The 576716-nt window shown below is 43.0% G+C and overlaps 3 protein-coding genes, 1 long non-coding RNA gene and 1 pseudogene across 9 annotated transcripts; 3 read left to right on the top strand and 2 right to left on the bottom strand.

The window, feature by feature from the left end:
* Positions 1–56461: 56461 nt before the first annotated feature.
* On the bottom strand, positions 56462–68321 carry LOC132712618 (uncharacterized). Of its 2 annotated transcripts, none has more exons than XR_009620043.2 (3): positions 68283–68321; positions 62442–63091; positions 56462–56816 (listed from the first exon to the last, which is right to left on the bottom strand). It is a non-coding gene; the product is annotated as an uncharacterized LOC132712618 (long non-coding RNA). The 2 variants fall into 2 exon arrangements; XR_009623318.2 differs by lacking the exon at positions 56462–56816 and adding an exon at positions 60173–60459.
* A 95320-nt stretch (positions 68322–163641) lies between these two features.
* Positions 163642–469380, top strand: PDE3A (phosphodiesterase 3A). Of its 2 annotated transcripts, XM_060689565.2 has the most exons (16): positions 163642–166819; positions 371764–371814; positions 416994–417254; positions 420864–421018; positions 425277–425392; positions 430007–430226; positions 438887–438972; positions 439750–439919; positions 447173–447310; positions 452516–452627; positions 453447–453560; positions 456384–456583; positions 458916–459119; positions 461829–461984; positions 463452–463689; positions 468991–469380. In XM_060689565.2, the coding sequence occupies exons 1-16, from the start codon at positions 165794–165796 to the stop codon at positions 469227–469229; spliced, it is 3486 nt and encodes a 1161-aa protein (XP_060545548.2). In that variant the 5' UTR covers positions 163642–165793; the 3' UTR covers positions 469230–469380. The 2 variants fall into 2 exon arrangements, with proteins under 2 accessions (XP_060545548.2, XP_060545556.2); XM_060689573.2 differs by lacking the exon at positions 371764–371814.
* Positions 282257–282352, top strand: LOC148112768 (U6 spliceosomal RNA; annotated as a pseudogene).
* An 18279-nt stretch (positions 469381–487659) lies between the features above and the next one.
* LOC117680107 (solute carrier organic anion transporter family member 1B3-like) lies at positions 487660–530839 on the top strand. Its single transcript, XM_087873013.1, has 16 exons — positions 487660–488155; positions 493176–493300; positions 498745–498880; positions 502894–503035; positions 505617–505749; positions 508391–508497; positions 511257–511406; positions 514712–514810; positions 516167–516409; positions 517609–517773; positions 518868–519063; positions 520157–520319; positions 521591–521775; positions 525560–525624; positions 527059–527176; positions 530053–530839. Exons 3-16 carry the CDS (start codon positions 498752–498754, stop codon positions 530267–530269), a joined length of 2112 nt encoding a protein of 703 aa, XP_087729139.1. The 5' UTR covers positions 487660–488155; positions 493176–493300; positions 498745–498751; the 3' UTR covers positions 530270–530839.
* A 3663-nt stretch (positions 530840–534502) lies between these two features.
* On the bottom strand, positions 534503–575942 carry LOC117680114 (solute carrier organic anion transporter family member 1C1-like). Of its 4 annotated transcripts, none has more exons than XM_087873009.1 (16): positions 575863–575942; positions 573203–573530; positions 568984–569103; positions 566962–567103; positions 566495–566627; positions 563703–563824; positions 560643–560789; positions 558639–558737; positions 554886–555128; positions 551940–552104; positions 549744–549939; positions 548243–548408; positions 545324–545499; positions 543116–543180; positions 539812–539929; positions 534503–538648 (listed from the first exon to the last, which is right to left on the bottom strand). In XM_087873009.1, the coding sequence occupies exons 3-16, from the start codon at positions 569092–569094 to the stop codon at positions 538429–538431; spliced, it is 2103 nt and encodes a 700-aa protein (XP_087729135.1). In that variant the 5' UTR covers positions 569095–569103; positions 573203–573530; positions 575863–575942; the 3' UTR covers positions 534503–538428. The 4 variants fall into 4 exon arrangements, with proteins under 4 accessions (XP_087729135.1, XP_087729136.1, XP_087729138.1 ...); XM_087873010.1 differs by having other exon boundaries at positions 568984–569108; positions 575863–575930; XM_087873012.1 differs by lacking the exon at positions 575863–575942 and having other exon boundaries at positions 569014–569108.
* Positions 575943–576716: the final 774 nt, after the last annotated feature.

Genomic DNA, 576716 nt, shown 5'->3' with positions numbered 1-576716 from the left:
ATAAGCTTCTTTCCCAACAGCCGGATTTGAACATCAATAACCAAGCTGTTCAAATAGGAAGGTTTCAAGGGGGGGTGGGGAGGAGAAGGGAAGGGGGGGAAGAGTGTTCACCTGAAAAACAGAGAGGGAGCGAGATTAAGCAAACATGTAGTGTACCATTTTGGACCTCTTCAGAACTAGTGCATAGAAGAACTGGGTTTTTTCCCACTCTCCATCTCCCGAAGTATCTGGTGGAATAAAAAGGAAGCTGTTTAAGAAGGTCATTGAAAGGACACTCTTGTAAAGTGGCTGCAATCCAGGCAGCCCATTCAACCTGAAGGAAATTTTCTTCCAGGCTTGATTCAAAACATCTTTTAAAAAAAAAAGAAAAAGAAAAGAAAGATGTCCCAGTTTCTCTGGGTTAGGTGCAGCAAAATTACGATGTGAAGGTTTTCTGGAGCTGGGAGGCTACAATATTAAGGGAAGTTAAATTGACCCCAAACGTATTGCCAGAAAAAAGATAAAATCTATGGCCAAAATTCCAGGACCTAATGTAGACAGAGAGAGGGGAGGCAGGCAGGCAGGTAGACAGACAGGTAAGTCGACACAGGTAGGCAGCCAGGCAGACAGGTTGGCAGTCAGGCCCTCAGGTAGGTTGGCAGCAGTGGTGAAATACAATTTTGTGGGCGTGGCCTGGTGGGCGTGGCAGGGGAAGGATACTGCAAATCCCCATTCCCTCCCCACTCCAGGGGAAGGATATTCCCACCCCACTCTGGGGCCAGCCAAAGGTGGTTTTTGCCGGTTCTCCGAACTGCTCAAAATTTCCACTACCGGTTCTCCAGAACCTGTCAGAACCTGCTGGATTTCACCCCTGGTTGGCAGATAGAAAGGTAAGCAGGCAGGCAGACAGACAGGTAGGTAGGTAGATAGGCAGCATACATACAGGCAGGCAGGCAGGCAGGCAGACAGATTCTAGAAAGAGTGCAGAGAAGAGCAACAAAGAAGATGAGGGGGCTGGAGGCTAAAACATATGAAGAATGGTTGCAGGAACTGGGTATGTCTAGTCTCATGAAAAGAAGGACTAGGGGAGTCATGATAGCAATTTTCCAATATCTCAGGAGTTGCCACAAAGAAGAGGGATCAAGCTATTCTCCAAAGCACCTGAGGGTAGAACAAGAAGCAATGGCTGGAAACTAATCAAGGAGAGAAGCAACTTAGAACTAAGGAGAAATTTACTGAGAGTTAGAACAATTCATCAGTGGAACAACTTGCCTCCAGAAGTTGTGAATGCGCCAACACTGGAACTTTTAAAGAAGATGTTGGATAACCATTTGTCTGAAGTGGTGTAGGGTTTCCTGCCTAAGCAGGGGGTTGGACTAGAAGACCTCCAAGGTCCCTTCCAACTCTGTTATTCTAAGACTAGGTATATTTAAAAGTATTATTAAAGATAGATTTGTAGATAGGCAGGCAGACGTAGTTTGGTAGGTAGATAGGCAAGCAAGCAAGCAGGCACATAGACAGTTGACAGGTGGCCATATACTAGTAGGTAGGCAGGTGGTAGACCAACAGACAAGCAGTTGGGCAGATAGACAGGTAAGCAAGCTTGCAGACAGACCGACAATTATCAAGTCATTTTTTTACTCTTAGCAACCACCTAAAGATAGATAGATTTTTCTCCACAATCTATATATATATAGAGAGAGTTCCATTCAATTTGCACAGATTGATTTTGATCCGTGGATTTAAATGCAGAAAAACTCTAGAAATGAAATGGAGTTTATGATGGTGCTGGAAAAAACCCACATTTTTTATTTATTTTATTTTGAATTTGTATACCGCCCTTCTCCCTGAGGACTCAGGGCGGTGAACAGCCAAGTAAAAACATCAAGTACAAATATTAAAATACAGTTAACATATGTGATTGCCAAGCGCCCAAATCCTGATCACATGACCATGGCAACGCGGGGACCCTTCTGAGTCTCAGGATCGTAAATCCCTTTCTCAGTATCGCTGTAACTTTGAATGGTCACTAAATGAATGGTTGCAAATCGAGGACTACCTTGTAATGGCTTGTAACTCACAGGATCTAGACCAGGGGTCTCCAACCTTGGCAACTTTAAGCCTGGTGGACTTCAATTCCCAGAATTCCCCAGCAAAGCTGGCTGAGGACTTCTGGGAGTTGAAGTCCGCCAGGCTTAAAGTTGCCAAAGTTAGAGGCCCCTGGTCTAGACTGCAGGACTTATGAATTGATTACAAAAAGGTAATTTGAGGAACTTTGGGGCCAATATATCTCAGAAGGTTGTTTTGAAAATGATAGAAAGTAGAGTCAGATATACTACATTAAGCTGTTTGGAGGAAAACTAATTAAATAACCAAGTAAGATCAAATCAAGAGCCTTGGTAGTACAGTGGTCTAAGGCATCCTGTTATTAAGCTGGTTATTAAGACCAGCTGCCTGCAATTACTGCAGGTTCGAATCTCGCCAAGGCTCAAGGTTGACTCAGCCTTCCATCCTTTCTAAGGTAGGTAAATTGAGGACCCAGTTGTGGGGGCAATAAGCTGACTTTGTATAAAATATACAAAAGAATGAAGGCTATTGCTTAGCGCATTGTAAGCCGCCCTGAGTCTCCGGAGAAGGGCGGCATATAAATCAAATTAAAAAAAAAAATCATGTAGGTTTGACAATGTCTCTTTTAACAACAGGCTGGTTTGAGAAAATAGATCTGGATGAGTTTGTAGTTCAGCCACTAATGAGAAACTTAGCAAGGTCAAAACTATTAAGCAGTTATTAGACTATCATGTTAATCCATAACATAGTCAATTCCTTTGGCCCTAGCAGCTCATATCACTGCAACAACTGTATTTTGTTAACTTAGGTTTGTGGTTTCAGCAAATTGCACTTACTCAGTTGTTGTGTAGGAGTTGGGAAGCTAATTTATCATGTTAGCCTGAAGATGTCCTCAATAAGATTGTAATGTCCAAATTAAGCCGGTCCAAATGAAGCATTTAAAAATCCCACTGATTTCAGTGGGAAAATTTCAATCCATCTTTAACTTCCTACTGAAACCACTGGGATTTAAAATAACTCCCTTATTTGTGCCTTAAGTGTTTTAGTTTCCAAACCTGCTAGACCAAAATATTTTCTCCATTAAAAAAAAAAAAAGAAGTATTTATACAGCTTGTGGAAATTATCCAACATGAAATTAAAGCCATTACTTTCTTGACTCTCTTCCTGCCAGGTCTGTTCACCATTTCGCCGGACTTCCCTGCCAAATAAAGCAAAACATTTATCTTCTTAAAATCTTATAGGGGCGCAGTAGGAAAAGAACTTTTCATGGTGTCAGTTGGCTTGCCTGTGAAGATTTCATGGATCTTCCTCATGTGTGTACCGGGATACATTTTCTTGGATCACAAAATGTGCGACTTGGAAAAGACCTTGCAGGTTTCTTAGGGCAGAAATCCATGAATCCATAAAACTCTAGAATTAACAAAATAACAGAATAACAGAGTGGGAAGGGACCTTGGAGGTCTTCTAGTCTAACCCCTGCTCAAACAGGAGATCCTACACTATTTCAGACACCTGATGATCCAATCCCTTCTTAAAAACTTCCATTGTTGGAGCATTCACAACTTCTGGAGGCAAGTCGTTCCACTGATGAATTGTTCTGTCAGGAAATTTCTCCTTAGTTCCAGGTTGCTTCTCTCCTTGATTACGGTAGTTTCCATCCATTGCTTCTTGTCCTGCTTTCAGATGCTTTGGGAAATAGACTGACCCCTTCTTCTTTGTGGCAACCCCTCAAATGTTGAAACACTGTTTTCATGCCATCCCTGGTTCCTGTAACTGTTTTTCATGTGCTTTAGCCACCAGAACCCTAATCATCTTTGATGCTCTTCTCGGCACTCTTTCCAGAGTCTCAATATCTTTTTTTTTATATTGCAGCAACCAAAACTGGACGCAATATTCCAAGTGTGCTCTTACCAAGACATTATAAAATGGTATTAACACACTTTATCTCCGGAGTGTCAAACTCAAAGCCCGGAGGCCAGATCCGGCCCGCCATGTGGTTAGATCTGGCCTGCGAGGCTGTCCTGGAAACTGTGAAACAGTGAAGGACTGGCCCATGGTGCCTCAGCCTCAGCCCCGGCCCAGGTCCAGGCTGAGCACTGATCTAAAACTTGGTGGCGGCCATCTGGACCAGAACGATGTCAGCCTTAGATCTGCAGGGATACCCTGGAGTCAGTGAGAGGCTGCCGTTGTCCCATGGAGACAATGGATCCCCCCCAAGCTACCACAGGCACCCCTCCCCCAATGTGAGCAACATTGAGCTGGCCACAACTACCACAGCCATGCCCCCCTGGCCCCCCAAGGTCAACCCCAACCCTGATGCGGCCCTCAACGAAATCGAGTTTGACACCCCTGCTTTACATGATCTTAATACTATCCCTCAGTGGTGGGTTTCAAAATTTTTTACTACCGGTTCTGTGGGTGTCGCTTGGTGGGCCTGGCATGGCTTGGTGGGCATGGCTTGGTGGGCACGGCAGGGGAAGGATACTGTAAAATTCCCATTCCCTCCCCACTCCAGGGGTAGGTTACTGCAAAATCCCCATTTCCTCCCAATCAGCTGGGACTCAGGAGGTAGAGAATAGATGGAGGTGGGGCCAGTCAGAGGTGGTATTTACCGGTTCTCCGAACTACTCAAAATTTCCGCTACCGGTTCTCCAGAACTGGTCAGAACCTGCTGAAACCCTCCTCTGCTATCCCTCCATTAATGCAGCCTGGGACTGCGTTGGCTTTTTTAGCAGCTGCAGCACACTGCTGGCTCATATTTAAGTGATTGTCCACTAGGACTCCAAGATTCCTCTTGCAGTCATGTAGTCCAATGCCTGCTCATGGTTTAGGTCCTCTACAATAATCCTCTGCCATCCAGACCTGTGCCACATTTTATGGTGAGCCATTGGAGGTATTTTTTCCACCAGATTTTCCATTCTGGGAAAGGAAATGTGAAGACAATTCCTTTTCCGATACTGGAGAATAGGTGTAGCTCAGGATTGTATGGTTCAGTTTTTGTGTGTGTGTGTGCGTTTGTGCTTGTGTAGGTGTGCTCGGTGCTACAATCATAGCCTGAACATAAATCATCAGTGTATAGGGAAGCAGAGTCTGCTGGCTCTTTATATGACAAGCGATTACATATTAACAGCAAACTTCATTCCTCCATCCGCTGAGGATGTTAGCTAGCCTGGCAATGAAACATCTATAGCAGGGGCGTCCAAAAGCAGGGGCATCCAACGCGTGCAATAATACACGAGCACACAATAGATACAAACTTAAGGTAAACCGCTTGATCGCAGAAAATACGATTTCGGCAACAGAGTTGTCAACGCCTGGAATGCACTACCTAACTCTGTGGTTTCTTCCCGAAACCCCCAAAACTTTAACCTTAGACTGTCTACTGTTGACCTCACCCCATTCTTAAGAGGTCCGTAAAGGGGGCGTGCATAAGCGCACCAACGTGCCTATCGTCCCTGTCCTAATGTCCCCATTTATTCGTATCCTTATCCTGTATTCATAATCATGTTTATACTTATATCTGTTATATGCTTGACAAATAAAATAAAATAAAATAAAATAATAAATAAATAAATAAACAAAAAAAAAAAACTTTAAGGCTTGTGGACTTCAACTCCCAGAATTCCCCAGGCAGCATGAAGAGTTGAAGTCCACAGGTCTTCAAAGTTGCCAAGGTTAGACACCCCTTTATCTACACGAAAAGAAGCAAACTCAGAGAATACCAGCAATCCAATCATCTGCGCTTCACTGCCCTTAAATTGTCATACAGGAAGGACTATTTTCAAGCCTCATTACTCCGCCAGGTTAGAGTTTGGTCATGCGAACTATGCTGGTATATTTTGTTGCTAACTCGGGGACAGGAAGAATACACATTGGTGCAGCCACGAGGAACAGGCTGTAACGGATCATATTCTTGGAAACCTTTTTAGCGAAATATTGCGGTTGTTAAGTGAATCATGTGATGGTTAAATGGATTCATTCCCCCATTGGCTTTGCTTGTGGGAAGTCAGTGGGGAAAGTCGCAAATGGTGGTCAGGACACTGCAACTATAAATGCGTGCCAGTTGCCAAGCGTCTGAATTTTGAATGAGAAGAAGTTCTTCCCAGAGCACCAGTAGGAAATTAGATATGGACAAAAAGTTGCTCCAACTGACATCAATGTTGGACCTGAATCTTGTGGTTGGCATTCATCTCTTGTTTAAAACCAGGGTGAGGGTTTTTTTTTTTTTCCAGAAGTGAAATACATCGTCCATAGTTGGAGACCACACATTAAATGCTTACGCATTCTCCATCGCATATATACGCACATTGTTTTTAACTCTACCTGAATCTCCTTTGGACAAGGCCTTGAGAAATTACAGTTTTAATAGTATCACCATTACATTTAAAATATTAATCCCTTTGGGCAAAGCCAGAATTCAGAACCCATCTGGCTCATTTGGAGGGATGCAAACTTTATCCAGAATGAAATAATCTCTCTCTGTCTCTCTCTGTTTCTCTCTCTCACTCTGTCTCTCTCTCTCTCTGTCTGTCTCTGTCTCTGTCTCTCTCACTCTGATTCTCTGTCTCTTACTCTCTCTCTCTGTCTCTGTCTCTGTCTCTCTTTCTGTGTATCTGTCCGTCTGTCTCTCACTCTGTCTCTCTCTCTCTCTGTCTGTCTCTGTCTCTGTCTCTCTCACTCTGACTCTCTGTCTCTTTCTTTCTCTCTCTGTCTCTGTCTCTGTCTCTCTTTCTGTGTATCTGTCCGTCCGTCTGTCTCTCACTCTGACTCTCTCTCTCTGTCTCTGTCTCTCTCTCTCTCTGTATCTCTGTCTCTCTCTGTGCCTGTCACAAGCCATGCCACGCCCACCAAGCCACACCCACAGAACCGGTAGTAAAAATTTTTGAAACCCACCACTGAGTCACATGATCAAAATTCAGATGCTTGGCAACTGGCTCCTGTTTATGACGGTTGCAATGTCCGAGGTCACGTGATCGTCTTTTGCTGAGAAGCAAAGTCAATGGAGACGCCAGATTCACTTAACAACTGTGTTACGAACTTAACGACTGCAGGGATTCACTTAACAACTGTAGCAAGAAAGGTCATTAACTAGGCCTAAACTCACTTAACATGAGTTTATGAGCTCTGGTGGCACAGTGGTTAGAGTGCAGTACTGCAGGCTACTTCTGCTGACTGCCGGCTGCTTGCAACTTGGCAGTTCTAACCTCACCAGGCTCAAGGTTGGACTCAGCCTTCCATCCTTCCGAGGTGGGTAAAATGAGGGCCCAGAGTGTTGGGGACAATATGCTGACTCTGAAAACTGCTTAGAGAGGGCTGTGAAGCACTGTGAAGTGGTATATAAGTCTAAGTGCTATTGCTGTAACAACTGTCTGGCTTGGCCACAAAAATTTTGGTCTTGTGGTCAGAAGTCGAGGACTACCTGTCCTCAAAGTGAGTGATGGTGTTCAAAAGCTCCTTCTCTCCTTCTCCACCCCTGTAAAGGTAAAGGTTCCCCTTGCACATATGTGCTAGTCATTTCCGAATCTAGGGGGCGGTGCTCATCTCCGTTTCAATGCCAAAGAGCCAGAGCTGTCTGAAGACGTCTCCATGGTCATGTGGCCGGCATGACTAAACGCCAAAGGCATACGGAACGCTGTTCCCTTCCCACCAAAAGTGGTCTCTATTTTTCTACTTGCATTTTTTACGTGCTTTCGAACTGCTAGGTTGGCAGAAGCTGGGACAAGTAATGGGAGCTCACCCCGTTACGAGGCACTAGGGATTCGAACCACTGAACTGAAGAGCCTTGGTGGTGCAGCAGACTAAGTGCTGTTATGTAGCACTTAGCTGCCAGCTGCCTCCAATTAGTGCGAGTTCAAATCTCACCAGGCTCAAGGTTGACTCAGCCTTCCATCCTTCCGAGGTAGGTAGATTGGATTGTGGGGGCAATAAACTGACTTTGTAGAAACACCGCTTATGGGGGGGGGGGCAAAAGCCCTAATAAGCAGGTATATACAAAAGAATGAAGGCTATTGCTATAAGTGCATTTTAAGCCACCCTGAATCTTCGGAGGAGGGCGGCATATAAATTGAACTAATAAATAAATAAATAAACTGCTGATTTTTCGATCGACAAGCTCAGCAGCCATTGAGCCATCGCGTCTATAGAGGGCTCTGGATTTTCAGGAATGTACGACGGTCCAGGAAAAACTGAGATCGTGGTTTCCGACTGACACGTCCAGTTTTAAGCCTCTCACTTTCAGACCAACTTTGACATTACAAGGGCGGTGGGAACGTTGATGTCCAAACAACTGGCACAGCCATCAGTTGTTATTTGCTCCGAGGATAAGCTCCCTGTTGAGAGTTTCACTTGGGAAAGATTTAACACCAGGAAGTTTCCACAGAGGCTGGAAAGCTACAAGTGATATGTGGGCCCTGTTGGCTATTTTTGGATTTTCCTCGTTCGCAAAGGAACATCCTGAAGCTTTTATTTACACAAGGTAAGGAGAAGTTTAGTGATCACGATCGAACTCGAAGTCTCTTGAATTAGACTTGGCCAGCTAGCCACGAGCAAGTTTCTCCCCTCTCGACAAGCACGGATAACCTTGGCAAGGGTTGCAGGCTTGTTTTACAAGAATTCTCTCCCAGCTTGTAATAGTGGCGTCTACGCCCGTCTATGCATGCATGCTGTGAATATATATCTAATCTGATTTTCCCCTGGGAATTGTGGTCCCTTGAGCCAGAGTACAAGCCGGAGAACAACTCCCAGACACATTCCCAAAACAAACACACGTAGGGACGAGGGGCTTTGGAGAGGGAAGGAAGGGGAAAGTCATAGGCTGGAGGCAAAAAACAGTTGCAATGAGAAGAAGCTTATTTAGTTTAAAGATGCTGCTTAGGCCATCGACTTCTGTAATGCAAGGCCATTACAGGTAATCCTCAATTTACAACCTTTCATTTAGTAACCAAAGTTACAAGGGCATTGAAAACAGTGACTTATGACCAGAGGTGGTATTTAGCTGGTTTAGATCGGTTCGCCCGAACTGGTAGCACCTGCCCCGGCTCTATGCCATCCTATTTAGGCACATTTTTGAAGCAACCTGAACGATCCTTTTCAGAGAAACAAGGCAATTATTTCCAAAACAAACAAATCAATCAACAAACAAACAAACAGTCCCATCCCAAATCTCTCCTTTGTCTGCTTTGGCTTCAAAGTCTTCTCACACAATGTCATTAATAGCATTAGACTTCAGGACAAGATCATCTTGACTTCCATCAGATGGAAAGGAACATTTCCAACTGCCTATTCCCTTGAAATCTCTCTCAGATCTAATCCCAGAAGACTTTCGGTCTGGATGCCAAAAAATCACGAAATATTTATATATCAGATTTTATTTACAAATGCTGGTTTCCTGTGAGAAATACCAACTGATGCCAGATGCTGCTCAGGAGATGCTGTGAGCTTTAAATGATGAGCTGAAATGGCAACGTTTTATAATGTGCGTTTCAGCAGAGCTTGGATAGTCTGATAGGCAGGAAAAGGGCTAAAATGACCTTGGTGGTTCATAGATAGATTATATCTATTGTTATGCGGATCGTTGCTTTAGTCTGGCAAGATTCTGTCTGTAGGCAAACAATTACTTAGAAGTAACTCCGTGTATTGTTGTTGGTCCTTGGGGACTGTCAGTACCTGTTGTGGCCTGCCAGCGACCTGCGTGGATCGTGGCTGATCCTGACGACGAGGAGGCTGGTGTGGGGTTGCACCAGCAGCCTGCACAGCCGGCGCTCACCTTGGACAGCGAGGAGGCTGAAGAGGATGTGGTGTCAGAGGCAGAGACTCAGCCAGGGCCTTCAGAACCTCCAGAGGCTCCTTCAAATGGAGAGAGCAAAGTGGAGGAGCCTCTCCTCAATGCTCGAGCACGCAGGGCTGCCAAAAGGCAGGAGTGGCTACTCAGGAGGAGGAAGTCTACTCGAGAGTAGGGCTTGAGGATAATTGGCCACTCCCTTAGCCTATTTAAGTCGCACGCAGCTAGTGCGTTCTTGCTGGAAACAACTCGTATTATTATCAAAGTATTTTGGTTTATCATATCTTGTTTTCTGGGCTGGTTGCCAACCTTTGCCAGTCTTGTTTATTCTTGCTACTTAATAAATTTGATAAGGACCGTTGGTGTGTGTCAATATCCTCGGAAATCCAGAGCTGGGGCAGAACAGTAGTTACTCTACCCAGATTAGTAGTTTATCCTCTGCCACTTTCTGGAAAAACCATGTAACCATATAATTCATGATCATTCTAGAAACTGGTGAAGAGAAACAAGGCAAATATCTGGGTCTTTCCATAAGTTCACCAATTTTTTTTAAAAAACCTAAAATTTAACACTTTTAAAGGAAGTTCCCTTCTAGCCCCTTTCAGTCTGATGAATATTGTTTCAGATTTATGTTTTTGTCCCTAAGCCTTAATATATAAATGGAAGAAAGAGAGGTTAACATTTCAAAAGAGAAAGGGAAGATTTTTTAACGTTTTGGACAGGGGTCTGAAACAAGACAAATGTTAAAAAGGAGTAATGCAAGTCTCGGCATCTTGTAAAGGTAAAGGTTCCCCTTGCACATATGTGCTAGTTGTTCCTGACTCTAGGGGCGGTGCTCATCGCCGTTTCAAAGCTGAAGAGCCAGCGCTGTCCGAAGGCTTCTCTGTGGTCATGTGGCCGACATGACTAAATTACAATCGCCGGTTTCAAACTATAGAGAAGTAGATTCTTGTTAGATTCTAGGAGGAATCTCCTAACAATACTTGCTGTCAACCATGAGAACAGGTTCTTTCATGACTTCGCAAGGTTTTCAAAGAAAAGCTCAAATAAATCTCTCTAAAATGATTTAGCAGATCCTGCAGTGAGCAGAGGTGGACTAGTTGACCTCTTAGGAACTTTCCAACTTTAAGGTTCTTTAAAAAAAGAAAAGAAAAAGGGAGAAGCACTTATTATCCCAAAATAGTCTAATAGAGATTTCATTTGCTCGATGGCTCCAAAATTATTTGGCGCGGGAATGGAAAATGTTCAGGGGAACATATAACAAGGAATAATTAGAATCCTGAACAGTACGTTACAAGTCCTACTTTTAGTTCTCCATGTTGCCTATTTAAGTTAAAAATGAGATTGGGGGGATCATTCTGTAGCGAGGCCTTATGACACAGTACAAGAAGTTCTCGAAAACTTGTTGAACATGAACAAAAAAAAAATCTTTTTCTTGCATTCTTATAGCAACCCAGTGTTTACTTTGCCAATTAATGAATCACCAATGGCACCACAATATATTTATGGAAATCAGCAGACTGGGGGTGTGGGGGGGAAAGTGGTCTTTATTTTCTGGCAGTATTTTTTTTAAAAAACATATTTCAATAGAACATTTGGTCTTGTGGTTAGAGATGGATGAAGCCGTGTTTCAGATAACAGCTAAGGTCAGGCTGTCGAGGCAAAAGAGGCTGAGGTTAGCAAGAATGGGAAGTTAAACCAGGCTCAGTGGTGAAATCCAAATTTTTTTACTACCGGTTCTGTGGGCGTGAGTTGGTGGGCGTGGTGTGGCTTGGTGGGCGTGGCTTGGTGGGCGTGGCAGGGGAAAGATACTGCAAAATCTCCATTCTCACCCCACTCCAGGGGAAGGATACTGCAAAATCTCCATTCCCTCCCCACTCTGGGACCAGCCAGAGATGGTATTTGCTGGTTCTCCAAACTACTCAAAATTTCTGCTACCGGTTCTCCGAACTGCTCAAAATTTCTCCAGAACCTGTCAGAACCTGCTGGATTTCACCCCTGACCAGGCTGTCCGAGTTAAGAGTGCTAAACAAGAACTAAAGCTCACGTAGCAGGTACATCGAAAAAGCTAGCCAAGGTCAAAAGACAAAGCAGCTAAAAGATTTGGTTCCCTACACAGAAGCAGGAGGTAATCAGAAGAAAGAATGGAGAAAAGGGAGTAAAATCCAGACTAGACTTCAACAATGTGCTATGTTAAAAATCATAGACTCAAAATGTGGGAAGCAATCACTGAGGCTATCAAGTCCAACCCCGCTCAGTGCAGAAGTTCAAATGCTTGGCTGTTGCCTTCCACACATTCATTGAAAGGGACCCAACATTTGTCATAGTAATGAGGTTTGCTGTGGAACTCTTCTTCCTGTTCAACTGCTTATCCTATCTGAGAAGGAGAGTAGATCTGGGGAGACTTGAACTAGTCCTCCAGATTAGAGTCGAGATGGGAACCCAGGCTGGATAAAAATACCACCTCATATTATGGACTAGAATGATTTCAGGGCTAACATTTTGGGGGAAGGAAGCTCCTTCCTGAGCAGAAATGCCATTCCATGAATCATGAGTTTTACCTATGCACATAAACATAGAATCTTAGGGATGGAAGGGATCTTGGCAGGGGTGGACTGCTGGGGGTTCGCAGGGGTTTGGGAGAACCTCTAGCTAAGATTCTGTGCAGTTCAGAAAACTCCCAAATCCCACTCCTTGCTGGCCATGCTCACCCCTCCCCTCCCAGGAGTCCCCACATGGCCCATTTTGGATGCAGGTAAGTGCAGGGTGCGTGCGGAGGCTTGGAGAGGGCAAAAAACGGGCCTACCGGAAGTTTGGGAAGGCCAGAAACAGGCCTGTTTCTGGTCTCCAGAGGGCCTCTGGAGCCTGGGGAGGTCATTTTTGCCCTCTTGGAGGCTCAAGGAAAGCCTCCAGAGCCCAGGGAGGGCAAAAACTCCCTCTCCCCACAGTGGTGCAGGAGGACGACTAGACCATGCCCACCATGGCCACGCCAACCCAGCAACCAGGCAGAGAACCCTTTGCTAAAATTTTTGAAGCCCACCCCTGGACCTTGGAGGTCTTCTAGTACAAGACCCTACACAGGACAGGAGTCCTTATACCATCCCAGACAAATGGTTGTCCAATCTTTTCTTTGAAAACCTTCAAAAACTCTGGGAAACAAATGGATTCATTGTTCTAAATGTCAGGAAATTCTTCCTTATTTCCAGTCTGGATTTTCTTCTGACAAATTTCCACCCATTGCTTCTTGTCCTGCCTTTAGAAGCTTTGGAGAATAAATTGATGCCATCTTTCGTGACAGCCCTTCAAGTATTGGAAGACAGCTATCAGGTTTCCCCTGACTCTTCTCTTCTTTAAATTAAACATACCAAGCTCCTTTGACTCGTCTTCATAGGATTTAGCCTCTGGACCCCTTATCATCTTTGTTACTCTTCTCAGTATTCTTTCTAGACCAGGGATCTCCAACCTTGACAACTTTACGACTTGTGGACTTAGCCAGCATGCGCTGGCTGAGGAATTCTGGGAGTTGAAATCCACAAGTCATAAAGTTGCCAAGGTTGGAGACCCCTGCTTTAGACCCTCAGCTTCCCTTTTGTATTGTGGTCTAATATATTTTTTTTGTATTGTAGTCTAATGGTCTGTTGTATCAAGCTGTAACGGTAAATGACAAATGTAAATGTAAATGGTAAATTTTATTTATTTATTTATTTTATTTTATCGGACTTATATGCCGCCCTTTCTCCACAAGAAGGGCGGCTCACAACAATAAGCAGCAACAAGTCCAGATTAAAATTCAAACAATAAAAAGAAACTAAAATTCCCATTAAAACCCCATTCAGTCCAGGCCAGCCTGGTGAAACAACCATGTTTCGCCAGTCTGTTTTACATGTTTTAACCATGTAACATGTTTTAACCATGTTATGGTGCATAAGTGCACCAGCGTGCCTACCGTCCCTGTCCTAATATTCCTTTTTTACTTACTCTTTTCATGTATTCAAATTATGTTTATACTTTTACCTGTTATCTTATATATGCTTGACAAATAAACTTATGATTATGATTATAAATGGAGAAAGCCTTGCTGTGTTTTGGAAGTTTGTGTGAAGCCCGTCTCTCATCGATTATGAGAGCAGGGCTTTGCAGCTTCAGGTTTGCCTGTATTTTTGTCTTTGAGAAAAGAAAATCATAGCTGAAGCCATCATAAAAGCTTGTCTTGCATCGGAGGCCCCAAGTTTGCACCTTCTCCTGCTTGTGCTGGAGAAAGATCAAAGTGAAGGTAGAAATTGAGACTTTTCCAATGTTGCTCAGTTCCTGCTCTCAGTAAGACTGACCACGTCACCAATGGAAAGAAATACTTGAGGTTACAATTCAGCAAAATTTGGATGATCACATATTAGGAAATATCATATACTTTGTACATAATAATTAAAGCTCATGGTAAAAGTCTACTGTATATATATAAAAGAGAAATGCACTCACTCATCACAAAATCTCCAGAATGGTAAAGCCTACAAACTTGAAATTTGGCACGTACATTCCTCTTGGCTTCTAGGTACTCACTAAGAAAGGATTTTTCGAAATGACAATCAGATCATTAGTATTTCATATACAGTATATTCATATACAGTATATTAACACGCTCTGATGCTAAGGAGTTAGACGTTCTACTCCCCCTCCGCATCTGAAAAGTTCCAACTGCCAGTTGCCTCACATTCCGTTACCTCAGTTCAAACTGGCAGACGTTCCACTCCTTCACTCAGGAGTGGTCTGGGGCTCCTTTGAGTATTAATCATCCCTAACTCACCAAAATGTCTTCGCCTTCCACCTATGGAACTGCTTCCAAACTCAAGGCGGCGGGAGAGATATTCCTTTATGAGTTTCAATCACCGACCACCACTGAGTCAACGGATTGTGAACCGAATTTCTCCTGCATAGTGTCCCAGCCCCAACTCGCTTCTTACACTGACCTCCTCAGTTCAGATGAATCTGTTCCTTCTACTGTAACGCCAGTTAAAGGGAAAAGAGGGAAAAAACGCAGGAAAAGATTTACAGATACAGCTAAATATGCCAACATTCAAAGTGCAGGGGCAGGTCTACCACAGGATAGGGAGTATCATGGCGGGGCCTCAGCAGCAGCCTTCATTTTCTCCAGATATACTTTGTTGGTGATGATGACAATAAGAGGGACATCCATTGTGGAATCTACCTGGGTGTTACTCCAGAACTGGTTAATTCAATTTATCATGCTCAATCACATAGTTTCATAGCGAAGCACGGGTATCCAGCTAGTAACATATAAATCATTTGAATACCTATTAAAGAAAAAGAAGAACATATCCCCCAGAACGAACACCAGATAGCAACAGAACATTGACAAAACTTCTCAAGAAAGAGAACCCCAGAATAATAACCCAGAATCATCTGATAGTAAAATGCGCAGATTAAAAACATCTGGACAGACACTAGATGGGGGGCAAAGAGTCCATTTTCTTTATATCTTTGCCGCCATCTAGTGGTTCGCTGGAGTTTTGCAGCTTTGATCTGGTAGCCTTTGTTCAATCACAGACAGACTGAGGACTCAAGAAGCATTAGAAACTGTTTCTATGACATCTTTCGGTAACGGTGGTGCAACTGAAGCGCAGTGGATTTATTGCCTGTAAAATACAACTTCATCTGGTGAAGCCTCTTATTTGCATAAAAAGCATTTGGCATAGGAACAATTGCAGCCAGTGTCTGCCAATTGCCTCCATAATTCCATGTCTTCCGAGGGTCTTTTATTTAATCCTCTCTTTTAAAGGTATTGCATAATGATGACAAGAAAGAAAGCCCGTTTTCATTTCAGCACATAGAGATTGGCAAATTGTAAGTGGATTAAAAAGAGAAGCAATCAGGGACTGAATTTGGACAACTGAGTCTCATTCATTACAAAGCATCCTGCCACCAAGACATTTTTATTCAAATTGCCCCTCCGAAAGCAATAATAAGGAATGCAATAAGTGAGGAAAACAAATATGGGGCAGATTAAATTATATCATTATTAGTTCTCTGCCGTTGCCTATTAAAATTCAGAGGCAGAGTTCCTCTTCATTAGAGCAAACTTGGTAGGAACAAAAACAGAAAAGTAGTTATGTTAATCTGAGGGAATCTGCCCTCAAGGGAAATTTTGGTTGAATTACACCATCAGATATTTGCTCAAGGGTGCCTGTGAGGAGAAAAGAGTTAAGCGTAATTTATTATAAAGATGGAATGAATATGACTACTGTATAAAATTTCCTTCTCATCCATGTCTTCTACCAGAGGTTTGAGAGTTTTACACCCTATCTTAGCTGTTCCTAGGTATTGGTCGGTCAACCAGACATTGTGGTAGTATTAACACGAAATGTAGTATTGACATTTCGATCCTGCCTTATTTATGTCTCCTGGTAAGATACATAGGAAAATCCCATTGCGGGGCAAATCCACTTAGAGTTAGGGTTAGGTCTCCGTGAATTTGGAGAACAAAATGGAGAACATCACCAACAGAATTGGGATACATGGGTATGTTTAGAAAGGAGCTGAATTTTCAAGACTCCCTTATCTATGTTTCCTACTAAAATACATGGGAAAATCCCATTGGGGGGAAATCCCCCTAGGGTTAGAGTTAGGTCTCCATGAATGTGGAGAGCAAAAAGATCAGAAGACAGCAGTGGTGATAGATGGGTTTCACATTTTGTTACTACTGGCTCGCCTTGTGCGGGCGCGCTCGATTAGCGCACGTGCCTGCCTTCTACACATGCGCCCGGCCTTCTGCACACGCGGCTGCTTTCTGCACATTCATCAAAAATGTGCCTAAATAGGATGGCATAGAGCCGGGGCGGGTGGTCGGATGGTCAGGCCCACCCGCGATTTCCACTACCGATTTGCCTGAACTGGTCCAAACTGGCTGAATACCACCTCTGGATATAGTGATGCCATATGATATCAGATTCTGGAAGAAGGAGTATAAGAAGCTGAGAAAGTACCAGAGTCTGAAGGAGAACCTAGAAACGATGTAGAATGTAAAGACCAAAAAGGCTCCAATGGTGATAGGAGTATTTGGGGCTATGTCTCCTAAGCTGGGAGAGTGGTTCCAACAGATCCCAGGAACAGCATCAGAGCCCTCTATCAAGAAGAGTGCAGTGTTAGGAACAGATAAAATCCTGCACAGAATACTCAAACTCTCAGGTCTCTTGCTGGGGACCCCAGAGACATGATGTACGAGATGACAAGGCTGAGTTTGCGCAAACAGGTCAAACGTGCCTTAAGTCACGAATCCCTTCATGCCCACAGGAGATCTAAGTCCATCCCACTTTGAATGCCTCTCTTATCTTTTCTGCATTTCCCTTAGCAGTCAGTTGGCCATGCCGAAGATACTTTTTCAAGAGGCAACTGGACTTTCTGGTTTTTCTTTGAAGACGTTTCGCTTCTCATCCAAGAAGCGAAATGTCTTCAAAGAAAAACCAGAAAGTCCAGTTGCCTCTTGAAAAAAGCACCTTTGGGATAACCATGACTTGGGTGACTGAGAATCTCCATAGACAGTCAATTGGCCAGATTCTCGTAGAGAGCTTAAGCTTGCAATAAATCTTTATACTCATTTGAACTGCCTGAATCTCCTGTTTTCTTCAGTGCTTGACACATAGGAGCAAGAAGGGAGATATACATATGTATATTCATACTGTATGTATGTATACATGCATACATGCCTACTGTTTCTGTTGTTATTTATGTCTACATCCACCTCCACAATATATCCATGTATACACATCGCCACATGCTCATGCACGTCCACATCTACAACTACAATGACATCACCATCACAATCTATATCCATATCGGCACCACCCATGCCTAGCTAGAACCACACGTAGATCTATGTGTTACAATGGCACCGAAAAAGGGACTTACCACTGGTCCTTGTGCTTACAACCATTGCAGCCATCCAGAGGTGGGATTCACTTACCTTCCCTACTGGTTCGCAAATGTGAGCACGCACGTCAAGGCGAGTGAGTGGAGCTTCCCGCAGCCACCACTACCAGTTTGCCCAAACCAGACAGAACCAGCTAAATCCTACCGCTGCAGCCATGCCCGTGGACACATGATGGCCCCACAATCCCAAAGTTCAGATGCTTGGCAACCAGGATGTATTTATGATGGTTGCAGCATCCTAGGGTCACGTAATCAACTTGTGACTTTCCCAACCAGCTTCTAACAAGCAAAGTCAATGGGAGAAGCCGGATTTGCTTAATAATGGCATCGTTCACTTAAAAACTGCCCGTGATTTGCTTAATAACCATGCCAAAAAATTGATTGTAAAATCAGTTGGGATGCATTTAATAACCGCCTTCCTTAGCAACAGAAATTCTGGTCAAAAATTGTGGTTATAAGTCAAGGACCACTTGTAATAACACTCTGGCATGATGATCTCCTGATGCTTCTGCCAAGGAAACAAAGACGGAGAATTTAGGGTTTCAACCATGCATGCCATATTGTCTATCTAGTAGCAAAACACGGGGCAAGAGCTTCTTTCTTTTGATCCATTATTTAAAGAAAAAAAACTTTTAGTAATAAAACAGTCACAAAAGTCCTGAAAGAGACTGTTGCTCGATGATTAAACAGTGCAAATATTCACATTCAGGTTGATTCAAGCATCACTTTGATTCCACAAATGGAAGTGACGTTTGCAATCCCTTTTTGATTTTACTGTCTGGTCCATTCGGAATCATCGGCCACCTCACTGCTCGGCCATAGATTGAGATCATTTATGAACAATGTTTCATGTCACAAATTGTAAATTACATAGCGCTGCTTTCAGTGAAGGTTAAAGGGAGAAAGCTCTTTACAAAAAAGTAACAGAAAGCTATGCAGCAGTCAAGGGAAATGCATAGAATAGACTAGAATAGAACAGAATGGAATGGAATGGAGTGGCGTGGCGTGGCGTGGCGTGGCGTGGCATGGAGTGGAAATAGCATGGCATGGCGTGGCATGAAGTGGAGTGGAGTGGAGTGGAGTGGAGTGGAATAGCATAGCATAGCATAGCATAGCATAGCATAGCAGAATAGAATAGAACAGAACAGAACAGAACAGAACAGAACAGAATAGAATAGAATAGAATAGAATAGAGCCTTGGTGGCGCAGCAGACTAAAGTGCTATTAAGTAGCACCAGCTGCCTGCAATTACTGCAAGTTCAAATCTCACCAGGCTCAAGGTTGACTCAGCCTTCCATCCTTTCGAGGTAGGTAAAATGAGGACCCGGTTTGTGGGGGCAATAAGCTGACTTTGTATAAAAAAGAACACCGCTGGGGGTGAGGGGCGAAAGCCCTACTAAGCAGGTATATACAAAAGTATGAAGGCTATTGCTTAACACATTGTAAGCCGCCCTGAGTCTCCGGAGAAGGGCGGCATATAAATCAAACCAACCAACCAACCAACAAATAAATAAATAAATAAATAAATAGAATAGCTTTATTGGTCAAGTATGATTGGACACTCAAGGAATTTGTCTCAGATGCATAAGCTCACAATGTACTGTACATATAAACAGCAATTAATAAGTCATAGGCCATAACTCATAGTTACAATCATTGATCATATATTTTTGGATAACATTTACCATTGTTGTTTTCCATTCTACATCTTTCCATCACTCTGAAGCCTTTGTGATTGCTCTCTTTTTCCCATTCACTGGAGCTAAATTACCTTCAATTCAAGGACTTTGTTTTGACTCGGTTTTCAATTTAGACTGTCCTTTCTGGAAGATCAGATAGCTACAGTATATAATAGTGTAGATAAATGGAAAGCAAAGCAGTCTTTAGAAATCATTGTCGTAATTTGGAGCAAACCTATGCCAGACGTAATATGGGGAAGAATGATTGGGCCTAAAATATCTTTCCAATTTCTCAAAAGTGTGTGGGGGGGGAAAGTGGCTTCTTGTCTACCCCTTTCTCAGAGGCAGTGGTCGGTTTCACTTATCTTTGCTATTGGTTTGCTCGCATGCGCAGAGCGTATTTGATGACGTCCGGGCAGGTGGGCGGAGTCTCCCGCCATTGCTGCTAGCGGTTTGCCCAAACTGGGGTGAACCGGTAGCAATCCACCATTGTTCAGAGGGCACACGGCCTATTTAGAATACCTTTAAAGGTGATTTGTGAATGAAGATTCTCAGTCATTCAGGTAGAGTTGTCTGGAAGTTGAGTTATAGCAACTGGACTTATTTTCTTGTTGGTCTGAGACACTTTGCTGCCCATCCGAACAGCTTCTGCAGTCTGAACAAACCAACAAGAACGTAAGTTCCGTTGCCATGACTCCTCAACCTACAGACAATTTTACCTGAATGATTGGGGATCTTCATCAACATATTGCCACGCACTTTGGGGAAAAAAACCCTGCAGGATGATGTGGAAATACCCTTAAGAATTTTAGGAGTTGGCACATTCCAACTAGGGGTGCTATTCAGCAGGTTCTGACAGGTTCTGGAGAACCGGTAGCGGAAATTTTGAGTAGTTTGGAGAACCAACATGGTTCTCCCATATAACACCTCTCCTGCGCGAGCTGCACTGGCTCCCGGTGGTCTTCCAGGTGCGCTTCAAGGTGTTGGTTCTCACCTTTAAAGCGCTCCATGGCTTAGGGCCAGGGTATTTACGAGACCGCCTTCTGCTACCGATAACCTCCCACCGGCCAATATGCTCTCACAGAGAGGGCCTTCTCAGGGTGCCGTCAGTCAAGCAATGTCGGCTGGCGGCCCCCAGGGGGAGACCCTTCTTTGTGGGGGCACCCGCCCTCTGGAATGAGCTTCCTCCCGGAATATGACTGATCCCGGATCTCTGCACTTTCCGTAAGGCCCTGAAGACGTTTTTATTTCAGCAAGCCGGCCTAGCCTAATTAGGTTTTTTATGGGTTAGTTTTTAATTGTATAGCTTTGGGGTTTTAAATTGGGGGCCAATTGATTTAATTTATTTTAGCTATCTTAACTTTTATATTGTATGTATTTTAATTTCGGCTGTTCACCGCCCTGAGTCCCTAGGGGGAGAAGGGCGGTATATAAATTCAAAAACAACAACAACAAAAAAAACAACCCGGCAAATACCACCTCTGGCTAGCCCCAGAGTGGGGTGGGAATGGAGATTTTGCAATATCCTTCCCCCAGGAGTGGGGTGGGAATGGGGATTTTCCTTTGGAACCTCTTGAGCTACTGGAAAAATCCATTAGGAAAGATGCTTCATGATGTACTTCCTAAAATGCAAAAGACAGAGGATTGCCTATCTCTGGAAAGATGATTTCATAGTTGCCAGAAAAACATTCACATATATTCCTTGGTCACCGTAATTGGATTCACACATATTTTAAACCTGGATGTGAAGAAAACACAATCAATGCATTTGCTTGTCCTTGTGAGGCCCCAATAAATTCTACTATGTGTCAACTCGCAAAGCATCCCTGGCTTGCTCTCGAGTTGCCATAGGCAAGGGGGCTGGGAAAATGGAAAAGCAGCACAGCAGCCAAAAACAAAAGCACATTCCAGACATATCTCTCTCAAGGCTGTCTCTCAGGGTTACCCACAGTGGCCAGAGGGGAGTGATCTCTACAACCCGTGAAATTGCTGCGTTGGTGAATGTGACTAATGATACACCCTGGGGGGAGGGGGGAAACAGGGTCAAGTCTGGGCCATAAATTATGTGGGGTCAGAGTTGGCTTCACTTAGAACATGCCAACATGATGCTCCTAATAAATAACTGGATTTCTTTTGAAACTTGGCTCAAGGTTCATGATTTAATTAAGGCATCTGTTGGAACCCTGACACTATACCTCAGTATGATCATGGCTTGGTTCAGAAAAGATGCTATGAATGAGTTCCACAACACACTGAGTTACACGTTATTCTACAGAATTAGAATAAATCATCTAGTGTGTGGTGCCTGTTGTGTAGAAATCTCGCCCACAGAGGTAAACAACAACAGCAACAACCCTACTTTCTAGCTGTGAGAATGTCACCACAATTTTCTTCTGTAAAATAGTTTCAAGGCAAATTTTTCTCTCCTCAGAGGGGGTGACAATGAGTGGAAGCAGTTTGTAGTCTATAAAATTTAGTTTTATAGAGTGGAGACAATTAAGACAGGGCTGTCCTACTGAGACATATCCTAAAATGCCTTCCCCCCAAAACCAGGACTTTTTAGATGGTCCATTAATAACTTACCACTAAATCATTCCTAATTTTGTTTCATGGCTTGTTTATGCTTTTGTTCATAACTTTTTGTTCTATAGAGATTTATGCTGAAAAAAAAAAGAAAAAGCTAAGCGATAATTTAATCCCTGAATCCTTGCAACTGAACTTCTAAAAACACCCCTCTTTATTCAGCTTCATCCTTGATTACAGCTTCCCAGAAATTAGTAATTTATTGCTATTGCACCATCATAAATTAATCAGCAACAGATGATTCCAAGATGTAAAAATGATTTTTAATGTCAACATCCACGTGTACATGCGCAAGTGTGTTTCCATTTCAAAGCAAATCTCTTTTACGTCATTGGTGTCTCACACTGAAAAAAAATTAACGGTGAAAAAATCAAATTTATTGTAGGCTGATCCAGCTCTCCAGAAACATGTTCATGTGTATGATCTAATTAATGCCTTCAAACTTTAAATTAAAATCACCTAAGAAAGTATCTTGCAGCCTACTCATAATCAACTTAGTCATTTCATCTGGCTTGATTTAGTTAACTAAGTAAATCTAATATCTCTGCCAGATATTATTCAGGATGGATAATAGATAAAATCACTATTGTTTGATTTTCAATAGCAGTAGCACTTAGACTTATATACCAGGGGTGGGTTCTACTTACCTTTACTACCGATTCGCATAGTGCCTTTGGTACAATGCAGGGAGGAAAAAAAAACAGTACCATAGAACCTCTGGTTACGACCATAATTCGCTCCATAACTTTGGTTGCAAACCGATTTGGTCATGCCCTGAACCTAATTTTGGAAATTTGGCGCTTACAAAAAAAATGGCGCCAAAGGGGAAATCGGCCACACACAAACACACAAAAGTGAATTTTTTGGTCGGAACCCGATTTGGTCGTGGCCAGAAGTGTTTGTGACCAGAGGTTCTACTGTAGCTGGGGCCATAACCAAAAAGAGGGTCTGGAGAGGCAGTCTGTCTTTGACAGAAACATCTCCCTCTCTTTTTTTTTGACACCCTTGTTTTCTCTATTTCTCATTTCCCATGTTGTCTTTTCTCTCTTCTTTAGACAGGAGCAGGAGAGGGAAAGACAGACCTTATCAAGGGTCTGAATTTCTCTTTCAGCAGTGGTGATGAAATGAGATTAGCACCCACATATATCTCTTTGGGCTCAGGCTGTTGAGTCTAGAAACAACCAAGCAGCTTCAGGGACAAGAAGGAGTCATGTGAATCTATATTCATTTTCCTGATCTAGATAGCTTTCGGATGTATAGGATTTCAGTTTCCATCAGTTCCAAGAGGCATTGCCTAACTATTTGTCTGTCATCTATCTATCTATGTCTGTCTGTCTGTCTCTATCTCTATTTATGATCTATATCTATATATCTATATCATCCATCCATCCATCCATCCATCCATCCATCCATCTATCTATCTATCTATCTATCTATCTATCTATCTATCTATCTATCTATCTCAATCCTCCATCCTCCATCCTCCATCCTCCATCGTCCATCTTCCATCCTCCATCCTCCATCTTCTATCTAATTTAGCTACACCAATTTCACTCTTAGTTGCTGGTCATGGGCGGTATAGAATTGTAGTTGAACTCATCTTCAGCATGGAAATTAAGGATAACTCTTGCTCCCAGACCCCCATTGGAAGGACTAAGTTCCATATACAGAAATATCCATTGGTTATAGTCAAAACAGTCAAATGACAGCCAGGATAGTGCAATCAAAGATTGTCCAGTTTTTTTTATGTGCAAAGCTTTTATTTATTTAAAAGCTTTATATGGCCACCCATCTTAAGCAACTCTGGATGACTCATAACAAATTTTTTATTTGGCTGTGGCTGCCATCTTTGATTGACCAGTCACGAGCACCATTTTTTCATCATATTCTGCAAAACACCTCTCCAGGTCATAAAGATGTTTTTAAGAAGTATTTTGAAAAGAAGCATTTATGCCAACATCAGTCAAATGCACCTAGACATGTGACACTATATTCCAGACCGTATTTTGCCCATAAATAAGCATAACTCCAGTTGAACTCTGAACTGAGAATAGACAAGCAGAAAATTACATTGGATGATGTAAGATAGCAATTTTTACCATGCTTAAATATTAAGAACATGAACCATTGCTCATGATAATGACTTCTCTATTCCCAACAGTCTGTTTCTCAGCTGAGGAAAGATGGTAAAAATGAAATTTTCAAGCAACAGTAGATAAAATGCATTAGCCATGCTGAGTGAAATTCTGGGAAATCTTGTCAAGAGCTTTTGACGTCAGAGACGATGTTCCCATTATGTCCAAAACACTGGAATTTTTGGTTACTGTTGTCTTCAGAGAGAATGACAAAAAAAAAGGAGTTTTTTTGTAAAAACAAAGACCTGGGAGAAAAGATCATTATAAAACTATTTATCAAGTTTTGCTTTCATTAAATTTACTGGAAAGTTCAAGAAAAAGCATTCCTAACATTGAAAGTAGTCCCTTTGATGAGGACTGGTTGCTCATAAGCTAAGAAGTTCTTGGATATCTGAATTATTCAAAACTGTTGTTTACAAATTATATTCCAGAATATCCTCAGAATTTTATCAAGGATGTTTCCATGGGATGTTAGGTATAGTAGACAAGCTTCCTCCAATGACAGCTTCTTATTCTCAAGAACTTCTGGTACTGCTTCATGAACTTCTGATCAGTGGTGGGATTCAAAGTTTTGAACTGGGTTGGTGGGTGTGCATTTCGCGCTGAAAATGGAGCATTTAGAAGCTCAGCTGCTTACCTTTCAAGTCAGCAACGGTAAGTAGAACAGCGAAGGGGGTGGTGGTGGGTGGGAATCAGCTATGCCGTGCAATTGAGATGAGCTAGAAAGCAGGAAATAAAGGACAGGATAGGGCAGGGGTGGGTGGGCGGAGCCAGCTGATTGTCGGAGCTACTGGTTCACCTGAATTGGTCCGAACCGGCTAAATACCACCTCTGCTTCTGATGCTTCATGTGATGAACTTCTAAACTAGAAGTGGCGTACATTTTATTTCCTCAGTTTTTACTGATTCTTCCAGAGGAGGAGAAATATAATAAGATTCTTTTGGGGACAGTTTGAACTACCTTGAGCAGTAGAGGGCATTCTCTGTGTGTTTGTGCCTTGACTTTTTCTCCTGGGGGGCCCTTTTCAAGATATTCTGTGTGGTCCTGAAAGTTGGCTTGATCTCCCAAAATTGGCTTGATCTGTACTTCATCAACTTCTGTGGCCAACCAAGCTGAGCTCAGACAAGCACTCAGCGTTCAAAACTCAAACCATGATCTTGCCCAAGGGAAGGCCTTCTTGGGTGACATAGATCCCCTCACCAGAAATCAGAGGCACCGGGAATCCTTCCATTTGTCCTGCTGACATTTTTGTAGCCAAGCAGATTGTGGTTATTTTCCTGACATCTTCAGGAGAAGAACAAACCAAACTGATGTTTTCCACTTCTGCTCTAATAGGGCTATGTCGGAAAAGCAAAACCATCTTCCTAGGATGGCAAATCATATCTGAGGCCAGAAATCTATCCGAGTCCTCTTTTTGCAAAAAAGGTTTGTTGCCCCTGCTATAAAAGAATTGCTTTCTGTGTGAATCATTGAAACAATAGGATGCACGGGCTGGTTTCCAGACCTTTGTGTACGTGGAAGTGATGTCATTGGAAATGCCAAAGATATGAACCCAGACGTCTTGGGTTATGCAGCTATGGTCCCATCCCTTGAAAATTAAGCCAAAGCCTTACTGGAAACACGGAGTGCCATTCTTATTATGTAGGTCTGTTATTCTCCCCCCTGTGGGGTCCTTGGTGCTCTCTGAGCTTGGTTGTTTTCTTGCAGATGTTTCATTACCAAATAAGGTAACATCATCAGTGCCCAGGACACTGTTTGGTAATGAAACGTCTACAAAAAAAACAACCAAGCTCAGAGATCCTAAGGACCCCACAGTTGAAACCTGATCTACAAATATTCTCTTCTATCAATTATTCTTCCTTTCCAGCATTAACTGATTGGCTTTGTTCTGCGCTAAGCATATTCAAATTTTTTACTTTGTTTTTTGAAACTGCGGTTCTTCCTTCCAAACTTGCGAATTCCATCTGGGGATTCCATGATGGAATTGAGCGCTTAAGAAGAGCAGAGTCACTTCATCCTTGATCATAATTCCAGCTAACAGATAAGTGAAGTACTTCTCAAATAAAGAAAACCCAAACATTTGTTCCCTGGCATAATTAAATTAGGTGGAAGTTTGGATTTCTTAGAGCATGGGCATGTTCAGAAGAACAAGAATATATCGGACATTAATACAATTGAGCGTGTCCAGAAATATTTCACAAGAAGAGTCCTCCACTCCTCTGCTCGTAACAAAATGCCTTATGCCACCAGACTTGAAATTTTGGGTTTAGAAAACTTAGAACTACGCTGCCTTCGGTATGACCTAAGCATGGGTCATAAAATTATCTGCTACAATGTCCTACCTGTCAATGACTACTTCAGCTTCAACCACAACAATACACAAGCACACAATAGATACAAACTTAAAGTAAACCGATCCAAACTCGATTGCAGAAAATATGACTTCAGCAACAGAGTGGTCAATGCCTGGAATGCTCTACCTGACTCTGTGGTTTCATCCCAAACCTCCCCAAAATTTTAACCCAAGACTGTCCACTGTTGACCTCACCCCATTCCTAAGAGGTCTGTAAGAGGCGTGCATAAGAGCACCAGCATGCCTACCGTCCCTGTCCTAATGTTCCCTCTATTTGTATCTATTTTATGTATCCAATCTTTGTTTATACTTATTTATTTTATTTATTTGATTTGATTTGATTTGTATACCGCCCTTCTCCAGCAGACTCAGGGTGGTGAACAGCCGAGATAAAACAGAGCATACAAAATTTAAAAAACAATTTAAAAGGTAATTAAATAATTTCGGCCCACAATTTAAAACAACCCAATTAAAACCAAATATAACCTAAGACGTTCTTGACAAATTAAAAAAAAAAAAGTGAGCATCCATAACGGAGTCTCTGCTGTGGGTTGGAAGAGTCATTGATCACAGCTACGTCTTTAATATATATTGCACATGCAACATACTGTATGTAACAAGGAATGGGGGTTTGGTTGCATGGGTGATCGCCAACTTGATTTTTTGGGATTCCCCTCCCTCTACAGATGCTTCTAATGCAAGGTGGGCAACTATGGCAATGTTATAACCTATGGACTTCAACTCCCAGAATTCCTGAGCCAGCCCAATCTAGACACCTTTGAGAATTTTGCAAGGGAGATGGAGTTAACCACAGTGGTAATGGATGCACCATTGGAAGATTTGTAGGACCACTCTGGGGCCAGAGCAGTGGTGAAATGTAAAATGTGCTACTACCAGTTCTGTGGGCGTGGCTTGGTGGGAGGGGGATAATATGACTGAGTGGGCGTGGCCAACTTTTTTTTTTTTTTTACTTTTAAAACCATTTTTTCTACAACCTCTTCGGCTGAAGAGGTTGTAGAAAAAATGCTTTTAAAAGCTTCTGATGATCCCAGCTGACTTGCCTGATTGGCAGAGGCTTTTTTTTCCTTTTAAAAACATTTTTTTCTATAACTTTTTTGGCCGAAGAGGTTGTAGAAAAAATGCTTTTAAAAGCCTCTGATGATCCCAGCTGAGCTGCACGATCATCAGAGGCTTTTGTTTTTTAAGTTTTAAAAGCATTTTTTCGGCCAAAGAGGTTGTAGAAAAAATGCTTTTAAAAATAATAATAAAAAAAGCCTCTGATGATTGCGTGGCTCAGCTGGGAAATGGGGGGGGGAGGGATTTTTGCTACCAGTTCTCCAAACCACCCGCCTCTATCGCTACCAGATCGGGTGATCTGGTCCGAAACGGGAGCATTTCATCCCTGGGCCAGTGTGTCCTGGGGAAAAAAATGTGACTGTGGCTGATAAAAGTTGAGCCTGACTTCATATCACACAATCGATCAAACAATCAATCAGTCTGAGTGTTTTAGTCCTTCTAAATGCTGTGTGTAAATTGATATCACCCTGTCCTTTTAGATTAAGTGGTAGAGCAGACTCTGATCGTCCACTTCATTTCGTACTTCTGCAATGCTCTGATACCGCTTTGGGCAGCGTAAAAGAAACACACATTTGAAAGCTTGTAATGTGTATTTAAATGCTATTAATGTGTATGTGTGTGTGTGGTGTGGGGGGCAATTGTGGGAAATACTGATCCAAACCTGGAGAGAGATTTACTCGAAGTGCAAAAATCAATCACGAATGAAGGCAAATATACCTGTCCCAGGATAATGTTGCAGGATCCAATCTGGATCAGTCACTGGGACCAGATGTTTATTCTTCTGAGCTTTCGGACTTCTGCTGGAGCCCATCTTCAGAGAGAAGTTCCCTGAAGATGGGCTCCAGCAGGAGTCAGAAAACTCAGAAGTGTAAACCTCTGGTCCTGGTGACCGACCCAGATTGGAACTTGAAAAAATTAATCATTTTGTCTCAGTGCTTCTAACTGAAAACATCCCAGCAGATTATTTTGTTCTTCTGAACTTTTTTCTTGGACTGAATGTCTTCTGTGTAGGCATGTATGGTATTTGTACAGAAGACCATCTTAAACCAGTGAAGTCATGCAGTGTGATGTAGCATGGCAGTTCCAACGGAGCTCCAAAGATTCAGAAGGTCCCTTTGTGTCATGGAAGTGCATGGCGAGAGTATTTGGCTGAACCACTTATTATTAACAAGGTGACAGCCCACTTTGCTACAGATTTACATTTTACAGATTTACGGATGAAGGATGAGAGTGCAAAAGTTGGCTTAAAACTCAACATTAAGAAAACGAAGATCATGGCATCCGGCCCCCTCAATTCCTGGCAAAGAGATGGGGAAGAAATGGAGGTAATGACAGATTTTATTTTCCTGGGCTCCAAGATCACCGCAGATGGGGACTGCAGCCAAAGAATTAAAAGATGCTTGCTTCTGGGAAGGAAAGCTATGGCAAATCTAGGCAGCTTACTAAAAAGCAGAGACATCACCCTGCCAACAAAAGTGCATATAGTCAAGGCTATGGTTTTCCCAGTTGCAATGTATGGCTGTGAAAGTTGGATCATAAGGAAGGCTGAGTGCCAAAGAATTGAGATCTTTGAACTCTGGTGCTGGAGAAGACTCCTGCAAGTCCCTTGGACTGCAAAGCGATTCAACCGGTCAGTCCTAGAGGAGATCAAGCCTGACTGCTCTTTAGAAGGCCAGATCCTGAAGATGAAACTTTGGCCACCTAATGAGGAGGAAGGACTCACTGGAGAAGAGCCTAATTCTGGGAAAGATTGAGGGTAAAAGAAGAAGGGGACGACAGAGAACGAGGTGGCTGGATGGAGTCACTGAAGCAGTCGGCATGAGCTTAAATGGACTCCAGAGGATGGTAGAGGACAGGAAGGCCTGGAGAACGTTGTCCATGGGGTCGGGATGGGACGGACACGACTTCGCAACTAACAACAACAACAGATTTAGAAGATTATATTGAGAGGGTTCTTTAAAAAAAATACAGAAGGTTGCAGAATGCAGAAAAAAGAATGGATGAACCTCTGCGGAAGTTTGAAGATATCTCATGCAAGAATAGTTAATTAACTTTCTTAACCAGAAATTGAAATGAAATATGTCTATGAAGATTCTGAGTCAACTAGGTCATCCCGGTGCTTTTCTCCAAACGGTGATTGGACCTTCTGGGTTTTTCTTGAAGATGTTTAAATCCTTTTCATTCTCCACCAGTTAGTTAGAACCGAAGAAGCTTCTTGGATGAGAAGTGAAACCTTTTCAGGAAAAATCAAGAAAAATCCAGTTGCTGTTCTGGAGAAAAGCACATTTGGGAAACCAGAGATGCTAGTTGCTGGATACAGAAAATGAGGGTGTTATATTATGAACCAACATTTGTCGGTTCCCTGCTCCTTCCTGCCAGCACAGCTTAAACGCAGCTCTGCTGACACTGCCATAAAAGAACTTTTTGGAGATATATGAATGTGCACACTCACCTTACCACGTCAATAATAGATGTGCAAAGGGATTTAGCTGTGATGCTCAGAGCCTAATTCATTCATATAGCGCTGAAGTACTTTAGGGAGTTAGTGTGGGAGGATGTTTTCTGCCTGACTAATATATTATACCTGGTTAACTCAATCCTTGCCAGCAAAGTGAGCCATTCTGGTTAGGTAAATGATAAAGCCATGATCAAGCATGTAACTAAAAGGAGCCGCATTTGTAGTGTGGGAAGAAATATCCATCTGTGTTGTGGCAGCCTGCGGAGCTGGCAGCGGAGTCGGACAGTGAGGAGGCTGGGGAGGAACATGGGCCAGTCCTGAAGTCTGGGGAAGGCCTGGACGAGGGCTCTGCGTCGGAGGCAGAGATGGGGCCAGGGCCATCTGGGAGTGGTGCACGGACTCCGGAGCCCCCAGAGACGGACAGTAGATAGGCAGAGAAACAGGAGGAGCCTGTTCCTAGTGCACGCATGCGCAGAGCCACCAGAAAGCAAGAGCAGCTAAAGCAAAAGGGACGACTCGGGAGTAAGGCCAGGAGATGATTGGCTCCTCCCCTAAAGCTTAAAAGAGAAACAAAGGCACTTGGGCCTTTTGCAAGAAAGCAACGTTGCTAATTCTGTTTCCAGTCGGCATCTCTTGTTTGTTTCTGAACTTTGTGGGGCTTTGCCAAGTAAGGCCTTTGGCAGGGTGTCAAAGAAGATAAAGGTTGGTGATTATCCCGAAGGACTTCTTCCGAAGGATTTGTTTTGCAACTAATTGGGACTTAGCTGGAAATGAACGTAATTCTCAGCTGTTACAATAAAATAGGTTTGTTTGGGACTAATTGTTTATTGTAATGACTCAGTAAACCTAGGTCACAACAATCTGGTTCAGTTCCAATCCAGGAGAAAGACAATGGAAACATGAAGGCTGATTGGAAAGAAGGTTTAATGATGAACGGGTTCTGGGCAGCTGACCACATAGAGTTGAGAGTGAGGGGTTTTTAATATCTTCTTTATTTTTTTATTTATTTTTATTTTATTTATTTATTTTGATTTATATGCCGCCCTTCTCCAGAGACTCAGGGCGGCTTACAAGGCGTTAAGCAATAGCCTTCATACTTTTGTATATTTTATACAAAGTCAGCTTATTGCCCCCACAAACCGGGTCCTCATTTTACCTACCTTAGAAAGGATGGAAGGCTGAGTCAACCTTGAGCCTGGTGAGAATTGAACTCGCAGTAATTGCAGGCAGCTGGAAGCTAAATACTACCTTTAACAGTAGCATTAGTCCACTGCGCCACTCAGGCTCCTTTGTACTTAAACTTTGTACTTGTTCCTGTGCAAGAACATATATTATATTAGTTGTCGTCAGACTCCCATTAAACCATGTAGAGATTATGTAGGGGTCATAACTGGCTCTATAGGCAAAGGACAAATCCTTGGTGTTTGTCTGAGCTAAGTTTGGTTGATGTTTGGACTGCTGATGCAATGAAGAGGCTTGTGTTCTGAAAGGGTGTTGAGCAATTCTATTGTGGCTGATGGGATTATCCTGGAGCTGAAGGTCTTTTGTTTTGTAGATAGGCTGGCCCAGTCTTTCTTAATGGGCACAAGATGTCTGCTGGGGCTATTAAAAGTGAATCTGCTTCTAAAAAAAACCACATTTCTCCATTTCTCTTTTAGGGAAACATAATATTCTGCCTTTTTTAATATTCCTCAAAATATTTCATTCTTCTAGGAGCGGGGTGGCTTCCCACAGTAGGAAGGATAATGTTGCAATGGAAGACAAGAAATTGGGTCTGACCTCAGCAACAGCCAATACAGATAGTCCTTAACTTACGACCGCTTTTGAGCCCAACATTTGTATTGCTAAGTGAGAAATTTGTTACATGAGTTTTGCTCCATTTTACGAATTTTCTTGCCACATTTGTTAAGTGAATCACTGCAGTTGTTCAATTAATAACATAATTGTTAAGTGAATCTGGTTTCCCCCTTGACTTTGCTCATCCGAAGGTCGCAAAAGGGGATCAAATGATTCTGGGACACTGCAGTCGTCATAAATGTGAGTCAGTTGTCAAGCATCCGAATGTAAATCAGATGACTGTGGGGATGCTGCAATGGTCATAAGTGTGAGAAATGATCACAAGTCACTTTTTTTCAGTGCTGTTGTAACTTCGAACGGTGGTCACGAAATGACCATTGTAAGTCGAGGACTATCTGCATATGGTATGAGCAAAGAGCAGAGGAAGAAGGAAGCAGTATTGTCCTCCAATGTAAGTAGTCCTCGACTATTGACCAATTTCGTTGCTCAGCAATATGGTTGCTAAATGAGCAGTGCTCAATTTGGCAGCCTTTTTTTACTGTAGTCATTAAGCAAATCATCTCGTCATTATATAAACCCTGCTTCCCCATTGACTCTGCTGGTCGGAAACCCCCTGGCAAGATACCTGGTTAATCAAGTGACCTTGGGATGCTGGGATTGTGGTAAATATATGTTGGCTGCCAAGCCTCCAAATTTTGACCATGTGACTATGAAGGTGTTGTGATGGTCGTAAGTATGAGAATTGGTTGTAAATCCCTTTTTTCGGCACCATCATAACTTTGAATGGGGCAGAGTATTTACTGGCCCGATGCCTTTCCTGTCGCCAATGCAGAGTTCTCAGCAGATAATTACTCATTGTGCCCAGAGAGAGAAATATCTGCCGCTACCTAAGATCAAACTCACAGCCTCCTGACTGTGAGGTGAGAGCTCCCCCTCTAGGCCACTGCACTATTCAGTTGCCCCAACTCCACCCCGATGTAATGGGATTATGGGGTCATTAAAAGACAAAAAAAAAAAAAATCATAACGTTGAATAGTTGTTAAATCAATTGTAAATTGGGAACTTCCTACACATCTGGTATTCATTAACTAATTCCATTCCTATCCCTCTTTTTGATCACTCAGGGTGACTGGCCAGGTCATTCATTTTTACCCCTCAAGGAGAACCCCTCTTAGATTGGAAGACAGTGACTGGCCAAAGTAATTCAATAAATGGTGCTGAATTTGGGTTTCCATCATCCAGGACCAACGCCATTAACAACTACTGTGTATTGGCGCTAGCTCAGGATTCCTTCCTTTTAATTTAGCCCAGCTGTAAAATAGCTCCAAGTCAAACTGGACTCTTGGTTTGAATTACAATCTTCTCATCCTTCAGTTCAAATATCTACTCTGTGTTTTCCTTTCTCCCCATCCCATTTTCAGTCTTTGGACGGGATCCTTGGCTTCTGATTTGGCTGTTCTTGGCTTCCAGCTCTTCCTAGTATCGATCATGGGGCTGAGAGCAAAAAGAGGCAATCCTTAGGCCAACATCTACATCCAGCCCTCAGACCACTCTAGACAGGGATGGGCTTCAAAAATTGTAGCAAGGGCTTCTCTGCCCGGTTGCTGGGAGGGTGTGGCCATGGTGGGCGTGGCCTAGTCAGCCTCCTACACCATGGCGGGGGGAGGTGTGTTTTTGCCCTCCCCGGGCTTCGGCGGCTTTCCTTGAGCCTCCAGGAGGGTGAAAATGGCCTCCCCAGGCTCCGGAGGCCTTCCCAAACTTCTGGTAGGCCCATTTTTTTGCCTCCCCAAGCCTCCACGTTCGCCCTGCACTTACCAGCATCCAAAACGGGCGGTGTGGAGACTCCTGGGAGGGGCGGGGTGGGCGGGGCCAGCCAGGAGTGGGATTTGTGGGGTCTCTGAACTGCACAGAATCTTAGCTAGAGGTCCTTCTGAACCCCTGTGAGCCCCCAGCATCCCACCCCTGCCTCTAGGACCATCCCCCCCCCCATGTTAGAGGATGGGAAAAATGGAGATCTTACCCCTTGCTCTTTTTCTCCTATGATTTCACCCTCAGCTATAGTTCCAAGAAGCCTAATAGTCACAGCAGAGAAGGGACGATAGCATCAACAGAAAGAAATCGTTTTTACACAGAACACTGTTGAACTGAGGAATTGGCCACTACTAGTTGTGGCAATAGCAGCCAATTAGGATGATTTTCAAAGGGGGGGGGGGAGAGAGGGAAACGGGCAGCTTCCTGGAGATGCTAGGTTTATGAACTTCCCAGTGCATCGGGTTGCTCACTGTGACACAGAAAGCTGCCTTAGATGGACCTCCAGGGCCTGACATTCTTACAAAATATTTTCTGACTCAACAGGACTCAGCTCAGTGATTCAGAGATACTAGCGGTGTCTTTAAAGCATTGATGTGTATTTTTTTGAGTGGGGTGGGGTGCCTTGATCTCACAACTCTGTGATTCACTTTTTAGGATCCATGAATGTGACATAAGACATCGGTGGTTCCAATATTTCCACGAAGAAGAGGAAGGGGGCGGGGCGGTCAACCCATTTTCCCAAGCACCAGAAGGTCAGGACAAGAAGCGATGGATGGAAACTTGTCAAGGAGAGAAGCAACCTAGAACTAAGGAGGAATTTTCTAACGGTGAGAGCAATCAATCAATGGGATAGCTTGCCTTTAGAAGTTGTAGGTGCTCCAACACTGGAAGTTTTTAAAAAGAAATCGGACAACGCTTTGTCTGAAATGGTATAAGGCAGGGATGGCTAACCTTTTTGCCGTTGTGTGCCAAAAGCAGGCGGAGCACGGGCGGGTGGTGCGCGCGTATGCCCACTCCCATAATTTAATGCCCCTTGTGCCCCATCCCCCCGCGCATGTGCACATGATCCCCACGCATGCAAGCACAACCCCCACGCATATGCGCGCATGCCCCCCCTGCATATTTTTTTATTTTTTTATTTTTATATGCCGCCCTTCTCCGAAGACTCAGGATGGCTTACAATGCGTTAAGCAATAGCCTTCATACTTGTATATTTTATTTATATTTGTATATTTTATACAAAGTCAGCTTATTGCCCCCACAAACCAGGTCCTCATTTGACCCACCTTAGAAAGGATGGAAGGCTGAGTCGACCTTGAGCCTGGTGAGAATTGAACTCGTAGTAATTGCAGGCAGCTGGATGTTAAATGCTGCCTTAGTAGGAGGCATTAGCCTCCTATGCCACTCAGGCTCCACAGAGCCCCCCTGCGCCCCATTTTGGGCCTAGCAGGCCTCCCTGAAGCCTCCGGAGGCTGGAAATGGCTCATTTCCAGACTTTCGGTAGACCTGTTTCCAGACTTCCTCCACACACACCCCCGGAGGCCCTCTGGAGTCCAAAAACGCCCTCCCAGAGCCTCCGCGCGAGCCCTGTACTTACCTGGCATCCAAAACGGGCCGTGTGGAGCAGGGGTGGGTTCTAAATTTTTTTACTACCGGTTCTGTGGGCATGGCTTATTTTGTGGGTGTGGCTTGGAGGTCATGTGACTAAGTGGGCGTGGCTAGCTGGTCAGAGTCATTTCTGGAAGGTCCTCGCACTTGCGACCAGTCCTCGCACTTACGACCCGACTCATTTGTTTACTTTTAACACTGATCAGCTGTAGGACGGCCCTTTGAAGCCCCGCGGCAAGAGTTTAAACAGTTTTTTTCCCTCTAGTCATCAGCTGGGACTCAGGAGGCAGCAATAGATTGGGGGTGGGACCAAATAAAAGGTAAGAATAACGTGGGGGGGTGTGGGGGGGAGAACCGGTTTGGTGACATCATATCGTCACCACTATCAGCTCGGCTGAACCAGACCGAACCGGGAGGAACCCACCACTGGTGTGGAGATTCCTGAGAGGTGAGAGGCTGCATGGGCGGGGCCAGCTGAAAATCAGCTGGCCGGTGTGCACATGAATGCTGGAGCTGAGCTAGGGAAACAGCTCGTGTGCCCGCAGATATGGCTCCGTGTGCCATAAGTTCGCCATCAGGGGTATAAGGTTTCCTGGGGGTTGAACTAGAAGACCTCCATGGTCCCTTCCAACTCTGTTATTCCATTATTCCATTAACATTTCATAGGCCCCAAACCAATGGTGGGCTTCAAAATTTTTTACTACTGGTTCTGTGGGTGTGGCTTGGTGAGCGTGGTTTGGTGGGCGTTGCAGGGGAAGGATACTGTAAAATCTCCATTCCGTCCCCAATCCAGGGGAAGGTTACTGAAAAATCCTCATTTCTTCCCGATCAACTGGGACTCGGGAGGCAGAGAATAGATGGGGGTGGGGCCAGTCAGAGGTGGTATTTACCGGTTCTCCGAACTACTCAAAATTTCCGCTATTGGTTCTCCAGAACTGGTCAGAACCTGCTGGAACTCACCTCTGGCCCAAACCCAGGACCCTCTGTTTAATTGACAAGGAATAGGGTATCAATTAAATATGGACACTCGTAAACTTACAATCACAGTTGAGCCCTAAATTTCTGTTATTAAGTAAGGTAGTTATTAAGTGAGTTTAGCCCCATTTTACAACCTTGTTTGCCATGGTTGTTACGCAGATCACTGCAGTTGTTAAGTGAACCATGCAGTCATTAAGCAAACCTGATTTTCCCCCATAGCTTTTGCTTGCCAAAAACCAGCTGAGATGGTTACATATGGTAATCACATGATGCCAGGACATCACAACTGTCATAAGTACATGCCAGTTGTCAAACGTCCAAACTTGGATCACGTGGCCATGGGGTTGCTGCAATAGCCCTTCAGTAAGTGTGAAGACCAGTCATAAACCACTTTTGTCAGTGCCACGGTAACTTCGAACGGTCACTAAACGAATGGTTGTAAGTCAAGGACTACCTGTGTTAGGAAGAATCCAAGAGTTCAAGCTGTTTCACAAAAAAAACCCAGTAAGGACAATTAATCAGTGGAACCACTTGCCTCCGGAAGTTGTGAATGCTCCAACACTGGAAGTTTTTAAGAAGATGTTGGATAACCATTTGTCGGAAGTGGTGTAGGGTTTCCTGCCTAAGCAGGGGGTTGGACTAGAAGACCTCCGAGGTCCCTTCCAACTCTTCTCTTCTCTTCTCTTCTCTTCTCTTCTCTTCTCTTCTCTTCTCTTCTCTTCTCTTCTCTTCTCTTCTCTCCTCTCCTCTCCTCTCCTCTCCTCTCCTCTCCTCTCCTCTCCTCTCCTCTCCTCTAAATTAATCTAAATTAGAATTCTACTAGTAGAGACTGGGTAACCACCTTATCAAGGTAGCTGTAGCAAAGGATGAGACTTAAATAACCTGAAGATTCTTTTATGTACTCTGCCTGTATGAGTCCATCTGTAACCCAACTGAAGGAACCAAGAACATATCTCCAAGAAACTACTTGGGTCTACAGTATATCACAGAAGTGAGTAAACCCCCTCACATTTTGTAAATATTTATCTTTTCATGTGACAACACTGAAGAAATGACACTTGGCTACAATGTAAAGTAGTGAGCGTACAGCTTGTATAACAGTGTAGATGTGCTGTCCCCTCAAAATAATGCAACACACATCCATTAATGTCTAAACTGGTGGCAACAAAAGTTATACAAGCTGTACACTCACTACTTTACATTGTTGCCAAGTGTCATTTCTTCAGTGTTGTCACATGAAAAGATATACTTACCGTGTTTCCCAGAAAATAAGACCCTGTCTTATATTTTTTTGAACCCCGAAATAAGTGCTTGGCCTTATTTTTGGGAAGGTCTTATTATTTTGGGGGCCGTGGAGAAAGACGGGGCTCCTCTTGCCGTCTTATCTGATTTCCAGCTCTGTGTCCCTAACCCTTACCAGAGGAAATGGCGGGAACTGGCTGCGCATGTATTTTAATATTTTCGGAGAGGGCTTATTTTCAGGGGGGCCTTATTTTAGTGCATGCGCTCAAAAGCCTGATTGGGCTTAATATCTGGGGAGGTCTTATTTTCTGGGAAACAGGGTAAATTTTTACAAAATGTGAAGAGGTGTAGTCACTTTTGTGATATACTATATTTGTTTTGTTTAAATTGCAAATTGGTAGTGGGCTCCTGAACTGAGTGTCCCAAAATTCAGAGGAGCCTGGATAGCTCAACAGACAGAGCTCTGTAATTTAACACCAGCTGTCTGCAATTAAAGTAAGATTGAATCCCGCCAGGCTCAAGGTTGACTCAGCCTTCCATCCTTTCTAAGGTAGGTAAATTGAGGACCCAGTTTGTGGGGGCAATAAGCTGACTTTGTAAAAATATACAAAAGTATGAAGGCTATTGCTTAACGCACTGTAAGCCGCCCTGAGTCTCCGGAGAAGGGCGGCATATAAATCAAATTTAAAAAAAAAAATGAGTTCACTCATGCAATTTTTTAAAAAAACGCTCCTAGAGGACAGCTTGAGAAAAATGTAGCCAAACAAAGCCACAGTCAGCCTATAAACTGTAAAATTTCACTCTGAGGGAAGCAATAAATAACCCTAATATCAGATTGCAAGAACCTCGGCCGGTTGGAGAGGGCTTTACACTTGAGCTTTCAATTGCTTTTTGGTGCGGCAATTACAAAACACTAACGCAAGCTGGAGTTTATAGATGGCCTTGAGAGGATAAATACACAGGGAGAAATTCTGAGAAAGTGGAATAAATTAAGGCCAGATTGAGACGCCTGCTCGTTCTCTTCCTATTTTCTTTGCCAGGTTGTGCATTTGGTAGAATCAAATTTTCTGGCGCTTTCAGGCAAGAAGATAAGAACTTTGAATAAGAATTATATGCGTGTCTATTAGAAAAAAAAAACCATGTAATTACAAAAGTGGAAGGGACAACAAGGTTCTGTACTTTTGCCAGTTGGTGTACACTGACACAGAGCTTCTGGTAAACACCAGAGGTGAAATCCAGCAGGTTCTGACAGGTTCTGGAGAACCGGTAGCGGAAATTTTGAGTAGTTTGGAGAACCGGCAAATGCCACCTCTGGCTGGCTCCAGAGTGGGGTGGGAATGGAGATTTTGCAATATCCTTCCCCTGCCACGCTCACCAAGCCACGCCCACAAGCCACACCATGCCCCTCAAGCCATGCCCATAGAACCGGTAGTAAAACAAATTGGATTTCACCACTGGTAAACACCTTTCCCCCATTTGGTTTGAGATTTTCTCAGTAACTTCCAGGATTTCCAGAACTGCAAGCTTAAAATCTGGCAATACAGGTAGATCTCAACTTACAACCGTTCATTTGAAGTTACAACGGCACTGAAAAAAGTGACTTATGAACCAGTTTTCATACTTAGAACCATTTTAGCATCCCCGCATGTGATCAAAATTCCAGACGCTTGGCCAATTGACTCACATTTATGACAGTTTTATTTATTTATTTATTTATTTTATTAGTCATATTTCTATGCCGTCCACTCTCTGAGGACTCTGGGCGACTTACACCAAAGACAGTATACTAAATAGCATATTGCCCCCAACAATCTGGGTCCTTATTTTACCCACCTCGGAAGGATGGAAGGCTGAGTCAACCTTGAGCCGGTGACATTTGATCTGCTGATCTACTGAACTAGCAGTCAGCTAAAGTAGCTGCACTACTGCACTCTAACCACTGCGCCACCTCGGCTCATATCTGTTGTGGCTCCGATCCCCGAGCCCATCTTATCGGAGGAAGAAGGCTCCGAACATGAAGGAGAGGAGCTAGCCAGGCCTCCCTCTCCAGGCCCCTCCTCTCTGGCAATGCCTCAGGTGTCTGCCGAGGGAGAGGAGATTGACCAGGAGCCAGGTGTCTCCGATGACAGCGATGAGGGGGATAAGTCGTTCCTGGATCCACGCCAACGAAGGCGAGATAAACGTTTGCAGCAGATGAGGAGGCGTGCCAGGGATTAAGCTGAGTCACTGGACCACACCCCACAGGCTATATAAGAGAGTGTGGTGGCCATTTAGACTCTGTGACAGACAAAGCTAACTCCTGGCTAGTCACTTTATACAATGCCTGAATCTGCTGAAGGTTTCATGTTTGAGCTGGACTGTTTTGAAAACTGTGTGTATTAGTTGGTGTTATCTGGTGGAGGAACACTCCCTCTTCTTGTAGTAAAGCACTTGGCAGACGGTTATCGTATTGCTGCCAAGTTCCTGATAACGAACCTTGTGTGTACCGAGTACTTCTTTAACCCCCGGCTGGCTGTTTGTGTGTGTGTGGGGACGGGGACAGAACAATATTGCCACCTCGGCTCATATCTGTGTCCTGGGGTCAAGATATCCCCTTTTGTGACTTTCTGACAAGCAAAGCCAATGGAGAAGCCAGATTCATTTCACGGCAGTTTGACTTAATTTAACAACGACACCGGTTCACGTAACAACTGTAGCAAGAAAGGTCACGAAATGGGGCAAACTCACTTAACAAATGTTTCACTTAGCAACAGAAATTTTGGTACTCAGTTGTGGTTGTAAATCAGGGAGTATCTTGTACTAGTACATGGTCGCCAAGTGTCTGCTTGAGGTTGGGCGTCCAAAAAAAATCAAGATAATGTCCATAACCCACAACCAAAGCCCCTCGTCTCTTTTTGTATGTTATGCAATGATGATGTTGTGGCCCATCAGCGGCCTGTGCAGCTAGTAGCTGATTCTGACAGTGAAGAGGCTGGCACTCGAGTCAGACAGTGAGGAGGCCAGAGAAGATGTGGTGCCAGAGGTGGGGATTCAGCCAGGGCCTTCAGAACCTCCAGAAACTCCCATAAGTGAAGAAGAAGAAGAGCAGGAGCCTCTTCTCGATGCACGGGCGCGCAGAGCTGCCAAAAGACAGGAGTGGCTCCTCAGGAGGAGGTCTCCTCGAGAGTAAGGCTTGGGGCTAATTGGCCACTCCCCTAGCCTATTTAAGGAAGAACGACGACTGAAGCAATTTGCAGGGAACAACTTCGTTCACTCTTCTTCGCATCTTGATCTTAGTTCTCTTATCAGTTTCCTGCAAATTGCTTCCGGGCTTTCTGCCAAGCATAGTAAGATTATGATTATTTATTCTTTGAATTCTTGTAGGCTGTTAAGAAAGTTAATTAACAGCCTTGGTTTGAAAAAGACTGATTTAATTTAGTAAACTAAGGTTTGTACAGACTTTGTGTGTGTTGCCTTCCTTGGAGATCCGTAGCTGGGGCAGAACAGATGATGATGTTACCTATTCAGTCATGGCTGACTCTTGGCAATCCTATGGGCCAGGTCTCTCCACTTCTGATCTTGCACTACTTTTGTGAGTTACTCTATGCCAGGCTGGTGTCAGCTTTGATGGTATTCGGCCACTGTGTTCTTTGGCAGCCTGATTTCCTTTTCCCACTAACTCTTCCAAACACAATTGCTTTCTCCAGGGAATTCTCCTGCAAGACATGGCCAAAATAAGTGAAACCCAGTTTTGTGATTTTTGCCTTCCAGGGACCTGTGTGGTGTTATGCGTTCCACTCAGTGGTGGGATTCAAATAATTTAACAACTGGTTCTCTGCCCTAATGACCGGCTGGGTAGGCGTGGCCATGGTGGGCATGGCCAGGGGGTGTGACAGATGGCACTCAGCCTCCTGCACCCTCCTGGGAGCAAAAACGGGTCACAGGGGCGATGTACCACCACCCCCCCGTGCCCCGTTTTGGGCCTAGTAGGCCTCCCTGCACTTACCTGGGCCACCATCTTCCTCTCCTGGACACCCTTGGATGTTGTCTTATAAATTAGGTTCTTGATAACTTCTTTACCTAGAGAAAATCTAGCCCAGTCATTCAACACCATCATTCTAATTTCTGGATTAAATCATATTCTGATTGTCATAGTTTAGGATGATATTGGACGACTATATTTACTTTCCAACAGGGAAAAAAGGAAGGCCTGTTTCAGATAAACATTACAGGAACAGACTGGAATGTTTCCATAATATTTGGTTCTGGCTATATTTGTTATTTTCTTTTACTGTAAAAATGCACTTGTTAACATCTGGCTCTTCTTAGCATAAAGAGATAAGACATTACAGGAGAGCAAGTCTTTATAATACAGTAGTGGCCAAAATTGTGGAAACCTTTTGGGAGAAGTGTATTTTCTAAAACTAGCTAATAACACCACTTTTTTTTTTTTGGAGTAGTACCAGTGGTGGGATTCAGCCAGTTCGCACCACTTCGGGAGAACCGGTTGTTAACTTTCTGAGCAGTTTGGCAAACTGGTTGTTGGAAGAAATCATTAGGGCAGAGAACCGGTTGTTAAATTACTTGAATCCCACCACTGAGTAGTACCATAAAATTATATATCAATGGACAGATAATTTAATCAAGAATGTAATGCAATAATTTTTATGAAGGATTTGCTATTAGAATAGCAGTTACAGGATAAAGAAGAAATGTGAAACACGTAGAAAAAACAAAATATACAAAAATCATCACCATGTCAGTTAATACTTAGCTGGGGAACCTTTAGCATGAATTACGGCCTTACAACATCTTCCCATGGAGTGAACCAAGTCTTTTACAGAACCCAGTTCTGTAGCTGTTCTAATGTGAAACCAAAATTGAATGCTTGCTTCTATTAACTGGGTTTTATTGCTGGGTCGCTTCTGACTAACAAGTTTCTTTAGTCGGCTCCATAGATTTTCAATTGGAGGGCTATTCCTAGGCCATCCCAGCAGTGGAATATGATTATCTTGAAATTCCAGGAAAAAAAAAAGTGGTGTTATTAGCCATCAAACCTCAAAAATACACTTTCCCCAAAAGGTTTCCACAATTTTGGCCACTACGTACAGAGTCTAGCACAGGCAGCAGTCTCTATTTTTCCATGTTTGCGGACAATTCCTCTGAATTTTTATAGGAGAGAAGCATTTAATGGTGACCATTACGGCAGGAGTCCTCAAACCCTGGGCTGCGGCCTATTTAGAACCAGGCTGCAGAAGCAGTGGGCAAGCAATCCTTTCTCAACTAATCCCATTGTTATGGAATGATGAGACTGAACAACATTCCTGGTCAGCCAGAGACAGTTTATTGCGCAGTTTCAGAATCAGATTTGTATCTGCAATTCTGAACCCAGAAGAGCTCTGATACAACTGCTTTTATACATATCCAAGACAAAGGATTTTGTGAGTACAGCAGTTTTCCATATATGGTTAACATGCATTTGTTACATTATAATTGACACTTTCTAATTACTAAATTCCTTCATTATTTTCTAGTTCATAAGATTATCTTAGCTAAACAACCTTCCTCAGTTCCGTGATTGCTGAGGCGTAGATTCATGGCTGCTTTGGATAATAAGTAACTTTTTGTTTCATATGGGTGTCCTTGCATCCTTGACAGCTAGGCCCCTCAGAAGATATATATTACCAAGAATGGAATTTAGCTGACTTAGTGTAATCTCTAATCAAGCACATTTCTTTCTTATAATAATGTGAATAAAGAGGGTCCTTCAGTGTTCATATAGCTGACCCTGTACTATTCCTACATCATTCACATTACCATAACTCAGATCTCTTCTGCCATTCTTATCAAATTAAAAACTTTACAAAATGTTATTTTCACTGCTGATATTCTAAGTAAAAATCATTGTGTGCTTGTGTGTATGTGTGTGTTTGTATGTGTACTGACTATTGAGCCATCTGAGTGGACTAGTTGGAATTTATTTATTTATTTAGCGTATGGCTTGTCACACACAGTATTAAAACACTTCATTTTTACAGGTTAAAAACAATTAAAACAATTAAAAAAAAACAGTAAGAAAACCTAAAAGGAAAACAGAAATAACATTTCAAAGTTTAATGTCGAGTTGGAGATCCAGTCAGTAGCTGCCATTGTTATGCAGAGGAAGTCCCTAGAATTCCAAACTAGTTGGAAAAAATTCCAAACTAGTTGGAAAAAAAAAATAAAATCAAACATCCAGATCTACAATAAATGCATTTTTAAAAAGATTCCCTACTTCTTCCTTCTTCTTCTGATCTGTTATAAAAAGCAATAATCAGGACCAGCTGAACCATTTCAAAGAAATCCTTGGAAATGTGGAAAATATTATTGTACCTTTGTCAGCACTCAGCAGGGCTGAAGAGGAAACAGAAATAAAACAAATGGAGTTAGAAGACATTCATTGTCTTAACCATTCTCTTCCTGTATGGCCGAATACATCACACATATGGCAATCAGATGTAGTGTTCATGTCTACCTACAAATCCATCATACGTTGCAGTAAACTCTCATCCAGGAAATGTACAATCATTCCGTTGCATTCTTTCCTGCTGCAAAGTACATCCGGCTTTCTGGTCCAAAGCATTTCATAGCTAGTAATCTTCCCCTGGATCAGTGAGGTCCTGCAATATAGTCTCATGATGAATTTAAGAGAGCAACCATCTAGGTCAGGGTTAGGGTTAGGGTTAGGGTTAGGGTTAGGGTTAGGGTTAGGGTTAGGGTTAGGGTCAGGGTCAGGGTCAGGGTCAGGGTCAGGGTCAGGGTCAGGGTCAGGGTCAGGGTCAGGGTTACGGTTAGGGTTAGGGTTAGGGTTAGGGTTAGGGTTAGGCAGTGGTGGGATTCAAATAATTTAACAACCGGATCTCTGCCCCAATGATTTCTTCCAACAACCAGTTCACCAAACTGCTCAGAAAGTTAACAACCGGTTCTCCCGAAGTGGTGCAAACTGGCTGAATCCCACCACTGGGGTTAGGGTTAGGGTTAGGGTTAGGGTGAGGGTGAGGGTGAGGGTGAGGGGTGAGGGTGAGGGTTAGGGTTAGGGTTAGAGTTAGGGTTAGGGTTATGGCAGGGATGAAATGCTCCCGGAGCAGACCTGATCCCCAGATCCAGTAGCAATTTTTCCCTGTGGTTTGGCGATCTGCTAGCGATCACCGCCCGGGAATCATTACTTCCTGGTTTTAACCAGGAAGTAATGTTTTTTTACCTTCTGCGCATGTGCAGATGGTTTTGCGCACACGTGACACGCGCGCGCGCTTCCGAACCAGTAAGGAAAGTTAGTAGATTTCATCTCTGGGTTATGGTTAGAAGGCTGGGGAATTCTGGGAATTGAAGTCTGCCAGGCTTAAAGTTGCCAAGGTTGGAGACCCCTGATCTAGGTGGCCTTGAATGTATGTCATATTTGTTTGGATTGGATGCAGTTCTCCAGATGATTGGCTTCAACTGCCAACATCTCTTGCCCCGTCTGACCATGTTGGCTGAGTTGATGAAAAGGACTAGGGGTGACACATTCCAATAGTTGAAGAGGGGCTGCCACGAAGAAGAGAGGGGGTCAACCTATTTTCCGAAGCGCCTTCAGGCAGGACAAGAAGCAATGGGTGGAAAGTAATCAAGGAGAGAATCAACCTAGAACTAAGGAGAAATTTCCTGACAGTGAGAACAATTAACCAGTGGAACAACTTACCTCCAGAAGTTGCAGTGCTCCAACCCTGGAAGTTTTTAAGAAGAGATTGGACAAGCCTTTGCTTGAAATGGTAGAGGGTTTCCTGCTTGAGCAAGGAGTTGGACTAAAATACCTCCAAGGTTCCTTCCAATTCTGTTATTCTGTCATTCTGTTATTACATTAACATTTCATAGGGCCCAAACCCAGGACCCTGTGGCAGAGAAAATTTTTCTTTTGGATCCCGATAGTCAGAGTTCTTTAACCAATAGAATCCATAGTAAGATTTGGACTAGGAGTAAACAAAGCCAAGTTTTATTCTGCAATCAGCCACCGAAGTTCCTTGGAGACTTTGCCCAATCATTGAGTCTCCACCCAACCTCCCTTTCATACAATTGTCATTATGGGGAAGATAGAAGGAACCTAACTACTTAGATTGATTTCCTTCCATTCAGGTCCTACTTTGCCTTATTGCCACTTAATGAAAAAGTAGTGGAGAAGAATTTCTTTTATTATTTAACTGCACTCTTCTCTCCATTATTGTCAGTCTTGAAATATACAGAAGAATATAAATTAAATATAGTAGGTTAAAACCAAGGCTTTCCAGTCTAGCCCGTTCTAAATTTCCAGGGACTGCAAGTTTGATCATTCCCAGCTGGCATTGCTACAGCATTATGGGATCTGGCTGATAGCATGGTGGGTTTACAACCCCTTTCCAAAATGAGCACATGTAAGCCAAAGCATAGTCTACCTTCTTTTCCCCAGTGTCAAGTTTTCAGTATGTAGAATGGAAACATCTGCGGCAGATGTGATTTCCATGCCCAGCCAAACATGCAACATTTGCAATCTGGAACACAGTACTGAATGATGACATGGTAATATTTTACCTATTTCTTCTACTATATCTCTAAAGAGATATAGTATATCTATATCCATCCATCCTCTATATCCATGACCATTAATTCTCTCTCTCTCTCTCTCTCTCTCTCTCTCTCTCTCTCTCTCTCTCTCTCTCTCTCTCTCTCTCTCTCTCTCTCTCTCTCCCTCCCTCCCTCCCACTCCCCCCCTCTCTCTTTCTTTCTTCTCCCTCTCCCTCTCCTTCTCAGCTCTCCCTCCCTGTGTGTGTGTCTGTGTGTGCACCTTTGAGTCAGAGTTGACTCCTTGTGACTGCCTGGACAAGTCCTTGAAGTATTTATTCTTGCAAGTTTTTCAGAAGTCATTTGCCATTGCCTCCTTCTTTGGGCTGAGAGAAACTGGCCCGAAGTCACCCAGCTGGTTTTGTGCCTAAAGCAGGATCAAAACATATAGACTCCCAATTTCTAACCACTACATCCAAATGTGTTATATATCACACAGTGGAAACAGTATTGGTTTGCTGGTTCATTAACAGACATGGATTTTGTTAATTTGCCAAGCCACTATGTCACTATTGCATAAAGCAAAGGACTCATTACTAAATCCAGGACAGGAAATCTGCAGCTCTGCAGATGTCCCTGAATTGTATTCCCAGCAACCTTTCCTAGTGTTGGGTTGTGCTTCTGAGTCCAACAGTATCCAAGGCCATATGTTTCCCATAGGGACAAGTTTCCCCTTTCACACACCATCCCAAAAACAACAACACAAAGTGCCTCACGGCTCACTCATGCAATATGATGTAACAAGAATGCCTGATCGGCCATCGCTGGGATTCTCAAGGACCCAATGTGGCAGCTGTTCAGAGTCTATCTAGAAAAAAGGTTGATGGATCTTACTTTTGAGTAAAGACCCACTGGCTGGGAAGCAGAACCACAGGGCAGAGGTTGTCTCGGCTCTTCTAATCCACGTTTAGGCGGAATTATGCTGAATCACCAAACTACAACGGTTCTAAGGGAGTCAACATACTTTAATCTGCAACATCCGGGCATCAGGAAAAGCTGAGTACGAACTACACAAAGTCAGCGCTTAGCGCTACCGCTCCTCAGCGCCTTTTGAACAAGCCGCGCCGGCCGTGTCCACACCCCACCCCTATCAGTGCTTCTCAGCTGATTTAATTTAATTTAATTTAATTTATCTCATTTCTATGCCACCCAACTCCCAAGGTACTCTGGGTGGCTTACAGCAAAAAGAACAGCTGATCCTGGTTTCGGCAGGCTGCAGCGGTTCTCGGATCATGCCGCTCCCTCTATTTCCGCGTTCTCCATCATAGCTTCGTAGATGTGGCTCCCCTGACATATCATCCCATTCCGCAGAATAACCGCAGCCCAAAGCGACCACCACCACCACCGCTGAAACGATATCCCGCCACCACCTCTAACCCCATCAGTGCATAGCCGTCCCTCTCTAACATGGACTTGAAGGACGTCTCTCTATGCCTCTCCCTCTGGAAAGTATGTCGAGCTGTAACTGGGCTCGGCAGGTTGACTCTGATGCAACTGCAAATTTGGCAGTTCGAATCTCACCAGGCTCAAGGTTGACTTAGCCTTCCATCCTTCCAAGGTGGGTAAAATGAGGACCCAGATTGTTGGGGGAAATAGGCTGACTCTGTAAACTGCTTAGAGAGGGCTGTAAAGCACTGTGAAGCAGTATATAAGTCTAAGTGCTATTGCTATTCGAAGAAAGTTTAGCTGCGAGAAACAAAGGAACCAGCAATCCATGTTCTTAAAAAGGCTTCAGATCATTGCTTGTGGTCTAACCATATAAACAAGGGCTTCCTGCACTGGAAATAGTCTTCAGATGATCCATTGAATTGTTCCTAATTAGCCGGAAATGAGTCTTTTGGGTTTGAATCAAATGAGACTCAGAGGCAGGAAGTTGTTCACATGGCATAATTCACTAGTTGCTTATCAATAAGTGTCTTCCTGCTAATTTAATGACGTTTTCTTTAGAGCTTCCTTGTGCGCTTGAGTTTTCAAGGCCTCGTGTTCCAATTTCAGTCCAGAAAGCTGGAATGCTTCCAGTAGGAGGGATTGCAGATAATAGACAACCTTATTTTTCCTCCTTTAATGTAAAGTTGTAACAGCTAGTCAGAGGTGGGTTGCAGCAGGTTCTGACCAGTTCTGGAGAACTGTAGCAGAAATTTTGAGTAGTTCAGAGAACCAGTAGTAAAAATTCTGACTGGCCCCGCCTCCATCTATTCTCTGCCTCCCAAGTCCCAGCTGATTGGGAGGAAATGGGGATTTTGCAGTATCCTTCCCCAGCCACGCCCACCAAGCCACGCCATGCCCAGCAAGCCACACCTACAGAACCAGTAGTAAAAAAATTTGAAACCCACCACTGCAGCTAGTCCTGGAAAAAGAAACAGAGAGGGAGAAGGTATCCTATCTCTTTCAGTTCTGGTCCCATTCTTTGGTTGCTTCTTCTGAACAAAAAAAAGATGAGGGAGTCCTGGGGAGAAAATTCATTGAATCCAACAAGTGAATGTATGAGTATCTTCTTGTTCGTTCCATCTCTATCTGTGAGGTGGATCATTCCAGAGGTGGTATTCAGCCGGTTCGGACTGGTTCACTCGAACCGGTAGCAGAAATCGCGGGTGGGCCTGCCTACCTGCCCTGGCTCTATGCCATCCTATTTAGGCACATTTTTGAGGCCAGGCGCATGTGCGGAAGGCCGGGCGCATGTGTGGAAGGCAGGCGCACGCACAAACTGGGCGCGCACATGCATGAAGTGAGTGTGTGCATGGCGAACCAGTAGTAACTGAATGTGAAACCCACCTCTGGATCATTCCATTGGTCTACCAACTCCTGGGCTTCCCATAATGCAATAAACTACAGCAAAACACTGTGACTTGTACCGTTTGCTAGAGGAAAGCTTCCCTTTTTAAGAATCCCATTCTCTCTGTGGGTGGGCTACAAAGAGATGGGAAAAAGCAAGCAAGGAATGTAACCAGAGCCAAAAGAGGAAGGAACATCCCATTCTCTTTTTTTGTTTTTCCAGCAACACTCTGGAGAGATGGGGCAGATATTGCAGATGTCTCAATTTCTTGGAGAAGGCTTTTCAAATTCGTTCTGAATTTGAGAACGAATTTGAGAACGAACGCAAAGCGGCTCTCAAAGAGGAGGCAGCTGGCCACAGGCCGCCGAAAACTACCACAGGTCATGGAAAAAGCTGCTGCCGTGCCGTTGCCGCCATGTTCTTCCCGCATGCGCATCCCATTGGACTTACAAGGCAATGGGATGCGTGTGTGCGAAGAACATGGCGGAAATATACATGGCGGGTGGGGTAAGTGAGTGGCAACCAGGGGACCGGTTTGGGGGCATGGCCAGCCGGGCATCGCTACCGTTTGGCGAACTTGGCCAAATTTCTGCCAATGGTTTGCACGAACCGGTGTGAACCGGTTGAGTACCACCTCTGTTGCCAAAGTCTGTTTTCATATCTCATTCAACATTTTTATGCCTTTCTGCTTGTAACTATGTTTTGGAGGAATGTATGGGCCAATCAAAAAGAAGGGGGGGAAAAGGTTGGGCCATGGGGAATTACTATTTCTTTTCTAGATATTTATTAGGCAAAAGCTTCAATCAAATATCCTTCAATCTTCTCATTGCTGAAAAGGAATTGACTTGGACTTTTGAGCATCTGTGGTATTCTTCATTTCAAAAACTTGTGCAATTCTCTTGTAAATCAAAATTGCATGAGGGGATTAAAAACATATTTTATACCTCGCTGTCATGTAATCCTGGACTTTAAAGAAGCAGGATAGGAAATGTACTGACGCTTTTGAATTTTGCTGTTGGCGAAGATTACTGAGAAAGTCATGGATAGATAAACAAACAGATAATTGGTCAAATAAACCCAGAGCTCTCAGTCAAGGCACGAATGACCAGGTTCAAATTATCCTATTTGTGATTTTTTTACTTTATGCAAAAACCCCAGCTCTCTGGGAAAGACTGTAACAGAAGAAAGTCCTCAACTTACAACAGTTTAGTGACTTTTCAAAGTTACAATGGCACTGAAAAAAAATGATTTATGATCGTTTTTCACACGAACATTGCAAGATCCCCATGGTCATGTGATCAAAATTCAGATGCTTGGCAACCGACTCACATTTATGACGGTTGCAGTGTTCCAGGGTCAAGTGGTCACCTTTTGCGACCTTCCGACAAGCAAAGTCAATGGGAAAGTCAGTTTCACTTAACAACCACTTTACTAACTTAACAACTGAAGTGATTTCACTTAACAACTGCAGCAAGGAAGGTCGTAAAATGGGGCAAAATTCACTTAACAACTGTCTCACTTAGCAACAGAAATGTTGGGCTCAATTGTGGTCATAAATTGAGGATTACCTGTAATTATAATTATAATTATAATTAGAGATAGTCCTCGACAGGTAATAGATATATATTTTTTGTATCTCTATTTTTATTATATTGTAAGCAGCCCAGAATTGCCTCAGAGAGTGAGATGTATAAATTTAATGAATAAAATAAATAAATACTCAACTTTATGTCAAAACTTTACTTCCTCCTTCTAATAGTAACAATCAAGACAATAAGAGTTTCTCTGTTGATTGTCTGCTGTCAGATAAAAAAAAATCTATACAACCTACATCGTTGCAGCATGAACACATCAGCAGAAGATCTATAATAGTATTTTAGATGGGTTGCTGTATATTTTATTTATGTTTCCCTATCTTTGTGTTGTAGGGACGCTAAGATGGCTAAGATGCTAAGCTTGTCGATCGAAAGGTCGGCAGTTCGGCAGTTCGAATCCCTAGCGCCGTGTAATGGGGTGAGCTCCCGTTACTTGTCTCAGCTTCTGCCAACCTAGCAATTCGAAAGCACGTAAATAAATGCAAGTAGAAAAATAGGGGCCACCTTTGGAGGGAAGGGAACAGCGTTCCATGCACCTTTGGCGTTGAGTCATGCCAACCCACATGACCACGGAGACGTCTTCGGACAGCGCTGACTCTTCGGCTTTGAAACGGAGATGAGCACCGCCCCCTAGAGTCGGGAGCGACTAGCACATATGTGCGAGGGGAACCTTTACCTTTATCTTTGTGTTATTCTACTTTGACTTCTCCATTTAAAAAAACCCCCAAAACAACCCTAAACAGCTAAATGGCTGTGATTAAATTGACTTAAATCTAAATCTTCCACTATTACATCTTGAAGATCTTAATCCTTCTGTTCTCCTCAGCTTATAATGGATTTCCTTCAAGCATGCGATGTGTAGGGAACACCATTCATGCACATATTATGAGTCCAAAGGGAAACATGCTGCAAAAGAGGAGAGCTATTTTTTTTTGGCTGTTTTTTTATTTTTATTTTAGAGGAAAAAGTCTGTCAAAACACTTGCGATGCTGTGCTAGCTTGGTGTTCGGCCCAGTATGTGAAGCTAAACCCTCTGTTTAAAGAAAGCAATCCGGTAAGATTTAAAAAAAGAAAAACCAACCCTTTGAAGATTTGAAGTTTTGAAGCAGTACCTTGGTATCTATCCATCAGGCCTGCTTCTGCCTCTTACTTAAAATAATACAAAGAAAGAGATTGATTCAGGCAATTTAAACTTGTTCCGATCAGTCTTATATACAGTTTCGGTAGTTTGCTAATTGAGAGTAGTCTTTGACTTCAGCGACGGCATAAATATTACAGTGCCCTTGTTTGACTATACTAGCAAATCCTGAAAATATGTGCAGCCTGGTAAAAAAAAAATGTTATACTTGTTTGTGTCATATTATTTTTTTCCCCTGATAGTCTATAGTGAAGTGAAGTGTGGGGTGGGGGTATACATTATTGTTTGCTGACAGGATTTATCGCTTGGCCTACATCATTTCTCTAATTCTTTATTGCCACAATACCCTGGGAAAGTTTTTATCTCGCTTGGAGTAGGTGATAACGTCAATGTGATTGATTAGAATGCCAAAACAAGATTAGGGACCAGTGATAGCTGTACGTGCAGACTCAAAAGTCAGGCTCAAAGTCAGACAAGAAGATGCAAATATATTTCTTCGGTATCGGGGGAAGTCAGAATCGAAAAGGAATGAGATTCGACATCATTGGATTAATCTGGCATTCCCGATCAATTCTTTTTGGAGCAATTCAGCTCAAATTGGAGGCAAAAGCAGCAAATATGGACTTGGCATTTTTCCATTAATTTTTTTCCCACCCTGGAGCAAAACAATCTGACCTGAATAACTGCAGAGGACAAAAGTGGATAAACCTATTGGAATCACCTTCAATAATGTCCATGTTACAGAATAACAGAGTGGAAGGGACATTGGAGGTCTTCTAGTCCAATGCAGCTCAAGTAGGAGACCATATAACATTTCTCCTGGGGTGGAGATGTACATCTCCACCCCCATCCCAACGATGCCCTTGAAGTGATGTCCCGGTGCCTGGAGGCCGTGCAGATCTGGATGGGGAATAACAGGCTTCGACTCAACCCTTCCAAGACCGAGTGGCTGTGGCTTCCGGCGTCCCGATATAGCCAGCTGGTGCCACGCTGGCTATTGGGGGTGAATCATTGGCCCCCACGGAGAGGGCTCATAACTTGGGCATCCTCCTGGATACACGGCTGTCTTTGGAAGAGCATATGACGGCCGTGGCCAGGGGGGCTTTTCATCAGGTCCGCCTGATTCGCCAAAGCGAATTGTGGGCCAAAGCTGTATAATTCTTTTAATTGATTTTAAATTTTGTATTGGTATGTTTTTTATCCTTGGCTGTGCACCGCCCTGAGTCCAATAGGAGAAGGGCGGTATATAAATTGAATAAATAAATAATAATAATAATTTCAGTTAAATACTTGTCCAATCTCTTCTTAAAAACCTCCAGTGATGGAGCTACCAAAACTTCTGGAGGCAAGCCATCCCACTGATGAATTGTCCTCACTGTCAGGAAAATTCTCCTTAATTCTTGGTTGGTTTTCTCTTTGATTACTTTCCATCCATTGCTTCTTGTTTTGCCTTCTGGTGCTTTGGAGAATAGGTTGACTCCTTCTTCTCTGTGGCAGCCTCTTAGATCTTGGAGCATTGCTATCATGTTTCCTTTAGTCCTTCTTTTCATAACAATAGACATAATTCCTGCAACTAAATTTTCTTTAGCAAGGTTTCCATGTTCCTTCAGCATCTTACTGCAATAGATTGGAAACATTTCTGGTTAATATTGAAATGTGAAAAATGACTATCAATGATACGTCATTGCAGTCATACAGTAAGTCGAGTTGGACCCAATTTCACAAGAAGTTTTATGATGGTTGTTAAGCAAATAGCCACAGTCATTAAGCAAGTCGCACAGTCATTAAGCAAATCCAGCTTCCCCAATGGGAATTTTATGATGTTGTTTATTTTTGCTGGAAATCAGCAAAAAAGTTGCAAATTGTGATCACCTTAATGTGAATGATGTAGGAATAGTACAGGGTCAGCTATATGAACACTGAAGGACCCTCTTTATTCACATTATTATAAGAAAGGAATGTGCTTGTTTAGAGATTACACTAAGTCAGCTAAATTCCATTCTTGGTAATATATATCTTCTGAGGGGCCTAGTTGTCAAAGATGCAAGGACATCCATATGAAACAAAAGTTACTTATTATCCAAAGCAGCCATGAATCTATGTATCAGCAATCACAAAACTGAGGAAGGTTGTTTAGCTAAGATAATCTTATGAACTAGAAAATAATGTAGGAATTTAGTAATTTAGAAAGTATCAATTATCATGTAACAAATGTACGTTAACCATATATGGAAAACTGCTGTGCTCACAAAATCCTTTGTCTTGGATCTGTATAAAAGCAGTTGTATCAGAGCTCTTCTTTGTTCAGAATTGCAGATACAAATCCGATTCTGAAATTGCGCAATAAACTGTCTCTGGCTGACCAGGAATGTTGTTTGGTCTCATCATTCCATAACAACCTGACCACAGGACACTACAACCAGTTGTAAGAGTGAACTGGTCCCCAAACCCTCTAAATTGCAATCATGTGACCACAGGAATACTACAACGGTCATAAGTGCAAGTGCAGGTTGTAAGTCATCTTCTCAAAGGTCACTGTAACTTTGAACTGTCATTAAATGAAAGGTTGTAACTTGGTGAATTTTTGCAGCATAGTTTCTCAAACTCTTTCAAAGGGTTTGTTGTGGCCTGTCAGCCGCCAGCCCCTGCAGCAGCTGAATCAGATGAGGAGGGGGCGTGGGAGCCAGGGTCAGCATCAAGGCAACCTGAGAGCTCTGAGGGGAAAGAGGGAATGGAGCTGGCCGAGAGCGAGAGCGAGAGACAGAGGCGGAGCCTGGGCCATCTGTCAGCCCTCAGATGGAGAGTCAACAGCCCCCAGGTCTGGAAGTTGCTGATGAAGAGGAACAGCTGGGTCCACTGCCTGACATGCTGATGTACAGAAGACAGAGGAGAGGAGAGGAGAGCAGTGGAAATATGTGGGCTAAACCTTGGGACGGAAGAGCCTCCGCTGCTAGCGAAGCCCCACCCTAGCTCTGGGGTTAAAAGGCAGGGGGCGGAGATGAATAGATGTGGCAGACAACTATTCATTTCCCCCAGTGGTGGGTTCCTCCCGGTTCGGTCCGGTTCGGCTGAGCCGGTAGCAGTGACGATATGTCGTCACTGAACCGGTTCCCCCCCTCGCCCTCCCACCCCCCACCCCCCTACCCATGTTATTCTTACCTTTTATTTGGTCCCACCCTCAATCTATTGCTGCCTCTTGAGTCCCAGCTAATCACTAGAGGGAAAAAAAACTGTTTAAACTCTTGCCCCGGGCCTTCAAAGGGCCGTTCTACAGCTGATCAGTGTTAAAAGCAAACAAATGAGTTGGGTCGTAAGTGCGAGGACTGGTCGTAAGTGCGAGGACCTTCCAGAAATGACTCTGACCAGCTAGCCACGCCCACCTAGTCACATGACCTCCAAGCCACACCCACAAAATAAGCCACGCCCACAGAACCGGTAGTAAAAAAATTTAGAACCCACCCCTGATTTCCCCTACCAGACAGACTTGTTAACCTGTGGTGAAAAAGAAACTTTTTGCCGGGGCTGCTGGTGCTCCAAATAAAGGAATCATTGCTTCAACTACAAAGGATTTGTCATGTTTGGGGAGCTGAGTTAGAACAGGGTTGCAAAACTTTCTCAAACCTTAGCAGAATTGCACTAGATTTGAATAATGCCCAGTCTGGCTCCTTGGGCTTCCAGACCGATTAACAAATTCCAGTTTATGGAAAACTTACAGTACATCTATTTTCCTGTCCATCTCAACCATGCTAATAAAATATGCTGAAATGTTTTTAAGCCACAACTAGCACCTCTGCCTTTTCAGAGGTCATTCAGCTTAAGGAACTCAGGTTCAGTGTATACCCAACAGCGGACAGAACGAAGGTCAGAGACGCAATTCATGAAACTGCTAAGGTCAGGCTGACGTTTCTGAACAGGTCTATCTTTTTGAAAATGCCATTGTAGGGAATTTTACGGAGAACTTCCTGGTATTCTTTGCAAACCTTCAGGAAGCTGAAGAAATCTATCACGGGCTCTAAACCGTACACAAACAAACAGAATGCTGTAGAAATCAGAAAGGAATTTAAGTTCGGTCCCTGGGAAAAAAACGAAGCTTCTAAAATAAATTCCTTTGGATCCCTGTGGGACTGATGTCTTTCTGAGAACCTTGGCAAATGTAGATGTTTCAGACTTGCGTCTCCTTTGAGTCAACCTGATGATGTCCGTGTCAGTTTCCTGGCAAGATACAAAGGCGATTTTTCATGGCCTGTTTTAGGGATGTGTTTTTGACTTCTGATCTAATTTACAGCCTTGGGATTTCCACATGGTCTCCTATCTGTAGACTAACCAAACCAGGGGTGGGCTTCAAAAATTTTAGCAAGGGGTTCTCTGCCCGGTTGCTGGGTGTGCTTTACAGCCCTCTCTAAGCGGTTTACAGAGTCAGCCTATTGCCCCCAACAATCTGGGTCCTCATTTTACCCACCTTGGAAGGATGGAAGGCTGAGTCAACCTTGAGCCTGGTGAGATTTGAACTGCCAAATTGTAGGCAGTCGGCAGGCAGCAGAAGTAGCCTGCAGTACTGCACTCTAACCACTGCGCCACCGAGGCTCAAAAGCCAATTAGGATCTGGTTTTGAAGTTATGGCCACTGCAGCACCTGTGGTCATTCCCCTTACAACTCACCCCGGGGATGCAAAAGACCCTCCTGCTATTTCCTGTCACATCCCTCTCTACCCAACATCCATTCCAGATCTCCCGAGCTCATGTTAAGGAATGAGAGTAGGCTGCTTCACCCCTGGGCCATGTGACATGATCCCGGAACTGGCTGCCATTTTTGGAGCAGCCACAATTTATTGGCACTCAATCGTAGGCTTCACTACAGTTGTGAGTCAAAGATTACCTATATCACCTTTAGTTTCTTAATAGTTCTGAGCCCAACTTTGCAAAATCTAATATTAATAAAGTAGAAGCGAACAATCCAGCAATCACAGATAGTGTGATGTTCATGGCAATTCTACAGGACATCCATTGACTTTCCAATTTTCAAAGATTATTTTTTTGCTTACGAATATTTCCACTCTCATGAGATAGATAGAGACAGATTTGGCAAGATTTTGATTCTCATACAAGATCTTTGTAGATGTTCGCCACTTTGGCTTTTTATTCTTCTTCTTCTTATTCAAATCTTTATTTATTCGAAGCTTTGCTTTGGCAACCCTGATGCTGTGGCAGCCTGATGGACTTCAGCCACCAAATTCTGCCGATAAGAGAAAAGAGCAAACTTGAGCTGTCTTTTACAATATCCTCAAAGGTTTCTCACTTCACCCCACTTTAGACCTTAAGGCTTCGTTGGAGGGTCAAAACCATTTTAATCCTTGTTTGAATTTCTCAGTGGAGGAGATGAAATCCTGATTTGGGAATCTGCCCCAGGCAGAGGAATGGCCACTGATTAAACTGCCAACTCCTTTGTTTTAAGTCAATAAGAGCTCAGCGATAGCAATCAGATATTTTTCACCAACCCCTCAAGTGAAACAATTGCTTGTATCTGATCATTGTGAAAAAGCCTTTGCAAAAGTCAAGAGATTTATGAGCTACTAAGAATTGTTCTATCATGCACAGCAGCTTGCAAAAGTAAACTTCCTTCATGCTAGGTTACTAAGCGAGTAGATTTAAAGGGATGCTGTTGAAACTGCCTTTCCACCTCCCCCCAAAAAAACCCCAATGAAGGCAATATTAAGCCATGCTTTCTTCTTGCTTCCTTTAAATTTTTATAGGAAATTGCATCATACTGCATCCAGTTTTGGTCGCTACCATATAAAAAAGATATTGGGATTCTAGAAAGAGTACAGAGAAGAGCAACAAAGATGATTAGGGGCAGGGGTGGGTTCTATTCCTCTTTACTACCGGTTTGCAAAGGGGCCGCACATGTGCGCTCTTCTGCACATGCGCAGAAGCGTTCTGATGATGTCGGGGTCAGTGGGTGGAGCCTCCCTCTGGTTTTACTACCGGTTCTATAGAACCGGTCCAAACATGGGGCAACCCACCACTGATTAGGGGACTGAAAACTAAAATATACAAAGAACGGTTGCTGGAATTGGGTATGTCTAGTTTAATGAAAAGGGGATGCGGTGGCTCAGTGGATAAGATGCTGAGCTTCTCGATCAAAAGGTCAGCAGTTCAGCGGTTCGAATCCCTAGTGCCACATAACAGGGTGAGCTCCCGTTACTTGTCCCAGCTTCTGCCAACCTAGAAGTTCGAAAGCACGTAAAAAACCCCATGCAAGTAGAAAAATAGGGACCGTCTTTGGTGGGAAGGTAACAGCCTTCCGTGCACCTTTGGCATTTAGTCATGCCAGCCACATGACCATGGAGACGTCTTCAGACAGCGCTGGCTCTTCGGCTTTGAAACAGAAATGGGCAACGACCCCTAGAGTTGGGAATGACTAGCACATATGTGCGAGGGGAACCTTTACCTTTAGTTTTTGAAAAGAAGATCTAGGAATGACAAGATAGTAGCATTTCACTATCTCAGGGTCTGCCACAAAGAAGAGGGGGTCAAACTATTCTCCAAAGTACCAAAGACAAGGCAAGAAACAATGGGTAGAAACTAATCAAGGAGAGATCCAACCTAGAACCTAGGAGGACTTTCCTGACAGAGCAATTAATGGGAATGGCTTTCCTCCAGAAGTTATCGATGCTCCAACACTGGAGGTTTTTAAGAGACTGGACAACCATTTGTCTGAAATTGTGGAGAGTTTCCTGCCTGAGGAGAGGGTTGGACTAGAAGACCTCTAAGACCCCTTCCAATTCTGTTAGGACCAACTCTTTGCCCATTTAGGTCAACATTTCCACTTGATTCCCAACAGCTCTGCAGAATTCCAGTCAGAGATTTTTCATATGATTCATGAAGAATTTTATCAATCTCAGATCTTAAAAAAAAATCTGTGGTTCTTCATTCATAATTCGTTTTTGGTTTTTTTTTGAAAAGTTTTTTGTTTTTATTTCTCATAAACATGTCATAAGTGTACAGTCTCTAATCTATTGTTGATCGTACATATGCTCTTTTGACTTTCATATTAATTCGTTCTTCATCCTAAACAATTTAAGTATGCTCAGGGTTGCTCTTCTACCATTCCATCTCCCTTATTTTACAACAATCCTTCTTCTCCTTCTCCTCTCTTTCCCTTTCCTCCCTTCTTCTATCCTCTTCTACTTTCTTCTTTCCTCCTCTCCTTCCCCTCCTCTCCTTCCCCTTCCTTTCATTCATAATTCTGAAGCGACACCGCTTCAACTGAACCACTTCAGCCAATCTCTCTTTGAATGTGTTCTCTGTGTTCGCTGATGATGTTAAACTATTCAACACCACCAACAAGGCAACTACCCTTCAAAAAGACCTTGACTATATGTCAGATTGGTCTAACAAGTGGCAACTTCAAATCTCAATCAACAAATACTCTGTTTTGCACATTGGCAAAAAAAAAATCAAAACATAAAATACAAATTAGATGGACATGACCTTGTAGATGACCCTCACTCTGTCAATGTCAAGTATTTGCAAGCCATTGGCACATGTGTCATATAGACACTATTGGAGGCAGAGAGTGTCTCCACCCCTATGTGGAAAGGAGGGGCTTACCCTGAGTATAAAACCCCCTCCAACCTTTTCCACCTTGCTCTCTCTCCATCTCTCTCTCTTCATGTTTGTTCCTCATGAGACTTGATCTCTGTTGTACATAGTTAATATGCTTTGTCATATGAATAAATACGTTTAAGACATTTTTTTATGCATCTGCCTCTGAACTCTTCTATGTTCCTGGGTGTTTCTGCGATCCCAACTCCACAGTCAAGGACCTTGGAGTACCCATTTCTAAAGATCTAAGTGCCCGAGCCCACTGTAACAACATTGCCAAAAAGGCTTTAACAGTTGTTAACTTAATCTTGTGTAGCTTCTTCTCTGGTAATGTTGTACTACTAACTAGAGCATACAAAACATTTGCTAGACCAATTCTCAAATACAGTTCATCTGCCTGGAACTCCACACTGCATATGGGACATAAATACAAATTGAGACAGCCCAGAGATATTTTACAAGAAGAGTCCTCCATTCCAATAACCAAAATATAAATATCTTATACCACCAGATTCCAAATTTTGGGCTTGGACAACTTAGAACTATGCCAACTTCAGTCTGACCTAAGCATAGTACATAAAATTATCTGCCACAATGTCTTTCCTGTCAATGACTACTTCAGTTTCAATCTCAACAATACACGAGCAAATAATAGATACGAACTCAAGGTAAACCGTTCCAAACTCGGTTGCAGAAAATATGACTTCAGTAACAGAGTGGTCAATGCCTGGAATGCACTACCTGACTCTGTGGTTTCATCCCCAAACCCCCAAAACTTTAACCTTAAACTGTCTACTGTTGACCTCACCCCATTCCTAAAAGGTCTGTAAGGGGCGTGCATAAGTGCACCAGAGTGCCTACCATCCCTGTCCTAATATTCCTTTTTACTCTTACTCTTTTCATGTATTCAAATTATGTTTATTCTTTTTACCTGTAATCTTATATATGCTTGACAAATAAATAAACTTAAACTTAAACTTACATTGGGTCTTAGGACAAATATTATTCATTGAAATGGGGTTGGAGAGGAGCCCCACAACATGGGTGAGAATCTGAGTAGCTCATCATTCATTTCGCTCGAGGGTATGTGGCATGATTGATGTGGGAAGCCCCCACAGATTTATACGGAGGCCTTTTGAAAGAGTAGTGAGATCATACTCCCTTTAAGATAAAGGCAAGGCCTCGTCTTTCTATTTTGGCATTTGCACTCCCAAGAAGATAACACTTGCTTGATAAGATAGACCAACAAACCAATCTGGATCCCGTACAGTCTGAAAGGGGAAATCTCGACGTCAAACATGTGATCTTGCCCTTTATCAGCCTGACTGTGTTTCAGTCTTTCAACAATGGTGGAAAGGAAAAAACGCCAGAGCTGCATTTCTCGCCTTTTCAGTCCGCTTTTTTGTTCACAATTAAACTCCATCGCACATCTGTCTCCGCTGTGGAATCAATGCTGCTCAGATGTTGCAACAGCAAGATGGAAAGTGGTGGTACCTTAATGAGCTGCTTAACCAGCACAGTTCTCGCAAAGCTGTTGCTTGATTTGATCTCCCACCAGCCCCAGTATCATGTAGACTGGGGGATGATGGGAACTGTGGTAACATCAACCCACCCAGTGGTGCGTTTCAAAAATTTTTACTACCAGTTCTCTGGGTGTGGCTTGGTGGGTGTGGCTTGGTGGGCGTGGCAGGGGAAGGATACTGTAAAATCTCCATTTCCTCCCCATTCCAGGGGAAGGATACTGCAAAATTGGGGGGCTATCTGCAGCCAGCAACGGCTGCCCATCGCCCCGTGCGTTCCCACAGAGAGGGCCTCCTCAGGGTGCCGTTGGCCAGACAGTGTCAGCTGGCGACCCCCAGGGGGAGAGCTTTCTCTGTGGGCGCACCTACCCTTTGGAATCAACTGCCCCTGGAGCTCTGGGTGGCCCCCGACCTCCGCTCTTTCCATCATGACCTGAAAACGTGGCTGTTTCGTTTGGCTGGCCTGGACTGATGGGGTTTTAATTTTTAACTTGTTAGTCTTAATTGCACTTTTAACTGTTAAATTATGAGATTTGGATTTAATTTCTTTTTAACTTTTTCATTAGATGTTTTTTTACTGTTGTGAGCCGCCCTGATTCCGGCTGGAGATAGGGCGGCATATAAATCTCATAAATAAATAAATAAATAAATAAATAAATAAATAAATAAATAAATAAATAAATAAATAAATAAATAAATAAAATCCCCATTTCCTCCCCACTCCAGGGGTAGCAGTGGTGGGTTGTTACCGGTTCTCCCCAGTTCTTGCGAACCGGTAGTGGAAATTTTGAGTAGTTCGGAGAACCGGCAAATACCACCTCTGCCTGGCCCTGCCCCCAATCTATTTGCTGCCTCCCGAGTCCCAGCTGATCGGCTAGAAGGAAAAAAACTTGTTTTAACTCTTGCCATGGCACTTCAAAGGGCTGTCCTACAGTTGATCAGTGGTAAAAGGCAGTGTGGTGTTAGATCAGTGTGCTCCAAAAACAAATAGGTAGACCAGAACACTCCAAAAACAAATGGGTAGACCGGTACAGCTCTGCAAGCAGTTAAAAGTAGACCAATACCTCTGCTAAATCCTAAGGAATTGTCACATGACCATCAAACCATGCCCACAAAATAAGCCACACCCACATAACTGGTAGTAAAAAAATTTAGAACCCACCCCTGAGGGGAAGGATACTGCAAAATCCCCATTTCCTCCCTATCAGCTGGGACTTGGGAGGCAGAGAATAGATGGGGGCGGGGCCAGTCAGAGGTGGTATTTACCGGTTCTCCGAACTACTCAAAATTTCCACTACCGGTTCTCCAGAACTGATCAGAACCTGCTGAAACCCACCTCTGAACCCACCTAGTAGAAACAAGAATAGCCGAGGGAAGAGAAGATTTGTGACTCAGGGTTGAACTGTGGGGTCCTTGGTGCTCTCTGACCTTGGTTGTTTTCTTGCAGACGTTTCATTACCCAACTAGGTAGCCTCATCAGTGTTAAAAGGGAATGGACTTTGCTTTTCGTTTATAGACATGTGGTTTGCCGTGTCAGTGTTGGTGGGCATGAACTTGGTGGTTCCTTAATTAGGCTGTTGTTTACTGTTAGCCAGGAGTGAAATCTACTTATCTTCCTTACCGGTTCATCATCGTCATCATCACCATCACCATCATCATCATCCACTGTTTTTGCAGTATAGCAAAAACATGTGGCACATGACTCAGGAAATATGCTTGTAAGACATCCATACCTACTTCTCCTTCTTATTCACCATTCTGCTTGTCTTTCCTGCCACCCCTCAAGCTTCTCCTGTCTCTGTGATCTTGTCTGCTCCCTTCGCTGTCCTCCACCTTCGACTGAACTTTAAAGTCAGCTTGGCCTGTGCCTTGAAGTCTTATCAAATCTTCACTGAAGTCCTGCTCATAAATAAGGACTGTATTCATGGAGGAATTCTCCTGGGTAAACAAGCATGACGTACTGATTCTTGGATTTGTGAAGTTTTGTCCAGTGCAATTCTTAAGAACGGAGTGTTTTCTTGAGTAGCTGGAGCGTTTGCCATATATTTTTGTGGAAATGGAATGTTTGGAGGAGACCATGAATGACCTCGTGATGGTGAGAAGCTTTAGTTCACATGGAGAATGACACCTATTAGTGGTGAACTGGCAGGGCACTCTCTGTTCTCCAAATGGTTGCCTGCCTTGGAGCCAAAAATACTCTTGGCTTGAGCAGATCCATCTTGGCCTTTCCCTAATCTTCACTTGGAAGAGGCTCAATTGAAACTCATCTTGTGATCTTGCTCAACTAAAGTGTGATCCTTCACTGTGTCAATGCAATGATACTCTGCGTTTTACATTTCCAGTGTCGACCTCCAAAACATGTTGTGACACCACATCAGTGGATCTGGAAATACAAAACACCCCCTCTTAGAGCCATCACTTAGGGGGTTTCCAAATAACAAACTGATTTAATTCATTAGTTGTAGTAGAACACAACATTTCCCCTGAAATTCCACAAGATTAAATAATTGGTAAATTACCCATTGCACAAAACCATAATGTTGTCTGTTTGTTTTTTTGCTTAGTTTGGAATGTCAGGCTTATTTAACCCCATCCATGGTTAAAACAAAGCATGGCTTAGCTTAACTGAACCTGAACAGTCTATTTATCTGTACATTAGCGAATCTTAATTTTACTATTTACCCAAAAATGGTTGTCTACAGGAGCGCGATCAAAAAAGTAAGGTATCAGCCACATCAGTGTGATCAAAATTCATCTTTTTAAAAACAAGAATCATACTTGCATTACGTGTTTAAAAAAAATAGTGGGGCTTTAAGAGTGCCTTCATCGTTTTTTTTTTTTTTGCATGCTCTACAGATGTCTTATAGGATGCGGTGGCTCAGTGGCTAAGATGATGAGCTTGATCAAAAGGTTGGCAGTTCAGTGGTTCGAATCCCTAGTGCTGTGTAACGGGGTGAGCTCCCGTTACTTGTCCCAGCTTCTGCCAACCTAGCAGTTCAAAAGCACGTAAAAAAGGCAAGTAGAAAAATAGGGACCACCTTTGGTGGGAAGGTAACAGTGTTCCGTGCGCCTTTGGTGTTTAGTCATGCCGGCCACATGACCACGGAGACATCTTCGGACAGCGCTGGCTCTTCGGCTTTGAAACAGAAATGAGCACCTACCCCTAGAGTCAGGAACGACTAGCACATATGTGCGAGGGGAACCTTTACCTTTACCTTTTTACAGATGACTTTCCTACAAGTTTAATCAAAAGATACGGTGGCATCCCCATGGTCGGGTGCAGTGGTGGGTTCCTCCCGGTTCAGCCCGGTTCTCCCGAGCTGGTAGCGGTGACAATATGATGTCACCAAACCGGTTCTCCCCCCCCGTGCCCCCCCTGCACCCCCACCCACCCCCCGCATTATTCTTACCTTTTATTTGGTCCCACCCCCAATCTATTGCTGCCTCCTGAGTCCCAGCTGATGGCTAGAGGGAAAAAAACTGTTTAAACTCTTGCCACCGGGCTTCAAAGGGCCGCCCTACAGCTGATCAGTGTTAAAAGAAAACAAATGAGTAGACCAGTGCCTGCAAAAATACATGAGTAGATCAGTGCCTGCAAAAATAAATGGGTAGACCAGTGCCTGCAAAAAATAAATGGGTAGATTGGTACAGCTCTGCAAGCAGTTAAAAGCCTGGTAGACCAGTACCTCTGCTAAATCCTAAATAATTGTCACATGATCCTCAAGCCACACCCACAAAATAAGCCACGCCCACGGAACCGGTAGTAAAAATTTTTAGAACCCACCCCTGGTCGGTTCAAAATTCAAATGCTTGGCAGCTGACTCCTATTTACAACGGTTGCAGTGTCCCAGGGTCATGTGATCTCCTTTTGTGACCGTCCGACAAGCAAATTTTGTGTATTTATGTATTTTATTGTTGGCTGTTCACCGCCCTGAGTCCTTCGGGAGTAGGGCGGTATACAAATCAAATAAACTAAAGTCAATGGGGAAGCCAGATTCACTTAATAATTGCGTTACTAACGTAACAACTGCAGTGATTCACTTAAGAACTGTGGCATAAAAAATCCAACATTGGGGCGAAATTCACTTAACTGTCTCACTTAGCAACAGAAATTTTGAGCTCAATTGTGGTTCACAGGCCGAGGACTACCTGTACATGATTTGATTTCTCTGTTATTGTTCTGTCGTTTAAAATGTAAGCAGCCCAGCGTTGTTTGCAATTGGGCAGCCTTTAAACTTTCATAATTATTTCAAAAAAATAGCACAAAGGACACTGCAAGGAGGGCTTTCTTAGATGATCTCGTGAAACACTGAGGGAATAATGTCCCGAGGGTGCTTTTCACAGCTTCCGTGTTTCTCATTGTGTGAATCCACTCTGAGTTCGAAAACATTCCCAGAGTCTTGAGGAATATAGAAAACACGCGTTCATTTCCTGTCTTAATGGTTAGTTATGCCGTTATTATCCTTTTTTTTTCACACAGCAGAGTCATTGTGCCTCACAGGAAGATAAGATTGGTTAAACTTTCCACTTAGCCAAACATCAGCAATTCAGACAGTGTGGCTGTTTCTCCATCAAGATTCCTAGGAATTTGCCAAGGTAATTAAAGACTTCCACCATACAACAGAGTTCAAGAGAAGAAGGGGGGGAGACTAAAGGAGTGCAGGAGATTAACTAGGCCAGGGTCCAGGTAGACAGTGAGGAATGAAGCAAGAATTTGAGCAGCTGAACCCAGGTTTTAAAAAATATACCAGTTTTAGATTGGCTCCAAGTGGCCAGCTATATATTCCAAGTTAAAAACTCCACTCTAAATGAGCTACATTGTCTAGACTCCATGGGTGGGTTCTAATTTTTTTTACTACCGGTTCTGCGGGCGTGGCTTATTTTGTGGGCGTGGCTTGATGGTCATGTGACAATTATTTAGGATTTAGCAGAGGTACTGGTCTACCAGGGTTTTAACTGCTTGCAGAGCTGTACCGATCTACCCATTTATTTTTTGCAGGCACTGGTCTACCCATTTATTTTTGCAGGCACTGATCAACTCATGTATTTTTGCAGGCACTGGTCTGCTCATTTGTTTTCTTTTAACACTGATCAGCTGTAGGGCGGCCCTTTGAAGCCCCGCGGCAAGAGTTTAAACAGTTTTTTTCCCCCTATAGCCATCAGCTGGGACTCAGGAGGCAGCAATAGATTGGGGGTGGGGCCAAATGAAAGGTAAGAATAATGCAGGGGTTGGGTGGGGGTGAGTACGGGGAGGGCACGGGGCGTGGGGGGGGGGCAGATCCGGTTCAGTGATGTCATATCATCACCGCTACCGGCTCGGGAGAACCAGGCCAAACCGGAAGGAACCCACCACTGCTAGGCTCAGTTAGTGTCAGTCTTCTCCAGGGGTGTCAAACTCGATTTCATTAAGGGCCGCATCAGGGTTGTGTTTGACTTTGGAGGGGGGGCAGGGGTGTGTGGCCAGGGGACGTAGCCAGATCAACTTTACTTGTGTTGAGGGTGCCTGTGATGGCCCGAGCGCTCTGCCAGCTCCTGAGCTTCATTTTCGGCTGCGACGGTCTCCTGCAACCCTCTGCCAGTGAAAACAGAGCTCGGGAGGGCCGTACGCAGCCCTCCTGAGCGCCATTTTCAATGGCAGAGCCACCACAGCCTGGTCCTTTGCTGTTTCCAGGGTGGCCCTACGGCAGTGGTAGGTTGCTACCGGTTCGCCCCAGATCAGGCGAACCAGTAGCGGCGATGGCGGGAGGCTCCGCCCACCCACCTGGATGTCTGCACATGCGCAGAAGCTTCTGCACATGCTCAGAAGCATTGCGTGCATGTGCACACCCATGAGCAAACCAGTAGTGACTAGGATTTGAAACCTACTACTGCCCTACGGGCCAGATCTAAGCACCCCGTGGGCCGCATCCAGCCTGCGGACATTGAGTTTGACACCCCTTGTCTACTCTATAGCAAAACGGACTCTCGAATAAACTATTTAAATGTAACTACCTGATGTCTTTCTCCATAGACCAGCCCTCTAGCTCTTGAGAATTTGGAAAGTACCCAAGTTGTCCCAATCAGGATCTGGGATTAGTAGCCCAATGGCAGTGCCAGGATATCAGCAGTGGTTATGCTGTGCTGTAGGAAAAAAATGGATATATATATATATATGCTGTGGTGCAGGAAAAATGTGTATGTGTGTATGTATATATATATATACATGTGTTTTTCTTTTAGCCAGGTTTTTCCTATGTAACCAAGATTTTTCTGCAGCCCTAGCTCAGTGGAGTCACATCCACTCAATTCTGGGCTTTTTTCTTCTGGCAGCCAGCAGGCCCTATGCTGCCTGGTGAGAGACTTATATAGAACTATTTCTGGCTCGTTAGCCATCATCAGTAAGCCACACCCACATCTCATGTATCCTCCCTGTAAAGGTACAATATCTATTTTCTTACTCTTCGTAGGTTTTATGTGTGTTTTTCTTTTAGCCAGGTTTTTCCTACGTAACCAAGATTTTTCTGCAGCCCTAGCTCAGAGGAATCACATCCATTCGATTCTGGGCTTTTTTCTTCTGGCAGCCAGCAGGCCCTATGCTGCCTGGTGAGAGACTTATATAGATCTATTTCTGGCTCGTTAGCCATCATCAGTAAACCACACCCACATTTCATGTATCACCAGGCAGCATAGGGCCTGCTGGCTGCCAAAAGAAAAAAGCCCAGAATCGAGTGGATGTGACTCCACTGAGCTAGGGCTGCAGAAAAATCTTGGTTACGTAGGAAAAACCTGGCTAAAAGAAAAACACACATAAAACCTACGAAGAGTAAGAAAATATATATACATGTGTATATACATGTGTATGTGTGTATGTATATGTTTTTAAACCACTATGGTTATGTCAAAATGTATGATCCATAGATCTTACTGCTATAGAGTTATAAAGATAGTCCTTGACTCAGTGGTGAAATCTAAAATTTGTTACTACCGGTTCTGTGGGCGTGGCTTGGTGAAGGGGGGGGGGGGTTAATTTGAGTGGCCAATTTTTTTTATTTTTACTTTTAAAACTATTTTTTCTACAACCTCTTTGGCGAAGAGGTTGTAAAAACAATGCTTTCAAAAGGCTCTGACGATCCCAGCTGAGTTGCCTGATCAGCAGAGGCTTTTTTTCTTTTAAATGCCTCTGACGATCAGGCAACTCAGCTTGGATCGTCAGAGGCTTTTAAAAGAAAAAAAAGCCTCTGTCGATCAGGCAACTCAGCTGGGATTGTCAGAGGCATTTAAAAGAAAAAAAAGCCTCTGATGATCACGCGGCTCAGCTAGGCATGGGGGAGAGGGAAGGGAATTTTGCTACTGGTTCTCCGAACCACCCGCCTCCATCACTACTGGATTAGGCGATCCAATCTGAACTGGGAGCATTTCACCCCTGCCTTGACTTATGACCATTTATTTAGTGATCATTCAAAGTTACAAGGGCACTGAAAAACGTGACTTACAACTGGTCCTTGCAGCCTCCTCAGGTTTATCTATCAAAATTTGGGCAATTGGCCACCAGCACGTATTTATGGAGGTTGCAACATCTGTAGTCATATGCTCACCATTGGCAACTTCCCAGCTGGCTTCCCCCAAGCAAAGTCAAAGTGGGAAACTGGATTCACTTAAACCAGAGGTTGGCCCCTTTATGACATGCTGGCTCAGGAATTCTGGGCGTTGAAGTCCACAAGTCATAAAGGGGCCATAGTTCCTCAACCCTGATTTAAACAACCAAATCACAATTCACTTAAACAACCAACTTGTTTAGCCATGGAATTTCTGGTCCCAATTGTGGCCGTAAATTGAGGACTACCTCTAGTGTATGTAGTGTAGTTTATTGTAGGGTGGTGTATGGACAGATCTGATGAGCTTATACCAGAGGTGGGTTTCAGCAGATTCTGACCAGTTCTGGAGAACTGGTAGCGGAAATTTTGAGTAATTCGGAGAACCGGTAGTAAAAATTCTGACTGGCCCCGCCCCCATCTATTCTCTGCCTCCCAAGTCCCAGCTGATCGGGCGGGAATGGGGATTTTGCAATATCCTTCCCTTGGAGTGGGGTGGGAATGGAGATTTTACAGTATCCTTCCCCTGCCATGCCCACCAAGTCACGCCCACCAAGCCACACCCACAGAACCGGTAGTGAAAAAATCCCACCACTAGCTTATATGTGATTATTCACTATGGGCTGGTCACTATTTCTCAGCGGCCTTAATGACATCAATCAGAGTAAACTGACGGATCTCAGGGGACTATTGTGTTGCTAAACAGACTTTTCTGCCACTTTTCAAACATTGCTCAGAAATCATGCCGAGAAAAATTCCAGGTGGCTAAAAAAAAAAAAAAGAGTATATATTGGCAAAAGGATTTTGAAACGCTCTCCAGAAGTCGGTAGTGGTACCGGCAGGCATCTAAACTATTTCCTAGCTCTAAAAGCGATGAATGTTATCTTTTCTGGCAAGCGAGTTAATGGAGTCAATACAGTAACTCTGACAATGAATCATATCTGAATCCCAACCTTTCTTCAAAGTGTTGGGCTCAAAAACAGGGGTGCTGCCAAAGTTAAGGGGACTTGGGCACGGTGCCCAGGAGCGGGGAGAACACACTTGAGCATTTCACCCCCAATTTCTTTCCCCCTCTTTCGAGTTTTCCCTCCTGTTGTGGCTGCATAGTTGTCTGGTATAAACCACATGTTATGTCATTTGCATCAGAAGCGTCTCTGAGAAAGAAATACAGAGTCAATAATTTGTACAAGGGCATCCTGATGCAGATGGCACCAATTCCCTTCCCTACTCTGGGCATCTATGTGTGGCTGGCTTTGTGCAACGTACTTAACTCGGTTAATTAGTTCATTAATTAAATAAATTATTGACTTGGAAACCTAATGAATTCAAACTTGCTGCAGCCCGCCTTCAGTCGGCTGCTTTGAAAGCTAGGGATCATGGATCGGTTGTCCTTTGAAAGCAAAATATCTTTGAAAGCCTTTTGGTAAAGCCATTTGCATAAAACAACAAAATGACTGAAGATCAACTTTGAATTGTTGTGGAGATGAGAAAGAAAGGACTAAGTGGGTTGTGATTGAATTTACCCAATAAATCCATCTGTCGTCCAGGCCAGAGGTGGTATTCAGCCGGTTCTGACCGGTTCTGGAGAACCGGTAGCGGAAATTGTGAGTAGTTCGGAGAACCGGTAAATACCATCTCTGGCTGGCCCCGCCCTCATCTATTCGCTGCTTCCTGAGTCCCAGCTGATCGAGTCCCAACTGATTGGCTGGATCTTCTTTTGTTGCCCTGCACTGGAGAATGGAGCTGGAAAGCAGTGGGGTGGAGAGGGAATGAAGATTTTACCGTATCCTTCCCCCTGGAGTGGGGTGGAAATGGAGATTTTACAGTATCCTTCCCCTGCCATGCCCACCAAGCCACGCCCACCAAGCCACACCCACAGAACCGGCAGTAAAAAAATTTGAATCCTACCACTGGTCCAGGCAGATGCTTTCTTTTTAGATTTATTAAATTCTTGTAGATCTTTTCCATCCCAGGAGAAAATAGGAGTAGCCTTAGAATACAAGGGGTCTTAATTTCCTAGAAATTCTGAGATGGAGCATTAACTATCGTTTCTTTTCTTTTCTTTTCTTTCTTTCTTTCTTTTTTTTTTTTTTTTGGCTTATTTAGATCAATCTTTTTGCTTTCTCAACAACCATCCCTTTGAGCCAGTTCCGACATGAATGGATTGCAGATACCAAATGTCTTGGCTGTTTCTTTCCCATGCATGGATATCTAGATTTCCATTTGCAGTAACAGCAACCAGAGGAAAATCAAGCAGAGTTTTGGTCTGTCTCCTTCGGTAAGGACCTACTCAAAGAGTGCGGAAGATTTCTTTCCAGGATAAACCGTGAAGGAAAATGCACTGCTGCTAATTTCTGGCCAACGATAGATTGAATAGTGTTTCAAACCTTGGATTCTCCAAAAGAGTTGGATTAGTTCAGGGGTCAGCAAACCACAGCTCTGGAGCTGCATGTGGCTCTTTCATCCCTCTGCTGTGGCTCCCTGTTGCTGGTTGGCTCCACAATTGATAGGGCTTTTGGTTAGGACAGGTAGCGGAAAAAGGACGCCCTGCTAGGAGGAGACTCTATAGTGCGGGGAACCAGACTTCCGGTCAGAAGAGGAAAAAGGACGCCGTGCTAGGAGGAGACTCTATAGTGCGGGGAACCAGACTTCCGGTCAGCAGAGGAAAAAGGACACCGCGCTAGGAGGAGACTATGATGGGGGAACCGGACTTCCGGTTGGCTCCAGAATTGAATAGGGCCTTCTGATTAGAACCTTTGTAGCTCTTTGGTGTTTAAGGTTGCCGACCCCTGGACTAGTGCATCAGAATTGTCAGCTACCATGTTTGTGTGTGTATGGGTGTGTGCACCTCTGAGTCCGGTTTTGACTCCTGGCAAATGCCCCAACTAATCCCTGTTTCTTGGCAAGATCCGATGTCTTCATTCCAAGACTGAGAGAGTGTGACTGGCCCAAGGTCACCTAGCTGCTTTGTGTTTAAGGTAGGACTAAAACTCATTTTCTCCTGGTGATTGGCCCAAGGTCACTCAGCTAGCATTGTGCCTAAGGCGGGACTAGAGCTCACAGTCTTCTAATGATTGGCCCAAGGTCATCCAGCTGGCTCTTTGTGCTTAAGGTGGGACTAAAACTCAATTTCTCCTGGTGATTGGCCCAAGGTCACCCAGCTAGGTTTGTGCCTAAGGCAGGACTAGAGCTCACAGTCTTCTAATGATTGGCCCAAGGTCATCCAGCTGGCTCTTTGTGCTTAAGGCGGGACTAAAACTCATTGTCTCCTGGTGATTGGCCCAAGGTCACCCAGCTAGGGTTGTGCCTAAGGCGGGACTAGAACTCACAGTCTCCTGGTGATTGGCTCAAGGTCACATAGCTGGCCTTGTACCTAAGGTGGGACTAGACCTCACAGTCACCCAGTTTGTAATCTGGTGCCTTAACCACTACACTAAGGTGGCTCTCTCAAACATGGCCTTTTACTGGGTGCTAATACAAGGCTACTATTTTATCGAATGGCTTCTGTTTCTGATAACATGCAACACTGGTAGTACATAAAACATTAACAACATAATGGTGAGGTTATTTACAATAACCAGCAAATCTGGCTTTGTCTGTATCAGCGTGCTTCCTTGGGGAGTTTTAGACATTATTAATTAATTAATGTTTGTTTTTTTGCTTCGTCAGTGACTGCTGACCTTGTCTGTGCTAGGAAATAAAGCAGGGTTGGCTGGTTAGTTCTTCCAGCACATACCAGATTAGATTGGGAAGCTGAGAAAACATCCAGGAACGAGGCAATAATACCACTTCGATATTATTGTTATGATTCCTGAAAATTCCGCAGGAGTCAAGATCAACTTGAAGGGCAACTTACCTTTTTATTGTGTGTGAACATTATGAGGTCTCCTCTGCCGGACATTGGACAAAAAGCTGTTCTCTCTTTCACGATCTTTTATAAGGAAAACAGCCAATGTGGCAACCATCATCTTGTCAACTGCCCTGCAGATGCTCCTGGCAGACACACTGATAGTTTTTGACCTATTTGTCTTATAAGGAGAACTTCTGGTGTGGCTCACTGTTACTAATGTTATGCTAGAACAGAAGTTATAGAAGAGGAAATAAAATGGATGCAGTGGAACTACCATGTTTTTCCCGAAAATAAGCCCTCCCTGGATACTAAGCCCTCCCCCCAAAATAGGCCTTCCCCGTGTGACACCTCTCCTGCGCGAGCTGCACTGGCTCCCGGTGGTCTTCCGGGTGCGTTCAAGGTTTTGGTTACCATCTTTAGAGCGCTCCATGGCTTAGGACCTGGATACTTACGGGACCACCTACTACCACAAACAGCCTCCCACCGGCCGGTACGCTCTCATAGAAAGGGGCTCCTCCAGGTGCCGTCAGCCAAACAATGTCGACTGGCAGCCCCCAGGGGGAGGGTCTTCTCTGTGGGGGCACCTACTATCTGGAACGAGCTCCCCCCAGAAATACGGAGCATCCCGGATCTACGCACTTTCCGCCGTGCTTTGAAGACACTCCTATTCCAGCAGGCCGGCCTGGCCTGATTTTTTCCCCTTCTTTTAAATTTTTAAACTCAAATTTTAATTTGTTTTAAATTATTGGGAGTTTTAAATTGTCTCGGGCAAAAATTATTTAATTGGGTTTTAATCATATCTTAACTTTTGTATTTATGTGTTTTATTTCGTGCCTGTTCACCGCCCTGAGTCCTTCGGGAGTAGGGTGGTATACAAATTTAATAAAATGAAAATGAAATGAAATGAAAATAAACCCTCCCTCACAAATAAACCCTTCCCTGAAAATAAGCCCTCCCCGAAAATATTTAAACGCATGCGCAGCTGGTCCCCGCCATTTCCTCTGGTTAGGGTTAGGGAGACAGAGCTGGAAATCAGGTAAGACGGCAAGAGGAGTCCTCCCGTCTTGCTCCATGCGCCCCAAAATAATAAGACTTCCCCAAAAATAAGGCCAAGCGCTTATTTCGGGGTTCAAAAAAATATAAGACAGGGTCTTACTTTCGGGGAAACATGGTACCAAGACAGAAATTAGAGCTACATAGAGGAGATGGTGGCCTTTTCTCCACTGGATGTGTGTTAGAGGGGTTTGGACAGCCATCTTCATGGATTCCTAAAATGGACAGGAAGTCTGTCTTGATGTTCTAAGTAGACACTTCCAACACTTGGTCTTCCAATGCTTGGTAGCATTGATGACGTTACCTAGTTGGGTAATGAAATGTCTGCAAGAAAACAACCAAGCTCAGATGGCACCAAGGACCCTACAGTTCAACCCTGGGCTGCAAATATTTTCTTCTATCAGTGCTTGGTCTTAAATTTTCTAAGTATGAAGTTCTGCAGTGGTTTTCAGATCATTTTCCCACATATTCCTTTTTTATCTTCTTTACAGGCAACATCGAAATGGCAATAGGACTTAATTTATTAATTGTTTCCCCTGCACTACCTCCAGGGATGGTATTCAAAAATTTTAGCAGCTGGTTCTCTGCCTGGTTGCTGGGTGGGTGTAGCCATGCTGGGCGTGGCCTACTCGGCCTCCTGCACCACAGCGAGGGGGAGCATTTTCACCCTCCCCAGGCTCCAGAAGCTTTTCTTGAGCCTCCGGGAGGGTGAAAATGGCCTCCCCGGGCTCTGAAGGCCCTCTGGAGATTGGAAACGGGCCCGTTTCTGGACTTCTGGAACTTCCAGGAGGCCCGTTTTTCGCCCTCCTAGAGCCTCCACCCGGGCCCTGCTTTTACCTGGCATCCAAAAGGGGCCGCGTGGAGACCCCTGGGAGGGGAGGGGAGGGGTGGGAGGGGCCAGCCAGTCCTTGCAACTACCGGCTCGGTGAACCAGATGTAAAATTAGCATCCGGTTCTCCTGAACCAATCCGAACCAGCTGAATTCCACCCCTGACTACCTCCACGTTTAGTGTGGTAAACATAGTTCCCTTGTCTCTTTTATTCATCCCAATCATCCTATGAAGAATCTTTCTTTGGCAGAAGTTACAAGAACAGACTGTTGACGTTGCTCTTTTGCTGGAGGCAGGAAGCCAAGCAGAATTAATATATGGGCTTCTTTGACATTTCAATACTCCAAATCCTCCCAAAGACTAGATTATAGCTGTCATAGGGCTTCAAAAAGTAGCAATCATCTAGATCAGGAGTGTCCAACCTTGGCAACTTTTAAGATTTGTGGACTTCAACTCCCAGAATTCTAGGAGTTGAAGCCTACAAGTCCTAAAGTTACCAAGAGAAGTTCTTGGGACTTTTTGTGTTTGCTTGTTTTCTTGGGGACATTTCATTACCGAAACTAGATAACATCATCAGTGCTAATGAAGGTTGCCAAGGTTGGACACCTAGATATTTACAGTTCTAAGTCATGCAGTTATTTTCTGAGACTAAACTAGGACTAGAATTCACAATCACCTGCTTTTAATATAGTGCCTTTAACTACTACACCAAACTGACTCCCAAGCTAAGTTGCACAAAAGTAATTCTTTGGCAGAAACTTTGCAGGTGTGTGCAAGATTCAGCAGTATGGACTGTCTGTGGAGCTAGAGAGATAAATGGAAAGTGGTGACCATAGCACAAAACATCTCAAAGGCACCAGGTTGTCTATCCAAGAACTAAGACTTAAAACATCATAGGTATAGGTAAAGGTTCCCCTCGCACATATGTGCTAGTCGTTCCTGACTCTAGGGGATGGTGCTCATCTCTGTTTCAAAGCCGAAGAGCCAGCGTTGTCCAAAGACATCTCCGTGGTCATGTGGCCGGCATGACTAAACACCCAAGGTGCATGGAGCACTGTTACCTTCCCACCAAAGGTGGTTCCTATTTTTCTACTTGCATTTTTTTTACATGCTTTCGAACTGCTAGGCTGGCAGAAGCTGAAACAAGTAAAGGGAGCTCATCCTGTTACGCGGCACTAGGGATTCGAACCCCTGAACTGCTGACCTTTCGATTGACAAGCTCAGCGTCTTAGCCACTCAGCCACCGCATCCCTCTTAAAATAGCATATGTTATTCATTTATTTATTTGTTTGTTTTAATTTGTATACCGCCCTTCTCCAGCAGGACTCAGGGCGGTGAACAGCCAGAATAAAACAGAACATACAAAATTTAAAAACAGTTTAAAATAATTAAATATTTTTGGCCGCAATTTAAAACAAACCCAATTAAAATCAATTAAAATTAACCAAAACTATGGGATCAAGCCAGCCCGGCTAGGTGAAATAAATAAGTTTTCAGGGCCCGACAAAAAGTCTGGAGGTCTGATATTATACGTATCTCTGGGGGAAGGTTGTTCCAAAGGGTGGGCGCCGCCACAGAGAAGGCTCTCCCCCTGGGGGTCGCCAGCCGACACTGTTTGGCGGACGGCACCATGAGGAGGCCCTCTCTGTGCGAGCGTACTGGCCGGTGGGAGGCTATTGGTGGCAGAAGGCGGTCTCGTAAATACCCCGGCCCTAAGCCATGGAGCACTTTAAAGGTGGTCACCAACACCTTGAAGCGCACCCGGAAGACCACTGGGAGCCAGTGCAGCTCACGCAGGAGAGGTGTTACATGGGAGTGCCCCGTCGCTCCCATAATCCCCCGCGCGGCTGCATTCTGGACCAGCTGGAGCCTCCGGGTGCACCCCAGGGGGAGCCCCATGTAGAGAGCATTGCAGTAGTCCAGGCGGGAGGTGATGAGAGACTACTTAAAGGGATGATATCATCCCTTTAAGATTGGAACAATGGAAGTGCTTTCATTCTGCATCGCTCCCATAAGTCTCTAGAATCCAGCTGGATCATTGTCAATACCGATAGGAAGGTCCTGTAGAAACCAGGTCAACGGTTTTACTTTTACTGAACTCAATAGCCACATTTTTGTTGGCTGAGTCACACCTGGTTTCACATATCAAATTAAGTCACAAACTAATTTTTAAACTCCAGGAGTTGAGTTCATGCAAAATTGTTGTTGTTAGTTGTGAAGTCGTGTTTGACCCATCGCGACCCCATTTCACCCCCCTTTCCTCCAGGTCTTCCTGTCCTCTACCAAACTCTGGAGTCCATTTAAGTTCACGCCGTCTGCTTCAGTGACTCCATCCAGCCACCTCGTTCTCTGCCGTCCCCTTCTTCTTTTGCCCTCAATCTTCCCCAGCATTAGGCTCTTCTCCAGTGAGTCCTTCCTTCTCATTAGGTGGCCAAAGTATTTGAGTTTCATCTTCAGGATCTGGCCTTCTAAAGAGCAGTCAGGGTTGATCTCCTCTAAGACTGACCGGTTTGATCCCCTTGCAGTCCAAGGGACTCGCAGGAGTCTTCTCCAGCACCAGAGTTCAAAGGCCTCAATTCTTTGGCGCTCAGCCTTCCTTATGGTCCAACTTTCACAGCCATACATTGCAACTGGGAACACCATAGTCTTGACTATACACACTTTTGTTGTGTATTGTTGACATCACTGTTGACATCACTGTTGGCAGGGTGATGTCTCTGCTTTTTTGTATGCTATTTAGATTTGCCATAGCTTTCCTCCCCAGGAGGAAATGTCTTTTAATTTCTTGGCTGCAGACAAAACGTGATCCACTGGAGAAGGAAATGGCAACCCACTCCAGTATCTTTACCATGAAAACCCCATGTACAGTACCATGCAAAATTACTGTGTGGCTTATGTGTTAACATGAAAAATGAGTGGATTCACCATTGCTCCAGTCTCCAAGGTTTCCTCTTGAACTGAGCCCGTACCTCCAAGGGAAGAGGGGTTTGGGGGAAGGGGCTTTGATTATAGAACAGGATTCCATCAAAGGTGCATCTTCCATCTTACGGTGAGCAGAAGCCCTGTTCTCTTCGAAGAAGAGATTGACCTCTAAGAAATTGGGAAGCTGCCAGTTTCGAATAAGCTGACTTGTTTTTTCATTCCGGAGTCTAGAAGGAAATATCTTGAAGCCAATTCTTAGTGATTCTGATAGGAGCCTTATCTTGTTTTTTGTTTGTTTGTTTTATGGACGGCCAATGAGCTCAGAAGTGGGTAAATCTAATGAATCATGGAATAGAAGAATTCTTCCTAGAAATGCTCTCATTTATATCTTTGTGACAGAAACACGAAACAGGCCTCCACTTAATCCTTTCCCTTTTTCTTTCTCAATTTTGTTATCAAGCTCACAGAAGCTCTCCTTACCAGAGTGAAGTTGTTTCACTTTCCCTGCAAATCTGAAAGCGCAGGGGCATCTATGGAGGTTGAGGGCGAGGTGGGGTCAAAGCAGGCAAGATGGCAGCTGTGGTGTCACAATCACTTAACGGTGGCAAAAAAAAAGATTGTAAAGTGGGGCAAAACTCATTTAACAATGGTCTCGCTTAACAGTGGAAATTTTGGGCTCTATTGTAAGTAAGTCTTACAATAAGTAAGACTTACAATAAAGTCTTGGGCTTATTGTTGTAAGTCAATGACTACCTGTACTATGTACGGTGCTAATATGGCTTCCAAAGCTGACATACTGCTTATGCTGAAGGAGTGTCTAAAAGTCTGTAGAGATTCTCAGTCATCCAAGTCATGGCTGTCTCATAGGTGCTTTTTCAGGAGGCAACTGGACTTCCTTGGTTTTTCTTTGAAGAACTTTCGCTTCTCATCCAAGAAGCTTCTTCAGCTCTGACAGGATAGTGGGGAATGGAAGGATTTATAGTCCTTGCAGACAGCTGGTCATTTGCATCCATTTAGAGGGTCGTTGAAGCGCTTGGAGGTTTATCTGTGTCTTCAAGGTCACCTGAGTGGTGCTCCTGGTTCCTGTAGTCCTCTGGAAATTCATTCCTACTCCCACCCCATTCAAAGGGTGTCCATCCCAAGTTGGATAGCTAAAAGTCTGTAGAGATTCTCAGTCAGGTATGTCTGTTTCTAGTTCCTTTGATGGATCCCCCAAAGCATCCCCCTTATTTCATGCAGTTGAGATAGGTTTATTGACCAGACACAGATGGACTTGCCCCTTACATGATATACTTTTCTCAAAGGAACATACAAAGTATGTCTGAATGCTGCTCTTATCATCAACCCATACATCCAAATCACTTTATGCAGTTAGTTCCTCCTATTGTGCTCCTCACTATAGCTATTGTAGGAAAGCTGTGTAAATTTATGGTTGCCAAAAATCGCAGAGGAGTTTGGTAGCATTTTCAGGCTACCAAATAGCCTGCACTATAGTGGCACAGTGGTTAGAGTGCATTACTGCAGGCTACTTCTGTTGACTGCCTGCTGCCTGCAATTTGGCAGTTCAAATCTCACCAGGCTCAAGGTTGACTCAGCCTTCCAGCCTTCCGAGGTAGGTAAAATGAGGACCCAGATTGTTTGTGGGGGGGGGCAATATGCTGACTCTGTAAAACCACTTAGAGAGGGCTGTAAAGCACTGTGAAGGAATATATAAGTGCTATTGCTATTAAAATGCATAGGTTTTGGTGAACCTCAACTCATTTCCAGAGATGTATGGAGTGAACAAATGAGCTGGAGTTCATGAAAGCTTTTTAATAAACATATGCTTTTTAAATATGTCTTTTAATAAAATGTGGTCGTCTCCAAAGATACCACCACTCTTCTTTTATGTGAAGAATTTTTCTAGGGAGATCTGTACTGGTACTTCTCTAGGGCAGGGATCTCCAACCTTGGCAATTTTTAAGACCTGTGGACTTCAATTCCCAGAATTCCTCAGCCAGCTTTGCTAGCTGAGGAATTCTGGGAGTTGAAGTCCACAGGTCTTAAAGTTGCCAAGGTTGGAGACCCCTACTCTAGGGCATTAATTTCTTTCTGCCAAATATTAGATGCCACAAAAGCACTTATATATTTTTATTATTAATTTTATCCAGGAGCTTCCATTAGATCCATGGCTTCTGTTGTGTGGACCTAAGACCTTCTTCCAGCAGTTCAGTAGTTAACATGGTAACTAAAGGGGAGTCTTCCCAGCTGGCTTTTGAATCACAAGCCGGTTTATCTGGAGGAGGAAAATGTGCAGCTGTGGAATTCTTTATCACTGGATGTTTTGCGTCTGTTTTGTGTAATCCAAGCAGCAATTTAGACTTAAGTCACATGCTTCTAAGCTTGTGTCTGCCCAAGCCCAGTAATAATTTTGACAAGAATTCTATTAAATTAAGCATCGTGGAGCCTGGAAAGTGTTGTTGTGGTTGCTGTTGTTATTCTATATGGTTGTGTGTTTTTTTCTGACTTGGCTTCTAGAATAGCTTTCCTTAATCTGGGTGTCCTGCAAAAATGTTGCAGTAGATCTCTCCGATTTTGTTAAGTAGCCTGTCCATGTCTGGAAGACACTGGGTTCGGAAGGCTTAATGATAATCTACAGGACCGCATTCTGCCACCAATTGCCTCCCACCGACCGGTACACTCACACAGAGAGGGCCTCCTCAGGGTGTCGTCAGCCAAACAATGTAGACTGGCGACCCCTAGGGGGAGACCCTTCTCTGTGGGGGGCCCCTGCCCTCTGGAATGAATTACCCCCGGACATACGAAGGATCCCCGACCTCCGTGCCTTCCGTCGTGCAGTGAAGACCCTGTTATTCCAGCAAGCCGCTCTGATGGGATAAATGATTTTAATTTGGTTTTAATGGGGTTTTAAAATCGGTTTTAAAATGAGAGTTTTAAATTCGGCCTATGATTTAATTATTTTAATCTGCTCTTAAATTCTGTTTTTGTACATTGTTTTTATTATGGCTGTTCACCGCCCTGAGTCCTTCGGGAGAAGGGTGGTATATAAATTAAATAAAATAAATATAAATAAATAAATAATAAATAATACTGACTCAAGGTTGACTCAGCCTTCCATCCTTCCAAGGTCGGTAAAATGAGGACCCAGATTGTTGGGTGGGGGCAATATGCTGACTCTGTAAACCGCTCAGAGAGTGCTGTAAAGCATTATGAAGCGGTATATAAGTCTAAATGCTTATTGTTATTCAATATTGCAATCCACTGGATTGTGAAACTGCCTTTGAAGACCAGTGAAACTTCAATTTGGGCAAAATGCAGCAGGTTATCTGGTAGATGAGAGCTATCACTGCCATATCACATTAGTGCTAAAATTGCTTTTAGCGCTGGTGTAATGTGGCAGTGATAGCTCTTTTACACGATCCTATGTATCATTCAGCGCTGGACATTGCCTGTAGGGCTCTCTATGACATGTTGAGAGAACATCCACCCATCCAAGTAAGATCCCAGCAGGAGTAACTAAAATATAATGTATTTCCATGTTTCCATCTTTCCATGTGGTGGAACACCTTCACTCCAGCGATCCAGAGGGGCTCCTCTCTGATAATCTTCTGGAGGATTGTGAGAACCCAATTCTTCTATAGATGGATGAGAAAAAAGGGAATGGATACAAGATGCTGTGTTTTATTAAAGGTGGGTATGGCTTTTATATTTTTAATGGCTTTATGGATTTTTTCAACCTCCAGGAGTCTTTGATAGTGGGTGGTACATAAATGATTTGAGTGGCTAAAGAAAATCTCTCAACAAAATCTGATATATCCCTTTCCATATGCTGCTTTTTCTCTACTGATCCCAGAGTAGTATAGCAGATGCATTCCAGGGGTGAAATCCAGCAGGTTCTGGAGAACCGGTAGCGGAAATTTTGAGTAGTTTGGAGAACCGGCAAATACCACCTCTGGCTGGCCCCAGAATGGGGTGGGAATGGAGATTTTATTTATTTATTTTATTTATTTATTTAATTTTTATACTTTTATATTTTGCAATATCCTTCCCCCAGGAGTAGGGAGGGAATGGGGATTTTGCAGTATCCTTCCCCTGGAGTGGAGTGGGAATGGGGATTTTGCAGTATCCTTCCCCTGGAGTGGAGTGGGAATGGGGATTTTGCAGTATCCTTCCTCTGGAGTGGAGTGGGAATGGAGATTTTGCAGTATCCTTCCCCTGCCACGCCAACCAAGCCACATCACACCTACCAAGCCATGCCCACCAAACCGATAGTAAAAAAATGTGGATTTCACCACTGATGCATTCTCATTTCCTTGTTACAATGACAAGCTGGGAACTCGCAAAGCCCTCTCCTTCCTGTCCTAGCTGAAGTGGCCGTCCCCACTCTGGGATCAGCCAGAGGTGATATTTGCCGGTTCTCCAAACTACTCAAAATTTCTGCTACCGATTCTCCAGAACCTGTCAGAACCTGCTGGATTTCACCCCTGACCCAAATGGAAGAAAATGAAACATTCTCATGGAAACTAACATTACAGTTAGTCCTCAACATATGATCACAATTGAACCCAAAATGTAGGTTGCTAAGCGAGACATTTGTTAAGTGCATTTTGCCCCATTTTTTGACTTTTTTGGCACAGTTATTAAGTGAATCGCTGGAGTTCCTAAGTTAGTAACATGTTTGTTAAGTGAATCTGGCTTCTCCATTGACTTTGTTTGTTGTAAGTGGGAACAATGGTCATATGTCACTTTTTTTTCAGTGCTGTTGTAACCTCCAACGGTCACCAAACAAACTGTTGTAAGTCAAGGACTCCCTGAATAGAGATGGTGGAGTGGAATTATACAGAAGGCAGATGCACTTTCTTTGGAAAAAGATCAGCTGCTTTTAAGAGTTGCAAGCACATATTTGTTCACATGCTCCAAAGTATCTTTTTGGAGTTGAATCCAAAATGCTATGCAAACCTATTCTTTAGGCATTTGATTAAATTCTATAGCTGTGATGGCGAACCTATAGCACGCGTGCCAAACAGCTGGCATGGAGAGACCTCTCTGCGGGCTCTGCGAACTGTCGTCCAGCTCATGTCCATTGTGCATCGTGCACGCCTCCTACTGGCCACCTGATCTTCAGGATGCACAGGAGCAGGGAGCATGCGGGAAACACGTGCACATGTGCAGGGGGAGCGCACACAAATGCACGGGCATGGGGGAGAGCACAGGGGAGTGGCATGCGCATTCCAGAAGTGTGGAAACAGGCCCATTTCCAGCCTCCGGAGCCCGGAGGAGGCCATTTTCGCCCTCCCAGAGACTCAAAAAAAACCTCTGGAGCCTGGGGAGGGCAAAAAATGGGACTCCTGGAAGTTCCAGAAGTGTGGGAAAGGGCCCGTTTTCAGCCTGCGGAGGTCATTTTCGCCCTCCTAGAGGCTTAAGATAAGCCTCTGGAGCCTGGGGAGGGTGAAAATGCCCACCCCCCTCTATGGTGCAGGTTTATTTATTTATGCAGTTTATATGCCGCCCTATCTCCGAGGACTCAGGGAGGCTCACAACGGTAAAATGCATAATTCCTTATTTAAATGATATAAAATTAAAACCCAGTTTAAAACAGTTTAAAATTCATTAAAAAACCCCCATCAGTCCAGGCTACGGAACAACCAGGTCTTCAACTCGCGGCGGAACGAGCGAAGGTCAGGGGCCATCCGGAGCTCCAACAGAAGTTGGAGGTTGCTAAAATGTTTGAATCCCACCCCTCGCATGCATGCGTGGGGGAGTGGGGGTTGTGTGCACATGCACGGGGTGTGTGCTCGCATGCACAGGGCGCACATTGCATTATGGGTGCCAGCACACGCATGCGCTTTCGGCACCCAAAGAGAAAAAGGTTAGCCATCACTGTTCTATAGGATCAAAAGGTGAGCCTTTGCTTTGAACCCAGTTTTCTAAAAGCATTTTTCTCTGCAGGCCTCAATCACTCCCATATGCTGTACAGTAGCCCCTTCTCTTTTTCTGCTCTTAATATATCATAGTGTGTTTGTACCTTTTCGCCCCCATGATATGTGTTTCCCAGAGGCTAACCTAACACAACCTTGAGCCAAGCCATATAAATGACAGATTGACTTCATAAATAGGTATCATAAATAAGTACCCACATAATAATAGCTGCCCTGGTCAGGAAGAAAGCAAGTAAGAACTCCAGAGACAGAGCTATTGAAGTTATGGCCCATTAATGTTATATATTGTTCTCAGACACAATCAATTTTTTTTTTAAAGGAAGGAACATGGATATGTTGCCAACAATCCAAGAACATCAGCAATAGGGCCAAGGGGATTATAAGGTCATCTATTCTAAACCAACCATAGGACACTAAAGGATGTCTTTTTCATGTTGAGTTTGACTCTTGGTATCCATAACTATGACTGTGTAGCTTTCTTACAACAATACAAAACTATATCAATGCCTTCTTTTATTATTTTTCTTCCAACTTCCCAGTCTAGGTTAAAACTCTGAGATTTCCTAGTGGTTATTTATTTATTTATTTGTTTGTTTATTTATTTATTTTATTATTTTGATTTATATGCCGCCCTTCTCCGGAGACTAAGGGCGGCTTACAATGCGTTAAGCAATAGCCTTCATACTTTTGTATATTTTATACAAAGTCAGCTTATTGCCCCCACAAACTGGGCCCTCATTTTACCTACCTTAGAAAGGATGGAAGGCTGAGTCAACCTTGAGCCTGGGGAGAATTGAACTCGCAGTAATTGCAGGCAGCTGGAAGCTAAATACTACCTTTAACAGTAGCATTAGTCTTCTGCGCCACTCAGTATCCAGAAACTAACCAGGTCTGCTTTGTATTTTCAAATCATCTATCTGGGCTCTCTAAAACTCTACAAACACTTTAGAAAATCTATTGCCAAATTGCCAGTCCCATGTTCTCCAATGTAATCTTTGATATCTGGGTAGTTTATAGTTTATACCAAGAGCCGAGGTAGCGCAGTGGTTAGAGTGCAGTACTGCAGACTACTTCAGCTGACTGCTAGCTGCAGTTCGGCAGTTCAAATCTCATCGGCTCAAGGATGACTCAGCTTTCCATCCTTCCAAGGTGGGTAAAACGAAGACCCGGATTGTTGAGGGCAATATGCTGACTTTGTAAACCACTTAGAGAGGGCTGTAAAAACACCATGAAGCGGTATATAAGTGCTATTGCTATTGCTATTATCTACCTGGGACCAGAAACAGGTCAGAGTCAAAGAGTTCGAGCATGGTTTTACACCGTACACAGATTGACTTAACCCAACATTTTCAGACTGTGAGTTTTAGTCCCATCTTTACCATGAAAGCCAGGTGGATAACTTTGAGCCAGTCACTTTCTCTCTGTCCAACTCACCTCACAGAGTTGTCGTTGTGGGGAAAATAGGAGGAAGGTGTGTTGGATATGTTTACCACCTGGAGTTATTTGTAAAAAAAAATAAATAAAGACAGGATACAAGCAAATTAAACAATTAAATAAATATAGTCTGACCTGAAACAGAGTTATCTGGCCAATATGATGCATATAAAGATCTAACCTCCCCCTGCTGAATAATTTTCAACCCATATCTCCAGCATGTTAATCAGATAGTTAATGAAGTCTTGTCTTATTCCCCACTTTAAAATATTTCGGTTAGGTTTGTAAGAAAATCCCTTTTTATAGGAGAAGAGCAGACATAGCTGGGGAGGGGCAGAGTTAAGTGCGTCATCAGTTTAGAATCCTTGCATTGTGACAAGCGATTACTATCCAACCACTTGTGAATTTCCTTGGCCCTTATCTTAGGTAATCTAATCTTATCTACCTAATCAAAGATGATTAGCGGACGGGAGGCTAAAACATATGAAGAACGGTTGCTGGAACTGGGTATGTCTAGTCTTATGAAAAGAAGAACTAGGGGAGACATGATAGCAGTGTTCCAGTATCTCAGGGACTGCCATAAAGAAGTGGGAGTCAAACTATTCTCCAAAGCCCCTGAAGGCAGGACAAGAAGCAATGGGTGGAAACTAATCAAGGAAAGAAGCAACCTAGAACTAAGGAGGAATTTCCTGACAGTTAGAACTATTCATCAGTGGAACCACTTGCCTCCAGAAGTTGTAAATGCTCCAACACTGGAAGTTTTTAAGAAGATGTTGGACAACCATTTGTCCGAAATTATATAGGGTCTCCTGCTTGGGCAGGGGGTTGGACTAGAAGACCTCCAAGGTCCCTTCCAACTCTGTCTCTGTCTCTGTCTCTGTCTCTGTCTCTGTTCTATTCTATTCTATTCTATTCTATTCTATTCTATTCTATTCTATTCTATTCTATTCTATTCATTTCCTATTCTATTCTGTTCTTGTTCTCTTCTTGTTCTCTTCTTGTTCTCTTCTTGTTCTGTTCTGTTCTGTTCTGTTCTGTTCTGTTCGTTCTTTTCTTTTCTTCTTTTCTTCTTTTCTTTTCTTTTCTTCTTTTCTTTTCTTTTTTTCTTTTCTTCTCTTCTCTTCTCTTCTTTTCTTTTCTTTTTTCTTTTCTTTTCTTCTTTTCTTCTTTTCTTTTCTTTTCTTTTTTCTTTTCTGGCACCAATTTAATGTTGGTTGACCAGATTCTTGTGTATAGGTTTGAATAAATCTTCTATGCTGCACCTTTATGAAAGGTCCAGATTCTTTGTGCTGACATTTTCCTTCTCCTTCAGGATCCCAGTTTGGGCTTTGACGAAAGTGGCTCAAGATGGTTTTCTTCAATGAATTAGATTTTAGCTCCTTGGTGGCTCATTTTATTCTTAGTAAAGCAAAAGGTGAAGCTCCTGGTTGACCTTGCAAGCGGGCATGAAGTTGTCAAAAGAGATTTATGCACTTAAACCAAGCACTAATCAAATAGTTAATCTTCATTACGGCCATGAAGGTTTGACAGAAATCAGTTTAACCACAGCATAGTCATCCCCCGGGTCTCCTCTCCCATTTTTCTTCATTCAAGTCCATCAATTGGAATAAGATAAAGTATCTGACAAGCCAAAAGCTTCAGCTTGCATAAATATCTCTCATCTGAATGAACCATCCTTAAGCTCGTAGACTTTTTATTTGTTTGTTTTTCCCCTCGAAAAACATGGAGTAGCATTGGCAATAGCACTTAGACTTATATATCGCTTCACAGTGTTTTTACAGCCCTCTCTAAGTGGTTTACAGAGTCAGCCTATTGCCCCCAACAATCTGGCTCCTCATTCTTACCGACCTAGGAAGGATGGAAAGCTGAGTCAACCGTGACCCTGGTGAGATTTGAACTGCCAAATTGCAGTCATCTGCCAGTCAGCAGAAGTAGCCTGCAGTACTGCACTCGAACCACTGCACCACCAAGGCTCATAGATTCTCATAGGGTAGATATTGATTTGGGCATTATTCAGATTTCAGTGGGATTTTCTGGGATTTTTTTCCCCACTTTATGGGTCAAAACCCCAACCTGGGTGCTGCCATTTCTCTAGAATTGCTGTTTGAGGGATTCATAGGAAAATGGAGTTCAAACACTTAAGAAGGTATGAGTTATGCTCAACAGTTGGACCTAAATTAGATAGAATTAAATGATCTCTATGAAGCTCGTTTGGAGGGTCAGCCTACCTTTCTGAATTGTTGTGCGATAGCACAGATATCGCAACTGGGCATTGTTTTGAAACAAGTCTCCCCAAGGTGTGTTCCAGTGGTGGGTTCCTCCGGTTCGGCCCGGTTCTCCCGAGCCGGTAGCGGTGACGATACGATGTCACCGAACCGGTTCTGCCCTCCCGCGCGCTCCCGATTCTAGGAATGTCAGTTCAACAAGAGTCATAATTTATAATGTTTTGAGTGGGACATTCTGGAGATCAGGATTTATTGCCATACAAAATTTCCCCAAAACCAAGGATTAAAGCATAGTTTTCATCAGTTGCTTGGACTTGAATGGAGAGGAAGATGCAAAATCCTTCTAAGCAAATTATTCCTACAATTTAATATTTGATCTCCTCAAGTCAAATATGCAAAGCAAATGTTTGAAATCAATGAATGTTAGGACCACCTTTTTTTTTATGAATGTCCCAAAGCTTCAAGTTCTTTTAACTTTCGGAACTCAACATTTGCAAAGTTCACCTGTCTTTCTCAACATTTATTTGGATATTTCCCAAAAGAGGGAAATTTGCTATTTTCAGACATTTGCAGAGTGATGTTAGGCATGCTTATTCAGATTAATGGCTCGTTGAATTTACAGGATCAGGTAAATGTTTCCTTCTACAGTTGACCTTTGTAGAAGAAAGTAAACAGAGGGGCATAGAATTGAACCATGGGAAAATAAAACAGAGATGATCAACCAGCTCATATAAATGGCAAATGTACCTTTTGGGTATATATGCTATTACACATATTTGAAGTATTGTAGTATATTTTCTTTAAAAGTCCAGATCTCAAGTGCCTGAGATCAGGCTTAATGTGGATACAGTAGTAAATGTGGAAATATACATGGAATATATAAATCTATATAGAATAGAATAACAGAGTTGGAAGGGACCTTGGAGGTCTTCTAGTCCAACCCCCTGCTCAAGCAGGAAACTCTGTACCATTTCTTCAAAATTCCTGTGGAACTTGCATGTGTCTCTTAGGATGAGACAGAGAGAGGTCCTATGTTCTGCACAGATTATTCTGTCATGCAGTTAGGGAAACAATATTAGGACAGATCGTGAATGGATATTCTAATAAAGAGGCTAGTTGATGCAACATCTAGTTATTTTCCATTTGTCTATTTCCAATAAGAAATACGAAAAAAGATGTATATTGGTTAAACCTCCCTAAAATGTCTAGGTTCTTGTTTTGCTTTCATTGTATTGCTGGAATGATAGTAGTATTATTTGTGATTTTACATTTTGTTGTCCTTGTAGATTTTCTCTGTTTTTTCTTTGCATTTCCAAGTTCTGTCAGATCATCCTACTCAGGGGTGTCAAACTCAAGGCCTGGGGGCCAGATTCGGCCCATGAAGTGCATAGATCTGGCCTGTGGGGCCACCCTGGAAACAGCGAAGGACTGGTCCTGGTGCCTCTACCAATGAAAACGTTTTCACTGGCAGAGGGATGCAGGAGGCCATCACAGACAAAAATGGAGCTCGCAAGGGCCATGGGCTGCCCTCAAGAGTTCCGTTTTCACTGACAGAGAATTGCAGGAAGCCATCGCAGCAGAAAACGGATCTCGGGAGCCCGTTTTCACTGGCAAAGCACTCGGGCCACCACAGGCACCCCCAACACAAGTGACATCGAGCTGACCACGCCCACCCTGGCCACACCCACTCCGGCCCCCTGAGGTCAAACATAACCCTGAGGCAGGCCTCATTGAAATCAGGTTTGACACCCCTGATCTTAGTTGTTACAACCAGTTTACAGTAATAACATTTATTCCAATTCTTACTGAGATTAAATGACTCGAGTCCATTTTCATATTTTGCGCTATTTAGGATTAAATAACTCCTCGTGTACAATAAACTGGCATGAGGAATAGAGTATTCATTGTCTGGATGACTGAATTATGTACAGATTGATGACGGGAATGGGTTAATGTTGGTTTTGATGTATTACCTGATTTTTAAAAAATGTACTAGATGATGAACTGCTCCTAAGAATAGCACCATCATTCATCTATTTATATTGCTAGTGGATCATTTTGAAAGCAGTAATTGCCAAAAGGGGGATTATAAATAAAGTCATCTTGGTTTGTCATATTAAGAAGTTCACATGACTACCAATGGATCCAACTGAAAGATAGCATAGTCCTGGTTTGTGTTCCAAAGTCAGCAAATCTCTCATATGTAGGAATGTAACAACAGTTGGGTATCTGGGTATTTGTGTTCTATATATATATTACATCCATTTTCCACATACTGTTAGGAGTCATGGTGGCGCAATGGTTAGAATGAAGTACTGCAAGCTACTTCTGCCGACTGCCAGCTGCCTGCAGTTTGGCAGTTCGAATCTCACCGGCTCAAGGTTGACTTAGTCTTCCATCCTTCCGAGGTGGGTAAAATGAGGATCCAGATTGTTGGGGGGCAAGATGCTGACTCTGTAAACCATTTAAAGAGGGCTGTATAGCACTGGGAAGCGGTATATAAATCTATTGTTATTGTTAGTATTTGATATAAATGAATGCAGCGTGCAGGTATTTTCCCTTCCACTCATTTTCAAGTTAATGAAAGAGAACTGGCTTTCAACATTTCTTCCAAGAGAGAAGAAAACTTTGGTGAACTTCTCATGGGTAGAGGATGGTGGTGTTAGTTAATTATGATATGGTCAAGGAATATGTGTGGATGCCTGAGAGAGCCCAGTGTATTGGAGTTGTTAAAATGTTGGAGTAGCACTGTGGAGAAGCAGATTCAAGTCCATCCTCATGAGTGAAAGCTCAATCAATGACTTGAGTCAGTCAATCTCTTTTAGCACCACCCACCATACATAGTTGCTGTTGAGGAGCATTGCAGGTAGTCCTCAACTTACACCTACAATTGGGACTGGAATTTCAGGTGCTAAAAGTGAGGTCATTAAATGAGTCACGCCCAATTTTACAACCACAGCCATTAAGCAAATGAAAGCAATCAAATCATATCAAATCATCAGTCACTTTTTTCAGCACCGTCATTACTTTGAGCTATCCTTAAGTGAACAGTCGTAAGTTGAGGGCTACCTATACTGAAGGGGAACATGCTAAGTATATTGCCTTGAAATCCTGGGGGAGAAATCTACCAACCAATCAGCACTGTACTCTTTCCTTGTTCCCATTAAATCCGAATTCAGAAAGGAATTCACTCCTGGGAGTAAGACCCAGATAGATAGACAAGAACCATTCCAACATTAGCAACTTTGCCAATCCCAACAGTAATGCATACCGCCAGGAGACATTTAAAATCACCATTCAAGAACTCTGAGAATAGGACAACAAAGCAGAAGCCTTTTCCACAAAAGAAGAACTCTTAGGAAATTGCAAGATTTGTGCCTTCCTTCCACTGTCACTCTTCTAAGATTTGCAAGGACCTCTTGCTACATCTCTGGCCTCCCCTGAAGCCCATGGTCACTTCCTATATACGCCAAATGTGCTGAGAGCACATAACTTTGGCTGGTTATTGACATTGGCAAAGGGACATTGTCTTGTCCAAGCTTCAGTTACTTCAATCCTGGGCTAATTTAATATCATGGTTGCTTCCCTTGCCAGAATAACTCTAAAATGAATTAGACTTCAGGGGTGATAGGATGAAAAGTACTGCATGAGCAGTAAGTCTAATTATCATCCAACTTTCAGTCTATATTTATACTGGCTTTACTGCTCAAGTAAACAGGATTTTATTTTATTTTTTTTGCTGTAGACACATCGGAAGAAGTGGCAACAGCTTTGCCAAAAACTCTTCCACCATGGTATTTGAGAGAATCATCTCTTTTCTGCTTCAGGGAGTTGGAAAACGTAAAAAGCTTATTATTCTTCAACAGACCCATGTTGGGAGCGATCCCTGCCTTCATGAATTGTGATCTGGAAGCCATATCCTCGTCTCTCGAATGTTATATTTCTTTTAAACCATTTTAATGAGAGAGAGAGAGAGAGAGAGAAAGAAAGAAAACAATTTGGAAAGTTGCCATACCGAGAAGCAAAGCACCGGTGTTTTCTATTATTTTTATTTCCAAGAATGCTCGTGGACTTTAAATGTAAAATGTGGGCTAGAGAGATCGGTAGAGATATTTCACAGGCTTGAACGACTTCCTCTACTCCCTACTTTAGTCATACTTTCTATTTATAATGGGAAAATTATAAATACATTACAAACATTTTAGGAGGGCCGAGACTGACTAATTGCGAACGTCCTAACAATAGCAAAGTTTGACAGTGGAACTGATTGCCCTAAAGATATGGTGGCTTCCCATTTGTTAGATATGTTGAATCAGAGGGTGGGTAACCCATCTGGTGGTAGTATTTTATTTTATTTTATTTTATTTTATTTTATTTTATTTTATTTTATTTTATTTTATTTTATTTTATTTATTTTATTTTATTTTATTTTATTTTATTTTATTTTATTATTTTATTTTATTTATTTTATTTTATTATTTTATTTTATATTATTTTATATTATTATTTATTTTATTTTATTTTATTATTTTATTTTATTTTATTTTATTTATTTTATTTTATTATTTATTTTATTTTATTTTATTTTATTTTATTATTTTATTTTATTTTATTTTATTTTATTTTATTTCATTTTATTTCATTTCAATTTATTTTATTTTATTACTTTACTTTACTTTACTTTACTTTACTTTACTTTATTATTTTTTATATTTTATTTTATTTTACATTTATATGCCATCCTTCTCACTGTTTAGCGACTTTGGGCAGCTGACAATGTTATAGTGATATTATGCAATGAAAACATTAAAACCTTCAAACTTTGAGCATCAAAATCAGAACATTAAATTCAGGGGTGGTATTTCCTTACCTCGCTACCAGTTTGCAAATGTGAGCCTCCTCCACGCATGCACAAGGCCTTCCATGCATGTGCAGAGTGTCAAAAATGTGGATAAATGGGACGTGATTACGTCTGGGCGAGTGGGTGGAGCCACATGCAGCCGCCACTAACGGTTCGCGTGAACTGGATAGAACCGGCTGAATACCACCACTGATTAAATTAACAGCAAAGCAAATAGAATATAATACATAGAATCATAAGGTTAGAAGGGACCTTGGAGGTCTTCTAGTCCAACCCCCTGCTCAAGGCAGGAGACCTCATATCATCCCAGTCAAATGGTTATCCAGTTTATTTTTGAAAACTTTCAACCATGGAGCACTCACAACTCTGCGAAGCAAGCTATTCCGCTGATTAATCCTTCTCCCTGTCGGAAAAATTATCCTAGGTTGGATCTCTCTTTAAAAGAACCAACAATTAAACTGAATGGAGGTGGGATCTTCTGCTAATTTATTAAAGGTAAAGGTTCCCCTCGCACATATGTGCTGGTCGTTCCCAACTCTAGGGGGCGGTGCTTATCTCTGTTTCAAAGCCGAAGAGCCAGCGCTGTCCGAAGATGTCTCCGTGGTCATGTGGCCGGCATGACTAAACGCCAAAGGCACACGGAACCCTGTTACCTTCCCACCAAAGGTGGTCTCTATTTTTCTACTTGCATTTTTTACGTGCTTTCAAACTGCTAGGTTGGCAGAAGCTGGGACAAGTAACGGGAGCTCACCCCATTACACGGCACTAGGGATTCGAACCGCTGAACTGCCGACCTTTCAATCGACAAGCTCAACATCTTAGCCACTGAGCCACCGTGTCCCTAATAATCTATTAGCCATCTCCAAAAATGAGATGCCGCCATCAAGCCAGTTGGCTGAGTCAGGTTTCCAGGCCCTTTCCAAAGGCCAACACTAGGAAGACTTTAATCTGAATTCCAGTATTGAAAAGGAGGTTGGATTTGATGGCCTCTTCAAACTATATGATTCCATTTATTCAAGCTATTTATCCTTCAACTGTTTACAAGAAGGCACAACGTCAAAAATCCAAACGGCTTCATCAGAGAGAATGTGCCCCTATTTAGAATAAGGAAGTGCACTATGTTGCTGGAACTCTGACCCTTCACAGAGTGCTTAGTTGTTTTTGAGTAGACTGGGAGGATTATTATTTTTTTTTAATTTTGATTTATATGCCGCCCTTCTCCGGAGACTCAGGGCAGCTTACAATGCGTTAAGCAACAGCCTTCATACTTTTGTATATTTATACAAAGTCAGCTTATTGCCCCCACAAACTGGGTCCTCATTTAACCTACCTTAGAAAGGATGGAAGGCTGAGTCAACCTTGAGCCTGGTAAGATTCGAACCTGCAGTAATTGCAGGCAGCTGTGTTAATAACAGGGTGCTTTAAACCACTGTACAACCAAGGCTCTTATCAAATTATCAAATTATCCCATAGACCAGGGGTGTCAAACTCGATTTCATTGAGGCCCACATCAGGGCTGTGTTTGATGTCAGCGGCCAGGGTCGGTGTGGCCAGCTTGATGTTACTCATGTCAGGGGTGTCTTTGGAGGCCCGAGCGCTCTGTCAGCGAAAATGGGATCCCGAGCTATGTTTTTAGCCGTGATGGCCTCCTGCAGCCCTCTGTCAGTGAAAACGGAGCTTGGGGAACACGTACAGCCCTCCCAAGCTCCGTTTTCACTGGCAGAGAAACCACGGGCTGGTTCCTCACTGTTTCCAGGGTGGCCCCATGGGCCAGATCTAAGCGCCTCGTGGGCGGGATCCCCCCACTGGGCCTTGAGTTTGACACCCCTGCCATAGCATTCCTGGGCTTAAAGCGAGAGATCTCTAGTGCCACTAGTGACAGGTGGGTAGATTCTCACCAACATGTTGAAAAATCATCTGTGATTTACTCCTTCATCTCTATCCAGTTTTCTGAAGTGCTTTTCCCAGATCTCTGGTGGGACGTAGCTGTCAAAATCTGTCAGGCGGCTGCTAAGGAGATCCATAGTTGTATGTCAACAGAGGCTCCAGTCATTATTTCGATTTGCCAGAATAAGAGCTCACCAGATGTCTTTCATTGCACACTTTTTCTTATCTTTGGTTGTTACCATGACCTCTGCTCCTATGTGGAGGTTAGTGTCAGGTGGGCTCTCTCTTAGCCCAACCTTGCAAAAATAATAAAGGCAGGAAACAAACAAACAAACAAATTCCTTTCACTAAAAGCATATTAATTTCAGTAGATTTTTCCCCTTCTTCCTAGTGTAAAAGAAATCACAAATTGAAAGTCTTTGGCTGTAGGTGTCCTCTAGTGGTGCTATTCAGCTGGTTCTATCTGGTTCAGGCGAACCGGTAGTGGCAGCTGTGGGAGACTCTGCTCACCCACCCGGACATCATCACGTCCCGTTTTTGACGCTCTGTGCCAGAGGTGGGTTCTACTTACCTTTACTACTGGTTCGCAATGGGGCCTGCGCATGGGCTCGCTTTGCTCGCCCACGCACGCACTCTTCTGCGCATGCGCAGAAGCGTTCTGATGACGTTGGGGTCGGTGGGCGGAGCCACCCTCCGGTTTTACTACTGGTTCTATAGAACTGGTCCGAATCGGAGGCAACCCACCACTGTTCTGCGCATGCGCAGAGGTGGCGCACATAAGTGAAGCGAGCACATGCACGAGCGCACACACATTTGCGAACCGGTAGCGAAGGTACGTGAATACCACCACTGGTGTCCTCCACTGAATAATAATGGAGCACCTAATTTAATCCTCAGGAATTGGCAATAGACTGAATTTCAGAACGAAATGATCCAAAAGTCATAGCCAGCCACACGAGGTCTTTCTCGTTCTCTCTGCATAAAGCACACAAAATTTTTGAGAACTGTGATAGGATGGTTCTCATTCAGCAGCTGATATATTTTCCTTCTTGCATTTATTTAACAAAATACTTCCGGGTGGGTAGAGTGGGTGGACACACACACACTAAAAATGACAACAGAGCTTGCTAAGGGGCATAATTCATTGCAATGAGAAAGGTTCACTCCTCTGGATGCCATTCGTAGGAGGCTGAGACGGACCTTGAAAATGTTTCCTAACGAGAGTTCTATAAATAGAAGACATTTTTCCCATCTGTACCTAGCTAGATGTTAAGATTTGGAATCTGAACTTTTAAAATGTGAATGTAAGGAACGATGATAGCAATGGTAGCTTTCTTGGAACTAAGCAAATAATCTCTCCCAGATGACTATTTATTATTATTATTATTATTATTATTATTATTATTATTATTATTATTATTTAATCTTTAGTGAGATTCACAGCCTTTGAGGCTGGTTAATAGCTCAGCAGCTCGAGTCCTAACCAAGGACCTAGGAACTGTTAAGGTATCGTCGGAGGATGTAAGCTGTTCCGAGTAAGGTGGTTTTTTGTAGAGTCAAAATGTTCAAGTCTGGCAAATTTAGAATTTCTAAATAGCGGGGTAGCCCTTTGGGGATTGCTCCAAGGGCTCCAATTACAATCAGGACAACACACTATTTCTTTTTCCACAGTCGCTCAACTTCAATTTGCAAGTCCCGATACTTTGTGATTTTTTCTTGCTGCTTATCTTCAATCCGTGCATCACCAGGTATTGCAATGTCAATGAACCATACTTATTATTATTATTATTATTATCATTATTATTATTATTATTATCTTTATTCATTAAACATGAAACTTAGTCAACTGAATATTCAAAAATGCATCACAAATACCATTGACTGGTGCTAATGGGTGATACGGATTGCTTCCAACCAAGTACCTTCTTAAGATGTACGATGTTCCAAGTAGCGCAGTTTTTTGCAGTTTCGCTGGTGTTATTGCAGGAAGCTGCAATTTGTTGCTGTATTTATAAAATTCTTGGACATGGTACCAAGTGCCCCGATGACAATGGGTGTCACTTTTACATGTTTCATCCATAGCCGTGGAGTTTCGATGGCCAGGTCACGATATTTCGTGATTTTTTCCAGTTCTTTTTCTTCGACTCTGGCATCTTCTGGTATCGCAATGTCAATAAATTGTACGTTTCGGTTTTCGACAACTGTGATATCTGGCGTGTTGTGTTCCAAGTGACGATCCGTCTTTATTCGAAGATCTTCACCTACTCATTTTCTATAACTTTTTCCACTTTATGTTCCCATGACTTTTTGGATATAGGTAAGTCGTATTTTTTACATAATGACCAGTGCAGCATTATTGTTGTTGTTGTTGTTGTTGTTATTTGATTCCACCAGGCTTGAAATTTTGGGCTTGGACAACCTAGAACTACATCAACTATGATCTGACCTAAGCATAGTACACAAAATTGTCTGCTACAATGTCCTACCTGTCAATGATTACTTCAGCTTCAACAGCAATAATACATGGACAAACAATCAATACAAACTTAAGGTAAATCGCTCCAAACTCAATTGCAGAAAATACGACTTCAGCAACAGAGTGGTCAACGCCTGGAATGCTCTACCTGACTCTATAGTTACATCCTCAAACCCCAAAAACTTTAACCTTAAACTATCTACCATGGACCCCACCCCATTCCCAAGAGGTCTGTAAAGGGGGCGTGCATAAGCGCACCAGCGTGCCTACCGTCCCTGTCCTTCTGTCCTCATTTATTCGTTCTCATTTCCTGTGTTCATGTCCATGTTTATACTTATACCTGTTTTCTCTTACATGTTTGACAAACTAACTAACTAACTAACTAACTAACTAACTAACTAACTAACTAAATAATAAAATAAAATAAAATAAAATAAAATAAAATAAAATAAAATAAAATAAAATAAAATAAAATAAAATAAAATAAAATAAAAATGATGGAGATCTCAATTCAAGAATTGGGTTTTGTCTTGGGACAAAGCTGGTGAATGTCTTCTTTTATAGACAAGTTTCCCTCTGCTTCCTCCTTTATCAATGAACCAAGCAGTTCTAAACATCCTTTTTCTAAAGACGTGGGTCTGATCACTTTTGGCTGGGGGCTCTGCCATGAAATTTGAAGATACTTCAAATGTGGTCCCTCAGTGCCCATAACATCTGATGTGACTGTCGAACAGTTGGAGATGATGAATAAGTAATCATCTCCCCGTTAGCAGAGGACTTAATTACTTTTCACTCAATTGTCTGTGCTACTACAGGAGTTTCCTCTGAGACTTTGGGTTTATTCTCTGAAAACACATCCATAATACATTAACAAAGATGTCTCAATATGATATTTATCTCACACTGAGGATTCCGGAGTGGCCAAAGCTATCATACAGACTGAAAATATAAAATATTGTTATCAGGGAATTGGTGTGTATATTTGTCCTTCCTTCCTTCCTTCCTTCCTTCCTTCCTTCCTTCCTCCCTCCCTCCCTCCCTTCCTTCCTTCTCTTCCTTCCTTCCTTCCCTTCCTTCCTTCCTTTTCTTCCTCCCTTCCCTCCCTCCCTCCCTCCCTTCCTTCCTAAAAAAATTCTGATCTTTGAGATTTAGAAGGCAAATATTTGCTTAGTTTCAAAATCCTTTATCATCAGGGATTTGCAAACAATTCTCTGGGCCTAAGATATTGTAATTTGATGCCATTTTCTTCAAACTGTATATCTCCCGAAAGTGGATTTTAATTTCCACTGCAACCCTATCAGCGTGGCCGAGAGACAAACATGATACAAAAAGTAAGATCAGTCACTGCCAGGATCTACTTTTAAGAAAGATCCAAGTTTTAAAAGTGGATAAAAGTGGATCAGAATAAAATATATTTCCCACGCTGAATGGATAAAGTTTTCCTTCATTTCTTTGGATCTAGGCTTTACAAATAAAGCTCCTTTCCCCAGAAGAAAAGCAAAAGAAAAACTTCCCTACAGTCCAACTCTGAACTTGCATCCAATTGTATTTTTAATTCTATCCTCAGGAATGCAACTCAATCTGAAGTGGAGTCAGTCAAAATCCTTTTGCATCTTCTCTGCTCGTTTCTTAGCGATGCAAAAAAAAATTGCTCTCAGATTCTTTTGAATGCAAAAGTTAAACAGGAAAGAGTACAATCAAAATTGGATTAACTGGCTGTTTTAGTTTCTCTTGCTCTATGCGCAACACTAGTAAGATTTTACGTAGTACAATCTACTTCAAGACATGACCTTGTAGATGACCCTCACTCTATCAAGGACCTTGGAGTACTCATATCAAATGATCTAAGTGCCAAAGCCCACTGTAACAACATCGCCAAAAAGGCATTAAGGGTTGTAAACCTAATCTTGTGTAGCTTCTTCTCCGGTAATATTACACTACTAATCAGAGCATACAAAACATTTGCTAGACCAATTCTCGAATACAGCTCATCTGTCTGGAACCTGCACTGCATATCGGACATTAATACATTAATTGAGCGCGTCCAGAAATATTTCACAAGAAGAGTCTTCCACTTCCCTACTCACAACAGAATACCTTATACCACCAGGTTTGAAATTTTGGGCTTAGACAATTTAGAACTATGCCGCCTTCGGTCTGACCTAAGCGTAGCTCATAAAATCATCTGCTACAATGTCCTATCTGTCAATGAGTACTTCAGCTTCAACCACAATAATACACGAGCAAACTTAAAGTGAACCGCTCCAGACTTGATTGCAGAAAATACGACTTCAGCAACAGAGTGGTCAATGCCTGGAATGGACTACCAGACTCTGTGGTCTCATCCCAAAACCCCCAAAACTTTAACCTAAAACTGTCTACTGTTGACCTCACCCCATTCCTAAGTGGTCTGTAAGGGGTGTGCATAAGAGCACCAGCATGCCTACCGTCCCTGTCCTAATGTTCCTTTTAATTGTATTCATTTTATGTATTCAATTCATGCTTATATTTATATATATTATCCAATATGTACTCGACAAAATAAATAAAAATAAATAAATAAATAAAAAACTTGGACTCTTCTATGATCTCACTATTCCCTAAAAGGCCAGTCTTACTGTGAAGTTTTTTTTTCCAGATGCAGAAAAAAATCTCAGCAAGGCTAAAAGAGCTTTAGAGACAAGAGAACTAACCTGAACCTTAAATGGCTATTTTGCAGGATTCCTACCCATGCCAATGGCATTACTGTTTCCTTTACCTTCCAAATGAAAATAGTGATTTAACCTGGCTAGTTAAATACATGCAGCAATTGTAACTTGTCTTCAGGTTCCACTAAAAATTGTAATTTGTCTTCAGGTTCCACTTGGAACGTGACTTGCTTAGCAAGTTGAAATATTTCTATGCAATACCATAAAGCAAAACTGCTCCCTTGCCTTAGAAACAAGCAGTCTACTTCTAGCAATAAGAAACAAAGGCAGACAAATAAGACCTGGTGCCTTTTTTGTTGGCAAAAAAAAATAAAAGACAGGGTCTTATTTTCAGGGAAGCATGATATGTATTCTTGCAAATGAAGGTGATTTCATTGGCTGCCATCTTCACTCTGGAACCCAGATTGCTAAACTTCCCATTATGCCTCGTCTGGCCTCTGGCAGGGCCTGTCTCAAGGAAGGTGAAAACCCACATACTGCACCCAAATAACTACGTGCCTGAAAACTGTTTGCTTAACTTTGGGAGACAGATTTAAATGACTTACTACTGATTGATAAATACACAGAATCCACGAGGTTCAAAAAGCAAGCAGAGTTCAGGTGAACGAGAGCGTTAAAAACTCAGCGTCACAGAGCTTGGTGGTAAATATTTGGCTAAAATGTCCCATTTGCTCTGCCAGCTGATATGAAAACGCCTGGGTTGTTGAAAACCGTTGGCCTGTTGGCAGTTCCTGGTTAAGTTGTCTTTCGTGCCCACTAGATGGCATTGCCTATTTTTTATCTCAGAACAGTAATATGCTTGAGTCTTGGAAGGTTTGGGGGTGGGGGAAACACATGGAAAGATATTAGAATCAGTTGCCCTAACTATTTATAAATGTTTAAACTTTTGTCTGTTCAGTACATATATCTATGCTGGATAAGAGTGAAAATCACTGCATCTCACAGTGCTAAGGAATTATATCGCATCACATCTTATGTCTCACATACAAGGAAGGGCATGAGGAGGGACGGAGGGAGGGAGGGAGGGAGGGAGGAAGGAAGGGAGGGAGGGAGGAAGGAAGGAAGGAAGGAGCAAGAAAGGGTAAGGAGAAGGGGAAAGGGTAAGGGAAGTGAAACAAGAAGAGAGGGAGGGAGGGAGGGAGGGAGGGAGGGAGGGAGGAAGGAAGGAAGGAAGGAAGGAAGGAAGGAAGGAAGGAAGGAAGGAAGGAAGGGTAAGGAGAAGGGGAAAGGGAAAGAGAAGGGAAACAAGAAGGGAGCGAGGGAGGATGAAAGGAAGAAAGGAAAGAAGGAAGGAAGGAAGGAAGGAAGGAAGGAAGGAAGGAAGGAAGGAAGGAAGGAGCAAGGAAGGGTAAGGAGAAGGGGAAAGGGAAAGAGAAGGGAAACAAGAAGGGAGCGAGGGAGGATGAAAGGAAGAAAGGAAAGAAGGGAGGAAAGAAGGAAGGAGCAAGAAAGGGTAAGGAGAAGGGGAAAGGGTAAGGGAAGTGAAACAAGGGAGGGAGGGAGGAAGGGAAGGGAAGGAGAAGGAGAAGGGGAAAGGGTAAGGGAAGTGAAACAAGAAGGGAGGGAGGGAGGGAGGGAGGGAGGGAGGAAGGAAGGAAGGAGCAAGAAAGGGTAAGGAGAAGGGGAAAGGGTAAGGGAAATGAAACAAGAAGGGAGGGAGGGAGGGAGGGAGGAAGGAAGGATCAGTAATTTGAGATAGAAAAGTAGAAGAAAAGAAACATATTGCCTCATAAACTCTGACCATATCATTTATAAATAGTGACCACATTCCAAATGATTTTGTGAATGTTTTCTTGTAGCCTACTTGGCAACCAATGGAAATGATTTACCATTACTTCTTTTCCAATTTTCTCATCTAGATTACAGATCTGAGATTCTCTTGAAGAATCCGGTTAGCATCTTCTGGTTAGCATCTTAGCCCGTGCAAAATCATCCAGATGGGAAAACCTTCAAAAACTATTAGATAACCAACCCCAGAATTCCTAGGCAAGCTCCCAAGAATTCTGGGAGTTATAGTTTAACGCAGTGTTTCTCAACCTCAGTCCACCCTTGAAGATGAGTGGACTTCAACTCCCAGCACTAAGAAGGTGCTTTTTAGGATATGCAGGTCAAATTTTGCAACAACCTTACATGGCAAGTAGTCCCATATTTTGCAATATTTATATAGGACATTTGCCAGTTATGACATAATGCTAGTGCTCCCAGGAAATAATCTCATAGAAATAAAGTTCACAAACAGTTCTAAGGAATATTTGGAATATTTTAAATAAATTAAAAGTGAGAGAGAAAAACAAATGCTTCTTTTGCAGGAAAACGAAACTTACTGAAACACATTTTTAGATGACAAAAAAATATTGTAGAAAGATGGGCAGGCTGTGGCAATTCTGAACATACCTTATCGCTGACTATATTGCCTATAACTGCTAAGAGCTAAAAGTTAATAATTGATGAAATGCCATAAGTTGTCTATTCTTCATATTGATTATTTATCACTCGAGAAACATGTGTATGTGTGGAGAAAGTTTACCGGGAAGGGTTAAAGTTTTTAAAGTTTGTCACTGCAAACATGGTAATAGCCATACGCTTGTACAGTACGCTTGGAAATAGAGATCAGATATATTTACGGAAGAGAAATCACAGTACTGTTAGCCAAGATGGCAGTATGCCTGAACAAAACCAACACTGGGCACATACAGTTGGCAAAAACTTCCACAATCTCCCCTCCCAGAGGGTTGGGGGAAAAGAGGTATATTGGCCTGCTGGAAGGGTTAATGCTCAACAGAACAGAACAGAACAGAACAGAACAGAACAGAAAACAGAGTTGGGAGGGACCTTGGAGGTCTTCTATTCCCTGCTTAGGCAGGAAATCCTACACCACTTCAGACAAATGGTTAGCCAATCTCTTCTTAAAAACTTCCAGTGTTGGAGCATTTACAACTTCTGGAGGCAAGTTGTTCCACTGATTAATTGTTCTAACTGTCAGGAAATTTCTCCTTAGTTCTAAGTTGCTTCTCTCCTTGATTAGTTTCCACCCATTGCTTCCTGTCCTGCCCTCAGGTGCTTTGGAGAACAGCTTGATTCCCTCTTCTTTGTGGCAGCCCCTGAGATATTGGAACACTGCTATCGTGTCTCCCCTAGTCCTTCTCTTCATTAAACTAGACATACCCAGTTCCTGCAACCGTTCTTCATATATTCCCTTAATCATCTTTGTTGCTCTTCTCTGCACTCTTTCTAGAGTCTCCACATCTTTTTTACATCGTGGCGACCAAAACTGAATGCAGTATTCCAAGTGTGGCCTTACCAAGACATTATAAAGTGGCATTAACACTTTTTTTAAAAAATTGATTTATATGCCGCCCTTCTCCGGAGACTCGGGGCGGCTTACAGTGCATTAAGCAATAGCCTTCATACTTTTGTATATTTATACAAAGTCAGCTTATTGCCCCCACAAACTGGGTCCTCAACCCCACTTCACGTGATCTTGATTCTATCCCTCTAAGCAAGACCATGCTATTCCTTATCATAAGCAAGACCATTTAAAAGAAACATATCTATATGAGAGGGATTGAAATGTTCACCCATGCTCAGCTAGAAACTGAATTTTGTGCTTCATTCATTGAAAACTAAACAAACATAGACCACGGGCACAAAAAGGCTGTTTTCTGTAGCTAGATGGGCTATTGATAAGATCTTAGTAGAGGCCTCCTTGGGTTCTCCACATCCATATTTCATCAAAGGCATTCTGCTGCTTTGAATAGAAGCCTCATGGCCACTGTTCAGTCAATCTGAATCTACCACAAGCAGCCTCCCACCGGCCAGTATGCTCCCATAGAGAGGGGCTCCTCTGGGTGCCGTCAGCTAAACAATGTTGACTGGCGGCCCCCAGGGGGAGGGCCTTCTCTGTGGGGGCACCCACTATCTGGAATGAGCTCCCCCCAGAGATACGTAGGATCCCGGATCTGCGCACTTTCCGCCGTGCTCTTAAGACCCTCTTATTCCAGCAAGCCGGCCTGGCCTAATTTTCTCCCCTGTTTTAAAATTCTTTTAAATCGAAATTTTAATCTGTTTTAAATTATTGGGATTTTTAATTGTCTCGGGCTAAATTATTTAATCTGGTTTTAATTATGTTCTTAACTTTTGTATCTATGTATTTTATTTTGTGCCTGTTCACCGCCCTGAGTCCTTCGGGAGTAGGGCGGTATATAAATCTAATAAAACAAACATAAAACAAACAAACAACCTTTTATTTTAAGAATCACGTGGTCCATTTAGTTCTATTTTTAAAAAAACCCACAGCTTAACTAAGCAGCAACACACACTTAAGCTACTTGCATACCCAGAAGAATGCACCACCGGGGAGGTTACCATTGCTAGCAGGTACTAATAAGTATGCATTACAGTTTCAACTGACTTGAGTGGTAATTTCCTGGCATGTTTTTTTTTAAATACAAAAAGAAAAAAAAATATATTACAAAATGCTTCTGAAACAGCGGGTTAGAAATGAAAATCCAAGTGGAAATTTCTTAACTGCATGATCACAGGATAGATTTTATTCCAGTGAGGGTGAAGGTTCCTTCTCCGAGCTTATGGGCTGGTTTCCGAATGTTTTGTTAGCGGGCTAGGTAACATCTTCAGCAGAGTTTAGGGCAGTGGTGAAATTCAATTTTTTTTACTACCAGTTCTGTGGACGTGGCTTGCTGGGTTTGGTGTGGCTTGGTGGGCGTGGCAGGGGAAGGATACTGCAAAATCTCCATTCCCACTTCACTCCAGGGGAAGGATATTGCAAAATCCTCATTCCCACCCCACTCCTGGGGGAAGGATATTGCAAAATCCCCATTCCCTCCCCACTCCAGGGGAAGGATATTGTAAAATCTCTATTCCTACCCTACTCTGGGGCCAGCCAGAGGTGGAATTTGCTGGTTCTCCAAACTACTCAAAATTTCCACTACCAGTTCGCCGAACTACTCAAAATATCCACTACCAGTTCTCCAGAATCTGTTAGAACCTGCTGGATTTCACCCCTGGTTTAGGGGATGTCAGTCTTCTACTGTTTATAAGGGTTTCAGGTGTGGGTGTGTCAAGTGAGGGTCCTGTGATGGGTCAGCTATGAGTCATCAGTGAGTCTTGTGATGGGTCTTGTGATAAGAAGAGTACATATTTGGGAGGTGAACTGCTGGTGATGGTGCATGCGTGGGTTGGTTGAGGGTCGGTGCTGTCTCTGGTTGGCTGTGTGGTTGATTTGGATTCTGAAGGATTCGTAGGCTGGTTGTAGGTTAATGTGTCTGTTGATGGAATTGCTTGTGGAGTGCCATCAGGGAGCACAGAAATTTGATCTATGTTAAATTACATTGATTCAAATTGAATTACTCCCATGGAGTTGAGTGCTCACTTTCCTTTTTGATGTCAACTCTGAAGTGATCCTGGCTGGAGCCATCTTGGGCTGCCTCATAGTTGCCACGAAGCCTGAGAGGGGAAGGGAGGAGGTGGGGAAGTAGTTAGCCTGGCTACAGTCAAAACAAAAAGTTTTCCTGTGGGAACCAAGGTCATTGTAACAGGTGGCTATTGAAGGAGGAGAGGAGCCTGTCATCCATCTTCATTGGACAATGTGACCGGTGACACCTGGGAGGGGGGATTTTTACTCTTTTAATTAGGTGAAAACTGCTGGAACTGTTAGAGTTGGTTTTCACCGGCTGTGGCGATATGATGTACCCAATAAACATGATTCTTTGAGGAATCTACCTGCCTCAGAGTTCTGCTTTCAACGGGTACGTTACTCGGAATGCTGACTTTTGATACCTTAAAATATGGTGACAACTTTTAGTTGGGCTGAGGAGAAGGCTGGGGAGTCTATCAAAAATTTTTTGGGAATTGGGCCCTACCAGTATGGAAAAACATCTTAATAAATTATGAATGGGGAGGCACAAGAAAAGGAAGGAAAGAAAAATTGTGTATATCACTTTTATACAAAATGCATCGCAGTGCTTTAAAACCATTTCTAGGAAACTATTAGTAATTTAACAAAACTTCACAAAATAACAGATTCTGAAAACAAAGTCGCTCTTTGCGTAATATCATGACTGGCATTTCATTTATTCTGGGCTATTTTCATTCTGATAATATAAATATTTTGAGTGGCTCTCCTGAGCCAAATTTTAGAGTGGCCTTTTCATTAAACACTTCCAGGTTCAGGTTATTCCAACCTGTCTTGTATATTTACTTTTGTTTGCTGGACTCCAAGACTTAGCTTATATAAATGATTATATAAAATAGTCAGCTCTAAATTAGCTGTCTGAAAATATCTCAGAGGCTTCTCCACCAAGTCATTTCACTTGCAGAAACAAAGACAGTGGCCTCTGAGTTCTTGGGATACTTATACTAGACCAGAATGGGATGCTTGGACTTCAGTATTAAACTGTTGGATCTATATGTTGGTGTACTTTCTAAGACTAGAGAGAGTGAGGTCCAGTCACAAATCCAGTGAGAACATATTGACATTCCTTTCTTACTGATAGCAATAGCACTTAGACTTATATACCGCTTCAAAGTGTTTTACAGCCCTCTCTAAGCAGTTTATAAAGTCAGCATATTGCCCCCAACAATCTGGGTCCTCATTTTACCAACCTCGGAAGGATGGAAGGCTGAATCAACCTTGAGCCTGGTGAGATTCGAACTGCCAAGCTGCAGCAGAAGTAGCCTGCAGTACTGCATTCTAACCACTGAATCACCGTGGCTTTTACAGTGGTTGAAATGGTAATGGTTGAAAGTACTCCTCAATTTGAAATGTGATGGATCTTTCTGAGACCTTGCAAGGAAAAATTGAGGATCAAGTAGGAAGAGATGCAACTCAGAAATTTCCAAGCAATTGAACCATAACCCATCAATGTCTCCCATTTTTTCCCCTCTTGGTCCCCTCTCCAGCGTATTGAAGTATTTTGTCAGTGAGAACTTTGAAATATTATGTGATAGTTCCACCCGATTCATTTATTAGGACAGATAAGATTATGTGAGTCCCCCCCCCCTTGATAGGTCTAAGAGGAACAGGGAGAAAAACAAGCAGACCAAAAGACAATGTTACCACATATTTGATTATTTGGCTTATGTTAGTTGAAGAAACAACCTTTCGCCACCTGGGAGGTTTTTTGTGAGAAAAAGATAATTTCTGAGACTGTCTTTGGGCTCATTGACACAGCCAGCTCGAAAGTATAATGCTGCCAATTATATACACAAAGAAGTGACTTCTAATAGTCGCCGTGCCCTAAAAACTTTTCCATCAAGCAAGGCTGGTGTGAAAACCCCCCCCCCTTTTTTTTAGCCTTTTTTAGCTTTTTAAATTGTCAAATGGGTTTTAGTTTTCAATGTTTTAAATTTTGGGCCACAGTTATATAATTCTTTTAATAATTTTAAATTTTGTATTGGTATGTGTTTTAGTTCTGGCTGTGCACCGCCCTGAGTCCACTAGGAGAAGGGCGGGATATAAATTGAATAAAATTGAAATTAAATTGAAATTGAAATTAATATTCTTCATAGCCGTTATACCAGGAGCTCTGGTAGCGCAGCAGACTAAAGCACTGTTATTAACAACAGCTGCCTGCAATTACTGCAAGTTCAAATCTCACCAGGCTCAAGGTTGACTCAGCCTTCCATCCTTTCTAAGGTAGGTTAAATGAGGACCCGGTTTGTGGGGGCAATAAGCTGACTTTTTATAAATATATACAAAAGTATGAAGGCTATTTTTAACGCATTGTAAGCTGCCCTGAGTCTCCGGAGAAAGGCGGTATATAAATCAAACAAACAAACAAACAAATACACACAATTATATCTTAACCCCTCTCTCTACAGTTACATTATACTACTCTTCTTTCTATAATTTAATTATCAAAGCCATAAAGCACAGTGTCGAGCCCAGGTATGGCTCGACACATGATCCTTGAGGGGAACGACACGCAAGCACAGCCCTCAAGCCAATGCTTCCAGGGGGGGCTAGGAACCGAGTGGTTAGGCTTCGCTTCACGGTGATGGCGGTTCACCGGGCGATGATAGTGGTGATGCTACTTACGAGAAGCAACTAGGAACCCACTAAGAACATTCCCACCAAAAGTGACAGGGCAAGCCACTTGTATATAAACAGAGCAAAACTCATTCCCTTATAACCCATTTTTTTGTATAGATAAGGCTGACCAAAGATTCCTAATTGCTGGAAGGATGAAAGATGAAGAAATCAGTTGGATTACATTAAAAAATCCCTTAAATCAGATATGCCAGATATGCTTTGCAGTTAATAATGACAAGACAAAAATCTTCCTAAATGTTTTATTTTCCAATTCATTAGACACGGTCTTGGATAGCATCCTTCTCTGCTGAAAGTTCCCATCAATGTGTTGCTAATAAGCGAAGGGAAATCATGTTCTGTAGATGAAGGACCTGTAGTAGAGTCCTTCCATTTTTAGGACTGATGGGAAACTCATAGTAGAAGGTAATTGAATGAGGACAAATTTCTCCAGAGGCCATGAAGTACGTGGAGAAAAAAAAAAGTAGTTTTTTTTTGTAGTTGCATTTAATCCTTCTTCTTAAATCTTACTTATGTTCTGCTTAGTCACAATATCTTCTTGTCACTCTCTGAAGAACTTCCTTTTCTGGATATCAAAATGGGAAAACAACATGGCTAACATACCAAGTATAATTCACCACCAATAAAACCTGATATGTTGTCACTGCCATTCAAATTTCCACCTCGTAAAACTGGGAAATGGGTCTTTCTTGCTATAATAATAGGCAGTAAAAGGCTCCAAGTACATTTTATCACATTAAATCTTTGTGCCTAATACTGATGGGTTAACCATTCCTTCTTTGTGCATAAATTTTGCTCCCTCTGGGGGAGCAGAAGGAATGCTATTATAATAATACTCAGCGACAAATACTCTTTTTTATGGATCAAGTGGGCTTCATCCTTCAGTTAAAAAAGGAAAGTGACATAGACATTGTTCTAGATGCCTTTGAATGTGGGATTGAAAACTTTGGTGTATGGCCCTCCAGTGAATAAAGACAATGCTTTTTTAAATATTAGCTTTAATTCATTTTTTTTTTCTCCACATAGTCAGCATTCAGTCTACAAGGGACTGAACTGTGCATAGGATCCTCCCAATAAAATAGAGCAGTGGTGAAATCCAAATTTTTTTACTACTGGTTCTGTGGGTGTGGCTTGGTGGGCATGGTGTGGTGTGGCTTGGTGGGCGTGACTTGGTGGGCGTGGCAGGGGAAAGATACTGCAAAATCCCCATTCCATCCCCACTCTGGGGCCAGCCAGAGGTGGTATTTGCCGATTCCCCGAACTACTCAAAATTTCCGCTACCGGTTCTCCAGAACCTGTCAGAACCTGCTGGATTTCACTCCTGTCTCAGAGTTTAGTAGGAGTCCAAACCAGGTATTAGAGATAAAAGTTTTCTCCAAATCTAAATCAAACACTCTAACCCAGGAATGTCAAACTCGATTTCATTGAAGGCCGCATCAGGGTTGTGTTTGACCTCGGGGAGCCAGGGTGGGCATGGCCAGGGTGGGCATGGCCAGGGTGGGCATGGCCAGCTCAATGTCACTCATGTCAGGGACGCCTGTGGTAACCCAAGTGGTCTCCATTTTCACCTGTGACAGCCTCCTGCAACCCTCTTCCAGTGAAAACGGAGCTTGGGAGGGCTGCCCGTGTCCCTTGCAAGCTCTGTTTTCAGTGGCAGAGGCACCGCAAGCTGGTCTTTCACTGTTTTCAGGGCAATCCCATGGGCTGGATCTGGCCCATGAGTTTGATACCCCTGCTCTAACCATTGCACTATATTGAATCTATAACTTAGCAATACTTGGTGCCTCTAAATCCAGTAGTTAAGTAGCATTAGGGACAACTTCCATCACCAATCACCAACTGAAAAGGGGATATTAAATTACCATTAAACAAATCAAGCTCAAAATTACATTGGCCTTTATGTATTGCATTGCACTTCTGTGAGAAGCACCGAGGCACTTCTGGGTTGAAAGGATTAGCCAGTGACACCACCGTTGCCCAGGGGACACTCAGTCGGGGGCTCCTTTCATGTCCCCAGCAGGATCTAGACTTGAGTGAAGGAAGGGCGCTCAACCCCACATCAGCACTCGGGTCTCGAACGCGGGCTCGCTAATCTCTAACCCAGCATCCAAACCATATGAGCCACTGTGCTCCTTGGCCTTATGAAGAGTTGACTGCTTTATACAATCCATAAATGGCATGGGAGCTTCAGTGCATATTAGAAAGTCTACTTTCTAGTTCAGGAACCTGCTCATCGGTGGTGAACATCTTCAGATGATCTCCTCTGATTTCCACTAGTGAAGATAATGCAGTTGCTCAGGAAGGAGGATGGGTCTTTTTTGGTTAAAGTCTTTTGATTGTTGGAGTCATTCCCAGAGAGGTTAGTTGGCTAGTTATTTTCTGTCCTTTATGTGCAATCCAAACATTTTGTTTTTGTCTTGCCAGCCTTTAGATGCGTTTTCATTTTTCCGTTTTATATTGATTTTTAATATTTTTTTTTCTAAAGAGCATTTTACAAGGAAATCAGTGCTCAGAAATACAGCTTCCTATTTCATCCATCACGAAAAAGAAAAGTAATTTTCATGGGAAGGGATTTCTATAGAATGCTGAGATGATCTCCACATGTATAACCCCAAACTGAATATTTTTCTCATAGTTCATGTATTTCTTTTTAAAAAAACAGACAGCTTTAAAGCATATGTATTCACTCCATATTACAAATGGATATTACAAATGGATATTAAGGTATATTAATTAAAAATCAGGTGTGAAGCATCTGGTGCACTGCTTTAAAGTTGTGCCACAGGTTATTATCTCCTCTTAATTAAAAAGAAATAATGTTTAACACATCCCTCAGAAAGTAGCACCAATGACACAGTTGTGGTTCAAATATTAAAGCAGAAAGACACCTGACAACCTGAAACAACTGAGCTCTTTGTATAAGGTAAAGGTTCTCCTTGCACATATGTGCTAGTCGTTCCTGACTCTAGGGGGTGGTGCTCATCTCTGTTTCAAAGCCGAAGAGCCAGTGCTGTCCAAAGACGTCTCCGTGGTCATGTGGCTGGCATGAGTAAATGCCAAAGGCACATGGAACACTGTTACCTTCCCACCGAAGGTGGTCCCTATTTTTCTCTTTTTTTTCTCTTTTTTTTTCACATTTCACAAATATTTATTAGCTAATTAAAAATATTAAAATAATATACATTTACTGACAGGTATATACTTAGAATGAGTGTTGATAGCAACGTTAATTTTGTTTATTTTTTCCCCACGCTGTGAATGTCTCGTTGAAAGAGACAGACAGGAGAGAAGATGGATGCTTAAATGATTTCAACCTATTTTTCTACTTGCATTTTTTACATGCTTTCGAACTGCTAGGTTGGCAGAAGCTGGGGCAAGTAACGGGAGCTCACCCCGTTATGCGGCACTAGGGATTCAAACCGCTGAACTGCCGACCTTTCAATCGACAAGCTCAATGTCTTAGCCACTGAGCCACCATGTCCCTTTTTGTTATTTGTATAGAGTAACCCAAAAGTGGATATGTGGATGTAAACATTAAAAAAAAAATGTCAAGTTTCTGAAAGATGCCCTAATTAATTCATGAGCCATGATCCAAACTTCAAAGGAAATATATTCATTTCCTTTATTAGGAGCAACATTCTGGCAATACTTGGATGCAGTTAGGACTGATCCTACGTAGATTTACGTTCCCCTATGACCCTGTCTCTCCCCTTCTCTCTGGCCATGTCATAAATCACATTCTCCAATTAACCACTTTGGCTGGCTGTGAAACCTAACACTCTCCTTCTGATTGCAGTCAGAAAGAATGTATAGAATTCACTTCAGTTCTCCCTCTCTCCTGCTCATGGCAACTTGAAAGCTTTGCAAGTTGACAAAGAATAGTATTAGTGATCTGAAGGGAAAGAAGAGTTAGAGCATCCCTGATAAATAACTCATTTGGTACATAGAGTTGTTTGGTTTTTTTGAAGATGGAGAAAAACGCAATTATTTGGCATTAAAATGAAATAGTCTAATTTCACGTTTTTGAAGCAGTAAGTCCAACTGAAGGTCAGTTAATTTTTAAAATTTGCATTTCTCTGAATTTTAAAATATATTTTTTTGAATTTAAAAAGGGGAAATTTATAGAGAAAAGCATATTTTAATAAAATGTACAAAAATGTCATATATTAGAAAGAGAGAGAGGGAGGGAGAGGAAAAGGGAGGAATATGTATGAAATGTAAACTTTTTTTTTTAACAATCACAACTGATATGGGAAGGGAGAAAATTTGAAACTGACAGATTCACTAAGGCGAGAAATTGAAAGAAACTGAAACCGTCAATTTCACCAGTGAATAGTTTGATCTTACAGTTGTTTACTTAGACACAACCCCTACCGCAATCAAAGTCACACCAAAAGTTTTTTCTAATTGAAAAATGAATATTTCATTTCTTCATGTGTTGGCAGAATTGTGATTTAAAGATTAAAGCAATGCCATTCAAGAATTTCAAATGAGGTAGATATTTTTCATTCTTTGTATGAAACTCACTGCTTTTATTCCGACTAAGGGCCAACTGAAATTAAGTAGGGCTTAAAAATGCAGTACAGGTAGTCCTCGACTTACAACAGTTCGTTTAGTGACCGTTCGAAGTTACAATGGCACTGAAAAATGTGACTTATGACCGTTATTCACACTTAAGACTACTGCAGCATCCCCATGGTCACATGATCAAAATTTGGACACTTGGCCACTGACTTGTATTTATGACATTTGCAATGTCCTGGGCAGTGGTGAAATCTAAAATTTGTTACTACCGGTTCTGTGGGCATGGCTTGGGGGTGGTGGTAATGTGACTGGGTGGGGGTGGCCATTTTTTCTTTTACTTTTAAAACCATTTTTTCTACAACCTCTTCAGCGAAGAGGTTGTAAAAAAATGCTTTCAAAAGACTCTGACGATCCCAGCTGAGTTGCCTGATCGTCAGAGGGTTTTTTTCTTTTAAATGCCTCTGACCATCAGGCAACTCAGCTTGGATCGTCAGAAATCCAAATTTTGGGCTTAATGATAGTCGTACGTTGAGGACTCCCTGCGTATGCGTTTAAGAGCATTGGCAAAAAAAAAAAATTTTTTTAAGAAAAATCTGTTCTTTAATTTACTGCATAAAGTTGATTTCCGTATTTTCCGTAAAATTTATCTTACTTTCTGCGCCCTGTGAACTTGAAATCACTTTATTTTATAAAGGAAAACAGAAAATACATTTAAAAATAACTTGCCTAATCTTCAGACTAGACTGGAAAGAAGGCCTAGTCAAGGTCATCAGATAGATTTCTTGACTGAGAGGGGATTTAAAATGGCGCCTCCCCATTTCTGGTAATGTGATATACTAACCCTGGACAAGAAACTAGTTCTCGAGACCATTTTTTTCAATCTTACTAACATCCTGAAAACCTTTAATTATAACATTTTCCAGACCGAACATCTTTATTTGCTAAAGTTATTGCAATGCTTATTTTGTATATTCTCCCATTACCATTTTAAATCCCTCTGCCTAAGCAGACAATCTTATTTAAAGTCTTCTAATTCCATTTGCTTAACTCGCTATATTGCTTTAAGCTCCCATCAAGTCCTCTCATCTAATTTCATTTTATCTTCCTTATCATTTGCTCGACAGCTTTTTGGCACGACAAATAAGAGCACTTCGGGATAAAAAGGCTGTTTAAATTTTATTTAACAAATGAAGGTTTAGAAATTAAACGTTATTCTTTTTTATTATTATTACTTTATCCTCATGCTTTACTTATACATAAGCTGTTATTCAGGAGGGCAGCTGGGGGACAGGGCTGGAAATAAGTTACGGTATATGCATAAATAATAGTTATCAGTCAAGGAAGATGGGTAACACAAAACATGAATGTTCAGGTAGTCATCCCATCTAGTACCATTAGAGCAGAGGTGTCAAACTTGATTTCATTGAGGGCCAGATCAGGGTAGAGTAGAATAGAGTAGAGTAGAGTAGAATAGAATAGAATAGAATAGAATAGAATAGAATAGAATAGAATAGAATAGAATAGAATAGAATAGAATAGAATAGAATAGAATAGAATAGAATAGAATAGAATAGAATAGAACAGAACAGAATAGAATAGAATAGAATTTTTTATTGGCCAAGTGTGATTGGAATTTGTCTTTGGTGCATACGCTCTCAGTATACATAAAAGAAAAGATATGTTGATCAAGAACCATAAGGTACAACACTTAATGATAGTCATAGGATACAAATAAGCAATCAGGAAACAATATCAATATAAATCATAAGGTGTTCTGCCCCAGCTACCGATCCCAAGGAATGTAGCACACACAAACTATGAACAAAGCTCAATTTACTTCCAAACATAATTTTTCTACAAATGCAAGCTGCAAACGTCCTTAACAACCTGCCAGAAAGTCCACAGATAAGATAAAGTCTTACGGGAGTTGGCAGAAAGCCCAGAAGCCAGGTTTGCAAAGACAATCCACATTCAATGACCAGCGAGCGAACATGCGTTGTTTCCTGCAACGTTTACAAGCTGTGTGCAAACTTAAATAGGCTAAGGGAGTGGCCAATTAGCCCCAAGCCTTACTCTCGAGGAGACCTCCTCCTGAGTAACCACTCCTGCCTTTTGGCAGCTCTGCGCGCCCGTGCATTGAGAAGAGGCTCCTCCACTTCATCCTCTTCACTTGAAGGAGCCTCTGGAGGTTCTGAAGGCCCTGGCTGAATCCCTCCTTCTGGCACCACATCTTCTTCAGCCTCCTCGCTGTCCGATTCGAGCGCCGGCTGCACAGGCTGCTGGCGCGACACCACACCAGCCTCCTCCTCGTCAGGATCAGCAACAATCCGCGCAGGCCGCTGGCGGGCCACAACATAAGGATACAAGCAACAAAGTCACAGTCATACATTCATAAGCGGAAGGAGATGGGTGGTGGGAGAAGATTAATAATAGTGCAGACTTAATAAATAAGTCTGTAAATTTGACAGTGTTGAGGGAATTATTTGTTTGGCAGAGAGATGGCATTCGGGAAAAAACTGTTCTTGTGTCTAGTTGTTCTGGTGTGCAGTGCTCTATAGCGTTGTTTTGAGGGTAGGAGTTGAAACAGTTGTGTTTTACCTCGAGGGGGGGCCCTGCATGGGGCATGGCCACCTCGACGTCATTCGTGTTGGGGGCACCTGTGGTGACCAAGTGGTAAGGCAGGACTTCCCTCAGACCCTTCCTCACCTTATCTTCCTTCCTTCCTTCCTTCCTTCCTTCCTTCCTTCCTTCCTTCCTTCCTTCCTTCCTTCCTTCCTTCCCTCCTCTCCTCTCCTCTCCTCTCCTCTCCTCTTCTCTTCTCTTCTCTTCTTCTTTTTCCTTCCCTCTTCATTCTCCTTTCTTCTTCCTTCCCCTCTTTCCTTATTTTTTCCTTCCTCACTCTCTCCCCTTCTTCCCTTCTTTTTCTTTGCCTTTCCTCTTTCCCTTTCTCCTTTCCTGCCCCTTCTTGCATGCTCAAATGCAAAAAGGGAAACATTTCTCCTTTTGTTTTGTTTTTAGTTTGTTTTGCTAGCCCTCTGCCAGTGAAAATGGAGCTGGGGGGGCCACACATGCCCCCTCCCCGGGCCCAATTTTCAGCCGCAACAGCCTCCTGCAACCCTCTGTCAGTGAAAATGGAGCTCAGGGGGGGGGCGCATACAGCCCCCCATGCCCCATTTCACCGGCAGAGGCACTGTGGGCCAGTAGTGGGTTGCTCCCAGTTCTGTCCGGTTCTATAAAACCGGTAGTAAAACCAGCGGGAGGCTCTGCCCACCTGGCACGACATCATTGGTGATCTGTGCATGCGCAGAAGTGTCTGTGATCCCGCTGCGAACCGGTAGTAAAGGTAAATGGAACCCACCCCTGGTGTGGGCCACTCCTTTGCTGTTTCCAGGGCAACCCCGCAGGCCAGATCTAGGCACTCCTGCATTAGAGGATGCATTAGAGTTATGGAACACACACACAAGCAATGTATGGCTGAGCATGGATGGCACATCCTCCATCAGTAAACTCACAAATAAATTGTACTACTTGACCTTTTCCATTTGCCCCTGATAGGGCAGTGATTTAATTTTCCCAATTGATGAACTAACCTTCTCAGTGCTACAGGACAGCTCTGAACACCTCAATAAATGAGTCCACATCCAGTTGTTGACATTTAAGTAATTAAGAAGCCTTGAATCACTCAGGCCAAACCATGAGTTGGTTTGTAGAGAGAGAGAGAGAGAATGGGATCTCTTGGCTCCAGAAACAATAGACAAGGAGTGCCTGGATACCTCTGTTACTCACAGAGATAGAAAAACACATTCTTCACCAGGGACATTTCTCTCTATTTAAAACTTTTGGGAAGGTCTAAGGAAATCTCATGTCATGTGGATTATTGCCTAGCCAAAAGTTCAGACCAAGCAGGCTACAAAGCAGTTGGCCCTATGCATTTATCTCTGCACCAAGACAGATATGACCAGGGGTGAAATGCATCAGGTTCTGACAGGTTCTGGAGAACCGGTAGCGGAAATTTTGAGTAGTTTGGAGAACCAGCAAATGCCACCGCTGGCTGGCCCTAGAGTGGGGTGGGAATGGAGATTTTGCAATACCCTTCTCCCAGGAGTGGGAAGGGAATGGGGATTTTGAAGTATCCTTCCCCTGGAGTGGGGTGGGAATGGAGATTTTGCAGTATCCTTCCCCTGCTACGCCCACCAAGCCACGCCCACCAAGCCACATCACATCACGCCCACAGAACTGATAGTAACAAAATTTAAATTTCACCACTGAATATGACACAGAAGATTGTGAATGGATCTGTCTCCTCTTCCTCCTCTTCTTTCAGGAAATTAATATCAACTTTGATTTTGATGTTGAGTAGGAGGGACACAAAAAGAGAGATGTTTTTTGATCCCAGTCTAGTTACAGTTTGGTCCTATCCACCTGATTTTTCAATTCAGGATCATCTTTTTCCATATACATCTGGATCAACTCCAAGTTGCCCTTCCATTTTCATCTGAAATGGAAAAATATTTGGGTACTCTAGACAAAATTTTGGGGTGGGGGAGATTTTACTTTGTGATTCTGGAAAGAACTGCTAAGTTAGTGAGAGGTCACCTGGCTTCTCAACCCCAAAGCGAACCTGGCTGGGGCCAACTTTGAGGCGTCAGGGTTGCCATTAGGTGGGGGGAGGAAGGAAATCATTAGCTGGGTTTTGCAGTCAAAATAAAAAAAAGTTTTCTTGTGGGAACCAAGGCCCTCCCAACAGGTGGCTGGGAGGGAGGAGCAAAGTAACCAAGCAACTGGCCACACCTCCGTTGGACCATGTGACTGATGACTGGGGAAGGGGAAAAACTTTCTCTTTTAATTAGGTGAAAGCCACGGGAACTTTTAGAGTCATTTTTCACCAGTTGTGCCCATATGATGTATCCAATAAAATTGTTCTTTCGGGAATCCACCTGCCTCGGAATTCTGCTTTCTATGGGTGCATTACTTGGAACGTTGACACTGGCTTTATCAGTGTTCACTTTTTAGTGGATCATGAAAACATCGTTATTTCAGAAATATTAGCTTACACTATTATTTGTGCTACTTTTTCTGTACTTTTTATAAAAAAATAAATAAAAATAGAATTGTGGAGGAGGTGAATGGTGTGCCTCATCACACCCAAACGTTTGCCATAACACCACATCTTGGAGACAAGCAATGAAATGGAATGGTATGAGATTCAAGATACAAGATTAAGAGCCGTGGCGGTGCAGTGGTCAGAATGCAGTACTGCAGACTATTTCTGCTGACTGCTGGCTGCCTGCAATTTGGCAGTTCAAATCTCACCAGGCTCAAGGTTGACTCATCCTTCCATCCTTCCAAGGTTGGTAAAATGAGGACCCAGATGGTTGGGGACAGATATGCTGACTCTGTAAACCGCTTAGAGAGGGCTGTAAAGCACTATGAAGTGGTATATAAGTCCTATTTGGAGAAGGGTGGTATAGAAATTTAATTAATTAATAAATAAAACAAGAATTAAATAAAAGGTGGTCAACCGAATTAAGATTGGCAGTTCGGTTTCAAGCATTTCCCTTGATCTAGATCAGTGTTTCCCAAACTTGACCCTTTGAAGATGTATGGACTTCAACTCCCAGAATTCCTCAACCAGGCACACTGGTTGGGGAATTCTGGGAATTGAAGTCCATTTATCTTAAAATAGCCAAGTTTTGGAAACACTGATCTAGATTAACAATGATTGGGAATTCTCAGAACTGTGATCTTCACTTTCTTCAGAAATCTTCAGAGATCTTCAGAGAAAAAAAATCATCCAAAACCAGGCCTTCTAAGGTAGAAGTAGATGTCATAAAATACATATCCTGATTAAGGCACTAGGCTAGAAAGTGGGAGACCATGAGTTCTAGTCCCACCTCAACCATGAAAGCAGCTGGGTGACCTTGGGCCAGTCTCTGAAAGTTGTCTTTCAGATGACCTCTCTAAACTGGAGATGCCACAAATGGAACCTGGGATCTTCAGCATGTAAAGCAGATGGTCTATCACTAAGTTAAGTTCTAAGGTACAGATATCTGATCACTTTCTGGCCCAAATCTATTGTCAACTCTGGAGGCCATCTTTTTCTTTGGATCTTCAGGGCTGCCACATTTAGTGCTGTGGGAAACTGGGAGGGGGGGGATTGCATGGAGTTGCAGGGATATCTAGGCAAAATAACATTCCTTTCTCAGAGAGTCAAGGACATTAGGCCTGTACCTGGAGCGGCATGACTGGGAGGCATCTCCAGTTGCGACGATGCATTTATTTATTTATTTATTTATTTATTTATTTATTTATTATTTATTTATTTATTTATTTATTTATTTATTTATTTATTTATTTATTTATTTATTGAATTTGTATACCGCCCTACTCCCGAAGGACTCAGGGCGGTGAACAGCCAGATAAAATACATATAATACAAATGTTAAAAAAGCATTAAAATACAATTAAATAATTGGCCCGGAAAACGAAATTTAAAACACCCCAAATTCATAAAACAAATTTAAAATTGAAGAATTTTAAAATTTTAAAAAGTTTAAAAGAGAGGTTAGGCCAGGATTGGACCATGTGATGGACATGTGGATGCAGGGGAAGGGACTTGGACTTTCTTTTGGGTAGGGAAAATCCGGAAGCTTTCAGATTCGAGTTTTCCCAGATGTGCCTATATGACATCTCTAATAAAATGGAACTTTGAGGAACTTTTAGCCTTGGAGTCTTCTTTCGTTGGAGGTGTTACTTGGAACCCTGATATCTATATGGTCTCTGACATTTGTTTTGGGGGAAAGAGTTGTCTCAGCCCAACCCACTTCACAGGGTTGTTGTTATGGGGAAAATAAGAGGAGGAGGGGGTGTAGGATATGTTCACCACCTCGAATTATTTATAAAGATAATCAGGGAAGATACAAATAAACTTGGTGGCAAGGTTTGGGTCAGCTATGGGACCTGAATTGAAAAATGGGGGCTATAGTTGGTCCTTGTGCCTCTCATCGTTGGGGGATGGGGGGGGGGAAAGAAGAGCCATTTTTAGCTATAGAGCATGCAAAAGAGCCTTGAAATTTGGAGGCTGAAACAGGTTGCAATTAGTTCCATTTAGTGGTTGACAACAATCTGTCTCTGGCACTGAGCTGTTGAAGAAAAGTTATTATATCCAAGGATGCTTCAAGTGATACTTGTGCAACCCATTAGCAATATCTTACAAATCTACCGTAAATCCAGTCTTCTCTTTCACTGACATATATGGTAAAGCAAGTCCATCTCATATCTAAACAAGCTTTTTTCCAAGGAACTTACTTACATGTAAAAACTGCTCCAGCAATAGCACAGCAGAGAGTTCAGGAATATAAATAATTTTATGTTTTCCCTGTCTTAATCTCTCTAAAACGGGACGCTGTGGGTTTAAATGCTAAATCTTAACTCCTGCTCAGTATTATAAGGAGAGAGAAGAAATAATTGTAATAATTCTGGACTTTTGTTTGGGAGATAGATAGATAGATAGATAGATAGATAGATAGATAGATAGATAGATAGATGATAGATAGATGATAGATAGATGATAGATAGCTAAACAGATGATAGATAGATAATAGATAGATAGATAGATAGATAGATAGATAGATAGATAGATATAGAGATAGAAATAGAGATAGATGATAGAGATAGATAGATATATAGATGATAGAGATAGATAGATAGATAGATAGATAGATAGATAGATAGATAGATAGATGATAGATAGATAGATAGATAAATAAATAGATAGATAGATAGATAGATAGATAGATAGATAGACAGACAGACAGACAGATAGACAGACAGGTAGATATAGAGATAGAAATAGAGATAGATGATAGATGATAGAGATAGATAGATAGATGATATATAGATAGATAGATAGATATAGATATATAGATATACAGTAGATATATAGATATATAGATATAGATATAGATATAGATATATTACATTCTATAAGATGGAGGCAGTATGTAGAGACGAGTTAATTACCTTAGTGAAACATATGCTGTAGATAAATACAATTATACTTTGTTTACTTTAGCAAATTGAAAGGTTCCTGCCGAACCTAATTTGATAGGCCATATTTAATTAATAAAGTTTGTCCCTTGATACTGCTTTATGTTGATCTTTATAGCCAGGTAATTGTCTACTCTCACTGGTGAAACCATCCCAAGTTGTCTTTCAAATGACCTTTCTAAACTGGAGATGCCGCGAACGGAAACTGGGATCTTCAGGGTGTACAGCACATGGTCTACCACTAAGGTAAGTTCTAAGGTGCAGATATCTGATCATTTTCTGGCCCAAATCTATATGGTCTCTGACATTTATTTTTGGGGAAAGAAAGAGGTTCTCTGTTACATACTGTGACCTTAGAAAAACTTTGTACTTAGGCATAATCAATGTGAAAGTTTGCAGCATTGACTCAAAGATTGCAAATATTTGTTTCCGGATCTTGCATTCCTAAAGGGAGGAGTATGACAAAACTATGCTGCTAACTTCCTCTTCTGAACTTCCAACTGTGCCTGTGGCATCTGCACAGGTGACTGAAGCATTCATAAACATGATGCCTGGAAAAGCTCTTCTTCCATTTCAACCTTAGAGAAGAAACTAATTTTCCACCATCTCTATCAATAACAAAATGAGGATGGCTTCGAAAGAATTACAGTCCAAAAGATCTTAGGATCAGGAAATATGAATCTTAGAACATAGAATCATAGGGCTGGAAGGGATCTTGGAGGTCTTCTAGTCCAACCCCATGCTCAAGGCAGGACACCGTCCCAGGCAATTGGTTGTCCAGTCTATTTTTAACAATCTCCAGTGATGGAGCACCAACAGTTCTAGGAAGCAAGCTATTCTATTTATAAATTTCTTCCTACTTCTAGGAACTTCCACCCATTACTTCTTGTCCTGCCCTCTGCTGCTTTGGAGAATAAATCAATCCCTTCTCTGTGACAGCCCTTCACATACCGGAAGACAGTTATCAAAACATCAGCACCAGTTTTATGTGAAACCAGCTTTGATTGACTTTCTCTGAATGCAGAACTTTCTTTTTTAGAGCAACCAAATGTTGACTGAAATTCAATGCTACACCAGTGCCATCTTCCTACAATGCATAGCAACCCCTGCCCAGTTTATCTGTCCATTGTAATTTGTCTACTAGTTCTTTTGGTCCACCTCAGAGGTGGGTTTCAGCAGGTTCTGACCAGTTCTGGAGAACCGGTAGCAGAAATTTTGAGTAGTTCGGAGAACCGGTAGTAAAAATTCTGACTGGCCCCGCCCCCATCTATTCTCTGCCTCCCAAGTCCCAGATGATCGGGAGGAAATGGGGATTTTGCAGTATCTTTCCCCCAGAGTGGGATGGGAATGGAGATTTTACAGTATCCTTCCCCTGCCACACCCACCAAGCCATACCCACAGAACCGGTAGTAAAAATGTTTGAAACCCAGCACTGGTCCACCTCATTGTTTATCTGATTTTTGAGGGAAGGAACTATTGGGGAAGGGCTTCTTTTGAGAGGCCTCTAAATTTGGGGGGGGGTGTTGCCTTTTGTCTTATCACTTGGTAGAAGACCATTGTTCAGAAGAGGGCAACTACTTTACTGGTTCACTGATTTGCATTATACCTTCTTACACATTAACTCAAGAAGCAAAGTGTGAGACAATCGTAAAAAAGGGGGTCATTTGGAGTTTGAGAAATGATCCACAATGTGCAAACATAACTCTGGTTTTGGTTGCTTCTCCGGCCGTTTACAAAGCTGATGAGTCATTCATCATTTGTGGCCTCTGAAGGAAAGTCAAAGTTTTATGTGTGACTTTTTTTTCCAGCTATTAAACAGTCACTCCCCACTTCCGGTCCTCAGTCATCAAATCCACAATGGCAATTTTTTAGAAGTCATTGAGCAATATTTACCTCACCTCACCTCACTAGGTGCAAGATTTCATTATGGCCATTGAAACAGAAATCTGTGCCAGGAACTAACCTATCAATTTTTTTACAAGGTTTCTTTCCTGGTGAAAAGAAGCTTCTGTTTTAATACGTTGCTGTCAGAGTGTTTAATCTTTCTAGGTAGTGTTTTGGAGTGCTGCTATTCAAAGTGACAAAGAATGTCACTGATATTGTTGCAGTTTTCCTCTTACTTATCTTCCTATCATTCTAGGCCTTCTCTCCTTTTCTGGAAAATGGCCCACAGGGAAAAAGATTTTCCTGATATCCTTTAGAATATAGGGCCTGGTTATTTGAGGGAACATCTGGTCATTTCTGTCCATCCTGAGAGATTAAGCTTCTTCCATTAATGAAGAAGCTTCTTGGATGAGCAATGAAACATCTTCAAGGATGTTGGCTCTTGAAAAAAACACCTTTAGGACAACCATAAATTGGGTGACTGAAAATCTCCATGGAGAGGCCCTATATCCGTGATGGCGAACCGAGGTGGCGCGCAGCGCCCTCTCTGATGGCATGCGAGCCATCACCCCAGTTCATCTCTGCTGTGCATGTGCATGTGCCTCCCACTGGCCAACTGGTCTTCGGGTCTTGTTGTGGCCCCGCCCTCTGAGCCTGTCCCATCGGAGGAAGAAAGCTCCGAGCATGAGGAAGAGGAGTCAGCAAGGCCTCCCTCTCCAGGCCCCTCCCCTCTGGCACTGTCTCAGGTGCCGGCCGAGGGAGAGGAGATTAGCAGAGAGACAGGTGGCTCGGATGAGAGCGAGGGAGAGACATCATTCCTGGACGCACGCCTCCGAAGGCGTGATAAACGATTGCAGCAGCTCAGGAGGCGTGCTGGGGATTAGAACTGAGTCACTGGACCACACCCCAGAGACTATATAATAGAGGGTGGTGGCCAGTGATCCTTGTGACGAACAAAACTAACCTTGGATAGTCACTAAAGCCTCGTTCGGAACTGCTGGGAGGAATATTTATTGTTGTTGGACGTTTGGAAGCTGAGTATTTATCTTTCTGTTTTTCTGTGGAAATAAAAGCACTTGGCAGACGGCGTGTATATTGCTGCCAAGTTGGAGATAAAGAGCTGGGTGTGTTCCAAGTGCTTCCTTAACCCTCAGCTGGCTGTGTTTGTGTGTGTGTGTGGACGGGGACAGATCAGGTCTCTGCTGCGCGTGTGCGGGGGGGCAGGGCGCGTGCGAGGGGCCGTGTGCACATTGCATTTTGAGGGTTCAGGCACGCTTTGGGCACTCGGCCCGGAAAAGGTTAGCAATCACTGCCCTATGCCATCTTGTAGGACAACTGGAGATAGATGGAATTGCTAATATCTCAGTCATAAAGGACTTTACAGTTGACTACCAGGACTCCGAATCATGCTTGGAAGCCTATCGGTAATCATTGATACCCAAACTTGTCCACAAGAAGAGGGCGATGTGAAAAAACAGTCAAATTTGCATCCTGATGCAAACATGATTTACATACTTGTATCTCAAGCTTGATTTAGAGTTGTCTGCAACTTCACTTAGGTGTCACCGCATATCTATGCTGCGAAGGGGTTGCATGGGTAAGCATAGGTTGCAGATGGTTGCAGAAGGGCCGACGCGCACACCTCCCAAATCCCAACTGCGCATTGGCCAGAGGTGCGTGTCCTGTGTGCTGATTGGTTGATCTGCTGATCCAGTTCTACAGAGGAATTATTGAGTCTGTCATCTGCACCTCTATAACTGTCTGGTTTGGTTCTGCAACCCAACAAGACAGACACAGACTTCAGAGGATAATTAGAACTGCAGAAAAAACAATGGCTACCAGCCTGCCTTCCATTGAGGACCTGTATACTGCATAAGTGAAAAAGAGGGCTGTGAAAATATTTACAGACCCCTTGCATCCTGGATATAAACTGTTTCAACTCCTACCCTCAAAACGACGCTATAGGGCACTGCACACCAGAACAACTAGACACAAGAACAGTTTTTTCCCGAATGCCATCACTCTGCTAAACAAATAATTCCCTCAACATTGTCAAACTATTTACTAAGTCTGCACTAGTATTAGTCTTCTCATCTTCTCGTCATTCCCATCACCCATCTCCTCCCACTTATGACTGTATGACTGTAACCTTGTTGCTTGTGTCCTTACGATTTATATTTATATTGATATTGTTTCCTGATTGCTTATTTGTAACCTATGACTATCATTAAGGATTGTAATTTATGATTCTTGATGAATGTATCTTTTCTTTTATGTACACTGAAAGCATATGCACCAAGACAAATTCCTTGTGTGTCCAATCACACTTGGCTAATAAAAAAAATCTATTCTATTCTATCTATCTGACTTCCTGTTCTGTGCTTTGCTGTCTGAGCTCCCTCTAGCCAGAGTGGATATTTGCAGATATATAAATGTGACAGTTATGCAACCATTTCTGAGTGACAGATGTACTGTATATGTTCCTTGATGTGCCATGACACTGAAGTCTGATCCAGGCTTAAGTCGGGACAAAGGTGTGTGAAACCCTCAAGGATAAAGGATTGTGGATGAAGTTGTGGCACACCTAATTTTGAAAAAGTCCTTAACAACCCTCAAGGCTTTCCCTAAAATTTCAAATGCAGGTTGTCTTCCATCCCACTGAATTACAAGTGGTAGAACCAAATGCAGTACATAATTTGCTCATATCATTATAAGCGGTTCTCATCTTACAACCATTTGTTTAGCAACCATTCAAAGTAACAATGGCATTGAAAGAAATGACGTATGGCCATTGTTCACACTTACAGCAAACCCGTGTTCACATGATTAAAATACTGTATTTGGCAACTGACTCATACTTATGACGGTTGCAGTGTCTCAAGGTCACGTTATCACCTTTTGCGACCTTCTGACAAGCAACATCAACAGGGGAGCCAGATTCACTTAACAACCATGTTACTAACTTAATAACTGTGGTGATTTACATAACAGCTGTGGCAAGAAAGGTCACTAAATGGGGCAAAACTCACATAAACACTGTCTTGCTTAACAGCAGAAAAGTTGGGTTCAATTTGTGGCCGTAAGTTGAGGACTACCTCTTGTATCCTCTTGTTTGAGGACAAAAACAGAAGAAGAAAATCCAAAGAGATATTATCATTTTTTCTCTCAAGGGCAAAAGTAGAAAATGTTTCCACATTCTGTCTCTGGAAAGCACAAAATACTATTGGCTCACGTCTTTGTTTTTCTGTTTCTCTTTATTTGTGCATCGATCAACCGGATAGGTTCGATAAAACAAAAGAAGTGACCCAGGACTGGGAACACATGTTTAATACACTGTCAGGAGCCTGTTGGAAAATTGTTTTGGAATGGCATGAAAAAAAACACATTAGGAAAAGGATTGTTAATAACCACAAAAGTCCAGTTTTCATGTGCTCTTCCCCTCCCCACATTACAATCCCATTGTTAATTTGACTGCATTATTGTTTGGAAGAATGTCATGTCCTGCGCACAATGAACATGGCTGTCTTTATTGAATGACATATGGTACATTTTCTGCACCACCGGGTGTGAAGAATTTGGAGGCGATGCAAACCGTTTTAACTTTCTACCCATTTTTCTAGTTTAACTGAGCAAATACAGACACATTGTGTGTTGCTAATCCCCACTCATTTGCAACAGCCAACATTCTGACTTGGCTGGGCATAATGTAGTGGCCGCTATTTGCATTTGGACTTCTTTTTTCCCCCTAGTGTCCATTCATTCGTAGGGAAATATTCCCGTCCCATTGTACCTGGCCAAAACAGCTTCCCAAAACACTTGAAGATTTAGATGAAGAATGAAAACACATGGTCAGGAGAAAGAAAACGATAATCATCTGCAACACGGAATGATTAAAACCCACCAATCGATTTATGAGTTCCCTTTAGCAGAAAATGTTGAAGAATTTACTAATTCTCCCAATTTCGGTAGGTAACAACTTTAAAGGACCTCCTGGGAGTTTGATGTCTACAGCTGAGGCAGTAGCAGTCTTACAAGGAAGATAATCTGCTGTGTATCTGATGGAGCTTCCTTGTTCAAACATAATCCAGACTTGGGTATCCTCCCTCTATTTCTGTAAACTTTGGGCTCTTTCTAGGAGCATCCTCCCTCCTCCCTCTCCCCCAGATTTCAATTCCACCTCCAATAGATGTGGCAGCTTCCATTTAAATCTGTCACAATGCATTATACAGTGGCCCATTGTTTGGGGTCACTGAGGGGAATAGACTCATGGCCTTGCTTGGCACTGCTGCTCAAACACATTGATTCACAACCAACAGAAAACTGGGAGTGACATAATGTTCCCCGCAACGCTTGGAAAATAGCAGGAACTGGACATAGTATAGAGCTCCAGATCTTCTATGCATGGAAAAGGGGACTCCCAATTTTGTAGATGTCCCATAGACAACTTTGCTGTGAAGACTAGGTAAAAGTGAAGGTAAAGGTTTTCCCTGTCCAGTTGTGTTTCACTCTTGTGGCCCGCCAGTGGCCAGCGGAACTGGAAGCAGATTCAGACAGTGAGGAGGTTGGGGAGGAACAGGGGCCAGTCCTGGAGTCTGGGGGAGGCTCTGATGAGGGCTCTGCGTTGGAGGCAGAGAGGGGGCCAGGGCTGTATGCCAGTTAGTTATGATGTCTATTTGGAGTTAGACATCAGTGAGGCAGACAAACAGCTGGAGCCTGTTCCCAGGGTGCGCATGCGCAGAGTTGCCAGACGAAGGGAACAGCTAAAGAACAAGGGTCAACTTGGGAGTAAGGCCACAGGTGGATGATGAATGGCCCCTCCCAGAGGGAATAAAAGAGGAGTGAAAGGGAAGTGGAGTTTGCTGGAGACAATTAGTTCATTCCTGCATTCTTGCCAAGCATTGCGACGTCTGAAAGATATCGGCCTGGCCATTCTCCAAGCCTGATAAAGGTCGGTAATTGTGAACTATCTTGAAAGACTGTGGGAGAGGAAAGTCTTTGCTGGAGAGGAATTCACTGTAAATTAAATAAAAGGGGTTTATCGGGACGAGGACTCAGCTTCGTGATGCTGGGGAAGCTTAGGTCAGAACAAAGGTGTGCTCATCTCTGTTTCTAAGCTGACGGAGCCAGCGTTGTCCAAAGATACTTTCATGGTCATGTGGCCGGCATGACTACATGCCAAGGTGTATGGAACGCTGTTACTTTCCCACTGAAGAGGTACCTATTTATCTACTCATGTTTGCATGGTTTCGAACTGCTAAGTTGGCAGGAACTGATGGAAGCCCACTATGTCACACGATACTTAGATCTTGAAATGCCAATCTTCCAGTCAACAAGCCCAGTGACTTAAGCAAAATGCGGTAGATTGTAAGAATGACCACTTGATCTAACAATGTAATTTTAATAGCAGTTAACACTGATTGGGTAGATGCAGGGGCGACATTATAATATAATTTTAATTATATTTAAATGGTACTTTAAATTATTGTATTTTATCCCGATTTTATTTTAGATCGTATTTTATTCTAATTGTATTTTAATTGTGAGTTATTCCAATCATACTTAATTTGTTTTACCAAACCTTTGTAATGATTTGTCTTTGTAATTCTGCACTTGATATGGCCCAAAGGGCTAATCAATACATAAAAATTGAAATTGACTTAACTGCCAGGCCACTGTGCTCCTTCTGGTCTGAACTCTAGAGGTGGCCAACTCCTGGTTTGTAACTTCTCTGAGTATCTTCCACAGTTAAACCTACATTTAGTAGTTATTGGAATATTCATTCTAGAATAGATTTACATTCAGAAATTAAAATGCTTGATGGAAAAGACTAGGGTAGGCAACTTTCACCCTAATTTAAAATATGTAACTATAATTAAAGTATGCTCACATGATGAAAGATTTCATGGGATATAAATCTGGCATATGTCCTTGCTTTCCTTTCTATTTAATTTAGTGGCTATTTTTTTTTAATTTGATTTTTTTTTTAATTTGATTTATATGCCGCCCTTCTCCGGAGATTCAGGGCGGCTTACAATGCGCTAAGCAATAGCCTTCATCCTTTTGTATATTTATACAAAGTCAGCTTATTGCCCCCACAAACTGGGTCCTCACTTAACCTACCTTAGAAAGGATGGAAGGCTGAGTCAACCTTGAGCCTTGGAGATTCGAACCTGCAGTAATTGCAGGCAGCTGGTCTTAATAACAGGGTGCTTTAGACCACTGTACTACCAAGCACTTATTGTTAAGTGCTTGTAGGTTCCAAAGTTTCTGAAACCTCCCCAGATGAGGTCCATGAAAACCGCCAAAACAAAACCACTTTCTTCTTAATTACACATTGGAATGGCCAAAATTTCATAAAGTCACCAAAATTTGCAGGCTTTCGGTCTTCATACAAAAGGCTGCAAGAGCTTACAAGGTAGAGTGACTAGGATAGATTTTGATACACAAAGACATATAGTTGCAGACACACACACGTACACAAACACTTACATTTTAAGTACTCACACAATCATGGTGTCTGGCTTTCCAAAACCATGCCAGATTGTTTAAGTGTAATGTATGCAGGTGACTCAAAACTACCTAATCTTATTTTTAATTAGATTTTTACTCTGAGATTATTGGAGTTGGTCAAGTAAAGTGTGAGTTTTATTTAATTTTTCGCTAAGAAAACACCCTGACCTCATGCTATTTGCTATTGTCTAAGCTGGGTGTCAGCAACCTGAAGCTCCAGAGCCGCATGCGACTCTTTGGGCCCTCTGCTGTGGCTCCCTGTCGGTGATCCTACCACTGGCTGGCCCCGCCCCTCACTCTCCCTCCCAGTCACTCCTCACGTGGCCTGAGAAGGTAGGGGCAATGGCGGGGGATGGACAGATACAGAGAGAGGGGGAGAGAGAGAAACAGAGAGAGATACAGAGAGAGGGGGGGAGAGAGAGGGGAGGGAGGGAGGGAGGGAAAGAGATGTCAAAAGGGTTTTGCGGTTCCTGGTGTTTTTTAACAACTGGTTCTCTGCCCTAATGACCGGCTGAGTAGGCATGGCTGGGGGGGATGGTCATGTGACTGGTGGAAGTGAGTAACGTCAAATTGGCCACACCCACCCAGGTTTTGTGGCTCCCGATGTTTTCTTTTCTGTGAGAAACTGGTCCAAATGGCTCTTTGAGTGTTTAAGGTTGCAGACCTCAGGTCTAAGCAAACATTCAGGGCATAGAGGCATCCTGGAAGGCAAGCCAATGCAGTTCAAGATACCAAATCAACCTTTAGCCACTGGGACATCTTCTAAGTATAAGGACTTAGAAATCATTACAACTAGAGAATTCAGGAGCTGATCCGGAGAATGTGAAGAAGCAAGTGAATAAAGAAGGACCATGGAGACAATTAGCTAGGCATGATCTTGGTCCGATAAACTCCGACTGTATTGAGATGTCACATCCTAATTTGAACATATCCAAACTCTTTGGGTTAGAGGATATATATATATATATATATATATATATATATATATATATGTATGTATGTATGTATGTGTATATATATATATATATATATATATATGTATGTATGTATGTATGTATGTGTATATATATATATGAAATCTCTATTCATCGCTTTCAGGCCTGTCAGACATTTTATGTTGTTTCTTCTGAGACTTATGGGAGACTGGGATATATATGTATATATGTATATATATATATGTATATATATATGTATGTATGTATGTATGTATGTATAACTTTCTACACCTTTTTATGTGCATGGAATGCTGACCTGCTTACAAAAGGGGTGGGGCTTGTAGACTCCTCCCCCAATCACGGAAATGGCTGAAATAATTCTGGGAATTGAAGTCCACACATTTGGTAGATGCTATGCCTGGGAAAGGTTGCTAGATTAGCCAACCAGCAGATGCTGTTGCAGAATTAAAGAGGCAGAGAGAAAGAAAGATGTTGGCATGTAATTTTCGAAGACACATTTCCTTGCTTCTCAATGGTGTAGAAATTTCTTTCCATGTGTCTGGTCATGGATAAAATATGTTGCTGGAAACTTTGTCACTGGTCAGAAAAGGAACTCCATAAATGTACCTCATGCAAGTTATTAAGTATTTTCCGTTCCCTTTGTAGAACAGAAACTTTTACAATGTGACTTCAAGACAATTATGCAACAATTAACCTTTGTTCTGTTTAGTGTGAATTTCCATTGTTTTCCTGATCTTCAGGCCTCTGCAGCTTTCCCTTCCAGTTAAACAGGCTGAGCCCTTTTCAATACAAATACTTCTAGATCTGGGGATTAATCCAGTATTACAGTGATATTGGTTTTTAGATTAAACTGACCACTTCTTAAAGACTTTCTATAATTCATCATCTACAGTACCTCTGAATCAACTGGCTAGCCATTTAAATTGAGGTAACTTTTAGAATTATGGAATAAGTGAGTTGGAAGGGGCCATATTTAGGTTGTTATTAGGAATATTCTTTTTTTTTAAATAGTTTTTATGGAATATTTTACATTTTTAAAACCAAAAACATAATAGAAAAAGACAAAAAACAGGAAAAAAAGATGAAAAAGAAAAAAAAAAACATACACATACACCAAACAGTAAAATGCAAAACATAAATAACAACATTATAATTTACAACTTTCTGCATCGACAATTGTCTTTACTTTTAAATTCGATCATCCTTGTTATTAGGAATATTCTTTTTTTAAAAATAGTTTTTATTGAATATTTTACATTTTTAAAACCAAAAACATAATAGAAAAAGACAACAAACAGGAAAAAAAGATGAAAAAGAAAAGAAAAAAAAACATACACATGCACCAAACAGTAAAATACAAAACATAAATAACAACATTATAATTTACAACTTTCTGCATCGACAATTGTCTTTACTTTTAAATTCGATCATCCTTGTTATTAGGAATATTCTTGATTGGGGAAGTGTGGTTAGACATACAAAGAATTTGTCTCCGGTGCATAAACTCTCAGTGTACATACAAACAACAAAGTGGTAAGTCATAGATCATAAATCATAAGATACGCTCATAAATCATAAGACAACAAATGATATATCACAAGATACCAATAGGAGAAGTAGTAGGAAATATGAGAAGATGATAAAGATGAGAAGATGAGAAGGATAACAGAAATACAACCTTACTACATGGGTAAATATATTTAGGCATCAATAGTGCTGTGAAAATTAAGTGTTTAGCAGAGTGATGGTATGGGGGAAAAACAATCTTTGTGTCTAGTTGTTTTGGCAAGCAATGCCCTGTAGCTTTCAGCTTCTCCCCTCTATCTCATGTACAAAAAAAGAGAAAAGAAAAAAGGTTATCTTGTCAAACCTCTCGCTCAGTGCAGGAATCTACTGAAGGTGACCATCCAGTCTGCCTGAAAACCTTCAGTGAGAAGATCCAGGCAGATAGTCCATAGCTTAACATTGCTCGCCATCAATAAATTCCTCCTAAAAAATCACCCTACATCTTCTTTCTTTTCATTTCTGTCCTACTCTCATTTTCAACAGAGCAAAACTCCACCTCCTAGTGCCCAGAGTAAACATATTAGATATTTGTAGACTGCTATCCAGCAGTGGGTTTCACATTTTGTTACCACCGGTTCGCCCCGTGCACGCACCTTCCGTGCATGCGCCTACCTCCTGCGCATATGCTTTGCTCACATGTGTGCCTTCCATGCATGTGCCTGGCCTCAAAAATGTGCCTAAATAGGATGACATAGTGCTGGGGCAAATGGGCAGGTGGGAGGGCCCACCCCCACCCGCGATCTCCACTACTGTTTCACCCCAATCGGTCCGAACCGGCTGAATACCACCTCTGCTGCTATCATATCTCCCGTATAGTCTTCTGTTTTAGAGGTAATCTTCAATTTACAACTGACCTTCCCCCGCTCAAAAGGTACCACAATCTGGCTCTGAAGTTCGGATGGCTATCCCATACAGATTTATGTGACCACATTTTGTGTGTGCTTGGCAACCGGTCCACATTTAGAGCCTTTGCAGCAGGGGTGGGTTCTACTTACCTTTACTACCAGTTCGCAATGGGATCGCTTCTGCGCATGCGCAGATCACTTATGATGACATCCGGGGTGGTGGGTGGGGCCTCCCACCGGTTTTACTACCGGTTCTTGCGAACCGGTCTGAACCGGAGGCAACCCACCACTACTTTGCAGCGACCTGCAGTTGCATGGCTGCAATTTTTGGTGTTTTTTCCAGAATCCGTCATTTACTCCTGGTTTCAGGCAAAAACTGCCTATAGTGAACAATGGGCTCCCTTCATAGCCACTCTCCTCACTTAATGATTGCTTCATTTGTTTAATGACTGCCAGGTTTACTTTATATCAGCTGCATTCACTTAACAACCATCCTAAAAAGAGGTCGTAAAAGCAGGATTATCCCAGTTTATGATGGTTAGGATTTACGACAATGTAATTGCCAGGATCGTTAAGTGAATGTGGGGGTTGTTAAAGCAATTTTTTTTTCTCAATGGGTGGGGTTTTTTTGTCAGAAGTTGGCAATATTTCAGAAACTGGCAAAAAAATTGAAAATTGCAGGCATGGGACCTGCCGTAAAGGTGAGCCAGTTGCCATGTGCCTAAAATGCAATTATGAGACTGCAAGGGCTACAGCCATCAGGACTTCAAAATCAGATTGTAAGTACCTTTTGGAAACCTGTTGTCACTCTGGACATTGTACAAAACTAACGCCTACCCCTCTCCTAGAGGAATGAAATATTTTGGGAAATATTAAAAAACGCAGGGAATGGGGTGAGCTCTCATTACTTGTCCCAGCTTCTGCCAACCTAGCAGTTCGAAAGCAGGTAAAAAATGCAAGTAGAAAAATAGGGGCCACCTTTGGTGGGAAGGTAACAGCGTTCCGTTTGCCTTTGGCATTGAGTCATGCCGGCCACATGACCATGGAGACTTCTTCAGACAGCTCTGGCTCTTCGGCTTAGAAACAGAGATGAGCACTGCCCCCTAGAGTCGGGAACGACTAGCACGCATGTGCGAGGGGAACCTTTACCTTTTTAAAGGAGAAACATGCTCTTGGAAAGCAGCCCCCACCTTTGTTAATAGCCCCAGTAGGATTGGGCCAGCCTATCTATAAGACATAAAGACCTTCAGCTCCAGGGTGATGGGATTAAGACATGGCCCTTCAGGACATTAGGATCATTTAGCAGAAGACACAGAGCTTACTGCATTGCATAATCTCCTAAGGACATTGCATCACTCAACATACTTCAACCAAACTTGGGAGTTCAGTCAAACATGATCCCATAGGAATCTGACAACAGCCAATAGAATACATGTTCTTGCACAGGAACAGGATGTTCACGTTCAAAGTCCAAGAGGAGGTTTAAAACACCCCTACTCTCAACTCCATGTGGTCAGCTGCCCAGAACCACCCATGTGCTTCTCTTTCACCATTAAAGCATCTTTCCAATCAGCCTCCATGTTTTCAGTGTCTTTTTCCTGGCTTGGAACTGAACCAGATGGATATTTCTTCCAACAGTTGCTAATTGACCAGTCATTAAACGAGGACTACTTGTACTTTGCAGACTATAGATCCCTAGTTCAGCCCTGCCTCAAATCCTATAGGGCTTCTCACAAAATAGCATGTATGTAAGACAGAGGTGAGCAACTACTGACTCTGGGACTTCCTACAATGCTGGAAACCCCATTTTATGTTTTCTGCCTAGAGCTCTTTTTAACCATGTCTCTGGAATTGATGTCAGTCCTCCGAATGTGATTAATGATGTGCCATCCCACCACATAGATTTTCTCCATGACCCTAATTAGCTGCATATAACAACAGTCATGTAAAAATAAGCACTGAAATATACTTCATACCGTTTAAAAAAACTTGCCTCCCCACGAAAAGAAAAATGGAAAATGCTGCCTGTTCTCAAGTGCATAATATACCATAGTTTGCCACTTAATAATGACATAGCTAACTAGTTAGAAATTACTTTGCCAGATTAGTAATAGCAAAGGAAGGGACAAGATGATAGGATGGGACAGAAAAATACATAAATCCCACCTCTGGCCTACAATGGAAAAAACCACATTAAAAACAGCTCTAACGTACAGATGTGTAAAGAAGAAGAATGTGTGGAGTTGAGAAATATTTACAGGGATATTCAGAATTAGATGAATGAATAGATAGATGACAGATGACAGATGACAAATAGGTAGGTAGACAGATAGACAGATAAACAAATAGAAACAGTAAAAGATTGATAAGAGAGAGATAATAGATAGATAGATAGATAGATAGATAGATAGATAGATAGATAGATAGATAGATAGATAGATAGATAGGAAGGTAGGTAGGTAGGGAGGGAGGTAGTAGGGAGGGAGGGAGGGAGATAGATATAGATGGATGATAAATAGGGAGGGAGGTAGGGAGGTAGGGAGGTAGATATAGATAGATGATAAATAGGTAGGTAGGTAGATAGGTAGATAGATAGATAGAGATAGGTAGATAGATAAATAGGTAGGTAGATAAAGATAGATAGATAGATAGATAGATAGATAGATAGATAGATAGATAGATATAGATAAATAGGTAGGTAGGTAGATAGATATAGATAGGTAGGTAGGTAGGTAGGTAGGTAGGTAGGTAGGTAGATAGATAGATAAATAGATAGATAGACGGACAATAAAGATAATAGATAGCTACAGAGACAATAGATAAATGGATGAGAGAGAGAAAGAATAAGATGTGACAAGCTCCCATGAAAGCCATTTGAAGGAAAAGAGAGAGCAATAAACAAATATCTCCTTGATGCACCATCAAAATAAACCCCTTTTACAAAGTTCAAATATAGTTAGCCTAGCTGATAGTGTTCTCTTTTGATTTATTAAATGGCTCCGTTCTTAATAAAGAAAATGGTTGCGATGGTTATGCATGGAGATTCTTGTTAACAGCATCATAAAAATGAACTTAAAATAGCAGTGTTCTCAGTTTACAGGTGTAATTAGACGAAGCGCAAACGGTGATATACTTTTATTAGAAGAATAGCCTTCATTCCACCACATCGGAACCTTCTCGACTTTCCTCCTTGTTATTATTACACATAAAAGTTAAGTGAATTATGCTACGCACAATTAAAGTATTATCTAGTCATCCTTACTTGGTTTACACTTCCTTGAAGATTACACGTAGCCACGCATATTTATAAAATCAACATACGTTATGAATCGTACTTTCCATTATTTTGTGTAAACTTTTCATTTAAAAGAGATCTTTTGCAAATAATTGCCAAATAAACTGTGCGCCCACACATCCTATTCCACTTTCCTATTTTTTTCCTCAGATACTAAAACTATGCTTGTATTAAACCAAGTCTCTCAGGACATCTGCATGGAATAACTGTGTTTTACCGATTGGGCCTGCTTTTCCAATGAAGTCCTCATGGATACCATTATGTCTGGAGATATCTTCCTGGGTTCTTTCTGGTTTACTTCATCTTCTTTTAAATATTTAAAAAATATCTGTTAGGTGTGCATTCCCACCTTTTCTCTAGGAGTTGAAGGCTTTGTACACAACTTGCCTTCTTCTACCATGTTTCCCCGAAAATAAGGCCCTGTCTTATATTTTTTTGAACCCCGAAATAAGCGCTTGGCCTTATTTTCAGGGAGGTCTTATTATTTTGGGGCATGTGGAGCAAAAAGGGGCTCCTCTTGCCGTTTTACCTGATTTCCAGCTCTGCATTTAAATATTTTCAGGGACGGCTTATTTTCGGGGGGAGACTTATTTTAGTGCATGCAGTCAAAAGCCCGATTGGGCTTATTATCAGGGGATGTTTTATTTTGGGGGAAACAAGCTAGTTTTTCTCACAACCATCATCCTATAAGAAAAATTGGGCTGAGAGAACGTGACTGGCACCAGGTCATCTAGGAAGCTTTCAAACCTGAAGATAAACTTAAACCTGGGTCTTTCTGATCTCAGGCTAACATTGCAGTCACTAGATAAAGATGTCTGCAGGAAAAGGGGTCAAGAAAAATCAAGAGGTCAACCACAGCCATGTCAACGAAGCCCTTGCCCCTTTTTAACATGTATTATAAAAAGAGACAGGGCTTCTATTGTATGATTGTGGAGGCCATCTGGACTTTTTTGAATGGGTGGAAAGAAGCCATTTCACCAGTTTGCCTCTTGGAAAATGGCATTTTTATGACAGGTCATCCTTACCACTGGCAATCATTTCTTGAGAGTGCTCAGAACGTGCTCTCAACATTTCACACCATTCTGAAAATGGTGAACATCCCTTAGGACATACAATGATCATATGGTAAACTGAAAGTAGTAAACATTAAAACATACAGAGTATATGAATATACCCAAATTGCTGAGTTAGGGAGGGATGATGTTGCAGAAGGCAGAGGCAAGAGTGCAAAAGGCCTGCCCCCTGGGTCCTGTCCAATGGGACTCTTTCATAGATGGGACCCCTATCATCCTGGACCTGATGAAAACGGTAGATATAATTGAGGAGAAGAAGTCCCTCAGATAACCAGGTCCAATGTCATGTAGGGCTTTAAAAGTCAAAACCACCACCTTGATTTGGAAGCAAACTGGCAACTAATGCAGCTCACAAAACAGAGGGGTAGCATGTGTCCTCTTAGGCGCACACTTAACTGCTTGTGCCACTGCATTTTGCATCAGATGCTGTTCAAGGGCAGCCCCATGTAGAGCACATGACAGTAGTCCATGAAGGAATGACCAGGCTGTGAGAGACTGTGAGGAATGGGCACAACTGGTGCACAAGATATATATGTAATAAGAGTTTCATGAGCACCTGAAGGCACTAGATTGCCACTGAAACTTCATTTTACTTCACAGGGTTGATATCCTGCCAAAGGATTCTGAATTGTGCACAATAGTAGCAGTAGCAGCAGGAAGGAGGAGGAGGAGGAGGAGGAGGAGGAGGAGGAGGAGGAGGAGGAGGAGGAGGAGGAGGAAGAAGAAGAAGAAGAAGAAGAAGAAGAAGAAGAAGAAGAAGAAGAAGAAGAAGAAGAAGAAGAAGAAGAAGAAGAAGAAGAAGATGATGATGATAATTTTAGGAAGAGTTTTGGTCTGAATCCGCTGCAAGATTCTTCATAGACTCTTACACTTTTTGATAAATCTTGTACACCATTATTAGCAGTAGGTGGTGAATAAAAATTCAGCAGATATGACCTTTTTCAAGGTGACGACATGAATGCCCAGGGAAGCTGGTTTGTTTTTTTCATTTTAATACTTCTATGGGGCCAATTAAAGATTAGGAAAAGATTCACCAAAAAAAAAAGCAAAGTGATGTCATACGAATTGCTTCTGGTGCGAATGGAGCCCCCTTGGTCTCGAGTGACTGAAATTCAAATTATCGGATGGTCTCCTGTACCCTTTTTTTTCTTCTTCTTTCCATTCTTCTGATCTCGAGTAAGCCATTTATTTAAATAATAATAATAATCCTGCAGATTTGCCTTTCAAATAAACCTTTGACGTGCCTGTGTTAGGATGTGAGTAAATATGCAAAAAAATGTGAGAGAAATGACAAGAGAGGGGGCTTTGACACAACAAATGTCCTAGCTTAACATTTTGTGGTGAGAAGTGTGGATAAACAGTGGCTGAGACCCAACTCTAGAAACAGCAAGAAGAGCAGTCACCGAAACACATGGATCTGGTTTAAAAAATCTCACCCCACTTCAGTCAAGGAATCCTCATGAGACAGCTTTATCTCTGTAGGCATCCATCTCTCCCCACAAATGCTACCATAGAGCAGTTAGAAGCCCCTGCTTGTCTGTCATTCCCCAACATTAGAGGTGGGTTTCAGCCAGTTCTGACCAGTTCTGGAGAACTGGAAGCAGAAATTTTGAGTAGTTCGGAGAACCGGTAAATACCACCTCTGACTGGCCCCCACCCCCATCTATTCTCTGCCTCCCGAGTTCCAGCTGATTGGAAGGAAATGGAGATTTTACAGTATCCTTCCCCTGCCATGCCCACCAAGCCACGCCCACCATGCCCACCACGCCACGCCCACCAAGCCACACCCACAGAACTGGTAGTAAAAGATGTTGAATCCCACCACTGCCCAACATGGCTCAGAAACACATGCAACATATATTGGACATTGCTGGATCTTCCAGACACTGCTTGGTTCTTGGAAGTAGCAAGCATTAGTAGTCTCAGAATTATACCTCAACATTTCTCCAGCTCAAAAACCCTATTTGTAAACAGAATGTTAAAAGAGAAGAGTTGAACTATGGGGTACCTAAATGGGTAATGAATGAAACATCTGCAAGAAAGCAGCCAGGCTTAGAGAGCACCAAGGACAAGGGTGTGCGATTGGGGTTTGCAGGGGTTCAGGAGAACCTCTAGCTAAGATTCTGTGCAGTTCAGAGAACCCCCCAAATCCTACTCCTGGCTGGCCATGCCAACCCCACCCCTTCCCTCCCAGGAGTCCCCACGTGGCCCGTTTTGGTTGCAGGTAAATGCAGGGCGCACAAAGAGGCTCAGGGAGGGCGAAAAACGGGCCTACCGGAAGTTCAGGAAGGCTGGAAACGAGCCATTTTTGACCTTCAGAGGGCCTCTGGAGCCTGGGGAGGCCATTTTTGCCCTCCCGGACACTTGAGGAAAGCCTCCAGAGCCCGGGGAGGACAAAAACGCACATCACCACCTGCCGTGGTGCAGGAGGTTGACTAGGCCACACCCACCATGGCCATGGCCACCCAGCAACTGGGCAGAGAACCCCTTGCTAAATTTTTTGAAACCTATCCCTGACCAAGGACACCTGAGTTTGGGTTTTACCAATCAGATAATTTTGTTGTTATAGAAATGGCTAGTTTATACTATTATGGAAAAGTAAAAAGTTGAGGTTTGATGTTACTGTCTTATTCCACTGCACCAGAGGGAGTCAGATGTCAACGCCTTTTTTTTCTCCCCCCTTCTTTTCTACACTACTCTCTTCCCTTTCCTTCTGTTTCCTGCTATTCGCTTTTGCATTTCTGTCTTTTATATTATAAGCTAATAAAAAAACTGTAAACACAAAAGAGAGCACCAAGAATATCTCCTTTTGGTAATTTTTCTGCCCCCTCCTCCAGAAATAAGAGAGAAGGGTTGATACAACTTAGGACAAATTTGTAACATTCGCCATCATTGGTAGATGCTCCCTTTCCACTATAGCAGGGGTGTCAAATTCAAGGCCCGGGGGCCGGATCTGGCCCACAGGCTGCTTAGATCTGGCTCACGGGGCCACCCTGGAGACAGCAAAGGACTGACCTGCGGGGCCTCTGCCAGTGAAAACGGAGCTCGGGAGGCGGCCCTTCCCGAGTTCCGTTTTCACTGGCAGAAGATTGCAGGAGGCCATCGCAGCCAAAAACGGAGCTCAGGAGCCTGTTTTCTCAGGCAGAGCCCTCGGGCCACCACAGGCACCCCTGACACGAGTGACTTTGAGCTGGCCATGCCCACCTTGGCCACGCCAGCTCCAACCCCCCAAGGCCAAACACAACCCTGAGGCGGCCCTCAATGAAATTGAGTTTGATACCCCTGCACTATAGAGCAATTGTGTATCATCCCTTTGAGTCAGGGATGACATCATTTCATGGCCAATGGCTACGGGTGACATCATCATGAGAGTGTGCAGGACCAAAATTTTGAGTCTTCTTTTTTTACAGAATTGGGTGGTATTTAAGCAGAGTCTGAAGACATCCATTTTGGCCGTTAATATGCCCCAAACCCCTGGCCTGGTTTATTTGAGGAGAGAGGGAGTTGTTTAAGGATGAAATGTTTGCCTTAAGCTTCTACTTCAGACGTCTGCACATAGCTAAACTTCCTTGGCTTTGTAATATTGTCAGGAAGCCAAACCAGACCGATGGGAACAGGACCTGTCTTCAATCTGATAGAAATTAATGGTTTTGTTGCAAAATCAAGGCATTTTACCCAGGACGGATTGCATTAAAACATATTCACGAAGCCCACACACACTTATATACAATAATAGGAGAACTTCTCTTTGCTTTTTGTAGAGTAGATTCATCTTAAAAGAACTAATTTGTGCTTTGAATTAACTCATTTCTAACAGAGATGTATTCCAAGCTCTGCTCAGTTAGTGGGAGAATTTAGCTAACCTTGGTTGATTTGGAAAATGTAAACACAGTTGGGCCTAGTTAACAACTGGATGGGAAACATGAAGAAATGCCAAGGCTTCAGGCTAGACTGGGAAGTTGAAAACATCCTGGAAAATGGCACCAGTTCTAAAATATTACCAAGAAAACAACCAAAGTCAAGCTCTACTTGAAAAAGACATTACTCATTAGGAACTCTGGACTTTCTCACATATCCACAAATGCCTTCTTCATGGGTATGTAGTAATGCATACTTTCTAATCTCTTTATAATTCTCCTCTGCCCCCTCCTCAATTTCCCCAAGTTTAACCAACAATGGAAACAACCAACTTCTAGAATCCTTCAGAGCGTATGTGGGGAATAATGGCCCCTTTATGATTTGTGGACTTCAACTCCCAGAATTCCCAGAAGCTGGCTCAGGAATGACTGGCTCAGGAATTCTGGGAGTTGAAGTCCACAAGTCACAAAAGGGCCATCGTTCCCCACCCCTGGTTTAGAGGGTATACATCTCTGGGTGTCATGGTTTTTGTGGACCATTACATTTTTAAAGGTTCATGCAAAATATTGCTTTGAGCATCACCTCAGTTTATTGCATGGTATTGAGACGATTCTAAACAAATAGGTAAAATGAACCATTTCCTAAATTTAGTAACTTACAATAAGAAATACAATTGCTTGTAGCAACCTCTAGGTCTGTGTTTCTCAACAGCTTTAAAATGGGTGGACTTCAACACCCAGGATTCCCCCGCCAGCTTCAATGACTTCAGTTCTGGGAGTTGAAGTCCACCCATTTTAAAGCTGCCAAGGTTGAGAAATATTGATCTAGGCTTTGCCATCAAATAATTGTTGACTATTTCACAACAAGATCTAGGCCATGTCTGTTAATGCTTTTGCAAACCTTGGCTGAATAAATGAGCATGTTTTCTGTTCCTGACTGTTTTTGCGCAGAGACCTTGTCTAATCCCAGAATAGCATTAATCTGTACATATTTGAATGGTAAATGATAATCAGCATCAGCCAACATTGCAGTGTGAATGAGAATAATTCTTCTCATCTGCATCAAGCAGAGTCACATTGTTAAAATTGCCCAACTTGGGGTGGGAGTATGGCATTTCTAGGCATTTCAACCTGAAAATCTGAGAAAGATACTGCATTTTTGAAAAATGAAAAAAAACTATTTTAAAAAGCCTCTGTTATTCTTGCCAAACAAAATATGAAACAAAATATAGATAGTCATCAACTTACAACAGTTCTTTTAATGACTGCTCAAAGATACCACGGCACTGAAAAAAGCGAGTTATGACCATTTTTCACGCTTATGACCATTGCAGCAATCATTGCATGGTCATGTGATTTACATTTGGATGCTTGACAAATGGTTCATATTTATGACGGTTGCAATATCCCAAGGTCCTGTGATCACCTTTTGCAAGCAAAAACAATGGGGAACCAGATTCACTTAACAACGATGTTACTAACTTAACAACTACAGTGATTCATTTAACAAATGGGGAAAAATGTCATAAAACAGGGCAAAACTCATTTAACAAATGTCTCGCTTAACAACTATTTGCCAGGAATTGCCCCTCAATTCCTGGCAAATAGATGGGGAAGAAATGGAGGTAGTGACAGATTTTATTTTCCTGGGCTCCAAGATCACCTCAGATGGAGACTACAGCCAAGAAATTAAAAACACAGCTGCCTGCAATTTCTGCTGGTTCGAATCTCTCCAAGGCTCAAGGTTGACTCAGCCTTCCATCCTTTCTAAGGTAGGTGAAATGAGGACCCAGTTTGTGGGGGCAATAAGCTGACTTTGTATAAAATATATACAAAAGAATGAAGGTTATTGCTTAACGCATTGTAAGCCGCCCTGAGTCTCCGGAGAAGGGCAGCATATAAATCAAATTTAAAAAAAAAAATGCTTGCTCCTGGGGAGGAAAGCCATGGCAAATCTAGATAGCATACTAAAAAGCAGAGACATCACCCTGCCAACAAAAGTGTGTATAGTCAAGGTTATGGTTTTCCCAGTTGCAATGTATGGCTGTGAAAGTTGGACCATAAGGAAGGCTGAGCACCAAAGAATTGAGGCCTTTGAACTCTGGTGCTGGAGAAGACTCCTGCAAGTCCCTTGGACTGCAAGGCGACAAAACTGGTCAGTCTTAGAGGAGATCAACCCTGACTGCTCTTTAGAAGGCCAGATCCTGAAGCTGAAACTCAAATATTTTGGCCACCTAATGAGAAGGAAGGACTCAATGGAGAAGAGCTTAATGCTGGGAAAGATTGAGGACAAAAGAAGAATGGGACAACAGAGAATGAGGTGGCTGGATGGAGTCACTGAAGCAGTAGGCATGAGCTTAAATGGACTCCAGAGGATGGTAGAGGACAGGAAAACCTGGAGGAACGTTGTCCATGAGGTCGCGATGGGTCGGACATGACTTTGCAACTAACAACAACAACAACAACGCTTAAGAACAGAAATTTTGGGCTCAATTGCAGCATTTGTAAATCGAGGACTACCTGTATAGAGAGCTGTAGGACAAGGAGGAATGCAACATGTGGTAGAATAACAGGAGTGGAAGGGACCTTGGAGGTCTTCTAGTCCAACCCCCTGCTCAAGCTGGAAACCCATTAGATCGAAGGAGATATATAGGTAGAAGTAGATTGTTTAAAGATGTACATGTCGATGTCTGCCAAATGTTGGAAATGTAATCAGATACCAGGCACATATTATCACGTGTGCTGGACATGTGCAAAAGCAAAAAAAAATTTGGACAAAAATACATACATGGTTAGAAAAAATGTTAAAGCAGCATATAGATTATAAAACAGAAATATTTTTGTTAGGTATAGTACCAATAAAGTATGATAAAGGGAATATCTGTTTAATATTACATGTTTTGACAGCAGCAGAAATTGTATTTGCACAGCACTGGAAAAATGAAGAAACACCTACCGAAGAAGATGTAATTAGGAAAATACTAGACTGTGCAGAAATGGACAGATTGACATTAAAGATAAAAGAAAAAGAAGATACAGAATATTTTCAAACATGGGACTTGTTTTATCAATGGTTGAATAATAGAGGTAGAAATTAGGGCTTGGAAAAGTACTATTACGTAAGCAAATTGATCCAGACAATTCGCTGTTCACGAAGCACTTATGCATGAAAAGAGAAAATGTATAAATAAACTGTTTTTTAAAAAAAGATGTACATGTTGGAAATCAGCTGACGTTGGGTAGGCTCAAATTGTAGTCCTTCCTCAACCGTAGAAGCTCAGTGAGTGAATCTGGATCAGGAACTATCTCCTAGCCCTACCCATCTCTCAATAAGGTTGTTGTTGTGAGGAAAACTCAAGGACAAAATATACGTATACTACTGTGAGCTCCTGCAAGAAAGGTAAAACCAAAGTACTTGAATAAATAAAATGCTTGCTTTCCTACTGCTTTAACCTGTGTAACTAAAGGTTAAACAACAACCACCTATCACGGTATATTCCTGGTCTTTTAAGCATTTTTCCTGGTGAAAAGGTCATGGAAAATTAAAATCTGGGCCACAGTTTTTACTTGTTTGACATTTTTTCCACTATCCAAAAATAAGAAAGGATGCAAAGCAACTGATAATTTCAACTGTGTGAAAATATTTGTGTAGCGTGTATGTGCAAGATCACAGTTTTGTTGGTTTTTCCTTTTATCAGGTAGAAAAGTTGCTCTCTTTTTTTTTCTGCAATGCTGGCTAAATGAAGTTAAACATTTCTTGAATGAAAGGCCAGAATAAAGCCATAGTTAAATAGGCACTTATCAATACACTCTGTTGAAAGGTTGGCATAAGGAAATGCTAATATTGGTTCCTACATACCACATCCTGAACTATGGCTCACATGACCAGCATTTACCTCTGATATCTGTTCAATACATGTTGTATGGAGGAATTACTTGATTTACCAAATAATAAGTGGCTTATTGATAGATGGAGAATTATGACCTTATAACATTCTCCATCAAAAAATTGGTGCACAGTGAAATATATCCATCCATGTTAAAAGAGAAAGAAATTGAAATGATATTGAATTAAGGATTTTAAGATTAGTGTAATGGGTTTTAAGAATTGTTTCTTTTTTTAGATAGAATTTAGGGCAATGATGCTAGAGAAAATTAAGTTGTGCTATTTTGAAATTAAGATTTGTGGTGAAATAATAGAAGGTAATTGATTTGTGTTAAAAAATATAAGTTAGGAAGATTTTTTTCTTTTTTTTTTTTTGGTAATTAGCGGAGATTTGGGAAAAGCTTTTGTTAAAGAGGAATTAGTAATTGTACCTACTTATGACCGGATCAATGGCTCGTTCTGAAAAGATTTTTGATGTTTATGTGTTTTAAAAAATAAAAAACAATGCTTAAACAAAAAAAAATTGGTGCACAGTGTTTTGTTTTGTTTCTTCAAATTTATCTCAGTGCTTTACAGCCCTCTCTAAGCCAAGGCTGTCAAATTCCCAGCTCGCGGGCCAGATATGTCACGTGCTGGCCACACCCATGCCCAGTTTAGCGAAGGGGGAAAAAGTCCCAATAAGTCACGTAATGCCGCCGTGATGACACGAGTTTGACACCCCTGTTCTAAGCACTTTACAGAGTCAGCATATTGCTCCCAACAATCTGGGTCCTCATTTTACCGACGTTGGAAGTCAACTTTGAGCCTGGTGAGATTTGAACTGCCAAATTGCAGTCAGCCGGCAGTCAGCAGAAGTAGCCTGTAATGGTGGCAGTTAACTAGTTTCGAAGCATTGTTATCTGTTATGTGTAACTCCTCCAGAACTGGTATATGTTAATAGTAGATTTATAAGAGTTGGACTTTTTAAAGATATAGTACCATCATTCTGTAATCAACTACCATTTCTGTGCCAAAAGTAATGCTACCTTACTATTATTAACAGTATCAGCCAGATGTTTGATAGATAATTGTGGGATGGTAGTTAGAGCTACCGGTACCTGTGAGAGAGCTAAAGAAGCTTCTTGGATGAGAAGCAAAATGTCTTCAGAGAAAAACCAGAAAGTCCAGTTGCCTCTTGAAAAAGCACTTTTGGGATTTCCATCTGTTTGCTTCTTGTCTTGCCCTCAACTGCATTGGAAAATAGGTTGACTCTCTCTTCTTTGTGACAACCTCTCAAATATTGGAAGACTGATGTCACTTAGTCCTTCTCTTCATTAGACTAGAGACACCCAGTTCCTGCAACTGTTCTTCATGTTTTAGGCTCCAGTCCCCTATTCCCTTTATTTCCTTTCAGTTTTGTGAAGTGAGCTATCAGGTTCTCTTAAGAAGTAATACTTTCTCTCTCTTTTTTTAAACCAGAGGAAATGCTGAACACACACACACGAATAAGCTGGTAATTTCCCAAGAGAATTCGTTTTCTTATTTATTATTTGTGAAGAAAACTCTAGTTTGAAAGTTATTAATCACTTTGCAGCTGAATAATTTCAAAACGTATTTATGTCTTCAGAAAAAAATTGCTGAGAATTTATCATGACAAAAAACACCAGCTGTTAGGCTCAGGAAAGGGGCAGAAATTAAAATCAATCAGTTGTGTGATAAATAGGATGGATGCACTTACATTCTGAACAAAACGAAAGCTTTAGAACTTGTATCTCATCATTCTTTCTGGCTTAATTGAAGGACAGATACAAATGGATTGTTACATTCCTCCAAATTATCTTTTTAAGAACTACCCTTTAAAGAAACCATTCATTTATCTCTAGCTCATTGCTAAGATATTGCTTCAAATTGATCAGCCCTCTATGCTAGTTAAAATTTGAGATGGCATAAATGCTTGTAAAGATGACGTTAAAATAATGGAAACTGCTTGTTTTTAAAAGGAAAATTTAAAGAATTATGTCCGGGGCATTTTTTTCACTACAGGTAGTCTTCGAGTTATTATTTTAGGTGAGCCTGTCAATTCCGGATGCAAGTCGTGACAGTGATAAAGACTAGACTGATTTTGTGACCATTTTTGTAGCAGTCATTAAACAGATAATGCCTTGGTAAGACCACACATGGAATATTGCATACAGTTTTGGTCGCCAAGATATAAAAAAGATGTTAAGACTCTAGAAAGAGTGCAGAGAAGAACAACAGAGATGATTAGGAGACTGAAAGCTAAGACATATGAAGAATGGCTGCAGGAACTGGGTATGTTTAGTTTAATGAAAAGAAGGAGTAAGAGAACATGATAGCAGTATTCCAAAATTTGAGGGGCTGCCACAAAGAAGAGGGGATCAATCTATTTTCCAAAGCACCTGAAGGCAGGACAAGAAACAATGGATGGAAACTAATCAAGGAGATTAGAACTAAGAAGAAATTTCCTTAATTCCTAGAATTAAAGAGAACAATTAATCAGTGAAACAACTTGTCTCCAGAAGTTGTGAGTAAACCAACATTGGAAGTTTTTAAGAGGAGACTGGACAGTCATTTGTCTGAAATGGTATAAGGTTTTCTGCTTGAACAGGGGGTTGGACTAGAAGACCTCCAAGGTCTCTTCCAACTCTGTTATTCTACTATTCTGTTATTCTGGACATGGCAGTCATTAAGTGAAGCTATTGTTCACTAAGGGGCCATTTCTGCCAGAAACCAGAAGTAAATGGCATTTGCAAATGGATGGCTTCTGGCAAAACTTTTGTAACTCCTATTCCTATGACCATGGGTTACCTCAAACAATTGTAAGTGGAGGCTAGTTGCTGAATGGCCAAAATGTGATCATATAACCATTAGGGGAGAGACATCTGAATTTTGAAACTAAGTCATAAATATCTTTTGGGAGGGGGGGGCGTCATTGGAACTTTGAGCAGTCACCAAATGATCTGTTATAGAACAGAACAGAACAGAACAGAGCAGAGTTGGAAGGGAGGTCTTCTAGTCCAACCCCTTGCTTAGGCAGGAAACCCTATACCACTTCAGACAATTGGTTGTCCAATCTCTTCTTAAAAATTTCCAGTGTTGGAGCATTTATAACTTCTGAAGGGAAGCCGTTCCACTGGTTAATTGTTCTAACTGTCAGGACATTTCTCCTTAGTTCTAGGTTGCTTCTCTCTTTGATTAGCTTCCACCCAGTGGTTCCCAACGTGGGGCCCATGCCTCACAGGGGGGCAATTTGATTTTTAATGGGGGCAATTAGAACCTTGTTTAAACCAAGTTAATGGCCTTTTAGGCTTCCTCCACGTGAGTAGGAGTTCACTTTTTGAATAGTAAGAATTATATGTCGGGGAGCAGCAATGGACCAGTTCTCAGTCCTTTGCAAAAGATTTCCAAGGGTTGTGCAGGAGCATTAGCAAAATGAGGTTTAGAAAAAATCACTGGTTCCCGGTGGTCTTCCGGGTGCGATTCAAGGTGTTATCACATTTAAAGCGCTCCATGGCTTAGGACCTGGGTACCTACGAGACTGTCTTTTGCCACCAATAGCCTCCCACCGACCAGTTCGTTCTCACAGGGAGGGACTACTCAGGGTACCGTCAGTCAAATTATGTCGACTGGCGACTCCCAGGGGGAGGGCCTTCTCTGTGGGGGCTCCAACCCTTTGGAATGAACTGCCCCCGGAGATACGGAATATCCCTGATCTCCGTGCTTTCCGCCGTGCCCTCAAGACCCTGATGTTCGAACAGGCGGGGCTAAACATATGAACATGTGAATGATTTTTTAAATGTGATCTAATTCTGGGTTTTATTTAATTGAACAAACTAAGTAATAATTTTAATTAGCAATTTTATGATGTTTGTGTGTCTATATTTTTCTTGACTGTACACCGCCTTGAGTCCTACGGGAGAAAGGCGGTATAGAAATAAAATAAATAAATAAATAAATAAATAAATAAATAAATAAATAAATAAATAAATAAGATGCAGCTCCCAGGTGTTAGGTGCCCTACTGCAGCTGAATTTGAAGCAAAGAGAGGAGAGCGCAAGGTGTAGGCAGAGAAAGAAAAAATTCATTATGCAAATGAAAGTTTGCTAATGTCAATGGGCTCTGACTCAGTATTTGCAATTTTTAATATGCAATCTTGTTTTACATCACAATGAGAATTCTTGAGGATTGATGTCTGCAAATGGTTCAGTTGCTACAATTATGAAATGATCAGAGACTGTAATTTTTTGCAAGATTATTGTATGCGTGATGATGGAAGAATACCGAAATTCCCACAGTGGAGGAATGGATTGTAAATACTGTAGAATAGAATAGAATAGAATAGAATAGAATAGAATAGAATAGAATAGAATAGAAGAATAGACTAGACTAGACTAGACTAGACTAGACTAGACTAGACTAGACTAGACTAGACTAGAATTCAATTCTTTATTGGTCAAGTGTACACACAAGGGATTTGTCTTTGGTGCATATGCTCTGTGTGCATAAAAGGAAAAGAAAAAAAATGCATTCATCAAGAATCATAAGATACAACACTTAGTGATAGTCAAATCATCAGCAATCAAATCATACTAGGAAACAAACAGAACAATATAAATTGTAAAAATACAAGCAACATGATTATAGTCATAAGTGGGAGGAGATAGGTAATAGGAAGGATGAGAAGAATAATAGTAATACAGTCTTTGTAATAGTTTGTAAGTGTTGTGGGAATTAGTTATTTAGCAGAGTGATGGCATTCAGGGAAAAAACTGTCCTTGTGTCTATTTATCTTTTTTTTACTCCAACTCCCAAAACTGAAACAAACCATGTGAATATTTTTTTCCCTGTTTTCTGATAATGTTCCAGATCGCGTTGTGTTTTATTTGCAAAACAAAATACAGCTTTTATGAGCAGAAACCTAGTGGTCCTTCACCCGTGTTTCATTCTAATTCATTCAAGGAAATAGGGCATGAATAATACTGCATGACATTCTCCCACTGATGTCATGGTTATGCTCCACTCCAAAGAAGGTCATCTTCACATCAGAGAAACATAAAATTGCAAGCACAATTCGCAACTCATTTCCCCTCCTAAATATCCTGCCTGGACTTTTGTTTGAAGATGCAATTTTGGGGGAAGGGAGTTTCCATTTACAAATGCTTAGAAGCAAAATGACTGGAAAACAGGTGACTTGAAAAAGAAACAGGTAAGAGGGAGACACAGATGGGCAGTATTGCACTAAAAGACCGATAATGACAGAATATAATAGCCAAACCATTGGACAGATTTTCTAAAACATGTTTTTATCCCATCTTTATTATTTTTATAAACAACTCAAGACAGCAAGCATACTGAATAATATTCCTTCCTCCTCCTATTTACCCTACATCAATTTGCTGATGAAACTCCCTCATCCCACATTATAATTTTCAGGATCATTTTAACTCTCATTAATGCTGATGTGAACTTAGTTTCCTTTGCGTAAACAGAAATGCAATCAAAATAGGACTGCTGAAAAATCAAGAGAAAAGCGGAGATCAGCAGAATCAGGTCAAAATGTTTGACTTCATCCCACCCCACCCTCCGACTTCATCTTTCTCCAAACAACAAAATACAGATAGTCCTCGATTTACGACCACAACTGAGCCTAAATTTTCTGTTGCTAAGCAAGACAGTGGGTAAATGAGTTTTGCTCCATTTTACGACCTCTCTTAACAACATAGTTGTTAAGTGAATTGCTGCAATTGTTAAGCTAATAACCTGGTTGTTAAGTGAATCTGACTTCTCCATTGACTTAGCTTGTCAAGAGGTCGCAAAAGGGGATCACGTGACCCCGGACCACTGTGACCGTCATAAAGATGAGTCAGTTGCCAAGCATCTGAATTTTAACCACGTGACCATGGAGATGTTGCAATGGTTGCAAGTGTGAAAAATGCTCATAAGTTACTTTTTTCAGTCTTTGAGCAGTCAGTAAATGAACTGTTGTAACTTGAGGACTACCTGTATACTGTAAGGGAATTTCTTTAAAGAGGATTGGGAAGGAACAATCTAGAGCCATGATGGCGAACCTCTGGCACCTATGGAGCCATATCGGTGGGCACACTACTGTTGCCCTAGTTCAGCTCTGGTGCGCATGTGCGTGCCGGCCAGCTGATTTTCGGGCCTTCTGGGCCCACTGGAAGTTGGGAAACAGGCTGTTTCTGGCTTCCAGAGGGCCTCCAGGGGAGGGGGGGAAGGCTCATTTTTCACCCTCCCCAAGCTCCAGAGCCTTTCTAGGAGCCTGGAGAGGATGAAAACAGCCTTCCCCACCCCCCACCCCTGGAAGCCCTCCGGAAGCCAGAAACGGCCCATTTGCCGACTTCTGGTAGGACCGTTTCTGGCCTCTGAAGGGCCTCCGGGGGGATGGGGAAGACCGTTTTCGCCCTCCCCAGGCTCCTAGAAAGGCTCTGGAGCCTGGGGAGAGCAAAAACGGGCCTTCAGGTCACACCGGATGTCGGCAAACGGGCCGTTTCCGGCCTCCAGGGGGTGGAGAAGGCCATTTTCACCCTCTCCAGGCTCCCAGAAATCCTCTGGAGGCACGCATGCAACACCCCCCCCCCGGTGACTCCTGCTTTTGGCATGCAACGGCAAAAAGGTTCGCCATCACTGATCTAGAGTTTTTCAAAGCTACTGTGCCTAATAACATGAGATCAATTTCAATTCCTCCTTCTGAAGAGCTGGGAGAGAAAATCGCAGAAGGCTCTTTTGCCTCAAACTATGGAGTTAATTTGTCACTGAAGTAAGATGTGAACTCCAGATTTCCCAATTCCTACATTTAACTCCTGGATTATTCCCATCATTAGCAAATTAGTCAGAATTCGTAATGTCCTCCAGATGTTCCATATGCTGGGGTAACCATGTGGCATTTTTAAAAGGTTTACAGCTTCCAGTGAAGGCCAGCGGATCAGCAAGTTAATGACATGTTTCTCTGGTAGAAAATCTAGCTAAATTTCCAATGAGGTCACAGACAAAAATCCAATGGATTTTATTGGTGTGCATTGACGCTCACCCAGTTGTTAAATGCCGAAATCCTACGTGAAGACGGAGATGGAAGACTACTGTGGGAAAAGTACCACAGCTAAATCTTTGTGCAATCCATACTCTCCTAATCCATGGGTTTAGAAAACAGTAAAATAAGCAGAAGAGATTATCTCACCAAGATCAAACTGTCTGCACTATCTGAGTGAAGATTTCAGTAGTAAAACCACTACCTGTCAGAGAATTGTTGGTTTTATAAGCTGATTTTTTTTTTTAAAAAAAAAAGCTCTACGTGCATTCTTAAGTAACATGAGGACTGGAACAGTATAGTGCTGATCTAGATTCTTATATGTGCTACCATTGATCTCCAGTATATGCAGGGTCATTCTCCATAACTCCACACCATAACTTTTTAAAAATGTCCTTTTTAAAAAACAATAGCCAAAGGTTGCTATGTTACGAGGGGGTGGGGGCATGGAATGATTGCTTAGTGATTAAAGACACTGAGCTTGTCAGTGGGAAAGCTGATAGCCTGAGTTTGAGACCGGAGTGCTGTGTGATAGAGTGAGCTCCCGTTCCTGCCCCAGCTCCTATTTATCTAGCAGTTCGAAAGCATACAAATGTGAGTAGATTAAGAGGTACCACTTTGGTAGGAAGGTAACAGCGTTCCATGCACTTTTGGCGCATAGTCATGCTGTCCACATGATCATGGAAAATGTCTTCGAACAATACTGTCTCCATTAGCCAAGAAATGGACATGAGCACCAAGCCCTAGAGCAGTGATGGCTAACCTTTTTGCCATCGCGTGCCAAAAGCGTGGAGAGCGTGGGGGGGGTCGCTCGCATGCATGCCCACACCCATAATTCAATTCGCCCCACCCCCTGTGCATGTGCACGCGACTCCTCCGCGCTCCCCCCACTTTTGGCATGCGATGGCACAGTGGGCTCGGTAGGCCCGTTTTTCACCCTCCCCAGGCTCCAGAAGCTTTCTTGGAGCCTGGGGAGGGCAAAAACGGCTTTCCCCACCCACCTGGAGGCTGGAAACAGCCTATTTCCCAACTTCTGGTGGGCCCAGAAGGCCTGAAAATTAGCTGGTCAGCGCTCGCATGAACGCTGGAGCTGAGCTAGGGCAACACTCGTGTGCCCACTGATATGGCTCCGCGTGCCACCTGTGGCACGCGCACCATAAGTTCGCCATCACGGCCCTAGAATCAAACCTGACTAGTCAGGGAAACCTTTACTTCTGTTATGTCACAGTGCAAAATGCTCACACTGTATCCCCAACATTGGTTCTATACAGTGGTGGGTTTTTTTTTGTATTACGATGATTGCAGGGTCCCTATGGTCAGGTGGTCATTTGTGACCTTCTGACAAGCAAAGTCCATGGGAAACCATATTCATTTAATGACCCCGTTACTAACTCAACAACTGCAGCGATACACTTAACAACTGTGGCAAGAATGACTTAAAATAGGGCAAAACTCACTTAACAATTGTCTCAATTAGCAACAGAAATGTTGGGCTTAGTTGTGGTTGTAAGTCAAGAACTACCTGTACAGAACAGAGTAGCTAGGTTTTATACACAAAAATATAATCTTGAATTTGGTTTTAAAAAAAGTATAGTTACAGTGATAACATAACTGTGATGCCCAAGTTGAATATCTACTGAGAATAGTCAAAAAAGTCAAGATGGCAGCTACAATATTGAGACCGAAACTACTTAGTTTTTATGTGTATGTGACACATACTCTTTTAAGTTTTTAACCACATCCATGGACATCTCAATGCTAGATTTCCTACTGGGTGCGGAGCGATGAAGTAGCCAACCCAATTTTACCTAAGTTTAGTAAATTGTACAAACCCATCAGAGTTTTGAACCCAATGTCATTGGGAAATCTGGCATAACGCAATCCCTGATAGGTAATAATTAATATATGCAATTAGGCTAATGAGACTGTTTGCAATAAGTAGATTGTATTGCAAACAGTCTCATTAGCCAAATTCTTTGCCTTTGCTGTAAGATGCTGGTGAAGTATAAAGAAGTATACAATGTGTCCCATTAAACAATAAACAGATTCCGCACTGGATAGGTGATCGTTCACCCTGGACTAGGTGATTTCCAAGCTCTCTTCCAACTCTTATTATTATTTATTATTATTTATTGTAGGGCACATTCCCATCACATTTTGGTAAAGACAGAAGAGATAGAAGTACAAAATATGGAAATAATGTCTAAAGTCTTATAAACAAGAGATCTCTAGATTACAGATATAATTTTTTTTTTTTGCTTCATTTGTCACAGCAAGGAAATCAACAAAGTCTCCATTGTAGGCTCTGTGTTGGCACTCTATCACTTATATGTCAGATAGTTTGTTTTTCAGCACCACAATCACTCAATGATGGTATTCTGCCCCACTTATAGAGGGACTCTGCACATTGACCATGGCTAGTGCGAATTTAGTTCAGTGTTGTCCATATCGCAGGGATGGTCAACATTCTAGGCCTCTAAAACAGTGATTCTCAACCTGTAGTCCGTGGACCCCTGGATGGCTGCAATGTCATTACAGAGGGTCAGCGAAGCTTGAACAAATGTTATGATTTAAATCTTGAGTTAAGTTTTGGTGGTTCATGGCCATGATCCATGGCCACGATCCATGACCACAAAGATATTTAAAGGGGGTCCGTGATGAAGAAAAAGTTGAGAACCAATACTCTAAGAGATTCCCGAACCAATGGAATTACAAAGGAGGAATAATAATCACCTTTGATTGACTGGACTCCACCTTTAAAATAATGACAACTGCAACCATAGCAACAGAGGAAATTAAAATCTTTGGGCTGGTACATAGTGAGCAGTCCCATCATCAGCTGGTTGAACTTGGCCTCTCTTACTGGAAAACTCAAGAATAGCTCTAAAATTGTTCTGTGGCTATTACCACCGGCTGGTCCAGGAACACGTACAAATATGGAAAATAATGGGAAACGAGCACGTATTTTGGGAAATGGCGATATTCAAAAGGAATCTATTTAAATCAAGGAAGATAGGCAATTTGGGAACGTTATCAGCTGGGCTTTTGTCTAGATTCCACAAGATATATCTGGAGAAACATCCAAATATCTAGAGTTTTAGTCATTCGAACCACTTGTAAGTCTTAAGAGTTTTTACAGAACTGCTACTGAAAATAATGCCAGATTTGGTCACAAAACCAAAATGCGGATTTCATCCAGTTTAGGGTGTGATATTTTTTCTGGATGAACAGTGTTTCTTTTCTCCCATTAAGGAAAAGGAACTAGGTGGGGCTTTCTTGGATTTTTTTTTGGGTTTGTTTTGTACCCAAAGTGGCTGAATTTACAGGCAGAGATCAGTGCTAGCCTTCAAATGCTACTTAAATTTTTTAACATTTTTTTTTTAAATTTATGTTGTTGTAAATCTTACTATGTTGTTCTGATGCAGGGGAACTTGTACAATATTGATTGAAGATTATTATTATCTCTTTCAAAGATAACCTCTGGCTATCATCACTCCTGAACAGTTCACAACTTTAAGCTATTTAGTGGCTGCCAATTTCATGAGTTTGAGCTTTGGGGTGCTGCCTTAGGCTTAAAGCTTATGGGAATTTCAGTAAGCTGTAACATTTTCTGAAATTTTGCCTTTGGATTCAGATTTTAAGAGTGGCTCAAGATCCCAGCATCTAAAATCCTTTGTGAGCCTCATTGTTGAGGAACATGGCAGTGCATGGAAGCATTTCCTAGTCAAGGTGGCCTTGACTTGTGACTGCCATGGAGCCTGCTCATCAGGATTGCAAGTTGTGATGGTCATAACATGGTTTTAGATGCTAATTGAGTGGAAGCTCATCAGAGGGAGATCCAACCTGGAAAAGGATAAATTTCCTGGCAGTGAGAACAATTAAAGAATGAAACAGTTTGCCTACCAGAGTTGCGGACGTTCCATTGCTGGTAGCTTTCAAGAAAAGATTGGATAGCCATTTGTCTGAGATGATATAAGGCAAGGGTGTCAAACTCACGTTGTCATGGTGGCATCATGTGACGTATCGGGACTTTTTTTCCTCTGTGTTAAACTGGGCGTGGGCATGGCCAGCGCATGACACATCCAGCCCACAGGCCGGGAGTTTGACAGCCCTGGTATAGGACTCCTGATTTGAGCAAAGTGCTGGACTAGAAGACTGCCAACCCTATGAATCTAATCTGAAGGCTCAAAACTCTCTACAGCTTAGCCTTCTTAGACTGTGATCTCCTGTACTGTCATAATGCCTTGACTTCTGCAAACATCCAAATTGATTGGAAGAATCTAGACGATGACTGACTGAGCTTTAAATTGCAATTGGAGTGGCAGTGGTAAAGTTCCCCTTGCACTATCCCCTTGCTAGTCGTTCCTGACTCTAGGGGGCGGTGCTCATCTCCATTTTCAAAGCCGCAGAGCCAGCGCTGTCCGAAGATGTCTCTGTGGTCATGTGGCCGGCATGACTAAATGCCAAAGATGCACGGAACGCTGTTACCTTCCCACCAAAGGTGGTCCCTATTTTTCTATTTGCATTTTTTACGTGCTTTCGAACTGCTAGGTTGGCAGAAGCTGGGACAAGTAACAGGAGCTCACCCCATTACACCGCACTAGGGATTCGAACTGCTGAGCTGCCAGCCTTTCGATCGACAAGTTCAGCCTTGTCATCTAAAAGGGCCCATAAGCTCAAGATGGAAACTGTTTAATGAATGTATCTAAGCTGAGTGTTGCAGGTAAAACCACCCAGCCACTCACCTAGGATTCCAGAACCAGAAAGAAATTTCTAACTCAAAGAATAATAGGAAATAAATTATACAACAGTTTTCTGGACTCCCTTCATCAGTAGGATAATTCCCTGAAACTGAAAATGGAACAGGGTGGAACCAAAGTACAGATAGTCCTCAAATTACAACTACAACTGAGCCCAAAATTTCTGTTGCTAAGCGAGACAGTTGTTAAGTTAGGTTTGCCCCATTTTATGACCTTTCTTGCCCCAGTTGTTAAGTAAATCTCTGCAGTTAATAACACGGTTGTTAAGTGAATCTGACTTCCCCATTGACTTTGTCAGAAGATTGAAAAAGATGGTGACATGACCCAAGGACACTGCAACCATTGTAAATAAAAACCTGTCACCAAGTTTCTGAATTTTGATCACATGACCACAGGGGTGCTGCAAAGGTCAGAAGTGTGAAAAACGGTCATAAGTTTCTTTTTTTCAATGCTGTTGTAATTTTGAACCTCAGTAAATGAACTGCTGTAATTCGAAGACTGCCTGTATGAAAAAAAGATAAAAAGCTTAAAAATGGGCTAGATTTGATCAAGGGCTGTTGAGGAAAAAAAATCTCCAATGCATTCCTATGATAAAGGAAGTTGGACAAAGGCTTGGGGTTGTTCTGACACCTCCATTTTAAGCAGTGGTGAGATTCAAATAATTTAACAACCGTTTCTCTGCCCTAATGATTTCTTTCAATAACCAGTTCACCAAACTGCTCAGAAAGTTAACAAGTGGTGCGAACCGGCTGAATCCCATCACTGATTTTAAGCATCCCTTCTGGTCACATGACCCACAGCAGAGCATAGGCAACCTACTCAGTGTTTCCCAGCGCATCTATGTACACAGAGACGCATCTCTAGCAAAAATCAAAAATATATGTACCCTGTTTCCCCCCAAATAAGACATCCCCTGATAATAAGCCCAATCGGGCTTTTCAGCACATGGTAATAAGGCCAAGCACTTATTTCAGGGTTCAAAAAAATATAAGACAGAGTCTTATTTTGGGGGAAACATGGTACATAGACACATGCAGCCCAACACAATAGGTTACTTTATAGAAAAAAATATGTATTTATTTATTTATTTATTTACTTATTTACTTACTTACTTTCTTACTTACTTACTTACTTACTTACTTACTTACTTACTTACTTACTTACGAGATTTATATGCCGCCCTATCTCCAGCCGGACTCAGGGCGGCTCACAACAGTTAAGAAACATCTAATAAAAAGTTAAAAAATTAAATCCAAATCTCATAATCATATAGTTCTTATGGTTACTGCTGATAAAGCAACTTGGAAAGAATTCAAAAAGTCTTGTTCCCCTTAAAGGTAAAGGAAAGGTTCCCCTCGCACATATGTGCTAGTCGTTCCCGACTCTAGGGGGCGGTGCTCATCTCCGTTTCAAAGCTGAAGAGCCAGAGTTGTCCGAAGACATCTCCGTGGTCATATGGCCGGCATGACTAAATGCCAAAGGTGCATGGAACACTGTTACCTTCCCACAAAGGTGGTTCTTATTTTTTTACTTGCATTATTTACTTGCTTTCGAACTGCTAGGTTGGCAGAAGCTGGGACAAGTAATACCCCGTAACGTGGCACTAGGGATTTGAACTGCTGAACTGCCGACCTTTCGATCGACAAGCTCAGCATCTTAGCCACTGAGCCACCGCATCCCTTAACTTGTTGAAAATAGTGCATGTATAAATCCTCAGAGATGAAGCTTCCACATACTCCAAAAAGTAGTGGATAGAGCCAAAGTAAAATTAACCTGATCTTGTTTTATATATATATATACTTAATTAAAATGACATACCATTAATAGAACTAACTGCCAGACATATATTTAATCCTTTCTCCTTTATGTAATATTGTGTAATTGTGTAGGCCTGATGGTAGGAGGCTGCAAATTGTATCTCTCTTTAAAAGGGGGAAAAAAGACATCTGAAGGCTATTAAATCAGGATATTAAGGCCAAGTAGCCACAGCTCTTAGATCAGGGATTCTGAATACTTGCTTGCCCCTCAGTGGGCAAGGAAGGAATCTTTCTCCATTATCAAATTTCTCAATTTGTCATATTAGGATGGGAGAGTACCTCCTTGTTGCACCATCCTTTACCAGTCTTTGATAAATTACAAAACTTTTGATGGATTTATTCTGAGTTATTTTACTGGGTCATCCAGCATTCCAAGTTTGGACTTATTGTTCCATTTTTCTGGCACATTTTGAAGAGGAAGTGAGTAATGTATTTGGGCAGGATTATTTTTTTTCACAGTATCATTTATATTTTTAAGAAAATAAGCCTTTTGAAATATATAGAGTAATAAATAAATGACCATATAAATTGATGGCACTGAAAAAGTAAGGATACAGGATAGAGTTTTCTTAAGTTTGAAAATGCAAAACATGGAAATCAAATGTGAGATAAAACTGTAATTCATGTTTCACAGGACAATTAATTGGAAGGCTGAGTATGAACACTGGAGGTGCATAATTTAAATGTATAATTGGGATGAAATACCTTATATATAGATAGATTTGTGACTTGCTGTATTCTAATCACCCATTTCAGCTGTCATGATATCATGGAACATCAACAAATAATTAAACAATTGAAGGGAAAAGTGCCAGCAATAGAGCATAAATAAACAGGACGCAGTCTGTGAGAAAAATGAAGGACAGTTTGGCTAAGAAAAACACTCAAATCTGTAAAGCAAGAGAAGTTGAACTAGATGTGATACTTTATCAGTACATAATGATGGAATAACAGAAAATGATAGCCAGCTTAGTCTAGTGGTTAAGGCACCAGGCTAGAAACCAGAAGATTGTGAGTTCTAGTCCCACTTTAGGCACGAAAGCCAGCTGGGGGATTTGGGGCCAGTCACTCTCTCTCAGCCCAACCCACCTCAGAGGCTTGTTCTCAGGAAAAATAGGAGGAGAAAAAGTAGTTATGTTCGCCACTGTGAGTTATCTATAGAAATAATAAAGGTGGAATATAAATAAATACTATAAAATATAAATAAATACTATAAAATTATGAAGTGGAAAATAAGGTAAAGTTGTGTGATTCACAGTGACTTTAAAATAATCATGTATGTTTTGGATTGTAACTCTGCATTATCAGGAATAATGAACAGAACAGGGGTTTGGAGTTCAGTGGTTCAGTTCTTTGGGGACATCAGTATACTGTAAATGCCTTGCACGTCAGAACAACCAAAGTTTTTCCCTCTGTATTCATATTCCTATAGTAATCACATACAGAGAAAACAGGCATCCATTTCTAAGGTGTCCTGGCAAGTGGCTGATAGCACTTAAAAATAGCCATGCACAGCAAACAAGTTATAAAACCTAATGCACATATGCAAATATTTAAAAACAATCGTGTCTGCCTGATAACATTTATTTCAAGTGTAATCATCGCAACACATGATAAGAAGGAACTGGCAACGCATTCCGCACTGCACAACATCACATGGGGTTCTGCAATCACTGCCCAGTGTTCATGAACAAGCCACGGGAAAATGAAACCGTTTGAGACTCAGCTCTGAGATGGCTCATTTTAATAATGATTTAATAATTTATTAAAAGACTTGGGCTTTCTAGTGTTCATTTGCAGCATTATATGAAAATATTGCCCACTGCTATGAGTTGAATTTTAACAGCTAAAATAATAATTGCCTAACAATGGAAAAATTTAGATGACAGCTGAGATGTGGATTAACAAGGTTTTTATAACTGCCCTATTAGGGGAAAAAAAACCACAAAGTTAAAATAATGAGACAACTGAAGAAACAACAAATCTCAATGGAAGTAGACCATAATATGATGATACTTCACATATACGTTAAATGTGTACGTGTACACTACTTTTTACTTGCTTTTTAGTATTTTTTTTTTTGTATTTTCCATTTTTTTTCTCTATGCATTTAGATTTATGTTAATTTACATACTTGGTAACATTATTAATCATAGTTCCATTTTTTAAAAAAAGCAGAAAAAAGCTAAAATGAGTCAAATTCTGTCACAGCCATCCTATGTAGACAGACAAGTTTTACAACAGAATTATCAAAAGCCTCAGTGCTGGATCTACAGTAAATTAACCATATTATTTTTATTTAAGGGAGCATGAACAATGCTTCTGCCTCCTATTTTCTGCACAACAAAGGAGAGTTGGGATGAAAGAGAACAACTGGTTCAAAGTCACCCAGCTATGATTTGTGTCTAATGGAGGATTGGAACTCATGATCTCTAAATTTCAAATCCATCACCTTAACTTCTAGACAATCAGCTTATTTCCAGTCAGTGAACCCACTGTTGATATATTTTCCAATATAAAAGGGTCCAAGGAGGCATTATTAATTTTATTTATATTCTGCCTTTCTCTCAGCAGAGCCTTCTAAATCCAAAATTATATGTATATATGTATGTGTGTATATATATGTATATGTGTATGTATGTATGTATGTGTGTATGTATGTATACATACATTCATTATATATATAATGTACATACATTATATATATATATAATCAGCTGTGTTATTTTTGCTGTTGTCATGCTGGATGATGGAAGCTGATAAGCAAGATAGGAGGGAGGAAACAGTAGGAATTAAGCCTCCATCATCCAGCATGACGACAGCAGAAACAACACAGCTGATTACAAGTGGGAGACGGCTGGAAGGGCCTATTACACGCAAGGGCCAAATTGATTAATGGCATATAAAGGCAGAGATCTCTGTAATGGTAGTTTAATACTCTGATGATGTCAGCAGATGGCTGACGAAAGCTTAGTTAAATAAAATTTTAATTATTTTAAAATTTTAAAATGTTAAGTTCCAGAGCTCGCAGGATGGCTGCTTCATATATATATCAGAATATATTCCGAAATAATTCCAAAGTAGGCTGTCCTCTCCCATTTCTCCAACTTCAGGGGATCCTTATTTTAAAAACTAAAATATTGAACTAACAGGAGAATTAACAGATCTGTTTTATTTTTTAGATTTAGTTTTGTTTATAGCACAAGCATATTAGCTTATTTATCAATATCTGTATTCTGCAGCCTACATGTTCTCAGAAGTGAAACTGAAAATCACAATGCTGTCATTTGATGCTTTGTGGCCAAATTTTCGTAGGATGCTGTGTGTGTGTGTGTGTGTGGTGTTGTGTGTTTGTGTGTTTACAGTATGTGTATATGTGCAAAAAAAAAGAAGCTAGGATGGGTTACTTATATGTGTGTGTGTGTGGGAATGACGGCATCTCTTAAATAAATGCTGGGATTTATCCAGATTTTGAAGGGATTGGCAAGGGGACAAAATGCTTCTTCTTTCCTACATTTGAAATGTGTCAGGAAATTGTGCAACAGGTGTCCAAATGGAGTCAGAGATGCTGACACAAACTTCTAGTTTTATATAAATAAATACATTTGACATCTATATATACAGCAAACAAGATAGTCAGACAAACAGGAGCATCATGAGGTAAATCACAGAGCACACAAGTCACACAGGAGAAAAAAGGCGGGGAAATGGGGGAACTCCCCCTCCGCACCCACAGCAACCAATCACAGCTCAGATTGCCTCACGCAGGAACCAGCACTCTCCATCCAATCAACCACAACTGTGTGTTCTGGCTCACTGCACAACTCCACTGATCCGGCTACTAAATTTAAATATTTTAATAAAATGTCAGGATGGGTAGATAAGAATCTACAATTCTGATCGGCTATCAAAATGTCAAAATAATGTGAATCAGTATAATGAACCAAAATATATATTTCTGGCCAGTTCTTAAAGCCAGACCAAACAAAGCCATCCTTTGGGTGCTCCTAAGAAAAATTAAGAGCCAGTTTGGTGTAGTGTTAAATCTGCGGGCTACAAACCAGAGGATCACGAGTTCTTGTCCCACTTTAGACATAAAGTCAAATGGGTGACCTTGGGTTGCAGGTAGCCCTTGACTTAGAAGCATCCTTTTAGCCACCAAAAGTTACAATGACATTGAAAAAAGTCAATTGGGAAAGCTGAATTTTTATAACGACTATGTGGTTCATTTAACTGCAGTGATTTGCTACAGCAAGCATGGCAAAATAGTTCGTACAGATGTGTATAGCTCACTTAACAACTACCTTGCTTAGGAATGAACATTCTAGCCCAGGGGTGTCAAACTCAAGGCCTGGAGGACGGATCTGGCCCATGGAGTGCTTAGATCTGGCCCGAGGGGCTGCCCTGGAAACAGCAAAGGACTGGCCCGTGGTGCCTCTGCCAGTGAAAGTGGAGCTTCAGAAGGGCTGCACGCGGCTCTCCTGAGCTCCGTTTTCGCTGGCAGAAGGTTGCAGAAGACCATCACAGCCAAAAATGGAGCTCGGGAGCCTGTTTTCGCTGGCAGAGGGCTCGGGCCACCACAGGCGCCCTGACATGAGTGACATTGAGCTGGCCACGCCCACCCTGATCATGCCAACCCCCAAGGTCAAACACAACCCTGATGTAGCCCTCAATGAAATTGAGTTTTGACACCTCTGTTCTAGCTCCAATTGTTGTAAGTCAAGGACTACCTGTAGTCAGAGGTGGTATTCAGCTGGTTTGGATCGGTTCACCCGAACTGGTAGCGGAAATCGCAAGTGGCCCTGCCCCCCCGCCCCCTTGCGCCGGCTCTATGCCATCCTATTTAGGCATGCTTTTGAGGCCGGGCGCATGTGTGGAAGGCGCATACGTGAGCAAAGGACATGCATGGAAGCCCAGGCACATGCACGGAAGGCAGGCCCATGCATGAACCATGCGCATGCGCACATGAAGCGAGTATGCACACACATGGCAAACCAGTAGTAACATAATGTGAAACCCACCACTGCCTGTAGTCACTCTCTTTCGGCTCTCGGAAGAGAATCATCATGTGCTTATAAGAATGTCATATCAATATTGAGATTTTGCATTTTTATCAGGGGTGAAATGTTCCCGGATCGGACTGGATCGCCCGATCTGGTAGCGATTTTCCCCTGTGGTTCGGTGATCTGGTAGCGATTGCCGCCCGGGTGTCATTACTTCCTGGTTTTAACCAGGAAGTGATGTTTTTTTACCTTCTGAACATGCGCAGGTTTTGCGCATGTGCAGGTGTGCATGCACGTGATGCACGTGCACACAAGCGAAGCAAGCGCATGCGCATGGCATGTGCATTTCTGAACCGGTAAGGAAGGTAAGTAGATTTCACCCCTGATTTTTATAATGCAGCAATTCTGCCAAATCATTGTTGGCAAATTGTGGCTTATTGATCAGCATGGGCCTATCCTATGTGTAATGCTTGGATTTTATTGCATATTAATGTGTACATTTGGCCGAAGTTGGTTACCTAAAAGAGATGAATTACACTCAAATTTGATTTATGGCTTGCTGCTATAGAGTACCATGTCCAGCAAAATTTTCTACCACCTATATTAGCAGATTTAAATTCTTTGAGCAATTCTTCCGCCCTTGTCTAGCCTAATTTTCCACTTAATTCATGCCTGTTTGTTTCTATAAGGAAAAGTACAAGGCCATTTTATTTCATGCATTATTTATGCTGGCAACTAAAAAAGATGAACACCTATGCCCGCAGAAGTGCTTTGTCAAATGTATTCCACTATCTCCGATTGATGCTCAGCTGGGGGTAGGGAGAAAATAATCACATATTGGAGGGTGAGGGAGGAATTCCCAAAACTCAGATTGTATAATGATTCTGCAGTAAATTGTCCAACAGGGTGTACATGATACTAGACTGGCTCAAGCCTCATTTGGAAAAAAATATGCTTGTATCTAAAAGAGGAATTAAGGCAGTGGTGAAATCCTCCGCGGATTGCCACTGGTTTGCTGCCTGCGCATGCACTGTGCATGCCAAATGCACGCCGTGTGAGCGCATGCAGTGTACGCCAAACGCATGCAGCACATGCATGCACAGTGCACCAAATGTGCACTGTGCACCAAACACAGGATTTCCTGCTTTCTAGTGAATATAAATCTCACGGCACAGCTGATCGTCAGAAATACCAGTTCGGACAAATCGATAGCTTTTATCACTACTGGTTCGCCTGAACTGGTGCGAACCGGTAGCATTTCACCCCTGAATTAAGGACCATCTCTGGACCAAGTGGATCCTACCAGATTAATAAGGCAGTGTTTTGTTCACATTTGGAAGTTGAAAACGCTTTAAGTGTATTTGCCCTACAAGTACTTCTTCTGGCAAACTACGTTGGTTGAACTTCTACTAGGATCCAAAGATGTTTTATCATCCTTGTATCTACCAATTCAGTAAGCTCTACTTGAAACTCCTACGTTCGTAATAGTTACGTGCATCTCTCTAGTCCTTTTAAACCCAAAAGGTCAGACAGTGAACACAGAATAAAACTCAAGTCAGACACAAATAAATATTAAGAACTCGACATTCCTCAAACCACTCGCCTATTTTGTGGGATGGAAAGGCATTAGCTTTTAGTGTTCCCATGCTGGCAAACACTTTTTTCTCTCACTGTGTGCTAAATATATAACCGCACAGCACTGACGTAGACTTTGGTTGTGAGGTTTTCATGCTCAGATGACAAAGGGATGTGTGTTTAGTGATTTGCAGGAAAAGTTCAGCCTTACATACATGTCCCAGACACTTAAGACATAAAGAATATCTCCTATCCTTTACTTCATTGGAAATTTTACCACCAAAAAAGCAAAGATTTTATTAATGATGCATATTTCTGGTCTGATAGGGATAGGTTTTGTCTTGTGCCAGTCATTTTCTCTCAGCTCTAGGAAGGAAGCAATGGCAAACCACTTCTGAAAAACCTTGCCAAGAAAAATGCAGAGACTTGTCCAAGAATTGGGCATAATTGAATGGAAGTGGGGAAAACCATAATAGATTAAAAGATATTGGTGTTCTAGTTTGTCTGAATTAATCTGTTTCTTAATTGTCAGATTGCACACTATTTAAGTCACTGGCAATATGCTTGGCTTCACTAGTTACCTGTGAAACACAACTTGTTGCTTAGTGTGCAAAGCGGCTTGGGTTCCCACAAGTGTAGTTGTCCCAAAAACTAATTTGGTAGTTCTGTGTTTTGCAAATCTAGAAAATCATCTATAGTTTATGATTTACTGTGTTGCAAACCTGAGTTATCCAAAGTAGAACAGAAGAATCCCTAAATTTGTATTAGATGCTACCTAGGTAACTGCATTTTTGGGCAGCTATGTTTAAGCCACACAACATCAGCGCTAGAATTCTTGTTCCAGATTTAAAATTGAGCTGTAAACTGCAACCCAGCTCCCATGAAACCCACTCGTTTCATATGTCTTGATACGGCTTGATTTTGGCTTAAGTATGTTACGTGAACAGAGCCACGATTCCTTGGAAACAAGAATCCAGTGTTTAGTGCACTTTGTAAAGTTAGGCAATCCTGAATTATTTAACAAACTATGATTCAATCTGTTGAGCAGACAGCTAGCTTCAGAGCTTTTTTTTTTTAACAGCCTCTCAGAAGAGTCAAAATGATTTCCTGGCTAGGCTCACCCAACACATTAGGGCTAAACGAGACAAGGTTCCCTTTTGGTACACATCACAAAAACCCAGCCACTTAATAGGAGTGACCGACTGGAAGCTGAACGTGCAAAGGTCCACTGCATTCAATGGGCTGGCCACACGATCCTTCCCGTCCTATTCTTCTATTCAAAAGAAAGGCCTTGGAGTTCCTTGGGATCTGACCCGCTATCGCAGCCTTAAAAAGAGGTTCACTCTGCCCCAAAGACTCAGTGGCCGCTGCAAAACGGGTGTCCGGCGAAAGGCATCGAGATAGCAACCGCTTTCCCTTTGTTCACAACTCCACCTCATTTCATTGTGTATTGTTTTTACTGGGTTCGTAGCCTGCCTACCGCAGACAGCCCGGAGACTTCTTGCAGGAGGCGATCAAGCGAGGCTCCCTTCTCTTTTAAGGGAGCCCGAAGCACACCTGGCTGCGTGCACGCGCGCGGGCGCGCGCGCGTGCAAGGGAGCCCCCAGCCCAGCCTCCCAGCCAGGACCCGGCGGCTGGCCCGGCGCCTGCGGCGGAGGTGTTAGCCAACGGGAAATGCATTGGCTCTCCGGCATCTCTCGCTCGGCTCAGTTCCTCATCACCGGCGCGCCGAGAAGAGCGGAGGCTGGAAGCTCGCCGCCGCCGCCTCCAAAGTAGATCCCGGGCTGGCGCGCCCTTGGGATCCCACCTGCCTTTCTCCTCCCCCCCTCTCCAAGGATCCATACTCCTGGGACCCCCGTCCCCTTCGGATCCCCTTTCTCGAGTGTTTCGCGGCCGCGGGTCTTTGCAGGATTCGAAAACTTCGCAACTTGTTCGCCGGGCGCCTTCGGAGCGTCCGCTGCTTCCCCTTTTTTCCTCCCAGTGCGATTCGGCCACGAGGAGCTGCAGTCGTCTCCCGTCTCCCCAGCCAGTGGGCCCGGCGGCTGGGCGCCGAGGCCTCGGCGGGAAGGATCTCCGGAGCAGAAAAGCGGCAAAAGGAAAAAAAGCGCCCAGACAAGAGGATCGGGTGCGAGAAGCCAAAGCGCGCGGCCGGTCCGCACATCGCCCGGCAACCCCAGGACGCCTTTCGGTTTCCCCAGCCCGTTTTTTTTTGGAATCGGCAGCGACTTGCGAATCGCGCTTTTTGCAAGACTTCAAGGGTTTCTTTCCTATCCTCTTTTTTTGGGAGGAACCTGAAAATACGGGATTTATAAAACCCTTTGATCAGAACCGCAGCGACTCCGATTCCCGCGCCTGGTAAAATAATCCCTCGCTCGCTCCCAACTTCGAAAACCCCCCAAAACTCTTGCAAACGGCTGGACTTTCTCTCCCCCTCCACCCCTCTTTGGCAATTCCCTCCCGCGCAAAGAAACCCGCCGCTTTATTATTGGAAGGAGACTAAGGAAAAGGAGGGGGGGGTCGATCTTGCTTTAAATCTTGCCCCCTTTCCACCCCCCCCCTCCCCGAGAGGGAGGGAGGGAAGAAAAAAAAAAGAAAGAAGAAAAAGGATCCCTCGCCATGGCCGCGAGAGGAGACTCGGCCAGCGCGATCCCCGCTCGGGCCGGTTGGCGTCTGCGGGAAGACGAGCCCGCTTCGGCAACGGTCGCCGCCAGAGCAGCGGCGGTAGAGGGAGCTTTCGGAGCCGGTTGCAACGGCTGCTGCTCCTCCTTAGCCGGCCCGAAGGAAGTGAAGCAAACCAGCAGCAGCAACCAGCGGGAAGGAGGCTCCTCCAGCGGCGAGAGCGCGTCTCCCCGGACTTGCCAGAGAAGCAAACTTTCCTGGGTTTTGGGCGCCGGGTCGGTGGCGCTGCTCTTGGCTTTGGGGACCCGTTTGGGGCCGGACATCCGAGGTCGAGACCGAGAAGAAGAAGCGGGCGAGAGGAGCCCCCCAGGTGAGCGCAGCTGGTCCCCGCCGCCCGGCCCGGCTCTGTGCTGTTGCTGCCTCCTCCTGGCCGTCTACTTCTGGCTGGGACTGGAGCTGCTGCGCGCGGGGCTCCGTTTGCGCACCGCCGTCCTGTTCCTGGCCGTCTGCTGCTGCGGCGGGGAAGCGCTCGTCGGCTCGGCGCTGGGGGAAGACCGCTTGCTCAACGCCGCCGCCGCCGGGTTGGGGCTGTGCAGCCTAGCCGGCTGGGCATGGCTGCTTCTGCCCCGGCTCCGCCACGGCGTCCTCATGCTGGCTTTGACTAGCGCGCTGCGCCTCGCCTCGCTCGTCTTCTTGGAAGGCGTCGGGGCCCCGTGGAGACCTCACCTGCCTTATCTCCTGGGCTTGCTGGGCATCCTTTTGGCCAGCTGCGCTCGGCACGCCTCGTCGGGCCGCCCCTCCGGAAAGCGGGAGGAGGAGAGCAGAGCAGGAGCGGAAGGAGCCGCGTCCTCCGCCGCCGTTGCTTCTGCTGTTGTTGCTGCTGCCGCCCGGCCGGCTAAAGAAGACGCGGCGGGCTTGAAGAGGAGGCGGCGGTCCAGCTCCGTGATCTCCGCCGAGATGGCAGGTTGCGGCGGCGGCAAGAGCCACCGGAGGACCTCGCTGCCCTGCATCCCTCGCGAGCAGGTAAGCGGGGAGCGCTGGGGCCGCTGCGGAGAAAGGCTTGAAGGCGCCTCAGCCGCCGTCGGCGCCCGGCTGAGGGAAGAGTTTTGCAAAACCCGCGCTGAGGCAAAGAAAGTTCGCCGCCGCTTTCCTCCTCTCCCTTGGAAAGGGGAAGCGACCTAGTTGGTGGAAAAAAAACAAAAACAAAACCCCGCCAAAATTAGAAGGAGCGAACGTCGCGACCCTCGTCCCTTTGGATCCCTTGTGCCCCCAACTCCCCCCTCCTTGCTTTCCTTTCCAGTTGGAAACAATTGGGGGGTGGAAGACCCCCATCTGCAGTCCTTCAAGATGGACTGAAGTGACCAGGGAAAGTAGGGGTAATTCAGCCAGCAAATCCTTTCTTAAGACCTCGAAGTACACGGGATAACTTGCTTTCTGTAAGGAGTTGGGTCAGGTAAAGGATAAGAAGACTTTTTCAGGCTTGGTAGTAGGAGATTCCTGCAGCCTCCCATGAAGAAAATTAAAAATTTCATTGGGTTGATTAAATCGCAAAAGGCCAAGCATGCATAGGATAGTGGCTTGTTTTTGTTTAATGTTGTGGCCACTTGTGAAGTGGATCAGGACCACTTCCAGGTGGAGATGCTGAATCCACCCTTTGAAGACCCCGGTCCCCAGTCCCTGATAAAAGCATTTCGGGTTGTTTTTTTTTCATCCTTCTTTATTAAGTTGCTTGGGAGCTTGTGATAGCTCTCTTGCGTAACTTTAAAGATCATCCCTCTCTGAGAATTATTTGAGAGAAGAATTTATCAGCAAAAAAAAAAAAGTATCTGTTGTGTTTTAAAGGAAAAGGACTTGTTTTTGAACAGCTGGTGGTAATTCTGCGCAAACTGATGTGTTACAAATCCAAAGCAAGCAGAAGCTAAATTCTATTTAGGGGTACGAACGCGTTGCATCTTTTTGGTGGCAAGGCCTTCAACAACTCAGTTACTTGGGTGTTTGCTTTTTTTTTTTTTTGCACACTTAACCATGTTATAGTTAGATTTCCGTTGATGTAACAGCTTATGTAGCTGGGTTTTCTGACTGCATCTGTGGTGTCTCTATTTGAGTTTGGGATGGTTGAGATGTTTGAGAAACTTTTTTTCATAACTTGAAGAAACCAGAAATTGGATTTCTTTGTGGTGCAAAGTTCCAAACGGCCAATATAGAAATGCAATATTGCAAGTTAGTTTTCATCTACTCAATTTTAAAGCTATTTTTCAACATTTAACTACTTGCTTGTTTCATTTTGTTTTGAGGAGCCAAGATCTTAGTCCTGGAAAAATGTTGAGTTGAAATTCACAATTTAATCCTTTGTATTTTTATGGATTCAGTGGTCTTCTATATATATATAAGTATGATCAGGATTACAATATTATTTAAATTCAAGATACAGCCTTTCATTTAAGGTGATAAGTACTAATTGGACAGTTCTTTGAATGTGAATACTTCAATTCCACTGAGCGGTAAAATAATAAGCTTTGATAATAATATCAGATAATACGATGCTTTAATGGGTGCTTTAACAGTAGCAGGAATTTCCACTGGTTATTTTGGAGATGTGAATTTTCTTACTAAGTTTGAAGAAGAGAAGAACTTTAATCACACATAGTGGAAGAAGTTTTGTGTTTTCCTATTTTTTTTTAAAGAATATTTTTTTTGAATTCATAGTAAAGGATTGGGAGGAAAGGAGAAAATTCTGTAGCTATAAACAAGGTTTCTTGGAGGTCGAGTAAAATCAGTTAATCTGGTTGAATATTTGCATATGTATTAAGGTACCTGTACATGCCATTTGACTGGATATTGTTTACAAAAATGCATTTTAACTCCTTTTTTCCCTCCAAGGCAGTGACATTAAACTTTTAACAATTGGCAGATATTCCCCTCTTCAATGCTGGAATTGTTTAAATATACACTGTTTTCAGATTGCTTGTCTCATCTGCTGCAGGTTGTTTGAGGTTTAATTGGTCACAAATACACTTAATAAATTTAAGGGAAAGAAGGAATACTGACCATATTTCTCAAGAGCCAAAACCGCAAATAAAAATGGATCCTGAAACTTGGATTCAGTCCCCAATACTTTGTCATATTATTTTGTGCCACAGTGGGAGGGAAAATAATAATTAAAAAAATGAAACCATACATTCTTAATTAAAACCAAGGGGGGGAGGGTGAAAATATGGCTATTTATATGAGTGATGTCAACCATATGTATTTTTTAAAAAATACATGTCATTTGGGGAAAGAATATGGGGTCTGGCTGCTATCGCTTCCTTACACAAACTTCTCAATATATCTTAATTTATGTGGTAAGAAAAATCAGTATCCTTAATTGGGTTTCCATTCATCTATATGGAGCTAATTATGCAACAGGAATTAAATTAGGGTCATTAAACAACAGTGCTATTCAGCAGTGCCGTTTCTCAGCTTGTAGAGTATCTTAAATCTCTGAGGTTGATTCAGCCAACTTGAACAGTGTTGTTTGGAAACGAAAAAATGGATGGTTGCAAAATAAAATTATGTTACTGAAAGGGAAAAAAAAAGAAAAAGAAAACAGTTTGCATTTAACCTGGGAATATGTAACTTTACAAAGTTTTGTTTCAAAGTTTTAAACTCCCTTCTCCTTCTTTTTTGTATTTTTAAAGAACTACTGTACTTTGTGAATTATGTTAAAGTTTTTGATAGCCTGAACTGCAAAACTTTGATAGTTCTCCCTTGTCCTATGTAGAGAACAGTGTTATGAAAATACAGTAGGTGCTTTTACATATTCTTGTAAAAAAACATCATGGTTTGAAATTAAACCCCACAGTGGGAAATGAAAGATGCAGATTTTTAAAAACTGGGATTTCCTCTTAAAGTTTGTCAAATGATGTGGCTTGAACATTGAATGTACAGCATCAGGAAAATCATGAAGTAAATACACGAAAGTACTTGAAGAAATCATGAAGTACATGAAAGTTAGTGTTAGTTCTACTATATATTTTAAAAACTCACTTTTATTATGATCGATCTTACATAATCAATGCAAACGAGTAAAAAATGTAACTTTTTTACAATGCAAAAAAAGTACTTGGAAGTTAAAAAAAATGAACCTCTTGTGTAAAAGTTTAATGCTTTGTTCAGATTTTTGAATTTGAATACTTTTCGAAATTAAAAAAAACCCACTGAGAAATAAAAAAACCCAGATTATTAGGCTCATTTATCAGGCAAGAGAAAGATGTTTTGAGAAATGGTGTTTATTATTTTTGAATAACTCAAAGACGGTAGAATTTTAAGTTTTGGTATCTGATTCAGGGTGGAAAAGAATCCATAAATTCCCAGACAGTTAGTGGCTCCCTGACATTATTCACTAATGCTCAGATGTGTGCAATATACAAGTGTTTTCAAGGATAAGGAAAGTGGGTTGAGACCAAAAGCTCTGCTTCCTCATGAGTAAGAAGTTTTTGGAAAAAAGTTTTGATCAAGTAGGTAGAACAAAATAGTAATGCATTTCTGTCACCAAGCACAAATGTTGCACTTGGAATGAATCCCATTGGATTCACCTAATTTGATGCCCGAGTGGAATGCATGTTTCTGTTGTTGATAGTGTTGTTAAAGAGTCACATGGAGGAACTTGGTTATCGAAAAAGGCACCTGTCCAAAGGTATTCACATAGTTAGGTCTGCACAAACTGGCATGCATGAGTGTAGATGTAACCTGCCAACAGTGTTGTGAGATTCCAGCATTTCCCATTTTAGGAGGTTGTGATTTTGGGATTGCAACTAGGTGATTGTTGATTGCTTAACCTGGATTATGTTAATCTGGGGGAATCAAATTGCCCAGGTCTCAAAAGATGTCGGGGGGGGGGGAGATCACAGAGGGTATCACTTAAACCAAAAATAGCAAATGCATCACAAGATTCTTCGTTTCTGAATGGATCAGGATATAAGCAGCACCCTAATTTCTTGATTTTATCTGACATTTCTTCAGCTGCAAAGAGACGGCCTGGGAGATGGGTTGTGTCGATGGAAGTTGGTATTTATTTATGATCATTAATAAATGGGGTCTCTTCCAGAAGTTCGATAACGTAGGGTAGATGGGTCACAGCTTCCTAAATTCTTATTATCTAAAAGTGCTGGTCAGGAAATTAAAAAACAAACAAACATCGGGAGGAGCAGAAAAGTGCCCGTCACTGTTGCATGTCCTTAAAGTTTGGCTTCGATATTCAGAGACCACAGGAAGTTGCTTTTACCATTTTAGGCTATTTTATTCCTTTAGCTTGATACTGTCTTCCGTGCCCTTCTTCATCACATGGAACTTGAGCTTCTCTTTCTGGAAATGTCTGGAATTAACTGCTTGAAAGGAAAACACAGGCCTTAAGAGTGGCCACCTGTGTTTGTGATTTTTTTTTTTTTTTAAATTTGATTTATATGCCGCCCTTCTCCGGAGACTCAGGGCGGCTTACAATGCGTTAAGCAATAGCCTTCATACTTTTGATTGAGCTACGTATTTGTGGGTTTGATGTCTAGTCCGGGATATGTCTAAAAAAAACCAACGATGCTCAAGACCTTTCAGTAAGTAGAGATTTGAAATGTTTCCTGTTGTCCTGTCCCACATTCTTGCCCCAGAACCAGCTGTCCTACTTCTTTATAAGGTTCATACAAACACTCGTCGTGCATAACAACAAATAAAATCGTGGACTTTGGACGTATGTGCAAATGGCGGTGTTGACTTTATAACATCAATGAGGTTCACTCGTTTTTTTTTTTTTTGCCTGTTATGACCCCATTGCCCTAGATGTTAAAGAGGATACCAAAATTATATTCCATAAATGTCTTGCATGCAACGCTAGGCGATGATTCTTTTTAATTTAATTGTTGAGGGCAATATGCTATTTAGTATACTGTCGATTGTTGTAAGCCGCCCAGAGTCCTCAGAGAGTGGGCGGCATAGAAATATGATTAATAACAAAAAATAAATAAATAAATTGGAAATTGAACCTGCAGTCCTTCCATAAAGTGAGCATCACTAATAATGATGGGAGATAACTTCTCTGTTCAATTCTAACAGGGGTGTCAAACTCAAGGCCCAGGGGATGGATCCAGGCTGCAGGGTGCTTAGATCTGGCCCGCGGGGCCACCCTGGAAACAGCAAAGGACTGGCCCACAGTGCCTCTGCCAGCAAAAACGGAGCTCAGGAGGGCCATGTGTGTCTCCCCCGAGCTCTGTTTTCAGTTGCAATGGCTTCCTGCCACCCTCTGCCTGCAAAAACAGAGCTCGGGAGAGCCATACGCTCCCCCCCGAGCTCCGTTTTCGGCTGTGCCAGCCTCCTGCAACCCTCTGCCAGTGAAAACGGAGCTCGGGAGGGCGCTTGGGCCACCACAGGTGCCTGACATGAGTAACGTCAAGCTGGCCATGCTCCCTGCCCCCCCAAGATCAAACACAAGTCTGATGCTTCCCTTGATGAAATTGAGTTTGACACCCCTGAACTATAGGTATTGATTTTCTAAATGGTAACCAGGCCTTCCCAATGGTGGGTCTACCATATTAAATGTGCTAATAGTACTGGCAGCCCTCATCTTATGACCACAAATGAGCCCAAAATTTCTGTGGCTAAGTGAGACAGTGGTTACATGAATGGTTTGCCCCGTTTTATGACCTTCCTTGCCACAGCTGTTCAGTGAATCACTGCAGTCATTAAGTGAGTAACCTTGTTGTAAAGTGTATCTGGCTTCCCCGTTGATTTTGTTCCTCAGAAAGGTGCGGTGATCACCTGATCCTGGGACGCTGCAACCGTCATAAATACAAACCAGTTGCCAAGCATCCAAGTTTTTGATCACGTGACTCTGAGGATGCTGCAACGGTTGTAAGGGTGAAAAATGGTCATAAGTCACTTTTTTTCCAGTACTGTTGTAACTTTGAGCGGTCATTAAATGAATGTTGGTAAGTCGAGGACTACCTGTAATGGATCTTCAAACTTGTAGGTCCATTGAGCTCATCTGAGTCAAACAAAAATGTTCCACCCATTCACTAAAAAAACGATCCCTTAATCTGGAAGGAACAGGTTGCGTTATGATTTCCATGCAGTCCTCATGCCATGGGCTACTAAATAGATAAAATAAAAAGTTGGTTAACGTTTCAGCAAACAGTTCTCTTTTGTTTGTTCATCTCAGTTCCCCAGAATCATTCTGAATATTGCTGACTGGCTACTATGGTGTAGCAGCCAGTTCTGGAACCTACCGTAGAAGTCAGGAGGTTAGATGTTTGCCACACACCCCTTAAGATAATTCTGATTATGTTAAGAAGTTCAGGAGATGTTTCTACCACTTTCAGTCACATCCTGTGTATGTTTACTCATAGTCATACTGCTACTCAACACCGTACCTGAGTTCAGTGGAATTTTTGCCACTTCAAGATAATCCATTTCTATCACCTTACTAGCCCCTGCCAAGTTATTTGCTCTTGTAGGAATATCTGGAGGCAGTTCCTGATATTCTTGAACCCCACTTCCTTGCAGGTTGATTAATTTCTATCTGTTTCTGTCACTCCTCCTAACTGGGATTATGTTGGTAATTCTGAAATTAGAACAAATGCTCTCACATTTCATTTGGTTTCTCAGAAAGCATGTTGAGGTTATGAAGTTATGAATGCTGGTGTTGACGCCTTCTTGGTTTTCCCCCCATCTTTTTATGTATTTTGAAATCCATCTTATTTGTTTATGATGTTAGGGGTGTGCTTGGTTCTTTACACTAGTATGCGATTCCTGTTTGAATGATCTTACATTTTGAACATTGTCATGGAGGTGGCATCTAAGAAAGTAGGAAAATAAGATTTAGCCACTTCTGATGGTTACCCATGAAGCTGGAGACTACCGTAAAAGAAAATTCAAAAGGTTTGCCTCAACGTTTGCCATGAATTTTGAAATCTCTTCATTCCTTTTTGATGATCCTTCCCTCTCATACATAAAACTGGCATCCACAGTTTGCTGAATTTAAGGCCTAAAAATTGTTAGATATTATTATCATGGTGAGCTAGTTTATATTATATCTATTTGCACCAGCGGTGAAATCTCCTCCCCCCCACCCCCCAGTTCTATCCGGCTCGCCGAACCTGTAGCGCCGGGAGGTTCTGCCCACCTGCCGGGACGTCATTATGTCCCATTTTTTTACCATCTGTGTATGCACAGGTAGCAAAGGTAAGTGGATTTCACCGCTGACTTGCACCATTCTGCGTGACTGGCTGAGGAATTCTGGGAGTTGAAGTGCATAAGTCTTAAAAGTTTCCAAATTTGGAGAGACCCCTGATTTAAAGTAACGGTTCTTAATTCTTTTAAAAAGAAAACTTAGGTTTCAAATCCTTTTGCTACCTACTCAAGTTAAAGCCTCTGTGTGTGTACGTACGTGTAAGTAAGGCATATAATGTGAAAGGTGGTGGCACAGCTTATAAACTGACAAAATAGTTCATAAAACATGTAAGATGACAACATCGTTTATGAGAAAACGTAAGACAGTTTAAAGAAAACAAGGCCTGGAGTGGAAGAGGCTGAAATACAGTGGAGCCTTTCATCTGTTGTTAAATGATGTGCAAAGTGAAATACTTCTGAAAGTGCTGAACTGAAAGGAACTCACTGTGTGCAGGAGTTTATGTCAGTTGTGTAAACACCTAGGATGGGGATGCTGATGACATGCGTTGCAATTTTCTGTGCGAGGACGTGGTGGGGATTGGTATTCCTCAATCTACGGAGTACTACTGTGACCGCTTACAAAATCAAGCTTATTTTAAATTTTTCCTTTTCTACATAATCTCTTGGAAACCTTGGTGTAGGAGTATTTAGTGTCCTACCTCTCCATTCCCCCTTATTTCCTAGTACAGGTAGTCCTCGACTTATGACCACAATTGAGGTAAAAATTTATGTTGCTGAGTGAGAAATTTGTTAAGCGAGTTTTGCCCCATTTTATGACTTTTCTCGCCACATTTGTTAAGTGAATTGCTGGAGCTGTTGCAGGGGTGGGTTCTAAATTTTTTTACTACCGGTTCTGTGGGCGTGGCTTATTTTGTGGGCGTGGCTTGATGGTCATGTAACAATTATTTAGGATTTAGCAGAGGTACTGGTCTACCAGGCTTTTAACTGCTTGCAGAGCTGTACCGGTCTACCCATTTATTTTTGCAGGCACCGGTCTACTCATATATTTTTGCAGGCACTGGTCTACCCATTTATTTTTGCAGGCACCAGTCTACTCATGTATTTTTGCTTGCACTGGTCTACCCATTTATTTTTGCAGGCACCAGTCTACTCATGTATTTTTGCTTGCACTGGTCTACCCATTTATTTTTGCAGGCATCGGTCTACTCATTTGTTTTTGGAGGCACCGGTCTATTCATTTGTTTTTGGAGGCACCGGTTTTGTAACTTGTTTTTTGCAGTGGTCATTAAGCGAGCACGGGGTCGTTAAGCTCATTCCATGGTTCACTTTGGACAGGTTTGGCTGAAAACCGGAAGTAAGTGCGGTTTGCAGAAATGAAATACAGTCCAATTGTCATAACTTTGAACAATCATGGCTAAGCAACCAGTCATAAATCAAGGCTTACCTGTACTGTAATTCATTTTGACATGCCCTTAAAGAACATCTGAAAACGTCGGTCGATTCCCAGTGCAGTGTATTCTAAAGGATTGGACAGGTCTAGCATTACTGCATTGATTGGTTGTTTGCTTCCATGTGCAATTTAATAGCCCAGTTGTTTTCTAAAAAGCAGTGGTGAAATCTAAAATTGGTTACTACTGGTTCTGTGGGCATGGCTTGGTGGGGGGGTTAATGTGACTGTGTGGGCGTGGCCATTTTTTTTTTTTTTTTTTACTTTTAAAACCATTTTTTCTACAACCTCTTCGGCGAAGAGGTTGTAAAAAATGCTTTCAAAAGGCTCGGACGATCCCAGCTGAGTTGCCTGATTGGCAGAGGCTTTTTTTCTTTTAAAAGCCTTTGACGATCCCAGCTGAGCCACGCGATCATCAGAAGCTTTTTTTTTTTTTTTACTTTTAAAAGCATTTTTTCGGCCGAAGAGATTGTAGAAAAAATGCTTTTAAAAGTAAAAAAAAAAACCTCTGATGATTGTGTGGCTCAGCTGGGCATGGTGGGGGGGCATGGATTTTTGTTACCCGTTCTCCGAACCACCCGCCTCCATCGCTACTGGATCGAGCGATCTGGTCCGAACCGGGAGCATTTCACCCTTGCTACAAAGCCCTCTATGGCTTGGGATCTGGGTATCAGTCAGATCACCTGTTCCAGGTAGAATCCGATCGCATGCATAGACTGCATCTACTGAGGGCCTCATATTGGGAGATCCAACAGGAAGGCATTCAGAGGTAGGCATTCCTTGTTGGCTGGTGCTGTCCCCTCTTGAGCTGAAAACAACTCCTTACTTTGTGGCTTTTGGGAAACCTATGAAAACTGGTTTTTCCAGAAGATTTGGAACCTCTGCTGTTTCAAAGTGCGGTGCTGTGAAGAAATATTGACAGATTTATTATATTACATTTGTCATGTACATGTGCCGGTGCTACTGAATTGTTTGAAACTGTTTTTTATGACGAATATTTTGGACAGAAAACATCTTGGGCTCGTCTGTAGCCAAGGCAATCTAAAGTCACCTGAGTGCTGAGCATTTTAATTTGTCATGAAGGTTAAACTGAGAAGTGATGTTTAATTTTTCCATGGGTGGCTATGCCTTTAAAGATGGCATAGTGAAAGTCTTTTTGTGAAAACTGTACTGGTAAATCTAGTAAGTAGGAATTTTTCAAAGTTCTGCATATTGAAATTCTTTTTATAGCAACTTGCTATGTGTTACCAATAATTAGCCTCCAGATTTTCTTGTACAACATCTGAATTTTATGCCAAGTAGTGCCTCTTAAAAGAAAATCCTATATATTACTAGTGGCTGCCTGCCACTGTTGTTGTTATTATTATTAAATTTATTTGCCACCATTCACCATGGGCTAATCTAGGTTGCTCACAACCACATAAACAACAAAATAAAAAGGAAGTTTAAACAAAACGAAAGTAAAATAATAGAACAATAAAACAAACAAGGAGAAGAAAAACAAAGAAGATATGTCGATATGATTGGTGAAAAAGGTGGGCGTTTATGCTTCTTACTGGAAATGTGAATACCTTGGGTGAAGGAACAGCTGTTGAAATTACAAGAGGTTCTTTTGTAGGAAAATGGATGGCACTTTGAATCATCCAAATTATTTGAATTGGTTTGTAAAATGTATGTCTACTGTTTCTTCTGCATTTTAAACCATTCTCATTCCAGTTGGGTAAAAGAACCTTTGTTGTTGCTGTTGTCGTTGTTAGTTGCGAAGTTGTGTCCGACCCATCGCGACCTCTTGGACAACGTTCCTCCAGGCCTTCCTGTTCTCTACCATCCTCTGGAGTCCATTTAAGCTCACGCCGACTGCTTCAGTGACTCCATTCAGCCATCTCGTTCTCTGTCGTCCCCTCCTTCTTTTGCCCTCCATTGTTCCCAGCATTAGGCTCTTCTCCAGTGAGTCCTTCCTTCCTTCTCATTAGGTGGCCAAAGTATTTGAGTTTCCTCTTCAGGATCTGGCCTTCTAAAGAGCAGTCAGGTTGATCTCCTCTAGGACTGACCGGTTGGATCGCCTTGCAGTCCAAGGGACTCGCAGGAGTCTTCTCCAGCACCAGAGTTCAAAGGCCTCCATTATTTGGCTCTCAGTCTTCCTTATGGTCCAACTTTCATAGGCATACATTGCAACTGGAAAAACCATGGCCTTGACTATACCTTTATTTTCCCCCCAAAAGAGGAAAAATCGTTGTGATCCTTCATTGCCTGGGATTTTTGTGAGTGTCCTTTCCTCCTCCCCCAGTTTTTTTTCTTCAGAATCTCAGCCTCACTGATTCCTGTACTGTACAGGTAGTCCTCGACCTACAATCATTTCTTTAGCAACTACTGGATGTTACAACAGCACTGAAAAAAGTTGCTTACGACTGCTCCTTGCACTTATAACCGTTGCAACATCCCCATGGTCATGTGATCAAAATTCCAGCACTTGGCAACTGGCGTGCATTTATTATTATTATTATTATTTTATTAGTCATATTTCTATGCTGCCCACTCTCCGAGGACTCTGGGCGGCTTACACCAAAGACAGTATACTAAATAGCATATTGCCCCCAACAATCTGGGTCCTCATTTTACCTACCTCGGAAGGATGGAAGGCTGAGTCAACCTTGAGCCAGTGAGATTTGATCCTCTGATCTGCTGAACTAGCAGTCAGCTGAAGTAGTTGCAGTACTGCACTCTAACCACCTCAGCTCTTCAATTTATGTGGGTTGCAGCATCCCATGGTCACTTGAGCACCATTTTACCAGCTGGCTTCTAACAAGCAGAGTCAATGTGGGAAGCCAGGTTGGTTGAACAATTGTGCGATTCACTTAACTACAGACAGTCCTCAATTTGCGACCGCAATTGAGCCCAAAATTTATGTTGCTGAGTGAGAAATTTGTTAAGTGAGTTTTGCCCCATTTTACGACTTTTCTTGCCACATTTGTTAAGTGAATCACTAACTGTCATGAATGTGAGTCCGCTGTCAAGCAGTCGGAATGTACATCACGTGACCATGGGGATGTTGCAATGGTCGTAAGTTTGAAAAATGGTCATAAGTCACTTTTTTCAGTTCCATTGTAACTTTGAATGGTTACTAAGCGAACTGTCGTAAATTGAGGAGTACCTGTACAGTGATTTGCTTAACAATTGTGGCCAAAAAGGTCCTAAAATTGGGTGCAACCCATTTAACAATTGCTTAACAATAGAAATTCTGATCCAAATTGCGTTTGCAATCCAAGGACCACTTTTACTTTAATATATAAGAAAATATTATGTGGGAACTTCTTCTGTAATGTTGAATCAAGAAATTCTGGAGCCAAGATAACTTCAGAGAGATGGGGAAAATGTCTAACAAAAGCCAGCAATCGTTGGATCCCCCTTCATTTTGCAAATGATAAAAAGCAAGCTCAAAAACTCTTTTAAAATAATAATGTTAAAAAGACTGTAATCATTGTTTGGAGATGAGGTAGAAAAACAGAAGGTGCTTTTGCAGGAGGAAAAAATAACTTTCACAAAACTCTGAAAGATTTCAGGACAGCCTTAAGACTTTATAAATAACTCTTTTCCATTGCATTCTGAATAATTTGCATTGGGCAAATTTTATAGAAAAGTATTTTTTTACTTAAAAAAAATAAAATAAAAGACCGAATTATTAAATAATATTTCTGGAAAGAGCAGTTGGTCAATCATTTAGGAGCCTTCATCTGTTTTTAGCAAACTATTTCTTCCTAATCCATGTATCAAGTAAAATGGCCCATCTTACATTACTGGAAAAAAAAATAACTATATATATTATTTTTTTTCCATTAATGTGACTCCAATGAACAACTAAACAGCAAAATAGCATTTCTTCCCTTGCCATATTCATGGTAACTCTAAGATGAGCTTCCAATGTTAAAGTTAAGCTATATGAGGAGAAAAAAAATCTTGTCATGCTTTCAAGCAGATTCACTGCTCGTATATATTCGGCGGTTTTGCCTTCAGCCAGGTTGATGCATCTTATGGCCCAAAACCTGAATACTGTTTTTTTCAAGCTATACAAGCTGTTTAAGAAATTGGTCAGGCTGGCTTCATGGACGAAGAATTGAACTACAGGTAGTCCTCAACGTATGACCATATTGGAGCCTGCCCACTATGACTGTAAATCATGGCAGTTGTTAAGTGAGGTGCCCTCATGATTGCCTCACACAGTCCCTGCTTGTTATTGTCCTTAATTGGAACATGGGGTGCCTCAGGGGTCAGGGTGACTTCAGGCAGGGTGCCAGCTCTATTCTGATTAAGATCTGCTAAGTTGCTTTGTTCAGCTCATCGTAATTTTGAATGGTCGCTGAACGAACGGTCGTAAATCAAGGACTACCTATTTTTTTCAACAGAGCCTGACTTTAAAAAAAAAAAAAAAAGTTAAGTTGTCCTGTCCAGAGAAAAAAATCATGGTAAACTCCGTTTTCTATTTACTTTATTTATTTCTCCAATTTATATAGCAATAGCACTTAGACTTACATACCGCTTCATAATGTTTTATAGCCCTCTCTAAGCAGTTTACAGAATCGGCCTATTGCCCCCAATAATCTGGGTCCTCATTTTACCAACCTCGGGAGGATGGAAGTCTGAGTCAACCTTGAGCCTGGGGAGATTGAATTGTCGAACTGCTGGCAGCCGGCAGTCAGCAGAAGTAGTCTGCAGTACTGCATTCTAACCACTGCACCACCACACCCATGTCACCAAATAAGTGGCTCTGGGCAACATTCTACAAAGTTTAAACAATCCAGTGCCTAAAACCATTTCATCACTATTAATTATTTTTTTAAAAGCATTAAAAATTACAAAAAAGGCCATAAAAACAAAGTAAGAACAAAGAAATAGAAGATGAAGGGATGTTAATAATCATGGAGAGTTTTTACAACATCTACGGTACCACGCCTGTTTCTTTGGAAGTAAGTCCTACCAAATTTGGTTAAGTTAACTCAATAGGCTTTTGCGCTCAGAAGTAGATCCTGTTGTTTTCAGTGGGAACTCTTGTCCCCAAATAAATGAGTTTTAGGATTGCAGATCAAAGAGGCGAAGATTGTTCTTGACTTTGCCAGTTTTAAGAGGAAGGCTTGCGAGTTTCCAAGAGGCGCGCAGGAAGAAATACAGATGTGCTGGCGGAAAAAGAGACTGCTCGACTTTTTTTTTTAATTTCCAGCTGCTTGACTCGGCAAGCCAATATTTAACAGTTCATGGCAGAACTGCTGCACCGTTCGTTCCACATACAAGAAAAGTTAGCTTACAGTGCTAACATGAAGCTGCTGTGCGGCCGTTCCTGGCAACTCCTGCAGCCCAGATGGGTGTTGAATCTGTTTGCTTTTGAAATTGATTTTGCTGTTATTTTGTAATAAAAAATCTTCTTTCTGTTCCATGTTCCCCAATTTGGAGGACAAACCAATTTATTGTCAATATTTACTTGAAAGGATTGGTAAGCTTTCACACTTGGAAAGCCAGCCCCCTCCTTTCAGCATCATCGGGAAACAGTGCACTTCCCTGTTTTATAGTATGTAAATATATATATATGTTTAATAGACTCCGCGAATTGGCCAGGAGCCTGGATCACTGGCTGGCTGCCGTTTTTGTAAATACGATAGTTGATTTTGCTGAAATCACTGGGCTTAACTCTGTGGCAGGACTCGTTTGACACGATCAGCAGCCTTGAATACGATAACTTCTTTGGGGTTAAGCTGCTGTTGAAGGAAAGACGGAAAACTACACGGGGAGGTGAGTTCTCTCCCTGCTTGCAAAGTACAGATAAATCATAGTCACGCTATGGTGGGTTTGACAGCGATTTCAGATACTGTTACGACCCAAAGCATTTTGAGTTTAAATTTTATTTAAACCGTTTGGTTTAAATAAAGCAGAGGTTTTCAAACTTCGCAATGCTGTGGCTCCCCTCCGCTCCTCCCGCACCCCAGCCATCATACAATATGTGAATGTATGAACCTGTAGGAGAAGGGATGGCAGAAACTGGAGGCGGAGTGAAAAGGGGGATCAGCCTAGAATTCTTACATAGTCACAAAAGAACTAAGTCCAACCCCCCCCTTTTGTGCTGTTGACCCGTATCTAACTCTTAAGCAGGTGCTCATCATTAGTTGAGAACAGTGGTGGGTTTCTACCGGTTCACCCCGGTTTGGGCGATCTGGTAGCGGTGGCGGAAGGCTCTGCCCACCTGCCCAGACATCATTACGAATGCTCTCTGCATGTGTAGAACATTCTGCGCAGAAGGGCTGTGCACGAGCGTACTCACAGTAATGAACCATTAGCGAAGGTAAGTGAAAACCACTACTGGTTGAGAAGGGTTTTAGCAATAAATCATTTTAATTGAACCTTTATGTGTGGACCTTTTTTTATTATTATTATTTATTGGATTTATATGCCACCCTCTCTCTAGAGGACTCAGGGCAGCTCACATCAAACGAAACAATCCCAATAAATACAATTTAAAACAGACTAAAAACCAATTTAAAACAGTAGACCCCATCAGTCCTGGCTAGGGCGTTTAAACAGCCAGGTCTTAAGCTCACGGCGGAAGGTATGAAGGTCGGGGGCCAGTCGAAGACCCACGGGAAGTTGATTCCAAAGGGTGGGCGCGGCCACAGAGAAGGCTCTACCCCTGGGGATTGCCAGCCGACATTGTCTAGTTGACGGCACCCTGAGTAGGCCCTCTCTGTGAGAACGCACCGGGAGATGGGAAGTCGATGCTGGTTGCACGTGGTCCGACAAATATCCTGGGCCTAAGCCATGAACCTACTCTTCTGTGCCTGACAGTATCCCCCCCCAAAAAATGAAACAAATTATTTCATTGGGATAAGAGTTGGGCAAGAAATGAACGCATTGCCTTTAGTAATTAAAGTTTAATTTGTAGAGCAAAGCAAACAATGGCAACACAAAAGATCCTGAAATAAAACTGCAATAGAAGGTTTACACGGGACGTACAATCATAAAGCGAGCACATTCGGTCTAATTGTCTCGATGGGAACGCTCGCCTGGTTTAGCGCATTTCTCGAAATGTTTCATTCCCTTTTTATTTTGATCAATATTTGCTCTACAGAGCAGCAACTGTACAACTGCTGACTTTGCTGCCGGCTTGCCCAGGCAAAGACGGAGTAGGGTAACATCGGACCGAGATCCAACGTTGAGTGCGTACGCATGCTGTGAGCTTTTGCACAAATAAAGAAGACCTGTTTGAACTCACCCTGGGCTCGGCTTGGGCAGATTGATTGGCTGCTCCGGAAAAAAAAAACAAACCCACCCAACAACCTCACTTGGCGCTTTTCCTGCCTCGAAAAGCTGCCTCTGAGAGCCTAATCAGTTCTGACCTTTAAAAAAAAAAATTGTAGCGAATGCAAAAGCTTCTGAAGACCCCAATTTTTGGAGCTTAAGCAGAAATAGTTGGAGGGGGGAATCCAACTTCAAGCGCCCCCTTTGATTTTCTCAAACAAGCAAACAAAAAAGGCAAATGAAAATGCTGAAGCTGGAAAAACCTAGGCTGTTCCTGGTTTGTATACAGGCAGTCCTCAACTTATGACCAGTCGCTTAGTGACCATTCAAAGTCAGGACAGACCCTCCCCAAAGAGAGCTATGACCAGGGGTGAAATGTAAAATTTGTTACTACCAGTTCTGTGGGCGTGGCTTGGTGGTGGATAATGTGACTGGGTGGGCGTGGCCAACTTTTTTTTTTTTTTTTAAACTTTTCAAAGCATTTTTTCTAATGCTTTGAAAAGCCTCTCTGCCGATCAGGCAACTCAGCTGGGATCGTCAGAGACTTTTCAAAGCATTTCTTTTACCACCTCTTCAGCCAAGAGGTTGCAGAAAAAAATGCTTTGAAAAGCCTCTGATGATCCCAGCTGAGCCATGGGATCATCAGAGGCTTTTTTTTTTAACTTTTAAAAGCATTTTTCATCGGAAGAGGTTGTAGAAAACATGCTTTTAAAAGTAAAAAAAAAAAGCCTCTGATGATCGTGCGGCTCAGCTCGGCATGGGGGGGTGCAGGGATTTTTGCTACTAGTTCTTCAAACCACCCGCCACCATCGCTACCGGATCCGGCGATCTGGTCTGAACTGGGAGCATTTCACCCCTGGTTATGACTTTTTTAAAAAAAGTTCTGATGTTGCGCCCCCCCATGTCTTCCAGTAATGTAATCACAGTTTGGCCACTTTGCAGTAGGGCCACATTTAAAGTCGTTTGCCGTGCTCCTTGTGGTCATGTGACTGCAATGTACAATTGATGAAAAACTGACCCATAGTGAAACAATGGGCTCACTTTACAGCCTCTTCATTCCCTTTATGACTTCCCTGTTCGCTTCAGAGCAGCCACCTTCGATTTATGACTGCTGCATTTGCTTAACAGCCGTACGCCAAAAAAAAAGATTCTCCCAGTTTCTGTAACAGCTTTGTTCCCTAAGCCATCCGTCTGGTAAACTCGCAAGATTCGTTTCTCTCGCCATGTACATGTATACATTGGTGGTGGGCTCTAATCAGTTTTACCACCGGTTCGCGTTGTGCACGTGCTTTGCGCAAGCGCGTTAGGAAAAAAAACAGCTGAGGCACGGCAATCCACTCCGTCGCGCCTTACAGCTGACCAAAAAACAAACGAAATAAAGGTAGGTATAGCGCGGGGGCGGGGGGGGAGGGCCAAAATGACATTCATAGAGAACTGATTCGCTCTCCTATGAATATTTCCACTACCGGCTCTCCCGAACTGGGCAGAACCGGTAGCAACCCACCACTGGTATACATCTGAACTAGACTGGGTAGTTTCTCCGTGTCATATAATATATTGTGGGTATATGCATAATTTTGTATTTATTTATTCATTTAGTCATGTTTATGTAGTGTATATTGGAGGTGGAGACCCTTTGAGAGCTGTATGCAATGAAATTTCATTTTAATGTATGCCGATTAGTGTACATTCAAAGTGACAATAAAGTTTTCTTCTAAAGATTCTTCTAAGGATCATGAAAGCAGCTCCAGTCATATGGTGACTTGCTTTATGACCATTGTGCCAGGGTCAATTACATCATAAACTGAGGACTACCTGTATATAAGGGATGTGGTGGCTCAGTGGCTAAGACGCTGAGCTTGTCGATCGAAAGGTCGGCAATTCAGCGGTTCGAATCCCTAGCGCCGTGTAACGGGGTGAGCTCCCGTTACTTGTCCCAGCTTCTGCCAACCTAGCAATTCGAAAGCACGTAAAAAATGCAAGTAGAAAAATAGGGACCACCTTTGGTGGGAAGGTAACAGCATTCCATGTACCTTTGGCGTTGAGTCATGCCGGCCACGTGACCACAGAGATGTTTTCGGACAGCACTGGCTCTTGGGCTTTGAAACGGAGATGAGCACCGCTCCCTAGAGTTGGGAACGACTAGCACATATATGCAAGGGGAACCTTTACCTTTACCTTTAGTGTATATTGGAGGTGGAGACCCTTTGAGAGCTGTATGCAACGAAATTTCATTTTAATGTATGCCTATTAGTGTACATTCAAAGTGACAATAAAGTTATCTTCTAAGGATTCTTCTAAGGATCATGAAAACAGCTCCAGTCATATGGTGACCTGCTTTACGACCATTGTGCCAGGGTCAATTACATCATAAACTGAGGATTACCTGTATATGCTGAGCTGTATGACTTCTTGCGTGATTTGTTTGCTTCAGAATAACGTACCGAAAAAGAAATATTTCGGTCAGTTTAGGATGGGCAACTTTTTCATGGGGCACAACTGGCTGTTGAAGGTGTGTTAGACTCCACACATGCACAAGTACAAAAGCTAAAGTTGATTTCGTTTGATGTAACGATAACCAGGAAATTCGTTTCAACTGCACTCAAATGTATCCCATTTAAAGTAAAAAAATAGTGACGGTTTTGGGAAGCATCGCTGGATGCCATTGTCAGCCCTATCAACTTCCTTCGTCTACCTTACACTTTGTATGCCTACTTGATATAAATAACTGTTCTGGGCAGACACTTCTTTTTTTTTTTTTTTTTACAATCTTATTTTTTTTTCCAAGCAAACGCTTCATTTGCTGTTCTCAGTGCCTTGGTGAGCTTTTATTATAATTTGTGGCTGCCCTGGGGCTTTTCCAAAGATCTTCTTCCAAAGCAGAATGCATTGATTCATGAGGATTGTTTTGATTTTCTTCATAAAAAATTACTGTGGAAAAGGCTTTCTTCCCAAGTATGTCTGAACATTCTTTCTCTAATTCTGAATCGTTTGCTACGACTGCTAAGTCATTAAAAAAAAAAAAGAACAACCACTGGCTAACAGGTAATTTGTCTTTCTTTCTTTAAATTTAGCCATGCCACAAAGTTCTGACGTAGTCTCTTTTCCAAATATTCAGCGCTTACATAGACTGGTGAGCAACCGTCTTGCAAGATTTACTTTCTGTTTCTAAGCTCCCTTCCCCCAACCCATCCACATGGTTTATGATGCAAAATAGGGCTTAGTGTGCATGAATTCAGATGAAAGCATAAGGTGCTTCTTCATTTTAATAAGAGTTTAGCTTGCAGTTCTCTCTCAAATAAATCTACAGCAATCCAGTCTCAGCAATCCAGGTCATAGTTGTTTCAAAGATGCTTCTGGAACCCGATGAAGCTTTTTGGATGCGAAGCAAAACGTCTTCCTCAAAGAAAAACGGTTCTGTTGCCTTTCGAAAAGCACCTTTGAGTTTCCTTTTGGGTTGATTTCTTAAGCTACTGACATGCATTCAGTCACATTTCCGTAGGGTGGCCTGTGAGAAGAAACGTAGATTTGTTTGTGGTATATCTCTGCTAGATATTATGAATGCATCTTCTGAAAACCTTCAGTAGAATTCCATCCGTGTTTGCTTAGAATGAAATCCCTCAAGGTTGAACGGTAGGCACTTCATAGGAATTACAGCTTCTGAAGTAAGCTGTATAGTACTAAAACTCTAGTCATGACTCTCATGCGGGCGCCAATGAAGCTTCGTGCACTCACCCACCACTTTGGTAGCCCGGGAGTGGGCCACAGCCTGGGGGTTGGGGACTCTTGGTTTAGTAGATTCATAAAAATTACACCAAAGACAAATTCCTTGTGTGCCCAATCATACTTGGCCAATAAAGAATTCTGTTCTGTTCTGTTCTGTTCTGTTCTGTTCCGTTCTTTATCATCCTCATCCTAATCCTCCTCCTCCTCCTCCTCCTCATCATCATCATCATTATCTTAATCAAGTCAAGGAATTAACTTCAGCCAAGTACATTTGGCGAATAAAATATTAATGTCCAAATTGAGTGGAGGAAACATCATAAAAGCCATAAATACCTGGGCTATACCTGTGATTAGATACTCTGCAGGAATAATTGACTGGACCCAGATGGAGTTAGACAATTGGGACAGAAAAACAAGGAAGCTTATGACAATGAATCATGCCTTGCACCCTAAAAGTGATGTTGACCGATTATATTTACCAAGAGCAAAGGGTGGCCGAGGACTCCTACAAGTAAAGCAGACTGGAAGAAGAAAAACGCAGCTTGAATGATTACATCCAGAAAAGTGAAGAACCAATGATTAAGGAAGTAAATAAAGGAGGCCTTTTAAAGACAACTAAAACAAAAGCAGAATATAAGAAAGAAGTAATCGAGCAGCGAGCTGAAAATTGGAAAAGCAAAGCTCTGCATGGTCAATACTTGAAAAGTATTGAAGGCAAAGCTGACCAGAAACTAACCAGCTTACATCCTCCGACGATACCTTAACAGTTCCTAGGTCCTTGGTTAGGACTCGAGCTGCTGAGCTATTAACCAGCCTCAAAGGCTGTGAATCTCACTAAAGATTAACCAATAATAATACAGCTTGGCTGTGAGTTACGAAAGTAACTTAAAGTAAAATAACTTTAGTACTTAGTACAGAGAGAGAGATGCAATTTAATATTCAGTTTTTAATTTGAAGCAAGTTTGGATGGACTGGTTTGAAACGCTGGTAATTAAATGTCTCCAATGTGGCCCATATTACCCAGGCATTCACATAAAGCTGCCAATGAATAAACATTTCTTTTATTAAAGGGCTGAATGCCTGATTTCCTTCTCTCTCTGAGTGTTTTACTTACCAAAAGGAATGATTTTTTTATCTCCTCCCCCCCCTTCCCGTTACTGCTGATGTATCAGTAGCAGATGTGGAACAATAACATCAATAGAAAGCAAAGAGTTCACAAATCTGATCCCATAATGAATACCTCTTATCAGGTAGGGCTGTTTTTAACGGAGTGGAACTGTTTCTCATCTGACTTACTGAATAAGAAGAGCTGATCCTACTGCATACGCATTTATTTGGGGGTACCCACTTAGCCAGCGGGGACGGAATAACCAGCAGCACGGTAAAAAAATAAACTCCTTTTCCTGAATATCAATTTTTTTAAAAAACCTTAATATTGTATAATCCAGGGGCAACTTTAAACTGACAACTCCCAGAATTCCCCAGCCAGCTTTTGTTTTTTGTTTTTTTGTATGTTCTTCATTGTTAAGAAAAATGGCATTTTGTATGTTGGGTGTCCAGCCTTGGAAACTTAAGCTATGTGGACTTCAACTCCCAGAATTCCCCAACCAGTATTGCTGCTTAAGGAATTCTGGGAGTTGAAGGCCACACTACTTAAAGCTGCCAAGGTTGAGAAAAACCCTGGGTATAATCAAATGTATTATCGTAAACCTGGATATAAATGTCCTCCTTTTGTTCAGTTCAGAAATGTTACGACTTTGCTTTCTTCTGGAATGCATTTTTGATTTCTCCGTTGAGTCACAGCCCTGGAATTCCTTCTCCTCTCTTGTTTTGTAGGGAGGTTAGGCCTAACAGATGAGTCCGCCTCGAGGGTTTTGGAGGGAACTTAAAGAGTTTTTCCTGTGAATTTGATGGGCAATTTTAAACGAGGTCTTAATCTCCGTTTGGAATAGGTGTGTGTAAAAGGGACTTGCAAGCCGGTTTCAGTGACCCTCATTCTTCCTGATCTCTCAGAGCGTTTTGGTGTCGTCCATCTTTTTTGAGTCACAATATCTTTTGGCAGGACTTAACATAATTTGGTTCGAGGGCAAGCCACAATATGCTTTCATATGCTATATGTTCTTAGTTGTGGTTATAAACAATGTACTTCCTTGCTAGTATCTATCTCTTTCCACTTATTACTATAATTATGTTTCTTGTATCTTTACAATTTATATTGTTTTTATTTGTTTCCTAGTACGATTTGATAGCTTATTAGTAACCTTGGCTATCACTAAGTGTTGTATCTTTTTATTCTTGATGAATGTATTTTATTCTCCTTATGTACACTGAGAGCATATACACCAGGGGTGAAATCCAATTTTTTTTACTACCAGTTCTGTGGGCGTGGCTTGGTGGGCGTGGTGTGGCTTGGTGGGCGTGGCAAGGGAAGGATACTGCAAAGTCTCCATTCCCACCCCACTCCAGGGGAAGGATACTGCAAAATCCCCATTCCCTCCCCACTCCTGGGGGAAGGATATTGCAAAATCTCCATTCCCACCCCACTCTAGGCCCAGCCAGAGGTATTTGCTGGTTCTCCAAACTACTCAAAATTTCCACTACCGGTTCTCCAAACTACTCAAAATTTCCTCTACCCATTCTCCAGAACCTGTCAGAATCTGCTGGATTTCACCCCTGATATACACCTAAGACAAATTCCTTGTGTGTCCAATCACACTTGGCCAATAAAGAATTCTATTCTATTCTATTCTATTCTATTCTATTCTATTCTATTCTATTCTATTCTATTCTATTCTATTCTATTCTATTCTATTCCATTTTTTTAAAAAAAGTAAGAAAAAAAGGCTCATCACAGTATGTGAACTGAGCCAACTAACACTTTTGTACAGGATTGGGTTCCCCCCCACCCTGTTCCTTGATATCGTCTTATTGATTGCTTGAATGAAAGAGCCTATCATCTCCTGTTCCCCAGAAGTTCTAATTATTTATGTTATGAGGTTTGGGGACACAACACTGGTGCATTATGTTTACATTATGACTCCTATCCATCCTTTAGATTTTTTGGGGGGAAATAAAATGATTTTATTTATTCATGTGTGGAAGAAACTACCGCAAGAATCCTTAAGTAGCAGGTGCACAAAAGCATTGTATTTAAGTTGCTAAAATGAAGGAGTCTTCTGAATAACACTTTTGTAGCTTCTCATTTTAATCTGTCACTGTTTGATTGTCATTTTGCTTTTAATAGCTTGGTGGTAGAAGAGCTATAGCAAGTAAACTGATATATTATCAGGTCTGTGACTTTTCAGAGTTATTAGAGACATCTACAGACAGCTGAATTTACCTTAGAAATAGAAATAGAAATAACAGAGTTGGAAGGGACCATGGAGGTCTTCTAGTCCAACCCCCTGCTTAGGCAGGAAACCCTACACCACTTCAGACAAATGGTTATCCAACCTCTTCTTAAAAACTTCCAGTGTTGGAGCATTCACAACTTCTGGAGGCAAGTTGTTCCACTGATTAATTGTTCTAACTGTCAGGAAATTTCTCCTTAGTTCTAGGTTGCTTCTCTCCTTGATGAGTTTCCACCCATTGCTTCTTGTCCTGCCCTCCGGTGCTTTGGAGAATAGCTTGACTCCCTCTTCTTTGTGGCAGCCCCTGAGATATTGGAACACTGCTATCGTGTCTCCCCTAGTCCTTCTCTTCATTAAACTAGACATACCCAGTTCCTGCAACCGTTCTTCATATGTTTTAGCCTTCGGTCCTTTAATCATCTTTGTTGCTCTTCTCTGCACTCTTTCTAGAGTCTCCACATTTTTTTACATCGTGGCGACCAAAACTGAATGCAGTTTTTCTTTAAAACAAACATTCATGCTGTTAGTATGCCTGTAGCTCAGAGGTAGACAGTAGTTTGTGAATACATGTGGTCCCTGACATTTTAGGCACAGCTGGGAAAATGACTGTGTGGCATTGTGGATACCAGCTGTTGATCAATGTTGCCAATATAGGGCTAATTGGGACAATGGTTTGGCTCAGTGTAAAGCAGCATCTCATGTTTCTCATCCTAATATTGGAGAAACTCTGCAGATCAATAAAGGCCAATATTTGTAGCTCAGAGTTGAAATGAGGGGTCCTTGGTGCTCCCTGAGCTTGGTTGTTTGCTTGCAGAGGTTTCATTACCCAAATCAGGTAACATCATCAATGGTAGCACTGATGATGTTGCCTAGCTTGGGTAATGAAATGTCTGCAAGAAAACAGCCCTAGCTCAGAGGGCACCAAGGACCCCTCAAACCTCAAGATGTTGCCTTATACTTAGGCAGATTATTAGCTGTTCTAGCAGTTCTCCGGCATCCCAAAGATGTCTTGCCTGTACCTTTAAGACATTCCAGATGTGGGGATATGTGTGCAGAGCTGAACTGTGGTCCCTTTCATTCTCCAGGTCCTTCTGCAGATCAGGCAACTTGCTAATTATAACCTACCAGCAGAGCAATTTGACTTGTCAAAGGTCTTATGTCTCTTCTTTGGAGTCCAGGCAAATACTGGTAGTCCTTGGGCTACGACACTCATTTAGGAATCATTCAAAGTTACAACAGCACTGTCCTCAGATTTTTGGCCACCCCCGTGATAATACGATTGTAATCTGGGCTCTTGGGTGCTGGCTCATGATCACAATATCGCACTGATCAATATGATGCAGTTACATGAACACCATTTTCAACCTTCCCTGCTGGCTTCCCACAAAGCTATTGGGGAAGAGAAAGGTTGCGAGTTGTTCTTGTAAGTTGCTCCTGCTGCTTTTTCTCTTGAGTCATGAACTGTATTCAGAAGCATCTGTCTGCAACCCCCATCATCCCACCTACATTCAGTAGCACTCACCTGTGACACCCACCCACCCACAGCTTTTGCCTGCAAGTCATATCATAGACATATGAGTCTCCAAACTTGGTAACTTGCTGAGGAATTCCGGGAGTTAAAGTCCACAAGTCTTAAAATTGCCAGGTTTGGAGACCCATGGTCTAGGATTCTGGTCCCATAGATCCTCCCCTAATGATGTGCTCGGTCTCTGGAGTATGACAGCAACGGACTGCTGTGGCTAAGTGATGCAATCACGTGGCATTGTACTTTACAACCACACCACTTAGCAACAGAAATTCTGATCCCAATTGTCATCGTAACCAGAGGACTGACAGTAGAAGAATCTGAAGTATTAAACCCCTGGTTGCCTTCATTGGTAGTTATTTTTAGGTCGGAGTAACATAGGTCATCTAGGGAAACATGGATGTTTTCCCCAACACTCTAAGTAACATTTTTTCCCTTGAGGCTCCAAGTCACTTGCATGCAGGGGAAATCCAGCATTATTGGGATGTTTTCTAAATAATTTGGAAAAGATGACAGTACTTCTGTAGGTGGATTATTTCCTCTGCTCATGCTCTTTCTTCTGGTAGCATGAGAGTGGCTAAGGAAGGGTTGGGTATTTTATGGCCGGAAAGACCATCATGCCCTTTTGCGGGCCCTGTCAGGGGCATTGCAACCAAAGTTTCTCTCTTTTGGGTAGGTTTTAAAGAGTAAAATGGGTACATTGAAGTTCTTCATCTTTTAAATCTGCCTTTTAAATCCTACAACTCAACAAACACACTTTTTTTGTTTCCTTTTATGACATCACTGGTCACATACACTTTGCAGTTTTTGGAGTCATTTAAGGGCAACCCTTGACTTCCAGCAAGGATTTTGTTTCTTAATTATTTATTATATTTGTAGACTGCCATAATCAAATTGGTTCCTGGCAGCTTACAGCATGGTTAAAGACAATATGTCAAATAAATCCAAAAATTAAAAGCAGTGAAAAAAAATAATAGAAGTATAACCTCAGTGCGAACCCCAACTGAACTGCTTTGGTGGTTAGACCTCAAATTACAAAAGAACGGCATCTTCAGTGCCTTGTTAGACCAATAGTAGACAAGTTTAATGCTCTTGAACTTTTAGTGGGAGGTGTATTCTTCAACCTTAAAGCTCAGGAGGGGATTTCAAGTCAGCCAACATCTTGTACTCTAGGTTTCTGCACAGAGTTGATAGCAAATGGCAAAGTAAAGAGACATATTTACAGTGCTACATTTGTGGTGAGAAGGGCTATGTGTAAAATCTACTAATAGAATATTTAAATCCTAAATCTGCTGTGTTTCCCTGAAAATAAGACCGGGTCTTATATATTTTTTTTTGGCTTCAAAAGTTGCATTAGGGCTTATTTTCTGGTTAGGTCTTATTTTGGGGGAAAAATACAGTACTAATTGCATCTGTCTGGCTGATAAACCTTAACTGGGGCTTATATTTGGGGTAGGGCTTATATTCTGAGCATCCTGAAAAAATCATGTTAGAGTTTATTTTCCAGTTAGGTCTTATTTTTGGGGAAACAGGATATGAAGTAAGAAAATAAAAATGTCTCTTAATGTTACTTGGTGGAAGGACTACGACTTAAAAGTGGATTGCTTCTGTTTCTATTCCAGCAATTCTTTTTAGGGTTCTCTTGGGTTGTGTTTGCTTAATAGCAGACTTAAGTCTACAAAACTTTATCCTTTCTTGCCAGTGACATGACTTTGACCACGAAGAGGAAAGAGAAGAGAAAGGAATGCTTGGCCAACAATAATAATTATTAATATCTGAGCTGTTTCAGCAGCAGCTGATAGAGGTGCTAGCAACCAACTCAAAATCAGATTGCATAAACTACTACTTTGGATTTTTTTTTTAACCTGGTATTTCAGTCTGCTCGTTTCACATTTCCAAAGCTCTGCTGAATAAAGTATTTTCATTTATCTAATTTATATAATAGATGGACATACATTATAAAAAGGTTAAAAAAAATCAAAATTGTATAGCAATCAGTGAGAAGTAAAAAAGAAACAAATTGCAGCTTTTGGGGCACAGAAACAGCCATCATGATGTGGGGAGATGTAATGGGGAGGAGGAATAGACTTGAGGAACTGAAGGCAGGCAGTAGTCAGATAAAAGAAATTTTAGCACAAGCCAGAAATGTATCCTGAGTAAGTAATAGAATAGAATAGAATAACAGAGTTGGAAGGGACCTTGGAGGTCTTCTAGTCCAACCCCCTGTTTAGGTAGAAAACCCTACACCACTTCATACAAATAGTTGTCCAACGTCTTCTTAAAAACTTCCAGTGTTGGAGCATTCACAACTTCTAGAGGCAAGTGGTTCCACTGATTAATTGTTCTCACTGTCAGGAAATTTCCCCTTAGTTCTAAGTTGCTTCTCTCCTTGATTAGTTTCCACTCGTTGCTTCTTGTCCTACCCTCAGGTGCTTTGGAGAATAGCTTGACTCCCTCTTTGTGGCAGCTCCTGAGATATTGGAACACTGCTATCATCTCTGTCCTAATCCTTCTTTTCATCAAACTAGACATACCCAGTTCCTGCAACCGTTCTTCATATGTTTTAGCCTCCAGGCCCCTAATCATCTTTGTTGCGCTTCTCTGCATTCTTTCTAGAGTCTCACCATCTTTTTTACATTGTGGCGACCAGTATCTCAGCCAATTTCCTAGTTCTCACGAAGATAAAGAGAAGGGGGAGGGAGTACATTCAGACTTGCAAGGTTCTTTTATTATAACCTTATTGTAAGAGAAGAGCAGGCAGATCTATGGGATGGAGTCAAGCAAGTTATCAGCCTAGAGTCCTTACATTGCCACAAATAGTCCACATCCAGCTGTTCTTGAATTCTTTTGATGATGATGATGATGATGATGTTGTTGATGTTACCTATTCAATTGTGTCTGAACCTTGGTGATTCTATGGGCCAGGTTTCTCCACATCTTGATCTTGTGCTACTTCTTTGAATTTTTCTATGCTCTGGCTGATGTCAGATTTGATGGTGTTCAGCCACCATGTTCTTTGGCAGCCTGGTTTCCTTTTACCATTTACCACTCACTCTTCCAAACATCATTGCTTTCTCCAGTGACATTAACCCTTATCAGGCACCAATTTAGTATTGTACACTAGTTGAATAGATTCCTATGCATGGACTTTAGCAATAAATCTGGAACTTATGTGTCAAACTGAGCCTCCATATCTGGCACTTAAAATGTAAAATAGTATTAGCTTGCATGTCTTTAATTTCTACCTTAGTGGGTTGACAGTAGACCAACTTCAGCAGAGAATAAAGAACGCTATGAATGTTGAAATGCTGTACATGATTGGCGGAAGAGCCTGATGAGGTAGCCAACGATTGAGATAGTGAATGGGAGGAGGGAACCAGTTCCTGGACATAGCCAATCATAGAGCAGACCACACTTTCTAATGTTTATAACTGTGTTTGTCAATTTTACAACCTTCTTAGATGCTCCAGTATGTTGATCTTGCAGGAGCTAATATAAAATAACTGATTATGATAGGTGGGAAATAAGTGGTTCGGTGAGATCAAGGTGCCAGGTGTAATATGGGAGTAGTATAATAACACACCTGCCACATCCTTGTTTTGTTATCACACATGAAGGCAGCCGTGGCAAGAAATGTTGTGATATCTACGTTTAGTAGCAATTGAGGGCAAGGCATCAGATTGTGCCTATAACAGTGTATTAGGGAATTGGGGTAAATTAAAGGAATTGCAAGTGCTTTGAAGAATGAGGAATGAATATTTTGCTGCAGAATGAAGTCATTAATATATTTTACCCATGTAGGTTCTCAGTTTTCTGCACCTCCCCCTGTAAATATTTTCCATACCAGCCTTAATGAATGGATGGTGTTTATTCAGTGACTCCAAAAATGTTGGGTGAGATTCAACTTTCAATAAATCACCTCCAGGAGTTAATCTGAACCCTAAGATAGGCGTTGTGTGTCCTGGTTCTTGGCTCCAGAGAAAGTTCTTAATCTTTACAGAATTGCTGCATGGATTAAAAGCAGCAAAGCAAAATATGTCACAGGATTCACTGCAAATTTAGCTTTAAACGTGTGTTTGCTTTTTCTCCACTGACAACTGTCAAGGAGAGTGCATGAAGCCCCGTTTATCAAATATTCAAAGAAGAAAGATTTCTGCAATACCGTTTCCCCGAAAATAAGACCCAACTGGAAAATAAGTCCTAGCATGATTTTTCAGGATGCTTGTAATATAAGCCCTACCCCCAAAATAAGCCCCAGTTAAGATTGTTAGCTAGATGGGTGCGTTTAGTACCGTATTTCCCCCCAAATAAGACCTAACCAGAAAATAAGCCCTAATGTGTCTTTTGGAGCAAAAATTAATATAAGACCCAGTCTTATTTTGGGGGAAACACGGTAGGCAATGCAGGATTTCTTAGGTAATGGGAACAGAAAGCTGGAGAAGCATTACATTTTGGTTGGTTATAGCCAGCCTACAATCCTTGTTGCTATCACTTGGGGCAATGAAGTTAATGGACCTTGGAAACTTCATGTTTTGGAACACATTGCTTCTTACTTTTTGGGGGGTAATCTTGGGTCAGTTTTTGAGCCTTGGTGCCTAGACAAGTCACTGCAGTTTTCTTCTCAGGGCTTTTTGGAGGTAGTTGCCATTGCATCCTTCCAAGGGCCTGTCAAGTGAGTGACAGGCCCAAGATCAACCTAAGCCTAAGACAGAACTAGAATTCATAGTCTTCCAGTTTCTAGCCTGATGCCTTAACCATGACAGAAAACTGTCTCTTTTTCTCTCACTTGTTACTCTCCCAAATTTCTATATCATTTTGAAGTCTGGCTACGGGATAAAAGTGCATTTTGTTGAAATTAAGAAAATTCTGAGTTGATTTCTGAATATTGCCTGCAAGAATTTCATATCCTTGATTAGACATTGGCTAGTACATAGACATTTTGATAACTGGAAACTTTCTGAACCGTCGGGCCAGATGTAATTTATATAAATGTTCTGAAAACTCTGTTTTAAGGTTTGCAGGGCCACAGTTTACACCGTCAATCAATAATACCATTTGTGTTTGAACCAAACAGATGAAAGTAGCAATTCAATTTTGTTAATGGGGATTTAGTGTGTGTTCAAGAAGTGCTTTGCTCAGTCAGTCCAAGGATAAGTCCTCCATAGGTTCTTTAGAACAGGGCTCTCCAATCTTAGCAACTTTAAGACTTGTGGACTTCAACTCCCAGAGTTCCTCAGCCAGCAGAGCTGGCTGAGAAACTCTGGGAGTTGAAGTCCACAAGTCTTAAAGTTGTCAAGGTTGGAGACTCCTGCTTTCGAAGACTCTTAGCCCCTAATGGACAGTGTGTGGTCCATCATTATTTTCAGATATGAAGAATCAAGACTACAAGTTAAGTTCCAGTTAAGCTGATTTATTGCTCATGCCTACACACAAGAATCCAGTCAACTAACAGTCAGTGCTAAATTGGCGCTAGATAAGAGTTAACAGAATTCAAGATGGGTTGGACTTAAGACTGCTTGTGGGAATGATTCTAGGCTGATTCCCTCTCTTGATTCTGCCTCCAGAAGATATTTGCTTAATAACCAAAGCAAACCAAGAAAAACGGTCCTAAAATTGGGTGCAAGTCAACCACCGCCTTGTTTAACCACAAAAAATCTGGACCCAATTTATTGGTTCGATTTATATGCCGCCCTTTTCTGGAGACTCAGGGCGTCTTACAATGCGTTAAGCAATAGCCATCATACTTTTGTATATACCTGCTTAGTAGGGCTTTCGGCCCCCCCTAAGCGGTGCTCTATTTTATACAAAGTCAGCTTATTGCCCCCACAATCCAGGTCCTCATTTTACCTACCTCGAAAGGATGGAAGGCTGAGTCAACCTTGAGCTGGTGAGATTTGAACTTGCAGTAATTGCAGGCAGCTGGTGTTACTTAACAGTGCTTTAGTCTGCTGCACCACCAAGGCTTTTATATTCAATTGTGGTTGTTGTAAGTCAAAGACTACCTGTAGCAGTTTTCTCATGCTTCTTTGTAGTCACGAAGAGCCAGTTTTGTGTTTATCCTGGGCACAAAAGGAAGATGATCCATCTGTGTTTAGAACTGTGCGATGATTGGAGGATTTGGATGCTGGCTTGCCTTGCTGTTGAAAGCTGTCAGATGGGGTTTAATCAGTGGTGGGATTCTGCCGGTTCTAGGCGATTTGAAATGTGAATTTCAGCCCTTCTTCAACCTCGTCCCCAAAATTAGAAAGAGTCCACACGATTTGAAATAATTGTTGACCAGTCCTTGGTTTTTTGGTTTTTTTTTTTTTTTTTATGAGACTTGCATATAACATCAACATTGTAATTTAACTGAGAGAATCGCTCATTGCTGGCTCACTTGGGAGTCATTATAGCCATCCTCAAATAAATAGAACGTTAGGCTCCGACAGTTTTAAAACCAGTTTATTTCTTTTTGGTTGTTGCTTCTCCCCAAACGGGGACCAAATCATAAATAACATTACTGCCAAGGAGAATAGAGAAACGGATTCCATCAAAGATTTGTGAGCCATACAAAATGAGCAGTTTGCTTGGTTTTTCTTCCCCTTCTCCCCTTCCAACCCTCTCAATTATTGTGCTTACTGCTGGCTTTCCTCTTTTCAAGCGGTTGTGTTTTGTGGTTGAGATAATAGCCCCTAAATTGTCCCTAACGGTGGTTCTTTAAGCGTGTGCATGTGTGCGAGCATAAAAGTTTTTTTGTGACATGGGGTGGAGGGAGTGGAGAAAGAGAAGATTTGGCATAATGTGGGCAGGAATAGGGCATCAGCTGCACACTTTTATCAGCGGCTCGGAGAGAACCTGCCATCCATGGTCCAGGGGTGAAATCCAGCAGGTTCTGACAGGTTCTGGAGAACCAGTAGCGGAAATTTTGAGTAGTTTGGAGAACCGGCAAATACCACCTCTGGCTGGCCCCAGAGTGGGGTGGGAACGGAGATTTTGCAATATCCTTCCCTCAGGAGTGGGGAGGGAATGGGGATTTTGCAGTATCCTTCCCCTGGAGTGGGGTGGGAATGGGGATTTTGCAGTATCCTTCCCCTGGAGTGGGGAGGGAATGGGGATTTTGCAGTATCCTTCCCCTGGAGTGGGGAGGGAATGGGGATTTTGCAGTATCCTTCCCCTGGAGTGGGGTGGGAATGGGGATTTTGCAGTATCCTTCCCCTGGAGTGGGGTGGGAATGGGGATTTTGCAGTATCCTTCCCCTGGAGTGGGGAGGGAATGGGGATTTTGCCATATCCTTCCCCAGGAGTGGGGTGGGAATGGGGATTTTGCAGTATCCTTCCCCTGGAGTGGGGAGGGAATGGGGATTTTGCAGTATCCTTCCCCTGGAGTGGGGTGGGAATAGGGATTTTGCAGTATCCTTCCCCTGGAGTGGAGAGGGAATGGGGATTTTGCAGTATCCTTCACCTGGAGTCGGGTGGGAATGGAGATTTTGCAGTATCCTTCCCCTGGAATGGGGAGGGAATGGGGATTTTTCAGTATCCTTCCCCTGGAGTGGGGAGGGAATGGAGATTTTGCAGTATCCTTCCCCTGCCACGCCCACCAAGCCGCACCACACCTACCAAGCCACGCCCACAGAACCGGTAGTAAAAAAAAATTTCACCACTGCCGTGGTCTCCAGAAAGGGAATCTTTTGAGATCTGGGGGGATGAATTTTCAGGGGAGGAAGAAAAGGGAGCCACATGAGCGAAAGGTGTGGTTTTAAAACTCACGATTCCTAAAACTAGAAAATAATCTCCCCCAAAACAGCTCTCTTACCGTTCATTATGGCAATCCTTGACTTGCAACCATTCGTTTAGTTGAGGTTACAACAGCACTGAAAAAAACGACCTACGGCCATTTTTCATGCTTATGATTGTTGCAGCATCTCCATAGTCACATGATCAAAATTTGGATGCTTTATTATTTTTACAAATAATTCAAGGTAGTGAACATATCCCACACCCCTTCCTCTTCCTTTTTTCCCCACAACAACAACCCTGTGAGGTGGGACGGAGCTGAGAGAGAGTTTGGCCCAAAGTCACCTGGTTGGACTAGAATTCACAGGCTCCTAGTTTTTACCCTGGTGTCTTAACCAATAGACTTTTACTGAAATTTGAAATAAAAGAAGACCGAGTTAAAGAGTGTATGATAAAATGGGCTAAGAATGTTGGTTATAACATACAAATGGATCACTGGGAAAATATGTGGCCAGAAAGGCTGAAAATCACATTGTTGCAATTTAAAAGAGAAATTTTATGAAATGATGTACTGTTGGTATATGACACCACAAAAACTTTCTAGAATGTATAATGTACTTTCAAATTCATGTTAGAAATGTGGAAAATATGAAGGGTCATTTCATCATGCTTTGTGGACCTGTAAAAAGCCAGAAAAATTTGGGTTCAAATATGCATAGTGATATATAGATTTTTAAAGTTTAAATTTTCAAGTGAAACCAGAACTTTCCTTGCTGGTGGCAAAAAGTGGTGGACACTTGGTGGACTTTTTGCTGAAAATGTCAGAAAAATGTACATGTGAGTTACGAGTTTGACAATTAGAAAGGATAGAATATGGGAAAAAGGGACCCACGATATAATTTTAGAGTCAGAGGATAAAATATAAAGGCATTTAAAATTGCTGTAAAGAAGATCGAAAGCTGCTTCTTTATATCTTTCTCTTTTCTCTTTTCTTTTATTCTTATTTTTCACTTTTCTTTCCCTTCTTTAAATATGTATTATTTTTATTCTATAAAAATGAAAATAATAATAATAATAATAATAATAATAGTAGTAGTAGTAGTAGTAGTAGTAGTAGTAGTAGTAGTGAGATAGGAGAGACCACCTTAAAACGAAGCTTGTAATTATCACATACTTACTCAACTATTGCTCATCAGATTGCAAGGTCTTCCTGTGCTTTCTATTACATAAATCCTTGATTTATGACCACCATTGAGCCCAAAATTTCTGCTGCTAATTGAGACATTTGTTAAGTGAATTTTGCCTCAATTTACGGCCTTTCTTGTCACAGTTGTTAAGCGAATCACTGCAGCTGGTAAATTAGTAACATGGTTGTTAAGTGAATCTGACTTCCCCATTGACCTTGCCTGTCAGAAGGATGCAAAATGTGATCACATGACAATGCAACCACTATAAAATATGAGTCAGTTGTCAAGCATTTGAATTTTGATCACATGACCACGGGAATGCCACAATGGTTATAAGTGTGACAAATGGTTGCAAGCCACTTTTTTCAATGCTGTTGTAACTTTGAATGGTCACTAAAGGAACCGTTGTAAGTCGAAGACTACCTGTGTAGCCTTGTTTTCTAGGCATTCCCTTTTGTAAATGAGGGATGTAGCACTTTCCCCCGTTCTATTACTTAACTCACTAGCGATGATGTTTACGTGGGCTCGATAGCTGGCTCAATGCATCCGGATTGAGATCCTGGGTAGAGGACAAGCAAGGTGTGGTGGAATGTTGTCTGGATTCCTAGGAGGGAGGGGCCGAGGGCAAAGAGGCAGCAGAACTCGGAAAGTTTGGTTGACGGGAAGAGGATTCAATCAGATCCTCCTAACTATTCCGAGAATATATCTGTAGTCATGCAGACAGTTGCTTTTGTTGTGATCCGCCAGCGGCCTGTGAAGCTGGCAGCAGAGACGGACAGTGAGGAGTTTGGGGAGGAACATGGGCCAGTCCTGGAGTCTGGGGAAGGCTCAGACGAGGGCTCTGTGTCGGAGGCAGAGAGGGGGCCAGGGCCATCTGGGAGTTATGTGGTGCCTCCGGAGCCTCCAGAGTCAGACATCAGCGAGGCAGAAGAACAGAGGGAGCCTGTTCCCAGTGCGCGCATGCGCAGAGCTGCCAGAAGGCAAGAATAGTTAAGACAAAAGGGACGTCTTGGGAGTAGGCTTGGAGATGATTGGCCCCTCCCATAAGACATAAAGGAGGAGCAAAGGCACGTGAGCCTTTGCAGGAAGCAACTTTGTTCGTTCTGGTTGGTTTAAATTCTGAAGCTCCGTTTTGACTCTGTGCTCTGTGTGGCCTTGCAAAGCTAATTGCCAATTAGGTCTTTGGCAGCGTGTCAAGGGAGATAAAGGTGGGTGCTTATCAGCCTTATCCCAAAGGACTGTGGCAGACTTCTGTCAGACTCTTTACAAACTATTTGTGACTCATTTCGGGCTGTGAATGAACAGAATTCACAGACGTTGAAATAAAAAGAGGGTTTTTGGGACTAATTGTGTGCTTTTGACTGTCTCAAGAAGCCTAGGCCGGAACAGCTTTATGAGGTCTTTGGTGTTCTCTGAGCTTGGTTGTTTTCCTGCAGACGTTTCATTACCAAACTAGATAATATCACCAGTGTTATGCAGTGATGATATTACGCTAATGATGATGTTGAAATCAAACTGATGATGAAGTCAAACTGATGATGATAATGATGATACAGTGGTGATGATGTTATCTAGTTGGTAATGAAACAATCAAGCTCCGAAGCACCAAGGACCCTACAGTTCAGCCCTTAGCTACAAATACTCCCTTCTATTGTTAGTTGCTTTAGTCTGGCAAGAATCTGTCTAAAGGTGAAGAACAGTAAAGAAAGCTACTCTTAAGTAACTCTACGTATCGTTCTTGCTTCTTCGGACCTGACACCAAATGGCTATTTTATGCATCCTTTGGTAGCCGATTTAGAACAATTATCAGGGGGATTTTCCTACCGTCAAAAGGTAGAGAAATATTAACATTTGACCAGGGCCAAAGAGCTTGCTGAGAAAAAAAATAATGCATAGTTTGGCCAGTCGTCTTCTTTGGCATCTTTTTGTTTCTGCTTTAAGCCGAAAACGGATCCCTGAAAGCGACTTTGTTCCTCTCGAATCAATGAGTGGAACTGACAACCTTCTCCCAGCCATTCAAGATTTGCAAATAATGCTGGAAAACCAGTTTTTGTAAAAGACACCTTTGTCGTCTCAAAGGTCGCTGGCTACATTTAAAGTGTAATTGTGTTCTTTAATTAATTTGGGGGCAGTGCTCCCTTTCTTTCTTTCTTTCTTTTATAAAAAGTTTTTTATTTTTTAATTAAAAGATAAACAATCCATCTTTCCTTATGCAGTGTGTCGTCTGGGTACAAACATCTCTGTGCAACATCGTTCCTCATTTGCCACATCTTCACATTATTTCTCTACAACTTAATATTATAATATATTAAACATTTAAGCATTGTAAAACTCTCCACTTTCTTCTTACTATCTTCTAGTGATGATACCATATTAACATTAAACATCATTATTCTCATCATACATATACGAAGAATTTTCATTTTATTTATATTTTATGTATTTTAATATATTTTCTACTTATCCTTTAGCCTTCTTCATTTCCAAACTCCTTTTTTATTCTCCAACCATTGATAAAATACTTCCCCTATCATATAATGTTCAGTTTGCTCTTTCTCTTTAATTGCCAATGTTAATCTGTTCGTTTCTGCACATTCTAATATTATCACCTTCTCTTCAATGGGAATCTCTCCACTTTTCCAATGTTATGCAAATACAATTCTAGCTGCAGTCCTCTCTTTCTGAAATCCTGTGGGCTGAAGAAGACGGGGAAGTCTCATCTCTTGTAAGTTTAATGTGGGAGCTACTGTTGTGGCCCGTCAGTGGCCTGTGCAGCTGGCGCTTGAGTCGGACAATGAGGAGGCTGGAAAAGATGTGGTGCCAGAGGCGGGGATTCAACCAGAGCCTTCAGAACCTCCAGAACCTTCCATAAGTGAAGAGGAAGAAGAGGACGAGCCTCTTCTTGATGCACGGGCGCGCAGAGCTGCCAAAAGGCAGGAGTGGCTCTTCAGGAGGAGGTCTCTTCTAGAGTAAGGTTTGGGGCTAATTGGCCAGTCCCTTAGCTTATTTAAGGAAGGACGACGACTGAGGCAATTTGCAGGCAACAACTTCGTTCACTCTCCTCGTCTTGATCTTAGTTCTTTTATCAGTTTCCTGCAAATTGCTTCTGGGCTTTCTGCTACTGATTTTCCTTAAAAAAAAAAAAGTCAGGAATTTGGGCTGCAGTTGATGGCAGGAACATAAAAACTGAGCATCCCAGGAAGCTAATAACAGTTTGTGCATAGCTGGAATCATGGGTGGTGAAGCACATTTAGAATGTATTGGGTGACAGAAGATTGCACCAGAGCTTTTGATCACTGCTGTGGGAAGAAACTGAATATGGTTAGTCCTTGATTTACATCATAAGTGAGCCTGGAGCTAAGGTCACAAGTTGTGCAGGTTGTTAAGCTGGGGCAGTACGTTCCTGCTCTTGATTTTACAACCTTGCTTGTAGTGGCCATTAAATGAACGTTGTGGTCATTCAGTGAAGGTGGTCATTAAACCGACTTTAGCCAATGTTTGAAGAATAGATTTGCTTAATAACTGCCATGTTCGCTTAACAGCCGTTGCAAACAAAAATTGCAATATAGAGCATGATCTCACAATGACCCACTTAACAGTTGTCACGATTTACGGCCATAACAGTGGGCTCAATTATGATAATAGGTTGAGGACTAGCTGCAGTTCCTCATTCCAGCCAATAAAAGGAAGGATTTGCTATGTATATTATCTTTTCTTTCTGGATTAAAGGCAGATTTAAATGAATAAATAATAAAATGTACTTGGGTAAAAGTGAATGCAAATTCTGGCACTTCTATCTCTCCCTAGAAAACTCAACTTTTACACCCTCAGTCAGGAGCACAGTTGTCCTTGACTTACAACCGTTCATTTAGTGACCATTTGAAGGTCACTTGAAAATGTGATTTACGGCCGGTTTTCCACACTTACGACTATTGTAGCATTCCCACAGTCACGTGATCAGAATTTAGGCGCTTGGCAAGTAGTATGTATTTATGACAGTTAACCTGCCCTGGGGAAGGGGGGGGGTTCGTACGATCGCCATTTGTAACCTTCTCAGCTGGCTTCTGAGATAAGCCAAGTCAGTGGGGAAGCCACACTCGCTTAATGACCACATGGTTCACTTAACAAGCTCAGTGATTCCTTTAACAACGGTGACACAAAGGTTGCAAAATGAGGCAAAACTCACTTAACTGCCTGTCTTAGTAGAAAAAATGTTGGGCTCGATTGTAATCATAAGTCAAAGTAGTGTTAAATAATAGCAGGATGAAAGTCAAGTTTGGCTTCTCTTCAGGTTTGTTGTCTCAAGAGGGATTGTACTGGATGAAAATGTGCGTAGGGAATCGGACTCTCATTTGGAGTCCTCGAGGTGGTGACGAATAGGAAGCCAGTGTTCTTGCGTGCTTGAGAATGACGTCGGAAGGTTTATCTCTAGAAACGTTGCCAACTTCTAGCCAGGGGGATCCAAATCCTAATGGGAATGATGATTGATAACTTCATTTCTTTTGTAGCATTCAGCAAAACCCTTGGGCCCATTCAATCTTATGAAAGAGAGAATGCTTTCGAGGTTTCTTCCAAAAACAAGAACGCTTGGTTCAAATTTTTACAGTTGAAATGAAGTTATTAAATGACGAACTGCCGAGGTGTGTCTGCATGAGCTGCCAAGTACATAAATGGCATATCTTTTGTGGAACTGTAGGCCTCATAGAATTTCGCAGCTTTCCTGGATTCCCTAGCTTCCATAACACCTTAACGCAGGAGTCTCCAAACTTGGCAACTCTATGGCTTGTCGACTTCAACTCCCAGAATTCCTCAGGCAGCTGGGCCACTCCACAAGATGTAAAGTTGCAAAGGTTGGAGATCCTTGCTGTAAAAGACAGCTTCTTGTAAGAGTTTCTCCAGTTTTTTAGTTGAGGAAGTAAAGGGTCGTCCCCCCCCGGAAGGTGGCCAGGGTGAAATGCTACTGGTTTGCACAGGTTCAGGCGAACCGGTAGTAAAAAAAAGGACGAACCGGTATTTCCAACAATCAGGTGTGCCGCGTGATTTATATTCGCTAGAAAAGAGGAAATCCTGTTTTTTAGCAAATCTAAATCGTGCGGCACAGCTGTTTCCCCCCCTCGCTGTTCTACTTACCTTGTTAAGTGTTCTTTTTCTGCACGAAGTGCGCATTTGGCATGCACTGTGTATGCATGCGTGCGCAATGTGCATTTAGTGTGCACTGCACATGCGTGCGCAGCACATGTTGGGCACAAACAGCGCATACAAACCAGTGACAATCAGTGGAGGATTTCACCACCGGAAGGGGGGTTCTAGATTAATGGAAAGACACAATAAGCTCAAAAGCACCACCAAGAGAAAATTCTAAATAAATCCTTAAACGCCTTGAGAATAATGTTCAAATATTCTCCCTAAAGAACATGATATTATCAAATAATAATCACGTTCTTTAGGGAGAAATCATAAGCAAGGAATTGCAGGGCAGATTTTTCTGGCCTGGACGTTAGTATGCATTTCCTTCATAGGCAGCTTGCAATGTGGGTACCCTCTCTCAAATTTTTTTAAAGAAGCATACAGGTATACCTATTAACATTTTGTAAATTAAAGTTAATTAAATTATTGAAGATAAAATCCATACAAAACACATACATTTTTGCGCAGTCGGAAGGATAACAGGGGGAAAATTCAAAAGCAGGTGGAATATCTGTGTAGATTGCTTGGAAATCACAGATTTAATTCGGAAGCGGGATGAAAGCAGCTTTATGTAGGCAAAACGGGGGGAAAATTAGAAACAGATGGATTGGTCATCCTTTTGGGAGGTCTGATGTTCTGCATCTTGATAGGAAGGAGGTGAACGAGATCCCATAGCAAATATTGTAGGAATCAAACCATGTCCAGTTATGGGAAAACATTCAGGAGGGAAAGGCAGAGTGGGATCTAAACGCAGCAAGCGGCTGGATCATATAATTTCTCCCAAATTTTCGTTGTTTCTATGCCTCCACTGTTGCTTGCAGTAATGTTTTCCTTTCACGCAGTTCCTTCAGCGGCTTAAAAGCTGACTTCTCCAGCAAGAGGGAGTGCACGATCCAGGAAAGCCTGCTGATCTTGGTTCTTAGTTTGTGTACTTTTTGCTAGCCAGAATGAGATTTTTCTTGGTTTTTTTTTAAGGCCGCGTACATATTGTACTCTTTCTCTGCCCAGTTGCTTGCGTGAGCTACAGGAGTGGCGTAAATCTAGGAATACCTCCCCCCCACCCTCAATGGTAGTTGTCTGCATGAAGATATTTGGCAAGGAAAAGTTCGAGAACGCAAAATCAGAGAACGAGGCAACTGGTCGTGTGTGCGGAGAGCTCATAAACCAGAGATGAATACTGACGCCTTTCAGTTTTTGAAGCCTTGCATCAAAGTGGCATTTTTAAGGTGCAGCTTAAAATAATTATACTATTATGCTCTTGTAAACTGGCCAGAGCATAATTGCGAGAGGCGGCATATAAATTTGATCGATGGATGGAAGGAAGGAAGAGGAAAGAAGGAAGGAAGGAAGGAAGGAAGGAAGGAAGGAAGGAAGGAAGCAAGAAAGAAGAAAGAAAGAAAGAAAGAAGAAGAAAAGAGAAAAGCAAGGAAACTAGGGTATCCTGAAAGGTAAGTTATATATGGATTAAGGACAGAGGACCTGACTTTCTGATTGATTTTTACTTTTGTGAATGGATCTGGAGAGAAGGAAAATTGCACGTGCATACAATTGAAGTCCAGCAGCTCCCAGGTTTTTTTTTCTTTTATGTGAACCATTGAAGTGTCATCAAGAGGACTACCCAGAATAAGTTCTGGCTGGCTGAGAAGAGCAGGTAGAGTTGGGATGGCTGGGTGGAGTTAAGTGTGTCATCAGCTTAGAGTCATCACATTCTCATAATCGCAAGAAGACTAATCCCTCCAGAATTCTCTTATCTGGTGCTTATTTCGTTGACCAGATTCATGTGCGTGGCTTGAATAAATGGATGCTGCAACCTTACGAATAGTCCTGATTCTTTTTGCTTGACAACTGGATGGTATTTTGCAGAAGATCCAGTCATGTTCAATTTTTTCAGAAGGCCACCCTGCTTATTAATAGACCAACTGTCTGTATCCCTGCCTATGTCCTCAGCTGGTAACTTCTCAGCAAGACTGAGCTGTGCCTGCCGTCCTTCAGAATTAATGTCCCCTCCCTCTTCCCCCCTGCCCCTAATTTTGGTCTTTTGAGCCTATCTTGATCTTAAAGCAAGCCAGGCTTCCATTCACTCATAACCATGGGCAGCTGTTCCTACAGTGTGCCTAATTGCTGTGCATCCACTACCAAACAGATTCAGCCTTTAAATGGACGGTGCTGTGCTCCATTTCCTCTTCGTCAGAGAGCTGGAAGGGGCCAGTCCATTTTATCCCTTGCGGTGACTTGCCTGATTATTCTTTTTGTATATGTGTCCTTTCAGCAAAAGTCACCTCCTCCGTGGGATGTCCACTCTTTTTTTAAAAGCGCTCATTAACGGACCCAGCATGGAGCTGGGGAGAATTTGAAATAGATGCATCAGAGCCTCAGCCCCTTTCCACTGGTGGAAGATGGGAGTGGGAAAGAAGGGGCTTTATGTGGGAATTAATTGTTATGTGCTCGGTGTTCACCTTTTCTAACCTGGCGCCCTGGGGCTGAGGTAGGATTTCTGCTCTACTTCCAGAGTGTTGTGGAGAAAAAAAGTGTAAATCTTTCCTAGAAATATGCTTTCTGAAACTTCTCCTCTCCTCTCCTCTCCCCTCCCCTCCCCTCCCCTCCCCCCCAGTGGTGGGGTCCAACCGGTGTTACTACCAGTTCTCTTTGCACACGGGCTTTGCGCACGATCGCCACGCGCATGCACGCTTTGCTGGCACACGCGCCTATCTTGCACTCCGCGCAAGCGCATTAGGTTTCTGGCCAGCTGAGGTGCAGCAATCCACTCTGACGTGCCTATCAGCTGGGCTAAAAACCAAAAAATAAAGGTAGGAATAAAATGGAGGCGGGCGGGAGGGCCCAGCTCCCAGTCACAGAGAAGCGGTTTGATGACATCACATCGTCACCGCTACCGGCTCGGCCGAACCGGGAGCAACCCACCACTGCTCCCCTCCTCTCCCCTCTCTCCTCTCTTTCACACACACACACACACACACACACACACACACACACACACACAGGGATTTAAAAGGGGGTGGGGAAGAAAGAAGACTGTTAGTACCAATAGAAAATAATTCAGAGGTGAAATCCAGCAGGTTCTGACAGGTTCTGGAGAACCGGTAGTGGAAATTTTGAGTAGTTTGGAGAACCGGCAAATGCCACCTCTGGCTGGTCCCAGAGTGGGGAGGGAATAGAGATTTTGCAATATCTTTTCCCTGGAGTGGGGTGGGAATGGAGATTTTGCAGTATCCTTCTCCTGCCATGCCCACCAAGCCACGCCCACCAAGCCACACCACGCCCACCAAGCCACGCCCACAGAACCGGTAGTAAAAAAAATTGGATTTCACCTCTGGAATAATTCCTTCTACAGGTAGTCCTCAACTTACGACCACAATTGAGCCTGGTAGGTCTCAAGAGAACATCCAATGATGTGGAATTCCTGGAAATGACTAAGCCAAAAATCTTCACTCCTTTTTGCTTTCGGATAATTTAATTTACTTATTTATGCCCAGTATTTGTATCCTGCCTAGTTCTGAGGGATAACAGTAGATGAAAACATAAAATTAAAAAAATATATATAAGTAGTACCATTAAACAAAAGATTTGATAACTCTATTCTTCACATTCTTGATTCGTCTTGGCTTCAACATTTCTGTAATCTTTTTGCTCTTCCATTTCTGGTATTGCTGATTGTTGCCTTAGATTTTTGTGAAAGTGGTTGAGAATCAAGTAGAGATAATTCTTGTTTAGTGACCAAAATTGGGTCTAGCAACTCTGTCATTAAGCAAAGTGGTTGCTAAGAGGGAAATCATGTGGCTGTACTTCCCTTTTTCCCATTTCCCCACCTCCCCCTTTGGAATGCTGGGAAAATCAGCAAAATGAGAATTAATGCTTGAATTTATATTTGCTGGAGAGGAAGGGATTACAAGAGAGTAAGCAGGGCTCCCTTTAGTTCCGCCAGCTTTTGACCTTAGGTTCATCTACTACCAATAAATTGATTACCACTGAAAGAAACTGGACTTGAAAAAAAAAAACAACTTCTCAAACTTTTCAATATCTTGTTCAGCAATTTCAGGCTGCTGCTATGTGACAGAACTTTCTTTGAATATGAGCCAGCATTTTGGTGGCCCAATTCCTTCACATGAAAATGTTGCTACATTCTTAATGAACACCTAGTTGTAGGGCCTGTAAGGTGGCTCCTAGCATGCGAACTAGCTGCCATTGTATTATATGAATGTAACTCACCTCTGACTAGAGGTTGATAGTCCCATTGACAAGGCAATGACAGGTTGAGCATTGTTCACATCTCATGATGGACAGTATGTCTAGAGGACCAGGGAAAACATTTTGGGTCATTAGTGGTGAGACCATAATGGTGTGAACAATAAAAGAGAACTTTGCCAGATTCATTGGCTGATACTGGAGCCAGACTGAAAGGGACTGCCCTGCTGATATATGTATGTTCCCCAGTCAAGAAAATTTTAAAAAATGATTAAAATATATAAAGGTATAGAACTTCATCCTTTGTTCATGAATGTATGAGCCAACATTTAAGGGTTAATTCATAATTACGCCTCTGCGGTAAGTTTATTGAAGGGCATGTGAGTAATGCTTAATCTAATAATGTTGATTATTATTGTTCTTGTGATGGCAATTTAAGATCAGTTCAAGCTTCATCCAAAAATCTAACAATTGACCAAATACGGCTGTAATAGATCTATAGCGAAGCAAACAAAGCTGTTTGTTATAAGCTAAATGTTGTGAGGTCAAATAATTCTAATTTTCTCAGCTATTTTGACAGTTCCGTATTTATAGCTCTTAAGGCTCCAATAATTATGAGGTAAACTGTTGCTGGTTGATTTCATGGTCTCTCTATTTCAATTGTTAAGTCTCAATAGTTTATAATTTTTCCAGTTCTTTTGGAGCTATATTGTGGTTGGTATTGCCAGATCTGTAAAAATGTGTGATTTTTTTTCCAATTGCGGTGGTGTCTGGTATGCTATGTTCTAAATATCAATCCACCTAAATCCAGAAATCTCATAAAATAGGTAATGTATGTGGTCGTTCTAGGGCACTTTTTCAATATTGTGATCATACCAATATTTTTGGGTATCAAACTCATACTTTTTGCATATATTTTTCATGGTGTCATCAGTTTGGGGGGTTGGATTTGTTTTTGTTCAGCCAACACCACTTGCTTAAGTAAGCTCAAGTATTAATAGTTTTTATTGTGTTACCACTCTCAGCTTTGATTTTAGAATTTTTCTAATTCACTTGAGCAGGCAAACGAATTGTTTGTTTCTAAAACAGCCAAATATATACAACTTTCTTCCTTTGTCAGTTCTGTGATTTAGATGGAGTTGGATTCCATCTAAGCATTCAATTTTTTCTTTGCTTTGTTGTCACGTTGCACACTTAATCCAATCCAAATTTCACTTTGATGCCATCAGTAAAGATTTGAACTGTTTCTACATGAGATTGCATGTCTCTAGTTCAGGGGTATCCAATGGGTGGGTTCTAAAATTTTTTACTACTGGTTCTGTTGGCATGGCTTATTTTGTGGGCGTGGTTTGATGGTCATGTGACAATTCTTTAGGATTTAGCAGAGGTACTGGTTTACCAGGCTTTTAACCGCTTGTAGAGCTGTACTGATCTACCCATTTGTTCTTGGAGGGTCCCAGTCTACCCATTTGTTTTTCGAGCGTCCCGGTTTACCCATTTGTTATTGGAGCGTCCGGGTCTACCCATTTGTTTTTCAAGCGCACCGGTCTATCACCACACTGCCTTTTAACACTGATCAGCTGTAGGGCGGCCCTTTGAAGCCCCGCGGCAAGAGTTTAAACAGTTTTTTTCCTACTAGCCATCAGCTGCGACTCGGGAGGCAGCGAATAGATTGGGGGCAGGGCCAAATAAAAGGTAAGAATAATGTGGGCAGGGCGGGAGGGCCCAGCTCCCGAACAAAGAGAACCGGTTCGGTGATGTCATATCGTCACCGCTACCGGCTCGGTCGAACCGGGAGGAACCCACCACTGGTATCTAACCTAGGCAACTTTAAGGCTTGTGGACTTCAACTTCCAAAATTGGATGGCTGGAGAATTCTGGGAGTTGAAGTCCGCAAGTCTTAAAGTTGCCAAGATTGGACACTCCTGCTCTAAATAAATTTGCTATAGTTTCAGATCATACAGGTAGAGTGAAAGGGAGCCTTAGATCCCTTGTTTGGATAACTGATAATTTAAATAATTGCCTGACGACATTTTATTTAAAAACATCATCAGTGAACCACAGCGGTTTTTAAAAAGCAATGGAAACACAGACCCTGCTTGACAACAATTTCTTTTCTCATTCCTCCAAGTTTATCTTTACTTATCTATATTGTTTTTTTCCCCATTGCCCTATTTAAAACTTAGTTTTCTCACTAATTCCAAAAAATTCTGAATGTTTTAAAATCCAACTATGGCCAGTTAAATTGAATGTGTGTGTGGTTGTTTTCCTTTTGTAATCCATCCGAATCATATCAGGTTTGGTCTAAAAGGCTTTAGAGTTTTATATATTGTTTTATCTATGACATTTTTATTAATTGGAGAACGGGCTTCCTCAAATACTTTTGAAATTCCTTTATTTTGCTCTGCAGGGTACGATGAATTTGAATTTGAAGGCGTTTGTACTTGTAAACTGGCAGTGATTCCCCTTAACAGCTTGAATGTTGTCATCGAAGAAGTGATTTGGATGGAAATTGCTGGGTGTTGTTTCTTTTGTATTGCCTTTCTTGATTAGAAACATTTGAATTGTAGCAAACCTGTCATCTATTAATCTTTGCTGCAACACTTTGTTGAAATGATTTGCAAGATGAGAATGTAACAGGGATAGAAATTTGGGTCCAAATCCGTGAAGTTCACCTTGGGAAGTTTTCATTCCAATTCTTTACCTTCCTTGTTTGTTCTTTTACAGTTTCTGCTGTTACTACTCTATTTTCCAAGTTTTGTTTGCTTTACTATACAGGGAGTCCTCAATTTACAGCTAGTTACTTAGCAACCATTCAAAGTTACAATGAACACCCCCCCAAATTTTTTTAGAACCCAGTTCTGAAATTCCGATGGCCAGTCCCTCCCCCAGCAGTCACATGACCACATTTCAAGTGCCTGGTCATTGGTCAGTATTTGTGTCCATTTGCAGCTTTCTGCTGTCATGTGATTGTGATTTATGACATTTCCCCCCCTCCCCCCAAACCTGGCCTTCAGTTCTGGTTTTTGGTAAAAGCGCTCCATAGCGAACAATGGGTTCACTTAACAACCACAGATTCACTTAACAAGCACTGTTAAAAAAGGTTGTAAAATCGGGTCAATCATGTGGGCTCCATTACGGTCATAAATCAAGGACTACCTGTAGCCATTTAGGCCATTTCATTGTGTTTTATTTAGTTCCCCCCAAAGTCTTTTCTGATATTTCTTCTTATTTGTAGTAGATTCAGTTGGTTTTATATTTCCAGATAATCTTTGGAGAGAAAAGAATGATTTCAATATGCCAATTTTGTCGGAATGCTTGATCTTACTTCCAAGTTGCTCAGGTTTCTTAGAAGTTCCTCCTCCTCCTCCCCTGTCTGCCTAGTAGATTTTTAATCTGCTTAATAGCTAATTTTCTTTGGGAAACTTATAAAATTTGTTTAAACATACAACACAACCTTAAAATAGTGAAAACAGTACCATATTAGAACAAACAGTGCGATGCTAAGAAACTATGAGTAAAGCTATTTCATGGCCTTATATTTTGTCTTGAAACTGTGAGGACTAGAAAGTAACAATCAGAAGTTTCTGAGCTCTCCTGCGTAATTGTTTAGAGACAATTTCCTTATACCATGATCATGAGACCAAAATAATATTTAGAGTTGTGTTTTATTTATTCTAGCATTGAGAACTAAGGTTCTAAGTGTAAGAGGCCTCTCTATAGAGACGTCTTTTGGGTTAAGTTGTGTTTTATTTTCCCCTAACCTTCTTTCTAAATTAATTTCTGCCTGGATTGTTCATCTTTCACTTATTAACTCAGTGCATCAGTGACTTTGCTTAGTATTTCTTTACGCTGGGTATTTATGACTGTTTGCTTGAGACGTCAGTATTACAAGACCCAACCCCAGGCCAGGGTTGGATTCACTCCAGTTCATTCAAGGAAGTATATAATTCTTTCATCTGTCCCTTAAAGGCAAAAGTTGTTCCTTGTCTACTTAATTGTGGTAGATTATTGCAATTGACATTGCCACTAGACCACTACCAAGCCAAGGACTAAAATGAACTTATTTCGTGCTTTGTCAGTGAAGATTCTCGGTCATCCAGGTAAAGTTTTCTGGGAATTGAGTCGTGGTATTCTGACCCAGCTTTCCAAACACGATAAACCCTCTGTAGTTGAAGCAATGATTCTTTTATTAGAAGCGCCAGCAGCCCTGGCAAAAAGTTTTTCTTTCACCTCAGGCTAGCAAGTCTGTCCGGCAGGGAGATGCATAGTTGTCTGCCACATCTATTCATCTCCGCCCCCTGCCTTTTATCCCCAGAACTAGGGTGGAGCTTCACTAGCAGCGGAGGCTCTTCTGTCCCAAGGATCAGCCCATAGATTTCCACTGCTCTCCTCTCCTCTGCCTTCTGCGCATTCGCACAACAGCCATTGGACCCAGCTGTTCCTTCTCTTCCTTTTTTTTTTTTTAAAAAAAAATTTGATTTATATGCCGCCCTTCTCCGGAGACTCAGGGTGGCTTACAATGTGCTCAGCAATAGCCTTCATCCTTTTGTATATTTATACAAAGTCAGCTTATTGCCCCCACAACTGGGTCCTCAATTTACCTACCTTAGAAAAGATGGAAGGCTGAGTCAACCTTGAGCCTTGGCGAGATTTGAACCTGCAGTAATTGCAGGCAGCTGGTCTTAATAACCAGCTTAATAACAGGGTGCCTTAGACCACTATACTACCAAGGCTCTTATCATTCCTCATCAGCCACCTCCAGTCCTGGGGGCTGTTGACTCTCCATCTGTGATCCTGTGATCATAAGGGTGGTACGACAGCCGTAATTTCAAGGATGGGTTATAAATAACTTTTTCTGATTCTGTCACAACCATCGTTAAATAAATAGTCATAAATTGAGGTCTACTGGTAATTTATCAAGAGACTTTAGTGAGGTTTCTTTCTTTCCCAGTGGAACATTTAAAACCCAAAAGTTTCCCATTTACTGCATGTACAGCACTGAACTAGATCAACCAAAGATCTGGTGGGGTATAAACTAGGAGTAAGATCAGAGGTGGTATTCAGCAGGTTCTGACCAGTTCTGGAGAACCCGTAGCAGAAATTTTGAGTAGTTTGGAGAACCGGTAAATACCACCTCTGGCTGCCCCCCCATCTATTCTCTGCCTCCCGAGTCCCAGCTGATCAGGAGGGAATGGAGATTTTACAGTATCCTTCCCCTGCCACGCCCACCAAGCGTCACCCACCAAACCAGTAGTAAAATTTTTTGAATCCCACCAACTGAGTAAGATCAGCCATTCTCCCTTTCCTTCCTGCTTATCCTTCCTGCGTCCTCAGGACAGCAGTTTCTTCTGATGTTTGGACTACTGGCAACGCAACAACAGAGCTTTTTTTAAAACCTAGAATGCACTGAAACATTTCAGAGCTTTAATTTATCCTCATCCTCATCCTCCTCATCCTCATCATCCGTCGATAAATAAAAAGCTTTCAAGAATGGCTTTCATTTCTGAAGCTGAAATGAAGTTTCATTTCTGAAGCAGAAGGTTCGCAAAAAAGTCAGGAAAAAATGGAGAAGGAAAAATTACAATCCTCTTTCTTGGGGAGGATAGCAATAGTGAAAATGAATGATTACAGCTGTATTTAGAGTTATGATTTGTTCTGAAAAGTTGTATTTCAGTGAAAATGAATGATTTACCTATATTTAGGGACATGATTTGTTTTGAAAAGTTACATTAAATAATGTTATGGTAGAATTGTTATGAATTGGTGAAGAATTTATATAAGTTTATGGGTTAAAAGAAAAATATTGTGGATGTAAAAATTATGGACAGTGTAGATCATTTTCATGCATCGTTGTGCCGACATTCCTCCGACATTAAGGATATTACTTAAACCTTTATACTTCGTTTTAAATTACATTAATACCATATTAAATAATGCTTTGTTGAAGAATAAATATAAACTTGTGGGGTATAAGGAAAACATAAGTGGTGCAAGGGTAGAGGGAAGGTTTTTGACAATATTTTATATAGATATTAAATAGTGAAGATGTTATTTGATTATACGTAGTGGATTTGTAGAGAATAAGATGAATAAGTTTATCTAAAGCTATTAAGCAAGGAATGTTTTTAGGAAGAATTAATATAAGTTTATGGGGTAAAAAGTAAAAATAAGGTTGTTACAATATATTTTATTTGAGATTGGTTAAAATATTTTGTTAAGGTGTTAATATATGTAAGGGCTGGAGATCTGATGGTTAACTGTAACTGGGCTTTGACTGTGTAATGCTGGAAGAAAGAAGACTTGCTTATTATTGAAGAATGGGCGAGAATGAAGTTGGATTGATTACTTTCAAGCAATAATTGGTTTAAATAGTTATATTTAGATATGAACAAGGGGCGTTAAAGTGCAAGAGGGAGATAAATCTATAGATAGTTAGCTTATGGTTTTTTTTTTTTAATGTTTGTTAATTGCTATACCCTGTATTTGCTCTGGGAAGTGGGGGGGGGGAGGATTGAAGGGAAGAGGAGAGGGGGGAAAATATTTGTAAACTTTTTAAAAAACTTTTCAATAATAATAATAATAAAAAAGGAATGGGTTTCATTTCACTTTCTAGCTTGACAGTTTTCACCCGCCTGCTTACTTATATGTTGTTTTAAAGTACACATGTCCCTCGTTTGCGTTTTCTTTCTCTCCCCCCCTTCCTTTTCTTCCGCTGCTGCTTCTAGCAATCAGATAAAAGTGGTAAAGCACTCTCGTTGGTGTAGTGATGGTTAAATTTAAACCATCTGACTTGATTGTCTGTTTCGTGGTCTGGGCTATAACAATCTGATTCTCAGGCCTCCATTGACGTCAGCCGAATGGCAAATTTCAAATACAACCTGTATTAGATTTTCACTATTAAGTTAACAATGCAAACTTTTTACAGATGCCTTACATAGAGGAGGCTGTTAACAGAAAGATTACATTAATAAAAGTCAAGCCTGCAGACAAACATGAGCTGGTTTTCTTCTTTTGCCCGTGGGTTTTTTTTTTTTGGTATTTGTATTTTGGAATAAAGAGGCTTCTCATAATTTTGCCAGCCGAAAGGTCTTATCTGCTTAGGGTCAGTCATAATATTACTTGAACACTGATGCAGCATTTGAAATATGCATCTCTTCAATGCTTGCTCCTACCGCGTTTCCCTGAAAATAAGATCCTGTCTTATATTTTTTTTGAACCCCGAAATAAGCGCTTGGCCTTATTTTCGGGGAGGTCTTATTATTTTGGGGTGCATGGAGCAAGACGGGGCTCCTGTTGCCGTCTTACTTGATTTCCAGCTCTGTCTCCCTAACCCTAACCAGAGGAAATGGTGGGGACAAGCTGCACATGCGTTTAAATTTAATTTTGGGGGGGGCGGCTTAGTTTTGGGGGGTTATTTTTGGGGAGGGCTTATTTTTTGGGGGTGCATGCGCTTAAAAGCCCGATTGCACTTATTATCTGGGGAGGTCTTATTTTCGGTACATGTACCTTATTTTTTTAAAAAAACCATTTCCTAAAAAGGCACAGGTTCACAAATACAGGTAGTCCTCAACTTACGACAGTTTGTTTAGTGACCGTTCAAAGTTACAACGGCACTGAAAAAAAATGACCTATGACCAGTTTTCATACTTAGTATCGTTGTAGCATCCCCATGGTCATGTGATAAAAATTCAGACGCTTGGCCATTGATTCATATTTATGACGGTTGCGGTGTCCTGGGGGTCATGTCATCCACCTTTTGCGACCTTCTGACCAGCAAAGTCAATGGGGAAGCTGGATTCACTTAACAACCGTTTGACTCATTTAACAACAGTGATTCACCTAACAGCTGTGGCAAGAAAGAAAGTAAAATGGGGCAAACTCACTTGACAAATGTTTCACTTAGCGACAGAAATTTCGGGCTCCATTGTTGCCGTAAGTCGAGGACTACCTGCATTAAACAGAATTCGATGGATGCATTTTCAATGCAAAAAACCTTTTAGTTTTTGCTAAATGGTAAATAGCAAACATTAGGAACTTCCTTTATCTTAGCAGGATATGGGATTGATTTTGTCCATTGTACTTCTCTAGACAAGATACTGACTTTTCCATCATATCTGGATTTTAAAAAATGAAGCTTCACATTGGATGGAAACCATTTGGGACTTTCCCAGCCAGCTTCCCACAAGCAATGTCAATGGCCGAACCCAGATTTGTTTAACGGCCGTGTGATTGACATAACAACTGCAGTCATTCACTTAATAACTGTAGCAAAAAAAGGCCATAAAATAAAAAAAAATCAGGGAATCCACATATATTTTCAATATAAACATACATCAAGAAAATTAATGCTGAAATTATTTCATGTGCATTTCTTCCACCTGTATTACATTCCTAGATTTGTTCCAACTCCTCTTCAATATATTCATTTCAATTTTAGCTTTCTGTGAACATTCCTCTGATTTTTTTTTTTAAACCATCTCCATAGTTTAGGAAGACCAGATTAACAAGGATTGGTGCCTATATTTTGATACCAGGGTTAAGCAAAAAAAAAAGAGCAGTTGTTTCCTGGGCAAATAGGAATTCAGTCCCTAGGCTGCCAAGTACTCAGAAAATATTTTGAATTCTGTTGCTTCATCATAAAATTACAAGTTACCCCTGCAAAAAATACCCTTGGGATTTTTAAACTTTTTTTTTTGACAGTGGTGTTTTTCAGTATTTAACCCAGCTCAGAAATGAGCGGTGTCTGTTCACTGTTTTAGTTGCTGGTATTATACAGAAGTTGGATATGAGAAACCTCAGAGGATTAAGGGGAACCCCCTTTCCCCCCAAGCAATATTACTGAAGCCTTTCATTCTCTCTCTGTAGGTTTGATTATAAATTATGTTAGATCACAAGTAGAAAACCTGTGAATCTCAGAACACAAGTCTTGAATTCCCATTAGTCTTGAGCTATCAAGATGCATCAATAAACATTTAGAGAAACATCTAAATATGGTTTTACTCTTGCCAGGCTTAATATCTAGCTGTCATATCTATTCATTCATTCATTTATTCGGTTCCTATATATTCAGGTGGCCCTTATTATCTGCAGAGATTCCATTCCAGCTGAATAACCATGAATAGCAAGACAACAGCTAAGAAAATGGTGAAAAAACACATTTTATTGTGACGTTTTCATGAGCTCGGGAAATACAATAGTGGGCTTAGAGAGTCACATGTTTTGTTTGTTCCATTTATATAGCTGCCTATCTCTCTTATGTGACTCCATAAAACATAACCCATAGAAATGTGCACCCCATACAGTAATGCTATCTGTACATTACAAACAATACTACCATGTTATAGGCTCCATTCCCTCACTGGCTCTCCAAGCACAATGCCAAATCATGTCTTCAGGTCTTTCCAGTGTCCCAGTGAGTCCTAACCATTTTCTTCCCTTTGTGGAATGGCCCAAGCTCTAATAAATGAAGTTAGTCAGTTTCTTGACCTTCTGTTGTTGAGGATTTGTTGTTGTTAGTTGCGAAGCCGTGTCTGACTCATTGCAACCCCATGGACAACTTTCCTCCAGGCCTTCCTGTCCTCTACCGTCCCCCAGAGACCATTTAAGCTCATGCTTACTGCTTCAGTGACTGTTGTGGTCCGCCAGCCGCCTGTGGAGCTAGCAGCGGAGTTGGACAGTGAAGAGGCTGGGGAGGAACATGGGCCAGTCCTGGAGTCAGGGGAAGGCCTGGACGAGGGTTCTGCGTCAGAGGCAGAGATGGGGCCAGGGCCATCTGGGAGTGATATGCGGACTCTGGAGCCTCCAGAGTCAGACAGCAGAGGAACAGGAGGAGCCTGTTCCTAATGCACACATGCACAGAGCAGCCAGAAGGCAAGAGCAGCTAAAGCAAAAAGGATGATTTGGGAGTAAGGCCAGGAGATGATTGGCCCCTCCCATAAGGCTTAAAAAAGCAGCAAAGGCTCTTGGGCTCTTTGTAGGAAAGCAAAGTTGCTAAATCTGTTTTCCAGTCGGCGTCTCTTGTTTCTGAACTTCATGGGGCTTTGCCAAGAAAGGCCTTTGGCAGGGTGCCAAAGAAGATAGATTTGTGATAAGCCCGAAGGACTTTTTCTGAAGGACTTGTTTTGTAATTAATTTGGACTAAGCTGGGAAGGATGTAATTCTCAGCTGTTATAATAAAATAGCTTTGTTTGAGACTAATTGTGTCTTGTAATGACTAAGTGAGCCTAGGTCACAACAGTGACTCCATCCAGCCACCTCATTCTCTGTCATCCCCTTCTTCTTTTGCCCTCAATCTTTCCCAGCATTAGGCTCTTCTCCAGTGAGTCCTTCCTTCTCATTAGGTGGCCAAAGTATTTGAGTTTCCTCTTCAGGATCTGGCCTTCTAAAGAGCAGTCAGGGTTGATCTCCTCTAGGACTGACCGGTTTGATCCCCTTGCAGTCCAAGGGACTCGCAGGAGTCTTCTCCAGCACCAGAGTTCAAAGGCCTCAGTTCTTTGACACTCAGCCTTCCTTATGGTCCAACTTTCACAACCATACATTGCAACTGGGAAAACCATGGCCTTGACTATACGCACTTTTGTTGGCAGGATGATGTCTCTGCTTGTTGAGGATTAGGAGCAGAAAAATTCTGATCTGCCGTTGGACTTCCTGGAGGCGTCAACTTGGGAACAGAATGCTAGAGTAGCTGTCAGGACAGATTGTCCCAAAGGTGCTTTTTCAAAAGGCAACTGGACTTTGTTTTTCCTTTAAGACTTTTCGCTTCTCATCCAAGAACCTTCTCCAGACGGGACAGGTTGCTTTTACAAGGTAACATTTTATTTGTCCCGGAATGTACAGATCGTGGTGGTCATTGGTGCAGTTCCAGAACAGAACAGGAAGTGATTTGTGGTGTTGTGAACATGAACCGGATAGTCTGCTCAGTCTTTGTCCATTTCTGCTAGCTAGGCTTTTGGTTAGATCCTTCAGGGTTGCTGTTCATAGAAGATAACACAATAAACGTTTTAAGAGTTAATGGTAAAAGAATCCCACCATTTCCAGGTTCCTCTGTTTTGCAAACGTGCACATGAACATCTGCCTAATTTTAATGAGATGAGAGAGAGGGTGGGATGCGTTTTTGACTTCTGCAGTGTAGGACAAATGACAAAATAATGAATTAATTTGGAGGAGTCGGCTTTATTATTTTGGTCTTACAGATGGACTAGTCCCTTGACCCAAAAGAAAGACGATTTTGTCATGAAGTCTTCTACTTATTTAATGTCCTGGCTGAATTTTTTTACGGGAGACTAAGCATCATCATCAAAGTAGGTTCATAATGGAAAGCCAGAAAGATGGGCTCATTTAACTGTACTGAAGTGAGATATTTTTTCCCCCTCCTCGAATTGCTTCTGAAAAATGGAAGAAGGAAAGGTTAAGCTGAGAGTGGGGAGGGCTTAGCGCATGACCAGAACGAGAAAAAATTTGAAAGGGAAGCAACATTGCTTTTAACAATCCCCCCCCCCCATATTTACAAAGACATTGTTTGAGAGGTGAAGAACGAAGAGATGTCAGTTTATTGAATCCTGTGCTTAAACATTTAGGTAGAATTGTCCTACGGGAAGTTGCTACCATGTTTCCCTGAAAGTAAGACATCCCCTGATAATAAGCCCAATTGGGCTTTTAAGCGCATGCGCTAAAATAAGTCCCTCAAAAATAAGTCCTCCCTGAAAATAAGCCCTCCCCGAAGATATTTAACTGCGTGCACAGCTGGTCCCCACCATTTCCTCTAGTTAGGTTAGGGAGACAGAGCTGGAAATCAGGTAAGACGGCAAGAGGAGCCCCTTCTTGCTCTACACGCCCCAAAATAATAAGACCTCCCCAAAAATAAGGACAAGTACTTATTTCGGGGTTCAAAAAAATATAAGACAGGGTCTTATTTTCGGGGAAACACAGTATGCATTGCCTTTGAACGTGTTCCAGAAGCAATCCTTGCTTCTGTATCTGGAATACAGGTAGTCCTCAGCTTAATGACCAGTTGCTTAGTGACCATTTGAAGTTATGATAGACCACCAAAAAATTACTTGCAAGTTGGTTTCAAATTTCCTACATCCCCTTTTCCCCTGTAGTCCTGTGACCACAGTTTGGAACATTTGGCTACCAGCATTTATGGCCATTTGCAACACTCCACCGTCATGTGACCGCAATTTACTATGGTTTTGCTGGTTTCTGGCAAAGTCCAGTTCATAGCAAATAATGGGTTCCATTAACAACCACATCGGTCAGTTTATGACTGCCACAAAAGAGGTTATAAAATTAGGACCCAGTCAAATGACCCATGACTGTCACATTTACGACCATCACGACTTAACGACCATAATTGTTAAGCTCAGTTATGGTCATAAATCGAGGACAGCCTGTATATAACAAGATGACTCTCCATTCCTTTGCACCTCAAGATTGCAGAACTAGTTCTTCCCACCAATCTTGGCAAGCAAAAGTCCACAATAGGGTCTTCTGTGGATGCTCCTGCTGACTGAACAGCTATGGGAGAGAACCATAGTGAGGGCCTGCTTGATTTGGAGCTCTCCCCATAAATTGATTTGTATTATATTTATCTTGTCTTTTTAAGGTTATCCTGCCCCTGGGCCTTTAGATACTAATCTTGAGTGCCTTCAGTGTCTTACTTTTTTATAAGAACTTCAGGAAGAAATCTCAATTCTTGGATTACATCTTCAGATACAATAAGGCGTGGGCTTCAAAGATTTTAGCAAGGGGTTCTCTGCCCAGTTGCTGGGTGGGTGTGGACGTGGCGTAGTTGCTCTCCTGCACCACAGCGGGAGGGTTGTTTTTGCCCTCCTTGGGCTCCGGAGGCTTTCCTTGAGCCTCCAGGAAAGTGAAAATGGCCTCCCCAGGCTCCGGAGGCCCTCTGGAGGCTGGAAACGGGCTCTTTTCCAGCTTTCCCGAACTTCCGGTAGGCCTGATTTTCGCCCTCCCCAAGCCTCTGAGCACACCCTACACTTACCTGCATCCAAAATGGGCCATGTGGGGACTCCTGTGAGGGGGGAGGTGGGTGGGGCCAGCCAGAAGTGGGATTTAGCGGTTTGCTGAACTGCACAGAATCTTAGCTAGAGGTTCTCCCAAACTCCTGCGAACCCCCAGCAGGGGGTATCCCCACCCCTGGATACAAGTGAGGAATATACAATTATCCACTGCTCTTTCCCCAAAGTATTTGCAGTTTGAGGGGTGTGGCGCGGCAAAGGACCACAAAGGTACCTCAATAGCTCTGTTTCTTTGTTCTCCAAAGTGCAGAGTGATCTTGTGATTTATAGCATGGCCTGCTTAAATTTCATCATCCAAATTTTGTTTTTTTTGTGGGGGGGTAAGTATCATATTCAACAACAGTTGTTTTGTAAAACTTGGGTATTGAAGAAGGTGTGAATAGCACAAAATAATCTATCTCAGCATTGAGGATTTGACAGCTGGGTTACAATATACACATCATGTGCCATGATCTATGTGACTTCTCACTTATCGTCCATCTATTTAAGATAAATAACAGCTATAATTCTGACAAGTGCTCTGAAAAGCACCATACAATTCACACTTGAATTCCTTGCCATAAATAAGGAGAGGGTGTGAATGGATAGGAGGAAACAGTCGTTCTCACATTAATCACTTGCTATGTTAATATTATATTTACCTGAAAAGGTGTTCTGGAAGGTAAGGCGTTTTTCCTATGAATAGAGGATTGTTTCTTCGTTACAAAATTATTTGCAGTTTTTATAGGTAAAGGTAAAGGTTCCTCTCGCACATATGTGCTAGTTGTTCCCGACTCTAGGGGGCGGTGCTCATCTCCGTTTCAAAGCCGAAGAGCCAGTGCTGTCCGAAGACGTCTCCGTGGTCATGTGGCCGGCATGACTAAATGCCAAAGGCACACGGAACACTGTTTCCTTCTCACCAAAGGTGGTCCTATTTTTCTACTTGCATTTTTTACGTGCTTTTGAACTGCTAGGTTGGCAGGAGCTGGGACAAGTAACGGGAGCTCACCCCGTTACACAGCACAAGGGATTCAAACTGCTGAACTGCTGATCTTTCGATCGACAAGCTCAGCGTCTTAGCCACTGAGCCACCGCGTTCCACAGTTTTTATATACCCGCCCATTTCAGAGTAGCTCCCTGAGGTTACCATAATGATTAATCTGTTAAAACATACAACATTGCCCTTAAAGAAAAGAGAGGAAAATCAGAATATAGAACTACTACCCCTAAGACAGGATTAGATAGAAAAAGGTTGATTTGCCTCCATGATCCAATTCTTAATGAAACTAAGATCATATTCCTATTTTAAAATAGAGCGTTGGTTTTTTTTTTCCCCTCTAAAAGGAATTTTGGACATTTCATAGACTTTATTCCTGCTAGGAGTGAAATTTATCTCCCACCGGGATCGTTCCCCAGTTGGTGTTTCTGCAGAGCAGAAGGTTAAAATACATATTGTCACTTTTGCATGGTTTCATTTGTTTCTGGAAGCTGAATTACAGCCAAGTCTGGTTTTTCTGTGAGTTTTGTGGCATTACCTATCGAACTTTAATTATTGGCTCCTGCCTATATGACTAGATTTGTTTATATGCCTATTAAATTGCATTTTCAGCCGAGAATTAGACTCACTGATTTACAATTGGAACTAAAGGCAGTGACTTTGTGTCAATAGCAGCGCTAAATTTTCACATCCAGCAGTCTTCTGCTATGTCTGTTTTTATTAGTCTTGCTTAACTTTTGCGGATTTTCTTCTTCTCCCATCCCAGATATTTTTTGTGATGATTGTTTTAAATTGCGGCCCTCCTGTCTCATTTTTGGCCTTACCTTGCCCGTTTTGCAGATTGGTCTTTTTTAACATCCGTCCATCCACTTCACTTTTAGATACTTGAATTCAATATATTGTTATTTATCTGTTAGCTATTTGTTTATTAAAGGAGCCAGGTTGGCAGACTAGGCTAGAAACTGGGAGACCATGAGTTCTAGTATAGTCGTCGGCATGAAGTCTGCTGGGCGACCTTGGCCCAGTCCCTCTCTCCCAGTCCTAGGAAGAAGAAGACAAGGCCAAACCACTTCTGAAATCTTGCCAAGAAAATTACAGGGAGTCATCTAAACCAGGTATATTCAACAAACACACAGCCCACAGTCTACATGGAATCCTGGACAGCTAGTAATGTGGCCCCACAAGATAATAAAAAACATAAAAAGTAAAGGAAGCTTGTTATTTATATATATAAAGTATATTACATATTTTATATGTGGCCCAAGACAATTTGTCTTTACTCAATATGGATCAAGCAAGCCAAAACATTGGATGAGCTGCAGTGGCGCAGTGGTTAGAGTGCAGTACTGCAGGCTACGTCTTGCTGACTGCTGGCTGACTGCAATTTGGCAGTTCGAATCTCACCAGACTGAAGGTTGGACTCAGCCTTCCATCCTTCTGAGGTCGGTAAAATGAGGACCCAAATTGTTGGGGGTAATATGCTGACCGCTTAGAGAGGGCTGTAAAGCACTGTGAAATGGTATATAAGTCTTAAGTGCTATTGCTATAACCATGATTTAGACAGTCAACAGGACTCAACACTGAACTTGAAGATACCAAAAAAAAAAAAAAAAAAAAAGGAATTATATCCCACTCTCCTTTAAAGCTCAAGGCAGCTTGCATGGAATTGCTTTCATACTATCCCCAAAACAGTAATTCTATGACGTAGGTTGGGCTGAGAAAGAGCCCCAAGTCAACTAGTGGGGTTCTATGATTAAGAATGGACTTGTATCCAAATTTGCCTGTCCTAATCCAGGCAAATTTCGCACTATTGTCATTACTCTCAACACAAGTATGAGCGATCGGCCCAATCCTGTTCCAGCATCTTAATTTCTACTTCTCATTGGTATAGATAATCCTCCACTTACAACAGTTCATTTACTGACCATTCCGAATTAACAACGGCACTGAAAAAGTGACTTATGACTATTTTTCACACTTATGACCTTTGCAGCATCCCCATGGTCACGTCATTTACATTTGGATGCTTGACAACTGACTCACATTTGTGACGGTTGCAGTGTCCTGGCCTTCTGACAAGCAAAGTCAAACGGGGAAACCAGATTCGCTTAACAACCGTGTTACTAATTTAAGGACTGCAGTGATTCACTTAGCAAATGTGACGAGAAAAGTTGTAAAACAGGGCAAAACCGCACTTAACAGATTTCCGCTTAGCAACATAAATTTTGGGCTCCATTGTGGTCGTAAATTGAGGATTACAGTTTTGTACCTCTCCACTATGAAGTAACCCTGTCTGCCTCTTTCTGCCTCCTTCAAAGCACCTTAGATAGTTTTAACACTGACATTTTGAGATTACAGGCAAAATTTTAACGGTCGCTCGTATTCTTCTTTAAAAGAATTGTTTTCGCATGAACTAATTTGATGGCATTTTTCATTTTATGGGTGAGTATTTTTAGTCTTGCATGTCATCATGGAAAAGCACATTAAAAATGGCTTAATAATAAATAAAGCAGTTTTGCTCTTAAATGGATCCTTTGTTGGGTGAACACAGGAAAACCTTTCCGGCTAGGCAATGAAGAAGCCAGTAACGCTGAATGGAATGGAATGGAATGGAATGGAATGGAATGGAATGGAATGGAATGGAATAGAATAGAAAGAACGTTGTCTTACCTGAACGTTCATTTTCAGCCTCACTGCGAATGCAATCCACATATGGGTTGTTTTCCCCATCGCTTGTCTCTGACTGGGTAAAATTTCTTGAATATCTCCCTCCGTGCTGTGGCCACGCCCTGCTGTCCCATGATGCATCAGTCTTTGAACGAAGGCGCGACCACCTAGGTGAAGTTAGATTCAGGTAAGTAAATACAATGGAGTTAAAAGAACTAGAACCGGTAGAAATATGAAAGAAACAAATGCAACAAAGGGTGGGGGTGGATTGCATTCGCAGTGAGGCTGAAAATGAACGTTCAGGTAAGACAACGTTCTTTTTCCAGCTCACTGCTCATGCAATCCACATATGGGATATACCAAAGTTCAGATCCCAAGGGCGGGAGATAAATCGCTCCCAGTGACCTGGCCTGCGAGGACACTCTGCAGGACACGCCGTCCAAATGAAGCCTCAGCTGAGGCGTAAGCATCGATCTTATAGTGTCTAATAAATGGCGTAGCAGAGGACCAGGTGGCAGCCCGGCAGATATCCGAGACCGATGCCTGTGTAGCCCAAGCGGCCGACGTTGCAGCGCTACGCGTAGAGTGAGGCAAAACACGAGGAGGGACAGGACAGCCTCGTTGTTCGTAAGCCGTGGCGATGCACTTCTTGATCCATCTGCCTACAGTAGACGGAGATATCTTTTGACCTAAGTATGAAGGATGAAAAGAAACTAAAAGTGCCTCAGACTTCCTGAACGATTCAGTTCTACGAATGTAACGACGTAAAGCCCTGCGAACGTCAAGGGTATGCCAGTCCTTCTCTCGTAGGTGCTTGGGCGAGGGACAGAAATCTGGAAGCACGAGCTCTTGGGCACGATGGAAATAGGTGTTTATTTTAGGCAAGAACGTAGGATCCAGACGCAAAATCACAGTACTGGGTTGAAAGATGCAGAGATCTTTCCTAATTGACAATGCGGTAAGTTCGGAAACCCGTCTTGCAGAGGTGATCGCCAAAAGGAAGGCCACCTTGTAAGATAAGTACTTGAGAGGAATAGAACCCAAGGGTTCAAAGGGAGGAGACATAAGGGCCTGCAGAACAAGTGGGAGGTCCCAGGACGGGTAACGATGGACAGGCGGTGGACGGAGATTAACGGCCCCGTGGAGAAAACCTTTAATCGACGGATGCAGAGACAGAGAAGAATAAGGAGGACATCTGATGACCGTGGACAAGGCAGCAGTTTGACGTCGAAGGGTAGACGGTGACAAACCCTTGTCGAGACCTGCTTGTAAGAAGCACAAAATATCCACAATCTGAGCCGAGGTAGGGTCAACTAATTTGTCAGCGCACCAGGAACAGAAGGATTTCCATGAGGACTCATATATTCGAGAAGTCGAAGGTCTCCGTGAGGCTTGGATGGTATCTATGACAGAGTCCGGAATACAGTCTTTTTGCAGAATGACCCGCTCAAACGCCAGACGGCCAATTTGAGCCATCCTGGGTCTGGATGAGCGATGGCCCCTTGACGAAGTGACAGACGTTCTGGCGGAATCACCCACGGCGGGTGGATCGACAACGCTACCAGATCCGCGTACCATGGGCGGCGGGGCCAATCTGGCGCCACCAAAAGGAGCTCCGCTTGCTCCTCCAGCAGTTTGCGTATCACCTGAGGGATCAGGGGGAGTGGAGGAAAGGCGTACAAGAGACCCGGTGGCCAGTGGCACCTGAGTGCGTTGTGATCCTCCGCCGCCTGACACGGGTAGCGAGTCACAAATCGAGGCAGTTGAGCGTTTGACGTGCTGGCAAAAAGGTCCACCACGGGAACGCCGAAGATGAAGCAAGCTGTGCGGAACAGCCTGGGGTGAAGTTGCCATTCGGACTGGTCTATGGTCCGTCTGCTTAGCCAATCGGCCCTGGTGTTCTCCACGCCGGAAATGTGATCGGCCCTCAACGATAGGACGTGCGTCTCCGCCCAACGCAGCAGGCGTTCGGACTCCAGCATCAGGGGTCTTGACCGAGTGCCCCCTTCTTTGTTTATATGGGCCTTCGCTGCGATATTGTCCGTTAGGACAAGGACGTGATGGCCCGACAAGTGAGCTTGAAAATGACACAGAGCTAGACGAATAGCCCTCAATTCCAGAAGATTGATGTTGAGACGTCTCTCTGCCCCGGACCAGCGGCCCTGTACAATCTGGTTGTGAAGATGGGCCCCCCATCCTTGGAGGCTGGCATCCGAGGTCAAGGTCAGGCGTTCTTGAACCAGGAAGTGCGAACCTTTGTGAAGGCCCGGTCCTAACCACCAGCGAAGGGAGAGACGAAGTTGAGGCGGAAGGGGCACCTTGCGTAGGGAGTCGCTTTGGCCTGATCGTTGGTAGGGGAGGAGGAACCATTGTAACGGTCTTGTGTGACGACGAGCCCATGGCACAATTGAGAAGGTCGAGACCATTTTCCCCAGCAACTGAGAGAGATGAAGGAGAGGAATGGACTGTTGCGATAGGGCTAGGTGGATTAAGTCGCAGATGCTTTGAATTCTGTCCGGGGAAAGAAAAACTTGCCCCTGTACGGTGTCTATAATCGCTCCGAGGTGCAACAGAGTGGTGGAAGGGTGAAGGTGGCTTTTCGGGAAGTTTATTGAAAAACCATGAATCTGAAAGGCCTCGACGACATTGCGAAGATCTTGAGACGCTTGATTCCTGGATGATGACAGAACCAGAATGTCGTCGAGGTAACATAAGACCCTGACAGGAACCTTCCGGAGGGAGGCCGCCACTACCGCCACCAACTTTGTAAAGGTTCTCGGGGCTGATGATAAGCCAAAGGGCATGGCGCAGTACTGATAGTGTTCCTCCCCAATCTGGAAACGCAGAAACCTTCGGTGGGCAGGCCGGACCGGAACATGCAGGTATGCCTCCCTGAGGTCGACCGACTGGAGGAAATCCCCTCGACGAATTCCTCCAAGGATGGACCTCAGAGAGTGCATTTTGAATCTGCGGTAAGATACTGACAGATTCAATTGTTTCAGGTTGAGGATGGCCCTCCAACCGCCGGAATGTTTCGGAACCAGAAAGAGGGTTGAATAGAAGCCCTCGCCCCATTGGTCTGGAGGAACAGGTTCTATTGCCTTGATGTGTAATAGGTGGAGAACTTCCGTTCGAAGTTGGGCATCCAGCCCCATTTGGAGAGGAGGGCAGGAAACGTGGCGAGATGGAGGGCGATCCAAGAACTCTATGGCCAAACCCTCGGACACCGTGCGAAGAATCCACGCATCCGTGGTTGACTGTTCCCATTGATGACGAAAAAGATGGAGTCGGCCACCAATGGGATCCAACAGGGTATAGTCACTTTCCTCTGCGAAATGGACGGAAGCCGGAACCACGGAAGGGTCGCTTGGCTGTGGAGGTGTTCCGGGACCTGTCTCGAAAACGCTGGCGGTCGGACGAACGGTCAGGACCTTGGAAGTAGGAACGTTGGGAGTAGGGAGCTCCTGAACCCGATGAAGCTCGAAAGGACTGCCGCTGATAATAGGGTGTATAGCGGCGCTCAGGGCGACGATAGGACGACGTAGGCATAACCTTGCGTTTGTCCCTGTCCTCGACCAGGACGGGATCGAGGGCGGCACCAAAGAGAGACGGGGCCTTATACGGAGCCGCTGCTAGCTTCCATTTGGCCTTGGAGTCGGCTCTCCAGTTCCTAAGCCAAAACAGGCGCCGTGATGTTATAGATGAAGCCAAAGCCCTGGAAGTGAATTTGACCGAGTTCAAAGATGCATCCGCCGAATACTCGGTGGCAGCAACAATTTTGTTCAAATCTTGATGAAGGCGCGTATCCTCCGGTGGTAATTTGTCCTGGAGTTGCCTCAGCCAAAGGAGCGTCGCTCGATTGAAAAAGGACGTGGCCGTGGCTGTCTTAATCGCCCAGGCCAGAGCTTGATGCTCCTTGCGAAAGGAGAGCTCCGATTTCCTGTCCTCTGATTTAAGAACGTCCAAAGAGTCGGTGGAGACCAGGGATGACGAAGACATGTTAGCAATCGGAGGATCCACCACCGGTAAAGACAACAAGGCGTCCAATTCCGGCGCAGCACAATAAAGCTTCTTATCTAGAGCATTTGGCCCCATTAACGAACCCGGTTGAGACCACGGAGACTGTAAGACATCCGAAAAAAGCTGAGGGCAGGGGATGAAATCCTTGCCCTGCTTAGAAGATGAGAAGAGAGCGTCGTGAGGGGCGGCAGGATCAGCAGACGAAGAAGGCGACTCATTCATGTTAGTGGTCTGCCGTGCCTTATGCAAAAGGGATTTGAACAAGCAAGGCCTGAACAATCCTGTAAATGCAGGCACATCAGGCGCAAGACCTTCATCCTCCGAAAGTTCCAAGTCCTCCATAGGTTCATTATAACAGTCAGATTCGTCCGATGAGGCAGGTGCCAAGCGAGAAGGAGATTTGGCACGAGGCGGGGCCGAAGATGGAGGAATAGAAGGAGGCACAAACGGGACCTGTTGCAATGAAGATTGATGAATCCCAGCCGCCAACAAGGAGGACAAGGCATTGGAGAGCACGGATTGCAAGTCTATGGGAGGCGCCAACAATTGACCATCCGGGCCACGAAGACCAGTAGAAGTTGGTGTAAAAGTTGCTTCTGGGCGCCCTGGAAGAGGATGAGGTGGTCCCCCCAGACCCACAGATGAAACGTCCGGTAGTGACACAGAAGCTCGTTTAGACAGTCTGCCAGAAGCACCCGACTGAGCCTCGTTGGAGGCCGATGGTCGAGAAGGTGAAGATGGCAATAGTTGAGAATTTGTCGCAGATGATTGGTCATGAGATTGCAGAGGTGGATCAGTTGGAAAAACAGAGGCCAAGGCGGCCTGTCTGGCCTTGTCAAAATGGCGCTCAAGGGCCTTGTGGCGGCGTTGAGCGTCTTTATCCGCTGCCGAAGACCTGAGGTGGCGGGTATCATCAGCAGCCGACGTAGGTCTGGCACGTGATTTGGACCTGTGCTTGGGAGGGGCCCTAGGTGGGCTGGGCTCATGATCCCCGTCTGAAGAAAGGTAAGCATCCGCCATTGAAAAGTACAATTACGTCTCAAGTCAGTAGTGCGTGTTTTTTTTTTTTTTTTTAAATTTTTTTATTATTAATTTTTAAAGTTTTAATTATTTTTTTTTTTTTTTTTTAATAACAAACAGCAACAGGTGTGTAGAAAAAACCCAAACAACAAAGGCAGCGGTAACCGAAGGTCCCAATAAAAAGGGACTGCAATGGTAGTCAATTAATAGAAATTGGAGGCGATGGGTGACACTTTCACCTCAAGTGGCCAGCAATCTAATTGGCAATAGTCCGTTACAAAAACGGAGGCCTCAGCTTCGGTTGGAAAAAAACGCGGCGAGCAATGAGGCAACAAAATGGCCGCCAAAGGAGCGTTTCAAAATGGCGGCCGCAGGCTCGTTAACGGCCTTTGCAAGGAGTGACGGATATTACTGTCAGGATCCTGAAGGAGCTCTTTACGGCCTCAGACAATATAGTAAATGCAGGTGCCGCCCGAAGGACAGTCACCTGAGCCGCTCACCACCAGTAGAGAGTAGAGGAGCCGATCCCAGCAAGGCGCCAATTTTAAACTGAATCCGGCGGCGCTCAGGAGAAAAACGAACGTGTGGGAGATACCTCAGAGCTTGCAGGGCGAACCATGCGGAGAGCTCCGGAGCCGCCGCTACGAGCCCAGCAAGCAAAATAAAGGAAGAGAGGTGTGGGGGGTGCGGCGGCAGCCGACAGCCCCTCGCGCACACCGGCGGCTAGAAGATCAAAGGGGGAATCGCCCGAAGGACAAAAACCCCCGCTGCGGGCAGTTGTTGAGAAAAAAAGGGCCCCGACGAAGGGTGAGAGGAAGCTCCCGACTCAAACCCTCGTCTGCAGCAGAAATAACAGGGCTCAGCCGAAAAAATTCAAAATAATCAAAATAAAGAAAAAAACCTAGCGCAGAAGCTAAAAAACGGTAAATTTTCACCACGAAGGGAGAAATACACCAGTCTGGAAGCGACTGAGTAAAAAGACTGATGCATCATGGGACAGCAGGGCGTGGCCACAGCACGGAGGGAGATATTCAAGAAATTTTACCCAGTCAGAGACAAGCGATGGGGAAAACAACCCATATGTGGATTGCATGAGCAGTGAGCTGGAAAATAGAATAGAATAGAATAGAATAGAATAGAATAGAATAGAATAGAAGAATAGAATAGAATAGAATAGAATAGAATAGAATAGAATAGAATAGAATAGAATAGAATAGAATAGAATAGAATAGAATTTTTTATTGGCCAAGTGTGATTGGAATTTGTCTTGGTGCATATGCTCTCAGTGTACATAAAAGAAAAGATACTGATCATGAATGATACTGCTTGATTCACCTTGGCTGTTTATGGCTAAATTCTTATTAAAACAAACATACACCATTTGTGCACCGCCTCTCTCGTCTTCTTTCTTTAGGTGCTAATTCAATGTTCTTGTCATTCTATTCTATTCTATTCTATTCTATTCTATTCTATTCTATTCTATTCTATTCTATTCTATTCTATTCTATTCTATTCTATTCTATTATCACTTGCAAGCAGAAATGACTGTATTTATCATGAGAGCATTAATAAACATGGCAGGCATTTAATAGTTTGTTGTGAGAACTTCAGAGTGACTTGTTTTAATATTTGGGGTTGGGGAGGGGGGAAATCTAGTAAATTAATTTCTGGGTAATTGTGCAAATTGGCATTCTTTCTGAGCTGCAGAGGGAATTGGACTGGTCAGTTTTCCCCCCAGCTTTCTCTTGTAAAGTTTGGGGATTTTTAGAGGCAAGAGGCCCAAATCCGCTGTGGGTTGAGACACCATCAGTTGGCTTCAAAACCGAGGTCAAATGAGGAGAAAACGCTAAAGCTGACCCAGCTGATTCAAGACTAGCTTGGCACCTGGCAATGATAGAATGAGAAAAATGATCACTGGAACGCCAAACTTTGATGGCGTTCTTTGGGTTTTTTTGTTTTTAAAAAATCTCACTTTCTTGGAACGATAAGCGTATTTCCTTTATCTTGAAATGCCAACCCTCTCTCTGCATCATCCTTTTCCTTTCTGTTCCACACAGTCCACAGCAATTGTATTGAAAAACAACTTTGGTAAACTTAAAAGGCGTACCATTTTATTTTTTTAATCTTCAAAGTGCAGAGGCTTGTTGTTGGTTTTCCTCTCCAGATGTTCGCAACACTTACACATTTATTAGAAAAAGAAACACCACCTTATTGAATCATTTGCTTGATTTTTATCTGGATTTTAATTGGATTAATGCTGTTTTGCTTACATTTGGCATTTTTCTTTTAAATTTGTGAGCTGCGTTGACTGTCTAATAGCTAAAGAAGAGTATAAATCCCATAGTGAACCGGCCAATCTATAAAATCCCTTACTGTTGGTGTTATGGTAGCTGGAGTTGATGAGAGTTAGTTAAAAGCACATTGAAGATGTGCGGAAATGAACAGATTAACGCTAAGAATAAAAGATAAAGAGGAATCGGTGTATTTCAAGACATGGGAAAGATTCTATGTATGGATAGAAAAGAAATATGAATAAAAGTTGATAGATAAATGATATAGATAATAAAAAGTTAAATGAGGGATAAGACAAAAAAGAAATAGAAACTCTATTAGAAATAGAAAAGAGGGGAGGAGTGGGGGAGAGGAAGGGGAAGTAGGGGAGGAGAGGAGGAGGAAGAAAGAAGAGGAGAGGAGGGAGGGAGGGGTAAGAAAGTTGGAAAGAAAGAAGGAGAAGAAGGTTTGTTGTGAAGAGGGAAAAGAAAGGGTAGAAGAGCAACCCCAAATATGATTAAAATGTCTTATTTTTATGCTTTCGTTAGAAAAAATATGTATATATAAAATCAATTATGGATAAGAGAATGTACATTTACAATATGTGTATAAGAAATAAAAATAAAAAACATTTTTCAAGAATGAAAAAAACACACCAAAGATACCGTGCTGTCTATCCTGCCATGGATTACCAAAAGCTTGCTTTCTTGTTTCATCAATTTTGAAAGCCATTCTTTGAATTCTTTTTTATTTATTTATATCCCACATTTATTTTCCCCACAACAACAACTCTGTGAAGTGAGCTGGGCTAAGAGAGAGCGACTGGCCCAAAGTCACCCAGCTTCATGCTTAAAGTGGGTCTAGAACTTACACTCTCCTGGTTTCTAGCCTGATGCTTTAACCACTAGACCAAATTGGCTTTTCTTGCATTTTCTTGCATCCGGAAGTTCCAGTTGGTGCAAAATGCAGCGGCCCGCATGGTTTTGTGCAGATCCCGGTGTGCACATATATTACCTCTCCTGCGGGAGCTGCATCGGCTGCCGATTTGCTTTCGGGTGCAATTCAAGGTGCTGGTTGTCACCTTTAAAGCCCTTCATGACTTGGGACCAGGTTATCTGAGGGACTGTCTCTTGTCGGTCACATCTACCCGACCCATTAGAGTGGGGAGGCAGGGAATGGTGCCGGTCCCATCCCCCAGGGAGAAACACCTGGTGGGACCCAGAAGAAGGGCCTTCTCCGTGTTGGCTCCCTATCTCTGGAACATCATTCCCCCAGAGATTAGAACGGCCCCGACCCTAATTCTCTTCCGGAAGGCGCTGAAGACCTGGTTCTGTCAGCAGGCCTGGGGAATCCTGGAGCCCATTAAATGGCTTGTGGGATCTGCTGTCACTGTCGCTGGGTCAGGAGGTGGGGGGTGATTTTATTATATTAATTTGTTTGATTCTTTTATTAGTTTTACTGGTTTTTAATGTGGTTTTAAATTATGTAAGCTGCCTGGAGTAGCCATGGGCGAATAGGCGGCAATCTAAATTCAATAAATAAATACATTTCCTATATAGGGAGATGTAGGGTAGGCAGAACTCAAATATTTTGGCCACCTAATGAGAAGGAAGGACTCCCTGGAGAAGAGCCTAATGCTGGGGAAGATTGAGGGCAAAAGAAGAAGGGGACGACAGAGAACAAGGTGGATGGATGGAGTCACTGAAGCAGACGGCGTGAACTTAAATGGACTCTGGGGGATGGCAGAGGACAGGAAGGCCTGGAAGAACGTTGTCTATGGGGTCGCGATGGGTCGGACACGACTTCGCAACTAACAACAACAAGGGTAGGCAGCCTCTTTAAGTAGAGAGCACGTTTGAGACCATAACTTGTATTTCTGTAAAATTGTTGCTTGTGATCCATACTTCACCATGCCCAGAGGAGGGAAAGCTGGCATGCCATATGGGTTGTGTATATTTTTACGCTTTCATGTCAATCTTAATTCCAGTACTTTCTTAACAGCCTTCTGAGCAGTGACCCAATTTGAAACAGGTTCACTGTTGCTCTTTGCCTTCCACTTGCCTTCCTCCTCCCCACAACCATCATCCTTTGCAATAGGTTGAACTGGAAAGATGGACCATTGGCCTTTTAAAACAGCCAGCACCTTGTGGGCTTATTGCCACTATAATTATTATTTAACTCCCCCCCCCTTATATTTTTGGATGTGAATCAGGGATGAAATGTACCAGTTCGGGCTGATTTGCCCGAAGCAGTACTAAAAAATGCTACAGATTCCCTCGAACCGATAGTAAAAAAATGCTTTAAAAAAGTTTTTTAAAAAATGTTCCGGCAATCATGCGGCACAGCTGATCGTCACAGCTGATCCTCTGAATCTTTTTTTTTTTAACCTTTTTAAAGCATTTTTTTACTACCTGTTCGGGCGAACTGGTAGTAAAAATATGCTTTAAAAAAGTAAAAAAAAAAAAGGGTTCCAACGATCACGGGCACAGCTGATTGTCACAGCTGATCCTCGGAACTTTAAAAAAAAACTTTTTTAGTTAAAAAATGCTAAAAAAAGTAAAAAAAAAAAAAGTTGGCCATGCCCACCCGGTCATGTGACCCCCCCACCAAGCCATGCCCACCAAGCCACTCCCACGGAACCGGTAGGGAAATTTTTTGAATTTCACCACTGGTGTGAATTGATGTGCCTTGATTTCAGTATTTGGACTGGTAATGAAAAATGAATTGTCTTGAACGGGGCATATTTACACGAGGTTGTGGAAAAGGCACATATAAAGCTTGGGGAAATAAATAATTAAAAAAAAAAAAGTGGTCAAACTGGAGCCTGGCTCAAAACAAAACAAAACAAAACAGCACAGCAGCTTCTGCCTCCCTGCTACCTTAGTGAATATATATACATTTCCCAGCCGCCCAAAGTAAATGTCAGGTTGTTTCATGAAGGCTAAAAGGAAATAACTTCTGACACTTGGATCCACCATCCCCAGCCGGCTGCGTGTCGATTTTCATGCCCTTTAGTTCTGTGCTTTCTCAGTTTCTTTGGGTACCTTTGGTATTAGAGGCTGGCAAATTTACTCCGTGCCCAAGTTGTTTCTAGACTTCCCAAAGTTGGTTTTGCAGCCAGATGCAAAGAGCCTGCTGGTTTTTTTTTTTTTTTTTGCAGGGACTTAATTGGAATGCTTTCAATAAAAAAAGCCTCCTTCGCAAACTTTTGAGTTGTCACAGTTTTGCAAAATAACCTTTCAGAAGATGACATATGGGAGAGAAAAAAATCTTTTTTAAACACCATTAATAATAGTTAAGTCCAGTTTTTCCTCCCTTTCTCCCTCCCCCAGTCTCTGTCTTGCACGCATGCATGTACACACACACACACACACACACACACACACACACACACACACACACACACACATTCTGACTGGGTCACCTATGGCACCAAGCCATAACGAAGTTGTTTTTGGCTCCTTGTATTGTGAAATCCTCCCCAGTTGTGGTTTGTAAAAACCATGGTTTGTGGCTTAATGTGTTCTGAAAATCCAGCCAAAAGGAATTTATTTAGTCAGTCATAGATGATAAACTCCGTACTGTATGAAATTCACTTTCTCTCACACATATCACAGACTCCTTTTTTTCCCCTCATGTATAACTCATACTTTCTCTTTCACATAAACTGCTCTCTTATTATATCATATATATATATAAATTTCTTAAGTCTGTTGTTTCCCATCCTAGAAACTGACCAGGCCCAACCCTGCTTAACTTCTAAAGCCCAGATAAACCAGTCAGGGTGTTGCCATCCCAAAAGTTGGATGCACCTTTCAGCAGGGAGTCCCAGGACCAAAGAAACATTTCATTTCAGCATCCTATTATATGTCTCTGATGCTTTCTCACAATCTGAGATTTCCGGGGTCCTCTCTCCACAATTCTTGTTTATCCCAAACCCGGTTAGCAGAGGATGCATTTTAGGACCTGATCCTGTCTTAATTTCCTATTTCCGGGTTTCACCCCTGGCAAAGCTGTAGCGTAGGCCAGGAAACATTTCATGATTAAAGCTGATCTCCATTTCCTCCGAATTGGCAAGGTGCGTTTGGAATTATGGGTTAATCAAAGGGCAGGCCGATTAGCCAATCTTATTAACCCCTCTTCTCTGTTCTCTGGATTTGAAACATGGAAAAAAGACAACAAAGAAGAACAATGTGCTACTTTAGGCCCATAAGTGGCAGTTAGCAGCAGTGCCCCCCAGTCTTTCGCCATCAATCTCACTTTGCTGAGCAACAGATGGCTGTTCCCAGAGAGAGAGATAGTAAGGGGAAGAGTGTGCCTCACTAACTGTTAGCATTTTGTCCTCATCAAGAGATCTACGAGAGAGAAGAGAGGAAGAAAGCATGGCCAATTATGTGAAAAACCTGTAGCCTGTTTTTTCAAGGGTTAGGGGTTTAGGATCAAGAGGTTGGAGCATAATTGCTTGCAGCTGAAAAAGGAAGGTCTCAGGCCATTTATTTATTTACTGGGTTTTTGCCTCTCTTTTATCATAAATTATAAATTCAAAAATAAATAAATAAATATATTGATCCTGTGCTTCATACATACCTGAAACACTAATCAATCTGTAATACTAAATAAAACATATGAAGAACTGTTGCAGGAATTGGGTATTTCTAGTCTAGTGAAAAGAAGGACTAAGGATGACATGATAGCGGTGTTTCCAATATTTGAGGGGCTGCCACAAAGAAGTGGGAGTCAAGCTATTCTCATGAGGGCAGGACAAGAAGCAGTGGGTGGAAACTAATCAAGGAGAGAAGCTATCTAGAACTAGGCTGTCAACTCTCGAAAGCATTTCTAGTCTGCTCTCAAATTGCCAATAGAAGCAAGGGGGGAGTACATTCCACGCATACCTTCTTTCAAAGGTGAATCTCAGATTACCAAAACCAGGGCATGAGGCGTGTCCCTACAGCCCACGAGAGTGCCTCATTGGAGAGTGTGATTTATGACACAGATTGAAAGGGGGAGGGGAACAGGGTCAAAGGTGGGCTGTAATTTATGTGCAGGCAGAGCAAACCTCACTGGAGTAGAAGCCAGCATGCTGCTCCTAATAAATCATTAGATTTCTTTTGAAACTTGGCTCGAGACTCATGATTTAATTAGGGCATCTGTCGGAACCTTCACACAGGCTCCATTATGGTCATAAGTTGAGGACTACCTGTAATGTTTTGAACGTATGTGCATTTCTCCTCTCTCCTCCTTTAGAGTCCCTCTTGATGAAGTTAAGAATGGAGCTCTCAACAGCATTCCGAGTCACGGCACAACTGCCTTGGGGTCCATGGGGAAATTTTTCTGGATTTGTTTTTTTTTTTTTCCTGAGCCCCAGCTGGAACAGTCCACGTTTGACCTCATCTTCCTTTGGCCAGATCCACCCCCACACCAAATAAAGACCCATTCTGCTCTGTTTTCAGAGTAATCCTCCTGACAGATAGAAAGGACCCCGATCCCCATTTCACATTGTTTGTTTCTAACATTCCATTGACCTGGAAAGGATAAAAAGGCTGTTGTAGTTAATACGATTAGTCTCCCTGCATCTAACTCTTTTTCCTCATTTGTTACAAGGTTACGTTAAAAATCAAAGCTTGGCAATAGCTGGCCTGCCCTGCCCTGATGTGTAAACCATAACTGAGTTAAACAAAAATCTGTCAGATACGGCCATAACTTCACGGCGAATGTTTTCAATAATGTTCTGTTCTGTTCCGACATTGTTCCTGGAACCCAAAACAACTCATCGTGTTCTCTATTCAAAGGAGTCCCATTGAAGTATAAGGCTGATTGCCTGATGCAGAGCAGATGTTTCTTCTTCTTCTTCTTCTTCTTCTTCTTCTTCTTCTTCTTCTTCTTCTTCTTCTTCTTCTTCTTCTTCTTCTTCTTCTTCTTCTTCTCCTCCTCCTCCTCCTCCTCCTCCTCCTCCTCCTCCTCCTCCTCCTCCTCCTCCTCCTCCTCCTCCTCCTCCTCCTCCTCCTCCTCCTCCTCCTCCTCCTCCTCCTTCTTCTTCTTCTTCTTCTTTGCTTTCTCCAGAACCCAGATGGTGATTTTGGAATTTGAAGGCAACATTTGGTAGATGTTTCCATCTGACCGACCAATCTGCCTTCCAGGAAGACTTTGAATAATTGCTCTGCATAATGATCAGACTGCCTCTTTACGGATCTGGCCTTCTTGGAACTTTCAACCGTTCTCTAAACATTTTGAACAACTTTGCACTTTGAGCATCGGGTAGAAGGAAAAGTTCTTCAAATACCAGAAAAGTGGTGAAATTCCTTTCCCCTCTTTAACTTGTCTTCCTGTAACACATTCCACATTGTTCCTGCAAAAAAAAAAATCTACAATTTGTAATTCGTGTCCTTTTCCTGCCTGTGGGATCTGTGCAGGTGATTAATCTGTTGCATGGAGATGCTCAATGGGTTAGAGAAAGAAGACAGAAATCGGTGTTTTTACAAAGGGTGGTATGTGGTAAAATTGTTCTTAGACTGTTCCGCCAGGTTATGGATGATGGATTGGTAGGACTCAGTGTTCCTCCCTGTAAAAGAGCTTCTTGCACATTCTTGGCTAAAGCAGAATTGAGTAAATTTTGATTTTGCTGGAGCGCCTTTGGCTATGTGCATGCCTTACAGGTGGATCAGCATTATTCCCAATCCCTCTTTAATTTTGCGTGGATTTATTTATTCGTGAGTCACCGCTATCCTCTCTCCATATCAATCTTCAAATGACAACATCAGGAACACACAAATACATTGCACTTCATATTTTTTTCTCCGTAAGATAGTAATTTGCGAATGTATCATACCTTAGAATAATACAGTCCGTATGCATTTTCACACATATTTTACAACGGCCGAGAATTGTACTGTAAGATTGATAGAAATGCCATAAACTAAGTACAGGAAGTCCTCAACCTACGACCAGTCATTTTACAACCATTTGGAGTTACGACTTCCTGGATGCTTTACGGCCCATAAAGCATTCTCGCCATCGTAAAAGGTTGCATCTCCTTCCCCGCATGACCCCATTTTGGGCGCTCGACAACCAACTCATCTTTTTAACTGACTGCAGCATCCTGAAGTCCTGTTATCTTGATTTGCAACATTTTTTTCCTGGTTTGTGGCATTTTTTGCCAGTTTCCAGGTGTGTGTGTGGGGGGGGGAGGGAATCCATTTGGAAGAATAGGTTCACTTAACAAGTTCCCCGTTTGCTTAACAACTGCATGATTTACTTCATGGTGATTCACTTAACAACCATTGCAAGAAACTTTGTAAAAAAAATGGGTCCAGTCACACGGGTGCCTCAACTTAGGATCTCAACGACTTACCACTGGATTTCTTATCCAAGTTGTAATACATTTATTTATTTATTTATTTATTTATTTATTTGTTTGTTTGTTTGTTTGTTTGTTTGTTTGTTTGTTTGTTTATTCATTCAATTTATATACCGCCCTTCTCCAAGTGGACTCAGGGCGGTGCACAGCCACAACTAAAATACATAACAATACAAAATTTAAAATTAATTAAAAGAATTATATACTTTGGCCCGAATTAAAACAATGCGAATTAAAACCCATTTACAGATTAAAACTAAACAATTAATAACCATTAAAAACTAAAAAATAATAAGCCGAGGACTATCTGTAGAACTATTTTCCAGCCTAGAGTTTTTTTGGGGACCTGTTGTCATTTTTCAAAATGGGTGTTGCAAAGGATTTTGTGTCTTGGGCCCGTATGGTATAACGATTAAGATGGTGTTTCCCGAACTGTGCTCTGTTGGTATTGCAATTTTGTTCTGCTAGAGCTGAATTGAAAATATGTGGGGTGAGGAAGGTAACAATTGACACACAAGTCATCTGGGAATTTGGGTTGAGTGAGGGAGGATTTGGCTATTTTGCCTGGCGGGGACTTAAACGTGTATGTCAGAATAGAATAGAATAGAATAGAATAGCAGCAGACTAAAGTGCTGTTAAGTAGCACCAGCTGCCTGCAATTACTGCAAGTTCGAATCTCACCAGGCTCAAGGTTGACTCAGCCTTCCATCCTTTTGAGGTAGGCAAAATGAGGATCCGGATTGTGGGGGCAATAAGCTGACTTTGTATAAAAAAGAACACCGCTTGGGGGGCCCGAAAGCCCTACTAAGTAGGTATATACAAAAGTATGAAGGCTATTGCTTAACACATTGTAAGCCACCCTGAGTCTCCGGAGAAGGGCGGCTTATAAATCGAAAGAATGGAATGGAATGGAATGGAATGGAATGGAATGGAATGGAATGGAATGGAATGGAATGGAATAGAATAGAATAGAATAGAATAGAATAGAATAGAATAGAATAGAATAGAATAGAATAGAATAGAATAGAATTTTTATTGGCCAAGTGTGATTGGACACTGAAGGAATTTGCCTTGGTGCATACGCTCTCAGTGTACATAAAATAAAAGATACTTTGTGTGATTTTGCTTGCATGCTTCAACAGGCTTTCAGTCTAAATGTGGCCGCCATTTTGATTTCCGATATGCATACCTTGGAGATACCAGTATTTTTAGAAAATTAAATGAGGTAAATTTGTTAGCTGAAAGGAAGGAATGTGGACCTTTCTGCTCTAAAGAGCCTTTATTGTTTTAACTGGAATACTCATCTTCATATGCAGAGGAAAAGGACATCAACTATTAATGATTTTTCTAGCACGGAGACAATTCTGCAGTACATAAGTGCATTGGCAATGGCATTTTACAGCAGTTGTGATTTCCCCTTTGCTTTATTAGAATATTCCTCTCTCCAGCAAATGACAGAGTTTAGATTCAAAATCAAACATTTTAATTGCAGCCAACCAGTTGGCTTAGTACACCATGAATATAAGAGTCTGACTAAATTTCTCACCCTCAGCTGAAAAAGATCGTTAATGACTTCTGGAGTCCCCTAAATCAAGAATATCTCAATGTGGTAGGACAAGAGGTTGGAATGCTTCTTCCCCCCTTTTTTTGTTGATGAGCCTTACATTGCAACAGAAATCAAGTATAGAAACCCAACTTGATTCTCTACCAGGCACAAGGAATTTTTCAAAACTTTCCTAATTTGAAACGGATTCATGGTCAGTGGAAGCAAAAGCACTCATCTCATCAAAGAAATGGGGTAGAAAGTTAAGATAGAGTTGCTTAAAGTTGCCAAGGTTGGAGACCCCTGACCTAAATATTCTTCTGCAGGGAGAAAGAGCAAGCTGCAACTCAGTATGATAGCGGACATGTTTAAAGGATGGAGAAAGAAGAAGCTGATGCTTCTTCCTTCTTAACTTTGTCAGAGAGAGAGAGAGAGAAGAAAAAAACAAAACCAGAAACAGGGTTAAAAATGTACCCTGGGCCTCCTTGACGTAGCAAAACTGTACACACTCGTCATTGTAATCTTTTGCTTCCTCATCGGCAGCATCTTCACACAGCACATGGGGAAAACCACAACCACATCCTGCCTCTCTGTCCTCCTGGTAGGCTTTCCTGTGTCATACACACTTGACAGATGGTGCCACAGAGATACAGGAGAAGGCTCGGCCGGAGATCTGTGTTCGAAAGCCAGAGTGTGATTTGCAGTTTTTGTGAGCGTACCGACGGCATCTGGCTTGGTTGTGCTCAAGGATTTCAGTTGCCCGACAGTTGGAAGCAGATGTTCCCCAAAACGACTACAGCCGGAAAGGACCCAGACAATAAATTTCTCAATAGATTTCTCGACGTCATATTCAGATCCTTGGATTGGGCCAATCCGTGCCGAGAGTTGGTTCTGCTATTCATGGTTTTGTAGGATCTCTTGCGAGTTTTTATGTCCAGCCAGGTGTAGGGCTGTAGATTCGTGCTCTGTGACAGCAGGGTTTTATTTTATTAAATAAATAAATAGCTATGGAAATAACTACCGTGTTTTCCCTACAATAAGACTGTGTCTTATATTTTTTTGAACCCCGAAATAAACGCTTGGCCTTATTTTTGGGGAGGTCTTATTATTTTGGTGCGAATAGAGCAAGATGGGGATCCTCTTGCCATCTTACCTGATTTCTAGCTCTGCGTTTAAATATTTTTGGAGAGGGCTTATTTTTTGGGGGAAGCTTATTTTAGCACATGCGCTCAAAAGCCTGATTGGGTTTATTATCAGGAGATGTCTTATTTTTGGGGAAACGGTATATAACTATATAAATATAGAAGTAGAAATAAATAGTTTATTTCAGTTGGCAGCCACTAAAAGTTATTTTAAAAGTATTTGGTGTTTTTATAGTTCACAAAGAAAGGAGCTGATGAATGTCACCAAATTTTTCCCGGGAAATAGCTGTAGATAGTCCTCGACTTACTACCATTCATTTAGTGACCGTTTGAAGTTGAAAAAAGTGACCGATGACCATTTTTCACACTTACAAAAACCGTTGCATCATCTCCATGGTCATGTCGTCAAGATTTTGATGCTTGGCAGCTGGTTCATATTTATGACGGTTGCAACTCCAGGGGTCACGTGGTCCCCTTTTTGCGACTTTCTGACCAGATGCACTTAACAACCGGGTTACTAACTTAACAACTGCAGCGATTCGCTTAAGAACTGTGGCAAGAAAGGTTGTAAAATGGGGCAACACTCACTTAACAACTATCCCACTTAGCAACAGAAATTTTGGGCTCAAGCGTGATTGTAAGTTGAGGACTATCTGTATTCTTGGTTTTTTTTTTTTTTTTTTTTACGGTTAATAGAGATTAGAGGTGTGAAAGACATGCCTGCTAAAAGGTTTACCAATCCTTTTTTGTTCTATTTGCATTTCTTCCAATTTAAGGTTATACAGATTAACAGAGTTGGAAGGGACCTTGTAGGCCATCTAGTCCAACCCCCTTCCCAAGCAGGAGACCCTACCAGTCTCACTTGAAGCAACTAAGCAAAACCAATGCATTTTTCTCAATTGTAATTTTCCAGTTAAATTGGGGGGTGGGTGGGGAAAATTACTTTTTTTTTTCTGAAAAAAAAAATAATGGGCGGGAATCCGAGTGGGTATGTTCAGGTACTCCTCTGGAGGAGTGTGCATGTGTGTGCATGTGTGTGCGTGTTTGTACAGGTAATCCTTGATTTACCATCTTTCAGTTAGTGACTGAAGTGAAAATAGCCCTGAAAAAAGCAATTTATCACCATTATTCACTTCTCCATTGTGTCAGGGAAGATCATCCAGGAATGGGTAATTCTCTGCTTCAATTAATCTTGATTGAAGTAGCCGAGCCTCATTTTTCTCAGTCTCACTCGTTGGAAGACCGAGTCAAACTGGGGAGGAACCCGGGCAGAGGAGGCGTGGCCAAGAAAGATTGACTCGGTCTCCAAGCAGTGAAGCAGAGTATTACCCATTCCTGGATGATCTTCCTCGCAGCCTGAGAAGGAGCGTATCAGGTAGGACCAAAGCCCCATTTACAACCTTTGCAACCTCCCCATGGTGCCCACGTGATCAAAATTTGGATGCCTGGCAACTGGCTCCTATTTATGACAGCTGGGGTATCCCGATGTGTGTGTGTGTGTGGGGGGGGGGGTCACGTGATCCCCTTTTGCAACCTCCTGACAAGCAAAGTCAATGGGGAAACCAGAGCCACCTTAACAACCGTGTTACTAACTGAACAAGGGCAGTGATTCGTTGAACCGCTGTGGCGGGAAAAGTCGTAAAATGGGGCAAAACTCACTTGGCAACTGTCTTACTTAGCGACAGAAATTTGGGGCTCAATTGCGGTTGTAAATCGAGGACTACCTGTGTTGCTACAAGTTTGATTCCAATCTGATCGGGTGATCTCTGGAGGTTGTGAAAAAGGATTTGGCCGCTAAAAATTAAACCGCCTGATTTTGAGCTGCATACCTTCCTCTGGTAGCGTTTCCTTTAAAAAGAAACTTCTCCGAATTACCATTCCTTTCACGTGAGCTTCCTTAGGTCAGGTCACAAAGCAAGATCAGAAGTGTTAGGACTCCTTGTTTTTTCTGCAATCTTTGAGGGGTCACCTTTTTATTGTCGTGAGGGTTAGCCATTTGTTAGCGCCAAACAATATGAAGATTATTTTTTTTAAAAAAAAAGCATAAGTGAATGTTTAACTTTTGATGAATGCTCTATTGTTCTGGGCAAGAATGCAGAGCCACTTGGAAATTTTTACAACCTGACATCTTGTTCTAGGACTGTGCTAGGTTTATATAAAAACAGCAGTTACAGGAAGTACCTTTCGCAGGGGAAGAAAGGGGAAGGTGTGATTTTCTTGGAGGAATTTTCTGGAATTTAACTCGTTAGTGTCCTTCAAGGAGATGGCACCTGAGCCAAGGTCTGCCCCTGTCAGAACCTGCCACTATCAGAAATGTGGACTTCAACTCCCAGAATTCCCCAGGAAGCAAGGCTGGGTGGAGAATTCTGGGAGTTGAAGCCCACCCATTTTAACGTTCCCAAAATTGGGAAACACTGGAACAGATAATTCCCACGATACTCTATGAAAGCAGACGTTGGACTTTGGAGAAGCAGGAATAAAAAGGGTATTTCTACTTTTGCAAACTTCATTAAATTTCAACAAAAAAGCAAGATATACAAAGCCAAAGAAAAAAAATTAAAAAGGGAAAATTCAGAGAGACAGCGATGCAAAAAATAAAAAAAAGGGAAAAATTAAAAAGAGTAACTTTCAACTTTCCCTGATAGAGTTACAAATATAAAAGACATTAACCTGTTGCTTTAGTACACAGTATTTCTATGTTATTAATGTGTGAAATTAGGCATTTTATAGAATACCTAGGAAATCTATAGAATGAAAAAAATGGGACATCGAAGTATGAAATGCTTAATATTTTACATATTCCTAGGCATTCTATTTAATGCCAGAAGGCAAACCAGCAAAGTATAAAATATTCCCACTAAAATGCCATTCTAGCCTTCCTTATTTCAACAAGTAGATCAATACTGATCTTTTTCTTTTGTGTTTTTTTTTTCCTGTACGAAAGTCCTGTACTTTATTTAACCCTAACCCTTTACAAACTACTCAATACCACCGATAATGCTGCTACCCTTCAAAAAGACCTTGACTATGTGTCAGATTGGTCAAACAAGTGGCAACTCCAAATCTCAACCAACAAATGCTCTGTGATACATTGGCAAAAAAATTTAAAAAAAAAATCAGAAGATAAAATATAAGCTAAATGGACATGACCTTGTAGATGACCCTCACTCTGTCAAGGACCTTGGAGTACTCATTTCTAAAGATCTAAGTGCCAGAGCCCACTGTAACAACATTGCCAAAAAGGCATTAAGAATTGTTAACCTAATCTTGTGTAGTTTCTTCTCTGGTAATATTGTACTACTAATTAGAGCATATAAAACAATTGGTAGACCAATTCTCAAATACAGCTCATCTGTCTGGAACCTGCACTGCATACCGGACATTAATATAATTGACCGAGTCCAGAGATACTTCATGAGAAGAGTCCTCCACACCTCTGCTCGCAACAGACTATCTTATGCCACCAGACTTGAAATTGTGGGCTTAGACAATTTAGAACTATGCCGACTTCAGTCTGACCTAAGCATAGTACATAAAATTATCTGCCACAATGTCCTACCTGTAAATGACTACTTCAGCTTCAACCACAACAATACACGAGCACACAATAGATACACACTTAAGGCAAACCGCTCCAAACTCGATTGCACAAAATACGACTTCAGCAACAGAGTGGTCAATGCCTGGAATGCACTACCTGACTCTGTGGTTTCTTCCCCAAACCCCCAAAACTTTAACCTTAGACTGTTTACTGTTGACCTCACCCCATTCCTAAGAGGTCTGTAAGGGGTGTGCATAAGAGCACCAGCGTACCTACCGTCCCTATCCTACTGTCCCCATTTATTTGTACCATTTCATGTATTCATAATCATGTTTATACTTTTATCTGTTATTTTATATATGCTTGACAAATGAATAAAAAAAATAAAAAATAGAAAAGACCTGTATGAAAATGAAAGAAGAAATGCCAAATAAAGTACAGGATCTCAATCCACAATCTCACCCTAACCCTTTTCATAACTCTCTTTGCATACATCAACTTGATGAAACTTAAAAAAAAAAGTCAGTTAGTGGAATTGGGAGGAAATATCAGTTGCATATTTTTTCCCTCCCAAAAAACATATTTCCATGGAGAATATCATCAAATCTGGAAGGTCTTGCAGCTTTTTGAAACAGAACTGTTTTTCTGATCAGAACTTTGGCTAAATGATGGCGATAATGATAATTGGCTGACAATTTATAAAAAAAATATTTAGTGGGTGACTGAGAAAGCGTGGACGTGAGAGGCATAGATGAAAAGTGGCAGTTCTGCCCTGATGCATTTTTCTCCTTTGAAATCTTAAGATTTCTCTTCTCCCCACCTAAAAAAAAATATTTTAGAGAAAAGCAATAAACATGCACATACGATGAGGAACATGCAAAACACCTATGGATTTTTAAGCATTTTTTCCCCCCTAAAGTTTCAAAATGTATTAAGAAATGAAGTAGCGTCAAACAATTCACTAGCCTGTTTAGGTAACCCTTATTTACCGATTCTATACTTGCCAGATTCTGACCTGGGATTTCCCCAAAGCCAAGATCACACCACCACTTTGGAAAAGTTGATCAAATGTAGTCTAACCTAGCTGTTCCAATGAACACATAGATCGGCTTGATCCAGGGTGGATAAAAATAGATGATTTTAAAAAAAAAAAATTAAAAAAATCGGATTTTTAAAATTTAAATCGGATTTTTTTTATTTAAATTGGATTTTTTTAATTTTTATCAAATTTATTTTAATAAAATGCTTTTGGAATAAAAACCTATCCAAAGATAGTTTTCTATTTAAGGTACATTAATAATTTAGTTTATTCAGCATGGAATGGAGCTTAGTTATGTAGCATGAGGCTGTATATTCTGCAATATTGGGACTCGGTGAGTCAACCGCAGGTCAGAGGAGGAGCCGCTGCGGGACAGAGATGACAGTTGCTCTTTAAAAATTATGATTTAAATTGAGTTGATTTAAATCAAGCCATTTTACTAGTGTTTTAAATCATGATTTAAATCGTGATTTAAATCGACTTGATTTAAATCAAACCACCCTGGCTTGATCCATACAGATGACTGAATTATTTTTTCCTGGGTTTGTACGATATATTGAATTGTGGAATTACCAAAAGGATTAGGCTTGCAGAATATTTTAAGGCACAAAATTAGTAACCCATTTTCGCATTTTGTGTAAACGCAGCATTTAAGTTTTCAATAGACATAGTTCAATTGCTTGTGTCATTGGAGGCAATAGGGCTGACTTTGATTCAAGAGCTGGAAGCAGGAAAACACGATGGAGGTGGCAATGCTAGGTACCTCAACATTCATTCTCATAATCCTAAATAATTTGTGGCTACATGTAATGTCAGAACAAATTGTTTTCTGTCTGGAGGACTCCTTGGTCCTCTCTAAACTCGGTTGTTTTCTTACAAGCTTTTCATTACCCAAACTAGGTAACTTCATCAGTGTTCAAATTATTTTCTGTCTTGTTTGATGGAGATTGAACAGCTTCCCTGGCTTGAGTGCGAAGACCAAAATGCTTCTGCAGGTGGACCAATTTAGTAATTCACAAGTAATTCACAAGATGGGAGAGCTTCAGGCCCGCACAGGTTCCACATATGAAGAGTTTGTACAGGTCTAATGGTTGCCAACCGGTTCTCTGTTGGTTAGATCAGGAAACTTGATTTCTTCTGCTCTGCCCTGATAGCTTTGTCTCTCCCGCTAATGGGCAACATTTTGTGTTCGACAGCAAAGGAAATACGTCATTTCTTGTTCTTAATAATCAACACATATGAAATCTAATGATCATGAGCTCTTTCATCAAGGGCGTAATGTTATGTGTGTCTCTGAGGGAAGGGAAATCAAAGATCATTTGTGCAGGACTGTTCCATCATCATCAGAAATCTTTCTCATATCCTGGACTTGCCTATCGCATGAAACCTTAAATGCGTCTTTTGGCTTCTGTGTAGTGTGTTGTGTTTGAAGCGTCAGCAGGACGTCTGCAGAAAGCTGTTGGTGGCATATTCTGGAGACTCACGGGGCATAGCTCAGGATGATACAGAGTAAACCTCCTTGGGAATTAAAGGTAAATGTAAAGGTTTCCCCCTGTCCAATTGTGTCCGACTCTAGGAGATGGTGCTCATTTCTGTTTCTTAGCTGAGGGAATTGGGGTTGTCCAAAGACTCTTTCCATGGTCATATGGCCAGCGTGATTATATGCTGAGGCTCATGGAACGCTGTTAACTTCCCATTGAAGTGGTACCTATTTATCTACTCGCATCTGCATGCTTTCGAACTGCCAGGTGGGCAAGAGCTGAGGCAAGTAATGGGAGCTCACTCCATCGGGTGGCGTTCAGTTCTCGAACCCGGGCTGCCAGCGTTCCATCTGACAAGCTCAGCATCTCAGTTTATATCCTTTCTTTTACTCGGGTCTCAAGGCGGAGCACATTTGTTTCCTCTTTTGTCCTACAACACCAAGGAATAAAGCAAGTTAAGTGAATCACTGCAGGTGTTAAGTTAGTAAAATGAAGTGAATCAATCTCCCCCATTGACGCTGCTTGTCAGAAGGTCGTGAAAGGTGATCACATGACCCTGGGATGTTGCCACCATCAGAAATATGAACCAGCTGCCAAGCATCTGAATTTTGACCACATGACCATGGGGACGCTGCGATAGTCAGAGGTGTAAAAAAAAATGATCATAAGTCACTTTTTTCAATGCCGTTGTAACTTTGAACAGTCAGTAAATGAACTGCTATAAGTCGAGGACTACCTATACTCGAGATGCGATGCAAGTACAAAGTTTATTCTTGGAATTGAAAATCCTGAATTCATTGACCCTGTCTGCAGATCCTAGAAAAAGGACTTGTCGGACAGCAGTCCCCCAACATTTCCGGCACCAGGGACCGGTTTTTGTGGAAGACAATTTTTTCCACACATCTGGGTGGGTGGGTGGGTGGGGGAAGAGAGGATGCTTTCACACGCAGCCTAGATCCCACACATGGACTGATAAAGTTTCACTTGCTCGTCCGTTGCTTATGTGGCCCGGTTCCCAACAGGGCAGAGGTCTTCAAACTTGGCAGCTTTAAGACTTGTGGACTTGACGTCCACAAGTCTTAAAGCTGCCAAGTTTGAAGACCTCTGCAACAGGGCATGGAAGTTGGGGCCCCTTGTTGTAAGGAAGCAGGTGCTGCTTGGTTTCTGTTTTTTTTTTTTTTTGGGTGGGGGGACGACACAAAACTCACCTGGCTTTTTGCGCAAAGGATTAACACAAACAAGATTGCCTCTCCTTCCAATCCTGTCTTTCTAAAAGAGAGAGGCAAATTGATGCATTTAAGCTCCTTCTGCATTCTTCCTTCCTGCCAGCTCCTTTGTGATCCTGTAAATAAAAGAAGATCCAGGAGTGTGAAGTCAGTGCCTGCAAACGCTGCCTTCAAAGGAGCTGGGGGAAGAAGCCCAAATAAATAATTCAGCCAAAGCAGAGGAGAATTTAAACAGCTCACTCCTCACGTCTCAACACAAGAGAAATACTGTAGCTTTCCAGATGTAGCTTTCAGCTGCAGCTACTCTCTCAATTGCTCTCTCTCTCTCTCCCTCTCTTTGTGACGCAAATCCATGCAAGCAACTGGCATCACCAGAGGGCTGATGCACTGAGATCCTCACTTGATTTTGTCCCTGCGCAGACCTGAAACGGGGACGACAAAATTATTTGGTGGTGTTCCAGAGATAGATGGAGAGATATTGATGGTGTAAGACAGGGGTATCTAACCTTGACAACTTTACGACTTGCGGACTTCAACTCCCAGAATTCTCCAGCCAGCCAATTCTGGGAGTTGAAGTCCACATGTCTTAAAATTGCCGAAAATGGACAGACCTGCTGCAAGAGGTCTCAGAAAAACACTGACCTTGAAGTCTCAAGAAAGTGGGATGGAAGAAACGGGACAATCTCCTTTCATAGTCTCTGTTTGTATATTCACGAAACAAGGATTGGCCACAGGGGTGGGTTCTACTTACCTTTACTACCGGTTCGCAACGGGATTGCATGCGCAGATCGCTTCTCATGACGTCAGGGTCAGTGGGCGAAGCCTCCCGCCACCTTTACTACCGGTTCTATAGAACCGGTCCGAACCGGGGGCAACTCACCACTGATTGGCCAAGATTGAAGTATTGGATTGTATTTAAGCATTTAAGGTCTTTTCTCCACTCTGGAGAATTAACATCTTTTTGAGGATTACAACACCCAGGAGTCCCAGCCCTTGTGGTCTTTTCTTTGACGTATTTCTAAAGTAAGAATTTGGAGAAAGCGTCAGACTTTCTCTTATCTGTGGTTTGTACAGTGTTTAGTACACTCAACTCTAGTTTCTTACTGCACATAAACAAAGTGATGGTTATTCTGAGTTGTGGACATAACTAGAGAGAGGACAGTGATGGAAGAAACTAAAGTTTAAATCCCTGGTTAGCCATGAAACTCACTTCGAATGAATTGCTGCCTCCTAATATCTTCCTTACCCTTGATAATATCACAACTCTAGGAGACAGAGTTGTGATATTTATTTTATTCGGCTTATATGCCGCCCTATCTCACAATGGATTCAGGGCGGCTCACAACAATAAAACACAAGCCACAATAAAAATAAAGACTAAAATCTAAAAAAATTAAAATTAACCCATTAAAACCCTTAAAACCCCGTCATCAGACCAGGTCAAGATAGACCTGGTCAGACCAGGTCAAGATAGACCAGGACCAGATATTATCAAGGGTAAGGAAGATAATCTTATATATTGCCTTGAATTAAAATGAGATCTCAATACAGATAAATAAGTAAAATAGGTGTATCTGGTTCGCCATTATCGGGTGGGATTCAGCTGGTTCAGACCGGTTCGAGCGAACCAGTAGTTCCAATGATCAGCTGGCTCCGCCCACTCACCCCCCTATTCCGCACCTCCACTATTCTACTTACGGGGGCTGCCTTAGAAGGTAAGCAGCTGAGCTTCAAATTGCTGCATTTTGAATGCTGCACACAAGTGCGTTAGGTGCGCGTGAAGCGAACCAGTTGTTAAACTGGTTGCATCCCACCACTGGCCACTATGATAACCCGAAGCCTGGGCTAGGTTGGCAATTTATATCCATTTATATCTGGATTTATTTATGACGACGTACAGTTACTTTCCACCTTGATCCTAAAGATCATGAGTTGCCACAAAGAAGAGGGAGTCAAACTATTTTTCAAAGCACCTGAGGGTAGAACAAGAAGCTATGGGTGGAAACTAATCAAGGAGAGAAGCAACCTAGAACTAAGGAGAAATTTCCTGACAGTGAGAACAATTAATCAGTGGAACGACTTGCCTCCAGAAGCTGTGAATGCTCCAACATTGGAAATTTTTAAGAAGATGTTGGATAACCATTTGTCTGAAGTGGTGTAGGGTTTCCTGCCTGGGCAGGGGGTTGGACTAGAAGACCTCCAAGGTCCCTTCCAACTCTGTTATTCTGTTCTCTTCTGTTCTGTTCTCTTCTGTTCTGTTCTGTTCTCTTCTCTTCTGTTCTGTTCTGTTCTCTTCGTCTATTCTATTCTATTCTGTTCTGTTCTGTTCTGTTCTGTTCTGTTCTGTTCTGTTCTGTTCTGTTCTGTTCTATTCTATTCTATGATTAGGAGGGTGGCCTGAATTCAAAGGGGATCAGAGTTTGCCTTCACAAAGGACAGATTTTGCAAAAATTAAAATGATTGTGTGCTCCTTCCTCCTTTCCCCCCCCCTTCCCCGAAGGCCTCTGTATTATTAGAGTGCTTGTTCCTTGTTCTTTCAGCCTGACTTCTGTTTTGACATGTGAGTAGGAGAGAAAGAAAAGAAAGTATACTTTTAGAAACCTCCCCTGTTTTATGAGGCTGGACTTAAGAATGTGCACTTTAGATCCAGGTTTATTGCCTGCGTTAACGGCTCTTGATAATTTGAATGAGGCTGCAATAACCATCAATCCTGCTTTTTTAATGGATTGTAGCTAAAATAAGCATAAGGGCAAGAGGAATGCTCAAATCTAACACGGGTTTCTAACACTGTTTTATGGGAAAGAAACAAACCAAAAAAGAATGGTTGATTCTTCCTTGCAAACAATGGGGGATTATTATTATTTTTTTTTGAGTGCCCGATATATTTGGCGTAAGAGACAGTTTGGTGTAGTGGTTAAGAAGGCATCAGGCTAGAAACCAGAAGACTGTGAGTTCTAATCAGTGGTGAAATTCAATTTTTTTTATTACCGGTTCTGTGGGTGTGGCTTGGTGGGCGTGGCAGGGGAAGGATATTGCAAAATCTCCATTCCCACCCCACTCTGGGGCCAGCCAGAGGTGGTATTTGCTGGTTCTCCGAACTACTCAAAATTTCCACTTACTGGTCAGTGGTGAAATCCAATTTTTTTTACTACCGGTTCTGTGGGCGTGGCTTGGTGGGCGTGGTGTAGCTTTGGTGGGCGTGGCTTGGTGGGCGTGGCAGGGGAAGGATACTGCAAACTCTTCATTCCCACCCCACTCTGGGACCAGCCAGAGGTGGTATTTTCGGTTCTCCGAATTGCTCGAAATTTCTGCTACCGGTTCTTCAGAACCTGTCAGAACCTGCTGGATTTCACCCCTGGTTGTAATGCCTTCTTGGGCACGAAGCCAGCTGAGTGACCTTGGACCAGACACTTTCCCTTAGCCCTAGGAAGAAGGCAATGGCAAACCACTTTTTAAAAAGCCTTGCCAAGAACTACTGCAGGGACTTGACTCTAAGACTGGGCATGAATGAATGGAAGAATTTTTTTTAAAAATGTAACATTAAGTAACAGAGCTAATCTTCTTGATACTCTTATAAAAACTTCCTAACTGGGACTACAAGAACAGAACCTTCAAACTCTCTGCTGCCATCTAGTGGTAGTCTGGGTGTTTGCATACCAGATCTGCTAGCTCTATACAGGTAGTGTTTGATTTACAACAATTCACTTAGTGACCGTTCGAAGTTACAACGGCATTGAAAAAAAGTGACTTATGACCATTTTTCAGACTTAGGACTGTTGCAGCATCCCATGGTCACGTGAGTCACCTTCAGATGCTTGCCAACTGACTCACATCTATGACGGTTGCAGTGTCCAGGGGTCATGTGATCACCTTTTGCAACCTTATGACAAGCAAAGTCAATGGGGGAAAACCAGATTTCACTTAACAACTGGTTTATTAATTTAATAACTGCAGTGATTCACTTAACAAATCAAATTAAAAAAAAAACAAATGTGGCAAGAAAAGTTGTAAAATGAGGCAAATCTCATTTAACAAATTTGTCACTTAGCAACATACATGTTGGGCTCAATTGTGGTTGTAAATTGAGGACTACCTGAACAGCAATACTGAGTCTAAACATGCAATAGAAACCGCCCAGCAATACCTGTAATCCCTTTTGTATAATATTAGATACATACAGGTAGTTCTCTACATATGAACCAGTGGTGGGTTCCTCCCGGTTCGGCCCGGTTCTCCCGAACTGGTAGTGGTGATGATATGACGTCACTGAACTGATTCTGCTCCCCTGCCCCCCCCACCCCCTGCGTTATTCTTACCTTTTATTTGGCCCCATCCCCAATCTACTGCTGTCTCCTGAGTCCCAGCTGATCGGCTAGAGGGGAAAAAACTGTTTAAACTCTTGCTGCGGGGCTTCAAAGGGCCGCCCTACAGCTGATCAGTGTTAAAAGAAAACAAATGAGTAGACCAGTGCCTGCAAAAATACATGAGTAGATCAGTGCCTGCAAAAATAAATGGGTAGACCAGTGCTTGCAAAAATAAATGGGTAGACCAGTGCCTGCAAAAATAAATGGGTAGACCAGTGCCTGCAAAAATAAATGGGTAGACCAGTGCCTGCAAAAATAAATGGGTAGACCAGTGCTTGCAAAAATAAATGGGTAGACCAGTGCCTGCAAAAATACATGAGTAGATCAGTGCCTGCAAAAATACATGAGTAGATCAGTGCCTGCAAAATAAATGGGGAGATCGGTACAGCTCTGCAAGCAGTTAAAAGCCAGTATCTCTGCTAAATCCTAAATGATTGTCACATGACCATCAAGCCACACCCACAAAATAAGCCATGCCCACAGAACCGGTAGTAAAAAAATTTAGAACCCACCCCTGATATGAATGGTACATTTGAAGTTATGACAGACCGAAAAGGAGTTATTTACAACCTTTCCTCAAAGGGTTTTTTTTTTTTTTTTGCTTTTAATTTATATGCCGCCCTTCTCTGGAGACTCAGGGCGGCTTACAATGCGTTAAGCAATAGCCTTCATCCTTTTGTATATTTATACAAAGTCAGCTTATTGCCCCCACAATCCGGGTCCTCATTTCACCTACCTTAGAAAGGATGGAAGGCTGAGTCAACCTTGAGCCTGGTGAGATTTGAACTTGCAGTAATTGCAAGCAGCAGATGTTAATCTGTTAATAACAGTGCTTTAGTCCACTGTACTACAGGCTCTGTAGTAGAGTTACAACTAAAATTCCAGGATTGATAGTGGTCGTACATTGAGGACTACCTGTAATTATAAATACGATACTTGTTCTAAATGTTGATATTTTAGAGGGAGAGCTGTGATTAAATATGAGCCAGCTAAATATGAGCTAGCAGTGTGCAGCAGCAGCCAAAAAAACCAATGCAATCCTAAATTGCATTAACAGAGGGATACAGTCAAGATCAAGAGAGGTAGTAATACCACTCTATAAAGCCTTAGTAAGACCACACCTAGAATACTGCATCCAGTTTTGGTTACCATACTATAAAAAAAGATGTTGAGACTTTAGAAAAAGTGCAGAGAAGAGCAACCAGGATGATTAGGGGGCTGGAGACTAAAACATACAATGAACGGTTGCAGGAACTGGGCATGGCTAGTCTAGTGAAGAGAAGGACCAGGGGAGACATGATAACAGTCTTCCAATATTTGAGGGGCTGCCACAGAGAGGAAGGGGTCAAGCTATTTTACAAAGCACCTGAAGGCCAGACAAGGAATAATGGATGGAAACTGATCAAGGAGAGATTCAACCTACAAATAAGGAGAAATTTTCTGACAGTGAGAACAATCAACCAATGGAACAGTTTTTCTTTGGAAATTGTGGGAGCTTCATCACTGGAGACTTTCAAGAAGAGATTGGACTGCCATTTGTCAGAAATGGTGTAGGGTCTCCTGCTTGTGTGTGGGGGTTGGACTAGATGACCTACAAGGTCCCTTCCAACTCTGTTAATCTGTAAATTCAGAAGAAGTCTAAGAAACAACAGGAGAATGATGTTAACGTGGGAGCCAGACCCCGAAATAAACCCAAAGGTCTACTTTGCCCCCAATTTTCATCAGCAGCAGTATCACAGACTCCAAAAACCACTCCCGGAAGATTAGAGGCCTCTTCTCATGCCTTTTCTCTCATGTCTCTCACTGTATAATATAAACCTCTGATAGTTTATAACAGGTGTCAGCTAAATCCCTGAGGACAACCTCCTGTAGGAACTTCTCCCATGGAGCTATTTGAGGTAAAGGTCTCATAGGCAATTAGGATTGCTTCAGAATAAGGGAAAGATATATAAATGCATCTTTCAGAGAACACCATACCAGTAGGATTGTTCAACAGAAAGGAAACTCGAAAACACAGAGAGAAAAACAATAATTTAGCACCTTGAAGATCAAGTAGAAAAATGGAAGCCATTTTGTGAGGAGAAGACACGATGCCAACCTGATCATGGCATGTTCTTCACTCAGCCTTTCTCTCTTCTGTTTTCTGGGACTCCTGCTGCTGTTTTGCAAACCAAGTGCATTGATGCCTCTGTTGATAGATCAAGTGGGGTCAGGTACACTTGGAAAATTAATACGTAGAATAGGGAAATGATATCAAATGTAAACAGTTCCCCGGCATTGTTTGGAATCGCTCATGAAAACAAAACATGGCAAAGAAAAGAAAAGATGCAGATTTTCCCTCTAATGCTGTCATCTGCTTAGGATAATCCAGTTCCAACATTTATGAATGAATGTGGTTTGGAAGGCAGCAGAGATCTTCTGGGAACAGTTGGAATGGTTAATTAGGTGTCAAGTCAAGCCTGATATCCCCCTCCTCTTCTTCATATGACTTCCTCTTGCTATTTGGGTTTTGGGAAGAGACCCCCAGCTAAGGAAAAGCATTTTAGCTCCTAGATTTTCTTTGTATGGTGAAGAATTATTACTGTTTTTTAGTTTTTGGTTCTGGTTATACAAGCACCGTTATTATCAATAAAGGGGTACATTTGTAACTCAGGGTTGAAATGAGGGGTCCTTAGTGCCCCCTGACTCTGGTTATTATTATTATTATTATTATTATTTGCAGATATTTTGTTACCCAAACTAGGTGACATTGTCAGTGCTTATCACTCTTTGAGACTTGGTTTTGCCAGTGGGAACTCAGAGTGGGATGGAGCCCATCAAATGGCTTATTTGACTGGGCATTGTCGCCAGGAGGGAGGCTGGGTTGTTGTTGTTACTATTATTATTATTTTCTATGTGTGTTTTTATTGTTTGCAAGCAGCCTAGAGTCGCTGTGAACGAGTAGGCGGCCATATACATTTTCTAAATAAATAAATAAATAAACTTGCAGATTTTTCTCAACCTGCTGCTCATCAATACGCTGCTTTCTTCACTGATAAATTAAAAAGGGTGACACAGATGCAAGTATCTTGTCAAAAATAAGCTGATATTCTAATTTGAATAGATTCCAATAGACAGTCCAGAAATCCCATCTATTGAAATGTGTAGGAGATGACCACGTTGAGTCCAAGGGAGGGATTAAACACGTCATCAGCCTCCAGTCCAGGGGTGGGTTCTACTTACCTTTACTTCCGGTTCGCAATGGGAGCGTGTGAGCGTGCTCGTTTCGATCGTGTGCACGCTTCTGTGCATGCGCAGATCACCCATGATGACGTTGTGGTTAGTGTGAGGAGCCTCCTGCCGGTTTTACTACCGGTTCTATGGAACCGGACCGAACCAGAGGCAACCCTCCACTGCTCCAGTCCCTTCATGCCTACAAGAGATCTAAGTCCCACCCCACCTTGAATTCCATTGACTCTTCTCTACCACCTATTTCTTTTGACCATTAGTAGTTCAGATTCTTATAGAGAGCTTAACCTTGCAATAAATCTTTAGACCCATTTGAGCTGCCCTGATCTTCACAACCCTTATATTTTTTGTTAGTGGTGCGAAGTTGATGGCTGAGTGGGATGAACTAACCCATATTATTTTCCCACACCATAATTTTGGTTCTTTTTGTTGTATTTCTGGAATGTGTTAAAGCTCACCTACCTTTTTCCTGCCTGCCCACCTGCCCGTCGTTCATATAACTACTCAGAAAAGATTTGGAGCAGAGAGAAAGAGGGGGGGGAGCTCTTTCTTTAACACCTTTTTCCACTATACCAGGAAGTGTTAATTTGAAACCATCCATTAAAAAAAAAAGGTTTTAACTGTGTTCACTGTTCTTTGCAATTACGTCAAACACAGTGTGTGAAGGGAGAGTAGCAAGCTATCAATTCTTCAACTGTTTTACATTAGGACCAGTAAAGGTTGCTCTGAAAGATTATTTGCTTCTCCCAGTCTTTGGGAGAAGTCAAACATGCATTTCTTTGTAATCTAACAAAGGACTTTGTGGGACCACGTTCATATCTGGGTAAGTAAACAGCTCCATTTGAGGAGGGAGGAAGAAATGGTTTGTTGTTTTTCTCCCAATGATTGATATTGAACATGTAAGCCGAACCAGACTTGGCTTTCGGAGATGACAAGGAAAACCCTGGGTTATAGACTAGACTGGGAGATTGAAAAATTTATATATATAATTTATATTTGATATTGGCGAAAGTAACAGTATCTACAAATCCATGTAGCTTCCTGGCAAATATATATATGTATATGCATATCTATTTGTATATCTATATCATCTATATCGTTATATTAATCCATATATCTATTTCTTATCTATATATCTATATCTTTTTTTTCTCTCTCTCTCTCTATATATATATGTATGTATGTATGTATGTATGATATGTATGTATACATGTATGTATGTGTGCGTGTGTGCGCGCCAAGGAAGCTACACTGATTTGTAGGAAGTATTACTTTCGCCAATATCAAATATAAATTATCTTCAGACATGGAAACGTAACAATTCCGTCTTGACTAAAAGCAGCCAATGGATTTAACCATGGGAATTTTAATAGAAGTGAATACTTGTAGCGCAGGGTTGAAGTGAGGGTCCTTGGTGTTTTCTGAGCTTGGTGGTTTTCTTGCAGACATATCATTCATTACCCAACTAGGTAACATCATCAGTGCTACATTTTTCGTGTGGTTTTAAATGCTCCCGCCAAGAATTCTTTGCAGTGGCAAAGAATTCCAACTGATTGGCATTATCTGTGTTCTGCGGTAAATAGTTGGTGGCTGGATAGGCGGACAACCCATTTGAGCTAACCTACCTCTTTGCTTCTTGATGACGTTCCCTAGTTGGCTAATGAAATGTCTGTAAGAAAATAACAAGCTCAGAGAGTATCTAAGATTCTAGATGGGAGTTTTGTCCATTGTCTTTTTTCAAAACCACATTATTGTTGTGTTCTCATATATTAATTTATCCCTTAAGTGGAGAAATTAATAGGAAGGAATACCATTTGCTAAGTTACTCCAGCTTCAGTGGTGATGAGGAGGTGGTGGAGTAGACTCTGGATTTTCAGATGTTGATGAAAGAAATAAAACTATTTATCCGTGCAACAGGGTATTCAAAGCATGACCTAGTTACGTATTTCTTGTTCTGCTAATTCATGCAAAACATAGGGGGGGGGGGGGGAAAGAGCTCTCATTTCCTGAAAATAAAGTTGGGAGCAGTCTGCCTCTCCTTGATTTACTCTCAGAAAATGTCCAGAAAACAGGAAAGCAAAGGAATACAGCACTTCAAAATGGCCAAAGGCATACATGCATAAAACCAGTGAAATTGACTGAGGTAGTTCAAAACTGCAAGTGAAATTGACTCCTTGAAAAAGAGAGGAAAGTATCGGGCCAAGATGTTGTTATTTATAGAGCAGGGGTCCCCAACCCTCAGGCCACTGCCCAATAACGAGACGTGGCCTATTTGAACTTGGGCCGTGTGAGCAGCAAGCAGGCACACATATGCACACACAGCTCCACTTGCATGACTAGAACTGCACGTGTGTGCCAGCCCGCTGCTTGTGCAACCCAGCTCCCCTTTCCCCCCCCTCAGCTAGGCCGCCAAGCAGGGGTGAAATTCAGCAGGTTCTGGAGAAGCGGTAGCAGAAATTTTAAGTAGTTTGGCAAACCAGCAAATACCACCTCTGGCTGGCCCCAGTAGTGGGGAGGGAATGGGGATTTTGCAGTATCCTTCCCCTGGAGTGGGGTGGAGATGGAGATTTTGCAGTATCCTTCTCCTGCCATGCCCACCAAGCCACGCCCACAGAACCGGTAGTAAAAAATTTGAATTCCACCACTGCCGCCAAGCCATAAAGGTTGGGGACCACTGTTCCAGTGGACCTGTTTTTGAACTGGTTTTTAAAATTCCAGTGATGAAGCTACACACAGCCAGGGAGGTCAAAGCCATTAAACTTTTTAAGAACGATTACAAATACGATCTGCAGGGAAATTCTGGCACTTCTGCATTATTGGATTGCAGAATAACTACTGTGGCTTCTGTTGTTTCTGTATTGGGCAGATTGATGGCGCTGTGGTGGGAGTCCAGGATTATGTACAGCGTGGCCGAAGGGTTGTAGTAGCAACCGGAATTCTTAAGCATTGCAGTTTGCGAACCTTGCTTTGTTCCCCCTGGCATCGCTCTGATAGTATTTCTTCTCCCTTCCACTTTCTATTTTCTTTTTTTAAATTATTGCTTTACTTGGAAATAGTTTTCCTCCAGTGGGAATTTGGATCAAAGCAGAGGAGGCAGAATTTGGTAATCAGCATGCAGAGGAAGGAAGGAACGAAAGGTGGAGTGAGGGGGAGAGAGATGTTTAGGAGAGATTTAGCTGGTCCAGTTGCTGGCTTGTCATTTTTCCCTTCTTTGCCTCCCCCTGAAGTGATGGCTTGGAGAGGCGAGTGGGCAATTCGTGTTCCACCTTTCGGATTGCGCAAGAATGATGAACGAGTGGACACGAACCAAAATAGCTGCAAAGGCACGTGCTCCTTTGGAGCTCCCAGAGGCCTTTTCTGTTCTGTGTCAGTGGTGCATCTGAATACCATATGGCACCAAGCAAATGTTCCCAGACGTTTCTTCTAATGGGCAAAGCAAACATCACGTTCTTGGAAATTTCCATGCCCTTCTTACTGTTACTAAAACAGTCACCATGCCAGTATAGCAGGCAAGTGGGTTTAAAAGTGCAGATGCTATTGTCCCACTCCCACTTACGGTACTTTCTTTAAAAAAAAAAAACAACTTTATATATATTTTACATGATTCGTTGCAGAGATGCATCAACACACACACACACAAGGTTCTCCTCCCAGCACAGCAATTTTTCCATATTTCAAAACAACCCATTTTTTAATGGGTGGGTACCGTATGTTCGATTTCTTTAAAAAGAATCTTGGAAGTTGTGCGTGAGAGAAAAGTTTACCGTTCTTTCTGGAATTCTTTCATGGTTCCTAAAGTTCTCTGCTGTACAGATTTCTTTTGCGCACCATGCACATTTAGGAAAGGGCTGCTGCCTGGTTGGAGAGATGACTATCAAAGATATGATTTGGGGCAAGTGGCAGAAAAATAAGAGAGTGTGTATGGTTTGGCTTTGGGGTGGGGTGGGTGGGTGGAGAAAGGAATAGGAGACACAGGCGCCCTTGACTTACAACTGTAATGGAATCAGCCCATTACATCTGTAAGTCATGATGGTCATGAAATAGGCCAGCCAAATGACTGACCATTAAGTCCTTTTTTTGCAAAACTTGTTAAGCGAACCCATTGTTCGCTATGGGCCACTTTGCCAAAAACCGGAAACGAATGTCATTTTTGGCAAAAACATTGTAAATGCAGTTGTGTGACTATGGGGAGCGGGAATAGCCATTGGACCGTTGTAACTGGGTTGTGTGTATCTTTGGGGAGGGGTCCATTGTAACTTCAAATGGTTGCTAAGTGACCGGTCATAAGTTGAGGAGTACCTGTAGGCTAACACTGCCCATTACTACACTCTTCCCCAGGTCTACTATAGCTCCTAATACTGTTTTTTCTTTTTTTAAAAAATTTGATTTATATGCCGCCCTTCTCCGGAGACTCAGGGCGGCTTACAATGTGTTAAGCAATAGCCTTCATCCTTTTGTATATTTATACAAAGTCAGCTTATTGCCCCCACAAACTGGGTCCTCAATTTACCTACCTTAGAAAGGATGGAAGGCTGAGTCAACCTTGAACCTGGCGAGATTCGAACCTGCAGTAATTGCAGGCAGCTGTTCTTAATAACAGGGAGCTTTAGACCACTGTACTACCAAGGCTTCTGTTTATTATGTTCCATTATGCTCCTTGTGAGCCCTACTGCTGGAGTAGAGAATCCCTTACTATTAGCCTTAGGCTGCTTCAGGTTTTATTTCCATAAACAAACACAAACCGCCTTCCCTTTCCCCTTCTCCCTCTTCTCTCATACCAACACTCCCACGTCAACAACCCCAGCTGCCTCTTGTTCAGGTTTCATAGCCACCTGTTGCTGGGCTGGCTATGGAGAGACCTCAGGTGCTGCCCATTTTGCAGGCAGCCTTTCCTCTCACACATTGGAATGCACAAGGTCTTTATCTGAAGCCAAAGAGCCCACCACCCAGCAGCAAGGAAGCTACTATTGCAGCACCACGGAGAGCTCCAAGGGATTAGAGTGAAACTTTTTTTATGTCTTGGTAGTTTTTCAGACTCCACCTCTTTCACACAAAACCTTAAAGGGCCAGAATACTGGCCTAGAGCCTAGTACTTACCATGTTTTCCCGAAAATAAGCCCTCCCCGCAAAATAAGTCCTCCCCTGAAAATAAGTCCTCCCCAAAAATAAGTCCTCCCCCCAAAATAAGCCCTCCCCGAAAATATTTAAATGCTTGTGCAGCCGGTCCCCACCATTTCCTCTGGTTAGAGTTAGGGAGACAGAGCTGGAAATCAGGTAAGACGGCAAAAGAAGCCCCGTCTTACTCCACATGCCCCAAAATAATAAGACCTCCCCGAAAATAAGGCCAAGAGCTTATTTCAGGGGGAGTATTTATTTATTTATTTATTGATTGATTGATTGATTGATTGATTGGTTCGATTTATATGCCACCCTTTCCCGGAGACTCAGGGCAGCTTACAATGCGTTAAGCAATAGCCTTCATACTTTTGTATATACCTGCTTAGTAGGGCTTTCGCCCCCCACCCTCGTGTTCTTTTTTATACAAAGTCAGTTTATTGCCCCCACAATCCGGGTCCTCATTTTACCTATCTCGGAAGGATGGAAGGCTGAGTCAACCTTGAGCCAGTGAGATTTGATCCGCTGATCTGCTGAATTAGCAGTCAGCTGAAGTAGCTGCAGTACTGCACTCTAACCACCGCGCCACCTCGGCTCTATATGACCCTTAGTGGTTCATAGATGCCTTTTAAAGGAAGGATACCTGAAAAAAAGCCATTTTAAAATGGTATTTTGATCGTTGTTCAGTATGTACCTTAAAATATCGCCTGAAATATTTCATTCTAGCAGTCTTGAGATTCTGTCTCTCTTTTTTTCTCATCTTCTTGTCCAACAGCAGTGCTTTATTATTACTTTTCAGAATAGATTAAGGATGCTATGTGGTGGTTTCTTCACTGATTATCAGAGCAATTCAGATACTTATCAGGCATATGTTGCATTCTTACTCATTTATTTCCCAGTATCTTTGCCTGATGTGGAGAATTTTCCTCGGGGATTGGATTTAAGCTGTTTCTGACTTTGGAAGTAAACAGTGCTTGGTGTTTCAGATGGGCGTTTTCAGTGTCACCTTGCAATTCTCTTCATTATAGATCATAGGGATGGCAGTCCAACAACCTATAGAGCAGGGCAGTGGTGGGTTGCCCCTGGTTCGCACCGGTTCTATAGAACCGGTAGTAAAACCGGCGGGAGGCTCCGCCCACCAACCCCGACATCATCAGAATGATGATGCACATGCGCGCGGCCCCGTTGTGAACCGGTAGTAAAGGTAAGTAGAACCCAGCCCTGGAGCAGGGGTGTCAAACTGGATTTCTTTGAGGGCCGGATCAGCATTGTAGTTGTCCTCCGCGGGCCAGCAGGATGGGGGGGGGGGAGACAAGATGGATGCCTCCTGCAGCACCCTGCTGGCCAAAATGTTTTCACCGGCAGGGTGCTGCAGGAGGCCCTCCAGGCTGAAAACGGGGCGTGGGGCGGCCCTTGCGGGGTCCCCCTGCACCTCATTTTCACTAGCAGAGGCACCTCGGGCCGGTCCTTTTCTATTTCCCCACGGGCCAGATCTAAGCAGGCCTTGAGTGTGACACCCCTGCTATAGAAAGTGCTATATACATGGATGTAAAGCCTACCTTTGCTGTGGAAAACTGGGGAAGCCCTCTCTTTTGATTCAAATATTTCTAGACCCCAGTTTATCCTTATGTACACATAGTAGCTTCAGGCTCCTTCCTTCTGTGCATGAGAAGACACAGCATGTTAACAGTTTCATCCTAGTTTGGAAGAAATTTATCACCCAAGGGTGCCATTTATTTATAGTTATTTATTTAGACTCTTCCCAAGCTACAAATTCTATTAACAACTTTGGGTGGCTTCCAAGGCGTGGTAAAAACATTTAGAAAACCAACTTCAAAACAGAACAAAATGCAAAACATAGAACTAAAACAATAACACTAAAAGGCCAATGACTTCATGTTTGGAGCAATGTGGAACGTCTTCAAAAGTATCCCAAGGAAGAGAGTTGCTTTGACAACTGCGGCAGGGTGTTCCATAGTAAGGACCCTTCTGTGGAAAAATCAGAGTGGGAAAACATAATTTGATCTTTGTTTGATTGAACCATGCTTTGAACAAACTGTCTCCCTGATTTCAGAATCATGGACGATTGTGGTTTGTTGAAACTTGCTTAAGAAAGGAGAATCTGTCCTGTTGTGAGGGCCTGAAGAGTGCAGAGAACAGGGTTCCCTGAGTTGACGCTGTCTCCTACAACTTTGCTTTTCCTTTCTGCTGCACCCATTTGTTGTCCTGAATTCCCTCGCTGTGCAACGAATACTGCAGGTTGTTTGAATACGACTACAACTCTACTCGAGGTGGATTCAACTCAAGTAAAGATGGCAGACCTTCCCTTTAGAATGACTGGTTCAGTGCACAGAGATTGGAAGATGAAGGGATGGAAGTGAGGAAGGATGTTGAGGGCGAAAGAAGATACCGTTTATAGAAATAAGAATAGAAATATTAAGATTTGATTAACAATGTGGAAAAAGAACACTTTGGCAGAAATTGTAACTAAGTAAAATATATTTGGATATGATAAGCTGTATATGATATGATACGATATGGTCAATACGCTGTTTCATAAAATTTGTGGGTGTGTGTCAGGGGAAAAAAACCCAATAAAACTTGATTTTAAAAAAAAGGGAGTGAGGAAGGATGGATTGGGATGCTTGTGGCCCTTTTCTCTCCTCCGGGAGCCTGCAACTTGCCCCACACTTCATTGGAGGGCTGTGCGGGGTGCTGCCACTTAACACCCCCCCCCCCGTCCAAATAGGTGGGGCTATTTGAATTTTTAAAAAATATTTATAATTAAATCCACATAAAAGTAATAGTGCTTCCCAATAACCCTCCAGTCACATCTTTGATGCTTTTGCCCACCCATCACGTTCAAAATTAATATTTGGGAATCTCTGTGGTGGTCCACGCCCAGGCTTAGCTGCATGTTTTTGCCCAACCCAGTTTTAATTCCTCTCGCATTGAGACCCATGTCTAATGACAACTATGCTGGTGGGATTGATCCACAGGAGTACGTTTGAGCTACGGCATCAGCCAAGATCTCTGAGGCTCAGCCTCGCGTGTGTCATCTTGCCTTCAGAGGGAAAACAGTGGCACCGTGGAGCGTTCTTGGGTACGACTACAGGGAGTTCTCAACTTACAACAGTTCGTTCAGTGACTGTTTGAAGTTACAACAGCACCGGGAAAAAAGTAACTTACAACAGTTTTCAAACTTACGACCATTGCAGCATCCCCATAGTCATGTGATCAACATTCAGAACCTTAGCAATCTATGACAGCTGCCATGTCCTGGGGTCATATCAGGTGAAATCCAAAATTTTTCCCTATCGGTTCTCTGGGCGTGGCTTGGTTGGCGTGGCAGGGGAAGGATACTGCAAAATCTCCATTCCCTCCCCTCCTGTGGGAAGCAAAGGTGGGTTTCAGCAGGTTCTGACCAGTTCTGGAGAACCGGTAGCGGAAATTTTGAGTAGTTCGGAGAACCGGTAGTAAAAATTCTGACTGGCCCCACCTCCATCTATTCTCTGCCTCTCAAGTCCCAGCTGATCGGGAGGAAATGGGGATTTTCCATTAACCTTCCCCTGGAGTGGGGAGGGAATGGAGATTTTACAATATCCTTCTCCTGCCACGCCCACCAAGCCATGCCACGCCCACCGAGCCACGCCCACAGAACTGGTAGCAAAATAAATTGAAACCCACCACTGGTGGGAAGGATATTGCAAAATCTCCATTCCCAGCCCACACTGGGGCCAGCCAGAGGTGGTATTTGCCGGTTCTCTGAACTACTCAAAATTTCCGCTACCGGTTCTCCAGAACTTGTTAGAGCTGCTGGATTTCACCCCTGGGTCATATGATCCCCTTTTGCATCCGTCTGACAAGCAGAGTCAATGGGGAAGCTCGATTCACTTAACAACTACGTTATTAACTTGCGACTCATTTAACAAATGTGGCAAGGAAGTTCGAAAAATGAGGCAGAACTCACTTAGCAAGAGAAATTTTGGGCTCAATTGTGCTTGTAAGTTGAGGACTACCTGTATATCCAGAAAAATCACTCATTTGAATGGGATATTCTTCTTAGGCCACTGAATATAAAATTGCAGCCATAATAAAAATAGCTGGAATATATTTTTAACTTCTATATTCTCATCTCTCCCTGTACATTTGAAACTGATCTAAAAAAAACAAACCCAGAGATAGAAAATTTCTCTTCTAAATATTGTATTTGACCTTTGCTGTTTTGTTTTCATTCCCTGATTTAATTCTTTGCTTTCATAAAAGTCTGGACTTTTTTGTTTGTGTTGTTGTTTGGTATTTATTTGCAGCAAAAGGCACCAAATGTCTAGAGTGAGAGCTTCTGTTCTTCCCAACCCCCAACCCCAAAAGTTGTGTATGGCAACAACTGATTTTTTTATGCTCTCAGCAAGTTCTATCCATTAGCCAAGTTCTCGGTGTTTCTTACAGTTAAAACTCTGCTTAACCTTTTTTTTTCTGCATTTTTAAAAACTGGTCTTTTTTTCCAAACTGACAAGAGACAAATTACTTGAAAATTTTCTTTCAAAGAAGAAAATACTGGAAATTCTTAGGGATGGATGCAGGGATCTTCCATTCGTTTTATTTAGGGGTTGGCTGAGAATAGCGTACAAATCTCCTGCCTTGTATTATAAAATAATCCCTCTAACAATTTTTAGCCTCTCTGGCTTCTCATGCTTCCAATTTAGTGGCAAGAAACAAGATTGGGAGAAATGCACACTGTTGAGCTCATACACATTGGGAATTATGATCAGCTAAGGAGGCTTTAGAACAATGGAGTAATGGCAACATTAAACATCAACTTCTTCATGGCAATAGGAATATTTCTGAAATGCTACTAGAACAAGTGAAGGAAGGTAATTGAACTCCCACCCACCCCAAATGGAACAAACTTTCATTCTAGAATACAATTCTAGAATATGAGATCGAATTTCGGTCGGTCACCAGGGCCAGATATTTACTCCCTTCTTCAGAGAATTTATCTCTATTAAAATACGTGCTTTGGGCTGTTCTATGAGTTGTGTGTGTGTGTGTGTTTTTTTTTTTTTTTTTATTATTATTATTATTATTATTATTATTATTATTATTATTATTATTAGAATTTCTATACCACCCTTCTCCCGAAGGATTCAGGGCGGTGAACAGAAAAAGATTTCATATACATATAATAATTTATGTTTATATGGTGCCTTCCTATTGGCTGATTAGTCTGATGATGGTTGGCGAATGGCTGTTGTTTCCTTGTGCTGCCAAGCCCTTGGCTCCTAAGTATTTGATAAGCTGGTGGCAATTCAGCACTCCTGTTAACTGACAAGGGTCCCATTTCCCAAGCTTCAATCATTTCCATGGCTACCTTTGTACCTGCTCGGCCCACAATCTTAGTAGCTGCAAAATTGAATGTATGTCCATTGCAATGAGTTATGGTCTCCTTGTCTCACTACTTGCTTGTGTTCTTGCAATCTGGTGGTTACCGTCTTTCCCCGAAAATAAGACCCTGTCTTATATTTTTTTGATCCCTAAAATAAGTGCTTGGCCTTATTTTTGGGGGAGGTCTTATGATTTTGGGGCATGTGGAACAGGACGGGGCTCCTAATGTTGTCTTACCTGATTTCCAGCTCTGTCTCCCTAATCCTAACCAGAGGAAATGGTGGGGACCAGCTGCGCATACGTTTAAATATTTTCAGGGAGGGCTTATTTTTTGGGGGGGGGCTTATTTTCAGAGGAGGGTTTATTTTAGGGGGATGTCTTATTTTCAGGGGAGGTCTTATTTTGGGGGAACCACGGTAGCTTCCTCCCTGTTTGTCCTACATAGTCACAGGGAATATTATGTTTCACTCCGAGCATCTCTACTGCTATGGGACATCCTGTTTCCTTTATCTGCGAGGAAGTCCCTCCTCTGCCACAGTGGCAAAACCCTTCAAAAAGAGAACCAACCTAACACTGTGGGAGAATATTTAAAATAAAATTTATTTATGTAGGCTTGGTTAGATAGTGTCACGTCCCCTTCGTATTGTTCCCACAGTAATATGGTAATTTGGAAACAGGAACTATGATTTAAGCAGATTTTTATCTAATAAAAAGGTTGCAATTCTTGCTGATACATAAATTGGGTACTTGGCCCTGATCTGAGACCTTCCATTAATTCATTCTTTGGTTAACCAGTCGTGGGCTCCCTTTCGACCACTGCATAAAAAAAAAAAAAAGATAGACCACATCCTTTGAGTTTTCGACCTTTCTTTTTTAGTGCAACTAGCTACGGGGAGCTGGTTGCCTTTCAAGTGCAAATGAAGGAGAGTCTTTGGCCCAGGAAGCCTGAATGCTTACGCAACGCTACTTGGGAATGTTTATGTGATGGTGAAAATCAACACCCGATAGCAGGATATCAAGAGACACTTCATTTATTTAGTGCCCTGGCTTAAGCGGATAGAACAATATGTTTTCAAACATAATTGTCTACATGGGAGCCTTATCTTATCTTGGGGTAGGCCCATTTTTATGGCCTTCCCATTGAAGTTATGTCAACTAGAAGCTAGATTATGAGGAGGCTGTGCCTTCCTTCCCTTTTTGATGTTGGAAAGTAGGTTGCTGATGGAATGGGCCTTCTAATCAAACATGACTCTGAAGAGAGAGAGAGAGAGAGGAAGAGAGAGAGAGATAGAACGAATTCAAATTCAAATTCCCACAGCGAGAAGCAGTCCCAGGTAAGTATGATTTGCTGAAAAAGTCTGCGAATGAGCTCTCCAAGGTCAAGCTTGCTACATCAAAAGTTCTGTCTGCCAAAACATTCCTCCCTCCTTCTCTCTCTGTCATTCTCAGCCAGGGTAGACCTTCGTGAATCTCTGGTGAAGTTCTTGAAGTATCAGCACCAGTGGTCATCCCAGGCCTCCTTCAGTATTCTCACAACTGTTAAGTGCAGAGATAAGAAGAGTATAGGGGGATTCACCAACTTGGAGAGATCTTTTGAATGAGCAGACGTGCCTGAGGAAAAAAGTTGTAGAGTAGGTTTCAAGGAATAGCCTCTTGCACATTTGAGCAAGGTAGGTCATTTTTCTAGACCAGGAGTGAGCAACCCGCAGCTCTGGAGCTGCATGTGGCTCTTTCATCCCTCATCTCTGGCTCCTTGTTGCTAGTCGGTGCCACAATTTTGAGAGGAGCTTCCGGTTGAGGGGGGGAGGGGGAAGCATGGCGTGCTAGGAGGAGACTCTTTGGCAACGGGTGGGTTTTCCGGTCGACTCCACAATTGATAGAGCTTTTGGTTAAGACAGGTAGAGGAAAAAGGACATTTTACTAGGAGAAGACTCTATGGTGGGGGAACTGGTCGGCTCCAGAATTGAACTGGGAGCTTCCGGAACTGTGGCTCTTTGAGGGTTTAAGGTTGCCGATTCCTGTTCTAGACAATGGAAGAGTAGTCAAATTTTGATAGGGAAGATAAGGAAGGTGTGAGGGAGAATTGCAGTAAAGTGAAGAGGGCATTTCTAGAGGAAGTGACATGCATGGAGCATCCAGTGACATGTTGAACAAATTATTCCAATCAAGCTTGGGTATGCTTTCTTTTTTGAAAAGCTGTCTTCTGCGGGTGGGTACAGGAGTTACTCAAAAGCCCCCAAATTCCTGAATTAGATCTCTCTTTACCCAGATATGATTATATTAGGAAGAAACTTGCACCAATAGCAAAATTAATGGACGGAGAGATAAGGGAATGTTGCTACATCGAGTTAGCAATCCAGGAAGAATATAGCTATAATGCAAGTGAATCCCAGGAAAAGAAGTGGCTTTCAAAACTCTAGAGATGATCACCAATAGAGTATAGAAAGCTGTTTTACATCAAGTCAACCCATTGATTTCCCTCATCGCTCCAGTCTCAGATAGGAATTTTTCTTAGTCCTACCTGGAGATGGTTAGAGACTGAACCTGGAATTTGCTGTATGCAATGCATGTTTTTGCCTGTGGAGCCTCATCGCTTCCCCTTTGAGATAAGGAGCTTATCTCCATGCTTGGCACATTTTGTCTTGGGAGAGTTCCAGTGCAAGTGATGATAAACAACAATGCAACGAGGGCAGCTTCTCTGAAATTACATCTATGGTTCAGAAAAACCTTCCACCTGATAAATGTTTGCATGTCAGACTTGTAGCTTTGAATGGATGGAAAATGCCTATGAGGAACCCATAAGGGATTATGGGTTCATGAAAAATTGAGCATATTAAAAGCGGTCTTAAGCTTCATCCCCTTTTTTGCCTCCAAACATATGATTGACTACCCTTTGGATGTACAGGGAGTCCTCGACTTACAACAGTTCATTTAGTGACCGTTCAAAGTTACAGCAGTGCTGAGAAAAAGTGACTTATGGCCATTTTTCACACTTATGACTGTTGCAGCATCCCCATGGTCATGTGATCAAACTTTGGATGCTTGGCAACTAGCTCCTATTTATGACAGTTAACAGTGTCCCGGGATCGATGTGACCCCATTTATTTGTTTATTCATTCATTCATTCATTCATTCAATTTATATGCCGCTCTTCTCCGAAGACCCAGGGCGGCTCACAATACACTCAAAAAATCACTATAAAAACACTTAAAAATTAAAAACATTAAAGACATTAAAACCCATTCACACCATTCATGGCCGGATCTCGTCAGATCGCAAAGCGAGATCAACGGCCCCAGGCCTGCCAGAAAAGCCAGGTCTCCACTACTTTTCGGAAGGCCAATAGGGTGGGGATGGTCCGGACCTTAGGAGGTAACTGGTTCCAGAGAGCTGGGACAGCCACAGAGAAAGCCCTCCCCCACAGGCCCGCCAGCCGGCATTGTTTAGCTGACGGGACCCAGAGGAGACCAACTCTGTGGAATCTTACCAGTCCCTGGGAGCTATGCGGTAGAAGGCAGTCTTGAAGATAACCTGGCCCTGAGCCATGTAGGGTTTTAACCAACACCTTGAATTATGACCGGAGACCAATAGGGAGCCAGCGCAGCTCCCTATTGCAACCTCCTGACAAGCAAAGTCAAAGGAGAAGCCCGATTCACTTTAGCTGTGAATTTAACAACTGCAGTGATTCACTTAAGAAATGTGGCAAGAAAAGTCGTAAAATGGGACAAAACTCCTTTTGACCCATATCTCACTTAGCAAGATAAATTCTGAGCTCAATTGTGGTCCTAAGTCAAGGAGTGCCTATATGCTTTTAGCAATTGTAAATCCTTGTACTATACTAAGGAGGGTTAAATTTTCACTCCTTGTCTAATAATTGTGTTAGAGTTTGCAGCAATCCAACCAGCACACAAGTAAATAACTCAGCAGGATTCATTCATATAAGAAACTTCTTTATATACAAGACTGTGTTTCCCCAAAAATCAGACCCTGTCTTACATTTTTTTGAACCCCGAAATAAGCACTTGGCCTTATTTTCGGGGAGGTCTTATTATTTGGGGGCGCGTGGAACAAGACGGGGCTCCTCTTGCCGTCTTACCTGATTCCAGCTCTGTCTCCCTAACCCTAACCAGAGGAAACGGGGACCGGCTGCACATGCGTTGAAATATTTTCAGGGAGGGCTTATTTTCGAGGAGGGTTTATTTTCAAGGGGGGGCTTATTTTAGCACATGCGCAAAAAAGCCCGATTGGGCTTATTATCCGGGGAGGTCTTATTTTCGGGGAAACATGGAACCATACAGCAAAGGCCAGAACTAGAACTCAGAATCCAGAAGTACAGAATCAGTTCGCACCACTTCGGGAGAACTGGTTGTTAACTTTCTGAGCAGTTTGGCAAACTGGTTGTTGGAAGAAATCATTAGGGCAGAGAACCGGTTGTTAAATTACTTGAATCCCACCACTGAAGCCACGCCCAGGCTCCGAGCTGTCTGGGTCACCAAACAGTTCCCCATTGGTTGACCTGTTACCATGTCTATTCCAGTTCATGCATACATCTTATACACTCACAAATTGTTGGTATTGGCCGGCCAGAAGCCCCTTGTAGCCAATGTCCTGGTTACTGGTCTACAGCAACTGCTGATATTTCTGTGGCCTTCAACTTGCCTCTTGAGATTCAGAGTCTTTCATTCTCGGCTGCCATATAGGCTTCTTGTTTTGGAGAGTCAGACTGACTCTTTTTCTGCCAGATAACATATGCTCAGGCAGCGGGAGAGTTACAGATTGCTGCCAAATTTGGCGAAACAAACATGGAAGGTAGATGGAAATGGAAAGCAGGAATGGGAACATTTGATACTGATACAGAGGCACTCACACGGACATTTCAAACTGTGTTTATTTCTGAGTAATAAAGATACCGCCTGGTTAATAATTACTTAGGACTCTGTGAGCTCCTTGAAACTTGTCTCGTAAAGTTTCCCAGGAATACAGCAGTCTAGTCATGTGGTGCTGCTTTTGCCATCATGGCTGTATTTCTATTTTAGTTGTTCCGTTCTCCTTTAGTGTGTGTCAGCTTGCAAGTGTAGATGGCAGTGCAGAAAAGCTGGCTTGGTTTTAGCCTTCTGACTGGAATTAGGGGCTCTTTGTGATGCCCATCCATGTTGTATCCTCTTTATCAATTTGATATTTTCTTTCCCCTGTTGTGTGGCGTCACTGCTTACCAATGGAAGAAGCTCTGGGGATGTCAGCCCTCCTAGGTAGACCAAACGTGAAAACTAAAGACACACAAGCTACTTTTATTATTACAAGGTTACAGTAGCAAATTCTTGAAGACTGAAAACAGTTTTCCCCTCCCTGCCTTTATCTTCGTGAGAACCAGGAAGGTCTGAGATGCTTTCTCAAACTACATTTCTGCTCTGGACTCAGATTTCTTTAACCTGATTGCTGTCTTGGCTGCGGCTCTTCCTCCCGATCCTCAAGATTATTCCTTCTGCCCATTATTGGTTGAGATACGGATTAGGCTACACACATGTATCCTGTTGCATTTGAGCCAGGGAAAAGATTTAAGTGTTTACCGAGACACCTGGTCTACCCCAACATGTGGGAGGGGGCATTCTGCTCCCTTTCGCCTTTCAGCTCCAATCCAGGAGACCTCAAGCGATCACATTCACGACAAACCATTTTATACCAAATTTATATTTTGGCAGAACTTGTGGCTCAGAAGGTTAATTCAACTGCCTAACATGCAGGAAGCCCAAGTTCGAACTTGTGGCCAGCTGATGAAAGCTAAAAAGCTTGAAATAGATCTATACTAGTCTCCCTTTATTTCGTTATCAGCAAAATATAAATTTGGTATAAAATGGTTTGTCGTGAATGCGACTGCTTGAGGGCTCCCCCGATTAAATTTTACATGTCTTTCATGTACTTCTTGTCACTTGTCAATTTGGGATGTGGTGAACATCTCTACCATGTTTTGTTTTGTTTTTTAATTTGATTTATATGCCGCCCTTCTCCGGAGACTCAGGGCGGCTTACAATGTGCTCAGCAATAGCCTTCATCCTTTTGTATATTTATACAAAGTCAGCTTATTGCCCCCACAAACTGGGTCCTCAATTTACCTACCTTAGAAAGGATGTTTTGATAATAGTCCTATCTGATCAGATTTTTTGCTTCCTGCAGTGGCAGCATCAGCCCTCACAGTCCTTTTACTTGCTTTTCTGAAGTGCTAAGCAGTTCAAAGGTAATATTGACATAATATTAAAACAAACCACCTTCCACTTGGCATTCTTCAAGTATGCGGGATTGTAACTCCCTTCATCTCCAGCCAGGATGACCTTTTGTATAATGGAACTTGTAGTTCAGCACATCTGGAGGGGCACCAAAGTGGGCTTGGCTAGAAATCTGTAAGGAACCCATTAGTTCAAAATTTATAAGAGAGAGGGAGCGGAAGAGAGAGAAAATATGAAAGAAAACCAGCTATCAGTCATCAAACAACCTAGTACTGTGATGGCAAACCTATGGCACGCGTGCCAGAGATGGCATGCAGAGCCCTCTCTGTGGGCACGCGCACTGTCACCAGCTGGTCTTCACAGGAGGTAGAGTGCCAGAAAATGGCCAAAAAAACCAACCAAAATGGCCAAAAAACAGGCACGCACGTGCCAGCCAGCAGGTCTTCAGGTTTCCAGTGCTCCAGCGCACGCACAGACCAACTGGCTGGCGTGCATCCACATGCACGCCGACCAGCTGGTCTTCGGGTTTCCGGCACTCGGGCATGTGTACATGCACACGCATGCACCATGGGTGGGTTCTACTTACCTTTACTACCGGTTCGCAACGGGGCTGCGCATGCGCCGAAGCATTCTGATGACATCGGGGGCGGTGGGCGGAGCCTCCCTTCGGTTTTATTACCGGTTCTATAGAACCGGTCCGAACCAGGAGCAACCCACCACTGGCATGCACACATGTTCCGGTTTGGGCACTCAGTGCTGAAAAGGTTCGCCATCACTGACCTACTATATCTCTAGAAGCGACACACTTGAATTTTCTCTCTCTCTCTTTTTTTAAATTTATTTATTTATTTTTATATGCCGCCCTTCTCCGGAGACTCAGGGCGTCTTACAATGCGTTAAGCAATAGCCTTCATACTTTTGTATATTTTATACAAAGTCAGCTTATTGCCCCCACAAACCGGGTCCTTTTAAAACAGCATTCATGGGAAACGCTCAACTAACCATTCATGAATAGCTACATTATTTTTTAAATAACCCTTTCCCATCTGTCAGTGGGAAATGCGCAGTTTGATGGCCACCCAAGCATTTCAATGGCCCGTGTAATTTAGGAATCTTGGGCTTCTACGCCACTGACATAAACCCAAGTTGTTCATTCTTTTTTTCTTGTAAACTTTATCTGTACCAGAGCAAAACCTTTATTGCAGATCTTCCTCCTTTCCTTATTATGGTTGACTTGTTCTTATGAAAAACAACACCCTGCAATAATCCGTTAGTGATAGACCGTTAAGTGTAATGGCTGGACATGTCCCCCACATGTTTACAACATTGTCTGTGGAGATTCTCAGTCATCCAGGTCATGGTTGTCCCAAAGGTGCTTTTTCCAAAGGCAACTTGGACTTTTTTTGGTTTTTCCTTGAAGACGTTTCATAAATCCCTTTTTTCACTGTTGCTGTAAGTTCGAATGGTCACTAAATGAACTGTTGTAAGACGAGGACTAGCTGTATAGAACAGTAAGGAAAAATTATGTTTGAATAGAACAGAATAGAATTCTTTATTGGCCAAGTGTGATTGGACACACAAGGAATTTGTCTTGGTGCATATGCTCTCGGTGTACATAAAAGAAAAGATACGTTCATCAAGAATCATAAAGTACAACACTTAATGACAGTCATAGGGTACAAATAAGCAATCAAATCATACTAGGAAACAATCAATATAAATCGTAAGGATACCAGCAACAAGGTTACACTCATACAGACGTAAGTGGGAGGAGATGGGTGATAGGAACGATGAGAAGATTAATAGTAATGCAGACAGTACATAGTTTGACAGTGTTGAGGGAATTATTTGTTTAGCAGAATGATGGTGTTGGGGAAAAAACTTTATTTTTTTGATATAGCGCTTAGCATCCACTAGCTGAATATGGATTTAGAGACCAGGATCAACATGTTCGTGGTTTTGAATTCCCATGGAGAAGTCTAGAAACAGTTTTGAATTCTCTGTGCCTGGGTGCTTCTTGTGATCTTGATGGACACAAAACATTGACGGTTTGGTCTGGTGGTTAAGATGTCAGGCTAGAAACCGGAAGGATGAGAGTTCTAGTCCCGCCCTAGGCATGAAAGCCAGTGGGATGACCTTGGGTGAATCATCTGTGAAACCATGAGTTCTAGTTCTGCCTCAGGCATGAAAGCCGTCTGAGTAACCTTGGGCCAATCACCAGGTGACTGTAAGTTCTGGTCCCGCCTTAGTCATGAAAGCCGGTTGGGTTGTCTTGGGTTGGTCAATCTCTCTCAGCGCAACTCTCCTCACGGGGTTATTGTGGGTGGGGAAAATAGGAGGAGAAAGGAATATTAGGTATGTTTACCGCCTTGAGGAATAAAAAGTAATAAAGGTGGCATAAAAATGGAATAATAGTAATAATAGTAGTGATGATGATGATGATGATGATAATAATAATAAAACGAATTACACATACGATTTGGTGGCAGACATGATTTGGGGATGAAAAATCTGGTGATATTAGCACAGGATATTCTTTGCCTTTAAAAGAACCTGGCCATCGCTAACGGAGCACATTTACAAACTGGAATTTCAAACTTGTTACCCTAGAACAGGGGTGTCAAACTCGATTTCATTGAGGGCCATATAAGGGTTGTGTTTGACCTTGGAGGGGTCAGGGGGGGCATGGACAGGGGGGCGTGACCAGCTTGATGTCACTCATGCTGGGGGCACCTTTGATGGCCCGAGTACTCTGCCAGTGAAAATGGGCATTCCTGAGCTCCATTTTCAGCCACAACGGCTTCCTGCAACCCTCTGCCAGCAAAAATGGAGTTTGTGAGGGCTGTGTGTGGCCTTCCCGAGCTCCAGTTTTGGCTGCGACAGCTTCCTGCCACCTTCTGCCAGCGAAAAAAGAGCTCCATTTTCTCTGGCAGAGGTACCACGGGCGACTCCTTTGCTGTTTCCACGGGTGGTCCCGCAAGCCATATCTAAGCACCCTGTGTGCGGGATCCAGCCCGTGGGCCAGTGATGGGATTCAAATTTTTTTACTACTGTTGCTGGGGGCATAGCTTGGTTGGCATGGCTTGGTGGGCATGGCTTGGTGGGCGCGGCAGGGGAAGGATACTGTAAAATCTCCCTTCCCACCCCACTCCAGGGGAAGGATACTACAAAATCCCCATTTCCTCCCGATCAGCTGGGACTCAGGCAGAGAATAGATGAGGGCAGGGCCAGGAGTGAAATCCAGCAGGTTCTGACAGGTTCTGTGGAACTGGTAGTGTAAATTTTGACTAGTTTGGAGAACCGGCAAATACCACCTCTAGCTGACCGCAGAGTAGGTGGGAATGGGGATTTTGCAGTATCCTTCCCCTGCCATGCCCACCAAGCCACGCCCACAGAACCGGTAGTAAAAAAAAATGGATTTCACACTGGGCGGGGCCAGTCACAGGTGGTATTTACCGGTTCTCTGAACTACTCAAAATTTCCGCTACCGGTTCTCCAGAATTGGTCAGAACCTGCTGAAATCCACCTCTGCCGCGGGCCTTGAGTTTAACACCCCTTACCTAGAATAATAACATGCTCTTCTTTGGCTAGCATTTGAACTGAAATTTCATTTCATGTTTTAAATATGTTGTTGCTGATTTTAAGTAGTTTACTGGCAAGTTTCTGCCCCCCCCTCCTTATTTGGTAAGCTATTCTGGATGATCCTTTGAACAGAAAATCGTTTTGTGACTAGCTTTGTTACTCTCCATGCAGATAGATCAAAAAAAAAAAGTGTGAAGATTTTTAATTTGGAAACAGAGCAGTGAGCAGGAGGAGCCTTAGATATCCAGTGTTATTTCCTCCATTGTTATAAAACCTTGCAAAAAGCAGAGAAGAGGCAGGCATATATTTTTTTCCATCCAACTGGCTGAATTTGGCAGATCCAGGAAAAGGGAAAGGATCCAGATTTTCAAGAGATCTCTCTTCCTTCTCCCCCTTTTTTTAAAAAAAAAGAAAGAAAGAAAGGTTCTTTCGCAATAGGCCGGTCTCTTCAATTGCTACTTTTGAAATCAGTAGCAAATGCAAGGGAATTTTGGCACTGGGAGAGGTGAAGCGGTTTTGTAATTCTACAAAGCAGAAGTGTTTTTCTATGACAACCGATGCCTCAAACTAGTTTCTTCTCCCTCCCTCCCTCCTCGTTTCTTTTTTAAAAACAAGATGAAGCCCTGGCGTTTAAAATTTCACATGTCAAAAGATATATCATAAGGGATTGGAGGCTGGATCTATTCAGATCCAGGAGCTTAGAACAGGGGGTAATAGATTTTGCATATGGTTTTTTTTTTTTAATGGCGAAATGGAGCTAAAATGGGTCCCTAGACTATATGTGTAGGGAAGCCAGGTCATTGGGCTGGGGACCAGTGTTGCTCCTGCCGGTGGTTTCGTAGGAGGTTAGAAAAGCAGAAGCACAGCTGTGTGAATCTAGATTCCAATAAATGACTTTAATAAGTAAATTGCTATTTAGGTTTCTGAGGTTTGAGTGAACGCTAACTTTTTCCCATATTGGATTTCCTTCTTCAGATTCAGCAGAAAACCCAGAGCATCGGTAGCGGGATCCAACAAAATAAGTTGCAGGATCTCAATCCACATAGTTGCTTTTGATGTCAATGGCCAGTCTTCTTTCTGGAAACTGTGGAGGCTAATGGATATCCCACCGCCACCCATCCATCTGGTCTTCATAGAGACACAAAGTGCTTTCTTTGAAAGGCCTTAGCTGTTGGACATTCCACTTCATGAACTTGGTGTCAGGGTTCCAAGTAATACACCCATAGCAAACAGTCCTCTGAGTCAGGTAGATTCCTCAAAGAACAATTTATTTGGATATATCATATTGGCACAGACCGGTGAAAACCGACTCTAAGGGTTCCCACGGTTTTCACCTAATTAAAAGTAAACGTTTTCCCCTTTTCCCAAACAAACAGTCACATGGTCCAATCAGGGTGCTGTCCAGTTGCTCGGTAACACCACTCCTCCTTTCTTCAGCTACCTGTTGGAATGTCCTTGGTTCCCGAGGGAAAGTATTTTGTTTTGGCTACAAACCCCCAGCTATCTCTATTCCCCTCTCCCTAGCCCTCATCTCCATTGTGGCAACACTGAAGCCTCAAAGATGGCCTCAGTCAGAGTTGACACTAGGATGGTCATTGGTTCTCCCTTACAAAAAGAATGGTGCTGCCAGTCAGGTGCGAAAGATCAGGTCCACATGTGAAGGTCCAACTAAACTGATTTATTGCTAATCATGCCTGTGCATAGTGATCTTCTCAACTATCGGTCAGCCCCTGCTTGGAGTTAGATAAGAGTCACTGTAATTCAACGGAGGTTGGACTCAGTTCATTTGTGGCTACGTAGGGATTCTAGGCTGATCCCTCTTTTAACTCCACCCTAGGTTCTGCCAGTATTTCTCCTACAAACCCAGCTTGATTTCTACTGTAGGTCTTTACAATATCTCTGGAGCAGGAAGTCTGTTAATTTTGCATTGATCTTTTAAATCTGACCCTTAGTATGATCTGAATTACATGGGTGACCCATACCAGTTTAGTTCAGGTAGTTGTGGAATATAGATGGATGCAAGATAAGACCTGCGTTTAGCCTTACCACCAGTCCATATCTATCCAGGTGTGCCACATGGTTCTAGACTACAGGATGGCCACTCATCCAAGGGTTTCAGAATTAGCTTATTTAACCGAACGCAAAACAGAGATGAGTGTTGACTGAAAAAGACCGTAGGGACGTGAACACTTCGTCTGGATTTTATAGAGCAGTAGAAAGCATCTGCTCATTGACAGATCTCCTTTCCTTCAAGAATGAACATGGCAGGGAACCTCTTGGATTTTGTGTCATAGGCAGAGATATATGCTGCTATCCAAAATTTCCTGGAGAAGTTTCTTATTGAAACTGTTCTTTTTTTCTTTCTTTCTTTTTTTTTTAAAAAGAAAAATAGTTTGCAAGTCTTCAGATGCCTGATCGTACACAGACCTCCCAGTTTGAACTGAAATGTTGCTTTAGGCAAAAAAATATTTGTAGCAGTTCTGCACTTGATATTTTACAGAAGTTCTCTGTTTTGGTCCCATTACAGTCTTAAAACAATGCTGATGGTAGCCAGAAGCACAAAGTACCCAGAATGTTGGTCAACTGCCTGGATGAATGTCCCTTTGGTTTCTGGTTTCTGCACAAGTGAGGAAATGGAATTTTATGCAGCAGCTCCATGGCAGACACAAGCAGAAACAACTTCATCTGATCTCCCATCACTCTTTTCTGACCTGGCACTTCCCAGAAGAATTGGACTAAATTTCCTCACTTCTAGCCAGCATGACCTGATAATAGTGGGAACAATAGTTCAGCCCCCTCTGGAAGGACTCTATGTTGGGAAAGGTTGCATAACAAAGAGGGATGGGCATCCTATAATTCTCCAGATACGGAGTTGCAACTTCCATGACCGTTAATCATTAGTCAGGGTAGCTGGAATAAACGATCAGGCTCCAATTATCCTGCTTTGGATGCATTATGGAAAAAAAAACACCAAAAAAACAACAACACCAGCTCTCTGGGAAAGGTGGAAGAAAAGAGGAGAATAGGATGACCAGCAGCAAGGTTGATGGACTCAGTTACAATGGTGTTGAGGACACCATTGTTAGTTGCAAAGGATCAGGACCATACATTAAGTTGCAGTTCAGAAGATTTATTGCTCAAGCCTATACACAAGAAAAGGGGTGTGGTGGCTCAGTGGCTAAGACACTGAGCTTGTCGATGAAAAGGTCGGCAGTTCAGCGGTTTGAATCCCTAGTGCCGCGTAACGGGGTGAGCTCCCATTACTTGTCCCGGCTTCTGCCAACCTAGCAGATTGAAAGCATGTTAAAAAATGCAAATAGAAAAATAGGGACCACCTTTGGTGGGAAGGTAACAGCATTCTGTGCGCCTTTGGCATTGAGTCATGCCAGCTACATGACCACGGAGATGTCTTTCAGACAGTGCTGGCTCTTCGGCTTTGAAACGGAGATGAGCACCGCCCCTTAGAGTCAGGAACGACTGTGCTCGCTTCGGCAGCACATATACTAAAATTGGAATGATACAGAGAAGATTAGCATGGCCCCTGCGAAGGAGTCGGGAATGACTAGCACGTATGTGCAAGGGGAACCTTTACCTTTACTTTTATACACAAGAATCTAGTCAACTAAAATTCAGTAATGGAATTCAAGAGGGCTTGGGCTTGGGTGATTTGTGGGAATGTAGCAACTCTAAGCTGATGACACACTTAATTCCACCTCCAGCTCTGCTGCTGTTCTACAGATTTGAAAGAATAGGTTAGAGCTAGGAGAAAATCCATCTATATGGTCACTAGGCATTGAAAATGACTTGATGGCACATGATCAATCAATCATGTCACATTTTACCTCAGCCTGTAAATAGAAGTAGCCTGGTGATTATCAGCAGTCTCTAATCTCTATGTGTATTACTCATGTCACAGTTCTCCTTTCTAGATCATAAGTCTTTGAAGATGATAACTAAAGTAAATAACCAATCTTGAGATGTTGATGTCCTTTTTTTAAAAAAAGAAAAACTTTCAACTTCTTAGCAGCAAGACAGAAATTCCTGCAATATTGATCTGCTCTTTTAAGAGCAATACATCGTGAATGATTGGGGTATATTTGTGGATCTCAACATAATAAAGGATATTGGCAAATAAAATCTGATGCTTGTTACATGTCTTTTCCTTTATGGTTTCGTATCTTCATAATGGCCTTCTTCCAGTTAATCTTAGATGGGTTCTTATTTTATTTTTATTTTCATTTTTTTTATATTTCAGCCTTTTGTTTTGGAAGTTAAGGTGGTATATGTTGCCATTCCCCTACATTTTATTGCTAACAACCCTAATAGATTAGACCAAGAGATTGGCCAAGAATCTATCAATGAGTATCATAATTGAATTTGTTTGCTTAAGATTTTAGTTATTGAGAGGGCTATACAATTTTGCCTGAAACAATATTTAAGCTTGGCTGTCTTCAGTCCTAGCCAGTACTCAGGCTAACATTGCAGTTCCACCCTGTTTCCCTGAAAATAAGACCCAACTGGAAAATAAGTCCTAGCATGATTTTTCAGGATGCTTGTAATATAATCCCTACCCCAAAAATAAGCCCCAGTTAAGATCGTCGGCAGATGGAGGCGTTTAGTATTGTATTTCCCCCAAAATAAGACCTAACCGGAAAATCAGCCCTAATGAGTCTTTTGGAGAAAAAAATTAATAGAAGACCCAGTCTTATTTTGGGGGAAACACGGTAGTTGTATTCTATGAAAACAGCCTTTATTCTCATTGAACGTGGGTCCGGTGGTCCTCTTCCATGGGGAGTGCTCTTCCGATGACGTCGGATCGGGTCTGCTAGCTGAGAAGCTCCTCCCTTCCTGTAGCCTCCCAGCTTTCAGACTCGATCCGATTTGGATCAAGTCACGGTTTGAGCTGCTCCATAACTTTGGAAGTATTATAACTCTAATTGGATATTCTAAATTGATCCCTGCCTTCCAGCTAATTGGACTTCTAAATTGTTGCCTGCCTGATTCCCCCGGGGGGGGGGGAATAATTCCCAGCGAGCAAGGTTTCGTCCCGAGGCCGCTGAGGACTGATCGAGGTGAGTTAAGCTCCCTCGAGGTGGAGATTTCTCTGGCAGCGAGAGGGGTTAAACTCCCTATGCCGCTGCAGCAGCCCTCAGGCAGGGATTAGGTGGTTGCTTCCCCGCCGCCGCACCGGCTTCAGAAGGGGCGGGGAAGGCGGAGCCTCCACTGCTCCATTGGGCTGCATCGCGCCGGAAGGCACAGGAGCTGGGAGCCTTTCCCTCGGGCCTAATCGCCCCATTCTCCTCCGGCTCTCCTTTCAGCTCCGGCAGGACTGCAGGCAGGGCGATTTTTCCTGCCTGTTCAGCAGCGATTTGGCGCCCCCTGGGCTTTCGCCCACGCGCCTGGAGGGAATTGCAAAGGAGACAGCACAGTCTAATTGGAACTCATTGCTGCCAAAGTAAGTTTCTCCCTGCGGGGGGGGGGATTAACTAAGGATCATCCTCCCCTCCTGGATTAATTGTTCTATTTGCCCTTTCTTTGGCAGACGGCTTGCAGCCTTCCTAGGCCTCTCCAGGGATCCCTGCTCACCTCGTGGCAGCCGCCATTTTGGCCTTTCTGCTCCCTCCACCATTTTGCATTTCTGCGAGGTCTGGGCCTCTTTCTACAATGGCTCCCACCAGACAGTCTAAGACTAAGAGACAGGGCCCTTCTTTGGACCAACCTGGAACTTCAGCTGAGGTTCCTACAAAAAAGACAAAAAAATCCTCCTCCAAATCTTCTGATTCTAGATCAAGGGAGGAGATGAGGCTGCACCAGGCAATTGAACGTTCAATACAAAAGGCCCTCAAGGAGGCCTCTATTAAGGAAGCTGAGGCCTCAGCCTCTATCCCTGCTCGGGCCTCCTCTCCTGTGAGACCTGAACCCATTGCCCAGGCCTTGCCTCCAGCCTTATCCCCGGATGGGGATGGGGCTTCTGTTCAGCCACAGCAACAAGTTAATGAATCTCTCTTTGGGAATCAAGAAGAAGAGCCCTCCAGGGCTCAATCCCCGGGGGGGGGGGCAGGGTTTCTCCTTCCCCAGTCCTGCAGAGTTCTGATAACCAAGGGCAGGGGCCTGTAATTTCCCCAGATTTGGTGGCTTATATCCATCAGGCCATTCAGCAAGGCATTCAGGCCGACAGACAGCGCAGAACAGCCTCATGGGTTTCTGATTCACCCTCTCACATAGATGTGGAAGGTTCAGGTCTTATGTCAGATAGGGTTCAACCCCCTGCCAGAGCTCATTCATCAGCTTCTTCTGTCCAAGGTTCTCTCACCGGTGAGGAGGTTAAGGACACTGAGTTGTCTGATGATGAAGACTTAACCCCAGACCAACCTTCTTTCATAGGCCTATTCAAACCCCAATTGTTCAGGTCCTTATTGCACAAAGCTAAGTTAACGACTGGTTTAGGAACACCCCGCCCTAATCCGGCTGGGGAGGGGACTTCTTCAGTGCCTCTGTTTGAGGAACCTCTCATTGAAACCGAAGAGATCCCAGGCCCCAAATTGTTCCGGGATGTCCTCACTAAGCAATGGCTTGCCCCTGCTTCGGGGCCTAGACCCAATGCGTTGGACAAGCGCATTTATAATATGGCCCCGGAGTTTTCCTCCCTTCTGCAGGTGCCCTCGGTGGATGCTCCGGTTGCCGCCCTTTCGACCTCTTCGTATACTGCGGGCCCTCCAGAGGAGAACCTCCGGCCGGAGGAACGCCGTCTGGAACACGTGTTGGTCAAGTCTCACCAGGCTTCTGCATGGGCCGTCAGATCCTCAATGGCTGCTTCCTTCTTTAACCGAGCGTCCATTCTTTGGCTCAAGCAACTGCAGGAACGTCTTCCAGTGTCTGACTTACGCTCTCGGCAGGACATTACTAAGGTACTGGCAGCTTTAGAGTTTTCGGCCGACGCCACCTTGAATTCATCCAGGTTCACGGCCAAGGCCATTGGGGCAACTATCACGGCCCGTAGACTTTCCTGGCTCAGACAATGGCAGGCAGACGCCAAATCTAAATGGCGTCTGGCGACATCCCCGTTTGAAGGCCCCTTCCTATTCGGGGCTCCATTGGAACCTCTCCTAGCAGAATCTAGGGACAAGCGTAAATACTTACCTTCCATGTCTCGTAGGTCGGGACAAAGATTCCTCCCCTCTTCCTCCTCCTCCTCCTTTCGTCCCTTTCGAGGGCCAGAAGGATTCTCCTTCCCTCGACAAGGTCAGAGGTCCTTTCCATCCAGACAATTCCGCCCCTCCGAGCGTCAGGGGTTCCAATCTCAGCGGGGCCAATCTAGGCGCCCCTTCCGTGGGGATCGTGGGCGCTCCGCCCGCAGATCCCGCTGACGGTTCGTCCAGCTTCCCATCGGAGGCCGCCTGGCCCTGTTTGCCAGCCAATGGGAGGCCACATCCTCGGACACCTGGGTCAGGGAGACTGTCAGGGTGGGCCTCTCCCTCGAATTTCTCTCCACACCCCCGACCCGATTTCTCAAATGCCCTTTCTCTCGGGATCGGGCTCGTCGGCTCCTGATGGTATCGGCCATTCAACATCTTCTCGAGATTCAGGCCATCGAACCGGTACCTCAGGAGCTGCGCGGACAAGGCTTTTACTCCCGCCTGTTCGTCATCCAGAAGTCGTCGGGGGGTTGGAGGGCAATTCTAGACCTCAAATCCCTGAACCGACGGATCCGATACCGTCGGTTCAAAATGCAGTCCCTCAGCTCCATCTTGGAGGGTATCAGGCCCGGGGACCATCTGTCCTCAATAGATCTGACGGAGGCTTACCTCCACGTTCCAGTCCACACGGCCTTCAGGCAGTTCCTCCGCTTCTGTTATGCGGGTCGTCATTATCAATATCGAGCCCTCCCATTTGGCCTATCCTCGGCCCCCCGAGTTTTTACAAAAATCATGGCCGCGCTAGTGGGCTACCTCCGGACTCTTCCAGTAAGGATCCAGGCCTATCTGGACGATCTCCTCGTCCAGTCGACTTCGGAGGATCTAGCGCGCCAGGACTTGGACACCACCCTCCAGGTCCTGGAGAGCCACGGGTTTTCCGTCAACATGGCCAAGAGCCATTTGATACCCACGACTCGCATACAGCACCTGGGAGCCATCATAGATTCGGTGGAAGGCAAGGTTTATCTTTCCCAGGACCGCCTGTCCAGCCTGCGGTCACTGGTCAGGTCAGTGTCGTCAGGGAGACCAGTCTCCCTGGCAGCCCTGTCCAAGCTCCTGGGAAAGATGGTCTCCTGCATCGGGATCATCCCTTGGGCGCGTCTCCACTGCAGGGATCTGCAGTGGTTTCTGATCCCGTTCCAAAAACGTCATCTAGGGACTTCCGACCGCAAGGTCCTCCTTCCCCACAAAGTTCTCCTCTCCCTCCAGTGGTGGTCTTCAGCAGCAGTCCTCAAGGGGAGGGAGTTCAGGGTGTCCCAATTCCTTATTCTGACTACAGATGCCAGTCTCCTGGGCTGGGGGGCCCACCTGTCCTCGTCCATGGCCCAGGGGCGCTGGTCCCAGTCAGATCTGACACACAATATAAACTGGTTGGAACTTCGGGCCATCCACCTGGCCCTTCGGATCTTCCAGGATCAGGTGTCAGACAAACACGTATTGGTACGGACGGACAACGTAGCCGCCAAGGCTCATGTAAACCGCCTGGGGGGGACCCGGTCTCGCCACCTCATGCAGGAGGCCGAGAGTCTGGGAGCCTGGGCGGAGTCTCACCTGAGGTCCCTCCGGGCATCTCACATATCGGGCGTGACGAACACCCAGGCGGACTGGCTCAGCCGGGAGTCAGTGGACCAAGGGGAGTGGGCCCTCGACCCGGGCCTGTTTCGGATGATCACCGACCGCCTGGGCCTCCCGGTGGTGGATCTGTTCGCCACTCGGGCCAATCGCCAGACAGAGAGATTCTTCTCTCGCTACCCGGAGCCGGGGGCGGAGGCAGTGGACGCAATACACAGCAGCTGGCCGGCCGGCCTCCTCTATGCCTTTCCGCCTCTGCCTCTCATTCCCAAAGTCATCAGAAAGATGCTGTTCCTCCGGGCGGAGCTCCTGTTGATTGCCCCGTTCTGGCCCCGTCGGCCATGGTTCGCGGACCTCCAAGCCCTGTCCGTCCGTCATCCCTGGCGTCTTCCTCGAGACAAAGTGACTCTTCGTCAAGGGCCGTTACTGCACCCGGATCCGGCGTGGCTTCAGCTAACCGCCTGGCGGTTGAGCGGAGCTTGCTGAAGAAGTCCAAGATTCCTTCTCGGGTCGCCAACACTATCCAAGCGGCTCGACGCCCGTCAACAACACGGATTTACGACTCCACCTGGCGCTCCTTTGTGTCATGGTGCAACCACCGCTCCATCGTCCCTACGTTGGCCTCCACGGTACAGGTACTGGTGTTTCTGCAGGACGGCTTTGAGGCAGGCCTGGCCCCTAACACGCTCCGTCGGCAGGTCTCCGCCCTATCCACCATTTTGTGTTGCGGTTCTAGACATTCCCTCTCGAGTCGTTCCCTCATCCGCCTCTTCCTCAGGGGGGCTTCCAACCTTCGCCCGGGGTCTATCCACAGATATCCCTCCTGGGATTTGCCCTTAGTGCTAGACGCCCTCACGAAGGCTCCCTTCGAGCCCCTAAGGTCAGTGGGCCTACGTTTCCTGTCTTATAAGGTCGCCTTCCTACTGGCCATAACCTCGGCCAGGCGGATTTCAGAGTTGGCAGCCCTCTCCATCAGGGCTGATCTCTGCGTTTTTCATCCTGACCGGGTGGTACTTAGGTTGGACCCCACGTTCCTCCCTAAGGTGAATTCCCCTTACCACAGGGCACAGGAACTAGTCCTTCCAAATTTTTGTCCACGTCCTAGCCTGCCCTTAGAACGAGCCTGGCACTCCCTGGATGTGAGGAGAGCCCTTCGGATCTACATCCATCGGACATCTGACTTTCGGAGATCAGAATCCCTTCTAGTCTCCTTCCAGCCATCTAGTATGGGCCAAAAAGTCTCATCCATTACAGTGGGGCGTTGGATTAGGGCCACCATAGCCACGGCTTACGGGTCCCAGGCCTTGCCAGTTCCACCCAGGATCACGGCCCATTCCACCCGCAGTGCGGCCACTTCGGCCGCCTGGGCCACCCAAGCCTCCTTGGAGGAAATCTGCCAGGCTGCGGCCTGGTCGTCCCCTACCCCGTTCATTAGGCATTATCGACTAGACCAGTTTGCATCTGCGGATGCAGCATTTGGGCGTAGGGTACTCCAACAGGTCCTCCAGCGGACCTCCTCATCGGCCAGGGCAACTCCCTCCCTATAGTTTCACGCTTTGGTATGTCCCATGGAAGAGGACCACCGGACCCACGTTCAATGAGAATGGGCTTTGCCTTACCTGAAAGCCCTTTCTGATTGCGGTGGGTCCGGTGGTCCGCCCCGCCCTGTTATGCCCAGGGCCGATTCGGCGGGGTTCTGGTGTCCTGTTTCCTTTCTTGCAGCTCACCGTGTAGGTCTGCTACAAATCGAATCTCATCAGAAAGCTGGGAGGCTACAGGAAGGGAGGAGCTTCTCAGCTAGCAGACCCGATCCGACGTCATCGGAAGAGCACTCCCCATGGAAGAGGACCACCGGACCCACCGCAATCAGAAAGGGCTTTCAGGTAAGGCAAAGCCCATTTTCACTTTCTAATAATGCATATCTAAATACATGCATACAGACAACAGAAAGAGGTGAGATCCATCTAAAACTGCAGTGCAGATGGGTCAGTTATTTGTATTTCCACCACTACAATCTTCAAGGCAGCTTGCAGACATTTTAAGTAATATTTTTACTGTGAGTGAGGACTTCAACCATGAGGATAGTCTTGATCTCTCCAACATTTCTCATTTCCCAGGGAATATTCTGCCTCACTAAATAGGGAGCTGGGTGATGACTTTCTATGTCAGAGGTGTACAATCTTGGCAACTTTAAGTCTCGTGGTCTTCAACTCCCAGAGTTTTGGGACTTAAAGTCCACAAGTCTTAATGTTGCCAAGGTTGGACACCCCTATTCTAATTTCAACAGTGGGAGAAACTTCTTTTTCCCAGATAAGTCTGTGAAAGTGTTTGAAGGAACTTAGCCCCACTTTTGCTCCTGATGGGACCTAGTTTAATCCTCAATTCCATCTATGACTAACCAAGTGCAGACATGCATTCTAAGCAGAATAACGGGTTGGAAGGGACCTTGGAGATCTTGTAGTCCACCCCTTGGTCAAGCAGGAGACCCTATACCATTTCAGACAAACGGTTGTCCAATTTCATCTTAGAAACTTCCAGTGACGGAGTACCCACAACTTCTGAAGGCAAAATTGGTTTTTCTTACACATGAATTGGGAAACTATGATATAATCTCAGTTTACAAAAGCAGTAGTTAGACTGCAGTACCGCGGCTACTTCTGCTGACTGCCGGCAATTTGGTAGTTCGAACCTCACCAGGCTCAAGGTTGACTCAGCCTTCCATCCTTTCGAGGTGGGTAAAATCCAATTTTTTGTGGGCAATATGCTGACTCTGTAAACCGTTTGGAGAAGGCTGTAAAGCTCTGTAAAGCGTTATATAAGTCTAAGCGCTATTGCTGTTACAAACCAAGATCTGAAAGCAACAGCTGATTTGATAGAGGTAATATCAAGCTAAAATCACTTCTAACGGAATAACAGAGTTGGAAGGGACCTTGGAGGTCTTCTAGTCCAACCCCTTGCTTAGGCAGGAAGTCCTATACCATTTCGGACAAATAACTGTTCTTAAGTCTCTTCTTAAAAACCTCAGATGTTGGAGCACCCACAACTTCTGAAGGCAAGCCGTTCCACTCAGGTTTAGTTCTGAGTTCTAAATTTTTTTACTACCGGTTCTGTGGGTGTGGCTTATTTTGTGGTCGTGGCTTGATGGTCATGTGACAATTCTTTAGGATTTAGCAGAGGTACTGGTCTACTAGGCTTTTAACTGCTTGCAGAGCTGTACCAGTCTACCCATTTGTTTTTGGAGACACTGGTCTACTCATTTGTTTTCGGAGGCACTGGTCTACTCATTTGTTTTTGGAGGCACCGGGCTACTCATTTGTTTTTGGAGGCACTGGTCTACTCATTTGTTTTTGGAGGCACTGGGCTACTCATTTGTTTTTGGAGGCACCGGGCTACTCATTTGTTTTTGGAGGCACTGGTCTACTCATTTGTTTTTGGAGGCACCGATCTACTCATTTGTTTTTGGAGGCACCGGGCTACTCATTTGTTTTTGGAGGCACCGATCTACCCGTTTGTTTTTCGAGAGCCCTGGTCTACCACCACACTGCCTTTTAACATTGATCAGCTGTAGGGCGGCCCTTTGAAGCCCCGTGGCAAGAGTTTAAACAGTTTTTTTTCTTCTAGCTGATCAGCTGGGACTCGGGAGGCAGCGAATAGATTGGGGGCAGGGCCAAATAAAAGGTAAGAATAACGGGGGGGGGAGGGCCCAGCTCCCGAACAAAGAGAACTGGTTCGGTGACGTCATATTTTCACCGCTACTGGGTGGGCTGAACCGGGCCGAACCGGGAGGAACCCACCACCGGTTCCATTGATGAATTGTTCTCACTGCCAGGAAATTTCTCCTTAGTTCTAGGTTGGTTCTCTTCTTGATTAGTTTCCACTTTTCCTCTGCTCCTTTTCATTATTTTTTTTTTTTTGCGATTTAAACTTCTTTCCCTTTCGAAGGATATATTTTCTCACACTAAGAGATTCTCCAAATCACAGTTAGAAGGGAACCTTGTAGGGAGAAACTTCAGAGTTGATGATGCTCTCACAACTGTGGTGCACTGGAGAAACTCAGCTTATTTCTTTTTTATTTATTTCTTGGCAGCAATCTTTCCAGACTGCCATTGGGGACCAAAAGAATCTTTCGGAGAGTCCTATTTAAGCTGATGGTCTCTGGGAAGGGTCACGGTGGCTGTAACACAGACTTAAGTTTCCCATCTTTTGAACTCCGAGCCTATAAATAATATTTTGCAAATGGGTTTTGCGGCATTTTCGTGTTTCTGCAAAGGAAAGTTCTCTGTAAATTAATACGGTGGGTGAGGAAGAAGAGAAGGGGACAAGCAATTTTGTTTGAAATGGCAACCAACAGGATAAAATCTGGCTTTATGCCAGAGTAGCAACTGACTTGTGACATTAACAGCTTAGCAAATTAGGATTCATTTGTTCTCTTTGTTTTGGCAGACTTAGAAGGAAAGTGGAGTGGAAAAAGATATACTTTTGGATTATTTTTAGGAAGCACTACTAACAGATCACCTCCTAACTCTGTTTCAACATTCTGAGTCTCACTGTAAAAAGCAGCAGATAAATGTATTGCAAACATAGTCTATTGTGCAGATTCAAACTGCTGTAGGGGGTGGGGAGAGTAGATTTTGTCTCCTAGCGTGTTAGATTCAGCTTTCTGAAAATCTCATCTTTTAAATAATAGAAAATATTTGTAGCTCGGGTTTTAGATTTTGGCAGTGGTTTGCTTCTCCCAAGATTGTTTCAATTTAGTTTTTGAACGTTTTGTTACCACACTAGGTAACATCATCAGCAGGATTTTCTTGTCCTTGTTGCAGACCAGAAGCACCACTACCCAGCAACACGGAAGCGCCTCCCATTGGCTGAGACATGACAGCTCAGCCGGCGGGAGAAATAAGCAGGCGCCATTGGATGTTCCTTTTGACAGCTGTTATATAAATAGCAGCCGTGACTGGAAGTTGTTGCCCTTCTATCTTGTTTCTGGTTGCCTGTTAGTTGTTGTCTCAATAAAGGAGATTACTTTCAGCCGTTTGCCTCAGTTTCCCTACTTTGTTCTCTCGATGTAGAACACTGGCGACGAAGGATTTTGGGATCTTTTTTTTTTTTACTGAGCAACGGCAGAGTGCCAGCCGTGCCACTGGTTCTAATCACCGCCTTTTGTTCAGGGCGAATTTTTTTTTTCTTTCCTGTCAGTAAATCCTGTCAGTTTCTCTCAATCTAGAACAGTCCTATTCCTCTTTAACTTATAAATGTCTCGTGTGCCAGTTTGGTCAGTTGGTCGTGTGATTGGTTGTTCGTTTGGAGCTCTATTTAAATTCTGAGCCAGCTGATTGGTTCTTTTATTGATTGGTTGTTCAAATGGTCTGGTTTCTTATATATTCATATGCTGGATCTAGGTCAATGTGTTTGTTAATTGCTCCCTTTGGTAGAATACCAGGCCTCAACAAATTCACATGCATGGCGGGTGCAAGCATGGCCAATGATTTTAAGACAGCACCTAACTCTTCATAGGCAAAATGAACTACAATTGGGATTGTAGTTAACAGGATTTAATTGTTTGCATAGCTTCCTTTCCTTTCCTTTCCTTTCCTTTCCTTTCCTTTCCTTTCCTTTCCTTTCCTTTCCTTTCCTTTCCTTTCCTTTCCTTTCCCGTCCCGTCCCGTCCCGTCCCGTCCCTTCCCTCCCCTCCCCTCCCCTTCCCTTTCCTTTCCTTTCCTTTCCTTTCCTTTCCTTTCCTCCTCTCTTCCTCTCCTCTCTTCTCTCCTCTTGTATGGTTTAAAATAAGAGGGTTGTGCCAGTGGTGAAATTCAATTTTTTTTACTATTGGTTCTATGGGTGTGGCTTGCTGGGCATGGCAGGGGAAGGATACTGCAAAATCTCCATTCCCACCCCACTCCAGGGGAAGGATACTGCAAAATCCACATTCCCTCCCCACTCTGGCACCAGCCAGAGATGGTATCTGCTGGTTCTCCAAACTACTCAAAATGTCCGCTACCGGTTCTCCAGAAACTGCTGGATTTTACCCCTGGGTTGTGCACATTTACAGTATTCACTAGGTTACCAAATCTTTTTTAATGTTTAACAAGTTATTTAGTCCAGACATAGTAAAAGATCAAGGATGAAGAAACGGTGTACTGTATTATTGGAACAGTTTTCAGTTCAGTCTTATCAAATGCTCTTAAATTTGAAGCTATGTCAGTGGAGAATTGAATAGTTACAGCTGTGTCTTTAAAGGATGATTTTAATTCAATAGCTCCTTGACCTATGACCCCAATTGAACCCCAAAGCAAGAGAGTTGTTAAGTGGGTTGCGCCCCATTTCATGACCCTTTTAGCACAGTTGATAAGCGAATCATGCAGTTGTTAAGCGAATCTGACTTTCCCCCATTAACTTTGCTTGTTCGAAGCCAATAGGGAAGGTTACAGATGGTGATCACATGACCCTAGGACAGCGCAACCATCATAAATACAAGCCAGTTGCCAAGCACCCAAATTTTGATCACGTGATTGTGGGGATGCTGCAATGATGCTGCATAAGAGCAAAAACTGGTCATCAATGGTTTCAACTCAAGTGTTGTGGTCCGCCAACAGCCTGCGGAGCTGGCAGCGGAGTCAGACAGTGAGGAGGCTGACGAGGAACATGGGCCAGTCCTGGAGACTGAGAAAGGCCTGGACGAGCGCTCTGCGTCTGAGGTACAGATGGGGCCAGGGCCATCTGGGAGTGATGCGTGGACTCCGGAGCCCCTAGAGTCGGACAGCAGAGAGGCAGAAGAACAGGAGGAGCCTGTTCTAGTGCACACATGCGCAGAGCTGCCAGAAGGCAAGAGCATCTAAGGGACGACTCGAGAGTAAGGCCAGGAGATGATTGGCCCCTCCCTTAAGGCTTAAAAGAGAAACAAAGGCACTTGGGCCTTTTTGCAGGAAAGCAACGTTGCTAACTCTGTTTCCAGTTGGCATCTCTTGTTTGTTTCTGAACTTCGTGGGGCTTTGCCAAGTATGGCCTTTGGCAGGGTGTCAAAGAGGATAAAGGTTGGTGATTATCCCGAAGGACTTCTTCCGAAGGACTTGTTTTGCTACTAATTGGATCTCAGCTGAGAATGAACATAATTCTTAGCTGTTATAATACAATAGGTTTGTTTGGGACTAATTGTGTCTTGTAATGACTCAGTAAGCCTAGGTCACAACATAAAAGCTCTTAAATCAGTGACCCCTAACCTTTTGGGCACCAGGGACTGGTTCCATGGAGAGAGCTTTTTTCTGTGGACTGGAGTGGGGCTTCACTTGTTTGCATGGCCCGGTTTCTGGCATGCCACAGACTGATGCCGATCCACGGACCGGGGGGTGGGGGGTTGGGGGACCCCTGTCTTAAAGGGCCTCTCTCAATTGGTTAGATGAAAGAAACACTTCAGAGACAAGGAACTGAATGCCTCTCATTTATTAATAATTTTGAATGTTCTATTTTCTTTTGCTCATTTTGAGGAGCAGCATAGCGTGACAAATACATGTGCAAAAATAGCAATAAATATTTCGTGATATCTGGCTGTGAACTCGCCTCTTACCGTAATTCTGCCTGGCTTCTTTCATGGACTGATAAAAGAAATGATAAAACAGCTATATTTGGAGCAGTTTCAACTGCCTAGGTTTTAGGTAGTGGATTATCTTTTAACTTTTCAGTGGAATGCACGATGTTAGGAGATACTACAATAAATGGTGTTCTGCAGGGGGGGGGGAATTCTACCCCATTTTCATCCTTTTGGCAAAAGACAATTTGCTTCCAAAAGTTAGTTCCAAGGAGTAAATAATGCTAATGATATTCTCGCGGGTGAAGCATTATGTGCAAATAGTCCTCAAGTTACAACCACAATGGAGCTTGCCCATCCTAATTGTAACCTGTAAAGGTCCAATTTTATGACCTTTTGGCCACAGTTGTTTAGTGACCACCGCAGCCACAAAGCAACCACTCCTGTCATGAAGTGATTCTTTGGTTTGCTAAGACTCAATTTGTGTCATAAATTGGAAGCCAGTGTCAGTTTTCGACAAAACGTGGTCACATGACTGCAAGATGCTGCAAACAGCTGTAAATGTGGCCCGGTTACTAACTACTTGACTGTCAGACCTTTGAATCCATATCATAAGTATTCTTTAAGTAAGTGTGTCGTAACTTCAAATAGTCACTAATTGACCGTTCGTAAATCAAGGATTGCCTGTAACTTGAATTTCTTTGTTTATGCAGTGACCTGAGGCTGTGTGTAAATTCACAATTCTCTAGCACAGGGATCTCCAATCTTAGCAATTTTAAGACTTGTGGACTTCTGGGCTGAGGAACTCTGGGAGTTGAAGTCCACAAGTCTTAAAGTTGCCAAGCTTGGACACCCCTGCTCTAGCACACTGTAGCTTCCCTGGCTTCTCACATCAGCTCAATGTCAAAAGAAGGCATCAAGAGGGAACATTCATCTCTCCTTCTCCTCCATTTGCAACGCGACAGACATGTTAACAATCGGCAACCCCGAGGAGCCAAAGTGGGAAACTCGGCTGGCTAATGATTTCTCACAATCTTTTTGCTGGCCTGATGTGGGATACTAGCACTCAGCTGTTTAGGAAAACCTGGAGGCAAAGTTAAAACATCTCTCGGCTTTTAGCCACTTCATGTGTTCCCCTAACATACGGTATCCTCCGGATGATCTTAGATTCCTAATTAACCAAGATTCCTAACCAGCGGAAGACACATGATTGGGAATGGCGACATTGACTTGATGGCACATCATCATCATCGATTATTGTCATACTCGCTACATGGGGAATACTGAACCGAATCTACACCGAAATGCAAATATAAAGGAGTGCATTGTTAAGCTATAGAATAGAATAACAGAGTTGGAAGGGACCTTGGAGGTCTTCTAGTCCAACCCCCTGCTTAGGCAGGAAACCCTACACCACTTCAGACAAATGGTTATCCAACATCTTTTTAAAAACTTCTAGTGTTGGAGTATTTACAACTTCTGGAGACAAGTTGTTCCACTGATTAATTGTTCTAACTGTCAGGAAATTTCTTATTAGTTCTAGGTTATATCTTTCCTTGATTGGTTTCCACCCATTGCTTCTTGTCCTACCCTCAGGTGCTTTGGAGAATAGCTTGACTCCCTCTTCTTTGTGGCAGCCCCTGAGATATTGGAAGACTGCTGTCATGTCTCCTCTAGTCCTTCTTTTCATTAAACTAGACATACGCAGTTCCTGCAACCGTTCTTCATATGTTTTAGCCTCCAGTCCCCTAATCATCTTTGTTGCTCTTCTCTGCACTCTTTCTAGAGTCTTCTATGCTTCTGAATAAGTGACTTTAGTTGTGTATTTGAACCCCAAGCATCTTCCTACTTTTAGTATATAACTTAGTAATAAAATGCATATTTTGCTATAAAAAAAAGAAAAAAGAAAGAAAGAAAGAACATTCCCCCCACCCCCAAAAGAATAGATTGTACGAGAGCACAGGAAAACTTTGGAAGTGATCACAGGAAAATAACAGAACACAACAATAATAATGCTTGCCCCTTTGCTAATAATTTAGGCTCAAAAACACTACCAGATTTCAAAATAATAGAATAGAATAGAATAGAATAGAATAGAATAGAATAGAATAGAATAGAATAGAATAGAATAGAATAGAATAGACACACAAGGAATTTGTCTTGGTGCATATGCTCTCAGTGTACATAAAAGAAAAGATACGTTCATCAAGAATCATAAGGTACAACACTTAATGATAGTCATAGGGTACAAATAAGCAATCAGGAAACAATATCAATATAAATTGTAAGGATACAAGCAACAAAGTTACAGTCCTACAGTCATAAGTGGGAGGAGATGGTGGTGGGAACGATGAGAAGATTAATAGTAGTGCAGACTTAGTAAAATAATTTCAAAGTAACTATCTGCCATCGTGAGAATCTTTTTTTTTATTATTATTTTTTTAAAAAGAAATCAGTGTTATTTTTTCAGAAGGAAAGCTAACTTTTGAGAAACAGGAAGGCAGATTTTTGTGACCGTTTTATTTGTAAGCAAACAGTGAATTCCATTCCTTTTGCTATGTTCAAGTCGAGGTTATGAACCTCATTGGGAGTGTATTTTATTGGCGGCAAACGGGGGAAACACAATGCATATTGGTGTGGCATTAGCTGTCTTCAAGGAACTGACTTTCTTTAAGCATTGGTTAGTCAAGAGATTTTGGTCTCTGTCACTGACATTTGCTGTGGGAAAAGCCTCACATTTGACCGCGCAATTAGTCCTTTCTAAGAAAAAAAATGTATTAAAAAGGCCTTCTTCATTTCCAGAGGTTTCTTGGCAAAGCATGTTGATACTATTTGTGGTTTTAGGCTGCCTTGAAATGTTGACCTGTTTTTCTTTTCTTCGTGCATTGCTGCATTCTGCCAAAATGCTTTTTTTTTTTTAACTTGGCGAAACTCAAAACCAACAGCCAGAGAGACAAGCATCTCATCCTGTCATTTGTATTATTGATGTGATGATCTCATTATTGATGTCTCCTTATTTCCTCCCCCGCCAAATGTCATCTCATATCATAATGAAAACATATTTATGTGTACTGAAAACTCACTATAATTTCTTAAAATGGGGATGTGAATCCCCATAGGCATCCAAGGCCGCTTCCAACTCTGTTATTCTTTATTATATGACATATTTTGTTCAGGCTCTGTTTGTAAAGGGAAGGATTGCAGAGAGAGATGAAAATCTATATTCTTTATGGTTGAAGAACATCTTGGGACTTTCATTTTCACGATGTAAAGCAGCAGTCTCCAACCTTTCTGGCTTTAGGATCTGGCAGTGGGGGAGGGACGGGATGTATAGGGTATGGTTCCGTGCGAGCAGCGGCTGAGCACATATGTGCAGCTTCATTTGCATAAGGGGCAGGCAGATGCGCCCGCCACTCCCACAAGTTGAGCTTCACGCACTTGCCTGCTGCTTCCATAGCCCGGTTCCGAACAGGCTGAGGCCCGTTACTGGGCTGTGGCCTGGGGGTTGGGGACCGCTGAGGTAAAGTACTCTTGGCTACAGGTAGTTCTTGACTTATAATCACTTTTTTTTTCATTCGTGAACAACAGTTGCAGCATCCCCATAGTCACATGATCAGAGTTAGGTTGCTTGGCAACTGGCATTTATTTAAGATTGTTGCATAGGTGTCCTAGGCAATGGTGGGTTTCAAAAATGTTTACTACCGGTTCTGTGGGCGTGGCTTGGTGGGCGTGGCATGCCTCGGTGGGCGTGGCTTGGGCGTGGCATGGGACGGATACTGTAAAATCTCCATTCCCTCCCCAATCCAGGGGAAGGTTACTGCAAAATCCCCATTTCCTGAGATAGAGAAGAGATGGGGGTGGGGCTAGTCAGAATTTTTACTACCGGTTCTCAAAATTTCCGCTACCGGTTCTTCAGAACTGGTCGGAGCCTGCTGAAACCCACCTCTTGTCCTAGGGCCGTGATGGTGAACCTATGGCATGCGTGCCACAGGTGGCACGCGGAACCATATTAGTGGGCATGCAAGTTTTGCTCTAGGTCAGCTCCAGTGTGCATGCATGCGCCAGCCCGCTGATTTTCGGGCCTTCTGGTCCCACTGGAAGTTGGCAAATGGGCCATTTCCGGCCTCCGGAGGGCCTCTGGGGGGTTGGGGAAGGCCATTTTTGCCCTCCCCAGGCTCTAGATAGCCTCTGGAGCCTGGGGAGGGTGAAAAAGAGGCCTACCGGGCCCACCGGGCCATCACGTGCCAAAAGTGTGGAGAGCGTGGGGGGGGTCGCGCAAACATGTGTGGGGGGGTGGGTGGGGCACATTGAATTATGGGTATGGGCCCGCGTGCGCACGACACCCCCCCACGCTCCCCCTGCTTTTGGCACGCGACGGCAAAAAAGTTAGCCATCACTATCCTAGGGTCATGTGAGCTCCTTTTGTAACCTAGGAACAGGCAGAGTCAACGGGGAAGCCAGATTCACTTAAAAAATCACGTTACTAACTTAACAACTGCAGCCATTCAGTCAACAACTATGACAAGGAAGGTCGTAAAATGGGGCAAGATTCAGTTAAGGACTGCCTTGCTTAGGAAAAGGACTTTTGGGCTCCATTGTGTTTGCACGTCGAGGATTACTTCAACTTACTGTATTTGCTTCTCAACTAATCAACTAGAAATGGATTTTTCTTTCTGATGTAAAGTTTTCAGCCAAATTCTGGCTTTTCATCCCCGTTTGGTGTCTTCTTAGGGATTTTGGCATTGGTGATTGGCTTATGGATACGTGGTGACTTTCTGATGATGGGCGACAGCCAGGGAAAAATGTCAGAGCTATTTTTGGTGTTTCCTTCCAAATGCATTCTTCCCCCCCCTCTCTTTCAACTGATCAAAGACACAGTAAGAGGCCATGTGGCTATTGAATCATGAACATTAGGATGGATTAACACCAGTTTCTCCTACCTGAATGAAGAGATGGAGATCAGGGCAAGACTGATACACTGTTCTGCTAAGTGGTAAATTTTGAGAATATAGTCCCTAAATATCTTTTAAGTACATCAAAACAGCTGTGATGGGTCGGAGGCCTGTGAGAGAAGGGCATAAGTTAGAGAAAAGAAGAACAGCAGCTCATCTTATACAGTCATTGGAGTAAAGAGATTTACTGTAGGAATGACCTATAATATGTCCGATTCAAAAAATAATTAGAAGTATCGTACTCGTTGACCTACTAATGAGTTTCCTATTTTTTCTTCTTCTTCTTCTTCTTCTTCTTCTTCTTCTTCTTCTTCTTCTTCTTCTTCTTCTTCTTCTTCTTCTTCTTCTTCTTCTTCTTCTTCTTCTTCCTCCTCCTCCTCCTCCTCCTCCTCCTCCTCCTCCTCCCTCACTCTCACCCTCACCCTTCTTCCTAGCGCAGTGATGGCTAACCTTTTTGCCATCACGTGCCAAAAGCGGAGGGGGCATGGGCGGGTCGCGCACTTGTGTGCCCGCACCCATAATTCAATGAGCCCCACCCTCTCTGCATATGCATGCGCGACCCCCCCTGCATTCCTCCCACTTTTGGCATGCGATGGCACGGTGGGACCGGAAGGCCCGTTTTTCACTCACTCCAGGCTCCAGAGCCTTTCTAGGAGCCTGGGGAGGGCGAAAACTGCCTTCCCCACCCAACCGGAGGCCCTCCGGAGACCAGAAATGACCCGTTTGCCGACTTCCGGAAGGCCCCAAAATCAGCTGGACGGCTCGCACATGCCCACTGATATGGCTCCGTGTGCCACCTGTGGCATGCGTGCCATAGATTTGCCATCACGGTCCTAGAGTATTTCTTGTAGTGCAGGGTCCACTTTTTGGATCATTGAATGCCACTTTGCATGGTCAACTGCATTTCCAGGGCGCAGGCCCGCAGCTTGCATATCTTTGTTGATGGTGTCTTGACATCTCTGTTTTAGACGCCTGCGAGGTCGCCGGCCATTGACTTCTAGTTGGTAGGCAATCTTGGCAATGGTGCTTCTCTCAGAACATGTCCATACCAGCACAGCCGGCCTTCTCTCATCTTCTCTATAATTGGCGCCACACCAAAATGTTGTTGAATGGTGTCATTTGTGATGTGGTCAAGAAGGGAGATGCTAAATGAGTTTCCTATATCATTGGTTTATTTTAAGAATGTCAGGACTGTTGTATGCTTGACTTTCTCTAGACATTAATCTATTACTATAAATGATACAGTTAACCAGAGGGATGAAACAACTATAATTTTTACCAGATACTTGTCAGATTCTACTCCTGGTCCAGGTGATTTAACAGAATAATAGAGTTGGGAGGGACTTTAGAGGTCTTCTGGTCCAACCTCTGCTCAGGCAGGAAACCGTATTCCATTTCAGACAAATTTCATGTAATCACATAGCTTTGCCATTGGTCTTTCTGGTTTTTCATTGAAGAGTACCCAGTTTAAAATAAAAATGGTCCGAAATAGTGTAAGAATCCAACAAATGTAATATTATCAAGACAAAGAATGTGTGAAGTACTGTATGTGGAAGAGGGGAGGAGAATATTAAAATGAATTTGTATTAGTGAAACTGCTTTCTATGAATCTTGTTTTCCTTTTGGGAATTTAAAAAATGCAATGCACAGGTTTTCCCATAGGACTAGGACTAGGACTAGGACTAGGACTAGGACTAGGACTAGGACTAGGACTAGGACTAGGAATAGGAATAGGAATAGGAATAGGAATAGGACTTAGAACAGAACAGAACAGAACAGCAGAATTGGAAGGGACCTTGGAGGTCTTCTAGTCCAACCCCCTGCTTAGGCAAAAAACCCTACACCACTTCAGACAAATGGTTATCCAACATCTTCTTAAAAACTTCCAGTGTTGGAGCATTCACAACTTCTGGAGGCAAGTTGTTTTACTGATTAATTGTTCTCACTGTCAGGAAATTTCTCCTTAGTTCTAGGTTGCTTCTCTCCTTGATGAGTTTCCACCCATTGCTTCTTGTCCTGCCTTCTTGGAGAACAGCTTGACTCCCTCTTCTTTGTGGCAGCCCCTGAGATATTGGAACACTGCTATCGTGTCTCCCCTAGTCCTTCTTTTCATCAGTGTGTGTTTTTGTGTGCTTTGACCAGGATGCCAAGTTTGTAATTTGATTGCTATAGCAATCAAAATTTGCCTTGACAAAATTTTGACCTTTACTTAGACAGTTGCAGTCTTCAATATTTTTATAGAGGTAAGAAGATAAGAACTCAAAAAAAAATCTAAATTGCAAACTGGAAGTAGAAAGGGGACATGATTATGAATCCCATGACCAAGAAAAAGTGGTTTCATCTAGAAAGTCAGAAGTGCAAAAATATTCCACAGCTGGGAAGCTAAATTGATGAAATTCCCAAAACGCTTGAGTGCGAAAAGATGAATAGGATCGTACAGCTCTATTAAGAAAATGCAGGTTGCATCTTTCATAGTCCCAATTCTAGAAAGTAGTTCAAGCTAGTTTTCTTATGAGAAACATTTTACTCTCCATCAGGGAGATGTTGTATAGAGAATTAAGAATCATCTGTTATTAAAACATTTTGCTTTCAGGGCAATCACTTTCAATAATGCAAGGCAGCAGTATTCTTGATTGATATTTGGTCTCCTTTTAGATATCCTCCCTAGATTTTAGCTTCCTGGAATTATACTTTAGGCAATTAAGCATCCAATGAAATCCAAACAAAATATTCCCAGAAAGATAACTGTAGAACTGTAGATTCATCAGCCTGAATATAGATAGATAGGTAGGTAGGTAGGTAGGTAGGTCGGTCGATAGGTAGGTCGGTCTTTGGTTATTCGGGTTTTCTTCCGCGTAAAATTGGAAGTGTCTTGGCGACGTTTCGGCGAAGTCTCATTCATCATCTTCAGGCTGGTGTTTTTGGCTTCGTGCTTCTAGGAGCAATGTATGATCACAGCTGTTTCTCCCTTTTAACTGCCAGTGGGGGTGTGAACTGATTGGGTGGGAGCTTGGCTGTGTTCTGATTGGGTGGAGGTGTGTTCTATGTAGGTAGGTAGGTAGGTAGGTAGAGATAGAGATAGAGATAGAGATAGAGATAGAGATAGAGATAGAGATAGAGATAGAGATGTACAAGTACATATACATATACATATACATTTGTGGTGGGTTGCTCCCGGTTTGCACCGGTTTGCAAGAACCAGTAGTAAAAATTTGTAGTAGTTGGGAGAACTGGTAATAACATTGTCTGGCCATGCCCCCGAACCGGTTCCCGGCCCAGTCGCCGCTCGCTTACCCCGCCCACCTCATCAGAGGCATTTTTTTTTTTACTTTTAGAAGCATTTTTTCTATAACCTCTTCTGCTGAAAAAATGCTTTTAAAAGTAAAAAAAAAAGCCTCTGATGATCGTGCGGCTCAGCTAGGTTGCAGGAAAAAATGCTTTTAAAAGTTAAAAAAAAAAGTTGGCCACGCCCACCCAGTCACATTATCCCCACCAAGCCATGCCCACAAAATAAGCCAAGCCCACAGAACCGGTAGTAAATATTTTTAGAGCCCACCCCTGATATACCTATACCTATACGTATACGTATACCTATATCTATACCTATACATCAGGAGTGAAATCCAGCAGGTTTTGAGTAGTTCGGAGAACTGGTAGCAGAAATTTTGAGTAGTTTGAGAATTGGCAAATACCACCTCTGGCCGGGAATGGAGATTTTGCAATATCCTTCCCCCAGGAGTGGGGAGGGAATGGGGATTTTGCAGTATCCTTACCCAGGAGTGGGGAGGGAGTGGAAATTGTGCAGTATCCTTCCCTTGCCATGCCCATCAAGCCATGCCCACCAAGCCACATCACACCCATCAAGCCATGCCCACAGAACCGGTAGTAAAAAAATTTGGATTTCACCACTGATATACACATACACATACACATACACATACACATACACATACACATACACATACACATACACTTACACATACATACACAGTCACTTTGCACTAGATCAGGGGTGTCAAACTCAAGGCCTGCGAGCCAAATCTGGCCCGCGGGGTGCTTACATCTGGCCCGTGGAGCCACCCTGGAAACAGCAAAGGACCAGCCTGTGGTGCCTCTGCCAGCAGAAACAGAGCTCGGGAGGGCCATGTGTGGCCCTCTTGAGCTCCATTTTTGGTGACAAGAGGGTTGCAGGAGGCCATCTCATCCGAAAAAGGAGCTCGGGAGCCCATTTTCACTGGCAAAGCGCTTGGGCCACCACAGGCGCCCCCGACATGAGTGACGTCGAGCTGGCCACGCCCACTCCGGCCCCCCGAGCTCAAACACAACCCTGATGAGGCCCTCAATGAAATCGAGTTTCACACCCCTGCACTAGATTATTAGGCTTTTTTTCCTCTCGTCCCACCCATAATGGCTGTAGAACAAAAATAAAGTAGAGGATTTAATACTTCATGACTGGCCAATAGCTAGAATTCTCATATAACTAGAGCAGCCAGAAATGTCTAGGCATCCGACCAAAATAATGCCACAACTTTGCTGGCCTTAATTTCAGCACAATTTCTGTAGAAGAAAAATTGGCTTCTGGAATGTTGGAAGCCAGAATGACAACTTATGGTAGATAGTAATAATCAATCATCATTGCCTTAATTGACTATTCTTACTAATTAAAATCTAGTTGTCTTCCAACAGTGATTTGATAGTTTCCCAATTTGAGAAGGGACAAGAATGTTGTGAATTTAGGGCCGGTGAAAATAATTGGACATAGCTACACTGTGTTTTCTCAGCTTACATTGTCCAGATTCCATTGTTCATCCCCAACAAATGTCCATAGTGTCTACCCTTCTCTTTGACTTTTTGGGCACTTTCTGTGTGTATAAAACTTGTTCATGTGTGCAGTCTTGTTGCTAACCACAGTTGAAACTTTGGCTCTGTAGGAAGAGGAATGGCAGAACCTGAGGGCGGGGTTAAAAGAGGGATCTGCCTAGAATCCCTACATAGCCACAAGTGAACTCACTCCAACCTCCCTTGAATTCTGTTAACTTTTAGGTAACCCACAACTGATGTTAACAATTAGCTGAGAAGATTCTTGTGCACAAGCATGATTAGCAATAAATTACTTCAATTAAACTTTCATGTGTGGATCTGATTTTTCATGCCTGGTTACATGCAGTGCCTGTAAATTGTCTCAGTTATTCTGTTTCATTTTGACTTTTTAAAAAAAAATGCTCACTGGATCCTAAATTTGCAAACTGATGTAAACCAACTGGGGGAAAACGGGGGGGGGGGGAACCATCCCTCGTCTAAGGCAATATGGCAGGGCTGTCAAACTTGCGGCCCACAGGCCAGATACATCATGTGCTGGCCATACCTATGCCTGGTTTAGCAAAAGGGGAAAAAACGTCCCAATATGTCACATGACACTGCTGTGACGACATGAGTTTGACAGCCCTGCAATATGGTATGGCTGGCTGCCTGACTCACATAATTAATGTTTGTTAGGAAATGAGTATTACCTACCTTGTTGGGTTGGCAATATATAAGCCATCAATATAGCTTTAAGACTGCTGTATTGCATCATACTGTGTCCTGATTGGTTAGCTCTGTAGCCAATCTCCTTAAGAGGGAGCTAGAAACATGTTTTGTTTCTCTTTGCTGTTCTTGCTCTCTGATATCTCTGTATGCTACTGTTTGCAAATCCAGAAGAACTGTTTGTTGTGAATGACCACGACAACTGGTAAGAAGACTTTGCTATTGCGTTATCCCTGGACTGTCGTTTTGCTATCTCCTGCTTTATGACCTGGACTGTTTATTGGACCGTGCCTTACTATTTCCTGAAAGTAAACACAACTCAGTGTATCTGTGTGTTGACTGTGTTTATTCGTACCTACTTTCGTATTGCTTTCATATTCGTATCGCTTTCATGTACACACCCTTGCTATTCAAGGGTTGCTCTGCGAATTCCTTAACAATGTTAAACTTAGAAATCAAGCAAGAAGCAATTCAGTGTATGTCTGTGCTAAAATGTAACAATAGAAATATTGCACTAATTCTGGATTCTATCAGGTGTGAAAGACCAGGTCCACACATGAAGATCTAATTAAACTAATTTATTGCTAAAATGCCTCTGCACAGGAGTCTTTTTAACTAACCAGTTAGCACCTACCGTGTTTCCCTGAAAATAAGACCCTGTCTTATATTTTTTTGAACCCCGAAATAAGTACTTGGCTTTATTTTCGAGGAGGTCTTATTATTTTGGGGCGTGTGGAGCAAGACAGGGCTCCTCTTGCCATCTTACCTGATTTCCAGTTCTGTCTCCCTAACCCTAATCAGAGGAAATGGCGGGGACCAGCTGCTCATGCGTTTAAATATTTTCGGGGAGGGCTTATTTTCGGGGAGGGCTTCTTTTCAGGTGGGGCTTATTTTAGCGCATGCGCTCAAAAGCCTGATGGGGCTTATTATCCGGGGAGGTCTTATTTTCGGGGAAACAGGGTACTTGGGGTTAGATAAGGGTCAACAGAATTCAAAGTGGGCTGAACTTAGTCTACTTGTGGCTATGTAAAGATTTTAGGCTGATCCTACATTTAACCCACCACAGGTTCTGCAAATCCTTCTCATACAGGTTCTATTTTTTTTAAAAAAAAAATGGTGCTGAAGTAATTTAACAAAAGGAAAGAACAGATATGTTTATGTGTATCTTTTTGATACTTGGTGACTGCCTGGATTAATCTCCAGAGTTCTTGCGGGAAATTTCAGAAGTAGTTTGCCATTGCCTTTTTCCGAGGGCTGAGAGAGCGACTGGCTCAGCTGGCTTTGTACCTCAGCTGGAACTAGAATTCACAACTTCCCAGTTAAAAGTGCCTGGTGTTTTAACCACCCCATCAAACTGGCTGATAGATACATATAACAACGTTAGTGAAAAAAATTGAAGTTCAAGTGTAATAAATAAATTAAGGATACCAATTTAAGCATTATATTCATTTAAAGAGGGAGGAAGGAGGGGGGGGGGGAAAGGCCCTGGGGAATTATAATGCAAACAGAAGAGTTCCAAAGAGTTTCCTGTATCGCTCTGACATCTTGTTCCTATCTTATAATATAACATATGATTAATTTGACATTTGTCCCCGGTTTGTTCCTTGAAAAGTTCGATATGACTCCACCTCTCGATCTCTGCATCTGTTCACCCAACAATTGTTCTGGGCTTCTGTTGTAGGATTTCTTCCAACTGTGAAAGTCTAAGATATGTGCAAGTAAAAGCTGTTCCTGGAAGGTGGTGACTCTTAAAAACTTGGACAGAAGAAACTGGATGGCATACATTCAACACATTGGATGGCTTGACAATAGGAGTTTAAGTTGGCTGGCAATAGGCAAGCTGACTCATCTTTCCTTCTTCTAGAAGTGAAGAGAGAGCGGGGAAAAAAAAAAGGAACACAAATCTCTTGCTTTTAATTTGGTGACCTCTTTGTCTTACGTTTGGTTTGAGGGTGTGGTGGAGGAATGTGTAAATAAACCTGCTTTTGCAGAAAGTTTAAGTTTCCGTTGACCTGCTATCTCCTGGGTGATTATTGTTAATTCCTGAAAATTTTGTGCTCAGAAGTCAGATGCCAGCAAGATCATCCGGTAGCCTGTTCACTTTTTGTTGGGCTTGACAGTTTCTGCATCGATGATGACGCTAATATTATTGGGGAATAATTGCACGTACGCCAATTCTTCAATGTGGCATAACCGTACAAGATCCAATTAGCATAAAAAACAGCTACACATCATCGTCATAGGTAGCTGCAGTGAATTTTATTTCAGTGCAATATAGACACAATCTGACATATTCCAACTCTGCTGTTCTGTGTTCTAACTCAGGGGTGTCAATCTCGATTTCATTGAGGGTTGTATTTGACCTCGGGGGCCTCGGGTGGGCGTGGCCAGTGTGGGTGTGGCCAGTTTGACATCACTTGGATCAGGGGCGCCTGTGGTGGGCCAAGGGCTCCTGAGCTCCATTTTTGGCCGCAACGGCCTGCAGCCCTCTGCCAGCGAAAATGGAGCTTGGGTGGGCCGAGAGTGCCTCCTGGGCCCCATTTTCTTTTTTTTTCCTTTTTTTCCTTTTTTTTCTTTTTTTTATATTTTATTATTAAAATAACATTACAAACAACATATACAATACTTCACCCTGTGCTATACATAAGAAAGGAAGATTTGGTTCTTCAGATATATCCTCATGATCGCCAAAATCCACGTTCTCGGGGTACAGGTACCGAAGCATCCAATTTTCCCAGCACATAGTCCACAAACGGTTTCCAAATTTTCCAGAAAATATCTTCCTTTTAGTCACCATTTCTAATTTTAATATCGCATGTCATTTTATCGTTCAAAGCTAATTTCCACATTTCACAATACCATTCTTCTATTCTAAAATTCACATCTAATTTCCAATATCTGGCTATTATAATTCTACCCATTATAATCATAATTCTAATCAATTCTTTCTCATATTTTGTTGAGACCAGAAACTATATTACTGTTGATAATTAAGGAAACAGAACCAACAACAGAACTGGGCCCCATTTTCAGCCACAATGGCTTCCTGCAGCCCTCTGCCAGTGAAAACGGAGCTCCATTTTCGCTGGCAGAGGGCTGCAAGAGGCCTTCGTGGCTGAAAATGGGGCCTGGGAGGACCACGCGCAGCCCTCCCAAGCGCCATTTTTGCTGGCAGAGGCTTCCTTTGCTGTTTCCAGGGCAGCCCCGCAGGCCAGATCTAAGCACCCCGCGGGCCGGATCTGGCCCCTGGGCCTTGACACCCTTGTTGTAACTGATTGGATTTCAGTTAATTAAATCAAATAAAAAATTATTCCATATACAGATAATCTTCTACTTACAACCACAATTGAGCCCTAAATTTCTGTTGCTAAATGAGACATTTGATAAGTGAGTTTTGCGCCATTTTACGACCTTTCTTGTCACAGTTGTTAAGTGAATCACTGCCGTTGTTAAATTAGTAATGCCGCTGTTAAGTGAATCTGGCTTCCCCATCGACTTTGCTTGCCAGAAGTTATAAAAGGTGATCACATGACCCAGGGACACTGCAACCGTCATAAATATGAACCAGTTGCCAGGCATCCGAATTTTGATCACGTGACCACGGAAATGCTGCAGTGGTTGTAAAATGTGAAAAATGGTGATAAGTCACTTTTTTCAGTGCTGTTGTAACTTTGAATGGTCACTAAGTGAACTGTTGTAAGTCAAGGACTACCTGTATATGACTCTGGTAGCTTACAAATAGATAAAGTATTATAAAACAACCAGACAAAAACAACAATTAAAACCAATGCAAAAAATACAAAAGTACATAAATTCCAAAGCTGAGATAAGAAAAATTTTAATTTTTGCCTTAATTTCTGTTCCAGCACCAGATTTGAAATAGTAACGGCAGTTACTGCAAAAGACCCCTCACATAAGCCTGATGATGGCAGATGAGATTCTGTCGAAACGTCGCTTCTACCCTTTTAGGGATATATCCACAATTACATGGGAAGAAACCCGAAATATTAACTAGCAGAGCCAAACCAGACAGTTATAGAGGTGCAGATGATGGACTCAATAATAACAATAATTATTATTAGTAATAATAAGGTCATCATCAAGATTTTGAATTGCACCAGAAAACAAATCTGCAACTAGTACTGGTGTTATACAACAATGACCAATTCTCCATATTGGTATTCAGGCTGCTTCATTTGGAACTACTTACATTTTCTGTATGGTCTTCAACGACAGTCCCATGTAGATTATATTACGGAAGTCTACTCATGAGGTGACAAGAATACAGGGAGTCCTCAACGTACGAGCACAATAGAGCCCAACATTTTTGTTGCTAAGCAAGACAGTTCTTAAGTGAGTTTTACCCCATTTTACGACCTTTCTTGCCACCTTTGTTAAACGAATCACTACAGTTGTTAAATTAGTAACAAGGTTGTTAAGTGAATCTGGCTTCCCCATTGACTTTGCTATCAGTAGCTGAGAGTTCCAGAGCACCTCCAAATTCTGGACCAGTTCTTTTCATGGGGATGCAATCTGTCTAAAGATATTAACCTAGGAATCGGGTAGCTTCTGAATCCACAGTCACTTGGTCTTGGGTGTGGACATACGAAACTGCTATTTATGCATCTGGATTTGCCTATTCAGATTCTCCCTTTTTACGACCCTGTAATCCCTTAATTGAGGGCAGAATCAGGGCGACTGGATGCATCTGAGAGTTTACTAGCCGGATGCCCTTCCTGACACCACACAAGAGTTCGCAGCAGATATTTTTTCTTTGCGCCCTAGGAGAGAAACATCTGCTGCTACCCTACAATTGAACTCTTCAGAGTGAGAGGCGTGTGTCTTCACCATCAAGTCACCATACTTACCCATTTGCCTGTTCAGAATTGAACCCTGGATTTCCTCCTTGCGTATTTATTTCAAGATGCCTTTGATGGATTGGACCCTCGACCTGCAAGGATACTAGGACAGGACTCTAGCCTCGTTTGGTTTGCAATCCTAAGTGATTTTGGACAGCCTTTGCCTCATTTATCACTCTGTAGAGATAACTCCTGGAGTTGCTGTGGAGTTTATTAAATAAATATTTCAAAGCACTTTCATGTTCTGGGATGAAAGAGTTGCGTTAAAATGTACTCAGTGTTGTCATTATTGATTTATGCTGTATTTTACTGCTGCAGATTCCCTTCCTTTAAAAGCCTCCAGTTAAACAGTAAAAAAACAAGTCTTTTTTTTTTTCCTTTCTTTTTCTTTTGCACCTGACCTCTTTTTTCCCCCTCCATCATCGTCTTGTGAAAGCTTTGCAGGGTAGCTATAAACTTTCACTTGAAGAGGGGAAAAAACCAAAAAAACCTTTTGACACTCGTGCTTAAGCCTTTGAGAATTGGGAAGGAAAATAAAGGCAATTCAGGAAAATGCAAAACAGGAGCCACATTTTTGACGCTGCCTTCTCTGGCACTGCAGAGTCCAAGTTACTAGTCTATGCCCCATGCCAGATTCATATATGGAACCCGATATATACACTGTATAACCCTGTAGTGTTGTCCCCCAAGGAGATAAAAGATTCCGTACTTCTAATTTAATATTATATGTAAACCAAGCCTTTATGGGTTGGTTCAACAAACCCTGGTTGGAAAACAAAAAAAACCCTGAGCCCAGGAAGATTGAATTACCATAGCATACCGTAGTGGCCAAAATTGTGGAAACCTTTTGGGAAAAGTATATTTTTGAGGTTTGTTGGCTAATAACACCACTTTTTTTTGGGGGGGGGGGAATTTCAAGATAATTATATTCCACTGCTGGAATGGCCTGGGAATAACCCAGACCTTAACCCAACTGAAAATCTGTGGAGCCGACTAAAGAAACTTGTTAGTCAGAAGCGACCCAGCAATAAAACCTAGTTAATAGAAGCAATCATTCAATCTTGGTTTCAGAACAGCTGCAGAACTAAGACTTGGTTCACTCCCTGGGAAGACTTTGTAAGGCCGTAATTCATGCTAAAGGTTACCCAACTATTAACTGACATGGTGATAATTTTTGTATTTCTTGTTTTTTCTACGTGTTTCACTTTTCTTCTTTATACTGTAACTGCTATTCTAATAGCAAATCCTTCAATAAAAGTTATTGCATTACATTCTTGATTAGATTATCTTTCTATTGATATATAATTTTATGGTACTGCTCCAAAAAAAAAAAAAATGGTGTTATTAGCTAGTTTTAGAAAATACACTTTTCCCAAAAGGTTTCCACAATTTTGGCCACGACTGTATATCAGCAAACTCGATGATACTTGATGCACGTTGAAATAGACACATTAATACACAGATATTTACTCTGGCCAATATGTGTTGAAGGAAGGGACGATATTGAGAACTTTGTCATTGACATAACAGGCCTAGGGTTCAAATTTGTAAAGAAGTTTATTTGCTTAACGATATCGCTTAGTAGGTTACCCTTCAATAAAGCAGGAAGCTGTAGATAGGGAGTTTCAACTCAATTCAAGCTTGCAATATTCAGTTTTTTCCCTTTGTCTGTCTGTCTCTCTCTCTTTCTGTCTGCTGCGAGACAGACACTAGTTTTCTGCATTCTGTGGTGAAGTTTCCATTTCTGTATTTATATTGTATACCACCCTCTGAAGGAGGGATAGATGGATATGTGTGTATGTGTGTATCCAATGTTCACCTGGGGAACTTCCATAGCTGAAAATGAGTAGAATCTAAATCTCTTAGCCCAGTACATCCCAGTGGCTCTTAGGCTGAGATAGGATTGGCCCAAAGTTCTCCAGCTCCAGGATTCAGGCTGAGCTAGGACCAGCATCTCCATCACTAATCCACACTGACTCTTACGGTGCTTTATATAACACAATTTATCAAGAATTTCGTGTTTCTCAAACTTGGCAGCTTGAAGATGCTGGTTGTGGGGGGGGATTCTGGGAGTTGAAGTCCACAAGATGTGTAGCAGAAAGGGTTTGAACGTAGTAAGCTGTGAGCTATCTTTCTTTCTTCTTCTTCTTCTTCTTCTTCTTCTTCTTCTTCTTCTTCTTCTTCTTCTTCTTCTTCTTCTTCCTCTTCCTCTTCCTCTTCCTCTTCCTCCTCCTCCTCCTCCTCCTCCTCCTCCTCCTCCTCCTCCTCCTCCTCCTCCTCCTCCTCCTCCTCTTCTTCTTCTTCTTCTTCTTCTTCTTCTTCTTCTTCTTCTTCTTCTTCTTCTTCTTCTTCTTCTTCTTCTTCTTCCATATCCACCATCGGACGTTGGCGATCATATTTTTGTCAACAGCCGCATGAAAAGGATTTCATCAGAATGACAAAAAGAGCCGCCCAGTGTTGTGACATCAACTCCACCCCTTCGTAGATGCGGGCAACGTCACAACGCCATTCCAAGTGGGTAGTGTTTGCCTCACAGTGACTCAGTGCTTCTGGTGGCCTTCCCCACTGTGGACACCCACAGCTATCTATGAACAAGTTGCTTGACTTATTCATAGTTCCATCATGCTCCATTGAGCAGCTGGTATGTAGAAATAAGAGATTAGAGTCTCAAAATGCCGAACCTGGAAGTTATGATTAAAAAAAACACTACAGTGTTTACTATGTATTATTAATATTTTTAAAGCGAGGTTTATGTAGAGGCCAAACTTGCTAATTGGTTGTAGCCCTCTGGGTGAGATTCAAGGTGCTGGTTATTACCTATAAAGCCCTACATGGCCTAGGCCCGGGGTACCTGACGGACCATCTGCGGCCAGTGACAGCTCCCCATCGCCCAGTGCGTTCCCACAGGGAGGGCCTCCTTGGAGTGCTGTCGGCCAAGCAGTGTCGTCTGGCGACTCCTAGGGAATGGGCTTTCTCTGTGGGCGCACCTACCTTATGGAATCAACTCCCCCTGGAGCTCCGGGTGGCCCCTGACCTGCGCTGTTTCCGCTGTGACCTTAAGACATGGTTATTTCGCCAGGCCGGATTGGACTGAAGGGGTTTTTAAGGGGAGTTTTAATGGTTTTTAACACTTAATATTGATTTTATCTGTTTTTATTGCTGTGAGCCGCCCTGAGTCCTTTCTGGAGAGAGGGCGGTATATAAGATAGATAGATAGATAGATAGATAGATAGATAGATAGATAGATAGATAGATAGATAATAAATAATTGAATAAATAAATAAATAAATAATTGAATAAATGAATATATATCTATATCTATATCTATATCTATCTATCTATCTATCTATCTATCTATCTATCTATCTATCTATCTATCTATATCTTGTAGCTATTTTGATTGTTGTTTTTAGTTCCTTTCCAGCACGGTGTTGAATTTGACTGGCTGTTATTCCTGTCCTGACCCTATCAAGCTTATTTGTCTTGTCAAAGAAAACTACAGGTAGTCCTCAGTTAATGATAGCCCATTCTGCGACTGTTTGAAGTCACGACAGCACTGAATAGGGGGGACTTATGGCAGGTCCTCGGAGTTCCGACCATCCTGATACCTCTGCAGTTAACGTGAACAGAATCTGGGCACTTGGCAACCAATTCACACTTAACAGTGGTTGCAGTCTCTCTGTCATAAGACTACCATATCTTACTGAACTTCGAAGACCGTTGTAAGTCCCTTCCTTCAGCACTGCCGTAACTTTGAATAAATGGTCATAACTCAAGGACTACCTGTATTATAAAAAACAAAAATTCAATGATTTTTATGTCATTTCAACAAATTACCCTTGGTCATTTTGTCAATTTTCATCTCAGGAATACTTGGGGAGATTTTCGAATATATTTTGGTACACGCAATCTTTAAGTCAATTTATCCAGGTTTGGGAAACATTGTTATAGAGAATCCTACAGGCACTATATATTTGAATAGGTTACATGCCTGCCTAGCTGATTTATTTCAAACGCCTTGTTTAAACGATAAAATATCCTCAGCAAAAGCCATGAAGCTTAAAAATTGGGCATTTTGTGTAAATACTTCTAACCTAAACATAATCATCAGGGAGACCAGAAATCATCCCGAGTGATGTCACCTTTTTCTCCTATTAATAAACAGTGTATGATCTGCAAAAGTCTGTTTACAATCTCTGTTTTTGTACAAGAAACTGTTCTAAAGTGAGACTTTCCCTTGAGGAAACTTTTGTAGGGCTCAGTAACCAGCTGTTGCTTTTATTTATTTTATTTTATTTTTTTTTTCATTTTTGAAACAATGGTCATTTAATCTTGTGGGTTTGTTTCCTCTGTTTAATATTTTCATACAGCTATTCTGTAGATTTTCTCGGCTGAAACTTTATCCTATGCAAGTAAGTCCTTGACTTATGATCACAGTGGGACCCAGAATTTCCATTGCTAAGCAAGGCATTTCTTACGTGAATTATGCCCCATTTTACAACCTTTCTTGCCACAGTTGTTAAGTGAATCACTGCAGTTGTTGGGTTAGTAAATTGTTGCTAAGAGCATCTGGCTTCCCCATTGACTTTGCTTGTCAGAAGATTGCAAAAGGAGATCCCATGACCCCAGAATCCTGCAACTGTCATAAATATGAGTCAGTCGCCAAGCATTTGGATTTTGATCATGGGATAAAGGAGATGCTGCAATAATTAGAAATGTAAAAAATGGTCATAAATCATTTTTTTCGATGCTGGGGTTAATTCAGAGAGTCACTAAATGAATGGTCAAGGACAACCTATGCAGTATATGGAATAAATTGATTGCTTTTTCAAGGGAATAAAAATGCCTAAATTTATGCTGATTTGTTTTTGAAGGATCAGTCTGAAGCCCACACTCAAATGTTGACTGAGGTTTAGTGATAATCTCTCCGTCTTTCTGCTGTTCATCCATCCATCCATCTTCTCACCTCTATGGGTAACCTGTATCCTCTTCTATCTTGGGTCCTCTACCACAGGGGTCTCCAACTCCTGATCTTTGGACCAGCAGCGGCCCTTGGCATGCCAGAAACTGGGCCACACAAACAAGCAAAGCCCCATCCTCAGGATGCAGACAGCACGCGAAATCACACGCACACCTGGCCCACAGAAAAACCTCTCTCCATGGAACCGAGCCCTAGTGTTCAAAAAATTGGGGGCCCTCTGCTCTACCAGAAGTCTGGGAGTTTGAGGGTTCTATGTATATTGGCCATTCCTAGCACTGCTCTCTTCCTGGACAGAGAATCTGATGTTGTTCCTGGGATCTTTTGGAGCCATGTCCCAGCTTGGGAGTCCCAGTCCTGAATGTTGCTACCATTGGGACTACTTTGGCCTTTGCTCTCCCCATTCTCACTAGGCCTCCTTCAGACCTGTCTGTCTGTCTGTCTGTCTGTCTGTCTGTCTGTCTGTCTGTCTTCATCAGAAGTGTAACATATATCCTTTTGAAGATGACAACTCTATTTCATCTTGATACTGAACATTATTTCTGGGTCAATTATTTGAGAAGAAAGCCCAGTCTCCAGTATTAGAGGCTAGCAAAGAGGTTCAGCGGTTCAAATCCCTAGTGCCATGTAACGGGGTGAACTCCCATTACTTGTCCCAGCTTCTGCCAACCTAGCAGTTTGAAAGCACATAAAAAATGCAAGTAGAAAAATAGGGACCACCTTTGGTGGGAAGATAACAGCGTTCCATGCGCCTCTGGCATTTAGTCATGCTGGCCACATGACCACGGAGACGTCTTTGGACAGCGCTGGCTCTTCGGCTTTGAAATGGAGATGAGCACTGCCCCCTAGAGTCGGGAACGACTAGCACATATGTGCGAGGGAAAGCTTTACCTTTACCTTTAAGGAGGTCAGGATGGAAATGTTATTAAAAATGTGAAGAGGCAAAGCATACAACCTTCTCTGTCAGTGGTATTTTGGATCCTTTAATTAGTTAATTTATTAGCTTAGTAACTCGTGCCAGCTGTTTTCTTGTGGTACCACTAACACGCCATTGGAACATAGTTTTGGAATTATTAGATTAAAACCGCATCAAGACAAACCCATTTCCCTCTTTTGATTCTCGCTGAGAGCCTTGGGAATAAGAAGCATCCACGGTTGATGCCAGTTGACAAATGCGATGAAATTCAGAGCCGCAGCTTAAGCCTTGTCCTTAATTCATCCTAGCAACACATTTAAGGTGCCATCATGCAAGATACTTTTGCAGTTTTAGAAAAGGTTTTCAGAGTTCGGAGTTAGATTTTGCTTTCAGAAGGAGCAGATATTGGGGGTGTTGGGAGGACTAAGCGGCTACAGGTTTTATTGGTTCGTTTTTTTGAATTGCAAAATAACATGAACCGGTTTGGAAAAGATTCATATGGTAGATGTGATGAGACCTTGACTGTTTTTTGTTGAGAATAAATACAAAAAAGCCGATGAGGAGTTTTAGGTTATTTCTGTAATTCACATTGGATTCAGCAAGCACTGGCTATAAATGCAAGAGTTGCTGGCTATAAATGCAAGAGTTACGGTAACTCCTCGTTCACCATGTGCTGGCAGTTAATACTTGCATTTATAGCCAATCTTTTGTGGTCAGATGATGTAGGATTTGGGGTTGAACCTGAGCTGGAAGAAACAAAAACTGGGAAGGCTGGGAGCCAGGGGTGAAGCCAGGACAAAAAGTCGCTAGAACAAGTCAAGTCCCAAAGAAGGCAGTCAGCTAATACAGGAAACTCTTGAAGATTTTCCAGTCAATCATCATGGCAGAATCATTCAGACATCTATGATCTCTTAGTAAGGCAGTCCCTTCTGAAGCTAAAGAAGAGTTTGACAGACCTGATCTAAACAGATGCAAATGACCAGCTGTCTGCAAGGAATATAAATCCTTCCATTCCCCACTATCCTCTCAGAGCTGAAGAAGCTTCTTGGATGAGAAGTGAAACATCTTCAGAGAAAAACAAATAAGTCCAGTTGCCTCTTGAAAAAGCACCTTTGGGACAACCATGACCTGGATGACTGAGAATCTCCATAGACACAGCATCTTCCAATGATCCAATAGCCACGCGGGTGGGAAATTCTGGGACTGTAGTCTCAACTTAAATACTTCATCAAATCAAAGGACTGCAGCTTAATGTCCCCCTCCTGTCCATTGGCATAATGAAGATGTTTTTAAGATGTCCCCTCCGGGTCTAGAGGAATAGAGTGGCAAATGCGCTGATCATAACCTGTGCGTCACTAGCACAATGTTTCGACTTGCAAATTAGTTTTAATACTGAATCCTACATCATCTGATCACAGAAGACTGTCTCTAAGTGCAAGAGTTGGCTTTTAACACATGGCGAACGAGGAATGCAAGTGTTCACAATCGTAATGTTGGTCAGGGTTTTTCTGCTTTCAAATACAGGGCAAAGAAGTAAGAATTCACTCAGGCTGCAGGACTCTTTTTCAGGCAACAGAATCCCAGTAAGATTTGAACAAAGATGGACCCAAAAGTTGTTTGAAATTCTCCAGCAGATTAGCAGGCAGAAGGACAAGTGCTCTCCTAATTTTTTCTAGGGGAAGAAATGACTTCCCTAATTACTGTATTTTTCAGACTATAAAACACACTTTTTTGTCTCCCAAAAGGGGGTGAAAATGTCAGTGCGTCTAATAGACTGAATATTGTCAAAGCCCCGCCCACCCGCCATTTTTTGGCCTCCACATGCCCCGTTTTCGGGCCTTTTTTCTGCCTTTTTCAGGCCTTTTTTTTTGGTCCATTTTTGAGGCTTTTTTCTGCCCTTTTTCGGGGCTTTTTTCGGCCCATTTTTAGGGCTTTTTCAGCCCATTTGTGAGGCTTCTTTCAGCCCATTTGTGAGGCTTTTCTTGGCCCATTTTTGGAGCTTTTTCCGGTCCATTTGGGGGGCTTTTTTTGGCCTGTTTTTGAGGCTTTTTTTGACTCGTTTTTTCTTATGGGCAAAACTCTTTCTTAGTGCCACTGCAGGAACTATGTATTTATTTATTTATTTATATATATATATATATATATATATATATATATATATATATATATATGTATGTATGTATGTATGTATGTATGTATGTATGTGTGTATATGTATGTATGTGTATATATATATATATATATATATATATATATATATGTATGTATGTGTGTATATATATATATATATGTATGTGTGTGTATATATATATATATATATATATATACATATATACATATATACATATACATATACATATACATATACATATACATATACATATACATATACATATACATATACATATATATATATATATATATATATATATATATATATTTAGGCAGGCTTGGGAAATTAGGAAGGCTGCAGATTACTGGAGAGAGGAAAGACAGAACATTTTCCTTTCCTAACTGATAGGTTAAATAATGGAAGAACTGTACTGCCCACTGTGGGAATCTTGCTGCAAATATTGTATCCCCTAAAATCATTTGAACAGGAAATTATTTTTCATAAGAGTACCAATTGGTGGACAATCATACAAGAGAAGTTATCTGCTCAGCAGTAGAATTAATCTTGAGATCTGAAGTGATGGCCAGTATGGGTATTTAATGCAATAAAATGTCTTGCCTTTGATTCATAACGTACTTGCAGTAATGGCCAAAATTGTAGAAACCTTTTGGGAAAAGTGTATTTTCTAAAACTAGCTAATAACACCACTTTTTTGGGGTGTTTTTTTTTTATGGTAGTACCATAAAATTATATATCAATGGAAAGATAATTTAATGAAGAATGTAATGTAATAACTGTTATGAAGGATTTGCTATTAGAATAGCAGTTACATTATAAAGAAGAAAAGTGAAACACGTAGAAAAAATGAGATATACAGAAATTATCACCATAGAAAAAATGAGATATACAAAAATTATCACCATTTCAGTTAATAGTTGGGTAACTTTTAGCATGAATTACGGCCTTACAACGTCTTCCCATGGAGTGAACCAAGTCTTTTAGTTCTACAGCTGTTATCCTGTGAAACCAAGATTGAATGTTTGCTTCTATTTACTGGGTTTTATTGCTGAGTCGCTTCTGACTAACAAGTTTCTTTAGTCAGCTCCATAGATTTTCAATTGGGTTAAGGTTGGGCTATTCCCAGGCCATTCCAGCAGTGGAATATAATTATCTTGAAATTCCAAAAAAAATAAAAAAATAAGTGGTGTTATTAGCCATCAAACCTCAAAAATACACTTTTCTCAAAAGCTTTCCACAATTTTGGCTACTACTGTATTTATGGTATTTATTAAAGCTCACCCTGATCCTGAAGAATTCTAAATTGCGTGGAACATCCCAAAATTATGTCAGTCTTTATTCAATATTACGGTCATTATGCATTATTTTGCTACTGTTTCTACAGCCAGCCACTTATGCTATTGACCATTTAAGTATCAGAAAAGAATCTGTAATAAATATTTTTTTAAGAAAAAACAAATTTATGAAAAGAGCAGTAGAAGTCGACACCTCCCTGAACTAACCAGAATCGAACACTTGTTGAAAGAATATCAGAAGTAAAGCTTGGGTTTGCTTAAGATGACTGGTGAACCTAGTGAAGGTTTCTTCTCTCATCAGGTCTTCTCTAGACCAGGAGTCTCCATGGCTGGCTGAGGAATTCTGGGAGTTGAAGTCCACAAGTCTTAAAAGTTGTCCAGTTTGGAGACCCCTGATCTAGATGACCAGACCATTGGTGGGTTGCTCGTGGTTCTCTCCGGTTCCTGCAAACCGGTAGTAAAAGTGGCGGAAGGCTCTGCCCATCCGCCCACCCACCTGGACGTCATAATGGACAATCTGTGCATTAAAGCCGACTTGGTTATGTATGCCAGTCATTTTCGACCTGTCACAACTTGTGGTTTTACTACTTTCTGAAAAACTCGGGTCCTATCAGGATTTTTTAAAAAAACAACTCCAACCTCCTTGCCTTTTCTGAGTAGGATGTGAGTGTAGGCATGTGCATAAAAGCAGTCTGCTATGTATCAGTTACAGTAAAATTTGGGAACATTAAAAATGCACTCTCGCAAAAATATTAGCAATTCTGCTTCCTACTGGTAAAATCATGACTGGGGCTGCAGCAGTGAGCGTGGAACCAGTTTTCCCTCGAATGCGAGCAAACAATGAGGAAGAGCTAAGGAACAAAGAACATTATTTTAGTTTTCATGAAGCCTCCCAACTCCTCCGAGGCTGCTCCGGTCCCATGCTCCAGGAAATGTTCTGCCAAGATACACAGTTCCTGTTCTCAGTGCCTGGGACTGGAGACCAGTAGCCGTAGCCTCTTCCTCCTCTGCTCTTTTTCAGCAACTTCCCAGTTTGGGAAGGCAACTGCATCCTCAGTGGCGTGCATGCCACTGGTTGAGAAACAGCATTGTAGACGACCATGGTAAGTTTCCCGAGATAGGAAGGCTAGCTTAGAATAATGTTCCCTCAGCGATGAATTGCCAATAATAATCCCAAACGGGATTACTCACGAGATTCAGATCTTTGGAATGAAAGCAGGAAGAGATGTGCAGATACTGGATTTCCTCCGGCCCTCTGTAAAAACTCATGTTTTAAACGGCGCATAGAGGCACCTTGGAGGAATTGCTAAAAAAAAAGAAAAAAAAACCTTGCCAAAATGATCGCCGATCAAGCGGTTTGCAATTAGTTACTGTGGCCAGTGGGAAAATTAAACTATTAAAAAGGGCAATGTGAGACGGGGGAAGAAAAGGAAAGCTTTTTAGCCATTATTTCTTTAGTGTGGGATCGTTGGCAGATGCATCGCGCCGGAAAAATCAGCCAGCGCACTTTTCCAGTGCATATTTCTTTTCTCATTTTGTGGACTAAACAGCTCTAGAGAGAGAGAAAGACCAAGGGTTACTGCGCATCTCCAGTTGTCCTAATTTCTTAATGATCCTTTCCTGGGAGATGGAGGAGAATATGTATGTTTGAGGGAGTGGGTGGAGAGGGAGGCGGTGGATTCACTTGCATAATTAATTACCTGCTTTAATTATGTATCAACGACAACAACAACAACAAGAAGAAGAGAAACCTCTTAAAATGCACCGCCAGGCTTTTTTTGAAACTCTCAAGTCACAGTGAAATTTGGCAGCAGAGAATCGGAGCGAGTCGTCTTGCTCCAGATAAAAATAAATAAATAAATAACTTAGCTCTGTTTAAGCTGCCAGTAAGTTTAACACACTTACTGTGCTTAAAAAAAAAAAAAAAAGTTTATAAAAGCCTGTATAAATTCTGTCTGTCGCTTAACTCGAAAGTTGTTATTCTTTTAGTCCTACAACACCTGATGTTTTGAGTTTGGGTTTGGGTTTGTTTAATTTCCCATCCCAGTTTGAAAGGATGAAAAATTTACTGGAATATCATTATAGTTCCTTGGGTAATTGGAAGATCTTCCACACTTCAAAGTGGATTAATGTTCTTTGGGATAGAAGTCCTGCAGGTATCTGTGTAGCCAGCCATGAAGATATTGTACAGAATAGAATAGAATAGAATAGAATAGAATAGAATAGAATAGAATAGAATAGAATAGAATAGAATAGAATAGAATTTTTTATTGGCCAAGTTGATTGGACACACAAGGAATTTGTCTTGGTGCATATGCCCTCAGTGTACATAAAAGAAAAGATACCTTCATTAAGGCACAACACTTAATGATAGTCGTAGAGTACAAATGATACAAGCAACACAATTACAGTCATACAGTCATAAGTGGGAGGAGATGGGTGGTGGGAACGATAAGAAGATTAATAGTAATGCAGACTTAGTAAATGGTTTGATAGTGTTGAGGGAATTATTTGTTTAGCAGAGTGATGGCATTCGGGAAAAACTGTTCTTGTGTCTAGTTGTTCTGGTTGTACTTCTACTTATGAATCATTAAGGGACGTGGTGGCTCACTGCCTAAGATGTTGAGCTTGCCGATCGAAAGATCAGCAGTTCAGCGGTTCGAAACCCTAGTGCCGCGTAACAGGGTGAGCTCCCGTTACTTGTCCCAGCTTCTACGAACTTAGCAGTTTGAAAGCACATAAAAAATACAAGTAGAAAAATAGGGACCATCTTTGGTGGGAAGGTAACAGCGTTCCGTGTGCCTTTGGCGTTTAGTCATGCCAGCCACATGACCACGAAGAAGTCTTTGGACAGCGCTGGCTCTTTGGCTTTGAAATGGAGATGAGCACTGCCCCCTAGAGTCGGGAACGACTAGCGCATATATGCAAGGGGAACCTTTACCTTTACTTATGAATGATCAGTCTTACATTAACCATGCCCTCCTGACCAAAGTTGGATTTCTAATTCCAGATCAGGAATTAGATTTGGATCAGATACCTTCTCTGCTTTTATCTTTTTTTAAAGGTAGGAAGCATAGGAAGAAGTTGTGGTTATAGGATTGGAGTGAAAGGAATCTAGAAATACCTGCCTCTCCTGAACTCTGTATGTGTTACTGTTCAGGATAGTTGTCTCCTAGAATTGAACATGGAAAGCAACATTGTCTGCAATGGGGATGTGTGTGGGGAAAATAATCAAGACGGGATTTAGCGTGTCCACCATATATGTAGTGGACACTATATGTCAAGACAAGGAAAAACTAGACACTCACATACAAACGTTTCCTTTCATTATCTCCTAAGCTTCTCATAGAAATTCCTTCCTTCCTTCCTTCCTTCCTTCCTTCCTTCCTTCCTTCCTTCCTTCCTTCCTTCCTTCCGAATAAATGTCCTAATCCAGACTATTAGCTCCATGGCATTTAGCCACATTTCCCCCCCCCCCCAAATCTGAGCCGCCGTTCATTCCAAGAATAAGCATGAAAGCATATTTAATTTTCAGATCTCTGCAAGCAGCCACTGGAATAGAAAAGCGACATCTGCGATTTGGCGTGTTTCATCATTTGGGGAGCAGTATTCTTTAAAAGAAAGTGACAGAACTGTAATTTTGGATTACTTTAATTACTGGGTGCATGATTGAACGGTTTTGCAAAAAAAGACAAACCTTGTGAGACCTGCAGTATTTAACGTTTCTTCACTGAGCAGCTTCTGGATATGCAATTACTGGCAAGTCTTTTTGTATTTTTTTTCATTATTAAATGCAAACAATCTTTCTCTTTCTCTTTCTCTCTCTCTTTCTTTTAAGGATACTGCTGCTGAAAAAAAAATAGCTTTGCGAAAGTGATCTGTTTTAGTGGGAAAAATTCCAAGTTGCCTGTGCTTGTATTCCTCTCTCAGAAAAAACCACACGGCTTGTTTCGTCCATATATTTTACTTCTGTTTGTTCTTGTATTTGTGGTGGCAGCAGCTTGGCCAAGTATGGGCACGCCGGGCACTATATCCTCAAGCAGAGAAAAAGTTGGGCATTGATCGTGCTGTCTGGTTATCCGTTTACATGGAGCCGTACAGGGTGGCTATTTTCACTCTTGTGCCTGTTGAACTCTCACGCTGACTCTGATGTGGTTGAATTCAAAACCCAGTCGTTTTTGGGATTAGGACAGTGATGGTTAACCTTTTCGGCACTGAGCTCCGGAACCTGGAAGAGAGCAGCTGGCTGGTGCGCATATGCGCCGGACCAGGTGTCTGGCGTGCATGCGCGTGACGGAACCCGGAAGAGCAGCTGGCTGCCATTCGCATGTGCACCGGCCAGCTGCTCTCTTCTGGGTTCCAGCATTCCGGAAGAGAGAAGCTGGAAGAGAGCAGCTGTCTGGTGCGCATGCATGTGACGGAACCAGGAAGAGCAGCTGGCGACAGCACGCATGCCCACAGAGAGGGCTCTGCATTCTACCTATGGCACATGTGCCATAGGTTCGCCATGACAGGATTAGGAGAATTGCTTGAGGTAGTTTGATCCCAATCTCTCTTATTCAGAGGACAAATATTATCTTGAAATCTGTGTTGCAGCTTCTCAAATTTCCCTGTAAGTAACATCTCTATAATTGCTGGAAGAGCTTAAACGAAGGTGTACACCCCTACCCCCGGCAGTGGTTCGAATCCCTAGTGCTGCGTAACGGGGTGAGCTCCCGTTACTTGTCCCAGCTTCTGCTGACCTAGCATTTGAAAGCACGTAAAAAATGCAAGTAGAAAAATAGGGACCGCCTTTGGTGGGAAGGTGACAGCGTTCCATGCGCCTTTGGCATTTAGTCATGCCGGCCACATGACCATGGAGACGTCTTCGGACAGCGCTGGCTCTTGGGCTTTGAAACGGAGATGAGCACCGCCCCCTAGAGCCGGAAACGACTAGCACACATGTGCGGAGGAATCTTTACCTTTAAGATTATTGCTCGCCTGGAAGATGTATCATGATACTACCACTGGTAATATTTCCATTGGCAATAATCTTCCTACTTGCTGCATTTATCAACTGTAGCAGTGATGCTCCCCATCCAGCAGAGGTATGACCAGAAATTACTGTGCTAAGAGGCAATGATAGGTACATCTTGAGGAAAAGTGGGGAGCTTCAGAAAAGGGGAAGAATCCCCTTCCCTATTCCTCTTGTCCTCCTGCTGCTGCTTCTGCAGCAGAAGAAGACAACCTAGCTGTAGTGTAAAGGCTATATTTTTGTTGGACATGTTCAAAATGTGGGGAAAAGACTGCTGAAGGCAGTGGTTTTTCCTCTGATCTTTCATCTTGAGACTGGGAAGAAAACCCTTAATCAAAAGAGGAAGTACCTTTACTTTGGCTTCGTTTTTTTTCCCCCTGTGGAGAGAATACGTGTTCCACCGAGCAGTTGTGAACAGCTGATTGAAGGATCAAAATCGCAGCTCCTCTCTGACCAAACTGCAAGCCAGGAATCCTTACTGACTTTAAATGAAACCTAAGAGTCTAGGGCCAGATGGATTGCATCCTACAATACTTGAAAGAAGTTAATGATCTGGCTGAACTTCTGTTCTTTATCTTTGAGAAAATTCAGCAACTGGGTGAAGTTCCGAAGTCGTTATCTGAGGAGGAGGAGGGGAAGGAGTGAGAAAAGCTTGGAAACTACTCGCCTGACGAGATTGTAAATCAGATTTTAAGGAGATCGATATGTAAGCATTGTGCAAAAAATGATAGCGATTGCTAGAGATTATTATTATTATTATTATTATTATTATTATTATTATTATTATTATTATTTATTGGTTAATCTTTAGTGAGATTCACAGCCTTTGAGGCTGGTTAATAGCTCAGCAGCTCGAGTCCTAACCAAGGACCTAGGAACTGATAAGGTATTATTATTATTATTATTGTTGTTGTTGTTGTTGTTGTTGTTGTTGTTGTTGTTGTTATTATTATTATTATTATTATTATTATTATTATTAGCACATGGTGTGGTTACAGTAACCAGCAGACCACAATGCAGAGTAGCAGTTTGGCTTGCTAAGGTACCAGCACACTTTCCAAGGTGCACTTCCCAAGGTGCGCCACAGGAAGTTGAGCTGGCTTCGCACCAGAGAGAAAAACTCTTCTTGCAGAATCACCCAAAGCCCCCTCTGTTCCCTGCAACTGGAAAGGTTCAGAGACATCAGGAATCTGACTGACTGCACAGAGCACCAGCTTGTCTCCCCACCAAAGTGCTTTCTTTCTACTCATATAGAACATGTTTTCAAACCGCAAGGTGGACAGAAGCTGAGGCAAGTGATGGGAGCTCACCCTGCCACGTGGTGCTAAGACTCGAACTGCCGGAGCAGAGATAATCTCCAGTGTCATTAAGCCACTAAACCACCGTGCCTCTTATTACTAAAGGTTAAAATGGATTTGTCAAGAAAAGGTCTTCTTAGGCTTCAAGAAACATGATTTCTTTCTTTTCTCTTTTGAAATTTGTAACTATAGTAGTAGATAATGGGGATATACTGAGCTGTGGTGGTGCAGTGGTTAGAGTGCAGTACTGCAGGCTACTTCTGCTGACTACCAGCTGCCTGGAATTTGGCACTTCAAATCTCACCAGGCTCAAGGTTGACTCAGCCTTCCATCCTTCCGAGGTGAGTAAAATGAGGACCTAGATTGTTGGGGGCAATAGGCTGACTCTGTAAACCGCTTAGAGAGGGCTGTAAAGCACTGTGAAGCGGTATATAAATCTAAGTGCTATTGGTATTGCTATATTATAGACTAGAAGTGCCTGGCTACGGCCAACCACCAGGCCATGGCCCATTGAGAACTGGGCTACAGAAGTGGTGGGTAAGTATGCAGCTCCACGCACGCAGCTCCATTTGTGTGAGCGGTGGGTGCTCGTGCACAAATGGAGCTGCATGTGTGCTTGCCGGCTGCTCACACAATACCATCCCCTCCCTCCGCCGATCCACAAAGCTGGAAAGGTTGGAGATTGCTGTTATAGGCAGACTATCTCAGTGCATTCTCCTTAGAAAGCTAGTTCAGAGTGGGTGGGGGGGACATGCAGTTGGTATGTGAATTCAGAGAACCCACAGCTAAATGAAAACTGTATGCTAAGAAGGCTCATGAAATTGGAAGGAAGTATCCAGTGGAGTGTCACCGGTCGTTTTGCCCCTCAATGTCCCTAGGTGCTGCCTGGCTCTCTCCTGGAAGTAGATGCCGTTTCAGAGACTCCTTTACGGTTGTAAGTTGAGAACTACCTGTATATGAATATCCAGATACACAGAATAATGGAGTTGGAAGGGACCTTGGAGATCTTCTAATCTAGCCCCCTGCTCAAGCAGGAGACTCTGTACCATTTAAGACAAGTGGCTGTCCAGTCTCTTCTTAAAAACCCTCCAATGATGGGGCATCCGAGGTGGATGAGAGCTGAGGTGGCGCAATGGTTAGAATGCAGTACTGCAGGCTACTTCAGCTGTCTGCTAGCTGCAGTTTGGCAGTTCAAATCTCACCAGCTCAAGGTTGACTCAGCCTTCCATCCTTCCGAAGTGGGTAAAAAGAGGACCCAGATTGTTGGGGGCAATAAATTGACTCTGTAAATGGCTTAGAGAGGGCTGTAAAGCACTAGGAAGCGGTATATAAGTCTAAGGGCTATTGCTATTGCTGTCCACAATGGATTCATTGTTTAACTGTGAGGAAATTACTCCTTATTTCTAAGTTGGATCTCTCCTTGATTAGTTTCCATCCGTTGCTTCTTGTTCTGCCTTCAGGTGCTTTTTGAGAACATGCTTGTCCTGCTGGAAAGCCAGCTTTCAAACAAACGAAATAAAACAATAAATAAAAGTGAGCCTTGAACACGATGTGTTTCCTGGGTACAAAAATGTATTCTAAACCAAAAGCCATCAACAAGCGCCCTGAAATAAGCCCTAACTTGAGAAGTTCTCACAACTCTTGGCTCACGAGAGTAGCTGAGTGGAATCGTAATTCACACTTGCGTTTCTTTTTCCTTGCTCTGTCCTTGTTGGCCTGGAAATGTCTTTAGAAAGCTCCAAGAGAAACAGATTCTTCCTCCAGCAAAGCTCCTTTTGCTTCCCTTGGCCTCTTTCTGAGAGAGTTTGCTTACAATGTGGTAATGAAAGAGGAAAAGAACATGGAAGCCTTGTTCTTCAGAGCCTCACTTTCTGCCACAACTGCACAAAGGAGCCCAAGGTGCTACTATTCGTCCTTGTGTATTTCACAGGTGTACTGGTGATGGTCTGATTTTGTTTACGGTAACCTGGATCTCTTCCCTAGCAACTCCATTTCATTTTATTTACAGCACTTATTAAATTTATACAGGTGGCCCTTGACTTATGACCACAATGGAGCCCAACATTTGTGTTGCTAAGCAAGGCGGTGGTTAAATGAATTTCGATCCATTTTACAACCTTTTCTTGTCACAGTTCAAAATAGCTGTATGGGGAGTTTTACACTGGAACAAAACTACTTTTGTTTTAAGAGTCTTCCCTCCCCCCAAGTTTACTGACAGTTTTCAAGCACTCTGTCACAGGGCATAAAAAAACCAGAAAAAATTCGTGAAGAGGATTTAAGAATCTAAAACCCTGAAGCAAACCATGAAGAGGTATCTGTTGGCTTCTGATTTAAAGTTTCAATTGTTCCCTTAGTTAAATGTTTGGTTTCACAGAAAGGCAGCCAATTTAAAAATAGCAAAACCTCCTGTGCAGAGATGGGTGTCAGCAGGTTATGATCAGTTCTGGAGAACTGGTAGCGGAAATTTTGAATAGTTCGGAGAACCGATAAATTCTACCTCTGACTGGCTTAACAACCGCGTTACTTAATGAACAACCGCAGTGATTTCACTTAACAGCCGTGGCAAGAAAGGTGGAAAAATGGGGTTAAAACTCACTTAGCCACCATCTCGTTTGGGGCTCGATTAACAACGGTCTCACTTAGCAACAGAAACATTGGGCTCAATTGCGGTCGTAAGTCAAGGTAAGTCTCAAAGTCGTAAGACAAAAAATATGTTAACAAAACTAAAAGATGAACTGGCAGAAGTATTGAAGATACAGGTCACAAATAAGGTTAAGTACTTGGGGATAGTACTTAATCTTAACCTACTTAACCTTGGGCATAGGACCTGGGTACTTGCGGGACCGCCTTCTGCCGCCGATAGCCTCCCACCGACCAGTACGCTCCCACAGAGAGGGACTCCTCAGAGTGCCGTCAGCCAGGCAATGTTGGCTGGTGACCCCCAGGGGGAGGGCCTTCTCTGTGGCAGCTCCTGCCCTCTGGAATGATTTGCCCCTGGAGATACGAAGGATACCAGATCTCCGGATCTTTCTCCGTGCCCTGAAAACTTTTCTTTTCCATCAAACAGGGCTGGCGTGAACCCCCCCCCCCTTTTAGCTCTTTTTAGCTTTTTAGCTTTTTAAGTGTAAATTGGGTTTTAATTGGATTGTTTTAAATCGTGGGCCAAAGCTGTATAATTCTTTTACTTGATTTTAAATTTTGTATTGGTATGTTTTTTATCCTTGGCTGTGCACCGCCCTGAGTCCAATAGGAGAAGGGCGGTATATAAATTGAATAGATAATAATAATTAATAATAATAATAATATACTTAACAGCAAGATGTAGTACACTCAAAGACTTGTGGACTTCCACTCCCAGAATTCCTCAGCCAGCTTTGCTCTGGAGTCGAAATCCACAAGTCTTAAAGTTGCCAAGGTTGGAGACCCCTGGAGTAGAAGACAAATGGAAGCTCTTGAGAGGTCTTCTTGAATTGCATTGCATGGACGCTGAGGCTTACAGGGGAGATTTCTCCTCTGTTGCTCCTGTGATAAGACCTGAAGCGGTTTGACCTGAAGTAACTTAATTCCAGTTATGCTGAGGCGATGCTGTTTGTCTTGCTCTAATGGGGCGGGGAGAGAAACCACAGTGATCTAGGAAGTGCGTAAATGCAAACAGAGGTGAGGTCCCACCTCCCAAACATGTGTGTTTGACAGATATGACAGTGTCTTGCAAGGTCATGCGGTTTTAAAGTTCTTTAAAAGATATCACTTGTGAACAGTGTAGAAACACAGACACACACACACAAAGTCTTCCATCTCTCTCTCTCTCACACACACACACCTCCCACCCCCTGGTGGCCTCCGCTATTAACTGGCGGAGTGTTGGCAGCATTGGGCTTGGAAGGGAATAACTCATAGAATCATAGAAAAATTGTGGAAATTCCTTAACCATCTGCCTGGTTTTGTCACACAATTGAAAGTTCTGCAGGAGTGACGAGAGGGAACCTGATCCATAAATAAGCAAGTTCGGAACCTTATTTTAAGGGGTTTCCTTTGCATTTTCTTGTCTTAAATGGAAAGAGGAGTCCATTGCTTTCACGTCAAGTGATTGGGTAAGGCCTGTTGGCATTGTTTGAAAAAAATACAGCAAGTTTTCGGTTCCTTAATTCTAACTAGGAGATGATTTCTCCCCTCCCACCCACACACTTTTTTTTTTTTTGAGCAAGGAGGATTCTTGTAACGTGACAATAACTCGTGCTTGTAAAGTCTATTCTGTGGACTTGCCAGGGATATGAATCATTTCCAAATGGAGTAGAATTTATTTGTTTACAGTCTCAAACCAATAAAACAAAAACACAGAATTTAAAATTTAGAAATACCAATAAAACACAGATATGAAATTTAAAATACAGAACAAAAGAAAAAATAAGAAAGCTTTGAAACAGTTCATAGGAAGATGAAAATAAAATGTCTAATTGCTTTCTAATCAAATCACTTCTCTGTATCTTCTCTTTACAAGAAAGCACTTGTTAATGTGTTAGCTGTAAAAAATTACTGGGGATTCTTTCCTTTTCCTTTTCCTTTTCCTTTTCCTTTTCCTTTTCCTTTTCCTTTTCCTTTTCCTTTTCCTTTTCCCTCTCCTCTCCTCTCCTCTCCTCTCCTCGCCTCCCTTCCCCTCCACTCCACTCCTCTCCCCTCCCAAGCTAGCCTCTTCCTAAACAACTGTGCTAATTAGGGATTTTTTTAAAAAAAATTTGATTTATATGCCACCCTTCTCCGGAGACTCAGGGCGGCTTACAATGTGTTAAGCAATATTGTGGGTAATTCTGTATTTAAATTGTTATTAGTTTATCAAAATAGAAAATACAAAGAAAAAATGAAAGTAAAAGGAAATTTAAAACAGTTTGTTGTTGTTGTTAGTTGCAAAGCCATGTCCGACCCATCGCGACCCCATGGACAACATTTCTCCATGCCTTCCTGTCCTCTGCCATCCCCCAGAGTCCATTTAAGGTCACGCCGACTGTTTCAGTGACTCCATCCAGCCACCTCATTCTCTTTTCTCCTTTCTTCTTTTGCCCTCAATCTTTCCCAGCATTAGGCTCTTCTCCAGGGAGTCCTTCCTTCTCATTAGGTGGCCAAAGTATTTGAGTTTCCTCTTCAGGATCTGGCCTTCTAGAAAGCAGTCAGGGTTGATCTCCTCTAGGACTGACCAGTTGGATCTCCTTGCAGTCCAAGGGACTCGCAGGAGTCTTCTCCAGCCCCATAGTTCAAAGGCCCCAGTTCTTTGGCGTTCAGCCTTTCTTATGGTCCAACTTTCACAGCCGTACATTGCAACTGGGAACACCATAGCCTTGACTATACGCACTTTTGTTGGCAGGGTTAAAACCGTTAGCCCCTTTTAATAATTTAAACAATACAGTCAAAAGACGGAACAGAGGTAGATGCAAAGCATTTCAAATCGAGGCTGATTTTCAACCGTGTCATTGCGATGTAGGTACTGATGAGTCAAGACGAAATGCTGGGCATCTACCTCTGTTCGCCTTTTGACTGTATTGTTGAAACCCTTGAAAATGTAGGGAAGGGCAATTTGGACACAAATGGCTACTGAAATCCATTCTCTGTGGGAAGCAACATACCCTTTTAACATGAGTTGGCCACCAAAGAGAAGTTCAGCATTTGAGTCCTTCCAAAAGTGCCTCTGTCTGTCTGTCTGTCTGTTTGTATGTGTGTGGATTTGTTTTGCTTTGACTGTAGTTTCACGTGGTTTGTGTTCTCAGTAGCTAAGATAGGACCGCACGTACCAAACTTCCTCAAAGCCCATGTCTGTCCTCCCAGCTGTAGGTTTTTTCAGTTGCTCCTAGCCACAAAACAGCACCAGCCCTTTTCTTAGTGGCTTTGCCTCTGAAGCAACTGGAGAGCTTCTGTGTTTTCCTGCACAAGGGGGGGGGAGGGGGAATGTGAGTTTGTTTTGGAGAGGCTGTGACAGGGCCATGACCCCAATTGGATCCCACGCCTTCTGGGAGGCCGGGTGATGAGAGACTGCTGTCTCTTCTGCAGCCCGCTATCATCGCATGAAGAACATTTTGAGCTGCAGGAAAGTCCTTGAGTAAAAGTTTCAGGAGGGGGTGGGGACGACAGCTTCTGTCCTGGGTGGAGGTCTCGGGAACGAGTGGGCAACCTGGGGCCAGTTGTTGATCCCCAAGTCTCAGCTTCAATAGTAGAATTTTTTTTAAAAAAGATAATTCTTTCAATCGGAAACAAAACAACCGAGGGAAGCCAACATGCTGAAAATCAAACTACTAGCTTCTGCTATCCTATTTAGGTCCAAGAATGTTACTGAGTTCTGCAGAGCCTCATAGGGCATTCTTAGAAAATAGAACATTTTCTAAATTCATTTTCTCAGAAGAGCAACAAAGAGGATGAGGGGGCTGGAGGCTAAAGCAGAGGATGAACAGTTGCAGGAACTGGGTATGTCTCGTCCAGGGGTCAGCAACCTGCGGCTCCGGAGCCGCATGCGGCTCTTTGGGTCCTCTGCTGTGGCTCTCTGTCAGGTGATCCCACCACTGGCTGGCTCCGCCCCTCGTCCTCCCCTCCCAGTCACTCCTCGCCTGGCCTGAGAAGGTAAGGGCAAACGGCGGGGGATGGAGAAGCGGCCAGGGCAGAGACAGAGAGATACAGAGAGAGAGGGAGGGGGGAGAGAGGGGGAGAGAGAGAGATGTCAAAAGGATTTTGTGGTTCCCGGTGTCTTTTAACAACTGGTTCTCTGCCCTAATGTCTGGCTGGTTAGGCATGGCTGGGGGGGGGGGGTCATGTGACTGGTGGAAGTGAGTGACATCGAATTGGCCACACCCACCCAGGTTTTGTGGCTCCTGGTGTTTTCTGTGGGAAACGGGTCCAAATGACTCTTTGAGTGTTTAAGGTTGCAGACCCCTGGTCTAGTCTAATGAAGAGTAGGACTAAGGGTGACAATGCAGCGTCCTTCCAGTATATGAGTAACGGTCACAAAGAAGAGGGAGTTGACCTATTCTCCATAGCACTTGATGGAAGCTTATCAAAGAGAGATCCAACCTAGAATTAAAGAGAAATTTCCTGACAGTGAGAACAATTAATCAGCGGAATGGCTTGCCTCCAGAAGTTGTGAGTGCTCCATCACTGGAGTTTTTTAAAAGAAGAGATTGGACACCCATTTGCCCTGAATGGCATAGGGCAGTGTTGGCAAACCTTTTCCGCACCGAGTGCTGAAACGGGAGCATGTGTGCATGCGCGCAGCGGGAAGATGATCTTCCGGTTTCCAGCACGTGTACGAGTACTGGCCACCTGGTCTTCTGGTTTCTGGCACGCATGCATGCGTGAAGACCAGTTGCCCAGCGTGCATGTGTGCACTGGAAACCGGAAGAGCAGCCGCCCGGGGCGCATGCGCGTGCCGGGAAGATGATCTTCCGGTTTTCACCCCGTCTTCTGGTTTCTGGCACATATCCACGTGCAAAGACCAGTGGCCGGTGTGCATGCGCGCAACAGAAACCAGAAGTTCATCTTCCCGGTGTGCGCATGCACATGGGGGGGGCTGCTCTTCCAGTTTCTGGCACTCCTGCGCACGTGAACATCAGCTGGCTGGTGTGCCGGAACCCGGAAGAGCAACGGGCGATGGCTCGCATGCCCAGAGAGGTGGCTCGGCATGCCACTTCCGGCACACGTGCTGTAGGTCCGCCATCATGGGCATAGGGTCTCCTGCTTGAGCTGGGGAGTGGAGGGGGGTGAGATCCGAAGACCGAAGTTCCTTCCAACACTGTTCTTCTGTATTCGATAAGTTCTAGCCTGGTTTCAGAATTTCTCCTTTGCTCAGAGGAAAAGACAGGAACGGGACAGAGCATTCAGATGACGAGGCTAGAAAGAGTGGTGGAGAACAGTCTCACCATTTTTCTACCTGAGAAATGTGTGCCTGGGAGTATTCATTCATTCATTCATTCATTCATTCATTCATTCATTCATTCATTCATTCATTGGTTCGATTTATATGCCGCCCTTCTCCGGAGACTCAAAGCGGCTTACAATGCATTAAGCAATAGCCTTCATACTTTTGTATATACCTGCTTGGTAGGGCTTTGCCCCCCCCCCCAGCTGTGTTTTTTTTATACAAAGTCAGCTTATTGCCCCCACAAACTGGGTCCTCATTTTACCTACCTCGAAAGGATGGAAGGCTGAGTCAACCTTGAGCCTGGTGAGATTTGAACTCGCAGGAATTGCAGGCAACTGGCAGCTAAGTGCTACTTAACAGCACTTTAGTCCGCTGCACCTCGTGGGCATTCTCATGAGAGACTCCACCGGAAGTTCAGAACTCCTCAGTGTTCCTAACACTTTGAAAAAGTTTTTGTTTGTTTATTTCTATTTTGTGTTCCTAGACTACCCATCATCTCCCTCAAAGAGGGAGGTTGTCTCTCCTTAAGGCAAGTGTGTGGGTATGATGATCGTCAGAGCTGCTTTGCAGCTTTTTTATTTATTTTATTCATTTATTTGTCAAATACGTATAAGATAGCAGATATAAGTATAAATATGACTATGAATACAGGAAATGGATACGAATAAAAGGGGACATTAGGACAGGGACGGTAGGCATGCTGGTGCGCTTATGCACGCCTCTTACAGACCTCTTAGGAATGGGGTAAGGTCAACAGTAGACAGTCTTAAGGTTAAAGTTTTGGGGGTTTGGGGATGAAACCACAGAGTCAGGTAGTGCATTCCAGGCATTGACCGCTCTGTTACTGAAGTCGTATTTTCTGCAATCGAGTTTGGAGTGGTTTACCTTAAGTGTGTATCTATTGTATGCTCGTGTATTGTTGCGGTTGAAGCTGAAGTAGTCATTGACAGGTAGGACATTGTAGCAGATAATTTTGTGTACTACGCTTAGGTCAGACCGAAGGCGGCGTAGTTCTAAGTCGTCTAATCCCAAAATTTCAGTACCTGGTAGTACAGTATTTCTGCACCCGTGAAGACTCTTAAGTTAATTTGGTAGCCCAAGAGGAATATGATCTCCTCTGAAGATTAATTTTAGCTTATGTGGTTCAGTGAAAAAAAAAAAGATTTCCTGCTGCTTTGTCCTGGACCTTCGATGGAGTTGGTTCCAATTTCAGCCTTCCCATTCTCTTTCCCTTGTCTTGTAGTCTGAACTGCTTGAGGGTTACTATTTCCTGTGCGTGAACGTTCTCCAAAAAAGTAAGCGTCCGAAGCCAATGAATGTGGGCATCTCTCATACCTTGTAAGCCTTCTGCCATAGCTGCAATCCCGCACTGGCTCAGGACAACAGCATAGTATTTCTCTGCCTTTTCCTTCACTATCCTCCATGATTTCCAACACATCTGGGAACCATTTGGGACACAGCCATCTTAATGAGTGTCCTAGTCTCTCACTGCCAGAAGTTATTAGGTTGGCTAGTCTAGCAAAAAGGGATAGAATTCTGCTTAGCAATACAATTTTACATTTTTTAAAAACCAAAATATCAATATATTATGCGCAGTAAAATTGGTTAGTCTTGAAAGTTTTACCTGTAGGAGAAGGAATGGCATAACCTGAGGTTGGAGTCAAAAGAGGAATCGGCCTAGAGTTCCTACGTAGCCACAAATAGTCTACTTTCAAACTCTCTTGAATTCTGTTGACCTTTATCTAAGTTTAGGCAGGTGTTAACTGTTACAGGTAGTCCTTGACTTATGACCACAATTGAGCCCCAAATTTCTGTTGAATTTTGCCCCATTTTACGAACTTTTTTGGCCACATTTGTTAAACGAATCACTGAAGATGTTAAGTTGGTAACACAATTGTTAAGAGAATCCATTTGACTTTGCTTGTCAGAAAGTTGCAAAAGGTGATCACATGACCCCATCATAAGTATGAGTCAGTTTACAAACTTCTGAATTTTGATCACGTGACCATGGGGATACTGCAATGGTCGTAAGTGTGAAAAAACGGGTCATAAATCACCTTTTTCAGTGCCGTTGTAACTAAATGAACCGTTGTAAGTCAAGGACTACCTGTAGTTGAGAAGATTCCTCTGCATAGGTAAATAAGACTAAATCAGTTAATTTTAACTTCGTGTGTTATCATAGTCTTTTGCCCATGACATTATCTATCCATTTTACTGCCACAAGCTCCCTATGTCTTACATATATTTTGGCAGGGGTGGTGGTAGATTAGGTAGATTGATACTTGAAGCCTTCCAGTGAGTGGTGGAATTCAAATTTTTTTACTACCGGTTCTGTGGACGCGGCTTGGTGGGCGTGGCAGGGGAAGGATACTGCAAAATCTCTATTCCCACCCCACTCCAGGGGAAGGATATTGCAGAATCTCCATTCCCACCCCACTCCAGGGGTAGGATACTGCAAAAATCCCCTCCCCATTCCTGAGGGAAGGATATTACAAAATCTCCATTCCCACCCCACTCTGGGGCCCGCCAGAGGTGGTATTTGCTGGTTCTCCAAACTACTCAAAATTTCCGCTACCGGTTCTCCAGAACCTGTCTGAACCTACAGAATAGCACACCTTCTTTCAGTTAACCATTCCTTAAGGTCCAGTCTATAATGGTTGACTGTCATTATGTGTTTCTGTGGTTTTCAGCAGGCTACAAACTCAGACTCTACACAAGGAAATGGAATTTGTACCCATCCCAATGCGATTAGATCACCAATCCCATTGTGTTATCCCAGCAGTTAGCCATGCTGGCTTTCAGATGATATGATTTGTGTCTGGCATCGCCTAGTAGAAATAGGGTCTCTTCTCAAAAGCATACACAATCATGAATAACTGATCTTTCTTTGGGAGAGTTAACCATCTCCAGTTCAGTCACGGCAATGCATTTCTGAATGATTTGTTTTTGGGGAATGTCAAAAACAATCCCAACAGAAATTACCTTGAGAAAGTATTGCACGTCAACTGTAGATGCTAGTTCAGCAAAAGAGCTGTGTGCGATGTCCATTTTGATTTTGCAAGTGGATGAGTTTCCAGGACACACATACACACACACACACACACACACACACACACACACACACACACACTGCGCTCAACAAAGACAGAATTCAGAAACAAAATTGCTTGAAGTTCAGCACTTTTGGCAACATACACATATGGGCTGTAATAAAAAGGGGAAAGGAACATCGTGCCCAAATGACAGGATGCTCGGTAGGGTTTTGACAGGTTGCGTTTTCTGGACTCAAGTCCTGGGTCTTCATTCATGTGGTCTACCTTAAGGCTATGGCAAATTGGCCATAATAATTGGAGATGTTCTTTCCAGAGGTGGTATTCAGCCGGTTCAGACCAGTTCGGGCGAACCGGTAGTAGCAACCTGCGGGTGGCTATGCTATCCCATTTATCCACGTTTTCAAGCTGCGTGCATGCGTGCAAGCAGCCCATGCGATAAAAGCACATGCGCAGAAGGCCATACACATGCGGGGTAGGGGCGCATGCATTCACATTTTTGGTGCTGGTAGGTAAATTAAGTTATTCCCACCTCTGGTTCTTCCCCCCCCCCCCAAAAAAAATCTAAGAAGTAAATGCCTTTTTCAGCAGTCTACCGCATTATGTACATTAGAGAAGATCAGGGGTGAAATCCAGCAGGTTCTGACAGGTTCTGGAGAACCGGTAGCAGAAATTTTGAGTAGTTTGGAGAACCGGCAAATACCACCTCCGGCTGGCCCCAGAGTGGGGTGGGAATGGAGATTTTGCAATATCCTTCCCCCAGGAGTGGGGTGGGAATGGAGATTTTGCACTATCCTTCCCCTGCCACTCCCACCAAACCACGCCCACCAAGTCACACCATGCCCACCAAGCCACGTCCACAGAACCGGTAGTAAAAAAAAAAAATGGATTTCACCACTGGAAAAGATGTGCAGAGTGTAAATTGTTGCCTGTTTTCTTACATTAAAAAAAGAATCTAGTCTGATACAGAAATTTGAAAGGAAAAAAAAACAGATTGGTTAAAAAAATCCTGAAAAACAGATATGGAGTTGTGGATGGAAAAGAGGGTGTGGGGAAAATTCCTATTCCATGTACTGTATATGTTTACAAATTCCTGTTCTTCGGCAGAAATAAATAAATAAATAAATAAAATAAAATAAAAGGCCGCTTTGTATATATTTCATTTCTCCTAAAGCGTGTTAAGACATCAGTACTTTCCCCCCTCCTCTGAATAAGCTAGTTGAAACCAGTCCCTCCTCAAAATACACAGTGTCTCCTCTTTTTTTGGGAGGTGTGTGGATAATAAAAATCAACATCATTAAATGGCAGATTGAAGAGAAAACATTCGCCCTGTACAAATGATGCAACCGAAAGATGTTTGAAAAGCTGCGTAATTGACCAGCACAAAATTACAAGAATTAGAAAAAAAATAAAAATAAAAAGATATCTCTTTAAAGTTAAAAGTTTAAAAAGGCAGTTTGTTTAGATTTTAATTGTGCAAGGATAACAGGATGACAGAATTGGAAGGGACCTTGGAGGTCTTCTAGTCCAACCCCCTGCTCAGGCAGGAAACCCTATACCAGTGATCGCTAACCTTTTTTTCCTCGTGTGCCAAAAGCGCGTGTGCGATAGCGCGCGCGTGCCCATACCCATAATGCAATGCCCCCCCCCTGCACACTTCACCCCCGCGCATGCGCACGCTACCTCCCATGTTCCTCAAATCTCCATAGAGAAGCTCGGCTTTTCTTTCCAATTTCTTGCTTTTCATACGTTTGGCAGCTACCCCAACACATTTCAGTTTGAGATCAAAATGTGTAAGCTCCATGGAGCAATGCCTTTTGTTACGCACACTGTTTTTTCAAGCCCAGGATTACACTGGGAGAAATTAACAGTGCTTTCTCTGTTCCTCCGCTGCAGCCGAGAAGCATTCGGAATAATCCTATTTATTTATTTACTTCCTTGTGTGTCTTTATTTCTTTCTTCTGCTGTCGCTCTCAGTCAGGGCGACGTACAGTGAAGGCACCACAGAAATAAATACAGAGGCTTAATAAAACCACGGTCAAATTAAAATGGGCCCTCAAGGCAGCACTTAACTTAAAAACATCACCGAGAGGTGGCCGAACCTCTGAAAGTGAAAATGTGATGGTAAAATAAAAACGGGGTTTTTTTTGGCACTGTAAAGAGAGCATAAGGGACATGGTGGCTCAGTGGCTAAGATGCTGAGCTTGTCAATTGGAAGGTCGGCAGTTCAGCGGTTCGAATCCCTAGTGCTGTGTAACGGGGTGAGCTCCCGTTACTTGTCCCAGCTTCTGCCAACCTAGCAGTTCCAAAGCAGGTAAAAAATGCAAGTAGAAAAATAGGGACCACCTTTGGTGGGAAGGTAACAGCGTTCCGTGCGCCTTTGGCGTTTAGTCATGCCGGCCACATGACCACGGGGACGTCTTTGGACAGCGCTGGCTCTTCGGCTTTGAAATGGAGATGAGCATCGCCCCCTACAGTCGGGAATGACCAGCACCTATGTGCGAGGGGAACCTTTACCTTTACCTTAAAGAGAGCATAGAAGGCATTAGTGAGTGTTCTAGGAAGGGTGCCAGCCTAAGCAAGTAGACCAGACTGGACACACAACCCAAACAGCTAATTCTACTTCATTGTGAAGTTACATTACAAGAATCCTGCAATTCTGAAAGGACATTCTCTTCCCATCTCCTTTACTCCTGAAAAATTTAGGGATTTTTTTTAGGGAATTGATTGGCACCCAGTCGATCTAATGACAGAGAAAAGTAACCCATACAGTGGAATGGCGGAGCATCGAGGAGGTAAATGTCCTGTAGCTGGGAGAGGCCATCACTGAGAGGTTTCTGGCTTGCTTGAGACATGAGGGCATTGGAACAAAATTTTTGAGGATGATCTCAGGACATATTTATTAGTCCAATTTATTTATTAGTCCAATTTATATGCCGCCCTTCTCCGTAGACTCAGGGCGGCTTACAATGCATCATAGCAATAGCCTGCATACTTTTTTGTATATACCTGCTTAGTAGGGCTTTCGGCCCCCCCATGCGGTGTTGTTCTATACAAAGTTGGCTTATTGCTCCCACAATCCGGGTCCTCATTTTACCTACCTCGCAAGGATGGAAGGCTGAGTCAACCTTGAGCCTGGTGAGATTCGAACTTGCACTAATTGCAGGCAGCTGGCAGCTAAGTGCTAGCACTTAACAGCACTTTAGTCCACTGCACCACCGAGGCTCTTTAAGATATAAGCTTATGGGGCTGTTCAGTGCTTTCAGTATTCAATTCCTGCATTGGAATTCAGGCTAGTCCTAAGTAGAACTTTTCTTAGATCATACAGTAGCTCAGTGCTCCTTTATAGCAGTAGCACTTAGACTTATATACCGCTTCATAACGCTTTATAGCCCTCTCTAAGGGGATTACAGAGTCAGCATATCGCCCCCAACAATTTGGCTCCTCAATTTATCTACCTCGGAACATATATTTTATATATTTTCTCAGGTTTTCGCGGCTGTTTGTATGTAGGTCTTTGGTTATTTGGGTCTTCTCCCACGTAAAATTGGAAGTGTCTTGGCGACGTTTCGACGAAGTCTCATTCGTCATTTTCAGGCTGGTGTTCTCGGCTTCGTGCTTCCAGGAGCAATGTGAAATCGCAGCTGTCTCTTCCTTTTAACTGCTAGTGGGGGTGTGAGCTGATTGGGTGGGAACTTGGCTGTGTTCTGATTGGGTGGCTTCTTTGGATTTGGCTTCGTGTTTGTGGCCGTGCGAGCTCTTCATGGTGGGTGTCAGTCTGCTTCATGTATGGATTGGAGGGGTTTAAAGTGGCTAATGATGCAGCTGCGGTCAAGGACCAGAAGCCAGACCGCAGCTGCATCATTAGCCACTTTAAACCCCTCCAATCCATACATGAAGCAGACTGACACCCACCATGAAGAGCTCGCACGGCCACAAACACGAAGCCAAACAACAACAACGCAGCTCACCAGCTCAAATCCCCCTGCAACTCAGACTAAGCTGAGCACAACCAAGCCCCCACCCAAACAGAACACACACCCAGCCAATCAGAGCACAGCCAAGCCCCTAACCAATCAGAACACACCCCCACCCAATCAGAACACAGCCAAGTTCCCACCCAATCAGCTCACACCCCCACTAGCAGTTAAAAGGAAGAGACAGCTGCGATCTCACATTGCTCCTGGAAGCACGAAGCCGAGAACACCAGCCTGAAGATGACGAATGAGACTTCGTCGAAACGTCGCCAAGACACTTCCAATTTTACGTGGGAGAAGACCCGAATAACTAAAGACCTACATATACATACATACATACATACATACATACATACATACATACATATATATATATATATATATATATATTTATATATATTACTAGTGGCTGTCTGCCACTGTTGTTGTTGTTATTGTTATTATTATTAAATTTATTTGCCGCCTATCTCACCATGGGCTAATCTAGGTGGCTCACAACCACATAAACAACGAAGGAATAAAAAGGAAGTTTAAACAAAACGAAAGCAAAATAATAGAACAATAAAACAAACAACAAGAAGAAAAAGAAGGTACGTCGATATGACCTGTGAAAAAGGTGGGCGTTTATGCTTCTTACTGGAAATGTGAATACCTTGGGTGAAGGAACAGCTGATGAAATCATGAGAGGTTCTTTTGTAGGAAAATGGATGGCACTTTGAATCATCCAAATTATTTGAATTGGTTTGTAAAATGTATCTCTACTGTTTCTTCTGCATTTTAAACCATTCTCATTCCAGTTGGGTAAAAGAAGCTTTGTTGTTGCTGTTGTTGTTGTTGTTAGTTGCGAAGTCGTGTCCAATCCATCGTGACCCCATGGACAACGTTCCTCCAGGCCTTCCTGTCCTCTACCATCCTCTGGAGTCCAATTAAGCTCATGCCGACTGCTTCAGTGACTCCATCCAGCAACGTCGTTCTCTTTTTCTTTTCCCTTCTTCTTTTGCCCTCAATCTTTCCCAGCATCAGGCTCTTCTCCGGTGAGTCCTTCCTTCTCATTAGATAGCCAAAGTATTTGAGTTTCATCTTCAGGACCTGGCCTTCTAAAGAGCAGTCAGGGTTGATCTCCTCTAGGATTGACCGGTTGGATCGCCTTGCAGTCTAAGGAACTCGCAGGAGTCTTCTCCAGCACCATAGTTCAAAGGTCTCAATTCTTTGGCTCTCAGCCTTCCTTATGGTCCATCTTTCACAGCCATACATTGCAACTGGGAAAACCATAGCCTTGACTATAACACACTTTTCTTGGCAGGGTGATGTCTCTGCTTTTTAGAATGCTGTCTAGATTTGCCATGGCTTTCCTCCCCAGGAGCAAGCAATCCCAGGTATAAGAGCTGGCATATATGGTTCTTCTTTCGCTTCTTGTGTTGTCCTCTTAGCAACCATAAGAGGTCAGACAAGCTTGAGAAGAGATGATTGGCATGACCAAGCTTCACAACTAAGAAGGGATTGTAGTTCTAGCTAAATGTCATCCAATAGGGCTTAAGCTCCTGACAACGGGCTGGGGAATTCTGGGAGTTGAAGTCCACACATCTTACAGTTGCCAAGTTAGAGAAACACTAGCCTAAAAGAACAGTGTAAGATTTGGCTCCAGACCTTTTGATGATACTTCCTACAATGATTAAGTAATCATTTCCATTAGTCTCAGAGTGATATTTAATTCACTGGGCTCCAGCCTGTAGTGAAATAGCTCATTTTCTTCTTCTTTTTCTTCTCCTTCCATTTCCCTAAATGAGCCAGTTCAAACACCAACCAGCCATCTTGATTTTAGCTTTATAGAGCAGAATTCATTAGAACATTTTAGAATCAGAAAAGAGTTTCCTGGTGGAATGGCAGCTGCTTTTCATTGAAATGGTAGACTAGATCTGACGTAGGAGATGACCAGACTGAGCCTGAGGGAGGAGTCAAACATGTCATCAGTCTCAAGTCCCTTTGCACCCACAAGAGATTTAAGTCCAGCCCACCTTAAATCTTTGACTCTTATCTACCACCAATTTGCTTTGACTATTAGCAGTTCAGATTCTTGTAGAGAACTTGAGCTTGTAGTAAACCTATATATTCATTTGAACTGCCTGGATTTACTGATTTCCGCACCTGGTCTGATAACCCTAGCCCTAACCCTAACCTGACATCTGATTTATTATAGTCAACAGAGGGGTGACAGCTTTCCCAAGCTGGCGCCCTCCATGTTTCTCAGACTGCATGACCATCAGACTCCATGTTTCTCAGACTGCATGACCATCAGACTCCATGTTAATCAGACTGCTGGTTTGAGGAATTCTGGGAGTTGAAGTCCACAAGACTTAAAATTGCCAAAGTCGCACACCCCTGATCTAAAGGGTCCAGAGGCTAAAGAAGACGACCTCAAGCTGTTGCAATTATTTTATCAGAATCGACTTGGCTGCTCATGGTTTCGTTTGCAAGTAAGTTTGGAACGGAAAGAAGGTCCACCTCTCCCTATTCAACAGCCCCTTATTTTCTCCTAGCACCAAGCCCCAAATCCCTTCCTTCTTCTTTGCACAACCAACCAAGTTAATAGAAGGATTCCTCCTCCGCCCCGCGCCCCCCCCCCTCCAGTATGGGCTGACAGCATTTAGTGGTTAATTCCAAGAACACATCTTTTGAATGCAATGTGCTTTTCCATCCTCCTAATCTTTTCATTTTTCTTTCCTCCCTTTCGCTTCTCCCTCCAGCCCCCCACTCCTGCCCCCCTTTGCTTTCTCTCCCCCCCCTCCTCCTCTTAAGCGATGCATCTTGGCTTCCTTCAGTTCCTTGTCTCTTGGAACCGTGACGTCAATGTCTCTCTCGCGCTCGCTCTCTCTCTCTCTGTGAGTGACCCTTGTGGCAACCTGCAAAACATTATAGACTCTGAATAAGAACTTTCTTATTAGTTCTGCAGCTGGCTGGTTGCAGACATATGGCAGCGGGGAAGTTCTGGAAGAAAAGCCCTGATTGACAAAGAACCCAGTCTCTTGCACCATGGTTTATTCTGGCGCTTCTCTCTGTTTATATTACGCCTTGCCAGGGGCATGCCTTTTTCATCCTCTTTCCCTCCCCCCTTCTCCCTTGCTCCCTGTATGTGTATATTCGTGTGTGTGTGCAAATACACACCCATATAGGTGTTTAAACTTCTGAAAGTTAATCAGAAATGTTTCTCAGCCTTTCTTTACATTCGAGAAGACAAGGGATATTTTATGCAGGGTACTTGAAAGGGATTGACTCCAATTCCTGGTTGAAAATGTGCCTAGTGCAATGATGGCTAACCTTTTTGCCGTCGCATGCCAAAAGGGGGGTTGCATATGGGGGTTGCGTGCGTGCCCACACCCACAATTCAATGCGCCCCATCACCCCCCGTGCATGCACGTGCGACTTCCCCATGCTCCCCCTGTTTTTGGCACGTGATGGCCCGGTGGGCCCAGTAGGCACATTTTTCGCCCTCCCCAGGCTCCACAGGCTTTCTAGGAGTGAAAACGGCCTTCCCCACCCCTCTGGAGGCCCTCTGGAGGCCGGAAATGGCCCGTTTGCCAACTTCCGGTGTGCACGGAAGGCCCGAAAATCAGTTGGCCTGTGCGCTCATGTGCACTACAGCTGAGCTAGGGCAATGCTTGCGTGCCCACTGATATGGCTCCGTGTGCCACGCGTGCCATAGGTTCGCCATCACGGGCCTAGTGGCTTAAAAAATAAATTTCCCTGCGAAGATGGAACACGTACCTTGACAGAGTGGGGGTGGGAGGGACTGTTAGATCTAACAGCTGCGATCACAAAACACACTAAGCCATAGTGTGATTGTTTGGCCTTAGTTCAGAGTGTGAACTGAGGCACTGTGGCTTATAAATGGCTTATGGTTGAAAGTGTGGCGTGAATGCAGCCAACTGTGTCTGATTCTGTAAACCTAATTAGAACATTAAATGAACACAGCTCCAGAACAACTTTTTTTTTATTATTTTGTTGCTTCTGATGGGATGATTCTTCTAAGGAAAGACACCACAGAGTTTTATTTTAGGCAGATTTTGTGAAAAGCTCCGAATCTTTTCAAAGGTGTCATTCTGGAGGTTTGTTTATTTGTTAAATGTCCATACACACAAATGCATACCCGTGTTTCCCCGAAAATAAGACCCTGTCTTATATTTTTTTGAACCCTGAAATAAGCGCTTGTTTGTTTCTGTTTGTTTTCTGTTTATTTGATTTGTATACCTCCCTACTCCCGAAGGACTCAGGGCGGTGAACAGCCAACAATAAAATACATAAATACAAAACATTTAAAAACCAGATAAAATCAAATTAAATCATTTTGGCCCAGACAGATTAAAACACCCCAATAATTTAAAAACAGATTAAAATTTACATATTTAAAAAGGGAAGAAATTAGGCCAAGCCCGCCTGATGGAATAAAAAGGTCTTCACAGCACGGCGGAAGGAGCGCAGATCCGGGATCCTCCGTATCTCCGGGGGGAGCTCATTCCAGATGGTAGGTGCCCCCACAGAGAAGGCTCTCCCCCTAGGGGCTGCCAGTCGACACTATTTGGCTGACGGCACCCGGAGGAGTCCCTCTCTATGAGAGCGTACTGGCCGGTGGGAGGCTATTGGTGGTAGTAGGCGGTCCCGTAAATAACCAGGTCCTAAGCCATGGAGCGCTTTAAAGGTGATAACCAAAACCTTGAAGCGCACCCGGAAGACCACCGGGAGCTTGGCCTTATTGCCATGCGCTCAAAAGCCCGATTGGGCTTATTATCAGGGGATGTCTTATTTTGGGGGGAAACAGGGTATATACCTAAGTTCTCAGCACCAAATTCTTAACAGTATTGGGGTGAGAAGAAAAATCACCTGAGTAACAACACACATTAAGCATTGATATTTTCTGCCGAGTTCAAGTAAGTTGGAAGTCTTTTTTTTTTTTTGAAGGCTAACCTTAAAAAGCTAGGCTTGGACTATCCTTGAACAGGAGTCTCCAAACTTGGGAACTTTAAGACTTGTGGACTTCAACTCTCAGAATTTCTCAGCCAGCCATGAGGGCAGGACAAGAAGCAATGGATGGAAACTAATCAAGGAGAGAAGCAACCTAGAACTAAGGAGAAATTTCCTGACAGTTAGAAAAATTAATAAGTGGAACAACTTGCCTCCAGAAGTTGTGAATGCTCTGACACTGGAAGTTTTTAAGAAGAGATTGGACAACCATTTGTCTGAAATGGTATAGGGTTTCCCGCCTGAGCAGGGGGTTGGACTAGAAGACCTCCAAGTTCCCTTCCAACTCTGTTATTCTAGTTCTGTTCTGTTCTGTTCTGTTCTGTTCTGTTCTGTTCTGTTCTTCTATTCTATGCTATGCTATGCTATGCTATGCTATGCTATGCTATGCTATGCTATGCTATGCTATGCTATGCTATGCCATGCCATGCCATGCCATGCCATGCCATGCCATGCCATTCTATTCTCCATTAATAAAAGGATTTCCCAACTTGCAGATGTTTATTACAAACAACAATAAAATTCCCAAGTCTGCAGTCCGCTCACCATGCAAAAGATAAAGGAATAGAAAGGGAAGAAGGAAAAACTCGATTCGGGCACTGCTTCTTATCTACAACATTCTTACAAGACCGGTTGGAATGGAAACAGTCCAGAAAGAGGAGCCAAAATTCACTAGGGCTTTCGCCAAAGCCAGTGGCAGAGTTTTGCTTAGTTACAGCCAAGTGGAATGAATGCCCAATAGACAATGTTACACTTTGTTCTGCAGAATACATCAACTTTGAAGTCTCCCTGTGTGTGTTGTGTGACTAATCCAAGTAAAAGGTTAGGAAAAGAATAACTTTCAACTACCGGTAGTAACTCAGTCATCAAGGAGAGGTGTAGATATTTTGTCTGGATATGTTCAAGTTGAGCCTGACTAGATGGCTCAGAGGCTAAGACGCTGAGCTTGTTAATCAGAAAAGTCGGCAGTTCGGCGGTTCGAATCCCTAGTACAAGTCTCCTGCGTGAGCAGGGGGTTGGACTAGATGACCTCCAAGGTCCCTTCCAACTCTGTTACTGTTACTGAGGGTTTAGAGCTACCAGCTGGGGATGCTCTAACTCAGGGGTAGCCAATCTTGACAACTTTAATACTTGTGAACTTCAACTCCCAGAATTCCCCTGGCTGGGAATCTCCCAGAATGCTGGTTGGGGAATTCTGGGAGTTGAAGTCCACAGGTCTTAAAAGCTGTCAAGGTTGGACACCATTGCTTTAACTTTAAACTTCATAAAGGGCTGGACTTTATAATCTAATTTTATAGCCCTTCAAACTCTCCAGTTTTATAAACCACTTTGTCTTTCGACTCTGTAATACGCAGAGGCACAGTGCAAAGTGCAAGAAAAGCACCTCCATCACCTTTATCATCCACTCTTCCACTGTGGGAATTTGTGTGTCTTTCCATCTTGGAAATGTGTGCCTATAAAATTCTTCCTGATGTCGGCATCAATGGTGGGTTCCGCCCGGTTCGGCCGAGCCGGTAGCGGTGACAATATGATGTCACCGAACCGGTTCTCTTTGTCCGGGAGCTGGGCTCTCCCGCCCGCCCCTGCGTTATTCTTACCTTTTATTTCTTCTTTTTTAGCCCAGCTGATAGGTGCGGCAGAGTGGATTGCCACACCTCAGCTGGGCAGATTCCTAATGCGCTTGTGCGAAGCGTAAGTTTGGCGCGCATGCAAGCGAAGCGAAGTGTCGATCGCGCGTGAAGTGCTGCACAAAGAGAACCGGTAGTAAAGCTGGTTGGAACCCACCACTGGTCGGCATATATAATAATAACGAAGTTCCAAGTTTTCCGTCATGTTCTTTATCTTCATCAAACCTGAAAGGTTTCAGTTTTATATTTATTTTACGGATCTTCTGAATGAAAGTAGAAATTTGATCCCGGTACAGTATCTCTTTGCTTTCTTGCAAGTGCACCTGAGGTGATTGCAATTGCATTTCCAACATACATTTGTAACTCCCTCACACATATTTGACAGTTTTTCAAAACGTTAAAATACCAACAACATACCAATGACACATCATCTTATAGATAATAGTGTTTTTTTTTTAACTCTGAAAGAAAGCCCTGGGAAACGGATTGTGATGGCCTTAGTCGGAATTGGGTCTCCATATGCTTATCCTTAATGTAAATAAAACACGGAGGAGCAGCCCTACACTACATATTTAACATATTGTATAGTTTAGCCCTGAGAAAACAAACTTGGAAATCTTGGATCTTCAATTTCCTGTGTTGCAGCCTAAATGTGATTTCCAAGACGACATGCCAACATTTCCCAAGCTGTTGGTCTTGATGGATGGGCCTGTCATTTTGGGTTTCACGAAGCAATTCCTTTTTTTCCAGCCTTAACTTTGTTGTATCCGATTTCTGCATTAGTCTGCATTAATGCTTTTTAAAGGACATCTCTACATGTAGTTTTTTGGTATACAAATTTCTCTAATAGAAGGCATTCTGGCGAGTTAGCGTATGCACATTTGGGTTATCATTTCCCCTGCTTACGCATGCATTGTTTCGTGGGCAAAGTGCATTTTAAAACTGAGGAAGGTAAATGCCAAAATATAAACAACAACCTCTTCGTATATTTTGATTTATACATGTAAATTATACCTTCATTATTTGTATAAATAACTCAAGGTGGCGAACATATCTAATACTCTTTCCTCCTCCTGTTTTCCTCACAATAACCCTGTGAGGTGGGTTGGGCTGAAAGAATGACTGACTCAAAGTCACCCAGGCGGCTTTCATGCCTGAGGTGGGACTAGAACTCCCAGTCTCCTGGTTTGTAGCCTGGTGCCTCAACCAATAGACCACACTGATTTTTTGACATGTAAATTAAATACCCCAAAATAAGACCCTGTCTTATATTTTTTTGAACCCCGAAATAAGCGCTTGACCTTATTTTCGGGGAGGTCTTATTATTTTGGGGCTCATGGAACAAGATGGGGTTCCTCTTGCTGTCTTACCTGATTTCCAGTGTTAAGGATATTGGTGTTGTGTTACCAACCAGCAGAGTAGATGCACAAGGAAACGTTGCTGAGAGCAATGAATAAGAGATAAGCAAACTGGTTTATCAAAAGCTTACTTTATAGTAGAAAAACAGTCTCATAGTCTTTAAACAAATTCCAGGTCTTTGCCAGTAAAATCAGTCCAGTAGTTACAGATACCTTCTCACCAAATAAACAGTAGTTGGTTAGAATAACAAACTCACTCTGGTTCACAAACCACGATGGTAGCAGATCCATCAAACGATGATTAGCAGAATGTTAGCAACTCCACACTATGGCAGCATATCGTATCAGCTCCATACACAATGGCAGCATATCATAGCAGCTTCATCATCAAACTGAATACGTTACAATACCTTGCTTAAATACTCTCACAACCAGTCATTACCTAATTACAGAATGACTCAGCATTACAGTGAATCTGCAGTAAGACTTTAAAGTCATGCAATACATATTCAGCTTAAAGTTACAGTACACATATATTGCCTGGACAACTTGTTAGGCTCAAACCATATCCTAACATCCAGCTCTGTGTTTAAATATTTTCAGGGAGAGCTTATTTTCCGGGGGAGGCTTATTTTAGCGCATGTGCTCAAAAGCCCGATTGGGCTTATTATCAGAGGAGGTCTTATTTTCGGGGAAACAGGGTAATTTTGCATGAAAATGCAAACCCTCTTAGCTCCTGCCCCCCCTCCCAGCAGTAATTTTCTTCTTTGAATTTTTATTAAGGTGCCTGTTTATTAAGGAGATACTTGGGAAGCCAGGAACTCTGGAAACTTTGTCCCTGAAAAATTTGCTGAACAGCTATAGCCCTTAGACTTACATACCTCTTCACGGTGCTTTACAGCCCTGTCTAAGCGGTTTACGGAGTCAGCCTATTGCCCCCAACAATCTGGGTCCTCATTTTACTGACCTTGGAAGGACGGAAGGCTGAGTCAACCTTGAGACTGCCTGGTGAGATTCGAACTGCCAAATTGCAGGCAGCCAGCAGTCAGCAGAAGTAGCCTGCAGTACTGCACTCTAACTACTGCGCCACCGTGGCTCATGAATACAGTTCCCCTCACTATCAATCAGACTGGTTGGGGAGTTGAAGCCCACACCTCTTAAACGTTGAGAAACTGCATTTCTGTAAACAGGTGAAGGCTTCCCGTCCTCTCTATAAACTGGTGTTTCCACTGAGCACATAGGACTGAGCTTCCTTAGTAGCTAGCTATAAATGTAGGCTTTGAGTAATTCTCTCCCCCCTTTCCCGCTTCCCACTTCCTGCTGCAGCCACTGACGGAGTGTTGATCCGATCGCCTAACAAGCTGCACCAGATTCCAGCGAGTGGAAATTTTAAAGAAGATTTTTTTTAAAAAAAATCTGTTTTGGTCCCCTGGGAAAAGTGATTTAAAAAAAAAAAAAAAAATCAGGACAACGAACAAGCAGCATTGATTAAAGAGAGGATGTGGATGGTTGATCTCTGTGGGAATATTAAGATCTGACTCACTGTAAAACTGCCTGAGTGTGCACTTTTCCAAATGTGCGCTCTAGTTTTTAAAAGTGATCTGGGAGATGACCCTTTGTGTTGTTTGAAACTCAACAGCTGCTGGGTTTTCGGAAAACGGTGTGCCAAAATCAGTCTTGCAGCAATTCAAAATCTGTTTTCTGGTTGGGGGGAAGCTTCTGTTTTCTCCAAATAATATATGCAAGATAAGTAATAAGCCCAATAACAACATCATTACTCTCAACAAGCATCTACTGTGACCCGAGGATAGGGGGAATATATGTCATGGAAATGTCAGTGAGGTCATCTAGTCCAGCCCAGGGAAGGAGAGTATGTCCCTGTTCTAGATTAATTGCTGGGTGCTCTGTTTATTATTTTATTTCTTAGATTTTTATCCCACCTTTATTACTTTATAAGTGACTCAAGGCAACGAACATACCTAATGCAGGTAATCCTCAACTTAAAACAGTTAACTTAGTGACCATGCAAAGTTACAATAGCACTGAAAAACGTGACTTATGGCCATTTTTCACACTTACGACCTTTGCAGCATCCCCAAGATCATGTGATCAAAATTCAGATGCTGGATAACTGGTTCATACTTATGACTATTGCAGTGTCCCGGGGTCATGGGATCCCCTTTTTACAACTTTTTGACAAGCGAAATCACTTAACAGCTGGGTTACTAACTTATCAACTGCAGTGGTTCACTTAACTGTGGCAAGAAAAGTCTTAAAATGGGGGCAAAACTCACTTAACAAATGTCTCACTTAACAACAGAAATTTTGAGCTCAATTTTGGTCTACAATAGTGGACGACTTGTAACCAGATTGAAGGGAAAAAGAACAGAATAGAGTTTATTACACACCCTAATTAAGCACTGTATAAGAGGGAACAGTTACAACGCACAGCAGGATGGAGTTTACACTTGGTGTAACAAAATTGAACAATGCTTTGTGATGCAGACTTTTCTTTGTTCTCTAATAGGGCAATTTAAGTAAAATAAATTAAAATGCGCTGGGGATTGAGAGAAGGGTGTAGAGATGAATTGCAAATGGGATTTTCTGGAGAGCTGGCAGTATTACTAAAGGTAGAACTGTCCCAAAGGTGCTTTTTGCAAGAGGCAACTGGACTTGCTTTATTTTTCGATGAAGACGTTTCGCTTCTCTTCCAAGAAGCTTCTTCAGAACTGATGAAGCTTCTCGGATGAGAAGCGAAACGTCTTCAAAGAAAAATCAGAAAGTCCAGTTGCCTCTTGAAAAAGCACCTTTGAGACAACCGGACTGAGAATCTCCACAGACATAAAGATAACACTGTGTTTTCTATATCACAAAGGCACCATCATTCAGCAGAGGAGATTTTCCTGAATTGTAGTAGTTAAGGTACCAGACTAGAAAGTGGGAGACTGTGAGTTCTTAGTTCTACCTTAGGTATAAAACCGGCTAAACGACAGGAGGAGGAGGAGAAGGAGAAATAATAATCTATTCGCTTTAGTTTGCCATCCAGGAGTTTTTTTTCTTCCGAAAGCCCACAATTTAGATGTAAGCCAAGGTTTAAAGGGTTGGGAGCTTTTGATACTTTTTTGTACGTTTGTATGTTTAAGAATTGTCCTAAAAATGCGAGTTCCAGGTATAGTTATAGAAGAGGTGATAGACATCACGGTCTCCGGAACATTTAAAAGTTTAAAATTTTTTCTTTTAAAACTTGTGCTAAGCTTTCGTCGGCCCCTACCGACTTCGTCAGAGTATAAAATCCCCATTTGTATGTTGTATTTGTTTGTATGTTTATTTATTTATTGTTTATTTATTTATCGGTTCAATTTATATGCTGCCCTTCTCCAGAGACTCAGGGCGGTTTACAGTGCGTTAAGCAATAGCCTTCATACTTTTGTATATACCTGCTTAGTAGGGCTTTGCCCCACCTCCCCTCCCCAAGCGGTATTCTTTTTTATACAAAGTCAGCTTATTGCCCCCACAAACTGGGTCCTCATTTTACCTACCTCGAAAGGATGGAAGGCTGAGTCAACCTTGAGCCTGGTGAGATTCGAACTTGCACTAATTGCAGGCAGCTGGTGCTAGTTAACAGCACTTTAGTCTGCTGCGCCACCAAGGCTCTTTATTAAGGAATAGGAGTAAGGCGTAATACCATCCGAAGAGGAACATTTAATCATAAATGTTTTCTGAAATAATAGCAATAGCAATAGCACTTAGACTTATATACCGCTTCATAGTGCTTTTACAGCCCTCTCTAAGCGGTTTACAGAGTCAGCCTATTGCCCCCAACAATCTGGGTCTTCATTTTACCCACCTTGGAAGGATGGAAGGCTGAGTCAACCTTGAGCCGGTGAGATTTGAACTGCTGAACTGCAGCTAGCAGAAGTAGCCTGCAGTGCTGCACTGCGCCACCTCGGCTCTTATAAAAGTGGGAAACAGATTCACCTTCAGAGATTGGACAGCCATTTATCTGAAGTGGTATAAGGTTTCCTGCCTGAGCAGGGGGTTGGACTAGGAGACCTCCAAAGTCTCTTCCAATTCTAGTATTCTGTTATTCATCAAATTGAATGGCTCTGGAAGAAAGCATGGAATTTTTTTTTTTCCTCCTGCCCAGGGCAACTTTGGGTGTGTGAAAGCAAAATCTGCCTGTCAAGGATCCCTAGTACAATCTCCACAAATATTTTAGCAATTTCATACTTTCCCTGGGCTAGAGATTGGCTTCTCTGTTGAGAGAGGCCACGAGGGACAGCTGACACGACATCTTGACTCTACTGTTTGTATCAGGGGTGGGTTCTAAATTTTTTTACTACCGGTTCTGTGGGCGTGGCTTATTTTGTGGGTGTGGCTTGGAGGTCATGTGACTAGGTGGGCGTGGCTAGCTGGTCAGAGTCATTTCTGGAAGGTCTTCGCACTTACGACCCGACTCATTTGTTTGCTTTTAACACTGATCAGCTGTAGGAGGGCCCTTTGAAGCCCCGCGGCAAGAGTTTAAACAGTTTTTTTCCCTCTAGTCATCAGCTGGGACTCAGGAGGCAGCAATAGACTGGGGGTGGGACCAAATAAAAGGTAAGAATAACGTGGGTGGGGGGGTGGGAGGGGTGGGAGGGCGGGGGGGGGAGAACCGGTTCGGTGACGTCATATCGTCACCGCTACCAGCTCGGCCGAACCAGACCGAACCGGGAGGAACCCACCACTGGTTTGTATGCCATATTTGTTGGAGCGACAAAAAGATAGATAAATGTGGAAACGCGAGGAACGATTGATATGCATCTCTTAGATTTTTTATGGTAAATCAAAAAAAAACCCCAAAGAAACCCTGGGACTTTTGGAAAAATTGGAGACGGGGGAAAATATTATTCGGAATACTTTTCAGTTTAAGCCAAATTATCTTTGTTCAGAGCCAAGATTAGAAACTAGCAAAATTTGTGGTGGCACACTTTACTGATAAGTGTGGAGGCACGCTTTTTAGAATTTGGGACTTGGTGTCTGTGTCCTCAATTCTAACTGAACAACGAAAGTCAGTTCAGCAAAATGCCCCCTTAACAGCTTGAATGGCATAATTTAAATACAAGAGAGTCTTTAGGGATGACAATAAGGTAGAAGGCAACCTCAAGAAAGATTCATTAAAATCTAAATAAGCAGGAGCTTGCAAAACCCTGGGTGGTACCTACATTCTGTAGACATGTTTTATTTTAATTGATTTTGCCTCTGTGCGGAACTGCTGTGGGTATCTTGAGTTCCTTCTCTTTGTGCTGCAGTTGTAATTAGGATCTTTTTGTGTTGACTTGTGTGCTTCAGATGCCCCTTATCTTGCTCTAGTAAGGCTGGAGCCTTGCAAAATTCAAAGAGGGATTTGTGAGAGCCATGTTTAAAAAATTGTCTTTTGGTTACACCAAGCTGGAGCCAAAGGCCTGCGTTCACACCGTGTCAAGAGTGGAAGGCAGGCGGCCATGTTTTTCAGTTTACCTGGTGGGCCATCCCAATCTAGGAAGAAAAGATCTCTCTTTAAACCCCTGTGTGAGAAAACAGCTTGCATTGTATAACGTTTGCTAAAAGATACTGCCTTTTACGCAGGCCTGGTTTGTAATTCACAGTGGCTGTCAGTGAAATCCAAAATTTTCCCCTACCAGTTCTGTGGGCGTGGCTTGGTGGGAGTGGCAGGGGAAGGATATTGCAAAATCTCCATTCCCACCCCATTCCAGGAGAAGGATACTGCAAAATCTCCATTCCCTCCCCTCCTGGGGGAAAGATATTGCAAAATCCCCATTCCCTCCCTACTCTGGGGCCAGCCAGAGGTGGTATTTGCTGGTTCTCCAAACTACTCAAAATTTCCGCTACAGGTTCTCCAGAACCTGCTGGATTTCATCCCTGCTCTAGCTTTTTGGCAGGACTGTCCTGGAGTGGCTACAAAAATGAACAACCCAATCAACTCTTGTGTGGCTTCCATAGACAAGTAGTCCTTGACTTACAGTTACAATTGGGACCAGAATTTCTGCTGCTATGTTTTGTGGCTTGTTGGCTGCCGGCCCCTCCAGCAGTCAAATCAGATGAGGAGGAGGCATGGAAGTCAGGGTCAGCATCAAGGCAACCTGAGAGCTCTGAGGGGGAAGAGGGAATGGAGCTGACAGAGACACAGAGGCGGAGCGTGGGCCGTCCATCAGCCCTCTGATGGAGAGTCAATACCCCCCAGGTTTGGAGGTGGCTGATGCAGAAGAGAAGGAACAGCTGGGTCCAGTGCCTGACGCGTGGATATGCAGAAGGCAGAGGAGAGGAGAGCAGTGGAAATCTATGGGCTGATCCTTGGGACGGAAGAGCCACCGCTGCTAGTGAATTCCCACCTTAGCTCTGGAGATAAAAGGCACGGGGTGGAGATGAATAGATGTGGCAGACAACTATTTATCTCACTGCTGGACAGACTTGTTAGCCTGTGTTAAGAGGGGAACTTTTTGCCGGGGCTGCTGGCGCTCCTAATAAAGGAATCATTGATTTAAATACAGAGGGTTTGTCACGTTTGGGAAGCTGGGTCAGAACACTAAGCAAGGCGGTGGTTAAGTGAGTCCACACCCAATTTTGTTACTGTTTTGCCATGGTTGTTAAGCGAACCACTGCAATTGTTAAGCAAATCACACAGTCGTGAATCCAGCTTCCCCCTCCACCCCCCCCCCCGACTTGTCAGAAGCCGTCTGGGAAGGTCGCAAATGGCAATCACAGCTATAGGATCTTGCAATTGTCATAATGACATGCCGCTTACCAAACGCCGAAATTGTGACCGCATCACCTTGAGGATTCTGTGAACATCGTAAGTGTGAGGACCGGTTGTAAGTCACTTTTTTCAATGCCATTGTAACTTGGAACGGTCCCTAACCAAGTCAAGGTTGTAAATCGAGGACTTCCTATATATGAATCCCAGGTTCTCTTTCCAGAGATCCCGGGAAAATCAGGTGGAATTTAAAGATATGCAATGTAAAATCCACATTTTATTTTGTGCTTGTTTTTGACCTCCTTGATTGTCGTTTCAAATGGTGACCCTAACTCAGGAGAATTTGAATTTATTCGCAGAATTATTCTATCCCTTTGGAGAAGCGGTGTCTGTGTATTGTGTACTGCGTGATTCAGGTGCACCAGGGACAAACTTATCTTCCTTCCGGCATGCAAGCTGCTACTTTTTTTAACCTTATTTCTGAGAAGTCGGAAGAAGTTGGACGTTTTTCATCCTGGTGACTTACTGAGACTGATGACCTAACAAAGTATATTATATTTATAGATATTGGATAGCCCTGCAAGGAAAGCTTTTCTAACATGCAGATTAGAATAGAGGTAATCTTTGACTTACGACCCTAAGGGAGCCTGCCTATTCTGGTTGTAAATCGTGACAGCTATAAAGCAGGTCATCCTGTGACCAACCCAATTTTACTGTCTTTTTTTTTGTGATGGTCATTAACTGAATGCCATGATCATTCAGCGAATCCATGGCTGTGCAGGGGGTTGCCCAAAAAGTAAATGTCGGCAAAAATGTTGTAAATTGTGGTCATGTGGCCATGGGATGTTGCCAATGGCTATAATTACTGTCTGGTTGCCTAGCAACTGAAAGGGGTGGTCACATGTCCATGGAGGGAGCGATCATATAGATAGATGATGTGTCTCTAACCCAAGGGTGTCAAACTCAATTTCATTGAGGGTCACATCAGGGCTGTGGTTGACCTGGGGGGGGGACACGGGGGGCAGCTGGGGGGGCCCTGGCCAGCTTGATGCCACTGATTGGGCGTGGCCGACGGTGGGTGTGGCCAGCTGGGTGGGCGTGGCCGCTTGATGCCACTCCCCAAACTGCTGACATGTTTCCTGTTTGCATTGGGTAGCCCAGGCCGAAGCCACGCTGGCCCGATGTTTCCTCTTCACTTTGGGTATACTGCAGTGGTGGGTTGCCCGCTGTTCGCACCGGTTCTATAGAACCGGTAGTAAAACCGGCGGGAGGCTCCGCCCACTGACCCCGACGTCGTCAAAACGCTTCTGCGTATGCCCCACTGCAAACCAATAGTAAAGGTAAGTAGAACCCACCCCTGGTATACTGGGCCGAAGCGACGTGGGTAGACTGGGCCGAAGCGACGCAGGCCAGCCCCTTACATTTTCCAGGATGCCCCCCCACTCCAATTGCAGGCCGAATGTGGTCCACGGACCTTGAGTTTGACACCTCTGCTGTAACTTGTTCTTTCAAATCTCCCAAAAGTGCACCCGTCACACTGTAACGGAGTCCATCCACCTTATTGCTGGTCATCCCCTTCTTCTCTTTCCTTCCACATTTCCCGGCATTGCAACCTTTCTTTCAGGGAGTTGGTTCTTTGCATGATATGTCCAAAGTAAGGATAATTTGAACCTGGTCATTTGTAGTTTAAGGGAGGAATAATTTGGGTGGATTTGTTCAATAATCCATCTGTTTGCTTCCTTGGCTGTCCATGGTACTCTTCAGGAATCTTCTCCAACACCAAAGTTCAAAAGTAACAACATTTTTTTTTTTCATATTCTGCATCTTCAAAGCTTGCCTTTGGTCCACATAGGCTGACCCCTTTATTCCCTCTTGTTTTCATCAGTGCAATGAATTCACTGGGTATTTAATGCTGCACAGCCAGAAATGACGCGGTACAATTGTTTCCTGACCTTCAGTTGAGGCTCCTGGTTCTTGTCTTCTCAAGCAGCAGTTGAGATAATTTGGCATGTTAAGATATCAGGAGGGAGAGAGAGAGAGAACGGGGCATTGCGGTTATTTTTAGTGACCACTTAATTTTGTCCTTTGATTGTCCTGAATTGTCCGGCTGTTTGTTTATCCTTTTCATCACACTTATTCGCCTAAAGCACATTCGCAAACCCTAGGATTCTTCACCCTGATTGCATCTTTCAGCATCTCGCTTTCTGGACAGACATTCTTATTTCCCCGTAGATCAGAGTTTTTGAAGGAAAGCATAACACAACAATCAGTGGTGGGATTCAAATAATTTAACAACCGGTTCTTTGCCCTAATGACCAGTTTAGTTTAGTTTAGTTTAGTTTAGTTTAGTTTACCCTGTTTTCCCCCAAATAAGACATCCCCTGATAATAAGCCCAATTGGACTTTTGAGCGCATGGCAATAAGGCCAAGCGCTTATTTCAGGGTTCAAAAAAATATAAGACAGGGTCTTATTTTCGGGGAAACATGATAGTTTAGTTTAGTTTAGTTCAGCTCAATTCAGTTCAGTTTAGTTTAGTTTAGTTTAATTTAGTTTTATTTATTTATTATTTATTAGTTCAATTTATATGCCGCCCTTCTCCGGAGACTGTTTTGTTTCGTTTAATTTTTTATATTTAATTTAATTTAATTTAATTTAATTTAATTTAATTTAATTTAATTATTTTATTTTATTTTATTTTATTTTATTATTTTATTTTATTTTATTTTATTTTATTTTATTTTATTTTATTTTATTTTATTTTATTTTATTTTATTTTATTTTATTATTTTATTTTTTAAAAACTATTTTTAAAGCAAAGCTTTTGGAAAGCTTCCCTGCCATTGCTGGTCTCTTGAAGGAGAGACTGATGGTTTGAATGACAGTCCGCCAGCTCTCCGCATTAGAAGTGCACTTCAGCACCAGGGAGAGAGATCCTTCCCTCGATATTCTGTGGCATTCTGTCCTCCGACTCAGTATTGTGAAGTATTGTTCCAGAGATCTTTGTCATGGTCCCATTATCTTCAAAAGAAGTAACTGCTGGAGAGCAAGTTTGGAGCATCTCAATTAGATGGACAGCTGCTGCGCATTTTCCCCAGGGGATGGAGAAATTCTCCCCCATTCTCTGGGGAAGAGCTCCCTTTCACTGTCTTCCCTTGGGATTTAAGGGACGGGTGGCAAAGCCAGGGAGGTTGCAAACTGCTAGACGAGCGCTCCTCCACCTTGGCAACTTTAAGGTTTCCAGCAAGCAAAGTCAATGGGAAGTCAGATTCGCTTAACATCTGTTCCAAAAAAAGATCATAAAATAAAAAGATCATAAGACGGGATTCACTTAACAGCCACCTTGCTTAACAATGGAAATTGATTGATTGATTGATTGATTGATTGATTGGTTCGATTTATATGCCGCCCTTCTCCGGAGACTCAGGGTGGCTTACAATGCATTAAGCAATAGCCTTCATACTTTTGTATATACCTGCTTAGTATATACCTGCCCCCCCCCCAAGCGGTGTTCTTTTTTATACAAAGTCAGTTTATTGCCCCCACAATCCGGGTCCTCATTTTACCTACCTCGAAAGGATGGAAGGCTGAGTCAACCTTGAGCCTGGTGAGATTTGAACTTGCAGTAATTGCAGGCAGCTGGTGCTACTTAACAGCACTTTAGTCTGCTGCGCCACCAAGGCTGTGGTCCCAATTGTGGTTTAAGTCAAGGACTACCTGCAACTGCATTGTAGGTTGAATCTGATTTCTCTTCTGACCCAGTTGCTGTCGTGAGGAACACAGGAAGCAGCCTCTCCCTGAGGCTTATTCTACCTTATTTCATTCACTGCAGTCTAAGCTGTATTACTTTATTTTAAGCTTTCCCCCCATTTCATCCTCCTTCGCAAAAGGTTCTTCTAGTGAGGCCATCAACCAAATTCCTCTAAGTTACAGTTTAAAAGGTATAGCCCGCAAGGATAAGGGATGGGGAGGGAGGACACAAAAAATGCAAAATCAGCATGGGTTTCATAGAAAAGATTTCCCTACTTTATTTGGAGGTCCCAGGAATTGCGCCTGGCAGCTTTTCCAGACAATGCATTCCAGCACTGAAATTCTTTTGCATATCCCAAAGGTGCTTTTCAAAACGGCAACTGGACTTTCTTGGGTTTTTTTTCCCCCTTGAAAACATTTCCCTTCTCATCCAGGAAGCTTCTTCAGTTCTGACTGAATGGTGGGGAATGGAAGGATTTATATTCTTTGCAGTTGGATAAATCCCCATGTGGCCTTGACGACTCTCAGAGAGCTGACAACCGATCTTCAGAGTGTTAACAACCAGAGCCTTTTAAAAGCTCAGCCGAAGAGGTTATAGAAAAAATACTTTTAAAAGTAAAGGGGGGGGAGTTGGCCACGCCCACCCAGTCACATTACCCCCCCAAGCCACGCCCACAGAACCCGTAGTAACAAATTTTACATTTCACCACTGATCCTACCTCAACCCTGCCTGCCTTATGTTTGTTTATTTTATTTTTTATTTTTATTTATTTTTATATGCCGCCCTTCTCCGGAGACTCAGGGCGGCTTACAATGTGTTAAGCAATAGCCTTCATACTTTTGTATATTTATACAAAGTCAGCTTATTGCCCCCACAAACTGGGTCCACATTTTACCCACCTTAGAAAGGATGGAAGGCTGAGTCAACCTTGAGCCTGGCGAGATTCGAACCTGCAGTAATTGCAGGCAGCTGGTGTTAATAACAGGGTGCTTTAAACCACTGTACTACCAAGGCTCCTGATCATTTGTAGTTCCTCAAGCTACAAATGACCAGGCTCAAATTATCCTTACTTTGGACATAGTCGACCTTGAGCCTGGTGAGAATTGAACTCGTAGTAATTGCAGGCAGCTGGATGTTAAACGCTGCCTTAGTAGGAGGTATTAGCCTCCTACGCCACTCAGGCTCATGTTTGGCATTCCAATGAAAGCAAGTTTTACAGTTCCTTCTACATGGCTGTAATCCTTATTTCTCCAAGCAGCTAGGAACTGCATAAGCAACCATGACTGTGGTTTCTGAAGACCAGCCTGGAGCTATAAATCTTGTCAACACCAGACATGTCATGGAAGCCTTTCCCCACGGAATGGGACATCTCGCTGCAGCCAACTCCCCACGGTCAATTTGCCGCAGCCAACTCGCCACAGCTGATTCACCACGGGACAATCTGTCGTGGCCAATGGGACAATTCAGCAATTCAATTTAACTATTTAAAAATTTAAAAATATTTTAATCTTTGTCATTTACATTTCATTTTATCCCTCCTTTGGCATCTTTCCTTTTATAATTCTATTCCACTATTTTTTTTTCAATATTGGTGTAACTCTTGTCCCATGGTAAGTTGTCCTGTAGCAAGTTGGCCGCAACGAGTTGGTCTCGGCGAGTTGTCGTAGACCCGTTTCCCCGGCCCAACAATTCATATGTACAACACAATCAGATCTCCCCATTTAGTAAACCTCTAGTTTAAGCCCTGACAAATAGATGCTATTGGGAAATACAATTTGCTGCAGAAGAAGGTAATGTACTGTAAACTGAGATTCACCAGTCAGAGGTAAATCAGGTGATCAATTTTATTAATTCAAGATTCTGAGAAAGTAGTTGCATGCAGGTCAATGTGAGAAATATATTGGTACTTTATTTGTACTTTCCTTTTTGTTCCCAGGCAAAAAGCAATAAATGCAAGGTGTTAATTAATTTGGCCAATTGATTGAGATTGAGCGGGTGGAGAGGCCAGGCTGTGGCTTGCTGAGTGATACCCTATGGTTGGTTGAACGTGAACAGGATGGACCAAAATAGAAAGTACTTAGCAGTAAATACTTCAGGGATGCAGATATAAATAGATTAGATATATAGATGTATTGCTATGGTAAAAGTGTGAGTTGGCGACAGGCCAAAGGAGATTGTGAAGAACGTTGAAGGAGGTGTGTGGGGAGTGAAACCCACCAGGGCTACTGGCAGATATTGGGAGCTTTGTAGTAGCTCTGGAGGTACAAGGTACCTTCAGGTTGGCTTGAGTAGAAGGTTTGTCCCATAGACGAGACAGAGCCAAGAATTGAATGAATCAGTGCTGTTGACTTTGTAGACTAGAAGTACCCGAAGTGAGACCATTAGTTGCTTGGCTTAACACTAGGTTGGAATTACCCGCTGAAATTCTATGATGAGAGCAGGGTTTCCAAACTTGACCACTTCTTTATAACCTTCAGTGATGGAGCACCCACATCTTTGGAGGCCTGGCAGATAACTTGAAGAGGGCATAAAGAATGGCCTTGAAGCAGTGGTGAAATCCGATTTTTTTAACTACCGGTTCTGTGGGAGTGGCTTGGTGGGCATGGTGTGGCTTGGTGGGCATGGCAGGGGAAGGATACTGCAAAATTTCCATTCCCTCCCCACTCCTGGGGGAAGGATATTGCAAAATCTCCATTCCCACCCCACTCTGGGACCAGCCAGAGGTGGTATTTGCCGGTTCTCCGAACTGCTCAAAATTTCTACTACTGATTCTTCAGAACCTGTCAGAACCTGCTGGATTTCACCCCTGCCATAAGGCCATATTAATCATACCATAAAATGGTTCAGCGTGAGGTATACATTCAGCAAGCTTGGGCTTGAGGACTTCATGGTCTGCAAGAAAACCATCAAGCTCAAAGAGCACCAAGGACTCCTCATTTCAACCCAGAGCTACAAATATTCTCCTTCCTCAGCTTGAGCTTATTTAGTAAACCATGTGTTCTGTCCCCGTACCACACACGCACCCCCACAGACGGCCCGGAGTTAATAAGGCACACGACAAAACCCTTTGAAGATAAAGCTGGCAGCAACCCAGTGGCTAGCTGCCAATTCAGACTTTACTCCCACAAAACAAAGATTAGACTGCAAGCATTCCGATAAAACAGGCAGAGTGTCAACAATACAAGGATTAATCCAAATGCAGTCCGATAAAGCAGGCAAAGTCCAGTAACGCAGAGATCATGGATTATTTCCAGTTTTTGCTCATCACAAACTGAACCGGCTACCACACCCACATTTATACCCTGTGGGGTGTGGTCCAGTGACTCAGCTAATCTCTGGCACGCCTTCCCCTCTGCTGCGCACACTTCTCCCTGCGCCTCTGTCGAGGGTTCAGCCAGCACTTATCTACTTCGCCGCTGTCCACCTGTGGCTACGGGGACGTGCTTGGCTCTGAACCTATCGTTTGGCCTTCGGTGTCCTCCGGAGGCATTGCCAGAGAGGAGGGTCCTGGAGAGGGAGGCCTTGCCAACTCCTCTCCCTCACTCTCAGAGTCTGCATCTGTCGATAGCCCAGGCTCAGGCAATGGAGCCACAACACCATGGCTAACCTGTGGATAAGTTATCTCAGCCTTTTCTAACCGTGTTAGGAAGCGTATTAGGGCCACGGCTCCTCAAACGCCCCCGTGAAGATAGCGACAGCTGGAGTTGCGCCACATTTCATGTAGGCCTTGATGTCCTTTTGCAGGCTCGAGTGGTTCTGCAGCGCTCATCCTTCGTCAGCCAATTTCTTCCGATGCAGGGAGAGCAGCAAAGTGCCACCGAACACTTTTTCTACGGTCATATGTCCCCAATTATTGTCCCTAATTGATGCTAAAGGCTTCATCACTTAGCTGCCTTTGCACTTCGGAAAGAAAAATGGGGTGGAGAAAGGAGGCCTTGTTGGGTGATTGCTCTGCTGTTCAGTGGAAGGGCATTGAATAAACCTTTTTAATGTCTTTTTGTAAACGAATTTAGTTCACATCTGGAAACATCTTTCTTTTTAAGCCATTGTGATTTATTTGTCTTTCAATACATTTCAGCTTTATTGTTCCTTTTTATTCTCTCTCTCTCTCTCTCTCTCTCATTCACTCTCTCTCTGTTCCACCCACCCCTTCTCTTTCTTCTCTCTATCTTTGTTCCATTGCTTTGCTTTAAAAAACACCCAGCGTTTTTGAGTGGGCTGGTCTACAGTTAGCAAAATTGATAGCCAGTTAATTTGGTCTTCAGCTAAAAGACAGGGGCAAAAGAACATGACACCAGCAGAGTTTATTTCTAGTATGAACTTCCGAAATATTTATTATTATTATTACATTGGACTCCTGGTGGAGGAGGCCATTAACTCTTCCAAATTTATTATATCCCTTTCTTAACCAAGCTAAAGTCTTAACCTTAGTATTGCTCTGACAAAACGTCCTTTTTTTAAAAAAAAATTCAACATCCCACCTTTTTTCAATACCTTGAATGGTTTCTTCCTTTCCATTTAAGCACTTGCAACAACTGTGTGATTTTAACTCTCTTTTTATGATCCTGTAGTAATCCCCTAATTTGAGGTAGAGTCTGGATGAAAAATGTGTGACAGACCAAGGAAACTTTGTTGACCGTTGTGGCTGATTTATGGTCTCAAACGAGACTGGCAGATCTGTTAATCTGGATATTTTCAACCCTGGCCCATTATTTAAAAAGTACTTGAGCGTTGTCAAGACACTGTGCAATACGTGTATTTATAGAGCATTACCAAATAAAATAAGATCAATACAGAAGCAGAAATTAAAGGATAAATCTTAACATTCAGCAGAAAAGATAGAGCAAGCTTTATGAGTTTGAAATAGAATAGAATAGAATAACAGAGTTGGAAGGGACCTCGGAGGTCTTCTAGTCCAACCCCCTGCCCAGGCAGGAAACCCTGCACCACTTCAGACAAATGGTTATCCAACCTCTTCTTAAAAATTCCCAGTGTTGGAGCATTCACAACTTCTGGAGGCAAGTTGTTCCACTGATTCATTGTTCTAACTGTCAGGAAATTTCTCCTTAGTTTTAAGTTGCTTCTCTCCTTGATTAGTTTCCACCCATTGCTTCTTGCCCTGCCCTCAGGTGCTTTGGAGAATAGCTTGACTCCCACTTCTTTGGGGCAGCCCCTGAGATATCCGAACACTGCTATTATGTCTCCCCTAGTCCTTCTTTTCATTAAACTAGACAGACCCAGTTCCTGCAACCGTTCTTCATATGTTTTAGCCTCCAGTCCCCTAATCATGCTTGGGTACATTAAATTTTTAAAAAATGGGTTTATCTTGGCATTGAAATCCTAATCAGCCTCTTCAGGGATGGCATGTCATAACAATAATGTTGCTTAGAACATAGAATCTGAAGTAATAGGGTTGGAAGAGACTTTGGAAGTCTTCTAGTCCAGCCCCCTGTTCAAGCAGAAGACCTTGTGTCATTCCAGACAAATTCCAGGTTGCAAGGTGTTCTACCGATTGATTGTTCCCAGTTTCAGGAAATTTCTAAGTTGGATCTCTCTTTGATAAGCTTCCACCCGTTACTTTAATCATCTTTTAATCTTTAATAATCTAATAGTGAGCCAATCAGCCCATTAAGTTGGCTTGGCCTTTTGGGTCCTAGAAAATACAACATTTAAGGCACCACTACATCATGCCATAGAAGCATATTCTGAGGCTAGTATATTCCAGATTGATGTGACTTTAATTCCCAAAATGTATTCAGCTGATCTAAAGCCTAAAGCAGGGGTCTCCAACCTTAGCAACTTTTAAGACTTGTGGACTTTAACTCCCAACATTCCTCAGCCAGCAAAGCTGGCTGAGGAATTCTGGGAGTTGAAGTCCACAAGTCTTAAAGCTGCCAAGGTTGGAGACCCCTGACCTAAAGAACACATTGAGCTAAGATGGACCATATTATTTACTTTTCTCTCTCTAATTCATTTTAAAGAGATTTACAAGAGGAATGCATGGAAATCAGGCAGGAGGGAGAACCAGAGAAAGAAGGGAGAAGGAGGAGGAGGAGGAGGAGAAAACCATGTGAAATGAAACAAAAATGTCTCCTGAGTAGCTGGTTAGAATCAAAATTAGGACAAAATTGATGACTAAAGAACTCTTCTATGTTGGCTTGGGTAATCAATCAACCAGACTGTTAGAAATGTAACCTGTGCATGTATTTGCAAAATATTGGTTGAACAGTCAGTGTAGAACTTCCCCTTAATAGTTTACTGCCCAAAAAAAATATCATCTCTTCCTCCAAATGTTTCTTGGTTTCTCTCCTCACCCCTGCAGGAACTTGGATTTCGACTAAAGTCAAACGCAGTTTACATCTTTGGAAATAGGCTAAAAAGGTCATAAACTGCCATGAGAAAAGTCCTAAAATATGTAGTCGTCTTCTCTCTCCCCCTCGTCCCTTTTCTCCCTGCTATCTTCCAGCACCAAACATGATCTCATCTTGTGGCTTTATTTGGAATGGAGATCACTGTTAGAAGCCTGGAGAAAAAAAAAAATCTTCACCATGAAACACACAAAAGATTGTGTTTCTGATTTGTGCTGTTTCCCATGAGCTGCTCTGCCGGGGCATGACTTATTTTCTTAACAAAATAAGAAGGGATCTTGGAGGTCTTCTACTCTAACCCCTTGCTCCAGCAGGAGACCTTATACCTGTAATGGCGAACCTATGGCACGCGTGCCAGAGGTGGCACGCAGCGCCCTCTCTGTGGGCACACACGCTATTACCAGCTGTTCTTGCGGGTTCCGTCGTGCGAAGACCAACTGTCCGGCAGGCATGTGCACAATGGAACGTGGAGGACCAGCTGGCTGCCCCGTTCACGCACACCTGCCAGCTGCTCTCTTCCGCTCTCTGGTGCGCACACTCCAGTTTTGGTACTTGGTGCTGAAAAGATTAGCCATCACTGCCCTATACCCGTGATGGCGAACCTATGGTACGTGTGCCACAGGTGGCACGCGGAGCCATATCAGTGGGCATTGCCCTAGCTCAGCTCTATCAGGCTATTTCTGGCCTCTGGAGGGCCTCCAGGGTGTGTGGGGAAGACCGTTTTCGCCCTCCCCATGCTCCTAGAATGGCTCTGGAGCCTGGGGAGGGCAAAAAATGGGCCTTCCAGTCCCACTGGAAGTCGGCAAACGGGCCGTTTCTGGCCTCCGGGGGGATGGGGAAGGCTGTTTTTGCCCTCCCCAGGCTCCAAGAAAGCATCTGGAGCCTGGGGAGGGCAAAAAACGGGCCTACTGGGCCCACCATGCCATTGCATGCCAAAAGCGGGAGGAGCTCAGGGGTGTTGCACGCACATGCGTGGGGGGGCAGGGCGCACTGAATTATGGGTGTGGGCACAACCCCTCCCCACGCTCCCCCTGCTTTTGGCACGCAATGGGAAAAAGGTTAGCCATCACTGCCCTATACCATTTCAGTCAAATGGCAGTCCAATCTCTTAAAAACCTTCAGTAATGGAGCAGCCACATCTTTGGAAGCCTGGCAGATAACTTGTAGAGGGCGTAAAGAATGGCCTTGAAACTGGAAAAAATATAAAAAGAAAGCAAGAATGGAAGATTAACCTTTCTTTTTGGTTTTGCAGTTGTTCTATTAATGGTTAAAAATGATTATGTTTTAGGTGTTAAAACTACTGAGGGGGAAAATGTACAAATTTAAATATTGATTTTTAAATATGATGCATTAATGGTTAATTAAAATGATTATGTTTCAAAAAAAATGTAGAAATTTAAATAATGATAATGGCTAAAAATGATTATGTTTTAGGATTTAAAAGTTGGAGGGAGGAAAAAAGACTGAGGGGGTAAATGTACAGATTGTGATTAATTAAAGTTTAAGATTTTTAAAATATTTGAGAGTAAGAATGTAAGATTAATCTTTTTTGGTTTTCTAGTTTATGTGTTAATGGTTAATTAAAACACTGATGTTTATGTTTTAAAATTTTAAAAGTTGGAGGGAGGAACAATGGAGGGGGAAAATGTAGAAATTTAACTATTGAATATTTTTTTTACTACCGGTTCTGTGGGCATGACTTGGTGGACGTTGTGTGGCTTGGTGGGCGTGGCAGGGGAAGGATACGGCAAAATCTCCATTCCCTCCCCACTCCAGGGGAATGATACTGCAGAATCTCCATTCCCACCCCACTCTGGGGCCAGCCAGAGGTGGCATTTGCCAGTTCTCCGAACTACTCAAAATTTCCGCTACCGGTTCTCCAGAACCTGTCAGAACCTGCTGGATTTCACCCCTGCCTTGAAGTACAGAAGATAACATGACAGAGGAGGGCACCCTGTTCAGACTTGCAAGAGTTCATCCCTGTAGCTATTCTAATCAAAATAGTTTTAGACCTATATGGCACCGATTTCTTAGTCTGGTCTACCCTACAAGGCTGACCACCAATACATCTTTCACCCTCTGAATTCAGCTGTGTGAAATCACGGCTCTTTCTCTCTCCTTCTCATATTTATAGAGTTATTCTTTTATTGAATTTTGCTGCCAATAAGCCTTGGTATGTGAACTACCATAAATATGAATGGACTTGGTCAAAATACTTTATGAATGGCTTTTATTAAAATGAGGTTTCAGTATAGTTTACAAACATACCATGTTCAGTTCCAGCTAGGATTCCTTGCCTTCGAAAAGGCAAGGAAATTCACGTTGGTTTTCCTTTGACCTTCCAGAATTTTGGCTCTACCCCAAGCCTTGACTAAACATCACAGCGTTAATTCAGTAGATACTGGTAATGAACTACATGTTCAGGGTGCGGCCAGAATTCAGCATTTTGCAAAAAATAAAAAATAAAAATTAAAAAATGGTTTGACAAAAGGCAAAACGTCTGCCAGATTTTGTGAAAGCATGCTTGTCAAGGGAAAAACTCACTACAATTCAGCGCAATGCAATGAAATGGAAGACATATGGACGCTAAAGTTTTGCTACCATGAGTTATTAAAGTCGTTTCAAACAAAAGCAACTTTGCCAGAACTTTTGCTTAGCATCAGCAGCAGTGATATTCTCCATGGGCTTTAAACCTTTTTCTTCTTCTTCTTCTTGGTTGGAAAAAGGTTTCCAAAGTGGAACAACTTTTTAAGAGCAACGTTGCAAGACCAGGGGATCAAATAAAGGATTTTCTGGTTTCGTTTCAACAATTAGTACGGTCTGCACCATTTGTTACAGATTGGCAAAAACTCATTTGAAGAGATTGCCGTCACAGCTGTTAGCAAATGTTTGTTAGGTTAGTGTAAGCAGGAGTTATAGACTATTGTACTGGATTATTTGCTTTTGATTTGCTAAGAAATCTAAAGACACGACTTGGTAACTGCCTCACAAATAGATGATAGAACGACGGAGCCTTATAAAATGTCCGCATTCCAGTACAACAACGTATATTTAGATTTTTAAGGACACTGCTTTATAACCGGAATGGGACTTTTAATCTCTGACTTTTCATTCTCCTCGGACGATTCTCCCCCGACTTATCTCCTCAGCTGGCACGCCTCCAGTCATTTGCCGTGGGGAATGGGCCACCGGCCTCTTCGTCCCAGACCCTTTGACACGGCCCATTCGCAGAAAGAGGGTTCGTCCTGGGTGTTTCACCCTCTGTGACACTTCGCCCCCAACCAACTGGCTAGAGGGGATGTAATAGAAATCCAGCCAAAGGAGAGAGGTGTAAAAGAATTTGCCAAAATGCCTTCCTTCCTTCCTTCCTCTCTCCCCCCCCCTCCCCACCAATACAGGAAGGAAAGTTGGTTCACTCAGAAGTAAGTCTCACTAAATTCAATGCTAGGATTTAAATCCAGCGAAAGAGGAAGTCAGGCATTCTTTTACACCTCTCTCCTTTCCCGGGATTTAAATCCTAGCATTGAACTTAGTGAGACTTACTTCCGAGTAAACCAACTTTCCCACTGGATTTGGCATTTTCAGCCACCTATTGAGTTCTACCCAAGGACCTGAGATAGGCGGATATTGATGCTTTATGGTGTTAAAGATATCTTTGCAGGATGTAAGCTCTTCCAAGTAAGGCTGCCTTTTGCAATTGACTTACAGTGATTTTGTAACTATTATGTTTATATTGGTAAACGCCATTCCATAACTCTGAATTTCCCTTAAACACTACCCAATCTGGAACGGGGAAATTCCAAGGTGAAATTTCTCTTTGGGTGTGTGTGTCAAGAGCCAAGGAGGCAGCAGACTTATCAGGAGTATACAATGAAATTCCTAAGATTTACACATACTCCTTGTTTGTTAGGCTTCACATCAACAGTGGCAATAAATCTCAGCTTTCCAGAAACTCAGCCTTGCGTTCAGGAGCTAACAGCAGAAACTTGGTAGTCATGATTCAGCTAGTTAAATTGCTTTGCTGCAGAGAAGAAAATCATATTAACGGAAAAACAAAGTTGGAAGGGACCTTGGAGGTCTTCTAGTCCAACCCCCTGCTCAAACAGGAGACCTTGGACCAAGTAGCTGTCCAAGATCTTTTTAAAAGCTTCTAGTGATGGAGCACCCACAACTTCTGAAGGCAAGCTGTTCCACTGGTTTATTGTTCTCACTGTCAGGAAATTCCTCCTTACTTCTAGATTGCTTCTCTCCTTGATTAGTTTCCATCCATTGCTTCTTGTCTTGCCTTCTGGTGCTTTGGAAAATAGTGTGTCTTCTTCTTCTTTGTGGCAATGTCACATGTAAATGCCTAACTCCAATACCACCCCCTACTTGGTACAGTAAGGGTTAACACCCACACCCTCACCTTTCCCACAACTCCTCCTTACCTTTAGCCACGCCTCCCTAGTACTTAAGCGACATACACGAGGTACTGGGTCGTACTACAACTTCACCTGTAAGAGAACAGAGTTGACTCAATAAATATGATTGGAACGTACCATTGATTCTGAGTATTTCTTGGGCTAGATCCTCGTATCTTAACAGGCAACCCCTTAAATATTGGGACACTTCTGTCATGTCACCCTAGTCCTTCTTCTCACTAGGCTATGTATGCAGAAAATCTGCCTTTTGTAAAACACCACATCAAGTCTGGTGAGCCTGGATAGCTCTGCAGACTAAAGCACTGTAATTTAACACCAGCTGTCTGCAATTAAAGTAAGTTCGAATCTTGCCAGACTCAAGGTTGACTCAGCCTTCCATCCTTTCTAAGGTAGGTAAATTGAGGACCCAGTTTGTAGGGGCAATAAGCTGACTTTGTATAAAATATACAAAAGTATGAAGGCTATTGCTTAACGCACTGTAAGCCGCCCTGAGTCTCCGGAGAAGGGCGGCATATAAATCAAATAAAAAAAAAAAAGTCTTCTCTTATGTGTGTGTTTGTGTGTGAGAGAGCGCACAATGCATATATATGCTTCTCAGCTCCAAGGTGTAAATCCTGGGCTTTTTTTCTTCCTGTTCTTTGGAGTGAATGGACTTTGGGCTGTGTTTTTCCCCCCAGCTTTGAGAGTTGGGCAGATCTGTTCCATGTTTACATAAATGGTGAAAGCCAATCATTCAGTCTTGGTTTCACATTTTAACAGCTGTAGAACTAAAAGACTTGGTTCACTCCATGGGAAGACGTAATTCATGCTAAAGGTTACCCAACTAAGTATTAACTGACATGGTGATAATTTTTGAATATCTCATTTTTTCTACGTGTTTCATTTTTCTTCTTTATATTGTAACTGCTATTCTAATAGCAAATTGTTCATAAAAGTTATTGCATTACATTCCTGATTAAATTATCTTTCCATTGATATATAATTTTATGGTACTACTCCAAAAAAAAAAAAAGTGGTGTTATTAGCTAGTTTTAGAAAATACACTTTTCCCAAAAGATTTCCACAATTTTGGCCACTACTGTACAACATTTATTGCTGGAAACCAGAAATAAATGCAGGAAAATTCCTTTTTCATTGTTTATTTTATTGTTCTCCCTTGCGCTGCTTAGAGAGTCCATCGAATGAGTTAATCTTCATCTGATAGGCCAGAGACTGAGTAAGAATTTGCACTCTTTTCATTTTCTTTCTTTCTTTTTTTATTACTGTGAGCTGCCTAGAAGTAGCCCCATAGCAAGATAGATGGCAAATAAATAAACTAAATAAATAAATATAAAAATTGCCATCATGTCACCATGGGACACTGTAAATGGCCATAAAGGCGATTTTGATAGTGGCATTCCTTCCATACGTGCAGACATATCCCTTATATTTATAGATAAACCTAGTTTCGCATTTATGCACGTATCATGCAAATTAATAGTAGTAGCAGTTGTAATGCTGCTACAGCAATTACTCCTATTGTCTTGTCTTTCTGTAGATCATGGGATATTCTGAATGGGATCACAAACGAGGATCAAGAGGATCTCAGGTCAGACTTTGAAAGATTTTTTGTGTGCCTGGCTAATTAAAGATTAAAGAGTATTATATATTTTGGGGCCAACCTTGCTCACAGCTATCCAGTGCCTCTGAATTATGGTTATTAAATACCCCATCTTAGTTTGTCTTTTAATAGGTTTTCATGGTGATTCACTTTCTGGTATTTATTATTTTTATCCCTCTGTCTGCTATTTTCCTTCAGACTATTTATAGGATCGGTGTGCAGCAGTGTTTTTCAAACTTGGCAACTTTAAAAATATGTGGACTTTGACTCCCAGAATTCCCCAGTCATTAGGAATCTCAGCTTTTTTCATTTGTTAGATTGGCAGAATTCAACCAACTGGCCAAGTTACTCATCGTCTTTTTCTTGCTAAGCATATTTGTGAATTGCAGTAACCACAAATACCGGTACATCTAGTGGATATATTTGAACGTGGGGGCAATTCACTGTGGTTAGGGTTAGGATTCTTACAATTTTGCAATTATTTCAACTTCCTTACTCCTCGTTGTTTCTAAATGGAAACAATGCTTTTTAAAAAAAATCTTACATAGTTAAAACCTAATATTTAGGCTTAAAACATGGCTGTTTCGCCAAGCTGGCCTGGACTGAATGGGGGTTTTAATGGGAATTTTAGTTTTTATTGTTGAATTTTAATTCAACAATTTTCAATTAAATTTTCAATTAAATTTTAATTGGACTTGTTGTTGTTTATTGCTGTGAGCCGTCCTGAGTCCTTGTGGAGAAAGGGCGGCATATAAGTCCGATAATAAATAAATAAATAAATTATATATATATATATATATATATATATATATATATATATATATATATATATATATATATATATATATATATATATATATATGCTATGATTGCAAATACCCTAATTCTGGAACAACTCTGATTTGGCCACTTAGTCTCTGTGTTGGAGATGTTTGTATTTATTGATATGGACCATGAGTAACTATAGCAGTGATGGCTAACCTTTTTGCCGTCGTGTGCCAAAAGCAGGGGGAGCAGGGGGGTGTCGCATGTGTGCGTGCCCACACCCATAATTCAATGCCCCACCCGCGCTCCCCCCGCTTTTGGCACGTGACGGCAAAAAGGTTATCGGTGGGCCCAGCAGGCCTGTTTTTTTGCCCTCCCCAGGCTCCAGAGGCTTTCTTGGAATCTGGGGAGGGTGAAAACAGCCTTCCCCACCCACCCCGGAGGCCGGAAACAGCCCATTTCTGGTGGGCCTGGAAGGCCCGAAAATCAGCTGGCCAGCGCGCGCATGTTCACTGGAGCTGAGCTAGGGCAACGTTCGCGTGCCCACAGATATGGCTCCACGTGCCACCTGTGGCATGCGTCCCATAGGTTCGCCATCACGGAACTATAGGGTCTGTCAAGCTTCCAAGGCAAAATCCCATTTGAACTTCATTGTGACCCAGTTCTGGATTAGAAGCAATCAGGTGAAAACTGTTGGAAAGAATAATCTTATCACCTTATTGTTGTGATCCACCCTGTTGGCTGATGAGTAAAATCTTTTATAGGTAAGGCTGCAGCTACCGTAGACTTTAGTAGTATGGTGGGGTTTTGAAGGAACCCATAATTAAAATTCAGCTTTGATCTCACTTGATCAGCATTTAAATCTAAGACTCAAAGCTTGACAGTGATAGAAACATGATCAAGGAATATCTGTCTCCTCTGAATAAGTTTAAATCTCCAAGCCAAATATGAGAACGATTAACAGAGTTGGAAGGGACCTTGCAGGTCATCTAGTCCAACCCCCTGCCCAAGCAGGAGATCCTACATCTGCCTCTACCTAGGATCGAACTCACAACCTCCTGATTTTAGGGTACTCAGAAAACTAGCTAGTATTTCTATCCATGTTTACCTATCATCTTTGAGAAATTATGGAAAACTGATAATATCCCAGAGACCTAGAGAAGAACCTATTGTACCTACCTAAATAAAAAAAAATCCACGGATCTGTTCACCAGTCAATATGAGGTCAGTACCTTGGAGGTTTTCAGAACAAATTAAAATGAGATTGTATTTATGTATAAGCACCTTGAAAAACAACTTGTTTATTTAAAAAGCAGCATGGAATTTTTTTTTAATCGCATCGGTTTTTCGAATCATAAGAAACAATTTTTCTGTTTTATTATATATGGAGAGATCTTCTCCCTAGTATTATGACCAGTTGTAAGCTCTACTCTTTTTCTGATAAGGATTATCAGAAATTGAGTAATGGGCATGTTAAGACTTTAAAAAAATGGGGTGGGATTGGATAGCATCCTTCAAGTACTTAAGAGACTGTCAAATGGAAGCCAGTTTAATGTCTCGTTCTAAATTACATGATACGGCATTATGGAGATAAGTAAAAAAACCCAACAACCCTAGGTAATTCTGAAGTTGGAACTTCATCCATCCAAGAAACTTCTTCAGAACTGAAGAAGCTTCTTGGATGAGAAGCAAAATGACTTCACGGAAAAACAAAGGAAGTCCAGTTGCCACTTGAAAAAGCACCTTTGAGACAACTATGACTTGGATGACTTGAGAATCTCCATAAAAAATTGACTCCCTCCTCTACGTAACTGTAGGGTGAATTTATGCACAAAGTAACATGTGGCCATTTTGGCATTAAGTGTAGATGTCCAGCTGCAGCATGAGTGAATCTAAAGTGGAAAAATATCAATACATGAGCTTCCCTTGCCCTGTGCAATTGACTTCCTTAGAGCCATTCCATATTCGGCAAGAAGATCTCGAAAGTTGGGCTGTTGGTCTGAGTTCCAAGCTTAGCAATTTGCGAACGTTTCATCACCATTCGAGGAGACATTGTCTGTGCACTTTGAATTGTGCTCGTCTGTCCGAGCACTGGCCTTTAAATACCTTGTTATGTGATGCAAATTAGTGTGGATGTTGTTTGTTCGGCTACTTCTGAGTCATGGTTTGGCTTCGAACTGTTTCAGTGGTGGGTTCCTCCACCGTCACCGAACCGGTTCTCTTTGTTTGGGAGCTGGGCCCTCCCACCCCCCTCACATTATTCTTACCTTTTATTTGGTCCTGCCCCCAATTTTTCGCTGCCTCCCGAGTCCCAGCTAATCGGCTGGAAGGAAAAACTCTTTAACTCTTTAACTCTGTTTAAACTCTTGCCGCGGGGCTTCAAAGGGCCACCTTACAGCTGATCAGTGTTAAAAGGCAGTGTGGTGGTAGACCAGTGCGCTCGAAAAACAAATGGTTAGACCGGTGCCTCCAAAAACAAATGGGTAGACCAGTACAGCTCTACAAGCAGTTAAAAGCCTGGTAGACCAGTACCAGTACCTCTGCTAAATCCTATAGAATTGTCACATGACCATCAAACCATGCCCACAAAATAAGCCATGCCCACAGAACCGGTAGTAAAAAAAATTTAGAACCCACCCCTGGACTGTTTGATTGGCTGGCTGTTGTTAGCGAGGCATGCACGGTCTTTGGTTTTAAGTACCGTCTGTATGACGTAAAATTAATGTTGTTTGTTCAGATACTGCTGAGTCATGGTCTGGTTTCGGTCTATTTGAATGGCTGGTTGTTGTTTACCGAGACGTGGTCCAATTTTTTTGTGAGCTGATGGGTTGTGATTTTCTTTTTTTGTTGTTGCTTAGCCTGTTTGTTCGTTTTAAACGCTATCTTCAGGATCACGGTTGATGCCGTTCTTTCGTTATTTATTTATTTATTTGTTTGTTTATTTATTTAATTTTTATACTGCCCCCTCTCCCGAAGGACTCAGGGCAGTGAACAGCCAGAATTAAAAACAACACAATACAAATATTAAAATACATTAAAACGAAATTAAATTATCTTTGGCTTCTCCAATTTAAAATCCCTTACCCATAAAAATTCCCCAATTAAAAAAATTGTTAACCCAGCCCAGCTTGCTGAAATAAAAAAGTCTTCAGGGCCCGGCGGAAGGTCCGGAGGTCCGGGATTAGTTGTATCCCTGGGGGTAGCTCATTCCAGAGGGCGGGTGCCCCCTCTCGTTCTCAGCGATTGGTAGACTGGATCGATGTCGATTTGTCTGTTTATTGACTTATTGGTGGAAAACTGAAAAGTGGTTATAAAGCTGTTTAAACTCCTTTGCAAAGCTCCCTGCATTTGAGAGAGCCTATTACAGTGATGGCTAACCGTTTTGCTGTCGCGTGCCAAAAGCATGGGGAGGATGGGGGGGGTTGCACGCGTGCGTGCCCACACCCATAATTCAATGCGCCCTGCCCCCCATGCATGCATGCGCGACGCCCCCCGCGTTCCCCCCACTTTTGGCACGTAATGGCACAGTGGGACCAGTAGGCCCATTTTTTGCCTCCCCAGACTCCAGAGGCTTTCTTGGAGCCTGGGGAGGGCAAAAACAGCCTTCCCCAACCCACCCGGAGGCCCTCCGGAGGCTGGAAACAGCCCGTTTCCCGACTTCCAGTGAGCCCAGAAGGCCCAAAAATCAGCTGGCCAGTGCACGCATGCACGCTGGAGCTGAGCAGGGCAACGCTCGCGTGCCCACAGATATGGCTCCACATGCCACCTGTGGCACGCGTGCCATAGGTTCGCCATCACGGGCCTATTAGGTCTCTCATATCAAAGATTCCTGATATTTCAGACTTAATGAAACAAATATATCTAAACTGGGAAAGGGGAATTGGGGCAAAGTTGTTACGCATGCCTGTGCTTTGTTTTGCTTTATTCGTTCATTTATAGTAGTAATTTGTACGCCACCTACTCATCGAATTCCAGGCAACATTTTATTTTATGGATGCATTTGTTTAATAAAGCCATTTTAAATGGTGACAGGAACAAAAACCGGAACAAATGCCGTGTATATCAAAATACAATATTTTCTTTTTCTTTTCTTTCTTTTTTAATGAATTGCTACTCCCAGATTAAAACTCATTCTAAAAGCTTGACAGGAGCAGATTATATTCACCTTTGTTGGAAGAAATATCCTTCTGGATTCAGCTCCAAGTGGGGAAAAAAGACACTGGAGACATGGAGACTGCTTGGAAAGATGGTTTAATGGTGGACAGGAATCACACGGCTTGAGTTCCTGAACAGAAAAGGGGCCGAGATACAGCGAGTCCCTGGGTTTTATGCCCTCTCTGGCTTTGAACTTCCTGGGGCCCAGAAAGAGTATCCTGATTGGTTGTCAGACTCCCAGGGGGTGGGGGTCTTAGCTAGCCTTGCTGGCTGATGTAATCTTCCCAGGTGCCATGTGGTGAGTTTCTGTTGCTAGATGGGTCCTATTGTGTTGCAGATGATGATCCATTGACAAAGATTGAGTTTCTGCCTCTGGCCCATTAACAAAAGGGTGGGGGCAGGAAGGTGGGAGCTGCTTTGTCTTTAAAACATGCTTCTCCATTTCTCATACATAATATTCTGCCTTTTTAATATTTCCTAAAATATTTCATTCTTCTAGGAAAGGGGTGGGTGCTAACTTCCTACACCTTAAAGTGGTGTTTTTTTACCATCTTGGACACTTTTAGATGGGTGGACTTCAACTCCCAGAATTCCTCAGCCGGCATAAAGTTGAAGTCAACTCATTTTAAAGTTGCCAAGGTGGAGAAACACGGCCTTAAAGGGTGAAAGGATGAAGCTAGCTCGGGGATATTCTACTGAGAAAGTCATACAGGTTGTCCTCAATTTACAACCATTCCTTCAGTGACAGTTTGAAGTTACAACAACACTGAAAAAAAGTGACTTAGGATTGTTTTTCGTGACCGTTGTAGCGTCCCCATGGTCACGTGATCAAAATTTGGATGCTTGACAACTGGCTCATATTTATGATGATTGCAGTGTCCCGGGATCATGTGACCACTTTTTGCAACCTTCTGACAAGCAAAGTCAGTAGGGAAGCCAGATTCACTTAACGACTGCCTTGATTCACTTAACACAATTGTGACGAGAAAAGTTGTAAAATAGGGCAAAACTCACTTAACAACTGTCTTGCTTAGAAACAGAAATTTTCAACTGTGGTTGCAAGGCGAGGACTGCCTATACTTGGCTTCCCACCTGTTGTGGGTTACAAAGTCTCCTCTCCTCTCCCCCTCCCTCCCTCCTTCCCTCCATCTATCCATCCATCTTTCTCCTCTCCTCTCCTCTCCCCTCCCCTCCCCTCCCGTCCTCTCCCCTATCCATCCATCCATCCATCCACCCATCCTCTTCTCCTCTTCTCTCCTTTCCCTCCCATCCATCCTTCCTTCCATCCATCTTTCCTTTCTCCTGTTCCCTCCCCTCCCCTCCTTCCATCCATCCATCCATCTTTCTCCTCTCCCCTCCCCTATCCATCCATCCATCCATCCATCTGTCCATCCATCCTTCTCTTCTCCTCTCCTTTCCCTCTCATCCTTCCTTCCATCCATCTTTCCTTTCTCCCCTCCCCTCCTTCCTTCCTTCCATCCATCCATCCATCCATCCATCCATCCATCTTTCCTTTCTCCTCTCCCCTCCCCTCTCCTCCCATTAAGGAACAGCTCAGCATCATGGAGAAGGACACTTCTTCTGCACTTTTTCTCCAGGTTGTTGTGCAAGGGGATGAATTTCTTTTTCTTTTGGATTGGTTGGTTTGACTCGTTTTCTCCCCCCCCCCACCCCTTGGAAAGCTCTTAAAAAACAACACCACCATCATTGCTGAACCAGTTTATTGAGCGTGCCATATCGATAGGGTATATCAGCTGCTGCAATTCTGGTGCTGGGTGCTGGTGGTTTGCTGAGTGGATGGCAAGATGTAACCCTGTATCCACAAGGAACCAGAAGTCCTTCTTTTCTCAGTTTCCACGAGGCGACAGCCAGCTAAGACGGGAGCGAGCCCTATGGGTCCGATGCATTCTAATTCATTTTAAATGTAAACGAGCTTTCCATTACATATAGCAGAGGTGCTGTAATTTACTCTTCCCGTTCCTAAGCAACAGCTATTTTCAGTTTGAGCGCGTCTGGGTTTTTTTCTACCTACTTTATGCATCTATGAGGTAATTCATTAGTGGATTTTTCCCCCCTACCTCCACCCTTCACCCCCCACCCCCACCCCCAATGCACTTTCTCTCTGGTTCCTGCTTTCTGTTGAGAGCTCAAGTCTTCCCAATCGGTGAAGAGCATGGAGAAAAAACTCCATTGCTCCATTCTCTTCCTCGTTTGCACATTTACAAAGACAAAACTTCGGGCTCCTTGGACTCAACTTGAGCAATGCCAACCTAAGGATTGAGAGTCACCCCTTTCATCCATTAGACTGAAAGTCTTCGGAGTAGAAGTTCTCCTAAGGCAAAACAAGGAACCATGAAACGTAGATCTATGGTCTTGTTGAAACGGCGATGGGAATCCATTCCAATCACCGAACAGGTACGGTGGCTTCATGTTATAATTTCACCTCGGCAGTTGAGAGCTCCCACAGATCAGAGTTTAACCCATGGATTGCCATCTTAATCATAATCATAAGTTTATTTGCCAAGCATATATAAGATAACAGGTAAAAGCATAAACATAATTTGAATTCATGAAAAGAGTAAGTAAAAAGGAATATTAGGACAGGGATGGTAGGCACGCTGGTACACGCATGCCCCTTACAGACCTCTTAGGAATGGGGTGAGGTCAACAGTAGACAGTTTAAGGTTAAAGTTTTGGGGGTTTGGGGAAAAAACTACAGAGTCAGGTAGTGTTGTGGCTCGCCAGTGGCCTGCGCGGATCGTGGCTGATCCTGACAACGAGGAGGCTGCTGTGGTGTTGCGCCAGCAGCCTGCGCAGCCAGCGCTCACGTCGGACAGCGAGGAGGCTGAAAAGGATGTGGTGCCAGAGGCAGAGACTCAGCAAGGGCCTTCAGAACCTCCAGAGGCTCCTTCAAGTGGAGAGAGTGAAGTGGAGGAGCCTCTCCTCAATGCTCGAGCATTGTCTCACTCTCAGGAAATTTCTCCTTAGTTCTAGTTCAACCTGCTCCCTTAACCCAAAAACTGGAGTTGTAGCAAAGAGAACAACATTCCACTTTGGATTTTTCAAAAATGCAAAACAGACCTTTGACACCAGAGATGGGAGAGAAAATTTTAGATTTTATGTTTTAACTCCAAAGTTCCTATTTTGACACCCTCTTACAACTTACACTGGTGTCAGTGAGAGATTCAAAGTCATTTATCATTTGAAGTTTACATTTTCCACTTGTTGGAAGATAGCTGGCTAACAACCACAAAATGCCTCCAAATATATTGAGCAAAACCTTCTCCTGCTCCTGCTGCTTCTGCTTCTGCTGCTGCTCCTCCTCCTCCTCCTCCCCCTCCCCCCTCCTCCTCCCCCCCTCCTCCTCCTCCTTCTTTTGCTTCTTCTTCTTCTTCCTCCTCCTCCTCCTCCTCCCCTTCTTCTTCTTCTTCTTCTTCTCCTTCTCCTTCTCCTTCTCCTTCTCCTTCTCCTTCTCCTTCTCCTTCTCCTTCTCCTTCTCCTTCTCCTTCTCCTTCTTCTTCTTCTTCTTCTTCTTCTTCCTCCTCCTCCTCCTCCTCCTCCTCCTCCTCCTTTTGCTTCTTCTTCTTCTTCCTCCTCCTCCCCCCTCCTCCTCCCCCCTTCTTCTTCTTCTTCTTCTTCTTCTTCTTCTTCTTCTTCTTCTTCTTCTTCGCCTGCTCCTCCTCCTCCTCCTCCTCTTCCTTCTTCTGCACCTGCTTCTTCTGCTCCTTCTCTTTCTCGTCCCCCTCCTCCTCCATCATCATCATCATCATCATCATCATCATCAAAAAAGACCCCTGATTTTTTAAATTAGCTTTTAAAAAAACCTTCCTAAACTGAGCTAGATAGGGAACAGTATAAATCTGAGGAGTCGAAAAACTGAAAATGCAGAGTCTGAAAATGACAAACACACCCATCGTTATGACGTACAGCCGGTCTTCAATTTATGTAGCAACTGTTTGAAGTTACAGTGGTGCTGAAAAATGTGATTTATGGACAGTCCTCACACACAACCATCCTCACAGCATCCCTCTGGACATGTCATTATGATTCGGGCACTTGGCAACCGGGATGTATTTACAACAGCTGCAGCCTCCTGGGCTCACGTGATCACCATTTGTGCCCTTCCCAGCTGGTTTCCAACCAGGAAAGCAATGGGGAAGCTGGATTGAATGAACGATCGCAGGCTTCATGTAACAACTATGGCAAAAAAAGAGTTGTAAACTCAGATGTAGTCACGGGATGATTCGCTCGGTGATTGCATCACTTAGCAACGGAAGTTCTGATCCCATTTGTGGTCGTACTTCGAGGACTGCTGGTCCAAATTGAAGAGATAGAATAGAATAGAATAGAATAGAATAGAATAGAATAGAATAGAATAGAATAGAATAGAATAGAATAGAATAGAATAGAATAGAATTCTTTATTGGCCAAGTGTGATTGGACACACAAGGAATTTGTCTTTGGTGCATACGCTCTCAATGTACATAAAAGAAAAGATACATTCGTCAAGAATCATAAGGTACAACACTTAATGATAGTCATAGGGAACAAATAAGCAATCAGGAAACAATATCACTATAAATCATAAGGATATAAGTAACAAAATTATAGTCATACAGTCATAAGTGGGAGGAGATGGGTGGTGGGAACGATGAGAAGATTAATAGTAGTGCAGACTTAGTAAATAGTTTGACAGTGTTGAAGGAATTAGTTGTTAAGCAAAGTGATGGCGTTTGGGAAAAAACTGTCCTTCTGTCTAGTTGTTCTGGTGTGCGGTGCTCTATAGCGTCATTTTGAGGGTAGGAGTTGAAACAGTTTATGTCTAGGATGCGAGGGGTCTGTAGATATTTTCACAGCCCTCTTTTTTGACTTGTGCAGTATACAGGTCCTCAATGGAAGGCAGGTTGGTTGTAATTGTTTTTTCTGCAGTTGTAATTATCCTCTGAAGTCCGTGTCTGTCTTGTTGGGTTGCAGAGCCAAACCAGACAGTTATAGAGGTGCAGATGACAGACTCAATAATTCTTCCATAGAACTGTATCAGCAGCTCCTTGGGCCATTTTACACCAGTGTGGATGGATTTTGTTTGAAATTACCCACTGCTTAGATCACTCAGTTGGATGGAACTCCCCAAATTCCAGTGGGGGCTGCTGTTGCGGAAAATTTCTGGGAACTGACATCTGGAGACCATCTAAGTTGGGGGAGATCTCACTGAGAGCCTGTTCATCAAATTAATTTTCCTGGATTAATTAATTTGGGTGCTGAAGAAACTTCCTTTACAGAAAGGCCAAAGTGCTGTAAATCTTTTTCCTCCTTAAGGAAGCAACTCCAGCACTCAAATTAACGAGGGAAGATTTACAGCAATTCGGCTTTCCTGTATGGTATGGAAACTATGAATGAAGGCAGTTTTTCCCACCCACCCACAAAGCCAGAAGGGAAGGTCATCCATTAAAAGTAAATGTGGGGCAATCTGGAGCCAATTCAAGAAAATATTTCTTTTCATACAATCCTACACTTGAACCGTAGAATTTATTGCCATCAGATGTGAAGTTGGCCACTAATTTGGATGGCTTTTAAAAGGGGTCCAGAGAGATTAGCAGAGGATACGAATCTGGTGACTGTACAGGTTGTCCTCAACTTACAACCACAACGCAGCCCAAAATTTCTGTTGCTAAGCGAGACAATTGTTGTTTTCGCCCCATTTTACGACTTTTCTTGCCACAGCTGTTAGGTGGATCAAGGCAGTTCTTAAGTTACTAACATGGGTTTTGCATGTCTAGAAGTTCGCAAAAGGGGATCACAGGACCCCTGGACACTGCAACCGTCATAAATACGAGCCAGTTGTCTGAAGTTTGATCACATGACCGTGGGAATACTGCAACGGTTGTAAGTGTGAAAAATGGTCATCGGTGTAAGGACCTGCCTCGGCTATCTCCTCAGGAAAGCATGACTCTTGAAAACAAGTTAGTAGTTCAAAAGGAAACTTTTACTGAGAGAAAGTGATCGCAGAGAAGTCAGGCGGAATCTGAAGTTCCCGCGCAAAGCATTAGGCTATTTTCCCCCGTTCCAACCCCACCCCGTTGCCCAAGTCCATCAGTAGCCAATACAATGCCGCAAAGGTATTTTGAGAACTCTGAGGCATTAGTTTGATAGCGGTTCATCCTCAGGAGGCTGCGACCTTGGTAACAGGCTAGAACTTGCTGGGAAGAAGTCCATCACATCAACCTGGTCCCCTCTCCCTAAATCCCGTGCGGTTACAGCAAAAATGAAAGCATGTAAGGAATTCGGCTCCCACAGCCTGCCCCCTCCCCTTCAGAATGGCAACGCCCCTAAGCAGAGATGGGATTCACTTACCTTCCCTACCGGTTCGCAAATGTGAGTGCGTGTGCGCGCATTCGCTTCGCTCGCTCGCACCACCCTTGCATATGCGCACGGCCTTCTGTGCATACGCAGTAGTCGCGCATTATGTCTGGGTGGGTGGGCGGAGCCTTCCACAGTCACCGCTACCGGTTTGTGCGATCCGCAGAGAACCAGCTGAATCCCACCACTGCCCCTAAGGGGACATGACAATGAGTCTTTTTTCCCCCCAGTGCTGTTGTACGTTCGAATAGTCACTAAATGAACTCTTGTAAGTCGAGGACTGCCTGTGTTCTCACTCCTGAATCACAAGAGCTGTGTTTTCAGGATCAGCTTCCAGGAAGCAATAAAAAGAAAAAGACACTTGAGTGCCTTTATCGGACGACCCTATGACTCAGAAGGCAACCTGAAAAGCCATTGGCCTGAACCAGCCCGAAGGCTCTTCTTTAATTCATAGAAGAAAAAAGTGCTGATTTTTTGAAAGCAGACTGGGACTGGCTTGAGTTTTTCATTCATAGCGATGCATTTGCCAGGAGGCAGGTTCTCGAAAGAGGCAGAGTGCTATTTTTGTAAGCATTTTCATTAAAAATAATGGAACGACCTCTTGTCACTATTTTAAAATTTATATCTTGCTATGTATTATTAAGAGCGTGAGGGCTGATTCCTTTAAGGCTTCAAGATATTTAAACATTTATGGTTTGGCAGATGCATCAAAATGTTAACTAATACTTCAATATACAAATGTGCCAAATGAGGTTAAAGCAGCATTTTGTATACTTTGGTTCTAGGGCAGTAATGGCTAACCTTTTTGCCATCACGTGCCAAAAGCGGGGGTAGTGGGGGGGATTGTGTGTGCGCGTGCCCACACCCATAATTTACTGCGCCCTGTCCCCCCACGCATGCATGCGTGACCCCCTCGCTCTCCCTCCGCTTTTAGTACGTGATGGCACAGTGGGCCTGGTAGGCCCATTTTTTGCCCTCCCCAGGCTCCAGAACCTTTCTAGGAGCCTGGGGAAGGCAAAAACAGCCTTCCCTCCTCCCCACGGAGGCCCTCCGGAGGCCCAGAAATAGCCCATTTCTCGACTTCCAGTGGGCCCAGAAGGCCCAAAAATCAGCTGGCCAGCGCACACATCAGTGGTGGGTTCCTTCCGGTTCCGCCAAGCCGGTAGCAGTGATGAACCGGTTCTGGCCCCCCTGCCCCCCTTCCGCGTTATTCTTACCTTTTATTTGGCCCCACCCTCAATCTATTGCTGCCTCCTGAGTCCCAGCTGATGGGCTATAAGGAAAAACTGTTTAAACTCTTGCCGCGGGGCTTCAAAGGGCCGCCCTACATCTGATCAGTGGTAAAAAGCAGTTTATCAAACTTATTTGCCGCCCATCTTCTGGGTCAAGGCGATTCTGAGCAGTTCAAATTGACCCAAATTACCTCAGTTAATTGTAAAAACATTAATGGAGGATTAAATAAATAAATAAGAATAATTTTCAATCATGCGATTAACAACTTTCCCATTCCATCCCATTAAAATTTAATTAAAATTAAAAGAGACTATGAGTTCTAGTCTCACTTTAGGCATAAAAGCCAGCCTCTCTCTCAGACTGACCACCTCACAGGATTGTTGTTGTGGGTAAAGTGGGACAAGGGAAGAATATTTTCTATGTTAGCCACCTTGAGCTATTTATAAAAGAAATAAAGGGGGAGGAATCTAATAAATAAAAACCTAATACATCTAATAAATAATTAAAATTCAGTCCACTAACGATGTTTAACTTTGAGATGCCACCTTCATCAACATTTTGGGGACAGTTTTTTTTTAGCCTTCTCCTTTTTTTAAAAAAAAAAAAACATTAAATATCTAGATGAGATAGGATGGGGTTGGAAGTAAAACTGAAACAGGCAGAGGTAATTTTTGCTCAAAGTGTGAAAATCAGAAAGAGTCTGACAGTTCTCTGTCCTGAAGAGACAGGGTGAAAGATTTTATATGTTGACTTCATAATGTATTTTCCCCTCCAAATTCACCTCATGCCACTTTTGGTGGCCCCTGGTAGTCCACAAGCACTTCTAAAAGAACAGCCGTGTCTGAAAGCAACCTAATAACTGTTTATTTTTTTACTGCATCCTTGTATGGCGGGTTCTTCCAACATCTTCAGATTTGATTAGTGTTTAAGCTGCTGGCCTAGAAACCAGGAGACAGTGCGAGTGCCGCCTCAAACATGTCGACAATGCCAAACATGCCAAACAATGTTGACTGGCAGCCCCTAGGGGGAGAGCCTTCTCTGTGGGGGCACCTACGATCTGGAACGAGCTCCCCCCGGAGATACGGAGGATTCCGGATCTATGCACCTTCCGCCGTGCTCTTAAAACCTTTTTATTCCATCAGACTGGCCTGGCCTAAATCTTCTCCCCTTTCAAATATAAATTTTAAATGCAAATTTTAATCTGTTTAAATTATGGGGTATTTTAAATTCAGCCAAATTATTTAATTCGTTTTTAATCTATTTTAAATTTTTGTATTTCTGTGTTTTATCTGCTGCCTGTTCACCGCCCTGAGTCCTTCGGGAGAAGGGCAGTATAGAAATTTAATAAAATAAATAAATAAATAAAATAAATAAACATGAAAGCCGACTGGATGACTTTGGCCCAATCGCCAGGAGACTTCAAGTTCTAGTCTCACCTTAGGCATGAAAACTGGCTGGATGACTTTGGGCCAACCGCCAGGAAACAGTGAGTTCTAGTTCCCCCTTATGCATGAAAACTAGCTGGATGATTTTGGGCCAATCACTAGAAACAGTGAGTTCTAGTCCCACCTTAGGAATGGAAACCAGCTGGATGACTTAGTGCCAATCACCAGGAGACTGTGAATTCTAGTCCCACTTTAGGCATGAAAGCTAGCTGGCGGGACTTTGGGCCAGTCACTCTCTCTTAGCCCGACTTGCCTCACAGGATTGTCGTTGTGGGGGAAAATAGGAGAGTAAGGAGTATTATCTTGTTCTCTGCACTGAGTTCCTTAAAAGTAATAAAGGCAGGATAAAAATCTAATAAATAAATAAAGTTGCCGCAAGGAAAGATTTGCAGGCTCTGATTTCTTAGTGACTCATCCTTTAGAAAGGGAGAGAAGTCCCTGGCAGCTCTGGTTTGTTTATTTTTTTGAAGTGCATCATTCATTCTCCTGGCCTGGCACGCTTTCCCCTTGCATGTTCCTTATCAAATGGCAGGGGAAAGCATGGAGCTGCTGAATGGCCTGTTCCTCTCCTTCAATTGTTGAGGGACGTCCCCCCCCCCCAGCCCCAAATTGCTCTTCTCCTGCTACTTCTGCTTGGCTGAACGACCGTCTTCATCTTTTGCACCCTGGTTCCCTCCACTTCCCCAAAAACACTTAGGATGCTGCTTTTTTGGCTGAGAGAGAGAGAGAGAGAGAAACTATATATACAATCCTGTCTGTTTTTAATAGAAAACATACCCCCAAAATGCATGTGTGCTGGGGAAATGAGGGCAAGGAAGGGAATTGGGGAGGGAGAAGTGTGTACTTTTTAAATGTACAGTATTTTAACAAAAAGAAAAAAAATGGGTTTAGCTGATGTCCTTCCGTTCGTCAGGGATGTGGCAGCTTAAATGAGCACTGAGGAATGCAAAAGTCGTTTAGGTTAGTTTTCTTTTCATGACCTTGGCTCTTTTCCACTTTTTGGGAGCAGAATTCTCTTCTCTTCTCTTCTCTTCTCTTCTCTTCTCTTCTCTTCTCTTCTCTTCTCTTCTCTTCTCTTCTCTTCCCTTCCCTTCCCTTCCCTTCCCTTCCCTTCCCTTCCCTTCCCTTCTCTCTCTTTAAAAAAATAACAACCCCTCCCCACTGTTTAATTTAATTAATTTATTTATTTATGAGGCAGGGACAACTGAGCACAAGTTAATGTTGTGCTTGCATTCAGGAGATCCTATATTCCTATGGGACTGTTGGAAGAAATGTCCTTCTGGGTTCAGTTCCAAGTGGGGAAAAAGACACTGGATTCACGGAAGTTGCTTAGAAAGAAGTTTTGATGAACAGGATCACATGGCTTGAGGTCCTGGGCAAAAAAAGGGCAGAGATGCTGAGAGTGCTTGGGTTTTATGTTCTCTGTTGGGCTTTGAATTTGAGCTTGCGTTCTGATTGGTTGTCAGACTCCCATGGGGCCATGCAGGCGTAACTTTGTAGGTTGTCCTTTGAGTCCCAGGCTTGGTTGACTCTTGCTGGGTGATGATGTAATAAAAGGACTTTGGGCGATTCCTACTATGGCTCTGCCTGAAGGAGGTAGATCTTTGTTATGTAGAATAGACTGGCTCAGGCCTTAATGGCCCATTGACAAAGGTGGGGTGGGGGGGCTGAGTTTCTGCCTCCCTTTTAGGGGAAATATTCTGCCTTTTTAATATTTCCTAAAATATCTCATTTTCCTAGGAGATGGGTGGGTGTTAACTTCCTACAGGACCAATCCAGAAATATTAATGCTTATAAATTCCAAAATTACACGAACACAGATAAATGCAAGCCGGCCTTAAGCAACTTTAAAGCTCCTCTACAGCAGAGATGGAAGATGAATTCCTTTATTTGCTGCAGCTCCTCTTCATTTCTTCAGAACAGCTCTCCTGTTGGAGAAGAAGGCTGTGAGACATCAAAGCTGTCCATTTGCCAGAGACGTATATACACAGACCTCTGCATTCAAGCCAGGTCCAAACCAGAATGTCATTTGATCTATTTTCTTCTCTCCTTAAAGGGAAATATGGCAGTGAAGCTCCGGACGATTCATTTCTCGTAAAGAAAGCAGCGTCTAGCATCACCTCTCCATCTTCAAATGTTTGCTTGTTTCCAAATCCTATGAATAATTCATTACCTTTTATATTATTTAAACTCCTTTGCTTGCAGCTGACCTGGTACTAGCTGGCCTCTCTCTCTCTCTCTCTCTCCTTCCCTCCCTCTCTCCCCCCCCCTCTCTCCCCCCCTCCTGTCGATGCATAGACCTTGAAAAAGGTGTCCGCTGGCTAAGCTTTTTGCTGTCTTGGCTTTTTTCTGTTTCTAGCTTTGATATGAAACTTTTGAACTTTCCTTTTTATGGAAGTAGCGCCATCTTAGCCTCGTCCTTCTTTTTCTTTCTTCTTTTTCCTGGTGCCATTTGTTGAAGTTCTGTGCGGACTGCGGTTTTGAATAAAACAGCCAGAGGGCAACAAAGAGTACAGAAAATCTTGATGCTTTGCTGCCATCTAGTGGTTGTATGGATTTTGTACCTCATATACAATGAATCTACATGGGGGGGTGTCAAACTTTATTTCATTGAGGGCCGCATCAGGGTTGTGTTTGAGCTCGGGGAGGCAGGTGGGGCGTGGCCAGAGTGGGCGTGGCCAGTTCGATGTCACTCATGTCAGGGGCGCCTGTGGTGGTCCAAGGGCTCTGCCAGCAGAAACGGGCCCCCAATTTCCGTTTTCAGCTGGGACGGCCTCCTGCAACCCTCTGCCAGCGAAAATGGAGCTCCGTGCGGTCCTCCCGAGCTCCTTTTTCACTGGCAGAGGGTTGCAGGAAGCTGCCCCAGCCGAAAACGGAGATAGGGAGCCGGTTTCTGCTGGCAGAGGCACCGCGGGCTGGTCCTTCGCTGTTTCCAGGGTGGTCCCGCAGGCCAGATCCAAGCACCCCATGGGCTGGATACGGCCCGCGGGTCTTGAGTTTGACACCCCTGATCCAGTAGTGGGTTTCACTTACCTTCGCTACCGGTTGGGAAATGTGAGCGCACGTGTGCATGCGCTTTGAATACAATGCAGATGACATAAATTAATGTTGAACCTCGGGTGATTAATTCAAAAAGCATTGGTAGTTCACATCCATTTTTTCTACATAGCTCCTCTTCGAAGCCTACGAGAAGTCCATAAGCAGGACACGTCTTCCAGATCAAAAATTTTAAAGTAATTAATTCACTTCCTAAATGATACCCTGTTACTCTTCCTGTTTGTATTTTCAGACGTTTATGGATTTATTGGGAGCGGGGGAGACGTTCCCCCTTTCTCAACGCTTTCTGGAAGTGATGGGACTTCCTGCGTGTCCAGCATTTTGCTCAGCCGTTGAACTACGGCGCTTCCCATAAATTGAGCTCACTCAGCCCTCCTTTTACATAAATGTTTATTTTCCTCATCGGAAAGCTATTTGTTGTTTTAAGTCATGAACGTTGCTAACGATAAAACCCCCAGCTCTGCTTCAGGAAGCGAGTCTTCTCTACCCCGATGAGCTGGAAATCAAGTTAATATGTCTGAGAGGGCTATAAAAAGACTTGGTTTGAATGGGGCGACATGAAATTGCTTTTTTTTGTGAAGGAGGTTGAGAGAGTCTTCCACTCAGCTTCCCTTCTCTATCATGTGACATTGTTTACCCATTAGGTTTCAAAGCTAGGATATGGGGGGGGGGAGAAATAATTTTCTTGGTGCTCATTGAGTTTGCATTAGGGGTGGGTTCTACTTTACTACTAGTTCGCGATGCTTTGCTCGCCCGTGTGCATGCGCTTCTGTGCATGCACAGATCGTCTGGACGGGTGGACAGAGGCTCCCGCCGCTTTTACTACCGGTTCACAAGAACCGGACAGAACCGGGATCAACCCACCACTAGTTTGCATGAGAAAATGAAAAGCCAACATATTGTGTAGTAAATGTTATTTAGAAAATGCATCCCCTCTGCATATCATGGCCTGGCAGGTTCCGCTTTTGTCGTGAAAAAGTACTGATAGATGCAACTTTGGTTGAGTTGCCATGATTTAACTTTTTTACATGCTTTTGGCCCGGATGATTGAGCCTACATATTGCGCTTCATTTTGGGGGAGAAACCGTGCAAGAGTTAGTTCATTCCAACGACTCTCTGTGACTCTATGCCCGTTGCTCTTCTGGGTTCCGGCACGCCAGCCAGCTGGTCTTCATGCGCGTGGGAGTGGCAGAAACTGGACGAGTAGCTGCCCGGTGTGCATGCGCACGCTCGGAAGATGATCTTCCGGTTTCTTGCAGTTTCTGGCATGCATGCACGCATGTAGACCAGCTGGCAGGTGCGCATGCATCGCCAGAAACCGGAAGATCATCTTCCTGGCACATGCATGCACATCGGGCGGCTGCTCTTCCGGTTTCCAGCATGTGCACGCACTCCTGTTTTGGCGCTTGGTGCCGAAAAGGTTCGCCAACCCTGCTCTATGCCCAACCAAACATTTTCATTTTGACTGAAGAAGAACATCGCAGTTAAATAAACTTTGATCCAGGTGCCATGATTTAACTTCTTTACATGCTTTGGTTCTGGATGATTGAGTCTACATTTACAATCTGATGGATTGGATTCTGGATTTCCTTTTAAAGGTGAATATTTATAGCTCAGGATTGAAATGAGGGGATCCTCAGTGCATTCTGAGCTGGGGTACTTTCTTGCAGACATCTCATTACCCAACTAGGCAACGTCATCAGTGCTCTGATAAATGAAATAGGTGCAAGAAAGCAACCAATCTCAGAGAGCTTCAGGGATTTCCTTTTGCTTTTGTTGCATAGCAGTAGATGTCCTTCTTGTTTGACATTGTAGGTCTATGAACCTCCATACATATCCCTAGCTTGGACTCTCTGATTTGTTTGCTTTTTTTTTTAGCTTTTTATTGATATGATCACTTAGCTATTCTTCTTCCAGGAACTCACAGGCATAAACATTTAATCATCACAGCTCTTGTTTATGCTTATTTATTCTTTTGGATGTTCTTTATTGCTTTAATGTCTTTTACATTGTTTTACAGGTAGTCCTCAACCTGAAGCCACAATTCAGCCCACAATTTCTGTTGCTAAGCGAGACATTTCTTAAGTGAATTTTGCCCCAGTTTACAACCTTTCTTGCCACAGTCGTTAAGTGTATCACCGCAGTTGATAAGTTAGTAACCAGATTGTTAAGTGAATCTAGCTTCCCCATTGACTTTGCTTGTCAGAAGGTCGCAAAAAGGGATCACATGACCCCGGGGACACTGCAACCGTCATAAATATGAGCCAGTTGCCAAGCGTCTGAATTTTGATTATGTGGCCATGGTTTTGCTGCAACGGTTGTAAGTGTGAAACATAGTCATAAGTCACTCTTTTCAGTGCCATTGTAACTTCAGCCACTAGACTGTAAATTGTAAATTGAGGACTACCTGTATAATTTTGGAATTGCAAACCATCCAGAGTCACTTAGTTGAGGTTAGGTGGCTATGGAAATTGAATAATTTTGTGATATAATTTTGAATAACTACGTGATAGCTTGGTCTGAGAGCTCTTGGCCAGCCTCAGTTGTCCACTGAATGGAATTAAATCTGGAATACTCCATCTTTAATCCAACACCTTTAGTCCAATACTCCATCTTTAGTCCAACCTCTACCTCACAGTGACTGACCATTGTCAAAATCAGCTGATTATACTCTTAACTGTGAGAAGTAGTAGTTCCTCTTTTTCTTGTTTTATCATTTATGTTCTGTTTACTCATATTTGTATTCCTTCTTTTTAGATAGTTAGTTTTGAAAACAAAAGTATTTTTTGCTTCTTCTTTTTTTTAATCGACCTATATAAACTGCTCTGGGAACATTTTTTGACTGAGGAGCCAGCTCCCCCCTACCATCACTTCCCACCCCCAAAGCTTTTAAGTGACCTATTAGAAGAAGGGGAAGAAAAGAAAAGGAAAATCACTGGATAAAATTAGGTCTGTTGCTATTATTACTGAAATATATTAAGCTTTTAAAAAACAAACCTCTGTCTAAACATGGCTTAAGGCTGAAACCAAATAAGAAAGAGAAAAAAATGAAGAGGGCTTGTAAAAAATAGAAAGATTTATGTCAATTCTCCTCCCAAGTTGTAAATTCAGCAGATTTGCTATGAATTCTCTGGTAACAAGGAAATTTGGAACTCGGCCTCCTTCCCTCTCTCTCTCTCTCTCTCTGTCTCTCTCTCTCCCCCTTCCCTCCCTCTCACAGAGAGAGAGAGAGTTTTAAAAGAGATACATAGATCCCTTCCTGACATTTTTTTTAATCAGCAAAATTAATATACAAGGTTGAAATAAACCCATGATAAATTGATAATTTTGGGGGGTCTAAATCTGGATTGCCATAACACAAAGCATATATTTTTTGTTTTGTTTCCTATTTCCCTTCATCTTATTGTTATTTCGGCACATCAGATTGAAAGGTTTGCCTGTCAGTTCTTCCCCTTGCTTTCCTCGAAAACGAAAAGTTAATTTATATTAAAATTAAAAGAGCCTTGGTGGCGCAGCAGACTAAAGCACTGTTAAGTAACACCAGCTGCCTGCAATTACTGCAAGTTCAAATCTCACCAGGCTCAAGGTTGACTCAGCCTTCCATCCTTTCGAGGTAGGTAAAATGAGGACCCGGTTTGTGGGGGCAATAAGCTGATTTTGTATAGAAAAGAAGACCACTTTGGGGGGGGGGTGTGAAAGCCCCACTAAGCAGGTATATACAAAAGTATGAAGGCTATTGCTTAACGCATTGTAAGCTGCCCTGAGTTTCCAGAAAAGGGCGGCATATAAATTGAATCAATCAATCAATCAATCAATCAATCAATCAATCAATAAATAAAATCTCTCTTCACAGCCCACTAGAACAGGTTCATAAGAGACAGAAATACTGCAGAACCTACTTCTTCCCGCTTGCCTACCTAAATCTTCATGTTTTTAGGGCCCCAATCCACCTAACACAACACACTGACTTTTATTATAAACATTTACTGTACTTAATACTAAGGAATTGCTGCAAATTACAAGCTTTGGGATACAGATTCTTGAAAGGTAAAGGTTCCCCTCGCACATATGTGCCAGTCATTCCCGACTCTAGGGGGTGGTGCTCGTCTCCGTTTCAAAGCCGAAGAGCCAGTGCTATCCAAAGACGACTCCGTGGTCATGTGGCCGGCATGACTAAATGCCAAAGGCACACAGAACGCGATTACCTTCCCACCAAAGGTGGTCCCTATTTTTCTACTTGCATTTTTTACCTGCTTTCGAATTGCTAAGTTGGCAGAAGCTGGGACAAGTAATGGGAGCTCACCCTGTTACACGGCACTAGGGATTCGAACCGCTGAACTGCCAACCTTTCGATCAACAAGCACAGTGTCTTAGCCACTGAGCCACCGTGCTCCTCTTTACAGATTCTTAACATGCTGCCCAAGTGGCAGTAAACAGCTTTTCTTGTTGATTTTCTTTTCCCTCTGCAGTCCAAAAAATCGTTTTAATAAGCATGACTTTGGACTGGCAGAAATGTGTAAATCTGTGATTTCTTGCCAAACCTGAAACAAAAGAAACAAAAAATAAAAATAAAATAAAATCTGATGACACCAGTCTCTCGGTTGACTTTTCCCCCCGTCTCTTATCAAAACTATCAAAAATTAAAGTTTTATGCTCTGATGTAGACAAATTATGTGAGAAAGTAAACTTTGGAAGTTTCCCTACGGACACCATTTTCTTCTGTCTTAACTCATGTGATCTGCTTGTCAACACAATGCTGTTGAACTTCCTGCACTTTGTCGTCTTAAATCTGCTCATTGTCAAAACCTCAGCGTGCTGAGATTTTAATAAAATAACCCACCCAGCCTTTAACCGGAAAGCAGTTCCAGAATTGCCCTGAATTTGATGATAAATCAAGAGCTGCTATGAGTCAAACATTTACTTCATGCTCTTCTGCTCAGATAACATAAAACATTTCGGTTCAAGCCTCGAGTGTTACTATTTCCCACTCTTCATCCTTTTAAACTACCATTAATTCATGTTTTCATTTTAAACAGCTAAAAATATATATCCCCCTTAGATCCAAAATTCAGGCATACACAGTTACGGCCGTGAGAACCTCTGCTAAACCTTCTCAAAAGTCTTATTTATTTATTTATTTATTTATTTATTTATTTATTTATTTATTTATTTATTTATTTAATTTGTATACCGCCCTTCTCCAACAGGACTCAGGGCGGTAAACAGCCACGGTAAAAACACAACATATAAAATTTAAAAACAATTTAAAAAAACATTAAATAATTTCGGCCATCAATTTAAAATAACCCAATTAAAACCAATTATAAATTTAAAACCGCAAGGATGGGGTCAAGCCAGCCCGGCTAGATGAAATAGATGTGTTTTCAGGGCCCGACGAAAAGTCCGGAGGTCTTGTATCGTGCGTATCTCGGGGGGTAGGTTGTTCCAGAGGGCAGGTGCCACCACAGAGAAGGTTCTCTCCCTGGAGGTCGCCAGCCGACATTGTCTGGCCGATGGCACCCTGAGGAGGCCCTCTCTGTGTGAGCGAACTGGCTGGTTATTAAAGTAGGATCAAATCTATCTTGAAGAGAGGTGAGCTTTGTGCCAAATTCATTTTTTTTAAAGAAACCTGGTCTTGGATATAATAGATAAAAACTATAGCTATTCAAACATACATGCAAATATTTCTTAGTGCTCAAGGTATGAAAATTACTCAATTGGAAGAGGCACGTTTCTAATAATCCATGGATGAACCAACCAAATTTTTCATATCTAGTTGTATGTAGTCTATTTTTCATGAGGCGATACATGGAAAGAACATTATAGCCCAGTGGCTATAATTAAATTTGGGAGAAACAACAGGCTTTGGATTCTATTTTCTATCCTTGTCAAACTCAAGGCCCAGGGGCCGGATGTGGCCTGCAGGATGCTTAGATCTGGCCCGCGGGGCCACCCCGGAGACAGCGAAGGACCGGCCCATCGTGCCTCTGCCAGCAAAAACGGAGCTCGGGAGGGCTGCTTGCAGTGCTCCCAAGCTCTGTTTTCGCTGGCAGAGGGTTGCAGAAGGCCGTTGCAGCCAGAAACGGAGCTTGTTTTCGCTGGCAGAGTGCTCGGGGCACCACAGATGCCCCCCCACAAGTGATGTCAAGCTGGCCTTGCCCACCCCGGGGCCCAAGGTCAAACACAACCCTGATGCGACCCTCAATGAAATTGAGTTTAAAACCCCTACCATAGAGAAGACTGCTACCAGTTATATTCCTAGCAATGAGGGGGGGAGGGGAGGGAAGGAAGGAAGGAAGGAAGGAAGGAAGGAAGGAAGGAAGGAAGGAAGGAAGGAAAGGAAGATTGATTTCTTGAACCTATAACAGTTTTTTCCTTGCACAGGAAAAGAAAGAGAGGGAAACTGGAGATAGGGCTGCCTGTTCCAAGCTAGAGCTGAGGAATTTTGAAAATTGCCTTACATTAAATCATATCATTAGATCATCAGTACTGTTGACACAATCTGGCTGCAGCCCTGCAAGATTTCAAGCCTTGAGTCTTTCCCAGGCTTTGTTAAAGAGGAGGAGGCTTTTCCTTGTTTGCTGAAATTTTTAATATCGGCGTTCAGCCTTGTTGACAAGCACTTGTATAGTGCAGTGTTCCCCCAAACTCCCAGAGCTGCCAAGTTGAGGGAGGTTTTTGTGCCAACTGAAAATCAGTACTTTCATTGCATAATAAGGAAAGTCTTTTGTATACCCTTTGCTTTTTGTCCTGTATTATGTTCCTTGACTCGGTCAACTTATTTTGACTGAAGCCTCTTCGCTCAGAACTTCCAAATATTTCTTATTGTGTTGACCAAGGAATTTTTATTTTTATTTTATTTTTGCTTAAAGTGAAAGAGAAGATAGTCTCTTCCCACCATTTCGTTTATTTCATTTCATCTGATCTTGCTACAACAGATGTGAAGAGTCTCCATAGCCCTGGAAAGCAGTAGGTAAACCCAGGGACTTAGGCCTGTCTATATGATCCATATAGCTTTATCATTCATTTATTCATTAATCCATTCGTGGAACAGAATTGAATTCTTTATTGGCCAAGTGTGATTGGACACACAAGGAATTCGTCTCCGGTGGAGAAGCTCTCGGTGTTCATGCAAAACAACAAAGTAATAATCATCATAACCAAATAATAATAACAACAACAACATCATATATTTTAAGAAGATACTTGGTTGATACCTAGGACGCTGGCAGCAACCCGTATCAACCATTAGCACCAGTCAATGGTATTTGTGACACATTTTTAAATGTTCAGCTGACTGAGTTTCATGTTTAATGAATTAATAATAATAATAATAATAATAATAATAATAATAATAATAATAATATATTATAAAGCAATCCCAAAACAACTGGAGCACTACTTGAATACCATTGGCATTGACAAATTTACCATCCGTCAATTACAGAAGGCAGCTTTACTTGGAACAGCTTCCATTCTGCGACGATACCTGTAACGCCGTCAAATATCCAGATTTGCCTATCCCAGGTCCTTGGTAAGGACTCGATAGGTAGATAAAAATGCCAAACCCAGTCAAAACATCTGGCTGACTGTGTGATGATTAATAATAATAATAATACCTTGATAGTTCCTAGGTCCTTGGTTAGGACTCGAGCTGCTGAGCTATTAACCAGCCTCAAAGGCTGTGAATCTCACCAAAGATTTAATAATAATAATAATAATAATAATAATAATAATAATAATAATAATAATAATACCAATAAGAGAAGGTAGTGGAACAGATGAGAAGGATAAAAGTAGTACAGCTATATTACATGGGTAAATATACTTAGACATAAGACAGTACTGTGGGAATTAGATGTTTAGCAGATTGGGGAAAAATGTTTTTGTGTCTAGTTGTTTTGGCATGCAATGTCCTAAAGTGGTATCCTAAGGGAAGAAGTTGAAACAGTTCATGTCCAGGATGTGAGGGGTCTGTAGATACTTTCTCAGGCCTCTTTTTGGCTTTTGCAATATACCGATCCTCAGTGGAAGGCAGGCTGTTTGCCATTGTTTTTTCTGCAGTCCCAACTATCCGTTGAAGTCTGTACCTGTCCTGTTTGGTTGCCAGACAATTTATTGAGATACAAATGACAGATTCAATAATTCCTCTGTAAAACTGTATCACCAGCTTCCTTGGGCAGTCTGAACTTTCTGAGTTGACGCAGGAAAACATTCATTCAACCATTCATTCATTTACTCACTTATTTCAGTCAGTCAGTCAGTCAGTCAATATATCTTCTTCTAACTGAGGCTGTTGCCTCATCCTGTCTAACAAGCGGGCCAGTAGTGATAGGAATGGGACAACGGAATGTTCACACAAGAAAGCAGCAAATCTTTACTCACCCAAAACCTAAACACTCTTCTTTAGCCCCTTTCCCATACCAATTGCACACAGCTGTTATGTCTGCTTAGGCTCTGGCCAGTCTTCTGTCACATCCATGAGGTCAGCGGTGAAATCCTCCCCCTTCCCGGTTCTATCCGGCTCGCCGAACTGGTAGCGCCGGTGTCAGGAGGCTCCACCCACCCACTGAGACGTCATTACATCCCATTTTTTAACCATCTGCGCAGAAGGTTCTGCGCACGCACAGAAGAGGTGCTCCTGCGTGGGAGCGCACCCAAACCAGTCGCGAAGGTAAGTAGGTTTCACCGCTGCACGAGGTGTTTCTTTTTTTTTATTTTATTTTATTATTAAAATAACATTACAAACAACATATACAATACTTCACCCTGTGCTATACATAAGAAAGGAAGATTTGGTTCTTCGGATATATCCTCACGATCGCCAAAATCCACGTTCTCGGGGTACAGGTACCGAAGCATCCAATTTTCCCAGCGCATAGTCCACGAATGAGGTGTTTCTTAAAATATGAATTTATCCATCTTTGCCCGAGATGGCTGCAAGGTATGGCCTTGTTTGCTTTTCCTGCAAAGGATTTATGATGGGGGATCATAAACCAACTTGTTCTAAGCTGATTTCAGATGAGGGACATCGTTGCCGGCAGGATGGAGAAGGAAGTGACAAATCAGCAGATACTGTAAGGTCAGATGATAAGAAGGAACTATAGGTGAGGATGATAAGAAGTGGGAAGAGGAAACATGTTCCTAATGTACGTTTAAAATGCATTCATTATTGCCTAATATAGGATTTAGCTAAAGAAAGAGATTGTTTTTCATTGTACAGAGTTTACAATGCAGATTTCTTTATCAAGAAGAAGCAAAAAACTCAGCTGTCATTTGTTTGCTTCCATTAAACTCAACTGTGGGAGAAAAATAGAAATAGTCTATTAAGGCAGAATTTGAAGTGCTTAACTTTTAAATGTTTTTAACCCCTATATGTATAGCAGGGGTATCCAACCTTGGCAACTTTAAAACCTCTGGACTTCAATTTCCAGAATTCCTCAGCCAGCCTGATATACAGGAATGTTTGGGATGCTGATGTAGTAATCTTCTGTCTGGTTTTCTGACATGTTTCTCATATTTAATAGTTAGATGGAAGCGGAAAAATACTTTTCAGCCTTGTAGAAAGATGTGTGAATTGAATTAAATTAGAGGAATGGCTGGAAAGTTTTGCTTGGTATTTCAGAAGAATCTTCATGGAACAGAAAACAGTTGATTTTTGTGAGAAAATCAAATGATTATAAAAGCTACTTTAGACATATTTCTCGAAACAAGGTATTTTAGTTTTGATGAGCTTAATTTTTAAGTCTTTACTTAAGCCATGTGGAAGCATCACTTGGTCCTTTATAATTCTTTTTTTTAATTAAAAAGTTTTTTATTTATAATACAAATTAAAAACAATGGACATAGCGTGACATTTCTGGTTTAAATATTTTCATCAAATTTTGTCATATAATTGATACACTTCCTTATCTCTATACCAGTGGTGGGTTTCAAAATTTTTTACTACCAGTTCTGTGGGTGTGGTTTGGTGGGCATGGTATGGCTTGGTGGGTGTGGCTTGGTAGGCATGGCAGGGGAAAGATACTGTAAAATCTCCATTCCCACCCCACTCCAGGGGAAGATTACTGCAAAATCCCCATTTCCTCCTGATCAGCTGGGACTTGAGAGGCAGAGAATAGATGGGGGCGGGGCCAGTCAGAATTTTTACTACTGGTTCTCCGAACTACTCAAAATTTCCACTACCATTTCTCCAGAACTGGTCAGAACCTGCTGAAACCTACCTCTGCTCTATACATATTTACATTAATTATCACATTTCAAATATATATATTCTTCCATCCATATAGGTTTTATCAATGTCTAATTCAATCGTATCTTTCATAACAAATTAGCATAAAAACTTCCAAACATTTTGCTCCTCAATGGTCCTTTATCCCAGCATTCCTCCTCCTTTCCAGTCAATAATAAAATTTGTTCCAGATTTCATAGTACTCTGATTTGTTCTTATCTTGACGTTCTTGAGAACACTGTAGGAAGATTATTAAAAGTGGGACTTCCAGGTCCTAAGTCTCTCAGTTTTCCTTAGGACCATGGTAGCCCATTGTCATTTCTTTCAGATTTCGTTCCTCACTTTATTCTGCAAAAGCAACAGATTTTATTCCAAGTCATTCATTGGGAAGCAAGGCCTACTGTGTTCATTGGCTACTTATCTTCTAGCCCAGGGGTCAGCAACCTGCGGCTCTGGAGCTGCATGTGGCTCTTTCATATCCTCTGCTGCGGCTCCCTGTTGCTGGTCGGCTCCACAATTGATAGGGCTTTTGGTTAGGACAGGTAGAGGAAAAAGGACGCCGTGCTAGGAGGAAACTCTATGGTGGGGGGAACCAGACTTCCGGCCAGCTCAGAATTGAATGGGGGACTTCTGGTTAGGACCTTTGTGGCTCTTTGAGTGTTTAAGGTTGCCGACCCCTGGGCTAGCCTAATATTCCCAGGGTTGCAGACTTTGGACCCTAGAAAAGTGTCACTCGTTTCATTGTCTTGAGAAAATACTATGCTTCCCCGCTTCCCTTCAATATTCCTGCCTCAAAACGTGCTGCTAAGTCATTTAAAAAGTGTGTTTGTCATCGGATGTCAGTTTTCTTCTTAAGTTTTGCCTGGACTGGGAAACTAGTGGGACCTGGTTAGTACTCAGTGAGGAGAACTCCTAGAAACGAGAAGGATGCAAACTGAAGGAAGGAAGAAACAAAGAAATCCCAAAAGAAGACAATGGCATCGTGTCCAGCTGTTGCTGCCAAGAAAATTACACGGATGCATCCATCAAATCCCCAGGAGGAGTCAGGCTTGTCTTGAAAGAGTTTTATTTGTCTTCCCAGCCTGGATGCTGCCAGTCAAATAGCATTACTGCCTTTGCTAGTGATTTCTTAAAAAGAGCAGAGGGAAATGGCGATGTTCGCATTTGAGTTCCTTTTGATCTCAGCAAAATGTCCCGTTTCTCCTTATCCCCATCTTTCACACGGCAATTCAAGAATCAGATCATTCAAGCGATCACTTTTGGGGCCCAGGAGGCTGCAGGTTCCTTAGCTCGAGGTTGTTTTTTTTTAATGTGTATGTATGTGTGTTTGTAAGAAAAGGGCCCCTGTTTATTAATGCTGGTAACTGTTGAATTAGATCATCATCTTCTTTTAACCACCCCATAATCCCTTGCAGGGTGGAGTTGGGGCAACTGAATGGAGCTAGCAGAGTGTTTACTGGCCAGATGCCCTTCCTGTCGCCAATGTGGAGTTTTGTTCAGCAGATATATTCTCATTGTGCCCAGAGAGAGAGAAATATCTGCCTCTACCTAGGATCAAACTCACAGCCTCCTGATTGTGAGGCGAGAACTCCACCTCTAGGCCACCGCACCACTGTTGAATTAAATTATTATTATTATTATTATTATTATTATTATTATTATTATTATTATTATTATTTTAAAAACACAGTCCTCATTTATTTGTGAATAATGGCAGGATCTCTGTGGATTTCTTTCTGCTACATTCCCTAGCTGATGGACTAAGATCTTACTTAAAAGATTACCAGAGAAAGCCTGGCTTGGTATCGTAGTTAAGATCTTGGATTGGAAATCAAAAGTTTGGGAGTTCTAGTCCAGGGGTCCCCAAACCCCGGTCCGCAGACTGGTACCTATTTTTGGCCTGTTAGGAACCAGTCCGTGCAAGTGAGCAAAGCTTCATCTGTGCATGTGCAGGATCTATGTATTGAGCCTTGGTGGCGCAGCAGACTAAAGCACTGTTAAGTAACACCAGCTGCCTGCAATTACTGCAAGTTCAGATCTCACCAGGCTCAAGGTTGACTCAGCCTTCCATCATTTCGAGGTAGGAAAAATGAGGACCCGGATTGTGGGGGCAATAAGCTGACTTTGTATAAAATAGAACACCGCTTGTGGGGGGGGGGCGAAAGCCCTACTAAGCAGGTATATACAAAAGTATGAAGGCTATTGCTTAATGCATTGTAAGCCACCCTGAGTCTCCGGAAAAGGGTGGCATATAAATCGAACCAATAAATAAATAATAAATAAATGTGTGAAACTACACCCTTTCCCCCGGACTGTGGAAAAACTGTTTTCCATGGAACCAGTGCCACTGTGCCCAAATGTTTGGGGATCGCTGTTCTAGTCCTCACTTAGACATGAAAGTTGGTTGGATGTGTAGGTTGCTTTCCCTCAGCTCAACCCATCACATTGAATTGGTTGGTGTAGGTGGATAGGTAGATATATGGAGGGAGGGAGGGAGTTTATGGGGAAACTAAGAGACAGAGCATTATGTATTATAATAATAATTTGTTAAATTTGTATGCCACCCAACTCTTGTATATACCTCTTTGATAGACTGGGTGGTTCATTGGTTGGTTGACTAACTGATCGATTGATGATAATGTGCCATCATATTGATGTCAACGTTTGTTGTTGTTAGTTATGAAGTCATGTACAACCCATCACGACCCCATGGACAACGTTTCTCCAGGCCTTCCTGTCCTCTACCTTTCCCCAGAGTCCATTTAAGCTCACGCCAACTGCTTCAGTGACTCCATCCAGCCACCTCATTCTCTGCCGTCCCATTCTTCTTTTGCCTTCAATCTTTCCCAGCATTAGGCTCTTTTCCAGTGAGTTATTCCTTCTCATTAGGCAGCCAAAGTATTTGAGTTTCATCTTCAGGATCTGGCCTTCTAAAGAGCAGTCAGGGTTGATCTCCTCTAGGACTGACTGGTTTGTTCGCCTTGCAGTCCAAGGGACTCGCAGGAGTCTTCTCCAGCACCAGAGTTCAAAGGCCTCAATTCTTTGGCGCTCAGCCTTCCTTATGGTCCAACTTTCACATCCATACATTGCAACTGGAAAAACCATCGCCTTGACTATAACACACTTTTCTTGGCAGGGTGATATCAATGTTTAGCAAGTACATATATAGATTTTTTCCATGATGACTTATCCCCAAACTCATCTCTCATCTCTCCCAGCAGTGTACCCATCACCACTGTTGTTGGTTGTTCTCTTCTTCTTTTTCCTTCCATTTTTCTCTGCATTAGAGTATTTTCCAGCAAGCCAGGTCTTCACATAATATGTCCAAAATTGAACATTTTGAGCCTGATCATTTATGCCTTGAATGAAAACTCTGGGTTGATTGAGGCATCATGGAGATATACAAAAATAAAGGCAGGATGTACAGTAACTCTTAATATTGATAAGGTATGATGTCTATTTGAGTCTCATATGCCATGTTTTGATTTGAAGAATATACTTATAGGAGCTTGAAATCCTAAAACAACTGCTAAAAGCATTGGCTTTTTATTTGTATGTGGTGGTGTTTACAGAAAACCAAGTGCTATTCACCTTGAATTAATTATTCTGGTCCTTTTCTCCATGTAAGATGACATCATAGCCGTACCTTCGGAAGGCCTGAGCTAACTGCTGAATACAGTTATATAATTATTACAAAAAAATGAATACATTCATACAGCATGGCTGGCTAGAGAATTCTGGGAGTTGGAGTCCACGCAGTTGGGAAACTCTAATTTAGGGCAATGCCAATTCAATAAACCTTATTACTTTTCCACCAGAATTTATTCTTATGAATACTACTAGTATTTATTTTATTTACTTATAGAAGAGCATTTTTCTTTTCTTCTTAAAAAGAGAAAATGTTTTTGGTGAATGTCTTCTGTCTTCCTTCACTTATTTAATTCTGAGAGAGCCATAAGGTATAAATTCATGGCCTTTATTTATTTTTATTTTTTCACCGTACAGTCATTTCTCTAGTCATCACCAACCTCCTTGGTTTCCCACGCTTCAGTAAAATCATGAGGGAATTCTTCTTACGGCCTTTTTCAGCTTGGGAAGCGAAGGGAGCCAGGAAAATTGTGTAACGAAAAAACAGCAGTATTAGCAGTTGAATCCTCCAAAACTCCCAACCAAGCAAATTAAAAATACAGCAGAAGGAGACTGAAAATAAATTATCAAGAAATGGAGAGAGTAAGGCTCAATTTAAAAAAAAAAAAATCCCGTAGAAGTCTCTTTTTCAGGCAAGAAAACTTCTGAAAAGGATGATGAACAACAGAATTGGCCTCTCCTAGAACAGAGTTCCTTCTGCCTTTCAGATCCAAGGGTATGTTCTCAAAAGCCAGATCTCCAAAATGGAGGAAGAGAGCCCATTATTAGCAAGAGGACAACGCGTCCATTAGAGAGGTCCCAAAGGTGCTTTTCCAAAGGCAGCTGGACTCTCTTGGTTGCTTTTTTCCTTGAAAACATTTCGCTTCTCATCCAAGAAGCTTCTTCAGTTCTTTCTGAAGAACGACTTCTTCTCTGAAGAACGGAAGAAGCTTCTTGGATGAGAAGCGAAATATTTTCAAGGAAAAAAAGAAGAAGAGAGTCCAGTTGACTTTTGGCAAAGTCAAACTTTGGGACAACCATGACCTGGATGATTGAGAATCTCCATAGCAGGGGTGAAATCCAGCAGGTTCTGACAGGTTCTGGAGAACCGGTAGCGGGAATTTTGAGCAGTTCAGAGAACCGGCAAATACCACCTCTGGCTGGCCCCAGAGTGGGGTGGAAATGGAGATTTTGCAATATCCTTTCCCCAGGAATGGGGAGGGAATGGGGATTTTGTAGTATCTTCCCTCCAGGGAATGGAGATTTTGCAGTATCCTTCCCCTGCCATGCCCACTAAGCCACGCCCACAGAACTGGTAGTAAAAAAATTTGGATTTCACCACTGCTCCATAGACATTCCTCCATTAGAGATGGAATAAAATCTGGATTTTCACTGAACTCCCAAGAGTCCCTTGGGAGTTGGGCGGCGTAGAAATGTGACAAAATAAATAAATAAATAAATAAATAAATAAATAAATAAATAAATAAATAAATAAATAAATAAATTTCTATCCTTGCACAGACACCTGAATTAAATTGAATTGGTATTTGCGGGACCGCCTTCTGCCGCCGATAGCCTCCCACCGACCAGTACGCTCCCACAGAGAGGGACTCCTCAGGGTGCCATCAGCCAGGCAATGTCGGCTGGTGACCCCCAGGGGGAGGGCCTTCTCTGTGGCAGCACCTGCCCTCTGGAACGATTTGCCCCCGGAGATACGAAGGATATTGGATCTCCGGGTCTTTCGCCGTGTCATAAAAACTTTTCTTTTCCATCAAGCAGGGCTGGTGTGAACACCCACCCACCCCCCTTTTTTTTTTTTTTAGCTTTTTAAATTGTCAATGGGTTTTAGTTTGAATGTTTTAAATTTTGGGCCAAAGTCATATAATTCTTTTTTAAAAAATTTAAATTTTGTATTGGTATGTGTTTTAGTTCTGGCTGTGCACCGCCCTGAGTCCACTTGGAGAAGGGCAGGATATAAATTGAATAAATAAAATCAACAAATAAATAAATTTAATTGAATACTTTATTTGGCCAAGTGTATTAGGCACACAAGGAATTTGTCTCCAATGCGGAAGCTCTCCATGTCTATGCGAAGTATCCTCCTCATCCTTCTCAGATTAACAGATTAACAGAGTTGGAAGGGACCTTGCAGGTCATCTAGTCCAACCCCCTGCCCAAGCAGGAGACCCTACAACTGCCTCTACCTAGGATCGAACTCAACAACCTCCTGATTGTGAGGCAAGAGCTCCACCTCTAGGCCATGGTAGCTGGGTTCTCCTCCTCCTCCTCCTCCTCCTCCTCCTCCTCCTCCATAAGAGGGGGGAAGTAAAGAAAATAATAAAAAGGATAAATAATAATACTGCAGCCATACTACATGAGTAAATATACATAGACATTAGACAGCACTGTGAGAATTAGGTGTTCAGCAGGTTGACGGCGCGAAGGAAAGTGCACTGCAAAATCTTTGGAATGCAGATTTTACCTTTAAAAAAAAGGTGTTGAAGACTGTTGTCCCTTTTGCTCTTCCCTTCCTGTCCCTCTACTTAGTTCTTCCTTCCAAGATAACAACATCTTAACAGTTGGGGAGGTTACAGAAAGTCCCTAAAATAAAATATTGATATCGCCACATCGACAGAGATGGATAATCGGCTTGAAAGCTTAGTGTTCTCAGTGTAGTTAAGATTGAAGCCCGTCTCAAAAGAGTCATCATTCCTTATATTGCAGGAAGGCAAAGGCCTGGCCTCTGGGGGGGGGGGCAGAGAACTAAGCTGTCAAGATGGCCTTTTGGCAGCTCCTTTATTTATTTTTATTTATTTTATTTTATTTTATTGAATTTCTATACCGCCCTACTCCCGAAGGACTCAGGGCGGTGCACAGCCATGAAATAAAACACATAGATATACAAAATTTAAAATCAAATAAAATGAATTAAATAAATTTGGCTGAATTAATACCCATAATTTAAAATACCCATATTTTAAAATACATTAAAAATTTTAAATTTACACTTAAAAGGGAGAAGATTTAGGCGAGGCCAGCTTGATGAAATAAAAGCGTCTATGAGATTAGTCAGAAGAAGGAGGTACATGGGCCTTACCTGTTAGCTTCTTAAATGAAGATGGCGCACGAGAACCATTTATGACATACGGTATAATCTTTTCCCAACTTTTGATACTGATCAGAAGACAAATCTCCGAAGAGTTCTGTCGGGTGGAACTAAGCTTCTTGGCTTTCTAAACGTCGACAGAGCAGTGAAAAAACTACAGTAGTGGCCAACATTGCGGAAACCTTTTGGGAAAAGTGTATTTTTGAGGTTTGATGCAGGGGTGGGTTCTAAATTTTTTTTACTACCGGTTCTGTGGGCGTGGCTTATTTTGTGGGTGTGGCTTGGAGGTCATGTGACTAGGCGGGCGTGGCTAGCGGGTCAGAGTCATTTCTGGAAGGTCCTCGCACTTACGACCAGTCCTCGCACTTACGACCCGACTCATTTGTTTGCTTTTAACACTGATCAGCTGTAGGGCGGCCCTTTGAAGCCCCGCGGCAAGAGTTTAAACGGGTTTTTTTCCCTCTAGTCATCAGCTGGGACTCAGGAGGCAGCAATAGATTAGGGGTGGGACCAAATAAAAGGTAAGAATAATGTGGGGGGGTGTGAGGGCGAGGGGGGGAGAACCGGTTCGGTGACGTCATATCGTCACCGCTACCAGCTCGGCCGAACCGGGAGGAACCCACCACTGGTTTGATGGCTAATAACACCACTTTTTGTGGGGGGAGTTTCAAGATAATCCTATGCCACTGCTGGAATGGCCTGGGAATAGCCCAGACCTTAACCCAATTGAAAATCTATGGAGCCGACTAAAGAAACTTGTTAGTCGGAAGTGTCCCAGCAATAAAACCCAGTTAACTCTTCATTCAGACTCTAAACATTTTCACCAGTTCAGATGAAAGACAGGTAGATAACAATTTCAAGATTTGCTAAACTTAGTGAGGTAAAGCTCCCTTTGGGTTTTCTGCAGCTTAGTCCGTGGTGCAAACCTAGCCCCCGTTGCATTAGTTTAAGAGTCAGAGGTATTGTGTTGTTGGAAGGAAAATCCATCTGGTTCAGTTGCAAGCTGGGAGAAAGACGCTGGAAATAAAATGTTGTGGTTCTGGGACAGCTGACCCACCAACTGGGTGAATGGAAGGGTTCTTCTTCTACAGTTCTGTAACTTTGAAGTTTGGGATTTGTGCAATATGGGCTTTGTGTTCTGAAAGGGTGTTGGGTAATTCTTATTGTGGCTGATGGCTATGTCCTGTGTTAGATTTTTGGGTGAGGGGCTGCTTGCTCTAATCCTACCATTCTGCTTTTGTTAGCTGTCCAAATTGCTGTAAGGGGTTTCAAAATATCCTGTCTTGAATGGACTTCTGCCGGCAGTATGTGCTTTGCTTATTAATGGAGCCATCTAGCTAGCTGGCTTCCTCTTTCAATAAGCTCGTTATCTCCTTAAGTGCAATTAGCTTCTTGTTACAATGTTTTCTTTAGGCATCTGGCTGGAATGTGGAATGCGCTTCAGGCAGTTTTTTTATTAGCGCCTTGGTTTTTTGGCTTTTCTGAGTCTTTTTCTTATGGCTAATATTTCTAAGGCTTTTCCTTATAGTTAATATTTCATTTGGGATAATGGGGGGGGTTGATTTCTTCCTACAGTGTGAACCCCCAAATGGGCTAATTCAGAAGCCAGGTTAAACAGGTTACATCCAGGAAAGCTAACAATCATTGGTAGTCCTCTATTCCAGCGGCCCACAACTTTTTGGGCATCAGGGACCAGTTCCGTTGGAAGAGGTTTTTCCGGTGACCGGAGGGGGGCACGGCTTCGTGTGTGGCTTGCATCACATGGATTGGGGGATTTACTTGTTTGCATGGCCCGGTTTTTGGCATGCCGTGGACCAGGGATGGGTTCTAACATTTTTTATTACCGGTTCTGTGGGCGTGGCTTATTTTGTGGGCGTGGTTTGATGGTCAGGTGACAATTCTTTAGGATTTAGCAGAGGTACTGGTCTACCAGGCTTTTAACTGCTTGAAGAGCCGTACCGGTCTACCCATTTGTTTTTGGAGCGCACTGGTCTACCACCACACTGCCTTTTACCGCTGATCAGCTGTAGGGCGGCCCTTTGAAGCGCTGCGGTAAGAGTTTAAACAGTTTTTTCCTTCTAGCTGATCAGCTGGGACTCAGGAGGCAGTGAATAGATTGAGGGCGGGGCCAGGCAGAGGTGGTATTTACCGGTTCTCCGAACTACTCAAAATTTCCACTACCGGTTCGCAAGAACCGGGGAGAACCGGTAGCAACCTACCTCAGTGGTCCACGGACAGGAGTTTGGGGGGCCCTGCTCTATTCTGTTTTTAAACAGTTACAGTACAGGTTGACGTACAAATATATATTTATTTTAGCGACCAAAGTTACAACAGCACTGAAAAAAGTGACGTACAACCGGTCTTCACACTTATGACCATTGCAGCATCCCCATGGTCACTTGATTAAAATCGGGCGCTTAGTGACTGATACGTATTTATGATATCACCCACGGCCTGGGATCACATAATTGCCATTCATGATCTTCCCAGCCAGTTTACGACAAGCAAAGTCAGTGGAGGAAGATGGATTAGCTTCAGTGGTGGGCTACTGCCGGTTCAGACAGGTTCGGGCAAACCGGTAGTTGTGGCCTGCAGGGCGCAATCCCGTCCTGTATCGCTGTGTTGTTTGACGTCGGATGCATGTGTGGACGACGCACCCGAGTCAGTTTCCGTGTTTTGTGATGCTGCACGCATGTGCAGATGGCGGGCACGAGCCAATTCCCGTGTTTTGTGATGCTGCACACATGTGCAGATGGCGTGCACGAGCCAATTCCCGTGTTTTGTGATGCTGCACACATGTGCAGATGGCGGGCACGAGCCAATTTCCGTGTTTTGTGATGCTGCACGCATGTACAGATGGCGGGCACGAGCCAATTCCCGTGTTTTGTGATGCTGCACGCATGTGCAGATGGCGGGCACGAGCCAATTCCAGTGCTGGGCGAACCAATTGTTACGGTATGTGACGCCCACCTCTGATTAGCTTAATAACTATGCGATTCACTTAACAACTGCTCTGATTTGCTTAACAATTGTGGCAAGAAAATCAGGCACAATACAACTTGCAACCATTCATTTAACAACTCTCCGAACTTGCAACAGCACTGAAAACTTGCAACCGGTCCTTGCATTGATGGCTGTTGCATCAGCTCCATGGTCATGTGATCAAAATTCAGGCACATGGCAACACTTGGTATTTACAATGGCTGCGTTGTCCTGGGGTCATGTGCTCACCTTTCGTAACGCAAAATCGATAGAGTAAACTTGATTCGAATGATTCACTTAACAACTGCAGTAATTCAATTTAACAACCACAGCCAAAAAAACCGGTTGCATAACTGGGCATGACTATATATGAAATTTTAAAGAGAATAAAACAATCCCAAATTTTGAAAAAAGGAATAAAGAAATATAATAAGTAAGTGAAAAAGGTGCAAAGAAAAGAGAGAGAACAAAAAGGAAAATCAAAGGCTTCCAATCTTCTTAACAGCAGCTAGAAGTACATTTACATTTTACCCTCTCTATCCTGTATATTTTTAATATACAGTATATAATTTGTATTAAGCAAATGGTTAAGAGAATAAAAACAATGCAACAACCCAAAATAATAAAAACCATACAAATATTGAAAACAAAAGAGTAAAGAAGCTAAAGAAAGATAATAAGTCAGAAAGGTGCAAAAAAAAAAAAAGAGAAAGGAAAAATGTTTATGAAAAAAAGGAATTTTGGGAATTGTTTTCATAAAGAGCAGAGCAGAGCAGTCCCAAAAATTGTAGTCCCAAAAATCTAGAGGATGCTGTGTTACCATAAGCTGTTGGCCCTCAAGCCTCTTTCACTCTCTTTCTCTTTTACGCATTCTATTAGAACAATTGAAACTGCAATAGAAATGGTTTATCACAATTTCATTTGTTATTAATTGCAGGAAGCTAATTTGCTTTTCCATAGAAAAATCTGACAGCCCACAGGCTTTGCAAATTTATGCACTCATTCTCTGGGAGCTGAGAATATGGCATCGGAATACATACCCAGTGGGTTAAAACAAGAGTTTAAATATAACCCGCCCCCCTTTCCACACGCACATTTGTTATGCCCAGTATAAATTTTAAAAATCAACAAGGAATAGTTGGATCAGAAAACATACGGTGTGTGCTACTGCCCTCTAGTGGAGCCTTGGGACGATGCAGTGCGAAGAGTTTCCCCTCTTTTTTTTCACATAAAACTAGCGCAAAGACTAGCAAGCGGAATCTGGTGGCTTTATTTGTCAAGTGGGGCATTTTTAAGATTGTGTATGATAGATAATGGAATCATTTCTTGAATCCTTAGAAAAATTAAGTTTAGGATTGTATTTTTTTGGGGGGGGGATTGTGTTCGAGGTTGGCTGAAGTGTCTGTGCCAATGTTTTGCCCAGTGGTGGGTTTCAGCAGATTCTGACCAGTTCTGACGAACCGGTAGCGGAAATTTTGAGTAGTTCGGAGAACCGGTAAATACCACCTCTGACTGGCCCCGCCCCCATCTATTCTCTGCCTCCTGAGTCTCAGCTGATCAGGAGGAAATGGGGATTTTGCAGTAACCTTTCCCTGCCACGCCCACCAAGCCACGCCACGCCCACCAAGCCATGCCACGCCCACCAAGCCACGCCCCACAGAACCGGTAGTAAAAAAAATTTGAAACCCGCCACTGGTTTTGCCTAAAGTAAGTCTTTTATCACCAGTGAAAAGTTGTTTTCGATTTTTCTTTTCACCAGTGAAATTTTCATAGGAGGAAGGATGTATGAGGTATTGTAAAATGTGTGTGTCTCAATCTCCTGTTTTTCCTTGTTCAAGCATTTCTCCAGCAATCTGCAGCCTCCATGGCTTTCTATCCTAAAGATGACTGAGAAGTTCATTTTTGGCTTCCGTAAGAAACCGTTGCCTGCATAATTCTGTCCTCTGGAGGTATCGACATCTCCTGACATCTGAATGTCTTTTCCAAGGCCCTCATTGCTATTCTGCCAGCTCTATGGCTTATTTCTTGAACTGCTGGTTCCTTTACTCTTGATCAGCAGTCACCAACTGGTGGTCCATGAGAAAATTTTGGTGGTCCTCAGAAAAAATATTTGCATTTTTTATATTGCACTAATAGGGTCCTCAAACTACGGCCCCTAGGAGAAATACATGCAATGAAAGCTTGTGTTACTGCAGAGACTCTCCCCCTTCGGGGTCTTTTTGTGCGGGTCGGAGGGGGGCAGAAATTTCAACTTGGGGTCTGCTTCAGCCTCCTGGTGCACGGCTTTGGGCAAAGGCTGGAGGGAAGCACCGCTGGTGGCAAAGAGCCAGAGGCCCTTGTTCCAGTGGGACTGCATCATGGCCTGGAACTGGCTGATCATCTCAGCCCGCTAAGCCTCCAGGCGCCAGTACCTGGTCTTGCACTCCCGCAGGTCTTCCCTCTGCTTGGAAAGCCTATGCTCCTAGTCCTGAGTGAGGTGCTTCTGCTGAGCCTCCTTCTTGGTCAAATCCAATTTGAACTGAGCCAGCTGTTTTGCCAACTCTTTCTCGTGGTGACTGCTTAGCTCCAACAACTGCTTCCTTTTGGGGCCCTAAGGAGCCTGGGCAGGCAGGCGAGGAGTGGCTGGAGGGGAGGGGTGCATAGAGGCTGGGGACGCGCCCCTTGACCTGAGTGACATTGAGTTGACCATGCCCACCCAGTCACATGACCACCTAGCCACACCCACCCAGCTGGTCATTAGGCAGATCATATTAGTGGTCCGCGGGATTTAAAATTATGAATTTTAGTTCTTCAAAATCTGATTATGAGTCCTTGTGTATTCCTCCATGTTTATTGGCTCCGTTTAGAATTTCCATCTTTTTAAGTCAAAACTCTCCCTGGTAGGTTCCTTGCCTTTAACAACGACACCGTAGGGAGCTATAACGTGGTCCTTTCCAAGTTGAGAATGGTTTTACCTGATGAGTTTCAATTGATGCAGTCGTTTGATATAAACTTAGCAAAACTGGATGTATTTCTTCTTGAATGGCGGCCAAAAAAAAAAAAGAAACAATCCTTTGGAGAAACTAAAAATGACAGATTTGTTCTTCTTTATGTCCTTCTTTCCTCCATGCCTCCTCCTTTTGAGGACAACTCCTTTATTGTCCTCGCCCTCCTTTATAGTATGTCTTCCAGCAATTCCGTTTCCTTCCAATTTATTTTTCACATCTGTTAGAGAGAATAATTCACATTTCAAATGACGATATAACTGCCATTGTTTTGTTCTATACTTTGCTTCCCCCATTCTCGCTTGGCTGTGTCTTTTTCGCTTTCTAACCATCTGGATTTTTAAGACTTAAAAGACTGCGCGGAATAATAAGGGCAGATTTTTCGAAAATGGGGGGGGGGGATTGCTCTGAACTTGATGTATAATTTAAAGAAAAATTGAGAGTCTGAATCTGTAATTCCTTCCATGTGTTATATGGAATTAAAAGGTAAATGAGAGAGAGAGAAGAGAGAGAAAGAGAGAGAGAGAAAATATGAATCATTCATGATCAATATTTTTAATTGTTTTATTTTCTTTCTTTGTCATCCCACTCCTCTACCAAATATTGTGGGATAAAGGGGACCCAACAGCTGTGTTTCCTGTCACGGAGGAAATTCCAAACTCTTGATGATATCAGGTTTTTTTTAATCATTTCAAAGTGGGACATGTCAGATATTTAAAAGATTTTCCATTTTGTCCCAAAATAGCCAAAAACAAAACATTGGAGACTAAATTATCTCAACGGTTGGAGAAATAGACCAACTCACGAGGCTCTTTTGATTAACTATATTTTCTCTTATATCTGCAGCACAGTAATTTGGTTAAACAATCAAGACATTGATGACAAAGGCTAGATTTTATTCTACTTCTTACCCATAGCTTCTTCTAACTATAGTATGGTTGTGTAGGAGAAGAGCATACAGAGCTAAGGGGGCAGAGTTTTTATTTTTATTTTATTTTATTTTATTTTATTTCAAATTTATATACCGCACCTTCTCCCAAGGGACTCAGGGCGGTGTACAGCCAGATAAAAGCATACAATACAAACATTAAGAACAATTAAAAGAATATATATTAATTTGGCCCCAGTTTAAAATGACAAACCAATTAAAAATTTAAAATTTAAAAATATGATAGCCAGCCCGGCTTGCTGAAAAAAGAAAGTTTTAAGGGCACGGCGGAAGGCACCAAGGTCTTGGATTCTCCTTATCTCAGGGGGCAGCTGGTTCCATAGGGTAGGTGCCCCCACAGAGAAGGCCCTACCCCTGGGGGTCACCAGCCTACATTGTTTGGCTGATGGCACCCCGAGGAGGCCCTCTCTGTGGGAGTGCACGGGTCGATGGGAGGTTGTCAGTAGCAGCAGGCAGTCTCGAAGATAACTAGGTCCTATGCCATGGAGCGCTTTAAAGGTGGTAACCAACACCTTGAAGCACACCCGGAAGACCACTGGGAGCCAGTGCAGCTCGCAGGAGCGGTGTTATGTGGGAGCGCCATGCAGCTCCCGTAATTACCCGCGCAGCCGCATTCTGGACCAGTTGGAGCCTCCGGGTGCTCTTCAAGGGGAGCCCCATGTAGAGAGCGTTGCAGTAGTCCAGGCGAGAGGTGACGAGGGCATGAGTGACTGTGCACATGGAATCCCGATCAAGAAAGGGTCGCAACTGGCGAATCAGGCGAACCTGCCAAAAGGTCCCCCTGGCTACAGCCGTCAGATGTTCCTCCAAGGACAGCTGCGTATCCAGGAGGACTCCCAGATTGCGCGCCCTCTCCGAGGGGGCCAAAGACTCACCCCCAATAGTCAGAGATGGAGTCAGCTGACTATATCGGGATGCCGGGAACCACAGCCACTCAGTCTTGGAAGGGTTGAGCTTGAGCCTGTTCCTCCCCATCCAGATCCACACAGCCTCCAGGCACTGAGACATCACTTCAAGGGCATCGTTGGGGTTAAGTGAGTCATCAGCCTGGAGTTATTATATTGCCACAAACGTCTAAGTCTAACCACTTTTGAATTCTGCTGAGCCTTAATCTGACACCAATTTAGCATTATACATTAGTTGGCTGGATTCATGGTTATAAGCACGAACAATAAATCTCCTCAACTGGAACTTATGTGACCCTGATCCTTGGCACCTGATGGGTTTGTTGCCTTAGCCTCATTTCATCTTGCAAGAATAGGAGTTATTATCCAGAGGGTTGTTTTGTTTAGGGATCAAGAAGATGCCCTCATGAGGATATTTGATGCAGATTGGGGTGGGTTCTAAAAATTTTTACTACCGGTTCTGTGAGCGTGGCTTATTTTGTGGGCGTGGCTTGATGGTCATGTGACAATTATTTAGGATTTAGCAGAGGTACTGGTCTACCAGGCTTTTAACTGCTTGCAGAGCTGTACCGGTCTACCCATTTGTTTTTGGAGGCACCGGTCTACTCATTCATTTTTGGAGGCACCGGTCTACCCATTTGTTTTTGGAGGCACCAGTCTACTCATTTGTTTTTGGAGGCACTGGTCTACCACCACACTGCCTTTTAACACTGATCAGCTGTACGGCAGCCCTTTGAAGCCCCGCGGCAAGAGTTTAAACAGTTTTTTCCTTCTAGCTGATCAGCTGGGACTCGGGAGGCAGCAATAGATTGGGGGTGAGGCCAAATAAAAGGTAAGAATAACGCGGGGGGTGGGGGAGGGCGGGAGGGCTCAGCTCCCAAAAAAAGAGAACCAGTTCAGTGATGTCATATCGTTACCGCTACCGGCTCGGCCGAACCAGGAGGAACCCACCACTGATCTGAAGCCTGAATTAATTGAAAGCAAACCTAAGATTCAGAAAACTCCCACAGTCATTAGAAAAGATGAGAAACCTTCAAGGTTTAGTTCGGTAGCCATCTTGTAGAGTGGCCACAACTTCAAATATGAAGTGAACTGAAGACATTTCTTGGATGAGAAATGAAACGTCTTCAAGGAAAAACAAAAGTCCAGTCGCCTTTCGAAAAAGCAGCTTTGGGACAAACATCCCTAATAATTTATACAGCTAGTCCTCAATTTGCAGCATCCCCATGGTCAGGTGATCAAAAATTCAGACGCTTGGCAACTGGCGGATATGATGGATGCAGTGTCCCAGGGTCACATGATCACTTTTTGTGACCTTTCGACAAGCAAAATCAATGGGGGAAGCCAGATTCACTTAATAACCTTGTTACCAATTTAACAACTAGAGTTAGTCACTTAACAACGGTGTCAAGAAAGGTGGTGAAAAGGAGCAAATCTCACTTAAAATCTGTCTTACTTAGCAACAGAAATTTTGGGCTCAGTTGTCGTAAATTAAGGACTACCAGTGTTCAATATGGCTCTTCCAGGGCTATCTCTGCTGCGACATAAAGTAGCATGGTTTTTTTTAGCAAAGACCAGAAATGATCATTTAATAGAAACCTGGTTTAGTTTCTACACTGGCTCAGTTCTTACACCGGTTGCCATAATGACATGAAAGCTCTTGGGGGAGGGAAAGTCATTTTTATAAAGTCTGTCAAGTCCACACCCATTATTTGCGTGAAAGGAACCCAAATTTCTTTTAAGAAAACATACTTTAAAAATTACGTATTTTCCAATCCCGGTAAATCCCTTTTGGGGCCGAACTGCAAACTCCGAAACGACTGGCGTTTTTCCACAGAAACTGCCGATCTGTGCTGCTCAAGTGTTTTTTTGGGTTTTTTTTTTTTGGAAATTAGAAGTTGAAGGCAAGGGAGAACAGTAGAGAAAGGAGAAATATGTTTACTTTTAATTTTAAGTCTTGGCCAGAGAGTTCATGATGTGCTTTGGAACCTGAAATCAGTTCGTGATATTTTGTTGGACTCTTTTTGATGCCTGGTAGACAATCTTTGGTTTTTCCTCTCCCTGCCCCTCCCTTCCACCCCACCCGCCATTTTGTTCCTTTGTTTTGCTTTGAGATGGGTTGGCAATCTTGATTGCTAGGACTATGGAGTAGTTCATATTTTTAACGGTGAATCAGATCTGGAATTGCATTTCCAACCTTGAATGCCTTTTTCCTTGAACATAAAGCAAACTAGGTAGGATGGTGCGGTGGCCTAGAGGTGGAGCTCTCGCCTCACAATCAGGAGGTGGTGAGTTTGATCCTAGGTAGAGGCAGATATTTCTCTCTCTGGGCATACTGAGAATATATCTGCTGAAAAGAACTCTGCATTGGTGACAGGAAGGGCATCTGGCCATTAAAACACTCTTCTAGCTCCATTTCAGTTGCCCAGATTCCACCCCGCAAGGGATTATGGGGTCGTTAAATGAAGATGATGATGATAAAGCAAACTAGGTCGCAGGCTAACATTGATGTAAGCTACTGTCAAAAAAGGCTTTAGGGAAATGGCTTTTTAATGGCTTTATGATCCTTTCTCGGGTTCTGGAGACAAAAAAAAAAAAAAATAGGATGAGCTAGAGCCACTGAAGGACATACAGATAGATCTCCACTTACAGCCATTTAGTGACTACTTGAAGTTACAACACCACTGAAAAACGTGACTTATTTTTCACACGACTGTTCCAACATCCCCAATGGTCATGTGATCAAAATTTGGATGCATGGCAACTGGTCCATATTTATGACAGTCGCGGTGTCCCGGGGGGTCATGTGATTATATTTGGCAACCTCCTGACAAAACGAAGTCAATGGGGAAGCCGGATTCATTTAACAACCATATTACTAATTTAACAACTGCGGTGATTCGCTTAATAACTGTGGCAAGAAAGATTTTAAAACGCGGCAAAAACTGCCCCACTTAGCCACAAGAAGTTTGAAGCTCGATTGTGGTCGTACGTTGAAGGCTACATTTTCCTAAGAACATGGATATTTACCTCATGAACATATAATAAAGCTGATTTATATGGGCAGTCAAACTAGAAGCAGTATGAATCGTTTCATTTATGTTAGGTTTTTCTTTTCATTTAATGTGCAAAAAAGCATCTTCCGGCTGATGTTAGTGCCCATTAATGGTACCATAGAAAGCGTAGAACAAGAATTATGTAGGGTGGGTTTTTTTCGTTCTACGTTGACCTAGGTCAGCAATATAATGCCAGTGGGCATCATGGCAACCCTCCTCCCTCCCTTCCTTCCCACTGTACAAATCACATTGGCATAGCTATGCATTATTTAATTCCTAATTTAGGGCTAATGCTTGTTTTTCCTCTCTTTCCAGTCTTCGGGTACCAGTATTACCGTGGATATTGCCGTCATGGGAGAAGCTCATGGACTCATTACCGACCTTCTAGCAGATCCTTCATTGCCACCCAATGTCTGCACCTCCCTCCGAGCAGTCAGCAACCTGCTTAACACACAGCTGACCTTCCAAGCTATTCACAGACCAAGAGTCAACACTTTGGCATCCTTCAATGAAAATTACACTGGTTCCGACACAGAAGAATGTTCAGAGAAGGGAGAAAAGCTTACCATTCCCAAGGTAAATGTTGTGTATTTAGCTTGCCAACCTGATTCCTTTTCTGTTAATTTTTTTTTATTGTTTTATATCACATATTCCATTTCTATGTTGAACAGTGTGTTTTCTATGTGTCCAGAGTGTTAACATATAAACATCATCATCATCATCATCATTATAATCATATTGTTCTGTCCCCGTACCCCACATGCACCCCCACAGACGGCCCAGAGTTAATAAGCCACACGACAAAACTCTTTGAAGATAAAGCTGGCAGCAACCCAGTGGCTAGCTGCCAATTCAGACTTTACTCACACAAAACAAAGATTAGACTGCAAGCATTCCGATAAAACAGGCAGAGTTTCAACAATACAAGGATTAATCCAAATGCAGTCCGATAAAGCAGGCAAAGTGCAGTAACGCAGAGATCATGGATTATTTCCAGTTTTTGCTCGTCACAAACTGAACCAGCCACCACACCCACATTTATACCCTATGGGGTGTGGTCCAGTGACTCAGCTAATATCTGGCATGCCTTCCCTCTGCTGCGCACACATCTCCCTACGCTTCTGCCGAGGGTCCAGCCAGCACTTATCTTCGCTGTCCACCTGTGGCTGTGGGGACGTGCTTGGCTCTGAGTCTATCTTTTGGCCTTCGGTGTCCTCCGGAGGCATTGCCAGAGAGGAGGGTCCTGGAGAGGGAGGCCTTGCCAATTCCTCTCCCTCACTCTCAGAGTCTGCATCTGTCGATAGCCCAGGCTCAGGCAACGGAGCCACAACACATATACCCTAAAGACATCTCCTGATAATAAGCCTAATCGGGCTTTTGAGCACATGGCAATAAGGCCAAGCCCTTGTTTCAGGGTTCAAAAAAATATAAGACAAGGTCTTATTTTCGGGGAAACACGGTATACATAAACATATATGGAATAATATCAACCATTATTGAAAAGTATACTATCTTCCATTATAGTATGGATTATATAATCATCAAAATATTTACCGTGTTTCCCCGAAAATAAGACCCTGTCTTATATTTTTTTGAACCCTAAAATAAGCACTTGGCCTTATTGCCATGCACTCAAAAGCCCAGTTAGGCTTATTATCAGGGGATATCTTATTTTGGGGGAAACCGGGTACTTATCAGTTTTTCTTTCTCATGTAGTCCATATTTCACATAAATCCACTCTTCTAACCTCAGTATCTGGCACTTAATGATTCATAGAATAGTTCCCATGTTATAAAATATTCCGACTCTTCTTTTCCTTTGATTTTTAGGGTTAACCTGTCCATTTCTGCATGTTCCAGAATTTTTTTTATTATAATGTCATCTGTCAACCTATAATGTCAACCTGATTCCTTTCATGCACATCAGGTTTGAGACCCAGTAGGTAAACCAAACCAAAGACTCAACTCCATAGTCTAAAAACTAGAGCTACTTTTATTGTACAGTAGGTATCTTCGTACTTATCATAAATTGATTCCAGGAGACACAATGAGTACCAAAAACGATGAGTACCAAACAAAGTTTTTCCCATAAGGAATAATGTAGTGAGTCACAAGGCAGCTGACACCACAAGTTCTAGTTTGTGCATTGAGTACCAAACAAACAATGAGCATTGGGACAAAATGTTCACATCAAAATGCTTTGAATACCAAATTCTATGAATTTTAAAGCAGTTGAGTATCAAGGTATCAAGAGCCTTGGTAGTACAGGGGTTTAAGGCACCCTGTTATTAAGCTGATTATTAAGACCAGCTGCCTGCAATTACTGCAGGGTTCGAATGTCGCCAAGGCTCAAGGTTGACTCAGCCTTCCATCCTTTCTAAGGTAGGTGAAATGAGGACCCAGTTTGTGGGGGCAATAAGCTGACTTTGTATAAATATACAAAAGGATGAAGGCTATTGCTGAGCACATTGTAAGACGCCCTGAGTCTTCGGAGAAGGGCGGCATATAAATCAAATTAAAAAAAAAAAAAGGTGCCATTGTAATGGGCTGTAATAACAGAACCTGGTGAGTCAGCTTTGCTTGTCCCTTCTCCCCCTCCTTATACTCCAGTGAATCAGAGGGGTGTCTATCTGAGCCATTTCCAAATGTTATGTGGTTATTCTGGACTTAAAATATGTTTTCCCTCTCCAAACTCATCTTCCTTCTCTTCTTCGTCTTCTTCTTCTTCTTTTGAAAGAATTTCAAAAGTAGATTGCTGTTCATTGAACTGTATAAAGCAAAACTCAGGCAAGTAACTATTTTCTGCGTTCAAATCCTGGTTTAATGTTTGCTGGCATAATTAGCAACAGTTTAAGTGCTTAGATGCTATGGAAGAACTGCAAAGGAAGGAAATTGACACCAATTGATGCGGAAATGGTGGGAAAAAGGGGACTCTTCGACAATCTCAGTCCAATAACAAAATAATAGAGTTCCAAGGGACCTTGGAGGTCTTTTAGTCCGACCCCCTATTCAAGCAGGAAACCCTATACCATTTCAGACAAATGGTTGTCCAATCTCTTCTTAAAAACCTCCAGTGTTGGAGCATTTACAACTTCTGGAGGCAAGTTGTTCCACTGATTAATTGTTCTGCTGTCAGAAAATTTCTCCTTAGTTCTAGGTTCTTAGTTCTAGTTTTTAGGTTCTAGTTCCATAAACTATGGCAGTATTTCTCAACCTTGACAACTTGAAGATGTGTGGACTTCAACTCCCAGAATTCCCCAGCCAGCAGAGTTGAAGTCCACACATCATTAATAGCGGGGCATTTTCTTCGTCTACCGAGTTATCCCGTGTACTTGCTGATAAAAACTGAAGATCATGGATGAAAACACCATAGAACACAAAATCATAGGGAGTTCTTCTAGTCCAATCCCTGATCAAGACAGGAGACTTATACCATCCCGGTCAATTGGTTGTCTAGTTTATTTTTTTAAACCTCCAGTGATGGAGCACCCACAATTCTGAGTAGCAAATTATTCCACTGATTACTTATTCCCACTGTCAGAATTTTTTTCCTTACTTCTAGGTTGGATCTTTCTTTCATAAGCTGATCTCTGCTGGGAAGCTACCTTGTCAGCCTGTTAAAAGAGGGAACTATTGGCCAGCTCCTTGCTATTCTTAGGAAGTAAACTATTTTAGAATACAATAACAGAGTTGGAAGGGACCTTGGAGATCTTCTAGTCCAACCCCCTGCTTAGGCAGGAAACCCTACACCACTTCAGACAAATGGTTATGCAACATCTTCTTAAAAACTTCCAGTGTTGGAGCATTCACAACTTCTGGAGGCAAGGTGTTTCACGGATTAATTGTTCTAACTGTCAGGAAATTCCTCTTTAGTTCTAGGTTGCTTCTCTCCTTGATTAGTTTCCACCCATTGCTTCTTGTTCTGCCCTCAGGTGCTTTGGAGAATAGCTTGACTCCCTCTTCTTTGTGGCAGCCCCTGAGATTTTGGAAAACTGCTATCATGTCTCCCCTAGTCCTTCTTTTCATTAAACTAGACATACCCAGTTCCTGCAACCGTTCTTCATATGTTTTAGCTTCCAGCTGTCATCTATTAACTCTTGTCCTCAGATGCTTTGGAGAATAAGTCAATTCCCGCTTCTCTGTGACATGATAAAGTAATCATAAGATGTTATTGTCTTACCTACAGCGCTTTCGGAAAAGCCTGCCCCCAGGTCTTCTACGGCGAGTGTCATCCACTTGGACAACAACCACATCTGCCACTGGTTTGCCCACGTTGGAGCCAGCTTCTGTTAGAAGGGACCGCAGCCCCAGCATCAAACTTTACGATACTTCATCATCCAGGTAAGAAAATAATTGTAGATTTTTACCTTTAAGTTCTTAAAGTTGCAAAGGCTGAGAGATACTGACAGAAAGGAATAAAGTAAAAATTCAGTTCAGATACAAGTATAAGTTTTAACTATATTTGATATAAAAAGACAATTCAAGTAGAAAAACAAATATAAACACTAAAACATTGGTGGATAATCAACAGATCTAAAATACCACATGATTAACGCACTCTAGTAGAAGCTTATAATGCTATCAGCTGCTCAGAGTTACCATGAACTGTGTGATGGGCAGCAAATAAATTGACAAATTCAGTATCAAGTCAATTACAGAAGGCATCTTTACTCGGATCAACTTACATCCTAAGATGATACCTTTAACATCATCAGACAGCAACATATGCCTATCCCAGGTCCTTGGGAAGGACTTGATAAATGGATAAAAATGCCAAATCAAGTCTGAGCATCTGGCTGACTGTGCAGCAAATCATAAAGAATGATCATAAAAAATAATAATAAGGCACTTCATATCCATCAAAATGGATCACAGCAGGTCTCTATTAAGTTGTGAAGGTCCTTGTTTAATGCAATTAAAGTTTTTAGTAGGAAACAGAGAAACTCGGCGATAAGCCACACTACTGTAAATTATTTGTTGATTCCACGTTACTACCTTGACCTGTCACAGTGAGATAAATCGAGGGGTTCATGGAGTTGTAGACAAGGAGCGGAATCAGCAATTATGGGAATTTGTGTGGGTCAAAAAGGTTGCTCAGGGGTTTTCCAATTTTGACAACTCCTAGATATATGTATCAACTTTTGGAACTTTCCAATTAGCATAGCTATTGCTGAGAATTCTGGGAGTTGAAGTTCATACAGCTGTAAGATACCCAAATTGGAAGACACTCATTTGCACCATCATATCAGGTCTTGAATTTTCCTGCTGAGAAAATTAATAAGTCCGGAATGTTCTGTCCATAGCCAAGGGCAATAAACCCACTGTGAGAATACTGTGTCTATCTGATAGAAGAACAGCTAGTTCAGCTCTTAGACTTCACAGGTGGAATCACCCAAAGCAGAGAATGTCTTCTCCATTTTATTTTTGGCAACAAAGATATTTTTCGCTACCTTTCCCTGGTAAAGGTAAAGGTAAAGGTTCCCCTTGCACATATGTGCTAGTCGTTACCACCTCTAGGGGGCGGTGCTCATCTCCGTTTCAAAGCCAAAGAGCCAGCGCTGTCCAAAGACGTCTCCGTGGTCATGTGGCCAGCATGACTAAACGCCACACGGAACGCTGTTACTTAACTGCCAAAGGCGGTCCCTATTTTTCTACTTGCATTTTTACGTGCTTTCGAACTGCTAGGTTGGCAGAAGCTGGGACAACTAACGGGAGCTCACCCCATTAGAGCACTAGGGATTTGAACCGCTGAACTGCCGATCTTTTGATTGACAAACTCAGCGTCTTAGCCACTGAGCCACCGCGTCCTTTTTGAATTGAATTGCATTTGAAGATTGTTTCAATAAAGGAAACTGTAGGAATCCTTATTGACAGGAAATTGTACTCAACGCAATATATTAGAAATAGAGTACATGAGGAATATGAAACCTGAAGAGTTCCATTTCCTACCTCCTGAAGCTCTTCTGTTAACCAATACAAAATTGTAGTCTTCCCTCTCCATCATAGTTAGAGTCAGGTATTCTTACCTTTTCCATTCAGCCAAGTGTCAACCCCACCAGATAGACAAGACCAGGAAATCAAGTGCATTTTTATTGAGACTTGAAAGAATCTTGAAAGTCCATGTCAATGGACTTCCTCTTTCTTCTTATACATCAACAAATCGGGGCAGCATCTACCTGAGCCACTTTTCAATGTCATCTTGTTCATCAGAGCCAAAAAAATCAGTGGTGGGTTCCTCCCAGTTCGGCCCGGTTCTCCCGAGCTGGTAGCGGTGATGATATCACAAGAGTCGAGGTGGCGCAGTGGTTAGAGCACAGTACTGCAGCTACTTCAGCTGACTGCTAGTTCAGCAGATCAGCGGATCAAATCTCACCGGCTCAAGGTTGACTCAGCCTTCCATCCTTCCGAGGTGGGTAAAATGAGGACCCAGATTGTTGGGGGCAATATGCTATTTAGTATACTGTCTTTGGTGTAAGCCACCCAGAGTCCTCGGAGAGTGGGTGGCAAAGAAATATGACTAATAAATAAATAATAAATAAATGACATCACTGAACCAGTTCTGCCCCCCGCACCCCCTCCGCGTTATTCTTACCTTTTATTTGGCCCCACCCCCAATCTATTGCTGCCTCCTGAGTCCCAGCTGATGGGCTATAAGGAAAAAAACTGTTTAAACTCTTGCCGCAGGGCTTCAAAGGGCCGCCCTACAGCTGATCAGTGTTAAAAAAAAAACAAATGAGTAGACCAGTGCCTGCAAAAATACATGAGTAGATCAGTGCCTGCAATAACACATGAGTAGACCAGTGCCTGCAAAAATAAATGGGTAGATCGGTACAGCTCTGCAAGCAGTTAAAAGCCTGGTAAACCAGTACCTCTGCTAAATCCTAAATAATTGTCACATGACCATCAAGCCACGCCCACAATATAAGCCACACCCACAAAATAAGCCACGCCCACAGAACCGGTAGTAAAAAAAATTAGAACCCACCCCTGAAAAAAATGTTTGTCCCCTTTGCCTAGATCAGGGGTGAGGAAACTGTGGCCCCTTTATGATTTGTGGGCTTCAAATCCCAGAATTTCGCCAACCAACATGGAGGATTTCTGGGACAGGTCGTCCTTGATTTACAACAGTTCGTTTATAATGACTGTTCAAAGTTACAACGGCCCTGAAAAAAAGTGACTTATGGCCGTTTTTCACACTTACGACCCTTGCAGCATCTCCATGGTCACCATAGTGATGATGTTTGCAGTATCCCAGGGTCATGTGATCCCTTTTGCGACCTTCTGACAAGCAGAGTCAATGGGGAAGCCAGATTCACTTAACAACCGTGTTACTAACTGAACATCTTAACAAATATGGCAAGAAAGGTCGAAAAATGGGGCAAAATTCACTTGTGAAATGTTTTGCTTAGCAACAGAAATTTTGGGCTCAATTATCGTCATAAGTTGAGGACTAATTGAAATGGTTTGTCTCAAGGAAGTCCAACTTTGGCTAATTTAAGACTTGTGGACTTCAACTCTCAGAATGGCTGGCTGGGGAATTCTGGGAGTTGAAGTCCACAAGTCATAAAAGGGCCATAGTTTCCTCACCCCTGGCCTAGATAATGACTCTTACCTATTTCTGTCAAAGTCTTTCTCTTTCTCTTTCTCCCTCTCCCTCTCTTTCTCTTTCTCTCTCTCTTTCTCTCTCTCTGTCTCTCCCTCTCTTTCTTTCTCTCTCTCTCTCCCTCTCTGTCTCTTTCTCTTTCTTTCTCTCTCCCTCTCCCTCTCTTTCTTTCTCTCTATGTCTCTCTTTCTGTCTCTCCCTCTCTTTCTTTCTCTTTCTTTTTCTCTCTCTCCCTCCCTCTTCCTCCCTCTCTCTCTCTGTCTCTCCCTCTCTTTCTCTCTCTCTTTCTCCCTCTCCGTCTCTTTCTCTCTCTTTCTCTCTCCCTCTCCCTCTCTTCCTTTCTCTCTATGTCTCTCTCTCTGTCTCTCCCTCTCTTTCTTTCTCTTTCTTTTTCTCTCTCTCTCCCTCCCTCTTCCTCCCTCTCTCTCTCTGTCCCTCCCTCTCTTTCTTTCTCTCTCTCTCTCCCTCTCCGTCTCTTTCTCTCTCCCTCTCCCTCTCTTTCTTTCTCTCTATGTCTCTCTCTCTGTCTCTCCCTCTCTTTCTCTCTCTTTCTTTTTCTCTCTCTCTCTCCCTCCCTCTTCCTCCCTCTCTCTCTCTGTCCCTCCCTCTCTTTCTTTCTCTCTCTCTCTCCCTCTCCGTCTCTTTCTCTCTCCCTCTCCCTCTCTTTCTTTCTCTCTATGTCTCTCTCTCTGTCTCTCCCTCTCTTTCTCTCTCTTTCTTTTTCTCTCTCTCTCTCCCTCCCTCTTCCTCCCTCTCTCTCTCCGTCTCTCTCTCTCTCTCTCCCCACTAATATGCAACTTTGCCTATCTTAGGTTGAAATGATGGCAACCTAACCTTTTATAAGCAGTTTGTGAGCTGCCTGTAAACTGACTGTTTGTTGCAAGAATCATGAGGTTACAGCTTCCTAGAGATTGCGATCATCAATCAGACCTCTGTTCTTTCTAAGGAAGCCTACAAATAAGAATTGTGCTGCCTTTTTCTCTTTTATTTTCACAGCTCTGACTCATGGAACAATTCCCACCTGATGACTCTCACCAAAAGCCGATCCTTTTCAACCTCCTACGCGATGTCTGCAGCCAACCATCTGAATTCAAAGCGGCCAAGCCGACAAGGTGGTTATTTATTTCATTTTGTAGCCCCGCCTTTTATTATTTTCACAAATAACTCAAGGCAGCGAACGTCTCCAACACACCTTCCTCCTCCTATTTCCCCCACAACAACAACGATCCTGTGAAGTGGGTTGGGTTGGCTCAAAGTCACCCAGGTGGCTGGCTTTCGTGTCTAAGGCGGGACTAGAACTCATGGTCTCCCACTTTCTAGCCTGGTGCCTTAACCAGTAGACCAAACTGCCCTTTGGAATGAGCTGCCCCCAGAAATTCGTAAAATCTCTGATCTCCGTGTGTTTCGCTGTGCCCTCAAAACCATGTTGTTCCGCCAGGCTGGGCTATCAATGTAAAGATTTTAATTGGTTTTAAATGGGATTTTAAATTTGGGGTTTTACAAATTGGGCCTATTATCTAATAATTTTAATTATTTTTAAATTTTGTCTGTCTTTGTGTTTTTAATTAGGCTGTACACCGCCCTGAGTCCTTCGGGAGAAGGGCGGTATAGAAATAGAAATAAATTAATAATAAACTGGCTTCCTAGTTAAACCTCCCTAGTTATCTACTGAGGATGCTGATTTTATGTGAATTCAAGACTGTTGAAATCAGTAAAGAGATAATACAGCTCTTATGGATTTCAAGTTAAATCCCAAGAGGTTCTTGAACGAAATGACATTTGAAAGTCTGGATGGATATATCTATCTATCTATCTATCTATCTATCTATCTATCTATCTATCTATATATATATTTAAATTTGATTTATATGCCGCCCTTCTCCAGAGACTCAGGGCGGCTTACAATGCGTTAAGCAATAGCCTTCATACTTTTGTATATTTTTACAAAGTCAGCTTATTGCCCCCACAAACTGGGTCCTCAATTTACCTACCTTAGAAAGGATGGAAGGCTGAGTCAACCTTGAGCCTGGCAAGATTCGAACTTACTAATTGCAGACAGCTGGAGTTAAATTACAATGCATTAGTCTGCTGAGCTATCCAGGCTCATATTTCTTGTCTATCGTTTTTCTAACCAGTGGTGATATGCAATAGGACCGTGATGGCGAACTTATGGCACAAGTGGCACGCAGTGCCCTCTCTGTGGGCACGCGAGCCATCACCCCAGTTAAGCTCTGCCGCGCATATCTGCATGCCTCCTGCTGGCCAGATGGTCATCAGGCAGGGGTGAAATGCTCCCAGTTCGGACTGGCTCGGGCGAGTAGGTAGTGATGGCGGCGGGCAGTTCGGAGAACCGGTAGCAAAAATCCCTGCCCCTGCCCCCCATGCCCAGCTGAGCCGCGCGATCATCAGAGCCTTTTTTTTCTTTTAAATGGCTCTGACGAGCCAAGCTGAGTTGCCTACTAATCAAGCTCTGACGATCCCAGCTGAGTTGCCTGCTAATCAGGCAACTCAGCTTGGATCGCCAGAGCCATTTAAAAGAAAAAAAGTTTTTTCTTTTAAATGGCTTTGACGATCAACTCTGACGATCCCAGCTGAGTTGCCTGCGGATCAGGCAACTCAGCTGGGATTGTCAGAGCCTTTTGAAAGCATTTTTTTACATGGTTTTACATGTAAAAAATGGTTTTAAAAGTAAAAAAAAAAAATGGCCATGCCCACCCAGTCATATTACCCCCCCCCCCACCAAGCCACGCCCACAGAACCGGTAGTAACAAATTTTAGATTTCACCCCTATCATCAGGTCTGTGCTGCACATGCGTGGGGGCAGGGCGCGTGCTAGTAGGCCGTGCACTGGAACCACGCGCATGCACGGGAAGCATGCAGGGGGACCGTGGGCATGTGCCGGTGGGTCGGGACGCATGCGGGGTGGGCACACACATTGTACCCCCATACATTGGGGGTTCGGGCATATGCAAAAATGCGCACTTGTGCGCTTTGGGCACTCAATCCGGAAAAGGTTAGCCCTCACTGCAATAGGACTACAGGTGGTCCTTGACTTAACGACCGCAATTGAGCCCAAAATTTTTGCCGTTACGACCTTTCTTTCTTGCCCCCGTTGTTAAGTGAATCACTGCAGCTGGTAAGTTAGTAACACGGTTGTTAAGTGAATCTGGCTTCCCCATCGATTTTGCTTCTCAGAAGGTCGCAAAAGGGGATCGCTTGACCCTGGGACACAGCAACCGTCATAAATAAGAAGCAAGTGCCAAGCATCTGAATTTTGATCGCATGCTCGTGGGGATCCTGGAAAGGCCGTAACTGTGAAATATTGTCAAAAGTCACTTTTTTTTTCCATTGCCGTTGTAACTTTGAACAGTCACTAAATGAACTGTTGTAAATTGAGGACTACCTGTACTATTTGGGTTGTTAACAGAGGATCTTTTAGCACAGGGGGAAGGATCTTTGGAAGCAAAGTTCTAACCTAGGAGGGCTACTTTAAGGCAATAGATACCCCATACTGTTCTTGTTATCAGCCCAAATCAATCCATGGTATTGAACTTCATTTAAGTAGCTTAACCTTCTGCACTGGCTTTTCAGATTCAAATCTCCCTGCCAGCTTTGCTACCTAAGGGAGGATTTCAGGTGGTCCTCAACTTAACAGCCACAATTGGGACCAGAATTTCTGTTGCTGAGCAAGACGATGGTCCACGAATCACACCTGACCTTTTTCTGACATGGTTGTTAAGTGAATCATTGCAGTTGCCAAATGAATCATGCCATCATTAAGCAAATCTGGTTCCCCCCATTGACTTTGCTTATGGGAAGCCAGTTGGGAAGGTCACAAATGCTGATCCCAGGATCCCCAGGACACTCCAACCATCTCAAATAAATTCCAGTTGTCAAATACTCAAATTTTGATCATGTGACTGTGGGGATGTTGCAGTGGTCATGCGTACGAGAACCAGTCACTGAAATTTACAACGGCACTGAAAAACAGCTTGCACCTCCCACTTACGACCACTGGGGCATCCCCACTTCAGCCTCCTCATCAGGGGTGGGTTCTGCTTACCTTTACTACCAGTTCGCAGCTTCTGCGCATGCACAGATCACCCATGATGACGTCGTGGCAGGTGGGAGGAGCCTCCTGCCGGTTTTACTACCAGTTCTATAGAACTGGACAGAATCGGGAGCAACCCACCACTGCTCCTCATGGTCACATGATTAGAATTTAGGTGCTTGGCAACCTACAAATATTTAAGATGGTTGGTGGCAGCATCCTGATTATCATACGCGCGTCCCGATATAGTCAGCAGGTGCCATCGCTGACTATTGGGGGGGGGAAATCTTTGCCCCCCACAGAGAGGGCTCGCAATCTGGGTGTCCTCCTGGATGCACGGCTGTCTTTAGAAGAGCATATGACGGCCGTGGCCAGGGGGGCCTTTTATCAGGTTCGCCTGATTCGCCAGTTGCAGCCCTTTCTGGACCAGGATGCCTTGCGCACGGTCACTCACGCCCTTGTCACCTCCCGGCTGGACTATTGTAATGCTCTCTACATGGGGCTCCCCTTGAAGAGCACCCGGAGGCTCCAACTGGTCCAGAATGCGGCCGCGCGGGTGGTTATGGGCGCAACTCGTGCCCACGTGACACCCCTCCTGCGCGAGCTGCACTGGTTCCCAGTGGTCTTCCGGGTGCGATTCAAGGTGTTGGTCACCACGTTTAAAGCACTCCATGGCATAGGACCCGGGTACCTTCGAGACTGACTTCTGCCACCAATAGCCTCCCACCGGCCAGTTCGCTCCCACAGAGTGGGTCTCCTCAGGGTGCCATCGGCCAAGTTATGTTGGCTGGTGACACCCAGGGGGAGGGCCTTCTCTGTGGGAGCCCCAGCCCTGTGGAATGAACTGCCCCCGGAAATGCGTAAGATCTCCGACCTCCGGGTATTTCGCTGTGCACTGAAGACCCTGTTGTTCCGCCAGGCCGGGCTATCAACATAATAATTTTAAATTGGGATATTTTAAATTTCTGGGGTTTTAAATTGAGCTGAATTTATTTAATAATTTTAAATTTTTAATTGATGTTTGTCTTGTGTTTTTAAATAGGCTGTACACCGCCCTGAGTCCTTCAGGAGAAGGGCGGTATAGAAATAAAATTATACTTATACTTACTTATACTTATTTGGGATCTTCCCAGCCGGCTTCTTAAAAGCAAAATCAACGAGAGGGGGGAGGGGGATTCACTTAACTAACATTGCAAAAAAAAAAATGTTGTAAAATTATTCATTTAACAACCACTTTGTTTAGCAATAAAAATTCTGGTTCCATCATCGTACCTTGTTGAGGACTACCTGTAGAGAGTTGGCTTCGCGAAGAGATGATATATACCCCTGTTTCCCCGAAAATAAGACCCTGTCTTATATTTTTTTGAACCCCGAAATAAGCGCTTGGCCTTATTTTCGGGGAGGTCTTATTATATTGGGGCACATGGAGGGCTCCTCTTGCCGTCTTACCTGATTTCCAGCTTTGTCTCCCTAACCTTAACCAGAGGAAATGGCGGGGACCAGCTGCACATGCGTTTAAATATTTTTGGGGAGGGCTTATTTTCGGTGGGGGGGTCATTTTAGCACATGCGCTCAAAAGCCCTATTGGGTTTATTATCAGGGGATGTCTTATTTTCGGGGAAACACTGCATACGCTGACCATTTGAAAAATAAATGCTGTTTTCCCATTCCACAGGTATCTCCCCAAATATTTCACCTCTTGTCTCCCCAAGCCATTCACCCGTCCAGGGCACACCAGCCAACAGCCCCATCCGCAGAACCTCAGGAGAACAATTTCCAGAGTCAACAGTCATGGCCACTGTCCAAGCCATCAAGCCTCACAAGCTCTTAGGTTGCAGTCAGAGTGCCCCTAACATATCAGAGCCTGTGGAAGGTACCTCTGTCATTTGCAGTAGGTAAGATAATACTTCTCTATTTGTTGGAGCTTCTTATATTTTTCTTTGGTTGTGTATTTCTTTCCTGATCTCAGTGCCTTGGTCAAGTCTTCCCCAGCCTGGGCCTTTCCATAAATATTGGAGTTTATTTTATTTATTGTATCACGCCTTTATTATTTTTACAATTAATTCAAGGTGGTGAATGCATCCTAAACACTTTCCTCCTCCTATTTTCCCCCACAACAACAACCCTGTGAGGTAGATTGGGTTGAGAGAGAGTAATTGGCCCAGCTGGCTTTCATGCCTAAGGCGGGACTAGAATTCACCGTCTCCTGGTGATTGGCCCAAAGCCACCCAGTTGGGTTTCATGCCTAAGGCGGGACTAGAACTCACCGTTTCCTGGTAATTGGCCTAAAGTCATCCAGCTGGCTTTCATGCCTAAGGCGGGACTAGCACTCACTATCTCCTGGTGATTGGCCCAAAGTCACCCAGTTGGCTTTCATGTTTAAGTGAGGCCTAGAACTCACCATCTCCTGGTAATTGGCCCAAAGTCACCCAGCTGGCTTTCATGCCTAAGGCGGGACTAGAACTCACCATCTCCTGGTGATTGACCCAAAGTCACCAAGTTGGGTTTCATGCCTAAGATGGGACTAGAACTCACTGTCTCCTGGTGACTGGTCTAAAGTCACCCAGCAAGCTTTCATGCCTAAGGCGGGACTAGAACTCACCATCTCCCAGTTTCTAGCCTTGTGCCTTAATCTCTAGTCCAAACTGGCTGTCAGCTAACTAGATGCCCAATAGTTTGGAAATTCCAAGATTTGAAATCCAGCATCTTCTACAATGCAAAATTGGGGGGAAGGACATTGTCATCATTGTCATTCCATCTTTTTTATATATAACTCAAGATGGCAAATATACCTAATAACTCCTACCTCCTCCTCCCTTTCCCCACAACAACAAGCCTTCAAGGTGGATTGGACTGAAAAAAGGTGGCTGGCCCAAAATCAGCCAGCTGGCTTTCATGTTTAAGTGAGGGCTAGAACTTCCAGTCTCCTGGTTTCCAGGCCAGCACCTTCAACACTCCATCCAGCTGGCTCTCCATGTGGACAAACATATAGTTCAGCTGCAGAAGAGTCTACATTTGATTTAATTCACAGCTTGAGGTGCACATGATAGAACTAACCTATACCTGAGACCCAAGTATAATTGATTTTAAAGACAGGTTAAAGAAAGACCCAAGTATAATTGTATGTAAGACAGGTTCACAGCAAATAAAAAACAGCAGTAGAAACCAGCTGTTAACAGCTGGATGAGAACGGTGTCTTCCAATATTAATTTCACGGGGCGGGGGGGGGAGATATCCTGCTCTCCTAAGGAAGCAGGAAGTAAAACTTTCCAAAAGCGTTCAACTTTAATTCTTATCCATCAGCAGCTGCCAGTAGTTGTAGAGAACAGTGAAAAAGAATGATGGAGCAGGGTTTGTTCCACTGTGATTGGTTCAGCTGCTCTATTTGCAGCAGCCGTGTGTCACTTTTCTCTCCTGAGAGTCCGAGACCCCCATTTTCCATTTATTTTATTTCATTTCATTTTTAATTTTATTAATTTTAATTTTATATTTTAATTTATTTTTCTACTTTTTATTTTAATTCATTTTTCTACTTTTTATTTTAATTTATTTTATTAATTTTAATTAATTTTATTTTATTTTGTAAATACAAGCTACTGCTGTCCAGTCATTCTTAAAAAAGACCTGGACATTTTACTTCCAGCTCTTTGCCTGTCCCTGTCCAGCAGATGTGGGTTGCTTTTATTTTGAAGTGACTGCTTCCCCCCTACCCCCAATTGACGTGTGTGTGTGTGTGTGTGTGTGTGTGTGTGTGTGTGTGTGTGCATGCACGCACACTTGCCTATGCTGTTGTGGCCTGCCAGCAGAGCTGGCAGCAAATTCGGACAGTGAAGAGGTTGGGGAGGAACATGGGCCAGTCCTGGAGTCTGGGGAAGGCTCTGATGAGGGCTCTGCGTCGGAGGCAGAGAGGGGGCCAGGGCCATCTGACAGTTATCAGCTGCCTTCAGAGTCAGACATCAGTGAGGCAGACAAACAGCTGGAGCCTGTTCCCAGTGTGCGCATGCGCAGAGTTGCCAGACGAAGGGAACAGCTAAAGAACAAGGGTCGACTTGGGAGTAAGGCCACAGGTGGACGATGAATGACCCCTCCCAGAGGAAATAAAAGAGGAGCGAAAGGGGAGTGGAGTTTGCAGGAGACAATTAGTTCGCCTAATTGGTTTGTGACTCTCCGAGACTCTTTGCCAAGTTTTGAAGATATCGGCCTGGCAGCTCTCCAAGCCAGAGAAGGTCTGTGACTGTAAATTCTCCCTTGAAAGACTTTGCTGAAGGTGAATGAGAGGAATTCACTGTTTGTTTAATAAAAGGGGTTTGGTCAGGACCAGGATTCTGCTTCGTGCTTTTGGGGGAAGCCTAGGTCACAGCCCTATTGGTTGGCTCTCCACAACAGGACCAGTTTTTCCTCTGCTCCTTGGGAAAATGAATTGCCCATCCCGGTTCTAAAAATACTATTTCTTTAACCACTTCCGAAGATTCCTGGGCCTCTATTCAAGCTTTTAGAGGCTACAGGAAGAAAGTGTAAACTGAGCTCTTTTAGCAGGTGGCATTGTGGTGGCCCCTGATGGTTTCTGAATAATTCTTATTTTTCAGAAGTAGGGAAAATAAGGGCGTGGCATGTAAATCACTGCGCGATGCTGCTGTAGAGTAACCAAGTGATAGTTGAGTTCAGACACTTGGAATTGTTCTTGGCAGATGCACAGGGCTTCGAGATAGCTCACATCTTGTCTTCATTTCCCCTAAATTGACTTTGTGGAAATGAAATATGTGGTGGAATGGATTCAGTCAGGTGATCCTTCCAGAGAGTCATCTCATTTCCCAATGAAATTGATTTAGGTCATGTCCTTTATTCCTTGAGTTCGGTATGTGGAAGGCTGCGATCCAGGGAAAAATAAATTCAACCGACAAACCAATAAAACCAAAGTATTTGAAAAAAAACTTTGATCAATTGTTGGAGGCGCTGTCAGTTTTGGGTTAGATCCGGGTTCAAAAGTCCCTGTAAGGGGCTCCAATGGGAGGTCTTCTAAACCGAGCTGTATTGAAAATTAAATTTGGGATGGAAGGAAGGATTTACAGTATGTTTTTCCACGCCAAAGAATCCTAGTTAATTGTCATGCCAGGGAATCCTAGCTCACTTCTCAACTTCAGAGAGGAGGAGAGGAAAAAGAAAGGACATCAACCTAATTAATTAACCAAGTGGTGAAGCGGTATAATTTTCCCACTAATCCTTTTGTGCGATGAAAAAGAACTGAATGCTTTAATCCATGAACACTGTTAGCATACCTAATAGCATATTATCCTGCCCTCTCTCTGGGGACAAATGAACCCCAAATCGCCTCTCTGTTTTAGTAATGTCATTCTGTCGTTCACTTACGTGAAATATTTCCTTTTTGAAGCACGCGGTCCTTGGATTAGAGGAAGAATAGGTTGAACCGATATCTCTCTTTATTATGTTTACAAATAACTCAAGGTGGCACATATATCCAACATGCCTTTCTCGTTTTATTTGCCTCACAATAACAACCCTGTGAGGTGGATCGGGCTGAGAGAGGGTGACTGGTGCAAAGTCATCCAGCTGGATTTCATCCCTAAGGCGGGATTAGAACTCACCGTCACCTGGTGATTGGCCCAAAGTCACCCAGGTGGCTTTCATGCCTAAGGCGGGACTAGAACTCACCGTCTCCTGGTGATTGGCCCAAAGTCACCCAGGTGGCTTTCATGCCTAAGGCGGCACTAGAACTCACCGTCTCCTGGTGATTGGCCCAAAGTCACCCAGGTGACTTTCATGCCTAAGGCGGGACTAGAACTCACCGTCTCCTGGTGATTGGCCCAAAGTCACCCAGGTGGCTTTCATGCCTAAAGCGGCACTAGAACTCACCGTCTCCTGGTGATTGGCCCAAAGTCACCCAGGTGGCTTTCATGCCTAAGGCGGCACTAGAACTCACCGTCTCCTGGTGATTGGCCCAAAGTCACCCAGGTGGCTTTCATGCCTAAGGCGGCACTAGAACTCACCGTCTCCTGGTGATTGGCCCAAAGTCACCCAGGTGGCTTTTATGCCTAAGGCGGCACTAGAACTCACCGTCTCCTGGTGATTGGCCCAAAGTCACCCAGGTGGCTTTCATGCCTAAGGCGGCACTAGAACTCACCGTCTCCTGGTGATTGGCCCAAAGTCACCCAGGTGGCTTTCATGCCTAAGGCGGGACTAGAACTCACCGTCTCCTGGTGATTGGCCCAAAGTCACCCAGGTGACTTTCATGCCTAAGGCGGGACTAGAACTCACCGTCTCCTGGTGATTGGCCCAAAGTCACCCAGGTGGCTTTCATGCCTAAGGCGGCACTAGAACTCACCGTCTCCTGGTGATTGGCCCAAAGTCACCCAGGTGGCTTTCATGCCTAAGGCGGCACTAGAACTCACCGTCTCCTGGTGATTGGCCCAAAGTCACCCAGGTGGCTTTCATGCCTAAGGCGGCACTAGAACTCACCGTCTCCTGGTGATTGGCCCAAAGTCACCCAGGTGGCTTTCATGCCTAAGGCGGCACTAGAACTCACCGTCTCCTGGTGATTGGCCCAAAGTCACCCAGGTGGCTTTCATGCCTAAGGCGGCACTAGAACTCACCGTCTCCTGGTGATTGGCCCAAAGTCACCCAGCTGGATTTCACAACTAAGATTCAGAATCTCTGCACAATCTAATCATGTTGCCCAGCATGTTTCCTATTGTAATAAGCAATTTCTACCCAAAACTTGGATTGTGTTCCATGCCATTATTTGGAAAACTGCCATATGACTGTAAGTCATCTGGGCTGTCCTCCCGGATCAAATTCTTGGCTTTCTGTACCAAATTATATTCCGCATTTTGATTTCTTGGAACTAAATTACTGCCAGCATTAGGAAGAAAACACAATCCATCAATAAATTATTTGCTCTCCTTTAAGTACATCCAGATTTGAATTCTACCTTCTCAGCTTCTTAGGGAGCATTGAAGGGCTACCAGTACAGGTATCCTCGACTCACGACAGTTTGCGTAGTGACCATTCGAAGTTGGAAAGGCACTGAAAAACATGAGTTATGACCGTTTTTCATACTTATGACCATTGCAGCATCCCCCATGGTCACGTGATCAAAATCCAGACACTTGGCAACTGACTCGTATTTATGACAGTCACAGCGTCCCAGGGTCACGTGATCCCTTTTTGGGACCGTCTGACAAGCAAAGTCAATAGGGGAAGCTCGATTCACTTAACAACCATGTTACTCATTTAGCAGCTGCAGTGACTCACTTAACCAACGTGGCCAGAAAAGTTGTAACACGGGGCCAAATTCACTTAGCGAATTTTTTTCACTTGGCAACATAAATGTTGGCCTCCAATTGTGGTCATAAGTTGAAGAATACCTGTAAGTCCTTGACTTACAATTACAATTGGGCCAGGATTTCTTTTAGTGGAAAAAGTCCCCAGTTTGTTGGTCGGAAGCCATCAAGGAAGATCAGGAATTGTGGTCACATGACCACAAGATGCTGTAAACCAGTGTTTCTCAACTTTGGAAGCTGGGGGATTCTGGGAGTTGAAGTCCACCCATCTTCAAGCTTCCAAGGTTGAGCAACACTGCTATATACCATCATAAATGCAAACTGGTTGCCAAGCACCTGCATTGCATTCATGTGTCCCTGAGGGTGGTGCAAAGCTCATCACTTACAAGTCTGAGGCTGCCCTAACTTCGAACTGTCATTAAACGGTCATAAATTGAGGACTATTTCTGTATCTCTCTCTCCCAAGCAAGTTGCATGAAAGGCGAAATTCATCCATTTTTCCATTTTTTCCCCCGCTCTTGTGTAAGTCCGATGGGAAAGTAGGTCAGAGCTGTGACATCTTACAACATGCTGAGCACTTAAGATGAAATGAATTTAAATTATGAACTCACAGAAGATGGTTTCCAGGGGACAGTTCAGACGTGAGCGAGCCAACCGACGCTGACACTCGGAATTGGTTTTACAGACCGTTTTATTAATCAGAGAATTGACATCGCGGAGTCATCTCTCTTGCACCACACTTTTGCAATTTGTGAAGCTTTCTAAAAAAACCAGAGCTGATCTGGCCTGCTCCCTTCCCATTCCTTCGGAGCCTCCTAAGATCAGGTTGCTGTCATCTGGGCTCGTTTGGCAGCCCATATTTTCATTTTCTTATGAAAACGCACTTGGCAAAATAAGAACTTAACGATCTCCGGCCTCGGCTGAACCCCCGCCAACCCCCAAAAATCTGAAATCCCACTCCAGCGATATTGCTATGGCCTCTTGAGGTTCTAAGAAGCCAATTTATAAATACCGTAGCCAGCAAAATAAAACCTGTGATTTCTTGTGCCCCAAAAGGTTGACGTCCCTTTTTTTTAAAGTCACTGTTTCTTCTCTTTTATGTCGCTTCTCACCCCTTAGCCTGTTTTATTCTACTTTCGCCAGTCAAGGAGCCTTGGATGATCATCAGAGGATGGCTTTTGTAGGAAAATAAGAACTTCCTGAGGCCACGTTATTACATTAAATTAGAAATCCTTTCCCACTCTGATCTCCCTGATAGTGCTGTGAAAACAGCTGAAGGCGTTATTGCTCGCTTTCTAGTGATTCCTGCTGAGGTAAATCTTGGCCACTGTTTATACTCCTGCAAAACCTGAAGGTTTCATTTGGTCATTGAATTTATGAATTTATCAGAGTGAACAATATAAATTATAGTTTGCCTTGGGCCCCTAATCCTGGGGTGATTTTTTTTTCCAAAGTCAGACACCTCCACACAGCTATAGATACTAACATTTGGCAGGCACAAGGTGTAAAGAAAATAAAAATGGTTAAACTTAGGCTTAAAGAACAAAAGAGAAAAGCATCTTTTAGCACCTTAATCAGTGGTGAAATCCAAATTTGTTTTACTACCGGTTCTGTGGGCATGGCTCGGTTGGTGTGGTGTGGCTTGGTGGGCATGGCAGGGGAAGGGAATCTCCATTCCCTCCCCACTCCTGGGGAAGGATACTGCAAAATCTCCATTCCCACCCCACTCCTGGGGGAAGGATACTGCAAAATCTCCATTCCCTCCCCACTCAAAATCAATGGAGATTTTGCAGTATCCTTCCCCCGGAGTGGAGTGGAAATGGAGATTTTGCAGTATCCTTCCCCTGGAGTGAGGTGGGAATGGAGATTTTGCAGTATCCTTCCCCTGGAGTGAGGTGGGAATGAAATTTTGCAATATCCTTCCCCCAGGAGTGGGGAGGGAATGGAGATTTTGCAGTATCCTTCCCCTGCTATGCCCACCAAGCCACACCACACCCACCAAGCCACGCCCATAGAACCGGTAATAAAAAAAAAATGGATTTCACCACTGCTCCTGAGCCCCATTTTCAGCTCTGCGACTGCCTCTTACATCTCTTTGCAGCCAAAACGGAGCTCGGGAGGACTCCGTGCAGCCCCTGCAAGCTCCATTTTCGGCTGCAGCGGCCTCCTGCAATCCTCTGCCAACCAAAATGTAGCTCGGGAGAGCTGTGTGAGGCATCGTGGGCCAGTCCTTCGCCATTTCCAGGGCGGCCGTGCGGGTCAGATCTAAGCACCCCACAGGTCAGATTTGGCCCATGGGCCTTGAGTTTGATACCCCTGTACTAGTGCAATCAAATGAGTCTTATCTCACGTTCAGGCCACAAAAAATGGTGTCGACTGTTTTCCTGCTGGTGGGTTTCATAATGAAACTATTCTTTGTGATTCAAGGACTTGTTTTCCCTTCTAGAACAATTTTGTCTCTCTCCTTCGCTTTTCACTCTTTCTTTCTTTTGCCTTGCTTCTCCATCAACAGCTCCGTGTACTTGTGCGTGGGTGTGAGAGTGTATATAAATTGCTTTTTTATTACCACCACATCCTCTACAATCCCTGGACGCCAAGTGTTTTCTTTTTTTTTTTAAGTGTGGCCCCTAACTGTAAAACTGTTTTCCACCTCTGTTATATATCAATTATGTGTTGCATACCAGGAGTGGGGGGGGGGGGGAAATCCGTTTGCTCCACGTTTTGAAGTAATCTGATTTAATTCATTCTAAAGAGGCAGATTGGAACAATTATCCTTTGGTTCATGCAGATTCTCAATTTTGCAATATCCTTTCAGTCTAAAAGTAGCATTCAAAACTGCGTGCACTAGGAACAGTCTCACATTGGTGTGTACGTTAGACGGGATTGTTTGCCAACAGAGATACCGTAAATGGGTACAAAATCCAGATGTTAGGGAAATTATGTGTGTGGGGGGAAAAAACGATGTGGTTTTCTACATATTTCTTTTGGAAAAAAAATAATACGGGCTAATGAGGACATGAGAACAGATTTATGGGTGTGTAGAATGACCAGCCTCTCCCCCAGTGGTGGGAAGAAATACATCCATGGACCCAGCTCTGCTCTTCGAGTGAGCATCAATCAAGCAATCTGTTTTCATGTAGGAACCAGGAAAAGGAATGTGCAATTACATCAGTTACTTCTCATAATAGATCATCTTCTATCCATTTGCTGCTTGTCCACTGTTTGACCGAATTTCTGTCGTACCTTCTGTTTTCCAGTTGTGGCAGGCCGTACAGCCAAACAGACCCCAGAGAAGGAATGTTAGATAGGAATGACGGGGCCGCACATACTTTGAACAGGACAGGTAAGTAGGCATCTACTGTACCTGAAGACCGAGCTTGGGACAAGATGGAACTCTGCTATTTGTTGATTTGGAATTGCTGAGGGGATCTGCTTTGGTTGGTTCAAGGAAAGTGTTGTGGCCCGCCAACGGCCAGGAGAGCTGGCAGCAGATTCGGACAGTGAGGAGGTTGGGGAGGAACATGGGCCAGTCCTGGAGTCTGGGGAAGGCTCGGACGAGGGCTCTGAGTCAGAGGCAGAGAGGGGGCCAAGGCCATCTGGTAGTTATTTGCTGCCTCCGGAGTCTGACATCAGCGAGGCAGAAAAACAGCGGGAGCCTGTTCCCAGTGTGTGCATGTGCAGAGCTGCCAGAAGACAAGAACAATTAAGAAAACAGGGTTGACTTGGGAGTCAGGCTTGGAGATGATTAGCCCCTTCCATAAAGACATAAAAGAGGAGCGAACGGGACGTGAGCTTTTGCAGGAAGCAATTAGTTCATCTGGTCGGTTCAAGTTTTGGAAAGTTCTGTTCGACTCTGTGCTAAGTTTGGCCTTGCCCTGCATTTGGCAAATAGTTCTCTGGGAACATTCCAAGGGAGATAAGGTGGGTGTTTATAAACATTCCCCTGAAAGACTGTTTCTGAAGCTTTCGGACTGTGAATGACAATAATTCACAGCCGTATGAATAAAAGAGGTTTGCCGGGATTAAGATTGTGCTTTATGTTTTCTAAGGAAGCCTAGGTCAGATCAGAAAGAGAGTTGGGTCCTAACAGCAGTAACCGGCAGTTGGGTTTTCCTTTTAGATGATCCTGCGCAGGCCACCTCCGACTATGAGACGAATAACAGCGACAGCAGTGACATTGTGCAGAATGAAGACGAGACACCTTGTGCCAAGGAGCAGGCCCAGGTGGGCCCGCCCTGCAGGACGTTTGCCCCAGAGACTGTCATTTTGCATCCTTTGCTGCCTGTGGAGGTATCCCATTCAAATGTTGAATGTAACAAGACCTCACTAATGTACCTGAGAATGTTTAGAAGGAGATGTAGACATTGGAAGAGGAGAGTTGTTTTAGCCCATGGTAGCCAAAAATTAAAAAGAGTCTGGTATGCAAGTTTGACTTCAGGAGTCGAAACAAGAACAAAGTACAATGTTTCCCCAAAAATATGAACTACCCCGAAAGTAAGTCCTAGCTTGGTGTGCCCAATATAAGCCCTACCCCCAAAATAAGCCCTAATTAAGATACCACCCACTCCAAGGTGCACGGATAAAAATTAAGCTAGGGTGGGGATGGAGGGCCCGCGGGGGAGGGCCTTCTCTGTGGCTGCCCCAGTTCTCTGGAATCAGTTACCTCCTGAGATCCGGACCCTATTGGCCTTCCGAAAAGCGGTGAAGACCTGGCTTTTCCGGCAGGCCTAGGGCCGTTGATCTCGCTGTTGCGATCTGGCGAGATCCGGCCATGAATGGTGTGAATGGGTTTTAATTGTTTTTAATGTTTTAATTTTTAATGTTTTTATATATGGTTTTTAAATGCATTGTAAGCCGCCTTGAGTCTTCGGAGAAAGGCAGCATACAAGTTGAACAAACAAACAAATAAATAAATAAATAAATAAAAGCTAGCGGTGAATGCCCCGAGGCGGAAGCTTGGCGGAGAAGCAGGCGCGGCCAAAGGTAGGAGCCGAAAAGTCCCATTCCGGACTGGGATGGTATAAGACTCCTGCCTTGAGGAGTGAGGTCACTTCCAACCTTATGATTTTAACTTAAGCAGCGGAGTTGAATGAGAGACTGCTGAAAAAGTTTCAGATTTTCCAGAAGCCTCAACAAACACAATAGGTTTTTAACATATTACAATTGATATGATACAATAATTTGACTCACGTATAACCTGCATCTGCACAACCAACCAGTTTTCCCCTCCATTCCCCCCACCCCCCAATCCAGTTCAGCAACTCCATGCATCTGAGCTTATGAAAGCTTATGCCTTCTAAGAAAATCTCTTAACCAGAACAGGCTGTGTAGTCTTGAAATCAGCATTTGTAAAAATTAAGCCCATTGTTTTTGTTTTTGTTTTGTTTGTAAAGCTGGGGTTTCAACACATGTTCTGTGTTTATCATATTTGTATGCCGCATGCTTACAGTCAATTTCGAAATTCCATTCGCGGACATCTGGTTAAAAGAAAGAAAGGAAAATGCGTCGCTAAACCCTCAAAACCAACTCACTAGTTGGTGTAGAATAAACCATTTCTAAATAATCAAGTGTTCAGGTTTGTTCTCCTTGCCGTTGTAGGAGATGATACGGAGCTACACAATCTTTATCAAAAGATATAAACAAGTTTCATATGATGACAGCTTCCTGGCTGTGCTCCTTGAAGTTCTCTGCTGATTTATTTATTTATTTATTTTATTTATTTATGTAATTGATATGCCGCCCTTCTCCCGAAGGACTCAGGGCGGCTTACAAAAAGGAACAAAAAAATTACATAAACATCAAAGTCAATTTAAAATTAGTTAAAATTAATTAAAAATTTGATTAAAATTATTAAAAATCACCCCTACGGATTCAGCCCATTTGGTGAAAAAGCCACGTCTTCAATTCGCGGCGGAAGGAGAGGAGGTCAGGGGCTGTCCTGAGGCCGGTGGGCAGCCCATTCCAGAGGGTCGGCGCTCCCACAGAGAACGCTCTCCCCCCGGGGGCCGCCATCCGACATTGTCTGGCTGACGGCACGCTGAGGAGGCCCGCTCTGTGTCAGCGCACCGGACGATGGGAGGATGGCAGGAGATGATCCTGCAGGTAAGGATCAAGGCTTGTTGTCAGGCACGAAGGATCAGGACTACACATTTAAGTTCCAGTTAAGTTGATCTATTGCTCATGCCTATACGCAGTAATCTAGTCAAGTAATGGTCAGCATTAATAGAATTTATGAGGGGTTGGACTTCGTCCATTTATGGGAATGTAATGACCCTAGGCCTGTGATGGCAACCTATGGCAGTAGATACTTACTCCTCACTACTCCATTCTTCCCCAGTTCTACTACAGCTCCTAATACTGCTCCTCCATCACTTCTTCTTATGAGTTCCACTGCTTGAGAATAGTACCTCTTTCTATTAGTTTTAGGATGCTTCAGGCTTTATTTCAATAAATTACCGCAAATCACCTTCCATCTCGCTCTCACTCCCACACCAACACCATTCCAACACAACTATCCCTAGCTGCCTCTCTTTTCAGCTTTTGTAGCTACCAGTCGCTGTACTGGCTAGAGAGGTCTTGAAGGGCGAGTAACTATGGTCCCCTTACAATCTGTGGACCATGCTAGCTCAGGAATTCTGGGAGTTGAAGTCTACTTCAGGTCGTAAAGGGGCAATAGTTGCCCACGCTGCTTTAAAGGGACAGGATACCATCAGGCCAGGCGCCGGCCATTTTATAGGCAGCCATCTTAGTTTTTGACTATACTTAGTCAAAGTATAGGGACGTGGTGGCTCAGTGGCTAAGACGCTGAGCTTGTCGATCGAAAGGTCGGCAGTTCAGCGGTTCGAATCCCTAGTGCCGCGTAACAGGGTGAGCTCCCATTACTTGTCCCAGCTTCTGCCAACCTAGCAGTTCGAAAGCACGTAAAAAATGCAAGTAGAAAAATAGGGACCACCTTTGGTGGGAAGGTAACAGCGTTCTGTGCGCCTCTGGCATTTAGTCATGCCGGCCACATGACCACGGAGACGTCTTTGGACAGCGCTGGCTCTTCGGCTTTGAAACGGAGATGAGCATCGCCCCCTAGAGTCAGGAACGACTAGCACATATGTGTGAGGGGAACCTTTACCTTTTACCTTAGTCAAAGTATAGCATAAAATTAAGACATAGATGGGTTTTCTATTCCAGTTAGCTATTTAGATTGGTACCATTGCAGAGATACATAGATAGGCATTGGGATTGGGTACCTATGGGGATTAATGTCTAACCAGTTTCAATTGCTTTATTTATTCTTACTGTGTTTTATTGTTTTCGCACTGTAAACTGCCAGCATATTATGGGATATTGTGGTCTGCAAGAGTTAGAAATAAAGACCAAAAGAAACGTTCTAAGCAACAGCCATAAAAAACCAACTGTCAAAACGGGAGAAAAATAGTTTGAAAGATGGGAGTAATTTGAAATAGTTGTGAACAATTGCTCAAGAATCCCCAGGTGGCCTAAATTAAGCTTATAAATATCCACATTTAGCGCATCGCTAATGAACTCCCAGGAAGGGTGCAAGAATCCCAGGTGACGGTTTTGAAAGTATATATTGATTGTTTATCTTTTGAATTGCAGGATTCAAAAACTAAATAAGGTTAGGAACTTTGTGTTCACTAGACTTGGTTTTCTCCTTGCAAACGTTTGATTAGCAACCTGCCTTTGCCGTGAACCCTGTCTATAAATTACTTCAAGTAAACAAAAGCTGAAGAAGGAATAGCCTGAGGCACATCTTTCTTATCCCACATCCAACAGTCAACACATATATAAGGGGAGAAAAAAAACCCAACCCAACAATCTAAGATGAAACAACGCAGCCAACTGAGCCAGTAGACTAATCAGAAACAGGCACACAGGCACTATAACTATTCTGATGAAGATTGGTAGGTCAAACTGCCCCATGCACAAAGTCAAATGCTCCCACTGCCGTGTGCCACCTACTTTGATAATGAAATATTTGCAAGACTAAACTTCGTGAACTCCAAAATCCCAACATTCCCCATATATTTTTCCACCCAAGATGAATAAGCCAATGTCAAAAACAGAAACATCCGAAGGGAAGAAGGAAGAATAAAAATTCCTTTTAATTCAAGACAAGAACAAACATAATAAACATCTGTACTCAATATTTCTGTCCAGGACGATACTTGTTTAGACACAGATAATCTATTAGGAAAAATATGTTTAATGCAACTCATTAATAGGGACCAGATTGGAAGAAAATGGCCTCTGTTATAAGTTTTTCAAAGCTCATTTCTGTGTCAGTTTTTCAGCCACAGCTGTGATGGATGACAAAGTGACATTTTCAAAGGCCATCAGTCTGGTGGGAAATGAATTTTAACTTTCCAGGGTTTTGCAATAACAAACTTAACAGCCAGCAACCAAATTTGAATCAATTTTGTACATGGCAGTAACTGATAGGAAACATAGACAATCATCCACAAACATGATTCAGTATAGAAAATGTGGATTTTCATTGTTGTTGTTGTTTTCAACCACTAATTATGCATGGCTACCAAAGATGGCAAAATGGGTCAATTATAATTCTATCAACTCTGTAAAGATGACAATTGACATTGTGATATTAATGGTGCACAGCTCTAGCAATGAATTTTTCTTTGGGGTCAATTCCTGATGATCCCTTGAAATAGAAGAACTTAAGAAGCTTCTTAGATGAGAAGCGAAACGTCGTCAAGGAAAAACAAAGGAAGTCCATTTGCCTCTTGTAAAAGCACCTTTGGAACAACTATGATCTGGATGACTGAGAATCTCCATAGACATCCCTTGAAATAGATCTAAAATGAATTCCTTATTATTTGAACCTCCAATCATCTTCTGGAGCCTGAAGACCAGGGTAAAATGTTCCCAGTTCGGACCGGATTGTCCAAATCGGTGATTTGGAAAACCGGTAGCGAAAATCCCTGCGTCCACCCTCCATGCCCAGCTGAGCCGCGTGATCATCAGGGGCTGTTTTTTTTAATTTTTAAAAGCATTTTTTTCTGCAACTTCTTCGTCCGAAGAGGTTGTAGGTGGGGGGGGAAATGCTTTTAAAAGCCTCCGGCGATCCCACCTGAGTTGCTTGATCGTCAGAGGCTTCTAAAAGCATTTTTTCCTGCAACCACTTAAGGTTGTAGAAAAAATGCTTTTAAAAGTAAAAAAAAAAAAAAGTTGGCCACGCCCACCCAGTCACATTAACCCCCCCCCCACCAAGCCATGCCCACAGAACCGGTAGTAACAAATTTTAGATTTCACCCCTGCTGAAGACTGTCTGTCAGACTATACCTAGCTACGTTATGCATTAAATATATGTTTGAATATTCATTCATCATGGTCAGCAAAACATTTGGAATGTATACATAACAAAAACTCAATTTTGAGTTCAAAACAGCTATTCCCCCCTTACCCAAAAATGGCCAATCTAAAAGAGCCTGAAGCTTAGAACGCTTCAATGAGAAGAACATGAGAAGAATTTGAGAAGGTTAGAACAATTCATATGAAGCTCAAACCCCCCCCCCCCACCTTGTACTGCCTTCAGAGAAGGATGCTTTGATTATAAATCTTTTGATATTTGAAATGTACTGTTGCTCCCTGTCTTCTCCAACATGTCATAATTTTTCATTTTCGCATTGAAGGTGATTATTTGGAGAATTGGGAGATTTCTGGAGGCCATACTGAAGGTCTGCAGCATTCCCAAGGGAACTTAGGAATTCAAAATAGAGAGTTTGTCTCTCAATCAGGGGTGAAATCCAGCAGGTTCTGACAGGTTCTGGAGAACCGGTAGCGGAAATTTTGAGCAGTTCGGAGGACCGGCAAATACCACCTCTGGCTGGCCTCAGAATGGGGTGGGAATGGAGATTTTGCAGTATCCTTCCCCTGGAGTGGGGCAGGAATGGAGATTTTGCAGTATCCTTCCCCTGCCACGCCCACCAAGCCACGCCCACAGAACCAGTAGTTAAAAAATTTGGAATTTGCCACTGCTCTCAACCATCCACTTTCCAACCCAGTTTGAATTCAGAATAACAACAGTAACATCCCCTGCCAAGCAGCAATAACTCTTACTCCAGGGTGGTCCTGCCAGCTACTGGTTTTTTTTTCTTTATAACTACGCAAAACTTCTTGGTTTTGCCCAACTTATGCACAAAGAATTCCTCTGCAGATTGTGTTCCAACAGCACTCTACAAGGCCAAAACATCTTCTGTTTACCTGACCTCTCAAAGTCCTCTCAAATCCTACCAGGTCTTCTCCTTTTCTACCTGGATCTGTTGGGTGGAGCCCAAAATTGCCCAAGTTCCTTTGGGCAATTTGGTTTTTGTGGTTCTCTTTTTTACAAGTTTTCCCCTTTCCTAATGAATTGTCTTCTTTTGTGGAGCCAACTTAGTGTCTGCTCAAAAAATTCAAAGGACAAGACACTGACATCAAAGAACTACAGTATATGTTGAAAATCTTTGGGGAATTAACAGTGGGTTAAGCATGTAGCCACACCCATAATTCAATGCCTCCACACACACACACCCAGGCCCTCCAGAGGCCGGAAACAACTCATTTCCTGACTTCCAGTGGGACCGAAAGGCCCGTTTTTCACTCTCCCCAGACTCCAGAGGCTTTCTTAGAGCATGGGGAGGGCAAAAACAGCCCCCCCCCCAAAAAAAACTGGAAACGACCCATTCCCTGACTTCCGGTGGGCCCGGAAGGCCCGAAAATCAGCTGGCCGGCGCGAGCATGCACGCTGGAGCTGAGCTAGGGCAACGCTCGTGTGCTCACAGACATGGCTCCATGTGCCACCTGTGACACGCGTGCCATAGATTCGCCATCACGGATATAAGACTTCCTGTCTAAGCAAAGGGTTGGACTAGAAGACTTGCAAGGTAACTTCCAACTCGGTTATTCTGTTACCCAGAGGTAATATCAAGAAGCTTGATATTGCCTCTGTCAAATCAGCTGTTGCTTTCAATTCTTGCTTTGTAAACTGAGATTATACCATACTTTCCAGTTTCATATGTAAGGAAAACCAGTTTAGAACTAGGAATCTTCTGAGTTTAGCCTGCTCAGGAAATGGTTACCTTGAAAATCTTCGAGAGCTGGATCAACATTCTTTTGGTTCTCTCTTTTTTTTTTTTTTTGTAAAGGTTGCTTTTCCCATTAGTTGAAATTCATTTCATTTCAATTTCCCCCATCTGGTTTGCTATTAAAATATCTTAACAGCTTGGGACACTGATTAGGAAGTGTTTATCTAATTGATTGGAAGAGGTTGACAACTTTCCTAAATCTTGCATATATACCTCCTTGGATACCTCTAACCCAAGATGGAAGCTTTGGAATAAGGACACTGAAAAGTCCAAAGAATCCTACATTTTGTACAGGGTTGTTGTTTGTTTGTTTGTTTGTTTTGTTTGTTTGTTTGTTTATTTATTTATTTATTTGTCGCATTTCTATGCCGCCCAACTCCCTAGGGACTCTGTTGTTGTTGTTTTTTTAACATTTGGGATGTGTTTATTGGTTATCTGTTACAGGAAAAACCTATCCTTGCCCCCAGGCCTCTAATAATGGACAATTTGGACCCACTAATGGAGCAACTAAACAATTGGAATTTCCCAATCTTTGATTTGGTAGACAAAATCGGCAAGAGATGGGGTCGGATTTTAAGCCAGGTAAGAAATTGGATGTTCTAGAAGAGTTACCTCAGAGTTCTGCTTTTTCTAATGCATCCTTCTCGAGTTCTAATCCCGATTCCATTCCAGAGCTATTCGAATGCAAAGATGTATTTCTTTCTGTTCTAGCGTTATGTGGGAATCAAATATTACGGCTTTCTGATTTGTACGAACCCAGCCAGTGTGGCTCCTCTGAGAAGCCATGCTTAAAATCCTAGCTGAGTCATAGGTTACGAACTCAGGTGCTAAATTTCTATTGCTATATGCCAGGAAGGAAAAAATAGACCTAGCCGATTCAAGGTTACCAAACGCCAAGAAGTACATCCGGGCCTTGTAGAAGGATTTTGAGAAACAAAATATATTTTGTAAAGAAAGCTATAGAGCAGGGGTCACCAACCTTTCGAATCTCAGGGACCACTAAATCCATAATTTTAAATCCCACAGACCACTAATATGATCTGCCTAATGACCAGCTGGGTGGGCGTGGCAAGGTGATCATGTGACTGGATGGGCATGGCCAACTCGATGTCACTCACATTGAGGGGCGCCTTGCCAGCCTCTACTCGCTACTCTTCACCTGCCCGCCCGGGCTCCTTAGGACCCCAACAGGAAGTAGGTGCTGGAGCTAAACAGCCACCATGAAAAAAGAGTTGGCAAAACAGCTCAGTTCAAATTGGATCTGACCGAGAAGGAGGCTCAGCAGAAGACCTCACTCAGGACTACGAGCATAGGCTTTCCAAGCAGAGGGAAGACCTGCGGGAGTGCAAGGCCAGGTACCGGCCCCTGGAGGCTCAGTGGGCTGAGTTGGTCAGCCAGTTCCAGGCCGTAATGCAGTCCCACTGGAACAAGGTCCTTTGGCTCTTCACCACCAGCAGCGCTTCCCTCCAGCTTTCGGCCAAAGCCCCACACCAGGAGGCTAAAGTAGACCCCAAGTCGGAATTTATGCCCCCCTCCAACTCACACAAAAAGACCCCGAAGAGAGAGACTCTCTGCAGCAGTACAAATGTTCATTGCACATATCTAGCCCAGAGGCCATAGTTTGAGGACCCCTGATTTAGTGCAATATAAAAAAATGCAAATAATTTTTCTGGGGACCACCAAAATTTTGATGACCGGTGCTATAGAGGTTATTAACACTGGAGAAGAAGAGACTTGCCAGTTTATGGTAGCAGAAATGAGGAATGAGATAAGCACCTTTTCTAACCGACACATTTTATTCAAAGGTGATAAAAAAATTTCCAACTAAAATGTGTTAGTCGGAAAAGGCGCTATTAGGCTCCTTCTAAAACGGTGGTTTCGAATTGGTTTTGAAAAGAAAATAGCCCACGCACTACCACGGGAAACCTTTGGCTCTAGCACAGGCCAATGTGCAAAAAGAATTTTCTTTTTTCATGCAAAAATGGTGAGTAGGAAGCTTCGTTCTGCTTGATGACAAGCTGTGTGCTTAGATAATGCCTTAATTTTCACTTACTGTTAGCCTAATAATGCCCCTGGAGGGATATAACAAGTTTCGCCGAGAAAAAGAGGGGATAGAATGGAAGGCTGCCACTAGAAAGATTAAAGCCAGACTTCCGTTTAAAAATAAAGTTAAATTTCACTGCACCTTTTCGCAAAACAAGAGAAAATAGCAGCTTCTCGGCCAGCGGGTTTCCAGATTCTAGGAAAGTCAACTAGAATGAGGCTACTAGGTGGTAGCCTGCAGATACGAACTTGGTAATGACAGGTGGGTGATTTGTTCGGCTTAGTTCCCTAGGAAATTTGCTTGACCCGGAGGAAGCCAACAACCTTAATCAAGAAATCAGATCGTGGGCATCAGCTGCAGCCCATCAGCAATATTTGGTGTGCTGCAGCTGATAGCAATAGCAATTGCACTTAGACTTACCGTATAAGAAGCACTTTTCCACCCCCTAAAAGGGGGTGAAAATTTAGGGGCGTCTTATACACCGAATGTAGCCCCACCCACACACTGGCCCCCACCCTTTGGCCTCTACCTCCCAGAAGTTTACCTCCTTGCAGCAAGCAGCAAGAAGAAACAGCTTGTTTCAGCTTCAGCACAGCCTAATTAGCACAAGTTGATTGGATCAGCCTCCCGACTCTCAGCTGTTTTGCGTGGGCGTCTGCTGCTTGCTGCAAGGAGGTAAATTGCTGGGAGCAGATTTTTTTTTTTCTTGTGCTAATCTTGTGCTAATCAATCAACGAAAATGAAAGTAAAGCAGGCTATTTACTGTTTGCTGCAACGAGGCAAAATTGCTGGGAGGCAGAGGCAGATTTCTTTTTCTAGTTTTCCTCACCAAAAAAGGTAGGTGCGTCTTATACTCTGAAAAATACGGTATATAACACTTCATAGTGCTTTACAGCCCTCTCTAAGCGGTTTACAGAGTCAGCCTATTGCCCCCAACAATCTGGGTCCTCATTTTACCGAACTCGGAAGGATGGAAGGCTGAGTCAGCCTTGAGCCTGGTGAGATTCGAACTGCCAAACTGCAGGCAGCCGGCAGTCAGCAGAAGTAGCCTGCAGTACTGCACTCTAACCACTGTGCCACCGTGGCTCATGATCCCTTATTTGATCCAATAATAGTTCAAAAATCACGCAATCATCAAACCTGGTGGGACATTTATATTCCAGATGAGATCTCGGGTAGGAAAGTACAAGCTGCAAGATCCTCAGAGAGAGTGAGAGGCAGTTTGGTCTAGTGGTTAAGGCACCAGGCTAGAAAGCAAGGGACCGCGAGTTCAAGTCCCACCTTAGCCACAAAAGCCAGCTGGATGACCATGAGCCAGTCACACTGTCCCAGCCCAAGCCTCCTCACAGGGTTGTTGTTGTTATAGGGAAGATAGGAGGAGGAAGATGTGTTGGATATGTTCGCTGCCTTCAGTTATTTGTAAAAATAATAAAAGCGGGATATAAATGAATAAGATTCTGGACCTCTCAAGAGAGACAAGTTAGTTTAAGATTTGTGGACCACTTGCAGTCACAAGTTGTCCATCCTGTTATCAAGCCCATTTTACAAACCACAAAACAAGGTTTGTGCGTTACTGTATATCGTCCCAAAACAAAGCCCAGACATAAGGTTTCGTACAGGTAGTCCTCAACTTACGACCACCATTGGGCCCAAAATTTATGTTGTTAAGTGAGAAATTTGTTAGGCGAGTTTGCCTCCATTTCATGACTTTTCTCGCCACATTTGTTAAGTGAACCAATAAATTAGGAATACGGTTGTTAAGTGAATCGGGCTTCCCCATTGGCTGTCCTTTTCAGAAGGTCGCAAAAGAGGATCACATAACCCTGGGACACGGCAACTGTCGTAAATGTGAGTCAGTTGTCAAGCATCTAAATGTCAATGGCACGGCCATTGCAGGAGACGCTGCAATGGTCATAAGTGTGGAAAAATGGTCATAAGTCACTTTTTTCAGTGCCGTTGTACCTTTGAATGGTCACTAAATAAACTGTTGTAATTCGAGGACTACCTGTACAGTTTGTCTCTGGCCAACTATAGCAAGGGAGCTATGGCCTTGAAACCGTTTTTATCTGTTCAATTGTTTTAAATTATTTAAATCTGTTAAATTTATCTGTGAACCAGGGGTGGGTTCTAAATTTTTTTACTACTGGTTCTGTGAGCGTGGCTTATTTTGTGGGTGTGGCTTGGAGGTCATGTGACTAGGTAGGCGTGGCTAGCTGGTCAGAGTCATTTCAGGAAGGTCCTCGCACTTACGACCAGTCCTCGCACTTATGACCCGACTCATTTGTTTGCTTTTAACACTGATCAGCTGTAAGGCGGCCCTTTGAAGCCCCTCGGCAAGAGTTTAAACAGTTTTTTTCCCTCTAGTCATCAGCTGGGACTCAGGAGGCAGCAATAGATTGGGGGTGGGACCAAAGAAAAGGTAAGAATAACGTGGGGGGGAGGGCGGGGGGGGAGAACCGGTTCGGTGACATCATATCGTCACCGCTACTGGCTCGGCCGAACCGGACCGAACTGGGAGGAACCCACCACTGCTGTGAACCATCTTTTATTTATTCCATCGGGGGGTAAGCCTAGAACCCAAACTGGTATGGTTCTGCCCAGAGGGAGTCCTAAACTTAACAACCGCAATTGGGCCCAGAATTTTCATTGATGAGCAAGGCAGTTGTTAAGCGAGTCACATCCAATTTTACAAACTTTTTTTTTTTATGCCATGGTGGTTAAGAGTATCCCTGCAGTTGTTAAGTGACCTATGCAGTCATTAAGTGAATCTAGCTTCCGCCATTGATGTTGATCGTTGGAAGCTGGCTGGGAAGGTCACAAATGGCGATTACGTGATTCCAGGACACTTCAACCGTGCCGGTTGCCAAGCACCCAAATTTTGAATACTGTAGGTGATAATGAATGGATGCTGTGATCGTTGTAAGAGTGAGGACTCATTGTGAGTCCCTTTTTTTCAGTGCCACTGTAACTTTGAAAACTTGCCAGACAAATGGCTGTAAGTCGAGGTATGGACTGTGCATATATAATTGCAAGCATCAATTGTTTGTCTTCCCTAAATTGAACAAAGTTTCCACCAGAACTTTTATAGATAGAACACAGAGCAAATACTATTCCTAAATGGAGCAAAGGCTTGTGTCAGACGCAAGAAATTGGGAAGCAAGGGAGTTTTAAGTGACTACAGGTTTATTGCATGCTAACACTCTCTACAAGTTTTTGAACTACTAACTACTGAGCTACTAACGATGAAAGAAAATTGATGGTAGATAAGAGTCCATTCAAGATGGGCTGGTCTTAGATTTCTTGTTGGTGCGAAGGGACTCAAGACTGATGATATACTTGATCCCTCCATCCGGCTCAGCCTGGCCATCTCCTACAGCTGATTTAAACTTGGAGTTAGTCTGAAGATCTAGGAGTGGTGCAGTGGCCTAGAGGTAGAGCTCTCGCCTCACAATCAGGAGGCTGTGAGTTCGATCCTAGGTAGAGGCAGATTTTTCTCTCTCTGGGCACACTGAGAATATATCTGCTGAACAAAACTCTGCATTGGTGACAGGAAAGGCATCTGGCCATTAAAACACTCTGCTAGCTCCATTCAATTGCCCAGACTCCACCCCGCAAGGTATTATGGGGTTGTTAAATGATGTTGATGATGATAATCTGAAGTTCTAGATTGACCTATCAAGGATAGCCAACCCCAAGTTCTAAGAATGATGGTTCCTTTTCCTTTCCTTTATTTTGTTTTCCAGGTATCCTATAGGCTCTTTGAGGACATGGGTCTCTTTGAAACTTTCAAAATCCCTATACCAGAGTTTATGAACTATTTCCATGCCTTAGAATGTGGATATCGAGAGATACCTTGTAAGTACGATAGCATACCTTGCTGATTCTCTTATTTTCCATTTCTCTTATTATTTTTTTTAATCATAGCCCACACTTGTTTTCCTTCAAAGTCCACAGAAGATTACTTCCAAGCATATTTTTTAAAAAAATAAAACCGTTGGCTATTATTAAAACGAAATCTGTACAATGCATAGTGCAATCACATTTTTAAATAATCCAATTAGAAAGAGGGGCATTTTTGTAATTCATCAGTGAAAACTTACTTTCCTGAATAAGAAAGTCTTCACCTATCTTCTAAAAATCTGGTAGCAGATGGAGGCTGTGATTTTTTTTAAAAGCACCTTTTATTTGAACTTTTAACTAAAATCCTTGAAAGTCGCATAATCAATTTATCTGTCAATATATGTTTCATAAGAGCATAACAAGAAAACAAAATAATTAAAAGTGAGTAAAACAGCAAATCCAGTAATACACACACACATACACACACTGAACTGTGGCTTTATTAGTATTTTTCCCCATATATATATGAGAGAAAATACTAATAAATAAAGCCACAATTCAAGAATGGGATTTTTTTTCCCCCCTGAATGTTCTAATCAATAAATGTTTGCCAAACTCTACTGAATGGGACAGAGTTTTGGTGTCAATCAATACAACAGAGCATCCCAATGTTAGAATGCCATAGAGGAATTTTAACATTGCTATGAATATCATTTGACTGGTTCTCAAAGGTGGGAACCAGGAATAAATCCACATTTTCATCTGTGGCCAGTAGATGGTGCTGTTACCCCCCAAATCCACTCTCAAATGCAACAAACCTCTCTCTCTTAACAGATCATAACAGAACTCATGCTACTGATGTCCTCCATGCTGTCTGGTACCTTTCATCCCAGCCCATCCCTGGCCTCCCAACTATGATTAATGACCATGGATCAGCAAGTGATTCAGGTAATGTTACGAAAAGGTCTGACTGCCATGAACTGAATTTCTTGGGGCAGTGTTGTTACAGATAGTCCTCAACTTACAACCATAATGGAGCCTACTCATTATGGTCATATGACATGATAGTTTATTTATTTATTTATTATTTATTTTATTTCTTAGATTTCTATGCCGCCCTTCTCCCGTAGGACTCGGGGCGGCTCACAGGATAAAAAACATATAACAATAAATAAAACTAAAAACATCCAAATGTAAAAACCCCAACAACTAAAATCTCATAACAGATCAGGGAATTTGCTGAAAAAGCCATGTCTTCAGTTCGGCGCGGAAAGCACGGAGGTCGGGGGCCATCCGAAGCCCAGTGGGTAATTCATTCCAGAGGGTTGGTGCGGCCACCGAGAACGCCCTCATCCTGGCGGCCACCAGCCAACATTGTCTGGCCGATGGCACCCAGAGGAGGGCAGTCCTATGTGACCACACTGAGTGGTGGGAGGCCGGTAGGAGGTGGTCCTGCAAGTACCCCGGGCCCATGCCATGTAGGGCTTTATAGGTCAAGACCAGCACCTTGAAGCGGATCCGAAGGGCCACCGGTAACCAGTGCAGCTCGCGCATAGTTGTGAAAAAATTATGATTTTTTTTTTTTTTTTTTTTTGGTGGCAGTTGTAAACGTGAATGCCTGGTCATCATAAGTGCAAACCCATTATTCACTATGGGTGCAGTTTTGCTGAAAACCAGAAGGATGGAAAAGCATAAAATGCAATCATGGGACACTGCAAATCAGGGGTGAAATCCAGCAGGTTCTGACAGGTTCTGGAGAAACCGGTAGCAGAAATTTTGAGTAATTCGGAGAACCGGTAGTGGAAATTTTGAGCAGTTCAGAGAACCGGCAAATACCACCTCTGGCTGGCCCCAGAGTGGGGTGGGAATAGAGATTTTGCAATATCCTTCCCCCAGGAGTGGGGCGGGAATGGGGATTTTGCAGTATCCTTCCCCTGGAGTGGGGTGGGAATGGAGATTTTGCAGTATCCTTCCCCTGCCATACCCAGCAAGCCACACTATCCCCACCAAGCCACACCCACAGAACCGGTAGTAAAAAAATTTGGATTTCACCACTGCTGCAAATGTCCATAAATGTGGCCATGTTGCCCAGCACCTGAAGTGCGATCACATGATAGTGGGGCGGGTGAATGTCAGAATGGCGACACTTCTGTAATGGCTGTATCTTCAGCGTGAATTAGACCGAGCAGGCAGTGTACTGAACACACCTTTTGAAACAGTGCTCCCAATAGTAAACAGCCAAAAGATTTTAGGGGAGATACAGAGATTTTAAGAGCGCACGTTGCACTCCTAATCCCCAGTTGTGAGTACTGTGTGTGGAACACGGTCCACAATTCAGAGGTGAAATACTACCGGTTTGGACCGGTTCAGCCGAACAGGTAGCGATAGCAAAACAAGGCTCCGCCCATCCGCCTGGTCGTCGTTACTTCCTAGTTTTAACCAGGAAGTAACCTGTTTTTTACCCTCTGCGCATGTGCAGAAGGGTTTGCGCATGCGCAGAAGGTCCGTGCGTGCATGTGATGTGCGAACAGAGCGAGCACGCAAGCGTGCCGTGTGCACTTCCGAACTGGTAGGGAAGGTAAGTAGATTTCACCCCTGCCACAATTTGCTGCACAAAGCCCATGCTGTTGACCTGTTCTGCCCCAGCTACGGGTCTCAAGAAGTGTAGCACTCACACAGCTCCAAATCTCCGTTTAATACAAACAGACCCCTTTCAAAATGCAGGCTTTAACCATAAATGTCCTTATCAGCCTGCTGTGAATTACAGAGATTAAACAAAATCCGACAAGGGTTGGCAATCAGCCCAGAAACCAAGTTGTAACAAAAAACTCACTCTCAAAATGCTCTGCATAGGACCAAGCGTTGTTTCCAGCAACATGTGCCAGCTGTGTGCGAACTTAAATAGGCTAAGGGAGTGGCCAATTAGCCCCGAGCCTTACTCTCGAGGAGACCTCCTCCTGAGTAGCCACTCCTGCCTTTTGGCAGCCCTGCGTGCTTGAGCATTAAGAAGAGGCTCCTCCACTTCACCCTCTTCACTTGAAGGAGTCTCTGGAGGTTCTGAAGGCCCTGGCTGAGTCTCTGCCTCTGGCACCACATCCTCTTCAGCTTCCTCGCTGTCCAACACAAGCGCCGGCTGCACAGGCTGCTGGCATGACACCACACCAGCCTCCTTGTCGTCAGGATCAGCCACAATCAGTGCAGGCCGCTGGTGGGCCACAACATGACCTCAAGCCAGTAGAACGACTAAATTCGGTTCTGTGGGAAGTCTTGGACACACATGGGTCCTTCAAATATTGCAGAGGATGATTCCCAGCAGTCTGTCCACAGACCACATTGGTTGAAGCTATCAGAAATTGCTCGGCGCTCCACAAGTTCAGATCAGTTGATATAAATCATTGCTGTCCAAGCTTCCTTGATGCTTGCGGCTGAGAATCATATATATTGAGTAGGTTCAAATTGCAGGTACATTCAGCTGTTTGCACAGGGGTGTCTCTTTGGTGATGGCGATAGAAGGAGTTATTTAGACATAGTTCTAGAGATGACTTACTAGATCACAGGTATCGAACTCAATCGTCTCAATGCCTTTGTGGACCTGCGGGGCGTGGCCTGTGCGTGACGCATCCAGCCCATGGGCCACCGTTTTGACACACCTGTACTAGACCCCTTGTAAAATGGTATGTTTGATTAAGCCAGGCTAGTGGGCCCAAAACAGAACAGAGAAATATTGCCTCTGTAAGGAGCAGTCTGTGAATAACCTGATTTTCTGCCCAGATTCAGATAGTGGGATCACTCACGGCCACCTGGGATACGTATTGTCAAAAACGTACACGCCAACAGATGACAACTATGGGTGCTTGGCGGGCAACATCCCATCACTTGAATTGATGGCCCTGTATGTAGCTGCTGCCATGCATGACTATGATCATCCAGGGAGAACTAATGCCTTCTTGGTGGCAACCAGTGCTCCTCAGGTAAGTAGGCTGGGATTAAGGGAACACCTTGCTTAGAAAGAACCTTGTAATGCTTTTTTCAGACTACTAAATTTTATTCTAGGGCAGGGATCTCCAAACTTGGCAACTTTAAGTGTTGTGGACTTCAACTCCCAGAATTCCCAAGCCAGCATCACTTGAACAGTCCACAACTCTTAAAGTTGCCAAGTATGGATGGGGAATTCTGGGAGTTGAAGTCCACAACTCTTAAAATTGTCATGTATGGATGGGGAATTCTGGGAGTTGAAGTCCAGATCATATTCAGGTAGTCCTTTCTTAACGACCACTCACTCAGCAACTATTTGCAGTTACAACGGTGCTGAATGGGTGAGACCTGACCAGTCCTCATAGTTGAGGCTGACCCTGAGGTCAAATGGTTGCAATGTGGGAACTTGGTGACTGGCTCACAATTATGACATCACAGCATACTGCAGTCACGTTATTGCCATTTACAAACTTCACCACTGGCTTCCAACAAACAAAGACAGTAGGGACCTGGTAGGCAGTCTCAAATGGTGACCACATTCTTGCTTTAATGACCATGTGGAATTCACTTAACAATGGCAGCTGGAACTAAGTGGCATGATCACATGACAATTACATCAGTTAAGTATGGACTGCCTTTACGTAGCTCTCCATGAGCTTAAAGCCATCTGCTGCTATCCTGGGACTAGATTCTCCACCTGTTTTGTGGACAGAGAAATTGAATGGTGATTTCTCTAGAAGAAAGAAATAGTCCAACAATTTTTTAGAGGCAGGATTACCTCCACAATTGCACGGTGGGAGGAGGTTGGGTGTATGTTTGCTTAGATCAGGGGTGTCCAGTGGTAGGATTCAAATAATTTAACAACCGGTTCTCTGCCCTAATGATTGGCTGGGTGGGTGTGGCCATAGTGGGTGTGGCCAGGTGGTGTGACAGGCAGCACTCAGCCTCCTGCAACTCCCCTGGCAGCAAAAACAGGCCGAGGGGGACGTGCCACCTCCACCCACCCCTGTGCCCCATTTTGGGCCTAGGAGGCCTTCCTTCAGCCTCCTGGGAGCAAAAATGGGCTGTGGGGGGCCGTGCCGCCCCTTCCTGTGCCCCAATTTGGGCCTAGGAGGCCTCCCTGAAGTCTCCTGGGAGCGAAAATGGGCCACGGGGGCGGGGGGGCACTGCGCACACACACACCGTGCCCTGTTTTGGGCCTAGGAGACCTCTCTGCACTTACCTGGGAGCCAAAATAGGGCATGTGGGGACTCCTGGAAGGGGCAGGGCGGGGCCAGCCAGCAATTTAACTAAGTGGTTCACTCAAACCAGCCCGAACTGGCTGAATCCCACCACTGGGGGTGTCCAACCTTGGCAACTTTAAGACTTGTGGACTTCAACTCCCAGAATTCCCCAGCCAGCATGGAATTCTGGGAGTTAAGGTCCACAGGTCTTAAAGATACCAAGGTTGGACACCCCTGGTTTAGATATTCATATACCAAACATTCTACTAGTTATACACCTACGAGAACGCCTTCTGCCACCAGTAGCCTCTCACCGGCCAGTATGCTCCCATAGAGAGGGGCTCCTCAAGGTGCCATCAGCCAAACAGTGTTGGCTGGCGGCCCCCAGGGGGAGAGCCTTCTCTGTGGGGGCACCTGCCATCTGGAACAAGCTCCCCCCGGAGATACGGAGGATCCCGGACTTATACACTTTCCGCCGTGCCCTCAAGACATTTTTATTTCAACAGGCTGGCCTGGCCTAACCTCCTTTTTAATTGTTAATTTTAAATTTGTTTTAAAATAATAGGGGAGTTTTAAATTGTTTGGGCCAAATTATTTAATGGGCTTTTATATTGTTTTTAAATTTTGTATTATGTGTGTTTTATCTTTTGGCTGTTCACCGCCCTGAGTCCTTTGGGAGTAGGGCGGTATATAAATTTAATAAATAAAAATAAACATATTTGTATGACATATATATCACTTTTAAAGCATTTAAAATTCTAGAACAAAATCGGATGCTCCCCTTTGGGATTTAATAGCAATGTGGGAAGCCAGAGACTTGCAGATCACTAGGGACATAATTGTTCAGTAAAAGACCAAATGTTCACATGCAAAACATTGGCCTCATCATTAAATAAGTATTACACGATCACTATTGTTCACTCTTGAGAGTTTCCACCAACGTTCTATTCTGTTGGGTTTTTTTAAAATAAGTTCTAAAGCAAATTCCCCTTTATGCAAATGTGGTTAACTTCGGGAATGCATATCATTTATTTAGTTTCAGCAGACCTGCCATCTCTCAGATCTTTTGGAAATAAATATTCTCTCCATCTCTCTGTGTATGTAGGCCGTTCTCTATAATGACCGTTCTGTTCTCGAGAACCATCATGCGGCAGCTGCGTGGAATCTTTTCATGTCCAGGCCAGAATATAATTTTTTAATCCATCTTGATCATGTGGAGTTCAAGCATTTCCGGTTCCTTGTCATCGAGGCCATTTTGGCCACTGATCTGAAGAAGCACTTTGATTTTGTAGCTAAATTCAATGCCAAGGTAAACACAATCCCTGTGTCTTATTAAGGTTCAAATCTTCATATAGGAGCCTAGAAAATCAGCAAAGAAAGTCAGTCAAATCCTACTACTGCGGTAGGCTGATATTAGGATTTTCCTGGAGCTAGCCTTTCTCCAGCAGATTCCTTGGTAGATAAAGTGTTCTTCCTTCCTTCCACCAAGTCATATCAGAAAGGAGCTGAACCAAGAAGATTACAGATAAAAGAATAATGTTATTATCTAGTGTAAGACTATCCTGTTCTATAAAGAAGCTGAAGAAGTGTGATTCGGATAACACAGGGGTCAGCAACCTGCGGCTCTGGAGCCGCATGTGGCTCTTTCACCCATCTGCTGCGGCTCCCTGTCACTCAAAATATGCGTCACAACTGCCTATGTGCGACACCTGCTGGCACGTGATTTATTGAGGTTTTCAACCCCCAGTAGGCCAACCATGGATAAATCCAAGAAAAGAAAAGTTTCAGACAAAAGCAGAAGGTTTAATTCAACTACATATGCTAGTTTTGTGGACGCTCAAGAAATAGTCAGGCACGGGAAGGGTTTTGTGGCTCCCGGTGTTTTCTTTTCTCTGGGAAACGGGTCCAAATGGCTCTTTGAGTGCTTAAGGTTGCAGAACCCTGGGATAACAGAATGAGAGAATAACTGTTCTGCCCCAGCTACGGACCCCAAAGAATGCAGCACACACAAACTCTATACAAAGCTTATTTTACTCAAATAACTTAGTCTTTATCATTCAAAGGCTGTTAATAAACTGTCTTAACAGCCTACCAGAATTCTAAGATAAGGTAATCACAGTCTTACTAGAGTTGGCAGAAAGCCCAGAAGCAATTTTGCAGACACGAAGCAGAGTGAACTAAAGTTGTTCTCTACAGCTTGTTGCAAGCAGCATTCCTCCTTAAATAGGCTAAGGGAGTGGCCAATTAGCCCCAAACCTTACTCTCGAGGAGACCTCCTCCTGAGGAGCCACTCCTGCCTTTTGGCAGCTCTGCATGCCCGTGCATTGAGAAGTGGCTCCTCCTCTTCGTCCTCTTCACTTAAAGGATCTTCTGGAGGTTCTGAAGGCCCTGACTGAATCCCTGCCTCTAGCACCACATCTTCTACAGCCTCCTCACTGTCCGACTCGAGCACCAGCTGCACAGGCTGCTGACGGAGCACCACACCAGCCTCCTCGTTGTCGGAATCAGCTACAATCTGCACAGGCCGCTGACGGACCACAACAATAACAGAATTGGAAGTGACCTTAGAGGTCTTCTAGTCCAACCCCCTGCTGAAGCAAGAGACCCTATACCAGGGGTGTCAAACTCAAGGCCTGTGAGGTGCTTAAATCTGGCCAATGGGGCCGGCCTGGAAATATCAAAGGATCGGTCCGTGGTGCCTCTGCAGGCCAAAACGGGCTTCCGGGGGGGGGCGCATGTAGCCCCCATGCAGCCCGTTTCTGGCCTCACTGGCTTCTAGCAGCACTGCTGGCCAAAAACGGGCTCTGTTGGCCATGTGGAGGCCTCGTTTTTCACAAGCAGAGTGCTGCAGGAGGCCATGGAGGCCCCTTTTTGGCTGGCAAAGTGTTGCAGGAGGCCGTTCGGGCCAAAAGTGGAGCAGACAGGGCCACATTCGGGACCCCCCATACCCCGTTTTGGCCAGCAGGGTGCTGCAGGAGACGTCCATCCCATCTTCCTCCCTTCCCCACCACCCCAGCTCGTGGAGAAGAACTACAATGCTGATCCGGCCCTCAAAGAAATCCAGTTTGACACCCCTGCCCTATACCGTTCCAGATAAATGGCTGTCCAGTCTCTTCTTAAAAGTCAGCGATGGAGCACCCACCCACAACAGAACCAAAGCAGAATCAGATCTGATTAATACATGTATGGGAGGAAGACCAGCAATCGCTAGGGCTTGAAGTTAGATCGAGAAGTTTAAAAAAAAAAAAAAGATGATAGTGATAAACCTGTATAAAAACTGTATAAAAACTGTACCAGAACAGTTTTTTCCCGAACGCCATCATTCTGCTAAACAAATAATTCCCCCAACACTGTCAAACTATTTACTAAGTCTGCACTATTATTAATCATCTCATTGTTTCCACCACCCATCTCCTCCCACTTATGACTGTATGACTGTAACTTTGTTGCTTGTATCCTTACGATCTATATTGATATTGTTTCCTGATTGCTTATTTGTACCCTGTGACTATCATTAAGTGTTGTACCTTATGATTCTTGATGAACGTATCTTTTATGTACACTGAGAGCCTATGCACCAAGACAAATTCCTTGTGTGTCCAATCACACTTGGCCAATAAAAAATTCTATTCTATTCTGTGCTATGCTATGCTATGCTATGCTATGCTATGCTATGCTATGCTATGCTATGCTATGCTATGCACCAAAGACGAATTCCTTGTGTGTCCAATCACACTTGGCCAATAAAAAATTCTATTCTATTCTATTCTATTCTATTCTATTCTATTCTATTCTATTCTATTCTATTCTATTCTATTCCATTCTATTCCATTCCATTCCATTCCATTCCATTCCATTTTCTATAGTGGCAAACCAAGGAAATGCACCCAAATAATAATCCCTACCTAGGAAAGGGTTCTTGTGCAGTATACATCATGTTCACCTTTGGAATTGCATTATGTTATGTTTGATCACAACTGTCTCAAGGTGCTTTTTCTAATAACACGTTACCTGCCAGGTGAACGACGATGCGGGCATCGATTGGACAAACGAGAACGACCGATTATTGGTCTGTCAGATGTGCATCAAACTGGCCGATATCAATGGTCCAGCCAAGTACAAAGATTTACATCTAAAATGGACCGATGGCATCGTGAATGAATTTTATGAACAGGTGAGAAGATAACAATTGTTATGAAAATTTTTTTTTTTTTACTGCCTTATGAAAAATGCCCATCTTTTTAGTCTTTAGCTTATTTTCCAAGCTTTTGAGAATGGCAAAGACTTTGCTCTGGACAATTCACAATAATGAAAGCAAATTATTTCCATAAATCATGGTAAATCAGTTCCTCTTAATTCATTCTTCTAAATAGTCAAATGTTTTTCAAAACTTTAAAATGCAAAAACAAAAAACAAAAACCCACACTCACCTTCCTTAAAAGCTATTGGTCATTATTATTATTTTTTTAAAAAACTATTTTCAGAAAGCATGCTAAAAGGAACAGAGTTGGTTGTTAGCATTTTAAAATCCTTGTCACCAGCCCAGTTGTGCAAGCATGGCTTAGATTTCTTTAGAAAATACTCATTTATTAAGTACCTTGACCATATAGTAGATTTGTTGCTCTGGTTAATGTCTCTTTCTTTTTTAGACTGGTTTCCAGTTCCACTCTTAAGAGATATTTAAGGCTACACAAGAGAGCCAGTTGTTCACACAACCCTCCTAAATTCAATGGGTTGAATTAAACCCATTTTCAGTGTTCATGTAATCTTTTGAACTATAAACTGACCAATGAGATGAACCAAACGAAACTATTGTGTTCAGATTATCACACATCGCCCAATTCCTAAGAGAATCTGCTTCCTGGATCTATGTAACATAGTGAACCATAAGCTGTCTTAACAAGTTTACAGGGAATTACTTTTGATTAAAAAGGACGCGGTGGCTCAGGGGTTAAGATGCTGAGCTTGTCGATCGAAAGGTCGGCAGTTCAGCGGTTCGAATCCCTAGTGCTCCGTAACGGGGTGAGCTCCCGTTACTTGTCCCAGCTTCTGCCAACCGAGCAGTCCGAAACCACATAAAAAAAAAATGCAAGTAGAAAAATAGGGACCACCTTTGGTGGGAAGGTAACAGCATTCCATACGCCTTTGGCGTTGAGTCATGCCGGCCACATGACCACGGAGACGTCTTTGGACAGCGCTGGCTCTTCGGCTTTGAAACAAAGCTGAGCACCGCCCCCTAGAGTCGGGAACGACTAGCACATATGTGCGAGGGGAACCTTTACCTTTACTTTTGATTACAAAGAAGGAAACCAGCAGAACATAACTAAAGCACAGACATAAAAGAAATTCTAACTAAGTTTAAAACTAATGGAGTTTAGTATGTCCTTTGAATACAGAGGCTTGGTCTTGCAGCAATTTACTTTCCACATGCATATAACAATAATCTTCCTCAATCTGGCTGCTGCCAGGTCTTCTGGGATTCCAACTCCCAAGAATTCCTAGCCAGCATTCCTGGATTTTGGAAATCTGGGAATATCAGACACAGCACGCCTGAAGGTTGAGAAGGGTGGCTTAGCCCCATTAGCGAACTGGAAATCATCCCAATTGCCTTTGATTAATAGAGTGCCTCCTGTTTCCCAAGGGTGATGAAGAAGCCAGCTTAGGTCTCCCCATCAGCCCTTTCATGGACCGCTCTGCTCCGCAGTTAGCAAAACTCCAGGAATCCTTCATCACTCACATTGTGGGACCCCTGTGTAACTCCTATGACTCAGCAGGACTGATGCCGGGTAAATGGATTGAAGATAACGACGAGTCAGGAGATACCGATGAACACGAAGAGGATTCCCCAGACATGGACTCCTGTGACAGCCATGAAGCAAGTACGTTTGTCCTAGGTTTTTTATTTTATTTTATTTCATTTTATTCGCCTCTGACCCGCTGGTTTCCCAATAAAAATGCTGCATGCCCACCCCAAGCTCATTTCGCAAAAAGTTATTCTGAGTCAAATTTATGGTTTGTGGCAAGGAGGCCCACAAGATAATCGATGTAAAGCAAATAGGTAACATCATCAGTGCTAATCTACTGGCACTGATGATGTTGCCTAGTTGGGTAATGAAACGTCTGTAAGAAAACAACCAAGCTCAGAGAGCACCAAGGGCCCCCTCATTTGGATTTCTTAGAAGTATGTTACGTGGGGGTTTTGGTTGTTGTTACAATTACCAGCATTGTCTGATCTAAGACGCAATATCAAATTGTAAACCACAAATGGGCAACTACATCTCTAGATCAGTGGTGGGTTTCAAAAATTTTTACTACCGGATCTGTGGGTGTGGCTTGGTGGGCATAGCAGGAGAAGGATACTGTAAAATCTCCATTCCCTCCCCACTCCAGGGGAAGGATACTGCAAAATCCCCATTTCCTCCCTTATCAGCTGGGACTCGGGAGACAGAGAATAGATGGGGGCGGGGCCAGTCAGAATTTTTACTACCGGTTCTCCGAACTATTCAAAATTTCCACTACCGGTTCTCCAGAACTGGTCCGAACCTTCTGAAACCCACCTCTGCTCTAGATGCTGCTCTGCATCTAATTTCATTCAAGTTATTTCTAATTTCATACAAGTGGGCAGCTTCCTTGCTGAGTGTGGAGCTAGTCCACTCCCTTGGTGCACTCTGGATAGTGCACGAGTAGTCTTCTGGCTAATTTAACATTTCAATTTATGAAATAAACAATGGGCAACTTCCAACAATAAAAGCCAACAAAACTCTAAAGAACAACAAAAAATTAATATAGCAAAGATTACAATTAAAAAGATGGGAAGGAAGGAAGCAGGACACGCCAGTGGGAGGTGGGATCTTCTCTTAATCTGTCAACCTATTTCCACCGTGATATGCCTCCAAGCCAACTGTCGGAGCCAGATCTTCAGGCCCTTACTGAAGGTCAGAAGGATGGGAACAGATTTCACCTCAGGTGACACACCTGTGTCAGAATTGCTATCCAGTCCCATTTCAACACATGTATTTACTCAGTCTTTCTGCATGTTCTGTAACCTTGATTGAGTGACCCACAAGCCAAAGCAGCATTCATTCATTCATTCATTCATTCATTCATTCATTCATTCATTCAAAGTTATACTAAACAATCCAAATTGTCGGGGTGAAACTATGTGGTTCAAATTCAGTCTTCCCAACAGCAAGTTTCAAGGTAAGAAATAGGGAGTTGTGTGTAACATACGACCTTGGTATCCCCACCCAGGCACTTCTGTCTGTCTACGTTAAAGACGACATCTACAAACTTATTCAGAATTACAGATTCAGGTGATCTTGGATGGGCAAAGTATGACTCACCAAAGGACAATTCTAGCAATTCACAGTAGAGCATCCCCAAGAAATAATAAGAAAACGGGATCTTCTCCCTGGGAGATAGGACATGTGGCACTTACATTTCCAGAATCTCTCACTATGTTCTGACGTAGGCTTCCCAAGAGCATGAAGCAGACTCCGTGTCCCGACAACCCCCCTCTTTTTTGGGGGGGGGGAATTTTTTTTTATTTTTAAACAAAACTTAAAACATAAAACAATTATCATCCATTACAGAAAGTGTATTGGTCGGTTACAAATCTTTTGTGCTTAACCCTCTATCCAACATTTTCTTATTTAACAGTTTATTACATTATTATTCTTATTTACCAATTATTTAACAGTAAATTGTCCTCTATAAGGGGAAAAAGAAACCCCCTTTATATGTTTTATTATCTTATCCATTTCATATTTCATATTTCATTTCCATTCTTTCTACCGACAAAACCCCCTTTTTATTCTGTGAATTCCTCTCATTTACATCCAGCAAAGTCTTTCAAGGGAGAATTTACAGTCACAGATCTTATCTGGCTTGGAGAGCTGCCAGGCCGATATCTTCAAAACTTGGCAAGAAATCTCTTGAGAGTCACGAACCAATTAGGCGAACTAATTGTCTCCTGCAAACTCCCCTCCCCTTTCGCTCCTCTTTATTCCCTCTGGGAGGGGCCATTCATCGTCCACCTGTGACCTTACTCCCTAGTCGACCCTTGTTCTTTAGCTGTTCCCTTCGTCTGGCAACTCTGTGCATGCGCACGCTGAGAACAGGCTCCAGCTGTTTGTCTGCCTCACTGATGTCTGACTCTGAAGGCAACTAATAACTGGCATACGGCCCTGGCCCCATCTCTGCCTTGGACGCAGAGCCCTCATCAGAGCTTTTCCCAGACTCCAGGACTGGCCCATGTTCCTCCCCAACCTCCTCACTGTCCGAATCTGCTGCCAGCTCCGCTGGGCCACAACACACTACATGATATGAGCAAAATGCCACAAATGGAGTTACAGCGACTCACAAGGAGCATGTATGAAATGATTTCCAGCAAAATGTTTTGTTGTTGTATTAACCATTCAATCATGTCCAACTTTGGGTGACATTATAGGCAAATGCTTTCTATGATAGGCTGTCAAGAACAGCTTTCAATTGATGAATGTTCAACATTATATCAGAGCTGATGTTATCAAGCCAACATGTTTTTGGTTTGCCCTTTCTCCCTTGCCCATTAGCCATTCCTAACATCATTGCCAACAAAATGTGGGATGTGATTAACACCTTTCTGGCCTCTCTGGAGCCCTGCGAAGTATGGGAGGGGGTATCTCCCAGGAAACCAGAGAGGGAATGTTTTATTATGGAGGGCTAGTTCAGAATTGAAATTCTTTCTGATTAAACCTGGAGGCTTCCTACAGGGAATTGAAAGTTTTCTAAGAAAGGATTGAACTGGATTTGGGCTGTCCCATCGTGAAAAGCTCTTTGTTTGAAGTTGGAAAACTTGAAGGACTCAAGAGTTTGGCTTCCAAAGTGCTAATCTATGCACGCATTTCTTTGACACAAAGCATTCCTGAGTAATACTTCCTCCCTAATGTTTTGTTTCCTTTTATTAAAACTTCTGGGGGGGGAAAAAAAAGTGCACCATGCAAGTTAGCAAAGACAGGAATGCAAATCTGGGGAGCGGTAGAATCCCAAGTGTTTTCACAGAATCTTAGACGAAAACATGAAAAAAATACTTTAACCAAGCAGAAGCAGTTTCTATGCAGTTAGATCCGAAGGTGTCCTCCTGGCCTGGCATATTCATAGCACCAGAATGTAAACCTTATGAAGCGGTAGCTTAATCAGCTGAATCTTTGGTTGCTAGTTAACTTAATTAGCTTAACTGGTTTCCTTTGCAGCAGGGGTTGGACTAGATCGGGGTGTCAAACTCAAGGCCGCAGGCCAGATCCAACTCATGGGGTGCTTAGATCTGGCCCGTAGGGCCAACCTGGAAAGAGCAAAGGACCGGCCCATGGTGTTTCTGCCAGCGAAAATGGAGCTCGGGAGGGCCATCTTCCTGAGCTCCATTTTCACTGGCAGACAGTTGCAGGAGGCCAAAAATGGAGCTCGGGAGCCCATTTTCACTGGCGGAGTGCTTTGGCCACCACAGGCGGCCCCGACATGAGTGACGTTGAGCTAGCCACACCCACCTTGGCCCCCCAAGGTCAAATACAACCCTGATGCGGCCCTCAATGAAATCAAGTTTGATACCCCTGGATTAGATGATACTTGCATTTTTCCCCCCCAATTCCTTAGTTCCATGTTATTGTATTTGTCTGATAAGTATTGGTCAGTTGGTAAGGTTGGCAAGAGATGACTAGGCTGGGGATTGAGGACAAAGCAAGGTCAAACATGGGACAATAAAAACATGTTACGACCTCATCACACAAAAGTTAGATACAGGAAGAGGGGAAATATGTGTATTCAACTAGTTGTTCCATGCCAGGCATACAAATTGCTGCTGGATCTTTTTTTCACAATTCATTTTGTGGTTGAAGATAGACTGGAGTCCCAGGAGGGAGGGTCTGCTTAACAGGGGGCAAAGAGGCAGCAGAGCTTGGATAGTCCGGTAGGTAGGAAGAGGATTAAGACAGTCCCTCCCTAGTGTGAAGTTTCCAAAAGATGCCCTAATTAATTCATGAGCCATGAACCGAACTTCAAAAGAAATACAGTCATTTATTAGGAGCACTATTTCGGCAATATTCGGATGCAGTTAGAACTAATCCCATGTGGATTTATGTTCCCCTCTGACCCTGCCTCTCCCCTCCTCTCTGGCCATGTCATAAATCACATTCTCCAATTAACCACTTTGGCTGGCTGTGAAATCCAACACCCTCCTTCTGATTGCGGTCAGGAAGAATATATGGAATGCACTTCAGTTAGGGAAATCAATCAGCTCTATCAGTTCTCCCTCCCTCCTGCTCATGGCAACTTGAAAGCTTTGCAAGTTGACACCTAGCAGTTCAGAGCATATCTGCAATTATGTAGATAGTTGCTTTAGTTTGGCAAGATTCTGTCTGTAGGTGAGAAACAATAAAGAACCTACTCAGAAGTAACTCCACGTGTCATTGCTGGTTTCTTGGGGCCTGACAATTTTGCTGAATTGTATTCAAAATTGGCAACAACTTTTCAGCAATATCCCTCTATCAAACTGTTCTCAACAGAGAAAACTATTCTAAGTCCTACACATGGTCCTTATTTGCTTTATTCCAGCTGGGTCCTGCCTATTCTTATTACCGTATTTTTTGGAGTATAAGACACTCCGGACTATAAGACGCACCTACCTTTTTTGAGGAGGAAAAACAAGAAAAAAAAAATCTGCCTCTGCCTCCCAGCAATTTGCCTCTTTGCAGCAAACAGCCTGCTTTAGTTTCATGTTCATTTTCAGCACAGCCTGATTAGCACAAGAAAACAAAAATCTGCCTCTGCCTCTGCAGCAATTTTCCTCCTTGCAGCAAATGGGGCGCGCGGCAATAGGCAATGGCAATCCCTGCAGCCTGAAACAGCTGAGGGTCAGGAGGCTGATCCAACTGACAATCAGTTGCTTGTGCTAAAATCAGGCTGTGCTGAAGCTGAAATGGGCTGTTTGCTGCAAGGAGGTAAATTACTGGGAGGCAGAGGCCAAAGGGCGGAGCTACATTCAGTGTATAAGACGCACCTCAATTTTTACCCTCTTTTATGGGGGAAAAGTGTGTCTTATACCCCAAAAAAATACAGTACATTTTTGTAGAAGTAAGCCAGGTCTTTTCAGACTTTTCTCCCAATGTGAATGAGGCTTCATGTTTGCTTATCGTCTTCTTTGGCAGGAAAGAAAAGGAGGAAAGTTTACTGCCAGATAACTCAGCACTTAGTGCAGAACCATCAGATGTGGAAGAAGGTCATTGAAGAGGAAGAGAGGAGAGCTGGGAAGGACAAGCAAAGTGGGGAGCCATCAACGGCACTGCACTCGTCCTCTGAACAAATAGAGGCGATTAAAGAGGAGGAAGAGGAGAAAGGAAAGGCCAAAGAGGAAGAAGATGACACAGCTTCAGAAGCAAACCAATGACAGTGACAGGAATTTTGTACAGTATTTGGTGCAAGGACATCTTGCATAACAGTTGTTTTTACAAGCCAGCACAACGTTTAGACACAACACTGTAGAAATATGGGGTAATTCACCTACAGCTGTTTAACCCTTCCTTCCTTCCTTCCTTCCTTCCTTCCTTCCTTCCTTCCTTCCTTCCTTCCTTCCTTCCTTCCTTCCCATGAGGTTCATTGCTTTCACAGTTCAATGGCCCTTTTTACAAACTTTCAAATACATTGGAGAATTATAAATATATATATATATATATAATTATATAAATACAGTATATATATATATACATAAAATATTAGCCTGGGTTTATAAGCTGCATATTTGTTTATTTGTTCTTTTTAAAAAGAAGATTATACGATGCTGCCTGTGACGTTATTAAAAAAAAAAAGGGAAGGATTTGAAAATGAGACAATACTCTATGAAATGGAGAAGGCCTTACTGCCCTTGGTTTGTTTGTTTGTTTGTTTGTTTGCCAAAGTGGAATAACTGATTGTGTAAGTTAATGGTTGATCCCGACTGCCAGCATAGATGCGCCTGCAGGACATCAGGCGGACACAAAACAGGAGCGCCACAATTCACGGAGCAAAGGGAAGGACGTTCTGCTTTGGAGACTGGCTGTGACACACTGGGCATGTCACCGCAGAAGATTTATGCACCTCCATTGCAGAGAACTTGCTCTCTCTCTTTCTCAGCCTGGAGAACTCTGCCTCGGACCTCTTGCTCGTTCTTCCACACAACTCAGTAAAATCCAGACGGAGGTGAGCCCACAACAGCTCTGGAAAACAGGACTTCCCATTTCTGGAGCGAGCTGCCTCTGTCTCTGTTTGGTGGGTCTTGATTGTTTTTTTCCGAAAAGGCCATGTCCCTCGAAGACTTGTGTGAGCTGCAACTCCTACCTGTATATTGCACAACTGTCTATGCCACCTCCCCTTCCCCCACGTTGGGCGAGCAAGTTTCAAGCAAGCCTCGCATATTAATCTGCTGAAGAGAAGGTGGTGGTGGTGGGAATATTCTATGGCGTCTGAAGGAATTTCCAATTTGTTGAATTGAGATAGACTTTGGAGAGAGACACTTTAGGATCCCTCTCGTCCTTACCACCTTTTGTTGCATCCTCATCTTTTCATGTGTCTTGTGGGGTCTCAGAAAGGTGACTTTAAAGGAGGACCATGAATGAAAAATGCCGGGTAACCGTTTCTTCTGCTTTTCATTGGAATGTGTTGTGTATGGGCTATGAACCCAGTGCCTGGTGACCTCAATCAGAAGGAACTCAAATCTACTTCAAGGGATCCATTCTTCATCGATTTGTTTGTCATAAGCTGATTGCATGTGATTACGAGGAGTCTGGAGCACATAGACAATTTATATGAAACACTGCCTAGGACTCACTGCAGTCCTACACCAAGTCAAATGCCCCCTCTAGAAGGGAGGCCTTCAGCTTCCAGAATTTTTCAGACAGCTTGGTCATTGCTGAGGATTCTGGAAGACACATTTCTAGAGGGTCTCAACAACATTAAGGAAGGCTGTCATCTTGCATTTTCCCTCCATGACGCGGAGGCCATTTTGTAGATGCAGTGACCCATCTAATATTTTAGCCAAGGAAATGTCACTTACCATTTATCTGTCCCCTTCCACAACCACGAGAAATTTCCAAAGAACTCCGTGGTTCTTCAGGACAGCAGTTTGGAAGCGAGGGGATCTAAAACCAGGGGTCCCCAACCTTGGCAACTTTAAGACCTGTGAACTTCAACTCCCAGAATTCCCCTTGCTGGCTGGGGAATTCTGGGAGTTGAAGTCCAGAGGTCTTAGTTGATAGATAGAATTGGTTTCTGGCCCAAGGAGAATTGGAAAGCAACTATATAAAACAAGAAAAAGAAACTTTAGCATTATCCTTCTCCCACTAAGGCAGGAATCCATTATGCTGTTGGTTTTCAAGAAAAGTGATTTTGTCCTGCGTTTCATGTTCGTTGACCGCATCATAAGCAGACTAAATTCTGTTTTGATGTTCTCATGTACCTATATTAAGGAAAACCTGGTGATCTGACAAGTATCATTTCAGGAGATCTTTCAAATGTCTCCTTTGGGAGGCTATAGGTATGAATGCCAGAATGTAAAGAAAATAGTATAATTTAGGGAAACAAAGACAATATGACTTGCCTATTTCTCCCATGCTATTTATGTCCTCCATCTGGGCAGTGTTCAATTTTATTTTTAAAGTGAATACAATCCCATTCCTCCCTTTGAAATGCAGTTTGGATGAATGACCCGGAACTGCAGAAGAAACTTTGATATCAAAGTTTGTCTACCTTGATTGTATGTCTTGGCAGCTATAAAGGCAAGATCCCAATACGTGGGGAAAATTCACCAGCAGGCTTAGGACTTTGTTAGATGAATCAGTTTTCCATTTTTAATGGTTACTTCTTTGCTCACAACTAATTTCTATTAGCCTACATGTAAATACAGACACTTTTTAGTATCCTGTTGATAGTCAAGGGAAGTTGGGTTGTATTTGTAAAGATAATTAAAAAGAAAAGATTCACCCCACCCCATAAAATGTAACTGTTTTTGAATTTGACAAATGAAGTCCTGCATGATTGGGAATGGAATTGGAGAAATTCTTTTCAGATCGGTGGGATTAGTAGCATCAGCCGTCAAGAGACCCTTCGAGTGTAAGAAAAGTGCTGCAATTTAGCAGCAGAGCCTAACTCTTCATCACAGAGTTTTAAGTAGTAATACATGTGGAAGGAGATCCATCTGTAGCTAAGTGTGCAGGATTTTTTCAGATAATTTCTGAAATTATTGTCCTGTTTCCATTTGATTGGTTATTGAGCCAACCCATTTCTCTTATCTTACTAACCGCTTCAGGATGAGTTTATTTTGTCTCATTGTTTTTCTCCCAAGTTAATTCTCTGGAATCTCCTAGATCAGGGGTGTCGAACTCGTGATCACGTGACATATCACAACTCCCCCCCCCACTTCGCTAAACCGCACATGGGCATGGGCAGCACGTGACACATGTGGCCCAGAGGCCGCAAGTTTGACAGCCCTGCCCTAGATTCACAGTCTTCATCAGGGCCATCCAACCTTGGCAACTTTGAGACCTGTGGACTTCAACTCCCAGAATTCCCCAGCCAGCCATGTTAAAGTCCACAAGTCTCAAAGTTGCCCATTTTAGACACCCCTACATAGATTGTTCAGATTGTTGCTGAATGTATTGGAAATGTAGAAACTCAGTTCACATTTTGCCCAAAGTTGTGATGTGATTGAAGATAGTTGAATAAGCCATGATTTGCCATATTTACAATTTGCCTTGAGCCATAATGTGTGGTTTGTGAACCACAATAGCTGGGTTCTGACCATCCACACTGAACCAGGGTTCACATGGATGAGGCTAAGGCTAGATTTAGAGGGAAATTTAGGCGTTCTTAAGATGTGAAACGGATGCCTTAAGCTTCTGAGTAATCTTTCACTGCCACTCAATTTAAAAAAAGAAGAAGATCAGGTGTTTTGGTGCCATCCAGTCTGGGAAGCCATGTTTGAAACCAGCATCATCCTTGCCTCCCTTCACTTAGATTAAGCCAGTTCCAAGTGAAGCGGGAAATGCACATTAGAATTAGTTAGTAAAATAGTTCAGCCTCTCGCACTTTTCCCATAACTCACCAATGTCTTTGAAATAGTTAAAACACTCCATTTCTGAGAAGGTTATACAGTGTGTAGCAAGTCTTCATGTATGATGTTTGAAGCAAACATCTCAGATTTGTCCCCTTGTGGCCCTTCCAGCTGCATAGGGTTGTCCACAGCAGGGATCTTCAACCTTGGCAACTTTAAGACTTGTGGACTTCAACTCCCAGAGTTCCTCAGTTGAAATCCACAAGTCTTAAAGTTGCCAAGGTTGGAGACCCCTGGTCCACAAAGTACGGCCAGAAAGTCAAGATTGGCAGCTACGACAATGCAATCAATGCTTTGCCTGGTTTTTGTGTGTGTTGTACATAATACGCAAAAGAAAAGTGGGGGTAGAAACTTTGATTACACCATCACGGCCACCATCTTAAATTTTAATTTATTTTTTTAATAATATCTTGCAGACGCCACTGTTCAAGTGCACATTAGAGAGATGATTCTCACATTCTAGTGACTATTATATAAGCTCTCCTTCTCGGAGGACAAACCGGAGTCTAATGGCTTTAAATTGCCTAGAAATATGTTCTACGTTTGAAACAAAAGTACTTGCTGGATGTCGGAGTGTTTGTGTTTTCATGTCAATCTTTTCTCCTGTTCAATTGTACCAACCCACATCTAAAGAGGATTGTTTATCTGCTGGTCTTCTCCAGTTCTGATTTTTTTTTTCTAGGGATTGCTAGCAGACATGAAACTGATGTAGGTACATTTGTGAGAGCAGCGGTCTCCAAACTTTCCAGATTGGCAGCCCAGCTTGAGGGCGGTAGGGCAGTGTGAGTGGCGGATGCATGCATAGCTCCACGGCATCCTGCGTGAATGGAAAGTGCTTGCGCTCGTGCGCAAAGAGATGTAACTTTTCCATCTCTGATCCTTGCAATGTTCCATGCACAGGTGATGCCTAACATCCATGAAATTAAGACAACCCACCCACCCATCTATCCTATTTGCACCAAAATTTAAGAATGATTATCCCCAGCAATCTTTGAAAGATGGCTCTGTATTTGACCATCATAGGAATTAAAGCCAATTCACTCTTGTTTCTCTTCAGACCAAATAGTGTTGATTCCTAACTTGAGAGGTGAACCTTCAGCACATGGTTGTATTTGAGTCCTCTGAGTTCAATCTGAGCATTCAAGAAACCATAGTGGCTGTGGCTTGAAGGACCCATTGTTCCAGTTTACCTAGGCAGGTTTTGAGTCTTTCAGTCATTGTTGGTTTGTCTGCCCCATCAAGGTCTCTTGGTAGAGTTGTGGGTTTCATAGTAAGAGTTGAAGGTTTCCTCAAAAGCAATATCATGAAGTACTATTTTCTTCATAAAGAAAAAAAGGGGACGGCGACAGGTGAAGGTGATCAAGCCAGACCTGAATGTTTCCAAGGCCCATTAATTTTTCAAGTCAACTAGTGTTGACTTGTGTGTCCGTCCACCATGGCCTACCGTTATAGCCATCATCCTAGTAAGGCACCAATGATCTCCTGAACTAGAATAGCCATCCCGGATAGATAGAAATGAGAGTTCTTGAAAGTTGTTGGGCAGCCAATATTGACTCTTCAACATTCTTTGAAGAGCCAAAGCAAAGGAAAGATGGAAGATGATGGAGAAATAGCAATTTAGAAGGACCTCACTACCTGAATGGTTCTTCTGTTTCTTTGGGGTTTTTTTTAAATTTCAAGTTGGGATTGAAGACGTTGCTGAAAGAAAGAAGTAGCATCTGTTGTGTCATAACAACACACTGCTTGCCCCTTCACAGTGCCCCACTAAATTCAAGCTTTATAAAAGGGATTTTCAGGCTTTATAAAAGGGATTCAGTTGTGACATTTTCAACCCTCCCAAGTAGGTGGAATTGCCAACCATTGTTGTACTGTAGAACTGTACCTCCTGCATTCAGTATTTGTAGATGTCAATTTTTTAAACACGGTCTTCTTTTCACTAAATACTACCTGCATTAATTTATATTTATATATTGCCAAGATTGTTGTAACCAAACTTCTTTTAAAGCAAAAACTTCAAAAACAAGGCCTTGTATTTTTAAGGTAATGGTCTTTCACAAACTGACTGAAATCTCTGTTGGCTTTTCTTTTCACAGATATCTTGCACTTAAGACATGTAGCAATACTTAATATATTCCCTTCACGAGTATTCGTTAGGTGATTTTTAGTTAATGGCTGATAAATGTTTTGTACAAAATAGATTCTGTACAGGCGGAGAAACAGGAGAAATCTTTTAGATAAATATTATTTATTTTTACTGTTTTGTAAGTTAGACACTATTAATGAAGCTCCTTTTTTGCCAGAATTACTGGAAGTGCCTCTTGGTATAATGTATTATAGTAAATATATATTCAGAATTATTAGAGATAATGTGTCACAAAATGAACAACATGGATGTTGCAATGTGAAGAAAAAAACATAAATATAATTCTGTGGTATCATATTGGTGACTGTTCTTTTTTTTTTTTTTTCTTAATGGGGTTCGTGAACTCCACGTGGCGTCAAGAAGGGCATCCGGTCAGTAAATGCTCAGCTCCATCGAGCCACCCCAACCCTACTTCAAATTAACAAATTACCAGGGTCATAAAAGAGAATGGAGTTTGTGATTTGTCTTGTAATTGCCTCAATGGTCCAGGACTTAATAGTATTGGTCACACTGTAGTTCAAGTCCTTTCATCAAGTCCTGGGTACCAAATTTAAGGAAGATTCAAAAGAGTTTAGAAGATAAGCAATGTTTGTGAGCAAGTGACTGTCAATTTAAACTCAGTGAGGGCAGAATAAGGAAGAATTATCAAGCACAGGAAACGTGGAGCCAAAGTGGTTCAAATGAATACAGTTTTATTGCATTCTAGCTCTACAAAAATCTGATCTACTAACGGTCAAAGCAAATTGGCAATAGATAAAGGTCAATGGAATTTAAGGTGGGCTGGACTTCAAGTCTCTTGTGGGTGCAAAGTGACTTGAGACTGATGACACATTTGACACCCCCACCCCTCCATGGGCTTAGCCTGGTCATCTCCTGCAGTACTGGGTACCGTTCTGACCCAGCTCTCCAAACACGACAAGCCCTCTGAAGTTAAATCAATGATTCCTTTATTAGGAGCACCAACAGCCCCAGCAAAAAGTTTCTCTCTCACCGCAGGCTAACAAGTCTATCCGGCAGGGAGATGAATAGTTGTCTGCCACATCTATTCATCTCCACCCCGTGCCTTTTATCCCCAGAGCTAGGGTGGGGCTTCACTAGCAGCGGTGACTCTTCCTTCCCAAGGATTGGCCCACAGATTTCCACTGCTCTCCTCTCCTCTGCCTTCTGTGCATTCGCATGTCAGGCACTGGACCCAGCTGTTCCACCTCTTCCTCATCAGCCACCTCCAGACCTGGGAGCTGTTGACTCTCCATCTGAGGGCTGATGGATGGCCCAGGCTCCACTTCTGTCTGTCTCTCTGCCAGCTCCATTCCTTCTTTTCCCCTCGGAGCTCTCAGGTTGCCTTGATGCTGCCCTTGTCCTCCTCTGATTCGGCTGATTTGGCCACAACAGGTATACTTAGCCTTAGATGGTGAACCTTTTGGGCTTGTTGTGTCAGAAATTCAGAAAATTCCCACCTTGACTGAGAGGAGAAGGAGGCTTCTCCAGACATCCTTTCTGTTGTACTCTCTTCTCCGGATACTCTTCTCCGGAAGTAATACAAGAGGGTCCTACTATCATAAGGTCTCTGGAGCCTCCAAAAAATTGCATAAGAATGCTTGCCCAGTTTTTGAAGGGTTCAGAGGCTATGCTAAGAGCAAGGCCCTCTCCTGTGGCTTGCAGAACATCGAGGGGCCTGGTAGGTCACCAAAATGGCCTGGTGTGCCACCTGTGAAATATTTTGAATAGGTCCTCCATCATTACTTTAGCCTGGATGAGAGTTTCAAGTATCTGAAAAGGTAGTGGCACAAGAAATATTAGGGATCATTTTTTGTCATCCTGGAATGGAGAACAGTAAATAATGATCTTAATTAACAGGTATGCAATGTCTGATTTTATATCAGAAAAAAAATTAACAAAGAGAAGAGTTCAGCAGTTGAACCAAGACCTTAGGAGGTTGGGGGCCTCCCTTTATTACAGCCTTTGACCCAAAAACACAACACACATCAAACATGCAGATCAAGCATATATAGAAATACATACACCTTAAAAATCTGCAGATATGATAAAATAGTGTCATACAAATAACATGGTGATTAATGGGGGAAAAAATCTCAGTTTCTCAGACAGTTGAGAACTTCGTTGTACAACACTAGCCTGATAAATGAATTGTGTGTTCCAAGAACCTGGAACTGCCCCCCAAAATATTTGTAAGCATGCATCTGGTCTATTGAGGGTCTCATTAAGTTGCCATTTATGAATCCTACAGTGTTGTCATGCAAAATAGTCACTATTTTGGTAATTTATTACTGGGGGCAGGGAGGTTTAGGCAAAAGACAGCCACTGTCCTCATTCCCAAATGAAACAAGATTACAACGTCATCTACATATAAAGTATTTTCCATTTGATACGTCCCGTCCCACTTTCACTTTTTAAGTGTCATGAATTTTATTCCTTAAGTGTTTTAAAATAAACAACACTTTCAAAAGATAAAAATGCAATGCAATATAGAATCAGGAAATTAAAAAACAAAAAACAAAAGGCAGCCAATTAGAAAAAAACACTTCAAAAGTAAGGGTCTCGCTAAGTTGCCTGATCGGCAGAGTTGCCTGATCGGCAGAAGCTCTTTTTCTTTTAAAAGCCTCTGCCAATCAGGCAACTCAGCTGGGAACATCAGAGGCTTTTAAAAGCATTTTTTCAGCTGAAGAGGTAGAAAAAATGCTTTTAAATTTTTTTTAAAAAAGCCTCTGATGATTGCGCGGCTCAGCTGGGCATGGGGAGGGGCAGGGATTTTTGCTACCAGTTCTCTGAATCACCCGCCGCCATCGCTACTGGATTGGATGATCCGGTCTGGATCGGGAGCATTTCACCCCTGGTTGTCAATGAAGAACCTTCTGGACTGAGATGGAAAAAGCTTAAAAGAGCTTCCTGTCTTGATCGAATATTGTTCATGAACACAATGATCCCTCTTATCTGATGGATCATTTCTTGGTTCATATTGGAAAGGAGAGTGGGTAGCATCTTTTCTAACCGACAACGTTTATTAAAAGGGAGACTTTTAATGTCAGGATCCTACATGGGTCCAGTCACTCCATGCTGTTGAGAAACAACCTACAATGATCTTGCAGTATTTTCTCTTTTTCTCCACTAGCAACAAGCCAATCTCCTCCTATGAACAAACTCTGTTTTCAGAGTGCAATGCAGGATGTGCATGCTCCAAAAATGAGTGGGATCCTATATGTGGAGAAAATGGGATCACGTATATCTCACCTTGTCTGGCTGGTTGTAAAACATCCAATGGAAGTGGGAAAAACATGGTAAACACCTTCTTGTTTCACCTGGTTCAAAGACTAGAAACTGTCAGATTAGGTCTCCTTGGTTATTAGTTTCCACCCATTGCTTCTTGTCCTGCCTCAGGTGCTTTGGAGAATAGCTTGACTCCCTCTTCTTTGTGGCAGCCCCTGAGATATTGGAACACTGCTATCATGTCTCCCCTAGTCTTCTTTTCATCAAACTAGACATCTTCAGCTACTTCCAAGGGTGGGCTTCAAAAATTTTAGCAAGAGGTTCTCTGCCCGGTTGCTGGGTGGGTGTGGCCATGGTGGGCATGGCCTACTCGACATCCTGCACCACAGGGGGGGGCATTTTTGCCCTCCCCAGACTTTGGAGATTTTTCTAGAGCCTCCGGGAGGGCAAAAACTGTTCCTAGGCCCTCTGGAGGCTGGAAACAGGCTGGTTTCTGTCCTTCCTGAACTTCTGGTAGGCCCGTTTTTCACCCTCCCTGAGCCTTCGTGCGCGCCCTGCACTTACCTGCTTCGAAAACGGGCTGTGTGGGGACTCCTGGGAGGGGAGGGGCCAGCCAGGAGTAGGATTTGGGGGTTCTCCGAACTGCACCGAATCTTAGCTAGAGGTTCTCCCGAACCCCTGCGAACCCCCAGCAGTCCACCCCGGCTACTTCTGATTCGACTGTAAACCTTTTAGCTTGCTCCAAATTTAAGCACTGGGCATGAGCCCATACTGTACTTATTTCTGCTTCATTTCAGATATTTTATGTCTGTAGCTGTGTGGACTTTCCAGAGGCTTCATCAAGGCATTCTTCAGCTGTCTTGGGTCCTTGTCCACAAGGAAAGGAATGCTCCAAAATGTTTCTCTATTTTTTGGTGATATCTGTAATCGCTTCCTATACCTTATCAGTTGGAGGCACTCCAGGATATATTTTGCTTCTCATGTAATGAATATTTTTAACTGCTGGAGATTTTTCTGTAAACACATAAGCTATATATCAGGTTTTCCCATAATGTCACCTCATAGCAACGTGGTTTTCTGTATTTTTCCAGTCTCCTATTTCATTGGGGGGTTTTTTCTCCAGTAAAAGAGGCATCAAAACACAAAGTGATTTAATGATATAGGATATGGACCAGTAGATATTTAGAAAATGAGGGGAATCTAGAAACCATATAGCTGCTCCTTGGTATAACTTTACCTTTATTGTATCTCAAGATTTACAATGTCTATGGATGATCTGCAGCTAAATTGCTCAGTTTTCAGAAACCAAATATATCGACTGAAGAGACCTACTTAAAAGACAAATTGATGTTGCTTTTGGAGTCCTGAAGGGGAACGTTTTTGAGGAAAATAAACTAAAATATAGTTTAAGGAAGGAAGAGCATGTGTTTTTAATCAAATGGCCCAGTTGTGCAAATAGAAATAGAAACCAATACCAAGGTAGACCTTTTTCCCCTAATGAAACAACTATATAAAACAGATTTTGGCTCCTACAAGGTGTCTTAGGCATATGTTCAACATTTACTAATATATTAAGCACATGGAAGATTTGTTGGCTAGTCTGATAGATGATGAACTTTTGTCTGGAGAGCTAAGCACATTTTCATTTTATGAAGATGGAATGGTAGTTAACTTTTCATGGTGTGTGCCTTTATCTTTTAAATCAAACTGGTTTATTCTGGCACGTTTGTTCTGTCTTTGTATTGGGGCTCATGCCATCAACGGGATGCTGTGGCTCAGTGGATAAGACGCTGAGCTTGTCGATCAGAAAGGTCGGCAGTTCAGCGGTTTGAATCCCTAGCACCACATAATGGAGTGAGCTCCCGTTACTTGTTCCAGCTTCTGCCAACCTAATAGTTCGAAAGCATGTAAAAATGCGAGTAGAAAAATAGGGACCACCTTTGGTGGGAAGGTAACAGCGTTCCATGCGCCTTCAGCATTTAGTCATGCCGGCCACATGACCACGGAAACGTCTTCGGACAGCGCTGGCTCTTCATCTTTGAAATGGAGATGAGCACTGCCCCCTAGAGTTGGGAACGATTAGCACATATGTGCGAGGGGAGCTTTTACCTTTACCTTTTACCATCAAATAAAATAATGTTTGTCAATCACCAACAAGTTTTGAAAATATACAAGACTGTACTGTAAAATCAAGAGGATTTTATCTCAAGGATGAAATAAAATACAAGCATAACAAGGAATCTCTGTAATAAAAACGTAACATATGCAACTATAATGGTATGTTATGTGCAGGTATAAATCTAAAATATTTTAAACTATGAAGTAAAAACAGAAATTACTTGGAACAAGATAACTAACATGTAATAAACCTGAAATGATGAATAAACACAAGTCTTTGTGTCCAGTTGTGATCAGTTATGCCTTATTTTCATGGCAACATAGAGTTTGACTACTTCACAAGCGAGAAGGGATTTCAAATCTTTTATAGATGATGGCCCATATAAAAATTGTCTGGCGTTCCTGCGAATTTACACATCGGGGCCAAATGTAAGCAAAAATGTATATTCTATTAAAGATATCTAAGAATTACACCACATACGTAAATTTATTTTTAAAAGACAGTTCAATTTCCATATTTTTCACATGGATGTGAAAGACTGTATTAAGTGTTATCATTTATGCAGTAAAAGTTAAAAGACCAAAAGTGAGTTTTTGAAAAATAAATAAATCCAAAGGATAGATTTCTGAAATAAAGGCTTGTCCTTTATAATGAAGGATATTTGGTCACTGTATTTGTGAGATAAAATGCAAAATTGTTTTTAATGTTTTAATTTTTAACATTTTTATATATGGTTTTTAAATGCATTGTAAGCCACCTTGAGTCTTCGGAGAAAGGTGGCATACAAGTTGAACAAACAAACAAACAAACAAACAAACAAATAAATAAATAAATAAATAAATAAATAAATAAATAAATAAAATGATGCTATAAAAATGATGACATTTAAGTCAACTTATCTGTTCTGCCCCAGCTCCAGATTCCCAAGGATTGTGACACACACCAATGGTCCTTATCAAAGTTATAACGTACCAAGAATAAACAAAGTCCGGCAAAGGTTGGCAACTAGCCCAGAAAACAAGATACGATAAGACACTCACTCTCCAAAATGCTCTGTAATAATTACACATTGTTTCCAGCAAGAAATTACTAACTGTGTGGGACTTAAATAGGCTAAGGGAGTGTCCAATTATCCTCAAACCTTACTCTCGAGGAGACCTCCTCCTCCTGAGTAGCCACTCCTGCCTTTTGGCAGCCCTGCGTGCTTGAGCATTGAGGAGGGGCTCCTCCACTTCGCTCTCTCCACTTGAAGGAGCCTCTGGAGGTTCTGAAGGCCCTGATTGAGTCTCTGCCTCTGGCACCACATCCTCTTCAGCCTCCTCACTGTCCGATGCGAGCGCTGGCTGCACAGGCTGCTGGCGCAACCCCACACCAGCCTCCTCATCGTCAGGATCAGCCACAACATTATCTGAATGAAATATGTTTTCTTTTTATTATGTGCATCTGTTTTCTATTTATTTACATGCCTCTGTATAGTTTTGTTCTCTTATTTTAAGCAGAACAACCAAAACGATTACTCCTGAATTTATTAATAATATTAAATATGTGCTATAAACTAATAATAGTTCACATGTTGAAGAAGACCTTCAACAGGCTGAATTCTGCTGTATTAAATTAAACCCTGGAAATGAAGGGAAGGGATTTATTTATTTATTTTTTAATCAAATTTTATTGATTTTTTCCCCCCACATTCACCCGCATCTTTTTTTGAACAGAGTATTGGCCATTCCTTATCTTATACAATTTTTCAAGTTCAAATACATTTTACTCAATTACAATTTTTGGCAAAATCTTCCTTTTTTCCCTATTTTTTCTTTAATTCATATCTCAATATTTCTATATTTATTTATATAAACAACATCTTCATTCGCTCTCAAATTCTAATTTTCCTGTTTGTTCACATTTATTCTCTTTTATTTTTTAACTATTTCTTCTTTATCTTCATATATTCATTTGTGTGTTCGGGGTTGCTTTTCTTCCATTTCCTCTTTTTTGTTATACAGCAATCTTTCTTCTCAGTCTCTTCCCTCTCCCTTTCTTCCTTCCTTCTTACTTTCTTTCCCTCTTCTCCTGCTCCTTACTACTTCCCCTTAGGGAAGGGATTTAAGAGGACTAAAATACCACCTGATTACAGTCTGTTCTAAAATATTTCTGAGAATTAGATACAGTTTAAACAAAATCCACACTCTTGGAAATTTAATCGGAGGAGTAATTTTTCCAGCATCCTACAGATGGCAGTTATATTCTAATATCGGCAACTGTACTTTTTTCAGGTGGATGAAAATGCTTTCTCCTGGGTAACACACGTACCATGGTGTGTATATAAATCTCATCTAGTTAGGAATCCACACATTCTGTTAACCTTACAGAATACAAGCCTCTGTAGAGATAAATCTGGACTGGTAATTCTCTGCTCAAATTGCAAAAATGAACCCTTTGATTAATTGAAATTCAGTTCAACAGGTTCAATGCTTCACCCATACTCAGGGATGTCAAACTCGATTTCATTGAGGGCCGCATCTCGGGGTGGGGGAGGGCATGGCTGGGTGGGAATGGCCATCTTAACATCACTTGGGTGGGCGACTGTAGTGTCCTTAGTGCTCTGCCAGCAAAAACAGGCCCCTGAGCTCTATTTTTGACTGCGCCAACCTCCTGCAACCCTCTGCCAGTGAAAACAGAGCTTGGGAGGGCCGCATGTGTGCCAGAGGTGGGTTTCAGCAGGTTCTGACCAGTTCTGGAGAACCGGTAGCGGAAATTTTGAGTCGTTTGGAGAACCGGTAAATACCACCTCTGTCTTCTTGCAGAGGTTTCATTACTCAAATAGGTAACATCATCAGGGCTAGCGGATTACCTACTTACCTAATTAGGCAGTGAAACACCTGCAACTCAGAGAGCATCAAGGACCCCACAGTTCAACTCTGAGCTACAAATATTCTCTTTTATATTTCTGTGCCATACAGCAGTGGTGGGTTCCTCCCGGTTTGGCTCGGTTCGCGAAAGCCGGTAGTGGTGACGAGATGATGTCACCGAACAGTTCTCTGTCTTCGGGAGCTGGGCCCTCCCGCCCGCCTCGGCGTTATGCCGACCTTAAATTTCTTCTTTTTTCGCCCAGCTGAGAGGTGCGGCAGAGCGGATTGCCGCTCCTCAGTTGGGCAGATTCGCAACGCTCTTGCGCAAAGTGCAAGTTTGGCACGCAGGCGAGCAAACCAAGCATGCGCACAGTGATCGCGCACAAAGTGCATGACCGAAGAGGCGGTCGCGTGCAAAGTGCACACACAAAGAGAACCGGTAGTAAAGCCGGTTAGAACCCACCCCTACCATACAGGCTCATGAACTTCTCTTTCAGAGAAATAAGCATTAGCTTTGGATGCCATCCCATTGATCAGGAGAGGCAGCCTAGTGTGTAGTTAGCAGTGAGACTTTGATAGCAAACAAGGTCGTTCTACAAACAATCAAAGTGCACAGGGTGGATTTATTCCATTACTGTTCCTTTGGCCTCCAGAGAAAAGAGTTTTCCCAAGCACAGCAAGGTGCAACAAATGCCTAAATGGAAGACCATGTTCACCATAAGAAGGAGGACAAAATAGCATAGAGGGGGAGAAATCCAAGTATGCCATCCTTAAGAAAGTTGTTCTTACTTAAAAACCTTGTAATTACCAAGAGAGAGATGGAAAGTTGAGCATTTTCTTAAAGAGATAGGGAGGGAGGGAGGGAGGGAAAGAGGAGTAGGTAGGTAGATGATAATAGATAGGTAGATATCTATCTATCTCGTTATCTACCCTGTTTCCCTGAAAATAAGACCCAACCAGCAAATAAGTCCTAGCATGATTTTTCAGGATGCTCGTAATATAAGCCCTACCCCCCAAAATAAGCCCCAGTTAAGATTGTCAGCCAGATGGATGCATTTAGTACCATATTTTCCCCAAAATAAGACCTAACCAGAAAATAAGACCTAATGTGTCAGTTGGAGCAAAAATTAATATAAGATTAATATAATATTTTGGGGGATACATGGTAGCTACCTATTATCATCTACCTACCTACCTATTCATCTCTCTCTCTCTCTCTCTCTCTCTCTCTCTCTCTCTCTCTCTCTCTCTCTCTCTCTCTCTCTCTTTCTCTCTTTAAGAAGAAGTTCAACTTTCCATCTCTCTCTTGGTAATTCCATTTATAGATAGATAGATAGATAGATAGATAGATAGATAGATAGATAGATACAGACAGACAGACAGACAGACAGATATAGACAGTTGAGATAGAGATAGATAGATGAGAGAGAGGGGGGGAGGGAGGGAGAGAGAGAGAGATGATAGTCAAATCCCAGAACTGAATGGAAAAGGCTTTCATTTCCTGTCAAATAAAATGTGACTCCTTGGACCAGAACCTTTTCATAAAACAGCATCTTTTCAAAAATAACAAACAATGAATTTCAGTGACATAACTCAGCAATTCCCTGATATAAGTGATGGATCCGGTGCGTCTCTCAACCTATTGCAGGTACATCTACCTTGGTTTGACGATTGTTTTAGGCACCGTCTGCACCATCCTCAGCGTTGCCGTCTTGATCGTTTTAAAGAAAAGATCCGTTTCGCCACCAAACGAAACCCCTACGAACAGCAGAGAGAGAGAAGCTACCTCAGTGAAAAAATGGAAAAGTGACTTTGTCAAGAGCAACTGCTTGATTCAGAGGGCCTACTGGACCAGAAAAAGAAACACAACTTTAAGAAGACTATGTTCAAGGAGAATGTGGACTGAAACTGGAGCTTCTAACATAGCCTTTTTCAAGTTGCCAAAATTGAAAAACACTGTTCTAACACAGCCCACTATATATTAATGTACTGGAATATGGGAGGGAGAGGTATGGATGTCTCCTTTTAATAAATTTGGTAAGATGAAACCAAAGGTCGCAAAGGTGCTTTTTCAGGAGGCAACTGGACTTTCTTGGGTTTTTTTCTTCTGAAGACATTTCACTTCTTATCCAAGAAGCTTCTTCAGCTTTGACAGGATAGTGGGAAATGGAAGGATTTACCATACTTTTTGGAGTATAAGACACACTTCCCCCCCCCCAAAAGAGGGTGGAAATGTTGGTGCGTCTTATACACTGAATACAGCCATTTTTCGCCTCCCGAAACCCCACCCCGCACGTCCTTTTTTGCCAAAAATAGGCCAGTTTTTCACAAAAATGGGGCCTAGAGAGGGTTTGGGAGGCCTGCAGAGTGCTCCTGGGGGCTGGGGAGGGCAAAAACGCAACACATGGAGGGTTTGGGAAACCAAAAATGGGCCCGTTTTTCACAAAAATGGGGCCTGCAGAGGGTTTGGGAGGCCTGCAGAGTGCCATGGGCCAGAGTGCCATCGGCCGAAGAGGTTGCAGAAAAAAATGCTTTTAGAAGCCTCTGATGATCCCAGCTGAGTCGCACAATCATCAGAGGCTTTTTTTTTTTAACTTTTAAAAGCATTGTTTTGGCCGAAGAGATTGTAGAAAAAATGCTTTTAAAAGTAAAAAAAAAAAAAAAAAAAAGCCTCTGATGATCACGCAGCTCAGCCGGGCATGGGGGGTGGGCAGGGATTTTTGCTACCTGTTCTCCGAACCATCCGCCGCCATCGCTACTGGATTGGGCAATCTGGTCTGAACCAGGAGCATTTCACCCCTGGGTTGATCTCCTCTAGAACTGACCGGATGGATCGCCTTGCAGTCCAAGGGACTCGCAGGAGTCTTCTCCAGCACCAGAGTTCAAAGGCTTCAATTCTTTGGCTCTCAGCCTTTCTTATGGTCCAACTTTCACAGCCATACATTGCAACTGGGAAAACCATAGCCTTGACTATATGCACTCCTGCTATATAAGACCAGGATAATCTAAGTCTACTCTAAATTCTCAGAAATCTCCCTGGCCCTGAAAGATTCTCCCAAATCCTTGCTAGTCGTAAGAGAAAAAAAATCTGTAAAACGTAAGAGGACAGGGTTCAAAATACAGCTAATCCACAAGTTACAAATTACATTATTGGGACTGGAATCTGCAATAGTAAAGGGAAGTGGCCATTAAGCGAGATGCCTGATTTTTATGGCCTTTTTGCTAAGGTAAGTGAATCACTGTGGTTATTAAGTAAATCAGGCAGTCATTAAGCGAATACGAGTTGCTCATTGACTTTGTATGTCAGTAGCCCCTGGGAACAATGCACATGGCCATCATGTGACCTTCAGAAACTTCAACCATCATCATCAGTGCGAAGACTAGTCATGAGTCACTTTATTCAGCGCCATCATAACTTGGGTCACTAAACAAATAGTTGTAAGTCAAGGACTATCTATAGCAGTGTTTCTCAACCTTGGAAGCTTGAAGATGGGTGGACTTCAACTCCCAGAATCCCCCAGCCAGCGCTGCTGGCTGGGGGATTCTGGGAGTTGAAGTCCACCCATCTTCAAGCTACCAAGGTTGAGAAACACTGATCTATAGCGTTATTGGTCCCAAGAGTCTATGCAAAATTAAGGAGCAGAAAACTTGCATTTTTAAAAAAAAAAACAAAAACAAAATTAAACTGAATATGACATTTTCGACAAATGCATAATCCTGCCTCATTTTCAATTTTCGAATTGGGTCAGCGGTTAAGCGCAACCGTCATAAATACGAGTCAGCGGCCAAGCGTCTGAATTGTGATCACACGACCATGGGGATGCTGCAAGGGTCACGAGTGTGAAAAAATGGTCATGGGTCACACGTTTCAGTGCTACGGTAATTTTGAATGGTCACTAAATGAACTATCGTACGTCGAGGTTAGGAAAGCTCAGGAAGCTTCAGAAGGATGGAAAACCAGACTCCCATCTCCAATCAAAGTGCCAAGTCAGATGCACTAAGGAGAGAAATTTGGGGGAAAAAAAACATCTCAAACTTCCCGATATTTAAATTTTTTTAAAAAACCACAACCCTCTTTCACGAGGGAAGGAAAGGGTGAAGATTTGCAAGGCAGAGTTTGGAAGAGCATGAATGGATGGATATCTGGCAAGTCCAACTCTTATTCCAGTGAGCACACCCTGTGCGACAGTTGTACATCCCCCAAAAATGTTTAATAAACCACGGTAACACAGGAAGGAGAAAATCCAAATAATCCAACACAGTTGCACGTTCTGGCATGAAATATTTTTAGGCGCTGGGCTTCAACCTCACACTCCCCAATCTCAGTCAGAGCAGCTGATTCTGGCTCACTTCCCAGTTCAAGAATGCCAGGCACTGATTTCTGCCTGTTCGCAAGTCAGAAGAGTGTGTAGCTGCCTTCCCAGCTTTAGCTTATAATTGTTCAGCTAATCCACAGGCAGCGAAACAGCTTCAGAGCTTTAGACTGACAGGAAGAACAAGAAGAACAAGAACAAGAAAAACAAGAAGGAGGAGGAGGAGGAGAGAGAGAGAAAAAGGAAGAAAGCAAAAAAGAGAAAGAGAAAGAAACAGAAGGAAGGAAGAAAAGAAGGAAGGAAGAAAGGAAGGAAGGAAAGAAGGAAGGAAGGAAGGAAGGAAGGAAGGAAGGAAGGAAGGAAGGAAGGAAGGAAGGAAGGAAGAAAGAAAGAAAGAAAGAAAGAAAGAAAGAAAGAAAGAAAGAAAGAAAGGTCTGTTTTCTCCTTTGAGAAATGTCCTGGAATTGATCCCCATTTTTTAAATTAACTCCTGGCAGAGGGAGATGCTTAGAGAAGCCAGCCCTGCCTTTTGCCTCTTGCTAGCTGCAAGATAACAAACTTCCTGCTCTAACCACAAACAGGTAACTTCTCTCTTTTGTCATAACAGGTGCCTGGCCGGTACCTGTTAGATCCTTAACCTTCATTAAAATTTAACCTTCTTCCCTAGTAGATCCCTAAACTAAGCCACTCTGGAGGGGAAAGGGGAAAGGAAGGATACAAGGCTATAAAAATTGCCCAACGCACAACCCCCTTTGTGAATTGAATTCCGGTAACTTCGTCATTTGGGTTCACTGTGCAGATTGGGAAAAAAGGCCCTGGTGTTGTGATCAATTAATTGGGCAATCTAAATAAACATGATGCTATTTGTTTTGAGTCGTGGCACTTTTTTCAATGTCCTCCTGCTTCTGCAGCCGTCCTGCAGATTTTAAATTAGCGATAACACAAGAATTTCAGAAAACCCTGTTCTATTTATTTTTTTTTTAATTTGATTTATATGCCGCCCTTCTCCGGAGACTCAGGGCGGCTTACAATGCGTTAAGCAATAGCCTTCATACTTTTGTATATTTATACAAAGTCAGCTTATTGCCCCCACAAACTGGGTTGTGAAAAGAAAAGCTGTTCCATTGGTTGATTGTTCTCACTGTCAGAAAAATTCTCCTTATTTCTAGGTTGAATCTCTCCTTGTTCAGTTTCCATCCATTATTCCTTCTGGCCTTCAGATGCTTTGGAGAATAGCTTGACCCCCCCTCCTCTCTATGGCAGCCCCTCAAATACTGGAACCCTTCTGTCATGTCTCCCCTGGCCCTTCTCTTCACTAGGCTAGTCATGCCCAGTTTCTGTAACCGTTCTTCATATGTTTTAGTCTCCAGTCCCCTAATCATCCTGGTTGCTCTTCTCTGCACTCTTTCTAGAGTCTCCACATCTTTTACTGGATGCAGTATTCTAGGTCTGGTCCAGGGGTGAAATCCAGCAGGTTCTGACAGGTTCTGGAGAACCGGTAGCGGAAATTTTGAGTAGTTCAGAGAACCGGCAAACACCATCTCTGGCTGGCTCCAGAGTGTGGTGGGAATGGAGATTTTGCAATATCCTCCCCCAGGAGTTGGGAGGGAACGGGGATTTTGCAATATCCTTCCCCTGGAATGGGGTGGGAATGGAGATTTTGCAGTATCCTTCCCCCGTCACACCCACCAAGCCACACGCACCAAGCCATGCCATATCCACCAAGCCACGCCCACAGAACCAGTAGTAAAAAAAATTGGATTTCACCAGTGGTCTGGTCTTACTAAGGCTTTATAGAGTGGTATTATTACCTCCCTTGATCTTGATTGTATTCCTCTGTTAATGCAATTTAGGGTTGCATTGGCTTTTTTGGCTGCCGCTGCACACTGCTGGCTCATAATTTAACTGGTTTTCCACTAAGATTCCAAGATCCCTCTCACAGTTACTGCTATTAAGCCTGGTTTTACCCAGTCTATATGTGTCCTTTTGGTTTTTCTTGCCTAAGACTTTAATTTTCTCTACATTGAATTTCACTGTTTTTTGATACTGTCTCATTACTCAGTGGGAGTAAGCCTCATTTACCAATCACGTTAGATCCTGCATCTGGAAGGTACAAGCAACTTCGTGTCTTTTAATTCACTTCAGCCCAGCAGGGAATCGTAGAACTCTAGTGATGGGAGGGATTTTCGAGATCTTCTAGTCCAGTCTCATGTTCAGGGCAGGAATCTTCATCCCATCCTTGACAAATGGCTTAGATTTAGAAACCTCCACAAAGAGACCTCCATAATTCTAGAAAGCGGGTTTAATAGAGGAGATTCCTGTATTAACTTATTGCAGGAAATTCCTCTTAATTGCAATTTGGGTCTCCTTCTGTAAAGCTTTCACTCATTGGGTCTTGCGCTATTCTACAGAGGCCCAAGCTCCATGATGGTGAACCTATGGCACACGTGCCCAAAGTGGCACATGGAACCATGTCGCCTGGCACACATGGCATTGCCCATTCCTTTTCCGGGTTTCTGGTGCGCATGCGCGCGCAACGATCAGCTGGCCTTTTTGCATGTGGCAGTGCCATTAACTAGAACAACTGGACTTCTGTTTCTTGCGAGAGCATGCGCACTGCCCAGCTGATCATCGCGCGCGCATGTGCGCCAGAAACTCAGAAGAGTAGCTGGCTCAAACTGGAAGTTCAGTAACTGAAAACGGAAGTTCATTTTCGGGCGCGCGCATGCGCCCTCGGCAACTCCTCTTCCGGGTTGTGGCCCAGACACATGCACGTGCTCCCTTTTCAGCACTCAGTGCCAAAAAAGTTCACCATCACTGTCCTAGCTATTGGCTGTGGCTGATTACTGCCAGGTTGGTCAATAATAAAGCACCTTTATCTGTCATCTTACGAGCAATGAGCAGGCCAACCTGACATGTATTACCCAAACCTGGCAGGTTGCAGAGAGGAAGCATTTGCCCTTTCCAAAATGTGCCCGGTGGGTTTTCAGACTACAGGGCAGCGGGGATCGAGTAGCAGTTGTCATCCTGGAGTCTTGGTTGACCTTGAGGTGCCCTTGGTTGTGGTTCAGAGGTGGGTTTCAGCAGGTTCTGACCAGTTCTGGAGAACCGGTAGCGGAAATTTTGAGTAGTTCGGAGAACCGGTAGTAAAAATTCTGACTGGCCCCGCCCCCATCTATTCTCTGCCTCCCAAGTCCCAGCTGATCAGGAGGAAATGGGGATTTCACAGAAACCTTCCCTTGGAGTGGGGTGGGAATGGAGATTTTACAGTATCCTTCCCCTGCCACACCTACCAAGCCACGCCACGCCCACCAAGCCACACCCGCAGAACCAGTTATTTTTAAATTGTTGCTACTATGAATTGTTGCTACTATGAATTGTTGCTACTATGCCAACCTCCCCGCTATGTCACAACTTCCCTGCCTGAGCTGCTGGAGACCATCTCAGGGTTGGCTGTGGAGTTCCCCAGCTTGTGGCCCTGGAGGACTTCAATTTGTCATCCCCTTGGACTATCCTTAGAAGCATCTAGGGAGTTCATAGCTATTATAGTGGTTATGGTCCTATCCCAGATTATTCACAGTCCTGCTTGAAACAGTAGTCACAACACCAAACATGATTTTTTTTTTGGCAGAGCAATGGAAATGTGATCTACAGGGGAAAAAAAATTTTTTGTCCCTTCTATCATGGAGGAACGTGGTGACTCAGTGGTTAGGAAGCTGAGTCTTAGACCATTAAAGGTCTGTAGCTTGGCTGTTTGAGACCCGAGTGCCACGAGACAGAGTAAGCTCCCGTCACTTGTCCCAGCTTCAGCCAAACTAGCAGTTTGACAGCACGTAAATGCAAATAGATGAATAGGTGCCACCTATAAGCATTCAGCATGAAACAGCCTTTCACTGTATGCTCTGTGCTGTGGTATAATGTCATGCTGGCCAGTTGACCAAGGAAATGTCTCCGTCAATGCTGGCTCTTCGGTTTAAGAAACGGAGATGAGCACCATCCTCTAAAGTCAGTCACAACTAGCAGAGTAAAACCTGCAGGGACTCTTTACTTTTTACTTTATCACGGTCAGATCACACCCTGGTACCTTAAGATCAGGGGTGGGCAATTAATTTCCCCAAGAAGCCACATGAGAAACTAGGACTGAAGTGGAAGGCCAACCAATAGGGCTGTGAAGATATGTAGGCATGAACATCCATGCATACATAAATTGGGGGTGGGGGTAGAACAGTGGTCAGGTTCAAAATGAAAGCAATCCACACGGGCTGGACACAGGTAGCCAAAGGACCAGATGTGGCCTGGGGGCCTAAAATGCCCTGGTCTGCTTAAAATTCACCTATGATTCTACAGGGAAGAATGATCTATTTGATCAATCCACCCAGCAACTGATGGATGTGGTGAGGTTCCTCAGGGAATATTCCTTAGGCCAGTGATAGCTAACCTTTTTGCCATCGTGTGCCAAAAGTGGGGGTTGTGCAGGGGGGTCACGTACATGCGTGTCCACACCCATAATTCAATGCCCCCCACGCCCCTCACGTTTTTGGCACGTGAAGGCAAAAATGTTACCGGTGGGCCCGGTAGGTCCGTTTTTCGCCCTCCCCAGGCTCCAGAGCCTTTCTTGGAGCCTGAGGAGGGTGAAAACTGCCTTCTCCACCCCTCCCAGAAGCCCTCCGGAGGCTGGAAATGGCCTGCTTCCCATTTCCGGACTTCTGGTGGGCCCAGAAGGCCCGAAAATCAGCTGGCCGGCACGCGCATGCACGCTGGAGCTGAGCTAGGGCAACGCTCGCGTGCCCACAGATATGGCTTCACGTGCCACCTGTGGCACACATGCCATAGGTTTGCCATCACGGCCTTAGGCTGTCCTAGGCCAGGGGTCTCCAACCTTGTCAACTTTAAGACTTGTGGACTTCAATTCCCAAAATTCCTGAACCATGCTGGCTCTGGAATTCTGGGGGTTGAAGTCCATAGATCCTAAAGTTGCCTTAGTTATCCACCAATCGGCTAGCCTATTCCTATCAAAGAAACCCTACAAGGCATGACGGCCATTTTAGAGCAGGGGTCTCCAATCTTGTCAACTTTAAGACTTGTGGACTTCAACTCCCAGAGTTCCTCAGCCAGCTTTGCTGGCTGAGGAATTCTAGGAGTTAAAGTCCACAAGTCTTAAAGTTGACAAGGTTGGAGACCCCTGCCCTAGACTGTCCTACTAAGGCCTTGGCCTCTGGCTGGAATAGATAGGAAGTAGCAAGAGGCTTGGACAAAATTGTGCCCATGTTCCTGTTTTTCTAGAAATCACTGTAAGACTTTTCTGGGATAGGAGATTTGAATACAAAGGCAAATTCTGCTTGTTTCTTGTATTATTTTTCCATCGTGGATGGATACTTTTTCCCTGGAAGAGATTCGAGCAAAACAACAGCAGAAATCAAAAGAAACAATGAACATTTTTCCCTATTCAAACAAGCCCACTGCTGTTTTCAAAGCAAAGACCCCAACGTGCCAAGATTACATTCAGAACATTTTTGTTTTACAATGTTTATTTTTGAAGAAAGAAAAAACAAAACCCACAAATGTTGTGGAGGGGGGGCTTAAACGTTTTGCTTATTTTAGGAAGCTAAGAAAGTTAATGATTTCCTAAACGGACTTCAGAATCCCCTCACTTGAGGACAGGAATTATTCTTGCAACTTTATGCCCATGATACCATAACTGTTGCAGAACTGGATCCATAACCTAGGTAAGCTGATTTTTACTTCTTCTTGGATATTGTACAATCCGCTGATCACTATTGGCTGCTGCTGAGGAACGTCAATGGATAGGATTTCTACATGCTGACTAAAATAACATGTTGATCCTGGCCTTTATTTCATGGATTGTGTTTATTTTATTTATTTTATTTTATCAGATTTCTATACCGCCCTTCTCCTTTCGGACTCAGGGCGGTGAACAGCCAAAGTAAAAACACTTATACACAAAAGTTAAAATAGATTTAAAATAATTAAATAAATTTGGCCCATAATTTAAAACATTTCAATTTAAAACTGATTTCAAATTTTAAAAACCCATCATAAAATCAGGACAGCCCGACTAAGTGAAAGAAGTAGGTTTTAAGGGCCCGACGAAAAGTCCGGAGGTCTGGGATCACTCGTATCTCTGGGGGTAGATTGTTCCAGAGGGCAGGTGCCACCACAGAGAAGGCTCTCCCCCTGGGAGTCACCGGCTGACATTGTCTGGCCGACGGCACCCTGAGGAGGCCCTCTCTGTGGGAGCGAGCTGGCCGGTGGGAGGCAATTGGTGGCAGAAGACGGTCCCGTAAGTATATTGATTTAATAAGACTGGAGGAGGCTGAAGGCCCTTAAATATTTATTATATTTAATATAATTTATTTCACCTTGGAGAACTCTTTACATCATTTTGATTTACTTCTTTCTCGTTTTTCAACTGCCCCCTGTTCTTGTGCTATAATGGCAATTTCATCCAGAGACCTCCACAGCTTATCCTATTTACAGTATTTGGGCTTTTCCCATGTACTAAAATAAATCCCCCTGTCTTATTTGCTGTGTGCTGAGGATGTCTCCTAATTTCCCAGGTAAACGGGAACATGTTCTTGGAAAGACATCTTGAAAGAAAAGAGAAGTGCCATTTTTGATCATGCGATCATTTTGCTTATTACTTGAATCAGTTACAGCCAACCTTGCTAATGTGGAACATTTCAGCGACCCAAACAATTTATTTATTTATTTATTTATTTATTTATTTATTTATTTATTTATTTATTTATTTATTTATTTATTTATTTATTGGTTCGATTTATATGCCACCCTTTTCCGGAGACTCAGGGCGGCTTACAATGCATTAAGCAATAGCCTTCATACTTTTGTATATACCTGCTTAGTAGGGCTTTCGGCCCACCCCAAGCGGTGTTCTTTTTTATACAAAGTCAGCTTATTGCCCCCACAAACCAGGTCCTCATTTTACCTACCTTCAAAAGGATGGAAGGCTGAGTCAACCTTGAGCCTGGTAAGATTTGAACTTGCAGTAATTGCAGGCAGCTGGTGTTATCTTAACAGTGCTTTAGTCTGCTGTGCCACCAAGGCTCTTTTGATACTCCATCTGAAGTACTAGTATAATGCTGAACTTCTCAAGAATGTTGGGAAATAATCGTGAAGAACAACTAGATCAGGGGTGAAATGCTCCCGGTTCGGACCGGATCACCCGATCCAGTAGCGATGTCGGCAGGTGTTTCGGAGAACCGGTAGCAAAAATCCCTGGCCCCCCCCACCGCCCATGTCCAGCTGAACTGCATGATCATCGGAGGCTTTTTTTTTTACTTTTAAAAGTGTTTTTTTTAAACAATTCTTTCTTTTAAAAGAAAAAAAAAGCCTCTGACGATCAGGCAACTCAGCTGGGATCGTCAGAGGCTATTAAAAGCATTTTTTCCTGCAATCTCTTCGGCCGAAGAGCTTGTAGAAAAAATGCTTTTAAAAGGAAAAAAAAAGCCTCTGACGATCACAGCTGAGCACAGCGCGATCGTCAGTGGCTTTTTCTTTACTTTTAAAAGCAATGCTTTTAAAAGAAAAAAAAAGATTGTGCGCCACAGCTGATCACCCCCCTCACGCGCTGTTCTACTTACCGCATGCCTCCTTTTGGCGCATTTGGTGTGTGGCGCGCACTGTGAATGCACAGTCAGCGAACCGGTAGTAAACCGGTTCAGATTTCACCACTGATCTAGAACTTGAAATGGCTGGCTGGGGAATTCTGGGCGTTCAAGTCCACAAGTCTTGAAGTGGCCCAGTTTTGGACACCCCTGCCCTAAGGCTTTATAAATAACATTAATGCCTAACTTATAAAGCAGTGATGGCTAACCTCTTTGCCATCGCGTGCCAAAAGCAGGGGGAGCATGGGAGGGTCATGTGCGCATGTGCCCATACCCATAATTCAATGCACCCCGCGCATGCGCACGCTCCCCCCACTTTTGGCACATGATGGCACAGTGGACGCGGTGGGCCTGTTTTTCACCCTCCCCAGGCTCCAGAGTCTTTCTTGGAGTCTGGGGAGGGTGAAAACAGGCTTCCCCACCCCTCTAGAGGCCCTCTGGAGGCCAGAAAAGGCCCGTTTGCCTACTTCCAGTGGGCCCGGAAGGCCCGAAAATCAGATGCGCGCACTGAAGCTGAGCTGGGCAACGCTCGCGTGCCCACTGATATGGCTCCGCGTGCCACCTGTGGCACGCATGCCATAGGTTTGCCATCACGGTTATAAAGTAACCAGCTCTTTCAAAGCCAGACTTTCTCATTACTTCGTTGTATAAGTAATCCTTGACTTACATCCATTTGTTCAGTAACCGTTTGAAATTACGATGGTGCTGAACAAAGAGACTTATGGGGTGGGATTCAAACGTTTTAGCAATCAGTTCTCTGCCTGGTTGCTGGGTGGGTGTGGCCATGGTGGGCGTGGCCTACTCAGCCTCCTATACCATGGTGGGGGCTATTTTCGCCCTCCCCAAACTCCAGAGGTGAAAATGGCCTCCCCTGGGCTCCGGAGGCCCTCTAGAGACCGGAAATGGGCCCATTTCCAGACTTCTGGAACTTCCGGGAGGCCTGTTTTTCACCCTCCCAGAGCTCCGCATGGGTGCTGCACTTACCTGGCACCCAAAACAGGCCGCGTGGAGACTCCTGGGAGGGGAGGGGTGGGGTGGGCGGGGCCAGTCAGTCCTTGCAATTACCGGTTAGGCAAACCAGATGTAAAATTAGCATCCGATTCGCCCGAACCGATCCAAACCGGCTGAATCCCACCCCTGCCTGTACCCAAACTTACAACTGGTGCCACTGGCCCCATAGTCACATAATCACAATTTAGGTGTTTGGCAACCCACTCAACTTTATGATTGACCGCAGGGACACTGAAATGATCCCCACCTGCCTATCTTTCCCCCACACCCTGCCTCACTGAGTCCCTTGTCTCTACTTCCTGGGTCCCCACAGCCCTTGGGTCATATGCGGTCCTCCTCCCCATCCCATCATGCTTTGCTCTCCTTCCCTACTTCCCCCTTTAACTTGTTATGTTTATTGGAGGTGGTGACCTTTTGAGAGCTGTATGCAACGAAATTTCATTTTAATGTATGCCGATTACTGTACATTCAAAGTGACAATAAAGTTATTCTAAGTCTAATTCTAAGTCAAAGATTGCCTTTCTGAAAGAGAATCAGCCAATATGCCTTGCAGACTTGCTATACAAAAGGCATCTTGTGCCATCCCACAAGTGGGCGCCATTTCGGAAGCCGCCACAGTTCTCATAAACTAAGAATTGCAGCCGGTCCCAAAATGGTGTCAGTTTCCGGGATAGCAGGAAGTGACTTCTGTATAGGTAGGCCACATGGTACTTTGGCTAATTCTCTTTAACAGGGGTCTCCAAACTTGGCAACTTTAAGACGTGTGGACTTCAACTCCCAGAATCCCCCAGCCAACATGGCTAGCTCAGGAATTCTGGGAGTTGAAGTCTTCAGGTCATAAAGGAGCCATAGTTCCCTACCTCTGCTCTAGATGGTCTTAAAAAGGTGGAAATTTTACATGTGTCTTTGCTGCCATCTGCTGGTCATCTAGATGTTTCTAGTACAGGTCTAGTATCCCTAAAATGGCCACAAAAATTGTCATTTTTGGGAGGATAGGCATAATGCTCTGCCTACATCTATCATGTTGTAAGAACTAAAAGGTTCAAATCAATCTCTCATTATGTAGTATGAGGACACCTCTCGCACTGTGGATAGTAGAATGTAGAATAGTAAAGACACATGGGAAATGTCTTATGAAACAACCATGACCTAATCACTGACAAATCTCCATAGACATTTGTCTTATCTATATATATATATAAAACCGAAAACCACTCACACCATAATCACGAAATCTCCAGAACCATAAAGCCTACAAATTTGAAAATTGCCACGTATGTTCCCCTTGGCTTCTAGGTGCTCACTAAGAAAGGATTTTTAGAAATGACCATCAGAGCATTAGTATTTCCTATTTTATGATTAACACGCTCTGATGCTAAGGAGTTCTACTCCCCCTCCACACCTGAAAAGAAATCTGTTCTAAATGCAAAACACAAGCAGAGGAGAGGAGTTTCACTTTCAGTTTTACTTTCACATCAGCAACCAGGGGATAGGATAGGGGAGGCTTCTGTGGGGCAAGCCTGAGGGAGAGAAGGGGATAGGATAGGAGAGGATTCTGTGGGGCAAAGCTGAGGGAGAGAAGGGGATAGGATAGGGGAGGCTTCTGTGGGGCAAGGCTGAGGGAGAGAAGGGGATAGGATGGGGAGGCTTCTGTGGGGCAAGGCTGAGGGAGAGGGGATAGGATAGAAGAGGCTTCTGTGGGGCAAAGCTGAGGGAGAGAAGGGGATAGGATAGGGGAGGCTTCTGTGGGGCAAGGCTGAGGGGGAGAAGGGGAAAGGATAGGGAGGCTTCTGTGGGGCAAGGCTGAGGGGGAGAAGGGGATAGGATGGGGAGGCTTCTGTGGGGCAAGGCTGAGGGAGAGAAGGGGAAAGGATAGGGAGGCTTCTGTGGGGCAAGGCTGAGGGGGAGAAGGGGATAGGATGGGGAGGCTTCTGTGGGGCAAGGCTGAGGGAGAGAAGGGGAAAGGATAGGGAGGCTTCTGTGGGGCAAGGCTGAGGGGGAGAAGGGGATAGGATGGGGAGGCTTCTGTGGGGCAAGGCTGAGGGAGAGAAGGGGGTAGGATAGGGGAGGCTTCTGTGGGGCAAGGCTGAGGGAGAGAAGGGGATAGGATAGGATAGGATAGGGGAGGCTTCTGTGGGGCAAGGCTGAGGGAGAGAAGGGGAAAGGATAGGGAGGCTTCTGTGGGGCAAGGCTGAGGGGGAGAAGGGGATAGGATGGGGAGGCTTCTGTGGGGCAAGGCTGAGGGAGAGAAGGGGGTAGGATAGGGGAGGCTTCTGTGGGGCAAGGCTGAGGGAGAGAAGGGGATAGGATAGGATAGGATAGGATAGGATAGGCTTCTGTGGGGCAAGGCTGAGGGAGAGAAGGGGAGAGGAGCGGCCGATCGTAACTATTCATTAATTTTCAACCTGTAAGTGTTGATTTATCAAGCCCAATCACATAGTTTTGTAGCGAAGGATGGGTATCCAGCTAGTGAAACAATAACCTGAGAATGTTATTTCTATCTTCCATCCAAGATACCTAATGATGACACAGCCGGATATTGACCCCATGAACAAATCAGCCATGGAAATAAACACCAAACCACCAGAGGAGACAACTACCAAAGAACTACCATTAAAGCAAAAAACAACCGGCTGTCAAGGAATCAAGGTTTAATAACTTATTATTATTCTTTTTTTAAAAATTGAAAATGTATTAAATTTTGCAACAGTGAGGCTTTCCAGATAAAGACATGGTATTTCCAGGCCTGGCATCGGGTGATCGTCCCTCTGCCATCAGAGGTTTGAGACTGCAGGCTGTTTCAAAAGATCTTTGTGTGAATGGCATTGGAAGCGTAACTGGAGAAATGTCATTTCAAAGTAGTTGGGTGCTCCTGAATGGATCTTCTGGCAATCTGGTTTAAAAACACACAACCACCCTTCTCATGCAACTTCTTTTTTTTTTTATAAAAGTTTTTTTTTTTTTTTTAGACAAACAAACATTTAATACATCAGTCATTCCTTCCATGTGACATCTCGGTGTTATCTCCCAAGATTCTTCTTTTTGTGTTTCTTCTGTCTTCATTCTCGCCCAGTCCATTACAGCAATTCATCACTAACACAATATTCTAGTCATAACATTTTTTATACATAACTATAAATTTAATTATTTGTATCTCTTTTCTAACCAATGGTAGAAATGATTCCATATTTTAAAATATTCTGACTCTTCTCGTTCTTTAATCATCAAAGTCCATCTGTTCATTTCTGCACAATCTAGAATTTTTTTTTTAATTACTTCTCCTTCCAAAGGAGTTTTCTCTGCTTTCCAATTTTGTGCATAAACAATCCTTGCAGCTATTATTACATGTCTAATCAAATAAATATTTTCTTTACTAATTTTTTTCTGGGAGGATACCCAATAGGAACAGCTCTGGTTTAAATTCAATACGTTGCTGTGTCATTTCTTCCAGCCATGTCTTAATTTTATTCCAATAGTTTTTAGCTTCTGAACATGTCCACCACATATGGTAATAAGACCTTGGTAACTGGTGACATTTCCAACATTTGGCTGATTTATCTTTAAACATTTTTGCCATTTTCTCAGATGGCATGTGCCATCTATAAAACATTTTATATTGATTTTCCTTATATGCAGTGGACATTGTTAATTTATCATTCCTTTCCCATAATTGTTGCCATTTTTCTAGATCAATTGAATATCCAGAATTCTTTGCCCAAGCTATCATTGTTTCCCTTCTCAAGCAACTTCTTGAGCACTTGTGACTGGTATGAGTTGTTGAAAGGAAAGATTCAACCTAGACATAAGGAGGAATTTTCTGACAGTGAGAGCAATCCATCAATGGAACAGAAATTGCCTTCAGAAGTTGTGGGAGCTTCATCACTGGAGGCTTTCAAGAAGAGACTAGACTGCCATTTGTCAGAAATGGTGTAGGGTCTCCTGCTTGGGCGGGGGGGTTGGACTAGATGACCTAAAAGGTCCCTTCCAACTCTGGTAATCTGTATCTAAAGCAGGGGTGGGTTCTACTTATCTTTACTACCGGTTCGCAAAGGGACCGCACGTTTGCGTGCTTCTGCACATGCGCAGAAGCTGCGCATGCGCAGATCACCCATGATGACATCGTGGTGGGTGGGCGGAGCCTCCCGCTGGTTTTACTACCAGTTCTATTGAACCGGACCGAATCGGGAGCAACCCACTACTGATCTAAAGCTATTCTGATTTGGGAGAAACAAAGACAAGATCTTTCAGTCTTAAACTGGAACAGTGCAATCCTCTGGAAAGAGGTGTCAAACTCGTGGCCTGCGGGCCAGATGCGTCCCCGGTTTAGGGAAGGGGAAAAAAGTTGCGATACATGACATGATGACAACATGTCGTTGCGAGTTTGACACCCCTGCCCTGGAAGATTTCATTGTTCTTTCTTTCTAGGAGGTGGGATCAATTCATGGGTCAAGAAAACTGACATTTCCATCACTGCATCGGGGGAATTGATCTGAATATTCCACCAAATTCTCTCTTCAAGATACGTTAGAATGAAAGCATATCTTTCGACATTTTCCAGTCCCCTTCAGCAAACCAATCCATCTGCTAGCTAGTAGATAAACAAGAACTGGACAAAACCCTGACCTTTGATTACCATGTGCCGCATAGCCATAAACATCCCAAAGTTCAATCTGGGATCTTTTTTGTCAACTCACCTGTAATCATTTTATACCAATGATTGTAGCTTTTAGCTTATTTAATCAAGGGAAAAGACAATGTTGACAAACCGGATAATAGTTAAGCAATTATCAGCCAGTTTTTTTTTTTGGGGGGGGGGGAGGAAGGAAGGAAGGAAGGGAGGGAGGGAGGAAGGAAGGAGGGAAGGAAGGAAGAGAAAGGAAGGAAGAGAAAGAGAGGAAGGAAGGAAGGAAGGAAGGAAGGAAGGAAGGAAGAAAGAAAGAAAGAAAGAAAGAAAGAAAGAAAGAAAGAAAGAAAGAAAGAGAAATGGAGGAAGGGAGGGAAGGTGGGAGGGAGGGAAGGAAGGAGAGTGGGTGGGAGGGAAGGAGAGAGGGAGGACAGAAGGAGAGAAAGGCAAAGAGGAAGAGAGGAAGAAAAGAGAGGGAAATGGAAAGGAAGGAAGGAAGGAAGGAAGGAAGAAAGGAAGGAAGAAAGGAAGGAAGGAAGGAAGGAAGGAAGGAAGGAAGGAAGGAAGGAAGGAAGAAAGAGAGAGAGAGTAATGGAGGGAGAGAAGGTGGGAGGGAGGGAAGGAAGGAGGGTGGGTGGGAGGGAAGGAGAGAGGGAGGACAGAAGGAGAGAAAGGCAGGGAGGAAGAGAGGAAGAAAAGAGAGAGAAATGGAAGGAAGGAAGGAAGGAAGAGAAAGAAAGAGGAAGGAAGGAAGGAAGGAAGGAAGGAAGGAAGGAAGGAAGGAAGGAAGGAAGAAAGAAAGAAAGAAAGAAAGAAAGAAAGAAAGAAAGAAAGAAAGAGTAACGGAGGGAGGGAAGGTGGGAGGAAGGGAAGGAAGGAGGGTGGGTGGGAGTGTTGAGGGTAAAACTGCCCTCTCCAAAGTGGTGCAACGGACCAGACAGCGAATAGATACGTTGCTTAGCAAAACACACAGATACTCACAGACTCTGAATGTTGGTAGAAAAATAAACAGTCTTTACTTGTAGTAAAGCAAACAAACTTGGCTTCTCAAAACAAAGATAACACTTCTTCAAATAATCACGGTTTAACACAAAACATAGTTTGCTTACAATTCCAGTTCTCTTCAGTAACACAGACAAAGTTCCTTTCGGCAGTTCAACCTTCTAATAGCAGGAGCAGCAGTGAATGAACTTCCTGCCTTCTTTTTATGTCTGCCAATTAGTCATCTTTGTAGCAGTTAAAGTTACATAGTTTTCTATATATTATCTACCCAACCGTAGGATAAGCATCCAACAGGGAGGGAAGGAGAGAGGGTGGACAGAAGGAGAGAAAGGCAGGGAGGAAGAGAGGAAGAAAAGAGAGAGAAAAGGAAGGAGGGAAGGAAGGAAGGAAGGAAGGAAGGAAGGAAGGAAGGAAGGAAGGAAGGAAGAAAAAGTAATGGAGGGAGGGAAGGAAGGAGGGTGGGTGGGAGGGAAGGACAGAAGGAGGACGGAAGGAGAGAAAGGCAGGGAGGAAGAGAGGAAGAAAAAAGAGAGAAATGGGAGGAGGGAAGGAAGGAAGGACTTAGTCTTCGTTGGTTTGTCGTTTGGTTTTACTATTTTGTTGTTGTTTGTCAGTGTGTTTATTGTGGGTTTATGTTATTTCTGTTGGATGTTGTTGCTTTCCTAAGCCACGTCTCTACTGATTCACTTTACAACTGTGGCAAGAAAGGTTGTAAAGTGGGGCAAAACTTCACTTATCATATGTCTCGCTTAGCAACAGAAGTGTTGGGTTCAGTCGTGGTCATAAGCCGAGGACTACCTATATACAATTTTAAAATAACCTTTTGCCATTGAAAAGTGGCTAAAACCATTGATCTCCTAGCTTTCTCTTTTTTTGGTGGTGGGATGGGATAGAGAGGAAATCCAGACTTATTCTTGGAAAGATTGTGAATTCTTTAAGGGCTGGGAACATTAGTCTCATTTTTCTAGAGAAAACTAGAGTTCTCATTTTTTTCTGTCTTTCTCCTGCCCTCTCGCTCAATCCCATCTTTTCTCAGGTTTTCCTTGCTGCCCTGGCATTTTCATATTTTAGTAAAGTATATGCTGGGGCCATGATGAAAAGTTCCATCACACAACTGGAAAGGAGATTTGGCATTCCTTCTTCAACAGCTGGCTTCATCGACGGAGGCTTTGAAATGGGTAGGTGGAACCCAAAACCAGGAAGACAATGGGAGGGTTTGAGGCCATAGGTATTATATTATTGACCACTGTTTTCTGGTTTGGGAGAAAAGGGTTCAAATTTGATTGGTATCCAGAAGCCCAAAAACTGCCTTGGTCTTAATTCCTCTGACAGCTGGAATTAAACATCGTTCAGCAATTGTCATACCCTAATTTATTTATTTAGAATATAAATTTAGTGTACTTAGCGTATAAATCAGAGGTGGGTTTCAGCAGGTTCTGACCAGTTCTGGAGAACCGGTAGCGGAAATTTTGAGTCGTTCGGAGAACCGGTAGTAAAAATTCTGACTGGCCCCGCCCCCATCTATTGTCTGCCTCCCAAGTCCCAGCTGATCGGGAGGGAATGGAGATTTTATGGTATCCTTCCCCTGGAGTGGGCTGGGAATGAAGATTTTACAGTATCCTTCCCCTGCCATGCCCACCAAGCCACGCCCACCAAACCATGCCATGCCACACCAACCAAGCCACACCCACAGAACCGGTAGTAGAAAATGTTGAAACCCACCACTGGTATAAATGTATAACTTTAGCATGGGGTCTTGGAAAGACCACACTTGGAATATTGCATTCCAGTTTTGCTAGCCACAATATATATATATATAAAAAGACATTGAGACTCTAGAAAGAGTGCAGAGAAGAACAACAAAGATGATTTAGTGGGCTGAAAGTTAAAAAAATATGAAGAACGGTTGCAGGAACTGGGTATGTCTAGTCTAATGAAAAGAAGGACTAGGGGTGACATGATAGCAATGTTCCACTATCTGAGGGGCTGCCACAAAGAAGAGGGAGTCAAGCTCTTCTCCAAAGCACCTGAAGGCAGAACAAGATGGAAACTAATCAAGGAGAGAACCAACCTTGAGGAGCACCCGGAGGCTCCAACTGGCGCAGAGTGCGGCCGCGCGGGTGGTAATGGGAGCAACATGGCGCTTCCATGTGACACCTCTCCTGCGCGAGCTGCACTGGCTCCCGGTGGTCTTCCGGGTGCACTTTAAGGTTTTGGTCACCACCTTTAGAGCACTCCATGGCTTAGGACCTGGTTGTTTACGGGACCGCCTACTACCACAAGCAGCCTCCCACTGGCCAGTACGCTCTCATAGAGAGGGGCTCCTCCGGGTGCAGTCAGCCAAACAATGTCGACTGGCGGTCCCCAGGGGGAGGGCCTTCTCTGTGGAGGCACCCACTATCTGGAACGAGCTCCCCCCGGAGATACGGAGGATCCCGGATCTACGCACTTTCCGCCATGCTCTTAAGACTCTTCTATTCCAGCAAGCCGGCCTGGCCTAATTTTTCCCCCTGTTTTAAAATTCTTTTAAATCAAAATTTTAATCTGTTTTAAATTATTGGGATTTTTTAATTGTCTCCGGCTAAATTATTTAATCTGGTTTTAATTATGTCTTTTAACTTTTGTATCTATGTATTTTATTTTGTGCCTTGAGTCCTTTGGGAGTAGGGCGGTATATAAATCTAATAAAACAAAACAAACAAACAAAGGAGAAATGGCCTAATAGTAAGAAGAGTTAACCAGTGGAACGACTTGCCTCCAGAAGTTTTTGGTGCTCCACTACTGGAGGTTTTTAAGAAGAGATTGGACAACCATTTGCCTGAAGTGGTACAGGCTCTCTTGTTTGAGCAGGGGGTTGGACTAGAACAGGGGTCACCAACCTTGGCAGCTTTAAGACTTGTGGATTTCAGCTCCCAGAATTCCTCAGCCAGTTTTGCTTTGCTGGCTGAGGAATTCTGGGAGTTGAAGTCCACAAGTGTTAAAGTTGCCAAGGTTGGAGATCCCTGGACTAGACCTCCAAGATCCCTTCCAACTCTGTTATTCTGTTGTTCTGTATGGCATCATGGCCTAACGGAGACCTTCTATCTTTTTTTTTTTTTTTGAAAAAAACTTTATTGAGTTTAAAAAAACATAAGTATATTGACATTTTTATTAATATCAGATGTGCAGTGTTTTTGACTATATACAAAAAGTATTTCTGGTGATATTTCAAGTTACATTTTACCTTTATTTAACACACCTTTTTCTCCTTCTTTCATTTTATCATGCATCCATTTATACCACCTTTCCCACTCAGTATAATAATCTGACTTCTCATCATCATTTATTTCATATGTTAGTTTAGTCATCTCTGCGCACTCCAATATTTTCCTTATTATAAGCTCTTCTGGTGGTTGGGTTTTGTCTTTCCAATATTGTGCATAAGCCAGTCTGGCGGCTGTAATTATATGGATCATTAAGTGAATCCTTTCCTTTCCGTATGGCTTCTTTACTATTCCCAGGAGAAATATTTCCGGTGTTAATTCAATATCTTCCCCAATTATTTCTTGTAACCATCTCCTGATCTTACTCCAATATCCTTTCGCTTCCGGGCATGTCCACCACATGTGAAAGAAGGTGCCTTGACCATGGCCACGTTTCCAACAGTTGGGATGTATATTGGGATATATCTTTGCTAGCCTGGCCGGGGCTAGATACCATCTATGGAGCATCTTGTAGTGGTTTTCCTTGTATCGGAGACCTTCTATCTTATCTTCCCAGGAAATTTGTTGGTGATTGCATTTGTGAGTTACTTCGGGGCAAAATTTCATCGGCCAAAGATCATCGCCTTTGGTTGTTTTATCATGTCTTTGGGGAGCTTTTTGATGGTATTGCCTCATTTCTTCATGGGATAGTAAGTATGAGAGTGAGAAAAAGAGATATTTTTCATCTCGTTTCGTAGAAGAACTTTATTGTAAAAGGTTCATAAAATATCGATGCGGAACCCATAAGAGACTCTACCAGATATGTGAGTGAATCATTTAGATTTGTCTCATCTAGGGGTGTTCGGAAAGGACCTACGTCCGTTTTGTAAGTCATAGAGAAGTAGGAAACCCATATTGTACAAACAATGGAATGGGTGGGGGGTTTCGTATAGTATTCCTGCCTCTAAATACAAGTTGAAAAAATAGAATTACTATGCTTGAGCATAGATATCTAACAGAAATGGTTAGGAATAATGCTGGAGGGTTATGATAAAGGGACCACATATTTAGTTTTGCATGTATTGACAGCAGCAAGGATCATATTTGCAAAATACTGGAAAAATGAGCATACTCCACCAGATGAGGATATAATTCAAAAAATGCTAGACCTGTGATGGTGAACCTATGGCACGTGTGCCACAGGTGGCACGCATAGCCATATTGGTGGGCATGCAAGCTCAGGTCCGGCGCGTGCCAACTGATTTTTGGGCCTTCTGGGCCCACCAGAAGTAGGGAAACAGGCTGTTTCCTGCCTCCGGTGGGCCTCAGGGGTTGGTGGGGAAGGCCCGTTTTTCTCTCTCGCCAGGCTCCAGAGCCTTTCTAAGAGTCTGGAAGGACTAAAATGGCCTTCCCCACCCTCCCGGAGGCCCTCTGGAGGCCGGAAATGGCCCATTTGCCAACTTCTGGTGAGATCGGAAGTTGGCAAATGGGCAGTTTCCAGCCTCTGGAGGGCCTCTGGGAGGGTGGGGAAGGCTGTTTTTGCCCTCCCCAGACTCCTAGAAAGGCTTTGGAGCCTGGTGTGAGAGAAAAATGGGCCTACCGGGCCATCATGTGCCAGGAGCGGGGTGGGGCGCATGCATGGGTGGGAGTAGGGTGCATAGAATTATAGGTGGGGGCACGTACATGCGTAACCCCCCCCCCGGTCCTGGCATGCGATGGCAAAAAGGCTAGCCATCACTGTGCTAGACTGTGCTGAGATGGACAGACTGACTTTAAAAATAAAAGACAAGGATGACACAGAATATTACTTGATATGGAATAGATTTTATGAGTGGTTAGAGAGAAGAGATAGAAATTAGATGAAGAAAGATTATTGTCACGTATGAATTAAAGATAAAGATGGTTTATAACTATAAATGTCGATATATTGAACAGAATTATAAATAGCTAAATTACTCTTACATTATTACTACTGTTACTAATATATGTGTTAATACTTTTTAATGCCTTTTCTTTGTTTTTCTTTTGTAAATGATATACTCTGACAATACACTGAATTTAAAATGTTTATGAATAATAATAATAAAAGATATCTAACAGAAATGTAATGGAATGTGAGGATGACCTTGGGGGATGAGGGAAAAAGATTTTGTCTAAGGCACAGAATGAGACAACTTGCTGAGGCCAGCTCACCTGCGTCAACTCAACACAGGACAAATTCAACAATTCAATTTAATTACTTAAAAATAATTTTAAAAAATGTTTTCATTTTTGCCATTCACATTTCATTTTGTCTCTCTTTTTTTGGCATGCTTTATTTAATGAGTCTATTCCACCATTTATTTGATATTAGTGTAACTCTGGCCCTGTGTCGAGTTGTCCCAGGGCAAATTGGCCATGGCAAATTGTCCTGTAATGAGTTGGCAGCAGTGAGTTGGCTGAAGCAAATGGATTGTGTCAAGTTGGTTGCATCTAATTGTCCTAGGAAGCGAGAGAGAGGGAGAAAACCTCAGTGATCAATGGTCAGAGAATGAAATTTAGGAAGAACCTGCTGTAGTAAATACGTGGTTAAAAGTGGCAGTGGGCAGTTTGTATCTTCAGAGTTGCAAGGTTGATATATACCAAGAAGATGTCACTTCTTAAGTAACATCTACAACTATAAAAAATGGTCAAGGCAATGTAAAATTATAAAATAAACCACAACTAACCATGATAGTCATACTAACAGTAAACTGTATATTTTAAAAAATGCTAAATATGTCTCATTTCTTCCAGCCAGAGAAAGGGTACCATATTTTGGAGTATAAAACGCTCCAGACTATAAGATTCACCTACCTTTTTGGGGGAGGGAAAAAAAATCTGCCTCCCAGCAATTTGTCTCCTTGCAACAAACAGCAAACAGCCTGTTTCAGTTTCAGTTTCAGCACAGTCTGATTAACATAAGGGAAAAAAACCTGCCTCTGCCTCCCAGCAATTTGCCTCCTTGCAACAAACAGCAAACAGCGGAGGCCAAAAATGGAGCGCATGGAGGTGGCAATAGGCAATGGCAATCCCTGCACCCTGAAACAGCTGATGGGCAGGACGCGGATCCAACGGACTATCAACTGCTTGTGCTAATCAAGCTGTGCTGAAGCTGAAACTGAAACAGGCTGTTTGCTGCAAGGAGGCAAATTGCTGGGAGGCAGAGGCCAAAGGTGGGGGCTGGCGGGTGGGCAGGACTACATTCAGTGTATAAGATGCACCCAAATTTTCACCCTCTTTTAGGGGGGAAAAGTGTGTCTTATATTCCGAAAAAACAGTACTTCTAAATGTATTTGTACACACACTAGGATTAACCTCTTTCCTTTCCAGTTATCAATATGACACAATATCCTTCACATCAAACAACATTTCCAGTTTCTCCCCCTGCTTATTAAATCCCCAGGATTCGCCCAAGATAAAAGGGATGCCAAGGTCAGGTAAGAATAATAGATTATTCTGACCTGTCTTTTGAATTGCTGGTCTAAAGTTGCCTGTAAATCAAAATGTTATATACTAATTCTTGTCTTCGCTGCAACGTATTACGTTTCTTACCACAAATTATAATCTAACGTTTCCATACTCACGTGTCATCTTTGCTCATTAGAAGTTCCCTCCAGAATGATACCATTAGGTGACTATGGTGACACCACACTATGAGAGGTAAAAGGGAGAAGTTCGACATGGGACTTCTTCATGGAGTAGGACATGATCTTGAGAGTTGGTATTGATTGAAGCATAATCAACAAATCTGCTCCAAAATGGTCAATTTTGGTTATTCAGCATTACAGATTTAGATTCTAAGAAGGTCCTTTAGAACTTGTAGCTAGTTCTGTAGGTCCTGTAGGTCCTCAGGAAGCTCAGCAGTTCGGCGGTTCGAATCCCGAGTATAGGTCTCCTGCGTGAGCAGGGGGATGGACTAGATAACCTCCAAGGTCCCTCCCAACTCTGTTACTGTTAAGGTGTTGGAGGCCTGTCATTCCAAAGATCCAATCCAAAGTTCTCCCTATTATCAACAAAACAATACTCTTTAATTTCACCTACTTTGGTGACCCTAATCTTTTATTTATTTAGCTCATTGTGTCATCAGAGGATATCAGTCTCCCACATTAAGCAAAGAAATCCATCATGGATTTTTTTTAAACCAAATATATGTATGTATAACGGAGTGAGCTCCCGTTCCTTGTCCCAGCTTCTGCCAACCTAGCAGTTCAAAAGCACGTAAAAAAAAAGAGCTTACGTTAGAACATATAGGGTGTGTGTATGTGGAAACTATGCTCAAATCTATGGAAAAGGTGATGGAACATCACCCAACTAATGTGACAGTATAGCTGGCCGGATTTATCCTGATTTGAGTATCATTCTTTGGATGTACCTGACTATGAAAACATCCAGGAAATGGCACTTTAATATCACTGCTTCTGGTACAGATTAATACTAAAGAATATCTCTTGATGGTTAGCTACTATGGTGATAATAGCTTAGATTAGATTAGATTAGATAGATTATATTATATTATATTATATTATATTATATTATATTATATTATATTATATTATATTATTAGATTAGACTAGATTAGACTAGATTAGACTAGACTAGACTAGACTAGATTAGATTAGATTAGACTATTTATTATTTATTTATTATTATTATTATTATTTATTAATTCAATTTGTATGCCGCCCCTCTCCGAAGACTCAGGGTGGCTCATAATGCATTTAAAATCATTATAAAAAACATTTTAAAATTAAAAACATTAAAACTCATTCACGCCATTCATGGCCGGATCTCGCCGGATCGCAAGAGCGAGATCAATGGCCCCAGGCCTGCCGGAAAAGCCAGGTCTTCACCGCTTTTCGGAAGGCCAATAGGGTGGGGATGGTCCGGACCTCAGGAGGTAACTGGTTCCAGAGAGCTGGGGCAGCCAGAGAGAAGGCCCTCCCCCGCGGGCCCGCCAGCCGGCACTGTTTCGCTGATGGGACCCGGAGGAGACCAACTCTGTGGGATCTTACCAGTCGTTGGGAGTTAGGCGGTAGAAGGCGGTCTCGAAGATCAACTAGATCTAGAGTTGAGTTGAGGGACCTGTGTGTGTGTGTGAGTGAGAGAGAGTGGAGGGCATATATTTAGGCCCACCCCAAAAATCAGGCTTGGCCTTATTTTTGGGACATGTCTTCTTTTCAGGGAAACACGGTATTTTCTCAGCCCTGTTTCTGGCTTGTGCAGTATACCGGTCCTCAGGGAAAGGCAGGCTGGTTGCAATTTTTTTTCTTTTTTTGCAGTCCTAACTATCCGTTGAAATCTATACCTGCCCTGCTTGGTTGCTGGACCAAACCTGACAAACGACAGAGCCATATATTATTGCTGGTCATATATTATCATAAGCACATTTTTATTCTATTATACAGTGGTGGGTTCCTCCCGGTTCGGCCCGGTTCTCCCGAGCCAGTAGACTGAACCAGTTCTGTCCCCCCACCCCCCCACCCCCCGCCCACCCACCCATGTTATTCTTACCTTTTATTTGGTCCCACCCCCAATCTATTGCTGCCTCCTGAGTCCCAGCTGATGGCTAGAGGGAAAAAACCTGTTTAAACTCTTGCCGTGGGGCTTCAAAGGGCCGCCCTACAGCTGATCAGTGTTAAAAGAAAACAAATGAGTAGACCGGTGCCTGCAAAAATAAATGGGTAGACCAGTGCCTGCAAAAATACATGAGTAGATCAGTGCCTGCAAAAATAAATGGGTAGACCGGTGCCTGCAAAAATACATGAGTAGATCAGTGCCTGCAAACATAAATGGGTAGACCGGTGCCTGCAAAAAAACATGAGTAGATCAGTGCCTGCAAAAATAAATGGGTAGACCGGTGCCTGCAAAAATACATGAGTAGATCAGTGCCTGCAAAAATAAATGGGCAGATTGGTACAGCTCTGCAAACAGTTAAAAGCCTGGTAGACCAGTACCTCTGCTAAATCCTAAATAATTGTCACATGACCATCAAGCCACGCCCAGAAAATAAGCCACGCCCACAGAACCGGTAGTAAAATATTTTAGAACCAAACCCCTGCTATTATACCTCCGTCTTCTGTTTCACCACACTCATTATTTTGCACTCTAGACTGCAGAAGTATGACGATCTGTGTTTTGTAGCAAAAGGTATGACCCACGTAATGACTTTTCTTGCCACGATTGTTATTCTTTGCAGACTGCGACCATAAAATCGTTACATCTTATGCATGGATTTTCGTCTTGCTGGGGAATCTGCTACGTGGAATTGGAGAAACCCCAATTACTCCTCTGGGCATATCGTACCTCGATGATTTCTCTAGAGAAGAAGATGTTCCTTTATATATCAGTAATGACCAAAATGCTTGTCTGTCAAATCCTGATCTGAACTTAATGATGCTGAAGAGATAGGCAATGTTCAAACTGGGATGGTTTAAGTTTTGGTTTTCCTACTTCTCGGCATGTTGGGGGCAATTCCTAAATTATCAGATGCCGAATTTAGCTAATTCACAGCTAATTCTATTCATTATTGGATATAATAGAAATTGGCATTCGTGATCCATATTCCCATGAAAAGCTGAAGGGGAAAAAAAGCCAACACAGTCCTAGGCTGTATTAATAGAGGGATAGAATCATGTGAAGTGTTAGTACTACTTTATAAGGCCTTGGTAAGACCACTCTTGGAATACTGCATCCAGTTTTGCTATAAAAACCATGTGTTCTGTCCCAGCTATGGACCCCAAAGAATACAGCACACACAAAGTTTGTACAAAACTTAAATTTACTAAAATAACTCAGTCTTTTTCAAAATAAAGGCTGTTAATAGACTTTCTTAACAGCCTACAAGAAACCAAAGATAAAGTAATCACAATCTTACGAAGGTTGGCAGAAAGCCCAGAAGCACTTTGCAGAGAATCCAGACGTGAAGTAGAGTGAACTGAAGTTGTTCCCTACAAATTGCTTCAGTCGGCGTTCCTCCTTAAATAGGCTAAGGGAGTGGCCAATTAGCCCCAAGCCTTACTCTCGAGGAGACCTCCGCCTGAGGAGCCACTCCTGCCTTTTTTTTTTTATTATTTGATTTATATGCTGCCCTTCTCCGGAGACTCAGGGCGGCTTACAATGCACTAAGCAATAGCCTTCATCCTTTGTATATTTATACGAAGTCAGCTTATTGCCCCCACAAACTGGGTCCTCAATTTACCTACCTTAGGAAGGATGGAAGGCTGAGTCAACCTTGAGCCTGGCAAGATTTGAACCTGCAGTAATTGCAGGCAGCTGGTGTTAATAACAGCGTGCTTTAGACCACTGTACTACCAAGGCTCTTTTGGTCGCTCTGCGCGCCCGTGCATCGAGAAGAGGCTCTTCCTCTTCGTCCCCTTCACTTAAAGGAGCTTCTGGAGGTTCTGAAGGCCTTGGCTGAATCCCTGCCTCTGCCACCATTTCTTCTCCAGCCTCCTCATTGTCCAATTCAAGTGCCAGCTGCACAGGCTGCTGGCGCAACACCACACCAGCCTCCTCGCTGTCAGATCAGCTACAATCCGCACAGGCCGCTGACGGGCCACAACAGCATGATATAAAAAGATGTTGAGACTCTAGAAAAAAAAGAGCCTGAGAAGAACAACAAAGATGATTAGGGGACTGAAGGCTAAAACATATAAAGAATGAGTTGGTATATCTAGTTTAACGATAGTAGTATTCCAACATCTAAGAGGCTGCCACAAAACAGAGGGGGTCAACCTATTCTCCAAAGCACCTGCAGCAGGGGTGGGTTCCAAATCCCGTCGCTACCAGTTCGCTTGTGTGTGTGCATGCGCTGCGCTTCTGTGCATGCGCAGAAGCATCTGGGTGGGTGGGTGGAGCCTCCCGCTGCCACCGCTAACAGTTCACCTGATCCGATGTGATCCGGTAGCAACCCACCACTGACCTGAAGGCAGGACAAGAAGCAATGGATGGAAACTAATCAAGGAGAGAACCAACCTAGAACTAAAGAGAAATTTCCTCACAGTTACAACAATTAATCAATAGGACGACTTCCCTCCAGAAGTTGTGGGTGCTCCATCACTGGAAGTTTTTAAGAAGAGATTGGACAACCATTTGTCTGAAATGGGTATAGGGCCGTGTTAGCGAACCTATGGAATGTGTGCCGGAAGCGGCACGCAGAACCATCCTGTGAAGGATGCGCAGCCTTGCTGGTTCTTCTTCCGCATTCCTGTGCCCACACGCGTGCCAGTCAGCTGGCCTTCGCGCTCAGGGGAGGACCAAAACCCGCAAGAGCAGCATTCCATCATGCATTTGCGCGCCGGCAATTTAACTTCCGGGTTTCTGTTGGGCATATGTGTGACGGCCAGCTTTTCGTCAGGCGCACAGCCACGCTGGAAACCAGAAGTTCAGGTGCCGGCGCGCGCATGCACGATGGAATGCTGCTCTTCCGGGTTTCGGGACATCCACGCGTATGAAGGCCAGCAAGGCTGTGCGGTCCAGGCGGGATGGTTTTGCGTGCCATTTCTGGAACGCAGGTCAGCAGGCGGTGATGTAAAAAGTTAGCCATCACTGGTATAGGGTTTCCTGCCTGAGCAGGAGGTTGGACTAGAAGACCTCCAAAGTCTCTTCAAACTCTTTTATTCTGTTATTGTTAGAAGACCTCCAAAGTCCCTTCCAGGGCTATGAAAACCTGCCTCTTTATTAGCTCAGCTGTGAAAACAACATAAAGTATTTGATACGAAGCAAAGATGCTCTCCTGATAACCATAACTCTAGTTCAAGGATCACCAAACTTGGCAATTTTAAGGCTTGTGGACTTCAACTCCCAGAATTCCTCAACCAGCCATTGTTGAGCTGAAGTCCACAAGTCTTTAAAGTTGCTAAGTTTGGAGATCCCTGCTCTTGATGAAGGCATCCTTGCAAATCTGTTGATTACGGAAGTAGTTTTCCACTGTCTTCTTCCAGGATATTGTTTCAAATTCTTGGGCAGTCTCTCATCCAACTAACAACCGCAACAAACCCTGCTCAGCTTCTGAGATGGGTAAAGGTTTATCAGGCTATAACCTTTTCTGGACCGAGTGCCCAAAGCTTGCCCGTGAGCCCAAACCCCCCCAAATGCAATGCGCACACGGTCCCCCAGCATGCACCCCGCCCCCTGTGCATGCACATGTACCCCTTCATGCCCCACTCCCCAGCCATGCACGCGCCCTCCCTGCACATACCCCACCCTGCACACGTGGCCCCTGTGCCTGTGCCGTACCACCTGCATGCACGTGTGGCTCCCCCGCAAGCCCCCCGCCCCCGCACATGTGCAGCAGAGATCAGATGAGCAGCTGAATGATGGGAGGCGCACGCTCATGCACAGCAGAGCTGAACTGGGGTGACGGCTCATGTGCCCACAGAGAGGGTGCTGCATGCCACCTGTGGCATGCGTGCCATAGGTTCACCATCACGGGTTTATCTCTTCTAAGAACATTAGCATCTGTCTTTAGCTTCAGAAAGGGACTGCTGGTTTTATAATGAGGAGTGGGAGGAACACAGTGCATTCAATGTGTATCTTTGCAGCTGCATTATCCATTGCGTCAAATATTAGAAGTGTCCCCCGGTATGGACTAAACAAAACAGTGAAGAATATACATAACATATGCTGGGTTTTTTTTCTTTATTCCTGCAGGCATTTTGCACACCTCAGCCATGATTGGGCCACTATTTGGTTTTCTCCTGGGATCTGTGTTTGCCAGACTCTACGTGGACGTTGGTTTTGTGGACATGGGTAAGATGGAAGGAGAACGGACCAGCTAAGTTGGCTGGTGTTGTAAATCTAGAGTCGTTGTATTTGAGAAAGGATATGGTGGAACTGGAAAGGGCAAAACTAAAAGCAAACATAACTCTTAGCGGCAGGGGTGAAATCTAAAATTTGTTACTACCGGTTCTGTGGGCGTGGCTTGGTGGTGGTGGGTAATGTGACTGGGTGGGAATGGCCAATTTTTTTTTAACTTTTAAAACCATTTTTTCTACAACCTCTTCGGCAAAGAGGTTGTAAAAAAAATGCTTTCAAAAGGCTCTGACGATCCCAGCTGAGTTGCCTGATCGGCAGAGGCTTTTTTTTTCTTTTAAATGCCTCTAACGATCAGGCAACTCAGCTTGGATCGTCAGTGGCATTTATAAGAAAAAAACCCTTTTTATCTTTTAAATGCCTCTGACGATCCCAGCTGAGTTGCCTGATCGTCAGAGGCATTTAAAAGAAAAAAAGGATTTTTTTCTTTTAAAAGCCTCTGATGATCCCAGCTGAGCCGCGGGATCATCAGAGGCTTTTTTTTTTTTTTACTTTTAAAAGCATTTGTTTAGCTGAAGAGGTTGTAGAAAAAATGCTTTTAAAAGTAAAAAAAAAGCCTCTGATGATTGCGTGGTTCAGCTGGGCATGAGGGGGTGGGGGGCAGAGATTTTTGCTACCGGTTCTCCGAACCACCCGCCTCCATCGCTACCGGATCGAACGATCCGGTCCGAACCGGGAGCATTTCACCCCTGCTTAGCAGGGCAGAATAGTCCCCTTCTAAATAAAAAAAAACAACAACTCAGAACCATTAAAAAAAATCAGCTCAAGGAAAAGGCAGTAGAAGCCATATTTAAAACCAAGACCAGTCCATAATTTTTCCCATTTGTCCAATTCGATACTATACCCAGTAATAGTTTTGCCCAGATTATCATGTTTTCTTTAATCACTTCTTCCTCTGATTTATATTTTAATAAGTAATTATATATTTTGGTTATCATTTCCTCGTCTGTTCCTTGTAAAATTTTATCCAATTCATTTGGTTCATTTTGGAATCCGAATTGTACCCGATCTGTTTTATTCCTTGATTCTATTTGTAAATATGGCCACCAATCAATGTCTATACCCTGTTCTTTCAATTCTTGTTGAGGACACATCCTTGCCTTGTTCATTTCTCTCCCCTTCCCTTCAAACTTTCAAGAGCCTCTTCCGTGCTGACATTCACCCTGTACATTTATGAAAGCAATGACCTGCATTGTTGTTTGTGATTCCGTGAAATGCGCACAGACTTGACAAAGCTCCATGAGACCAATGTTCCAGACAATGGAATTCAGCTTTCTCCATTCCTTATTCTAGATGCAATAACTATCAGTCCAACTGATGCGCGTTGGGTTGGTGCATGGTGGATGGGCTTTTTAGTTGCCGGTGTCATCGCTCTGATTTCTGGAATCCCTTTCTTGTTCCTGCCTAAAAGTCTGGACAAAAAGGAGGATGCTTGCATTCAGAAAAACCTGGAACCCATGGAAAGCAATGCTAAAAATAGCTATGGACAGAAGCCTGATATTCAAGGTGGAAAGGGAGACGCTGGACAATTAAACGGTAAGCATTGAAATGATTCAGTTTAGCTGTGGCAAGTCTCAACCAGGATCAAGAGCTGGCTTTTAGGAGAGCTGACTATATGGCTGGGTCAAAATTGGATGAGGACTGTTTTCCGCAGTAAGGATGAGAAAATTGATAGATTTCAAGATCTGTTGTAGTGGGAGAAGAGAAGATCAGGAGGGGTCAATCATGGAGGTGAAAGGCAAAAGGAGAAGAACTGAGATATGGAAATCAGAATATTAGACACAGAGTTAGAGCCACAGCTCTAGCAACCATGATTCGTAGTCTTGATGTTTCAGACCTTGAACCAGAGTTTCCTCCATCACCACTCAGCTCATAGGGACACTGGCATCTCCATGTAAACTTCCATAGTAGGCAAGTCTACTCAGGAGCACCCTGACATTGGATATCTGTTCTGACCCAGCCTTAGCAGAACCAAGAAACAGACTCTTTGCCCCGAAAAACCCCTCTTTATTTAGCTACTGTGAATTCATGGCATTCACACATAAAAAAAGTCCAGTCAATAATCCTGCAAAGGGTTAATTGCAGTAACAGACCTTATCAGTTCCTTGGGATACTTGCCAGGCTGGGAGCTTCCAGTCGCAGAGCTGTAAATTAATTCCTGGCAAGCAGTTTCTGAGGCACGAACCACGATAAGCAAATCTTCTGAAAGAAATACGAACGGTTGTCTCCTGCAACCACCACTCCCCTTTTGCTTCTATTTATTCCCCAGCCAGGGAAGGACCATTCAGCGTCCAGGTGTGCCTTTTTTCCCAAGTCGGCTCCTGTTCCTCAGTTATTCTCCTCTCCTGACAGCTCTGCGCATACATGCATCTGGAACAGGCCCCAGCTGTTCTTCTTCCCCACTTATCTGCGACTACGAAGGCAGCTGGGAAATGTCGGATGGCCTTGGCTCTATCTCTGCTTCTGGCGCAGAGCATCCATCAGAGCCTTCCCCAGACTTCAGGACTGGCCCAAATTCCTCCCCATCCTCCTCATTGTCCGAGTCTGCCACCAGCTCTGCTGACAGCTGGCGGGCCAGAACACTTCAAAAGCATGCAAGTGCGAGTAGATAAATAGGTACCACTTTGATGGGAAGGTAACAGGTTCTGAGTGCCATAATCATGCTGACCACATGACCACAGAAGCATCTTCGGACAATATGCTAACAGGCATATTTCTTTCCTTTTACCCCCCAGAGTTCTTCAAGTCCCTGAAGAGAATTTTGGGGAACAAATTGTATTTACTACTATTGTGCTCATCGCTGCTGAATACTAGTAGTTTTATTGGTTATATGACCTACCAGGGAAAATATATGGAGCAGCAATATGGACAGTCAATGTCGAGATCTAATTTTATAACAGGCAAGTCTCCCTCCCTCCCTCTCTCTGTCTCGTTCTTTTTTTTTTTTTGTTCTTTACACACACATACACACCCACATCTGCTTGTACCACAGTTTCCTGATAGACCAAGTAAATCAAGGAACAATATTTTCACTTCAAAGGCGGTGGACTTTGAGAAACAAACGAGAGAGGCAATTTGCAATATGTATGTACGTGTGCATGTGTATGTATGTAAAATAAAATGTAAATTTGATTCTATTTTTAATTTTGTCAATAGTACATAATTAATGGATCATGACTTCCCGTGATCAGACATTCAGGCACTGGTCATCTCATGTCCGTCGGACTACTGCAACACACTCTATGTGGGGCTAGCTTTGAAGAATATTCAGAAGTTATAGCTGACACAGAATGCAGCATTGCATACAGTTCTGGAGGCCCATGTAACACCTTTCTTACCCAAACGGCATTGGTTAAGTGAATCCCTGCAGTTGTCAAGTTAGTAACAACAACATGAGCTGTGGTGGCGCAGTGGTTAGAGTGCAGTACTGCAGGCTACTTCTGCTGATCACCAGCTGCCAGCCATTTGGCAGTTCGAATCTCACCAGGCTCAAGGTTGACTCAGCCTTCCATCCTTCCGAGGTGGGTAAAATGAGGACCCAGATTATTGGGGGCCATAGGCTAACTCTGTAAACCGCTTAGAGAGGGCTGTAAAGCACTATGAAGCGGTACATATGTCTAAGTGCTATTGCTATTGCTAGTAGCACGGGTGTTAAGTGAATCTGGCTTCCCCATTGACTTTGCTTGTCATAAGATCACATGACTTTGGGACATTGCGACTGTCATAAATACGAACCAGTTGTCAGGCATTTGAATTTTGATCATGTGGCCATGGGGATGCTCCAGTGGTCGTAAGTGTGAAAAACAGTCATAAGTCACTTTTTTCAGTGCTGTTGGAACTTCAAACGAACTACTGTAAGTCAAGGACTACCTATACTCCTCTTCCCTCTGTTTGCAATTATGTCCATGTTTCTTTTGCTCATCTTGAGTATCCGATAGCAAGGAAGGAATGCGACTTTCACTTTCTCATTGTTTATTTTTTATATCTATTTCAGCTGTTGCCATTTTGCCGATGGTCCTCATCGGGATGTTTTTAAGTGGGTTCATCATGAAAAAGTACAAGCTAGGAATCATTTCTGCCACAAAAATGGGATACACAGTATCGTTCATCGGATTCGCCTTGACGTTTCTGTATCTAATTCTGGGTTGTGACAACCATCCGGTGGCTGGATTGACGGTGACCTATGACAGGTAGGTCAATATGTTGATATGTGTGTGAGTATGCATACGTCTCTGTAAGCTTGTGGTGCGTGTATGTGTGCTGAAAGGCCATCCAGGTGTGTATGGCATTGATGGTCCTTTTCAGAGAACCAAGATAAGTTTACACCATGGCTGTAAGCTATGATCAATAGATTCCAGTTAAGGTATCCCATTAGAAATGGTCTTCTTCTTGATTTTGGCATTTTGGGTGGGTGGATGGATGGATGGATAGAGATGATAGATAGATAGATAGATAGATAGATAGATAGATAGATAGATAGATAGATAGATAGATGGATGAATTGATAGATGGATAGAGATTATAAAATAGATGATAGATGATAGATGATAGATGATAGATGATAGATGATAGATGATAGATGATAGATGATAGATGATAGATGATAGATGATAGATGGATAGATGGATGGATGGATGGATAGAGATGATAGATAGATAGATAGATAGATAGATAGATAGATAGATAGATAGATAGGTGGGTGGGTGGGTGGGTGGGTGGGTGGCTGGATAGATAGATAGATAGATAGATAGATAGATAGATAGATAGATAGATAGATAGATGGATGGATAGAGATGATAGATAGACAGACAGACAGACGGACGGACGGATGGACGGATGGACGAATGGATGGATAGAGATAGATAGATAGATAGATAGATAGAGATTATAAGATAGATAGTTGATAGATGATAAATGATAAATGATAGATGATAGACGATAGATGATAGACGATAGATGGATGGATGGATGGATAGAGATGATAGATAGATAGATAGATAGATAGACAGACAGACAGACAGACAGACGGATGGATGGATGGATGGATGGATGGATAGAGATTATAAAATAGATAGATGATAGATAATAGATGATAAATTATAAATGATGGATGGATGGATGGATGGATAGAGATGATAGATGATAGATTGATAGATAGATAGATAGATAGATAGATAGATAGATAGATAGATAGATAGATATCCAAACCAATTTTGGATGCTTCATATTGAAATTCCTTGAGAACTTTTAAGTGTGCAATTCTCCCCCCCTTTTTTTTTAAAGGAACACGGCTGCTCAGAACCAGCTTTCCTTATCTTCAGCCTGCAATGCCAACTGCACCTGTTCTACAACCCAGTGGGATCCTGTTTGTGGAGATAACGGACTGACATATGTGTCGGCCTGTTTTGCTGGGTGCAAAAACATAACCGGATTGAAGAAAGAAACAGTAAGGATGAGAGAATGACTTTTTCCACATATGTGTCTGGGCTGGAAGCTGAGGAGCGAAGAAATGAGAGGCCCAAAACCCACATGAGAGGATTTTGGCTTCCTTACTTTTTCTTTTAAACAAGATACACAAAGTCTAAGGCTTCATTTTTAAATTCGCAGAGCAAGGTTTGAGCCAGTTTGGTCTAGTGGTGAAGGCACCAGGCTAGAAAGCGGGAGACTGCGAGTTCAAGTCCAGCCTTGGCCACGAGAGCCAGCGGGGTGACTTTGAGCCAGTCACTCTCTCTCTCAGATCAACCCACCTCACAGGATTGTTGTTGTGGGGAAAATAGGAGGAGGAAAGTGCGTTGGATATGTTTCACCGCCTTGAGTTATTTGTAAAAATAATAAAGACGGGATCGAAATAAATAAACACGTTTCTACTGCAGTGATTAACAGTAGATATCAGGATCCTTCAAACACCCATAATCAAAGTAAAGAAGTCATCATGTCAACTCCTATAAACAGCATCAACAATGTGATATGTTAGATATGTTAGGGTGGGTGTGGCCATGTTGGGCGTGGCCAGCTCAACATCACTCCTGTGATCAAATGCCACTTTTGCTAATAGTTTGTTTTGTTGCACTCTGCCAGTGAAAAAGGAGCTTGTGAGGGTTCCATGCAGCCCTCCCTGGCTCCATTCTCACTGCCAGAGGCACGATGGGCCAGTCCTTCACTGTTTCCAGAGCAGCCCTGCAGGCCAGATCCAAGCACCCTGCCGGCTGGATCTGGCCTGCGGGCCTTGAGTTTGACACCCCTGATCTAGACCATCATAAGGTAAAGGTAAAAGTTCCCCTCGCACATATGTGCTAGTCGTTCCCGACTCTAGGGGGCGGTGCTCATCTCTGTTTCAAAGCTGAAGAGCCACCGCTGTCCGAAAGACATCTCCGTGGTCATGTGGCCGGCATGACTCAACGCCAAAGGTGCACGGAACGCTGTTAACTTCCCACCAAAGGTGGTCCCTATTTTTTCTACTTGCATTTTTTACGTGCTTTCGAACTGCTAGGTTGGCAGAAGCTGGGACAAGTAATGGGAGCTCACCCCGTTACGCGGCATTAGGGATTCGAACTGCTGAACTGCCGACCTTTCGATCGACAAGCTCAGCATCTTAGCCACTGAGTCACCGCGTCCCAGACCGTCCTAGAGATGCATTCATCAGATGTTTCCATTTCGTAACTGAAGTGATGGGGGATGTGAGACGCCCTTTACTCTTCCATATGCTTTTTCTCATAGGTTTTTCACAACTGTAGCTGCATTGAGAAAGCTGATGCTGTGTTGAAGAATTCTTCGGCGGTGTGGGGGGAATGCCGAAGAAGTGATGAGTGCTCAAAAAAATTTATCTTTTACACCATTGTCAAAGCTGTGAGCTCCTTTTTGTTCTCACTGGGTAGTGTGCCTATGTACATGCTCTTTATCAGGTAAGGAATGAGTTAAGTCAGGGGTGAGGAATGATGGACCCTTTATGACTTGTGGACTTCAGGGAGCTTGGCTGGCTCAGGAATTCTGGGAGCTGAAGTCTACAAGTCATAAAGGGGTCATGATTCCCTGCCTTTGAGTTAAGTAAATAGCCAATAAGACAGTATAGTTACTTAAGATTCCATCCAGATTTTTTTTTAATTAAAAGTAAAAAAAAAAATGTAAACCTCAATGAAAATAAATGTACCCTAGAAACCTATGAATATTTAAGCACTCCAGCTATTCCTTAGGCCAGTGATGGCTAACCTTTTTGCCATTGCATGCCAAAAGCGGGGGGAGTGTGGTGGGGTCACACGCACGCGTGCCCACATCCATAATTCTATGCGCCCCGCTGCCCCCTTGTGCTCCCCCCACTTTTGACACATGATGGCATGGTGGACCCGGTAGGCCTGTTTTTTTGCTCTCTCCAGGCTCCAGAGCCTATCTAGGAGCCTGGGGAGGGCAAAAACGGCCTTCCCCAGCACCCCAGAGGCCCTCCAGAGGCCGGAAACAGTGTGTTTCCTGACTTCTGGTAGGCCCAGAAGGCCCGAAAATCAGCTGGCTGGCGCACGCATACGTTCCAGAGCTGAGCTTGCGTGCCTATCGATATGGCTCCGCCTGCCACCTGTGGCACCCGTGCCATAGGTTCGCCATCACGGCCTTAGGCTATTTCAATGATATCTTTCCAAACATGTTGTAGTTTCTGCCTTTTAGTGAAGAGATAGCAATGGAGGAAAATATGTCACACTGGGTCTATCCAAGTCAACTATTTTTATGGTTCCATTTTTACAAAAGTCAAAGAGGTGAATATTTCTTAAAACAATTCCTCCTCATGTTTGTCTAATTTCCTTTCCCCCCCTATAAAACCCTGTAGGGCAGGGGTCTCTGACCTTGGCAACTTTAAGACTTCCCACCTGGACTACTGTAATGCTCTCTACATGGGCTCCCCTTGAGGAGCACCCGGAGGCTCCAACTGGCGCAGAGTGCGGCCGCACGGGTGGTTATGGGAGTGACGTGGCGCTCCCAGGTAACACCTCTCCTGCGTGAGCTGCACTGGCTCCCGGTGGTCTTCCGGGTGCGCTTCAAGGTTTTGGTTACCACCTTTAGAGCGCTCCATGGCTTAGGGCCTGGTTATTTATGGGACCGCCTGCTGCTGCAAACGGCCTCCCACTGGCTGGTACACTCTCACAGAGAGGGACTCCTCCGGGTGCCGTCAGCCAAACAATGTTGGCTGATGGCCCCCAGGGGGAGAGCCTTCTCTGTGGGGGCACGTACTATCTCGAATGAGCTCCCCCTGGAGATACGGAAGATCCCAGATCTACGCACCTTCCGCCGCGCTCTTAAGACCTTTTTATTTCACCAGGCTGGTCTGGCCTAACCTTTCCCATTCTTTTTTAAGGTAAATTTTAATTGTAAATTTTAATTTGTTCTTAACCAGGGGTTTTAAATTTGTCTTGGGCTAAATTGATTTAATTCGATTTTACTTCTGCTCTTAATTTTTGTATTCTATGTGTTTTATTCTGTGCCTGTTCACCGCCCTGAATCCTTCAGGAGTAGGGCGGTATACAAATTAAATAAAATGGAAAAAATGAAAATGAAAGACTTGTGGACTTCAACTCCCAGAATTCCTCAGCCAGCAAAGCCCACAAGTTTTAAAGTCGCCAAGGTTGGAGACCCCTGCTGTAGGGTATATTTATTTATTTATTTATTTATTTATCTATTTATTTATTTATTTATTTTTTCATATTTGTATACCGCCCTACTCCCGAAGGACTCAGGGCGGTGAACAGCCACAATAAATACAAATACATATAGAAGTTAAAAACTATTAAAAAACAGATCAAGCAATTTGGCTCAAAGATTAAAACATCCAGATCCATCCAAAAGAGGTCCAAAACCTGATCCAAAAGCCAATTTAAAAGCCAATTTAAAAAGGGAGAGTTAGGCCAGACCAGCCTGTTGGAATAGAAACGTTTTCAGGGCACGGCAGAAAATGCGTAAGTCTTGGATGTTTCGTAACTCCGGGGGAAGCCCGTTCCAGATGGTAGGTGCCCACACAGAAAAGGATCTCCCCCTGGGGGCCGTCAGTCGACATTGTTTGGCCGACGGCACCCTGAGGAGTCCCTCTCTATGGGAGCGAACTGGTCGGTGAGAGGCTATTGGTGGCAGGAGGCGGTCTCGTAAGTACCCTGGTCCTGAGCCATGGAGCGCTCTAAAGATAGTAACCAAAACCTTGAAGCGCACCCAGAAGACCACCGGGAGCCAGTGCAGCTCGCGCAGGAGGGGGGTTACATGAGAGCGCCACATTGCTCCCAACACCACCCGCGCGGCCGCATTCTGGACCAGCTGGAGCCTCCGGGTGCTTCTCAAGGGGAGCCCCATGTAGAGAGCGTTACAGTAATCCAGGCATGAGGTGACAAGGGCGTGAGTGACCGTGCGTAACGAGTCCCGATCCAGAAAGGGACGCAATTGGCGAATCAGGCGAACCTGATAAAAAGTCCTCCTGGCCACAGCCGTCATATGCTCTTCTAAAGACAGCCGCGAGTCCAGGAGGATGCCCAAGTTGCGAACCCCATCTGTGGGGGCCAACGACTCGCCCCCAATAGTCAGAGATGGCGCCAACTGACTATATCGGGACGACGATATTTATATTTATATTTATGCAGTATGGAGAAATCTTAATGTTGACCTATGGGACTACAACTTCCATCATTCATAATTTTTCATTCCTGCTGATTGAGGCTGCTAGTTCAGCAGTATCTGAATGTCCACAGCTTCACTATGCCTCAATATGAATAGAATTTTATTCGTCTTTGCTTTTACTACAAGGGGAGATGAGAAATCAGAAACTGTTTAAGACAATTACAATTTTGTTTGGGGGGTGGGGGAGCTGTGAAAATCTGTTCTGTATCTCTTTCCAGTTCTGATTGTGTGGAGTGAGAGGAGTTACACAATAATATTCACTATTCTAGTGCACGTTGCCCAATTAGCCTCATACTATGGAAACTGAAATACGCAGGGGAAACACTTTCTGTAATTGGTTCTTCGATCCATTGAGTCTAGCATCATTGGCTTTGATTGGCTATGTCTGTCCAGGAACATAGAGGAGGACTTTCTGATATCAATCACAATAGAGCTGGAAGGGACCTTGGAGGTCTTCTAGTCCAACCCCCTGCTCAAGTAGGAGACCCTGTACAATTTGAGACAAGTGGATAGCTGGCCATTTCAAAATCTCATCTTTTTCACTGAAGTTGCCAGGAATCAAACCTGAACTTTTCACATTCACAAGCATATTACACTCTAAATGTCCTAGTTCTTCTTGTCCCAGTTGTCACAGCTTTGGCCGTCGTCTCTGCTGCAGGTCAGGAGGGTTTCTTTGGATCAAGTGAGGAAATTGCCATTTCCTTGCAATCGACAAAGATTCCCTCCTATCTTCACCACCCCTCCAGGGTGGCTTTGGCCCTGTAGGGTCTCCTGGCAAGCAGCTGGGTTTTGCGAAGCCCCGCTAGCCCATGTCAGTCCCACTGCAATGCCAACCGGTGAATCCCTAAATGTTCTCATTCCTAATCCTACCACTATACCAACTGCTTTGTGGAATTGCTTTGTGTCAATCCGAGCACAGCAACAGGAATGAAAAAAAACATAAGGGCTCTTTCTCCGTCAGTTAAACCTATTTTTAGATTATTATTTTTTTGGCAAACCCTATAGAAGCACAATTACTAATATGGTTGATTTGCCCTTTGTTAGATCTGTACCTCAAGATCTGAAGTCACTTGCAGTCGGACTCATGATGCTTGTGATAAGAGCATTGGGTAAGAAAGACCATTCTGATCACATGGGATATTATTGGACCCTTACTTCGAGGTTTTCTGACATGTTGATAATGTTGAGAGTACAATAACTATGAAAGGGCAAATAATTATGAAAGAAAGGCATTCTGTGTTCATATTAGAAATAACGGATGAGATTTTTGAGTCAAATTAATTGGCATCAGTTTCCTACCAACTATAATCTACATACTACAACCATTAACGATACGTTTCTGAAAAAGACGTCCCTAGTATGGCATGAAAATACAGGTAGTCCTCGACTTATGACCACAATGGAGCCCCACATTACTGTTGTTAAGTGAGACATTTGTTAAGTGAGTTTTGCTCCATTTTACGACCTTTCTTGCTACAGTTGTTAAGTGAGTCACTGCAGTTTAGGTTAGTGACATGGTTCTTAAGTGAATCTGGCTTCCCCATTGACTTTGCTTGTCAGAAGATCTCAAAAGATGATCACATGACCCCGGAACACTTCAACCGTCACAAATACGAACCAGCTGCCAGCATCCGAATTTTGATCACATGACCATGGGGATGCTACAATGGTTGTAGGAGTGAAAAATGGTCGTAAGTCATTTTTTTCCTCTGCCGTTGTAACTTTGAACAGTCACTAAATGAATGATTGTAAGTTGAAGGTTACCTGCATCCTTCTTAAGAGCTGTGGTGGTGCAGTGGTTAGAATGCAGTACTGCAGGCTAATTCTGCTGACTGCCGGCGGCCTGCAGTTCGGCAGTTCGAATCTCCCCAGGCTCAAGGTTGACTCAGCCTCCATTTTTCTGAGGTTGGTAAAATGAGGACCCAGATTATTGAGGGCAATATGCTGACTCTGTAAACCACTTAGAGCTGTGATGGGAAACCTATGGCACGTGTGCCACAGGTGGCACATGGAGCCATATCTGTGGGCACATGAGCGTTGCCCTAGCGCAGCTCCAGCGCGCACTGGAGAACTGATTTTCTAGCCTTCCGGGCCCACCGGAAGTTGGGAAACTAGCCTCTGGAAAGGTGGGGAAGGCTGTTTTTGCCCTCCCCAGGCTCCAAGAAAGCCTCTGGAGCCTAGGGAGGGCGAAAAATGGGTCTACCAGGCCCATCGGGCCATTAAGTGCTAAAAGTGGGGGGAGTGGGCGGGTCACACGTGCATGCGCAGGGGGCGGGGCACATTGAATTATGAGTGTGGGCATGTGCGCATGCGACCCCCCGCTCTCCCCCCGCTTTTGGCATGCGACGGCAAAAATGTTAGCCATCACTGGTTTAGAGAGTGCTGTAAAACATTATGAAGCGGTATATTAACTTCTATTGCTATTGCTGTTCATACATGGGCACATCTTATCCTACTTCTGCTGTCAACCCATCCAGGAAAATGGCTGAAGAATGATTCTGAAGTGACAAGCTACTATATCTTCCCTGTTCGATATCTTCTAGGTGGAATTCCAGCCCCAGTTTACTTTGGTGCAGTGATTGACAAGACTTGCTTGAAGTGGGGCAGTAACCCCTGTGGCCAAAAAGGATCTTGTAGGATATATGATGCAGTACAATACAGGTGAGTCCTCCTGCAATCCCATGGCTTCTGAGAAAACCATCAAAATGGCTTTCCAAATTAACTTCATGAAATGGCCACACACAGATGACAGGAGTTCCAGCCAGACAATAGTATTTTCCAAGTGATGATTCCGTGGAAATTAATATTGATGCAAAGCTCTCACGGATCATCCAAATGGGCGGTGTTCACATGAAATGGTTGTAGGAACAAACCAGTGGTGAAATCCCCCCCCCCGGTTCTATCTGGCTCGCCGAACTGGTAGCACCGGCGGCGGGAGGCTCCTTCCACCAGCAGGGACATCATTACGTCCCGTTTTTTAACCATCTGCGCCAGTGGTGGCAGGGGTGAGTTCTACTTACCTTTACTACTGGTTCACAATGGGGCCGCGCTCGCTCGCTTTGCTCATGCACGTGTGCGCTCTTCTGCACATGTGCAGAAGCGTTCTGATGACGTCGGGGTTGGTGGGCGGAGCCTCCCGCCGGTTTTACTACCGGTTCTATAGAACCGGGGTCGAACCGGGGGCAACCCTCCACTGAGTGGTGGGATTCAAATTTTTTTACTACGAGTTCTGTGGGTGTGGCTTGGTGGATGTGGCTTGGTGGGAGTGGGAGGGGAAGGATACTGTAAAATCTCCATTCCCACCCCACTCCAGGGGAAGGTTACTGCAAAATCCCCATTTCCTCCCGATCAACTGGGACTCGGGAGGCAGAGAATAGATGGGGCGGGGCCAGTCAGAGGTGGCATTTACCGGTTCTCCGAACTACTCAAAATTTCTGCTACCGGTTTTCCAAAACTGGTCAGAACCTGCTGAATACCACCTCTGATCTGCGCGTGCGAAGAAGGTTCTGTGCATGACCAGGAGAGGCGCTCCCGTGCGGGAGCGCGCCCGAACCGGTAGCAAAGGTAAGTGGATTTCACCACTGGAACAAACCCTTTTCTGGGTTTGTCCAATAGAGTGAGTTCTAACTTCGCCAAGTGGCTTGGATTTCGGCAAAGTAGGTCCATAATTAAACCTAACCAAATTTTAAAGTAGGCAAGCTTAATTTATTACATGAATGCAGGTACTAGGTTAGCAATCAGGCTGTTTTTAAGTGCTGTGTGGGCACTTTGATACATTTTAATTAGTTCACGGGCAGAGGTATTAATTAAAGCAATAATGGGCAAGTACTACATGCATTTTATATACTTTATCTAAGGAGACAATATAATTATACGCTAACATAAATATAAAATATGCTAATTTTGCTAATTCCGGCTTAATGGATGCTTGGTTTCAATGAAAAATCTTTCATGTAAAATTGGGGTTTTAATTATTTTATTAGTTCCTATACTTATTGTATTCCCTCCACCTTTTTGAGTGAAAAGTAGGGATTTAGATTTAGATTACACCGTCGATGTAGTGGTTAAAAGCATCACACTACAAACTGGGAGATCCTGAGTTCCAGTCCTGCCTATAATTTATAACATTCACTTTGATAAATTCATCAAAGATTGACCTTTCAACGGCTATATGAAACCTCCAGGTTTTACAGAAGTACGGTTAGTCCTTGACATGCGACCACAATTGGAACCAGAATTTCCAGCAAGGCAGTTGTTAAAAGAGTTGAACCTGGTTTTGGGAGCCGTTTTGCCACACTTGTTAAGTGAACCATTGCAGTTAAGGTAATCTCACAGATGTTAAATGAATTTGGCTTCCCCAATTGACTTCGCTTGTCGGAAGCTGGCTGCGAAGGACACAAATCGTGATCACATGACCTTGGGATGCTGCAACATTGGCTGCCAAGCACTCGAATTTTGATCACATGATCATGGGGATGCTGCAATGGTCATAAATGTGAGGACCAGTCATAAGTGCCATTTTAATTTTGAACAGTCCCTAAATGAATGATTGCAAGTTGCGGACTTCATGTATAATCCACTAAATAACAGTTGTCAGGGTTTATTTTGAGAAGCAGTTTGGTGTCATGGTTAAGGCCGTGATGGTGAACCTACAGGTGGCACATGGAGCCATATCTGTGGGCACGCGAGCGTTGCCCTAGCTTAGCTCCAGCATGCATGCATGCACTATCCAGCTGATTTTCGGGCCTTCCGGGCCCACTGGAAGTCAGGAAACAGGCCATTTCCGGCCTCCGGAGAGCCTCCGGGGGTGGGGTGGGGAAGGTCATTTTCACCCTCCCCAGGCTCCTAGAAAGCCTCTGGAGCCTGGGGAGAGCGAAAAATGGGAATTCCACCTCCAGAGGGTCTCTGGGGGGGGGGCTGGGGAAGGCCACTTTTGCCCTCCCCAGGCTCCAAGAAAGCCTCTGGAGCTAGGCCCACCGTGCCATTGCATGCCAAAAGAAGGGGGGAGCGTGGAGGGGTTGTGCACATTGAATTACGGGTGTGGGCACACGCACGCACGACCCCCATGCACAACCCCCAAACACGACCCCCGCTTTTGGCACCCGATGGCAAAAAGATTAGCCATCACTAGGTTAAGGCATCAGGCTACAGGGGCCACCAACCTTTTGGACCTCAGGGACCACTAAATTCATAATTTTAAATTCCCCGGACCACTAATACGAATTTTTGTTAAAAGATAAATAGTATTTAGGGCAATATTAAAAATGCAAATAATTTTTCTGCAGACCACCAAAATTTTCTCACGGACCACTGGTTGGTGACCACTGGGCTAGAAACTGGGAGACTGTGAGTTCTAGTCCTGCCTTAGACTTGAAGCCACCTGGGCAACCTTGACCAATCATTCTTAGCCCTAGGAAGAAGGTGGTCAGGGCAAACTACTTCCGAAAAAACCGGCAGAGAAATTTGCAGGGACTAGTCCAGATAGTCACCAAGATTCACAATTGACTCGCAAGCCCATTTTTTTCCTCCTTACGCAGGTATTCTTTCTACGGTCTAATAACTGCCTTGAGAGCGCCATCTTTTCTGCTGGGTTTAATCTTTTACTTCCTCCTGAAGAAAAACCTTAGAAAACAAGAGGCTGAGAAAACTGAAAATGAATGCAAAGAAGGGACGCCTCTGAACGAGGAGATAAAACTAACGGATACCGAAATTTCAGCACGTCGTTCAGATGCAGAAATGAATACCTGCCTCTAGCAAAACAAGCTGAGCACAGACCAAGGGTAGAAGATGAAGGGAAGATGTAGGAAGCTGCCAAAACATTCCTTGTACTGGTAACTCTTAGAACCACCGTCGGCTGTAGCTGCTGAAAAATGGCGGCATTGCTTTCCGTCACTTTCGAGAGGGAAAATTGGCCCACTAAGGCAAATCAGTATTCTTTCGGTAGTGCAAGCAAAAAAAAGGATTTGTTTCTCCCTCCCTTTTGCAAAGTGGAACTTTGAAAGGCAAAGGAGCTCCCGTTTTGTGTGGTCTTCTTAAAAAAAAAAAAGACACCTGATCATTGGTTGCGCTGAAGTAAAAACAAAACATTGAATTCTGGAACTGATGCGAAGGATAATTTAAACCCAACACCCCAAATTTTGCAAGATTTCTAGGTACCTGCCATACCTGCATCGATGATGTGGTTCCTCTCCAAAAATAAATAAATAAAAAGTTTGGTAGCATTTTATGGGTGGTGAGGTGGGCAGGGAAAGGAAGGAAGGAAGGAAGGAAGGAAGGAAGGAAGGAAGGAAGGAAGGAAGGAAGGAAGGAAGGAAAGGGAAGGAAGGGAAGGACGGTAGGAAGGAAGGAAGGAAGAAAAAGGAAGGAAGGAAGGAAGGAAGAGAAAGAAAGAAAGAAAAGAAAGAAAGAAAGAAAGAAAGAAAGAAAGAGGAGTAGAAGGAAGGAAGGATGAAAGAAAGAAGAAAGAAAGGAGGGGAAGGGAAGGGAGAGCGGGAAGGAAGGAAGCAAGGAAGGGAAGGAAGGAAGGAGTGAAGGAAAGAAAGAAAGAAGAGAGGAAGGAAAAAAGAAAGAAAGAGAAAGAAGGAAGGAAGAAAAGAAAGAAAGAAAGAGGAGGGGAAGGAAGGAAGGATGAAAGAAAGAAGAAAGAAAGGAGGGAAGAAAGAAAGGAAGGAAGGGAAGAAAGAAAGAAAGAAAAAGAAAGGGGAAGGAAGGATGAAAGAAAGAAGAAAGGAAGGAGGGAAGAAAGGAAGGAAGGAGGGGAAGGAAGGGAAGAAGAAAGAAAAAGAAAGAAAGGAGGGGAAGGAAGGATGAAAGAAAGAAGAAAGAAAGGAGGGAAGGAAGGAAGGAAGGAAGGAGGGCAAGGAAGGGAAGAAGAAAGAAAGAAAAAGAAAGAAAGGAGGGGAAGGGAGGGACAGAGGGAGGAAGGGAAGGAAGGAAGGAAGGAAGGAAGGAAGGAAGGAAGGAAGGAAGGAAGGAAAACCCTTAAGTTGGTCCAAGAATTTATTTCATGCTGTGCTGAAATTTATTTTGTGTCACATAACCATTAACTAATCTAGCATTCAAAGGTACATTTTGATCTAATGCAACAATGTTGTCCTACTTTGCAAAAAAAAAAAACAACAAATAAAAAAACAAAGGGAAAAAAACACTTTCTCTTTGTTTTATTTTCCTAATGGGGCTGGAGTATAATTAATGAGATTAATATTTTCAGTTGTGGAAGTTATACTGATCTGATATCTCAATTTGAAGGTTAGTACTGCAGGTTCTCAAATTCACACAGTAATGAAACAATGGGCATCTATGGTTTTGTACCTATTTATACACATATTAACCTGCTCTTCATAATTAACAACCGATTTTAAAGCCAGGATATGAATAGAATAGAGTAGAGTAGAGTAGAGTAGAGTAGAGTAGAGTAGAGTAGAGTAGAGTAGAGTAGAATAGAATAGAATAGAATAGAATAGAATAGAATAGAATAGAATAGAATAGAATAGAATAACAGAGTTGGAAGGGACTTTGGAGGTCTTCTAGTCCAACCCCCTGCTTAGGTAGGAAACCCTACACCACTTTAGACAAATGGTTGTCCAATCTCTTCTTAAAAACTTCCAGTGTTGGGGGGTTTACAACTTCTGCAGGCAAGTTGTTCCACTGATTAATTGTTCTCACTCTCAAGAAATTTCTCCTTAGTTCTAAGTTGCTTCTCTCCTTGATTAGTTTCCACCCATTGCTTCTTGTCCTGCCCTCGGGTGCTCTTTGCATTTTGTTTTTCTTGCCTAAACGTAGAACCTTACTTTTTTCACCATTGAATTTCATTTTGTTAGATAGTGCCCAATGTTCAAGTCTGTCAAGATCCTTCTGTATCTTAAGCCTTATCTTCTGGAGTGTCGGCTATTCCTGCCAGTTTGGTGTCATCTGCAAATTTGATGAGTTCCCCATCTATCCCCTCGTCCAAGTTATTGATGAAGATGTTGAAGAGTACTGGGCCTAAAACAGAGCCTTGGGGTACCCCACTGCATACTTCCCTCCATGTAGATTATTATTATTATTATTATTATTATTCGAATTTCTATACCGCCCTTCTCCTTTCGGACTCAGGGCGGTGAACAGCCAAAATAAAAACATTTATACATAAATACGATTAAAAATAGATTTAAAATAATTAAATTTTGCCCATAGTTTAAAATTTATCAATTTAAAATCCATATCAAAATTTAAAACCAACCATAAAATCATAAAATCAAGAGAGACCGGCTAACTGAAAGAGATGAGTTTTTAGGGCCCGACGAAAGGTCCGGAGGTCGGAGATCACTCGTATCTCTGGGGGTAGATTGTTCCAAAGGGTAGGTGCCACCACAGAGAAGGCTCTCCTCCTGGGGGTCGCCAGCCGGCATTGTCTAGCCGACGGCACCCTGAGGAGGCCCTCTCTGTGGGAGCGAACTGGCCGGTGGGAGGCAATTGGTGGCAGAAGGCGGTCCCGTAAGTACCCCGGCCCTAAGCCATGGAGCGCTTTAAAGGTGGTCACCAACACCTTGAAGCGCCTTGAAGATGCAGTTCCAAATATATTCCAAATCTATCTGGACCTGTACCAGTCGGACTTCAGGCAGGGGTACAGCACAGAAACGGCATTGGTCGCGTTGGTGGATGATCTCTGGAGGGCTCGGGACAGGGGTTGCTCCTCTGTCCTTGTCCTGTTAGATCTCTCAGCGGCTTTTGATACCATTGACCATGGTATCATGCTGCAGCGGTTGAGGGGGTTAGGAATAGGGGGAACCGTTTTGCGGTGGTTCTCCTCCTTCCTCTCCGACCACTCGCAGTTCGTGTTGACAGGGGGGCAGAGGTCGACTTCAAGGCGCCTTGCATGGGGAGTGCCGCAGGGGTCAGTCCTCTCGCCCCTTCTGTTCAACATTTATGTGAAGCCGCTGGGTGAGATCATCCATGGTTTTGGGGTGAGTGTCCATCTGTACGCTGATGATACTCAGCTGTACATCTCCACCCCAGACTACCCCAACGATGCCCTTGATGTGATGTCTCGCTGCCTGGAGGCCATGCGGGTCTGGATGGGGAGAAATAGGCTCAGACTCAACCCCTCCAAGACCGAGTGGCTGTGATTCCCGGCATCGCGATATAGTCAGCTGGTGCCATCGCTGACTATTGGGGATGAGTCTTTACCCCCCACAGAGAGGGCCTGCAATCTGGGCGTCCTCCTGGATGCACGGCTGTCTTTAGAAAAGCATATGACGGCCTTGTCTGTCCTTGTGTTTTTAATTAGGCTGTACACCGCCCTGAGTCCTTCGGGAGAAGGGCGGTATAGAAATAGAATTAATAAATAATAATAAAATAAATATTTAAGGTGTATTCATCCTCAAGTCTGTTCCGGAATTGGCCTTTTCCCATATGTTATGGATCAGCATTTTATGCTCCTCAATCCTTTGAGATTTAAGCCATGATTTTTATTTTAAACAATTATACACAAAACGTTTACATTACCGGGGCCAAAAACGTTTACAGCTTTCTGACAGTTACCAACAGATTGACAGAGAGATTCAGGTATGAAAGAAAAAAAACAATTTTTATGTGTCTGTTGCACACAAAAAATGTTGGTCTGATCAATAACCATGATTTTTTTTTTGCCTTTATTAGATAATCATCCCTATCTCATCCCTATCATCCCTATCATTTATTCAGAAGGGAATGGAGACCCAAAAATCTCATTCATCAGCTTTTTTCTTTTTCTTTAGAGTTGCTTGCACTATGCTGGAGAACTTGGGATCTTGTGGGAGTATAACATCATTGATCTTGGTCTATCTGGAAAGTACAGGTAGTCCTTGACTTATGACCATAATTGAGCTCAAAATTTATGTTGCTAAGAAGATGGTATTTGTCTTTCCCTCTTTCTTGCCATATTTAAGTGAATCACTGCAGTTGTTAAGTTAGTAACATGGTGTTCTCCCCCAGCTACGGATCCCAAAGAACACAGCACACACAAACTCTGAACAAAACTTAGTTTACTCAAATAACGCAGTTTTAGCAAATGCCGGCTGTTAATAAGCATTCTTAACAGCCTGCCAGAATTCCACAGATAAGATAGTCAGAGTCTTACTGGAGTTGGCAGAAAGCCCAGAAGCAAGGTTGCAGAGAAATCCCAACGCGATGATTAGCGAACTAAAGTTGTTTCCTGCAGCTTCTTACAAGCTGCGTTCTTTCTTAAGGGCTAAGGGCATGGCCAATTAGCCCCAAGCCTTACTCTCGAGGAGACCTCCTCCTGAGGAACTACTCCTGCCTTTTGGCAGGTCTACGTGCCCGTGCATTGAGAAGAGGCTCCTCCTCTTCATCCTCTTCACTTAAGGGAGCCTCTGGAGATTCTGAAGGCCCTGGCTGAATCCCCGCCTCTGGCACCACATCTTCTCCAGCCTCCTCGCTGTCCGACTCAAGTGCCGGCTGCACAGGCTGATGGCGCAGCACCACACCAGCCTCCTCGTCATCGGGATCAGCAACAATCCGCGCAGGCTGCTGGCGGGCCACAACACATGGTTGTAAAGTGTATCTGGCTTCCCCATTGATTTTTGCTTCTCAAAAAAAGGTCACAAAAGGTGATCACATGACCTTGGGACACTCAACCACCATCAATACAGGCCCGTTGCCAAGCGCCCAAGTTTTGATCACATGACCACGAGAATACTGCAACTGTTTTTTTATAAGGGTGAAAACAGTCATAGGTCACTTTTTTCCATGCTGTTTTAACTTCAAATGGTCACTAAATGAATGGTTGTAAGTCAAGGACTGGCTTTAATGAGAATTGAACTCCAGCAACATTGCTGGAAGATGACAGATCTCCCATCCCTGTTGAACAAATACTTACCCCAATTGGCTTAGTAATTAGTAATGACCCAAAAAAATGGTGTAATAAACTAATAGCATCAGGGTGAATACTAAGCATGATCTTATACATAAAATCTGCTTTCTTTTGTAGGAAGTTAGCACTCAGCCCTCTCCTAGAAGAATGAAATATTTTAGGAAATATTAAAAAGGCAGAATATTATATTTCCCTGGATGAGAAATTGAGAAAAATGTTTTAAAGAAAAAGCAGCTTCCTGCCTCTCACCACCTTTGTCGATGGGCCATTAAGGCCTCAGCCAAGCTCATTCATTCCCCCCACCTTTTTCAATGGACCATCATCTGCAACACAATAGGACCCATCTAGCAACAGAAACTCACCACATAGCACCTGGGAAGATTACATCAGCCAGCAAGGCTAGCTAAGACCCCCACCCCGAAAGTCTGACAACCAATCAGGATACTCTTCCTGTGCCCCAGGAAGTTCAAAGTTCAGAGAGAGCATAAAACCAAGGCACGCTAAGCATCTCGGCCCTTTTCTGCTCAGGAACTCAAACCATGTGATCCTGTCCACCATTAAACCATCTTTCCAAGCAGTCCCCATGTTTCCAGTGTCTTTTCCCCCACTTGGAACTGAACCCCGATGGATATTTCTTCCAACACTTTTAAAGTTACACAATGATCTTGCCAGTTCACGGGGCATTCCTTCCATTATTTTTGTCCTAAAAAACGGGGGGGGGGGAAGAGGCACTTCCTATTCCTCTCCCCAGCCTCCCCAATTAACAAGGAGGAAATAAAAATACTTGAAAGCTGACCCTTCTTTTATTTGAAAGCTACTCTATTTTGAGGGCTTTTAGCACGTTGCAGTAATGTATCCAGGAAATGAAAGTATTTCTTGATGGAAGGCAAAGCCATTCCCACAATTAAATGGCGTGAGCTAATTTTCTTTAAAAAAAGAAGAAGGTATGATTACTCATCACTCTAATGAGACAACATTATTGCTGCGAAAAATGTCAGGGGGAAAAGAGTCAAACCAGAAAATCAGCTGTCTAAAATTACTCTCTGAGAACTTTTTCATTAGTTTTTGCAACAGATCCATTAGCAAAGGATGTTGAAGTTGCCCAGTAGTGGGTTGCAAATCCCACCACTACCAGTTCGCTTGTGACCGCGCACTCGCGTGCATGCGCGATGCTTCTGCGCATCCAGGCGGGTGGGCAGAGCCTCCCGCTGCCACTACCGGTTCGCCCGACTCGGGGTGAACCAGTAGCAACCCGCCACTGAAGTCGCCGCCATCTTGGAATCTCAATTCCTCCCCCCTCCGGTACAAACAGTTTCCCCAAATTGTTCTTCACGCTATGGCTGGGTTCATATGAACCATAAACTACTGTGTGAAAACCACACGCTATTGTATGAATACCATTTTGTGAAAACCAGATTATAAATTAACAATGGGAGGTTTGTTTATAATTCACACAATCATTTCTGTAGGACAAACGGAAATGAAACAGCTTTGTAAACTATGGATCAGTGTGTTGTGTAAACACAGCTGAAGTCCCTCTAACTTACTAACCGAAAAAAGGTGAAAACAGCTGTAAACTCATTAAATGGCTAAATAATGAAGCGATAGAAACCAAAAACATCAGAATATGTCTTTTCAAGTCTGTGTTTTCACAGTGCTCTAGTCCAAAATGTCTTTGGATAGTTAATGGCTTATTTTGAGTGGTGGGATTCAGCCAGTTTGCACTTATTCGGGAGAACCAGTTGTTGGAAGAAATCTTATTTTGTTTTTCCCCCACTTTACAGGGCTAATCCTGTAAGGAAGGCAGGAAGGAAACATTCTGGTGTTGATTCTAGCCTAATCTTTATTGCCCTGTTTACAGAAACTGCCTCTCTGATTAACCCTTATTACATTGTAACAGCTAAGGCGAAGCGTCCATCGGTGTCAGTGATGTTGAGTTGGCCACGCCCACACAGTCACATGACCACCAAGCCATGCCTACCCAGCTGGTCATTAGGGCAGAGAACCGGTTGTTAAATTATTTGAATCCCACCACTGTTTATTTTGTAGTATGAATCTGGCCAATCTGGAAAATTTATCTTACAGTTCAGTTAAACAAACAAACAATCAAACAAAACAAACAAACAAAACAAAACAAACAAACAAACAAAACAAAACAAACAAACAAACAAACAAATAAACAAACATAGAATATTGAGTTAACTTGGGCAACCAGAGGTCAGTTAACCACGTTTGTGTGCTGGGATGTGGCAGTCATTATCTCTCCAAAGAAAGACATGATTTTAGTGTCATCTGCTATTGTGGCACCTTCACAACTTGTTAATCATGTACACTGGCCATTTCCACACTGCAATAGCCAGCAATTTGCACAGTGATTGTTTCAAGGAACTAAATTAGCCAATAAACCTTACTTGTGTAAACTTTGGGTAGAGCAAGGGTGTCCAACCTTGGCAACTTAAAAACCTGTGGACTCCAACTCCCAGAATTTTTGGAGTTGAAGTCCACAGGTTTTAAAGTTGCCAAGGTTAGACACCCCTGGTGCAGAGATCCCAAACCAGAAAGGAAGGAAATTTTCCAGAAGGGAAGAGTTTCTTGGAAATTTAGCACTGAAGAAGGACGAGGAGAAGTTGTTTTAAATCAACAAAATTATCTCCTCCATGGTTTCATTACGATGCAACTTGGGGTTCACATTTTGTGTTCCAAAACCACACCTTCTTTTTCCAACTTCCACGTCCTTGTCCCAGACTTGACATGGCACTGCACAATTTTAACAAGCCCTGTTATTTATGAATTTTCAGGACCACCATATTTCACCCAGGAGCCATATCACAATCTCAGTTGGATCATTAATGGGAACTTCTCAGATATCTTCCTCAGGATTTTGAACTTAGACTGAGTTCCAGATTCTTCTTTCTGAAGCGATGCTAATGTCAATCTCTAATCCCAATGACTGGCAAGAGGTTTGGCTTGATCAAGGAATAGTACGGTTAGGAGTTCCACAGTTTGCTCATAATGAGTCCGCCATTTGCACTCATGTCTGCATGAGCATCCAAGATAATTTTCAAAAAGGAGTATCTCCAGTGACTTGCATCTCCTTGTGAGAGGACACTTCTGTCTTTGGACTGATATTGGACAATTTAATGTCAGATACTTCTCCAGTTTTAATGTCGTTCATCATTTGATTGCCTTGCCTGCAACGTTTTATGATTAAAGTACAAAGGATGATATAAAGAAAGAAGCTTCCAAATCTTAGTGCAGTAACGACCCCTAGGTAGACGTTTCTAGGAAAAAAAACACAGAGGGAGAACAAGCTGAGTTGGAACAGAGCAGAAATGTTTCCCAGAAGAAGAGGTCTAGCATCTTCACCTTTGGAGATCAATCACAGCCTTTCAAAAGAAGTCAGAAGATTCAGAAACTACGGTATTCACATATCAGGCAGTCATGTTTTGTCCAATAATGGTTTATTTAATAAACCACAATTAAAGAGGTCCATATCAGAATGTTAACAGTGGCTAAGTTCCATACTGCAGTCTGCCTAGTTTGGGTTTAGTGTGTTGTATGAACCGAGACTAAAATTATGGAGCTATGCTGCAGTCTCCCCTCTTTCATTACTGAATTGTGTTCTCATATTCCTTTTCTTTCCTGTCCATGTCTTTCTGTCAGTGTTCTTGCCCTTGTCCTTTCCTCCCTCCCTCCCTCCCTCCCTCTCTCCTTTCCATCCATTCATCCATCCATCCATTCATCTCTCCCTTACCTCTTTGCTTCCTGCCTTCCTTTTTTCCATCCATCCATCAACACTCTCTTTGTTTTCCTTCCTTCCTTCCTCCCTCCCTCCCTCCCTCCCATCCATCCATCCATCCATCCATCCATCCATCCATCCATCCATCACCTCTTTGCTTCCTGTCTTCCTTTTTTCCATCCATCCATCAGCACTCTCTTTATTTTCCTTCCTTCCTTCCTTCCTTCCTTCCTTCCTTCCTTCCTTCCTTCCTACCTACCTACCTACCTACCTTCTTTCCTTCATTCCTTCCCTCCCTCCCTCTCTCCTTCCCATCCATTCATCCATCCATCCATCCATCCATCCATCCATCCATCCATCCATCCATCACCTCTTTGCTTCCTGTCTTCCTTTTTTCCATCCATCCATCAGCACTCTCTTTATTTTCCTTTTCCTTCCTTCCTTCCTTCCTTCCTTCCTTCCTTCCTTCCTACCTTTTTTCCTTCATTCCTTCCCTCCCTCCCTCCTTCCTTCCTTCCTTCCTCCCTCCCTCTCCCTGAAAGCTATCTTAATACAAATAAAAAGACTTGTCAACATGTGACATGTATTCTATGAAAGGTCTTCATCCTTATTTAAGGTGTGAAAACAGATTTACTCATCCACACCCAACCCAACAGAAATTCACAATTTTAGAGCCGTAGACTCGTTTCCTCCCTTGAGGCTTACCTGAATGCTTTGGTATCATATACCCTGCAAGCCCCAGATCCACCACAGGTTTTCACACCCCATTTCAAGCAGGTCTGGTCAATCAAAGCTCCAAAGTAAATCGGTGCAGGAAGCCCTCCTGAAATAGGACAAAAGAAATACACAAGACAGACTTACTCAGCAAGGCTTGAGAGGAACAAAAATTCAGTGGCTGAGTATGTGCAGTGAGAACTTAATGGCTTAGATTAAACTTCTAAAAAAGAAACAAGGAGTAGGAAGTGCTAAGGACTTTGGTTGAAATCATATTTCCAGACGGTGCAGGGACTACTGGCTGTATATATAAATGATGTGGCATTGACATCCTGTTCTAACCCTGTCACTCCGGTCACCGCAAATGACATTTACAGGCACATTTTGATCCTCCACTTTCAACATGATGTTCTCCTATATAAATCACCTGACAGGGGTGGGTTCTAAAATTTTTTACTACCGGTTCTGTGGGCGTGGCTTATTTTGTGAGTGTGGCTTGGAGGTCATGTGACTAGGTGGGCGTGGCTAGCTGGTCAGTGTCATTTCTGGAAGGTCCTCGCACTTACGACCAGTCCTCGCACTTACGACTCATTTGTTTGCTTTTAATACTGATCAGCTGTAGGACGGCCCTTTGAAGCCCCTCGGCAAGAGTTTAAACAGTTTTTTTCCCTCTAGTCATCAGCTGGGACTCAGGAGGCAGCAATAGATTGGGGGTGGGACCAAATAAAAGGTAAGAATAACGTGGGTGGGGTGGGAGGGTGGGGGGGAGAACCGGTTCGGTGACGTCATATTGTCACCGCTACCGGCTCGGCCAAACTGGACCGAACCGGGAGGAACCCACCACTGTCACCTGAGCCAGGTGATAAAACTGTCTGGTTCAGCTGGTTCATAGTACAGATGGTCCCTAACCTACAATCGGTAATGGAGTCTGCTTTTTATGGTACTAAGCAGTGGTGGGTTTCAAAAATTTTTACTACCGGTTCTGTGGGTGTGGCTTGGTGGGCGTGATGTGGCTTGGTGGGTGTGGCTTGGTGGGCGTGGCAGGAGAAAGATACTGTAAAATCTCCATTCCCACCCCACTCCAGGGGAAGGATACTGTAAAATCTCCATTCCCTCCCGATCAGCTAGGACTTGGGAGGCAGAGAATAGATGGGGGCGGGGCCAGTCAGAATTTTTATTACCAGTTCTCCAAACTACTCAAAATTTCCATTACCAGTTCTCCAGAACTGTCAGAACCTGCTGAAACCCACCTCTGGTACTAAGTCATGACAGTCATAAAGTAAGTTACCACATGACCATTTGTATGATCGTTTTTTGGGGGATGGTGAAGTGACCGCCATAGTTGTAATGCAAACCCATTATGGCCTAATTTTTGCTGAAAGACAGAAGTAAATGCCAATTTTCTACAAAAAAACATTGTAAAATGATGTCATGAGACTACAGGACACTAAAAATGGATGTAAATGTAGGCTGGCCGGGTCATAAGTATCTGAGGGAAGGTCTGTCATAACTTCGAATAGTTGCTAACGGGTTGTAAATTGAGGACTACCTGTAGATGCTCATTTGGTGCCGTTATACATTTTCTTCTTTTTTAATAACTTTACTGATGGAATTCTGAGATGCAAACCCTGGTGAATTCGAGGATCAATCAGGACCGCCGTCTTTTTTATTCTTAAATGACCAATTTGGTTGATTACCAGTTTAGCATTTGTTTTAAAAGAGTGCAGCAGAGGTTTCCCTCATGAAATGTTACAAGCATCTGTGACTATTGCTCACTGTAACATGACATGGAGGACAACGGTAAAATAATGAAATTGATAAATGGTTATGAGCCCCTCCTCTTTTTTATATGTGTGATGGAAAAAAAGGAGCAGGGTTTTGACTGTGTAGGTGTGTCTGCCATTTTGAATTATTTGACTACCGCTTCCCTGTGGATTTGTCTTGGGATTCTGCCAATCAAGAGAAGTTAAGAAGGTGAAGTGACAGGAGCTGCCATCTTGAACTATTTGAGCAGCACTTCCCTATGGTGGGATTCAAGTAATTTAACAACCGCTTCTCTGCCCTAATGATTTCTTCCAACAACTAGTTTGCCAAACTGCTCAGAAAGTTAACAACCGGTTCTCCCGAAGTGGTGCGAACTGGCTGAATCCCACCACTGGTTCTCCTGGAGTTTTGTCAGCCAAGAGAGTGTTGGAAGAAACATCCTTCTGGGTTCTGCTCCAAGTGGGGAAACAGACACTGGAAACATGGAGACTGCTTGGAAAGATGGTTTAATGGTGGACAGGATTACATGGCTTGAGTTCCTGAACAGAAAAGGGCAGATACAGCGAGTTTTTCGAGTTTTATGCTCTCTCTGGCTTTGAACTTCCTGGGACCCAGAAAGAGTACCCTGATTGGTTGTCAGACTCCCAGGGGGTGGGGGGTTTTAGCTAGACTTACTGGCTGATGTAATCTTCCCAGGTGCCATGTGGTGAGTTTCTGTCTAGATGGGTCCCATTGTGTTAGTTTCTGTTGCTATTGTGTTACAAATGTCCTTTGACAAAGGATTGGGTTTCTGCCTCTGGCCCATTAACAAAGGGTGGGGGGCAGGAAGGTGGGAGCTGCTTTGTCTATAAAACATGCTTCTCCATTTTTCATACAGGGAAACATAATATTCTGCCTTCCTAATATTTCCCAAAATATTTCACTCTTCCAGGAAAGGGGCGGGTGCTAACTTCCTACAAGAGATTAAGAAAATGAAGTGACAGTAGCAAGAAATTGTCCAATGGCAGTTTGCAGTCTCTAGACTGAAGAAGCCCAGCCTTTTCAAGTCTAGCCTTTTGAAGAATTGCCAAACTGGTCCAGAGGTTTTGCCTAAACTGAGTTAGACTTAAGCAACAAGAAAAGCTTAAAAGAGTGGAGTGGCTATGCCTTCATCACCAACAGCTTTAAAACAGTTCTCCGGAAATTGACATTATCCTGATCTGTCCTGATGACAGACAATTGAGTGCAATATGTTTAGAAGACAGACGATCAAGCAGTGGTGGGTTGCCCCCGGTTCGCACCAGTTCTATAGAACCGGTAATAAAACCGGAGGGAGGCCCCGCCCACTGACCCTGACGTCATGAAAATGCTTCTGCGCTCGCAGCCCCGTTGCGAACCGGTAGTAAAGGTAAGTAGAACCCACCCCTGCGATCAGGGTATGTTACTCTTAGGATACCACATTACTCAGTTTCTCTCCAAAATTTTAAGCATCTCATGGATAATAGATAAGGTTATCTGCTTAAAAACTAAAATGAAATCGGAATCTATTTACCAAGGACTCTTCCACATAAAGCTTCAATGCCCACCGCAAAAGATTTCAAATCTGGTGAAACCGATCTGAAAAAAGATGAGGGGGAGAAGTTCAAAAGTGAGTTTAGACAAGGAACATTGAAATAAATGCATTCTAGAAGACAGAAAATAAGATTGTAAATATTGGTTGGAAATTTTTTAAAAAATTTTTCTTTTTCTATCATTTCTTTCTGTTTCCCTACCCCCCTTTTTTTCTTTTTTCTTCTATTTCTCTTCTTTCTTTTGCTTTAAATTTGTCTTTTAGTGAGGAAAAATTCTTAATAAAAATAATAATAATAATAAAGAAATGAAATGAAATCCGAAAACAAGCTAGTCAGCATAATTTCCTGGTATGGTTCAGAATTAAAACCAACTGGAATGGTGTGTAATCAAACAGCAACTAAGTACTGACTCAAATTAAGCACAGGCTTAAAGTTCACCCATTGAAAAAAAAACAATCCATCAGCATGAATTAAATATCCTTAAATGCTCATAAACATAAATAAATGTTTTCTTCTTGTCCTATTTGGTAATGTCATTTTAAATCTTTGTATCCTTTTGTAGAATTTTAAAATTCTATTCTAATGTTTAAACAGTGTTGTTATTCATCCTCAAGTCTTTGGATTAAAAATTAAATAAATAAGTGTGGGCGTGATGTGAAATTACAACTTTCGATTTGCGAAAATTGATTTGTGTAACAACAATATGTTTCCATGACTAGAAATTTCACTGGGAACTAGCAATACAATACAATTACAATAGCAGTTGTAAAAAAAAATTTATCATGTTGGATTTCAACAATGCATTACAGGTAGTCCTTGGCTTATGACTATAATGGAGCCTGCAGTCATGACAGATATAAAACAGGTTGGTCCAAAATTGACCCAATTTTAAGACCTTGTTTTGTGACCTGTTGTTAAGCTAAAGCTATGGTTGTAAAGCCACGACTGTGGTCTTGAAGCAAACATTGGATCCTGCAACATTATCCTGGGATACATATATTTACCTTCATTCGTTAAAGCAAACACCATGGTCATAAAACAAATACTTCAGTCATTCAGCAAACGCCACCGTTGTTAAGTCCCAAAGGTGCTTTTTTTTAAAAGGCAACTGGACTTTCTGCCTTTTTTTTTTTTTTGAAGACGTTTCGCTTCTCATCCAAAAAGCTTCTTCAGCTCTGACTGGATGGTGGAGAATAGAAAGAGCTGAAGAAGCTTCTTGGATGAGAAGCGAAATGTCTTCAAAGAAAAGAAGTTGTGAATGCTCCAACACTGGACGTTTTTAAAGAAGAGGTTGGATAACCATTTGTCTGAAGTGGTGAAATAAAATACAGTAATGTGTTTGAAATCTGAGCACTGCCTTTTGACACTTAGAACAGAGGTGGGTTTCAGCAGGTTCTGACCAGTTCTGGAGAACCGGTAGTGGAAATTTTGAGTAGTTTGGAGAACCGGTAGTAAAAATTCTGACTGGCCCCGCCCCCATCTATTCTCTGCCTCCCGAGTCCCAGCTGATCCAGAGGAAATGGGGATTTTATTTTATTTTATTTTATTTTATTTTATTTTATTTTATTTTATTTTATTTTATTTTATTTTATTTTATTTTATTTTATTTTATTCAATTTATATCCCGTCCTTCTCCAAGTGGACTCAGGGCGGTGCACAGCCAGAACTAAAACACATATCAATACAAAATTTAAAATCATTAAAAGAATTAAATAACTGTGGCCTGAAAATTTAAAACATTGAAAACTAAAACCCCTTTGACAATTTAAAAAGCTAAAAACTAAAAAAAAAAAAAAGGGGGGGGGGTTCACGCCAGCCCTGCTTGATGGAAAAGAAAAGTTTTTAGGGCACAGCGAAAAACCCGGAGATCCGATATATCCGATATTTTGCAGTAACCTTCCCCTGGAGTGGGGAGGGAATGGAGATTTTACAGTATCCTTCCTCTGCCATGCCCACCAAGCCACGTCACGCCCATCAAGCCACGCCCACAGAACCGGTAGTAAAAAAATTTGAAACCCACCACTGACTTAGAAGGAACTTCAAAACAAGCAACGAATGGAAGGGTATGATTTTACGGTATTTTTTACAGTATTATTTTTTACAGTAATTTTACAGGATTACACCAGTTTGCCCCTCCGCCCCCGTCGTGCTTTAAAAAAGGATGAAAGAAAGAATGAAAAAGTCTTCACCTAAACATAAGCATATACGTTGGCGTTCCTCCCAAAGATAAGATAAATGCAGTTATGGACAACAACACTAAAAAGTAAGGGAATTCTTTTGTACAATTATCCCTTGGACATTGACCCAGAACTGCAGAAAAATTACCAGCTCCTGAAACTCCTAGACAACTGCAGTTTTGAAATACCTGCAAGACAAAAGAAAACTGAAGTAAGTGTTTGGAATGGCCTTCGTTTCCAAATCTCTATCTGCGTGATTGTTTGCAAGCAATGTAATTAATGGTGTCTAGGAATGTTAATTATTTCCAAAGTAACAGAATAACTGAGTTGGAAGAGATCTTGGGGGTCTTTTACTCCAACCGCTGCTCAAGCAGGAAACTCTATACTATTTCAGACAAATGGTTGTCCAATCTCTTCTTAAAAGTCTCTAGTAATGGAGCACCCACAACTTCTGGAGGCCAGTTGTTCCGCTGATTAATTGTTCTAACTGTCAGGAATTTTCTCCTTAGTTCTAGGTTGCTTCTCTCCTTGATTGGTTTCCATCCATTTTTTTTTTTTTAATTTGATTTATATGCCGCCCTTCTCCGGAGACTCAGGGCGGCTTACAATGCGCTAAGCAATAGCCTTCATCCTTTTTGTATATTTATACAAAGTCAGCTTATTGCCCCCACAACTGGGTCCTCAATTTACCTACCTTAGAAAGGATGGAAGGCTGAGTCAACCTTGAGCCTGGCGAGATTCGAACCTGCAGTAATTGCAGGCAGCTGGTCTTAATAACAGGGTGCTTTAGACCACTGTACTACCAAGGCTCTTTCTTGTCTTGCCTTCAGGTGCTTTGGAGAATAGGTTGACCCTCTCTTCTTTGGGACAGCTCCTTAAATATTGGAAGACTGCTATCATGTCACCCCTAGGCCTTCTTTTCACTAAACTAGACATATCCAGTTCCTGCAATCGTTCTTCATATGGTTTAATAATTGCTATGTTTTCATCTGTCCTCAGATTCTTCCAAGCAGAATCCAAGGAGAATTAGAGACATGCTTCCTAAATTATTGATGATTAATTCCAGGGATTTATTTTAAAAAGGGGAATAATGCAACGTGTCCCTTGACCTTGTGTGACATAGGGTCAATCAGGAAAGCCAATTGCGTTCTCTAAACCTTTGAGAAGAAAGAGTCCATTTTCTTTGGTTGCATGACAAGTTCTCCTTGCTATTTAACCTTCCCTCCAGCAATTCTAGTAATTATTGTTGAAAGAATGGAAGAAGGATGCTCATGGGAGAGATCAGGATGATCTGCAACTCTGCTATTGAACGTAAAAAAAGAGGTAAGGCTTTGTACAATTGCTGACACCATGTTGGTCCTTGATGCTCTCTGAGCTTGGTTATTTTCTTGCAGATTAATTACCCAACTAGGTAACATTATCAGGGGTAGAAGGGAGTGGGTATTCTATTCTATTCTATTCTATTCTATTCTATTCTATTCTATTCTATTCTATTCTATTCTATTCTTATTCCATTCCATTCCATTCCATTCCATTCGTAGCTCAAGATTGAACTTTGGAGTCCTTGATGCTTAGTGGTTTTCCTGAAGACGTTTCATTATCCAACTAAGTAACATCATCAGTGTGAGTGAGTGTGGGGTTTGCTCTCTTCTGTCAACCATATTGACTTGTTTTATCCTTTATTGCCATATGGAATCTTCTTCTGGATTTCCAGGAAGTTGGTGGAAAAGTCAGAAGAGACTATTATGCCATTAGCTCCAACAACATGACATTCAGCATGAAGTTGCCTAGAATCGCTTTGGGCAGTGAGACGGGCGGCACATAAATTTAATAAATAAATAAATAAAATAAATGTCAAGGGAAGCCACACCAATGGGGAACTTTGAACAAGCTTGGATAGAAGTGAAGCACCCCTGTGAACATTTGCCCAGATCTAATATTCTGTGACTTGCTCATTTTTCAGGAAACTAAGAACTTGTTGATTTATTGATTCAATTTATATGCTGCCCATTTTTCCTAGAAGGTGTCTCTAAAAATAGATAGATAGATAGATAGATATGATCTAGAGATAGATAGATAGATAGATAGATAGATAGATAGATAGATAGATAGATATAGAGATAGATAGATATAGATGATAGATAGATCGATAGATCGATAGATCGATAGATCGAGATAGATCGAAATAGATGATAAATATAGATGATCTAGGTAGATAGATAGATAGATAGATAGAGATGATCTAGATATAGATAGATAGATGATAGATAGATAGATAGATGATAGATGATAGATGATAGATGATAGATGATAGATGATAGATAGATAGATAGATAGATAGATAGATAGATAGATAGATGATAGATAGATCAATAGATCGAGATAGATCAAAATAAATGATAAATATAGATGATCTAGGTAGATAGATAGATAGATAGATAGATAGATAGATAGATAGATAGATAGATATGATCTAGAGATAGATAGATAGATAGATAGATAGATATAGAGATAGATAGATATAGATGATAGATGATAGATAGATCAATAGATCGATAGATCGAGATAGATCGAAATAGATGATAAATATAGATGATCTAGGTAGATAGATAGATAGATAGATAGAGATGATCTAGATATAGATAGATAGATGATAGATGATAGATGATAGATGATAGATGATAGATAGATAGATAGATAGAGATGATCTAGATAGATAGATAGATAGATAGATAGATAGATAGATAGAGATGATAGATAGAAAGAAAGATATAGATGATAGATAAATATAGGTGATAATAGATGATAGATAGATAGAGATAGATGTTAGATAGAGATAGAGATAGACTGACAGACAGACAGACAGACAGAGATAATGAGAACATATTTCCTTTCCATTGTAGGGATATAGTATAACATTTCTGCATTTACCAAATCCTTTCCACTTCCCACGGATGTTTTGCAGCCAGCTAAACATGGGTTCATGTAGGTGATACCGTTGTCTCCACAAACTGGGTCCCAGTGGGTCGCTTCACAGCCGCAGTTAGAGTTGCAGGCAGATAACGGCTTCTCTTTGGAAAAGGACACTTCTTCGATGCTAAAAGAATAGTGATGGAGCCGTCATCAATCCAAAGAGGGAAAGATAGACCTATTCCCAGCCAAAACAATCCCATTCGTGCATAAGAGGGAAGAACTGTTGCAGAAGGATAACAAAGTGCTGGAAAACAACCCGATGCAAGATAGAAGGATCCCAAAACAGACCAATAAGACTGAATTCTCCCAGAAATAACACTCTTGAATCTGTTGGACTGATGATGTGCCCCCGCCACCCCCACCCAATGCTGTGCTTTAATTTACTTTGTACCTTTTTATGGGAAAATCATCCCAGGGAAAGAGGTTTGTGTTTTCTACCTTATCCTCGGGATGATTGAGGATTCTTTTCCAAATTCTCTCTCAGTGATTCCCCACCCCACTCCGCCCTCAGTTTATGGATAATCCTCGACTTACAACCACACAGTGAAAGCTGCCCATTATGATCATAAGTCACAACGGTTGTAAAATGGGTTGGTCGCGTGACCGATCAGATTTTACTACCTTTTTATGGTAGTTAAGTGAACACCGCAGTCATTAAGTGAAATCATGGTTTGTTATGGACTCAGTTTTTCCCAAAAACCAGAAATGCTGAACTGAGATCATGTGACCGGAGGGGGACAATTGTCAGAACTTCAGATGCTGGTCATAAGGCCTCTTTTTGATTTGTTTGTAACTGAATGGTTGGTTATAAATCAAGGACTAGCTCAGTGGTGAGATTCAGCCGGTTCGCTCAGTGATGGGATTCAGCCAGTTCGCAGCAGTTCAGGCAAACCAGTTGTTAAATTATTTGAATCCCACCACTGGACTAGCTGTAGTTTATTGTTAGAGATGGTGGTTAGCATTTGCTAGTGTTGTTATTTTCTGATTCTCTTCTAGTCATCAATCTGAAGCTTCTGGATAGGGGGAAAAAAATCTGATTGGAAGAATTCCTACTGGGCTTTTTCCAAATTGAAAAAGAGAGATTTCAAAAGGACAAGTGTCCGGGAAGCCACTCTACATTCGCAAGTGTGTGGCTCTAGTGTCCCTGACTCCTTAGTTCCTTGGGAGCTATTGACCACAATGGGCAATAAGGCGGCGAGGTATAGATCAGGAGTCTCCAAACATGGGAACTTTAAGACTTGTGGACTTCAACTCCCAGAATTCCCCAACCAGCCATGCTGGAAGGATGGAAGGCTGAGTCAACCTTGAGCCTGGTGAGATTCGAACTGCCAAATTGCCGGCAGTCAGCAGAAGTCGCCTGCAGTACTGCCTTCTAACCACTGCGCCACCGTAGCTCTAAAACATGCATTCACTGCCTCTTCTTCCCATCACTCCCCAAAAGAGGAATCAGGTCACAAACCCAGAATAGTTGACGGTCAAACCAGCCACTTGAAGCACTTGGCAACTGGCACCAAAGTAAAACAGGTTTAACAGGAAGCCTGTCACGAAGGTGATACAGGCAAACTTTGCCATGGCCGCGATGTGCAGTTTGAACTTCTTGATGATAAAACCTCCCAGGAACATCCCCACAATGGTGATAGGTAAGACGATCACACCTACGAGGGAAAGGGAGCAATGACATCATCACACGCGACACTGAACACAAAACACATTTCCTTCTTCAGAATAACAGTTACCATAAACCACTGCCAGGAGTACCGGGAGTCCTCGACTTACAACCATTTGTTTGGTGAGCATTCCAAGTTACAACGGCACGGAAAAAAGGGACTTATGACCATGTTTAACGCTAACGACCCTTTCAGTATCCCCGCAGTCACTTGATCTGGAAAACTGACTCACATTTATGACAGTTGCAATGTCCCGCGGTCATGTGATCCCCTTTTGCAAACTTCTGAGGAGCAAAGGCAATGGAGAAGCCAGAATCACAACAACTGGGCAGTGGTGAGATTCAGATAATTTAACAACCAGTTCTCTGCCTTAATAGCCGGCTGGGTAGGCGTGGCTGGGTGGGCATGTGACTGGGTGGGCATGGCCAATTCAACATCACTCATGTCGAGGGGCACCTCACCTTGCCCAGCCTCTCCTCGCCATGCCCAACCCAGCCCCGCCTTGCTCCTTCCCGCCCAGCCACTCCTTCTTACAACCAGCTACACACCGAGTACTCACCAGCTACTCAGTGAGCAGCCGGGTGGCTGGGCGAGCAGGTGGGCGGTGAGGCAAGGAGTGGCTGGGAGGGGAGGGATGAGGTGGGGCCAGGTGTGACGAGGCACACTATTCAGCCAGTTTGCCAAACTGCACAAAAAGTTAGCTACCGGTTCTACCGAACCTGTGTGAACTGGATGAATCCCACCACTGCAACCAGGTAACTAAATTAACAACTGCAGTGATTCATTTAAGAACTGCATCTAGAAAGATTGTAAAATGAGGCAAAACTCCCTTAACAACCGTCTTGCTTAGAAATTTTGAACTTAGTTGTGGTTGTAAGCCGAGAACTACCTGTAATAATTATCTGCCTCATTTTGGCAGGGTCACAAGACAATGCCAGCTGTGGGTGAGGTCAGAACCAAATTTGAGAATGGCCACTGTTTTCTCCCCTAATGCTCCTGCTGTCTCTGGCATCCTCATTTCTTGCTATATTCTTTGGCCTTCCCTTCTATCAGGGATGGGCTGCTACGGGTTCGCCTGGGTTTGGGAGAACCCGTAGCTAACGTTATGGCTGGTTTGGAGAACCTCCAGATCCCACCCCTGGCTGGCCCCGCCCCTCCCACCCCTCCCAGGAGTCTCCACGCAGCCCATTTTGGATGCGAGATAAGTGCAGGGCCCGCACGGAGGCTCGGGAGGGGGGAAAATGGGCCTCCCGGAAGTTCCGGAAGGCTGGAAATGGGCCTGTTTCCGCCCTCCAGAGGGCCTCCAGAGCCCAGGGGAGGCAGTTTTCGCCCTCCCAGAGGCTTGAGCCTGGGGAGGGTGAAAACACACACACACCCCTGGTGCAGGAGGCCGACTAGGCCACACCTACCATGGCCACGCAAACTCAGCAACTGGGCAGAGAACCTGTTGCTGAAATTTTTGAAGCCCACCCCTGCCTTCTATCCTGCTCTTCCTCTTTCTCTCTACTATCCAAAGCTCCCCCCTATTCACACAGATTTCACTCTTACAGGAAAAGGATGTCCACCAATATATCTTATGTGCCTGCTCAATCTCATGGAATATCTATTATTTTTGTGTAGTGGTTAAGGCACCAAATTAGAAACCGGGAGACTGTGAGTTCTAGTCTCATTTTAGTCATTAAAGGCAGCTGTGTGACTTTGAGCCTATCACCAGGAGACAGTGAGTTCTAGTCCCATCTTAGACATGAACACCAGTTGGGTGGCTTTAAGCCAATTACTTTGGGATGGTGAGTTCCAGTTCCAGTTTAGGCATCAAAGCCAATCACCAGGAGACTGTGAATTCTAGTCCTGCCTTACCCATGAAAGCCAGCTGGGTATCTTTGGGCCAATCACTGTCTCTCAGCCCAACCTATCACAAAAGACTTGTAGTTGAGGAGAAAATAGGAGGAGGAAGATGTATGGATAATAAAAAGAAGAGTTTCACCTACCAATAAGAAAGATGGCTCTTGAGACAGAGATGTTGAACTGCTGCTCCATAAACTTTGATTCAAAGGTTATGATGCCAACCAGAGAATTGTACTGGAGGATTGTAAGGAGCAAATAGATCAGGAAGATGGGGTTTCCAAACAGCTTTTTCAAAGTAGGAAAGAAATCTGGAATAGCAAAAATAAATAAATAAATAAACTAAAAGGATACCCAAATTCAATATCAGGTCTATTTAGACCTGAAACTATTTTTGATTTTTGTTCAAATTTGTAATGAAAAAATATGATTTTACAAGGAGGAAAAATCATGGATGATAGAATCAAGTCATTTAATAAGTCGTTAACTAACATGATTGGAATAGAATCATCACAAGGGTTAAGATTTATGAGCATGACACATCCGAAAGGGCTAATTGGACAGTACCAGGGTCAAAGTGAGTTAGCAATAGCAATAGCCCTTAGACTTATATACCGCTTCACAGTGCTTTACAGCCCTCTCTAAGCGGTTTACAGAGTCAGCCTATTGCCCCCAACAATCTAGGTCCTCATTTTACTGACTTCAGAAGGATGGAAGGCTGAGCCAACTTTGAGCCAATCAGGATCGAAGGAATCGAACTCCTGGCAAGGGGAGCAAAGTTAGCCTGCAATGCTGCACTCTAACCACTGCACCCCCACAGCTCACAGCTAGGACACTCAGAGAGGTTCTCAAAATGCTAATACGAAAGAGATCCTTTCCAAAGCATACAGCTTTGAAAACCTGATACTTCCGGACAGGGGTGGGATTCAAAACTTTTAGCAACTGGTTCTCTGCCCCGTTGCTGGGTGGGTGTGGCTATAGTGGGCGTGGCCTACTTGGCCTTCTGCACCACGGTGGGGGGTTTTCGCCCTCCCCAGGCTCTGGAGGCTTTTCTTGAGCCTCCGGGAGGTTGAAAATGGCCTCCTCCAGGCTCCAGAGGCCCTCCAGGAGCTGGAAATGGGCCCATTTCCAGACTGCCGGTACTTCCAGTAGGCCCGGTTTTCACCCTCCCCAGACTCCAGAGGCTTTTCTCGAACCTCTAGGAGGGCGAAAACTACCTCACTGGGCTCCGGAGACCCTCTGAAGGTCAGAAACAGGCCCATTTCCAGACTTCCAGAACTTCTGGGTGGCCCATTTTTCACCCTCCCAGAGCATCCATGCAGGCCCTGCACTTACCTGGCATACAAAATGGGTCGCATGGAGACTCCTGGGAGGGGCAGGGTGGGGTGGGTGGGTCCACCCAGTCCTTGCAACTACCAGTTCGGCAAACCAGACGTAAAATTAGCATCTGGTTTTCCCGAACCACTCTGAACCGGCTAAATCCCATCCCTTCTTCCGGATTCAACTTAGACATACGAGACATACTTTTCTAACCCCTTTTAGAAATCTCTTGTAAACCTCTTCAGTTACTAGGAACTTTTGGATCAACAAGTTTTACAGCACCGATGGACTTTCCTTCAATTATTAGAGAAAGGAGTTTTAATACAGGTTTAAGGACTTAAAAACTTCTTTTGCAGCAAAAGTATGATTGGGAACTTTGATTTTGGTGTTGTTTTCAATTCTCTTTAAAAGAAATTATAGGATGCGACATTTTAGGCCAGACACTATAGGAGCCGGAAGAATAAAAAAATTACACTTAAAGGAGAAGAACCATTAAATTTCACTAACTAATACAGAATGCACAAAGTGTTTTAATATTGGATATATTGAAGGTTATTTGTGAACAATGGAACATAAATTAATTTTAAGGAAGCCTGTCACTATAGATACTGTGTTTAAAAGCTGTTACGGAAGAGGAACACATTTTACTGGACAAGACAGACTGATCTGAAAGTGAATTTAAAAATGTCAGGCTAGAAGAATGATATGGAAAAAGATGCAACCCTGGCGGTACAATTGAAATCAGCCGATGTCTTAATAATAAAAAGGGATATACCGAAAACAAACCATAGGAGTGACCTGGATAACTTTTAGGTATTGGATTTAATTTGGAAATATTGCTTGTTAAACTTGTTAAAGTTTTGAAGAATTTTGTGAGAAAAAGACAAAGGAAGTTTAAAAAAAAAACCATTCTAGGATATTATCTGAAGGGGGATTAAAGATCAATATTCTTAAAAGTAAAAGGAAGAAATATAAAGTTGGTTTATTTGATCAAGGCTAAAATAGCTAAGTTGTTATCTCTGCTAACTCTTAATGGACTTTACTGATTAGGACTGAATGACAAGAGTTTAAGGATTTGTTTATAGAGAAGAGAAGGTGGAACTCATTATATAAAGAAATATACAATTTCTTTTTTTAATTACAGTACTTTATTTTTTCTTTCTTTTCTACTTTTTGATTTTTTCTTTCCTGCACTTTTTTTTCCTTCCTATTTGTTTCTATTAGTTTTTCTCTTTGAATTGTAATTTTTAAAAATAAAATTATGTTTAAAAACTGGACATGTTTTCAAAAGGTCTTTTTGGAAACCATAGCCATTTCATTTGCATTTATTTATTAAATTGATATGCTGTCCATCCAGGGGTGAAATCCAGCAGGTTCTGACATGTTCTGGAGAACCGATAGTGGAAATTTTGAGCAGTTCAGAGAACCAGTAGCAGAAATTTTGAGTAGTTCCGAAAACCAACAAATACCACCTCTGGCTGGCCCCATTTGGGGTGGGAATGGAGATTTTGCAATATCCTTCTCCCAGGATTGGGGAGGGAATGGGGATTTTGTAGTATCCTTCCCCTGTCATGCCCACCAAGCCACGCCCACCAAGCCACACCACGTCCACCAAGCCACGCCCACAGAACCAGTAGTAAAAACAATTGGATTTCACCACTGCGTCCGTCTCACTTTAAGAAGTGACTCTGGCAATTGAGTAAAAGATTGGAGAACACAGTTTTAGTTGCAAAGTTCAGAATGAACTACTCATGAAGAGGTCATTCAACCACCTTTTGCAATTTCTGAAACCTTTAGCCCTGGGCGTCTGGGAGCTTCCATTTTGTTCTGGTTGACTTGAGTGATTACATAAACTTCCGTTGACTTCTTAACAACTTGTTCTCCTTCTTGTGGCAAAGAGTAAGGCAGGAACCAGAAAGGAAGAGAGGACATGAAACTGGTGGCGCCACAGATCAACATCCCAAGCCACCAAGCACCGACCCAACGCATGTCTTTGGAATTGATGGTCAGTGTATCTAGGAGAAAAGAAAAATAAAAAGGCAAAATTTCATAGGAAGGCTCTTACTATATTTTAGAATTTAGAATAACAGAGTTGGAAGGACCTTGGAGGTCTTCTAGTCCAACCCCCTGCTTAGGCAGGAAACCCTACACCACTTCAGATAAATGGTTATCCAATCTCTTCTTAAAAACTTCCAGTGTTGGAGCATTTACAACCTTTGGAGGCAAGTTGTTCCACTGATTAATTGTTGTAACTGTCAGGAATTTTCTTCTTAGTTCTAGGTTGCCTCTCTCATTGATTAGTTTCCATCTGTTGCTTCTTGTCCTGCCTTCAGGTGCTTTGGAGAATAGCTTGACTCCCTCTTCTTTGTGGCAGCCCCTGAGATAGTGGAACACTGCTATCATGTCTCCCCTAGTTCTTCTTTTCATAAGACTAGACATACCCAGTTCCAGCAACCGTTCTTCATATGTTTTAGCCTCCAGTCCCCTAATTATCTTTGTTGCTCTTCTCTGCACTCTTTCCACAGTCTCAATGTCTTTTTTACATCGTGGCGACCATGAGGTAAAAATTTTCTATTAAGTATATATCCCTTGGATTGACCTGGATTTAATGCTCATGGTGTTCACATGGCATGTTTAATCTTAAACTTGGTTTAACAACGTGCATTTCATTTCCATTTGAACAGCTCCCTATCAGCTCCTCTAATTTTGAAGGCGCTCCATTATCATAAGTAAAGGTTATAGTGGTTTATATTTGCATAACCTGGCCTCATGCTTAGTGTATCATTCAACCGATTAGGCAAGCCCAGAAAGTGGATTCTTCCAGTAACCAGGTTAAGTAGGTTGTGGGTTGTTGCTATTTTCTTCCTCTCAATTGTGTCTGATTCTTGTTATTACTGCCTTCTTAGGGCTGAGACAGAGTGACTGGCTCAAGGTCACCCAACTGGCTTTGTAGGTGAGACTAGAAGTCACCATCTCCCCATTTCTAATCTGATGCCTTAACTCACTTTCTGTGGACTAGTCACTTGTAACAGAAACAACTATAGCCCAGTGGTGGGATTCAGCCAGTTCGCACTTATTCGGGAGAACCGGTTGTTAACTTTCTAAGCAGTTTGGAGAACTGGTTGTTGGAAGAAATCTTATTTTGTTTTTTTCCAATTTACAGGGCTAATCCTGTAAGGAAGGCAGGAAAGAAACATTCTGGTGTTGTTTCTAGCCTAATCTTTATTGCTCTGCTTACAGAAACTGCCTCTCTGGTTAACCCTTATTCCATTGTAACAGCTAAGGTGAAGCGCCCATCGACGTGAGTGACATTGAGTTGGCCACGCCCACACAGTCACATGACCACCAAGCCATGCCTACCCAGCTGGTCATTAGGGCAGAGAACCAGTTTTTAAATTATTTGAATCCCACCACTGCTATAGCCGTGATGGCGAAACTATGGCATGCATGCCAGAGGTGGCACACAGAGCTCTCTCTGCTAGCACGTGCGCCATCACCCCAGATCAGATCTCTGTGGCATTTCTTTCAGGAGCTTCTGTTTCCCTGCAAACGACAAAACAGAAGCTCACGAAAGAAAAAGGTCTTACCTCTTGCCGCACTGCCAGTATTGGGATGCCCTGCCTCCCACCAGCCAGCTGGTCTTCGGGACTCTGCTGCACATGTGTGCATGTCCACACATGCGGACATTCACACATGTTCATGCATGTGCATGTTTGCACATGCGCGCACGCACCTTTCAGTTTGGCCATGCGCACGCTTGCAGTTTGGGCACTCGTTGTCTAAAAGGTTCGCCATCACTGAACTAAAGGATGGCTTCATGTAACAGCCGCATTCACACTCAGTGGTAAGGCAACAGCTGGGTTTCCACGACATATTAAATTGCAAGCAAGCTTATTTTAAGTCTAATCTAGCTTGTTGTAATCAAGTTACAAGATAAGAGCCTTGGTAGCACAGTGGTCTAAGGCACCCTGTTATTAAGCTGGTTATTAAGACCAGCTGCCTGCAATTACTGCAGGTTGGAATCTCGCCAAGGCTCAAGGTTGACTCAGCCTTCCATCCTTTCTAAGGTAGGTAAATTGAGGACCCAGTTTGTGGGGGCAATAAGCTGACTTTGTATAAATATACAAAAAGGATGAAGGCTATTGCTGAGCATACTGTAAGCCGCCCTGAGTCTCCGGAGAAGGGCAACATATAAATCAAATTTTAAAAAAAAAGTAATTAGGGAAGGATCCAGGGGTGAAATCTACTTACCTTCCTTACCAATTCGGAAGTGCACAGGCCCCGTGCACGTCACATGAATGCACAGACCTTCTGCTCATGCGCAAAATCTCCTGTGCATGCGCAGAAGGTAAAAAACCACATTACTTCCTGCTTAAAACCAGCTTTGCACCGCCATCACTACCAGATCACCAAACCCACCATGACGATCACTACCGGATTGCCCGATCTGGTCCAAACCGGGAGCATTTCACCCCTGGAAGGATCTCAACAATGTGGTCCAAATATTCATTGGTGGTTCTTTTTTTTTTTTAATATCATTCTCTCCTTCCTATATTTATCTATGTTGTGGCCCTGCCCTCTGAGCCTGTCCCATCGGAGGAAGAAAGCTCCGAGCATGAGGAAGAGGAGTCAGCCAGGCCTCCCTCTCCAGGCCCCTCCCCTCTGGCACTGTCTCAGGTGCCAGCCGAGGGAGAGGAGATTAGCAGGGAGACAGGTGGCTCGGATGAGAGCGAGGGAGAGACATCATTCCTGGACGCACGCCTCCGAAGGCGTGATAAACGTTTGCAGCAGCTCAGGAGGCGTGCTAGGGATTAGAACTGAGTCACTGGACCACACCCCAGAGACTATATAATAGAGGGTGGTGGCCAGCGATCCCTGTGACGAACAAAAGTAAACCTTGGATAATCACTAAAGCCTCGTCCGGAAACTGCTGAGAGGAATATTATTCTGATTTGACTTTTGTACGCTAAGTATCTTATCTTTCTGTTTTGTGGAAATAAATGCACTTGGCAGACGGTGTGTATATCGCTGCCAAGTTGGAGATAAAGACCTGGGTGTGTGCCAAAGTGTTTCCTTAACCCTCGGCTGGCTGTGTTTGTGTGTGTGTGTGGACGGGGACAGATTAATCTAGCCACAAAATAGAAAACTTAAAACCTCTGTTTAATAGACTCGTGGGGCAATGGGTTATTCGCAAATGTCTGTTAAATTCCAAAGAATGTCGTTTGCATTAATTGTCATCATTTGTGTAATGAAATAAAATTGGCACGAAGGACTCATGTGTCCCATCTCATAAAATCAATGTAAAATCAATGCATACTTAATAGCCTTTTCCAGACTATGTCAGAAACAACGGACCTGAGTTCCTTTGGAATAATGTCTGGACAACAATGTTGTCCGATGCATCTGGAGTTTGCTAAATGGGACTTCATTAAATTAACATTTTGAAGTCCGGCTAGCAAAAGTCTACCAGATGAAAAGACAAAAATGGCTGAGAAGAAACATTGGAGGTGATACTTGTTCCTTACCTGGGTTTACTGCTCCAATGTCAACCCACAAATTGGCACAAAAAGCTCCAAGCAGAAAGCCAAGAGACGGTCCAAACATCCCTACAGACCGTACAGTTCCTACAAAAAAGATGAGTTAACCTAAGTACAGGAACACCTGCAGAGCAAGACTTCAATTACAGATGAGGAATGGGGTCTACAACAGGTGGCAGCATCAAACCAACTTTGACAAAGCTAAGCAAGGTGATATTTGGTTAGTACTTAAATGAAGGCCCCCAGAAAATCCTAGAACTGCAGGATTGACTTGGAACATCTATCATCTTTCCTTCCTTCCTTCCTTCCTTCCTTCCTTCCTTCCTTCCTTCCTTCCTTCCTTCCTTCCTTCCTTCCCTCCCTCCCTCCCTCCCTCCCTCCCTCCCTCCATCCAAGGCAGTGGTGAAATGCAAAATTTTTCCCCACCGGTTCTGTGGGTGTGGCTTGGCGGGCGTGACTTAGTGGGGGGGGATCATGTGACCAACTTTTTTGGTGGGTGGGTGTGGCCAACTTTTTTTTTTTACTTTTTAAAGCATTTTTTTACTACCTATTCACCTGAACCGGTAATAAAAAAATGCTTTAAAAAAAGAAGAAGAAAAAAAGTTCAGATGATTAGCTGTGCTGTGTGATCATCGGAACATTTTTTTTTACTTTTTAAAGCATTTTTTTTACTACCGGTTCGGGCGAATTGCCCCGAACAGATGCATTTCATCCCTGATCCAGGGGTGGCAATAGCAATGGCAATTGCAATTACTTCCATATTATTGCTAAAAAAATAGGCAGGTGTTATTACCTGTAAAGTTGGAAGGATGTATGATTCTACCTCTAAGAGAAGGACAGATGGAGCCAAGGGAGGAGTTAAAAGAGGCATCAGTTTAGAATTGTTACATAGCCACAAGCGAACTAAATCCAACTCCTCTTGAACACCACTGACTCTTATCTAATTCTAACCAGATGCTAAACATTAGTGTGAAAAAATGCCAGTGCATAGACTTTAACAATCAGTCAGTGATCTAGAACTTTTGTGTGTGGACCTGGTATTTCACATCTGACATTATCTGCATTTTGAAAAATGTGGATGAGGATAGTTGCATGTGGGATGACCGTGGGCAGTAGTGGGTTTCAATCTAGTTTGCTACCGGTTTGCTCATGTGTGTACGCTTGCACGCGTGCAACACGTCTGCGCATGCTACCAGGACTAACTGGTAGCAACCCATCACTGACCGTGGGATATAGAGAAAGAGATTTATAGATTGGGGGGACGGGACATACAACTGTAGAACAGGGGTCTCCAAACTTGGCAACTTTAAGACTTGTGGACTTCAACTCCCAGAATTCCTCAGCCAGCTTTGCTTTGAGTTTAAGTAGACAAGTCTTAAAGTTGTCAAGTTTGGAGACCCCTGGTGTAGAGAAAGACACTCTAAAAGGATCCTCCCTAACGTATCAGCCTTTTAAAAGATACAGTGTGGGATATGTACTTTCAAAGTTGCAAGGTTTTGTTAATGTAACCCTACAACAAAGTAGAATTAGGTTGCCACTACATCACTACTACTAAACAACTATTGATTGTTTCTCCCAATTTTGTTCCCAAAATATCTTCTGTTCTTGCTCTCCAAAACCTGGCAAAATTCCTTCTCTCATTTTCTGTGCCAGCAAGAAAAAATGGGGTTAGTGTCTCAGAACTAATTTACTGACCATCTGTTGAATTTCTATGGATGGTTTTTAATGCGGACTTACTTACAAATCCTTGCGATGAAATAGTTTGAACCTACTAAAGACAAAAATTGAGCTCCCTCACTTCTCCCCGCCCCGCCCCCCGTGCCTTCCAACTAAGCTGGAACTGCATCTCCCAGAATTCCCAGTCAATGCAGTCATCGGACAGAATTGAATTCTGGGAGTTGAAGTCTGAGGGCTGGGATATCTACAGCTTTGGTCCCATTTCAGTTGTAATACTCAAATTCAGGAGAGAAAGAGTGATTGTGTGTATCTTACCTATGTAAAAGGCAGAGTTTTCTTCTGTGGCAAAATCATCAATGTAAGACATTCCCAGAGGCATAATAGGGGCTTCCCCAATTCCACGTAGCAGGTTCCCAGCAAGCACAAAGACCCACAAATAGGAACTAGCCATTTTTTCACATCCTGAAAACAGAAAATGTCCCAAGAAGTTGTGAGGTCCACAGCTTGATCACAATATTACTTGAGCAGTGGTGGGTTTCCATTTTTTTTACTACCAGTTCTGTGGGTGTGGCTTGGTGGGTGTGGCATGGCTTGGTCGGCGTGCCTTGGTGGGCGTGGCAGGGAAAAGATACTGTAAAATCTCCATTCCCACCCCATTCCAGGGGAAGGTTACTGCAAAATCCCCATTTCCTCCCAATCAGCTGGGACTCGGGAGGCAGAGAATAGATGGGGGCGGGGCCAGTCAGAATTTTTACTACTGGTTCTCCAAACTACTCAAAATTTCCGCTGCCAGTTCTCCAGAACTGGTCAGAACCTGCTGAAACCCACCTCTGTATCTGAGCATTACAATTTTCATTCCAAAGTACAGATAATCCTTGATTTATGAAGACAATTGGGACCAGAATTTCCATTGCTAAGCGAGGCAGTTGTTAAGTGAGTGGCGTTTGGTTTTACAATCTTTTTTTAAAACCGCAATTGTTAAGTAAACCACTGCAGATGAATAGCATTGAATAGCATTAGCACTTAAACTTATATACTGCTTCACAGTGCTTTTACAGCCCTCTCTAAGCAGTTTATAAAGTCAGCATATTGCACCCAACAATCTGGGTCCTTATTTTTACCGACCGCGGAAGGATGGAAAGCTGAGTCAACCTTGAGCCTGGTGAGACTCGAACTGCCAAATTGCAGGCAACCGGCAGTCAGCAGAAGTAGCCTGCAGTACTGCACTCTAACCACTGCGCCACCGCAGCTCGTCCAACCTCCCCCATTGACTTTGCCTGTTGGAAACTAGCTGTGAAGGTCGCAAATGATAATCACATGACTTGGGACACTGCAACTGTTGTAAATACACGCCAGTTGCCAAGCACATGAATCTTGACTGTGAGGATGCCACGATGGTCATAAGTGTGAGAATTATGGTAAGCCACTTTTTTCAGTGCTGTTGTCATTTTAAACAGTCACTAAATGAATGGTTTTAAATCAAGGACTACCTGCCTGTAGCAGGAAGGTTCAACTTCACCAATTCCAAGCCTCGCAAGCCAATGTCTACTCTAAGACAAGTTTCTAGCTCTTGTGATATGGATAAATTCTTCAAGCAAGGGTGATAACAATTGCGAAAGCGAACTCTTAAACCTGAGATAGTTTTTATGGATGGTGGGGGAAACACTTCCTCAACAAGTCCTCAGTAAGTATCATCTCCTCTCCCCACACCCCCAGTAACAGGCACAAGTAACTTTGAGGGAGAATAACAGTATAACAACATTGGAAGGGACCTTAGAGGTCTTCTAGTCCAACCCCCTGCTCAAGCAGGAAACCTTATACCATTTCAGACAAATGGTTGTCCAATCTCTTCTTCAAAACCTCCAGCGTTGGAGCGTCCACAACTTTTGGAGGCAAATCATTTCATTGATTAATTGTTCTGTCAGGAAATTTCTCCTTATTTCTCATTTGGTTCTCCCCCTTGATTAGTTTCCACCCATTGCTTCTAATCCTACCCGCAGGTGCTTTGGAGAATAGCTTTAGTCCCTCTTCTTTGTGGCAGCCCCTGAGATATCGGAACAACTGCTATCATGTCTCCCCTAGTCCTTCTTTTCATTAAACTAGACAGACCCAGTTCCTGCAACCGTTCTTCGTATGTTTTAGCTTCATCTATTTTAGCCTAGAAGACTGCCACTAATTTCTCTCAAGGGACAAATAATTTAACCCAGGGGTGAAATTCAGCAGGTTCTGACAGGTTCTGGAGAACCGGTAGCGGAAATTTTGAGTAGTTCAGAGAACCGGCAAATACCACCTCTGGCTGGCCCCAGAGTGAGGTCGGAATGGAGATTTTGCAATACCCTTCCCCCAGGAGTGGGGTGGGAATGGAGATTTTGCAGTATCCTTCCCCCAGGAGTGGGGTGGGAATGGGGATTTTGCAGTATCCTTCTCCCAGGAGTGGGGTGGGAATGGGGATTTTGCAGTATCCTTCCCCCAGGAGTGGGGTGGGAATGGGGATTTTGCAGTATCCTTCCCCCAGGAGTGGGGTGGGAATGGAGATTTTGCAGTATCCTTCCCCTGCCAGGCCCACCAAGCCACATCATGCCCACCAAGCCACACCCACAGAACCGGTAGTAAAAAAAATTGGATTTCACCACTGATTTAACCTCATCCGCTTGTTTCATTTCAAGAAACCTATCAAGTCCAATATGGCTTCCGAGGCTTTCTCAGATTACGTCCTTAAACCTAAGAGTGCTTATTTCATATCTTGAGTTTTTAATGAGCCCACTCTAAACAAGAAAGTTTACTCTGATTTGTAAGGGCAAACACACACACACCCTGATCAAACTGGAAAATCATGGTATGGATTACTAGGCAAACAAGGACAACATGTGAACCATCTGAAGAGTAGATTTACGGTATTACAAATGTATAGAATGAGGTAATTTTTCCAGACTTCCATGTGGATATTTAACACCTTAGTGCTCACTCTTTTCAGAGGTGGGGGGGAGGAACGATGGCCCCTTTATGACTTGAAGACTTCAACTCCCAGAATTCCTGAGCCAGCCATTCTCAGGAATTCTGGGAGTTGAACTGCACCGGTCATAAAAGGGCCATAGTTCCCCATCCCTGCTAGATAAAGCAAGGCTCCCCCCTAGAGGTGGGTTCTACTTACCTTTACTACCGGTTTGTATTCTGCCTGCGCGGGCGCGCTCTTCTATGCATGCATAAGCTTCTGCACATGTGCAGATCAACTTTGATGACGTTTGGGTCAGTGGGCGGAGCCTCCCGCCGGTTTTACTACTGGTTCTTGCGAACCGGTCCGAACCAGGGACAACCCACCACTGCTCCTCTCCCACCACTACAAAGGCCCAAGGCCACTGGAAATTTTTTACTTACCGGCCATCGTTGTGTTGTGGGAAGTTTCGGCAAGAGTGTAGTGATGGGGAGATACTGACGTACAGGCTGAAACACTTGTAGATGAATTGGCCAAGGAAACTGTGATACTTTTGTAATTGTAACTGCAGAACAAAAGCCAGGATTACGGGACTGGAAAGTTAGACTTTTCCTTCCATCATTATTTGAGAAAGACGATGGGTGGGTGGATAAGTGGTTTGCGTTGACTGCACATGCAAAACCCAGGAAAACCAAACTTAATTATTGTGCTCGTATAACATGCCCAAACAGATCTGAGATAGAAAAAGTATTTTGTTTTTGATGTTCCCCTAGGTTCTACTCTACATACTATGTGGGACTTCCTCCTACGTTATTTTCTCAGGAGGAACAATATCAAATGAATTCAATTCTGCGGTTTGGGTGTGTATGTGAAAGAAGGTTTAAAATAGATACTCTGCTCCTGATCCAACATTCTGGCCTCTTAGGACACTATCTACATATATTTACACAATAGTTGAATATACACTTATAGATCTGGTGGTTGCTAAGTCACTTTCAAACTTATGGTAAATATGGGTCTAAGTATGCATGTGTCACACTCTTGTAGAAACCCAGTTCATTTCCTTTTCATGATCAGCAGCATCCATGGAGATTGGGGGGAGTTGAAATTGTCAAAATGGCAGACTGGGCATAACGAGAAAAGTCCTCTAACCATTTGCATATAGACTGACATTGTACATATCTTCAAAGAAAGCTGGGCTTGCCCTGCATCACGCCACCCAGAGTCTTGCTGGCTCTGACCTCCCTTCCACAGGCACCATTCTTTATGATTCGGTGGGTTACATAAAACAAAACAATCTATCCATCAATCACCCACCCAACCATCCATCTATCCAATCATCCATCATCCATCCATCCAGAGGTGGGTGGTACATGAATTAACAACCGATTCGCCCAGCACTGAAAAGGCAAGTGTGCTTCTGCACATGTGCTTTGCTCGTGCGTGTGGCTTGCATGCATGCATGCGGCTTAGAAATGCGACTAAGTAGGATGGCATAGCGCCAGGGTGGATGCGTGGGGGCCATCCTCAGGTCGCAACTACCAGCTTCACCCAAACCGGTCCAAACTGGCTGAATCCCACCCTGACATCCATCCATCCATCCATCCATCCATCCATCCATCCATCCATCCATCCAAAGGTGGCCATGGTGTAGGCCTCAAATTTGAGTTGAGACCACCCCAAATCAGTTTTTATCTTCTTCCACATGGACCCCTTGGAATTTCTCATATTAGACAGCAATAAACAAAGATATGAAAGAAGAGTGACTGGTTTAAGGAAAGGAGCAGAACAAGAACTTCATGCCCAGGGAGTGTTGATGAGATCATCAGAAAGGCAGAGGTGAGAAGTTTAAAGAATCATAGGTACTCCATGAAGTGGTGTATGCCTATAGGGAAAGAAATGATGTTTTCCAAGGATAGAAAGAGAAGGAGACATACTGAATAGTGAATGATGTTGGTGTAATTTGAATATTGCTTAATGAATTTAAAAGCTCTTGGTTCCTATCCTTCATTTATTATGCTTTCTTGTGGTTTCTTAGTCTTTTTCTATGCTGTGCAGAACATAGCTTATCTGAAAGTAGTGAATAAGTATTTACTTATTTATTTATATCCTGCCTTTATTATTTTTACAAATAACTCAAGGCGGTGAGGGTATCCAACATACCTTCCTCTTTCTATTTTCCTCACAACAACCCTGTGAGTGGATTGGGCTGAGAGAGAGAGAGAGGAACTTTTCCAAAGCTGGTTTTCTTGGTGAAGGGGGGACTTGAACTGACGATCTTCCACTTTCTAGCCTAGTGCCTTAACCACTAGACCACTGGAGAACAATGGGAGCTATGAGATGTGCCATACCCATTCATCTTCGACAGAAGCCTCGGTATGGCTACATTCATATCATCCATTTAATTTCGGTACTGGGATTATCTATTTCCTGGCTCCTATCATATTATATAAAATTTATTTATATAAAAGGGACCCGGTGGCTCAGTGGCTAAGACCCTGAGCTTGTCGATCGAAAGGTTGGCACTTCAGTGGTTCGAATCCCTAGTGCTGGGTAACGGGGTGAGCTCCCATTACTTGTCCCAGCTTCTGCCAACCTAGCAGTTCGAAAGCAGGTAAAAAATGCAAGTAGAAAAATAGGGAACACCTTTGGTGGGAAGGGAACAGCGTTCCATGCGCCTTTGGCATTGAGTCATGCCGGCCACATGACCACGGAGACGTCTTCGGACAGTGCTGGCTCTTCGGCTTTGAAATGAAGATGAGCACTGCCCCCTAGAGTCGGGAATGACTAGCACATATGTGCAAGGGGAACCTTTCCCTTTCCTTTTTATCATTTTATGTATTTACCATTTTAACTGTATTCACAATATAACAGGTCCATTAAAGATTTATTAAAGACCTAGAAACCTGATTGGTTCTACTAACTCTGGTTAGTCCTTGATTAGGCTTAGTGTGTATTTTACTATTTTGTACAAATCCTGCCCTTTTTACTTTATGATTGATTGAATTTTGCAAAATAAGAAAGCGAGTTATTCCAGGAAACAAACAAAGCACATGCTGTCTTTAATTAGAAAGTAATCCAACAGGCTGGATTTGTACAACAAGTCACACCACAATCCCTTTCCTAAAAGAGATAGAATCAACAAAAACAACAGCCAACTCATCCTCAGATTAACTCAGGTGATCTGGCTGTAGCTTTCAAGGTAGAAAGTCAAGTCAAACAAAACGTCACTTACCGTCCCATGATGAAGTGTGGTATCATCGATAGAAAGGATCCCAAGGTCATAATTAGACAACCTGTTGCAATCACCTTTGGGCGGTGAACTCGTGGTCCAAGATAACTCACCAGAACCATTACCAATAAGTTTCCTGAATCAGAAGAAGAGACATTAACAGCCCTCTCTGGGAAAAGGAAGACCTTCTATGCAGTGGTGAAATGCAGCCAGTTCTATCCGACTCGGGCGAACCTGTAGCGCCGGCAACGGGAGGCTCCTCCCACCCACCAGGACGTCATCACGTCCCATTTTTGACATCTGCGCATGTTCAGAAGGTCCTGCGCATGTGCAGAGGTGTCGCGATTGAACAAAGTGAGCACACGCGCACGCACGCTCCCATTTGCAAACCGGTAGCGAAGGTAAATGGATTTCACCCCTACTTCTATGGCCAAGCTGCAACCTCTGCACCCCAGCACGAGTCAACCTACCTATCTCAAAGCTTCCGTCGATCAAGCCAACCACAGACGATGAGATCTCGAATCTCCGCTCGATTTGAGTCATCATGCTCTTCATGTAGCTTCCTGAAAAAGCTTTGGCAAAAAAAGAAAACGCCAGTGCTCCAAGAAATATCTAAGATGGAAACAGAGATAAAATAGTGAGCTGGCAAAGGAGCCATTGCTAGAAAGTTGCTAGAGGCATCTCATAACGCTAACATTATAGAGCAGGCGTGTCAAACTCAATGTCATTGAGGGCCACATCAGGGTTGAATTTGACCTCATTGGGGGGGCAGGGTGGACGTGGCCAGGGTGAAGTGGCCAGCTCGACCTCACTCATGTCGGGGGTGCCTGTGGTGGCCCAAGTGCTCTGCCAGCGAAAACGGGCTCCCGAGCTCCCCTGGGCCTTGAGTTTGACACCCCTGTTATGGAGCATTTTTACTAATGTTTACTCTCCAAAGGCCCACAGGTAGTGAAATGCCCATGGTAAAAATTAAAAATTGAAAAATAAAATAAACAATACGCACTCTTTCAAGGCAAAAGAGCGCAAAAGAGCACTAAGTTGTTTGCAGAACATAGTTAGGTAGATACAACCTAATTTCCACCAGGTAACGGCAAAGGTTCCCCTCGCACATGTGTGCTAGTCATTCCCGACTCTAGGGGGCAGTGCTCATCTCCGTTTCAAAGCCAAAGAGCCAGCGCTGTCTGAAGACGTCTCCATGGTCATGTGGCCAGCATGACTAAACGCCAAAGGCGCATGGAACGCTGTTACCTTCCCACCAAAGGTGGTCCCTATTTTTCTACTTGCATTTTTTACATGCTTTCGAACTGCTAGGTTGGTAGAAGCTGGGACAAGTAACGGGAGCTCACTCCGTTACGTGGCACTAGGGATTCGAACCGCTGAACTGCCAACCTTTCGATTGACAAGCTCACCATCTTAGCCACTGAGCCACCGTATTCCACCAGGAGGCTGCTCTAAAAAACTATTGCTGTCACCAAGAAGGGCCTTGCATCCCCCAATCCTCCCAAAAGTGGGAAACTACAAACAGCTTTTCCTAGAACAATCACATAGGTTGGACTGATATATTTTTTTTTTAATTTGATTTATATGCCGCCCTTCTCCGGAGACTCAGGGCGGCTTACAGTGCGTTAAGCAATAGCCTTCATACTTTTGTATATTTATACAAAGTCAGCTTATTGCCCCCACAAACTGGGTCCTCATTTAACCTACCTTAGAAAGGATGGAAGGCTGAGTCAACCTTGAGCCTGGTAAGATTCGAACCTGCAGAAATTGCAGGCAGCTGTGTTAATAACAGGGTGCATTAAACCACTGTACTACCAAGGCTCTTGGTAGTCCTCAACGCACGACCACAACTGACCTCGTAATTATGATTATCAGTCATGATCGCCATTAAGCAGGACATCAGGGGACTGTGCCTGATCTTACACAACCTTTTTTTTGTGGCAGTCATTAAGTGAAAGCAGCGGTCATAAAGCAAACACAGTGTTCCTAAAGCAAAGACCTCAGTCATTAAGTGAATCCATTGTCCACAAGGGGTGTTTTTTTTTTTGTAAATGCCAATTTCCGGCAAAGTATGTTATAAATCACAGTCGTGTTGCATGGATCCTGCAAAAAAGGCTGTTAAATGTGAACCATCCCCCAAAATCCAATGACAGGGGAGCTTGGCCATTGGAACTTGTAACATGGGTTATTTAGTTGGAAAAGGCACTGACAGACTTTGGCCTTTTTGCTACTATAGTTTTTACCCTGTGATTTTAAGCATGAATCGTATGAATATTTTCCAACTCTCCAAGGAAAGCAGCCGAGCGATGGCTTTTAGCTTTGAAACAGAAAGGATGTGTGTAGCCTTCACTGGATGTAACCTGAGGATTTATTGCAGAGAAAATGGGAAGCTATTCAATTTCAGAATAGAAAGAAGAGTAGCCTTTGTGGGATGCAGCTCAGGGATTCATTGAAGCGAAAATTGGAGGGAGGGAGGAGGAAAGCTATATTACCTTTAATTGGGAAATAGAGAGAGATGTCACCTTGGTAGGATGTGATCCAAAGGTTTTATCCAGGACAAACGGATTTTCTTTTGCTTGCTGTGAGGCTGTTTTTCCATCCATGGTATTGATCTAAACTGGGAACACAGACTTTTCTGTTTGGTGGCCAAAATAGAACCGAGATTTCTAGATTCCAACTCCTTCCAGCTTTGTTATTCTGTTATTCTGATTGGGAATTTCTGTCCTAAAGGCCTAATCCTAAACTCAAAAGTTAATCCTACAATCTCAAATACCATGATTAAAATCTAGTCTTCCCCTAAGCCGACCTTCTTTCCTTTTGTCGCGAGCTCTTTCGTCCATTCAACTGATCCGTTTGGGGGTACACTGTCATAATTTTAAACTGTTTTTAATAGGGTTGCTGATTTTAATTTTATTTCCTTGTGATTTGTATTGAAATTTGTCATTTTGTAAGCCGCCTTGAGTCCCCAGGGAGAAAGGTGGCATATAAATCGCAATAATAAATAAATAAATAAATAAATAAAATAAATAAGCCCTGTGTTTCCATAATATCGCATTGCTTTCAACACCTATTCTTTTTTTTTTAATCCTCAACCTTCTTTCTCCTAGGCTTAAGTGATATTAGTCTACAAACAGAACCATCTTGTAACTTTAAAGAGGGTGGAGAGGTAATTTGAACTTGGGCTGCCTGCATATTAGGCAATTGTATTAACCTCTGAGCCACAAATTCTCCTCCCTTTATCATCTTGAGCCAGGGGAGAGATTAAGTGTTTTTCCAACGAAGCACCTGGTCTACCCCAATATGGGAGGGAGCAAACTGCTTCCCTTTCACCTTTCAGCTCCAATCCAGAAGCTCTCAAGCAGTCACATTCACGATGAACTTGTGGCTCAGAGGTTAATACAACTGCATAATATGCAGGCAGCCCAAGTTCGAATCCGAATAAGGGTATGTCTAGCTGATGAGAGCTAAATAGCTTGAAATTGATCTATGCTAGTCTCCCTTTATTTTTTTACCAACAAATATAAATTTGGTGTATATATATATATATATATATATATATATATATATATATATATATATATATATACTTTTCTTTTTGCTTTCCCCCCCAGCACTGTCTTTCCTACTTCTTCTTTTATCTTTCTTTTTGTTTTAATTTCACTCTATATCATTTCATGTTTCTGTATTACTTATGTGAATTTTTTTAAAATAAAAGTTATTTTTAAAAGGTGCTAATCTGCATGTAGACTTCAGTCATATTGTTCAACAGGTTTATTTTAAGTACAAAACCAGGAAGATGACTTAATGTCTTGTAAGCAGAACAATAACAAGCAATTGCACAGAGAAAATTATATATATGAATTGACAGCAAATTAGAATCCCTATATTACAGATGAATAGCTACGATATTCTCCTTGACTGTATGCAGTTTTAAAGAACTTTGGAGGGCGACCAACTCCATTCCCACAACAAATTGCTCCTAATTTATAACTATTAATGTGAAGAATGTGCTAAATAATTAAGTATACTAGTTATGTTAGACATGTGATGCGACACCCAGAAAAATAGGGCATCCTTCAATTAATCCTCCAGGGAAAGACTGAAGGCGAACGAGGTCCAGGCAAAAGAAGAACATCATGGTTTCAAAACCTAAGGGACTGGTTTGGACAAAACTCAGCAGCACTTTTTCATGTGGCTGTTGACAAAAATAGGATTTGCCAACATGATCGCCAACATCCGATGGCGGATATGGCACAAGAAGAAGAAGAAAAAGAAGCTATGTTAAAATCAACACTAATTCAAAGTAAGCGAAGACGTTGTGCAACAATGCCCCAGCTCACAGCTCAAAGGCTAGCTATGGTCCTTAGGTTGCCCACCCCAAGTTGAGTATTGCTTGTATTAGATGATTAAAATAGCATCTTTTCATACTGACCACTGTATGTCATGGAAGAGTAGTGTAGGGTGGGGTGGGATGAGATGGGATGGAATGGAAAGGAAGGAAGGGAGGGAGAGAGGGAGGAAGGAAGGAAGGAAGGAAGGAAGGAAGGAAGGAAGGAAGGAAGGAAGGAAGGAAGGAAGAATACCAAATGTGAATGAACTTTTTTGCAGCCTTAGACAAGCAGATCAATCATGTTGAATCTTGGGAATTACATTTATTTCTTCCCGGCCTACATGTATATCTTCCCAGTTTGAACATTGCAAAAACGTAGTAGGATAGGGCTTAAGGCATTAGGAATGTGGGAGCATCAACTGTCTGTCCACTGAATTCCATGGATGATTACCTGGCTGACCTTGGAAGCCAAGTAGAGTCGATCCTAATGAGAGACCATTAAGAAACCATAGAGATGAAGGCAACACCAGGAAGTTGGGGGGAAAAACCTATCCTGGAAAAAACAGTGACAGACCATTTCTAAGAAGACTCCATGAATGTGTCTCTTAAATCAGGGGTCCCCAGCCTTTCAGACCTCAGGGACCACTAAATTCATAATTTTAAATCCCATGGACCACTAATATGATCTGTCTAATGACTGGCTGGGTGGGCGTGGCTAGGTGGTCATGTGACTGGGTGGGTGTGGCCAACTCGATGTCACTCACATCGAGGGGTGCCTCACTTTACTCACCCCTCGCTGGCCTCTACTCACCCCTCTCCTGCCAGCCACTCCTGGTTGTTAGAGCTAAGCAGCCATCACGAGAAAGAGTTGGCAATACAACTAGCTCAGTACAAATTAGATCTGACCAAGAAGGAGGCTCAGCAGAAGCACCTCACTCAGGACTACAAGCATAAGCTTTCCAAGCAGAGGGAAGACCTGCAGGAGTGCAAGGCCAGGGGCCGGCGCCTGGAGGCTCAGTGGGCTGAGATGGTCAGCCAGTTCCAGGCCATGAGGCAGTCCCACTGGAACAAGGCCCTCCGGCTCCTTGCCACCAGTGGCACTTCCCCCCAGCTTTCGCCCAAAGCCCCACACCAGGATGCTGAAGCAGACCCTAAATCGGAACTTCTGCCCCCCTCCAACCCACACAAAAAGACCCCAAAGGGGGAGACTCTCTGCACCAACACAAACATTCATTGCACATATCCGGCCCAGGGACCATAGTTTGAGGACCTCTGTTTAGTGCAATATTAAAAAATGCAAATAATTATTCAGTGGACCACCAAAATTTTCTCATGGACCACCAGTGGTCCACGGACCACCAATTGGTGACTGCTGCCTTAAATCACAGGGAGACAAATTTAATTTGAAGGAAACTTCAAAATGCATGTATAGGTTTGCAGCTGGATAGCACAATCCTATATCTGTCGCTTCAAGAAAAGAAAAGAAAAGCTATAAAATATGCCGACTTCAGTTCTGACATAAAAGTGAATCACAGAGTGAGCGGCAAGAATTCCTATCCAAATTCCATACTTTACAGATTACAGATATAACAAGAGTTGGAAGGGACCTTGGAGGTCTTCTAGTCCAACCCCCTGCTCATACACCCCTTTTTTTATAACTATCAAACAGCCAAAGTTCTGTGGGACTTACTTTTTCATCAAAGTGAGCAAAGGAAGCTTTCCATGGACACAGCTCAGTATTGGATTCCCAAGGTGAAAAGTAACCCCAATCCCAGTTAGATCCTCCTTTTCATCAAATCCCTGTGTTAGCTAATCCAGGATTAACTTTATGAGTCTCTCTCTTTCTCTCTCCACCCAGACAATCCCAGTGTTTATCTCTTCTGTAAATTCCTCGTGGATATGAAATGGTCCAACCTTCCATCTTGGGGCCCTGAGCCAAGGACCACAGCAGATTAAACGAATGTTTAACATGGCTAACATCAAACAATATGCAAACTGGCATGGAATGTGTTTGGATCAACCTTGGTTGTTAAACACAGCCTACACTTTGTGCTTTATCTTTGGCTGACAATCCATCTTCTGACCTCCTTAAGATAAAGGCGGAATATTTTTGTCAGGTTTCGGGCTCCTCCCGAGTCTTCTGAGTTACAGAGACATTTCGTTCTGTTTCTGCTCCCTTTCAGAACACACGGGAGGAAAGCTGCTTTGGTTAAATGTGGGTAAAGGTGGAGCAGATGACCACAAAGAAGGGTGAGGAGATGATTGAATTAATCTTCACTGGAGATGATTGAATTAATGCTGGGCTAAAGACAACCTCCTCCTCTATTTATTCTATTTTTCAAAAATCCTCTTTGCCGTGCGAGAGAGACTTATTTCCTTACCTTAATTCTTGGGGAAACTCCTTCAGATTTATCTTGATGGTCTTTCTGAGCTTATTGTTGGAAATGTCAGAAGGTCAACTTCTGTTGTTGTTTTCATGTGTCCGTCACTCAGAAGCTTTGAGGGCTGGACTTGGTGATCCTTATGGTTCTTTCTACCTCTATGGTTCCAGTAATTCTTGGGTTGCTCGAACTGCTCAACCTGAAAAAAGTCCCACTTTAGGAGGACTTTAGGAGTGAGCAGCTCTACGTCACCGGAATCGTGTGCTCTGAAGATCTTGCAGAGGGCAATGGTCTCTAGATAACACTTGTGGTTGTCTGCAGGACTTTGCTGCTTTTGTAAAAATGAAATAGAAGCAACACACTGTTGGAGATGTTATATCCCTTTTATAGGCATTTGTTTGTTTGTTTGATTGTTTGTTTGTTTATATCTACCCGTGTTTCCCCGAGAATAAGACCAAGTGCCGAGTGACGCACTGTGCCGGGCCACAAGGCAAGGCAGGAGTGCTGCTCCATGCACCCTGCACTGGCTTACCTCAGGGGCCCCGCAGCCACACCATCCACACCCCGACTCCTGCCTCTACTTAAGGGCCTGTGCAGCCACCCAGCCACCCATTTCATCTGGTTGCTCACAGTGCCATGGCCGTGAACAAACAGAAGAGGTGGGCTGGCAGCCACGCAGGGTCCTCATGGCTGCAGCACCATGAGAAACCAGACGGAATGGATGGCCTGCTGGCTGAGCAGGCTCGTAAGTAGGGCTTATTTTGGGGGGAGGGCTTATATTAAGCGTGCACATAAAAACATGCTAGGGCTTATTTTTTGGATAGGTCTTATTTTGGGGCAAACACAGTATCTATCTATCTGTCTATCTATCTATCTATCTATCTATCTATCTCTATCATCTCTATCTATCTATCTATTTATCTATCTATATCTATCATCTATATCTGTCTGTCTATCTATCTATCTATCTGTCTGTCTGTCTGTCTATCCTATCTATCTATCTATCTATCTATCTATCTATCTATCTATCTATCTCTATCATCTATATCTATCTATCTATCTAGCTATCTATCTATCTATATCTATCTATCATCTATATCTGTCTGTCTGTCTGTCTATCTATCATCTATCTATCTATCTATCTATCTCTATCATCTATATCTATCTATCTATCTATATCTATCTATCATCTATATCTGTCTGTCTGTCTGTCTGTCTATCCTATCTATCCTATCTATCCTATCTATCTATCTATCTATCTATCTATCTATCTATCTATCTATCTATATCTATCTATCATCTATATCTGTCTGTCTGTCTGTCTATCTATCATCTATCTATCTATCTATCTATCTATCTATCTATCTCTATCATCTATATCTATCTATCTATCTATATCTATCTATCATCTATATCTGTCTGTCTGTCTGTCTGTCTATCCTATCTATCCTATCTATCCTATCTATCTATCTATCTATCTATCTATCTATCTATCTATCTATCCTGTTTCCCCGAAAGTAAGACATCCCCTGATAATAAGCCCAATCGGGCTTTTGAGGGCATGCGCTAAAATAAGCCCCCCCCCCAAAAAATAAGCCCTCCACAAAACTATTTAAACGCATGCGCAGCCATTTCCTCTGGTTTTCTCCACGCGCCCCAAAATAATAAGACCTCCCCAAAAATAAGGCCAAGCGCTTATTTTGGGATTCAAAAAAATATAAGACAGGGTCTTATTTTCGGGGAAACACGGTATCTATCATCTATCTATCAAATTTATTGGTTGCCCACCTTACCACAGAGTAACTCTGGGCGGATATATGATGTCACCACATCCATGAAAAGCGTCAGAGCGGTCTCACAATGGCATGATGCTGTTTACGTCACTGTACCCACACCCCCGGTGCTCCACATAACCCCCAAATCCCATTAATCCCTAAATTCTATGAGGCCTCCAATTTCATTTTTAAAATGGCTTCACAGCCCATTGCCTCCTCTCTTTTTTTTTTGGCATCTCCAATTTCACCTCGGGTTACAGAAATGGCCACAGGTGGAATTTACCCCCTGAAAACATGTTGACATGAGGAGTCAGCAACTTGGTCTGGGAAACGAGATTTTCTCAGGTATGTAAGGACTTAAGAATCCAAGCCTTAAGAAGAAGCCACCACACCTGGAATGATGCAGAAGGTCCTACTCTGTTTCCGTTACGAAACGCATTAGAATCAATACAAATTTCATTTAGACTCTCAAATCCCTTGATTTCAGTGGCTCAACTCTAACCCAACCATCCCACCTATTTATTATTAACTAATGTTGCAGTTGCCAGACTGCAGAAGCTAAAAGACACACACACACACACAAACAAAATAAATAAAGCTCAGAAACTTTGCAGCCGTTCATTAGCCTCCTAAAAAAGCAGATTTGTTTTTCTTTAGTTATGCCAAAAGATCACATCACATGCCCTCATTTCCCCATTCATTCAAACACCACTTCTTTAGTTCTAGAATTATTTGGGGGTGGAGGGGGGGTGAGTTGGGGATTTCTAGGACAAGATCTTCCAAGTGTTAAAGGATTCCCACCAAGCACCCTCCCACCCGACTAAGGAAGGTAGGGCAATGCTGATGAGATGATCCCAACCCCCCCCAAAAAGGGAGAAGACTTACCGTTCGGTCTGGCAGGTTTGAACTCTCCAATCTCCTGAGGCAAGCAGCCAAATCATGTGCGTGTTTAGGGATCAGCCTCCTTTGGAAGGTGGAGAATTTGTGAGGGACATTGCATAACTTTTCCCTTCGCTGGTTTTTTTTTTTTTCCACTTATTTCCATCCTTTCCAGAGAAGGGCCGATTTATAAGGTTGAACTACGATGACTTGCAGTGTTAATAAATGGGCATTTCGCCTGCGGTTGCATTCAGGTCTTTGCATGTAAATAGTTGACTTCTTCAGAAAAACGAAAATCCACTTCTTTCACCAGATGTTCTTTGCACTGCAATGGTAATGATTGCCTGAAAGAATTGCACCTTTGGGAAGGGACACGTGTCCATCTATCTGGACCACTGTTTCTCCTCAACTTTCAGAGGCGTGAACGTCAACAACCAGACCTTCCAGAATTTCTTGGAGTTGAAGTTGCCATGGTTGAGAGAAATTGGTCTGGATTGAAAATATCTGCTACATGGCACCATATAGCGACTGCCACCACTGAAAGGCAACTTCAGGTCACCATTGAAAGTGATGGCACCAAAAAGATACTGAAAGTTTGAAAGCTCAACGTATGGTTTGAAGGCTACTGGTCCTTTGCTGCTGGAGGCCAGGAAGGCCGAAAACGGGCCCTGCGGGGGCCCCACGAGGTCTCCACATGGCCTGTTTTCAGCTGTAAAAGTGCTGCAGGAGGCCACGGAGGGCGAAAACGGGCCGCGCAGGGACCTCACCAATTGTTCTAGACTATAGTACTCTGTAGGGGCATAATGGCTCAGTGGTTAAAGACGCTGAGCTTATCAGCTGGAAAGCTGATAACCTAGGTT

Source organism: Pantherophis guttatus, chromosome 7 (genome assembly GCF_059756535.1).
Source record: "Pantherophis guttatus breed Tessera chromosome 7, ASM5975653v1, whole genome shotgun sequence".
In the NCBI taxonomy this organism is placed as follows: Eukaryota; Metazoa; Chordata; class Lepidosauria; order Squamata; family Colubridae; genus Pantherophis; species Pantherophis guttatus.
The sequence above is the reverse complement of the archived record's forward strand: the minus strand, read 5'-3'. Positions and strand labels throughout refer to the sequence as shown.

Excerpts from the sequence above, each read along its gene's own strand:
- PDE3A (XM_060689565.2), top strand. The coding sequence starts at position 165,794 with ATGGCCGCGAGAGGAGACTCGGCCAGCGCGATCCCCGCTCGGGCCGGT. Across the intron at positions 166,820-371,763 it reads CCTGCATCCCTCGCGAGCAG|ATCATGGGATATTCTGAATG; the intron begins GTAAGCGGGGAG and ends GTCTTTCTGTAG. Across the intron at positions 461,985-463,451 it reads TGAATGAATTTTATGAACAG|GGTGATGAAGAAGCCAGCTT; the intron begins GTGAGAAGATAA and ends CTGTTTCCCAAG.
- LOC117680107 (XM_087873013.1), top strand. The coding sequence starts at position 498,752 with ATGATGACACAGCCGGATATTGACCCCATGAACAAATCAGCCATGGAA. Across the intron at positions 508,498-511,256 it reads AAAAGGGATGCCAAGGTCAG|ACTGCGACCATAAAATCGTT; the intron begins GTAAGAATAATA and ends TATTCTTTGCAG. Across the intron at positions 527,177-530,052 it reads TATGATGCAGTACAATACAG|GTATTCTTTCTACGGTCTAA; the intron begins GTGAGTCCTCCT and ends CTCCTTACGCAG.
- LOC117680114 (XM_087873009.1), bottom strand. The coding sequence starts at position 569,094 with ATGGATGGAAAAACAGCCTCACAGCAAGCAAAAGAAAATCCGTTTGTC. Across the intron at positions 560,790-563,702 it reads CCACAACACAACGATGGCCG|GATGTGAAAAAATGGCTAGT; the intron begins GTAAGTAAAAAA and ends TTCTGTTTTCAG. Across the intron at positions 538,649-539,811 it reads TATGATACCAAAGCATTCAG|AAACGTCTACCTAGGGGTCG; the intron begins GTAAGCCTCAAG and ends TTTTTTTCCTAG.